A 568,594-nucleotide genomic window follows, 5' to 3' on the forward strand; every position below is an offset into this window, starting at 1 on the left:
GATCCCAAATGTCTTTTCGACTTTCCTCATTTCCCGCCTGCTCTTATACGACTGCATTACTTTATTTTTGCCATAGGGAGGCAGCACTAGAATGATAAACGCGTTGCATTTACTGCTCCTCATTTGAATCCGCATCATTTCTCTCTCTGGAGACGCTGGAAACACCGCACACATTATATGCAGTTATCATGAATTATACATAGTTATTCATGCAAAAACGTAACTTTGACTATATTTTCCTCCAACCTTCCATATTTCCTTTTCTGCTGTGCACATACTTATTACGGACTGCCGTGCGCTTTCATATTTCTCACTTCATACTAAGTACAATCACATTACTGCCCACACTTTTCCTCCCGCCCTTCTCATATCCGTGATAAATGCCTTAATATCGCTGGAGCTTCCCAACACAGCCGCGTATCACGAGAGCCAGAAAGTGGCGCCACCCGTGGCGCTGGGCTGTATCGAACCTCGTTGCCAGCAGCGAACGACACAGGGACGGAGCCCGCTGGTGAACGCTGATGGACTGACATTTGTATGCATATTATAAAATAATAAAACTTCCAAAACAGGAGGCTGTTGATGCTGGCATCGCACACACACACACACACACACACACACACACACACACACACACACACACACACACACACACACACACACAAAGAGAGGGAGAGAGAGATGAGATACATCCAGCTGGCAGAGTTCATAATGTCACACAAGCGCCGGCTGCCAGCTGTATCCATCAACAGACAATAGCTACAGTAGAAACGTGCGAAGGGGGGACGTTGATAGAGGAGCTTCATCATTGCAGATGGGGCCCGCGCATGGAGACAAAAGATCGTTATAAGCCGGCATCCTGCACCTCACACCTGTATATGGAAATTCAGAACCCAGATGAAGAGGGTGAGGAAAATGAAAACGTGGATGCGGTTTGATTTTTTACACCTGCATCGACACTGTTGCGATGGGCCACACAAACTGGCAGGGCTCCAATTGATGACCCAGCACAGGACATAATATAACAGCCTATAAGCTCAAACATAAGCAGGCTTAGCGCCAGATGTGACCTACAGAGCGGAAGCTGAAGTGGAGGGTGGGGGTGGGGCGAACGGTGGCCGACCTTTCCCTGGCAGCGACGCAGTGTGGAAATACGCCGAGGGTAAAAAAAAATATCCGATTCAGGAGCCGGAGAGGAAAGGGGAAAATGAATGGTAAATGGACTTCGCTTATGTAGTGCTTTCTCGCACCTTCACGGTAGCCCAAAGCACTTTACAAAGCAGACTCCACACACCAATGGGCGGCTGCCGCCATGCAAGACGCTGCCAGGCCCATTTGGAGCAATTTTAGGGTTTGTGTCTTGCCCAAGGACACGGGCACACGTTGCCAATTTTAGCCAGGATTTGAACTGTGGACCCTTAAATAAGGATTACTATTTATCTTTTAGTTGTTTCCAAAACAAAAATTAGGGCGACCATATTCTGAAAACCCTAAAAGAGAACGACCCAACCTAGGACGGCCTCGTGGAGATACTGCAAATAATAGCCACAGACAGTTGACGGAAGGAGTTTAACTTTGCTGGCGCCTTTAAAACCTCAGTGCTACTTAGCACAATTGTTGCTGAATAAAAAAAAAATATATATAATAAATGAACCGTCATTTGGTTGCTGCTTTTTTAGTTCCCAGTGCCGCTGTGCCATTGGGAGGTGTTGGCACATTGTGTATTCAAAAGTAATTGACTGAGAATAAGGACGAAACAGTGATGTGAGTGCGGCCACAATTCAATTTACTCCAACAGGACAGGAGCAGCTTGCGTGTTTTGTTGTTTTTTTGTTGAGTTTTTGGGTTTACTTCCTGGTTATGTAACTCATTGATTATGCACAGCAGTGCCCCGCCGCCGCCCTCAAACCCCCCAAGAGTTCCTGCTTAAAATAACAACTCGCTCTGTGACGCCATCTTGCATTTTGAGCACCTCTTCTTTTCTTTCTTTATCTACTAATACGCACTACTAGGTCCCATGATAGTCCCTTCAGTTTTTTAAATGCTGTATGCGAGCGGATTAAAATTTGCCATGTTTGACAACAAACTTCAGAGTTACAACAAACTCGCCACCGTAGCACAAAGTTAAAGCAACACAAGACGTCCAGGATATGATGGTAAAGTCAGTAACTACATAGCAATGCAGCATCTATTCACGAAGGCAGGTGCATCAACCACTTTCAGGGGAGGAAGAAGCATGAAGTCCATGGATTGTGACGTAAGCAGCACCAAGGTGCAAAGCAGGGTGTGATATTATGGATAACTTCCTACAAGCCACTAAAGAATTAACTTGCTTATTCGCTGGTGAGCACAATCAAAGTTTATGTGAGAGATGCATACTTCGCAACACAACCATTTGCACCTGCAATTTGCATGATCATATTTGTTGGAGTATGAGCAACATAGTCATTTTTTTTTCTTATTTTGTAGGATCTGTCACAGTATCCACATCATTATGTAAACTGGTGTACTTTGTTGGCTGGACTGGATGTGGTTTTTCACAACCTTTTATTTTGTTTTGAAAGACCTCCAGTTTGTTCCCATTGCGTCTACAAAAGGCCATGTCACAAAATTGCACTAGATACTGGAACCAATTGCAATAAATAGCTGTATCTGCACTTGACCAATTACACCAACATTTTAACTCAAGCCCACTCTAATCCCCCACTTCCTGTGAACTCTCTGTGCTTCTGTTTTAAATCACCAAGGTATCAAGCAACACCTCGGTCCAAATTGAACTTGGATGACAATGTTCCGCTGGCTGTAAATGTGTATTGACCTTTTCACATTCAGCTCTGTCGGACTGGAACCTGCTTTTAATATGACCGCTGCGGCTTTGCTCCCAGCGATACAGAAAACTGGGCTGTTAGTTAGGATTGGTTGATCGCTCTGTGCGTCTCTGGGCTGAGTGTATAATAGATTGTTGGACAGAGGGACCGGGACAGACCTCTGACAGGGACTGTAGAAGAATGCCGTTTGAGAAGTTGATGAACAGGTTTCTTTGGTTGGACTGGAGGCCCTTTGCATCTTCCTTGCCCATATCCATTTCATTTTGGTTAAATTCAATTTTGTTTGTAAACAGACGTGACCAGTAAGAGAGAATTGCATCTGCCTAAAAAAAAAAGCATTCAGACACAAACAATATATCTACCAACACAGAACAGCAAATAAGTTGAGCGGCGAAAGAGGGAGTAAACAATAATTTTAGCAATTCCCAGAAAGGAACAAAATTATAACTAGCAATAGGTACTGGAACGTGAAGAATAGTACTCACCATTTACAGTGGCGGAGAAAGAGGCGAGCCCTCATTAAAGCCTGTTGGTATGCAGCAGTGAATGCTGTGAAATTGGTCCAGGAAAATGTGTGGCAATTGAAAAAAATGACTTCAATTTTATGCTGCATAAAAAAGTGTATTGAAGTTGTATTTACAGTTTTGTTTTTCTGACATGGAAGTGTAGTTATAGCCAAAAAAAAACACAAAACAAAACAAAACAGCCAGTCCATCCAGTAGAAGTCAAATTGACAGTTTCTCATGTGAGTGAGGTCAAAGTTCGACCTGGCAATAATTGGTTTCATTTGGCGCCCCCCTCCCCCTAACCCCCCCGGGTATCAGAACAGAATCAGAATAGCCTTTGTTGTCAATGTAAGATACAAAATGTGAAGTGCTACTGCATTGTTGCAGGAGAAAACTCTCTACTGTATACATTATACTGTACAGAAGGTAACATTAAAAGACTGAAGACATCCAAGCATCAGAATAGGACAGAGAGTGGTTATAATGACTTTGAACGTGGTGAATATGGTTGCTGGTGTCAGGTGACGAGTTGATCTGAGTATTGCACAAACTGCCAGTGATCAACTGAGATTTTCACCAAATCACAACCATCTGTAGGGTTTACACAGAATGGCCCCAAAAAGAGGACATATCCAGTGAGCTGCAGTTGTGTGGAGGAAAATGCCTCATTGATGCCAGGGGTCAGGGGTCAGAACGGGCAGAATGGTAAACAACACATACACACACACACACACACACACACACTTGACGGCCACTTCATTAGTTACCTGGTACTAGAAAAGGGGCAAAATGCACCAGAAAAGCCTGACTTTAAGCATCAGCATGAAAACTTCATCAAAATCATTGAAATATGTGAGTGAACATTGGCATTAAATACTCATTCTTGACACGTTAACATTTCCTGTCCTTACCGATCTGTCTTCACTCCTCTGTACCGTGCACGAGTAGCCGCAGTACATGTCTGTCCCGCACAACTGAGGCAAGTCCCAGTGGGGCTGAAAGGGGAGGTGTCACATGAAGTGTGGGACACACATCACTGGGAGGAAACACCTCGGTGAAAGTGTGGTAAGGCATTTTGGCAGGCACAAACAGATCCACAGAGATAACGGGGACGGAGGTGCGGGTGAGGAAAAGTGGCCCCGCGGATGAAGGAAGTGGAGGCGAGGCGGCTGATGGGAAAGATGCAGACGGTTGATGGAGACGTTTTACTTCACAGCACTCATTGATTGGTTCTGCTCATACAGTCTATTTCAGTTAAAAACCCAATCAATTGCTTCCACTTCAGCCTTGGAACTCGTGACTGAGGCTGGCGCGACAACTGAAATCCCCAAAAATTAATGAAAAACTAAGAAAACAAAAATACAGTGACCACACATTTTCTTATATTTATATATCGTATATATTACGCACTTTGAGTGTACACACTTGAAATATAACTTATTTATTGATTAATTGGGGATGCGTTCAGACTGCGAGGCCAAAATCAGATTTTCAGCCCATCCAGATTGAAACCCGATGGCTCTTTTGTAGTTTGAACAGTCGCAAATTACATGAAATCCGATTTTTTTTTTTTTTGCAAAACGGATTGAAACCACCTTCGGGAGGTCGTTCGTTTCAAGTGGCATTTGGACAGATGCGTCTCAGTCGGAACAGCTCCAAACACACCGATGGGTTTTGACTGCCCGTGACGTCACTCTATGCGACGCAAGACCCAATGCGCCGCCAGACCAGAGAGCGCCATTGGAGGTGCGTCGCTGTAACGTAATGGAGCAGACAGAAGAAGCAGAAAACAGCAGTGCCCGGACAGAGGAGGAAACTCATTGCCTCATCAAGTGCCGCTGTCGCAATTACATGGCGTCACACACCACACGCTACGCTGGACGACGCCTCCGCTCCGACGTCGTTGCTACAGCAACCTGTCAGATGGGTCAGAATGCAGTCTGAATGCAGTCTTGATGACTTGGGACAAAGAAAAAAAATGTTGGGGTGTGTCCGGGGAGGGGTCCAATTGTCTTTTCAAATTTCAATTCAACTCTTTTCCAGAGGGACATGCCAATTAGAATCAAGGCAGCTAGTGCGAGTATGTAATTATACTGTTGTATGTACAGAAATTCTGTTTCAGTAAAAGTAGATTTTTCTTGCCAACTTTCATTGGTATCAAAGACGGAGCCACCTTTCTTTCTTTCTTTCTTTCTTTCTTATTTTTTTTTTTTCAAAAGCCTGATAGCAGCATGGATAGAGGGGATTTTTAGCACCCAACAGCTCCAGCAATTAGACAGACAGACATGGGGTCGCTAATTAAAGCTGAAAGCAGCTCACTGCAGTCAGTTGGAATTGCTCTGTCGACCCCAATCAGAACTTCTCTTTGGGCTAAAGTCGGTTCCTGTCAGACCAGCGCAATTCAAAAAGTTATGAGAAAATTGCAAAACGGGTGACAGTTATTATTTGTTCGAAGATCATACAGGGCGAAAAACTGGGTGTTCAATGCATAAAAGCAGATTAAAATAAATCTCATTACATTGCAACGCCAAGACTCTGTTGGCCAATCCACATACATATGAAAGAGAATTTTACCAGGTTGAAGGTTGGAAAGAGATGGAATTAACAACCTCTGTCACATCAAAATCTTCCTATAAACATGTTTGCACAAAAGCATTTTCCGTTATTTTGATCATAATTTTATTATGATTTGTCATCACTTAAGCACAACTACTGAATCACTAAATGAGCCATCGCGTGAATCACCATGCTATTTATACAAATTTTAATTAGATTATCACTCATGGAAAGACTCACTGTATTGGCTAACACAATAACACGGCTGTGCTTTGTAGGAGTCTTCAGTGATCTAATGATACAAATAATTTGCTTGGGGTCTAAGACGAACGAAACATCAAGACAGTTTTGCATCCATCCATCTATCGATCCATCCATCCATCCATTCATGCTGGATGTCTATTCCTATTCTTTCAGGGTGAATACACACTGGGTAAGTTTCTAGTTTTCTTACAAGACCAGCAGAGGAAGCCACGCATAGCTGAAAACAATATGATAGGATTGGGGGAATGTTTATCGCCTTCAAAACTAGAGTCCAGAATGGACTTTCTGGAGTTCCACAGGTGCTGCCATTGTGATCTATCATAGCTGCAAAGCCTCAGATTTCCACTTAAATAATCCTTCTAGAGAAAAATGGGGGGAAAAGAGCAGAATAACGTTATGTGGAGTCAATCAACACCTCATGTCACTGCAAAAAAAGAAAAAAATAGCGTCTGGTTGTTGTCAGCTAAAACATCAGCCTATATATTAAGCTAATTCTTTTTTTTCTTTTTTTTCTGCAGCGGCTTTTAGCTCGCATTAAATTTCGGCCTGTACCTCGTCTAAGGAATGTGGCGTTTAGTATCTAACAGCGCAGGAAAGGGTCGGCTGACCTCAGCTCAGCTAAAGCACTCCTAATTTGTGGAAGGCTCCATTGCTCTCTCTCCCTCTGGTATACGGCTGCTATTATCACTGACCAAAGTGGAACTGTGTGCACTAATGGCAATAATGTGCGCTGATTGTCTCCAGTAGTCTGGGTGCATGTGTGCAAATGTGTTTCAATACCAGCACGTTTTCACTAAGGCACACAGCGGAATGTGTTTCTGAATTGTGTGTGAGTGGGTGCAAAGTGAGTGCGGCGGCCGTGCGGTGGGACTCACTCGCCAATTTGTCTGCCACTGTGAACCTGCACTCAGCAATCAAGGGAGTGCGTTTGAGCATTTGTGTTCCTGTGGTAATAAAAATTTAGGGGCTTAGAGTGACAGACTGGACTTCCTGTGTGTGAACCGAAAAAAAAAAAAAAAAAAGCTGTTAATTAGCCGGCGTGTGCACCCTTCCAGGGGAGCTTCATGACTGGGATTTAAATTCACACCTCTACCTCGCCAAGCTCCAATTTAAAGTGTTTGTAGTTTTCTATTCTGGGTTTTCTATTACAGTCATTGTCATTCTTTGGAGTATAAAAATATCAGGAAGCAAGCTGTTTCCAACTCAATATTGGGCACTCTATGAAACAGTTAGATATTAAAAAAAAAAAAAAAAAAACTTCTAGAGAGTCAGTCGGGTATATAAGGCTAAATCACAACCAAAAAAAAAAGACTCCATTCACAGTTCCTCCACCTTTTGAAATGTCTGGTAGGTTTTAAATGTGTATGTAAAAAATGTTAAGAGAAGAATCTTAAAACTATTCAAATATAAATGCATTCATTTCCTTTTGCACATTGAAACATTAGTCTCATTAGTCGAACAGTTCACGATAAAGTGTAAAAACAGCGGGCCTCGCTAATCACTCATTTCTGCAGTTTTGGGGAATTCTAGATTTCCACAGGTAGCACTGAAAGCTGAAAGCACTTCAGAGCACCTAAACCTCACCGCCCATCCCTATGTGTGCGCTCCCAGTAATCTCTTGTGTCGCACAGGCCGAGATATCCTGTCAACGTGTCGACAGGGAGGGAAATATCTGCTTGGAAAACACCAATCCGTCCGCCGCTGAAAAAACAGCATTCCGTAAACGCAGTAGAGGGGAATGTTTACGGATTTAAAAGGTTAAATGCCATATCAGAAAGATTAGGTAGGATTTTAAAGGTTAGCGGTTTGCTCCGAGGGGTGGAACCGTTTTAATCCTAACCCAGCAGCCGGGCCGTCGCTCCAGCAACGACTAGCGATCGAAGCCTAACGAGCCGGCCGGCGGTCGACTCGCTCGCTCATTCGCACAAGTACACATGCCAACAGTGACTGTGCACACACAACCTTGAGTACGCCTCGCTCAGTCTCGGCCGTATTTCATCTCACCGTCCCCCGAGGGGCCACCTGGCAGCCGCCGCTCTCCGCCGCCAATCCACTCGTGACTGATGGACCTGTCACACACACATACACACACAGAGCAAAAGCTGGTGGACGCACAAACAAGCAACTATCTGCCTTATTGGGTTCAGCCAGGTCTTGTCAAAAAAGGAGCGCACCATGTGTCAAGCTGGGTGTCGACGGATGTACACACAAGACACATGGACGGTGGGAGACAGGTGGGATAACGCAGGTGTTTACCCCTGATTGCTAATCATGGTTCAGTTCCATTCAGATCTAAAGAGACCAGATGTCATTTCCCTCACTTGAAAGGCCCCGACAAGGCGAATGGAAAATTTCTATTCACTTCTTTCAGATGCACCTGCACGTACAGGTGCATCTGAGAGAGAGAAAAAAAAAATAGAATTCCTGGGAGCGAGATTTCAACCTATTCTGCAGGGTATTCAGAGAAATACTTGCCGTTTTTTTGTGTTTGTTTGTTTGTTTGTTTGTTAGTGAGGAGAATAGAGCTCACTAATATCGTAAAACTCATTCGTTCATTCATTTTCTACACTCGCTTTTCATGCAGTCATGTTTAAGGGGGTTATGGAGCCTATAGCCCAGCTGTCTTCAAATGAAAGTAGGTGGCATCTTGGACAAGTCACCTGTTTTATCGCAGGGCGACATAGAAAGACATGAACACACACACACACAAACACACACACACACACACACACACACACACACACACACACACGCACACACACGCACATTTGCACTTGCACTCTCACCTACAGATAATTTAGAGATCCCAATTCGATTCACATAGCTATTTTTGGCCGAAAATGACAAAATCGGTTTCTGAAAATATTGAACTGAACAAGGTCCTAGCGTTTATCTTTGCACTTATTTGTTGTCTTAAATCTGTCTTTTCAATTTAAACACGCATTTTACTAACAGACTGATTAACTAACTAACTATCTAACAGCAAATCAACATGATTTCTGTTTGTGTTCATACCTGCCCTTGTTTTATTTGTCAGTTCAGGATCATTTATCTTACTGATGATGAGAAGAGACATACTGTCGTTTGGCTCAGGACTCAGAAACTTCACTGAGTGATGGGGTTTGCATCAGGAAGGCGCACCCTCTGTTTGCGCCGCCGCTGGGTGTCGGTCCCTTCCCTCCATGTGTCTGCGCCTGAACGCATGATGAGCATGTGGCACCGGCAGTGGTAATGAACTGGACTGCCTCCCACTTCTCTGGTAGCACGGGCCTCGGTATTGACCGCCTCTTGTGATGATAAGGGGATGAAAGTGTGCGCGTGTCAGGGCCCCGGATCCATTATCTGGCCGGCCCTGCTGCTCGTTCCTCCTGGGTGGCTGAACACATACTGCAGCACACCTTGATAATCACTAGTGTGCACTCGGGGGGCCCGCATATGCACACATCGATCAGTGGAGAGCAATGCCCCCGCTCTAGTAGATTTACCATTCTTAACAGGAGACTGCATGTTGCATAAATCAGAGGATGTTGATAAGAGATGTTCTGAGGTCATTTGTTGACTAAATCAGTTGTCCAATGAAGACAAAGCTCAAGGGTTCTTCCATAAATTTAAATGTTGCTACAGATTGTTGTTTGTAATTCTTTCAGTCGTTCCCTCCCGTGGTCACCAGAGCAAATTGAATCTCAAATTGGCCTTTATCCATGCTTGGAGACCAGCACAGGGAGACACTCAGTTGAGCGCCCTCTTGAGGCTGCATTGGTCTAGCGCCCTGACTGGGGATCGAACATGGGATCTGCACCCTCAAGGTGGACACCTTACCCCTTGGCCATTGTTGCACCCATTTGCTGCTGCTGCCCCATTCTTCCTTCTGCCGATTTCTGATTGGTTGTCCAGTTGAGCGCAGAAGCCTCCCGAAATGAAATGCCCACACAAAGGCACCAGATCTATTCTCGCTTTTGAACTGTGAATTCATCTCGCTGTACCTTGGCTGTACCACACAACCAAGCAGTGCTCTTCTGGTCTTCGTGAAAGCAGGACATGACTCCTGTAAGATTCTCTTTACAAAACAAAACAAAACAAAACAAAATATTAAAGTATGCTAAGAAAATGCAATTGAACCCCACTTTTTGGAGAAATATTCCCAATTTTCCCAATGACATGACCAATCACTTTGCTTTCTAAAAGGAGTTCACGGACAGATAACCAGGACAGTGTGGTAGAAAACCACTGTATAAACTGGGTTCACACACTTCCATCTGTGTTGAGTTCAACAAGTTTTTAAACCATTGTCTCCATCACAAAATCAAATGAGATTTGTCGTTTGGCCTCTTGTTCTCCCACCAGCTGCAACAGATTGCACCAGCTCTGATGGGAAGCTCATACATCCCACTGCCCGTGGAAACAATTCTCACGATGGCCCTTCAGAGCTGTAGGAAGTGTTCTCTCCGCTGTGTACCGGAGATTATTTTGCTGGAGTCGCTCTGTCAGGTATCGGAGAGAAATGTCTGTGCTAAGTGTGTGCGTGTGTGTGTGTGTGTGTGTGTGTGCGTGAACAAGCCCAGCGGAATGTTAACGCGCTCACCCGCACAGCTCATGCTTCTCTTCACAGCACCACCGGCTGCGGCGGTGGCCGCTATTTCAATGGCAGTTTAACCTTTCAGATCGTAATGTGCACACTGTGCGCAGTTAAAGATCAGGCCGGCACCACCGGACAGCATGAGTGGTCTTTGCTCCTGGGTCTCGATTTGTGCTTTTTGCAAAACCCCTGTGTTTTAGCCCAAGCATGTAGCCGCCAGGGATAGGCTCCAGCAGCGGGTATAGAAGATGAATGAATGAATGTAGCCGCCACTGTAGACGGACCTCATGTTGACAGAGCTAATCACAGATTATCAGTAACGAAAGTTGGAACTGCAGCAGTAAGACTTGCAGTCAGTCAAGGATTTTTTTTTTTATGTGTATCTTCATGTGTTTCATGTGAATCTTTGGCTCTGAACATGCCCGGTCTATAATTTTGACAATCTCACCCATGACAACACGGTCAAGTCTTTGGCTACCGGTAGTTGTCGAGTTGAATCCCACCTCCATGTTCTGTTTATGTTTTCTGTCTTTTTTTGCCCTGAAAGACCCAAGAATTGGACACTCCCATGCCAGACCCAAAAAGCAATAAAAACCACATGGCAACGCCATACTACTGAAACAACACAATTGCATGTTGCGTTTTATTTTACCAGATGAGTCAAGACAAAAGCTGTTTTGTTTTCATTTATTTGTGGGCAGTATTTAAAGGCAGATCAAAGCACCAAAGTCTTTAACTCATAGATGAGGGCAGTGGACATAAAAAATAATTCAATCAAAAGTTTCTTATATTTTACACATATTTTATATGGCTTAACATTCACAAAAATTGCATGTCGTTGACAAGTAATACGAGCAAAGACCATCGGCTGACATGGCAGATTAAAAAAATGTGTGCAGCAATTTATTTTACGTTTGAGGGAACGGAGTTAGACTGCTCTTAAAATAGTCACGAGCCGGTAAGTCACACTTTGTCCGCTATTCCAATGATTAAGTGAGTGTGGAAACGCCAGGAACAGCTGCTCAATCAATGACGGCCAAATACCTTCGCCGCCGTCCTCCCTCCCCTGCCCGGCGGCCTGGCCCCTTCCCCGCTGCAACAGCACGTCTATATTTAGATCCAGGGCCCAGAATATAGTAGCCAAGTAATCACCCCCATCCTGCGTGAGTGATGAACTGCTCCCAGCCTCCCTCCGAGGGGCCACCCAGCGGGGGGCGCTGAGGAGTTTGCATCAGCTGACACGCGACAGTGGGACTGACCGCTGCGTGCTCTGACGTCCGATGTGACGCCCAAAGTGTTGCCCGGTCCATGTATTTTTTTTTTCTCTCTCTCTGACTCATCTCATCAGAGAGTAAATACAGACTTTCCCCCAGTGGTTTTTCGGAAGAAGCGACAGTGTGGAGCGATTAAATGGCGCACCTCGATCCTCCTTTAAGAGGATTTAAGATTGTAATCTACCCAAACTTTGTTTCCACGGCAACCGCCTCCCCCCCCCTCTCTCTCTGTCTGTCTGTCTCTCTCTCTCTCTCTCTCAACCGCCAATCTGTTTTAATTAATGTGTGAGAGATGCCAAAGGCCAGTCAGCCAGTCTGGTCGCCGCTTTCCTGTATCCCGTCCCCTCGTGTTTGCACACGCTGACTCACAGTCCACGTTATCCCCGCTTCCTGTGTGTGCGATCAGCAGCAGCATTTCCTCTTGTTTACCTTTTGAGCCTTATACACACACACACACACACACACACACACACACATGATCTGCATGCAAGCATCAAGTGGAGCATTTGTGCCGGCAAATCTGTTTTGTGAACTCAGTCAGTGAAATTAAACTGTCACTACAAGGCGCCTGCAGAACTCAAGGTTGTTTTTTTTGTTTGTTTTTTTACCAAATGTCATCACACCACAGCATGATTTAGAAGTCGGCCGGCTGCCTCGTGCCGACAACCACATTACAGGCACGGCGATATTCATTACAGCAGCACTTCCTCTCGTGTGATACTGTTTAATGAGCATAGTGCAAGTAACAAGCGTGGCAATTAGCTATGAAGGGAATGGCTTTACTCACTGGCCACTTTATTAGATAGTGCCAGTGCCGGGTACCTAATCAAGTGGCCAGTCAACGTGTGTATATGTATATATATATATATATATATATATATATATATATATATATATATATATATATATATATATATATATATACATATATATATGTACACGCTGCCTCATGTTTGGACATGTGGAGCATTCAGAGATGCTATTCTGCAGACCTTGGTCACGTAACCAGTGGTAATTAATTGGTAATTACTGCTACCTTTCAATGGTCTCCAACAGGTCTGTCAATTCTGACCTCTGACCCCTGACATCGATAAGGCATTTTCCTCCGCGCAAGGTTTCGCTCACCGGATATTCTCTCTCGTTGGGACCATTATCCGCAAACTCTGTAAAATCTCATTAGTTCAGCAGTTTGTGAAACACTCAGAACTGCAGCCCATCTAGCTCCAACAAGCATGCCACATTCAAAGTCACTGAAATCCCTTTTCTTCCCCATCCTGACGCTCACTAATGCAAGCGGTCCTCTTCAGCAAGTGGTTTTAACCACGTCCAGACAAGATAAGATAAGATAAGATCTCCCTTTAGCTGTCCCACAATGGGGAAATTCACTTTCTTTATTTTTTAAGTATGTTTTTCAGTATACCTGAATTAGGGTTGGGATTATCCTCCCTTTGGAGGGATCAGTTGGTTTCCTCTTTGATTGTGCTGAGCGCTTTTAGACACATTTGGATGAGATTTAGTGCTTTAGAATTGATTGAAAAAAATTGATTGATTGATTGATTGATTGATTGATTGATTTACTCTGACCACATTCCCATTTACCTTAAAAAGAGAACAAGGGGCAATGAAAGACAGAATGGAAAACTAAAGTAAAACTCTGGCGTGAGCCTAAGCTGATTACCATGATCATATTTTCTAAGCAAACAGTGTTTTGCTTTCTAACAACGCCATCCCCTCCCCCACATCCTTGGAGGAGGCATCAGGGGGATGAGATATCAGACCACTCATGTGTCACATCGCATTCTTCACGCGAGCGGATCTCGGCTAATTAATGTGCAGAGAGAACAAATCAGAAACATTTGACCTCCTCCAGTTTAAAAATAAGTCCCACAATCCTTTGGGTTGCCAGAATTGCACACTGGGATGTCCCCATTTCCAGAGTGCGCATGTGCATGTGTGTGTGTGTGCGTGCGTGCATGATAATTACTGCAGAACAGAGGCTAATTGGGCCAAGGCATATTAATTCATTAAAACGTCCCCCTGCTGGTATTCACATCAGATCTGTGCCTCGCCTGTTGGAAGGCGAGGTGCCCTTGCAGGTTCCTGAGAGAAATACAGCGGTTTTATTCTCAGGTAATATCCAGAGATATTAAGATGTCTGTCAGAGCAAAAGATGGATATTCAAAGCAGCCCTCTGCTGCACGTTATTCACTGGAAATAGAAATACTGAGCTTGTCCCATTTTCCCCCCCCTAAAAAGAAGACATAATCTTCCTGACACAACTTATTTTCGAAGAGCCCTTTCTGCAAAGGAGACCCATTTCACAATCAGCATAAAGCTGAGAGGTTGTCTGACATCATGTGTCTTGTAAGACGGTAAAAGCGCAGGTGAAGCTCGTCGGAGGCCTTCAGGGGCACCTGATTCAAGATGGCTGCTGCTAAGACCTGCTTAGTAGTGACTTCTGTCAAAGGGTGAGATCCTCTGGTCTTTCTGTCTAATACCTGCGAGTGCGTTCACATGTCAGTGCGTTACTGAGGAAAGCCTTTACTCACAAGCTTAATGAACCAATAAGCAGATAGCGATCAGCTAAAGGGCAAAACAGGCCTTTTGGCGTGCAACGCGTAATGCAATTGAGGGAGCCTGTGTCTGTGTGTTTTTGTGAGTGTGTGTGTGTGTGTGTGTGTGTGTGTGTGTGTGTGTGTGTTCTCTCTATGTCTGTGGGCCTGTGCGCGCGCACGCACACCTGGAGCCATAACAGGCATTTGCGTTGAGGAAACGGTCCAGAATATTGAGCTGCTGGCCATTGGCTAGACCACTGAACTCAGTGGCTCACAATACCTTTTGTCCCGAATCCTCCCCGCACACTTGCATAATTGAGGCTGCGGGCCAAAAGGGTTATTTAGGACAATGGAGATGGAGCGATAGTGGAGAAGAATCAAATTATGGCTAATCAATGTCCTCATTTTGAGGAGAAGCTGAAAAGATGCGGCAGAAATGCAGACGAATGGGCAAGCGCCAGAGGGGCAAGAGATGGGAGGGGGAGGGATTCGGGGTGAGTTGGGAGTCGAGGCGGAAGAGTGACAGTGGCAGCAGGAGAACGTGTTGATGATGAGGAGAAGAGATGCCACGAGTTGATGAGATGAGAAGACGGATGCGAGCTGGGTGCCTCAGCAGGGGCAGCAGAAGGGCCTAAACAGATCTAAAGTTATGCCAACACTAAATATGGAGAGTTGCCTTCTGTACCCAGAACTAATGCATTGTCATGTTTCCAAGGGGACCACTAGCAGTGACGGTGATGTGCATCCGAAAACACAAAGCTCCCAAAAGTGGTTTAGTTCCTTTTCAACCGGCTTTGGATGAATTAAATTAACCAAATTGTAGGCAGGCCCATCAATGAGTGTAGTCCCCTTGTAAACACGACATGGTGACAGTTCTGGTTAAAAGAAAACAACTCTTAGTAGTTAGATCCAGCATTACTTCATGTAATGTTTACATGTCAAGCTCATTCACATGCACAAGCTTGCAGAATTATATATATTGAGAGGTAATGCAAGCGCGCGTTTTGCTTTACATTCTTCAAAACACGACTTGCCACTTTCAAATCCACATTCTCCGAAATTCTGGATACAGCAACTGCGCTATAATGTTATGTCAGATTAGCCACAAACACCCAACCTTCTTTCATCGCTCCTCAGATCCCCCCCCTCCGCTCGGCGTGACGCTGGCAGAGGGATCAGTGATCAGACTCCAACTCAGCATTCACATCCCAAACGGGCCAGATGCTGGGCAGAATTCCTAATGGAGCTCCTGGAAGATGCCTGGAAACTTTTGAAGAGTTCCATCCAGAACTTGAGGGTAACGCTGCCGTAATTAATTGATGCTGCAGCGAAGCAGCAGCCAAGAGTATTCTCATCCGTAATGGCGCCGCTAGGGAATGCTCTCCGGCAACATGTGCATTACTGCCTATCTATAATTGATGTGTCACGTTCGCCACACAGAGCCCAGGGCTGGGAGGACTGTGTAAAGGGATATGCCAAACACACTGTAGATGAAAGGCACACGCTTCCGCTGTTGTATACTCCAACTCTGTTTCTATGTATTTCATCTCAACAGGAGCTCTTTCTTGATCATGACCTTTAAGCTGGCATGTTATGTTTGCACATTTAGCAACTGAATTTTAGCAACTGAATTTTGAGACAGTGGTGAGGTTTGCTGGAGGTGTGAGACAGGAGACATGGGACTGTGGGACCAGCTCTGAGCTCCTTCTTGTTCACTGTGGTGATGGGCAGGCTGACAGATGAGGTCAGACAGGAATCTCCATGGACTTAGCATGTTTGCAGATGATGGTGTGATCTGCAGTCAGAACAGGGAGCAGGTGGAAGAAGCTTGGCAAGCGGAATACGGTTGTGTGGACGAGAGGGACCCAAGCAAATGAGTGAGGTTACAGGGAGAAGGTGGAGAATTTCGAGTGTGTTCTGGATCAACAGATAGAGTGGAAATGAAGCGTGCAAGCAGGTTGGATCTGGTGGAAACGAGTATCAGGTGTGATGTGTGATGAGTTTCTCTTTGGAAGTGACAAGGATGGACAGGAATAAGCTGTTTGCTTATGTGAATTAGTGCATGTTTAAAACAAAAATCCATCCAGTGTGACAGTAGTTTCCAAACAAGTTGTAAAAAAAAAAAAAAGCTTGCCTCGCAAAACTACTGTAACAAGTTTGAGGTGAACAACGGGAACACAGCGTGTTGCCATCACGGGGACTGTCAACAGCAGCGCTAATGAGCCGCTGTTGCAGAAACAGCTGGCCGAGGCGTCCCTGACTTCCATGACACAGCCACAGGCGGACCACGCTGACGGGCGTACTCGAAACACTTTAAATGTGTTCACTTTTGTTCCTGTCCTTTTGGGGCCTTTATTATCTTTGCTCTGAGTCATCGCTGCGTGATGCACTTGTTGTCGATAAGGCCATTGTTTTATTGAGCTGGTAACAGAATGGAATTAAGATAGAGAAATGCAGAAAAACAGTAATGAAGAATGGAATACTGCACATAGCAGGCTTATCTGTTTTTCCAAACCAGTGTGTGTGTGTGTGTGTGTGTGTGTGCGTGTGTGTGTGTGTGTGTGTGTGCGTGTGTGCGTGTGTGTGTGGACTGAGAGTCTGGCAGACTCTCAAATAGAAAGAAGAGAAAAGGGATTTGGGTTTAAGGTTGAATTAGAATTATGAGCCGTACTCAGAGCCGGGTTAAAGGCTCAGAGTAACGGCTATTTTATCAAGCGCGAGTTGGACGCAGTTTGATATTCCCATGAGTTGTGCATGAACTCGAGCAGACACCATAAACCCCTCCAGGCGCAGAAGAGAAAGGTGAGCGTCAGCCACGGTTGTTTCTGCTGCATGCGTCAAATCTAAAATCCTCCAACCTGAAAATCAAAGGTCTTTGTACCCAGTCAGAATCACTGGACCCACCCGAACCCAGGATGAGGCAAGACGATGATATTTTTTTTGTTGTTGTTTTGAATATTACGTGGGAGTTTTGTCACTTTCCGTAGACAGCAAAGCGCAGGAGTCTGCCGGACAGGAGTGAGTCATCCGTTATCGCTTGTACAATTCAGCCACGTTCGTTCCTTCACTGTTGACTTCCTAAATAACTCAAAAGGAGTTTTTGTGTGTGTAAAATGATGCAAATGTATGCTGTGACTCAAGTGTCGTTTCTTGTAGCTTGCTGTGAAGCTCATAGCCAATGGGAATGGTAAACCTTGTTGGATGGTCATATGCTAACAAGTAAACGCGAGTGAGGCCTACTCGAACAAGCTAACAAGTAAGCACACATGCTCAGTGAGATGTCGCTGGCTCAGTTAATGTTTACTTGTTTGCAAACTTGTCAGCTTGTTGGCTTATTCATTGAGTCCTTTATGTTTGTGCCGCAATTTAGTTGAGCTAGCAATGGGCTGACAACAACCAAATAGCTGAGGGTAATGTTACTGTGCAAGAACATTGTTCTTGCAGTGTATATTTGTCCTTCACGTGAATTGTCAAGCTGTTTGACCGACTAGCATGGGAACTTGTGGGTATTTCCCTCCGTATTAACGCTCTTCTTACTCTGACAATGTATCTTGACATGTATTCTGTCTGTATCGTAGATATGTATTTTGTAGACATACAAATTTGATATTTTCCAATTACTTCGATACTACGTCCTTTAAAATAATACTGAGCGAAGGGTCAATTCTGACTTTCAGCACGTGGCGCCTGTTCGGACCTCACACGACTGCTGATGCAGTCCTCAGCACGCCCTTAATGATGTTGTGGCGGTCATTTTATGAAGCATGCAGCGCACAGCACAGGGCAGATTGCACATTACGTTCTCTGTGCGAAGAGGTTCTTATCAAACACAAAAGCAGGCCTGCTGTGACTTCAATACATAATAAATGTCCGAGGACGATCAACACCCGTCGCTTCGACATCTTCGTTCCATGAGTCCGTGAGGGCGTATTAGCGGCGCTCTGCGGCAGATCGACTGGAGGAAGGCTGAGATTTAACCATGAAGATCAGAGTTGTTGTTGTGATAATTACCGTCAGATCCAATTTGTCAACGCCCATTAGTCCGCTGCCACTTCCGGCATCCTGAGGTGTCCAGCCAAAATGATTGCAGCGCCCTCGCATGCTAATGGGCTGAGAATCCAATATTACAGAATTCAGATCAGAGTCCTCGGGAGGTTGCAGCTCGTTAACTGGGATTGTAAACATCAAAACGGAGGCAGTGTGCCCTGAATGACTAAACGCGGTGAACACGCCTGGGAAGAAATCAAAGACTCACTCTCACTCTCGTGTGGATCATTAATAATTTTCTATTTCTCTTACGTCTTTTCTTACGCTACGCTTCATGACGTCAGCCTCGCTACGGGAATGCATGAAACCTTTTGTGTGTGTGTTGCTTTGATTAAGCTCGACGTCATATCAGACGCAACAGATGGACTTGAGGTGTCGAACAAAACTCAATCAAGAAATTCTAATTGCTTATATGCAATAAACATGCTACATCGGGCTGGAGGAATGCAAAAGTGCAAAAGAAAAATTGTCCCAGATGGAATGAAGTTATCTGTGACTATTCAGTGTGTCAGCGTCTCAATTGGCTCAGTGGTACTGTATCTACAACAGACTGAAAATGAAAGTCCCTAAGGCCCTGTTTTCACTTGGTCACTTGTAACTGTTTTGGGGGATTGGATCACGAGAACGGATCTCGCAGCATCTGTTCGCACTTGGCCATTAACATGCGTCTCGAGCGTACCACTTGTGATCGCATCACACACACCCCTGTCGAACCTATGCAAATGCAACGTGCGTCATTTCCGTTTTTAACGACTGGGGGCAGTAAAGCGCAAAACCACGAATGACAGCGAATAAGAATCAACTTCCTGTTTGCGGACTATATCAAGTCACTCGTTTTAATTCTACTGCAGCTCGTATGGATCCGAACGAGGAGTAACGACTGGTGGGACAGAGTGGTGACGACTTTATTTTCGGATCAACAGTGGCTGGCAAATTTTTGGATGCAACGTCGCACATTTAATCTCATATGTGGGAAACTGCGACCGCTGCTCTGCTGACAAAATACGCTAATCCGGAATGAAATTTATTAGCATGCTAATAAACGAGTCTAACAAAAATGATTTGTTTTCGCTTCTTGCTTGTAACTTTATAATGACGACGCCTGGAGGTGGGGCGCCGACCAAGTACGTACACGGGAGAGGTGAGTGGAGTAGGCGGTCCTTAATGTGGACTGAGCTCGCATTCTGTTCGCACGTCCGTGACGAATGCATTTTTATGCGATACGACTACCAAAACCACCCCCCCGAGGTGGTTTTGGTAGTCGGATGTCAAAACAGATTTCGACTGTTTGCACTTGGTCATTTCATGCGTTTTTCGTAATCTGATCAGCAAAAAATGCATGAAATGACCAAGTGCAAACAGGGCCTAACTTAACTATTTTAAAGTGACCGCTTCTTACATTTACTGGAAATCATTTTGTCTTTTGCTTCTAGGTTTTCCTTCCCCTTAACATTTTTTTCCCCCGTACTAAAAGACATTTGGGAGTGATGATTTTCTTTGGAGTCTTATTATGTAACAATGATCTATCCTGTGGCTCTTACAAGTCTCTTATTTCTCAACCATTTTGACCCCTGCTTCACATAGTTTTCTCTTTTTTCATAACCGTGTAAGGCAGTTGGATTGTTAAGAATTCATGTCTCATATTGCTCAGACCCATTTTTTAACCTCCCATCTGATTTAATTGCAGACGATCAGACCGTGGCAAGACCAATTAGCATCCTTGAAGCACAAAGAGGTGGAGGCCACAGGCAGGTTATTATGGTCTTCATATTAATTACTAATCCTCCACCTCACATCTCTTTGCGCTCCACTGGTTTGCTCTTTGTCCAAACTAAATATGTATTAAACTATTACATGTCAATCAGTCAATCACTTATTTATGTCTGTGAAGGGTTTTTTTTGTCATCCAGGTCATCTGACTGTAGAAGGGTTCAGCTAAGGCAACCGGACTGGTTTTGCTATCTTGAAGACTTCTTTCATTCTAACGACCAAAGAGGAGGTTGAAGGTGGGCCCAAAGGCTGTTGGTCCCTCCTATTGGCAAAGGTGCATATAAAGCAAATAGGGTAAAACCTCCAAGTTAATGAGCAGGCTACAGCTTTCTGCTCTAGTTAACATGTAAGAGTAGTAGATACCACATGAATAGATCTGAAAGATTGTGTGTCCAGACACTCCACCCAGTGTCCCGATTTTAAACAAAGTATCCAAGGGCTGGAAATGTAGGTTGTGTATTGCATTTTTATAGAAAACAACAACAAAGACATACTGGAGTAGTAATTGATTTCAGTTGGATTTTCTTTTATCTTTAAAGAAGCAAAACTGACAGGATTTGAAAATATAATTTGACAGAAATTCTCATCAAACCAAGACAAGTGTGGACGTGTCTGGGTTTCTGATATGGTGATTGAGGGTTAAAGAAGAAGAGAGCCACGACTAGCACTTCAGGTTTTCTGCTCTTCCTCTTCCCCAGCTCTCGATGAGTCATTCCTCCCCGCACTCAACTCATCAATATTACAAAAAAAAAAAAAAAAAAAAACAACCCCTCCCCACCTCTGTCAGAGAGGCCCGGCTGCATTACTAATTTAACTTTTATATCTTTTTCTGCTTTCGCCCCTGCCTGCCTGCCGTGATGAATCGCCGAGGTCCGTCGGCAGAGTGGCGAAGAGCGCGCCGCAGTCTGCGGGAGATCTGAACCGCGCCGCCGAGCCCTTCATTGAGCGCCACCATCTGTTGAAAAGGGGTCCCGAGTTCACATGCTCAACAAGCGCGTGGGCCGTGTTCACCAGGAGGCCGCTTGACGTGGTCGCACATAATGTCCGCTTTGATTGGTTTTTGCAAAAAAGGCACAATTCCTTTCTTTTGCCAGACTGTTTTTTTTTTGTGTTGTTGTTATGACTCCAAAGGCTCTTTCATACTGTACGTCAGATACCAACACAGACACAGCCTCCTGTCCATGCTGTGCGTTTGAAAACAGGCATTTAAGGAAGCCGGGAGAACGTGGCAGCAGCAGTGGAAACCAGCAGAGACAAAACACAGAACAACTGCAACGTATTTGAGTGACGATTACACAAGATACAATCAATCACACACATATTCTGGAGTACCAGGAAGCCATTTTTGTCACTTTGGAAATGACAAATGGAAGTTGGAGGCAAAGGGGAAAAGTGACGGTCTTGTCAGGATCACTTCCCTCAGGTAGATGCATTGCATTGCTATAACATAATGATGGGGGTCCTTTGGTACACATGCCGGCAAAATTGACTTCATTGTTGCTTTCTAGCAATTAGGGACGAGGATCGAGAACCTGTTCTGTTTTGGGACCAGCGCCCAGTGGCTCGATTTCTTGGAATCATTCGCTGCTTGCTAAACGATTCAGCTTATCGATCCGTGGGAGTGGGGGAGGGGAGGAGGGATGTACCTCCAAGATGCATAAACATTTGTTGATCCAGCTCGCTATTGCTTTGCAGCAATGTTGTGTGCTTAATAGTCTACAGTATGTACTGACTCGGTTGATACCAGAACGGGCTAACGTCAATGCATTTCTTTAATACTGAAGGTCACAATGCCCTCCAGACCAGCTAGCGGTAGCACTATTTTATCACAGCGACCTTTTTTCACATATGAATAATGCATATGCAATATGAAGCATGCTTATTTTTTTTATCCGTCAAACTTGATGGTTGCAGTTTTACTTTGTGTATTCTGCTGTTGGGTTTTTTTTTTTTTTTTGGTTAAGATTAGTTTCGGTTTGCCAAAGGATCACGACAAACGGTACAAATTTAAACATAGGAACCTTGCGTATTACATGAGGATACTCAGCCTGAGAATAGAGAAAAGAATCGGATCAACAAGCAGCGTCGATTGTGGAATCTGAATCGTTAAATTATTTTTAAATTCCCATTCCTACTAGCAATAGTATTAATCTCTGAACAGTCACATCCTCCTTTTTCTTCATTTATGTTTCAGAAATGGTGTCTCAGTTTTAGCAGGACACAAGGACTGGGCGCTGTCTTGATTATTGCCCAATAGAAGAGCCTTGCTACCCAAGACAGTGACAGATGAGTTTATATTTGCATACAAACTGCTTCAATCTGGAAGTGGTGTGCGTTTGGAGATGCTATTCTGCAGACGACAAACAAGCAAATGGTTATTTGAGCAACTTATGCCTTTCTATGGTCTCGTGGAGAAAGTATTTTCCTCCACACAACTCTGATGCTTAACTCCACACGTTCCAATGCTCGCTGAAGTCATCCTCATGGCTAACTACCTAAATGCATTGAGTCGCTGCCATTTCATGGGCTGGCTGGCTGTTTGTGTTAATAAACATAAACACTGTGCCACGAGTAAAATTATTACAAATTTTGAGAAGCATTTATTGCAGATACACTGGCCACGTATTGCCTATTGTTTGTGTTTGCATTCCCACTTAGTGAGGGATTCATCGCTCTAACAACCACAAAGGTCACCCTCAACACTTCACCTCGTTGCTCTGCTTTGGTTCTGACAGCTATTGGACATTGATCCAGAATTCCAAGGCCTTGAATTGGTGGAGGTCAGACCGCGGTCTGGGCGGCTGCAGGGCCGTTCTTTGAGATGATAACAGCTACCCACGGTTATGGGCCAAGGGTGGGTATTAATATTTATCACGCTGTCTAGTTTGCATTGATTACATTGGGATTCTTTTGTATTTTGCCTTCAACAGACAGAAAAATGCGCCACAGGCGAATTACGAGTGCGTGCGTGTGTGCATGTGTGTGTGTGTGTGTGTGTGTGTGTGTGTGTGTGTGTGTGTGTGTGTGTGTGTGTGTGTGATTGGCTTACGTAACTGCTGTTCAGCCCTGATGTATTCCCCGCTAGATGCAATGAACGAGCCCCCAGGCATTTAGCCAAGCCTAATCCCTTCATGCAATTAGCGGCCCGGCTCTAGCTCACCAGCGAGCAACAGCTGCATCCATCCAGTGCTACTCATCACATCACACTTCTTCCATTATAAATGATTAATTTGTAGTACAGTGAAAGCATTCGGCGCACGTACCCAGGTACTGTCTTCCACACAGCCTTGTGTTGGTAAATCTGCAAGCTTTTAATGGAGTGTGATGGGATTTTTTTTTTTCCTCTTTCATACTAATGGGCAGGAGCATTTTGACTTCTTTAATTCTCGTCCTGTTGAAAATATGGATTTAATCTTGAATTTACATTCAGGAATATGCAACCGCCACCGTCATGATTGGATTAGCATATAATATATGAGTTTGAGATATAGAGACAGAAAACATGTGTAGTTGCCAAAAAGAAGAAAAGCTATATATGTATGTATTTTACTATATGTGCTCATGTTGTGTTTTTGTTTTAATAGCCCCACCAGATGGAACATGCCAGATGGAACATTTACCAAATACGTTGTTTGTTTTTTTCATTTGGAAATGAGCCCAACATTTGGAAAAGGGAGTTTTTTTTCCCAGTGATTGGAGTAATTGGAAGGAGCTTCTCTCAGCCACATTCAAAGCAGGCCAACCAGATTTTATTCAAGCCCTCCAATTTCATTGTTCACCACACATTGTTTCTGCCAGAAAAAAAGTTGGTGATCGTCTTGGAAAAAGTTTGAGGCTTCTTAATGTGTTTGCATTTTTGCAATTCACATAGAGAATTTATTTTATTTTTTATAAAACAAACAAACAAACAAACAAACAAAATCCTCCCTTTTAACCACATGGAAATTTGTATGTATGCTTTTGGCGGTTTGCTCAGTTCTTTAAACACCTGATCTGAGATGGTTGAACAGGTCTTGTTGAGCCAGTAGTGAAATCAAGTCAGCTACCATTCCTATGTTTGGAACCCATCATTGTAGCCATTATATGAGTAGCATCAACTTTAGCGCTTCTGCAACTTGGTGTCATCTTTTTGCTGGAAACGGCAAGAAACATGTTAATGGGCAGCTAATTGTCCAAGACGAGGGTGTAAATCTAATGCCACCTTTTCATTGTTGTTGTTACTGCCACGCCTGTAACACTGACGACCAAGAAAACCCGCCTCTGATGTAATGACGCATCACATAGCCCTGTTGACTATCCAACCTGAGCACAGCTGATGAAACAGTAGATTTCTACTTTCCTCTTCTGTCTTGTGCGATGTTTTGTTTGTTTGTTGGTTGTTTTTTTTTTGTTTGTTTTTTTTTAATTCAGTTTAAATTGAATGGAAACATAGCTCCTGGGGGCCAACATTGCACACGCGACATGAGTCACATGTCTCTGAGACATTGCAGCGTTTCACAACATTCCAGCCCAGGCCAGTCGTGGGGGAAGAGTAAAATAATCATTTCCACTAAGAGGAGCCTTTAGCGCTTTTCTGTTTACTGTTTACAACTAGCGTCTTCCTCCTGGTCTTCTCTGCCGTTTTCAAGGGCAGCGTACTGCCGTCCTTTTTTCGTTGGCAAACGAGAGGGATGCTGATCTGTTTCCCTGCACTGAAAAACGGCTCGGGGTGCTTCAGACTGGAGCCTTTCAGGATAGGTGAGTGAAGTTTTTGACTGCACTGATCTTGCTCTCTGCACCACAGTGTCTTCTGAGATGCAAGCGACTGGCCTTGCCTCTGTTTGCAGACTTCTTCTCATTACAGCTTCTGCGCTAATTAAAAATTCATGGGCGTAGCTGGAAATGCTATCACCATGCTAGGTTGTAATGTGATTTGAAACTGCATGGGCAGCATGTAAGACGGGGGGGGAGGGGGAGTTATAACGTAATAAAACAAGTGTTGCATTCAGTGAAATTAAATGACAGAGAAAGCGCTCGTCCTGAATAACAATGCCGTATGGAGGGGTTATTAGCTGCTTATTAGGTACATTTTAATATTAATGATGCTCAACGGGTGGTGTATTGGACCAAGAGGACATCGTTGCTTATGTTGCATGAGTTTACGCTTGAATTATTTAATATGTGATTTATTCAAACACGCTACTGTATAGTATATTTGTAATTATTACATCAATCTAATTCAGAGGAGTTACATGGTAATATCCAGTATGTCCCATGTGCAGAGTTTATTTATTAATAACCTCATCTCCCTTTTTAGTTAGTTAGTTGTGGAATTTCCTTGATTTTTATGCTTTCTTGCAACCGTAAGTAAGTCCCAGATTTCTCTATATGTTGTTATTAGATCCTTGTTTTAAATAAGTAGTGAGAAATCTAAATAATAATAATAATAACATATAGGTCTCATACAAAGAGATCGTATAGTAATCTTGTTTATATGTATGTTTCTTTAATGTATGTGACTTTAAATGGATAGTTCACACCATATTGATGTGTCTCACATTCCTCAGTTATCACACATTCATTGCCCATTGTGAATGTTGACAGAGCCCAGGCATCAGCATCTCAGTGACAAGTAAACCGTACCTCTTCGGTATCCCTCAAATCAAACCCAGTTGTGTGCACTTAAGGTCACTTTATTAGGTGAACAACACAGACTGCTACTCAAATATCCGCTGGTTGCAACCAAAGTCCGTACAACATCCCTGTGCACAGAACACGTCTAACCTTGAAAATATGTATACACACACACACACACACACACACACACACACACACTGGGCACTATATTAGGTACCTGATACTGGCAAGGTGAACATGATAAAGTGGCACATGAGCGTATTCAATGTGTTTTTCATTTGTGTCCCAACACGAGACGTTCATTGAAAAAACACAACAGCGTGAAGCTGCACGGCTGCTTGGTGCGGTGAAATGAGCCCTTTCAATGTCACGGCAGAGATGCCGACGGGGAGCGGGCTTGTTACAAACTTTAATTGCGACGGAGGCAGCAGCTGGCACGCTCACAAATGAAGAGGACTCTCGCCGTCCCATTTGTGACTCTACATGCTGCCGGCCGCCTTCGTCGGAGGGATGACACCCTTCATCCTCGCGCCTGACGCTCCCTCTTCCCTTCATTAGCAGAATGGAGAGCGCGGGGCATTCTTCACCCTCGTCAGGAGGACCTTGGACCATCTGCCAATTTCACAATCAGGTTATGATGCTGGGACTGCCGTCTGGATGCATGGCTGCCTTAAGTAATGTGCAAAACCACGTTGCGAGCGTTGCACTGCATCTGCTCTGCGCTCTCCGTGTCGTTCGCTCTCTCGTTTAGCAGTCGAATTTTACACCTCGGTTACAATTTCTCGAAATGGCCCATCAGAAAAGGAGCTGTTCAATTCGTTCTTTAGTCCATTAGCACAAATTCCATGTCCTCGGAGCCGCGGAGCTCATTACGAAAGCTAATTCATCATCATCAGTCACGGCGCCCCGGCCCTCTCCTGCGCTAGTCCTCTCCTGAGTGGATCCAACAGGTAGGAACATCGTCCGCACACAGCTGAAGGAGATTAAGTGGAAGCATTACAGAGTAAAGTCAAAGCGTTTGCCAGACTCGCAGCGCGTGTTAAAGCTAGCCGTCTCCCTTCCGCCCAGCCGGTATTTAAGCCTGACTGCGATACAAGAGACCACTGCCATGGAAGTCTGACTCATGTTGCCGCTCCCCTTAATTGGTCTGCAGCTTTCAAAAGTCCTGTTGTTTCCGCAGCTATCGCGGGTAACCGGGACGGGGTCGGCGCTTGCATATTTTGGAAACAAGTCGCATCGAGGGATGATTGTCTGTGGATAGGATGAAATTAGGAAGAAAAAAAAAAACTTTTGGGGCATAATCGCCATATCTGAACAGGGGCGATATCAGCTGAAGCAGGATTAACTGTGGCAGTGGACAGGTGTCAGGGGAAAAGTGACAGCATCATTGTCTGAAGAAGGAATGTTAAAATGGAGATTTCCTTTTAGAAAATCTTGCTGCCTTTGCGTGCCTTTCTTTTTTTTTATGAGTCAATTTATGGACTTTCAACCAAGAAAGATTGCCCCTGTCAGGACCTTCCACTGCTCGTCACCCCGCACCTGGCCTCGCTCGGCTAATCAGCACACCTGTAGCCCGTCCGCTGCAATCAGACAGTCACCAGCTCCACACTGGCTCCTCTGCCAGCGCCAGACTTCCCACCACCGACTCCCCTGTCTTCGCCTGCCTCCCGGTAAATTGTCTCAGCTTTCTGCGCCCCCGACCGCGAGGATCCCGATAGGATTGACCCGCCGGCACTTATTTTGCCTCTCCAGCTCCGAACTTTCCGCTTGTCGTGACCCAAGTCTCCTGTCGCCTGTCCTGTGAACTGTTTGCTTTGCCCGAGGCGCGCAACACAATAACACAATAACACAATAACACAATAACAGTACTTCAGCTTTTACCAAACTGAGCGGGGAATAAAGTAGAACGGATCATATAATAGGACAAGGACTGCAAAATAAATGAAGAGTGATTATGTGTGACACGTATTGAGATGAACAGAGCTGTCCATCCTCCTGATGGACGGTGCAATAGCCAAAATATTCCCCCAAAAAACAAAAGCGGCCGTCCGTCACTGTTGACGTCAATCACTGCCATTCGGGCGGCGGCGAGGAGGCAGTGGATGCCAGGAGAGCAGCCCACACACCAGCCAATTGTGTTTGAGCTCAGTCGTCAGCTATTCTGTTTTTATCCCGTCCTCGCCAAATAATGCACTGAAAGAGAGCAAACTTTTAATACCCAGCAAAGGCCACAAAGAAAACCACAATATACCTCTGTTTTTCTGATTCTAATTCTAATTCTGATTCTGAAAGTTGGTGGGATTGGTTTTCAGTACAGTACTTGATACAGGTTCCAATATTTAAACACAACATTGTTATACATCCAGACAAAAACACATTCGGACAAACACAAAGGCCATGCAGGCCCCTCAATGTTCAGAGTTTGGAAAGTTAATTTCAATTGGGGTAAAATTGATAAATGAAGACCTAGTTTGACCAATGGGCTAAGCCTTTTAGCAGAGATAGAGCCCATAATTGCCTGGTAGCTTTTCAAGAGTGTACCTTATAATCGTTAACAACGAAGGAATGAATTAAATGCTTGTTTGGTCATTACATAAAAATTAAAGACACTAGCACTTCCTGAAATACCCTTTGCAAAGAAAGAGAAAAAACATTAGACTATAGATTGGGATATGATATAGACATAAGCAACTGGACATGCATGTCTGATAAGGAAAAGTAGTGATGGATGGATGGATGGACGTAGCGCTAACACAATGTTTTTAATCAGAATATCTTCTTTGCCTCACAGGCAGAAGACCCGACTGGAGCAGGTTCTGTGTCGTGACTCATGATATTGATGATCTCCTGTGGAAAAAACCAAAGGGGATGTTCTATACTGTACGTTAGGTTTGGTTGCTGCTGCACTGCTGAGTCTTGCACAGGACAAGTATGAACACACACCTTGTGTTTCTCCGCAGCTTCATTTCACATCGGAGTTTCAGTTAAATCTTTCAATCCACAAAAGGTAAAGTAAAAAGTGAGTGGTGGGTGGGCTATCTTTTTAAATACACTTTTCAGCGGTAGTGTTTTTTCTCCTTCCCCAAGTAAATTTTCCAACGCAACCTCACTGCACCATTGTATCTGCACAGAAGCATCGGTGAGTCATTCGGCAGACCAGCACAGGGCCATCTGGACAAAGGTGCACCTTTTTAAAAGAAGTGCGTTTAAATTGAGATTGCAGCCAAAAGGATAAAGAGGAAAGCCTGTCGGCAGACACTGTGTTTGAATTGGCCCTTTTATGAGCAAAAAGTGAACAAACCTAATATGTTCTTTGCTCCACTCCAGTCTTGGCAGGGGTGCGCATGCATGTATATGGTATTTCAAGTGCTGCCTCTCTCCTGTGAAACCATATCTGCTCGTTATTGAAGGCTCCCTCTCAAAAGGCGGAGCCCCCCTACGGAGCGAGCACCGTACGTGCTGCGGATGCGTGTACAAAGCGGCGCAGCTGCTATTGTGTCACATGAAAAGATACATATTCAGTTACGCATTGATGGAGTTTCCATACGTCAGAGTTTGGGGGAGATGGAAAAAGAACTGAGAAATGTATTGACAGGATTGAAAAAGTACACTTATATTACAATACTTTTATGACTCGTAACTTACTTATTATTGTCCAATTGGGTTTTTCAGACACGAAGATGCAGGTCCATGAATGTGCCATTGTGCTCTTTCTGTGGTTTATTGTTGACTTCAGCGGCGCACTGGAGGGTAGAAAAACAGACCGAGGGTGCTTTTAGCTTAGTAATGAACGTTGCTTTTTGTTTTTTTGTTTTTTTCAGTAATAGTGAAGCCTCTAGGACGCAAACATGCAAATAGTGACAAAGCAGAACAGAAACTCTCCAGAGAAATATCCAGGCTTGACAAAATGCAGAGCGAACCTGCTGCTGGAGGTGTTCTTATGTGTTGGGGGATAAAGCTTTTTTCTTTTCCTCCAGTTAAAAAAAAACAAATATATTTTGGAAAATTCTGTTTTACACTTGGCACAGTAAGCGGAAGCACTGTTGCACTGGTGTTTAAAAGAAAAGAGTTTTGTTTTGTTTTTTGTTTTTTTAAATGAGCTTTCCAATGAAAAACTTGAGCATTCTTTGTATATCAGTCATTAATTTTTTTCCTATTGTTGTATGATGTCACCAACATGAGGTATACGATTTTTCACCGTATGATCCACTCGAACAGCCGCATTGTTTAGTGAATTTAATCTGCACTATTAGTCCATCAAAGATAAAATACAAACTAAATATCCTAAGCAGAACAACGGGCTCAGTGGGAACTTCAGTGAACCAACGGAGCTGGAGTGAAACGTATGTAGGCCAAAACAGAGTGCAGCAGTGCGCAACGGCTCCAAATCTTGTCGAGAGTCTCAGGTGCACGGTGGCCGGTTGAAACCGGAACAGACGTGTATTTGGATGTTGCCCTCACAACAAACTCACCTTCCCCGAAACGAGTGCTGGCACTATTCGTGCGTGCAGGAGAAATTGCCCCTTAAAACGGCAACCTCTCCCAAATCCTGTTCTCTTGTCTTGCATTTTCTATCATTTGCTTCGAATTAAAAATTTCAATGGACTAAAAAGTTATATTTGTTCTTCTTGCTTGTTTCGTCTTGCCTCAACATCTACCATCAGTGAGTCCAATGCAGATTTGTAACACGAAGGCGTGTTCAGACAGGAGCTTGACGGTGCATTTCGCTCTAATTCTGAAACAGTTGTTTTAGAGTATTAATTCTACTTCATTGTTCCTCCTCAAGTGATGCTGAGTCAATCAATAAGAACACAGTCCATCAGATAATGGATAAAACTCTATGGACGTCCCGTAGAACTCACAAGAATCCTGCAATTAATAACACTCTCAATGATGTAAGGAAAAAAAAAGTGATGTAATAATGTGTAATCATTGTCTGGATGATGCAAGATCACCTGCAAAACATTAAACATCACATTGTAAAGCAACATGTGGTTTCACACAAGGGTTCTTGTGCTGTACTGTAAGAGGTGTCATGCAAAATGTGTCCAACACACCACAACTAAACACAACAACAAGAGCTTTCAACCACACGGCAATGCCACGTCAGCACATCAATCAATCAATCAATCAATCAATCAAATTTTATTTGTGTAGCCCAAGGTCCTAAAGACAAATTGCTTGAAAAGGCTTTACATCCTGTGATCCTGTGTAGATGCAACACCATGTACTCTTAGACCTTTAAAACCCCCATACTCTTCGACCAGGCTAAGAAATAAGGAATACAATAAAGAAAGAAATAATCCTAAAACGGTTAAAAAGATTAACCCACATAGAGAACTGAAGAAGAGGGATCCTTCTCTCTAGGACAGGTATATGTACAGTAGTTGTCACATATACAGATTCAAATCACCAGCAGGGCATGACATCCACGGCACAATGGAAACAACAGCAAGAGGTTTTTATTTTTGGCAAGTATTTGCATAATATCTTCAGACAAACACGTGATGACTGCACATGTTGTATCTTAATGGTCATTGAATCAATTCCTGTGTTATCTATTTTACATTTGAATTGAGTTGTGATTTTAGGCCACTGCAGGTTTGTCCTTAAATTACAACCTCAAGTGAATCAAGAATTAAATGAACGATGGTGCAATCCCTTCTGATTGACATTTTTACGGCTCTGCTTCCTTCAGCGACCGCTTACGTTGCATCTTCTTAAAATGCTGCTTGAAAGAAAAGAGTGTCCTTGCATCATTTGAATGAATGGCTCTAAACACCTTCGGCGTGGAAGGACACTGAGGATGGTTTGCTAAAGCCTAAATCGATTGCGCGTTCTCATTGAAGAGTGCCGAAGATGGTTTCGTTTCATTGTGCCTCGAAAAAGGTCAAAATGCACTCCTTCGGAGACTCGAGCCGAGGACGGAGAGAGCAAAGTCTTTCTGGAATACTGAAATGAAGGTCAGCTTTCTGGGCCACTGTTTCCCACAGTGACCATGCCGCCCGGGGAAAATGGAGATGGAGCCTGCGACGCGACTCGACCGCTGCACTGTTATGCAAGACCGGAGAAAAATGCAGCAACAGCATTGAACCCTGGCTTGCGTCGATGGCGGGCGGGCGGGGAGGGGACGAAAGTGCCAACAGTACACAAAAAAACGAGGAGGAGTGGGTAATCCAATCACATCAGCGTCCTCATTCACAGGACAGAGAGAGAGAGACGGACAGTCAAGAGTTATGAGAGACTAATGAAATAAGCGAAAGCTGAGTCAGACGTCTGCCTGAGAGGTGAGGCAAGGAGGAAAACCCAAGGTGTGGGTGGAGAAAACATGAAGAGCAAAATATACAAGCAATATCTTCTTCATTCTCACAGGTCAAGTAAACTGGACAAAGAGAAAGAGCAGTCACTCACCCTATGAAACACCCACTGCAACTGAGTAGGCCGTGGGTGGTGACGGTGACATTTTCATGGTCATGCAAAGACAGATATCACATGCAAAAATAAGGTTCATCGCAGCAATTCATTAATAATAATAATGCTGTGTTAAAGAAAGAAGATGAAAATGTATCAGTATTAGCATGACCACCTTTTTTTTTATTTGGTATGGAATCAGAATGGAAATCGACGGTATCACACATCACTGTTGCAAAGTCACTTTTGTTGCCTAATTGAAAGCAATAAAGAGCAAAGATGATTATTTGAGCATTAGCAACGCAGCAGTAATGAACATTTCTAATGATGTCTGATGGGCTGTCTGCCTCGGGGAGCCTCCACAGCTCAGCGATGGATGACAGGGCCGCACAATCGGTCGCACCTAAGCATCCGACGCAGGTGAAAAGAATCCAGAGAGAAAGGTTTTGATGGCGAGGCGGAGACACTTCCTTGACCCCCGCCAAAAAAACGATTGACGTGGCTGATGGGGATCCCGAGACCGCTGTGAGACCAAGACTGAAAAACGCAATGTGTGGGGTGATGGCCGCAAAATGAGGTTCAGCAGGAGCTCAGACTCTTGCAAGGAGTGTAAACGAGTACACAGGGGCTGGGGTGTGTGCAAAAGTACAGATTCTGTATGTCATTGTGTAAACATTTTTTATAAAAGAATATGATAAATATTCAGTTGTTTTTATTGTCATTCAGTCTTGCATGAGAGAATGGTCATAAGGCATCATTTGGATTGAAAGTAGCAAATATCATAATCTCTGCTATCATCATCATAGCCATTTTCACATCAGTGGGTTCCAGGAGATTAGTTATTACAATAGGTTGTATCAAAGGACATCAGTATTTATTCAAAAAAAATAAATAAATAACAAAAGAATGGTGCGTTTTTCAAAAAGGGCTTTCAAATCTGACTTCTGAGTTACACCGGAGCATTCTTAGTTTAAAAAAAAAAAAAAAATCACGCTGTTGTTCGAGCATGCTAAATTACACACGCATACGTCTTTACAACGCACTTCACTTTTCCACCACAGTTGACACACAGCACAACCCATGCTGTGCGTAAGATACAATCCCTCTCATTTTCATTCAATTGTGCGTCATTGTGCGTCTGATTAGCCCTACCCCGCTGTGATACCTCGGCAAAAACGTTGCGACATAAATTATTCCCTCTAATCAGAGTTTGCGTGCTTTGACTTTGTCGTTTGCAGCAGAATCGGCCGTTCGTTCGCAATCATTCCGCTCGTTCCCGTAATCATCCTCCACTGTTTTTGAAGTGACGGGAAATAATGGCATTGTCATCAACTCGCTTGGGAAACAGAAGTCCCAATCAAACAGCCTGCAGAGCTTCTCTGTGGAATAAGAATCGGCGCCCGGCTCCCGGTCGCGAGCGTTGGTTGGGCACAGCCTTCGTCGCAGCACTTGCGGCCTAGTTGACGGGAGCCGATGAGACATGATCGTCACGTTGTCAGAACACCTGATTACACAGGTGACCGTACTTCAATATCATATGACATTTTTTTCTTTTTAAATGAGATGGCAAAAACTGCAAATCCGAATTGCCAAATAATTAATTATTAATTGATTAATTCATTTTTTTTTTTACCAAAACTTTCTCAAGAGCGAAAGCTGGAGTCGACCTCTTTAGCCTCCAGAGCTAATCTGAAAGGAAGTCGAGTTTGACGTCTCTCACAACTTCGGTGATACTGGGACAAAGTATGGCTGATGTCTGGCTCAGATAGCCAAGCTCTGTGTCAGTGTCTATGTGTATGTGTGTGCGTGCGCACACGCGCACGCGTACGTGTGTGTGTGTTTGATGGCTAGTGCAGGGTTTTTCCTTTAACGTCTGCAGACTGCCTGATGTCTAACTCAGATCGTAAGCCTGGTGTGTGTGTGTGTGTGTGTGTGTGTGTGCGTGCGCGCGGGCGCGTGCATGTGATGAAACAGACGGGGAAGAGCTCTGGATTTTTACTTGTCTGTAAAGGTGAAGAGGCAGCAGCATCTATACATAATAAAAATGTGATTGAACTGCCTTTGAACAGAAAGGCCACCCATCGTACCTTCTATGATATGCAAATCTGCAATCACGGCTGTCAGGCTTTGCCTAGCTTTCTCAAGTGTGAAAGCAATGTTAGGATACAGGTGAGTGAGCGACAGCGTCACTTCCACCCTGCAAAAAAAAACAACCCACAGTTGCAGGATCAGCGACAACGGCTCTGGACTAGAGAGAAAGCTAAGCCTTTTAAATATTAAGAGCATTTGTCAGTGAAATGTCTTTTATATGGTTGGTTTATTTTCTTCTCCTTTCAGAATAACCACTTTTATAGTTAAAATTGTATATAAAGTTGGCAGGAGTTTTTTTTTTTTTTTTTTTTTCCAAGCAGAACTTTCTCTCACGCCTGTACTGTACAAAGTTTTGTTTTTTTTCTCCCAAAAGTCTGTCGAAGAAATCTAATAGACATTCTGGGTCTCAGTGGATCATCATGATTGTCCACTGTGGACGGAAAAGCAAAATTCAAAAAGGGAAAAAAACGAGGTAATCTCCATGAAACCTTCCACAGAATTCTACAGCAATCATAAAATGTTACTCTGTCTGGCAAAATGGCCTATGACCAAACTGTGTGACCTAACAACATTTTTCTAGACTTTGGCTACTGTTGGTATGGTTGCATTTTAATCATCCCCTGTTTTTAGTGCTCGAATGCCATTGAAATTACAAAGGTTCCTGCATGTGCAGGGAATAAAAATGGTTGTGGCCTTGACACATGGGCAATAATGTTTTTACGGGACCCGAACAGAATCAGGTCTTTTTGTTGTGAGAAGATATTTAAAATAAAACAAAAATCTGTAAATGGAGCGACATACAATACAACAAATAAATTTGGGGGTGGTTGGGGTGTAAAATATGAAGGATGCAAAAACCCAAAGTCAACTTGTACTGTAACTGTCATAAACATCCACCGGGGAGGATAATGACACTGTGACACGTGTTGTTTTGGTTTGTCTTGAATATGAGGGTCCGGTTTTGACCTTTACAGCCGCGCAGGACTGCATCCGCGCAAATTAACGGCACAACCTACAGGATCCCTGCTGTAGGACGTTCCACTGGTATTTACATAATGTGCCTCTTCTCTTGCTCAACCACCCCCCGACCCCCACCACACACACACACACACACACACGCACACGCACACGCACACACACACACACACACGCGTAGCCTCGTCTCCATCACCGCGAACCAAAGCGTGGCGCAGTGCACTATGCGCCACAAATCTGCGCTCGCTCGTTCGCACGCAGGCACAGAGAGTGGGGGGGCTCGACACTGGTGCCAATAGGCGGCTGTGCTGCCTAATTAAACCCCCCCAACACGTAATCCCAACGAAATCGCCACCCCCCTCCCCCATTTAAATCCACTCAGTCGGGTGCTCACCACTCTCTCTCTTTCTCTCTCTCTCTCTCTCTCTCTTTCTCTCTCTCTCTCTCTCTCTCTCTCTCCGTCCCTCCCTCAACATAACACACACGCTCGCGTACACACACGCACACTCACACGCACTGTCCTCAACTGCCTCTCGCCGTCCCCCCCCCCTCGCTCGTTCCGGAGGAGGAGAGAGGCACCGCCAGCAGCAGCAGCAGCAGCCCAGCCAATACTGCTGCCTCTGCCGCCCGCACGGTAACATGGTCCGCGGGACTCGGCTGCAGTAAAGCCAAAGGGGGGAGGAAGTAGCAGGAGGAGGAACTAGCAGCAGCAGCAGCAGTAGTAGTAAAAAAAAAAAAAAAAAAAGGAGGAGGGAGCTCTCAGCCAGTCGTCGGCAGCGAGAGGAGGACGAGGAGCGAGCCGAGCATCTCCCCTCCCTCACCACCACCGCCACCGCTGCATCTCTGCCCGGGCTGTCCTGCCACACCGGCCCCGGCTCAACCGCCACCGGAGGAGTCACCGCCACCCCCGCCTCCCGTCCTTCGAACTGCACAGGCTTCGTCGGGTAAGGAGAGGGGAAAGCACCACGTTGGCGCACCGTAAACACCAGACAGCGTGTGTTGAGCGAATTTCGGCCTCTGACGAGCGACGCGTTCACCCGCGCGTAGCGGCGCGAGGTGGTATCGTGTCGAGCGGGAAGCGCGAGAGGTATCGTGTCGAGCGGGAAGCGCGAGCGCTCCTCGCTGCACTTTGCTGGCACGCGTCGCGACGTCTGTTTATCTGCTTGTATGATTATTACTATTTATTGTGTGCGTGTTTTCATGCGGGATGGCAGCCCTAGCAGTTTTTTTTTAGAGAACAGTAAGAGCCGTGTACCCGGCCTGTCATATTTTATGAATGGTCGTAACGCGGGACAGAAGGTCTTCGACGACTTGCAATCTACCTCCGTCACCGAGACATGTGGTGCGTTCAAGTCCCCCCCACTTCTCCCCAGTCCTGTTAAATTAAAGGTGGACATCCGTTTTAAATCCCAACCCATCCCAACACCCTTCTAGGATAATTATTCCTCTTGAGATATGATGTTGGCTTGTGTAACTTTACTAAAACATTTTCTTTGTGTCGTTTTTTTTTTTTTTTTTTTTTTTTTTAAGTATATGAGCTATTTATTGTCTTTTGACTGCTCGGATAGAATTTTGATGACAATATGGATTCTTTTTGGTTTGTGTTTCCTTCACTTTTTACCCCAACGGCAAATTATATATATATATATATATATATATATATATATATATATATATATATATATATATATATATATATATATATATAAAACATACACACACACACACACACACACACACACACATACTGGGAGGAATATAGATCTTGCCTACTGTTGTGAACAGAATAATTGAGCGCTCACTGGCCCTTGGGTATTCAATGGTTAACTGCCATCTGCCACCTAGGTGTTCAGCGCCACTTCTGTTCTAACCCCTTAAAATAAAACACCCATTTCTCACCCTTTCTCCTCTCATTGGACATGTGCCTCCATATACTCATACAGCCCTTTCAGCGTCAACCCCTTTGATCACTCATGGAGCCAAGAATTCAGATATTTCCAGGAGACTCCTCTTTCAGGAGCACGAGCTGCTAATCTTGGGCACAAAGACCATTCAGGCCATTATGCACTTGTCAGGAACGTTGGCACATTTGAAGAGAAGTACATTGGATTAAAAAAAACAAAAAAAAAAACAAAGAAAATATCATCGGCTGTTTGCTCTGACTCCAGAAAGTTGATGGGAATGTCCCAAGGTGGAGGAAATGTCCTTGCGGTTAATTTCTTGGTTCCTCGCCAAATAATCGCTTCGCTCAGTTTAAGCAGCCTGTGTGAAATAAATTGAAAAAAAAATGCTGATGGTTTGTTGGGTAGACATAGTGTTTAGCCTGCCTCTGCTAATGCTAGCCTGCTTGTTATGTAAGAAGATAAGTGTGTGCCGGAGCACCTCTCCCTCAGTCACTCTGGGTACCACGCGCAAAAACAAACACAAACACACACACACACGGACACACACATGCTCAGATCTTGTATAAGTGATGGGAATTACAGCTTTCTGAAGAGAGTCGGATCTTCTGGCTCGGTTCCTTTTCTGGAAGCTTTTCAAAAGATTCATCATTCCTTTTCGTATCTTTTTTAGGGGCGGGGCTTATCTGAAAACGTAATCCTTAGGAAATGATTAGGGCTAAGAATTGGGTCAGCATTAAAACCTGGCAAGGGTGCAAACTTAAGTTGTGTGCGTGCAAGTTGCGTGTCTGCGAGTGTTGGCTGCTTTCGTTTTTCATATTTAAACTGTCTGCTGGCCGGCAGTGAGGTTCCTCCACAAGGGGAGCATCACTGCTCCCAAAATATCTGGCCATGTGGTTTTAGATTGCATGAATAAGAACAGATTGCATACGTCGATGATGCGCCGTGGTGTTTAAGGTAATGCTGAAAATATAAAATACTTTTAGTAAAATTTGCAGGAGTGATAGTGGATGAAGAAGTGGAAGATCTTTTCATTGGGTTAAGTCAACAGCATGTTCACCGTGTGTATAGAGGCTGCTGGGAAAAGCACCAGAAATGTTCATCGCCCCCTACCATACATGTTTGCAACCGTTTAATTCATTTTTACATCCAGGTCATTAATGTTACGACACATTCTTCTCAGCTTTCCTCAGACCATGCCGTAGCAGCGGCAAACAACGCCGCTCTGCCACGATTGCAGTCGCTCACACAGCGGAGACATGAACCGATAGCGCTGCTACTGAGTGAACTGTAGCTTTTCATTTACAGCCAAAGAAGACGGCATCACACTTCTTTCAAACAAAGCATGTAAACTGAGAATGCTCGGCAAAATGTTGCAACTGTTTGTAGGATGCCAGTATACACCCACTAGCTACTTTATTAGCTAAAATGCAACATACGTCATCATCCAGTCATATTGCAGCAACTCATTGCTTTTAGGTATTTAGCTTGGTGAAGACGACTTGCTGAAGTTTGCAAAATAACAGAATAGGGAAGGAAGAGGATTGAGGTGACATTGAGTGTTTTGTATGTGGTTATTGGCTGCAGGTGTTTTGCAAACTGCTGCTGATCTACTGAGATTTTCTCGCGGAGATAAGGATACCAAAAAGAGGAGGCAGTTGTGTGTTAGATGACAAAAGGCAGATTAGCTGCTGGCCATAGAAAAGCAAAAGTAACTCAAATCACCACTTGCTACAACCAAGGTCTGCGGAATGGCTTCTCTGAACATGCAACAAGTCCAGCCTTGAAGCAGAGTGAAAGCATTCACTGGCCACTTTATTAGGTACTACCTTTTAGGTATGCCTAAAAAGTGGTGCGTGTATGTAGTTTCATTAATGAGGAGCTCTCTACCAAGAGCTAGTTTCTCCACTCACCGTCACCACAAAGAAAGGCTTCTGAAGGGAGACAAACATCGGTGGCCGTCTTGCCTTCATCTTGCCACTAAAGATTCTTGACAAGACGCCCCCTAACCAGCTGTACGCATGGAATACTCAAGCAGTCGGCATGAAAGTCACTTTGAATTATGGTCACTGTGTCGTCACGTGAACACAGGTCAGCGGTGGATCCCAGGGTAGAAACGCATCGCCTCAGCCTTTCTTCCTGGGAGACGACTGAAACTCCTGAATGCTCCTGATGCTCAGAGACCTTGGCCAAGCCGGAGTGGTGACCCCCTAAGACACGGGTCAGGTTAAGGGCCGCCTCCACAGAGGCGTGCTTCCTCTGGAGGCATGACAGATTGTCAGGGGTGATCTTTCAGGACAGCTTTAAGGGCACGACGCAGTTTTTTTTTATCATGGTCAGATATAAGGTTATGAAAATTGGTTTGTGAAGCTCTTGTGGCGTTTTTTTCATCTGGGGCGGAGTGTCACAACGCGTGCCCGCAGGCCTCGCTGTCCTCTTGTTTACAAAGCTGAACTGCTCACGCGTGAATGCTAGTGGATTTAAATCTCTTCCTCCTGCCGCTCATTGGAACAGCTGTCCTTCCAATATTATAAAAAGTGAAAATTAACCAGCTCAACTGCATACAAGTGCAGCAATGGAAACACTTGCAAATAGCATGAAACACGCTCTAAATGACTGCTAATGTTAGCTAAAAGAAAATGCTGGATATAACCATAAATCCAGAGAGCCTGTTATAACGACATGTTTCCAAGGAGACTACGTTCACTAACGAATCTGCATCCGATACACAACTCTGCTAAAATGCAGTTGTTTAGTTTGATAATGTTCAACGTTAGCATTTTAAGTATTGCCACTTCAACAACAAAATTCATTTTTAAAAACAAACAAAAATTACTCTCAGTTATTGGCTCTGTGTGAGCCTGCATTTTCAGAACTTAGCAAAGAGACTGAACTCAAGGCGCCGTCTAAATGCCTCTGTGGTTTGATGATATAACAGCATAATTGCAGAGGAAATTGCTCTGTTTATTTCATTTTGTCTGTAGTACCCCGCCGTTATTAGCCAAGACCGCTTTCCCATAAACCATTACCATCGTGAATGGAATGATTATCAGCGCTGCATGGAATATAAGCCATTGTGCTGTATAAATTGGCAGGCTGGGTCAGAAGGGCATGACCTAATATTTGTTTTTTGTTTTTTGTCGAGGCTTAAGCAACAATAAAGTTTGCAAAAAGCCAGAAAATCAAGGCAACAATGCTTGAACTTCCACTACATGTTGTTTTGAATGTTATTAAAGACTCAAACAAAGATATCATGGATTTGTCCCCTAAAAACAGCTCAATAATGGCATAAGTCTTCTGCTTCTATTCGTTTGGTCATTCTGTCAGATTTAATTCAGCAAACCTGTCTCCATAAATCATTTTTGTGTGTTTGCTCTGATTCGCAACGGTCTTAATTCCCCTACAGCGAGAAACGTTATTAAGAAATTACGTCACAAATTATGTTTCCATCAAATTTCTAATGCAGATTTCTAATTTGCAGTAATTTGTTTTGTGCACTAAAAGCTTTAGTAGGAATGCGCATGCTTCGCACAACTGGGCAAAATCTTTGTTCCCTCCATTCATTTAGTTTGTAACCTGGAGTTTTTTTGTATAGTGCTAGAGGGAGGTAGAGAAAAGCCTATGGCGCTAGTTATCCTCTCATGAAAGGGACATGTCGTTCATTTTCCGCTAATAGCTCAACAATGCAGCATCCGCACCGAAGGCACCATTGTTTACAGGCTTTAAGTAACCGTACATTTATGTCATTATTAAAGGCAACTACTTTTCTCCTCAAGGGATACTGTTTGGAATTGGGGTAATCATGTTTGGAGCGGCCGAAAAACAATCTTAGCTGGGACCTTTCCAAGACGGATCGACAAGATTTCACACTTGAAATCTCAGCAGCCCCACTGCATTGCCAGCTCATTGTGGATTTCAATTCACAGGGGGAAAGCAGACAAAATTCTAACGAATATTAATCTTGCAGTTTAGAAAATAAGAATTTAGCGCACTCGGCATAATCAATTCCAGCAATGTCCGCAGCCATCCTTGCCTTATAGGAGGCGTAAAGGGCAGCCAGTCAGTCCTCTGAGCTCTGCATGCAGCCTGGCTAATGAAGTCAGGGGGGAGGGAAGGAAGCCAGAGTGTGCATGTTAGCATGTGCGTTAGATCCTTAGCATGAAAGGGGAGGCATGGTAGCTCTCCAGCACTGAACATCCCTGCAATCACGCAGCCGCACTCTCCTGATAACCTTGTTAGCGTCACAGCTTGTTTTTTTTCCCTCCCTCCTTTTACCCCTCCTCCGCTATTCATTGCATATCACTTGGAATATTATTTTTTCAGCCACTGGATTCTTCCCTGTCAATGCTCACGTCCCTTCAGATTCCAGTATGTCTCTCGCTCCGGCCATATCAAAGAGCTTCATCAGAATGTGTCTCATTCTGGAGGGACTAATTTAACCACTCCTGCTGAGCTTCACGGAGGGCCAATGATAAAGTTGTCTCCCTTCCCTTTGATGCTCAACTCCTCAAGGAGCTCTCTCCTAAATTAGAAGCCCGTCGTCGAACCTTCCAAAATAAATCTTGTCCCGTTTGATGCTTTCGCCTTTGTCTCGCTGTCCGTCAGTTCTATGTCTGACGAAGCGAGGTTTGTTTTTTCCGGGCTGGCCGCTCCATTTTTAGTCGTGCCGGGGCTTTTAACTTGTGGCACAGGTCCTTTCCTATTGAATCAGAGTAGAGCAGCAGCCAGAGCTAACAGGATCCAGTCATTCTCCAAATATAATATCAATAATTTATTTTCACCCCAGCTTTTGCACGTCACCTCACCTTACTATTTGGCTCGGACAGACGATGAGCTCAGCCATTACCGACACAAAAGGGGCCATTTGGCATCTGTGGCTAATGTGTTAATTTGTCCTCTTAGCGTGTTTCGCCCGGAGGGGTTAGGTCACACGCAAAATGTTGGTGATATTTGCTGGAGTGACACAAAGCCCCCCAGATTACTGTCTCGTGTGTGTTTAAACTCTCGACTGTGATCAGTATGTAAAGTTAGCGCTACCCAGGCTCTTCTTTTTCTAGTGCAGTTGATGTGTTTTTCAACCGTTGAGCCTTGTGGCTGGTTGTCTCAGGTTCAATCCCCAGCTCGGTTACACCAAAACCATAAGCCGGTAGGAAGTGCTGCATCGTTGTCCTCCTTGTTTCAGCAAATGCAAGGGTTGTGGCAAGAAGGCCCATCTAATGCAAAAGCCTTTATCAACATTATTATGCGACTGACTATGCACCCTTGAAGGGAACGGGTGACAGGATTTGCCTTTGTTGGGTGTTGAGATTGGAAGTTCGACATCAAGCGTGCAAAACATGTATATCTTGGTCTGTTACAAAGTTGGGATGTGACGGTATCAGGAATATCACAGCACGATAACGCCTCAGTATAAAGACCAAGGTGGTATTTATTGCGGCATTAATAAAAGAAACTAGTCAAATAAAGGAAAACAATGTCACTGCGTCACATCGTGAACGTGCCAGCGTCTACAGCCTGTATTTCTTGTCCGTTCATCTCCTTTTCCCTCCTCTCTTTTGTCTTGGCACGGAACTAAAAACACTTCCACGCATCAGATTTGAAAATAGCTGGAGCGTTGCACGCTTTTGCGACCTTTTTGTCACTCGGATATCCATGGCCAGCTGAGGCTTCTGACTCTTTCCGTCAGAAGTCTCTCTAAAACAATGTGCGCGCGCGCATGGGTCGATGATGAAGTGAAGTTCCCACTCCCCGTCGCTCTGCTTTGCCCGAGCAATGTACTTTTGTCAACGCACTACTAAAGCAAAACAAAAAAAAAATCATCCCTATTGGTTCTCATGTCAACCAAAGAGACTCACACCTGCAGAAAGGCGCTGGATTGAGAGGCTTTATTGTCCTAACAGACAAAGCAGAGTGGCGATGAGAGAGATTTATACTCTTGAGTGCCTGGCTGGTGCTTTTTTTTTGTCTTACCTCGCACGGTCTGACATTTTCTATTGCCAGCTCAGCCTCGGTACAAAGAGAACAGTGGATACAAGGTTTACTTTTTTCCCTCTCTCCTTTTGCTCCCTTTTACAAGTCAGCAGTATTGTCACACAGAGAAAGGATAGAATGTTCCAGCTGAAAAATTATCACCACCTTTTTTCATAGTGTGACACCATCAATTAAACGCTACCCCTCCACCCTCTAAAGCAAGCATCTCACATGGCTCACAGAAAAAAAAAAAAAGAGGCAGGGGTGGGGGGTGTAGCGAAACAGAGAGCCAATCAGAAATAGAAAAATCGATGTGGCGCCGGCTGGCTTGGATGCATTTACAAGCGCTCTTAATGACTGCAGACTCATTTCTTCAGCCGCTGCTGCAATCACAAAGCAACATTTTCATTTTTTTAAATTTTTTTTTATGTGCCGCTCCGAGCCAAAAGAGCAGCGTTATTCTGTGTAGCCTGCGCGATTGAATGTACCGTCGGCACTCCAGAGAAGCACGGCGTGACTCCTGTAATTTGTGCTCCCGTAACACTTATTCCGTCTCCTTTGATGTTTATCCGCCGACACCATCATCTCAATCAGATATTCTCCCCCATCTGACTTTTCTTTATGGTTTCCACTGATACGTCAATGTGATGATATGAAGCAGAAAATGTGAGAGGATGCGTTTTCGTGCCTTTTGCCACTTTGGTACGTACACCCTGGTTCCCCTGCTTTTTCTTTCTGAACTCCAATATTTTAGGTACAGTTTTACACAATTCTAACCCTCAAATTCCTCTCAAAGAATACATTTGCATGCGCACATTGTTACTTGTGCAAAGTAACGGAAGCTATTTGTGTTGCTTTCATATCAACAGAAGACAGCCTACAGATGTGGTGGGAACTGGTGACATCACTGTCATAGATACAGCAATGACTTGGACTTGGTGACGCAATTACATTATCTTTTTTTTGTTAGATCATCATCTATAAACAGGCATGGATCAATCCAAGGCTTCAGCACACGATTCAATTTTTGTTACACAAAGTGAGCCATTGAAAATATTCAGAAAAATAGTCCCAAACCGCACGCACGCAGAAAAGGTTCTAACACGTGACAAGATGAAAGCCTTCATTCAGAAATAAGCCACGTTATTTTTGTATGCCTTGTGCATCAGTGTGCTACCGAGCTTTCCGCGCCGAGAATCAAAAACTGTAACGTGATAATTATTCAGCACGAAAACAGCGGGCAAGCGTTAATTTTCTCATCACAACAGATCCTCTTGTCAGCCAGGTGTAGTAATGAGTCACGGTCTGAACGGCCATAATTGGGAGCCTCAAATGTGAACCTCACACTCACACTCACAGGGATACGAGAAGGGTTTTCCGAACTGAACCCGGGACCAGACGCTGTACTCCAATGCATTGTGGGATATCTCGACATGGCTCAGGACGGTACAGCCCACAAGCTCCAAATCGGGCTGATCACACAACTCAAAGTCTGACAGCTCAAGTCGTTATCTGTTGTCTTGCCCACAATCTGCTACCTTGTCTCGTGTTACACCCTGATTTTTCATCCATGTTAATGACAAAACACTTATATTTCTCATCACACTTATGAGCCCTTCAGCGTTAAGTAACAAAAAGGAGTAAGGTCGATTTCTCCGAGCTTTCGCACGGCTATTAAATTTGTCAGTCAATGACAACACAATGGCAACAATGGTGATTCCACTCATCAGGTGTGTCTCTCGCCATCACGTCTTGTTTGACAAGGTGCAGTTACAGCACAATGACAATGAAATGAAGGACAACACGCGGCGCAGCATCATCGAGCAGCTCTTTTGGTTATCAGGATATCGAGTCTCTGAGGGAGTCAAATACTACTATTGCACGCCGCTCATTACTTCCCCAAAATTGTGTTGGACTAGCTGCTGCGCTGTCGTCATTGTGGATTTTTTTTTTTTTACGACCCCCACAGCTTTGAGCGCGATGATTTTTAATGACATGTGTCCCGGGCGAGGAGGAGGAGGAGTCGCGGGGCGAGCTCATCATCACTGAGTGACACCAAAGTCATCATTTCCTGATTGAACCGTCTGCTTCAGATCGCCGAAGGACGTGGTCGGCAGGCCGTGGCGTGATGCGGGCCGCTGTGATCGCTAAAAATCTGAGCCGAGTTTCCACTTAAGTCGCCCGCGGCTGAACCTCAGAGGGCCTTGATTGAAGAGAAACGGGAAGCACTGCGTTCCCCACCAGCACATGCGCGTCTCCTCTTTGAGGAGGACGGAGATGGTGGAGTTTTGGGCATACCACTCCAATTTCAACAATCATTCTTTTTGAATTGATATGATGTGAAGATATGAGTGAATTGTGAGTTCAGTAAAAAAAAATGTAAAGTTTTTTTTTCTGTTTCTACCACTCTCCGCTTCATTTCAGTGTGAACCCCAATATGCCCACATAGCACAGTCAACAATCCTAAAAGGTTGCTGGAGTTGATGCATCGACATGCGGCAAGCAATCCTTTGGCTGCATCACTGGAATCCCCAATTGGTGTCAGTTGATTGGCTTACCAGCTGATCATTATCGGGAATGGCAGATGCTGCTTCCTGTTATCGTGACCAGTTGCTGGCACCCAAAAATCCTGATTTGAGTGTCTGAGTTTTTGGCTTCTTGTCAGTGCAGTGCAATTTGTTGGATGGCTCTTTGTAAACAGAGTGCTGTTTTTTTTTTTTTTAAATCTATTTTATATATTTCATCTCTACCAGCAAGAGAAAGTGGGTTCCTTGTAAATGTGGACAGGACGCCACCCTCCGACTCCACGGCTCATTCCACCAATGTTTCCTGTCCTCACCTCACCTCGTCCCCCGCGGCCCCTTATGCCTCTGTTCTCCACCTTGTATTTCCGGTTCTAAAGTTTGAAAAAGCATTCAGCATCATTTCAAAGCACTGTCTAGTTTTTGTTTTTTGTTTTTTTTTACATTTCAAAGCACCCCTTTGAAGTGGAAACCTGCTGTGTTGTGCATGCATCAGCCGTTTGATTTGATCAAATATTCTGGTGAACAGAGGGGGGGGAAGTTGCGCGAGACAAGCAAAGGCAAAATGAGAGTTAGATTACAGCTGTGACGACGGGAAGAGGGACCTAAATCCTCTTTTATGTAAGTATATTAGAGAGCAATGTCCTTTGCCTTATATTAATGTGATGACTTTTGGGCAGGAGAGCCCTTCAGCTCCGCCCTCACACACACAGACACACAACCACATGCATTTGTAAAGCAATCTTTGTGGGGATTTATCTCCGACTTTCATTCAGTTCCCCTACTTTAGAATAGGGCATCCCAAACCCATTCTAAGTTTAACCAGAACCACTGTATGCCTAACCTAACCCTAACATCCAACTGACCAGAGTTCATACCCTACCTGAAAACTTTACCTTGCTTTTTCATGTTTTTGTAAAGTTTTGAATCTTAATTATGCATGTTAAAAAAAAAAAGTACGTACTCAGACGCCTTATTTAGTAGAATTTCACACTTCACCCCTAAAAATGCGTTTGTGAGGACTGTCCATAATGTCATTTTCCCCTCTGGTTTAAAACATACACCAACCCTCACAAGAGCCTCTGTACAAAGACAGACACACACACACACTCACACACACACACACAAAAATACACATGTGCGCGCATGCAGAGGGATAGACTTCAGAGGCCCAATCAGTGTAATCGCTCAGTGTAACACACCAAAGGGATTTGTGGTTCTTCTCAGAGCAGTTTGTTATGTAAAGATCACAGGTTGTGAAGCCAAAAAGCATTGTAATAAACATCGCTAAAAAAAAGCAATACACATATATACAGTATATATGTATGTATATGTATACACGTATATACAGTATGTATATATATATTTGCTAACACTGATGCTGCCAAAACGTTGCTGTTTGTGCAGACCCAGTTATACATTTGTAAGGGTGCCCATTCACAGCGTGTTGGAAGCGAGGAGCCCAGTAGGGTATGTGGCTGTTTTTGCGCTTGGGTGTGTTTTTCATGGACTGATGAGAGGATGTCATGCAGCACATCACAGGTCTGCAGGGGGTGGACTAGAGGAAACTGGGGAGCCACGCGGGGGAAAAAAAGGACAGGGGAAAATGGAAGGGAACAGTCAGGCACAGGAGAAAGTGACAGCAGCGACCTTGTCGTCACTGTGTCTGTATGTGGTGGCAGGCAGCTGTGACGACTGATGGAAAGCTAGTGGGACTGGACTCTTCCAGGTGCTCCATGGTCAGTGGCTCCTCCACTTTATTATTGTCGCTCGACACTTCAATCGATACTTCTATTCTTTGACAGTACAGCGTAATATAGGCCACAGAATTTGGGTTATGTGATGAATTATTGGGCTAAAGTTCTTGTACTTTTGACTAGAAGAGGGCTCCATCCCAGTCAACCTAAGTGAATTTATTTGAGATTTATTTGTACCTGGTCACTGTTCTCAACTTGACCGGGTACAAATTCAAGGTGTTTTGCACTTTTTCAACAGTTTGTCTAATTCTTCTCCCCCAAAGTCTTCTTCTGTGGTTTGAAATAGCAGTTTACGAGAGTCATTAGACAGGCTCTTGTCAGAAAGCCATTACGTTGCACTTTTGCAAGATGGATGTGGTAGCTTTCAGACTTGAAATCTCCATTTATCCACCTCACTCTATTATCTCGGTTTTTCGGCCCTAGTGGTCTCAGTATTAATAACCGGTTTACATCATACACTAAAGCCAGAAAGACAGATTTTTTTTTTCCTTCCGCAATTCCCTAGGACAGTAAAGGCAATATCTGACGGGAACAACCACCCTAAATGCTTTATGAAGCTGTCGGGGTTTTTTTTCTATCAGTGACTCCTCATCTGTATTGCCTCAGGTCACGGGGGGGAGGAAGTTGATGCTGGGAGAATAATTACCATCTTGATCTTGGCAAGTGTGGCAGGATGTGTGTGCCTGCAATACCGCCACGTGGCTTGGACTCTGTGTGTGCGAGTGTGTGTGTGTGTGTGTGTGTGTGTGTGTGTGTGTGTGTGTGTGTGTGTGTGCTAAAATACTGTTTTCTGCCTCGAAAGCTCCCCCTACACACACTCGTCACTCGGGAGGCTTTTATCAAGTAGGGGACGTCCCGTTTTTAGGAGCCCTTGGAGAGCTCTGAAAAAACCAGCACAGGAACTCTTTAAGCTCTCGGTACTTGTGGGACATTCAACCTTCAGGTGCAACGTGATACTGTTAGCAGGTTGAAATGAGAGACGTTTGATTCAGTGTCCCATTAACGTGCCCTTACAATATCATTTACACTGGAGATAACTAGAACAAACCAAAGCCTTTTAATCTGCCTGCGCAGAGGAAAAGAAACATTGCAGGAATAAAGGAATTTAGCATTTGCTGGTTTCTTGCTTTGCCATTTCATGTAAGTGCACCTAAATTAGGCTAAATGTGCCGAAACCAACCTTGAAGCTAGTCTACAGGAGTCAGCGAACACTCTCACCTTCCGTCCCCGCTCTTATTTCCTGGCCTTTTGGCCAGCCGGCTAAAACTAGGACACCGTGACGGCGCCCATGAATCCCAGCACAACACGACACATTTGAAGCCGTTTTTCGCGCAGTTTAGCGACAAGGAGAAAGGCCAGAGGGCCGCGTTCTGGCAGTCCTTTCGCCAGCTTGTGTTGGCAGGAGCGGGACGGAAAGATCTAGAGCAGCGATACCAGGGGAACGCGGGCAGCAGGCGAAGCAGACCCAGAGGCGTTTAGCGGCGATCAAGGGCTGTTTAAGAGCGACAAACTGACATTGGAGATGGCGCGTAGGAGAGGGGCCGATGGATCGGTGGAAGGGAAAAGGAAGGGGGCCAAATGAGAGTCTACGGAAGAGGGGTGTTGTTTGTCAGCGGATCGATTGCGGCTGAGGATGGAGCTATATCAGGATTCTCCTTCACCCTGGGCAGCGCGTTGGTTACACCTGGTGACCCGGAGGGCGTATCTGTGGATATGGTGATATTACACAGAGACAGACCAGAGACATGTCGGGATTTGAGAAGAGCTTTAAAACTTCACATTTCAAAGACTTCATGTTAACAGAAGCCTTTCGTATCGTGGTGATGTTTGGAACGCCAATGGGACCTTAATTAAACACTGTTATTATTGTAAGGTGCAGGTAAAATGACACAATCTCATGTTATATCTGGCTACTCATTAACAGACAAGGTATATGAAAGGCATCATTAGGAGTGTGTCCAATGAAAGCACATTATAAGTGAACTTTGGACATGTGGACAAAAGAAAACAAACTGGTCTAGGTAGAATAAACTAGGGCCGTGCACACCAAAAGCTTGTGATGCTCATTGGCAACCCGCTAGCAATTAGCAATATGAAGCGAACATTACTTAACAGTCTAAATGCTTCAAGTTCAAAAAAGTAATTTCTTTGAGTGTGCCACAAGTTCACTCCATTAGTACTAAAAAAAAATCTTTGCTCATTATGCTCATTAGTTGTTTTCACGAATTGGGTAGACAGGACCTCAAGTGGGCAAATTATGACAGGTCTATTTTAATGAATTACTATTTTAATTACTGTCTCTTCCAGCTTTTTGGGAAAATACTCAAAATGCAAAGCAAAGAATGCTTTATGAAACTATTCCCATCGTTGTAGGTTACTAGATTAACAAAAAACAAAGGGCATAAAGCAGTTAACACTAAAGACAAAGTCAACAAACAACAACAAACTGCTGGACTGAAGTTTCGAAGAACAAAAACAATGAGCAAACCAAGTGGATCGTGTTCTCCAGCTCAAATTCTTGCTCTGTCAGTTAGCCCGTGTGCAGGTTATCAGTGACAACTACTGCAATAGTCTTCTGATAATCCAAATCCATCTATGGGATTATTCATTGAACTGAATGTGGGCCAAACTTCAGGGTTAGTACGAAGGCCTATTATTCATCCGTGACTGTGTCATTATTTGAATGTTTTGTTTCTTCAGTTCCTATGTTGTCAGCAATGTCTGCCAAGCCTCCTGACAATGGTTGAGATTATTTCAGTGAATCCGGTGTCTCAGGTTGTGTCTAAATATATCGGGCACTGGAAGAAGCGGGCTCCTGCTAATGAGCAGTGGCTAGTTTAGCCGGCAAAGACACAGAGACAATGACAAGCTAACCACCCTCCTCCCCAACGGGAACAAGGTTGCCGCTGTTATAATAAGCTGTCAGCAGCTCAGCCGGGTGTCTCCAGCGGGCTTCGAATATGGCAGACAATATGGATTTTCTTAGTATTATGCTCATGCCTACTAAAGCTAGAATTGCACCCTTGTTAAAGATAACGACGCTGCCTTAAGCAAAACACTATTGAGACGAAATCAGAAGAAGAGGTCAAAGTGCCCATGATTTTCCAGTCAGGGTTCCCTTTTGCTTCATTGTCATTGTCTTGTTGAATTTCTTGCACTCTCTCTCTCTGTATATGTATGTATATGTATATGTATGTGTATATATATATATATATATATATACATATATATATATGTATATATATGTATATATATATGTATGTATATATATATATATATTTATACATATATATATATGTATATATATATATATATATATATATATATTTATATATATATATGTATATATATATGTATATATATTTATATATATGTATATATATATATATATATATATATATATATATATATATATATATACATATATATATATAAATATATATACATATATATATACATATATATATATAAATATATATATATATATGTATATATATATATATATATATATATATATATTTATATATATATATGTATATATATATGTATATATATTTATATATATGTATATATATATATATATATATATATATATATATATATATATATATATACGTATATATATTTATACACATATCTCTGTCACACATTGTGCAATGAGCAAATGCTGCTTGCCGACTCCCTGATATGCACCAAATGTTCAGATGCTGTGCACGGCGTCTCCCTCGAACCTTGCCCTTCCCACACAAACAAATGGTGTGCTACAGCAAAGGCGCTAGCTCGAGCTCACTTGGACAGACGCGGCGCTGACCCGAGCCGTATGCTGCCAAGCATGGGTCCCTCTCAAAGCAACAGCTTTGGGTGTTCGCAGCAATGGGCCGAACACTTTCGCCTTCCGTGCGTTTTCAGACACGTCTCAGCTGACAAAGTCGCGAAAGTCTCAGCCATAAGTGGGAATGAGCGTGGAAGCTCGGCGTGTAATTGCTGCCAACTGTTAGTGTAGGCTCTCTCCGACTCTACTACCGTGTGCTACTATTCATTAGGATGTGTGAATTTGTTATAAATGGAGGAAAGAGCGTTTTAAGGCTTGCATTAGGTGTGTTCTTATGTCATGTTGCTAAACGGGGAAAAAGGTTTTTAATCAAGTCCATTCGTCACGGACCTATTAGGTTTAATAATGTGCAATTTTCATTATAACATGCAAATGCCTCTTACAGTGGAGAACGGGTGGAAGGAACCCCAATGTGTGATGTGAACACTGCAGCACAGTTCGCTGTTGTGTTGCTCACGACTGAGAGGATGAGCTTCCTAGTGTAAATATTTCATAAGAAGAGGCTGCGAGGAGGCTTTCCACAAGTCCAACATGTTTGAAAATTTTCCATTAATATTGTATAGTCGAACATCTTCTGTCTGCCTGGTATCGTTGGGGTTGTACCACCCAAGCCCGCTCGCTACACAACGCCTTTGAACAGTATGTTCTTATACACTCACGTACTGTATCTGGGCACCTTCATTTGATTTTTCTTCAAGTTGAAATATTTAAAAGCCAGAGAGGATTTAGCAGTGGAGAGCAGCAGAACACGCCATATGCTGTGGATGATTACGATTGGAAATCAGGGCTGTAGGGTTTGAAGTGATTAGCGGCCCTTCTTCCAAAAGGAAATGAAATATATTTGTAATTTGGGTAATTATTTACTTCTGCTTGACCTGATGGTGCACATGTTGACTGTTTTGCGCTGTTGTCAACTGAGTGTCTCAGTCTGAAATGACATTTAAACTCCTCCAAGTGGGACCACTCACTCCTGCTTGATGAATCGTACTGCGGTATACTACAACCCTGTCATTCACGTGGTTTTTGCCAGGATTTGAACTCTGAAATGTTGTTGTACAGTTGTAAATAATGCTTTTGAGATCAGTTTGAATGCTAGTCCAGTGGCATTTATTTTCTGAAACTGGCCCCTTTTTTGTGTCAATAGAATGGAGAACAGCACTGAAAACTTTACATGCTTCAGAAGATTTTTTCTCTTTCACTCCTATAGAATGACATTAGCTCGATGCCGTGGCACGCCATGGGGCAGTGACGCACTTCCAGAGTCGTCCATTGTGTTGAAAGACGCCTCAAGCCGTGCATCTATCGTCGAATCACCCGTATATACATGTGTGGAGTAATGGATTTGGGAAATGTGGTGTGTGCTATGTTAGGTTACATTTATCAAAGAGTATCCAAATTAGGCATGGGAAACCCTCAAGCAAACGAATTAGCACTGCCAAGGAAATAGTCTGTATTTTATACAATGGACAAACTTAATGCCACTAAGAATTGCTGTATTTTTGTTGTGTATCCACTCCTTGGGGAATTACACTTGATTACACATGAAAAAAGGAAGACTAGGCCAATATCTCTTCAAATCTTGGATCCCATATCTTGTTCTTCTTGTCCACGAAGAGGTCAGGAGATCAATGGGTTGCCATTTTTGAACTGGGCCCAACTCCCCTTTCTGTCTGTGGGCCAGTTTATTCCCTTTGCCTTTCATCCTGTCCGTGAAGTGAATACTGCATAAGCCTTTTAAGCCATAGCCCTCAGCACTCATGTGACCCTTAGCGTCACTTCAAGCCTTCTCTTCCCGCCTTTCAGTTCTTTCACTTGATTACAGGGCTGTACATTTAAGATAATAAATCCCAATTTGCTGCACGTACATAAGGTGTGCGCGCACGTGCGGATACACGTGGCCCTGTGTGCTTTAAGAGCGCTCTAATCGGGATTTGGACATGCTCTGAAAACTCTGAGTGCAGCAGGAGCGAGCTCCACACTGAGGACCAGTCCTCATTCTTATTTTTAACCTCTCCATTAACGTCTTCCTTCAATAACTCTCCCTACCTTCATCAATCCCACTTCTGCTTCAGCTCCTTTTCCCTACTGTATCCAGAAATGGAAACAGATTGGTTTTGTTACAATAAAGTTACACAATGGTGAACAAAAACGGTAAACATCATCTACGATTATAAACCACTGACATTGTTTTATTTGTTCCAAAAATCAGCAGTTAAACAAAAAACCCAGATAATTTTCAACACATCATTTATATCCCAGCCTTGGTGCGTCATTGCTGCCTTATTTCCGCATTTCTCCATTAGGTTCTAAACAGATGGTGAAATATGTTGTTTTCAGAAGATCAGTGTTTTTTCCTATTTGTTTGCTTGTGGAAAGGTTTGCTGTTAAGTCTCGAATGATAAATATCCATAACCTGGGACACCCAAAGACGGTAGGCATATTTATGACCCATATAAAACAGATTCAATCCAATTCTCATTTGACATTGGAATGGTGTAGAAAAGTTTGAGAATCTGCAGTGCCGCCTGAGCATAGGTTTCATCAAAGTTATGCATCCCAAGACTATTCGAGCAGTTGCCATACACAAGGAAACTGACAAAGATAGAAACTAGATGTAAAAAATAGTCAGAACCGAGGTTCACACCATGCAAATTGACAACGGGTAATGAAAAAACGCCTCCCTCGGTGTTGTTTTTCAAATCAACGTCACAACAAAGTGCTTACAGAATGATTTGACTCCCCCCTCTTGCTAAACACAATGAGACAGGAACACAGGTGTGAAATTAATGGGCCCGAGCAGCAATCTGAAGGCACCGTAAAATCACTTTTATATAACCACAATAAAGAAGGGGGCATTTCCGACTGTTAGTTTGATTTTATTAATCCAGAAGTGGTCCTTAAAAGCTTCAGCCCTAATTTCCAAAACATAGCCTGCTCTTCACTTTTACTGCTAACTGCCAGTCATCAAGATTCTCGCCCTGCCATGATTCTCTCCGATATTCTTTGATCACGGAAATCACGGGGCCCGGAACATTGGAACATTTCAAGATTTGTGTCCTGAAATCCTCGACTCACCGGCTGCATTGTGTCTTAAAGACAGGAAGCTCTTTCTGGTGATTGGAGTAAATGATAAGTGGCTCGGTCCTGTATCCCTACTGACTTATCGCTGCGTGAGTGCACGTATGTGTAGACTTCCCCATCCCCCCTTCGACGGGGTCTCTGTGCCAATTTTCAGAACGCTGCCTTCTAGCCGTGGGCACTCTTCAGGGAAAGAGCCGATGAGAAAAAGCGCAATGTAAGTGCCAGCCATTAACCCAATTATCGTTATGTAACTTGCCACACAATGCACCTCGCTGCGCATCTTCAATCATCGCTTGGGGAGAAGGGGGAGGGGCCGATGAGGTGCTATCGTGTGTCCCCATCCCTGTGTCCCTGACAGGAAAGCGGAGCGTCGGCACATCGGAAGTTCCAGGAAAAGAAAGACAGAAATATTGTGCACAGTCGGAAGGCAAGAAAGTGGATGGGGAGAAAGGAAGTATGGATTGAAGGTGTAGCGCGCGAGACGGCGGGCAGCTCAGGTGGCCTCTCAGATTGCCGATCCGCAGGAGAAATAAAAATCAATGGCGCCTGGCAGATTTCTTGATCTGTCACTTTCACTTTTTTCTTCTCGCTCCTCGTGGCTTTATTCAAAAGGCGGAAAAAAGAAGGCGAAGAAAGAAAAAAAACGCTCCACCGACCTCCCTCCCACGACTATCTCCCCTCCTCTCCGCCCCTATCGCTTTCTTCTCGTCCCTCTTCCTCTCTAATGACTGAGCTGTTGGCAGGCGATATGAAGGCGGCGTTTTCTCCCCCCCTCGTAAGCACATGAAACGGCGGGGAAGGGAGACAAGCTCTGGAAAACGTTAAATTGGACTCTGGACTTATCTCGGATGGCATTCTCCCCCGTTTTATAACCTTCATCCCACTTCCCCGACACTCCCCGTTGCATTATTTTTGTCCTCCAATTTCAACCTGCGAAACCTTTATTAAAAAGCTGACACGGTGGAAGCGGGCCGTGTCGCCCATGCTGTCCGCCAGGCGCCGACGATGACACATCCTTGACCGCAGCTTGTCAATATACCTTTCATATTTCTTTTGGTGCCGAGGGAAATCATCCCTGTCAGTGTGTGAGGATTTTTACTTTGCAGTCGTTGAATCCTGTGGAGGCGTCCTTTCACTCCAGGAGCCGAGCTCCACAGATGTTTTCGGAAGACGTTCAGGACAGTAGTTTGCACTTGGAAATCCAATTATAATCGCGTACTGTAAATGTCTTGCCCTGAACACTGTAAAAAAATAGTTTTTTTTAAAGATTCATATTTTTTTCTGAAATATGAACCTTTCTACTGTTATCAAAACACCATCAAAGACAAAAGTATTTAATCTCCCTCGGCACAGAAAGTATAATCTTGTATTCATAGTAATCTTATCACATTTTCCCATTGTGTGGCACTAGTAATGACACATCTATTAAGCCCCTCTCACACACGGCGGCGGCAGACAATGTCATGAAGGTCGATTCATGTGTGTAACGCCTTGAATGAGCCCGTTAAATTTACGTGATGAAATTGTTGGAAATAGTTTGAGTGAGTCAAGAAGAGAGCAATATGTCATTGCCAAGTAAAGCCATGTAAGAGGCACAATATAAATTGTTCAGGGTATCAACATATGTGTCAAAGGGCCTTTGGGTGTGTTGACTCGTCTGTGAAAAACGTGGACGCTTTACCATAATGTTGAGACCGATTACTCAAATAGAATCTAGCCTTATTTCAGAATCATTCAGTAATTATTTTTAAACTGTAACTCTTATCTGCCCATTAGTTTTCCTGAAAAATAAGGTTTTAATTTGTATTGACCCTCCCCTTTTCATTTGTTCCCCATCCTTCATCCTTGAAGCTTGACATTCTGTCCCTAATGTTTGGTCTGTTCAAGCAGCGCAGCCAACAGCAGACCATCCCATTCATACATTTGCTGTCCCTCCTCCTGCAGTGGTCACAGGATGCTGGAGCCTATCCCAGTTGTGTTGGGGTGAATGCTGGGTCACACCCTGGACAAGTTGCCAGTTTAACACAGTGCCACAACCATCTGCGCTCATGTTCACACCTGTGGACTAATTTAGAGTTGCCAATTAGCCTAACGTGTACTGTATGTGTTTGTCTGTGCGGGGAAGCCAGAGTACCTGGAAAGGAGCCTTTGCTGGCAATGGGAGTACATGCAAAGTAAACTCCACTTGAAAAGTTCTCGGTATCAAACCTGAGACCTTCTTGCTGTAAGGTGACGGCGCCAACCACTCCAACCACTGCCCTGTCGATGTCCTGGTCATACATCCTTGTTTAGGCTTATGGTCGAATGTGATGTACAAGACATTTTTCATTTCAGTTAATCATGACCAACAGGTTGTGGGTATAGCATCCCGGATTGGTCTTACTGATTCAACGCACGAGTCAAGTCAAACTGTTGCTTTTGTTATACCAACCTCTTGTCGAAACTAAGCAAGGCACCATGTGTATTTACCCTCGAAAGCAACAAGCATTGGCGGTGAGCACCACTCATCGTTTGATGCCTGAAGTTTAGTTTGTTGTTGTTCAAACAGATCTGCTAATCATGAATCTAATTAATCCTGGAGAGGCCTCAAGATGCTTCAGCCAGACTGTTTCTTTTATATTATTGAGTCATGTTCTATTTCTTTGGAAGGTGGCTTGCCCATACCGTGTTAGGCATACTTTTTGCCTCCGTAAGATTTGTCCGTCCAAGCACCCTTGCCCTTGGATCTGGATTTTTTTCGGGCCGGGGTGGCAGCTCTTTATCTGATTCTATCTTTACTGAGACCTTTGTCTCTCTTTGCTCCCTACTTTCCGACTTCCCGTTACCGGTGAGGATCATCGACCCAGAGATTGGTGAACCGCTTAGCCGCTCTGGAACAGATGTTTAAGAGGCAAAGTCTGCGCATGGATGTGTGCACATGCTTGTGTGTGTGTGTGTGTGTGTGTGTGTGTGTGTGTGTGTGTGTGTGTGTGTGTGTGTGTGTGTGGAATTGGGTGGAGTTGGAAAAATAAAAACAACAACTAACAACCACTGAGCACACAGACTGGAGAGATGGATTAGTGAGTTATGCATTGGGACAGAGGGATGAACCATTGACGGATTTCCCGGCAAGACTGGAAGTGGGTTTTGGGATTGAGGGGACAGCGGAGGATTAAAACAACTGTGGCTAGTCAGAGGCAGGGGATATTTTCTTGCAGCCAATAGGGAGGAATGAGCATTCAGAGGCCATGGAGAGGTTGAAAGAAAAGAGATAAATGGTTGTGGAGGTTCGGAGAGCAAGCGGTAAGTGCAGTGGAAAGGTCATCTTGTTGAATCAGAGTTTGTTGTGCATTTGTGGCGAGCGTGGCGTTCTGAGTGGCGACCTGTCAGGTTACAGCCACTTCCCACTAATGGCTTTTGCCGAAACCTCTGCAGGGGAGTCAAATGACCTCATGGCACAGGCCTACGTAGTTTAAAAATGACAATTATAGGTACAGTACGATTATTAAGATTAACAGACAACGGATATAATAGCTTGAAGCAAATGAATGTGGGTGAGATTAGCGTTAGCAGGGATTTCAAATTCGTAGTTTTATTGTTTTTTGGAATGCTTGAAATAATACCCTTGAGACGTTTGGAGGCGATCTAATATTGTGTAGAAAACTCATCATAGAGCCCGATGAAGTCTATTTTACTTTTTCCCACATTTGTGACATCCGCACTTTTGTCAACCAAAATTGCAAAAAGCTTGTCAACTGACACGGAGCGATCATTCAGACACTGTGGCATGTTTGTGTGGGTTCGTTGAGGAGTGCTTGGTGCGGTGACTTTCCAAGTCTTTGAAACTGCTTGGGAATGTTCCTACCTGATGAAAATCCCTCTCAAAAACAGAATTGTTGTTAATCACTTTCATGTTTAGCATTACAATTGAATTTTGTCGCCGATTCCGCGCTTCTGTTACTGTAGAACTTATCGGGCCCTACCTTCTATTGAGACAGAGAGCGCTGTTGTTTATTAGGCGTACATAATTTGTTTCTATTTGTCATGGCTGCAAGATTTAATAACATATAGCGAACCCAGTTATTGTTGATAATTACCTCAGAGAGAATGTCTTATGTGAGTTATATCACACAAGACATTCATCTGAAGGAGTACATGATTGATTTTGCAACTAAATGACTGAACAACACGACAAGGCTGTTCAGTCCATCCTTCAGCCTCCTGGAGGGCTTTGTTGAGTCTGAAGAGAAATAACCCTCGCGGTGATGACGGCGGCATGAGCTTTATGGAAGCACAATGCTTAATCACTGGATTACCACCAGCAGACTCCCTATCACTTGGGTCAAATGGGCGCTGAGGGAAGAATGACAGCCTAGCCTGGATTAGAGCGTATAAACAGCGGTTTAATTGTTGAGAGACGTCCAGAATTAGTGGCGCACCATAGGAGACCGATGAAATGAGTGATGTCTTGTAGAATAAAGGTTTAATTGTTTTGTGCTCTAAAACAAAACAAAAGCGATATTCTTATTCCAACCAATGTTTTGTGTTGTGTTTGTTTTCAGATGCAGGAAAAAAAAAATGCAGCAAGCAAGTGTACTCAAGATGGACAGGGAAGGAAAAAACAGACTTTATTGATTGATTAAGGAAAAAAACTCAAACACTCAGAATTCAGTCAGGGGGTGTGTTATGTTTTGCTCTTGACTTTTAAGGCCAATTCTTTTGACCAAAGCAGTGAAAAACGTTTGTCCGATGATTTCTGATGACTTCTGCTGTGACATTTGGATGGCAGGGTAAGCTTGGACTTGCACAGCATTCGCCTCGTGCCAGCTGCTCCTCTGCTGCTGGCATTAGGGAAAATTTTCTGGGCACATTTTGGACCCCTTAGTACGTGCTGGCTATTTAAACGCCTTCCACCAAACAAACTGTTGGTGCTAACAAATTCCATCACTTTAGGACAGGAAGTATGGTCTTTTGATAGATACTTCTGGCAGAACAACACGTTAGGTCCAAAAGGTTGAACCATCTCAAACTGGTTTCTAAAACGTAAACCAATACGGACCAAAATCTCACACTTTGCCGAATCTATGCCATGAAGCAACTTTGAAGGCAAAGGGGATTCAAACCAGTACGAACTAGTTGTACCAGTTAAAGAACGTTTATCTTCAGTCCATGTCAGGACTCAATATACAATATACAATGTACATATGAATAGTTCAAAAATCTCCACAAACCTCCTCACTCTGTTCCCTTTTGCGGTTAAAGTTGAGGCTTGCCGTGTATGTCAGTGAGCGTTAGTTGGCGTAATCAGGCAATAGTTCCTTTTTCACCCCATTAAATCTCCTCCTCCTCCGTTCAATGCATTCCTTCTAATGTACCGCCGTCCCTTAGCGCGCACACAGACATGCGCGCAACAAACTCAGCGGGCTCTCGTTCCTCCAGAAAACCGCAGCCGGGCGGCTCGGCCAACTACAGCCACTTAAGAGTGCATGTGTTTCATCTGAGACAAAGGCACTGCACTGATTCTGCTCTCGCCACTTCCCGGCGAAACACAAATTGGCTTTTTATGGCCAGACCTACTTCGCCGTGCATACGGCTCTCGGCTCCGCAGATGCCTCTCACAGCTTGAGCAGAAAGTCGCTCAGGTTTTTGTGTGTGTGTGTGTGTGTGTGTGCGTGTGTCGTCAAAATGAGCGGAGACTCGCTGGCTTGACTTTGGGCAGCAGGTGCTTGAGAAAAATGGGAGTTTTGTGAGCAAAGCGATGGGAGTTTCAAAAAAAGACGTCTTGTGGCGTTTCCTTTTTGATAGTGGCTGATTCCAGCAAAGCAAAAGCCCCACAAGCTGACACAAAATGCTGTTTACTGTTTCCATACTTTCAGGGTCTGCAGTCGGGAACACACCAAAAAGAGAAAACAATCAAAGCCACAAGCAGTGTTGTCACGTCTCAATGTCGGTAGCCTGGGAATTAGCCGCGAAACTACCGTCACTGTGCAACTTCTGGTCCACCGGCCTGCTGGGGATTCCTGGTTTGATTTCATCGGCATCGGAAGGAGACAAATAGTCACACGTTTATGTTTTTTTTCTCTATCTCTCTATCTCTCTCTCTTTAGCCGCAGCAGCATTTTCTCATTCACACGGAATTGCCTCATACGGTCACAAACAGGTCTCACCTTCTCTCTGGTACACAACCATACACACAATGTTCTTTGTGTTCGCCGAGCAAGACCGGCGCAGGTCAGCACAGGTCAGCGCTGCCCATTCCACCACTGGTGATACTGTCATTTTGAATGCATTATTTATACACACATCCACTATATGTAACGGTTATGCTCAGGACTCTAAGCCGGGATGCAAGGGAGTGAAATAACAAGGCAAAGATTTGCTGCCTCATTCTTTGGATATTTGTTCCTTGAATTCAGTAAAAATGTTGATTTCACAGTAAAGATAAACAATTAAAGAATTGCTTGAGCTCATTATTTGTTGTAAATGTTTATTGTGCTACCATATTGAAATAGGATGAACAGTCCAGATATTAAAGTGATCAATGTCTATTGTGATGAGATTTTATGGTTTTTACTAATTTGTTCTTTTTTCATTCTCTTCTTTTTTTGTCCTTTTTAATCCCTTTAGGTCTGTTACACCTCGTGTGTGACGGATTTCTTTTTTTTTCCGAAATATGTATTTATTTAAAAGGTTTATCCCCTCAAAGACACACCAAAGCTGTACTAATGACAATGTCACAGATGAGGATTTAGGGGGGATAAAAATTACGGGATTTGGTTTCTCAGTGGCCGCTGCTTTTAGTTGTTGCATCACTGAAATCGTGTCGTGTCAGGCAGGTTGAGCTCTGAGACGACTGTTACGCGATCACACGCACACACACACACACACACACACACACACAGTCACACGCTCACACATCTGATTTGACACACATACACACATGCACACAGCTGGCCAGATAAACCCAGAAGTGTGATCGGAGGGGCTGGCGCTTGACGTAACAGAGGGTGTGTCCGGAGGTTATTTAATATTTTATTTGTTACCCTGATGCGGCAGTTTGAAGATGTGCGCTGTTGCGTAACGGCTTGCGTCAGAACCTGGGATATGCAACACAGTGACAAGGCTTGCTTTGATTTCATTTGAACGGTCAGCGTGATGCCTGTGGTCGGTTTTCAGTTTTAAGTGATGCTGTATACCTTTGTACAAAAGAGGATTAGGGCCACGAGAAGAGAAAAAAAACATTCCAGGAAGGAGATTTTTATTTGAGTTTTCATTTTGAGTTTTAAGTTTAAATTTCATGAATAGAGTGAAAATTTCGTGAAAGAAGTCGACGTAAAAAAGACGACATTTCGTGAATAAAGTACAGATTTCATGAATGGAGTCCACGCAAATAAAGTGGAAATTGGCGAGTAGACTGGATGGATGCTGGATGGTGGTTTTTGCACCCGGTAGTAACATTTTCCCCCGCATTTACTTCCTGCAGCTAAGAGCTACACTTATGAAATCCGTGCACTCAAGACTTTGTCAGCTCACACGTTCGTGTCATCTGCTTCTCCTGCAGAGACTCCGATGACGTGCCGGCGCTTGCTGACCGATGTTTTTTTCCCCCTCCCCTCTCATTTGTCACAGGAGGTCACCCTCCTGTCCGCTTAATTGTCGCTGACCTCCACTCTTCTTGTCTCGGATTGACAGGTGTGGAAAAAAAAAGAAACCGACAAGAAAAAAAAAAAGGGCTCCGGCTATTGTGCGACAGTTCCCGTTGTTGCTGTTAAAGGAAACCCCGCCTGCGTCCCGTCCCGCTGACATGGGGAAACAGAACAGCAAGCTGCGGCCGGAGATGCTGCAGGACCTCCGGGAGAACACCGAGTTCTCGGACCACGAGCTGCAGGAGTGGTACAAGGTGAGGAGACAAACTGTGCATACAAAAGAAGTCCAAGAAACATCTCGTACATGTCAGATTTGAGCACGATGGGATTTTCTTTTGTTTCTGCTGACACAAGGTAAATCACTGCAAGTGTACCTGTTACATTTTTCTTATGTGCAGCTCTGACTTGTTGTGTTCGGGTTCAGGTTGCGCTCACCCTCCGTAAGCCCATTGGGACTTAGCAGTCCCTCAGAAGGCATTTAAATTTACAGCTGCTGTGGTGAACAGCAATTATAATTTATTTGCACATAAGCATAGGCAGTGAATGCTGAGTAGTGTGAGAACAGCCTGTCTTTTGATGTTGATTGGCCAAGTGATTTAGGTTCACTAACATTTTTGTTTTCATGTTAGGCTGAATTACACTACCAGTCAAAAGTGTGGACACGTACTTCTGATTTAATGTTTTTTTGTTTTTTCATGACTATTTACATTGTAGTTTGTCATCAAGGCATCAACACTATGAATGAACACATATGGAATATGTATTAAACAAAAAGTTTTTTATATTTTAGATGATCTAGAATAACCACCCTTCATATGAAATATATATAACATCACATATTTTGGTATTTAACATTTTTTTTGCTTTTGCCACATTTATCCACGTGTCTTGGTCATATGTTTGATGTCTTCAGTGTGTATCTACAGTGGAGAAAGTAGTAAAGATAAAGAAGAAACAGGTGTGTCCAAACTTTTAACTGGTAGTTAACGTGGATGCAAAAGTGGTATGGTATTGTATAGGGATTCTAGTTTTCTTTGTTGTTTCTACATTTTCCTCGTGTTTTTTTGACAAGATTTACAACATGACAGTAACATACAGATACTGTACAGTTATACCGTCAATGCAATATGTTTTAGCAAATAGAAGCCTATCTCGCTGGTCTACGTGGCGAAGATGAATTAATTAAAAAAGACACATTTTGTAACTTATTATTTAAGCTTTGTGCTCTTCCGTTAACTAACGGGCTGTCAAGTGGCAGAAGGCTTCACTGTGGCCCCGCAGGCAGCTAACCTGCTCTGTTATTGTCTCGCAGTGTTTATTATTAAAAGGTTTTATTGAGAAAGATTTTAGAGGCAACCGAACAATACAATTTGCATATATACATATATATATGAATATACGAATGAATGCAATAACAGGGTCAACAGTCTGCAAATTAGACGTGAAAAAAGCAAAACATCTTGTTCTTTACTGAAATACCCTTAGACAAAAAACCTCAGTAGCAAAACAAATCAACACCTCGCTGGCAAAAGCTTTGAGAGACATCACTGAACACATTGTGCCAGCTGAATTTCAATTTCTTTATGCCAAGTTATGTAATACACGTGCACGTTAACGAGGCCTCTTATTGTGAGAAAATTAAGGCACGTACACGCAGTGCTTTTGCAGCTCTGCGTCTTAACGTCCAACGTAAGTCAGTTGGATTGTGACGAGCGCTATCGAGCGGACGAAACAAAACAGGCTTATTTTTGTCAGTACTTTGAATGCACTTTAATATGCCTACCTGTCAATGTGTGAACGGGACCATTTCCACCATGCAAAACCTAATTCTTCCTCTCTGCAATGGCCATTTTCAATAAGCAATCACAATGACAGGAGCCTTCAGTGTGACGAATGCCTCCATTGAAGACAGTCCCCCGCCGCACCACCACATGTAGTCTGTTGAGATGATGAAGTGCGCACTGACCCAAGAGCTTGACTTATCTCATCTTGTCAGCATGGATGTGTGTTTGTGGCCCGGCTTTATGGCTTTGTGCACGGATTAAACCTATGGAACAGCTGTGCGAGCTGTCCTGAGTGAGAGCTCTGCATGTCAAACTGTCACCTCGCCAACCCCCCCACACCCACCCACTCTCCGCCCCCGCCCCTCTTCCCTTTTGCTCTCATTACACCAGCTGCGGTCACAAGGATATTACCGCTCCTGGAAGAGTCAAATTAAAGGTGCCATTCTTACCTATTTTCAGATCTTTACCCTTCATCCCATACTGGAGGTGGGCCTTGCGCAGTTCACCACCCAGCGTTTGCTATTTTTATTTGCAGAAGTGAAATTCTGGAAGGATAACTGATACCCGTGTATTTTGATAAATGTGGATTTGTTTATTTTTTAAATGTATTTATTTTAACTATTATCAACTTAAAACTTTCTGATCTTGAAAGAGAACTGATCTTTAGATAAAGTTCTATGTTCTTGTTCCCAATTGAGCCAGTTAGCAACAGCTTGAGGCTTTCATTTGCGTGAAGGACCATCGCCGCGTGTCGTCGCCCCATGGCGACGCACTGTTTAACAAAATTGTTGACAACACTAGTCAGGGGTAAAGAGAAAACTTTTTTTTTTCCAAAGAAAAGTCTTCATCGCTATATATATATTTTTTTTTTTTTTTTTTTTGCTTTTAATGTTCTGAAGAACCTGCCAATATTGCAGCATTCATGCCACTCTCTTGACTGGCAGCTGAACTCGCCTTTGCGACTTCTTGTGCTTGATTTTATTCAGAATTTTTGTTGTTTTTAAGCCCAGCGTGCAGCTGCTGAAAAGCTGGTTCCATTAGTTACTCAGTGTTAGTAAAACTCTTGAGAGCAAAGCTTTTAAGATGGATCAGCAAGATTCCAAATGTATTTGGGAAACGTTTAGTAGAAATGGCGACCCCTCAGTAGGTGACTGGAAGACATCCGCCTGCTTACTGCCTAACAATTCTTTAAGAGTTGTCATATTAAAACACTGCATACATTACATTGTTAAACAATGGAAACTGCAAACAATGTAGGTATTCTCATACATTATCCCTTGTTTTCTATTTTTGCTGTAGCGTTTAAAGCAATGAAGTGCCATGAAATGATAAGAGTTTACTTCAAATACTATATTAACTCACTATTCACTACTAAAAGTAACGAGTTTTATACATAAGATATATGCTACTAATAGGCATATATCTTGTTAAAGTTCACTTTGCTTTGCCATGTATGTGCAGTAGCCAGCAACTTGGATCTGATCAAAGTTTTATCATTTTCTTCTTTTAAAATGTCATCATATCAGAGCGATTTCCATTGACATTGTTTTTCCACAGTTCTCCACTGTGGGCCTTCCATGGCATCCGTTTGGAGATAAAAATATGAATAATGCCAAAAGAAATAGTGTTGAGAGAACAATAAACTGTGACCCACTCGTCTCTATCGCTATCTTAAGAGTGTCTGCGCTGAACAAAAGCGGAAAGTGACGTGTGGCTTTTAACTCCTTATTCGGCACAATGCAGCCCTTCTCGTCCGTAACTGTCTGAAAAGAAGATGGAATTGCTTTCATGACCCAAGACTAATCTCCTTATCAAAAAGTGCTCCTTTAAACTCTCAAAAGGAAGCGGCACGTCAATGAAGCATTGTAACATACTGGTCCAACTCCTGTGTCAGAAATGTTTTCCTAGAATACTGAAATACCGGAGTGAAAACCCTGAGAAACTGCTCTCCTTTGCCGCCAGGGTTTTTTGAAGGATTGCCCAAGTGGAACGCTCAATGTGGAGGAGTTCAAGAAAATCTACGCCAACTTCTTCCCGTACGGTGACGCCTCCAAGTTCGCCGAGCACGTCTTCCGAACCTTCGACACCAACGGCGACGGCACGATAGACTTCCGGGAGTTCATCATCGCCCTGAGCGTGACGTCGCGGGGCAAGCTGGAGCAGAAGCTCAAGTGGGCGTTCAGCATGTACGATCTCGACGGGAACGGGTACATCAGCCGCGACGAGATGCTGGAGATTGTGCAGGTGAGCTGCTTTGCCTCCGGGAAGTAAGGCGGACGTTTGGTGGTTTTTGGCTCAACTCAAACAACGCTGTTTCTAGATTTTTAATATTGGGACGGTAAAGCTTTTCTCCTTTGGAGGGGCAAAATATTTGAGCTATTGTTCCAAAAGTTTTTTGTTAAAAAGTGAAAACAGTAACAGAGTTTAAAAAAATGGCAATTAACTCATTTTCAAATAATCTCATTTAGTTAAACCCAGTGCATGTTGTGCAACATTTAACTGTCAATCGTCAGCGTATTTAATCATTAAAAAGATAATGCTCAAGCAGAAAGTGAAAAGGTGTCAACGCTTTGATATGTAATGCTGCTGCACCTGACTAAGTATTTATTTTTTTAACGCTAAAGTGACGCAACAGCACGTTGCTAGGCAACAGTGGAAATGTAGCCTCTTCACCTGTGATTTTGTGAAGTGTGTGCGCACGGTGAACAGGGCAGTTCCATTCAATTTTTTTCGCCTTCTTCGTTTTCCTTCGCCAGGATCTTTCCCCACTGTTCCCGGTCCATTTAGTCTTCTTCTTCGCTCAAGGCAGCTTGCTTAGCCAATCTGTCGACATTAGCACGTCTGTTTAGCCTCTTTGTCACACTGTAGCCAGTCCATTAAGGCAGTCCATCCCATTATACTTTCCTCCATTTAGCTTTTCTTTTCCCTGTATTCTTCACTCTGTCTCCATTTACACCATTTCCTGCTGTAAACACTCTATTTAGCCGTTCTGTCCCATTTGAAACACATGAATTAGGCTTTCTGTCCCAGCATAATCTTTCCATTTGAGCACCTTGTGACAATCATTCTCTCTCCCTCTCTCTCTCTCTCCCTCTCTCTCTCCCTCTTTCTCTCTGTCTCTCTCTCTCTGTCTCTCTCTCTCTCTCTCTTACCAATATTCTGTGTGGCAAAAACCGGTAGTGCATGTGAAATGTTAGTAGTAGTTCACTCGTCTCTCACAAACTAACAGCGGGCGCAATCTGTTTGCCTGTGCAATCCATTTTTGTGCATGCCAGATCTTAGTAAATCAGTGACTTAGACTCTCCATCACATCATCCCAGTCTCTCCACTTGGTCCCTAGTGCTCCATATAACCAGTAAAAGAAATATATATATATTAGAATCAAAAGGAGGGTTCTTTCCCAGTGATCCATTCTCTAGTCTGATGATTATTCTGAGATCCTTTCTGTCGGCCTGTGTTGACTTTACGGACCAGACAAATCATGCCTGTACTGAGCCGTACTGAAGCTAGTTTACCTCTCCAACCTGTCCCAATGCAACTAATCCGCAGTATTTTTCTCCCAACATCGACAATCCCCGAACATCAGCTGTCAGCTGCTCACTCTTCCATTTTAGGATTTCGCCTGCCGTTTTGTTTCTTTCAACCATGCACTATTTGCATCTAGCGCTCATGTCGTGCATTTGGCCCGGGAAAGTTGCCAGGGACTTGAGTGTGCAAAATATCCAATTCATCAGATTGTTTCCTCTTCCCAGATTAGAGCCTGATGTTTCCCTAGATTAAGCACGCCGCTCAATTGGCGCAGCACAGGAGTCACATCCTAATGCAATGCAAAGTAAAAAACTATAGTGGAATGCCAAGCCTACCGTTAATTGGACAATCCTTACTTGATATTTGTCCTCGCTTGTTAAATGCCAACGTCTCAAGTTCAAAACATATGAAGTTCTTCCTCTTGATGGCAACCTTCTGTCCGTGTCTTAAATACTGCAGAGGGAACAGCAAACCTTTTTCACACTGGAAGGTTTTGCTCCTCATAAGGAGTGACAGTGTCAGGTGTGAAATCCACTTGTTCCCTTTGAGGAAAGACTGGCGCCCCCTTAAAGATCACCAGGGCTTAAATGAGTAACAAAGTGACACGAGGGGAGACGTACGACCCCAAAATGTCACAAAAATCTCTCAGTCTTGGAACTAAATGATGCACTTAGTGAACACATACGGTGCGGAAAGAAATCGCCCTGTTCTGGACTCTTTTTTTTTTTTTCTGGTGCTTCAACATCGATGTACACGTTAAATTTCCCAGAAACTTGCTGCTTTATCTCCTTCTCTTCAACCCTTCATATAGATCAAGCAGACCGAGGGTACTTACCATAAAGGCTCGCTTTAATTATGTAAGTTAATACTTTGCAGATAAGTAAGTGCAAAGAGGCTCAAGCACTTAAATGCAAATACATTAAGAGTGCACTCGGAGCGCCATTTTGGCAGAGGCAACAGTTTGCATCAGGACAAGTGATTGTAAATTAGTGCCTTACGTAATCCGGTCACTTTAAAGGGAGAATGACTACGAGGATCCTCCTGTATGTCCTGGTGCGGGTGTGTGTGTGCGTGCGTGTGCGTGTGCGTGTGTGTGTGTGTGTGTGCGTGCACCACTACTGGGCTCTAATGGATTATCAAGTTAAATTTAACCGGAGTTTATCCCTGAGTGTGCAGAATACTGGGATTATAGTGGAGCTCAATGAGGTTACACACTGTGGGATGGGAGAGGAGGGGCCTGTTGTGTCTGAGTAAGTAAGGCGGTGAGAACAAGAACGTATGATTGTCCTGATAGCGGAGGTCAGCAGGTCTGTTGGACGACAGACTCTATAGCCGGCGTTCACAACCTAAAACACACTTTGACTCAACCACTCATCCGCATCTTTCTGAGAGACCCAAGAGATGAAATTGTAGCATTGACTTTTGAGTTTATCCATTTAACTTAAAATGCAGGTAATTCACAGGCATTTGGAATTTTCCCCATTGTGATGATTCTGATTCTTCTTCTTGAATTTTGTAAGCTAAAAAAAAATAAACAGATAACTCAAAAAACAAGGCTAATAGAAAAGTTGGGGCAATATTGCTGTAATTTAATTATTATTAATTTTATTTACATTTTGCCAGTTTTTTTTGGTTTGGTTTTTTTTTTGGTTTGTGTTTTGTTTTTTGAGTTTTTTTTAGAGTGTTTTTCTTTTTTTGTTTTTAATATTGCACTGCCACAATTGGGGATTTGTATCAAACAAAACTAAATGAACCCAGACACGCACAGCAAATCTGTTCCAAGTCTGAATTCTGGGACGTCCGTCATGAAAAGCTGCCAGGCGAGTCATTTTCACCTGCTTTGAAGATGATTGAACCAATCAGAATTTTTGTCTGTGGAGTGGTATCATGACGGGGGTTCAGTAGAGACTCCAACTGGAAGATACAGCAAGCTTGTAAATGTCAGAAGTTGAAAGAGTGACGCTTTGGTTTTGGAAAAAGTTTCACATTTTTGACAGTCCCCAGAAGTTTGGTTTCCTCTGAGCCTCACACTAGGCCCTCACATGCAGCAGGTTGGTGCTTGCCAACTGCTATATAGCTCCCACCTGCCTGTTCAGTCTCTCTTTTGCCTTAGTGCTGTTTGCCTTGTGCATTGTAGCACAAGTGAAGTGTTAGCCAACAGCAGTATTTACCGATGAGTAATGAAGTCTCACATTTGGTCAAATAGTCACAACTACAAATCAAATTTAGTAGTTGAGCAAAACTGAAAGTATTTGGCAGCTCTCAGAATATTCTGACAGTGGTTGGCGTGTGTAGCTTCTCACCAGTGAGACCCTCCTGCCAATTTCAAAAGCTTTGTGTGTCCATGTAGTCAAATTACTTTTCAGGGCTCCTGTGCTCCAAAATTCCCCCCCAAAAATACCCGTCTAAATTCTGCCCAGTAAAAGTTTGGAAAGAGCTTTGCTCCCACTTGCTCAATTTATTTTTCTGCCTCTGCAAACTTCTTGAAGGGTCCTGGAAAAAAAGAGCCTTTCTTAAAAGTCACCGTGTTTTATCATAATTCCACAATAATACATTTTATTTATAAGTGCCTTTCTTAACATTCAAGGACATTTCCAAAGATAAAACAAATGCAATAAAACAACAGATGAAAGCTACACACGGTAAAATAATTAGTCATAAATAATAAAACAAAATAAACAAAGCAAAATAGAATAACGCAGTTCGAGAGAGTAGGCTGCCTTGAATGAATAAATTTTAAGTGTGGATTTGAACAGAGAAAGAGAGTCAATATAACCGATGTCTGATGGGATGCGATGTCCAGAGTAAGGGAGCAGAGCTTTCAGCCGCTCTGCCACATGGTGCTGAGACAGGGGGAGGTTACAGAGAGGTTGAGGGAGGGGGGAGACCTGAGGCAGCGAGAGGTGGTGGCAGTGTGGAAGAGATCAGGCAGGTAGATGGAGGGCTAGGTTGTGGATGGCCCTAAAAGTATACAAGAATTTTGGAGTTGATTCTGATTTTGACCAAGAGCCAGTAAAGCTGTTGGAGGACAGGGGCTGATGTGGTGCAAGGTGGTGATTCTGGAAATACTACAAGCTGCAGAGTTCTGAACCAGTTGGAGCTCGTAGATACATTTGTACATTTGTGAGGGACACCAAAATGGAGTGAGTTACAATCAATACGGGAGGTGACGAGACTGTGGACCAGGATGGGAGGTGAGATGTGAAAAATAGGTGGAGACAATTCATGTTTCGTGGGTGAAAATATGCAGACAGTGAGCTGTCGAGGATGACACTCAGACTCTTAACCTGAGAAGAAGGGGACACTGTGGAGCTGTCAATGGTGAGGGTCAAACTGTCGGCTTTGGATAAGGTGGATTTGGTACCGAGGAGGAGGAGGAGGTCTGTTTTGTCACTGTTAAGTTTCGGGAGTTAGGGGTTGAACTGGCAACTTGTCCAGGGTGTACAGTGCCTTCACCCTATGACAGCTGGGGTCGGCTCCAGCAGACCCCCGTGACTCTGAGCTCGGGAAGAAGCAGGTATTGAAAATGGATGGATGGATGGATGGAAGTTAAACCAAGATTTAATTTCTAAGAGGAAGTGGGTGAGGGTGGAGGGTGGGAAGGAGGAGTCAGGTTTAACTGACAGGTAGAACTGGGTGTCATCAACGTAGCAGCGAAATTGAACATCAAATGTATGGAGAATGTATCGCAATGTCTCAATGTCTTCTTTTCAAGCATTTTAGACATCTGAAGTGCACATGTCAGTATCTCGGCCATGCCTTGGGAGAAATAGGCAAGGGGCGAAGAAAGATGAATGCAAGTCGCGTGCAGCCACTGACGCTCCCAGCACACCACGTGTCTCTCTCGCGCTTGATTAGCAGCCATCATATGTGTTTCCATGATGAGCCAAGTGTTCCGGACCCCGGCTTCACTTGACGTGTTTTGACGTGCATCTCAGCTGAGGGGACCGGCTGCATCGGAAGCGCTGACGTTAGCGGCTCTCGTGACTTGTCGGAGGAACGTTTGGGCTGCTTGGTTTCATCAACATCATCATCATCATCATCATCATCATCATCATTTCCGGATGAATATTAATGGCTACAGCTAACATACTGGTGGAATGATATACATATGTGTATGCATATATATAATACATACACACATATATATATGTGTATACACATATATATATATATATATATATATGTATATATATATATATATATATACATACATATATATATGTATGTATATATGTATATATATATATATATATATATATATATATATATATATATATATATATATATGTATGTGTATATATATATATATATATATATATATATATATATATATATATATATATATACATATATATATATATATATATATATACATACATATACATACATATATATGTATGTATATATGTATATATATATATATATATATATATATATATATATATATACATATATATATATATATACATACATACATATACATATGTATATATATATATATATATATATACATATGTATATATATATATATATACATATATACAGTACTAAAAACAATACAAAAAATAATAATAAAAAATTAATTAGACAGTAATTAAAGAGAGAGAGGGACTCGATTTTTTTTGACAACCACAGAACTCTAGTGTATCGTAAACTGCTAATCTGTGCTCCTATTTCTTACCCTCGACAGCACATTTTAGCTTCTGTCATGTGGGCCACGCTGTAAAACTGATCTAGAGGCAGCGTCGACACCCTGCGGGCCCCCCACAGGGGGGCTTTAAAAATCCGTGTCGATGGTGTCAGGGGCCGGCCGACACTCAGAGCCTCAGTTGATTTAATGCTATTAGGGGGAGGCGAGCCTCTCGTATTGGTCAACACATAATGATGGATCGGATCGATACGGTAAGCTCCAAAACAGCCCCATCATCCCTCGCCTCCCTGCTAGAACACGCAATCCGTCGGCGGTGGCGGCGACAACGACAATGTACATCTGCACGTGGCCCCCTCGTTGCCATATGAGGGGAGCGGCTCGTAGCGTTAGCAGACGCATGTGGCGGTGAATCACGGCCAACTTCAGAGAGCGCGTTTGTCGCGTTGCCCTAAAAGCTGTGGCGACTTTGTTTTTCAGTTCAGTCGTGTTTTAGTTTCCTCTCCCTGAGTCCTCCTAATGGCCTCCCACTGGCTTCAATTCACTTTCTGCTCGGCACACATGCACACACACACACACACAAACAGGCCCCCGCGTCATGCCTCTCCTCCCTCTGTCTCTCCCTTTTCATCTACCAGGCCATCTACAAGATGGTGTCATCAGTGATGAAGATGCCAGAAGATGAATCCACGCCGGAGAAGAGGACAGATAAGATCTTCAGACAAATGGACCTCAATAATGATGGTGAGAGGAAGAAGCGGGAGGGAAGGAGGGAGACAGCGAGAGAGCGGCAGCCGTGGCAGTGTATTGAAAATCCTGATCTGATAGGGGCTTTGCTTTAACGGAAAGCATCAAGAGAATTAATTAGCGCGCACGTGTAATATTTGATCCCTTCTTTCTGCGTCGCACTCAGACCTTTGGTTCACCTCTCGCAGGAACAGGCGACGGGAAGCATTAAAGCAAGGAAAGGCTTCTCTTGAAGTAATGTTTCACAAAAAAACACAACAACAAAAAAAAAACCTCTTTAACTGCATTTGCAATATTCAGCTACTGTTAGTAACTTGTGAAGTGCGTCATATTTAGACGTTTTAAAGAAGAAACAGCGACATCAAGTGGTTACGTTTTAGATTGCAGGGCTCTTTCACTTAAGTCCCTTAGGGACTTCGTACCCTACCTCTCCCGAGCTTGCCACTGAACTATGGTGGCCTGCGAGCACAAACCTGGATACCTCGTCCACCTTCTTCTTCATTGGTTTATTTGAAGATGCAAGCAGTCACCCTAAATACAAAACGCACTGTCAGGCGAGCTGGATTGTCCACTCCAGGCTTCCTTCAAAATTTGGTGGTGCAAGATGGCAGCTCACTGTTCGCAAGAACCTTGCTCTATGTAATACTTATATACATATAAGAACTGTTATTGTACACTGAGCTTACCCTTTTATTTATTTATTAATAGGCTGTGTGTCAAGCTTTTACCAATATAAAAATCATAAATCAAGCCAAATTTTGCACACTGGACCTTTAAATTGTTTCTATAATTGAGACCACCCTCTGTGTGCATTGCTCTCCCACTTGTTGATTACTGGCAGCTGAGAGTAGCGTAGCTTGCTAAAATGCTAACCTAAGTTGTAGTTTACAGGAAAAGGAAAATCAATTAAAAAAATTGTATATGTAGAGCCCGCTCAAAATATCCTGTTTGCAGAGTATAGAGTCAACAATTTACCGTGGAGTGCAAGCTTTGAAAAACTATGACATCTAGTGGTGAAAGCATATCGTGTACAGGCGCTTTAAATAAAATAGCTATTACTTGACGGGGAAAAAAAAACTTCTGTGTTCCTTTGCAGGCAAGCTGTCCCTGGAGGAATTCATCAAAGGTGCCAAAAGCGACCCGTCCATCGTCCGGCTACTCCAGTGCGACCCCAGCTCCGCCTCCCAGTTCTGAGACGCCCCCACCCCTAAACCCCCACCACCTCTCGCACCACCATGCTCCGACCCTGTCCCCATTTCTCATCCTCTCTGTTGCTATTTAAAAAAACGCCACTCAAAATCAATGCATGATGGTTCTCATCGCTCATATCATCAACTTTCTCATTTCCGGGGCGGGTGGGGGGGGGTTTGTCGCGCGCAAGGGTGGAAGAGTCTGGAGTCAGGCTGAGAGAATCTGACCTTATCGTTGGGGCGAAAAACGAGGAAGAAGACATGACATTTATTTTAAAGGATCCCAGGAATCTCCGTCCCTCCCTCTCTCTCTCTGGAACGGTGTGGGGGGGGGGGGCGGCTTCCAGAGAGTTTGTGACACAATATGGAAGTTCTTTTTTTTTTTGTTGTTTGTCTTCTTTTTTTCTGTTGTTTTTTTTCTGTTGTTTTTTTTTTTGTCGTTCAGGGTGGGGTTCACTCCATCGGTCCTCTGACACACATGTATATCATGTATATATACTGTACGCCTGTGTATATCATATGATGAGGTACGTCTGTCCTTCGTGCGTGGCGCGCACTTTTCTGGCAATCGACAGGCAGTATTATGTAGCGCAGCTTCCTGGTTCGGACCCAAATATGGGTGGGGGGAGAGAGGGTGGGCGTGGGGGGAGGAGGGGGGGGCTTATTGGGATTCTACCTCTATATGACCTTTCGCTGAGAAAAATGAAGGCCGAAGATCCCACCAGGTTTTTATCGCCCTCTACTGGCATTTCTGTTGACTTGTAAATCTGAGACGTGCTTCAATTTTTTGTTTTTTTGTTTTTTGGCCACGTGTACATATCTTTTTTTTTCCTCTGTCGTGTTGTTTTATTTATGCGTTTTTATTACTCTTTATTGTTTTACTTGATTACGTTGCTGACGATGACCACGTTCCAGTTTACAGTGACAGAGAGAGAGAGAGAGAGAGAGAGAGAGAGAGAGAGATGTAAGTTGTGCTTGTGATTGGTTGGATCTGTTCACGTCAAAGATTGTGAATTTTCTTGGGGGTGGGGGGGGGAGGTAAGGGGTCAATCCCACGATGCATTTAACCACTGACAACCAAGTAGCACATATCATTTTGAGCCACCACGTGTTTATAGAGAGTGTCTGTGCATTTCTGCGTGAGCGTGTGCATGCCAATATGCACTTGTATGCCCGGGGGCTAACTTTTATTATCACAGTATTATCATGTTGTGTTGTTTTTTGATTTTCTTGTTCTTAATTTCTAAGTATTTAAAAAAAAATCAAGTTCTTGGACAGCGAGCTATAAAACTTCAGATAGTTGTAATCCGTCACTGCATGATCCCGACCAACTGCATGACGGCAGAATCCAAGAGGAATGAAAAAAACACAAAAAAATAAAAAACAAAAACGCATCTTTGTAGCTCTGCAGCTTCCTCGGCACCGCACCAGAAAAAGATTAAATATTTGTCTTGCTCTTTGAACAGCCCTCCCTCCCTCCATCCCTCCCTTCTCCCGCTCCCTCCGACAGAAAGAGATCTCACCAAGGGCTCGTTCATCATGGATGCTTTTATAACCTCCTGGATGTAGTGGGCACGGCAGAGAGATGTGCTGATCAGAGGTGTGATTTCACAATAAAAGCATGGCACACGTAAAACAGGGCTGCCGCCCACAGCTATACCAGCATGGCTCCTGTCTACCTAATCCAGACCGTTATTTCAGTCAGTATATTTCAGTTAAATTCGAGTTAAACAGTTAAAATACCTCAAAAGCCTGTTTCGGCAAATTGGAAAACACCAAAACATTTTTTAATTTATTCCACAATGTGTTGCTTTATACATGCTAAGGAATGGCATACAATTCAAGTATTGATGGAAAATATGTCTTAATAAATATTTAACATATTAAGCTGCTGTTATGCAACCTAAGAGTGTTTGTCACAGCATTTTTCCCTTAATATAGTATTGTTAATTCATATTTTATATGCCCTTCCCCTCTGATCCACTTACTATAATGAATATTAGAGCATACTTATCTGACAGCTGTAGTTGCTATTTAAGCAAGTCTGTTAAAGATTTTATAAAAAAGAAATTAAAGTGTAAAGAAATCGGTCTGCCGTGAAGTGATAGGTGTAATCTTTAGCATGTTGGTAATTACTGTCTAACTCATTTAAAAGAATACGCTGTATGATATTTGTTTTGACTAAGGTGCAGTTTAAAAATTCAGGATTCTAATGGGTTTGTGTGTTAAGTTTTATTTATTTTTCTGAAACAAAAAGGCTGAAATTAGAATCCCCGACATGACTTTGTGTCCTTGCTTTAACCCCCTTAATAAACAGGCTCAAGTATTAGAAATGCATTAATTGTTATGTTTGGGGGGGGTGGATATTTTGTCAAATTAACCACTGAAGCGTTTCACCTGGAGGGAGTTTCGAGGCCAAACATTCTGCTACCACACGAGTCTCTTAGCCCTTTCTTTTACTTTGTGGGTGATTCTATTCAGCGGTGGCGCGGTTCAAATTCAACCAGGAGGGTCGGACAACTGCGCTGGTGCAGCCGACACGGGACTGGACTGGCGTTAAACTGGGAAACGCATCATTTGCACGGGAGCTCTCCCAGCAGCTCTTGCCTTGGGGGAATCCAACAGTGTCACTGCCTCCTGCTGGTGTGATGAGGTACAACAGCTGCCCCTCGATTCCAGCGTGACCATTTTCTATTGCCACTGCCTCTGACGAACTGGTGCCCTGTGCGGGAAGAATAAACACACGCCCTTCCTTCTTTCCTCCCTGCCTTCCCTTCTTCCCCGACCTGTTTTTTCTGTTGCATGAAAACCTCGCAGGAGGACGTCACGTTTGTTCCGTTGGACCTGACGCAAAAATATACCTTTGTGTTTAAAAGCTGCACGTGTCGGACTGATTCATTTCTGGCACCGCCACACACCCACACAAACGTTTTGCAATCCCAGCACGGCTGGGTTAAAGGTCGTCATTAACACGCCACAAGGTGAACTGGTTTGTGTTAAGGTGCCCATGCCCGTGTGTGTGTGTGTGTGTGTGTGTGTGTGTGTGTGTGTAACTAGTCACACCTGTTGGGTCACAAGCTGTTCACTCAGTCGGGACAGAGTTCAGAGACACAACACGTCACTCGTTAATGTGAATAAAACTTTATTTGCTTTGGTAATAAATATATTTTAAAAAATATCAAAAACCTGGGTGCACACGCGCACACGACAGCAACACAAACACACTGCGGCTCCACAACTTCACTATACAAGCTCACGTACTAAAAACATTCTCAACTAAGGGGAAATCCACTTTTTTTTCCTTTTACTACACGCAAACCAATATTGTTACTGTACACAAAACAGCGTTAGCCAGGAGCGTCTTAGCTTAGCCTAGCATAAGGCGTCAAAGCCAGGGCGGTCCTATGAAAGAATATTGGGCAACGATTGGCAAACTGTACTGCTGTCTGACGTCGCTGGGGCAAATCTCAATCGTGCATAACTCTCTGTTCAAGCACGAGCTTATTTGTCCTCGACAAATTCATCCAAGCAGTGACGGCAGTTAGTTTAAAAAGGCACTGCTAGGCGCATTTTTGGCAGTTCCAAGAGTGACATCTTCTCCCACACAGAATCAATTTTTTATCTACTTTCGAATAAAAAACTAATATGCTGGTTTGGCAGCTTTTGAGATGTGTTCAATGCTGTGTTGTTTTTTTTTCCTTTGAAGAGACATTGCTAGCCACTAACAAACCTAAAAAAAAAAAAAGAAAAGACTAAACTGTCTCAGTTCTTCTCATTTGTGTCCATCCAAATATTAGTCATTTTAAAAACGGAATTTCACGTCATTAAAAATCACGTAGGCGTCCCATAGACTGACGCTCCAGTCAGCACACAGGTTCTCAGCTTTGAGGTTGCACTTTTTTTTTTTTTTTGAAGTGTCAATACATGTCTAGGTAATGCAGCCTGTGTATAATCTCAAGTGATGAGGAATAAAACTTAGGCTAAATCCAGAAGCTGGACCTTTCCAGGGTTCCCCTGTCCAGCAGATGCTGCTGCTCTGGCATCCGTCGCTGGCTGCCGTCCCTCCTCTCCTGCCTCGGTTGGCTTGACCTTTCTCTGCGCTGCTGGGGGCGAGGCCGCCTCTCCGAGGGAGGAAGGCTCCGATGCTGAGGGGGAAGGCGCTTTGGAGGGGGGAGAGGGGGAGGCCGCTGCTGAGGCTGCGGCTGAGGCTGCGGCAGCGGTGGCGGTTGCTGCTGCTGCTGCTGCTGCTGCTGCTGCTGCTTTTGCCTCCTCGGAGGCTGGGCGTAGCGCGTGGCTGGGTCTATGTAGATCGTCACAGCCTCGCTGTTGCGTGTTGGAGGTCTGGTCTCGGGAACAACTTCTGCAATTGGTCTCACGACGTTGATCTACGTCAACACAGAAGTGAGCATAGGACTTTAAGGTTAAACGTGTAAAATATGAAGATTTTGAGAAGTAATTGTGACATCAAGTGGTTACATTTTAGATTGCAGCACTCACCCTCTCTCAGCCAAGCTTGCCAGTGAACTACATTTGCGATATTCAGCTACTGTTAGTAACTTAAAGGTGAAGTGTGCAATTTGAATATTTTTAAGAAGTGGCAGCGACAACAAGTGGTTACATTTTAAATTGCAGCACCCTTACACTTAAGTCCTCTTGGGGACTCGGTACATTCCTATCCCAAGCTTGCCAGTGAGCTACAGTGGCCTGCGAGCACTCAAATCTGGTTATCTCGTCCTACACTTGACCTTTAATGCGATGCCAACACGTGTCAAAGTCGCCCGTTTACTCTGTCAAAGTAAACGGGCGTCAACGGCATCAAAGATCCGAATTCTCACCGATTTGCCGAAGTTCCTGTTTTTCCTCCGGACGGGACAGCACAACAGGCCCAGGAAAGACACGCACACCGCAGAGCAGCGGGCGGAAAACACCGTTTGGATGACGCAGACCACGATGAGGGGTATCCACAGGATCAGAGTGGTGCTCTGGTGGAAGAGAGAAGGAGGAAGAGGAGAGAGCCGGAGGTTAGTGTCAAAATGAAGCAAAAACGTGGGGCAAGTGGAGGAGGTAATGTTGGATGGAACGACTCGGAAAAAGAAATGGAGAAAAACCCTCGAGTGGCTCTTGGAATTTTCAGTTTTCACTGCAGCGCTTGGGGGCAAGAACACAAAAAAAAAATATGCAGAGCAGACTGCATCAAAGCGAGACGGCGCGCAGAGGATTCGGAAAGAAAGAGCTGCCTTTTGTCACGCTGACTAGAAAGAAGGTTTCTGTTCAGGACTTTCAGTGGAATTTGGAGTAAAAAAAAAAATATGAGAAGAAGCTCAAAAACGAGACGATAATCCTGCCATAACCCTCACCGCTGATCCTGAGGGACAATCGATATCTGAAGTAGATACAAAGTAACAAAAACACTTGCAGGGGATGTAATTGTCCCCATGGGCAGCCAAACTGATGAAGCTACATTGCTGACGGGCACTTAAAAAAAGGAACAGCAATTACAGAGCACATGCAGAGACCGACAAAATAAAACAAAAACAAAACATTAAAAGCTACACAGCACTCTCCCTGAACATCAGCGCAACTGCTGTAGTTAAATCAAATGATCAAAATCTGCACAAATTATGTTTCTGTGCATTCCTACTTGTACACTGTGCACAATTGACCGTATATCCATTTAAAGAGCGGGCCCCTCTTGCTGCTTGCTGCCCACATGGCAACATCCGATGTGTTCCAGAAAATAAATATCTCATTTCATTATGAAGCACGAATGGCCTTTTTCGTTTTTGCCATTGTGCAGGAGCAGAGATCGGCGTGACATGGAAGCGCCGACAGGATGAGATGAAGGACACTAATGATCTCACAAAAAGTGAAATATTTAGCTGAATGCCGGGAAACGGCGAGGAGAACCTCAGAGGCCGTCCCCTCGTTTGTGCTCATTGTCATGTGCCTCAAAATCAGCCAAAGTGCTGCTGAACCTCCTGCGAAACAATATTTCAATGGATTTTAAACCACTTCTCTTAAAGCTGTGATCAGCGTCAGTGGTTTTCATGTTGCCAATTAGAAGGAAAACTCAAAGTGCCGTGTGTGTGTGTGTGCCTAGACCAGCTTAAGCCCATGGTAACAGCTGCTTTGTGTCAGTGAATGATGAAATCAGTGCAAGTACATAGCAGCAGCAGTCAGTCTCCCACACCCACCTTTTCTAACCTGGCCCGCCTACTGCAGCAGCTTCTAAATCCATGTGATTCACATGCTTAGAAAACGCAAAAAAGCGAAGGTGAAATTCAAACAGCGAGCCGATGAACTTTGTGTCTGGCATGTACAGGATCCGACCAACCGGATTGTTTTAAAGAGAAAAGCACATCAGAAAATACCATCCAAGTCGGAATGAAACAGCGGCCAGTGGCAGCTCTGGCGCGATTAGCAGCGGTCACATCAACGCCTCCTTTATCATCTTGGTCTCATGAATTCAGAATGTGAACCGCTTGATGAATATGACTGTTTAAATACCACATGCAAACAGTCATTGAAGTGGAACATTTAGTGGTGGATTTATGGATCAGACGCGTGTTAGTGATTCTTGCCACCAATCACCTTGTTAAACAACAGCATGTTATAGGACAGCGTTTCTCAACTGGTGGGTCACGACCCAAAACTTTTTCTGAAATATACATATATATGTAGAGAGAGAAAATGTTGGGCATTCATTTTGCAGGACATACAGTTTAATTCAATTGTGTGACTTCATGTTGAGGTAAAAAATGTGGGTCCTGAGACTCCACCAGTTGAGAACCACTATATAGAATAAGTACTGAACAGCTGGACATTTGCATTCAAAAGAAGGTCAAAGGTCATGCTGTATTTCTGATGCAAAAAAAATCCAACTTTACGTACTTTTCATAAGTCGAGCATTTGCTCATTTTTAGGCTGTAATTAACGCAGGGAGACCAAATCCGCACTTCACACAACAGGAGGGGCAGGAAGCGACAAATTGCAGACGTGTGGCTGCGCTTGAAGTGCCGGCGTGGCGCTGACGCGAGCTGAGCCTGAGCCGGACTGACAGTCCGACTGACAGGACTCTGCCTGAAGGGGGCGGCGACGGGGGAAGGGGGTCGGGTCAGCGTTTGTGCCACCAGCCGCAGAGTGCGGCTCGCTCGAGTGACGAGAGAGGAGCGACACTCGCGGTCGTTCCTCCTCACACCCCATGTCTCCACACACACACACACACACACACACACACACACACACACACACACACACACACACACACACACACACACACACACACACACACACACACACACACACACACACACACACACACACACACACACACACACACACGGGGGATCGAGCAGCACCTCTATGATGAGGTTACAGCAAAAGAGCCTCGGGGCAGAAGGGGCAGAAAAAAAGAAGAAGAAAAAAAAATCCTGGCTCAACCCTTTGACGTGCCGACCTCGGCGTACTCACGTAGATGCGCGTGGGGTCGAAGGGACACTCGTTGGTGACGCTGGAGTAGCCGATGGCGTCGGGGAAGCGGCAGTGAGTCAGGAGGCTCCGCCCGCCGTGGATGATGGCCCTCACCACGGACACGCCGAGCCCGACGGCCGAAGCCGCCCCCATGAGCGCCGCGGCCAGACCGAAGGAGAACAGGGACCACGTCTGTGGGGAAACATAATAAATGAGTCATCACTGGTCGTTACCTATTGCAAAAGGTTCACTGCGCACTTTGTTGGTTTAAAGCAGCGGTCGACAACCTTCTTGAATTTGAGAGCGACTTCATGGCTCCCGAGTCATATGAAGGGTCAACCAGTTACGCGTTATGCTACACTATACTGGTATAACAAACTTTCACGGTTATGTGTTATTACTAATGATACTGATCTACGTGAAGACACTGATCACATTAATGAGTTCCCAATAATTTACTTGACAAGGTTGGATAAAACTGAATTTTAGATGCAGCTCATTGAGTTGGGCTCTTCTTTGAACAGGCCTGCGGTTCTCAGGAGCTACCTTGGTTAGTGACCGCTAGTTCAAATGAATTTTTTTTTCTAGAAAAAATGTTTCGAGTCTTGAGTTTAGACTTTCTCAGGATGCAATTTTGTGAAAACGCATCACAGACTTTTCCTATACTGTAGCAAATGTTAAATACTACAATTATTTTTGGTTAAAATTGTGAAACAAATCGCTCAGGACTTGCTGCCTCTTTTTGTTTGGCAAGAAGCGAGACACTTCAGTCGGACGTCTTCTACAGAGCACTGATGGATTTGTGTATCAGCTATTCAACTCAGCAGCCCAACTAATAATCACAGTGATTAAGTGGCACCATGAAACTGTGTGTTGATGTAGTCTGACCCATTGTCAGTGCTGGGTTAAAATAAAGTTTAATTTACTGTAAGAATTTAAAAAAAATAAAATAAAATAAAAAAAGTCAAAGTTTTTTCAGTTGGGCTTATTTTTGAAGAACCAAGAAGTAAAAATTGACTGCATTCAAACTCATTGAACAGATAATATCAAGAGAAAGCAACAGTCAGTCTTGGCTGCCACAGGGACTAGCATAGATGCTGTGGCGGTGACAGTTTTATCAGAGGTGGAAGGAACTTTAACGTATTGATGAAAAGAGTTAAAAACCTATTTTCTCCTGAAGAGCATCTCCACCAGTCTCGAGCGGCAGCAAATCCTGATTTGTGAATACAACAGGTTTTTTGGCCACCTCGCAGGTTTATTTTGAAGGCCTTTCCCTTTCTAAACGTTGTCTATGGGCTCCTTTACCAGATGGATAACAGATGAAATAAAAAGACATTTGAGAAATAAACTCCGCCAGCGAGCTTTTCCAAAAAGAAATCAACTCTATAGACCCGACCTGGGTAAAGTACGGCCCGCGGGCCCCATCCGGCCCGCTGCGTGATCCTGTCCGGCCCGCGTGAAGCCAGTCATAAATCCCCCCCCCCGGCCAACGAAACTTTGCCGGCACGTAACTTTGCCGACACGTTAGTGTAGCGCGATAGCGATAGCGTGCGTCGCTCCCCCGTTAGTGCAATTTCCAACCAGCAGCCCCCACCCCCCCAACGAGACTTTGGCGGCACGTAAGCGTAGCGCGATAGCACCCCCCACCGTCAACAAAACTTCCGTGGCCCGCCGTTTGTCATGTGGTGCAAAAACTAATTGCCCACCCCTGCTATAGACTCTTACATCTGGGTAGCAACCTGTGCCCTGATAATTTACAGTAGGTGAAAACGGAAAGCCAACAAGCCAATAAGAGTTTTTCAAAAAAGGCGCTAATCTTTCTCGCAATCTTGGAGATAAAGCTGTAAAGCACAGCGTTACCATGAAAAAGGGAGCGTTGACACGACTTGTTATTCGTGCCCATGTGCGACGACTGAACCCGATAAGGAAACGGAGCGAGATTGAAGCCGCTTGCCTGTCAGCGACGCCTTGCGCTCAGACGCCCCGGGCAACCAGCACAAGCTTTCTTTTTGAAATTGTATTTATAACGACGCGTGAAAGTGAAGCTGATAAGAAGTAAGTGGGGACGTATCAAAGAGAACCCAGCAAGCAGGACTGAAAGATCGGAATAAAGCGGAGGATCTGGTACAGCGGGACAGGCCGACTGAGAAGAATTTTGGCAAACAAACAAAACAAAAAAAAAATGGGCGCCACGTGAATAAAAGGTTGTTTTCGTAGAAAAGAAAGCGTGATACCAACCAGGCCTCTGCTCTTCTTGTTTTTAGACAGGACGATAGCCAGAATGCCGACAACAATCCCCTACAGAGACAAGACGGACAAGATTTAGAGGTATGTGCTGCATCCAAATTGCAGAGGAAGATGAAGAGGAAGGTCTAACAGCCAACAGAGAAAAACACTGTGGTTAAAACAAGACTGTTTTTTTGTTTTTTTCTCAGACAAGACAAGCAATAAACGGGGATGGAAAAAAACAAAAGCGTCAAAGTTGAAAGGCTCCTCTCAACAAAGCATTTAAAATATGCAGTTTTGATTTAACGCCGATATTGAAGTCTGACTTTTTTTGAGCGACCTTTTCCTGCTGCGTCACTTTTTGATTCTGGAGTATTTTACCCAAGATACTGTATGAAAGATACTTTAAAGGTCGAGTCTCGAGTTTTCAGACTGAGTAATATTCCTCATTATCATGTTTCCGCTTTGTTAACTTGAGGTCATTCTACCTTGAGAATTGATTCTCTCAAACAACAGAACTTCCGACTGAAATCGAAATATATTGTTTTCCCTGATAACAATTGGAACAATAATCGGACAGACTGAAAATGTATTTTGCGACGACTCAAGGGGCTCAACCTATAAATGATAAACAACTTGAACAACAGATCCCCATCTTCCCTCAGTCTGAGCGCTTACCACAAGGCCTGAGGTCAGGGCGAACACGTTGGAGACGGCGTACTCCATGGCCCGCGCCTGCTTGTGCAGGTTGATGTGCCTCAGCACCACGCCATGCACCAAGGCCCCCAGCAGGAAGTTGATGTGACCGACCAGGACCATGCTCAGGCCCATCTTCATCAGGGCCTTGGTCTCCTCCAGGGAGCCACAACACATCCCTGAGCGGCGATATAACATTAAAAGGAGACGTGCAGCCGTTTCAGGAAACAGGTTACAACATCCGTGCGGTCCAGGCAGTATTGATTGGGACAAACAGTCGGGTCAAAACCCGCAAACGAAAACGTCCCCTTTTCTATTAATGATTAACTGCTGAGCACATACAATGCGCGGACTGGACTCTTGACATTATTTAGGGATGCTGAATGATCGCACAATGCGACGGCAAGAACTGGGAACTGATCCTTCATTTTTCAAACTTTGATGCTTTGTTGTGCTTCCCACGTATTTAGAGGGGAGCCAAACCCATGAGGAGGAAGCAAACTGCCAGGGACTGTCGTCACTAATGGGAGAGGTATCGTTTGTGCTTAGGCGCAACTGATAGGTGCAGCATGTAAAATAAAACTGGGGGGAAAAAAACAAAAAAACACAGTAAATGGACTTTCCTCATTTCAGAAAGTCCAGTCACAAGATCAGAGAGATATTGTTGCACTATGGGATCTTTCAATTTCTATAAGTGTAATTTAGCAAACAAAAAACCTACCTGAACTGTTGTCTCAAGATAAAGCAGCGTTGTAATAATTAGTGTTGCTAATACTTCTTGAGTTACTAATTATTTATTTAACAACTTATTCAGATGGTATTTAATTATTTAAACAAAACAACAGTACAAGTACATGACTTGAGGTACTGCGAAACAATCCCACATCATACACGCAAAACACACTGCTGGGATAAATAAATGTGTGTATTTTACAATTAGCTTAAAATGAATGAGACAGGCCGGGTCGACGCCATCAAAGTGACACAGGTGTGTGAGGATCAAATGTTTGATTAGCGCCACAATACTGTGCCACACGACAACACCACACCCAAATAAGCACAAACTGCACGGGCACTCGAAAGAATGAAACGATCACAGTTTTAAAAACCCACTCTCGGGACAAAAGCCAGTGGTCATGTGTGTTACCTGTACCAGCCATCGCTGTCACGTCCCCATCCGATCAAGCCCGCGACTATTATCGGCGTGTCCCCACCGCTCTAATCCAAAACTCAGAAACTCCCGCAACACGCCACCTACTGGGACCGGGTGTATTTTCAAAATAAAAACTTTTGTAAACTCACAAAATCAGACATGCTGTAAGGTGTTTGAAAACATTCACGACGTCCTCATAGTGGATCATTCTAATCTAATCATTTCCTAGAGCATAAATTGAGAGGGGAAAAAAAGAGTCTTCACTTGTGCAACTGTGGCCAATAAACTGAATGAGTGTGACAAATATAACAAGCACTGCAGAAGGGTAACTTGTAGGGATGCGCTGAAGCAACTTTTTCCCAGAACGATTCAAGTACTTGCATTTCATTACCGATAACTTAATAAGCCATAACACATTTTAGAATTACTTTTATTTATTTATTTATTAACAGATGTCCTCGTATTTGAACAACATTCCTCAGCATGTTTTTCAAGATCAGGGGTTACTGTCACAATTTTCACTGGAATACAAACACAAATTTAACAAAACTGTCCCATACATACACATACAACTGGTATCAGTGTCTTGGTATCGGCCAGTATTTTTACGAGTATGAGTATAGTACTCAACCTAACTATCTGTACTGATAATCGACACTGGCATCGGTGCATCCCGCGTGAATTGGGTGGGAAATACTGCTCAGAGGTCTAGCAACTGTTCACAGATAACAGGAAGGGAATGGAAAAGTGTGCTCCTGTTGCTGCGTTTTATGAGAACAATCTTGTGCTTTTATTATGAAAACAAGGTTGCCAATTTCTCCTGAGCGTCTACTGAGCTCCGCCTCCGCCTACCTTGATTACAGCCAGGTGCGACAAATAAACGCGTCCTTGTCACCACAGGCAGTCACAGGTGGGACGTAGGCCAACTGTGTCAACACTGACTTACATTGTTGTTATAACTTGTATTTTCATGGTGTTACTAACGTGAATGTTCGAGTGGTGCGGCCAAATTCGATCAACAACACCGAATTTTCATTCTTTGTCGGTTTCATGAGGCCATAAAATGACGCACACGTGTGGACCCTGCACGGTAAAGGATCAAACCTTACGTGTCACAACATATTGGACTGAACCTCAGCTATGCAAAGATAGGGGTTATATAAAGTTAATGAATATTATCAAAACTGTTGGGAGACGTCTAAAATTGTCTAGTCAAACGTAAATTAACTCGTTTTCCCAGTTTTCAAGGAGGCTTCGGGAGAGCAGTGTGTGTTCAGTGCCATCTAGTGGAGAAATGGCGCCATTGATATAAGAATGAAGAGGACAGAAGAGTCTACTTAAGTACTGATTAATTATCTAATAATTTACATTTTATTTATTTTAGTTCTGATGGTTTAACTTAACTATATCTACAGTGGTAATGTTGCAAAATACAATATTTTCATATAAGATATGAATGCTACGCAAAATAAACTTTTTCAATTTAGATTCTCTATGTTCTCTAGACACTCTTGTTTGTAAAAAATTTTATACTTTTCTGGAAAAATTATATGTGGTCCAGGGAACAATCAACAAGGTCTGTCCTGAACCGCCGGCGTCTATGATATAAGAGATGATTTGCAACCCTCACAGCTCTTGTTACTGTGGACTCTTCTGGAGGAGACGTGCATGTTGCCTCGGTTTTTGAGACTCGCTGCCCGAGAGGCAATCAAATAGAAGATCTCGCTGATGTTGAGCACCACGCACATGACGGAAGCCCCCACCATGAAGTAGGTGAAGATGGTCTTCTCGGTGGGCCGAGATATATAGCAGTCCACCAAATTGGGGCAGGGCTGTATATCACACTGCACCTTCCTGGGCAGCTTGAAGCTGTCGTAGATGTAGTGTAGCAAGTAGAGGAAAGTGACTTCGAAGGTGGTCTTTATGAAGAGGCTCATCAGATAAGTCCACCACAGGCCGCCGTGCTTCTGGCCCAGGTTATCGTAAAGCCGTGCGCCCTCTCCGAACTTGGCCTTGTGCTTGCGTTCTCGCTCTTCCCTGTAGGCCACATGCAATACCACCATGAAGGACGGGCAGGTGACGAAGATCAGCTGGAGAGCCCATAAGCGAATGTGGGAGATGGGGAAGAAGAAGTCGTAGCAGATGTTGGTGCAGCCTGGCTGGAGGGTATTGCAGTCGAAGTCACCCTGATCGTCGCTCCAGACCCGCTCAGCGGCCACCACAAACACCAGTACCCTAAAGACGAAGACCACCGACAGCCAGATGCGGCCAAAGGCGGTGGAGTACTTGTTGACTCCGCTGAGAAGCCCCTGGAGAAACTTCCAATCCATCGGTTCTACTTTTAACCGGCGCTTTAGAAATTTAGGGGATGTTTTCCTTTTTGAATATTGCAGTGGAAGAATGTATAAGCACGAGAGCTGTAACACAGGAAAAAATAAGGTATGTAATTATCCAGAAAACACACCCATTTTAAAGAGTGGTGACCAGAAAATTCTTTTCTTCACCAATCATTACTTTACACTGTGTGAAACTGAATCTCCAAATATTATTTTCTTGTATGTTACAGCAAAAGCTATAACAAGTAAAACTTATTCAATACAAACAACAACAATTAAAATGAAAGTAAACAGAAACACCTAGCTTCAGCTGAGGACGACAATTCAATGCAATTACTTTATTGATCCCCTGGGAAGGTTCCCTCAGGGACACTTGCTAGATTTATAGAAAATTGAAACAGAAATCTAAATTTAACGCTAAAACAAAACAGAAAAAAAACATCTTAAAAGCTTATGACAAAAATTGATCAGCTTACCAAGTCAACCCAGTGTTTCCACTCACTGCATTTGCATTGAGTCCTTTGTCAGGGAAGCTGGACAGAGAGGATGTTATCACCATCTGCAGACCCATGGGACTGACTTGGTACAAGAATCTACTCCTTGACGTTATCTAGAGGTGTGGACACCTTTTACACCCACCCAGAATTTATCTTGAATACAAAAGCAGTAAAAAAAAGAAAAAGAAAAAAAGTCCAATCGGTGTTTCTTTCCATCCCATGTTTTCTCAGCAGGTGAGTCCATTTCTGCTCCATTAGGTAACTGAAATGGACATTTCACAGGATTGATTCATCAGGATTTCGCATGGTTATCACCTCACTTTATTTGCAAACCCTTTTCTGAACTAAAAGCACTGTTAAAACACGCCCAAGACACGGATCCCCTCGTAAAAATCAGACGGAAACAAAAGACCTGCTTATTCGTTTTCTGAGGCGCCACCATTTCTTGACTGCCCTTCGCAAATCTATCCATTCTCTCTAGGAATGTTAGACGTGTCTACCTGTCAGCAATTTAGTCAGAAACAGGTATGAATAATGATTTTTATCAACTTTTGTCAACAGTGTTACACCTATCATTGGGTACGTCTGGGTCATTTTTCTACCCAAGATGCATTGGTACAGGAGGCTGGTTTTTTTTTGTTGTTGTTTTTTTTTTTAAAGAAAATATATATATTATTATTACTTTGAAAAGTGTTCATCCACCATGTAATTGCCAATTGGTTACGTCACTCCACACCCAAACCATAAACCCTGAACATTCAAACTTTAAGGAACTGTAAATATATTATCTTTATTGTTGTGGTTACAAAATCATAATAAAACACACAATGTAAAGTTTACTGGGATTAAGTCATTATGTATATATATGTATATATATATATATATGTATATATATATATATATTTATATACATATACATAGTTATATACATATATATAATACATATTTATATATATATGTGTGTGTGTGTGTGTGTGTGTGTGTGTGTATGTTATATGATTATATTATATATGTATTATATTCAGTTCAGTGAGATAAGTCAGGTTCAGTGTGATGATGTGTTTCTGGGTTTAACCACTCAGCATTTATCAAATATTTCTTATCACTTCATTTTATCTCTCCATTTCCATTTGGGTAAAGAACTCAGACTGTCACTTGTATATTAGGCGAAGCAGTTTTATTTTGTTGCAAAGGACGTCACACAAAATTATATCATGTGACACACTGTTATGCTACTGTATATACAACGGTGATGTAACTGATTGGGAAATGAAGACACAACCTTTGAAAACAGGGATTTCTTTATATCATTCACACATTTAACCAAAGCCTCACCCCGACCTTCAGATAACTGTACAAAAGCAAACCAACGGCAACCGGTTGCCACCCCACAAGTCAAACTCATTAACATGATATATGTATGCCCCTCAGGAGACTGCTACTGAATAGGCTGGGGCTGAACTTTCAGTAATGGTGCTTCCGTTGACTTTGTGGGCCATCTCGTCCTCGTCGGGATCGTGCTTGTTGTACGACGAGTTCCCCTTCTCGGTCAACGGAGTCCTGGTCATCATGAAGGTGTTTTCTCTCTCTGGGTGGTGTCTTCCAGTGCAGCATTCCCTGAACCTCTTTCCACACAGATAGATGACCTCACAAAGAGTGAGGAAGATGCACACAAAGCTGGTCACCACCACAAAAAGGGTGAATATTTTTTTCTCTGTGGGCCTGAGAAATACAAGAGACACAGAGAGGTTAGAGAGGAGGGGGAAAATGTGTGTATACATTAAACATAAGTGAAGCAATTTCAGATCAGACGCATAATTGAGAAAAAGTAAAGGGCTAAAATGTGGCTTTACCTGGCAATGTAGCAGTCCACGACATTGGGACAGGGCTGCTCATTGCATTTCACCAACGGTGGGAAGAATGCGGCCTCGTAGATGTAGAACAGCAGAAAGGTAAATACAGCGTCTACGATTATCTTGAACAGCAAGCTCAAGAAGTAGGTCCACCAGAGGCCACCTCGCTTCTTCCCCGTGTTGTCGTAAAGGGGGACGCAATCCTCTCCGTACTTGAGCCGATGCTTGCGCTCACGATCTTTGCGGTAGGACACATGAAGCGTCACAAGGAGCGATGGGCAGGTGACAAAGATCAGCTGCAGAGCCCAGAGGCGAGTGTAAGCGATGGGGTAGTAGTGGTCGTAGCACACATTGTGACAACCGGGCTGCCGGGTGTTGCAGTCAAAGTCCTTCTGCTCGTCACCCCAGACCTTCTCGCAAGCCACCAAGAAGACCAGAAACCTGAAGATGAAGACGATTGCGAGCCAGATGCGACCAAACGCCGTGGAGTACTTGTTCACCCCACTGAGGAGACCCTCAAGGAAAGCCCAGTTCATGTTGGTGCCAAATGATAGTCAGCTGACTCTAACCTTGGAGGAAAAAAAGAAAGCTTAAAACTCATCCAAGTTGCGGTTGCTCAGCAAGCTCCCGTCTGACACAAGCTGAACTGAACGGGTCGTGTGCCGACTCTCAGTAATGTAGCACTTTCAACTACTGTGTTCTTGGCACAGGCTGAAGGGGGTGGGAAGAGAGAACTGAGCAATGCAAACACAAAGCAATTCATCTGCTGCTGTCTGTGAAGTGAAGTTGCTGATTGCAAACACATTGACTGGAAAGCACGGTAGCGACAAAGGCAAAGTAGATGCTGACTCACACATCAGACTAGTGCTGTTTTGGGAGTAAGTTTTTTTTGTTTGTTTTTTTAAGGTAAGTCAAATACTATGGTAAATTAGTGAGAGAACTACAGCAAAAAAAAAAAAAAAAAAAGCACTAAAAGGTCAAAAGTGAAACATTTAAGAGAAAATACATTGAGTGAATATCTATGCACCTGAATATGGAACTGCTCAAGGATTTCTGATTTTACCCTGATATGGCAATTGGCATACGAAACATGTCGAACCATGATGGACATCATAAAACAATATTTAACATCAGAGGGGCTCTTTTCCTGATATATGTAACAAGTATATAATAGTATGTATCACATAATCCACGTAAATCTGACTGCAATTCATTTTTTCCCATGCATGGATACAGCATAAAACGTTATGAATTATTTTAAAAAGTAAAAAGGTATCATTGTGCAATATGCTTTCCAACCACTAGATGCTGCCAAATCTCACTCACCGGGCCTTTTAACCCGTTACTTGTCGAGGCGCATGTATAATATCTATACAGTCTACTTCGCTTCAAAAGATAACTTGCTCTCGCACACACATCGTCTTCACCGTATGGTAATGCACAGAAGAACCAACTAGATGTCTACTGTCTACGGGTCTGGAGAAAAGATCAAGAGAACGTTCAGGATTTTAAGAAATGCTGAAACATTTGGTTAACACTTCAGAAAACTGAATAAATCAAGCAGGCTGTTATAACAGAGATAAATATGGTATTTTTACATCACGTTTACAATAGTTTTGCTTACTGCAACATGTTTTCACCAATATTGGTGTGGCAAAATATGTAATCGCACACTTAGATTTTCTATATTTTAGAGAATTCCAAGATAATTCTTGAGGTGAGTTTGCCATGGATTCACAATACCTGTGTATATAGTTATATTATCATATTATATTACAAATATCTCTCCACCATTATCAGACCTTTCCAATTTGTTGCCAAGAGAGTTTGTATGTTTAATGAATTCCATCAGAAATGTTATGTCTTTTCTTATTTTCATACGAGCATCCGAATTCCATTGCATTGTTGATCTGTGACTTTACAGTAAAACCGGAAATCAAACTTTTTCCATGCCAAACATTTTCGTGCTTGACAGTGGTGTCGGATGAGGGGGTCATAAACTGAGACACGCTCCTCATATTTGCATACAGTATTCCCTTTCGCTGCATAGCTGAAAGACAGTATGACGTTGTGCTGTACACTCTCTGCTCGTTAATTCACCACCAGTCCCTCCAAATCGACGTGTTTACTTTCGTCAGTGTGGTTGGGTTCATCGCCACTTTGTCTAGTTTTCACTGTCTTCTCCCCGGCCAGTGCTGCTGCTGCTGTCTCTCCACAGCGACGGGAGGTAAGCGAGAGAGGTGCTCCGCGGTGGGACAATCCTCTGCTAGCTTCAAGCTAACTTAGCTAGCCAGCTAGCTATTCTGTTAGCAAGTATCAATATGACGAGCCCCGCTAAGCCAGCGCACGAACATTAAGTTTTTCTGTGATCACGTAAGAACTCGGCAGTTTATGACACAGCAGGCAAATCAGAATTGTTTGTTTTCGGTGTGTATGAAACATGTAAGCTTATGATAGTTGCTTTGCAAAAGCGTGTGAGCGGTGGAAAAAGTTGGCTGCAATCGTTGTTTCCTGTTGCCTTCGAAATAAAAGCACAGCTTTGAGTTTTAAGCATGGAATGCGACAAAAGTCAGGTATGTCGCGTTTGAATTACAACCAGACTGTGACACGGTATTAGTTATTTGTTTGTTTATTTCCAAGTAATATTGCTATCTTATAGAATTGCTAGATGCTATTTTTTACAAACAGAAATAACTTCTAAATTCACCCTAATGCAGTTAAGCAGCATTGTTCACAGCTCTAACCAATCGGTAAAAGTTGTGTCATAGCTAATTATGTGCCCTAAAATGTATAGACTACCAGTCAAAAGTTTGGACTCACCCAATGAATTTAATGTCTTTTCTTTCATTCTCATGACTATTAACATTAGTTTCTCACTGAATGCATGAAAACTAGGTATGAACACAGATGGAATTATGTAGGAAAGAATAAAAGTGTAAAATAACTCAAACACGTTTTATATTTAAATTCTTGAAAATAGCCACCTTTCATAAAAAGCGTTCTCTTAACGTGTTTTCTTTGCTGCATAGTTACATATGTCTTGCTCATATTTTGATGTCTTCAGTATGTATCTACAATGTACAAAGTACTATGTATACATAAATATATAAAGAACATTGCATTAGATAATGATGTGTCCAAACTTTTGACTGATAGTGTACGCAATAAGATTTTCCAGGTTCAAATGTACTGACGTTACAAGATCTCCCTTTCGCCTCGTCTCAACAATGCTTTTATTCTTAAGGCCCAACTTCACTTCCCGTTTTGCATGCAATCGTTGTGGGCTTAACGATGTACAGAGCTGCTGCCGAGCCGTGGATGGTTGCGGGTGCTCGGGGCGGAGGGAGGGAGGGAGCAGGGGAGGGGAGGGGAGGGAAAGGAGGTTCGCCAACTGGAGTTGACTGCGTTAGCTTAGCCCGGTCCGTCCCGCTAGCGAGTCATCTGCCCCCCTTGTGGGTCTGCCAGCATGCTAATGGGGACGTCTTAACCGCAACACACTGCAGCGCTCTCCTGTCTGACTCAGTAGAGGTCCAGCCAGCGGCGCTGATCTGGGCTCAGCCATGCGACAGTGGTGCGTCCCCGCTGCGACCCCCCGCGCTGAACCCCTCCCGGGGCGCCTGTCTGTATCGCCTCCTCCTCCATCAGGTAACATCACCTCAGTGACACGGGCACGACCTATCAGCACGTATCGCAGCTGTTTTATCTCGATGAACAGAATTTTGCGAGACTGTGAAAAGTCTGGCAAGAGCTGCGCATCACTGTGCATGTGCTAGAATTGCTGTATTGTGCTGCAAATGTAAACTTTGTTTTTGTGCCCGTAGTCTTTTATTTATGTTTGATCAAACAAAGCATACATTCACTATGATAACAATGCTTCATAACAATGCTTTGCAATCCAGAGAAACATATTAATCTGATGCTTTAAGTCCCACCCGCATTTATATCAAGCAAGGTCATGGTCGATGAGTTCAACCGAGCCTAACATTGCTGTCCTTTCAGCTGCTGTTTCGCATTTCTCTGGCAGCTTATCCCTAAACACTTTCATTTCGCTCTGTAAGATATCAGAATGTGATTATGCCTTATTGTCCGACTGTAAATAGTGCCCATTTAAAATCTGCCAACTTCTGCCAATCTCTACATGCCTTACATAAGTGGCAATATTGCAGGGCTGGGCCATAAATGCAAACTTTTTTTTTTTCTTAGCAGTTTGTTCCTCTGCTGCAAAAGCACCATCCTGCAGAAGAAGAAGTGGAATCTGTCAAATGCTTTCGGCTGCGATGCACCATATGCCAGTTTCAATTTAAAACAAAACAAGGTCATGTCTGATGGGTCTAAATTAGCTTAAAGTGATGTTCGCACTCCTGTCCCCCCTCAGTTAATGGTATATATTCAGACCGGTGTGCCACGAGCGAGTCACAGGACAGGCAGCGGTAGAGAGAGAGAGGAAGATGGATACGCTCGGCCTGAGCGGACCTGATATTAGGTTAAGTATGCCTGGGTGATGCTACTTTAATTCCACCCTGGACAAGCGGAGCAAGGTTAGCCCCAAGTGTCCGTGCCAAGTGTTTGAACGTATGCCAAAATGTAGAATGACCCAAAGGGTTTTCGTCAGAGGAGAATGCAGTCGGCCGATTTGCTGAAGTTTGCCCTCAAAACCGAGTCGCATACTTTCGCTCAGAGATGTTTCGGGAAAAAAACAAAACTGAACTCGTTCGATTGAGGCGTTGGCGTTCAGAGTAAACGGAACCCATCAAAAGAAGTAAAGCGTTTGAGCTCGGCGTCGGACGTCTTTTTTTTTTATTGTGGTTCTCATCTATTAATAATCCTTTCATCGTTGTTTTAGTTTTTGTGGCACTTCTGAGAAAGGTTCGGGACATATCGTCTAAATTTAATGTCCACTCGAGGTGCCGAGCGCAGATAAATATAGCACTATATCCTGGTAACAAGGTGACGCGCTGCCGGGCTGTTTATCTGGTGGGAGAACAACCTAATTACACGGCCCATTAGTGTATTAAAGCGACTCGCGTGCATATTCGCTTAAAGAATTGATCTTGTGTTTCCCTTTAGAACGACAAATCCCCTTTGATAAAATGTAACTACCTCCTCTCGCCCTCCTCCCTCCTCCCTCCTCCCTCCCCGCATGATTAATTACGCGCGCAGATGCCAGGATGGAGTGCTGCGAGGTGGAGCCGCGCTACACCATCGAGCAGATCGACCTCCTGCAGCGCCTGCGTCTCTCCGGCATGACCAAGCCTCAGATCATCCACGCTCTGGAGTCCCTGGAGAGGCTCGACCCCGAGCACCGGCCCTCCTCACACTGCGACTCCCAGCCGGCAACGACGCCCAACAACAGCGCCGCCCCGGCCTCGGCGCAGGCCCAGGCCCCGGCCGCCGCCGCTGCCGCCGCCGCCACGGCGCCCTCCTCCTCGTCCTCGTCCTCCACCTCCTCGCTGTCCCTCGCCTCGGCCACCACGCAGACCTCCGGCCTGGACGGCGCCGCCCTGTCGCCCAGCAACAGCTACGAGGCCTCGCCGCCGCCCCTGTACCCGCCCAGCGTGGCGGTCCAGCGGTCGTTCAGCTACGACATGATGGCCGAGGAGGACTGGGACCTGGAGGAGAAGGTGGAGGAGTACATGAGGTGAGGCGGTTGGACGGGTTGAGCTATGGCACATTTTTTACATTGATAAAAAAATGCCATGGCACACCACCAACCAAAAATACTATAAAATGACACTTTGTAGCCTAATAATTACAATGTAGTCACCTAATTTATTTGTACTGACTCAGTGTGAAACCTGGGCCTGTTTAGATGCACACAAAGCTGATATCCTGGGAGGAAAATTGGCTCACACACCCTTTAAAGGACAGTCACTTAACAATAGAATGTTGTCATTTTCTTTAGACCATCCATCCATCCATTCTCAGTATCAGCTCTGTCCTGCACTGGTCTGCTGGAGCCTCAGGGTGACACCCTGGACAAGTTGCCAGTTCATCGCAGGGCCACATAGAAACAAACAACCATTCACACTCACTCACACTCCTACGGTCAATTTCAAGTTCCCACTTCGCCTCAAACGCATGTTTTTGGAGGGAAGCCGGAGAACCCAGAGAGAACTCATGCAGACACAGGGAGAACATACGGACTCAACACAGAAAAGTCCCAGGCCTGGAATTGAACCCACTGCACCACCACGGCACACCTGACATTATCTCATGGTACACTAGTGTGCGGCAGTTGAAAAACACCAAGTTAGACGGCAGGACCTGAAAGAACGAGACGGAGCGAGACTATTATAACATGAGATAATGGCAGCGGCCGTCCCCGGAGGTCCAGGCTTATTCTGCAGAATTTTTACCGGAGTTAATTCAGGTCAAGCGTTAAGGGATGACTGGAAAAGGAGAAGTGCCGTCGAGCGGGGTGGGTTGGAGCAAAGGCCTTGTGTTTTAAACCACTGCGAAATACCTCTAAATATCCTGATCTTTTGCTCTCTGCTGCTTTCATACAGGCGAGACAGCAACCTGGTGAAAGAAGAGATCAAAACCTTCCTCAACAACCGCAGGATCTCTCAGGCAATCGTCGGCCAAGTCACAGGTACTCGGCTGCTTTGAATGTAGCATTTCATGAAGTTCGCGCAGAGTTTAAAACAAGAACCGACGCACGTGTCAAGTTGGTTGTGCCACATTGCTATATGTATAAAGTTTAAAGCTGTGATGTTTTAAGTTTATCGAGGCAAACTTGATATCCATTTCTTCCCTCTATAAGGAGAAAAACGGGTATTTTCCCAACTGTTACTTCAGTACATAATCAACAACAGAGAAAAGGCTGCTTGAATTTTTACGAAATCTTTATTTTTACGATAAGCTCAGAATAGAACGGCGGTACAGGAGGGCTTCTCTGCTGCAATGCGTGTAGGAGCAAGGTGCAAGCAAATCTTCGATTCAGCCGACGTCAGTCATCTCAGGAGTCTCTTCTTCAACTGTACATTTCCCGGAGGCAATTCTTTGTGCCAAGACTCCTTTTGTGCTCGGCCTCACCAGAGGAAGTCTCCCACAGGTGGCAGCACGTCGTGTCGAGATTATACTTCGCCCGCCTCTCGCGACCCTCTTAAAAGCTTTATTCAATGCGTGAAGCCCACAGTTGGTACGAACATTGAGTGAAAGTAGGATCGTCTTTTTATGCGTATCACTGTCACATTAGCACAAATCAAGTCTTAATTTAGAGTTGCTGTGAATTAAGATCCTGATATCAAAGAGACAAAAAACATATAATATTATACAATATTTATACTCTCATTTTCAGAACAAAATCTTAAATCTTGAGTTACCTTTACCTGAAGTTTTTGAGTCTCTAATGCCCCCATGGAGGGGAAAAAACGTAAAAAGTTTGAGCCTCAAATGCACTGATGGATTAAAAAAAAAAACACACACACACACACACACACACACACACACACAGCTGCACAAACTGTTACTGAATGGAATCTGACATATTATTGACAGAAAACGTTCCCCCTTAAAGGTCCAGTGTGTAATATTTGGCTTGATTTCTGATATTTTTTGATTGGGGAATGCTTCTGATACTGCCCATAAATACATTATTAAAATGTATAATCGCTGTACAATAAAAGTCATTTGAATTTCCTACCCTTCTTGCTCCCAGTTAGCTGCCATCTTGCAAGTCCGGTGGGGACAATCCAGTTTCATAATTAGGGTGACTGCTCTCGTCTTCAAATAAACCAGCGAAGAAGAAGGTGGACGAGGTATCCAGGTTTGGGTGCGCGCAGGCCACTGTAGTTCACTGGCAAGCTCGGGATAGAAAGGGTACGGAGCTGCTAAATGGACTTAAGTGAAAGAGCACTGCAATCTAAATCTCTTTTTCTCCCAAAAAAATCTCCAAATATTATACACTTAACCTTTGAATTACTAACAGTGGCTAAATATCGTGATTGTGGTTAACTGGCAAGCTCGGGAGAGGCAGGGTGAGAGGTTGAGCGCTGCAATCTAAATCTAAAATCTAACCCTTTGATGTCGCTGTTTCTTCCTCAAAACCTCCAAATATTACACACTTAACCTTCAGGTGGAACTCGGCAAAGGTTTCCAGTAACGTAGCCTTGCCTCCCAACTCGCAGGCATCAGCCAGAGCTACATCTCCCAGTGGCTGCTGCAGCAGGGCCTGGAGATGAGCGACTCCAAGCGCCGGGCGTTCTACCGCTGGTACCTGCTGGAGAGAAACAACCCAGGTGAGACCCGCACCAAGCCCGCCCGCGGTTGAGACGCGGGAATGTGAATTGCAGGTAGGGTGCGTCGCAGCGCGGTGGAGGTGTTGGGATTATAGATTGTCGCGGGGATGATGGATGTCAGGCACGGGGGAAAAGAATAATGAGAGAGCAAATCCGTCGCCTCAAGGATAAACAAAAAGGCGAAGGAGATCAGAGATTAGATAATATAGGAGGAAAGGTTTATATGACGCGGTATATTACTCTCCTTCCATTGATATAAACCGCCGCTTTGCTAATCCCCCTTCCATTCGCCTTCCTTTGCACCCTTCCGTCCTGCATGGTAAACCCAATGCACCTCAGACCTCCTCCCCCACACCTACCAGCCTGACACTAACTCCGTTGCGCTCCTCGAGAGCCGCGAGGTCTCGGAAGGACTCAAGAAAAATCTATATATATTTTTTTCAGACGCAAAAAAAAAGTGAAAATATAAAGGTGGTCCTGTCACGGGAGATGCTAATCAATAGCATAGGAGGATCAGCTATGGAAATGAAACTTCAGCGGGGTGAATGTGCCTCGCCCGCACAGGCTTCAGTAACAGCTCGGATTAGCGCCGCTGACCTCCCTGTGTCCCGTAGCACTGCGACGCAGACGTGGGTTCAACCGAGGTGTCGACTAAGTAGCGGCAAAAACAAAAAATGTTTTTTGTGTTGTTGTACTCAAGATTGGCCCCCTTACTCCTATTTATTTTTTAATTTGATGAAGTAAAGTTGTTTTTTTTTTGAAAATGGTTCAAAAACAGTTTGCACAGTAGCAAAATGTTAAAGAAAGTTATTGAACTACTGAAACGAGATGTTGCTGTTCGATTTAGAAGCAAACTTGAATTTAAAAAAAGACACTGGTCATTTTTTTCTTGGTCTCGAACCCCAAATGGATCAGTCTTGTCTCGATCTCGATACTCTCTACTCTTCCTTGGTCTCGGTCGGTGCGGTCTTGACTACAACACTACACGTCAGACAAAGGTGCCGATGGACCGTCTGCTGAACTGGCTGCCACCCCTCCCCCAACCCACACCTTTATTCTTCATTTCCTTCCCCCACCCACCGCAAGCTTTGCCCTCAGCCTGTCCGTCGTCCGTGGAGGTGCTCCGGTGCTGGTTTTCTTCCCGACACGGCTAACGAAACAGGGATACTAACAAAACTAATTTCCCCAACGGCCTCAATGCTTTGCTTCTGATCAAAGGCTCCTACTGACCTGCCACATTAACTAAAAAAAGTATCAGGAAAATTGGTTGCAATTGGGGGAAAATATTCAAAAACACAATAAGCTGTTTTCACTGAAAACTGAAAAGCCAATGAGCAGGTCCACAGGAGTGTGTCATCTTGGTCCCAGCTCCCCACTATACACACTAGCCTCGACGGGGTGTCTGTGACCGAAAGCTGCACCCCCCTGACCCCCAACCATCCCGACCTGCCTGACTGCTGGTTTTGTCCCGACTGAAGGGCTGAGGTGGAGTGAAAGCCAGCACAGCGTGAGCCCCACGCCCAGGGCCAGGGGAGGGGACAGAGACGGGACGGTAACGGGGGCGAGCGGCGGCCTCGCCGGCGTCCTCCCTAACCCCAACACCAACCTCAACCCCAACCCGGCGTGGAGCAGGCAGAGAGAGCTGCTGATGCACCTGCTGCCGTGGTACACGGCCGCCGCCGCGGTCGCCCAGGCCCAGCCAGGTAACCGCGCCCCTCCCTGCCCCCCCCTGCCAGCCCCAGCACTCTCCGCCGAGGGCAGGGGTGGGCAAACTTTTCCACTCGTGGGGCCACAGTGGGTTTTAATATTCGACAGAGGGGAGCCGGAGCAGGAGCAGCTGGTTGGAGTCTTTTGGTGACCCACTTCACAGGAGAAAAAAAATGTGTATTGGGATACGTAGAAAACATGTGCTTTATTGACAATTGAAAATTAACAAAAGCGTGACAACAATGTATCTGTTTTTGAAGCCCCACAGTAGCTCTTTATTGAAATAACTCCTAAAACACTGAAAAAATGGATGAAATGCAGCTACTTGCTATTAATATTATATCTTCAAGTTCGGTGGGCCAGATTAAAAAGCTTAACGGCCCGCAAATGGCCCTCGGGCCGTAGTTTGCCCATGCCTTGCCAAGAGGGTGGGTGATACCGTTGGATTTTTATCATTTGATTCAACCAATTAAATCAATCAGAACCACAACGTTGGATCGGAAAAAGTAGGGCTGCGCTGTTTACGCAGTCAGACTTGGAGAGAAGCTGTTAGGAATTTAGAGTAATTTTCTGGACCTCTTAGAGGAGAAACTGCAACAAAAGTATCAATCTCATCATGCAAGTATCAGTCTGATACTGACCTTGGTATCGACATTATCGATATTTAGAGCCATGGTTTTGCCACAGGAATTGGTGAACTACAACAGTGTAAGAAAAGAAAAATGAAAGGATTAACACATAAGATTGTGTTTAAAGCAATGCTCTCATTTCCTAAAATAATAATTTCGATTTTTTTTTTCTTTTTTTTTTTTTATCTATTTCATAAATTCATATCTGCTGTTGACAAAATGGGCCTGGCTGACCTGAAATAGGACTGTGTGTCTTCTCCAGAGAGGTTTGCTGGGCAAGCTACCAAAGTTATATAGTTGTGTTCCAGAGTGGCCAGGCACTCTGTGCCAGCGGTGCCATTCTCCATCAATGAATCGTAAAAATGATTTTATAACTTTATGATATAAAAACAGAACTGTCATCTTGTGCCATGTGAGTTATTGTGATCTTATCATTTGAGGGTGTGAAAACGACGTTGCGCCGCTTTAAGGTCCCCCTCTATCCAGAATTCAATTTGTTGCAAGAAAATATTAGCACTGTAGCTTGTGAATCAACTTCTCAGGAAAGAGAAAAGTCCATCCATTATCTGGTTTTCTTATCTCTTTGGAGAAATGTGTTCCAAAGCGTACTGTTTTTTTGTTTGTTTCAAACGGTTTTCGGAAACATAGGGCTAAATATTTTGAGTTTTATAGATCAATAATCACAGTCCTCCTATTTCCATTAACGCGTTAAAGGCTACAACTGTTAAATCTTCTAGGGGCCACCTTGTCAATGCGGTCTTTGGTGAAGGAGGAACCCGATTGGAGGACAAGCATTGTGTCAGGCGACAGAACTGGGATCGTGAGCGGACCTCTGAGGCTGCGTCGAGGGAGCCGCTTCACCTGGAGGAAGGAGTGCCAGTCCATCATGGAGAGGTCAGACGGTCTCTCTTGACACACACGCACAGCTAAATTCCACGAACAAACCAAATAAAAACCAGACTTCAGTTTAATTAGAACAACGGCTCGAGGATCTGAGTGCGGCTCCTGCCATGAGTGCCATGTGTTTTGCTTGTAGGGCTGACAGAATTCTTGGAATACTTAAAAATCAAGGCTTTGATCAACTCTCGATGGCACAATGTGTTTCTCACTGATGGTTATTTCTGATTGACAACATGCTTATGTTACTCTCAGTACCCAGTCTTGTACCAATTCAGACAAAAAAAGCTTCCTTTATTATTTTTTTTTCAAGTTTAAGATGAACCTCGAGGCTTGCTACTGCCATTAGAGTGCTCTCAGTAAGCAAAAAGCAAGCGATCGAACCAATTGAATTTCAATACTGCAGTCTTTTTCTTTTCGGCTGTCCTCTTCCACTTGGAATCATCCGTCATCATCCGACTCTTTCCTCTGCAGCACACAGTGCATCGCAGTATTTCTGACCTTCACTTAAACATCGTGACAATTCGGTGTGGCATTGTTTCTGGCTGCCTTGTCCCCCCTATACAAGCCCCTCCTCCCCCATGGAAGCGTAACTTTAGGTAATAGATGTCCGTGCCATTTCTTTGGTGTTTAACATTCAGCTGAGGCATTTTTATTTTATTTATTTATTTTCAAATTCCTGTCTGCTGCGTGGCCCCCAAACCATCCTAACAGGTCCTCACCCAGGGGGCACGCTGGCCAAAGAGGCGTTGCTGGCCAGAGTCTAGCCGTCCATTGATTTCTCTATAACCAGGTTGCTATAAATTTACTGTCCGGGCCGGGGCACTCACTGTAATAAGAGGACGCCGGCCCCGAGTGCTCACCTAGCAGCGAGTCCCCGATTACGCAGCTCCTCTGCAGTGCTCACACTGTCTCCCTCCCTCTCTCTCTCTCTCTCTCTCTCTCTCTCTCTCTGTCTCTCTCTCTCTCTCTCTCTCTCTCTGTCTCTCTCTCTCTGTCGCGTGCTAGTTCGCACCCAAGGACGATACAGGCAGGGGTGAAGAGTGGACAGCCAAGGGCCGCATGTCTTTAGGGGGAAGGAGGCAAGGTGATCCCTGCTGTGTTTGGTAACATGAGACAGTGATTGCACTTTTTAAAAAAGAAAAAGGACATGAAAATCAAAGGAGCAGCTGTTTAGAAAAAAGAAAGGAAGATCAGGTCTAAATTTAGACGCAGCGCTAGCAGTGCACTCAATAATCTATTTGCTTACCCTTCAGGCCGGTGGAGGAATTCTCCTCCTCACTCCTGTGTATCATCCGACTAGATGAGGGGTGAAACCTCGTCCCTGTGTCTACTGTTCTAGTACTCGAGATTGGTCTTGGTTTAAGGGTCTCGGTCTCGTCTCAGACTCGGAGGCTTTTTCACACGGCCTTGTCTTGGACTCGGACTGGACGGTCTCTGGATTTTTGATGACGACCAGTCAAGACTCAGCCAAGACGACAATGACACGATAATAACAGAAAAGAATTCAGCCGCTGCTGTTTTACGCTCTGTTTGTGACACCCAGAGTGACACACCCCCTTATTCCTAGTGAAGTTATTTTTCAAAGTTGTTTTTTTTTTTTAAATTGGTTCAAAATAGTTGGCAAAGCAGCAAAATGTTAAATGAAATTATTAAAAGATACCTTGATAAAAGAGACTTTGCTGTTCAATTTAGAAGAAAACTTGTCATTTTTTCTATTTTGTTATTATTTTTCTTTGGTATATAAAGTCTTGGTCTTATCTTGGTCTCGAACCCCAGATGTCTTGCTGTTGTCTCGATGTCGACACTCTCTAGTCTTGATAATAAGTCTTGGTCTCAGTTGCTGCGGTCTTCTTGACGACAGCGCGACCCGTGTCTTAATTCTCTGTCCCTCTTGCAGTTTTTTCTTGGAGAACCAGTATCCAGACGAAGCCAAGCGCGAGGAGATTGCCAACGCCTGCAACTCTGTCATTCAGAAACCAGGTACAGGAAGCTCGTTTATCTCTATCCAGGCTGTTTTCCTGCGGTGACCCGATAAGCTGCTGATAACATTTGTATAGATCCACCTATAAATCACAGCCACCTTCCAGGACGCGCTTCACGGAGTCGCGCGATACACTCAAACGGCCGTGACCCAACTGAGGGTTTCCACCCTGGAGAAGTCAGAATTCTTTCACAAAATAACTTTTTTTTAAAGTTCTATGACTCGAAACCATCTTATCAGAACAGCGACTGAGTCCTGAAAAATGGCGTGTTTGCTATTTAATTCATCCATCAATGGTATTGGATAGAGTGTGATGGTTTCTCTCGTCTCGTTTACTAGTACAGTGAGTGCAACTAAAGGGCACTTTTTTTTTAAGAAATTGGCTTTAAAAATGAAAAAATACATCAGAAAAGCCTCGTGCCCAGGTTTCCACAAAGGGATTTGATGTGAGTTAGTGCGTCTGCGTCAAGTGGAGTTACATCATAGGACGGCACTGCGTGGCTGACAGAGGAAGCTGGGGTAAACAAAACCAGCAGAAGAATGGCTTTCAGGAAATAGCGGCAGGAAATTGTGAGAAACCTTTTGGTCTCCTCATCCGTTCTGACAGATGTGGTGTTATGGAAAGATTTAAGCGGCAGAGGTCACATTTCAGAAGGAATTTGGCAACCCGGTGTCATTTAGAGCATTAACTCTGATTTGAAAAGAAATAAATTAAGAGATTAAAACCACCTCAGGCAAACGTATTAATTGTAAAGGTCCCGTGACTAATATTTGGCTTGATTTATGTTTTTTATATTGCTAAAAGCTTAATATACTGCCCATAAATACATTAATAAAACGGTATGATTGCAGTAGAATAAAAGTAATTTGGTTTTCCTACCCTGAGAACGGTTCTCATATATGCAGTATGAGAGAGAGGAGAGAGAGGAGAGAGAGAGAGAGGGGACGAGAGAGAGAGAGAGGGGACGAGGGAGAGAGAGAGAGAGAGATTAAGGGTCTTTCGCAATTAGGGTGTGTGCTCGCGTCTTCAAATAAACCAGCGAAGAAGAAGGTTGATGAGGTAACCAAGTTTGGGTGCTCAGACCACAGTGGCTCACTGGCAAGCTCAAGAGGGGAAGGGGGAGTGAAAGACGCTGCATTCTAACATGTAACCACTTGTTGTTGCTGTTTCTTGTTGAAAATCTCCACATTTTACACACTTAACCTTTAAAGGGAATTCAGAAGAAGTAGATTTCAATCATGCTGTTGCCATAAAATTCATATGCCATACGATGACAATTGCAGTCACATTTTTTGCAATTTTGTGTTAGTAATAGTTTCTGTGATCTTCCTCATGACAGCTGTTAGCCTCGTGAAGAAGACTCTGATCCTCTGCACTGCAATGTAAAGGAGATGTGTGACGCTCTCCTCTGACTTCATCACATTTCAGGTTGCAAGTTGTCTGAGTTTGAACGCGTGACTGCGTTAAAGGTGTACAACTGGTTTGCCAACCGGCGGAAGGAGATGAAGAGAAGAGCAAATATCGGTGAGGATGTGATACCCTGAACTTTGTCCATCTCCAAAACATCCACAGCTTTGTTACACCTTATCCAAGTTTTATTTAGTTTTAAATGTGATCTTTTTTTGATGGACTAGTCACCAGATTATAGAGTCGGTGAATAGAGATACCCACCCAGTGGGAGGCATTGGTCCCTCTTTGTGTTGATGTGCATTTCCTTTGTTTTTCTATGTTGTCACAACCAGAAGCTGCCATTTTGGAGAGCCATGGCATTGAGGTAGCGAGTCCGAGTTGCCAATCCAACGGCGAGGAGGGAGAAATGCACGAGTTTGCCGATCAGGTCAATCATCGTTTCTCTGAGCAGGTAAGTCTACTTGGTGCTACTTGAAGGCACAATATGGAAATATTTGCCCCTTTTACACCAACATTTTCAGGAATTTATTCACACGGGTTTAAGAATTCCTGTTAATCTGGGTTGTTTGCGGTTGCAAATTCGGAGTTGTGTCGGCGTCTGCTCTCCTTCCGAGTCAGTCGCCGAAGAGCGCTGGATTTCGTTAAGCGCCAACTCCGATTATCGTACGTTCTTCTGCTCCTGCAGGAGGAGCCGTCTTCCCTCAGGATCGTGGAGCAGCAGGACTCCTCCTCCCTGGCAGCCGCGGAGGTCGCGGCCCTGCCGAGCCCCGCCCCTCAGGTCCTGGATCAGAAGGAGGAGCTTTCTAAAAAGGAGACTGTGGATGAGGAGTGAGCGACGCTGCCGGAGTTTGGATCGGGATGTTTTTCGTTTTCCAAGTAATAGGAACAGAATAAGTGTCGCCCCCCCAAACTCCACCCACCCATGAGGTTCTTCAGGCTTTACTGCGCCCAAGCAGAGGGAGGGCGCTGGAGCTCTGTTTGGCGCCTCTGGTGGTTAAAGAGGCCACTGTATTTATCAACAGTAATCGTGCTTATATTAATGGCAATATACAGTACATAATACGTACATATATACAGTATATGAATATATAGCGCATTCCAAGGTGGTATTTAAAAGCCTAAGATTCCTAAGAGGGAGAAATCATGTAACAGATACCTCGCCCGTTTTAAGCCAAGCTTTTTATTTTTTCCTTTCGCTGAGCGCCTCGTTTGAGCCGAGTGTTTTGTGACAGACCGAGGTGTCGCGAATGTAAGTGAGCCTGCAGGTCAGGTGTGTTTCGAGTCTGGGGCAGAAGTAGAGCACCGGGGATCCCACCAAGTGCGATACCACAGCCCACTACTTGCTTGTGTGAATGTCTGTGTCGGAAGACTCTAACCTCAGTCAGTCATCAATCGTCGAGTGCCATCATCGCTATCAACATCCTTAAAGCCCTGAGGGACAACTGGAATCTCAGGTAAACCCCCCTTCCGCCTTCCCCCTCCACCACCCAAAAAGAAAATGATGGACGAAGATGGTGAAGAATCATCTGAGCATGTGTGTTTTTGTTTTTTTTTGCCACTCAGTTTGATCATACCGGGATGTGTTATTTATACCTTTTTGTATTAGCGGAACAATCATAGGACTATATACGGTATCATCGGTCTTCTCAATGCTGCTGTTTGTTTCTTCTCATTTCAAAGCCTGATTCAGCCCTCAATCAGCCAGTGAAGCTAGTTTGACTCAGCCTTTTTTTTGTTTCATGGAAACGTTTGAAAGAACGCTAAAAAAAAAAAATTATGGAAAAGCGTTGCGCGCCGTTCAACTCGCTACGAGCACCTTGCGTCCGATTGAGCTCACGTACATTTGTATGACTGCGAAGCTGCACTTCATAGTGGATCTCACTCTAACGGACAGACGGGACTGTATTTGCGTAAGACATGTACCTAACACGGTGGGCGTACACTCAAAAACAGGTGTGCCGTCCTCCAGATTAAATTAGCACTATATAAATAAATTACAATCTGTATTACTTAGTTCCATATGTATTACTGGCCCAAGGCCTCAGCACTCATGAGATGGACAAAGATGCTCCCTTGTCCCCCCCACACCCACCATGTTACCTCCTAATGCCAAAGCTATGCCGCGGTAGACTGAACTGTGTTGACGAGGACACCACACTATAGATAAACAGTGCGTAGAACCTATTGTTGCTCAGTGCACCACTAGCCAACCTGAGCTTACCTCAGATTAAATCCCTGTGTCATGGATTTGTTACAGGCTCTCTGTGCTGATCATGACGGCAGCCAGGATTGTGACTGTTTTTCTGACAGACAGTGTTATGTAGCATCGACGACGGAAGGGTTTTCCTCCCCCTCTACTGGTAGAGTGTAACAACCTCAGAGGGGTTCTCTCATCCAGCTTTGGTTGGGAACCCCAAAGCTGCTCGCTGTTTTTTCTGACTATTCTGCTCCTCCCTATCTGCCTTTATTGAGAAAAACAATAATAAACTTGTTAACAGTGGTTTACACGTCTCTTTATTTCACTGTATTTGGAGTGATTCATAAGCATGCACACGCTCAGTCTGTCTGACATGCCTGTCATTTTCAACCTCTGCGAGTTCAACTAAATTTTTAAGTAAATTATCATAGTTCTATTACAAAAACATGAGTTTGAGATTTGTGATATTGATGATTAGCTAACATTTAGGCTAAAAATGTAATGCTGTGCCAAAAATAAATAAATAAGTGAATTCACCTTTAAATTGTAAAACAACATAACATTAACATTGGTAAAAGTTCGGTACAGCACCTTTAAACTTGTATTAACAAGATACTTTCCGGGGGGAAAGTGACCACATTTGTTTATAGTTTTGATGACACATTGATAAACAAATTAATGTATATACGTGTGTGTGTGTGTGTGTGTGTGTGTGTGTGTGTGTGTGTGTGTGTGTGTCAAAAAGTCATCATGTACCAATAAGCTCACTAATTTCAGCGTTTACACCACTGACTGTATATAAAAATGTATCCGTTTGTTTTTTTGTTTTTTTACATATACAGTCAATGGTTTACACACGGTTCACAGATGCATCATAGAACTTTACGCAATACTTCCATCTTGTGGTGGGTGCGAGAGTAACATGGTGACGTTGAATTAAAAAAGAGATTGAACGTCTGTTTCCTTTTTTAAACAAACAACAAATATATATTTATTAAATTTACTTAATTATTCACTTCCTCAAAACAATTGAAATATTTTTATGCTTTTCTTTTTTTGACGACCTGGCTTCGAAGTTTGGGTCCGTCGTTATGTCACGTACACAGGTGGCACGCGCACCATCTTGCCTAACGGGTGAATTCGAACACACTTCCAACGGTTGTAGTTGATTTTGTTTTGGGGTTTTTTCGGGACAACTTCGTACAACCATCAGTCTCGCAATCTTTACTATTCTCACAGCAACTTCGGCGAGGAGCAACTCGAGAAGCACGTCGACGTGTCCGTCTCCTTCATTGGTGACAGGTGGCCCGCTGCTAACTGGTATTTTTTTTTTTTTTTTTTAAATAAGTTAAAATAAAACTCACACACAGGCGCCAAACATAGTTACAAAAGGTTTTAGCTGTCAGTAAAATAAATTTTTTGCGTAAGTGTAGAGACACTAGGTGTGTGTCGCAGTTCCCACCACGTTATACCCATACAGTTACTGTACATTTATGTACTTTCTTCGCCTTCACATAATGATTTTAACACGTTTTTTGACCAAACGCTGTCCCACGAATTACGCTGACTGGAGGCTCAGACAAGTTTACAGAGGAGGTGATGGGCAGTTAACACTTAAACGTTTTGTTGTTCTGTCCTTAAAATTCAACATCAACAATAACAATAATGATGTGCAGTATAATTAATTCAGGTTGTATGTGTAACGGCAAAAACAGAATGAATTTTCAATGTAAGTTGTTCTTCCTAATAGCGTGATGCTAAGTCTGTGCTCCTACGTTGTATGTTGGTTCTTCCCTTAGATTAGAGATCTTTTTTGTCATTTTTTTTAAATTAAATTATTTTAAAGGTAAATAGGAAAAAAAAAAAAAAAAAAAAAAAAGACCACACTGCAGCTGGAGTTTGACTTAGAAGCTCTCACAAAACCTCTTTCAAAGTTCTTTCCATTCAGAGCTCGCCGATTGGCTCCATGTCAAAAGAAGCTGAAAATACCCACAGATGAAGATGATGATGAAAATCTCAAGATGGAATGAAATAAATTTCCGCGATCCAGCCCCTTAACAGTATTAATCTGGCTTTTGACATTCTGTTTCTTTAAATTAAGTGGCCTGCATTTTTTTTTGTTTTGTTTTGTTTTGCTTTTCCCCCACACTGTACACCATGTCAGGATGACAGCAGGGATATTAATACATTTATATTTTCTTCTTTTTCAGCTGAGCTCCACCTCAGCGGCCGTCCTCACCTGTGACTCCCAACAGCTTGGCTGCCCCGGAGTTTTCTCTGTGGAGGCCACCAACATCGGCCGTCTGCAGCAGGTCACCCACACTTCCTCTCTAGCCTCTCCTGCTCTTCCTCTTCTTCTCCTCCCTCTCCCTCAGTCTTCTCTCCTACCTCCATGCTAGTTTCTCCAACATGTCCTCTCTTCATCTTGGGGGCCCTCCTCACCTCCTCACCAGTCCCTCCCCCTCCTCCTCTTCTTGTCCTTCTCCCTCTCTCTCCACGTCGCCCATGACACCTCCTCCCACTCCTGGAAGGTTCTTCCCTTACTCTCCTGCTAGTTCCTCCAGCATGACCTCCCTCACCAGTTCCTCCACCTCCTCCTCTTCTTGTCCTCCTCCCTCTCCCTCCATGCCGACCATGACACTTCCTCCCACTCCTGGAAGGTTCTTCCCTTGCTCTTCATCTAACTCCTCCACCATGTCCTCCCTCACCAGTTCCTCCACCTCTTCCTCTTCTTGTCCTCCTCCCTCTCCCTCCATGCCGCCCATGACACTTTCTCCCACTCCTGGAAGGTTCTTCCCTTACTCTTCTGCTAGTTCCTCCAGCATGTCCTCCCTCACCAGTTCCTCCACCTCTTCCTCTTCTTGTCCTCCTCCCTCTCCCTCCATGCCGCCCATGACACTTTCTCCCACTCCTGGAAGGTTCTTCCCTTACTCTTCTGCTAGTTCCTCCAGCATGTCCTCCCTCACCAGTTCCTCCACCTCCTCCTCTTCTTGTCCTCCTCCCTCTCCCTCCATGCCGACCATGACACTTCCTCCCACTCCTAGAAGGGTCTTCCCTTGCTCTCCGTCTAGCTCCTCAAGCATGTGTTCTCTTCATCTGGGGGGGCTGCCACACTTTGTCCCTTGCCACTTCTCCTCTTCCTCTCCTTCCCCTCCCTTCATCTCCTCTCCTAGCTCTATGCCCATTCCAACCCCTCCCACTCCTGGAAGGTTCTTCCCTTGCTCTCCTGCTAGTTCCTCTAGCATGTCTTCTCTTCATCTGGAGGGACCGCCTCACTTCCTTTCCGTTTCCTCCTGCAGTCCCTCTTCCTCTTTTCCTCCTCCTTCTCCATCAATCTCCTCTCCTACCTCCACTCCACCCATGACACTTCCTCCCACTCCTGGAAGATTCTTCTCTTGCTCTCCTGCTAGTCCCTCCAACATGTCCTCTCTGCATCTTGGTGGCCCCCCTCACTTCCTCTTCTGTTCCTCCTCCCCCCCCTCTTCTTGTCCTTCTCCCTCTCCCTCAACGCCGCCCATGTCACGTCCTCCCACTCCTGGAAGGTTTTTCCCTTGCTCTCCTGCTAGCTCCTCCAGCATGTATTCTCTTCATCTGGGGGTGCTGCCACACTTTGTCCCTTGCCCCTTCTCCTCTTCCTCTTCATCTCCTTCTTCTCCCTTCATCTCCTCTCCTAGCTCTATGCCCATCCCACCCCCTCCCACTCCTGGAAGGTTCTTCCCTTGCTCTCCTGCTAGTTCTTCCAGCATGTCCTCCTCCTGGTTCTCCTCCTCCACCTCTTCTTCTTGTCCTCCTCCCTCTCCCTCATCTTCCTCCTTCTCCATCAATCTCCTCTCCTACCTCCACTCCACCCATGTCACCTCCTCCCACTCCTGGAAGGTTCTTCCCATGCTCTCCTGCTAGTTCCTCCATCATGTCTTCTCTTCATCTGGGGAGGCCCTCCACCTCTTCCTCCTCCTCTTCTTCTTGTCCTCCTCCCTCTCCCTCAACGCCGCCCATGACACTTCCTTCCACTCCTGGAAGGTTCTTCCTTTGCTCTCCATCTACCTCCTCCAGCGTGTCCTCCCTTCATCTGGGAGGAACACCGCACTTTTTCCCTTGCCCCGTCTCCTCTTCCTCTTCTTCTCTTTTACTCTCCCTTCATCTCCTCCCCTAGCTCTATGGCTCTATGCTCTCAATTGCCGCATTAGCAGAGTTCTGGCTTCTTTTTGTGGTTTCCTCTCGAGTCTCTTCTGTGTTGACCTTCTTCTCTGAGAGAAGAAAGAGCTTGGCATACTGGTAAAGGAAGTCATCCACATGTGGTTCGAGAGCAGCTGAGGGGGGTTGTTCATGGTGACACCATCACACCCCTAGAACATCTACTCACTTGACTGTAGGAGTGGGGCAGCACAAGTTTAAACAGTAAGTTTGAAAACTTATTCTGTTACATTTTATTTGCTGTTGAACAATTCTCACTTTGCAGGACCCATTAAACAAGATCCTGAAGAAGATGACAAGATGACAGCCCCAGACTGAGAAGAGAGATTTCGTTTACATGGAAGACCAAATAAGGTAAAATCAAAGGTCAAACTGCATCATGTTTCATTTCTTGTGCATTTTATATCAGATAGAGATTTTCTGCAGAAAATGTCTCAATATATTTATGCTTGTCAACATAAGCATGAAGATCTAAAGCAATGTTGACAGGTGTTTTGCCTCCAAGATGTCAGTTAATTTAAAGCCACAATACAAGGTGTGACAGGTAAGTAAGCGAGTAGTAAAGTAGTAAATGAAACTTACCACCAAAGACAACAAAGGTTAGATGTCGCAATGCAACCCCTTCACAACAGAAAATGTATGGGGGCATGCTTTCTGACAGATAACTATGATTGACCAAGTAACCTGTAACAAATAGTTTAAAACTTTTTTCAGATGGGAACACCTGACTTGACAAAAGAGTTTGCAGTACCTGAACTCAACACGGACCATGCCAAGATGACGTGTAGGAGAAGCTAGTGAACGATGGGGGACAGAGCCACGCAGGAAGACGAGGACCTTTTTACTCAGCAGCATAATTAAACCGGAGATGAAAATTGCTTCAATACAAGGTAAAACAACAAGGTCATTAACGTTCCTAATTTCTGGGGAATGAGAATTCTCTTTTAAATGCAATATTGTCTGCACTAATTGCACTAATTATGAACACAAGGGATTCAGACACAGAGCCCTGGGGCACACTGGATTAGATGAAAGACAAACAATGTAGAACTGTTACAATCACTCCAGTTTTATTGACTTAGTGCAACAAATTATGATTGTGTCTTTTCCTTTGAAAAGCTTACAGGCAAGATCATGGTGGTCTATGAGTCACTTGTAGCCCATGTGAGGTCCAGAAACATTGAGGAACAAGCAGAACAAACATGTAAAGTCTTTTTTTGTGTGTGGTGTATTTGAACTGGTCAACAAATTGTAAAGCTTTCCATGTAGTCAAGATCCATTCATCAGAATCATATGATGGCTTTTCTCGGATTCTCTTAATGTATGACTGAATAGTGGTCAAACAGAGATGGAGAGAACAGTGTCGTAAAGTGATATGACAAAATGAAAACTTTTTCATAGCGCCAACAACAACCACAAAATGCAAGCTGGTGGTCTCTCACTTACTAATTACGCTTTGGCTCATTTAGATAAGTGCTTATCTCCTGTGGATTACGTCACAAATGTTTTAGATTAATCTTGACATGCATTTAGAAAAACACTACTTCCAGAGAAGTTTTTCCATTTTTAAATTCTAAGGAAACAGTTGTCTGATTTTGGTCTTCAACCATGAATGTCAGTTGCTCCATGAAGAGGGGGCAGTGAGCTACAATTAAAAAAGAATATGCCAGGCTGTTACTCAGACTTGGTTTTTAGGTCAACCTGGTGTTTAATTTTCTGCCAAATGAAAGCTGCCGTAAGTGAACATACAACCAAAATGAGAAAATACAACTTCACGAAGAAAGCAGCATCCCTGCTGTGGTGCAGGCGTGAGTAGAGGTCCCGACGGTTCTCAAAGTCCAGGTGGGCTGTGTGAATCTGAGACAAGGTGAAGAAAGCTATGAAAACATGGAATAACTGATGACCCTGTCCAATAAAATCACACTGCCCAGGGAAACATCTCTCCAGCAGAGGGACGGCAAAGAAAAAAGCACTGCTAAGGGACAAAACCACCTGGCCACGGTAGTAGGGAATGGCCGGGTCCTTACAGTCTCTGGTGCATGACAGCAGCCTGTGAACTATGGGACTATTGTCCCAGCAAAAAGCAAGGGTTGAAGGTACCAACTGACAAACCTGATGTACCACGGTTGGCTGCTTGTGGTTGCAGTATTTACCAAAACAGTAACCGAGGCATGACAGACATGTCAGAAATGAAGCCATGGGCATGAAGATCCCAGACAGGAGCTGGTGCCAGTCCTCTTCATTGGCGTAGTAAAAGTGGACCATGGCGCAGCCATATTGGTATTGTGCAACTCCAACGTAGTCCAGGAAGTAGAAGGCGTAGTGACAGAGCTCAGACTTGCCACCCAGGAGATGAGCCACTGCACTGCAGCCTGTGTAGATCACTGAGGACAGGAGCAGGACCAACAGGGGCCACGAATGAGGATCACCAACAAAGTCCACAGATTGATTGAACTGACACAGTTTGAACAGGAAGACCACAAATGGCAGCAGGTGGGTCCACACGTTAACTGTCTCGTTGTGGCGTTGGAACAGAGACAGGAAGTAGTAGCGCCACTCTTGGTAGAGTGGCCGGTATCCTGTAAAGATGAACTGTCCCCGGAAGTAGTGTGGTACCTCGGTGTCTCTCACTGTGCCGGGCATGGAGGGTGCAGTCTCCATCAACGTGGGAGGAAGGTCCATGATCTGCTGCAGGCTGGTATAGACCAGCCCAAGTTTCTCCATCGGGATTGTTGCCATGCCTGCCAGCAGCGGAGTGATGCACAGCGGGTGGGACCTGCAAAGTATGCAAGGTAAAAGCTGAGCCTTCATTTTGATACCTACCCAGTTACAAAAGTATTTAGAAGGCTTTCTATAGCCTCTGATACCTTTTCCCAGATGGCAGAATGGAAAATAGGCCATGGGGGGGGAAAAAGGAGGGTCCTGTACGATGTTATTGCCCCTGTGAACACACTGTTGCTGCAGGTTCCAGGACATATTCCAAAATGTCTCTGTAGAAGGCAGTAAACTGGGGTGTGAGTGTGCCTGCCGCTCTAAGATGCTGATCGGATGAAACCACTAGTGGGCCCTGGCGTTACTCGTGGGGGTCAGATTGTTCGTCAGGCAGAACCCTGAAAAACTTGATGCAGTTGGTTCTCTACATCAGGCCGCCAATAATGATCAGCTGCGGATGCCAACCCTCCTCAAGACGATCACCTTTCTTTAGTTCTGTTCACATTTAAGTGAAGTTATGTTTTTGGCCGAATATTTCAGGAAAAATATATTAACTCCAGTCAGGTCCCAAAATGTGTAGCGACTTATTTCAGCTGTTTTGCTATTCAACCAAGCTCACAGATTAACAATTCTTCATTCAATTGGGATAACATTTCCATCAGTTTGTAAGTTTGCCCTTTTATTCTATATCTGTTAGAATTTCCAAAGAATTCCAAAAAATCGTGTATTTTGTAAAGAGGATCAAGATGGACACGTGCAAGTCCATGTGTGCTCTAAGCCACAAAGTGCCAAGGATGACAGAAGTGTAAATGTGTCTTTAAGGGTTTATTGAAATTGCTTCTTACATTTGACATATTTGCAAGTCATGCAACCGTTTGAATGAATGAGCTCCAAAGCTTCTTTGAAGCACTTTTAGGATTGCTGAAAAAATGTGCGTAGAGAACCTAATGAAGCCAAATGCAAATAATTTCATGCATTTTTATACACTAATCAAAAAAATGAAAATATGATATAAATGTAGATACGGCAAGGTGCGACAACAATACACCAACAACATTACAATCCTACTTGTGCAAAGTGAAAGCTGACATCTTATTTACTCAACTTGTTCAAGCTCATTTTACACAAGTGCCAATTTCCATTTCCAGTTTTCTATTCTTAATAAATAAACATGAAATTGGGCAACTATTTGATTCCTGATTGCCTGAATATTTAAATAAGATGAAATGCATAAGATGCCTAATGCTGCATAATGCTAGCCTTACATTATGCAACTTACCTCCTGTTTGAAAATCAGGTTAGTTAGACTGATGGCAGCAACAACTAACATTGAAAACTAACTTGAATAAAGGAAAACACAGTTCTATTTTTTAGATAAAGACGTAGTAAGAACAAACTCCAAATGCTATTGACAGCCTCGGCCAAGCTGTTATTCAGACTTGTTTTTTGTTGGGAGCATATTTTTAATTTTCCTCCACAAAAATGCTACAAAAAGTAAACATATAAGAAAACTGAGCATATACAACTTCACAAAGAAAGCAGCATCCCCGCTATGGTGCAGGCGTGTGTAGAGTTCGCGACGGTTCTCAAAGTTCAGGTGGGCTGTGTGGATCTGCGACAAGGTGAAGAAAGATGTTAAAATATGGAAAAGCTGATGACCTTGTCCCATAAAATCACACTGCCCAGGGAAGCATCTTTCCAGCAAGGGGACGGCAAAGAAGAAGCCAGCGCTGAGGGATGAGACCACCTGGCCGTGGTAGTAGGGAATGGCCGGGTCATTGCAATCTGTTGTACATGACAGGATCCTGTTGATGACGGGACTGCTTGTCCAAAAAAAGACAACTAGCAACGGTATCATCTGGCACACCATCCGTGTCAAGGTCGGCTGGTGGTGGTCACAGTATTTGCCGTAGCAGCACGCAAACAGTGACAGACAGGCCAAAAATGAGGCCACGGGCATGAAGATTCCATTCATCCGCTGGTGCCAGTCCTCTTCAATGGCGTAATAAAAGTGGACCATGGCGCAGCCAATGTGGTATTGCGCAATCCCGACATAGTCCAGGAAGTAGAATGCGTAGTGACAGAGCTCAGACTTGCCACCCAGGAGATGAGCCACTACACTGCAGCCTGTGTAGATCACTGAGGACAGGAGCAGGACCAACAGGGGCCACGAATGAGGATCACCAACAAAGTCCACAGATTGATTGAACTGACACAGTTTGAACAGGAAGACCACAGATGGCAGCAGGTGGGTCCACACGTTAACTGTCTCGTTGTGGCGTTGGAACAGAGACAGGAAGTAGTAGCGCCACTCTTGGTAGAGCGGCCGGTAGCCAGTAGAGATGAACTGTCCCCGGAAGTAGTGTGGTACCTCAGTGTCTCTCACTGTGCCGGGCATGGAGGGTGCAGTCTCCATCAACGTGGGAGGAAGGTCCATGATCTGCTGCGTGTTGGTATAGACTAGCCCAAGTTTCTCCATAGGGATTGTTGCCATGACTGTCAGCAGCGGAGTGATGCACAGCAGGTGGTAGCCGCAAAAACTTAAGAAGCAAATAATGATAACAAAGATAAAACTTTACAGTATTGAAGCCGAGCTGATGACTTGGTACTTCTCTTGCACGACAACCAACTGTTACTCATTTTTTGAAGCAGGTGTAGTTAATTTTAAGCATTATCAGGCTGTGCACACATTAGAATGGTGAACCAATAGTTAGCAGAAACGTTCCTGAGGGCATTTTTGCAGACAACATTTTTTGGCTGTATACCCTTTAATTCGGAAAGTCCTATTCCTCAACTTAAATAGACACGGATAGGTAATGAAGGGTAATAGCATTCTCTGCATCTTCAAACTGTATCATCATGTGACCAATAACCATGTTTTCATTCCAATATTCTTTTTCCCTTTCACTCTGTAAAAAACCCTTTGTTAGTCACTATCCCTTCATCCATTTTTCATTTCTGCTCTCATTAGTACAACTGTTGGGGTTGCTGGGTCACTGGAGCACAGGTTTACACTGTGGTCAACGCACCAGTTTATCACAGGACCATTACATTTTATGGATTCACAATTAATATGTCAGAAATATATACTGTTTTAGGTAAGGGAATAATAAACTGATATTTCTTACCTCACTGTTTCACTCATCCTTAACACCGGCTCAATGTATAATGAATGCAGCCCATTCAAAAAGCTAACTTGCCGTACAAGTTATGAAATGTTAAAGAAAATGGATTTGCACCGTCATGCCCAACACATTTGTTTTATCTGTTATTACATGTGAAGCAAGTCGTCTTTAAAAAAAGAAAAAAAATAATAATTTTGTCTTTCACTTAGGAAAATGGCGAAAATCACTTTTGCAGATTAATGTTTACTGAAGATGAAACCAGCTACAGACAGTGTAACCAAGTGACAATTTGTTTTAATAAGTTCAAAAAGTGTTTTTTGACCATAGCTATTCGCCATTAAAATGACCATGCAACACCGTCAAATCAACTAATAATGTGGTCTAACTAACATACATGTGATCATAACCAAGCAAAACATAAAAGAGCTTCTTACCAGGGTTGATGGCCTTTGGAAAACCGAGGAGAAAAAGTCCTCTGTACTCCTCAAGTGTTGAAATGAACCACACAGTTTGAATACCAAGAAGAATTAAAGCGTGGTTGTTTGCGTTGGAGATAAGGAACCGGTAGCTCAACTTTATGTTCCAAACCTTTGTAAACACAACATAAATAAACATCAGTGTGTTGCCAACTTTGTTATCATTTTGTATTATTGTATCTCCATATCTGATTTCCTTAATTTTTATGGATGATATGATTCATGCGTGGAGCGTCACCTCTTTACTTTTGTACTTTGTCAAATGATTGATCTATCAAAACCTAACTTGCAGAGAACTCATTTTTACAGCATGCAACACAAGTGCTCCCCCCCCCTGAGCTGCCACCTTATCGTGGTGGGGGAGTTTGAGTGCCCGAATGATCCCAGGAGCTATGTTGCCTGGGGCTTTATGCCCCTGGTAGGGTCTCCCAAGGCAAACAGGTCCTGGGTGACGGGACAGACTAAGAGCAGCTCACAAACCCTTATGAATCAAACCAAAAAGAGGACCGTGACGTCGCCCGGTATGGCGCAACCGGGGCCCCACCCTGGAGCCAGGCCCGGGGTTGGGGCTCGTATGCGAGCGCCTGGCGGCCGGGCCTTCGCCCACGGGGCCCGGCCGGGCCCAGCCCGAAGGAGCGACGCGGGTCCCACCTCCTGTGGACTCACCACCGACAGAGGAAACCGTAGGGGTCGGGTGCAGTGTGGTTTGGGCGGCGGTCGAGGCGGAGGGCCTCGACAGCCCGGGCCTCGGAAACAGCCTCTGGCTGTAGGGACATTGAATGTCACCTTGCTGGGGGGGAAGGAGCTCGAGCTGGTGCAGGAGGTCGAGAGGTACCGGCTAGATATAGTCGGGCTCACCTCCACGCACAGCATGGGCTCTGGAACCCAGCTCCTCGAGAGGGGCTGGACTCTCCATTTTTCTGGTGTTGCCCGCGGTGAGCGGCGGCTGGCTGGGGTGGGCGTGCTTATTGCCCCACAGCTTAGCCGTCACGTGTTGGAGTTTACCCCGGTGAACGAGAGGGTCGCGTCCCTGCGCCTTCGGGTTGGGGACAGGTCTCTCACTGTCATTTCGGCCTATGGCCCGAATGGCAGTGTTGAGTACCCGGCCTTCTTGGAGTCCTTGAGAGGGGTGCTGGATGGTGCTCCGACTGGGGACTCCATTGTTCTGCTGGGGGACTTCAACGCACATGTGGGCAGCGACAGTGTGACCTGGAGAGGCGTGATTGGGAGGAACGGCCTCCCCGATCTGAACCCGAACGGTGTTTTGTTGCTGGACTTCTGTGCTAGTCACAGTTTGTCCGTGACGAACACCATGTTCGAACACAGGGGTGTCCACCGGTGCACTTGGCATCAGGATGCCCTGGGGCGGAGGTCGATGATCGACTTTGTTGTCGTGTCGTCTGACCTCCGTCCCTGTGTCTTGGACACTCGGGTGAAGAGAGGGGCTGAGCTGTCAACTGATCACTACCTGGTGGTGAGCAGGATCCGCTGGCGGGGGAGGAGACCAGAAAGACCCGGCAGGCCCAAACGTATTGTGAGGGTCTGCTGGGAACGTCTGGTTGAGCCCTCTGTCAGTACGGTCTTCAACTCCCACCTCCGGGAGAGCTTCTCCCAGATCCCGGGGGAGGTCGGAGACATTGAGTCCGAATGGACCATGTTCTCCACCTCTATTGTTAACGCGGCTGCTCGTAGTTGTGGTCGTAAGGTCTCCGGTGCCTGTCGTGGCAGTAACCCCCGAACCCGGTGGTGGACACCGGAAGTAAGGGATGCCGTCAAGCTGAAGAAGGATTCCTATCGAGCCATGTTGGCTCGTGGGACCCCGGAAGCAGCTGACACGTACCGGCAGGCCAAGCGTGCTGCAGCTCGGGCGGTAGCGGAGGCAAAAACTCGGGCTTGGGAGGAGTTCGGGGAGGCCATGGAGGAGGACTTTCGGTCGGCCTCGTAGAAGTTCTGGCAAACCGTTCGGCGCCTCAGGAGGGGGAAGCAGTTTGCCACCGACACTGTTTATGGTGCAGGCGGGGAGCTGTTGACTTCGACTGGGGATGTCGTCCGGCGGTGGAAGGAATACTTCAAGGATCTCCTCAATCCTGCCGTCACGTCTTCCGCGGAGGAAGCAGAGGCGGGGACCCGGGGGAGGACTTGTCCATTACCCGAGCCGAAGTCACCGAGGCAGTCAGGAAACTCCTTGGTGGCAAGGCTCCGGGGGTGGATGAGATCCGCCCCGAGTACCTCAAGTCTCAAGTCTGGATGTGCAGGGACTGTCGTGGCTGACACGTCTCTGTAACATCGCGTGGTGGGCGGGGACAGTGCCTGTGGACTGGCAGACCGGGGTGGTGGTTCCGCTTTTTAAAAAGCGCATGATTGCGTCTCTGCTGTTTGCAGATGATGTGGTCATGTTGGCTTCATCGAGCCAGGACCTCCAATGTGCGCTGGGGCGGTTTGCAGCCGAGTGTGAAGCGGCTGGGATGAGAATCAGCACCTCCAAGTCTGAGGCCATGGTTCTCGACCGGAAAAAGGTGGTTTGTCCTCTCCGGGTCGGTGGGGGGATCCTGCCTCAGGTGGAGGAGTTCAAGTATCTCGGGGTCTTGTTCACGAGTGAGGGGAGGATGGAGCGTGAGATCGACAGGCGGATCGGTGCAGCGGCTGCAGTGATGCGGTCGCTGTACCGGTCCGTCGTAGTGAAGAAGGAGCTAAGCCGAAAGGCGAAGCTCTCGATTTACCGGTCGATCTACGTTCCCACCCTCACCTATGGTCACGAGCTTTGGGTAGTGACCGAAAGAACAAGATCGCGAATACAAGCGGCCGAAATGAGTTTCCTCCGCAGGGTGGCTGGGTGTACCCTGAGGGATAGGGTGAGAAGCTCGGCCACCCGGGAGGAGCTCGGAGTAGAGCCGCTGCTCCTCCGCATCGAGAGGGGCCAGCTGAGGTGGCTCGGGCATCTGTTCCGGATGCCTCCTGGACGCCTCCCTGGGCAGGTGTTCCGGGCATGTCCCACCGGGAGGAGGCCTCGGGGAAGACCCAGGACACGCTGGAGGGACTATGTCTCCCGGCTGGCCTGGGAACGCCTTGGGGTCCCACCGGATGAGCTGGAGGAGGTGACTGGGGCCAGGGAGGTCTGGGCATCTCTGCTAAGGCTGCTGCCCCCGCGACCCGACCCTGGATGAAGCGGTAGAAGAAGAAGCAACACAAGTGTTTGACCAAACAATATCAAGTGAAATTTCAGTACTCGGTGAGGATTAGATCTGTGGGTGAACTTGCATAAACTGCGTTCAAGACCCCAGTGCAAAAACAAGAAATTTTATGCAATGCAAATTTCCCCAATGTGGGAAAAGTTAAGGCATTCTTATTCTTATTCGACAAACCCCAAGTCAATCAGCGGTCAGTGTTGGCAATCAGTAACAAATAGCACAGCTAGTTCATTTTTCGTCTTTGTATCTTCGTGAGCTCACGTCTTTCTTATTTAGACTATTTTTCTATTTTCCAGGCTGCTGTACGTGCCGACACAGGACCGCCTTTGATTTAATTATAAACGCTTATGATTGTTTATATATTTTTCCTTTGTCACCTTATCTAGTCAACACCAGGCATGTTTTTTTACATTTACAGATCAGTCTGGCTTGAAAGATGACAAAAATTCAAATGAACTCTAATAAAAATTCAACATGGGTGTGTCTGTGTTTACAGATTGTTTGCCTAAGCAGGTTCAGATGTAAGTCAACATTGTAATCTGGCGGTGTAAATGCTGTGGGCTATGACTTTATTTGTGTAATCAGCTTAACTTTCTTGACAGTGTGTGAAGCCTAAATGACACATCTGACAACGTGCAGTTTTACATCAACAACGTCACTCATTCATTCATTCATTCATCTTCTATACCCGCTTCTTCCTGAGATCAGGATCACAGGGGTCTGCTGGAGCCTATCCCAGCTGTCTTAGGGCGAAGGCAGGGTGACACCCTGGGCAAGTCGGCAGTTCATCGCAGGGCCACATAGAAACAAACAACCATTCACACTCACATGCATGTTTTTGGAGTGTGGGAGGAAGCCGGAGAACCCGGAGAGAACCCACGCAGACACAGGGAGAACATGCAAACTCCACACAGAAAGGTCCCAGGCCCACGACCTTCTCGCTGTGAGGCGGCAGCGCTAACCACTACGCCACCGTGTCGCCCTTCAACAATGTCAATAGTTTCCAAATTGTAATAATTAATAAATGATAACACTCACACACACACACCTAGGGACAATTTAGAGTTCCCTCCTGAGCGCAGGCTGTAGAAAATTAATGAATGTATTTGTGGTGCACCTTATGAATGTAGTAGCACAATTCAAATATTTCAGATCACAAAATATAAGGTCAAAGTGTAAAGGGATAGAATCAGACATGTCAAATAAGAACTACGGTCGTTACTGCCAGTTCATGTGTGTTTTATATTTTATTGTGTCAGCTTGAAACTATACAGCCACGTGTTGTAGTCAAACAGGAATGTGCAAGTGAATCAAATCCCAACAACATCTTGTCAAAATATATCAGGAAATCTGCAATTTATAACAGTAAATAGTAATAATTTCTTATTTAACAAGGCACCTAGAATGGTATTGGCTGAGGACACAAAAAATGTTACTCATTTAACACGTTTGCAGTACGAATGATGGTTTGACACAAAGTTTTCTCTCTTTTTTTTAATTGTAAAATGACAATGTTTGCAATAAATGAACAGTCTTATGCACATTCAGATCAATATTATCTTACATTGGTGATATCATCATCATATCATACACTTCTGGTTTGTAGGTGCACTCTTTTTAACAGGAAAATTCTCCCAAAAACATGTCAGTCTATTATGATGACGAGCTGCCAGGTATATACAGGTGGTTAACACTGAACTGTTTTTATTGTATTTTTAAATTTAACTTGCTATAATGGAGGGTGTGGTATAAATAAGATGAACATTTCTCAACCGTATGAGATTGTCACACACCAAAAAAAAATGTATCAAACTACTATTTTGGATTTACATCCAAATTACACTTGACTCCTCTTGTTTATTAGAGGGCGCCCAATCACACTAGTTATCATCGTATCAGTGTCATTAGCAAGGACATTTCAGGTAGCAAAAAGACCTTCTATTCCTTTAGTTCAAGAGTTCATGAGAGTTTCACAATAAGGCACAATACAGTGACAAAACATTCAGTACATAACATGTAACACTGAAGCTGTATTGTTTTCATGCTTGTCAAAATAACGTGAGGTACACAAAAAAATAACAAATTACACAAAATGATGTCTTTGCTGTAAATACAGAAATATTTATGCACATATCAACTGTTTTCATGTATATTTCCCTGTTTGCCTGATACGCGAAGTTTACACGAAATGAGTAATGACTAATACCTTACAACTGTATGACATCTATTTAAAGATCCTGTGTGAAGGGCAAGGTTTGGGCAAATGACAGTGATTAAGAGAACTTGCACGGTTGTGTTAAAAAGTTTGGTTTTTAAAAAGCGTGAAAAAAAAAAAAATTGCAAAGTGCTCCAAAATGTTTATTCTACAAATGACTCTGCATATTTGTCTGTAAAACAGTGCCAAAAAAACTTTATTTTTATGAATGATATAGTTTGTGCATGGATCATCTCCTCTTCAGAGATGAACAAAAATTAAATCAATAATTTTTAGATGTAAAATTCAACATCTGCATCTGTGTTTACATATTGTTTAACTAAGCAGGTTTAGATGTAAGTCAACATTGTAATCTGGCAGTGTCTAATGTATTTATTTGCTTTCTTGACAGTGTGTGAAGCCTAACCGACGCACCTTTCAAAGTACAGCTTTACATCAACAACAACATCAAGACAGAGAGGTTCCAAACTATAATAGCTAAGGCTGTGCAGGCCTCTGTGCACAACTAAAGTAAGTAAAAGATACATTTGTCATAAAGTAATGATAAAAACAGACATATAAATTATTTAACAGCTAGTTTTTTGTCACTATATAAAACTACAGGGTGCTTAAGTAAATGATAATGTTTGAACCCAGCTTGTCTGAAATCTCACTTGTCTGGTTTGAAAACTCCAATTTAAATACACTATTGTTTCTTTTTAACGTAACAAAGAAATATTTTTTGTTGAGAAAAAAGAAGAAAAAAAAAACAAGTAGCTGCCGCTGTAAAGTTCCCCTTTAATAAAACCGGGGAAACAAGATAGCTGCTAAAAAAAAAAAAAGAGTACTGTAAATGCCGCTAGGTTAATCAAGACTGGTTGACATTCTCCAATAAAAGAACACCAAACAGAATTAAAATTTTTGAAAAATACATTTTCATATTTGTGTTTAGATAGAAAAAAAGTCACTGTGGGCTTTGGCAAGTCTTTGAATGGAATGCATGATCAATGTGTTCCTCAGAGAACACGATGGAGGTGAACGGCAGAAGTCTTCCTACCTGCTCTCGTAGACAAGTTATGAGTTTCACATTCACCACACTGTGAAACGTAACCTTACCAGAGAGAGTTGTTTTCCATACCAGTCATGCCAGCTGGGTGGAGTGATTTCAGAAGTTGTCATGTTTGCAGCAGCTTCGCCCGTCATCAGAACAATATATTTGTTGAGAAGAATGTCTGATCCTGCTGGACTTTGTGGTGGATAGTGATGATGATCTCTTTATTAATCAAAACCAAGATCCTTATTCATTTGAGCCAAAAAAAAACAAAAAAAACAAGTAAGTAGCTACAGCACTGTCTGAGGTGCCGCTGTGTCGCTCCGCCCAGTGGTTTACTCAAGAAAGTAGTTTTGAATATTTGCTTCATTTGTCGTAACGTTACGTAATCACAATATAGTATTGTACAAATCACAAATCAATAACATAATGTGCATATGTGTCACTGCCCCAATCCATAATTTATTTTCTGCATCACAAAAGCTGTATTTAGAAACTTCAGTCATTCAACCATGTGATCAAAAATGTACAATCAGATCCCAAAAGTATTTCATTCCGTCTTGATAACAATGCAATCCCCTCGTAACGTAAATATGACAGGCGCCACGTGGAAACACTCACACACAATTTAGAGGTCCGTCCCTATCGCAGGTTATAGAAAATGAATGAATGTATTTAGAATGCGTCTCTTGAATGTAGCAGCACAATTCAAATGTTACATAACACAAAATATAAGGTTATGGTCTATATAGGGACACAGTCAGACATGCAAAATAAGAACCATGGTCGTCACAATGAGTTCATGTAGACTTTATAATTTATTGTGTCAGCTTGAAACTATGTGTTCTAGTCAAACAGGAACGTGCACGTGAAGCAAATCCCATACAAACAACAATGAAGCAAAAAAAAAAAAAAAAAAATTAAAATTAAAAATACACGTCCCCGTTTCACTTCTTTTAATTGACCACCAGATGTCCTACTAGAGAAACTGTATGTCAGCGTATTCGCTCTTCTTTTTTTTTCTTTTTTTTAGCACATGCATGCAGTATGAATGAAGGAGGTGTGACACAAAGTTTTCTCTTTTTTTTTTATTTATTATTATTAAAATGACAGTGTTTGCAATAAAACAACACAGTGTTACTCTGATGACATTCAGATCAATATTATCTTATATTGCTGTAGTAATAACGTCATCATATCATACAATTCTGATACTTGGGTGCGCTCATTTAAACAGAAGATTTCTCCCAAAAGCATGCTGTTATGATGACCAGCTGTTGTATATGTAGGTGGTTAACACTGAATTGTTGATTTTTTTCATTATTTTTTTTTAATGAAATGCTGTACAACAAAGGGCGTGGTATGAATAAGAAAATACCTCACTGTTAAGAATAACATTTCTAACAGTGTAAGACTGGCGTGTACACACACACACACACAAACACACACACACACAAAAAAAAAAAAAAAAAAAAATCTGACATATTTTGGATTCACATCCAAGACACACTTGACTCCTCTTGTTCTAGAGAGTGCCCACAGTGCCCACGAGTCATCACAGTACCATCGGCAAGGAAATATCGGGTAACAAAAAGACCTTCTTTCCCTTTAGTTCAAGGCACAAGAGAGTTTTGCAACAAGGCACAATACAGTGAAAAAAACGTACACTACATAGCATGGACTAGTCAAGCAATATTGCTTCCATGTTCATCAAAATAAGTTGTTAGGGAACACAAAGAGGCACAAATCGACATGTTAATCGGGAAAGTAGCACCGTGTGAATAAATATTATCACTGAGTTTATATGAGCGCAATCATAAATTGACAAATTAAAATAGAAGCAAGCATCCTACATGCAAAATGTTTGATGGATGGTATTTAGAAATTGAGCACTGCACATTACATACCTGTATCTTTCCCATATGTTGCCCATAGCTGTAAAGAGTGTGTTGAATTAAAACCAGTTCAGTTTAACTACCATTAAAGGCCCAGTTTATCAGACTTACATATACATCTTATATCCCAACGCATTAAACAATGCTTATATTATCCCTTCTTTCCTAAGATGAATGTATAATGCATTGCAATATGCAACATTAACATGCATTTTCTATTATTTTTATATACCAAATTATTTTAATAGATCCCTTTAAATATTACACACTGAGCCTTGAAAATGTAAAATACTCCAGAATTTTACACGCGAGTGCTCAAGAAAAATCAACTTGTATCCAGTTTGTTAGGATACAATACACCCGTAGTGCAAATGGGAAACGTTTGCTGTAAATACATTAATATTTGTGCACTTATTAAGTGTTTTCATGTATATTTCTTTGTTTGCCTGATAGAAGAAGGTCTAACACCTTACAACTGTATGGTATCTATTTAAAGATCCTGTGAGGGGCCTCCTGACAATGATGAAGCAAGGTTTGGGAAAAAGACTGTGATTAAGTTCCCTTTGATAAAAAAGTGCATATACGAACTGTTCAAAAAGGCTCACTCGATAAATAACTGCACATTCTTCTACAAACCAGTGCCAAAAGAACTTGTGAATTGTAACATTATGCATCCTGCCTACACACATTTAAATACATTTAGAGAAGTATCAAAATTCCAGCAGCAAATGATTAGAATGTACCATTTCTAATGGAGCACAAATCTGAAAGCGGAAACACAATATCACAATTGAACATCGATTGAGCAAGGCATGAGCGGTCACATGCACTTGGCTTTCATTTCAGTCATTTGCTTGACCTTCCGCAGCATGATGACAAAAATCAGAGAGCACACAACTAGGACCACACCGTACAGACTCACAAAGAAAGCAGCATCGTCGCTCTGGTGAAGACGTGTGTACAGTTTCCTACGGCCCAGGTAGTCGAGGTGGGAAGCGTGGATTTGAGAGAATGTGCAGCACGCTAGGAGAACGTGAAATATCTGATGGCTGTGTCCCACAAAGTCGCACCGCCCCGGGAAGTAGCGCTCGAGCACGGGGACGGTGAAGAAGAAGGCACAGCTGCAGAAGAAAGCAACCTGACCAAAGTGGTAAATAAGAGCCGGATCATCAACCGCTGTAGACCACAGCAGAAGTCGTTTAGCCACTGGACTGCTGTCCCATAGGTAAGCGATGGCTGATGGGACCACTTGACCCACCTTACGCACCCAGGGCAGTAGGTGATAATTGCAGTACTTTCCACAGCAGCATCCAATGAATGAGAGGCAGCTGAAAAAAGCGGCAAGGGGCATGAAGAGCCCATGGACGTGTCTGTGCAAGTCCTCATCCACAGCATAGTAAAAGTGCACGATGGCACTGCCATACTGATACTGTGCTACCCCGACATAATCCAGAAAAAAGAAGGCAAAGTGAAACAGTTCAGATTTGCTGCCCAGTAGATGAGCTACGGTGCTGAAGGCCGTGTAGATCATCGAGGACACGAGTAGGACCAACAGTGGCCAAGAATGAGGATCGCCGACAAAGTCCACAGTCTCAGAGAGCTGACAAAACTTCACCACAAAGATTAGACAGGCCAGCAGGTGGCTCCAGACGTTGATGGTCTCATTGTGGCGCTGGAACAAAGACAGGTAGTAGTAGCGCCAGTTTTGGTGGAGCGGACGGTAACCTGTGGAGATCAAACGCTCCCGGAAGTAGTGCGGGACCTCAGTGTCTCTGACAGTGCCGGGCATGGAGGGCACAGCCTCAGTTAGCATCTGAGGAACTTCCCTGATCTGCTGCAGGCTGATGAATACCCGGCCAAGTTTCTCCATCACGATGGTTGCCATGATTGTTGGTAGCTGAGGGTATCACCCTGATTGGTTTCTGCAGAGAAAACAAAGACAGTTTATATGCAGAAAGAACTTTCACAAAATATATGCCATGCAGTCCCAGTGTTTCCCGGCTGTTACGTTGCCCATAAATTTGTCAAATCTGCCATTTAGAGAATACCAGCAAAGTCTTTCTAAATGTCCTTTCAAATACCGCAAGTATTGAGCAATTGTCTGGAATCTGCAAAAAAAAAAAAAAAAAAAAAAAGTATTTGTTTGGATTTCCATACAAGAGATATTTAAAGTAGGTGAGTCGAGATAAGCGGCGCTTGAAATATTTATCAGCCAGATTCTATTGTCTGTGTGTCCCATTGTACCTCAGAAATATAGAAAAACATACTTTTCTATTCACAGCTACACACCATCAGAAACTCCCAGGGGTCGGAATTTGATATGAGAGTAGGAGGTGTACTGCGTGTGACACAAAGTAGTGTTGCTGCCTCTCCTCGAACACGGCATGTATGTCTTTGTTCTAGTGCTCTGTTTTGTCCATCATTCAAGTGTTACCATTTTATTTGTTTTCTCTCCTAAAGATTAAAAACAATAATAATAATAATAATATTAACACATATTTTATAAAAGTAATTTTTCTTCTTGTTTCCATTGTTCTTGGTCTAATCAACTTTAGACAAAACTTCTCAGTTTTCTTTGAGTATGATTTTTTTTTCATACTTCATGGTTTACATTCATAAATGAAAAATGTGCATGAAAAAACCTTGATCCAAAAGAATCTTAGGGAATGGCTTCAAAATACCAACACGTGTTCAGCCGATTGTCTTTAACTGTATGAAAATGAATTTCTGGGTACTCCTGCACAAACATTGAATAGCACACATACATGGTTGGTACACATATCACTGGTGCAAGAAAAGTTGCAGTGCACGCACGGCTACAGTTTTGTGTCAGATCATTGTTTCGAGGAAATGAAAGTGTTAACACCTATTCCCAGTAATTTGAACCCAAAGTGACACAATTGTATTTTGTCACTCTCACACATCTGTAACCAAATAACAAAAGCATTATTGTAACTTGTTGTATGTACTTTTTGGAAAGCATGTGCTTCAGCGTGCATGATAAATGAGAAAAATAACATGACATGATAAAAAGACCATGTTGTTTTGTGTGTCAAATCTACTAAACCAATAGATTGTTGCACTTCTTTCTACATATTAAATCAAACAAAAAGTGATATTTGATATTCAGAAACTGTTTGGGATTTTGTTTGTTTTGTTTTTGTTTTTGTTTTTAGGAGCGGCGCTGTCACACGTACATACCCTTTGCTTTTTAGATGCTATGTGCTAAATACCTTGAGGTGTCCACTTTGTTCAAGATCAAGTTTCGGTGATCCATTATTAATCTGTATTATTACGATCTATTTGGTATTAATGCACGTCTCTTTTTTTTTTTGTCCCCAGCACATACTCGAAAAACTATCTCTGAAGTAGTTTAGGCTAGGTATGAGATTTGGGTGGAGGGGCTCCCACACACCCTTTGGTGATCTTCTCCTGTGTCCGTCCCTGGAGACCGTGTTGTCACATCACCGCGCTAAGCAACATCAACATCCTGAGCTATAGACGTTTTTTATTATTATTATTATTATTAGTCATTATTTATTCCTAAAACTGCAGTACTCTTGTTTAGGGACAATCCGTCAAAAATCCCAGGCTATTGAGAAAAGTTTTGAGCGACGGGACACCATAATTCCTGCTGGTCTCCTCCCGGTAATGCAGTGACCTCACCTGTCTCATCCAGTGACTGAAGCCCGGGTGGTCGCTTCTCCTCGGTCTTCGGGTACCAACATAAAACTTGTATTGTACTTTGGAGTTAGACGAGTCTGTGGCATCAAGCCGCTAGACGCCCATATAATGCAACCGGAAAGGGATTATAGTTGCTTTAAAATATGAGCACCATACGTTTCGATATGCAGAGGCAGCGATATATGAAGCGTTTGGAACATTCTATTTGCTAGCTTTGTTTGCTGGTTATTTATCAATATATAAGAAATATAACTGACCAATTGGTGAAGAATAGTTATGAAAAGTTAGCCTTTTTTAATCTTCACTCAATATCGCGCTATTAAAGTGCTTTATTTTGAAATCAAACACCGGAAATCATTTCGTATTTCCTTCACGCCGCTTGGTGGCGAAGTTTTCTTTCCTGAAATGACTGGAATGTTAATGAACGCTATAGAGCCTCAAACTCAACAAGTTGGAGCAGATGACACATGCGGGTCTCGTGTGTGTGTGTGTGTGTGTGTGTGTGTGTGTGTGTGTGTGTGTGTGTGTGTGTATCTGTGTGTGTTTTAAATGCTTTTTGTATCACGCCATGCGATATGAAGAGTGGAGTTAGACGGACAGTCGTCCTCCACTCCGGACTCGCCCACTCACATGAGTTTCAGAAAGCAATCCGCCCAGTGCTCTTCTGTTCCACACCCTCCGCTGGGTGTGTGAAGCCCCGGAACATTCTTAGACGCTTACAAGTTTGTACACCTAGTGCACGCGAACTGTAAACAGTGCGCTGCTTGTATCTTTTGAGGCGCCGCAATGACGTGTGCAAAAAAGAAGCCAAGCCGATGCATAGATGGATATAGAAAAAGAAAGTAGAAAAATACACTGAACAAAAATATAAACGCAACACTTTTGTTTTTGCTCCCATTTTTCATGAGCTGAACTCAAAGATCTAAAACTTTTTCTCTTTACTCAAAATAACAATTTCTCTCAAATATTGTTCACACACCTGATATTTAAATCTGAGATCATCCACCACACCTCACGGGTTTTGCATATGAAGATGCTGAATAGACAGCATGATTATTGCTGTGAACACCATTTACCAAGTGCAACACATCTCCTCTGCATAGACATGATCAGGTTGTTGATTGTGGCCTGTGGAATGTTGGTCCACCCCTCTTCAATGGCTGTGTGGAGTTGCTGGATATTGGCAGGAACTGAAACTGCGTTTATATTTTCGTTCAGGGTAAAATAAAATAACCTTGTCCATGCTACAGGGTTTTTTTTTTTTTTTTTGTGATTTTTTTAAAAAAAAATGGTAACATACTGTTATATACTGCTATTGTCATAACATATGACAATATACATGCATGTGTTGCGGCTAGCAATGTTGGGCCTTATGACTGAAAAATCAATGTTTACACATAAACACAGGCATATGAGTCGAGATCGCCTTCCCATATATTGCACATTAATAGCAGCATCCTCTGGCCCTCTGTGACTGCTGGGCCCATTGAAGCTATAATCTATAATGCACAAAAAAAAAAAAAAAAAAAAATCCCAAATTCAAAGAAATTATTTCACGTGTCCATTTGTGTGTGTGTAAGATTCATCATTGCCATTTGACTTAAAGTGCTTCAAATGGGAGCATTTTAAGATGGATATGTGAGTTAAGACCAGCTGTTTATACCATCTCGAAAATAAAATGGTAAGAATTTGGCATATTTGGACAACTTAGTGATTTGTTTGTGTACTCTCTCTGCTTCAGCATCGTGTTTCAGGACATACGATCACACAGTAGTCTGTGTGCGAGGGACAGAGTGTGCTGAGTTTTGTTCAAATATTTGTGATTTTGTTTGGACTGGCACAAACAAGAAGTTGGAGGGAGCACCGCTGCAGATGCTTTGCATCACACGATGCACATTTCACATTTTACTGGTTTGGTGATGTTAAAAGGTCACTTGCTTAGATTGAGTTTGCGATCTTGTCTTTTACTCTGAAGAGTATTCTTTCATAGTTTACACTAAAAACAAATATGAGCTTACATATAATGACACAGATAAAATAGGGCTCTGCCAGTTGTAGCTTGGAGTATTTCTATTTCATGAATCTTACCAGGCTGAGAGAACTTTATAATCCTGACAAAACATAACATACCATTCATAATAATATAATAACTAAATGGAAACACCAATCACAGAAAGTGGGGGAAAAAGGGCCCCTAAGCCAGATGCAGATTTTGTGCTGGTATTGTTTTCTAGAGATATATGCAGGTTAAATATTTTTATAATTTTTGTTTAACTTCTTCCCTGGTTTGCTTACTCTCTTCCAGTGCCCCTGCGCATAATGTTTGCAAAATAGAAAATGACAGTCTATCCGGACATACATAATGGATGAAAAAATAATGACTTTTATGCTGATTTACACAAGAATGCAAAGGAATATGTCCAATGACAGTCAAGTTTAATTTTATAAACCAGCCCAGCAATAGATTTGTGCATTTGCCCTCACTCTTATCCCTCCACTGAAGCATACCTGTCAAAATTTGCTCTTGGTTCTTTAAATCATCAAGCTCACACTCCCACTCATCTGTGTGCCTTCACACTTTTAAATATCACACACCAACCGAACTTGAGTTTTCACTGCGTTTTTCTGCCACTTTATCTGTCTCAAACATTTTGACACTTCCTCTTACGCACTCAGTCATTTCCTGTACTGGACCAATTTTTTTACTACTCTGATCTCTAGATGCATTTCTCTTTGTGCATTTCTATGCCAGGCATGGCATATGGTGTACAATATAGCTGTTAATAAATAACGTGTTTATTGGACTTTGGATTTGAACATAAACATCGGGTTGGGGTGGTGAAAACAGAGTCAGTGTGGCTGCACACAGATGTTTGCAGTGTAAATCTAGTCGACACAGTGTCTGATTTCTTGACTTGAGAAGATTCTTCAGCTCGCCCAACCAGTTTTGTAACAGTGGAACTGCTACGGTTGCGTGTGTTTCCTTTAGAAAGTGCTCAGTGCAGACGCTGCTTCATTCAGGTGGAAAGATTAAGCATTGAGGAGTAAAAGCATGACAAGCTCTGCTGCCAAATGATGACTCACTCATCTGCTTTGCAGTTTATCAGTTTGTCTCTTATTTTTACAGCACTTCCTCCCCATTGCTTGTCTTCTGAGAGGCATTTAAGCACTCGGTGTTGTTCTGATGACAAACACAAGTAAAAAATATGTGTTCTGGAAGGACGTTGTAGTTCTAGGAAATCATGAACATTGCAAGACTGTTTTAATAAGTTAACGCTATCTCGCTGAGACGATTGCATTGCTAAATGGGGAAGATTATAGTTCTCAATATTTACTTATTTATTTTTGGGCAGAACTTGTTGGTGTTGTGACATTCTGGTCGTAAATATTCCCCCTCAAAAAAGTTAGACAATTTTTTAGGAATTTGTTTTTGCCAAGAGTTTCATTGCTGAGTTATTTGCAACTATGAGTCGGGAATATCAATACCGTAATGCACAAATTGAATGAATTCATCAGAGAAATCCAGGCAAGGAGTGTCTCTGCACCTTGAGGTAAATCTGATACTTCAATATTTCCCCATATCACTCCCTTAAATGATTGTTAAATTAGTTGTACTTGTCGTGTCAAGATCTCACTTGTATCAGCCTAAGTGATCTGTGTCCTTTTCAGACAGAGAACTCTGAGGTAATTTTCCTCCAGGGAATATTTCCTCCCCCAACTTCACAGCTGGAAAATGTAATGACTCTCCTCAGAGAAGCAAAAGCTAATCCCCAGTGTTGTTGTGGACAGAAAATCAATATCACAATCCGCACAAATTACACAGATTCAATTCATCGATTCGTTCTGGCAGTTGAAAATGTCCTGCTTACTTAAATGTCATTTCATCTGGGTTTTCATTTAAATTTAATGACAACAGCTTTAACTTTTGGGGGGGATTTGTTTTAAAGGATATGCCAAACATATTTATTTTTATTTTATCAGTTCTTTTCTATTTTTCTTAACCAAGCTCCTGTAACTTTACGTAACTACATTTTGTCTTAAATTATCAAATGTGTCCACTTTCCTTCAGAAACACAGAGGCAGAAACTAGACCACATTTGACATTTTACTTTTTGAACCTCCGACCAACTTATGGCCGACTCACAGTCCCTAAAGTGGCACATCTTCTGGCCTAATTGGGTCGGATAGCACGACCAGATATTGAGGTGGCATTTTGCTGGGGAATTCCCCCGGCTCCCTGATGATGAGCCCAGTGTGCCTTCGTTTATCAACGTCTGCCTGCTTTTGCTGAGCAGTTTGTTTTTGCCCTTCGCACAATATATCACCTGCCACATCTAATGGGACCCGGTGTGCAGTACACAGGGCTCCGGCACGTCCCTTGGGTTTGTCTTTGTTTCCGTTTCCAACATTGCCATAGGTTTCTTCCTTCTATAAGTGCCGCTCTGCACCTCCACTGTCCTGGAGTGCTCCCTGGCTGTGCTGGCAGGAAAACAAACGGTGGGTTTTAGCAATAAACTTGGAGATTGAGCACAGAGAAGAAACAATGGATCTTTCCACACTGTAGCTAACAAAACAGCATTAAATGCTGTGGCTCAGTGATGAGGAAGAAAACCACAAGTCTCCAGATATTGATGCCGGACTTGTTGTTTCACAGGGGCACGTAGATCACTTTTGACTGGTTGGTTTCCGTAAGTTTAAAATAAATTTGTCTAATACTTACAAGCATTCTGGAAAATGTTGTGCTAAATACATATGTCAGTGTTTACACATTTGTATAAGTAAGATTTTCTAGTCTTGTTCCTTGAGTTACAGTTCAGTCCATTCTGTTGTTTGAGGAAGGAATTAGAATAAAAAGAATTAAAGAGAACCACAAAAACCTCTTTAAAGACCCCAAATCTGCTACTTTGAACGTCACTAATTGTTTTAAAATGTTGTTGCGTTATTCAAAACACTGGCAAAAAAAGGGTACTTCTGTTGTGTCTAAACAAAAACAGGTCTCCATGTGTTTAGGTTTAAAATTCCTAAATCTTTCTTCACCGCAGACGCTTTGGTTTTATTTTTTCAAAATACTCCACATTAATCTTGTAAATTGTTAAATATTGGCACACAAACACAAAAGTGCATTTATTATTACTAGATATAGCACCAATGTAATGCTTTCTGGTGAACAAAAAATGTATTTAAAATTTAAGAGCATGTGACCGTTGAACATTGATCTTAATCGCTGTCCAGTCTTGTAATTTTGATGCATACAAAAATAACGATATTTTTAATATAAACTTTTACCGGTGACGTGACGTCATTAGAAAGTCCAACGGAAGCAGATTGGCAATTAGATTGGCAAGAAGTTGCTTTTCTACGTAATCGAATGGTCACGAAACTTTCTGTCAACACGAATGTTCTAAGTCCCATATTAATCTGTTCGTAGAAGTAACTTTCATTTAAAAATAAAAACCAAAAAAAGCAATGTACCGGAAGTTGCTGCCACTTAAGATCACTTTCAGCGACAGAAATAGCGCCTGACTTTTACTTCAAAATAAAGTTTACATTTTGACCGACATACATTGACTGATCTTGTGTGATCTTCCTGTGTGTTTAATGGCATAAGTACAGCAAAATGGGTATATCCAAAGTCATTGACAGCGAGTTTCTCATTACTCAAATGTATCGTATATTTATAACAGAAACTCAAAAACGTCTTTTAATTTGAAGCCGTTTCCGGTTCTTCCGTGTACTTTGTTGTGTTGACGCGAAAGCCAAATGGGACAAATGAAGTTCGTGTTCTACAGCTGGTGATGGCGGATGTTGATAAAGACAGCATGAAGAACTACCACATAGCTTCAGAGAAAATAAACCCCGACGCCAGTCGCTATCCCTACTGTATAGTGTGGACACCTATCCCCGTGTTGTCGTGAGTCACTAGGCTTCCGTTGTGAAAGGCAGCCTTTACGGCAAAGCCTCCGAACATTAAGAGAGCAAGTGACAGCTCCATTAGCCTAGCTAGCTAGCTAGCAGACGAACACTACATCCTGTTGCGGAATTTGCTTCAATAAAATTGTTGTAGAGCGTCGTTGTTGTTGTCGCAAGCCAGAGTGACGTCGTAATTGGTTGTGAGATTACTTTTAAATTGGCGGAGATTTTGTCTCAGAAATAAGCGCGGGGCGATATGTCTGTTGTAATTGACAAAGCAAGCAAACTGACAAAACCAAACAACTGTTCTAATGTTCTTGTTAACGACGCCACAGTGCTGTTGCTGTGGTATATTTGGGTAGTGTTGTAAAACGGGCTGCTAGTTAAATTAACCGTAATGTCTTGTTTTAAAATTGTTTAATTTAAGGGGTCCATTTGGTCGAGAAAGTGCAACGCAAATGCCATTAAAGTAATTGCCATTGTAGTTAATGCTCTTCTTGTTTGGAAATATGTGTTTTTTTTGACGTCTGAAGGAGGTTTAAAATTTGTTTTTGGTATGTGGTGTGATAATGTGTAATTATTTTTCTAGTAATGTGTAAACTTGTTGAGGCTATAAAATGATTTTGACTTATTACTTATTGTTGAAAAAAACAACCTTTAATGTTTCTGCTGTAGTTTGCACATTAACACTGTTTGTCAGACGAGTCATTCAGGTGTGTGTGTGTGTGTGAGAATCCCAACACTTTCTGTTTCTGTCCTCAGATGGCTTTTTCCATTCATTGGCCACATGGGAATCTGCACTTCCACTGGTGTCATCAGGGACTTTGCAGGACCATATTTTGTGTCTGTAAGTAATAGCTGTTGTAATAATCTGTTTGTGCTTTTACTTGCTGCAAGCAAGCAATATGAAGTTCTGAAGATGAAGTCAACATTTCTTTAGTACACGTTTAGTCCCATAAACATTCACTTTCTCAGGCGTACAGACACAGTTTTGTATCTCAGATGCTGCCATTAATGGTCATCTAAAAATAAATTTAAAAAAAAGTAATAAAGACAAGATTAATTTGCTTAAACTCCTCCAAAAAAGTGCTAATTACTAGTAGGTTGAGTCAGACCGCACAGATGTAATTGACCTAAACATAAACAATCAACACACTCTGCACTTTATGCACTCAGTCAGAGATTGCTACACAGACATGCTTGACACGGGTATCGTCATGAACCGACAGGCAAACTATTTATTCTATTCTGTTATTTTTACCCCCAGAAGCAATTTGGAGTAATTGCACTTTAAATCTTTACTTGAAGACTTTATTTTGTTTCAAAGGTTGGCTAAACACGCTGATGAAGATTCATGAGTTTTGGCGGCCGCTGGGGCCTTTGATTTGGCTTCAAAATTGAGGGGAGCAAAAAAAAAGACAAACCAGATAGTGCAGATAGTTGTGTAGTAGCATGTTGTGGTCTCATTTGGCCACCGAATACAAACAAAGTTGTTGGTGAATTCAGACAAACAGGATGTGAGGGACATTTCCTACATTTCCTTTTTACTATCTAATGTGTATATTTTACTTCAAAAGTGTGTCAGACACGCAGCAAATGGCTGCACAGTTTTAGACCTAATATTCGCAGTAGATTCACGCACCTGCTGACATGTGAAACGCAAAAGTTTAAACCTAAAAGTTGAATTTGACTCGAAACAAACCTGTCTTTGTCTTGACAGGAAGACAACATGGCATTTGGAAGACCAACAAAGTAAGTGAAGGAAGTGCCTACTCTCACAGTGGCGTACATGAACAGTCACAGATTGCAATAAAACCTGTTTCCTTGCAAATGCAACAATCTTCCACGTCCCTCTCCTTGACTGAAGGTACTGGATGCTGGACGTAAGCAAAGTCTATGCCAGCGGCTCCAATGCTTGGGACACAGCCGTGCACGATGCTTCAGAGGAGTACAAGCACCGAATGGTAAATGGGTGTTCTTGTGGCTGTCTGTGTATTATTTCTCATGCAAAAAATAGTAGTCATGTCAACTCCTCTTGTCTTTGTCTTTGTCCTTGTCCTCATAGCATAACCTCTGCTGTGACAACTGCCACTCCCACGTGGCCATGGCTCTGAACCTGATGCGCTATGAGAACAGCACCTCATGGAACATGGTCAAGCTTTGCCTACTGGCTCTGATCCACGGGAAACATGTCAGGTAGGCACACTCAAAGATTCATTCACAACAAAGGTAGCTGAGTACTGCTCTTGCTCTTGTTTGTTTGTTGTATATAGATTGACTTGAATGTTTCTTGTAATTATTTTTATTTTCTTTTTTTGTCATTTTTAGTGCTGCAACAGCGTAGTTTCCCAGTTTCTATTCTATTCTGTTTTGTCGGACAAGTCTGAACTAAAGTCATGTTTTGCCTTAAATGCACATTTTGCACTTATCTGAGTTACAATAACCACACAGTCTGTGTCTGTAATTTGTCACAGCATTTAGTTATGAAACTGAAAACTGAAAATGCCGTCTCTCCAGCTGTGTGAAGTAGACATGGTCGCTGTGGAAAAACCAGGAAACAGAAAAGTGCTGCATAGCGGCTTTGCATTCTTTTCTAAAGATCCATGCTGGGCTAAATTTAAATGAATGATCCGGTTTTTCTCCATCAAGCTAAACGTTTGCCGCTTCCTAAAGTAAAACTGCCACTTTGCCACGCATGCAGTTCGCGCCGCCTGCAATTTACTTCGGCTTCGATCGGTGCCATTATTAATGCATGACTCAGCACATTTGCTCATACATGGTATTCCCTCAGCTCGCAATCCATAGCTTCAAAGATTTAGCGAAACAGCAGCTCAGCTTAGGCGTCGACACTGTGAAACTCTGACCTTTTTCGGAGACGTTCCACCACACTGAAAGATTAACCAACCCCAGTCCTCGCACGGTCTTCTGGACGCCTGCCGATGGATCGATTTGCAGAGTTCAAGTTAAAATACCAGCAGTTGGAGAACACTTGCATTTGTACCAGCTGTGAAATAGTTTGTAATTTTGGAAGCGTATTTTTTATTTGTGGCGTCCCCGGGGCCCAGGCACCATTTCATCAGTGCACGTGAGACCTGTTGTGTCCTGGCACACCTGAGAAAGTGGGAGACCTCATTCTTGGAATCTCTTTCTATATATATATTTATAGGACACGAGTTTGTTTGTGATTATCCCAGCAAAACCTGTGCCGGGATATTAGAGGTTGACTTTACAACAGGTACAGCAGATGTTCAAAATATTAACAATTTGCTCCTATCTTATATGTCCCAGCCACACAGGTTCAGTAATGATTCAGACTTTAATAGGTGGAACCTTAATGTATTTTTGTTTTTCATTAAATGTTTACAAATAAGTACACATTTCCCTTCAGGGTTATTGGTAAGGCTGCTATGAATATTATCTTAATAGTCAGTATGTCAATTATTTTTTATTATTATTAATATATTAGATTGGTTTATTATTAACATCTGAAATTATCCATGTGTCTGTTATAAAAATAAAAACGCTAATCATAATATAAACTTTATGAAGACACAATGAACCTCATTAAGTCTTCATAATGAACTGAAGTTGACATTGGTGTGTTATTAACAAAGGAGTTTTCACCTTCTTTTTTTTTTTTTTTTTTTATTAATTTCTGCAGCCCAACTCATGACTGACGTATTTACTCATTCAGGAATATAATATATGATAATAGTGCAGGGTGTCCAAAAAAATTTGACATCATTTTAAAAGCAATTATCTTGAAAAACTACGAAGTCTCGCTCAATGAAATTGAACAGTTTAGGTGTTGAACATCCTAAGTTTATTATGGGACCGATCTTATTAGTGTTCAATATGAGCACCACCTGGGTGACCGTGTGCAAGCGTATTCCAAGACGCAAAATGACTTCTCCTTGGGAGTGAGCGTCATGGCCCAACCTGAAAACGGAACAGAAATAAAACTTTAGATATTAAAATCTTGATCTGTTTCTGTACATCCCATGGAAAATTTAGGTTATTTCAACAAGAATTGCCAAAATGACTGTCCTGCGAAATGATGTCAAGTTTTTTTTGGACCCCCTTGTATTTCCTGTCTGGCGCGTCACTCACTGCTGTGTCCCTCCTCCGGCCTCCAGCTGCGGGGCCTTCCTGAAGACCTGGTTGCCTTTCCTCATGCTGGCCGGGATCGTCCTCACCGTGGCCCTGGCCCTCAACCTGCGGTGACCTGGGAGGGGCCGGCCGAGGACACGGGTGGGGTTTTGTGGCGTGTGGGGGGGGTCGACCTTTCGCACCAAGAGACTTCTCTCCATCGGAGAAGAGGAGGGGGGGAATCCTCGACCAGCGACGTGACGTCCCACGCAGCGAGAGACCTGGGTTGGTTTTGCGGACAGCGGGCGGAATCGGAAGTTTGAAAGATCATTTTTTCCGCCCGTGGGTCATTACTTTGGAAAGAGGAGCGGCCGCGCATCCAATACACACACACACACACACACACACACACACACGCAGAAAACTAATGGATTATGACTGTTGAAGGCAGCGCCACCTGATGCCACGGTTCTTTTTTTCTTGCACATTGTTCGATTCTCCGAAGGAAACATCCAACGCTTTGCTTTCAGGGTTACTCACAGCCTTACTTTTGCGACGCTCCGGGACCGCCGTGCCCCCACGAGTCCGTGCTTCCAGAACGCCACTCTCAATACTGCGGGTGCACAAACATGTCGAGGCAATTAGAGGCCTTTCAAGGGACTTTCTCGCATTTCACGCTCGAGCTGCCGTATCTCGGAACACTTTGTATCTTTCTTTTTCTTTTCCCTGCTTACACTCAGCGTAACTGTACGATATCTAAAGTCTGTGTCTTCTGAAAAAGTCCTTTTCGATTCGTGCTTTGTACGAATTGACCTCGCCGGTACTGTTGCGATGGGTTTTTACGAGAAAACGCTCTCATACCTCTTAACTTGCGGATCGCGCATTGATTGTAGCAGCCTCGGCGAATGTGCACGGTGGGAGGGGCTTGACGTGCTTTATTACACTCGTGCCAAAAAACAGGTGGGAGAATGTGCTAGCGCCTCCGATGGTGGCGTCCGACGCCCACCGTGCTCTTTAGCAGACCAACTCATTGTGACTCCTTCACCCCATGGCGTCGGATAGAATGAAACCTCGGCCCCGTTTCTCTTCAAACATTAAGCTTCGACTTTTTTTTTTTTTTTTTCCCGATCTGTGTCACATGATTATCCCAAATAACTACACAGATCTCCAGAAAAAAAAAATTAATTTCCCCTTTTTTCAGCCTCTTGCAAAAACACCTGGTTTTAATTTCCTGCTAAGACGACGATGATGATGATGATGGGATAAGTTCCACATGTTTTTAGGGCGACCAGTGACAATAATCAGTCTCAGCAGAGGGAACAAACAACCAGCTGGGGATGTGTCATCGCTAATGTAAGAGTTGCCGGTGTCCTTTGTGACATCACAAAGGGCCAGCATTGCGTTACGCGGGACCACGCTGGAGTTTGCCGACGTTCGGCCTCCCAAGATTTTTCACTTTTTTTCCCGTCACCGTCGTCGTGCGACAGCTGCACTCACAAGCTGTTCAGTTCAACTCACCTTCATTTCTGCTGCCTTTTAAACAAGGACCAATGTCATTCCGCGCTGACGGCCGGCGCTCCGACTCGGTTGCCATGGCCGTCAGGGGAGCAAATTCAAAATCCCTCCATTGTTTTGCGACGGGGGGTGGGGCGACGGAGAGAGGAGAGTCGAGCCGGCTCTTTGTCCCTCGCAGCGCCGGCAGAAGCAGCAGGTAGTCGGGATCCTCAGGTTTTTTTATCCACACTCTACGACCCCACTTTGGCCCCCGAAAATCCTGGCCAGCGTCGCTCCCGCTGCGCTCGCCACCTCTGCCAGCCAGATTCCAAGGTCAGTGTGAGACGCCAGCGCCTTTTGATGAACCAGAAGCCAGCGTCCTGCGCTAATCCACCTCCGACGGTTGTAAAGGGCCAGCTAATGAATTTAGTATCCGTTTCACTTTCAGTTTGAATATTTAGACACCAACCAAGTTTGACCACGCCTTTCCTTCCCTTTCTGTGTCTTTTCTTCTTTCCAACCATGATGCCTGTAAATACTTAAAACACATCAGTCACCAGGTGCTCTTACACATGCATTTATAGCAACTGCAAAACCTTTCACGCATTTTTACAAACCGTTTTTTTTTATTTTTTTTTATCCTATTTACTCGCGCATATCGTTTCTAGATTTGTGCCTGATCTCGCGCGGGCTCGTGCACGCATCTATCGCCCATCAATCGCACAAGCCACGTGAGGACGGAGCAGCAGCAGCAGCATGTGATTGCATGCCAGCATGTGTGCGTCGCATGCATGCAAGAAAATGGGCGTTTGAGCCAGAGAAGTTTACGTTTGAACTCGGAGAGGCCAAGTTTCCATCGCAGGGACGTCTCCCCAGGAACCGGCAGCTTTTGGTGGTCCAAAAAACGTTCTCCAGATGAAGTTATTGGTACGTTATTCGGTCTATGGTGAAGCAGGATTGAACGATTCTCACAGAAAATTATTATTATTATTATTATTGTTATTATTTTTTTTTTACCATTTTCTTTCTGGTAACGGAACCACTGAATTTGAGCACCAGTGTTTCTACTTGCTGGAACTACACTACTCCCAAAAAGTTATTTGGCTTATAGATAAAACCTTTACAGGTGAACTTATGTTGACCTGACCAAAACCTTTGGAGAAAGTTGTTCTTCAGTATTTTAGTCCTTAGGTGATACACGGAGAAAAAAAGTGTCTAAATTTCCACTTTCCAATTTCCATTTTCAGTGACACTTTGTCATTCAGTCCTCGTTGCATTTTTGACTTCATGACACCAAGACGACGCCTGTTTTCCTTATTTTGACATTTTATGTCGTCGTGGTCGACTCACCACTGTTGGTTTGTGCTTCAATGTGCCTGGCAAAAAGGGACCATTGCTTAAATGCCCTCCTTTCATGATCAGATGTTACTTTAGCATGTAGCACCTTTCATTTTCCAGGAAGTTCACTCAAAAGTCAAATATTCCCCAAGTTTTTGAGAGTGGTGTATGCATTTTTTATGAAACACTTCAGAACATTTGAATTGTGTTATATCCAGCATCCCTTTTTTTTGGTCTCCTCACCTCAGACTGCAGTGCAGCAGACTCGCTTATCGACGGGGCAGACATATCCTCATTTGAAAAACATTAATAAGGGGAAATTTTGCCAAATGTGGGACATTTAAGTTCATAAGCAACCTGGTTCCAGTCGTCGGCGTCCTGTCAGCAGTTTTTCCTGACTCTTCCTTAATGTAATGGGCCGTGGCGCCGTCGTGTCTGAACGGTTTTTATTAAAAACCCACTTTGTTTTGCAACCCATCAGCACGAAGTCGAGAAAGAAGCTTTCGGAGGAGTAGTTCCTGGGAGAGAGAGAGAGCGAGAGGCTCTTCGTCCCGAGGCCTCCAGGTTATTAGTCAGCTGCTGTTGATTGCAGTCAAATGCCTCCTTGATTAATTTGAATATTTATGACTTGATATATGGCCTCTAATCTTTTATACGAGCACTAACTCTCGGTAGTGGTAGCCATTAGCGGAAAGACGGGACTTATTACAGTGTGACTGGCCTGTGTGATGATCTCATGCCACATCATTGTATTCACATATTCAAACGACAGTCTTTTTTTCTGTCCCCACTTGTTTTGAAAACGGGGGATTTTCTGGACAGTATGGCAACCTTACCAGTGAAATCTTCTTTTTCTTTCACGTGCAGTCAGCAAGTGCTGCATTCACTGTGATTTTACTCAAAGTAGCATGTGTGCACAGGATAAATACATCTGGAATCATGCCTGAATGTGAGTGATATAAACTATGTGGCTGATTTGACTGACTTTTCTTTCTTCTTTTTTTTCTCTTTCAATTAATAAATGAACAAAGTGAAGATTCCTTTCTTTTCTTTTTTTGCAAAATGCTGGAAAACGGAAGGCAAGAATTTGTTCAAACGTGTTGCTCGCTACATCCGACGGAGCAGCTTTCGGTTTTCATATTTGTATGAATACCTGGTTTACTTAACACGAGCTTCGGACATTTTTCTACGTAATAAATATCTGGGTCTTGGGCTTCTACACTGTATGAGTGCGAACGGTGACGGCTTAACAACAACAACAACAACAGCAGCAGCGACAACAACAAAAAAAAGGTTTTAGATGTCGCCTGCTGTGGTGCCTTGTCGTATCCAAGAGCCAGGGTCTTGGAATGCGGAGACCTGCGGTTGGGCCAATTCACTCCCATGACAAAAGAGAGTCGGGATGCCGTCATTAGTGCCACTACCAATATATACACAGTTATAGCAATCTGCACTTTCAGAAACCTCCTTTTGTGTTCCTCTTAATCCTCATAACGTCTTTTGTGCTGCAGATTATAATAGCCCCGGTGGGGAATTTTTAAACCCCCGAAGCAAAGCGGCTGTGTGAAATCTGAATGTGTTTATGACTAACAGCTATCGCACCAATAAAGACGTCTGTTATTGTAGAAGTTTCGTGGGCTGGGCTTTGTCTTATCCTGTCCGTTCTTTGAATTGTGGAAACGTGAGTGTGTTGTGTGTTACATGGGGGGAGGGGGGGGGGGTTGGACGTCATCCAAGCTATAATAGGCAGAGGGACCCTCCTCATCCTCCTCCTCCTCCTCCCCCTCCCCCCAGGAGATTCTGTAAATACACCCAGCAGAAGTGATTCCTGCAATGATCTGGAGAAGCTGTCAGAATGAACACTCCACCGACGGCCCGCGCTGTCCTGTCAAGTGGCTAAAAAGGCCCGGGAGAGTGGCCCATTATCCCTTCAGAGCATTATGGAACTCCAGAAAATTAAGGGGTGGGGGTGGGGAGTGGGGATGAGGGGTGGTAGAGGGATCAAAGGCTTCAAATGCCCCCACAACCCCACCCGCACTCACCCGTGTTAACAATACCGCCAGGGTGGTGGGGAAGTGAGCGGCGAGAGTGATGCTTGAAGTGAGAAACAAATGTGTGTGTGTGTGTGTGTGTGTGTGTGTGTGTGTGTGTGTGTGTGTGTGTGTGTGTGTGTGTGTGTGTGTGGAGACACAGGCCGGTTTGTTTAAAGACCCTTTAATTGAGCATGAATTGGCGAAACTCATTCCATGATATCGCTTACATCAGAAACAGTTAAATAGGCCTCATCATGACGGTCAAGTTGTGTTTTTTTTTTTTTTACACTGCCTTCACTTCCCCTTTCATGAAGTTATAAGATTTTTAAAAAAATTTATATTGACATGTTGAGTGATGAATCTGCACAAATGTACAAGAGGAAGTGAAAGACTGGAGGGGGCCTATACATCAATGTAGACGCTTCAAGGTATTTTACTGTATGTGGTGCTTCTTTTTTTGAAATTAAGCCTTTTTTGCCCTCTGTGACTGCTACTGAAATAAGAATCATATCTGGCTGACTATCGACCCAGATCCACCTATCTATATATTTGTAGATCTAGATCTGTCTGTCGATCTATGGACGTAGATCTATCTATCTATCTATCTATCTGTCTATCTCACTGGCTTCCGACTACCCTCATTTCGACAAACGTGGAAGTGTGTGTGTGTGGGTGGAGGGGGGGTGCACTTTCTCCCCACCCAGTTCTCTTCTCTCCCCCCGCTTTGATCGAGAATGAGGGGGGGGGAGAGAGAGAGAGAGAGAGAGAGAGAGAGAGAGAGCGGGACAGAAGCGAGGAAGCCCCTCCCCGCCGATCAACGCACGGGACGGGGGGGTCCTTTTTTTTTTTATGTTTTAACTTCATTGTTGTTGCTGAAGAAGCGACGCCCCCCACTCCTGCACGGCCGAGGATCAAACACTCCCACCCGCCGCCACCACCGCGACCCCTCACTTTTGTTCCGATGGAAATGCGAGCTACTAGCCTCTCCTCTCCTCTGCACCGATGCCCAGTTGAGTCGCACTCCCAGTCGGGACGGCACATGTTCACCATGTTGCGGAGGAGCTGATCGCCGCGTTCCTTCCACCTTCTTCTTTTTCTTTTCTTTTCTTTTCTCCCCCCCCCCCCCCCTCCCACCCCCCGCACTTTTCATTTCTTTTCAACATTTCTTTCATTTCCAACAACATGCTGGACTTGGTGCCTCGCGTCGTGTTCTGCGTGCTGCTCGGTTGCGTCCACTCGTCGTGCCCCCCGCGCTGCGAGTGCTCCGAGGCGGCTCACACCGTCAAGTGTGTCTCCAGGGAGCTGCGGACGATCCCCGCCGGGATCCCGCGATACACCCGGAATCTCTTCATCACCGGGAATCAGATCGACCGGATCGGCGCGGAGGCTTTCAAGGGGCTGGACAACGTGACCAACTTGTCCCTGAGCAATAACAGGTAAGACTCCGCAAACCTGTGAGTCATGTTTTTTTTTTTTTTTTTTTTTTTTTTTTCCTTAACAATATTTTGGTATGGTTACTATACTTTACTACTGGACTATAACTGTATGTGAAGGTCCTGCATCCAGGATCATCTTAAAGCAGAAGGGGTAAGTTAAGGCAACTGGACTTGTCCTTGTCATCTTGAAGAGGTTTTGCCTCTCATCCGGAAGGCGTCTTCAGTTCTGGAGTTCTGGAGAAGTTACCCTTTCTACCCTTTGAAACTCTTACCCGCTGTGTGACAGATAGCATTCTGGACATTTTCCCCTGGACTCCATGGAAAATAATGCGCTCGTGGTTTATAAAAACCTTGCTTATCCTCTCCTCTGCACAATTTGACTGTCTTTTGCACATCTGTTTTAGGTGTTTGTTTCTTATTCTGACGACTTTTTACTTTTACCTTCTGCATTTGCACACAGATATCTGTACTTTCTACTCCTTGCAATGCGTTTAAAAGATACAAATAACATTTATGTAACCACAAACGGACTGGTTCATTAATTGCAGAAACATGTTTGACTTTATACTTAAGTACTTTTCAGAACCTGTGTTGTCTTTTCTTTACTTTACTTACTTTACTTTTACCATAGTATTATTTGACACAAATGTGTTTATTTTGACCTAAATATAGAAGGTGAAAACCTTTACCAGCTATGACTGTACTATACTTTCTTTAAGTAGTACTCGGTCATTTTGTTCTATGCCGTTTGCATCGACTCACTAAAAACCATGCGCCTCTATCTGCTGATCTGCAACCCAGGATCACCGAGGTGGAGCCTCACGCCTTCGCCGGCCTCCGCAACCTCCGCTCCCTGGACCTGAGTAACAACCAGCTGGCCGTCATTCATCCGGAGGCGTTCGGCATGCAGAGCCAGTCGCTGCGGGAGCTCAACCTGAGCCGCGCCCTGTACAACCACTCGTCGGTGCGGGACCTGGCCACCTCCCTCCGCTGGAGCACCCTGGGGACCCTGAGGGGTCTGGACCTCTCCGACAACAGCCTCATCTACCTGCCGGCGCTCATCTTCTCCCACCTGACCAGCCTGCAGCGCCTGCGGCTCTCCAACAACTCCCTGGTGGCCATCCACAACTCCACCCTGTCCGGCCTGGAGCGCCTGGAGGAACTGGACCTCACTCTCAACGCCCTCAAGACGGTGCCCGAGGAGGGCCTGCGAGAGCTGGACTCGCTGCCCAACGCCGTCCTCCTGCTGGGGGAAAACCCCTTCACGTGCAAGTGCGGGATCGAGCCCTTCGCCCTGTGGCTTAACAGGTCACAGGGGCGCGTCGGGGACGCCGGAGACCTCGTGTGCTCCTTCCCCGTCGGCATGAGGAACACGTCCCTCATGGCGGCTGGCTCGCTGACTCTGGGCTGCCACCACGGGAGCGCCGGCGCGGACCTCGCCCTGCAGACGTCGTACGTCTTCCTGGGCATCGTCCTGGGCTTCATCGGACTCATCTTCCTCTTCGTGCTCTACCTCAACCGCAAGGGCATCAAGAAGCGGATCTACGACATGCGGGACGCCTGCAGAGAGGTGTGGGAGGGCTACCACTACCGCTTCGAGATCGACTCCGGGCCCAGGTTGTCACAGGTCTCCACCAGCTGCGACATTTGAGCGGATGCTCGGTGCATTTTCGAACCACGTATGACTTTTGCGTTTCTCGAAAAGTAGTAAAAATGTAAATACCTGTACAGACTTTCATGTAAATATCTTTGTCTTGCCTTGGTGATCTGAGCATGCGCCTCCGCCCCCCTCCCCCCCGTCTCGTCTCGTGGACTTTTTTGGACTAGTTCTTAAAATAGAAATTGGACATTGTAGCTATTCCGTGAAAAACAACAGCAAGTGCCTGAAGTCTTCAGTTGTTTTGTTTTTTTGTTTGTTTCTTTCGCTTGATAATTGGAACTCGCATTCTTTTGCGGCACCCTTGGAGGCTCGCGTTCAGCCGTGTGAGAAACAGCAGGCCGGCTGCAATAAAATTCACGACACCGCAATAAACATCGGAGAATTTAAAATACAATCACTCCTTGGAAGCGGTTCACACCCCTTTGGTCCTTCAATCCTTCAGCCCCCCCGAGTGTCAGAGAGGAATTATAGCCCTCCAAAAGCGTTTCCAAATCTCCCCTTTAAAACCAAACCACCACGCTGTTTCGATTTAGCCGCTGGATTGGAAGGAAGAAGGGGGAGATTCAGGTCAGGCCAGCGGAAATCCCTCAGCCCCCTCATTTTTTTTTTTTTTTTTTTAAATTTCTTTTTCCTTTTTTTTTTACGTTGAACTTTGCTTTGTTTCAGCTACTCGGGTTTTATTGTCAAAATGATGAGAAGCAGTCCCGGGCTGAGGCCGCTGAAAGCAACCCTCCCCCTCCCCCTTAAAGACAACAGCCTCTCTCGAGGCTCTTTGAAGGGAAAGTCTCCACGTTTTTCTGTTTAGGGGGATTTTTTTCTTCTTCTTCTTCTTCTCCCTCGGTGATAAGATACAGATGATTCTGAAACACCAGCGTCATTGTTTCATTCAACAGTTTGACTTGACTAGATAAGAAGAACCAGGTTCATGAAAAGGTTCCTATGAGTTTGGTGGTACATCTTTGTCTCCATACTTTAAGAGAAAATTGTTAAAACTACCCTTGCTTTGTGTTTGAACGTACATTTTCCCTCCCAAACGTGCATGTTTACACTTAATCAATCAGCCCAGACAAAACATTGTAGTCTCCCTATGTGTTTTTTTTTTTTTTTAAGGTTATTTCGGGTTTCCTGCACGACAAAAGTGACTCTGTGTGGCCATTTGATGCTACAAAGTGAGACAAGCAGAGACAAAGAGCTGCAGTCCCTCAGTGTGTTTATTGCCCAAATTGCTGTTCCGATGGGAGCCATTGTTCTGATGCCCCTAGCGGGATCTACACATCCATCCGGGGTTCGACAAACTTCACCCAGACACTTCAGGGACGAGAAGTCAACTTCTCTCGCCTGTGCACTCGGAAAAAAATGAATGTATTCCCAGTGTTTGCAATGCGGAGGTATCGTCTCCGCGGCACCACATTAAGGCCCGGGCGCTCGCTCGTTAAGGGGAAAACAATGGAGCACGGAGGGATTGCGCGGACAGCGAGACGGGACCGCTGAGCTCGGCCTTTGTCCGGCTCCTTCACAGACGGCCATTATAATAGGGATCCCCCCGCGATGACAAAGTTGAGCGCTGTGCTCCGGCGTATTGTGTATGCGCCATTATTCTCAGTCACTTCTGGTGAGAAGAGCCCAAGAAAGTCTTCATTTGCTTCAACCAGAAGTGTCGCAGTCGGGGCCACAGCGCTGACTACGGCAATCTGGTACTAAGCTGTAAAAAAAATATATATATATATTTATATATATACATATATATATATATATATATATATATTATCCCCCTCCCCCAAATGCAATTACTCACATTCTTACTCATTAAAGTGTTGATTAGGAGTGGTGCCTCTTCTTTTTTTTTTGCAGCCTGGGTGGAGGGAGAGAGGCGGCAGGCGCGTCTTTTCATTCTTTTTTATGAGTCTGCCTGTTTGAAAAATGTTTGTTCTGTTCGCTATAGGCTGTGCGAGATTGTCTCAGCAGGAACGCAATGAAAAGAGAGGAACCCCACAAACATCCAGACAGCCTTCATTACTCCCAGCGCAAAAAGAGAAGAGGCTTGTTAAAAACTGGGGGGGTGGGGAAAGAAAAAAAAAATTTGCTCCAATTACAGCGTTCTTCCAGGCTGTGTTGTACATTACACAATTAAAAAAAAAAAAAAAAAAAGACCCATGTCTTCATTTCAGCTTTGTCTACCGTGTCTTGTGTTCCCACAGGCCAGCCATTACAACGCTTGGGTTTTGTTTTGAGGCAAAGCATTTTTGAAAAAAAAAACCTTACAGCGTCGTGGTGCTGTGTGCTTGTGTGTGTGTGTGTGTGTGTGTGTGTGTGTGTGTGTGTGTGTGTGTGTGTGTGCGCGCGCGCAGCATGTGGTTTTGGCTATCTGAAGAGGCAGAATGCACAGGCTTCGCCTCCTGTCTCCGGGAACATCTTGGCGCCATTACACGGCTTTAATGGCCGTGATATGGAATATGACTTAAAAGCCAACGCCACATCTGTGAGGAATTGAACATGTTTAAAAAAAAAAAAAAGAGAGAGAGAGAGAGAGAGAGACCACAACAGTCAGCGGCGTGACGACAGAGCGGCCGAGTGGCATCCGCTCCGCCTCCGCTTGGCACGGGACGACTCGCACACAGCTGTCTTGTCTCGAAAACCGAGACACGCGTCACCGTCGCAAAACGCGACCAACGAACGTCTTTTTTAGTTTCGGGATTGTTCCCATCGGTATTTCCGACCCTTGTCTCCCCATCTGGGGTGGGACTTAGAATTTTCTTTCTTAATTTTTCATTTTTTTGCCCACTTTTTTTTTTTTTCAAACCAGTCTGGTTGGTGAAGGTGGCGACAAGGCCTCAGAAGTGGGGTCCGAGCCATTGTTCTGCTGCTGGGTTGATCAATGTGACTAAGTGTGTTGGGCCCCCTCGCTCCCCATTAAAAGCCAACTAGACCCCCATTTATCACTTTTATGGAGGCTGGAGATGACAGCCCTTAAACACACACAGGCCAGCACAGTGTGCGCTCGCAGTCATACTTGAATCATACTGTTAAGGACCCCATCAGTTCTTTTCTTCTTTTTTTTTGTCGCTCACTTTTGTGCTTTTAATCCGGTCGTACAATACCTTCGAATGAATATACTGTCCCTTTACCAGAAGCCAAGTTTTGAAACTAGTTTTGAAGTTCTGCTCAAACGCAGCAGCTAAATACGAACGTTCAAAGTAGAGACAACAAACAAAATTTTGGGGATTTGTCCGAGCAAAGGTGAAGGGTACAGAGGAAATGAACTGTGTCATCTAGTGATCAGTTTGTAAGTTGAAGCAATCATCGACTGCTCACAATCCATCTATCACTTTCATTAGTTTTTCAAAATAAAACTAAAGCCAAAAAAACCCCCCCTGAAATTACAACTACCTTTTTTTTTTTTACTGTTTTTACAACCAAATTTACAAACAACAAAATGTTTTTCCGATTCCTAATTTTGCACTTTCTTAGAAAAAGGACAGAGCGGATTACGAGCGATTGTCCAGTTTGGACTGTACTTGGATTTGAGTTAAAGTGCATGACCCAGAAGTTCTCTGATACATCTACGCAAAACTTCATTTTTAACGCATGCGCGAGAAAGCATGGATTGCTCTCCCAAGCTTACCAGTGAATGATGGTGGTCTTTGCACATTAAAAAATTCTCCATCCGACGATGACGTTCTCGTAATCACACCTAATTCAATAATTTGCCTAGTTTGCAAAACTTGTACTCGTAGTCTCACAAGGAAGCCGTTACTATATTTTCTCATACCGTACAGGCACTGCAGCAGCTTGACAGGATTTTTCATTCATTTTACTCCACCGCTCACATCCCTCTTTCAGTCCATCCCATCCAGAACCAGCCTTCTAGAAACAGTCCAGAACCAGAACATGTCCGGACTACTACTTCAGCAGGTAGATATCATTTCCTTTGGAATATCTTATGCCAAAGTAATAAATCCAGGTTGATATTGCCAGTGTGAATGAAGTGAAAGCTTACACGGCATGGCATCAGGGACATGATGTAATGAAATGTAAATATAGGTTCTATATCAGGACAATATTTTTTACAGTCCAGATATCAACTCGTCAGCTCCTGACTCTTCTCTGTTTGCGTGAATATTAAACCAAAAGTTCTCCAAAGGAGACTCGAACCACCTCCCTCCTACACCACAGTCAGCATTCCATCGCACTGCACCATTTGTCTTGTCACAGTTTTGGTCGGATTACATCAAAATGTTTTTCCTGCGAAAGCTAAACTCGCAATACTGGAAATGCAAACATTTAATTAAGAAAATTCATGAATAAAAGGGTCATTATGTATTTGAAATGGAAATAACTTGAGCTAGGTGCTGCTGAGGCGCATTCGTTGGGTGGCTTCAGAGTCTCAGGGGTCTGTAAATTGAATGAAAAAACAGGCTATGCAAATGTCATTTTTACCTTTGAATACTTTAGTGCAAAGAATGAAATAAATAATTAAGATGACAATTAAGAATATGAATCATAGGTCAAAATGGCACCAAATATGGTAGAATTCTCAAACGGGGAAATGAAGAGCAGCTATTTGGGAGACGAACAAAAACTGAGCCAAAGGAAACAAAACTCCCATCACTATAAGTGATACAATACAATTTGTTTGCTTGCATTTGTCAATAGTTATCTTTTTTCTGTTTTGCACTACTTTAAATTCCAATTCACAACATTTTAATTGCACTTATTTGCAGTCGGATCCATTGCTCTCTGCACTGCGTGACTCACATATCGACCCAAGAACTGGCTGACAAACAACTTTGGTTTCACTTGTCGTTGAACTCTCTTTTCTCCATCCGACATTAATAGAGCTCGGGTATAATCTCATGATCTATCAGTTCCAGTTGGGTTTAGTTGCCATAAAGTTTGTACAAAATGTCAGAAGGGGGATTCTTCTACGCTTTTGAAATTCAAACAAACCAAAAAAAAAAAAAAAAAAAAAAAACCCTCTCGGTGCCCGACCACAACGGGCCCCCAGAAAGAATGGTGGAAAATGAGAAACAAATGCTCCCGACAAAGTCCCGTCTCCGATGAGAGACAGACTCTTGTAAATCACCGCACCGCAACAATGTGGCCTCCTCTGAAGCTCCGTTCATCTCAGAGAATTGATGACAACCAGTAAAACGGAGCGACGAGCCCGGCTCTGTGAAGGCTTTACTTCGGAGCTCTCACTTCGGACACCACCTAACCCCCCGCCTGCCCTCACCTTTTACCCCCCACCTCGACCCCCCCCCTACTGGCCGCCGTCCCCTGTCCTCTCGAGCCTTGTGGCTCGTCAGAAGTTCTTTGCTTTGCTGTTCTTGTGGTTGTTTATGGGGGAGATGAAAGTGGGGGATTTTTCTTTTTCTTTTTTAAATTACAGAGACATATTTTTTCCATCCAGGCTTAATTCTCTCAAATCAGAATGACCCCAACCCCCCCAAACCCCCCCCCCCCCCCCCACCGCCCCCACCACCACCACCCTCCCCCCGAAGCCGCGGGCCTCACATCAATGCACGACCCCTTGAGTGTCTTGTGCAGAGAGAGAGAGAGAGGGAGAGAGAGAGAGAGGGAGAGAGAGAGTATGAACGCGGTATGAAGATGAATGATTCGCTGTGATTCATTAGAGCCTCTCCTCCGGTCCTGTCTGAGAACGAGGAAGAAGAAGGGAGGAAAAAATGAAAAGACAAAAAGGCTCGCCTTGGCGGTTGATTATAAATGGCCTTGACCCGTTTTAAAGAATGGATGAGATACTCACGAACTCCTGCGCTACTTCATCATCCGCTTCACGCGTCAATGAGTCGGCTCAGAATTGAGCGGAGGGTCGGCTAAGAAAAAACAATAGTCCGGCTGCAAACCGCAGCCACTCGGACACACCTGGGACTAGCAGCCATCCTCGGAAGATCTACAGCGCTTCCTGCTCGGGGACGTTATTTATTGCTGGATATGAAGCAGACATATCTGTGAATTTCATAAGAACATCCAATGGGAGACAGACACCGTCAGTGCCGGGGGTGTAGGTTTTTCCTTTTTTTGTTGGCTAAATTAAGGTGAGGATATCCCACAACAGACGACACAACCACCTCCCAACAACTAGAAATAGAAGGTGTTAAACTACAACAACGATTTCACTGATTGCAGTTTCACTTGCAGAATCCCTCTGAGAACGACGAGGACAATCAGTCACCTCGCTACTGAGTTCAGATGACAAAACTATTTGAGTTGTTTGAGCCCGTTGACGGTATCAGGCACATAGCTTTTCAGCGTAAACAACGCAGTAGAGACCAGGCATGGGCAAACTACAGCCCGCGGGCCAGATGTGGCATGCCGTCATGATGCTCCTCCTCTGATCACACCAACAGATGACACTATGCTCATCACATCACCAAATGTTGAGGTAACAAATGTGACACGAGCAGTAGTTCGCCGTACACATAAATGTCTGGAAGCCAATGGCCACCGGCACTTTTAGCACCTCTTGTCATTGTATAGGCCAAACGTCAGTTGTATTAATTATCGTAAGGTCATAAATTTGTTATTGAAATATTTATGCAAGTTTTTCTTTTCATGATGTGTGTGTATACATTATATTGGCTGACGCTGTATGTGATGCCTTTCTCCAGCTTTGGAGTTGGAGTTTGTAGTTGTAACCTGAAGTGCAGAGTCTGTCAAAAAAAAATAAAAAAAATCCGTGAACCGCATGTGGAATGTGTTGGGTGTGAACTCACCATAGGTAGTTTGACCTCTCGCCTTCCTTCCTGAAGGGAGGAGACTACAAGCGCATTACTATAACTGTCATTATTTTCAATGCCAGACCAGATGCCGGAGCAGGAGGGGGCCCGATGCATCCAACCGGGCCCCGAGGAACCTGATTGGTCGGCGTGGGAAGAACGTTTGGAGGCCAAAGGGGAGATTCTTCCGGAGATGAGACACCATCTGCTGACTGTCTCTCTCTCTCTGTCTCTGACTTCACATTACGTCACTTGGAGGAGACACGGACGCTCACTTTGGGTGAAGGTTAATCCCGCCAGCACTGCTTGGAACTTCCTGTTTGAGTTCAGATAAACATATCAGCGGACACTTTGTCGAGCTTGGTTTTCTTTTTTGCACTAGACCACTTCATGGAAACATCTCATTTGCTTAGGTTTGTTGTCTATATGTTCGGGTTCTATATCAGGGTTTTTATATATTAAAACATATTTTGTTGTCAAACACTAACCTCAAACACCAGATGGGGAAATTTCACAAATCCAATGGAATTTCCTTTTTTCACATAGCAAATGTTTGGAAAGGATGTAGCAATTCAAAATAAACAAGTTTGAAATCTTCTGTTTATTATTTTTAACCTATACATGTAGTTTTGTTTTGTTTTTTTTTGTTTTTTTTGCCCCGCCTCAAAATATTAGCAACATTTTCTCGGCTTCCTGTTGGCGCACGAGACAACGCTAAACAGGCGCGGCCATCACGTGGCAAGCTGACATAAGAGGAGCTGCAACCAGCTGCAGCCAGTCAGGAGTCAATCTGAAACATCTTTGCACACATATTTTTCTGGCTCTTTTTCTTACAGTGTCTTAGGGACAGCTTGCAACACTCACTTCCTGCTGTCGCCACAGAATGCTAATTGCTCCCTCAATGCCTAGACTGGCTGTGAAATGTTTTAGCCTGGAGCTTTTCAATGTGGAAGGCTCATTCAGGAACACGATTGCCATCAAATTGGAGCGCTTAACCGCAATGACTGATGTATCACATTATAATCGCATTTAAATGACAGTTAGCTGCCCGGCTTTCCCTCCGATGCTGATTCCTGAGTGACAGCCGTGAATTTTGCTCGGTCGTCCATTTTTAACAATCAGGAGTGACCCTGCAGTTTTAGGGCAGCGAGTGCCTACACACAACACCGAGGGGGACCTAGATGAAAAGTGTGTTCAGTTTGTCTAAGAAAGGGTCAATTTCACAGTGAATAAGTGATGGACATATTGATCCAAATATCATTGCTCACGATACCAATATTCGTATTGGTATTCACCAATATCAGTGCAATAATTGATTGCAAAAATTGGCTTGATTTATGCTTTTTACATTGGCAAAAGCTTAACATACTGACTGTAAAAACATTAATGAACGTCTATACTCACAGTACAATAAAAGTCATTTGGTTTTCCTACCCTTAGATCGGTTCTCATTTATATTTAAAAAATATGCATGTGGACAAGAGTTTTGCTCCCAGTTAGCTGCCATCTTGCACCTGCTTATTTTTAAGGAAGCCTGGTGTGGACAATCCAGCCGCCTGACAGCACGTTTCGCATTTAGGTTGAACGCTCTCATCCTCAAATAAAGCAACACAGAATCAGGTGAACAAGGTATTCAACTTTGTGTGCACAAGCCACCGTAGTTCATTGGTAACCTCAGGAGAGGGAGGGGGCGTGTGAGAGCAGTGAAATCTAAAATGTAACCACTTGATGTCACTGTTTCCTCTCAAAATATTCAACTATTACATGCTTTAAGATTTGTTTGTTGTAGATATTGTTGAAAGTCAAACCAAGCACTTCATTAGTAAAAAAAAACAAACAACAACAACCCAAAAAAAACCCCAAAAACACACACTTCATTTCCTGCAGTGTGCCGTCATGAGATATTGCTTAGCCAGGTTAGGGGGGTCGGGGGGGTACAAATGAATCCAATCCCCTCTTTGAACAGATCTCACCTGACAGTCACATGCCCCATTCACTTGGGCCTGTCCCGCAATGGGAAGAATTCAGAAAGGAGGGAGGTGTTCAAGAGAAAATTCCTCGGCGCCGCTTCCCTTGACAGGAAATTGTGTGTTTGATCCGAGGCACCGCACCGACTCATCTGGTCATCACATGTGAGGTACCACTCCTTCATAAAGATGGCGAGCGGAGGAACTGTGCCGTTGTGCTTTTTGGCTCCAATGTTTAAAAAAAAAGAGAGAAAGAGAGAGAGAGAGACAGAGAGAGAGAGAGACGGCACATTTTTAATAATGGCATCTGCGAGACAGAAACGTCTGTTGGGGAGGACGAGAAGGAGGATGGTGAACAGGAAGAGGGTCAAGAAAGACAGGAAGCATCGGCAGAAAATGTGTCATGTTTTGAATTTACGCTTCTCGATGTCCGGATAATGTTTTATCAATCAACTTTTGTACAGTGCTAAATCACAAGCAAAGGCATTTCAAAGAGCTTTGTACAATCAGAGGAAAAAAAACAACTGGGCCCCCAGAGTAAGCAAGGTGCCACAGTGGCCAGGAAAAATTCCCCTGTGGACGAAACCTACAGCAGATCCAGACAGAAGTTTTATCGCTAGAAGGGGGAACAAGGAACAGCCCTGACTTTGGACGTCTAAAGCTAAACCGGCAGTAGAGAGTCTGACTGTTCATCCAAGCACATTCAAATATTGGCCTCCACTCTCTGATGAAATGTTGGCTATGGGCTTTTTTAATTTGTGGGCATGTTAAATTCTTATTCCTGCTTCTTTACGTTTAAAATAAACAAACATCTGAGTTCACCGTTGACTGCACTTCTTGTTATTTTTACAAATCTGGAACTAAGGGGCCCTCCATCTATCAGGGCAACACGGCAGGAGCAAATTGGAGTTCGGGGAAACGAAACAAAGGGGCTGTGAGGGAGTGAGACAATGAAGTCGTATACAGGTTTGGCTCAAGTGGGACAGAGCGACGGGTTCATTTGTCGTCCACTTGTCACGTCTGCACCTGCTTCTTCTCTCAGCATGGGGGCAGGTGTGGAGGTTGTCGCTGTGTGGAGGCAGCAGTCTGGGCCGAGGATTCTCACCTGCCAGACCGTCAGGGAGCGTGTGTGTGTGTGTGTGTGTGTGAGTGTGTTTCACCTTCACTGATAACATATGGGTGTCCAATTCATGTGGAGCGTCCCACATGGTCCCCGGAAGCTGATGATATCTCGCTAACATGTGCCAGTAATATTATTAATCCGTGTGGTTCTATGTATTTACAAATCTCGATTCTCTTGTAAAAAAAAAAATAAAAAAAAATAGCACATTATCTTTATTTTCATTGTATCCCATTGGAAAAAAAAAATCTTTATAAATTGCGGTTGTATATATGTAAAAGAAATCTTCTTAATCTTTCTCCTCCTCCTCTTCTTCTTTTTCTTCTTTGGGATCATACAGCAGCCGGCATCTAAAAAAGTTGCACTGCTGCCATCTAGTGAACTATCAACTCAGTGCACCATATTATATTATAAAACCCAGTGTGCTTTAAATTTTTGAGTAAAAACTGTTTTCCCTTCCCACTTGATGCAACATCTTTTAAGAGACACCCCTTCCCAAACAATTTCTTGCAATTCTCTTCTCTAAAATTCTACGAATTTATCTATTTATCTATCTAACTTTCTTTTTACATCAAAACCAAAACAGTGATGTAGGAGCAAAGCTTAATACTTTGCTACTGAGATTTTTAACCTACAGATACCCGGTTGACGCGCTCGCTAATGTTGCTGTGTAGTGTTCAGGGAAAAAAAAGGTCCACACGCTCGTCGCTGTCTTTCTGTCTGTGGTTCAAGTGTATAAAAGTGGCTATGCCACTGTTGTCGTCAGGTGTTTGACCCGGAAAGGCAAACGGCATTTGACAGCTGGGCCCCGAAATGTTCGAGTTTGTTTATTCAGAATTTTGATGGACAATGAGAGTAAGTGTTGGACGATCTGCATCACAAGAAGAGCGCACCCACAGCACAAATAGTGCAACAACAAGTCAGTCTCAGATGAGCACAACACTGCTGTAACTGCACTGTTGCTGAAACGAACACAAACCATTCTGATATTTTCAATAACATAAATCATGTGCTGCTCAGAATTGTGTGACTAGAAATAACAACCTCTTCCTCACATCTACTCCCCCACTCTTTTACAACCATTCACTGAGTCAGTCACTCTATTATAGATATTGAGACGGACTTCACGTTGACATAGATTGAGATCTATATAGTCCTACAGACAGAAAATGGAAAGCCACTGGTTCTTCATTTTGTTTGTCACAGTTACAGTCGACTGTATCATTACTGAATGGGGAGGCATCATTAATAACATTAACAAGGCTGCCATGATGCTCCACAGAGGCGGCGGTGGATCTCAACCAAAAGCTGACAGGGAAGCCCGCGAAGTGTGGGGAAACTGAACAGAACAGAACACCTCTGAAGAACAGCATGGTGAGATAAGGAAGCTGCAAAGCTTCACCCTGAAACCTCATGAGCGCTCACCTGCAGGCCATCAGCCCATCAAGCGCTGATTGGACACAGGCTGTTTAAAAAGCACCTGCTGCTGCATCCATGCAGAGCAAGTAGCTTCTGGGGGTCAGTTGAGCTGCTGTTGCGCTGACAGGTTGAACGCAGGAATGGCTCGTGGAGTTCATTTGGGGTAAGTTTTGGGGTTTTTCCACCCCCTCTATTCCACCTTCATTCTTGTACACATTTCTTTAGGTCGTTGTCCTGTGTCTTCTAACAACCTTGTCACTTTGTGTGCAGGATCACGCTAGTTTGTTTGGTTCTGGCAGTGCATGAGAGCTGTCAGAAAGGTAAGCAGTATTAAGACACTTTGTTGAAACAACCTTGCCAGCCCACTAATGTTCTGGTTCTGTTGCAGCTAATGACGACCATGTAGTCCAGTCTAACACCCGTGAAGGGAGAAGACTGTATGGCAGTCATCCCCAGAATCAACTCAGACGGGCCCAGAGCTACGCCATCAGGCCAACTGTCATTGGGAGCAGCAGCAGCAGCAGCAGCAGCACCAACACTGCTTCAAACAACCAACGCCCCATTGGTGGATCCACGCAAACACTATCACGTCCCTCCAAGAGTGGCGTTTCATTCCGAGGCTTGCTGTCAACCTCGGGGCGAGAGGCATTGGCTCGTAAATTCAATGCGGAGCTGTACCAGAAGTCCAACAGTGGGACCACCTTGAGGAAGAACCCCAAGGTGCAGGACAACCGCCCTGCAGTCAACAGGCAAACTTGGTCAAGTCTGCAAAATGCGTATGAGGCTAGCAAGCGTCTGTCTAGCAGACCTACGCCGCTGTGGCACCAGCAACCCAACAGGCAGCAGTCTGCTGTGCGGAACCGCCCCACCCCTGCTAGGTCACCAGCCCTCTATGGCCGAGAAGCTGCTCCTCAGTCGGGTCCGGGTACTCGGGCCCTTACGTCAGCCACTGTGAGAGGCACAAGGGTGAGCCGCAAACGTGACTCCAAGGTCTCTCACCCTGGCCAGCGATTTGGTGCGGATCGTTCTAGAGCCAGCTCAAACTACTACAAGCCTGACTCCAGGAGACAAGGTGCAACATGGCCCAGCCTTAAAGCAGCCCCAGTAGCTCAGATATTCCATGACCCAAATTTCGAAGACCCACGTTACCAACCAGTCATGTTCTTAAGAATTCCGAACGCGTACGGGGGTGCCCTCATCATGCGCGCCAGGAATGAGCAGACCGACACTGTTCCTCAGCGTAGGGACCCTCCCAAGAGGCAGTGGCAGAGCCAGAGTGCGTGGACACGAAGAACAAACTCATGAGGATCAAGTCAATGGCTTAAAGTAAGTTTATCATCATTCTGGCGCATTTCCCTATGTGCTGGTTTCTAATGTGTTCATTCTTCCTGTAGGTGGGGACGACCAGCAATGGCATTTGAAATAAATTCATTTAATCAAATCAAACTCGTTCTGTGTGGTGCTTCTTGCCAAAGCCTGGGTTTCTAATCCCATAAAGTGTTCAAAATGGTGTACTGCAAAATGACTATTGAAATATTTACTGGGTTTGGTTTGTTGACATGCTGCGCTCAGGTACACTCGTGGTGAAATGTCGCATAGGGCCACTTTAAGGCCCCGTTTTCACTTGTAACTGTTTTGGGGGATTGGATCACGAGAACGGATCTCGCAGCATCTGTTCGCACTTGGCCATTAACATGCGTCTCGAGCGTACCACTTGTGATCGCATCACACACACCCCTGTCGAACCTATGCAAATGCAACATGCGTCATTTCCGTTTTTAACGACTGGGGCAGTAAAGCGCAAAACCACGGCGAGTTTTACATGACAGCGAATAAGAATCAACTTTCTGTTTGCGATCTATATCAAGTCACTCGTTTTAATTCTACTGCAGCTCGTATGGATCCGAACGAGGAGTAACGACTGGTGGGACAGAGTGGTGACGACTTTATTTTCGGCTGCAACGTTGCACATTTAATCTCATATGTGGGGAAGCTGCTCCGCTGACAAAATGCGCTAATCCGGAATGAAATTTATTAGCATGCTAATAAACGAGTCTAACAAATTATTTGTTTTCGCTTCTTGTTTGTAACTTTATAATGACGCCTGGAGGTGGGGCGCCGACCAAGTACGTACACGGGAGAGGTGAGTGGAGTAGGCGGTCCTTAATGTGGACTGAAGTCGCATTCTGTTCGCACGTCCGTGACGAATGCGTTTTTATGCGATTTCGGATGTCAAAACGGATTTGGACTGTTTGCACTTGGTCATTTCATGCGTTTTTGGTATTCCGATCGGCAAAAAAAACGCATGAAATGACCAAGTGCAAACAGGGCCTAAGGCACACGTGTTACTTTTGAGTAAGTCCATTGGCATGAATATTTCGCTCACTCGTGTCCTAAGGCCGCATCAATCTTAGTTGGGTTTTTTTGCACACAAGGTGTGTCTTGGTCTTTCTGTGGCCCATATACTCCAGCTGACCCCAACAACCCTGAGTGCAGGATGAAGCAGGTATCTAAACTGGATTGGGGAAAGTAAACGTTCCAAAATGGATTAACTGTATGGCTTTAACATGCATGCTGTGGGATCTTATTTGTAGAGTGTCAAATATGGCAAATCAAGGATGTGATGTCACTATCCAGAAAGGAAGTGCTTTAGACAGGAGTTTGACTACTTGCCATGGCAAAATTTTTCTTTTTGAAACACCACTGCTTGAGCGCACATTTGAGTACAGTTAATAAACCAAAAATGACTTCACGTGGGATTAAAATGTTGCACAAGTAAGTGTGTATAATACCACAAGCGTATGAATGAGCTGGACCTGCTGCAGTTGATTTAAATTGATACTGAATGTAACCCTAAATCCGGAGGATCTACTTCTGTTATAGGTAGAGTTGCCAACTGTCCCTTAAAATATAGAATTGTCCACTATTTCGCAATGAAATGGCCCGTCCCGTTTTGAATTGAAACGGGATGGGGTTTGTCCTGTACTCCTAAATTGTCTTGAACATAAATTTATTTTGGACGCAACTCATTGATTTCCATCGTTTGCTTTCAAAACTGTAACCTACGTAGCTGCTCTTTCTCTCACACCAGTCGATTTTACACATGTACAATCTGAGAACCAGCCTTGTAGGGCCCTCCCATATAGATGACACCAAGTGATTTTACCTCATTAGAAGACCAGCCAGGAAGTTTAGTTCCATTATCAGGATTGGGATAACTCCATGTTGCTTTTAGATGCCACTTTTCAATCACAATCACTCACTAGTGATGAAGGACATTGCATCATTGTCACACTTGCCCTTATGGGGTCTGACTTGACCTGACATGCACAATCTTTTTGTCATGACATCAGTCGACTTTGCACACTTGTTAAATCCTAGGGCCTTCCCATATGGATTTCATTAAGTGATATTGACATCAGTAGGATGATTGTCAATGTCTTAACTTCAGTTATTATTATGAGTCTTCTCTTTCCCTCTGAGCCGTTACATGTTGTTTTCAAAGGAGATTTTGCATGTCATTCATTGCAGCCCCCCCCCCCCCCCCCCCCACATGTTTTTATCTCACTTGCTGATACTTGTAGCAATTTCCATGTTGACTCAAATCTAAGTTTTGCGCTAACGTGTAGCAACCTTAATAATTTCTGAATGTTTATCATGTTTATCAGTTCCTAATGTGCTCTTGTTTTTAAAAGAGAGGTGAGGGTTGAACTGTGGTTTTTAGTCTATTTTTGTCTTTGATGTTCAGATTTCCTCACAGCTCCATCAGTTATAATGGATAATTATTCCTTGTTGTTGCTCATGCCGCGGAGATGAAGCGTTTTGGTCCAAACAACAATATGCGTTCAAAAGAGTAATCCATTTGCATCATGGACCCTTGGTGATGAAAAAATTCTCAATACATCTGTTTAAATATATAGATTTGAGTGCTGTGGAATAAATTTGGGTCTCAACTTCATGATGAGGAAATAAATGTGGATCCTGAGGCTCCACCAGTTAAGAACCACTGCTTTAAACCATCATCTGCCTTACTTTGCTATGTTGTGTAGCAAGGCTGCGTTACCAGTCTGCCACCTGGCCATGGCAGACGCCTCCATCAGAAACTACTGTTCCCTTTCGTGTGCCATGACATTTAAGGTAACACAGCATGAGCGCGCACAAGATTTCAGCAGTTCGAGTATTCAACCTAATTAATTCAATTATCCATTAGTTTCAACCAGAGTGGTGCATTCTTAAAGTTTACTTACATATTTCTGTATTTGCAACAGCAACCGTCACACATGATGATTTTTTTTTCTTTTTCTTTTTTTTCCCTGTTTTTGCAGGAGAACCAAAATGATACACTGAAGCCAAAGGCAACTTCCCAATAGACCCACTGTGAGTTCCTCCAAGACCCAGATGACCTCCTGCCCTTTTTAACTTCCCTTCAGAACAGCTTTTGTACGGAAGAGGATTAGAGCCACAAGAATAGAAAAAAATTAAGACCGAAGATTCGAGATTAAAGTTGACGTAAAAAAGACGAAATCTTTTGAATAAAATCGAAATTTTTCAAATTCAACCTGAAGTAAGTCATAATGTCGAGAATAAAGTCAAAAGGCTCTGCGTGCAAGTCTAGTTGAGTATTTCTGTTTTTGCCTGTTTCCTGACTACTGTTTTCAGCAGTTCACTTTTAATTGTGGGTAACTGGGTTAATCTACCACCCATATTCATCTTGAAATTTCCACTTTTTTCACAAAATTCCCACTTTAGTTGCATTGACTTTATTCACAAAATCTCAACTTTATGCACAAAGTTTTGTCTTTTACGTTGACTTTATTCATGAAATTCCATCTTTTTACGTGGACTCTTTTAGGACATTTTGACTTTAGTCGCGAAATTTCAACTTAAAACTGTTAAAATCTCCTTCCTGTAATATTTCTTTCTCATCTTGAGGCCCTGATCCTCTTTTGTACTTTTGTATTGAAACAGCGACATCTTGTGACAAACTGCTAGAACATACAGCCAAGTTAAAAGGTGTGTACACCGCCGACCGCCTCTTCTACCTCTGCCTCGACATCCAAAAGGCAAGATGAGCGGCGTGACGTGTGCACGCAGTGCACCAGAGCGTTCCCTCTAACGCTGTCAGCGCGAGCATTCCTGTGGGAGAGTAAACAGCTGGGGGTCGTACTGTCCCGTCATCCTCCTCAACACCCTGCTTTACTACTGCTCCAAGCACTTCGGCCTCACCACGGTCGAGCAGCACCGGCAGCTGTCCTTTGCACACGTCCTGTGCGGCACCAAAACCAACCCCGACCACACGAAGACCACTTACATGCGCTTCTATCCCCCGTTGCTCGTGAAAAGCACAGAGTCAGGTGGGGGCTGAAGGGTCAAGCCGTTTGCTTTATGTCATCTGTCGTGCTGCCGGAGAACGAAGACAACCCTCTTCAGTGTCCAGTCAAGTTCTGCAAGTTCTACCTCTCCAAGTGGTTTGTTGCCTTACTCATTCATATGGCACTCTTATTTTTACATATATATTTACACGCTTCTCTCTTCAAAAAAAAAAAAAAAATGTAGGTTGCCTTTTTTAGCAAGCTATGAATCAACCTTGAGGTCAGGGGGAGTAGCAGTTTAGTAGTAGTTATTATTATTATTATTATCATTCATTCATTCATTCATTTTCCATACCCGCTTAGTCCCGAGCTCAGGGTCACGGGGGCTATCCCAGCTGTCTTAGGGCGAAGGCAGGGGACACCCTGGACAAGTCGCCAGTTCATCCCAGGGCCACATAAAGACAAACAACCATTCACACTCACATGCACACCTACGGACAATTTAGAGTGTTCAATTGACCTCACATGCATGTTTTTGGAGTGTGGGAGGAACCCGGAGAGAACCCACGCAGACACAGGGAGAACATGCAAACTCCACACAGAAAGGTCCCAGGCCCGGAATCGAACCCACGACCTTCTTGCTGTGAGGCAGCAGCGCTAACCACTGCGCCACCGTGTCGCCAATTATTATTATTATTATTATTATTATTATTATTATTATTATTATTATTATAATACAGTAGATATTTATTGAGCACAATCTTGAAAACACTGGTTGTAAGTAGTCAGACTGAATAAGATGATATGAATTGTTCCTGGAAGCTCTGAACTTTAGCATCCAAGTCAACACATGTTGGAGCTGTTGTGCTGTTAATCCTTTTTTCAACCAAGCGAAGGCTGTTTAAATATGTAATTATGTAAATATGTATGTATGTATGTATGTATGTATGGTTGTGTATGTACATACACATATATTTACATATATGTATACATATACGTACACATATTTACACACAAGTGTATATGTAATGGTAACCTTTAGTTCATATCCCAAGTTCAGCGGATGCCTCAGATCAACGCGTTTCTTCTGAACATCTGTTCTATCTCTCGCAGCTCCGACACGTCAAGGGAGCGCACCGACACCCTGTACCTGCAGCCACTTCACTCTTGTTTTCCCAGCAGCCCTGTGTGGTTCTCTTCAGTGCCGCTGGACGACCACACACTGGAGACCATGCTCGTACAAATTTCCGCTGTACGAGGGCTGCACTGAAGTGAAAAAGTACAGACATCAGATGGCAAAGCTGTTATGTCTGATGACTTTGGTCCTCACTCGGAATGAGAATGTGTTAAGATTTTAGTTAGTTTTTTGTCTTAATACTTTATTCTGATAAAATTAGTTCCACAATTGACACCTTCTGGCTGCTAACCCTCTTAATGTTTTTGAGAAGCTACAGTATGTTCCTTTAACTCTTATATATATGTATTATATTCTAATTTTATTTATTTATTTTTTTTTACCAGTTTTCTTTTCATTTTCTATTCTTTCCCTCTATTCAGGGTTTATGTTTTTTGAGTAAAAGTATATTACGAATCAACATGTTTTTTTGTCTGTGTTCTTGCTTTACCTTTAACTTTACCTTTCTTTACAGAAGATACTACTTGTTTTCAACATTGTAGAACCTCCTGTTGGGAAAGACCAAGACTGCTGCAACCTTTCCATTTTTGAAACACTAAAAAAAAACCAAAAAGCAGAATCAGCAGCGAGTATGTTACCTAGTGGCTGACTCAGAACACATCTGTGCACACAAGACTACAAAGTTGACTTCAAACTAGCCTTGGTGCTTTGTGTACTCCACTGTGCCTTTGTGTTTTGCAGGCTGCCATTTGCTGACCTACAATGTTTGTTTACAGCTTCCTGACCTTATTCAATCTGTGGAACCCTAATCTAGTGATTAGATTCCATAAAGCTGTAGAACTGCTAGTTGCAGTGGTAACCAAGAGCAGCCTTTTAGGTGCTTTGATTTCATGATGGTATTTTTGCCTGGTATGTGTTAATAGAAATGATGTGACAACACAAATATTTCAAGTCATTTTAAAAATAGACCAATGAGATCCCTGCTACTCAAAAAAATAAAAATAAATCAAACTCAGTTATTCAGTTTAGACAATTAGCCATGCTTTAAAAAAAAATAATACTAATCTCAGTGTTGAAAACACTGAGGCCCTTGTTTGACCCTGATCTGCAAGCTACCTAGTCTTTGGAATGACGACTGACTGGGCCAACTGAGGATGTACATAGTACCAGTACAGTATTTATTTAGACAAACATGGTTTGCCCTGTGAAAACACACGTTGCTCTCTGTTTCCAATCATGAAACGCTTGGAGCAGCTCCTGCAGCAGAAACCGAATGGCTTGAAGTACACGTCGAGGAAAATCAAAAGTCTGGACGTCTGCAAGGGCGTGAGGAGAAGCTTCTTGAGATGCGCCACAATGCACTGGAACACCCATTCTCTCTTTGCCCACATGGCTTGCTTCACCAAGCCCGAGCTGCCCATCCTCCTCAGCAAATCTCTCTCCACAGCCTTGATGATCTTCTTGGTGTTTCTGTCATTTAGCTCCACCACAATCTCGAGGCCCACTAGCTCTGCCAGGAGCATATCTTTCAGCGTTTGTGCGATGGCACTGGCTTCGCTCGGATGGAAGTAGTAGTTGCCCAGGATTTTCTTGACCAATTGCGTGACCACAAATGTGCATAGGCCGTCTAGTATTGGGTCTGCTTTTGTTGTGACTTCATATCCTTCGTCCTCATCGCTGACATCTGACTGACTCCTGGTGTTAGATGTGTTGATTTCAGGTCTTGCTCCTTCCTTTGTCAACGGTTTCTCTGCAGTCGGAAAACGGTTAGCCAGTTCTCTGTGGATCTCCTCCAGGGTATCCCTTGTGACGCCACCCTTTTTGCCGTGCTGCTTTGCCTGTTGGTTCAACCACTTAGCTATCTCCTCGGTGCAAGCGTTCACCTCGGCTTGAATCTCCTGCCGGGAACACACCATTACGCCTTGGTCTGGGTTTAGGTGCTGGAGTGTCAGTGTGCACAGACGCTTTCTGATTAGTTTCTTTCGCTCTACAGAAATCTTCCTGGCTGCCTTGCCATGACATTCCTCCACTTCTTTCTTTGTCTCCTGGTCTTCATCTGCTAAGACAATCTTATCCACCAGCAGATCCACCCCATCAAGTAGCCCGAGTAGTGACTGATGTCCTTCAGTTGGCAGGGCACACTCATGTTTGCCTCTCAGCTTAGTCACGAGATTGATGATGGACATTTTGGTGAAACTACGGATGAGAAGAGCTGAGATCTTGCTTTCAACCTCTTTCCTCCAGCACAATGTTTGTCCCTCAGATTCAGATTTGCTGTCAGCCACAATGTCCTGATCCAACTTGTTGTCAAGCATCAATGGCACGATCTCGCTTGCCACGTTCTGAGTGTCCCTGAGGATCATCTGTAGAGTCCTGTTGTATTCCTCAAGTGTGATATTTGCCTCACTGTCTATGACATTTATGCCACTTGCCATTTTCTCCAAGATTTTTGTGACTTTGACAATGGTGGACCCCATTAAAGATGATACATCTTTTTCAGGCGTTACAGGCGTGTCCTGCTCTGCGTCCGACGTCTGACAGACTTGACCATCATGCAAGGCTGGCAAGCACGATATCCATGCTGCGTGTTTTTGAAGCATTTCCACCAGGAAGTCCAAATTCTTGTCTAGCATGATGGTAAGACAGAGGTTGTCGAACGGCTTGCTTCTCTCCCCGTTGCCTCCGCTGTTGCTGCTCCTTCCTCTAAAACTTTGCAAGAGCTCAACAGTCACCACGTGCGTTATTTCTTTCATCAGGAACTCGATCATTACCTCTTTGTCGCCATCCCAGATCGCCTCGAGAACAACTTTCATCTCTACGTTGCTGAGTGAAATGCTGTCGCCCAAGCATTTGAGGACTTTTTGCTCGGAGAGGGTGAGATTCTGAAATCCGTTACATCCAGAGTAGGTTTGGGATAAATGGGACGGTAAGTCATCCTCAGGTTCTTTGCATACTACACAGTCTCTGTATTTGACAGCAGTAACGACAATTTGCATGCAGCAGTGCTTGACAACAGCTTCTATGGTCTTTTCAAAAGCTCCCAATTCTAACTCTGCCCACTCTACTGCCGTCAGCTTCTCCTTAAAAACTCTGACAAGTGGGTAAAGAGTTTCAATTGGGCCCTGTGCAGGTGCCTTATCCATCCACTTTAGTTTGCCAGAGAGTGAATGCCAAAGTATCGATTTTCATAATTTTTGTGTGGCTTCTTCTTGAGCTACAAACCAAACTTAAATGCGGAGGCTCTTGGCACAATGTGTGAAATTTCGTCAGTTTTTCCACTGAATTTTGATGTCAGCTTTCATCCAAAGTGTTGCATTAGTGCTGCCACTCTCCTTCTTTGTCAGTGTCCTCCAAAGACAAGGCAAACATTTAAAATTGCAAAAAAGATGTCGCAACATTTCAAGAAGTTTGAGATCAAAGCAAAAATTCCTAAAACTCCGCCCCCCACTGCTTTATCTTAGCAAGTGCAGCTACATAGCCACCAGAACAGTACGTGGAGAGGTGTGCTCGAACATTTTCTGTTGCCACTATTCCTGCACTCTCGGTCTCTGGATGTGGGGGCGGGGAAGTGCTGCAGCCGTTCCCAGCTGTCTTTGGGCAAAGGCAGGATTAGATAAGTCGCCAGTTTATCACAGGACCACTTCACACTCACACCTGCAGGCAATTTGGAGTTCCCAATTTGCCTCTCATAGTTGATTTTGGACTCTTGAGAGGAAACCAGGGTATCTAGCGACACTAAGGCAGACACAGGGAAAACATGCAAAAAGAGGCCCATGTAGGACAACCATTTTTTTAGGACATTCATTTTTATGTAAATCAACCTTTCAAAAACAGAAAAGCATTTTTTTTGTTTTAGCTTGTATTAGTTTATTACATTTATGCATCATCGTACAATGGTCTTTGACTTGAGTGCGCTGGAATAAAGTTTCCAAAGCTCTGAACTGTTGTTACTGCAAGATGTTGACAGTACTTCTTCTGAGCCAAGTTTCAGGTTCTTAAATATGTGAATAGGTCACTTCTGTTGAAAAACAGAAATGTAAAAATATGTTGAACTTTGCTTTTGCAAAATTCTTCTTCTTGGTTTAGGGCGGGGGGGGGGCAAAGTATTTGGACCAAATCCCTGTCAACAGCCTTGATCTCCCCATAGCAACTGGCTCAAGGCTTTAACATGAACCATCACTTTCAGAGATCCCAAATTGGCCATTTATCCATGAGGTGGGAACCCATTATTGGTTACACGCCATCACCTGACCTGTTAAAGCTGCTAGCACAGTCTTGAGCTAGACAAGAGAAAGAATATTTTGTGCCATTGCCCAGAATGCAAGTCTTGCATATTAACCAAGATGAATTTCTTTGTGTCATCTGCTCCATGTTGTCTAAGCTTGTTTCCAAGACCACTGGTAAAAACTGGGGTAGCAGCAACTTTTCTCCCTTTGTTCTCCTCTGAGTTCTGCCCCTTTCTTCTAACTTTGTGGAAAGCACAGAAACTATGATATTAAATATTTCTTCCCACAAAAACACAACAATCTCCTTCCTGCGTCAGTCCCAGAGCACTTCCAAAATGTCATTAATCTCTGCATCAGTCAGTGAAATAGTTTCACTCAAGTACTGTACTCTAGATACTGGAATTCCAATTCCTCACTTAACTCCTCAATTTCAACCCTCGCCCTTAACCCTCAATCTTAGCCCTCAATCTTTGGCCCTCAAAAATAAGTGTAAGGGCTTATTAGAAATGGGACACCCCTTAAGTGCAGTTACGTCTTGACAAACCTCGTAAAGTAAAGTAAATAAATGTTACGCAACAACGATGTCAATAATCCATAAAAAAGTCTTAAACTAATGGTTTCGTAATATTCATGTCTTTTTTAACTAAGAAAATACTTCCATTTGTAGCTCGCTTTTACATCGTCATCTTTTTCGAAGACGTCTTGGCGAAAATAAATTTTTTGAGATTGAGGGTTGAGATTGAGGGTTAAGGGAGGAATTGGAATTCACCCTTGTTTTTTTATGTGGATCTGGACAACCCTTGCTTGCAGAATTACAGGTGGATGATTTGGGATGAAAGCGCCAGTCTGTACAAGGTACTGCAACGATCCCCTCGGACCCCACCGTACTTCCGGTGCGAGATCATGTGCTCACTCACTCACGCGGGGAGCTGCCTGGATGCCTGTCGTGAGTAATCACTGACTTCGGGAGACAGCGTGGAACCTCTCGGTTTTTTTTATTATTATTTTTGAAACCAAAGAACTCTTAATGTGGTTGTTAAGTTATATGTTGTCTTATTTGCAAATGTTTATTAAGGAACCTGTTACCTACTGGATTGTATAATTTAAAAATATATGTATTCATTTAAATACCTAATATTTCGACAAAATCTCTTAAATTGTAGTCTGGAACACAGTTCAAACACAGAATAGGTGTCCACACACAGCTGCTTTCTCACAGATACTTTTGTGAGAATGATTACAATCCCTATCAAACCACTTATTAAAGATGAGATGAGATTTCTCTCCCATCCTGGCGCAGTCCTCTCCGTCCTCAGGATTTTCTCCTTTAGAGTCATTCGGCTCATTGTTGTTCCAAAATTTCAAGCTGGGAAAAATCAAACGGAAAATGGTTTTCTGGAATTCTTCTTTTGGAAAAGCATGCAAGAGGGCTTTCAAGATTCAAACCTTTCGTTAAGTGGTGATCCGTCAACCCACAACCACTGGCCCTCTGTTCGAGCGTCTGTTAGACCAATCCAGAACTTGTCATCATGGTCCTTCATCTTTTCTTTCAGTCTTTCCGCCAGGAATCTCTGGGTTTGGAGGAAACACATGATTTCTGTGTGTTAATATATTTGCTGTGCAGAAACTTCATGATGCAAGAGTGCACATGTGTGCAGTGTAATACACCTGCTCTTCTCTGCTGTCAATGCGAACCAGATCCCCTCCTTGCTGCTGACATCGTTGTCTGGCCAGTTCCCAGGTAGTAGCGACTTCATAGAATAAATAACACTGGTCTCCATGTTCCTCCCAGTTCTTTGGGCATGGTGGACATGGCTTAGCTTTAAAAGATCAAAAAGAGCTGACATTAGCAGCACCCAAACTGCTGTTACATTTGGAAGCTTCAGCAGCATGAAGGGAATTCACCACTGATTTTCATTTTATTATTGCCAAAGAATGAAAGAGGAAGGAAATCGTGATCCGTTACTTACTTGTGTTCACACCAGCAGGGCAGGACGCCTTGTCAAGAGTTTCTTTCATTTTATTGAATCTCTCTTTCATGAAAGAAAATTTAAAAAAAGATGTGTTTGCTTCAGCACAGCATAAGCGGATCTTTCAGACTTAAAAAGTAATAAAATGGAAAGGTAATAATTTAATTTAAATACTTTAGTTCAAACCAAAAAAAACCTGTGTGACTTGTCGATTAAAACATTTCCTGCATTGTCATGGAGTTTGTTTTATTTCATCATATCTCTCAGTCGTGAAAGAAAATTAAAAAAGATGGATCTACTTTATCACAAAATAAATATTGTGGTCAAACTGGCAGAATTAAAAAGTAATGGTGTTCAAAGGACTTTAGCTCAATTTGAAGCTAATTTAGCTCTAATGCTTGAGTTCAAATCAGAAAACTCTGCACAACTTGTGTATGGAAGCATTTCCTGCAGCATTAAAATGAAATTCACATCATCTCACCTGTAACATTTCTGTTGATATCTTTCATGTGATGGAGACTCTCCTTGGTTTGGAAGGAATCCCAGGCTTTTGATTTAAATTGTAAATGAAAAAGCAAAGTATCAATGTAGGACACGCACCCAAAGTGTAAGAAAGTGTGACAATGATGCAGTCCAGTTTCTGGAAAATCTCATATCCTTTGTAGATTGATTCATATGTGAAAAGCTGTTTAAACTTACAGATATAAATCAGGGCGACAACGGCAGCAGTCAAGAGAGCAGTGAGGATGACGAGGGCCACTCTCTCTGACGTGATCTTTGACCCTCCAGCTGATGGTGCAAGTTTCTGAGAGTCTGTTGAAAATACACCACACATACAGTTTGTATCAAAGCACCTCTATAGGAAGTGGAGGTATCAGCCTCTAATCCCTGATTTAGATGTGTCGGTTTGTACGCAGTGTATAACAAAACAAACTAATTAAAAAACGAAACGATATAAAAATTCATGTTTGCCTTTTGCCGTTTCGTTTCAATACGAACATCAAATATGTCCCCTCTTGATGTTTCCCCTTTTTAAAAAATAGATTTTAACTTCCTTTCTGCTCTTATATGGAAGGAACTTCTTTCTCTTATTAACCAATTGAATGTGTAAACATAAAGGAAAACCAAGTTAATAACCACAAAAATCAGTAGAATGTGAACATTGACTCAAATCATTTCATGCTAACGATCCCATTAAAGAAAATTATCTTTTGCACAGATTTTTTTCAAGACTAAGATGTCAGATTAAATTTACCCAGGCTGGTAAAAAAAAAAAAAAAAAAAAAGGAAGAAGATTGTCTTTAATTTGTCTTAACTATGAATTTGGTATAATAGCCACAATTTCAGAAAAAAATAATTCTTGAAAATAAATAAAAATCATATTTTTATGAGCAGTTTTTCCTCATGCTTACCTCTTCACCTTTGCATTGATGAATTGTCATTTGAAAAAGAACCTACCTGAGGGTTGCTTGATCTTAACTTCAGAGTATGTGTTCTCAGCCGCAGAGGAGCTCTCCCCTTGATCACCAAAACAAGTTCAGCTAATACACTCACTGGATGAAATAAACTCACAGAAACATGCATATTACTGATTGACTCACCAGGATTCCTTTTTTTGTATTTTGTAAATTCAACGTCAGCGTACACAACATCATTGGCTTCAGTCATTGTACTGCCGTGTCTCAACGGCGTTTAAAGCTGACATCACATGATGCAAATAAATACTTCCTGTCAGTCGTTCACTGAGGCGTTCACAGTCACCATCCTGACACCAAATGAAATGTGAGAACATATTAGCTGACAGGATGCTCAAAACCAGTCAAGTCAGGAAATAATAATAATAATAATAATAATAATAAACTTTTATTTGTACAGCGCTAAATCACAGCCAAAGGCGTCTCAAAGCGCTTTATACAATCAGAGAGAACCAACTGGGCCCCCGGAGCAAGCAAGATGCGACAGTGGCTGGGAAAAACTCCCCTGTGGGAAGAAACCTAGGGCAGAACCAGACTCCAGAGGGACATCATCTGCCTATGAGTAGTTGGGGTGAAGTAGAAAGATAGAGGAGAGACAGAGAAAGAGAGAAAGGAGCAGAGTGAGCCAGGGTGGCAGACAGGACAGAGTGAAAAACAGATACACCAACCAGGCAAAACGGATATAAACACAAAGAATAGGAAATAATTCAAGGCTGCTGTCCATGTGGAGTGTAAGTGTCCATGCTTTGGAAGGCAAGAGCCTAGCTCGATGGACAATCTGCCGATAGGACTAGTCCAGGTCTTAAGCGTGGTGGTGGGATGAAGCGATGACAGCAAGACCCCCAGGACAGCACAATCCAGCTCCTGGCGCAGTGGTCATCACCTGCCGGGGACACAGAGACTGCGGCAGTATCATGCATATCGAGCATACTGTACAAAGCATAATGAGAGCTTGGACAGAGTGGATAGAGTAAAAGATTGGATAGAGTAAAAGATTGATTGGGTGAGGAGAGTGATAAAGGTTCCGCCTGCACAGAGCAACGATCCCTGTAACGGGAGCGAAAGATCTCCCTCCACGGCGTAAGCCTACAGCAGCTTAACTGACAGTGGATGGAGTCTAACTATAAGCTTTAAGAAAAAGGAAAGTCTTAAGTCTACTCCTAAATAAACTAACTGTGTCTGCCCCCCTCACCGAGGCTGGAAGATGGTTCCAAAATAGAGGTGCCAGGAAACTGAAACACCTACCTCCTGATCTAACTCTAGAAATTTTTGGGATAACTAAAAGACCTGAATCCTCAGAGCGAAGGGCTCTTGGAGGATGATAAAGTTCAATGAGTTCCCTAATATAAGAAGGAGCCTGAGAATGAAGAGCTTTGTAAGTTAAAACTAGAATCTTAAATTCAATTCTAAATTTGACAGGCAGCCAATGCAAGGAAGCTAAAATTGGAGTAATATGCTGCCTCCTTCTAGTTCCAGTTAACAATCGTGCCGTGGAGTTTTGGATTAACTGTAATGTCCTAAGGGATGAATTTGGGCATCCTGCTAGTACCGAGTTACAGTAATCTAGCCTAGACGTAACAAAAGCATGGATTATTTTTTCCGCATCTTTGAAGGACAAAAAACTTCGAATTTTGGCAATGTTTCTTAAGTGGAAGAAAGCTGACCTCCCTACATTCTGTATATGAGAATTAAAGGTCAGGTCCTGATCAAAAGTGACTCCTAGGTTCCGCACGGTAGAACTGGGTGTAGTACCAAATAGACCACTTTGTCCATCAAAAACTCTGTCCCTACTCTCTCGCGATCCAAATATAATGACCTCAGTTTTGTCGGAATTAAGCAACAGGAAATTCTGTGTCATCCAAGTTCTGACATCACGAAGACAAGATTCCAATTTGGCCAACTGATGAGCCTCGTTTGCCTTAAAAGAAAAGTACAACTGTGTGTCATCTGCGTAAGAATGGAAACTGATGCTATGCTTTCTGAGGATGTCACCAAGAGGTGACATGTAGATGTTGAAGAGGAGTGGCCCAAGTACAGATCCTTGCGGGACACCATGACTAACCCTCCTACGTTCTGACGAATGATTATGAACATGAACAAACTGAAAACGGTCAGACAAGTAAGATCCAAACCAGTCCAAGGCGCGATCCTTGATGCCGATAGTATCTTCTAATCTCCTAAGAAGAATGCTGTGGTCAACTGTATCAAATGCTGCACTGAGATCTAGGAGGACCAGAACAGAGAGAAGACCTTTGTCAGATGCACACAAGAGGTCATTACTTACCTTAAGCAATGCAGTTTCAGTGCTGTGACCAACTCTGAAGCCAGACTGAAAAGCCTCAAGTAGATTGTTGTCGTTCAAGAAGTCCACAAGCTGCCTAGCAACAACTTTTTCTAAGATCTTGGAGAGAAACGGAAGGTTCGAGATTGGCCTATAATTTGAAAGCACACTCGAGTCCAAATTGGGTTTTTTGATCAGAGGCTTGATTAAAGCCACCTTGAAAGCATGAGGGACAAAACCTGTTGATAGAGAATGATTAATAATTCTAAGAAGGACACAATGAAGCAATGGGGAAACCTCCTTGAGAAGCCTGGTTGGAATTGGGTCCAGAAGACTGGTGGTCGACTTAGCAGAGGAGACAAGAGAATCAAGTTCCGAGAGTCCAACTTGCTGAAAACTCCCGAAATACACACTGGGGTTGCCATGTTGAGAAAGATCTGCCATGTGACCTGTGGAAGACAAAGAAGACAAAGAAGACGAGGAATTCCCAATCTCAGTTCTGATACCTTCTACTTTTTGCTGGAAGAAGTTCAGGAAATCGTTGCTTGACAGGCCAGTAGGGACGCATGGCTCAACACACTGATGGCTCCTCGTCAGCTTAGCAACTGTACTAAATAAAAACTTTGGGTTGTTCTTGTTAGAGTCAATAAGAGCAGAAAAGTAGGAAGTTCTACTGATACGCAGGGCCTTTTTATAGGACCTAAAGCAATCCTGCCAAGTCTTGAAGGATGAAGCTGTTTTTGAAGAACGCCAAGTTCTCTCAAGCCTTCGCAAATTTTGTTTTAATTTGCGAGTAGAGGAAGTAAACCAAGGGGCTGATCGATCCTGCCTTTTCATACTTACCTTATAAGGGGCAAGATCATCCAATGTTGATTTCAGAATACAAGAAAAGCGATCTGTCAAGGAGTCTAGATCAAGATCAGTCAAGTGGGTGGGGGGAGAGGCCGGAAGCATGTCAAGAGGTACAAGGGCATCAAGCAGATCAGGAAGCCTCTCCTTAAATTCAGCAACAACAGAGTCCGAAATGTTTCTACTCATTATAGACCTTGCTTGGGGAATGTGATCCGCTACAATAAAGCCGAAAGTGATCAGAAAGTGGTCAGACAAAACGTTGTTTCGGGGAAAGATTGTCAGCTGCTCTACACCAAGTCCAAAAGTGAGCACAAGATCCAAAGTATGACTATGCTTATGAGTGGGTACATTCACAACTTGAAGGAAGCCTAAGGAGTCGAGGATAGATTTGAAATGAGAACTCAGACTGTCACTCTCAATGTCGACATGAATATTAAAATCTCCAATCACTATGATCTTGTCTTTAGTCAATGCTAAAGTAGACAAAAACTCTGAAAATTCATCTAAGAAAGAAGAATATGGACCGGGGGGACGGTAGACAACAATGAATTCAACGGAATCTGCCTGCCTATCAGGTGACAACGAAATAGACATCGCTAAACTCTCAAATGAACTATAAATAGATTGAGCCTTGAGATTGACTAACAAATTGGAATTATAAATAGCTGCAACGCCACCTCCTCGACCACTATCACGAGCCTTATGAGTATTAATATGACTAGGAGGAGTGGCTTCATTAAGACTAAAATATTCATCTTGACGTAGCCATGTCTCTGTGAGGCCGAAAATATCAACACTATGTTCACTAATCAAATCATTAACTAAAACTGCCTTGGAATGTAGAGACCTAATGTTAAGAAGGCCACATTTCACCATTTTGTTTGTGGGAGACCCTGGAGCCCCCTTATTTCTACAATCTATTCGAACTAGGTTACTATGATCTATTGGAGATTTGCACAGTATAAGAGGTTTGGAGGTGCGAGGGACCGACACAACTTCTATTGGAAAAGACTGGCAGGGCTTTGGGGACTTACTAACGGCTGGGGACGGCAGTGAGAGAAGCCCAGAGTAGCGTATAGGACTACAACTCTGTTGCCAGGTCTCCACCCTGGAGCGTCAGTGAGTGGAAGCTAAAATTTTAACTATATTGCTAGATAAGAGAGCTGCACCTTCCCGGGTGGGATGAATGCCATCCCTCCTAACAAGACCAGGCTTGCCCCAGAAAGGCTTCCAGTTATCTACAAAGCCCACCGAGTTATTGGGACACCACCCTGACAGCCAACGGTGAAAAGATGACATGCGGCTAAACATCTCATCATTCCTAACATTTGGCAAGGGGCCAGAGAAAACTACTTCGTCCGACATGGTCTGAGCAAATGCGCACACCGAAGCTATGTTTAACTTAGTGACCTCGGACGATTTCAGGCGTGCATCATTGAAACCACAGTGAATTACAATCCGCCTAAATCTCCGTTTATTCTTAGCCATTAACTTTAAATGCCCTTCAATATCGCCCGCCCTGGCCCCGGGGATGCACTTCACTGTGGCCGATGGCTGTCCTAGGTTAACATGCCTCACTATAGACGAACCGATCACCAGAGTGTCAATCTCAGTCGGCGTGCTGCTGAGTGGAGCAAACTTATTCGAGACATGGACGGAGGGGGCCTGGTGCTGAGAATGGTGGTGGTGCCCGGCAGGCTTGTTAAGGCTACGCTTCCTCCTGACAGTCACCCAACCGACCTTTCCCGGCTGCTCGGGAGCCGCGAAGGGAGGGGAACTAGTGGGACCTAGAGACTCCGACGCTACGCTAGCGAATGAACGCTCCGCTCCAGCTAAGCTAACCCTACTAGCTACAGGACTACTATGCTCGAAGGAGCGAAGTCGTTTCTCAAGCTGGCTAAGTCTCGCCTCAAGCGCTAACATAGTACTACATTTAACACACATCCCTGACTCGGTAATTGAGGATGAGCTAAAGCTAAGCATCTGGCAGTGTGAGCAAGAAAAGACGGGAGGAGAGAGAGGAGGGACAGAGGAGAGGTGAGAGGGAGAAGCCATGGCTTCGACTGTGCTTATGCAAACAGATAGAGATAGGTGTATTGAGAAGATACTAAATAATTTGGAGAACGATCACCTTTTAAGAGAAAACAGTCCAGTGGTTCGCTCAGTCAGAGCTCAAGCTCAGGAGCGGCGTGGCTGGCTGGCCGGCTGTGCTGTCGCCTCCTGTGTGACGCGTTCACCTGCTTGGTATGTGGTGAAAAGCTCTCCCATAAGAATTCATTGACCATGCTTTTGTTTAAAAGGAGTATGTGAGAATACCAACATTGTTGTACAACATTGTTTTTTCTCCCATCTGTGAATATGTAATTTCTAACAGACTGTGGAATTAAAGACTTCCACAGTCTGTCCATCTCCTGTTGGATGGCAGAAACTGGTGCTCCTGAAATAAAACATATGAGAGGTTGGACAAGATATTTTTTATCTGCATGGGAAATGATTTGTCTTGTACAAGTGGTTTGTATATGTGGTTTGTACATGTGGTTTTCAGGCTTGGCTTCACAGTAGTGTTTGACCTACAGTCTTTGAGATACCGAGCAGCCTCGCCTGTTGAGCCTGAAGTTGCACTGAGGGGTGACAGCAGTACCATGCACTGACTCCAAGCTGCATCACACTCAGTACAATAAATCTGAACAAACAGTAACAACATTGATTCAGTTGTGGATAGAGATAGGGAGACAAACTTTATTGAGCCCAAATTGGGAAACCTTATTACATAACCTGATGAACTAAATGCAGTCGTATTTAACCATAAAAATAATCTGTCCACTCTGCGATAGAACAGCGTCCACATGAAATCACTGAGCTCCTGAACTAGTTTATTTCCACGGCCTCCTCTACCACAGGAATCAAGGTGATGGGGCATTGACCTCTAAGGTTTTTCAGATATTTCATCTTTTCAAACTAGTACTCTATGTGTTGTACTACTCCACAGGAGAGGAATACTGCAGTTGTTGGTTGGGCACATGTAGCCAGGCAGCCACACAGCAGCCCACTCATCTGCAGAAATTTGCTGCATATTTGCACCAAGATGCTCTGGTCCTGCAGCCTTCCTCTGATTTAACCTTTTGGAAATATGACCCAGCTGCTCAACAGAAATGTCATTTCCATCTCACTCAGCTGCTTTACTAATCTCAGTTCTACTTTTTTTTTTTTTTGCCATTTTCAAACCTTGCTTTTAACCCATTTAGTTGGTTTGCAAATCAGAGCTTTTTGATTCTGTAATGGCAATTTTCTATTATTCCTTAAAGACTTCAGCTTCAACCAATATCATTCTTGCCATTACGTGCACAGAAGGAGTATATTCCTTACGCAGCCAGAGACTGAAGGTCCAGTCCATTGGTGTAGGTCTCTCTTTTCTTTATTTTTCAAAGTCCAGAATAAAACAAAATTTCTCTGAATTCAGCTCCTGCCTCAGGTCTGGTAAGAAAAAACAAAAAACAAAAACTTTGTGCCCATCACAAGGTGCTCCTGTGAGCACTCACTCGCATGATATTCAGTCAATTATCCCATCAATGAAAAGTTTCCTTGGAGCAGATTTTCAAGTTGTCATACGAAATGATGTCACCAAATTCAAATTTACCCAGGCTAGTGCAAAAACCCATCATACTGTTATGGTTAGAAGCCTCTTTACATTTTTACTTGATAATCTTGAAATTGTATAAACTATAAATTGGTGTAATAGTCATATTTTAGAATAAACCATTCCTTCGAGAATAAAGATAATGTTTTATGAGATGAAAAATCTCTTTACCTGATGGTTACAGCTCAGTCTTCACTGTTGCACTAGCAATTATTGTTTGTATTTTCTTTTACACAATGACTCACCTGATGGTTGCTTGCTCTCAACTTCACAGTCTGTAGCCTCAGCAGATGAGAAGGTCTCCCCTTTGTCACCAAAACAAGTTCAGCCAATACTCTCATACTGGATTAAAATCAACTCACTCCAGAAACATGAACATTACTGATAGACTCACCAGGCTTTTTTCCTTTGGATATAATATATTTAACAACGGTGTACACATCGGCTTCAGTCATTTTACTGCCATGCCTCGACACCGTTTGAAAGTTGACTTCACATTCAGAAAAGAATGTTTCCTGTCAGTCGTTCACAGCAGTGTTCACACTCCTGACACACAAGGAAATGTAAGAACGTCTTGGCTGACAAGATGCTGAGAACTTGATCAGGAAAGAAGAATTCAGTGACCACAGCTAGCGGAGTGCATAATTATTTATTAAAAAAAAATAAGAACATTCATTTATTCAGGTTAGTGATTTCTTTTTTTTTTATTTCTTGGTGATTTTGTATTAGAATCCGTTTGGGCTGTACTACACACAACCACCAGGTCACCCTGGATGACATCTCTGGACTCCATCTTACATTTTATACTCAATTTTATTCTTTTTAGCACCAGACAAAATGCAACATCTTGTAAATCCTCATCTTGTAAATTGATGATAATCCAGATGATGAGGACTGTAATACAGAGCAATGAAACCAAAACAGCATTACTGACAAGACCATCACGTGATTAAAGAAGTTTTTATGAACATTTTCAGTCATCAAAGATTGTTTTGGCTGTAATTCTAAAAGTAAATCATAATTGTAATATAATGTGCTACATAAAAGTTGATTACAATACAAATGAGACAGGAGAAGCTGACTTTTTCAAGTCTTTTCTGTTGTTGTAAATGAACCACATGAAGCGTAGCGGTAGACAAGCAGGGCATTAAGAGACACAAAAAAGCATTTATAGTCATTTTTCTACTCATGGTATGAAAAAAGTAAATACAACGTAAATATAATGTCATATTTACTGCGGTGTGGAAGCTTATTAAGGAAATTGCGAACTTCCTGAATGCATAATCATTTTGCCTTTTTTTTATTTTTTTTTATACATTACTCATGATTTTCTGAAGATGAAGGAGTTTGTGTTGTACTACACACAGCCACCAGGGGGTGATGAAACTTTTGGACTCCATCTTAATTTTCTATTTAATATTTTGAAACCCTGAAGGTTTTCTGAAATGTTCACAAATATCAAATTGAAGTCTTTAAATCCCTAAATTCTGACAGTATGTCACCTGGACTTTAGTTCTAGTTGTTCAGTTTACTGATTTGTTTTTTGGAGGAAGAACATTATTATTATCCTCTTAACTTGGCAACGACAGTTCAAACACAGAATAGGTGTCCACGCACTGCTGGTTTCTCACAAATACTTTTGTGAGAATCTTTACAATTCTGGTCATACCAGTTAGCAAGGTTGACATAATTTGATATCCCTCCCAACGCGGCACAGTCCTCTCCATGCTCACGATTTCTTTCTCTCCAGTTATCCGGCTCATTGTTGTTCCAAAATTTCAAGCTGGGAAAAATCAGACAGAAAATGGTTTCCTAGAATTCTTATTTTGGAAACATGTGCAAGAGGGCTTTCAAGATTCAAACCTTTTGTTAAGTGGTGATCCGTCAACCCACAACCACTGGCCCTCTGTTTGAGCGTCTGTTAGACCAATCCAGAACTTGTCCTCATGGTCCTTCATCTTTTCTTTCAGTCTTTCCGCCAGGAATCTCTGGGTTTGGAGGAAACACATGATTTCTGTGTGTTAATATATTTGCTGTGCAGAAACTTCATGATGCAAGAGTGCACATGTGTGCAGTGTAATACACCTGCTCTTCTCTGCTGTCAATGCGAACCAGATCCCCTCCTTGCTGCTGACATCGTTGTCTGGCCAGTTCCCAGGTAGTAGCGAGTTCATAGAATAAATAACACTGGTCTCCATGTTCCTCCCAGTTCTTTGGGCATGGTGGACATGGCTTAGCTTTAAAAGATCAAAAAGAGCTGACATTAGCAGCACCCAAACTGCTGTTACATTTGGAAGCTTCAGCAGCATGAAGGGAATTCACCACTGATTTTCATTTTATTATTGCCAAAGAATGAAAGAGGAAGGAAATCGTGATCCGTTACTTACTTGTGTTCACACCAGCAGGGCAGGACGCCTTGTCAAGAGTTTCTTTCATTTTATCGAATCTCTCTTTCATGAAAGAAAATTTAAAAAAAGATGTGTTTGCTTCAGCACAGCATAAGCGGATCTTTCAGACTTAAAAAGTAATAAAATGGAAAGGTAATAATTTAATTTAAATACTTTAGTTCAAACCAAAAAAAACCTGTGTGACTTGTCGATTAAAACATTTCCTGCATTGTCATGGAGTTTGTTTTATTTCATCATATCTCTCAGTCGTGAAAGAAAATTAAAAAAGATGGATCTACTTTATCACAAAATAAATATTGTGGTCAAACTGGCAGAATTAAAAAGTAATGGTGTTCAAAGGACTTTAGCTCAATTTGAAGCTAATTTAGCTCTAATGCTTGAGTTCAAATCAGAAAACTCTGCACAACTTGTGTATGGAAGCATTTCCTGCAGCATTAAAATGAAATTCACATCATCTCACCTGTAACATTTCTGTTGATATCTTTCATGTGATGGAGACTCTCCTTGGTTTGGAAGGAATCCCAGGCTTTTGATTTAAATTGTAATAAATGAAAAAGCAAAGTATCAATGTAGGACACGCACCCAAAGTGTAAGAAAGTGTGACAATGATGCAGTCCAGTTTCTGGAAAATCTCATATCCTTTGTAGATTGATTCATATGTGAAAAGCTGTTTAAACTTACAGATATAAATCAGGGCGACAACGGCAGCAGTCAAGAGAGCAGTGAGGATGACGAGGGCCACTCTCTCTGACGTGATCTTTGACCCTCCAGCTGATGGTGCAAGTTTCTGAGAGTCTGTTGAAAATACACCACACATACAGTTTGTATCAAAGCACCTCTATAGGAAGTGGAGGTATCAGCCTCTAATCCCTGATTTAGATGTGTCGGTTTGTACGCAGTGTATAACAAAACAAACTAATTAAAAAACGAAACGATATAAAAATTCATGTTTGCCTTTTGCCGTTTCGTTTCAATACGAACATCAAATATGTCCCCTCTTGATGTTTCCCCTTTTTAAAAAATAGATTTTAAATTCCTTTCTGCTCTTATATGGAAGGAACTTCTTTCTCTTATTAACCAATTGAATGTGTAAACATAAAGGAAAACCAAGTTAATAACCACAAAAATCAGTAGAATGTGAACATTGACTCAAATCATTTCATGCTAACGATCCCATTAAAGAAAATTATCTTTTGCACAGATTTTTTTCAAGACTAAGATGTCAGATTAAATTTACCCAGGCTGGTAAAAAAAAAAAAAAAAAAAAGGAAGAAGATTGTCTTTAATTTGTCTTAACTATGAATTTGGTATAATAGCCACAATTTCAGAAAAAAATAATTCTTGAAAATAAATAAAAATCATATTTTTATGAGCAGTTTTTCCTCATGCTTACCTCTTCACCTTTGCATTGATGAATTGTCATTTGAAAAAGAACCTACCTGAGGGTTGCTTGATCTTAACTTCAGAGTATGTGTTCTCAGCCGCAGAGGAGCTCTCCCCTTGATCACCAAAACAAGTTCAGCTAATACACTCACTGGATGAAATAAACTCACAGAAACATGCATATTACTGATTGACTCACCAGGATTCCTTTTTTTGTATTTTGTAAATTCAACGTCAGCGTACACAACATCATTGGCTTCAGTCATTGTACTGCCGTGTCTCAACGGCGTTTAAAGCTGACATCACATGATGCAAATAAATACTTCCTGTCAGTCGTTCACTGAGGCGTTAACAGTCACCATCCTGACACCAAATGAAATGTGAGAACATATTAGCTGACAGGATGTTCAAAACCAGTCAAGTCAGGAAATAATAATAATAATAATAATAATAATAAACTTTTATTTGTACAGCGCTAAATCACAGCCAAAGGCGTCTCAAAGCGCTTTATACAATCAGAGAGAACCAACTGGGCCCCCGGAGCAAGCAAGATGCGACAGTGGCTGGGAAAAACTCCCCTGTGGGAAGAAACCTAGGGCAGAACCAGACTCCAGAGGGACATCATCTGCCTATGAGTAGTTGGGGTGAAGTAGAAAGATAGAGGAGAGACAGAGAAAGAGAGAAAGGAGCAGAGTGAGCCAGGGTGGCAGACAGGACAGAGTGAAAAACAGATACACCAACCAGGCAAAACGGATATAAACACAAAGAATAGGAAATAATTCAAGGCTGCTGTCCATGTGGAGTGTAAGTGTCCATGCTTTGGAAGGCAAGAGCCTAGCTCGATGGACAATCTGCCGATAGGACTAGTCCAGGTCTTAAGCGTGGTGGTGGGATGAAGCGATGACAGCAAGACCCCCAGGACAGCACAATCCAGCTCCTGGCGCAGTGGTCATCACCTGCCGGGGACACAGAGACTGCGGCAGTATCATGCATATCGAGCATACTGTACAAAGCATAATGAGAGCTTGGACAGAGTGGATAGAGTAAAAGATTGGATAGAGTAAAAGATTGATTGGGTGAGGAGAGTGATAAAGGTTCCGCCTGCACAGAGCAACGATCCCTGTAACGGGAGCGAAAGATCTCCCTCCACGGCGTAAGCCTACAGCAGCTTAACTGACAGTGGATGGAGTCTAACTATAAGCTTTAAGAAAAAGGAAAGTCTTAAGTCTACTCCTAAATAAACTAACTGTGTCTGCCCCCCTCACCGAGGCTGGAAGATGGTTCCAAAATAGAGGTGCCAGGAAACTGAAACACCTACCTCCTGATCTAACTCTAGAAATTTTTGGGATAACTAAAAGACCTGAATCCTCAGAGCGAAGGGCTCTTGGAGGATGATAAAGTTCAATGAGTTCCCTAATATAAGAAGGAGCCTGAGAATGAAGAGCTTTGTAAGTTAAAACTAGAATCTTAAATTCAATTCTAAATTTGACAGGCAGCCAATGCAAGGAAGCTAAAATTGGAGTAATATGCTGCCTCCTTCTAGTTCCAGTTAACAATCGTGCCGTGGAGTTTTGGATTAACTGTAATGTCCTAAGGGATGAATTTGGGCATCCTGCTAGTACCGAGTTACAGTAATCTAGCCTAGACGTAACAAAAGCATGGATTATTTTTTCCGCATCTTTGAAGGACAAAAAACTTCGAATTTTGGCAATGTTTCTTAAGTGGAAGAAAGCTGACCTCCCTACATTCTGTATATGAGAATTAAAGGTCAGGTCCTGATCAAAAGTGACTCCTAGGTTCCGCACGGTAGAACTGGGTGTAGTACCAAATAGACCACTTTGTCCATCAAAAACTCTGTCCCTACTCTCTCGCGATCCAAATATAATGACCTCAGTTTTGTCGGAATTAAGCAACAGGAAATTCTGTGTCATCCAAGTTCTGACATCACGAAGACAAGATTCCAATTTGGCCAACTGATGAGCCTCGTTTGCCTTAAAAGAAAAGTACAACTGTGTGTCATCTGCGTAAGAATGGAAACTGATGCTATGCTTTCTGAGGATGTCACCAAGAGGTGACATGTAGATGTTGAAGAGGAGTGGCCCAAGTACAGATCCTTGCGGGACACCATGACTAACCCTCCTACGTTCTGACGAATGATTATGAACATGAACAAACTGAAAACGGTCAGACAAGTAAGATCCAAACCAGTCCAAGGCGCGATCCTTGATGCCGATAGTATCTTCTAATCTCCTAAGAAGAATGCTGTGGTCAACTGTATCAAATGCTGCACTGAGATCTAGGAGGACCAGAACAGAGAGAAGACCTTTGTCAGATGCACACAAGAGGTCATTACTTACCTTAAGCAATGCAGTTTCAGTGCTGTGACCAACTCTGAAGCCAGACTGAAAAGCCTCAAGTAGATTGTTGTCGTTCAAGAAGTCCACAAGCTGCCTAGCAACAACTTTTTCTAAGATCTTGGAGAGAAACGGAAGGTTCGAGATTGGCCTATAATTTGAAAGCACACTCGAGTCCAAATTGGGTTTTTTGATCAGAGGCTTGATTAAAGCCACCTTGAAAGCATGAGGGACAAAACCTGTTGATAGAGAATGATTAATAATTCTAAGAAGGACACAATGAAGCAATGGGGAAACCTCCTTGAGAAGCCTGGTTGGAATTGGGTCCAGAAGACTGGTGGTCGACTTAGCAGAGGAGACAAGAGAATCAAGTTCCGAGAGTCCAACTTGCTGAAAACTCCCGAAATACACACTGGGGTTGCCATGTTGAGAAAGATCTGCCATGTGACCTGTGGAAGACAAAGAAGACAAAGAAGACGAGGAATTCCCAATCTCAGTTCTGATACCTTCTACTTTTTGCTGGAAGAAGTTCAGGAAATCGTTGCTTGACAGGCCAGTAGGGACGCATGGCTCAACACACTGATGGCTCCTCGTCAGCTTAGCAACTGTACTAAATAAAAACTTTGGGTTGTTCTTGTTAGAGTCAATAAGAGCAGAAAAGTAGGAAGTTCTACTGATACGCAGGGCCTTTTTATAGGACCTAAAGCAATCCTGCCAAGTCTTGAAGAATGAAGCTGTTTTTGAAGAACGCCAAGTTCTCTCAAGCCTTCGCAAATTTTGTTTTAATTTGCGAGTAGAGGAAGTAAACCAAGGGGCTGATCGATCCTGCCTTTTCATACTTACCTTATAAGGGGCAAGATTATCCAATGTTGATTTCAGAATACAAGAAAAGCGATCTGTCAAGGAGTCTAGATCAAGATCAGTCAAGTGGGTGGGGGGAGAGGCCGGAAGCATGTCAAGAGGTACAAGGGCATCAAGCAGATCAGGAAGCCTCTCCTTAAATTCAGCAACAACAGAGTCCGAAATGTTTCTACTCATTATAGACCTTGCTTGGGGAATGTGATCCGCTACAATAAAGCCGAAAGTGATCAGAAAGTGGTCAGACAAAACGTCGTTTCGGGGAAAGATTGTCAGCTGCTCTACACCAAGTCCAAAAGTGAGCACAAGATCCAAAGTATGACTATGCTTATGAGTGGGTACATTCACAACTTGAAGGAAGCCTAAGGAGTCGAGGATAGATTTGAAATGAGAACTCAGACTGTCACTCTCAATGTCGACATGAATATTAAAATCTCCAATCACTATGATCTTGTCTTTAGTCAATGCTAAAGTAGACAAAAACTCTGAAAATTCATCTAAGAAAGAAGAATATGGACCGGGGGGACGGTAGACAACAATGAATTCAACGGAATCTGCCTGCCTATCAGGTGACAACGAAATAGACATCGCTAAACTCTCAAATGAACTATAAATAGATTGAGCCTTGAGATTGACTAACAAATTGGAATTATAAATAGCTGCAACGCCACCTCCTCGACCACTATCACGAGCCTTATGAGTATTAATATGACTAGGAGGAGTGGCTTCATTAAGACTAAAATATTCATCTTGACGTAGCCATGTCTCTGTGAGGCCGAAAATATCAACACTATGTTCACTAATCAAATCATTAACTAAAACTGCCTTGGAATGTAGAGACCTAATGTTAAGAAGGCCACATTTCACCATTTTGTTTGTGGGAGACCCTGGAGCCCCCTTATTTCTACAATCTATTCGAACTAGGTTACTATGATCTATTGGAGATTTGCACAGTATAAGAGGTTTGGAGGTGCGAGGGACCGACACAACTTCTATTGGAAAAGACTGGCAGGGCTTTGGGGACTTACTAACGGCTGGGGACGGCAGTGAGAGAAGCCCAGAGTAGCGTATAGGACTACAACTCTGTTGCCTGGTCTCCACCCTGGAGCGTCAGTGAGTGGAAGCTAAAATTTTAACTATATTGCTAGATAAGAGAGCTGCACCTTCCCGGGTGGGATGAATGCCATCCCTCCTAACAAGACCAGGCTTGCCCCAGAAAGGCTTCCAGTTATCTACAAAGCCCACCGAGTTATTGGGACACCACCCTGACAGCCAACGGTGAAAAGATGACATGCGGCTAAACATCTCATCATTCCTAACATTTGGCAAGGGGCCAGAGAAAACTACTTCGTCCGACATGGTCTGAGCAAATGCGCACACCGAAGCTATGTTTAACTTAGTGACCTCGGACGATTTCAGGCGTGCATCATTGAAACCACAGTGAATTACAATCCGCCTAAATCTCCGTTTATTCTTAGCCATTAACTTTAAATGCCCTTCAATATCGCCCGCCCTGGCCCCGGGGATGCACTTCACTGTGGCCGATGGCTGTCCTAGGTTAACATGCCTCACTATAGACGAACCGATCACCAGAGTGTCAATCTCAGTCGGCGTGCTGCTGAGTGGAGCAAACTTATTCGAGACATGGACGGAGGGGGCCTGGTGCTGAGAATGGTGGTGGTGCCCGGCAGGCTTGTTAAGGCTACGCTTCCTCCTGACAGTCACCCAACCGACCTTTCCCGGCTGCTCGGGAGCCGCGAAGGGAGGGGAACTAGTGGGACCTAGAGACTCCGACGCTACGCTAGCGAATGAACGCTCCGCTCCAGCTAAGCTAACCCTACTAGCTACAGGACTACTATGCTCGAAGGAGCGAAGTCGTTTCTCAAGCTGGCTAAGTCTCGCCTCAAGCGCTAACATAGTACTACATTTAACACACATCCCTGACTCGGTAATTGAGGATGAGCTAAAGCTAAGCATCTGGCAGTGTGAGCAAGAAAAGACGGGAGGAGAGAGAGGAGGGACAGAGGAGAGGTGAGAGGGAGAAGCCATGGCTTCGACTGTGCTTATGCAAACAGATAGAGATAGGTGTATTGAGAAGATACTAAATAATTTGGAGAACGATCACCTTTTAAGAGAAAACAGTCCAGTGGTTCGCTCAGTCAGAGCTCAAGCTCAGGAGCGGCGTGGCTGGCTGGCCGGCTGTGCTGTCGCCTCCTGTGTGACGCGTTCACCTGCTTGGTATGTGGTGAAAAGCTCTCCCATAAGAATTCATTGACCATGCTTTTGTTTAAAAGGAGTATGTGAGAATACCAACATTGTTGTACAACATTGTTTTTTCTCCCATCTGTGAATATGTAATTTCTAACAGACTGTGGAATTAAAGACTTCCACAGTCTGTCCATCTCCTGTTGGATGGCAGAAACTGGTGCTCCTGAAATAAAACATATGAGAGGTTGGACAAGATATTTTTTTATCTGCATGGGAAATGATTTGTCTTGTACAAGTGGTTTGTATATGTGGTTTGTACATGTGGTTTTCAGGCTTGGCTTCACAGTAGTGTTTGACCTACAGTCTTTGAGATACCGAGCAGCCTCGCCTGTTGAGCCTGAAGTTGCACTGAGGGGTGACAGCAGTACCATGCACTGACTCCAAGCTGCATCACACTCAGTACAATAAATCTGAACAAACAGTAACAACATTGATTCAGTTGTGGATAGAGATAGGGAGACAAACTTTATTGAGCCCAAATTGGGAAACCTTATTACATAACCTGATGAACTAAATGCAGTCGTATTTAACCATAAAAATAATCTGTCCACTCTGCGATAGAACAGCGTCCACATGAACTCACTGAGCTCCTGAACTAGTTTATTTCCACGGCCTCCACTACCACAGGAATCAAGGTGATGGGGCATTGACCTCTAGGGTTTTTCAGATATTTCATCTTTTCAAACTAGTACTCTATGTGTTGTACTACTCCACAGGAGAGGAATACTGCAGTTGTTGGTTGGGCACATGTAGCCAGGCAGCCACACAGCAGCCCACTCATCTGCAGAAATTTGCTGCATATTTGCACCAAGATGCTCTGGTCCTGCAGCCTTCCTCTGATTTAACCTTTTGGAAATATGACCCAGCTGCTCAACAGAAATGTCATTTCCATCTCACTCAGCTGCTTTACTAATCTCAGTTCTACTTTTTTTTTTTTTTTTTGCCATTTTCAAACCTTGCTTTTAACCCATTTAGTTGGTTTGCAAATCAGAGCTTTTTGATTCTGTAATGGCAATTTTCTATTATTCCTTAAAGACTCCAGCTTCAACCAATATCATTCTTGCCATTACGTGCACAGAAGGAGTATATTCCTTACGCAGCCAGAGACTGAAGGTCCAGTCCATTGGTGTAGGTCTCTCTTTTCTTTATTTTTCAAAGTCCAGAATAAAACAAAATTTCTCTGAATTCAGCTCCTGCCTCAGGTCTGGTAAGAAAAAACAAAAAACAAAAACTTTGTGCCCATCACAAGGTGCTCCTGTGAGCACTCACTCGCATGATATTCAGTCAATTATCCCATCAATGAAAAGTTTCCTTGGAGCAGATTTTCAAGTTGTCATACGAAATGATGTCACCAAATTCAAATTTACCCAGGCTAGTGCAAAAACCCATCATACTGTTATGGTTAGAAGCCTCTTTACATTTTTACTTGATAATCTTGAAATTGTATAAACTATAAATTGGTGTAATAGTCATATTTTAGAATAAACCATTCCTTCGAGAATAAAGATAATGTTTTATGAGATGAAAAATCTCTTTACCTGATGGTTACAGCTCAGTCTTCACTGTTGCACTAGCAATTATTGTTTGTATTTTCTTTTACACAATGACTCACCTGATGGTTGCTTGCTCTCAACTTCACAGTCTGTAGCCTCAGCAGATGAGAAGGTCTCCCCTTTGTCACCAAAACAAGTTCAGCCAATACTCTCATACTGGATTAAAATCAACTCACTCCAGAAACATGAACATTACTGATAGACTCACCAGGCTTTTTTCCTTTGGATATAATATATTTAACAACGGTGTACACATCGGCTTCAGTCATTTTACTGCCATGCCTCGACACCGTTTGAAAGTTGACTTCACATTCAGAAAAGAATGTTTCCTGTCAGTCGTTCACAGCAGTGTTCACACTCCTGACACACAAGGAAATGTAAGAACGTCTTGGCTGACAAGATGCTGAGAACTTGATCAGGAAAGAAGAATTCAGTGACCACAGCTAGCGGAGTGCATAATTATTTATTAAAAAAAAAATAAGAACATTCATTTATTCAGGTTAGTGATTTCTTTTTTTTTTATTTCTTGGTGATTTTGTATTAGAATCCGTTTGGGCTGTACTACACACAACCACCAGGTCACCCTGGATGACATCTCTGGACTCCATCTTACATTTTATACTCAATTTTATTCTTTTTAGCACCAGACAAAATGCAACATCTTGTAAATCCTCATCTTGTAAATTGATGATAATCCAGATGATGAGGACTGTAATACAGGGCAATGAAACCAAAACAGCATTACTGACAAGACCATCACGTGATTAAAGAAGTTTTTATGAACATTTTCAGTCATCAAAGATTGTTTTGGCTGTAATTCTAAAAGTAAATCATAATTGTAATATAATGTGCTACATAAAAGTTGATTACAATACAAATGAGACAGGAGAAGCTGACTTTTTCAAGTCTTTTCTGTTGTTGTAAATGAACCACATGAAGCGTAGCGGTAGACAAGCAGGGCATTAAGAGACACAAAAAAGCATTTATAGTCATTTTTCTACTCATGGTATGAAAAAAGTAAATACAACGTAAATATAATGTCATATTTACTGCGGTGTGGAAGCTTATTAAGGAAATTGCGAACTTCCTGAATGCATAATCATTTTGCCTTTTTTTTTATTTTTTTTTTATACATTACTCATGATTTTCTGAAGATGAAGGAGTTTGTGTTGTACTACACACAGCCACCAGGGGGTGATGAAACTTTTGGACTCCATCTTAATTTTCTATTTAATATTTTGAAACCCTGAAGGTTTTCTGAAATGTTCACAAATATCAAATTGAAGTCTTTAAATCCATAAATTCTGACAGTATGTCACCTGGACTTTAGTTCTAGTTGTTCAGTTTTCTGATTTGTTTTTTGGAGGAAGAACATTATTATTATCCTCTTAACTTGGCAACGACAGTTCAAACACAGAATAGGTGTCCACGCACTGCTGGTTTCTCACAAATACTTTTGTGAGAATCTTTACAATTCTGGTCATACCAGTTAGCAAGGTTGACATAATTTGATATCTCTCCCAACGCGGCACAGTCCTCTCCATGCTCACGATTTCTTTCTCTCCAGTTATCCGGCTCATTGTTGTTCCAAAATTTCAAGCTGGGAAAAATCAGACAGAAAATGGTTTCCGAGAATTCTTATTTTGGAAACATGTGCAAGAGGGCTTTCAAGAGTCAAACCTTTTGTTAAGTGGTGATCCGTCAACCCACAACCACTGGCCCTCTGTTTGAGCGTCTGTTAGACCAATCCAGAACGTGTCGTCATGGTCCTTCATCTTTTCTTTCAGTCTTTCCGCCAGGAATCTCTGGGTTTGGAGGAAACACATGATTTCTGTGTGTTAATATATTTGCTGTGCAGAAACTTCATGATGCAAGAGTGCACATGTGTGCAGTGTAATACACCTGCTCTTCTTTGCTGTCAATGCGAACCAGATCCCCTCCTTGCTGCTGACATCGTTGTCTGGCCAGTTCCCAGGTAGTAGCGAGTTCATAGAATAAATAACACTGGTCTCCATGTTCCTCCCAGTTCTTTGGGCATGGTGGACATGGCTTAGCTTTGAAAGATCAAAAAGATCTGACATTAGCAGCACCCAAACTGCTGTTACATTTGAGAGCTTCAGCAGAATGAAGGGAATTCACCACTGATATTCAATTAATCAAAGTCAAATAATGAAAGATGAAGGAAATTGTGATCCGTTACTTACTTGTGTTCAGCGTGATGGTGGATCTTGCAGACTTAAAAAGTAATAAAATTGAATGGTACTATTTTTACTTTAATACAAAGAAAACATGGGTGCGTGTAAACACAAATATTGATCAGCTCACCTGTCAGATCTTTGTTCTTCCTTGTCATGTCATGGAGAGTTTGGTTTAATTCATCATATCTCTCTGTCATGAAAGAAAATTAAAAAAAAAATGGATCTATTTTATCACATCATAAGTGTTATGGTCAAACTGGTAGACTTAAAAAGTAATGGTGTTAAAAGGTATTAGACATTAGCTACATTTGAATCTAATTTAACTTTAATACTTTAGTTCAAATCCAAAAAAAAACCTGTGTGACTTGTCGATTAAAACATTTCCTGCAGCATGTAATGGAAAATTGTACCTAAAGGCCTTAAAGCCTGCCTCGTGACTTCTCTGCACAATATGCACAAAATATGACCCAGCTGCTCAACAGAAATGTCATTTCCATCTCACTCAGCTGCTTTACTAATCTCAGTACTACTTTTTGTTGCCATTTTCAAACCTTGCTTTTAACCCATTTAATTTGTTTGCAAATTCGTCTTTATTATCACCAATTAGAGTTTTTTGATACTGTAAGGGCAATTTTCTTCCTTAAAGACTTCAGCTTCAACCAATATCATTCTTGCCATTACCTGCACAGGAGGAGTATATTCCTTACGCAGCCAGAGACTGAAGGTCCAGTCCATTGGTGCAGGTTTCTCTTTTTTTTATTCTTCAAAGTCCAGAATAAAACAAGTTTAATCTAAATCCAGCTCCTACCTCAGGTCTAGTAAGAAAAAACAAACAAACAAACTTTGTGCCCACTTCCCGTGCTGCTTCCCTTCCTCTCACGCTTCTCTCTTTGCCCCCAATATATGTGCTTTCACCTACTGCTGGCACCCTGTGTCAAAAAGAACGCAAAGCCTAAACATTAAAAGACAATAACATGCCAACACTAAAAAAAAACAAAAAAACGCTCCTCCAGATTCTGTTTGCAACTTTCAGTTCTTTACACTTCGTCTAATTTGAAGCTGTATGTCCTCTTTTGTTTGCTTTGCAAACCAAAGCTTTTCCTCTCGGTTGATTTCTCTGGTGTGTCCTTGTTTTTGAAGACGATCTTCGTCAGATTTATGACGCATTTAACAATGTTGTTAAACTATAAACATTGTTTTATAATGGCAATTAAAAAAAAAAATTAATCTTCAACTTTGGTTGTTGTTATTGTGATATGAAAATTGTGTGTGTGTGTGTGTGTGTGTGTGTGTGTGTGTGTGTCACAAGTACACATCCTTACGTATCCCATCAGCCTTCTTCTCGGAAGTCCACCCAATGACGCAGCGCAAGTTCCAACCAATCAGCGCTCAGTGTTCTGACAGAGCGCTCTGTCAGCGAATCAAACGCGAGAGCGAGCGCCAGCAAAGGGGGGGAGGAGTCACGTTCCCTTCCTTTCCAACTTCACCCAAGTGTCAACCGGACGAACGCGGACGGACTTTGGCAAAGTTTCTGCCCAGGTGGTCGAGCGGCGCAGACATGGCTCCCAGCACGCAGCTTAAAGAGGCCGTGGCGGATGTACAAGAAGGGATTCGCGCCATCTTACTCGGCCCTCCCGGAGCCGGTAAGGGGACGCAGGTGAGACAGATACCGAGCTACCGTGGCTAGCTGTTAGCTGTTAGCATGGAGGCACCGCAGCGCATGGCCGCTCGGTGGCTCTGTCAGCTCAACCTGAGACTCACCTGCCTGCCCTCAAGCCCCCACCTGGTTGCATTTGTGTCTCTAGTTTTCAGAGAAGCGCCGGCCGGTTGGTGCTTTTTTAAGGCCGTCTTCATAAACTTTTCATTCATTTGATGTCTGCTACCGCAAGTGAAGTGTACATGTGAGTGGTTGTCCTACGGGTTTATCGTGGGTGCTCGTGTGACGCTGGAGATTGGTCTTGGTCTCCAGACAGCTTTTTAAGGGTCTCGGTCTCGTCTCGGACTCTTGGGTATTTTTACTGGGTCTTGTTCCGGTCTCGGACTGGGCGGACTCGGGATTTTTGATCAAGATCAGTCGAGACTCAGCCAACACTACAATGACAGATGATAACGGAAAATAATCTAGCTGCTGCTTCTTCTTTTTTAGGTCTGTTTCTCTTAGTGACGTTATTTTTTTTTTAATTTTACGAAGCAAAGTTGGGTTTTGTTGTTGTTGTTGTTTTTATATAGCTCAAAATAGTTGTCTAAAAAGCAAAAATGTTAAAGAAAATTATCAAAACATACCTTGCTGAAAAGAGTTTTTGCTGTTCGATTTAGACGCTAGATTTAAAACGATACTGGTCCTTTTTTTTCTGTTTTGTTATTTTTCTTTGACCTATAAAGTCTTGGTCTTAATACTCTCTAGTCTTGATAATGTCTTGGTCTCGGTTGGTGTGGTCTTGACTACAACACTAGTCCTTGACCTTAGTATATTTGAGGTATAGACGGCAGTTATAAATTGATAATAGCAGTGGCATAACAGATTCAGAAATTTGTTTTAATAGAAATCCTAACCCCGTAGAGTGTATCGTGTTCAATGAACACTGACACACTCTGATGTTGGATGCCTTCAATACGTCTCAATACAGCATGTTTACGTTTGTGTTGCATCTCATTTCTCCCTTGACAGTTGTTCAGTTGAGGTAGCAACTGACTTTATCTTCTAGCTTAGGTCTAAACAAGATGTGATGAAAGTCAAAAACAATGTCCCTTTTGTTGTTTTTTTCTTCAAACACAAGTCATTTCTCTCTCTTTAACCATAAAATCGCAGAAAAGCCCCCATGTTCACTGTTCAAAACAGAATTTCCTAAAATGACAAGTTTGCTTTTGCTCCAGTTTGTCCTCGGGAATCAATTGGATCTCAATTTCACTTTCATTTCTGCCTTTATATGAACATAGAAACGGTCAAAGGGATTAAGTGAATGATTACTGTGCAGTATGTCTTGCTGGAATACTACGATGGCCAACAGTGGCAAATGCATCATAAATGGCCGAATACTACAAATAGGGAAATGATGACACAAAACTAAAAACACTCACATGTAAAACAAATGGACCCAGAAAAAGAGATTCTGCAGTCACAGAAGCAATGTACAAGCAAAAACAGTATAAAAACAAAACAAAACAGGAAACAAATGTAAATACTAAAATACACTTAACCCAAAAAAGCAACTGCAAGAGAGAAATGCTGCAAATTCAATAAACAAAACCAAAGTGCTCCAGACCTCTAGAGCAACTGTATCTGATGCATCTCTCGTATGTTAATACGAGCTGCATGAAACTTTATTGACAAAGATTACGACCAAGAAAAGGAACTAACCTTGTCGAAAGGGAGTCACTTCACCCCTCATGGGTTAAAGGACTGAGGTCTCTGGTCAACTCCCCCTAGTGGCCTGCCACAGGGCTGTAGTGTTTAGTGAATTCAGCGCTCTCCATTGGTGCATTCTGAACAGATAGCTTTGCCTGGTGGTTGGAGTTACAAGACCAATGAGGTTGCACTTTTTTTTGTGAATTGTATGATTGAAGTCAAACAAAAACATTTTGGCCATTTATACATTTTGACAAACTGGAGCTTCTATAGCAGAACCAACAATACAGCAGTCGCCGCAGCCTGATGGTGGCAACTTACTGTGAGATGGCTTCCCCTTCTTCAAAATTAGCACTTGTCACAAGTCAGCCAACATGCTTGTGGTGTACTTGTTGTGTGTTGGTCATTATGTCTCAATGACTCAGCAAAGGTGTATTTCCAAGTCAGTCAGCAGTTTTTAGTCATTGCGATTTTTGAATATGATTTAAGATGGTTTGCTATAAACATCCAGCTCTGGCTGCCGCAGACCAGCTCCTCCTCTGGTATTTATCCCACACCTTCAGGATAGGGCGGGATGGTTTTGGACAAAAATAAAATCCTGATTTTTTTTTTTTTTTTTTTTTTTTTCTTTTCGAAAACTCAATTTTTTTGGTAAAACTACAAAAGACAATGGAATAAATTATTTCAAATAAATGAACAAACACATGTTCCTATTGGGAATGAAGTGCAACTGAAAGATACTATAAATCCTCCTTGGGTTTAGTAAAGTGACAACTTTACAGTCTTCTTGACCAAACAAAGATGAATCTCTTGGATTAATGAAATAAGAACCTCACCTTTACCAAACTTCACTTCAAAATGAACAGGTTCTTCATAAACAAAGATGAATTTCCTTTATTTGGGAATAAAGTGAAAACACAAATGAATCCCCCTGTGGATAAAGTGGCAAGCTTAACTGTCTTCCACGTAACATAGTTTTCAAAATAAAAGGTTTTTCTATCATCTTGAACAACAGTGAATGAATGAAGTGTAAAACGTTCACATTTTGTAAAATAAGGCACACAGCCTGGAAGCCTGTGAGAGGAAAATTAAGGTTTTCCTTCTTTTTTTTTGAATCGCACAGCCCTACTTCAGGATGAAATGGTTCACTCTCACGCTCATCCCAGATTATCAAATGCCTAAAGTTGGAGTTTAACCAAGTTGGTGTTTAAAGCTCCTTTTAACTGAAGCAGTCGCCCCTCTCCTCTCCCTCCAGGCCCCTCGGCTGGCTGAGAAGTACTGCGTCTGCCACCTGGCCACCGGAGACATGCTGAGGGCCATGGTGGCTTCAGGCTCTGAGCTTGGCAAGAGGCTCAAGCAGACCATGGATGCTGGAAAACTGGTGAGAACCTAATTCTATTGACATCGATGGTTAAAAAGGAGAAACGCTCTGCCTTCTGCTTCGTGTGATGTCTCTGTGTTTTTCTTCCTCTGCCTCTGTGCCCTCTCTGAGGCCCTGTGTCAACATCTGCATCCTATGAGTTCCCTCACCATGGTGTTTGTCCAGCTGACTAACTATAATCCTTTGAAACGATTGCTATTGTAGACATCTACGTGAAAAAAAATATATATTCTGCTTAATATAGCACAATTTCAGTGTGATTGACCCATTATTTCTTCTTACAACTGTTTCGTTCATTGCACATCTCTGTGTTGTGATGGCCGAGCGCCAGTGGCGTGTGGATTCTTTCAGAGCCTTTGACCCAGACCAGACTGACACGCCACCGTTCGACTGCTTCAGCGGCTAAGAAGTCTCTCTGTGTTTGTGTGCAGGTCAGCGACGAGATGGTGGTGGAGCTCATCGAGAAGAACTTGGACACGCCAGCCTGCAGCAAGGGCTTCCTGCTCGACGGCTTCCCTCGCACGGTCAAGCAAGCCGAGATGGTCAGAATTTACCCTGTGCTGTGATGCTGCTCTCTTGCATCGCAAATACGTTGGTCATTGACTGCATCTCACAGGATGAGCTTTGCTCACCTCTGGATGAGAGTAAACTGAATACTGGAAGTGAGAAAGAAGAGAGGGAAAAGTGACAAAAGCTTGTCAGTGCACATTTGTTGCACACCATGGTTGTTAAGACTTTTACATGGCACTTTTTTTGCATATATCGTAATTTTCCAAAGTTGTTTGATAAATGACAGATGCACTTTGTTCTGTTCTTTGAAACTTAAAAAAAAAATCAAATAGAAATAGCAGTACATGTTGTAATTCAGACAGGTCCAGAGTTGCTATCCCACCGTGGCGTTTTCATCTCATTACATTCAACGGATGTTCTTACTCAGCCGCAGTGGAAGAAAACTGCCGGGATCTTTTTTTTTTTTCCCTGCACAATTAAAAACAAACTGTCAGCCCACCCGACGTCTGACCTCCTGCCCATGTGTCCCGCAGCTGGACGACTTGCTGGACAAGAGGACCGAGAAGCTGGACTCGGTCATTGAGTTTTCCGTGGACGACTCCCTGCTGGTGCGCAGGATCTGCGGCAGGTAGGACCATCAATTATTGAAGAGAGCAGACGGAGAAGTTCCATCTGTTTTCTGTCCCCCGCTGGTTTGCGATTCCGCCACCGGGAAGCCAGCGGTCAGTTTGTGGCTCCACTGCGACCCCTGCAGCACAGATGGAGATCAGATCAGATCAGATCAGATCAGATTACAGGCTTGACTGAAACAGAGCGTTGTCATATTAAACCTCACTCTTTAAAAATACCCCGCCTGTCTCCGTGAACACATTTTTGTGAGGGAGCAGAACTGACCGCAGAGAGGGAGGGAGGGAGGGAAGGAAGGAGTGAGCTGCATGGAGTGACAGCTGCTGGTGCCACCTGCTGGAAGGGTTCATGTATGCACCAGGTGGCTTTTTCTCTACTTTTTGTTTTTCGCTCATGACGTGATAGAAAACTGGTAACCTTGAACTTTGCCTCGCCCAGTGGGTGCGTGACGTTCGCTCGTCGTGCTGTGAGTGGTCCGCAACGTCGCCGCCGCGCCTGTGTCGAGCGCAGTATTGCAGGATCCACGTCACGGCTTCATTGTAAAGCTCCTTACACACCGGGCAAAAGGCAAAGCGATGCAAAGGGCGAACGTTCCGCCAGCGGGTTTTTTTTGTTTTGTTTTTTCTATACGTCTGAAATTCGCTAAGCGACTGAAGTTTGGGGCTCTTTCTGTCGTGCCGAAGGAGAAACAAATGGAGTCGACTACATCCTCAAGTGATGATGTCATGGTAGTGGTTGAATCAAAAAGAAAAAGAATCCAAGTATTTGGGTTGACCTAATATTGTTCTTGAGAGAGGTGTTGCAGCCGTTAAATTAATGACTTTCTTATGCCGACCGCCTTAGTTTATAGTGGACACGAGTTTTGTGCTTATTGTATTGCTAAAATTATAAGACTATATTATTATTATTTGTTTTTTGTGTCTTGAGAGGGCGTGTTGTGTGCGTCAGGTGGATGCATAGGTCAGGTGAATACGCTGCGGCGCAGGTGGAAGATGAAGAAGAAGCGGTGGTAATAAAGCGTCTTTTGACCAAGTTATTGAAGTTCCTGTTGTTGTTTTTTTTTGGTGACCGAGAACTTTCGTTTTAACGTGCATAAAACGAAACACCGCTTTCTACACCACGGCTTAAAAAAACAAAAAATGTCTGTCGGACATTTGGAGGAGCGCTCCGTCAACTGGCTCCGCGTTTGCAGAGGGAGAGAGCACCGTCGACGTGTTGATGTGACGTCATCGACCATCCAACGTCATTTTTGATTTGGTCAGAAGTCCGGCGTTCGCCTTGTCGCCTGCGAATAATTCGACGCAGGAGCGAAAAAATATCCGTCGCTTTTCCGCTGCGCGAACGTTGGCTGCCGGTGTGTACGGTGCCGTTGACTTCAATAGCTTTTGAAATGGCGCGCGCGGATCATTCGCCTAGCCAATTCGCTCCCGGCGTGCAAGGACCTTAGCAGTGGTGACGGCAGCAGCGGCGTCGCACCGACACCCGCTGCGCCCTTACGAGCTTTCGGCTCAGCAGGTTGAGGTCGGCCCGGCGAGGACCCGGGGACGCTGGGAGCGCATGACGCCAGGTGCGTACCTTTCCGTCTCTCCTGCTGTGCTCCGGTTTTTCAACTCGCGCACCCACACACCCACACACACACACACTCGGGGAGCAGGTGTACTTTTATATAATTGCGGGTCATCGCTCCGGCGCCACTTTGGCGTTGTGAAATTCTTTGTTGTGTTGTCGCAACGTGGCGTTTGTTCCCGTTTTCCCGACAATAGCTGTGCCACATCGGCCGTCTGTTCCACTTTATCAAGGACAGCTTGTTTTTTTTTTTGTTGTTGTGGGGGGGGGGGTGTTTTTCTGTGTCGATTGTCGAGAGTGGCCAAATAGGCCAAGGGCTGCTGCGTGTGGATGAGAAAGGGACAGCGAAGTAGCCAGTGAGTCACCGTCGGCAATTCATCCGATGCCCTTCCACTCTCATCTCCCCATCCCGTCCTTGTCCTCCCCCCCCCCCCCCCCGTCTCTCACCACAGACTAATTCATCAGCCGAGCGGCCGCTCCTACCACGAGGAGTTCAACCCCCCCAAAAAGCCCATGAAGGATGACGTAAGTGTACTTTGCCATCGGCCCACTTTGAAAGCACCGTAAAACTGTCGCCTACACAAAGTCACTGGCAGACTGTAAAAAAGCAGGGGGGGGGGTGACGGTCAGCGACGGTCAGCCACTTAGAACCGACGTGATTTTATGCATTTTACCAAATTTGGAGGGTATTTGGAAAACTAAATCTCTGATGCAAAGAAAGTGGTCGTCTCTCGCGTCAGCCCAGTACGTGAAGAGACGAGTTTCCACTGAATCGCCACTTCATGATCATTCACACGTGGCTTTGCAGTCGAGCTGCCGTCCTGCGTCTGTCCTGTCCAACTGCCACACTATTGATCGCACTTCAAATTACAACCGAGCTGCTGTTGTTAGTTCCCCCCCCTCTCGATTGTTGCAGTTACAACTGTAAAAAAAAAATCCCAACAGTGTCACTGTTGGATATAATACAGTAAAGAAGTACTGAATAAGTAAGTCTTGTTCATGTAATATATTCACTACCAGTCAAAAACTTTTGACTCACCTCCTCATGCAATTTTTTTTTTTATGTCTTTACAACTTTCTACACTGCAGACATGAAACATATGAGCAAGATATATGTAGCAAATTATGCAGCAAAGAAAAACACGTTGAATAACTCGAAGCATAAGCATTTTATGAAAGGTGGCTGTTTTGAAGAATTTAAATGTAAAAACTTGTTAAAGGTTTTTTTACACTTTTGTTTCCTACATAATCCCATGTGTGTTCATACGCAGTTTTGATGCCTCCAGTGAGAAACTGCAATGTCAACAGTCATGATAATGAAAGAAAAGACATTAAATTCATAGGCTGTGTCCAAACTTTTGACTGGTAGTGGAGGATATATATACAGTGCAGTGCAGTTGACATTTTTTCTGACTTCACAATTGACTGCAGTCTAGAGGCTGAAGTTCCTCTGGGTTTTTATCTTTCTAAGAAAAGTGTAGTGAGGCAATCATTATGATGTTGTAACAAGCTTTAATTCATGTTTTCTCAGTCATGAGAAATTGAAGAGAGCGCGGTGTATTTCGTCACCTGCTCAGATTGGTCAGATGCTTCTCGTGTTGTGGTCGGCATTTGCAGCTCGTCTGTCCCTCTCACCGCCCACGTGTTTTAACATCTAAAAATGAAAACTCTGGTTTCATCATCTCGCTTTCCTCCTCGACCCGCCCCACCCCCCACCCCTCACCCCCAGGTAACTGGTGAGCCGCTCATCCGCCGAAGCGACGACAACGAGACGACGCTGCATTCCCGCCTGGACGCCTACCACCGGCAGACCGTCCCCCTGGTCAAGTACTACGGCGCTCGCGGCCTCCACAAGGACATCGACGCCGCCAAGAGTCCAAACGTGGTCTTCGCCTCCATCGTAGCTGCCTTCTCCGCCGCCAAGGAGGCCCCCGTCCGTGCCAGCGCCTGTAAAGACCAAGTGTTTTTCCTTTAAGAAAGCAACCCAACCTTCTGTCATCCTTCCCTTCTCCCTCCTTGACTGCTCCTCTCATTTAACCTCTCACGGTGAAGACGACGCAAGAGTTGACCAAGTGCCTCGATGGCGACGAAAGCGTAAAGTAACCGCGGAACGTCGGGACCTCAGCATTCCGGTCGTAGGAACCGACGTAGGACGTTGAACGGAGTGTGAACAGCCACGCAAAAGCTCTGACATTTACCCCTGAAGAGACGTGTGTGTTCTCCGGACGTGCTGTTCATCCGGAGGTGCTAAAAATATTGCAGATTGATCGCCGGGTTTCACTTGACAGTTTTGCCCGTGTTTAATCGATAGTCGTGCCCCCCCCCCCCCCCCCCCCCTCTCCACCTCCCACCCCCCTCCCACGACGACAGCCCGCATTTGTAAGCTCAGCGAGTGGACCGCCGCTCACTGCTGAACTTTACTAGGAAACCTCACATTTCCTCTATTACTCCTTTACATTGTCAAACTAATGTTACGCTAAGTTTTACGCGTCCAGCTTAGGCAGAACTTGCAGCAAATACTTAATTGCATCATTAGCTGCGTTTCCAAAAAAACCAAAAAAACAAGTATCTAAAAACTGATAGTGGAAACAACAACTAAACTTTGGAAAACCTCTCAAATATCGCTGAAAGGTTTCGTGAGGTGGTTTTTCAGACGTATGCATGTAGAGGTGTATTGCAAAAGTGTCATGGAAACACATTTTTTTTTTTTGCGTTTACTCGCAGACGTGACGTACGGAGTCACGTGACCAGTTCACTTCAAGTGAAAATGGCGCGTTGTGTTTGGACGGAGGAGACGGACTATTCTTTACAAGTCATCAAAGAGAAAAATATAACCACCATTCTTGACAGCAAACATCGAAATGTAGATTTATCAGGAAGGAATTTTGTACCTCCATCCTCCTAAGTGGGGTCTCGCGGGACGAGATTTGACCAGAATTACGGCTTATGCGCTTCACACCATTCTATTGAAAACGGCTGCAAATCGCAGTTATGGAAACGCAGCTATCGAAATGTAATCTAATATATTTACCTCTCTTTAACCTCTGTTTTTATTTATGTATTTATTTAAGGTTGAATTGAACTGTAAAGCACTTTTTTTTTAAAGACTTGCTCTTTCGCTTTCCATCTGAGAACAGAGGCCAGTATTATTTATTTCAGAAGAAAATCATTTTAACGCAGATGAAGATAGACCGGTTTCCCTCATTCAGAGATAAAAGTGGCGTCTGCTCGCTGCGTCCCTCGGCGGCAGTTCTGAGAGAATTCCTTGGTTGTTGGTTTTTTTTGTGTTTCTTTTCTCGTTGGCTTCTTTCTTCTTCACCTTCCCTTTGTTCCTCATTCCTTTTTCCGAAGACCCCTTCCGTCGTGAACGCCCCTCAGACGTGCTCGCATGCAGGGACTCCTTGGAACGCTTTATTATTTTTCCTCCTGCCCCCCCCACCCCACCCCCAACATAAATGTCAAGGCCTTCAGGCTCTCCTTCCCCCTTGACCTTCTTCTGTTTGCTCTCTATTCTGTATGCAATGGTATCATGTTGCATGCACACTGTCCCCATGTTGGTCCTGAGAGTCCTGATGTGTGTATGTACCCTTGGGCAGTTGGAATGAACAACAGTAGCAGATGTTCAACAGTCCCAGTTGGCAGATTTCACACATTTGATCTGTTTTTAGCAGACTATTCAGTGCTGTATTCCCTCTGTTTCCCACCCTTTTCCTCACAGTGCCTTCATTTCTCTGTTTATTACTGTGAATGTAGTCTTAGCTCTGCAAACTTTATACGGGACGCTGTTCCCGTCACGCAGTTTTTATTTGCTGCATGAGACATTTGAATGTGCACTTAGTGGTTGGGAAAAGGTTGCTGTCCAAAATGTGAAATGTTTGAATTAAAAACAGATTGACCCGACACTTTTCTTCCTCTCTCTGCCCTCTCTTCCAGCTGGTTGAGCCCTGAGCTGCTCCCATCCTGCCGAGGCATCGGAAACAAGTTGCGTGCTGTTGATTGTAGTTAAAAAGTTTCCTCTGCAAATAAAAAAAACACACTAATTTACAATCATAATTTGTGCACCCTTTTTTCATTTTTTTCTTAGAATTATTTTCAAATAAAAAATGCCAAATACTCTTTGCTTGTATAAAAATACATAGATTTTTAGTTTAATTAATCCTTCAATGTTACGGAGGAGACAAATGCATAGTTTGGTTTTGCTTTCACTCAACGACTAATAGTAAAGCTTAAGGAAAGGGAAGTGGTTACTGTGACAAATGATGGTAATTAATCATAAAAATTGAAAAGCAGAAATAAATGTTTTTACACAATGCAGGACTGTGGCTAACTAAGCTGCTTGGAGGTACAATGACACAATAGTTAATAAAGTGGACAAACAAAGTGCTGAAGGTTTAATGCTTAAAACACAGAATTTTAGATCCATACTTTATTGATCTCAATGAGAAATTAGCAATTTTAGAGGGCGATGAAAAGTTTATTTTGTTTACAGTATTGGAATTCTAAATGTTTGAAATAGCATTTCAAGATCAAATGTGTTAAATTATAACATAATTATACATTCATACATAAAAATGGGTTTCCGGGTTCTCATCTTCTTCTTTTAATGCTAAACACTGCTGGACTTCCTTTGGGGGAGATGACGTCACGGGGTGGGGTCTCTCGCGCTTGTGAACGTTGTGACGTCACCGACGGGGCTTTCCTCCGCGACGTCAGAAGCCACGGCCAAGAGAGAGAGGCGACACGGGACCGACTGCGGAGAGAGAGAGAGCGAGAGCGCGAGCGCGAGACCACTTCAGTTGCCGTGCCGTCGGGCCGCGTCGAGAACCGCCGTCGACCTCCGCCGTAAAGGCTTCAGCCGCAGCGCAGTGAAGCGGACTCGACTGCGGAGGACGGCCGCTACACTACACCCGCCTCCGCCCCGGTGCTGGAGCCCCAGTGGCCCGTCGCTGCTGTGAGCCGTTTTCCTGCCGAAGAAAAGCCGTTCCGCGGCTGGGTGAGTGATGCACGAGCGGTTGTCTTGACATGTCAGGGATTTTAAAAGGCTGCACTTCTCCTTAAATAATGGGCGACACAAACAAAGGAAGGGGTATTTTTTTATTTTATTTTATTTTATTTCCCGTCCAAGGCAGTTTTGGACACCGTGTATCCAGGAAGCATTTGTATTTCAGTCACATTTTCCATCTGCCAGTCAGGAAGGTCAACTGAGACCAAGAACATCATCAAATCTGGCTGTGCTTAATAGCCTAATAATAGTCTGATGAAGCACCTTGGTAGGTATGAAGGCCAGTGTTGATCTGTTATCTGTGTTGAATGTATTGAATACCCCCAGCAGAATATGCAGCATGTGAAGGTCTACAGCTTGCAGCCAGTATCCGAAGAGTTGCAATCCTTGCCCAGCTCTCCCTTTAAAACATTCCTGTCTCCTCCGCCACTCCCTGGACTGTGCTCAGGCTAACAACAGGCTGTGTTTCCTCTTTGAAAATAGACGCCTATTTTTTTCTTTTTTTTTTCCCAAAGCTTACTTTACCAAACTCCTTTCCGATAACTAGGAGAGCCATTCTGAGGGGGGAGGCTCGTTTTGTGCGAGTGTGCATGTGGTTTTATGGTCATAGCGACCCACGGTCGAAATGATGAGATGACATTTTCCAGCGCCGTAATGGTTTGGTTGTCTTGGAGAGGAAGGACGTGTGGAACAGTGTGCTTCCATGTAAATATTGATTGTGTAAATACACTTTTTTTTTTTTTTTTTTTTTTTACAGCCTGGTTAAATACAGGAGAGGACACAACAGCAACAGCTCAGCGGCACCGGTTCAGGGGGAAATGTCCCGGAGAGGGATTGTTATCTTTATGGTCCATAGTCAATATTTAGAAATTTGCCCAAAGCTGCTGATTTGTTGAGATTTAACAGATGAGAAAGATAAGAGCGGGTCAAACTGAAGCTCCGGATGAATCAGAGATTTGCAGAGACTTGACAAAGGGAACTTCGTCAGTGCTCTGATGCAGACAGAAACCGTGTTCTCATCTCAGGGGGGGAAATAAAACCTCAAGAGTTCACAGTGAAATCAAACACTCCTCTTTGGAATTCCTCTTCTTCCCCCCCCCCCCCAAGGTCCACGACAGTTCCTGTTGCTCCTCTGAGCATTACCTCATCCAGACGAGGTTGAAGTTCACGTGTCAGTACGTGCTTCAGGTTACAGACAATGGCTGGGAATAACACGCTCGGTCGTCAGCAGACGCGGCGCGTCCGTGCATTGTGCCGCCGTTTCCTCTCGGAAACCTGAAGCTGGTCTTCCAGTTCGCTACTGTGACTGTGGCCCAACTCATTCTCCTGCGTGTGTGTGCGTATGCGTGCTTGTGTGTGTGAGAGAGAGAGGGCCTCAGAGGTTTGCTCTTTGCAACTGTAACGGCCCAACATTAAACATTCAACAGCTCAGCAGTGCAGCTCCCGAACACTCCTCTAATTATAGAAGCTGACTCTTTCCTACCTCCACCTTCCAGTGCATCGCGCCGGGTACTCGTTGTAGGTTTGTGTTTTGTGTGTGTGTGTGTGTGTGTGTGTGTGTGTGTGTGTGTGTGGGAGAGAGAGAGAAATAGAGAGAAATGTGTTAATAGGAATCGGCAGGAAGGAGAGAAAATGTTCAGACTGTCCATTTGCGCGTCCATCTGCCAGCCTCTGCTACACTAATTCCTGGAAGGGATCATGGGCGGAAGATCGCGTTGTGTTGAAGCCAAAATAAAATACATTTAAATTTTTTTTTGTTAGTTTATACGCCACACTTCCACAACGAAACAGCGAAACCGAAGCGGGACTCCGCTGGCCCCCCTCTGTTCTTTTGCGTAACCGCAGTGTCGAAACGGAGCGAGGCCTGTTTGAGTTATCAAATCTGGGAATTTTGTTTACTAGATTTGTGCTGGTGTGATGAAAGCAGCTGCGTAGGCGAAACATTAAGGTCACAGTGCAACCGAGTTCAGCGCAGTGCAGGGAAGAGGCTGGTTTGGCGTACCAACGTCTTGGCACTTATCTGTTATTTTAACCTACTTTTGCGTTTTCACGCTCCGCGAATGGGCCGCGAGGCAGCGCCACGAGGGCTTCCTCAAAGTCCTTTTCCACAAAAAGAGGAACATTTCTTGGAAACGATGGTTTGAACCAATTCCAAAAACAAATGAGCCTCGGGTTTTCAAAGGAAGAAGCCGAGTATTCACCACCGCTGAAACCACAAATTTTAAGCTGAAGTTTAACGTGTTACGTTTCTCATTTGTTTGGGTTAGCATGTCGGCTAACTAGCCGGGGCCGCTGTAAGCATGTGCGTACAGAGACCCAAGAAGCAGAGTGAGGCAAGACTTTGGTTTATTATATCAGTACCGATTAGCTGATGGACTCTAATTAGCTCTCCACCCTGAAGGCAAACAGGCGCGCACACACACAGAAGTACACACAATACATCATTAGCTGCATTTGAGACGAGGACCACCTGTTCTGTTGGCCCCCTCAGCTCCCAGATTAGCCAGGTTTTAGTCGGCAGCGCCGCAACCAACCAGGCCAGCAGTCCGTCTCTCTCTCTCTCTCTCTCTCTCTTCCTCTCTCTCTCTCGAGGATCCGTCCGTTCACATCCAAACAATGTCATCAGTCCGTTTGGACTAAAGGCTTTTAGCCGACGCTCTTATCTCCCCGATAAGATGTCTCGGAGCCGTGAGATCAACGACGGGATAATCAGTTTAGCCAAACAATGGAAAGAGAAATGCTCCTGGACTGAGTCACAGAGTGAGCTACTGCTCACTGTGAGGCGTTCCGCTCCGGCCTGGGACTCGACGCTGCACAATGCTCAACAGGCCCGGTGAACGGCGCCGGGTCGAGGCACGCTTTGTGCTGCGCGTGCGTACCGTGCTCTCCAACCATAAAAACCCGGTGATTAGAGCCCGGTGTTTGTTTACAGCGCGTGGGCGAGCTGCCGTGCGTCTGCACAGTCTGGTTTTTGCGAGGCTGCCTTTTGGTATTTTTAGGGAACACAGTCAGAAGCTCGGCGAAGAGCTGTTCGCAGTGTTTTGGGGATATTATGGGCGGAACCATAAGAAATCCTGACGATTTCGTTAATTGTGCCGTGACAGAGGTTCGTCTGCAGTGAGGCGTCTCATGATTCTTTTTTCATATTTTTTATTTGCCTGCAAGCTGTTTTTCTGATTTCAAGCACATGGACGAGGTAGTAAGAAAATATTTATTATTCCCTGAAAGCAGCTTAACTGGCCAGTTGACACTCGTGTTTGGAGGGGACAACGTGTCTTACGGGAAGGCTAATAACGAGGGCCGATATTTAACGATAACCACATTAAAAAAAAAAACATTTATTTCCGCTTGCTTCCTAATAAACCGGATAGGCATCAGTCATTAGCCATCGGGCTGATAGGTCTCATCCGTGTGCCGAGGCTTTCCGCTTTGCTGATGATCACCCGTTTTATCCAAATAATACGGTGTCAACAAAATCAACGATCAATGTATGAAAATAAAGATTAAAAAAAACAATAGCCTCAATAACCAAATGGTCCTGAGGCTAAACGTCTGTTGGTTTGTGTTAGTTTGTCTGTGTCGTCCAGTCGTGTTGGGGTTTTTTTTTTCTTTGCAGCACGTTGACAGTAGCATTAACGTGGCCTGCGTTTCCAATGCATCTGTCTGCCTGTTTGCGTGTGCAGAGACACGATGTTACTGGCACTGGCTTATTGTGTTGCATAACAGCAATCAGTCGCACACCTGTAGTACACAGGAGACGACGAGCCAGCGCTGAGATGTTTTTTCTTTGTCTGCGTCTTCTGTGGAAGGGCCGTGGCGTATATTTCCAGTTTACCAAAGAGACGGAAGTCCCATGCTGAACCAACTCATGGATGCCATTTGGCTATTTGTTCCTTTATCTTTTTTTTTGGGGGGGGGGGGGGGGGGAATGGTTGTCTAACTACGGGAAGCACACAACTTCTCTCCTCCCCCATCCGACCTCCAACTCTCCTGGACACCCTGACCTCTTTGCAGCCTGTTGGTTTTGTCCCTGCAGTTAAGCGTCGCTGCACCCCCCTCAAAAAAAAATAAACAAATAATAAAACGGGAGAGCGCAGAATTCCTGAGAACACCCTTCTTGCAGAACACGCCTGTCACGGGTTTGGTTTTACGAGAGTCCTCCTAGTTTGAGTGTTTAAAAAGCAAAAATAAATAAATAAATAAATAAATCTTTTTAAGCTGCAATTTGAATTTGTCAGGAAAAATAAAGAGCTATTTCTATCCTTTTGAGCAGAACATCCAAGAAACTCGCACTTTCACCAAAACAATCACGTTTGTCATGATGCATACACATTAAATCAATACAATTTAAAACCTTTTTTTTTTTTTTTTAATGTCCTGCGAAGCCGTTTCTGTTGCTTTCGTACAAGCAGATCTTGCCCGTCGTGGGTGTCACAAATTACTGTTGTTGCAAAAGTGTTTAGTAAGAAGAGTTTCAAGAGTGAGCAAAATCTGCCGGCTCAGAAGTGTAGCGCGTTTAGTTTGTTGTTTCTGTGTGGAGAAGGACCTCGTAAAGGTTGGAAGAGTGACCTCAGGCCAGTCGGTCCAGATGGAGGTCTGAGACTGTTGCAAATAAATATCATGAGGCCGTTGTTAGTGAAACAAATGGAAATCAACGTCCGAACAAAGAGTGCTCTTTGTGTGTGGTTGTGTAATTGTGTTTGCGTGTGTGTGTGTGAGAGAGAGAGAGAGGGAGAGAGAGAGATACTGAACTGAGCAGCAGTGTAGTGGGAGGACAGGCATAACATTTTGTGTGTGTGTGTGTGTGTGTGTGTGTGTGTGTGTGTGTGTGTGTGTGTGATTAAAGAGAATCAAGTCCAGATTGTGTGGGTCTGCTCGGCTCCATCTCTCTGCCAAAAGATGACACCACACTCGCTCTCAGATCCTTTCAACATCATTATTTGCTGAACATGGGCGTCATCGGGGGTCCAAATATTTTTTGCTCCTCACTTGAAAAGCTGTAAATGTACTTACGTAAACATCTTTCATAAGTAGATCATGATTTACCGTCAGTGTGTGTGTGTGAGAAACACTATATGTATACTCTATTAACCCTTCAATGCCCGCATTGAAACAGCACATGTAGCTAACTGTGAACACAAAGGAAAACCCCATTTTGAGAAAATAAATGTTAACAGTGTTAACATTTTGAGAAAATCAATGTTAACTCTGTTAACATTTGTCGGGTTGCTAATAAGTAAGTCGTTCAAGTCATCGTAATAATAATTTGCACAAATCTAACTGACCTACCTCTAAATATTTTTTGAATGAATTTGTGCTTCTTTCACCTTTCAAGGTGTTTTAATTCATCTTTCCTGTTTTATTACTAATTTACAAATTTCAACATGTTGCTCAGTATCCAATGTGTTGAGAATGTTAATCTGCTCATGCGGCTAATAAATAACTTGAGGTCTTAGGTAAGAAGTTCATCGCTGCTGAAAAAGTCCACGCCATGATGCAACTAAAAACAGTAGCAGACATTTAAACAGGCCAGAAAAAAAAACGCATAAACAATCAAACATCAATCAAACTATAATGGCAGAGCAAATATGAGCCGTGTTGAATTAGAAACTGGGAAACAAAAGAGACGTGACAAGACATAAAGAAAGTCGACGCTGCAATTTGTTGTTTCACATTTACTCTGTCAACATCGCATGAGAACAACATCGCCACTCAAGAATCTCGCCTCCGCGCTTCTCACAAAAACAAACAAAGGCAAGTTTGTGGAGGAGTGCGCGCGTGTGTGTGTGTGTGTGTGTGTGTGTGTGTATTCCTTTTTTTACTTGCATTTTAAGGACATCAGCCCGTTTACACAGTTTCATTGTGAGGACTTTGTTCCTATCTTGGGAGATGAGTGTCATCAGTGTTGTCCTCTGCATGACACATTAATTGTGTGAGTGTGTGTGTGTGTGTGTTTTGTGTAATTTTTTTTTTCTTTCTGCAATGTGGTATTGTCTGATCAGGCAACATTAAAGTTAACAACTGCTTTGATTCCGGTATCTGGAGTACTGATCACTGGGCCGACTGGGAGTCCTGTGCTGGAGTGGGATTAAAGACACACACACACACACACACACACACACACACACACGCACCATCTCTCCAAAAAGACACTCTATTCTACTGTAGCAAATGTTGTTGTAGTTTGTACAATGAAGTCGAAAATCAAAGATCTCATTTGTGAAAAGCATAGCTGTGTCAAGCACACGCGCGCGCACACACACACACACACACACACACACACACACACACACACACACACACACACGCCATCTGTTCAACTGTGCATTAGTGGCTCTCTGTGTGTCGTCGTTTATGTGTCCAGCCGAGGAGGGGACAATTAAAACAAGCCACTGGGAGCTTCTATTTAGGAGGTATGTTCTCGTACACAACACACACACACACACACACACACACACACACACACACACACACACACACACACACACACACATACAAACACAAAAATACACATTTAACCCGGTTTGACCCTGAAGAGATGCGAGAGATGGCTGGCAGCCCAACTGCTAATGGATGCCAATTTGTTTCAGCGCAGTGTGTCGTTGCGTCTAAGCAGTGCACTGAAAGGTTTCAGTCTGTCATTAATCATTATTGGCAGGCAGCTTGTCACACAGTGTGTGTTTACATTGTTGAGAAGACACCCATGGTCATCTGATCACATTTTTCTTTATTATAACCTTGCAATGGACTTTATTATTCTTTCATCAAAAAGAATCATAACAATTCCAAGTCGAGACCAGCAATGGCAATATTAAAGGCTTGATTGTGCAGAATTCTTTTATTCTGGTGGTGTTGAATGTACAACTGAAATTCCTTTGGGATATTTCATGTTCTATAACTAAATAACTCACTAAATTGAACATGTGAGCAATGAGTCATACATCAATTAGTTGTCTTGGCCTTTCAACAAGCAGTTTGCGAGATATCAAACTGGAGATATCAAATCGGACAATTAAAAAAAAAAGTCCCATCTTACATTTCACCCGCTCCTGATATTATTTTTGAAAAAATTGAACCGGCTGCATGCGTTAATGTGATAATACACTTTAAGCTCTTTTGACTCGAGGCAACATAATACACTGGGATAACATTGTTTGAGGGATTGTAAATTCAGCTGATTAAGCTTCTTTTTCTTGACACAAACTCTTTTGAAAGCCCGTTACTGACCGGCTTATCAGGGAAAAACAATACTGGACTCAGACTTTTCAGTGCGCCCGGTAGCCAGCACTTGGCTGACGTGTGTGTCCAGCTTCGCCGCGAGGGTCTTAGCGATTGGTCAGCTAATATGTCACAGCCATCCAAATCGTTTGACATTTGCTGGGTCGGCACAACCCTGTGTGCGCGTGTGTGTGTGTGTGTGTGTGTGTGTGTGTGTGTGTGTGTCTGTGTGTGTGTGTGTCTGTGTGTGTGTGTGGATACAATGATCAGATTTGCAAGTCAGACAAAAAAAAAAGGCCCCTCAGTCATTTGCTTGTCAGAGAGAGAAAAGTGGAAAGCGTCTGGTCTCATGATCACTTCCACTTCGTCAGACACTTTAAATTAGGTTGTTGCATTGATTTATCGATTTTTAACCAAACTGACATTTATTTTCAACAACCTCCTTATGCACCACGAATAACCCGGCTGAGACGAGACTCAAGACACAATTGTCCCTTGTCCGTCTCTTATTACACGTCGCTATGAATGACAATGCAGCGTTCAGCAGACTCGGTGTCTGAGGCATTCTGTTTGATTGCTGCCAAACATTTTTCTACTTCTGCAAGTGCAACTTCAAGTCCAAGGGACGCAGCGATCCTCGGCCTCCGTTCCTCCGCCACACGCTGTTCCTTCCCCTCCACTTCTCTTTCTTCTCTCGTCCTCTGGGCCCTCGGAATCTCCGCGTCGCGCTGCGCATCGCTTCGTCGTCGGGAGGAGGAGCAGAGTTTTCTGCGGAAGATAAAAGGCGCCCGTCAAAGATCAAAGTCCTCTCTCCGGATTCTGTGGAGAGGCCGGCGACGCGATTCTTCAGAAAAGCCTTCGACATGGTCCACGCACTCTGGCACTGCAGAATATGGGCATATGGGGGATGGAGTCTACCCAGTGCGAGTCACCCACACCAAAAGGAAAGGGGCCTCTGCGGGTCCCCTCAGTGTCGTCCACCCTTGAGCAAGAGATGCTTAGAGGAGGGCTGATCCTCCGCCTGCCAAGTAGCTAGGCACTTAACTCCGCTCGGCTGCCTCGAGCCCCCTCCGCTGTCTGCATACGCCCACTGAAGCTATACATCTCCCAGACACATACAGTAGGTTGCTGGGTTGGATTCCTTCTGAGCTGAAACTGAGCCCACGTTTTGCTTTCAGTAGCATTTATTTAACTTTTTGTTGGTCTGTCTTTCTGCAAAGAAGCTGATGAATCAGTTACAACCTCTGCTAAAATGTACGTGAATGTTTGCTGATAGGGGCCAGGGTTCAAATGTCAGTTTTGATGTTTCACTTCTTTTTGGAGGCTTTATTTAATTCAAACCAAGACAATAAAATATATTATAAAAAGTAATTAAAATGAGAGTTTTTTTATCTATGAAATTATTGCATTTGTGGAGTTAGGGTTTAGTTAGTCTAATGTTATGACACTGATTGGAAGGATTAGTGAGCTATACTGCAGCCAGCCACTTGAGGGAGTTTTTCAAAACGTCTGAGCTTGACTTCTGTCTGTTATGTTATAAATTCAGCAATCTATATATTCATTAGTGTAAGGGCTGAGTTGCTGTGTAGGCACGTTCATATTGAGACTGATAAAAAAGAAACATATGATTATGTGTGCGCGTGTGTGCGTGCGCGCGTGTGTGCGTGCGTCTTCCAGTCAGTGTTTATAGCTGATCTGCTTTCATTCATGAGTGCATGAGACTGTGCAAGTCATTTTTTTCTTGATGTATAATTATTGCTTTTGTTTCGCTCCTGTTCCATCAGAGGCGTGTGCAAGCGTGCGTGTGTGTGTGTGTGTCTGTGTGTGTGTGTGTGTGTGTGTGTGTGTGTGTGTGTGTGTGTTGACTGTTTGCCTCGCTCGCAGAGAGCGTTGCCATGGCAACGGCACCAGCAGCACAGCGTGAAGTGCAGGGCGAGCTCATGGTGCTCGGCGTGATGGGGAGAGACGAGAGACAGAGACCGTCCTCCCGTGTGCGCGCCGATTGGTCAGAGAGGGTCGGTGATGTCATGCAATTTTAATGATCGGTTCGGACGCCTCTCGCTTAATCACCGTTGCCGTTTAGTGCAACAATTTGCTGCAAGTTTGCGCGTCTTTGTGTGATGAAATGAGATCAGCGTGGCGAGATTAGCAGCCCGGGGCCGCCGGTTGATGATCAAGCTGAAGAAGAGACGCGCTAAGACGCAGAGACCGGAGAGAGAAAGGATAGGGGGAGGTGAAGAGCTGTGCGTGTGTCTGTGTCTGTGTCTGTGTTTGTGTGTGTGTGTGTGTGTGTGTCATACTGAGCATGCTCTTTGTGCTAACTTCCTGCTCTCTTCTCTTCCTGACAGAAAAGACCGTTCAGAGAGACCGGCATTTGAGCCGAGCCCAGCAGAGCAGAGGCTGTGAATTCAAACCGATTCAAATGGAGGAAATATAACAACGCGGCCAACACTGTGGATTCCTTATTATCTTTTTTGAACCCTCTTTATCTTGAGGGGGGAAGCCATCCATTAGAAGTGGGCTCAGTCTTTTTTATCTGACAGTGACAAGTTGAAGTAGATTTGTGGTTGTTTTAAATTGCCCACCTGCAATTTTTTTTTTTTTTTTTTTTATCTTTTTGCATTTTTGATCCAACTGCCTGTTTCACACAGAGGACACAATTCAAAGGTTTGGCTGACTCGAGCGTCTCTCACAGGAACTTATCCCTCATTCGCATTCTGCTTGGGTTTTTAACAACGATGGCTCCTCCTCCCTCGTGCTTGTGACAAGTTTTTCGTTTGACCCAGTGTTTGCCTTAAGCGCAAGGGTACCCACTGATAGCGCCCATCGAGGATCAATACCCGGCCATGGGATCGGAGAAGGACTCGGAGTCGCCCCACTCCTCGGTGAGCGGCCTGCCCAACCCAAAGTGCCGTGCGGCCGGCAAACGCCAGGGACGCATCTCCTTCCACAACCTCTTCCACGGCAAGCGGGGCTCCCGTGCCGCCAGGGGCCCCAAAGCCGGCGGGGCCGCTCACCAGCCCCACCACCACCACCACACGCAGCAGCTCCTCCCTTCCGCCTTGAACTCCACCCCGGCCGCTGCCACCGCCTCTGCTGCGCCCGCGCCCGCCAACGCCAACAATGCCAACGCCAACACCAACACCAACACCAACACCACGGCGGTGGCGGCCCACCAGGACGCGCCCTCGGAGCCGCTCTCCTCCGCTCAGCCGTCCCCAGGCGGACCAGCCGCCTCCGGGGAGTCGGCTCTCCTGGAGTGCCCCCTGTGCCTGGTGCGCCAGCCGGCCGAGCAGCTCCCGGAGCTGCTGGGCTGCAGCCACCGCTCGTGCCTCTGCTGCCTGCGGCAGTACCTGCGCATCGAAATCACAGAGAGCCGGGTGCAGCTCAGCTGCCCCGAGTGCTCCGAGAGACTGGCCCCGCAACAGGTGGCCGACATCCTGGATGACGCGGCCTTGCTGGACAAGTACGAGGAGTTCCTGCTGAGGAGGTGCCTGGCCTCGGACCCGGACTGCCGATGGTGCCCTGCGCCGGATTGCGGGTAAGAAACTTGCTGGTCTCTTTGGGAAGTCTTCCTTATTCATAGTGGGCCGAGGTGGCAAAAGTATTCATCTTCTGTGCTGAAGTAAAATTACAGATATTTGTATAAAACAATACATAGTAGAAGTAAAAAAGTACAGGTTCTGAAATGTATGTAAGTAGAAAGTATTAAATTCAGTGAATCATTTTTTTCTGCAATTAACAAAATAATACATTTTTTGTTGCATGCATGTTTGCTCTTTTAATAACGATAACCAATGATATTTTGAACAGTGACCCCAAAGCCGACGTACTCGAAAATAATCTCCTACTAAAATATGATCCACTTTCATATTGAGCTACAGCAGAGATCAAATAGTTACATTTCAAGTAATAACAGCTTTAACCTGCCCATTACTTTGAACAGAATTTGCATCTTTTATAAACAAGTGACAAGCATGTTTTTGCAATGTAAGTGGAAGATACAGATATATGTAAGTATACTCTTTAGACCTGACAGCGGTGTTAAGCTTTCAGCACTACTCAAAACAGAGAGACAATTCACCTGGCAGGCGAGCGGCAGGCTGCTGCAATTCCGAACTTAACAGGAGAACCAATCAGAAGCCCCAAATAGTATCAAACTATCGTCTTGGGAGGGAATCAGAAAAGGACAGCCAGTGCACAAGAAAACCATGCAAAGCCCCAAAAAAAATAAAAGCAACATAAAGCCCAGGCTTTTTGTAAATATTAGTAACCAAGTAATTTTTTGTACTAAAATTACGTAACGATGTTACATGTAACTCGTTAGAGCCCAACGCTGTTAATAGTTTACAAGATGCCCCTTGTGTACCGTCTGGTTTTGGATGACTTTTGCCAAGAACAATTCTTAAAATTCTTCCCAGACATTTTTCTTGTTTTTGTACAAGTTGTTCTTGAACCCAGAGGCGTGTGAAGTGTCTTGTTACATGGAATTCTGCCAAGATGCGAGTGTGTTCAACACTCCATTGTCGGACAGTGAATAACCACTAACACATGTTGCCATATAGCCACCATTAGTGATATTTGTTGGAGCTGTAGGGATTTGCTAACGTAAGCAGTCTAGTTGACGTTAGGATCTGCAAGTTAGCTAATGGTAGCCCCAGCTAGCTATGCTACATTTATAACAGGGTATTTACGCTGTAATTTGGATTTGGTTTAATATGCGATTAAATATGTCATATTCGCTGGAGAAAACGTTTCACTATGTAGTAAAAAAAAAAAACAATTATGAGCAAGTGTTGCTGGGATTGTACTGCTGCCAAAATTAGTGACCCACTCAGTACCGCCCTGAGGTGCGCTACTGTGCTAATGCATGTGGGCCAATTGAAACGAAAAGCCTATGGTCATGCTGGCTACATCACAAAATAATTTCCAGCGAAAGCAGGTGCAGTTGATAAAAAAAAAAAAACGATGACTGTGACGTTCCAGGCCTTTCAGGAAACAAGCAGGCACCAGGGCAGTATTTGATAAAGTCTTGATTTATATAAACTGGAAACACCCATTTTAACGCAACCATCTCCAACCGCGGTGGCTGCTGTGCATAACACCTTCCTCTATATTTGTAACAGATTAGAATCAGGGTTTCGAGCGCTGCTCAGCGTGCTGAAGTCTGGTGTGCTTCCTGTTTGTGGGAGATAGTTTTTTTTCGGACCTGCAGTTGAGCGCATGTGCCTCAAAATAAAGATAAACCACCCAAGACAATGGCAATTCTAAGAGTCAGAAGTGAGAATCGAATCACGGAACCTGTTGATAAAAGGATGACCAAGCCCATTTGGCTGCAGTCTTGTTCTCCTGCTCTCGTTCTCTCTGATGCAATAAATGGTTCGGTCTCGCTTCAGACATTCAGACATTTCCTCACTGTTTCTGAGGTAATTGCCAGGATTTGGGCGGTGCGGCGTTCCTGCAGACTTCACATAAAACGACCGTCTGGCTTAAAGACAGGGTGACCTGCTGTGTCCGGGCTGCACACACGCACACACAAACACACACACACACACACACACAGACAGGAAGTTGAATTTGAATGTGGGGGAGAGAAACTGAGAGCAGGCCATGCATGGAAGCCTGTGAATCTGGCTGTGCGGTCGGACGGGGGGGGGTGGCGCTCATCGAGTTTCTGGAACAAATGAGAGATTTGAGGTTGTTTCATCATAGAAAGCAAGAGTGATTCAGTTTTTGCATTTCTGCGTGCGCGAGTGTGTAGGGACGACGAGTCTCTGCTGTGGTTTCACACGGGAAGGCCGTATCATCTGGGCGACCTCTGCATTCATCTGTCTGCAGCACCGTGCATTTCTGCTCAGCGTGTTAACGCTGTCATAACTAGCGATTAGACATCTTGTTTTTCTTATTAGATAGCTTTGAAGAATGTCGAGCATACGTCTGAACTCGAGTGAAACTCTAATTTGACTTCAATGCACCGTGTGCCAAACAAATGTTTTTTTTTCACCCGTTAAGACATTTGAGTTTTTTTTCAGAACCTGAGTTTTTTTTTGAGGGTGATTTAAAAAAAAAAAAAAAACAAGAAAAAAAACCAAAGCCCTCCATTTGCCCCAAAAGCTGCTGTTACTGAGTTCTGATGAGCAAGTCAATCCTGTAGCATAATAGCTGACTAGTTAAAGTAAATGTTCAGCGTATGACAGTATCAGCTTATCTGCACTTGATTTGTTTCAGGACCGCTCCATAAACTCACTTATATGAAGTCAAATTTGAGTCAATACGGTGCGTCAAAGCAGCAGCAACAGTCCCTTTGCGTTGTGCGAAAAGAGAAAGTGTGTTTCAGTTCTCAGCAATGAATCCATACCAGATGTTAAAATGATACATCTACATATTTTGACTAGAACTGGTTTGTATCCATTGTTTTGGAACGGCATGACCGACCAGCAGAACAAAACCATTTTGTCGCCCGGTGGTGACCTAAATTTCCGAATTCCCACCCAAGCTATTTCGCATGTGGCTCTAATAGTCACTGACATCACTGCTGAGGTCGGCTTGTCTTTAAAACAGGGCCTGTGTCATGTTGCAATTCACGGTTTGGTCTCTAACCCGGCATTGGTGCTACTTTGAGGTTCCACTCAGTCTTGCAGGTTAATCAGGTTTGAATGGGTACGCAACACATGAATTTGGCCTCATATGATCTGATGGTTATCATGTGTGTGTGTGTGTGTGTGTGTGTGTGTGCGTATTTTTTGCGTTTACCGGTATCGCAAGAGCAGAGGTTGACTGGTTGGCGACCTTCTTGTTCGCCGGGTCGATCCTCCTTCATACGCCAACGCTGACTCACCGCCTGTTTAAATTGGATGAGTTGGCTAAGTCCAAATTATTATTCACCACAAACAGCCCGGGCCTGAGGCGGGGAGGAGGAGAGACACACAAGCAGACTCACAGACTCACAAGCACTCGCACTTACACACACACACACGCACACACGCGGGCATTTGCACGCTACAGCTTTTAAAGTGTCGGCCAGCAAAGAGGTCACTCCCACAGGAGAAGGTATGAATTTCTATGAGGGAGCCGTAAACGGGGTGTTTAAAATTGGTGAATTTTCCAGCCTCTCTGTGTGTGTGTGTGTGTGTGTGTGTGTGTGTGTGTGTTGGCCCACTTGCAGGAAGGTTATGTCAACGTGACCTACTTTTATTATCTTATCAAACCAGTAGACATCGTGTAACGGGTATAACCGGGCAAGTCAAATGTGGCTAAAGTGTCAACGTTTAACGTTGGCCTCGCAAGCTGCGCCAGGAACTGACATGTTTTTAGTGGTGATTGTTACCAGAGTGAAGCTGTCCTACATACGCTGAAGTCTTCGGTCAAATGAAAGTGTTCAACGTCAGTGACTTTCACCAGCTGCCAGTAACCAGTAACCTTCCACACACGAGTCTACAAGTTCACAATAGTCACAGAAATAATATTTGGCGTGTTTCATTTTTTTAGTTATTTGACTCAGATTGCTGGAATTACATTTTGTATATAAAACTGCCTGAAAAATCTGATTGAAATCAAGAATCCACGCAAGTCCGAAAGTCCGGTCTATACGTTGCGGTGCTTCGATTTTCAAGGCCCAGCGTGTAATGTTTGGTAGCATTTAGTAGTGTCGGTGTTGACCCCTGTTTTATGGCCAATTGTGTTTTCCTCCAAGAGCTGTGACCTCAAGAGTAGAGTCACTGTTTCCTCTCCGCGACCACGTCACTGCTGGCTTTTTGCCTGCCGTCCACCTCGTGGCCAGTCGGGTCTCAGCGTGTGTGATTGTGGGGACCGTGCGTCCAATCGGAGCGGCCCTCCGCGGTTGTCAGTTGCCACGGCGACTATTGATGCAGCATAAAGGTGGCGTTGCCACGGGTAACAGGAGTTGGGACTAATTAAACAGATCAATCCTCGCCATACTACGTGTGTGTGTGTGTGTGTGTGTGTGTGTGTGCGTGTACGCGTGCGTGCGTCTGCTCGTGTGTATCCATGTGTGCTAGCGACACGTGGTACACACTCGGCTGCCGTGTGAGACTGGCTGACGCAGGTCGGCACTCACGTCGGTGCCGTCCGTGAACCGCTGTGTTTTTACGGGCTCAGCAGGAATCCCAGGTGTCGCAGCCCGGCCTTGTCAGCATGAAATCAGCTGATCCCACTCATCCTCCCCAGGGGTCCTTTTTAAAACAAAACAAGGAGTCGGCGAACAGAGGCGCGACGATTCGTGTCAACTCGCTGAAAAAAAAGAGGAAACCGCATTTGCTTTCTTGATATGGGAACAAAATCCGTCTAGACGTTTAAATCCACGACAGAAATCTGGACCTCCGTCAGAAATAACGATTCTAGCAGAAGCTAAAGAGACAGAGAGGGAGAGAAAAAAAAAAAACAAGCAACGCGGATTTTTTGTTTTGTTTTGTTTTAAGATGACGAGGGAAAATCTTGTGCATTTTTTTTCAGCTGGTGAGCCTTACGAAGGTCTGAAATGGGGCTACATGGCCGCAGCAAATAGAGAAGATAAAGTGCGCTGCATCAATAAAATAAATGGAGGAGAGTTTTTTCACAGGTTTCCCCTGCTGTCTTATAGCACTAAGTGGTTATCGCCCCCGTTCAGCTTGTCTTCCAGAACAAGTCCTCTGAAACAGTCGCGCTTTATATGTATATGTCTCGAATCTGAAACAAGCACCTTTCCAGCTTTTGTGCGTCACACCTGTTGAGCAATTTGAATGTGCTCTTTCAAATCAGACACACTGACTGATATTTAATCTCCGCCGAGCAGCCTAGAAAGAAGGCAGCTTGCAGCTACGAGGTGGGTTTAGAGTGCTGGGAAATGCGGAATGAATGAATGAATGAATAATCTTGTGCAATCAACAGACAAAAATGAAAAAGGACCTTCCAAAACCAATTTGCACATGATATACACTCGTAACAAAAATGAACAACGCTGTAAATGAAAAAGGAGCAGGCTGAGGCCGAGGCTTATTCTTGCCTATCCTGTGCAGTCCATAAGATTACCCGGAATATTAGTAATACGAGATCAGAAAGGAAAAAAAAACACAACAAAACAAAATATGCGTTGGTAATTAATTCACAATTTTTTTAATTTATCCTTGTAATCACAAAGTATTTTGCCCTTCAATATTTTTTAAAACTCAACAAAGATCTCCATATTTTCAAATCATCACTGATTCCATTCCAAAATTTAACTTTCAAAAAAGAAAGACATCTATATTTTACAGTGGTTCTCACCTTACATAATTCAAATTCAGAATGTTGTCGCCAGCTTGGGATTCACCCTTTTTGTCTTCATTATTTCCACAACTGCACGTGTAGTTGGCTGCACATGTTGCTTGTGAAACCTGGCGTAGATAAAGTTTAGTTTTTGTGGCTTTGATGCTGAAGATCTAGACTTTAATAAATGACTCTCACATTTTGCAGATATTTTGGGGGGCATTTTTTAATTCTTTTATTTATTAAGATTTCGAAGGACGCAGATGCCGACTCAGACCCATGAGAATTGTTACCCTGGTTCTGGTACGACAAAAAAAATAAATAAAATCTGTCATTGCAGTTCTACATATTCTTTTCCTCCAAGAATTCTTCCAACTTGCAGTGACCACACACACTGTTGCGAAGCGGCAAAACTTCAGCAGTTCTCATAGAACTCAACAAATGTTTTGCACACTTTAAAATGTTCCACCTGAAAATAATTGTGTGCATTTTGACTCGTAATGTAGGACAATTGCTTGCAAGCACTCGTTCAGAAAAAGAAAAGACAACTGGTGAGGTTCCATCTTCAATACCATAGAATTGCGCGAAACCGAAATATCGCAATAAAAAAAGTGGTCGTGGAAACAACTAAACTTGGAAAAACCTCAAATATGGCTGAAAGATTTTTACGCTCCAATGAGGTGGTGTTTCAGACGTGTCAATATAAACGTACATCGCAATAGTGCCATGGAAGCACTTTTTTTTTTTTTCATAAATGTTCGCATTTTCATCATTGAATTTGCCCCAATATGTGCATTCGCGTCTCTGAGCCGTCCTTCTCTGCCAGCGCTTGTTAGTTCAGTGCGCAGGCTGAGCTAAGTACAGCGGGTGTGACAGACGAAGGTCTTCTTCGGCCGGCGACAAAGATGAAGGATTTCTGTGGACGGGCTTGGAAGCGGAGCGCTCGTTACAGGCAGAGGTGGCGTGTAAAACTGTCGAGCGGCTCGGGCCGCAGCGTCTCCTGCTGGAATGCCAGATCTTGTCTCGTCTTGTCCCGGCCGAGGTGAGACGCTGTCTCCTCCGATATTCCCGAATCTGATCGCCTCCTCAGACGCGGGCCTGCCTCGGCGTGCATGCCGCGATAATGAGAGACGCGTTGGAGGAATGCCAGAGCAATTAAGTTTGTCATATTTTCACTTTTCCTCAGCGTCAGATTGGCTTTTGTCAAGGTCGGGGGGGCCGGGGGGGGGCTTACGAAAATGTTAAATTCCCCTCGTCTGCTTTTGTTTTCACTCCTCCGACGTGTTTCCTCCCACTCAGCTCGCTGACAGGATTTGAAGAGTGGCCTCCTTTGTGATTTCCTCTGTGACTGACAGCCCCGCATCGCTCCTTCTCCCTCCTTTTTTTTATTTTTTTTTTATTATTATTATTCCTCACCCTTTTTCTTTATGCTGTCCTCAATCTCACAAAACACCCGTGGTCCAAACCGGTGTTTCTGCAGAAGTTCTGGTCGTTAGCTACCCCTCGCAGAGATGGAAGCGTGATTTTTTTTTTTTAATAGACTGTTTGAATGCTGTTTTTAGGTGACTGCTTGGCGACGGGTGCTTTCATGTGACAAATTTCAGTCAGTTTTGTGTAAGGTGCCAAGAAACGGGTGATTCATCGTTGCGGAAATTTTTGAATGTTGCAAAACTGGACGGGGTTTTGTTTTTTTGTTTTTTTGGTCTTCCTCCCTCTCCCTGCACAACACGGCCTTTCAGCGCCAGTTCAGCAAGCACAAAAGCTTCTAAATGGTTTCGCTGCCTCGTCACACCTCTCCTTGCTCTCTCTTCTGAACTCTGCCAAATCCATATTGATTGACGCCCCCCCCCCACCACCACCACCACCACCTCCCACCAGCAACTTTGTTCCATTCTCTTGTGTTTCTGCAGTACGTGATTGCTTCATTGATCAAATACTCACTCTCAGCATAAAGAGGGGCTGTGTAAATGTATGAGCTGATTGCCGTGTGGGAAAGCTTTTCTTCGTTCCGCACTGAAGTTGATTAGCGGTTAGTCGGTTGCCAGAGAAGAAAGGGATGAAAAGCGAGATTTTAAAGTTCCAGCGCAAAGGGACAGAAACTGCAAAAGGACAAGTCTTATAAACGCCATGACAGGAAAAAAAAAGCCGAAGAACAATTTTTTGAGACAAATGATAAATATCTGCAGTGGCCTCAGAGTTATTGGTCATGACTTTTGTAACACCCAGCATACCTGGCTGGGAATGTTGATAATTTTTTTTTTTTGGTATAAAAACCCAGTTTGAATTTTTTTACTCTGAGAAAGCAAGTCAGCAGAATAAGCAAATGATGGACTTTCCTCATGAAATGGGTGTTCAGAACTAGGCTAGAGACCCATATCAACGTGAGAAGTGAAAAGTGAATTTTACCTCATTTTCTTCTTACCATGTCCCCCTTTCTCTCTCTCTCTCTCTCTCTCTCTCTCTCTCTCTCTCTCTCTCCCTCTCTCTCTCTCTCTCTCTCTCTCTCTCTCTCTCCCTCTCTCCCTCTCTCTCTCTCTCTCTCTCCAGTTTTGCCGCCATCGCCTCGGGCTGTGCCAGCTGTCCCAGGCTAGTGTGTCTCCGAGAGGGCTGCGGCGCTGAGTTCTGCTACCACTGCAAGCAGGCCTGGCATCCCAATCAGACCTGTGACTCAGCGCGCCAGCAGAGGGCGCAGTCCCTGCACACCCACAGCAACCACTCGCCAAGTTACACCCAGGAGCAGGGACCCAGTGAGTACACGCTTTGGTCGCACCTGCAGGGCGTCTGCGCTCGGAAAAAAAAAAAAAAAATCTAACCACAGTCTTAGACGGATGCCGTGGTTGTTACAGACTCACACACACACACACACACACACACACACACACACACACACACACACACACACACACACACACAGACGCACACACACTGTCTGATCTAAGATACTTCTCCCTAAAGCTTCATCTCCCACAACATTTCCGATTTCTCAGAACAGGCCGCCTCCGTCCGGCCTCTTTGCATCAGTTTCCGTCTGTCACGCTGTCTGGTGAGACCTGACTGATCTCCTTTTCACCCAAAGCACCCTAGTGCTGTTTGCATCACAGCGGCTGCTCCCCCTTAAAGGATAAGAGTGTAATATTTGGAGATTTTGAAGAAAAAAACAGCGACATCAAGAGGTTACATTTTTGATTGCAGGGTCGTTCACTCTCTCTCCCCCTCCTGAGCTTGCCTGTGAGCTACAGTGGCCCTGCACACCCAAACCTGGGTACCTCGTCCACCTGGCTTCCTTAAAAAATATGTCGGTGCAAGGTGGCAGCTAACTGGGAGCAAGACCCTTGCTTGACTTCACTCTGTACGAGAGCTGCTCTAAGGCTAGGAAAACCAAATGACTTTTATTGTATTGCGATTACACACGTTTGTAATGTTTTTATGGGCAGAGTGTGAAGTTTTTATCCATATAAAAATAATAAGTCAAACCAACTATTACAAGCTGGACTTTCAAAAATCAGCGCATCGTATTTCAAAAGATCCACGTCCTTGCTCGACCGCGGCTGCGAGACGATAAACTCAACCGTGCCTGAGTGACTAGAAGTGAGTCCGCGGGATGGTTCGCCCCTGCCGTGTTCAAACGTCACCGAGTCCAGGCAGCTTCGCTCTGCCGAGAGGAGAGCACTGAAGAACTGTCCAAACAACCCAAAGGGCCAAAAGTGACTCATGATTTTAAAGAAGAGCGATAGATTCAGGCCTCTCCCGTCCTCGGCTGTGTCCGTCAGGATGTCTGTTCACACCAGCTGCTCTTCACCCGGAAAAGGGGTGAAGAGCACTGACAGGCTCTCTTCAAGACCTTCAGGTCTAAGATAAAACATCTGCTTAGTTGTCTTGAATTGAGTCTTTTTTTTTTGTACTATTTATTAGTATTTAGTCTGCTATATTAGTCGAGACCTGGGTGAAGTCAAGTATTTATTTTTCAGTTTTGGTTGAATCCAACAAAGCTTCAAGAGGAACTGTTTTACTGCAACAATATAAATCAGTTCTTATCCCAACGCCGTTTCTACGGTGACCCATAATAACTGAACTAAACAGGGTAAACAGGTCATCATAGCCTTTGCATGTCGGTTTGTTTCCTTGAAGACCTTGAAGGCTTTTCTCATCGTCATGCTAGAAACACGCTCCAATGTACTGTGATTTCTTTTCTTCTCCGTCCAGCCGATGACATCAAGCCCTGCCCGCGCTGCGGCGCTTACATCATCAAGATGAACGACGGGAGCTGCAACCACATGACCTGCGCCGTGTGCGGCTGCGAGTTCTGCTGGCTCTGCATGAAGGAAATCTCTGACTTGCACTACCTCAGGTACCTGATGGAACCTGTCAGTCCGCTGGCTCTTAGGTGCTTTCCCAACGACATCTGTCCTTGATTTCCCTCCCTCCTTCCTTTTTTTGTAGTCCATCCGGCTGCACGTTCTGGGGAAAGAAGCCTTGGAGCCGGAAGAAGAAGATCTTGTGGCAGCTGGGAACCCTGATTGGAGCTCCGGTTGGCATCACTCTCATCGCTGGCATCGCTGTTCCCGCCATGGTCATCGGCATCCCCGTTTACGTTGGCCGAAAGGTGAGAAGTTTTGTCAGCAGACATTCTCAGAAGCTCAGAAGCTCCTTAGATTTACTACTTACTAACTTGTTATTTCGTATCTTATCAATTTGAACCCGCTATCATTATTTTCTGCCACATTATTTGTTTTTTCTTTTCTTTTCCCATATAGTTTCATTTTAAAGCCGTATTCCTCATTTCCAAACTACTTGAAAGGGCGCCTTCTAGTTTGCAGTCACAGACTGCACTGCCCTCTACTGGGCAGACGGCAGACTAGCAGTTTTAAGGCTTCGCTAAGTGTTGCAATTGTTTTGTCGGTCACGAGAAGTCTTGTTCTGTAAAATTACACTGAATACTTTATGAAAAAATAAATACATTTGGACCATGAAGAAGTTATATTCAAAGTGTCAATGAATGATTGTCTCCTTGAGCCGTGCACGTTACAACACAATGATCTTGCATGTGGTGAAAGTCTGTTTGAGCGGTCTCTGTGCGCTCCTCTGCTGCAGATCCACGCCCACTACGAGCTGAAGAAGTCCTCTCGCCACAGGAGGAACCTCGCCATCACGGGCGGCGTGGCCCTGTCCATCATCACCGCCCCGGTCATCGCAGCCGTCAGCGTGGGTAAGAACAGTCAGGCAACAAACCTATTCAGATTTCCCTTTTTCCACCCTGGCATATTTACAAAGTGTTCCTCCCTGTCGCCAGGCATCGGCGTTCCCATCATGTTGGCCTACGTGTACGGCGTGGTGCCCATCTCTCTGTGTCGGGGCGGAGGCTGCGGCGTCAGCAGGGGGAAGGGCCGAGGCGTGCGCATCGACTTCGACGAGGACGACGGACCGATCACAGGTGAGAGAAGAGCTCCGCTTCGGCAGACCCCTCTGCCAACGACACCGCCTGCTCTGTGCCGTAACATTGACTTGAACCCGCGCAGTGGCGGACGCGTGGCGAGCGCTCAAGTCGCCGAGCCTCGGAGAGAGCAGCCTGGACGGGGCGGTGAGCGGCCTCAGCACCACCTCCCCCAGCGAGGGTCTCTCCGTGGCGCCCGGGACGCTGGGCGAAATCCCCAACTTCAACACGCTGGCCGGCGGCGCGCTGGGAACTCGAACCTGCAAGTACAGCAGGTGAGAAAAAAGCTTCAACAAGCGGGTGATACAAAACACAAAGACATAACAAAACAAAACTGCCTGGACCCTGATGTTGATGAAGTGCCTCCTTCCCTCCAGGCTGGAGGTTCAGGCGGGCGAGCTGGCCAAGGAATCCACCCAGAGGGAGACGGGCAGCCTGGGGGCAGGAAGTGACTGCGCCAGCACCCGCGGAATGGCGGGATCCATCATCTCGTCGTACACGCTACCTGACAGGTGACACTCTCCCACACTGCCTGCTTTATTTTGTGGTGGGTTTTTTTTTGGACTGTCGGCTGCTGGCTCAGGTGTGATTTGAATGGGATGAGACTGTTGATAACAGAATCAGGGCAAAGAGGCGACTTCACCAGGTTGATGCCTGAAGCTGCCAAAAGCTCTTTGTGCATTCATGGCAGCTGCACTCAATAATGACTTCTGGCCAAACCTGATTTTGAAGGTTGTTTTACAGTGATTTCACTATAGATACCTTTTTTTTGTTTAAATTCTTTAAAAATTCCTATGCCTCTCTCAATTCCCAGGTCCTACTCAGTGTGACGTCTGACTGTTCCAGCGTATATTAGTTAAAAGCAGATATATTTTAATATGCATCCCATTTCAACTATATTGCATTGAGGCCTCCGAAAGTAAAGCCGTAACTTCATGATGGCCCCCTAAAAGCTAAAACAGTTTCCGCTATCGATGTTTGCTCTCTATTTGTAATTTAAAGTCCCGTGTGCAAAACTTGACTTGATTTATGATTTTAATATTGGTAAAAGCTTTAAAAAAAAAACTGCCTATAAATACATTAATAAAAGTGTATACTCACAATACAATAAAAGTAATTTGGTTGTCCTACCCTGAGAACAGTCCTCATATACAGTACATATATACCTTATGTATAAGACTATACATAAGGTAAGGGCTTTGCTCCTAGTTAGCTGCCATCTTGCACCACCATTTGGTGGGGAAGCCCACCTGACAGTGCCCTAAATACGAAACATGCTGTCTGGTGAACTACCTTACATACCGGGCTTCCTTAAAGATTTCACACACTGGACCTACTAAATGTCTTGACTGACAACTGAGTGTGTGTCTGTGTGTGTGTGTGTGTGTGTGAATCTCTATGAATCTCTCTGCAGAGAGGGCACCAACAACATGGAGATCCAGGTGGACATCGAGACCAAACCAAGCCACCTCTGCCTGACCAGCGAGGAGGACCTGACCCCTCCCCCGGGCTCTGCCGCCATGGCCACCGTCTCGGGAGGGGAGGAGCCTCAGGACTGCAGCTCCAGGAGGGGCGGGGCTCTGTCGGGCTCCGTGCTGGGACTGTCCCCGGGGGTGTCGATCAGGGAGGGGCTCCGGGACGTCACGCTGGCCCAGCCCGAGAGCATCCGCAGCGACCTGGAGATGTCGGACACGCAGTCGGACGACATCGCCGAGCTGACGTCCGATGACTGTGACTCGCCCCACCTGAAGAGCTGCCGCCAGCCGCAGCCGCAGCAGCAGCAGCAGCCTGCCTCCTGCCGGACCCTCAACCCCCCAGAAGGCCTTCATTGTCCCGCCGACAGCAACGTCATCCTCTACGTCTGAGAGAAAAGTCGGCTCACCTGATTTCCAGACTCACGCAAAAGAAATACAACATCCCGCGGCGAACTCTGAACTCTCTTCTGATTCATGGCTTTTTCAGATTTTTTTTTCTTTCTCGGCCGCTCCCTCTGCGACTCACACAAAGTCTGTCTTACGCACAGATGTCTGTTTACGTTTGTCTGCCTGTCTGTCTTACCTGTCAGTCTCCACTGAGTAAATTTTCAGGGTTCTACCTCTGAGACTTGATGATGATTTATGTTTGCTCCTCGGAGCGAAATGCCTTGGCTAATTCAGCAAAAAAAAAAAAAAAAAAAGAATCAATAAACAAATAATTATAGAAAAAAAAAGACACACGATCTACACAAGAAAAAAACAACTGCAAAACAAAAAATTGTGAAAGGGAAGGCGAAAGCACAGCGGGATGTTTCCTGAGGATGCAGTGTGTGAATGAAAGTGCACTTTGTACGCAACTATTGTGGCTCTTTTTTGTTGGTTTTTAACCCCTGTTTATGTTCTAAGGACCTTTTTTCTTACGTGCGCATGAGTCTGCATTAGCCTCTGCTGCGTGAGAACAGCCAGCCTCTGTTACTAGGAAGAAAATGAAAGTTTACTCTCAATGGTGATGCTGCACGTTATCATACATTCCTTCCAGCAGGACGGAGAGGATGAACATGGGTCAAAATAATGAAATTGATAATAAAAGATTTCAAGTGCAAAAAACATTGAAGCTCACATGATAATTTGGCCAAACACGGATTAAGCCGTCTTTTGCTCTGCTAATTTCAGCGTCATAAAAATACATTAAAATGTTGAACCTTAATAGAAACTGTGTAGATGTAGAAAAACTAAGTGATATCACCTTAATGACAAGAATCATCTTGGTTTTATACAATCTTAGGTCAGAAAACACTGACAATTATTTTTCTTCAAATGCTCTGAACAAATTTTCAAATGTCCAGAAAGCAAATATTGAAAATATTTGTTTGGGGGCTTATAGATATTTCCCTTTGATGGTATTTAATTCTCTCGTCAACCCACCATGATGCAGCTCATTGGTCATTTTGAGAACTCTTTCAGTTTGGTCGTAGTGTATGTCGTGACTAATTGTGACAAACCTGAAAGCAGAGCGATAAATGCGTTTGTCCACTTTTTTTCCTTTCGAATGAGCACTCAGGCACTTTATCTGAGTTATATTGTATTTCCTTTGAATTGTTACTTTTTGCGGTTCATATCGTGCTATGAAAGAGTTTAATTCATGTGTGTAAAAATGTCTGTGGTACAACCAAAATGAATCACCTACCAGATGGCCTTTTATGTTGGATGTAACGAGGAGAGTTTGGCTTCAAAACATCATCCGACCTGTTTATCTCTCAGTATTTTTACAGTGCATCCAAGTGGTTTTGTATCAATTTTGTGATCCAAGGACTTTGATTATCTTATTTTTTTATACACAATATACTTACTTTGTGTTATTAATCATCTTTCAGGAGTCACTTTTGAAGCCAAACACTTCAAATATTAATGCCGATAAGCTTTTCTTAATCATACTCACTAGCCTGAATTGCTTTGTATCACCTCTGTGCTTCGGTTTGAAAAATAAAAAAAAAGGTTTTGTTCCAGGTTTTCCTATAAATCTGAGAGCAGTAGACTCAGTCCATCTCTGAGTAGCTTTACGGATTTAGCTGTTCATACAACTCTGCAGTGGTTTATTTGGTCTGCACTTATCACTTGTTTCCGCCTGCCTGCTTGCCTGTGAGAAAACCCACGAATGTACCACGGACAGAGTGTGAGTGTCAGTTGCGATGACTCATCAAGACCACAGGTGGTCCTGTCCATGTTTGAAAAAGTTTTAGAGTATATAGATAGCAATATTTAAGTGTAATTATATGGTTTGTGTATTTCCTGCCATTGTTAAAAAACCACCCAGTGTCAGGGGGGTGAACATGCAGGACTGTGAAAGACAACTTTGTGGACCTTCAGGGGCGGGGGATAAAAATAAACAATCTGATGTTACACCAAACCAAAGTGTTTTGTTGGTCTGTGCATCTAAAGCAGAACATGTTATCCAGCAGAAACAATTTAGTTGTTGGATTAAATATTTAAATTGAATATACACACAGAAAGTAAAGGATAAATAAAGTCAAATATTTGATAACTTATTTTGTAGAAACAATATTTGCATTGTTAAAAATCAAAATAATTGTATTTTTAAACTGTTTGCCATCAGCATACTTTCAGGAGTTCCATTTCAATGTCTCTCAAGAGAGGCTTTAATTAGATTTGCAGTCGTTTTTCATTGGTTTAATCTCAGTGCCTCCTTAGTGTGCTTATATTTTACCCCAGTAGAGAGCAGTAACATCCCGTTTAGCCCGAGCCCAACGACGATTTTTGTTTTCACGACACAAACGTCGCGTTTACGGTCGTGCCGTAAAACGTAACGTGTGGCGTCTCAGGAAGGTTACAAGCGAGTCCTTCAGAGCACGGTAAATACTTGACATTTTTTATCCCCGATCTCTTTTACTTAAGTTCACTTGAATGGTTAGAATGCTTTGAGTTTGATTCACTCTTTGCCCTTTAACAAACACGACAAGTCATGCTTATTCCGGACCGACGGAGGCCTGTTGTTAGCATCGACCGTCTTTGACGGAGACATTCCGCTTTGCTGCTATTGTAGCGAATTATATTATCTGTCGTGGTGGGAATAGATTGTGAATAACCGTTTCGTTTATGCTCAGATTGTGTCATTTTAAAACCGTGTTATGCGTTTACAGCATTTTAACAACGCGAAATATCAGTTGGCTATCAACATGTGATGCTAACTATTAATTCGCTGGAGACACCGCGTTTATTATAACCAGCGCAATGTTTTCATTGTCTGTATATTTTAATTAATTACTTAATACACATTCCACAAATGACTCGTATCTTGTGTGTCACCGCACTAGAAGCTCGGTAGGAGGCAGTTTGAGAGCGGCGCATAGGTGAGGCTAACGTCAACGACTTCATTCTTGATAATGGAATAAAACGGGATTTAAAAAAAAAAAAAAAAAAAAAGAGCAACATCTTGCACATCTGCCTCTTCACGCTGAAATTAAAGTAATCTGTGCTGTCATCTATTTCTTAAATCACTGCCAGGTTGTACAGAAAAATGCAAATAGTTTTACTGTCAACAGCTGTCAATGTACACTGTTGGATTACAAAACAATTAGCTCTTACTCGGTTATGTGGCAAAAATGTTAGCTCTCATCGTAAAGTTTTATTCCATGAATCATATATCCAATAACTCTGCTTTGATTTGTTAGTAGAATGGTTATTATAATGTATTAAAAAGAAGCTAAACCAGGTAATCTAATTCAAGGCAGATGATCTTTGAGGGGCAAAAGGAAGATCTTATAACCAAGAAAACATGACTCTACCTGACACGTGTCCCTTTCTCAATATCTTATTCTGGCCTCTCTGTTTTACCGCAGCAGCAGCAGCAGCAGCAGCATCATCATGCCGTTCGTGGACGTGCAGTCGCGTCTGGGCATCAACCTGGACCGCTGGGTCCTGCTGCAGAGCGGAGATCAGCCCCACAAGAAGCCGGCCCGCTGCCACGCCTTCGAGAAGGAGTTGATCGAGTGCTCCCATGGCATCGGCCACACCAGGGCCAAGAAGGAGTGCAAGCTGGAGTTTGAGGACTTCTACGAGTGCATGCACAGGCAGAAGCTGGTAAGTGTGGGAAGGGAAGGGAAGGGAAGGGATACTTGACGATGACGTGGCCGTGGCTTTCGACAATCGAGTAATATGAAATGTGGTGTACGCGAAATAAGTATCCAAACCCAACTCTCATTCCATAGTTTGATGCTTGGATTCCTTTGGACAATATTACACTTGATTTTTTTTTTTTTTTCTGTGAGGTGGTTTCCAGGTCAATAAAAATTAATGAGATGCGTTTCCATTCCCCCTAGAATTGCGCAAAACCTAAATATCGCAGTAATAAACTGGTGATCATCAAAAAACCTCTCAAATATCACTAAAAGGTTTTGACGCTCTCATGAGGTGGTTTTTCAGGCGTATCGATATAAAGGTATGTTGCAAAAGTGTCACGGAAACACTTTTTTTTTCACATTTACACGTCGCCGGACGTGACGTACAGGGTCACCAGTGACCAGTTCACTTCAAGTGAAAATGCCGCATTGTGTTTGGACGGAGGAGGACGCAGAATATTTTTTTGCAAGTCTTCAAAGAGAAAAAGTATAACAACCATTCCTGACAGCAAACAAATGTAAACAAACAAAAGCAAACATAATTCTCATAAATCTTGCGGGACAAGAGTGTACAAGAATTACGGTTACCGTTCAATGGAAACACCTGCAAATCCCAATTGTACTTTTGTCAAATTTTTTTAGAAATATCGCTTTATTTTGAAAAAAAAAAAAAAATCTGTAATGCAAACCCAACTATAATGTCTGGCCCAAAACTCCATAACTTTCCTTGCTACATTTTCAGAATGGAGAGAATCTCGTGTCAGCAGTGGATGTTGTGCCTGCTCACTGTAAATTGTGCTGCTGCTGCTGCTGCTGCTGCTGCTGCTGCTGCTGCTGCTGCTGCTGCAGGATCTGTGTCCAGACACCTTGTTCTGCTTATTAGCCAATTGTCATAGGATGAGAATGTGACAAGATGAATTGCTGACTCGGGATGAATGTCGGCACAGATGAGCTCGCAGTCAGATTATTCCTCCTTGAGTTCAAGACGGAGCAGGGTGGAATCGTTCTCTCACAGCCGTCTGAAACATTTTGAACCTCAGAGCTGGAGCAGAATTTCATCTGACCCGACCGACCACTCAACTTTTTTTCACAGCCAGCAGCTCCGTCTGGTTTAGACAGAAAAGGCTGAAGACAGCCGTTTCTGTGAATCTTTGTTTCTTCTCGCGATGCCAAAGGAATTTGGTACTGGAGATTCTCCTCTTTTGTTTGTAGTTTTCATAACCTTGGTTCTGCTCCTCTAATCACGTTTCTCTGTCTTGCATAAGACGCGGGGGGCAAGATGAGTCAAAGATGTGCCGAACAATATGAGATGCTATACTTTTAGGCCTAATTTTAGGCCAATATTTGAATATGTTTTGTCGCAAAGCTGCAGGATTGTCCTTTGTTTATTCTTTATTTCTAATTTCCGTTGTTTAAGCTTAACTGTGTTCCTGAACTATTTGTATTTGCTGTCAGGTTTACTGTTAAATGTCACGTTAATGTGTTTGGATGTGCCAGCTGTTTCAATCCAAGGTCTTGGAATAGGTCAAGTAAATATTCTCAGCCTTTAACCATCACATGGTTGAACTGCTTCCGCTCAAAGGGATTTTTATTCCCTCGTTTATTTCTCTGTGTCAGAAAAATATCCAATAATGAGTCACTTAACAGAACAAAGTCATCTTTGTTAGACTGGAAGTGTCTGTTTTGTCTAAGAAGGAGACTATTCACTGGATGTACTTCCAAAATCTTTTGGTGAGTGTTGTCATGCATCAGCGCATCCAAACAGAGGACATGAGTCCAAAAACAGAATTTAGTTTGCAGACCACATGAAATGACAGCGATAGACTGTTGGAGACCAGAAACTCATTCATCCGTCTTGAATAACTGAACCGAGGCCCACTGAAGTGGCTAGGAGCAGGAAAATTGAAATTATTTTACATGTTGTTGTTTTTTTTAAAGGTGTTTTTTTTTTTAGACATTCAATGTTTCTGTTACATTTGCCTGCTGTCGGCAAGTTTCTTTAATGTGTGTGAAAATACATTTTCTGAAGAAAGATGTAGCTGTGTAAACCCTTTGTCTAGTGGGCCTCGTCTTGTCACCATCGTGCACCTTTCCCTTTTCTTCTTTTCTTAAATCACATACCGAAACAATACAAGACCCTCCTCTTCTTTTCACGCGTCTCAATCTATCGTCTCTTTGTTTTTCCCTCTCCCTGCAGCACCAGAGGCTGCACGCCATCCGCCAGCAGCGTGACAAGATGGTGAAGGAGGGGACCTACACACCACCAGCCTGCCACACCGGCCAGGGCGACAATCGTCCATGACGGCCTCACGCAGCTTGCATTGTTCATAGTAAATAAGATATTGCTATTTCCCGATTGCCTGTTCCACTTTACAAATAAATGTTGTCATCCTGTACATAGTTCTTGTCTTCTCTGCCTTTTTTTTGTGGAAAAACAAACATGTCTTTTAGATTGACCTTTAAATGAGATGTAAAGTACAAGACAGCCGAGCAAATCCCTATGAATCACCCGCAAAAGCAAAGTGCTGTTACGACTTCTGTTTCTAGAACAATTATGATAAATCTACTTTACGATGTTTGAAAATCGAGATGATCCGAAGAAGTGATTGAATGCAATATTTTTAGAAAGCAGCTGCCTCACACTTGATTTCATGGCGCTCGCTGTCATTCCTGCTACGAACTGAACTCAGAAGTCCAGTCCATTTCCTTCACCTGCAGACCTGATTCACGTCAAGCAATTGACTTGATTCGGCAGTCGGGAGCGTTGAGAGGTGGACATCAATGGATCCTGTTAAACGTCCCTGACTCGATTACTCCGATTCATAGGATTATAAGGTTCTCTGGACGGCCAGAAGAGGGAGCCAAGTGCTCAAATAACAGAAGGGGGATTGATTTTCTGCTACGAAATGTTGAACGCCTCCACTAAAAAATGAGATGGAAACTGAATGAAGTATTTTTGAAATATATTTTTTCTTATTTTAATTGCCGTTTAGGTTGAAACTATGTTGTTGTTTATTACCGTTTCAGAAGGACATTTTAACTTTGCTTTTCTCAGTCCTGACTGCGAGATTGATTGATTTGCGAAATAGCTATTTAATGGTATTCACAAACATATCTGAAGATTGGTAAAACAGTCAAATGAAAGGCTTAATACCCAAAACAACCCATTAAATTCACAGCTGCTGTGCCTAAAAGTTTGTTTGTACTGTGGGATAGGTCGTCCACACAACACTTTGTGTACTTTGTGGTGAACTTTACCCCATGTCTTATGGACTTGGTGGCCGTCACTACCAGCGCTTGAGGCCTGGTCCATTTGCTGCTGTTTGATTAAAGCAGCAGCAGATAATCCAGCAGTGCTTCCTGCTGACCGGCTGCTAAAGAGGGAGGGAGGGTCACCGTTTGGATAATCCTGCGACTGAGACCAGACACACCAACACAGCCACAACCAGCCCAGCCCTCCGGCCAGCAACAGCACTACCAGTGACGCAGATCTGACCCAGTACAACCTGAAGAGACAACGACGACCATTTCGTCCTCACAATCGGTCTTTTGTGTGTCCGGCAAAGCGGATTCCTGACTTTAAGAAGTCATGCGACAAGAAGGACAAGTTGTGTAGTTGCATGTGATTTAATTTAGTGAGCAAACTTCTGGGAGTGGGCATGGATAACACACACAAAAAATGGAACCTGTCATACCTAACGGTTGCTCACAATACATTACCTCTGGGTCGGTATCAAAATATTCACATGATATAAGACAACGGGGCTAAGTGGCTAGAGTGTATTTTGTGCTCTATGGTATCAGGAACACACCAGATGATGAACCGTGCAGTGACTTGTGAAGAGTGAACCCAGTGATGGAGTCAAACCACAGCCACGACCCTGAGTGCAGTTGGATGGGTGGAAGATAAACTATGAAGAGAAAAGAATCAAACCACAAATTCATGTTCTGTGTAATGTGGCTGACATCTGACACTAGAGCAGATTACATCTTTGCCTCCAAGCTAATGTCTAATGCAACCACAAACTGGGTTATAAAAAGGGAGAAGAAAATGATGCGAGGTTTTAGATGCGGTATAACACAGTTTTAATATTTGAGGCCATGTTGTGGCTTTAAGCAATTAATGTGTTGTTGTTGTTGTTTTTGTTGAATTGTGCATCATCTCATCTAGTTGATAATTGTCAGTTTGTCACGATTTGGGCCGTTTTCTAGATTCTATTGTATTCACTAGCAGTCCCACTGGGGCAGAGACCTGCTGTGTGGCAGCCCTTTGTGTCATCACAAAAATCAGAGTTACCAGAACTGCGTGCTTTTGCAGTTGTTCCCTGAAAAAAATCTAAAAAAAAAAGCAGAGGAAGGAAATATGCAACGTTTCTTATCTGGGGGCCCACTAACAGGTGAGACACACATATAAAATCACTAGTTTGGGTTTCTGGTGGTCTGGTGGTCTGACTCCACCCAGGGCTCCATCCAAGGTGAGAAGATCGTATTGATTAACAGCGCAGCCAATTTTTTTTGTCTTCCACCTCTGCAGCTGCTGCAGTTAATTGCATTTCGCATTCAGCTCCCTCTCCTCCCTCTCCTCCCTCCCCCAGCTGTTGTAAGAAGTCTCTACTGGGGGTAGATAGAGGGTTAACGCGCGCTTGTGTGAGAGTGTGTGTGTGTGTGTGTGTGTGTGTGTGTGTGTGTGTGTGTGTGTGTGTGTGTGTGTGTGTGTGTGTGTGTGTGTAGGGATTATGAAAACCCAGATTAATGCTCTCTCGTGCGATGCAAAAGTTAAAGCGCAGGGATGCAGCAGCGCCGCTGGTGTAAACCCTGAAATACACCGGAATGGAGTGAACGCCCTTTGCTGCCTCTGATTGCAGACTTGAAATAAAGTGTGCGTCCCAGTCGGTTCGGCTCGGCTCTGGTCGGTGCTGTCGAGCCGCGGATGACGCAGGAGCAGCGCAGCAGATTTCAGTTTCTCTCCCCCCCCCCCCCGACCACCACCACACACACCGTCAGATTTCCGCAACACTTGGCGCTCTCAATAGCCATGGGGTTAAAGTGTCGGGGCGGTGAAAACAGCCCATTGAAGAGAAACAGAGAGTGGGCGCGCAAGAGAGAGTGAGAGAGGGGAGCACGAGGAGAGAGAGAGAGAGAGAGAGAGAGAGAGAGAGAGAGAGAGAGAGAGAGAGAGAGAGAGAGGCGGAGGGGAGCAGGACAGCCATTACCGTTCAGGATTGCTGCTCGCCACACGGACTCGTCCGCCGCCGGCGCTTCGGGAGGAGGAGGGAGAGATTCGGACGGAGAGTGAGTGAGTGAGAGACTCGCGCCATCGGAGGAGCGGACGGCCGGACATTGTGCGCTTTCTCGTCCAGGAGGAGGAAGGAGGAGGAGGAGGAGGAGGAGGGAGCCGCAGCATCCCCGGGCCTCCCTCGCTCTGTGCTCGGATCGCAGGAGCAGCCGCTGCCCGGATTCGCGGTAAGAGGCTCCGGAGGACCAGCCGCCGCCGCTGCTGCCGCTGCTGTTACCAACATCGGTGATGCCGAGCTGTACATGTGACCTGTCGATGATGATGATGATGATGATGATGACATTAATTGTCACATCATTTTGATTTACACGTTTCGCGCAAAGCTCCCAGTTTCAGCCCAAGTGGCTGCAAACACGCTTGGAGGCTCCGATCGCCATCCCAAACGGTGCACGTTAGGCGCGTGTGCAATAGGTGTCAGAGCGCGAGACCGTAATGATGCAGTGGAAGAAAAAAACAAAATAAAACGTGTTGATCACACGCGGACAGACATGAAGATGCAATAATCGTGTCACGGGTTTTTAACCGAATGCGTCCAGTTTTGGCAGCTGTTTCTTAGGTTGTGTGTGTGTGTGTGTGTGTGTGTGTGTGTGTGTGTGTGTGTGTGTGTGTGTGTGTGTTGCTTCCATCCAGCCAACCCCTTACACACACACACACACACACACACACACACACACACACACAGCTCCTCACTAACAGGAGACACAACGGCAGCACGAAGGCACATTTTGTGCATCCAGTCCGGTCCGAGGCGGCGTGCGTGTGCGCGCCGGACAAAGAGCCTCACGCGTTCATCCGCACGGTCTGGTCTGGTCAGGTCTGGTCGTCTGCACGGTCCACTCTCCACGTCTGATGCCCATTCATGCAAACGCATTCTGCTGCCCCTCTCAGGCAGACGGACAGACAGACACACAACCAGACGGGGTTTGCCGTGAGGCGTGTAGGTTGAATCTAGGAGGGTAAAGGCCTTGTTAATAATGCATAATGCATTTATTGATCCAGCCGAGGCTCCCCGTCCCCACCCCACAATCACCATCATCATCATCAGCAGCAGCAGCATCATCATCACCTCCACCTGCTGGGTGAATCCTAGCGGGATCCATGGCTGCAGGCCTCGTGTCTGTGTGTCTGGCTGCCTGTGGTCTTATAGTGTGATCATTTAAGGTGCAGCTCAGACTGGAAGAGAGGTGGAGGAAGAGAGAGAGAGAGAGAGAGAGAGAGAGAGAGGAGGCAGGAGGCAGGGGTCCAGGTCTCCCTCCCTCCCTTCCTGCAGCTCAGCACCAGATGGTCAGATGTAGGGCCCTACACGGTCACCTCCGGCCTCTTGTTGGCCACTGAAGTCGCTGCTTAATGTGTCATAGTGACCTGCTCAATGTAGAATCACGCCGTTTGTTATTCATTTCCATTTTGCTCAGGTTGTTAAAGATGGTTCACCCACATACAGGCACACACTATTATTTTCTTTTTGCTCATAGTAATTACCCTGCAAAATAAATGAATATAAATATATAGATATATACACAGTATGTATATATACTCCTTGACCCTCAGGAAATACTGGAACATTGTTTTTTGAAGCTTAACTTAGAATCTCCCTGATCTACTGCTGAGAAAATATTAGGTGGTGTTGTACAATGTACAATGATTGACTCAGGTAGACAGGTTGGTGTCATGGTCGTGTTATTAGTTTGCTTTTTTACTCTTTACTTATAAAGAATTATACCACTTTCGATCAAAGACTAGAAAACAGTCTTCCTCAAGTGAATAGTCAATATGAGCAAATGTTCAGTACTATTCAGTTTTTACTGAAAAATGACCCTGTGATTCAGATGTCAGCTTTTACTTTTAAAAAATTACAAGACTGATGCGTCCATCTTCCCTCTGCCTGCCTGTTTCCGTCCATCCAGTCAACAGTGTTGTTGTTTTCATTGTCCCCGAGGCTCTTTGCCCTGCACACGCCATCGCCATCATCTGAACGGAAGCAAACAGAATTGTCAGTTGCTCCGTCCTCTCATTTCTTCTCCCTAAATGCATTATTTATTTTCATCCAACCGCGTACCTCTCACCATCACTTTCAATAACTCTCCAGCAGTGCAACGCTGTGCAGCACTGAGCTACTTACTTGTTGCCAAGCGGCAGACTTTATCTGTGTACGCTTCAATTCGTCCATCCATGCTTGCGTGTTAACATATGTGTGTGTGTGTGTGTGTGTGTGTGTGTGTGTGTGTGTGTGTGTGCGTGTGTGTGTGTGTGTGTGTGTTTCGCGTGGGAAAGCCGAGTCTAGACATTCATTTATGCAGTCTCACAGTGTTACTCATCATGACCGAGGGCCCAGTTTGATGGAGAGTGTCGCCACTCATTCATCTCATATGGAACACTTCTCATCACTGATGTAACAAAGTGTTACGTAAGGGCCTTTTAAAGGTACAAAAGAGTTTGTTTGACCCAGGGAGCGGCCGAGGTACCATTGCATTTTGTCAAAGCTGGCTTTTTCCAAAGTGTTGCTATTCCGCTGAAATCACTAGAGCTCATGAAGTGGAGCAAAGACAAAGTGTTGGTTTTATTTTTTTAACTGACTGATGTCAATACCTGGTTTCATTTGTCAGCGGTGCGACACCTGTTTGTTTAAATAGGATGCAGGTCAGATGCATCGAGTTGGAGCTAGCAGTCAGCAGGTGTTGCTCAGAGTTTAACTCTCGTCCGTCCTGTCTGTGTACAGTAGACTGCATTTTCAGTTGTTGTGGCCATTTGTCCTTTTCTTTGCTTTTCTCCTTGATAGCCGAACTGAACAAACAAAATCAAATGAATCAAAAGCAAATCGAACGGCCGCTAAGGCACAGAGGGAGTGAATTTACAAGGTTTTTTGTTGATTTATTCTTATATTTCAAGTTAACGAACAAAACAATGGCTGCTGCCGCCTCTCTTGCCCTATGCCTGGCTGACCCATAGATCACCTAGTGTTCCAGAGCTATAAAATACCTTAAAAATAAAATATTTAATAAGCATTCACATAAACTCAAATAATGCTAAAAAATATTATGATTAAACTAAAGGTATATTAATCAAGCCAAACAAAACTAAAGAATTAAATATAACAAAAATGACAAACAGCTACAACAGTTGTCCTTCAAATTTTCATTGGATGTCATAACCAGTCGGCTTTCCTCATGGGGAAAACATCACAATGCCGTCTAAGCTTATCAGGTGGTGTGCAGTAAGTTTGATGAGTAGATGGATCAAATCTGCTTTCTGACTAAACAATAGAGTCACCTGGTGTAACGTAACAACAGGCTAACACTGCTTTAACACTTTTGTCACTGTGCAGTTTTATTCTATTTCGCTTTATTATGGGATATGGTGTGTGCCACACACTGCGCATCCTGCTGTGGGATTAGACAAAGGGCAGGCAAGTTACTCGATAGAAGTCTGATTTCCTCTGTTTCTCAGTGTTTTCTCTTCCTGCCTTTTCATTTCCCTCCTGCTCACTCTGTTGCTAGGAAGACCCATTTTTCTGTCAAGGATTCCCTTTTTTATCTTCTCTTTTGTTGCACAGAAGAAAAAAAAACACTCGCACACGGGCTAAAACTATGGGAACAGACTGTGTGCCCATGTAAATCTTTGCTTGTGATTTATACATCAGCCCAGTCATGCATTCAATGTGTGGTCAGTACTTATTTGCGTGTGTATGTGTGTGCGCGCGTGTGTGCGTGTGTGTGTGTGTGTGTGTGTGTGTGTGTGTGTGTGTGTGTGTGTGTGTGTGTGTGAATGAGTGTTGTCTTCAGATATAATGTTCTGTACTGAGTGACTAAAGAAAAAAATGCTGAGCATTCACAGACTCTATTTTAAATGCAAAGGATTTGCTGCATCTCAGCCCATGTAATGTCATTTTTACACAGGATGGAAGTGTGTGATGTGAAATCATTCGATTGAATGAACAGTGGCTGCCTGAGTGTAAACACTCTGCTAGTAATTGGGAATCTGTGGTATTCCTAATGCACAATCCCAAACACTAGATGACAAAGACGCCTTGTATATTGGTGTGTTTGTGAGCAACAAGGTCTTCTTTGAGGCTGAGAGGAGTGACATCACACTAGGTGATCTCACTCTCCCTCGCTCACTCTCTCTCGTGCTGCTTCTGCAGCGTTTTGCCGCTCTGCTTTCTTCCCAGCCATCGTTTTATTTCCCCTCTCGCTGTGCTTTAATGACACGGTGCGGCTTTGAAGCTCCCCATTCGGGCTCTATTTATAAAATAGCGAGCTGCAGTGGCACTGACTCACTCGTCAGCCAGGAAAACTGACATGAAACGCCAAAAAGGCCGCCCCGTGGAAACGTGAACGGGGAGCCACAGTGGCTTCTGGGGAGGGCTTTGACCTCCTCTGAACGGCAGCAACTGCCGAGGAGGCGGGGATTCAGGAAGTGCTGTTTTTGCCCGGCGGTCTAACCAGAGGCCAGCAGTAGAATTCTTGGCAGCCGAGCGGCAGCTCAGAGATGGATGTCCGGGCCCTTGTGTTGGACTCACACATTGAACACTGGAACGTTTCTTAGTGCAAACTCTGCCTGGGTCAATGATCTGTTGAGACATTGAGTCCTTACAGCACTCTCACTCCTGGGGGTAAGCCGCTGTGTAAAGCTTCTGAAAAGCCTGAGTTGGAGGTTTGTTTGGAATTTTTTTTTTTTCAGTGCTGTAAGTAGCCGAGTTGTGAAAAACTAACCCGGGGATTTGGGAACTTTCAGATTGAAATGGTTGGATTAGATTTTAAAGAAATAGAGCAGGAATTCCCTTTGTGGAATTTAACTGATTTTGCTGGGGTCTTTTTTTATTTTTTTATTTTTAGCCTTGATCCGTCACAGTTTAAGGTTTCGAACAAAAGCAGAAGATGTTTTGTCGAACAAAACGTTCTCTTAGAGAGGACAGGGTCGACTTGGGAGCAATAAAACGAGCAATGCTGGAATTCCTCCCAGATGAGACGCTTTAACAGTGCGTCCGTGCTGATGATAGTGTCATTGCTCGCTTCACCCTGACTAGTCACACTGTTGATGTGAACGACGCTCATTCTCAGAAGAAACTGACCATGTCGTGTCCCTTCGATGGATTTAGAAGCACGAGTTTTGGCGTTCGTCACATCATAAGTCATCGTTTTTTTCCTTTGGTTTGTTTTGTTCTGATTACGTGTTGAAATGCTCTAGCGGTTTGTTCTCCTCCATAAACACGGATGCCTTCTTGGTATGTAAAAAAAAAGTAGTGTGCCGTGATAATGTTGTTGCTCTGTTTAACAGAGAAGCTGAATTGTATTGGATTATGTAAGTGGCTGTAAAATAACCCTCCTCCACAAGGACGTTACAGGTCCCAGTGGTGGCCTTGATTGAATTCTTCCAGCTTTAGCTTGATGCTTAGAGCAACACTTAAACCCTGAAGAGAGGAGACGACAGAGGAGAAGTAAGACTGAAGGTCTTTGCAAGTGTCACCTAAGGCTCTGTCCATTAGAGGTAACAACAACGGTTAATTACAGTTGCCGGCAAATAAGATCAGAGCTGAAAAAGCTGTCAGCCAGCAGCCTCAGCAGCTTTGCAAGATGGGTCCTCCCTCTTTTAACAAGAAGGTACAAATCTTGTTCATTATAAGGATAGACGGAACAATAAATAGGGCAGGTGAGACACCACCTTTTACCATTTTGCCTTTTTTTTCCCCTCCTGCATGTTGTATTTGCCGTTTTTAATAAGAGCATGCGTTTGGTCTCCTATTAGAGTCTCTGATCCTTAAATGTGAAGCTGTGGTATCATTACATCTTTGCTTTGCAAGGCTGTATCCCCTTTTTGAGACAACATGTGTCAATTCTTTAAGTCGGGTTTAGACACACAATACCAGCAGTCCATCACCTCCACAGAGGCGCCTTGTGGGCTGAACCGAGAGCCAATAACAGCCAGTTAATTCTCCCGGGGAAAGACATTGATTTTATGATGCTATGATGAATACATGAAGTCCCGAGGGTCCTCAGACTGACAGACACACACATACTGTCGGACCAGTCCTTGGAAGTATTTACCCGTCAGTACAATGCCATTCATTACAATAAATGCCTGAGAGTTTAACCTTAATGCCAATAAAGTCAGTGCAAAGATCAATAAGCATCAATTAGAAGGGAGGATAAAGTAGGAAGGTGAGCAGAAGAAGGAAGGAGAAGTGAAGCTCTCCCCTGCCTTCTCCTCTGTCTTATTGATTCACTTTTAAAAATAGAATAAGTCTCTGCGAGCTTTGAAATCCCTTCCCTCGTCTAGTATTAACTCTCCATCCCAGCCAGGTCTGCTGAATAGTTAATACTAAAAGAATCTCTCTTACCATCGAACCGATTATCAAGAAATCAGCTTGAGGCAGGAGCGACGCGGTCGCTTTGGCTGACATCAGCTCACTTGGGTTTTGACTCAAAGCAGGTCTGTTCGGTACCTTGAACTGTTTCAGGTCGCGTCAGACTTACATTGAGGTGGTGTGGATCTGTTCCAGGGCTTTTCTCCACCGCTCTGCTGACACAGCCGCCCCCCTACACCCCCCTCCCACACGGATCCCAACTCCATTATTTGCCTGCATGTGTGTGTATTCTGCCAAAGCCCCCTGTGAGCAGTGGGCACTGTTTCATTTAGTTTATATAGCATTCTGAGCTATGTAATGTCATTTTGACTTTGGTGTAAATTCCCTGTGAAGGTCTCATTATGCAAAATTCACTTTTACAGGTTTTCTAAGAGCAGTGACCTTCCTGGATAGTATAGAACTCCATCTTTCATTGTTTCTTGTGTGTTAAACACAAAGGTCTAGACTTCGGCCCTTTGTGATGTCATAAAGGTCACTGATATCTCTTCCAGCACTCCTGGCCTGGAGTTCATTACTCCTTCGCCTCAATTGGCCCCCTCAATTGTCTCCTTTCAGACATATGGAAGGTACAACATAGCGTCACTAAAACCAAGAATTTAAATGGAGGCTGTAACCAGAGGGCTAAACATCTGTGTCGAGATTTATTGTGTTTGAATGATAAATTATGCAGGGCTACTCCGCTTAAGTGCGTAAGAACCAGAAAACAAGACCTTAAAATAAGTCTAACATGGCCTCTTTATATTTTGCCCACACAACTTACACTTTGTGACCAACAATTGTTTTCATCACTTCGTTGTTCCTCGGGCGACGTCGCTGCAGTTCTCCATCCTCAGGAACAAACAGTTGTCTAGACATGATGACTAACGTGGCCTATTTGTGCCTCTGATCGCCTTCGTGCTGCTGTTCCGCTCCATACACGCTGCGTGATCGCTCCGCGTGCCGGCTATGAATTATACAGCTTGTACTTTTTTCAAACTCTGCTTTTCCTTCCTCCTCCTCCTCCTCCCATCCCTTTGACCTTCTTTCCCTCGCCCTCCCTGCCGCTGCTCCACTTCTCCTCCATCCATCCAATCCTTCCGCTTATCCTCACTCCTTCCTGTCCTCTTCCCCTTTCAGCCTCTGAAGCGGGATGGAGTCGTCCGACGACGACACCCTCAGCGAGCGCTCCTGCCTCAGCGAGCCGTCCTTCCGGAGCGAGAGGTCGGGGGGGTCGCTGTCCCCATGCCCGTCTGGGACCACGGTGGGGCTGCCTGGAGACACGTTGCCATGGAACCTCTCCAAACACGAGCGGAGGAAGAGGAAGAGCCAGGCCTCGGTGCTCGACCCGGCGGAGAGGGCGGTGGTCCGTGTAGCAGGTAAAGAACAAACCACCACATTGTCATAATAAGTTTCTGCTTGAGTCTGCTGCTTGAACTTTGGCTATGGTAGAAACCTTCCAGCAGTTGGCGGTGTGTTTAAGGGTTTGAATGTGAAGATGTTGCTGTCAGACGGAGCATATAAGGCATCAGTCTGACATCATAATTTTGAATGCATGCAGAATTCATGCAATATAGAAGGCGCTTTTTGACTTTTTACTGTAGAATGTCATGGTAAAAATAAACACTCTTTTACTGAGCTGTAGCTGGAGGTTGTGTTCACTTTATCCCCATTTGCATCCTGACATTTTCTTGGCCACTCGTGGATCCCAGGGTTTCCTCCTGGCTTTGATTAAAGGCCTGCATAATCAGAAAGAGAGACCCTTGTCCTGCAAAATCTATGGATAATAAATGTTACCGAGCTGCTTGGGAAATCCCTGACGTAAACTTGAGCGATGATTTAGAGGTTGTTACCCTTCCTGCATTCACCCAAAGTCTGTGCTCAGTCACTTCGGTTCCCCCATGCGTTGTAGAAGAAGATGGAGGAGAAAAGTAGGTTACTCAGCTCTCTGGAGGAGCCAGGGTTCCCCAGCTGTTGTAGTGACACACTGCGAGCAGGCTCAAAGCTTCCTCTCTTTGCCAGCGATAGAGATGACATTCAGCCTGGTAGTGCTCCTCCCTGTTCATTTTGCAGTTTGACTCATTACATTGGTGACCCTGGTTGGCAGCATCGACTGTATTTTTATAATATCTGCATGCTTTAAAACTATCAATTAGTTAACTGAATAACAGCCTTTTAAAAGCATTTGCAAAAAAAGGATCCAACAACATGCAGGTCATTACTCTAAAGAATCTTTTCTCTATCCATTTTTCTTCCTATGGTGAAAAACAAATTGCTATTTTGAAAGTGCATCCTGCACCACTGTTTATCTTTTGTCTTCTATGATTTCTAATTGTTGCGTAAATGTTCTAACAGTTTTCTTGAAAATGTTTGGATGAAAATTAGCCGCTGCAATGACGATGATGGAAACAGTAGCCACTACTGTCAGAGGGATCATGCGTAGTGGTCCAAGTCATGACAACAATGACTTTCAGCAAGCCGTGTTTTAGATTGTTTTCAAAGTTTAGTGAGAAAACAAAAGTAAAACTGACAGGACACTCTCCGTTTGAATTCAAGGGCTTTGCTGGGCGTTGTTATTCGTACATGGTGCACTAATTGCAACCATATGTGAACAGGAAGTGATGTCATCTGTCATGCTGGAGCCGACTTGGCGTCACTTTCATGTCTTGTGGTCAACTTCATGGCGGATGATTGATTCTACGCACTGGTTTTGGTTCCACATTTTCTCTCGCTCTCGCTCTTTATTTTGTAAAAGCCCAAGGGTAATGTTGAATTTGAACTCTTGCTGCCTTGTCGAGGATGGAGAACATACATAACTTTTATAGGTGTTGCGTTTTGGAGAAGTTAAAAAGTTCAAAAGAAGAACACTTGCTTTAGAGTTATTAAAAGACAGCAATGCAGGGAGTTTTCCTGGCAACGCCTTTGGTTGGAGTTAGTGAGTCTGGGTTGTGTTTAGCTCACCAGCAGGTAGCGCCAGAACAAACCACACGGTGGTTTAAAGACACCTTTCAATCAGTGCCAATATTCTGCAGAGGTAAAGACCGCAAAATGCAAATATTTACCAGAACTTTCTTTCGCAAGGTGCACTTTGTTTAGTCTGAGTCTTGACTTGTTATGTGATACAAATTTAAACTTGCAGTGATAGTTTCATCTTCAGGATGAAGAACATATTTGCCAGTTCTTGCAAGTAACATCAGTGCATTGAAATAAACAACTTTTTTTTTAAATTAATATCTGCTTTAACAAGCAAAAGAGTAACATACTATTTGTGTGCTTAATGTATAGTATGCCGCCCATTGATTGGATGGGACACTCCAGTTCCTTTTACTGATGTTTATTGAACGCCGTAGAACTAAAGGTTCATATAAAACAAAAATAAAACAACTTCGGCTGGTACAATCATTAGCAAAATGGCATTGTTTTGTATTGAGGTTAATAAATGCTAACCATTTTAGCCTGCTCCTCAACCAGCGGCAGAGTTATCTTGGATATTTCTCCCAGTAAGCAAGCTTCCGCAGGTGTGTCTCAAGTCCTTGTGTTAAGATTATGGAGGTAACAGGCACTACTTCCAGCTCGCAAGTATCAACATATGTCAAAAATAAAAGCGCCTTGAACAGCTGCATTTACATCGTTTTTCTCCTGTTCAGTCAGCATGGTCGCAGAGGAGTTTATTAAATGTACAGTAGTCCACCACCAGGGGGTGATTGTGTTGGATTCAATTGGCTTTTTGGGAAACGTGTCACCCAACCATATAAAGTCTGAAGAAGGCCATTGGCACAATTGTAATTTGAAATGTTTATTCCATTTTGTAAAAGAGCCTATCACAGTTTACAATGTGCTCTGATGACAAATGGACATGGCCCATCGCATCAATGTATTTAGACTCTAAACTTGCTAAATGAAAGCTGAGGATAAGGGGTTTGCTAATGTTAATGCTAATGTTGGTGATAGTCAGCGTTTTCCAGCCACGTTCAGCGCTCACTCAGGCGTTATGGCTATTGTTATGATACATTTTACATAATATAGATGATGTGTTTACCATGACCTCAATTTCCATTCAAGCAGAGGCTGGAATGTAAAGAATGAATACCAGCCAGCCTGGGTTAATAGGATGCGTGGCCAGCGTTCTGGCTGTATTTCCAGAATAAGTTAGTTAAATGGTTAAACAAAGGCTGAGAACACAGCCTCAATGAAAGCACTGAGATGACTCAAATAAATGCTGCTTTTTCTGCCTTTCATGAAAACCAGAGGCAGAAGAAAAGGAGCTGATCTGGCAAACACAAAGCATCTTTGTAGAGTGCTGAGTTTTGAATTGACTGTATAGAGAATAAAGAAAAGCGTCCAGACTGGACTCTGTTATTCAGCCTCTCTTGGCCGCTCTGCCTGCCTGCCTGCTGAGCATGAATGTCAATGAAACTGCTAGACAGCTGCTGGTTTCCCTGCTTACGTGTGCAAGAACACGCACGGTGAACCTCGTGAATTACAATTTCAAGAGGCTGCGAGCTCTGGGAAGAAACTCGTGTCAGTGTGGCCGATTTTTTTAGATGATTTTGTTCACAGATAACAAAATCATCATACAAAAAGATGAACAAAAAGAGCTTTTAAAAATGTATTATTCCACATTCGTGGTAGTGTAGTGAATGTTTTTTTGAGTAACAAAGAAAAACAATACAGGGTATGTGTGACAACTTGTGTGTGTGTGTGTGTGTGTGTGTGTGTGTGTGTGTGTGTGTGTGTGTGTGTGTGTTAGACTGCAGCACTGCACGTCTGCGCACATTAAACATCAGGACCCCTGACGTGTGTGCCTGCATGTAACTTAGGTGCCCGTGGCCCTGCCTGCTGCTGCTGCTGCTGCTGCTGCTGCTGCTGCTTCTTTCTCTACAGGCAGTGTCAAAGGACGCCTCAGCCCAAAGCTGCGCCATGTTGCTATAGTAACGTGGTTTCCTCTGTTTCTATGGTTCTAAAAGACTAGGTGAAGCAATGGCGCTGGGGGTGAGAGAGAATGACACCGGACATAAAAGGAGGGCAAGACAAATAGTGAAAAAGAGAGAGTCAGAATTTTAATTTGTGCTGATAGAAAGGAGGAGAGTTTTTTTTTTTTTGTAAGGCGCCCAGAGAGACAAGTGAATGACTGGGAATTAAAAAGGTAAAAGGAAAATAGTCGGGAGGAGGGGGGTTGGTGTGTCAATGGGAGATGGGGGGTGTGGAGGAAAACGGGGTCAAGGTTCACGTGAGGGGGAGAAGAAATTATGGCTTCCAACTAAAGATGAGAACGAGGGAGGTCATCAAGCAGAGAGGAAGAGAAAGAAAAGGCGTAAAAAGCAGAATGTGGTGAGAGACGGTACAAAAGAATTCCATACATTTTCCATGTGTGGAATCAGCCATGTGTGAGTGAAAATCACATGAGGCACATGAGGAACATGTTTCAGAAACAAGACAAATTTGCCTTCCTTAGGCTTCACTTTTAATATGTTAAATAACTTGATGTTCCCTACATTGAGCATCACTACATTCACAAATGAATCTAATTTCTATACATTCTATGTTCTGGGGCCAAAGTAGATGGACATCGTAATCTAGAATTGAGTTTGAAATTACATTCATAATGGATGAGGGGGCGGAAAGAGTCGAAAATCCAATCATAACAATCAAATTAAAAATTCATTTCAGTTTATTTCTTAGATGTTGGAATGTCACCATAAATGAGGAGCACAGTATGTTTCAATCATATGTTTCTTTTATAATGTGAAAGTGACATCAACTTATAATCACCTAACGCAGAAACGCTACTGCACCCGTGTTGCACTTGTGATCATTTCCTCTTCTCTGCTTTTTTCACAACTTACAACCTACTCTGATTGGTTCCAAGTCGTGGGCCCATCAGCAGGATGTCAGACTTGAAATCTCAGCTTTATAGTTTCAGTGCAAAACACCGTGACTACTCAGCTGTTGTTTTCATAAGCTTCGTCCGCTATGGGGTTTGGTGACTTGCCCGAGAAGCTTGATAAAACAGCCACACCAAACAAGTAGCTCTCAACAGAAGAAATGAATCCAAGTCACACGTGATTTTGTCATAACGCTATCCAGTCTCCCTTTAATTCTTCAACTTATTTTAGACTACTGTTCGAAGAAAAATGCAGGCATGTGGTTACGGAGAGGCCAGGATAATTTTCCTTTGTCCCCCCATTGGAGTTCTGGTGGTTATGCACAGGAAAGGTGGAAACATGGAGGAGTGTTTCCTGCTCAGCTCGGACTACATTGATGTGAGGAGGAGCTCAGAGACTTCTGGCTCCGAGACTACATTCATTGCGCAGCTGGACTCATGACATCACACACACAACCATACGCACACACATATGGGTATGCACAACCAGTCGAACACAATCTGCAGAGAGAAGCCAGTGGGGGTGACAGCGAAGCGGGGTGGAATGACAAACGGAGAAGATGATTGTGATTATTCTCTGCTCCTTCTTTTTTTTTTTTTAATCAATAATGATTCCCAGTTTTCTATTTATTTGGTCAACAGTCTAAACAGTAGGTATTCAAAAACAAACAGTGGAGGATGTGGTTGAAAAGTCAGGCTAGTAAAGCCACGTTTTGATTTTCTACACTGCACCACTAGGTGGGGATATAATTGTGTCAAAGGCCATTTGTTGTTTGACGCCTCAGTGCCTGTTGACTCAGTTAAAAAATTGTTTAAACAAAGAGAACCTGCCTTCACCCTAACGCACTACGCGAGTGTCATGTGTGTCTTTGTCCTCGCTGTCTCGTGAGCTGCAGTTTAGTGGTAATGAAACATTACGGAGACCTTGAGCGCAGGGACATGACAGCCTCTCTGCGTGATCGTCTCCGCGTGCTTCTGAAGGACACACACTAGCGGCAACCACATTGTCTGACCCTTCAGTGTAAAATGTTTTGACGCCCGGTATTTGTGCTGTAATATAATTGAACTGCGTGTACATGCGAGTCAGATTGTGTGCCTACCACGTGCTGTGAGGTCACTGTGACTCCTGTCGAGAAGGGTGAGCCAAAGATACAGTGGAAGGGGGGAGAGAGAGAGAGGAAAACACAAACTCGGTGTATTGTTTCTACCAGTCTCGACTCCCCTAATGACAATAAGAACCAGTAAGACGAGTCTTAAGCCGCTCTTAAAGCTAGAACATTGAACCATTAAATTCTACACAGTTCATTAGCTTTTTAGTAGTCCCTGAACATTGTTCAGTTTCGTGTTGATGTCATACTTTGTCAGCTCGCAGACTGAATTCATATGCGGGTCTCCGATTTCTCACTGCGAGACCATAAACACCACAGAGACACATAGTACACAGAAATTAATGTTTGGTTCTAGCTTCTTGTCTTTGTCCCTTGGGAAGCTCTATAGCAACCCTGCTACCCTCATGTGTTTTGACAACATGATTGTGAAGCTTTAGACATTAAACAATATACTGACTTTGTTTGTTTCAGTGTAAGGTGTAAACAAGGCATTTGTTGGGTTTGCGCTTTCTGCACGGTAGCTTGATTTTACAGCATAGAAATGGATATCTGCTCAGCTGCAGGAGGGTATAGATTTGATATTGTGCCTCGGCCCCTGTCCGTTGAAGGTCATCCATACATGTTCTATAGGATTAAAAAAACATAATCTCTAGACCATGTCAATGAGGCTGCTTTAGAGGCTTGGTCCCCAGGATGATTATGTGCTGCTGATTATGCTGACGGCTTTGTTTCCGCCAGTAAGACAGAATAGACTTGCATAGTGACAATTGTTTCTGACTGCATGTATACACTAAACAGCTTTCCCTGAAAAAAAAAAAAAAAAAAAAAAAAAATCGAAAAAAACGATCAATCTATCAACATAAGCATTGTAACCTGTGAATATTTTGATCTCTAGCACCTTTGTAGGTTGTGGTTTCACTGTGGTGCTATAGGCATTTTCACTCAAGATTTGTGATGTGATGCCGTTTGGTTAACAAATCAGATAGATAGATAGATAGATAGATAGATAGATAGATAGATAGATACTCAATGGTTTGCCGCGTTTACATTGTGGTATATTTACCACCAGGGGGCGCTCTAAACTCACTATCACACCAGCAGCCCAACAAGCTAGTTTCATGCTAGCCGTTCCCCACCGGTCCTGAAATTCCTGCGGCGGTGCTTCCTGGCATGGCCGGCAGAGAGGGATGGAAGACAGTCGGAAGAGTCGAGAAACCTGAGCGGACGCGAGAGGGAGAGAGAGAAAAGCAGCCCCACACGCACATTCAGACAGAAGCAGAAACCACAAAGCCTCGGCTAGAAGCGGCCATTACAGCTGGGGAAGCACGCTGGGAGCTCCGGCGGCTCGCCACGGACACAGCCTGGAATAGGAAGCCTGATTCCGGATACTCAGTCGCCTGGAGCCTCCTCCGGTTTGAGGACGGAAACGGTCTCACCGCCCCCCCACCTCCTTTTTCAGACTCTCATCTGTGGTGTGGGTGTGTGAGTGTGGGTCCTCTGCGCGCATAGTGACACATAACGCAGCAGACGCCGGTTGGGAGCCGATATCGAAGGAGGCACCGGACGGGGGGATATAGCACACCGAGCGATGCGATTGTGGGCTGCGGCACACACGCGTACAGCGCCGGCGATAATGGACAGATAGCGTTTATGTAACCGTCTCTCAGGTAGATATACACGTCTTTGGCGTCATTTGCCAATTCCGCGCTCACTCCGAAGGTTTTTTTTTTTTTTTTTTCCCGGCCGTGTCTTGAGTAGCCCCCGGGGATTATCTAACCCTGCTCGGAAGCGAGCTACCGGGCTGCCAGTGTCCGCCAAATGCATCCCTAGTTCCGCAAAGGCGGCGGCAGCGGCGGTGGATTGTACTGCCAAGCGGGGAGAAGGATCCAGAGCTGTGGCTTGACGCGCCGCGGCACACCGGGTCACTGCGGTAGTCTGCAGGCCGACCCCCCCCCCTCTCGACTCGCCAGCCGGCTTGCGGAGGCACCATGGCCGGCTTCGTACCGGGTCTGCTGCCGACAAACCACTCGCAGGAGAAGGAATATGCCCAGGCGTACGAAGATGTGCTCGAGCGATACAAAGGTAAACTGAATACTCCGTTAAACATTTTACCCCTCCAGTTGGATTTTATACAAGTAAAGGAACAGGAAAGTACCCATGGCCAAGTCCAGGCCAAAAAACAAAAACAAATAGACACGAGTTAAGGTGATGTAAGTTTGTGTTGTCCGTTTTTGGACACATTTATATATTCATTTTGGGAATATTGTAATAGAATATTATAGACATTTTCATTTTAAAGACGTTTGGAATGTAGTTTGATCAGATGAAACGGTGATCCAAGTGGGCATGTTTTTGTTTTTTTCTTTTTTTAAATGATACTGAGTTGATCTTGTGAATAACCTGAAGCTTGGCCACGGTTGTAACACACTGCATGCACTGACCCTTGCAATCAGCCTTTGACATCAGAGGAAGTATCATGACCAACGTCAGGGAATTTTTTCCCCCTCAGACTTCCTCACGCGGGGCCTTGTGTTTTCTGTTTATCCTGTAAACACAACAGCTGCCGCCTTGCGACCAAGTGGAAAGGCAGTCTGATGAGGTCTTTGTAAAAACAGAAAGCAAACCAGAGTCTTGGGTTGTGTGGCTGCAGCAGGTTTCCACATCTCTCTTATTGTTACTACCCCCCTCCGTTCCCGCAGCAGTAGCCTAACCACAAGCGCTGAGATGTTGTGTTTTATAATCCCAGAGACTGGGGAGCTTTAAAAATGAATGGCTCCCCTGAAATTGACTGTAAGGTGGGGGGTGGTTGCGTGTGTGTGTGTGTGTGTGTGTGTGTGTGTGTGTGTGTGTGTGTGTGTGTGTGTGTGTGTGTGTGTGTGTGTGTGTGTGAGACAGAGAGAGAGAGACGGGGGGGAGAGAGAGACAGAGAGGATGGCGAGGGCCTGCTGACAGCCAATAGAGTCGGGTCACATCTGTGATGCTGGCGCTGATGAAAAGGAGGCAGGCTTTTAATTATTGATAATGAAACTCAAGTCCTTGGGCTTTGGAATCTGGCTTGTGCATGTTGCCGGCGAATGTTTTTGTGTAGCAGACAGGTGGTCAATACGACTTGGGGGGTGGGGGTACTAGGCTGATAATTGTCAGACGTCAAGTATGATAAGTGAAATACACCCATGTGTTAGCAGCAGCAGAAGATGCAGCGGCTCCTCGAGTGGCAGTTTCAGTAGCAGTTTGCTACAGTAGCAGTCTCCTCTCTGACGCTCAGCTCTTGTGATTCGCCGCCCCTGGAATAAGCTTTCTACTGAACCCAAGTGAATACACGTGGCTCTTAACAGAATCTGGCTAAAAATACACAGACACACAGTCTTTTGAGCGTCTCTGGAGTGAGGGTGAATCGCCTGAATGTGACATAATACGTCTAGAGCCTGTTATTGTTGTTTTTGTTTGTAATGGTAATATAGAAGGTGACTGCAAGGGAAAAGATGTCTTGAACACACTCGAAATGTTAGAAAAGATTTCACCTGGTTTTTAGGATGGATGGATGGATAGATAGATAGATAGATACTTTATTCACTACATAATAAAAACCACCATAAAGTAGATAAATAGTAAATGATTAGATAAATACGTTTAAAACAAACTATCAGTGTAATAAAGTACAAATTAGCAAACAGAAATTTCCCCCGTAAGAAAAACTGACTTTGTGCAACAGAATAAAGGTGTGGAATCAGTCTCTCCTCACAGAGGAATCCGAAGGCAGGCAGCGTTGGATTCTTCTCTGCCGTTGGCTGCCACAACATTTTGACAAACTCAAAAAGTGGTCATTATCCAAGGCCTGTTATCTTTTGAAAACCAAACTTCAGCGACAGGGACTGTTATTAAACAGGTGCAAGTGGTTGTTTTTGCCAACACTTCAGCTGAAATGGTCTTAGATTCTGCACGTAATTCCTTCGTCCCTTTCGTCAGACCGTCAGAACAGGAAGACTTGTTGGGTTTTTTCGAACGTGTAAGGCTTCCTGTTGTAGTAACACAGCATTCAGCAGGATCCACAACAAGAGGACTGTTTTGGTGTCATAGTCTCACAGGCATTATTCAGCCACTGCTACTTTTCTCTCATCCTTTGGTCGTCTGGGTCTGAGCGCTTTTACATATGTTTGCTTCGGTGCCATTAAGTTTCCACACTTGGTCAGCTGTGTGTGAGTCACTTGTAGCGGTTGCTGGAAGGAGCACAATAATAAGAAATGTGAACTTGGGGGCTTTGCTTGCAGCGTCACTTGACTGAAACTGGAGTGGAGTGGACATCTGATCCTGTCTAAATCATTCACCAGCGTGTGTGTGTGTGTGTGTGTGTGTGTGTGTGTGTGTGTGTGTGTGTGTGTGTGTGTGTGTGTGTGTGTGTGTGTGTGTGTGTGTGTGTGTGTGTGTGTGTGTGTGTGTGTGTGTGTGAAAAGAACTGGACATCTAAAGCCTAAAGCAACTGCAGCAGGGTCGTATATTGGAAAAACACCAAGACTGAACTCAAATAACGTAGAAGATGAGTCAGTGGAAAAGTGGAGGGTTTTTAGGACTGACTGACTGACTGACACATTCAAATGATCATTTACCTGAGTTGATCTTGATACAATTTAGGATTTTTTGCTGTTTTTGCTCACTAATCTTTACTGTATATGGGAAATTGCAGCTACATGTTGTGTATTTACATGTGCTAAACCGCCCAGTTCTGAAAATCAGCCTTTTGTGACGTCGCGAAGCTCGTTGACGCGTTACTGACACCTCTGCGGGCTTGTGACATCCCCACCATGTGTTCTTGCTGCCTTTAGGAGAGGATCATTTTTTATCCTCTTCCAAAACATGTAGAGCAAAGCATCAGGTTCGCAGGGAGATAAATCTGATGTTTGCTAGAGAGCTGCTGAGTTTTTTTTTTATTTTTGTTTGTTGGATCATTAAGTGGGCGAGGCTGTTCTACTGGAATTGTTTGTATAAAATTGGCACAATATGGGACCTTCACATGGAAACTGATACACAAACTTCATGACGTGACAATTCCTCTTTTTAGAGCCGAGTTTATAACAGGAAACCCGAATACGAAACCGAACAATTGGACCTCCATGTGGACGAGCAGCTCAGGAAACCTCGTGCCACGAGTTGACGATTTTCAAATATAGATGGTAGAGACAAAGAGAGAGACAGAAGTTGCTTCTCCATTACCCCTAGAATTGTGCAAAACCTAAATATTGCAATAAAAATCTGCTAATGGAAATGCCTCAACTTGGAAAAACCTCAATAATTTGGCTAAAAGGGTTTTGATTCTCTCATGAGGAGGTTTTCCAGATTTATCGATATCGAGGTACATCGCAAAAGTGTCATGGAAACTCGCTTCCATGACACGTGACCAGTTCACTTCAAGTGAAAATTGCGCATTATGTTTGGACGGAGGAGGAGACGGAATAATTTTTTTTACATGTAATCAAAGAGGAAAATATAACAGCCCTTTCTTGACAAAAAACGTAAACAAACAAAAGGTAACGTAATTCTCATCTGGCGGGACGAGATTTCACGAGAATTAAGACTTATGCGCTTCACACCATTGAATGGAAACGAAGCAATATGCACATTTCAGGCTTGTGATGACAATGACCCCCTTTAGTTCTGTGTTTGTGCATTTGCACTCGGCGCTGTGATACTTGACGCCACGTGGACCATAGAGACGCCGTAAAAATGCTGAGGGTTCACATCCTCGTGAGTCCTCTCAAAGCGGATCTGCTGCCGTCCGCTCCGCCATGCCTCCTGCCTGTGTGTCTCAGCGGCGACTAATTGAACTCCATCAGGAAATAAAATCAGACATTCTGAGTGGAGATGTTAAGTGGGCCTTTCACTGCTGGATGAACGGTGCGGTGGAGGATGAAGATGTAGAGATTGAACGAGGTTTTCTGCTGACGTGCGGGGCGACACAAGACGGTGCGACGTCGCCGATAATCAGCGAGGAGCCGAGGATGAAAATGAAGCAGAGGCCGGCAGACGCGCAGGCTCTCGGATCATTACAGCTGGATTTTTCCACATGGCCTAGTTTTCCCATTTCCAGCTCCCTCGGTTCCCGCTCCTCTCTCAGGGCAGATCTCTGCCTGCAGACCTTCTCTTCCTTCTCCTCCTCCCCCTTCTCCTCTTCCAAGTCCTCCTGACGCAGCTCCGTCGCTTTGGTTCAACCTTGATCTGTAGATTTTCTCATCTGCAGGTGTTTCACTGTCCCGGCATAAACTGTGAACCTTCACCGTGATATTCTCTATGATTTTTTTTAATTGAAGTGCTGGAATGAAACAATTTTAATCAGATGAATATTGCTTTGTTCTTTTTCTCCAAATTGAAACTCATTTAACACTCACCCTGAGCATGAAATTGGTGACATTTCAGTTTTGAATGAATTGTCCCTCAATTGACTTAAAAATAATAATAATAAAAAATAATATTCCAATCTCTGCAAGCACAGCAGTAGGATTCACCCTTCCTTATCTGTCATGGTCCATTCTCCCTGCTAAGGGTTGATTCCATTTCCCCCTTCACACACTCTCAGTATCTCCACCCTTCCACTCTTTCCCCTTTCCCCCTCTTCCACGACTCCTCCCCCTCACTTCCCCGCCGCTTCCTGTTTGGCCGCATTCTCCCGCTGCACCTTCACTGTGTCGGCAGGAAAAGGGGCACACGCCGTCGGAGCGACGCTGCAGCCGAAATGCTGAGCGAGCTCCAACGTGTGCGGCTCGGCAGAGAGAAAGGAAGGAAGTGGAAAGCCTGCAGGGCAGTCGGACGCATCCTTCATCTGCTGGAGGACTTTTTGACCCTCCGCCGACGTGTTTGTCTCGTTAGCGAGCTCTATTTGAGAGCAACAGTTCAGCTATATGATTAGCTACAACCAGAAGCCACTTAGCAAATAAGGTGTTAGGATATAGGAGGAAATACATTTTTCTCAAAGGCTGGATCAGTTTTGGCCACTTGCATTTCCCTTTTATACTATAAAATAGTTATAATCTGCCTCTGGCCTTTTTATTTTTATGCATTAATCTTCCCCCTACTGGTGCCCATTAGCCCCGAGCCCCCCACCCCTTTTTTTTTTTTTTGCTGTTTGAACCCTCCGCAGCCCTCGCGGCTCTTACATAACCGGCACCCAGCTGATTTTTAGAAAAATAATCAATGAGCTTCATTGTGTGTGTGTGTGTGTTTGACGAGAAAACATTGACTTGAATACTCATGCAAGGCAGCAGCCAGTGAGTGTGAAATATTTGCCTTAGCGTGTGTAAATGTACGTGTGTGCGCACAGTGGCCGTCTCTCTCCCTCCAGCAGAGCCTGAGAGTGTCCACGGCTGACTGTAGCCAAATGCTTTTACAACATTGCGCCAGTGTCTGTGGCAACTACTGGAGTTTTTTTTTCGTTCTCTTAATGATAGCGATAATGTTTGTCCTATCTCCCGAGGCGTGTGTCTTTCAGAGAGAGAGAGAGAGAGAGCGATAGAGAGAGAGACAGAGATTTATTTAAAGTATAAGAAAAGTGGGTCATGATCATCACGAGAGGTGTGTGTGTGTGTGTGTGTGTGTGTGTGTGTGTGTGTGTGTGTGTGTGTGTGTGTGTGTGTGTGTGGAAGCACACATGGGTCTCCATGATATTTGGAGCCTTGCCATGACTTGAATCAATAATAATGTTTCATGAGGAAATGGGGGCAGGAGCACACTGACCCCTACACACACACACACACACACACACACACACACACACACACACACGCACACCCCTGCATCTCTCAAACTTTACTTTGTCCTTGATTCATTTTCCATTTCATATTGTTCCTCTGAACACGAACCCCTTCCTGTGACTCAAATCTTGACCACACTGTGCCAAACTCGACCCTTCATCTTGCTTCTTGACTTCATCACTGAGCCTTCACTCTACAATTCATCGTTGAGCCGGTCAGCAGCTGCATTTCCATTACCCCTAGAATTGCGCGAAACCTACATCTAGCAATAAAAAACTGCGAAGGAGAACCTTCACCTAAACTTGGAAAAAAAAAACTTGGAAAGGTTTTTTTTTTCTCGCATTTGCACGTCGTGACCAGGTTACGTGACCAGGTCGTGACCAGGTTACGTCAAGTGAAAATGAGACGTTGCATTTGGACGGAGGAGGAGACGGAATCTTTTCTATAAATAATAAAAGAGAAAAAATATATCAACCATTCTAAACAGCAAACAACATGGAAATGCAGATTTATCGCAAAGTGTTTTGTACCTCCATCCTCCCCAAAGCGAGATTTTAGGAGAATTATGGCTTATGAGGTTCACACCATTCAATGGAAACACCTGCAAATCGCAATTGTACTTTGTTGGAATTTTAGAAATATGGCTTTCATTTTGCGAAACGCAGCTATTCTCTTCAGGTTACTTTTAATGAATTTTTTGAATTAGTCATGTTGCATAAAGATGCCCTCTTGTAATAGCACCTTGCTGAATTTTGTTGCTTGTGTGTGTGTGTGTGTGAAGGTTGTTTAAAACAGCAGAGCCGTTAAGATGAAGTGAGATGGGGCAGAGCTGCTCACTGAATTAATCATGAATGTTGCTCTCTCTAAATGCAGTACACTTGACAGTGGTCAGTCTGCAGAGAGCATTGGACGAATACTGCAGGAAAGGGCGACGCACGCACGCATGCGCGCGTTGTCTAAAGGGCACATCTATCTTCAGGGTGCGCTCCATCCTCTCCCACTCCGTCTCTTCCTGTAATCCCTCTCCCCATCCACACTTTTCATTTTCCTCTCCACAATAAGAATCAATCATTGACCGCATTGACAAAGTCCGGAAGATTCCGTTGCTGCTAATTTGCAGATTAGCTCGCCTCTTCTTCCCCTATACACTGTGAGAATTAGCTGCAGAATCTTGCATCGTTGGTTGAGTTGGTGGTTGGTTGGTTTGGTTCCTTACTTGTTGTTATTTTTTTTTCCTCCTTGCTCGCGGTCGATTCATTGAACCTCCGACTGCTGTCTCGGTTTTTCTCCTTCACGCTCCTGTTCATTTTCCTGCGAGGCTGGTGCAGCATTGCAGGCCCGCGAAGAGTGTCAATGTTCTTCTCCTCCTCTCAATCAATCATCCTGTCACCCCACTGGACCTTACCAGCCTGTCTCTCTCTCTCTCTCTCTCTCTCTCTCTCTCTCTCTCTCTCTCTCTCTCTCTCTCTCTCTGTCTCTCTCTCCCTCTCCTTGTGGGATTGGAGCACAACCCCGAGACTCCAGGATAGCGGCCCATTCATTTCAAGGAAGTTGCTCATCCAGCGCATACTCCGAAAAAGTTTTTCGCGTACGCATTAATGGGCCCAAGGGGCATGCGCAGTTGTGTCACTTCCCATCATGCCTCTGAAACTCACATCATCTATTTGACCAATCAGAACCATCCTGGTGAACGTCACTTACAGACACGTCTGGACGCAGCCAATCAGAACGAGCTGAGACACAGCAGCAGCACGTACCATGCTGTGACGTCACGCTGGGAATAAACTCTTTTCTGCTGATTTTCTGGCCTTTTTTTAAACGACTAACAGATCATAACTTGAAAATCTACAATAGACAGACTTGCTATTAATCAAGTTTTAGGTCAATGTAGTTCTGTCAGCTGTTTTAAAGGTGTTTATGTTTGTATTGTGGTCTATGGGGAAAATGCTTTTTGGGCCTGTGGGACTTTCTTGCTGCAGTACTTCGAGTGACCACTGGGAAAAATCGTTGTGCCAGTCTGGTATCCTGTTTTCATAATACATCCATGGATTGGAGACTACAGGTTTTAGTGTCTGTACTCCATGTGCGACCACATGCTGTGTTTTCTACACAGCTGCAGATCTGGTCTGTTGCAGTTCATGACAGTTGGAAACCCGTAATGTTTTCACTAGTAAAGAATGAAAAGGGATAAAAAAGGAGGTGAACTTGATGGCCTGAGGAGAAATAATGAGCATGAATTCAACCAGACGGTTGGTTTCGATTAGCGAACCATTTAATCTCAACGTGATATCACACACGTCCGAGGCCGGACTAATAACTGTGCGAACGGTCCTCCTCAGCTGAGCGTCCGTGCGCGCCGCCGCTCCTCCTCGCTCTGGTCAGATGAAAGGAGGCGCTGAGTGGCTGCGAGTGTGGACGAGCTGGGTGACTTTTTAATCTGCTCCAATTCCTTCGGCCTGTGACTCTCAGCTGACTGCGCACACTGTAGGACACACACGTGCACGGGCACGCGCGCACGCGCACACACACACACACACACACTCTTGCCACTTTGCAGGTGGTACAGAACTTACAGTAGGCCAGTGGTTCTCAACTGGTGGAGTCTCAAATTTATTCCATCAAAAAGCCCACTTTCTATAAATTCTAGAAAATAAATTATTGACATTATTGAATTGAATTGTGTGTCCTGCAAAATAAACACTTTCTCTATAAATATATACACTACCAGTCAAAAGTTTGGACTCACCTTCTCATGCATTTTTCTTTTTTTTTAATCTTTACAACTTTCTACACTGCAGATAAATACTGAAGACATCAAATATATGAGCAAGATATATATAATTATGCAGCAAAGAAAAACACGCGAAACAACTCTAAATATGCTTTTTATGAACGGTGGCTATTTTGAGGAATTTAAATATAAAACATGTTTGAGATATTTTACACTTTTATTGCTTCCTACGTAATTCCATGTGTGTGTTCATACGTAGTTTTGATGCCTTGAGTGAAAAACTGCAATGTCAGCAGTCACGATAGTGAAAGAAAAGACATTCAATTCATAGGGTGTATCCAAACCTTTGACCGGTAGTGTATATTTTAAAAATTTAAAAAGGCAAATTGCCCACCGCGACCCAATCAAAACAACTCAGTGTCCCACTTTTGGATCCCGAGCCACCAGTTGAGGAACGCTGCAGTCAGGCTGTATAGTTTTAAAACCATTTAAACATAATTAAATGCATGGAAAATTGATCCCCCCCCCCATTCGATCAAGTTACTTCATTATGGGCCCACATCGTAAGTGGCTTTCATGCGTGTCCACTGGTTCATACGTGTGTGTGGCCGGCCGCTGTGCGAAACAGTGTGAGGGTAATCCAGTCCATCCTGGCAGGACAGGACACAGACAGCAACAACCCCCGCATCACCGGCCGGGCCCTAATCCCATTCATCCACTTGACCACGCCGACACCAGGGAACCCGTCCAACACCCCCCCCCGATCACCTGATCACAGTGCACTGGTCTGTTCGGCTGAATCTCGAAGGAGGTGGATTGTACCACCACGGCTGCTTCCACAGGGGGAGTTTTATTGATGACAACCAGCACAGGAGTGACGCTAAGTGAGGGAGCGTCACCGCGTCACCGTTCCTGTCAAAGTGTCTTTAGATGTGAGATGTCGCCACGCCGCAGGTGCACATCATCTCATCATGTAAAGTCGCTGTTCTGATCTCTAGACAATTACCCCCATCAGGTTACACTCCATTAAATTCTGTTCTACTCGATCTTTTTTTTTTTTTTTTTTTAACTGCAGGCCTTTTAAAATCCAACAATCCCTCCTTAAGCCTCTTGCCTTTTTGTGTCAGCTGCACTGTCTTCTTCCTCCTCCTCCTCCTCCTCCTCCTCCCACCGCCTCAAAGAACATCAGGGCCTTTCATTGGTGGTTAATAACGTGAGGAAAATCACAATTTGTTTTGATTTGATAAGAAGCTATACTTAAGGCATTTATTTAAAAAAGGTCATTGAAAGGTCTTCAGATGAATTTAAAACTCGTACTAAAAAAAAAATCGTAAAAGAAAATGTACATGTCCCTGTTGTGAGAAGTGCCCTAAAATGCCCTCACAGTCACAATAGACAGTGTTGCCTGGAATAACCTGTTTCTCTCTTTTCACTCTGTAACACGTTGGTATACTATTCAAGGTGCTAACATCCTGTTTGTTCTTTCCTGTGACGGAAAGGAGTAGTGATATGTATTATTATTATTATTATTATTATTATTATTATTATTATTATTATTATTATTATTATTATTATTATATATAATTAGTTAATTATTTATTAGCTATTCATCTATGTATTTAAAATTTTGATGTGAAATGTAAGACAAAAAAATAATGTCACAAAAATTGATTCTACTACTACTGAACTCATACAGTTTATTGGCATTGATTTCAAGAACACTGATATCAGAGAGCTCTTGAAGGACATTCATACAGTCTAGCTTCATATCAAAAGGATGGATTGATTTTTCTTTGTGTTTGCGTGTGTGTGTGCGTGTGTGTGTGCATGTTTATTGTGTGTGTGTGTGTGTGGGAGGGAGAGAGATATACATTAAGCCAGTGTTTGCGTGTGTAAATGCATACATCGCTTTGGCCTGTTATTTAAGTGTGTCAGTGTGTGAGACCTGGCACGTCCCACTCGCTGCGACCTGCTCCATCTGCCAGAGACCCTTTAATCACCCCCACCTCACCCACTGAGCCCTGAGGCTCTCAGAGACTCTTCCCAGAAACACAAACCATGTATTTAAAATCCAGTTTTGATGTCTTTTCTCCTTGATAATATTTGCATTTTGTCAATATGTCTTCTGCATGATTAAAAATATGTGTATTTAGAGAAAAGGGATGATGCAATAGATACAGAGGGGAGGCTGGGGGTGGGGGGGGGTGGGGGCGTTGCCCTCCTCCATGTCAGCGGGATTTCCCGTCTGTCACCCCCTCTTCTGCTAATCCTCATCCGTAGTCCGACGTTCCCTCACTCGGCCTCTGCCACCGTTTTTAATCTAAGCATTTAGTGGGACAATAACATTCCTGGAGGGGGGGGGGGTAGTGGGGGTCGGATGAATGGATCGATGTTAGGGCGGAGGCAAGGAGGGGTGATGGCGACCAGCTCTCCTCTCGGAGGTGTGAAGTGGGATGCAGCGCAGGCGGGGGATGGGAGAGGCGGAGGAGGAGGAGGAGGAGGAGGAGGAGGAGGAGGAGGGAGATGGAATCAGGGCAGATGTGGATATTAACACATCATCTTACACCCGGTGCACTGTAGTGCTTTGCTTGCCAGCACTTGCAGGTGCTGTTCAATTATTTATATATATATTTTTATGCGGAGACTTTCCAAGTAATTTGTGACCATTTGAAAGCATTCAGAAACCACCGGTCTCCAAAGAGGCACAGTCATTTTGCGAAGCTGCAGGCGAGACAAAAGCAGCTGCCAGCTTTGGCAGGAAGAAGCAGTTTTGATTTTTCTCCTGCTCCTTCGTGATTCGCCGATAGGATCTTGTCCGCTTGTTCGTGAAGCCCCCCCCCGTGTCATAAAGGGCAGTCGGTGGGAGCCAGAAGTGTTTGTTCCGCAACGAGGAAACAACTTTGTACCGCTGACAGACTGCCGGTTTCTTCTACCCTCCTGAGAAGACGAGTGTTATCACAACAAGCTTAAGGCACCCTGGCAGCACGCTTGTGTGTGTGTTTGTATGTGTGTGTGTGTGTGTTTGTGCGTGTGTGTGTGTGTGTTTGTGCTGGAGGAGCCACTTTGTCTGACTGGAGCACACAATCAGGGCACCACATCTCCTCTGACGGACACGAACTTTGATACGCACCCTCATCGTAACACAAATTCGCTCTTATGCAAGTTCCCCCCTTCAACTCGTTCCCGAAAAGGAGCGACTCTGTCTGAGCGTTGGGGGAAGAAAAAAAAAATATTCCTGTGTTTGTCCTGCCAGTCGTGACGCAGCACCGCGGAGTGAGAGTCAGGCTGCGGGACATTCCTGAAATAGCAGGCACGGAGGAGGGAGGAAGTGGGGATTATTATTTAAAGAAGCAAAATAAAAGACTGCAACGGTGGAGAAATGCTGTGTGTGTGTGTGTGTGTGCGTGTGCGTGTGCGTGTGCGTGTGTGTGTGTGTGTGTGTGTGTGTGTGTGTGTGTGTGTGTGTGTGTGTGTGTGTGTGTGTGTGTGTGTGTGTGTGTGCGCGCGCCAGAAAAGGCTTACAAGGACTTGAAGTGATGACACAAGCTGCGTTTCTATTCCGGTTTTTCGCAAAATAAAAGCGATATTTCTAAAATTCCGACAAAGTACATTTGCGATTTGAAGGTGTTTCCATTGAATGGTGTGAGGAGCGTGAGGCTTAATTCCCCTTAAAGCTCGTCCAGTGGGACCCCACTTTGTGGAGGATGGATTCCGTCTTCCGAGGATGGTCCATTTTCACTTCAAGTGAACACTTTTGCGATATACCTCTCTTTCGATAGGTCTAAGAACCACCCCATGAGAGCATTAAAAAACCTTTTAGCGATATTTGAGAGGTTTTTCCAAGGTCAGGTGTTTCAATTACCGGAATTTTTATTGCGATATTTAGGTTTTGTGCAATTCTAGGGGTAATGGAAATGTGCCATCAGTTCCAACGGTTTTTCACACTTTCTATATATGAAGTCAATGTAGAAGTATAGAAATATCGGCCTGCATGCAAACAGGCCGCTCTTTGTGAGCTATTGCATTAGCAGCTGTTTGACCCAGAACTCCAGGTCTGGTTCTCATTTGGCTCCGGTGCTCCGCTCAGCATTCCCGCTCTGCTCTCTGGCCAGAGCCTGCCATGGCTCTCCACATTCATTCTTTTTATGTCCAGAGCTGAAATATATGGTTTCAAAATTGTTTAAATTTGACAAACTAATGTTGGTCTTGTAGCTCCTCCCAGACTGCGTGTAAACTGCAGACTGTGAGTCATCCCACATGAAGCTATTCTAGAGCTTGATTTTTCTTGCGTAATCTTTCTGACCCCCAAATGTTTTAATAACCACACACTGCAAAAATCCAACACTTCCTTCATCGTTCACACGATATTCTGCATCCTACAGTCGTCCTTACAGACTCCCCCCGCACTTTCTTCACCAGCCCTCCTCCTTGTTGTATTCACACGCACAAACATCTGTCTCATACGCTCAAACTTTGACCCACTTTGACTCCCACTGCTGTTCTTTCATAATAGCGATGCGGCCCGGAAGCCGACTTGCAGCGTCCCCGTCACTCAGCAGCCAACTTGGCCACAAAACTGCTGACTCGGCTGTTTACTGCTCAAAGATTTGATTCTAATGGGGACTGTCGTTCTCTCAGTCTTCAATATTGAGGGCTAAATGAGCAATGGCAAGCATCAAACCGCATCATTCAGTTTGCACACTATTAAATTGACTCCAGCAGCCTTATTTGGGGAGGTCTGCAAGATCCATTTATTTTGTGGCTGCAGTATTCTTTAACGCTCCCATATTCAACACTGAGCTTTGCAGGCAAATAAAACGATTGTATAGAATCAACACATAACTTCCATTTATTGACATATCAAAGCTTTTTTTTGCATTTAGATTTCAACTACGAAGAGATCCTGGATGATTAAAAGATGTGAAACTAGATAATGCTGTAGTGTTGACGTTCCTTTGTCATTTTGTTCCAAGTGCCCTTTATTCTTAAGCTGTTTGCTGGTCAGGAACCAGATGGCAGTCACCTACGGCCTTCAGAGTCCACGTACTCTTAAGACAATGCCATGAATATTGAATGAGCAGCAGGAAGCACACACTGTACCCTCATTTTGCAGGCGTCCCGTGCGCACATTCTCCAAAATCAGGTCATGGCACGGCTGAATGTGTTGGACGCTGCAACCTTTATCCAGCCAGAGATGCTGCTCACGTGTGTTTCGGTGTCAGCGGGGCAGCTGACAGTTAAAGGAATTACAGGTTATTTTCGCCGCCGGTTTCCCTTCTCAGAAGGAAAGTCAAAGCAGCACTGCTGCAGCCTTTCCGTTCTGCAGCTACTGGATAAATGTTTATTTGCATTTCTCTGATGTTTTATCAGATTTAACATGTCTGCTTTTGTAGAGCACATACCGTAGCAGTGTTGCTCACCGCTCACTCTCCTTTCAATGCTTTTTGTTGACAGTAGCTGCGTTTCCATGACCCCTAGAATGGCGCGAAACCTAAATGTCGCAATAAAAAACTGGTAATGAAAACACCTAAACTTCGACGAAAAAACGAAAAACTTTGCAAGTATCACTAAAAGGTTTTGACGCTCTCATGAGGGGATTTCTCAGATGTATCGATATTGCAAAAGTATCATGGGAAGACATTTTTTGCATTTACACGTCAGCAGACGTGACTTACAGGGTCACGTGACCAGTTCACTTCAAGTGAAAATGGCGCGTTATGTTTGGACGGAGGAGGAGACGGAACATTTTTCACTAGTAATCAAAGAGAAAAAGGAAAACATACATTCTTGACAGCAACCATATGTAAACAAGCAAAAGCTAACGGAATTCTCGTAAAATCTCGCGGAATGAGATTTTTCGAGAATTGCGGCTTATGTGCTTTGGGCCATTCAATGGAAACGCCTGCAAATCGCAATTGTACTTTATTGGAATTTTCTAAATATGGCCTTTATTTTGTGAAAAACTGTCATGGAAACACAGCTAGAGAGTGAGACACACACTCACAGCTTTGGACAAGAACCTTGCAGATAAGTTTGGTTTTGTTCTTTGTTGTTGTTTAGTGTGAAAAACCTTTTCTTTTGCAACACTGCAAAAACAAAACGAAAGTCTTTAATGTTTTTCCTGTGCATGGCAGTTAGAGCACCACTCTCTGCCCTGCAGCCCGGGGGCAGGTCAGAGTGTCAACAGTGTTTGTGTTTGTCTCGCTTGAAACTGGAGTTGCACCCTTGAGTGGCGAGAGGGGAGTGCAGTCAAAACTAAAGTGTCCTCGGGGAGCGTTTTCCTTGAGCTTCACCGTTGATCTCTGTCTGTTTGCACGACATGTACAGAGAAATAACTATAATGATATTACATTAACATAGTCAGGCACTTTCCACCGGTGACATACAAGCGGCGTTGTCAATTTCCTTTAGGGATATTGCCGAGAACACATTCAAGCTGCTTTTTCATCTTGTAAATCAAATGAAATTGAAGAAACGGTCAGTGTTAAGTGTCCTGCGACAGGAAAGAGCAGCCAGCTAGAGGCCACATGTCTGCATGAGCGTCAGCGGCCGGTAAAGGTTGCCGCTTGAACACACGCTGCTGTGTCGAGGTTTATTCCGGGAGAAATACTCACAGGCTCTATTTTTGCCGCGGGGAAAAAAAGAAAAAGTTGTTTGTTCTTGATCAGTGCCGCCCTTCCTTTTCCCTGCCTGCTCTACCAAAGGCCTGGACTAAAGCCCAGATGCATTATGGGATAGGGAGGGATACTCGCAACCTCTGACGAGCAGAGCTAACGAGAGCTTAATGGGGCAAAGTTTTGTTGTCGTTTCGAGATTTGGTAAATCTCTAATGAAGCCAATTACTTAATTCATCCGCTGAGCTACAGACCATTAATATCACGTCGGAGGACTTTTATGGTGCCTTTTATAGATTTTATTGCCCTCAGATCAGGCTCAAATAACAAATCCAAGACTCCTGTTTTAGGTTAAGCAACCCCTGATTTATGATCGTGAAAGCAGTGGCCTAACAGTGCGGCTTCATGGCTACGCTGCTGCAATCACTCATTTTTACCAGGACTGCCATTTAACATCAGTAGATGCTGTGGTTTCGCTTGTAACAGTTCCTACTTTTCGATGAATGCACCATGAGAAGGTCAAAGGTCACCCATGGCTTTAGAACTGAGGTTGAGTGAAGAACAGGCTCAAGATCCTCTTTAGTAGCTTCAGCTTTTGCTGTTTTTATTTGAGTTTCTCTCGCTATGTATAAGTTTATATGCTGTTTTTCACTCCAAACTACAATGTCTCTCGATCCATGTTTACGCTTGAATGTTGTCGGGTGGCTGCGGAGTCATGGATCTGCGTGCCCTTTGCCTCCTGCTGGCTGGCAACACAATGTTGCTGCTCTACTGAACTCCTGCAGGCCTCGGGGATGATTAAGCATTCCAGCTCTCGGCTTGTCGGCCCCGTTTGGACCCGAGAAATTGGTCGGGGGGCAATACGTGCACAATGTTGAATATGCCCCGTAGCTCCTCCAGAGACCCAGTTCTGCCAGTGCACTTTACACTGGTGCATTCGCTGCAGCTATCTGCACTGCAGCAGGGATTCCCCCCCCTCCCTCTGGTTCTCAGGATGGTTCTGACTATGCTGGATGCCCTCTAAGCCCTGTGGAGTGGGGAGTGGGTGTGAGCGGAGCGAGATCACAGCACTGCACCAGGCCATTTCCCCTTTCACTTTGTTCACATCAATGAGAGCCGGGGCAAAAAAAAAAAAGAACGGGCGAGAGAGGAAAATGAGGAGGAGGGGAGGTGAGTGCAACAAAGGCCAAGAGAAAGGAGCAGAGAGGAAGAGGAGGAGGAGAGCACAGAGCGGCGCCGTTTGTCCGAGGCCACTGAATGAAATCTTTATCTTCGGCAAAGTGGAAGCAGGCGACTTCTGCCTTCTCTCATTTGTTCAGTCACTTTCTCGAACCCAAGCTCCTCTTCTGCGCACCTTTTATCATGATCTCTCCTCCCTCTGCTCGACTCCTGTCTCACCCTGTTCCTGTATCCTCCCTCCTCTCCACTGTGTAGTCAGCCCCCTAGTGGTGGACAGGGAACTGTGTCTACCACACACACACACACACACACACACACACACACACACACACACACACACACTTGTTGGATTTTCTTGACGCTTTGCTGCTGGAACAACAGGAGTGCGGTGTCTCTGTAAGTGCAAGTTGGAGGCGACAGTCAGGGAAAGGAAGAAAAATGATAGCTCTTATATGTCTTATATGTTATTCGCATTAACAGGCCTACATTCTTCCTTGCAGTCTCACAGGATTTAGTGTCCAAATAGCTCTTTCTCCAGAGAACAGCCTCGGGTGGGAACACTCGCTTTCAGCTTCCTGCAGAAATTGATGACAAACTGATTCCACATGTTGGGACGGGGACACGAACGAGGCGACAACAGGCTGTTGAACTGTTGTCACTGGTCTGTGAAAGGCATCAGTGAGGTACCATCATTAGTGACTGATTTCTAAAACTGCTTTCGGAGTTACTTGTAAAGGGACACTCTGAAAAGAAAGCAAAAGAAGTCAAGTATTGACTTTTTTTTTTTTTTTTTTTTTAATTCCTGACAGGGTAGAGACATACGGAGAAATTAAAAGTGTTAAAGTGGAATTTATATGACAACATAGTCAGTGAATTTCCACAGAGCGAAAAAGTGTCTCTAAAGTATTTTTTCGCTTTTGTGTCGAATTTTGCAGAGGCAAAAAGGCGAACGGCTGGACCTAATTACTAATTACTAGACAACGGGGCTTGGTCTCATTTATTCCTCAAACAGAATATAGCCTATTAGCCTTATATTAATGCCTCACCTCAGACATGTAGCTAACCGCTGTTCTGGATCAATCGGCTCTCGGTTCTTTGTTCTCTCCCTCTGCAAACGTGGAGCCAGTTGACGGAGCAGTCCTTCAAATTGTCAGACGGATATTCTGAAGTGGCGAAATTTCACTGGCTAAAATTTTGGGCGAATTTTATACGCATATTCGCCTCGCGCTAGGTGTGTACAGAAAAAAAATTGCATTTTTGCGTTGTTTATTTTGCGTCGCATCGCCTATTGCCCGGTGTGTAAGGACCTTTACTTGATACGGATGAAACCTACTGCATTCATATTATGATGCTATGAAAATCTATTCCCAGGTTCTTGAGTAGGTGCTGCCTGTTGACTAAGTACCCTTTCACCCTGTACCAAGCCTGTCAGAATGCCACATTTACATGCAAGTGAGGAAAAGTCTCCAGAATCCATCACTGTTAATCTCTCATTATAGGCTGGCGAAGCCGCGCACTGTTTGCGGAGGCCACCTTCCTCTCCCTGTGCTCCGCCGCTAAATAGACCCTCACCCTGTGGGAAACCCCCAGGGTCCCACTTCACCCGACCCTTGGCACGAAGGGCTCGCCCTCAATCAAGAGTCGCTTCAGCAGGGTTGCATAACACGCACTTCCTCGCCCCCGAACCTGGGAAAAGAACGTTCTGTCATCTGTCCGCGTGGATGAGATCCATAAACACACATCTGATCAATTGCTCTGTTTGTGCAAATGAAAGAGCATCGGCCTCAAATAACATGTACTGCACACACGGCTACCAGTGTTGCGCATTCGAAAGCAGATTACGGTTCTCCTGATTTTCATTTTCAGAAATTTCTGCGTGGTGCAACTTTCAGTCATCAGTTCTGGAACGATGTTTTGATCATCCGGCCTGATGTGATTTTCTGCTGGGGTTTTGGCGGGGAGGTGACGTGAGGGGAAGCATTTGTGGAAGGAGTGCCGTTGCTGATGGAAGTCACTAGTGACACAGAAGAATCTTGCCCGAGCAGGGACTATTCAGCCTAATGGTTTTAACCTGTTATGTCGGTCGAAACCCGTAATTCTGTTTAGCAAATGAGTGTCATGACAGAGGGACTCTTGTTTAAAAGAGTCTTGAAGAACAAATAAACATTAGGAGGTGAAATCTGTGGAAAGAAGGAGGGAGGGGAAAGCGAGAGGGAAGTTCTGCCGCGGGGAGCAAGCGAGAGGTCCGACAAAGGCCTATTTTAGTAGCGTCCGTCCTGCAGCCCTCCCTTGTTCTGTCTGGGAGTCGAGACAAACCTCGTCCCTCATGACTCGCTTAAAAAAAAAATGTGGCCGCCTCACAGCCGTGCTGACGCAACCGTCCGACATAATGGGTCGGTCTTGCTCGCAGCGGCAGTAGGTTTTTGGCTTCCGGTCGCCTGATGTTGCAGAATAAGAGGGCGATTCACCGTATAAAGTTGCATTACGCGGTGGAATGTGGCTGTGTGACTCCAGAGGCCCCTTCGCTGTCTGCGCCATGCGGAATCGCATTCCTCTCAGCAGCTTAAAAACTTTAACCAGAGCTTTTTAATCCCCCCTGACTGCTCCATATGCAGAGGATGTTTTTTTTTTTCTATTAAGTATTGTAAATCTTGTGTGTAGCGGTAACAAGGATGTGCGAAGGCAGAGCAGACCGATGACTGAAAACTACAATTAACCTCATGTGCCATCAACCTTTGCACTCAATCAAATGGTAGAGCGGAGGTGGTGGATCCCATGAGATGTCATAGAGACTCGAAGGACAGCGTTTGGGAAAGTACGGTGTGTGTGTGTGTGTGTGTGTGAGAAGCATTTACGTTTCGTGTCAAGAAATGAGTAGAGAAAAGGTGAAGGACGGAAAATGCTGCGTTTCCATGACCCCCTAGAATGGCGCAAAACCTAAATCGCAATCGCAATAGAAAACTGGTCATGGAGACGGCCAAACTTGAAAAAACCTCTCAAATATCACTAAAAGGTTTTCATGCTCTCATGAGGAGGTTTTCCAGACGTATCGATGTTGAGGTATATCGCAAAAGTGTCATGGAAACCTTTTTTGCATTTACACGTCACCGGACATTTTTTAAATGACTCAAAGTCAGGCGACTAATTACTTTTAATTACACTCGCATTGCTTTTCTAAATTTAGAATAAACGCTCTGTCTATGCGCCAGAGAGCGACAATTCAACCTCTGTATGTGGAGGGAAACAGAAAAGGACGGTGCTTGAGAAAACCAAGCAAAGCAGCACAAACAAAATAATGAAACGCAGCCATTTGGTGCAAAATTGGTCAGATGTAGTTAAAATTGCAATCATGAATAATTCCACAAGTAACTGTAATTTAATTAAACATTCTTCCCCCCCGGCACTGTAACCAACATCAATCATCTTTATTTTGTGATTAAATTACATAACGACGTTACATGTAACTCGTGACTCCCCAACACTGACCATACTAAGGACATTTGTTTCCTTCTTTATTGACCCTTTACTTCAATAGAAGAAAAAAAAGAAAAAAAATCCTCCTCTATGCTTTAGCCTTTACATTGTGATGACGGAGCAGGTGTGTGGTCAGCCTCCCTAAATCCTCCCTCACACCTGGATGCGAGCCAGTTCCCCGTCACGAACTCGTGACGGAGCGAGACAGCAGACACCGCGACAACGGTGGACGTGAGTGACGGAGGAGGGTCCGGTGGGGCGAATGTGATCCGGACGTCACATGTTGCACCAGTTGTCCCGGCTTCTTGCGGTCCAACTGTCTGTGTTATTCCTTGCCTGGGTTTTCCCCCCCCGCCTGCCGTCGACCAGACCAGATGCTCGGGCCTTCTTGCACTCGAGTTGGATATTTCGCTGGCATCTCAGAGCGCAGGAAGGGACGCATCGGAAATGAATTTTGACGAAACAAAAAAAGGAAAGAGGGCGAGCAGGTGGGCGCTGATAGTAGAGAGCTGCTGTCATTGCTGGAGAATGTGGAGGTTTTTATGCACATACGCATGCACACCCTGTCTTTCATGGCATCCCTCTTTCTTTCTTTCTTTCTTTCTTTCTTTCTTTCTTTCTTTCTTTGATAGGGCAATACATTGACATTAACAGACAGAATGAATAACAAACAACCTAAATGTGTGTGCGTCTGTGTGCATGTGTGTGTGTCAATTAAAAATATAGAAGTTGGAAAATTTTTGTATTGATATACAACAATAATAAGACCCCTGTGTGCTCCGGATTGCATGCGGTTCAACAACTTGTGTGTATTAATATTTAATTAATTAATATTATTTATTTATATATAAATATATTATTATAGTGTGTGTATATATATATGTGTGTGTGTGTGTGTGTGTGTATATATATATATACATATATATATATATATATTTATATATGTATATATATATATATATATATATATATATATATATATATATATATATATATATATATATATATATATGTATGTATGTATGTATGTATGTATATGTGTGTATATATATATGTATATGTGTGTATATATATATGTATATGTATGTGTGTTTATATATATATATACATATATATATATATATATATATATATATATATATATATATATATATATATATATATATATATATATGTATATGTATATATATATGTATATATATATATATATGTATATATATATATACATATATATATATATATATATGTTAATAGGGTGTTCTTTACTGTGGTGTATTAAAAACAAGGTGGGGGTTGTCACGAGCACTAATGATTTATATATTTTCATGTTTCCCCATTGCTTTTCCCTAAATTGGTGTGCAGTGCATTAAAAAAAGGTCAGTCAGGGCAGAATATCATGCGAGTAGAGGGTCGAGGGGGGCTGACGGGCCAACTGGCTGGCACCCCTCTTGTATTCCCCAGCTGTTTGTGGCTATGACGGGGGGGGGGGGCGTGTCGAAGGACCTGCCCGCTGCAGCTGCAAAGTGCATGAGAATGTTGCACATAGCAGGGCGTGGACGGCCCGCATACCTCACACGCAGAGCGTCGGAAAAGGAGAAGTTGGATACACTTATTGTTCCAGTGAAGAGACGGACTGCATTAACGTCCTCGGCTCTGACGGAGGGCGATGCGGTCGCCGTCCGGCGGCCCCTTATTTAGAAGCAGCGACACGATGTTGGCACCTCTCTGCGACTCCTGCGGATGGCAGGCTGGGATCAGGGCTTGAGGTCACCGCTAACCCGATACATTCAAATGTTGCCACCTCCCTCCCCCTCTTTTTTAGCGGCTGACTCACTGTCCCCGGGCATCCCCTACCATATTTGGAGAATCCTCTGCCCTTCCTGGCCATATAAGATTAAACAAAGAAAAAAATATATGACAGAAGTTGTTTGAAGTGTTGCTGGGAATTTAGCTCTACTTCCTGCTGGGTGAACCAGCCTCCGTCTGCCTCCCTTCTTCCTTCCTTTCTCCGCTCCTCTCCTCCTGCTCCTCCTGCTCCTCCTCCTCTATCTCGTCGCCTCTCTCCAGCTGCTGTAGCCGGGCCTTGAACCGAGCGATTTATTAATTTAGTCGTAATGAAATAAGCCCTCAGTTGGGCCGCTGGCTGACAGACTGTGTGCGCACTTAATGGTTTCTCTGGGCTCGCCGACCTTGTTCGGTCCGCCCCCCCCCGCTGTGTGAAGTGACCTCGTCTTTCGTTTTTATCACTTTCTTCCTGCTACTGTGTCTGCTGAGGTCCTCCTTGTCCTTCCTCGGAATTTATTTTACCGCAAAGACCTTCTGATTCACCATTTTTTGGGTCCCTTTTCTTAGGAAAACTTTGGTCCGGCCAAGCGTTTCCAATACGGACGCGCTCCAGTACAGTCAGTCTGTTGTCAGGCCTTGTTACAAATCCTGGAAATGGCCTTTTGTCTGATGTTTGGCAAAACTGAGCAGCAGTCACAAAGGCTGGCTGTGAGAAGTCGACCTCAATGAACGCGACTCAGATTTGCATTGAATTAAAAAAACAACAACACACAATTCAAATTCTTGAAACCTTTTGAAGCTCCTGTGTGGAACTGCTGATCTTAAGACATTGTTGAGCTCTTTGATTGTTTTTAAGTTCCATTGTATAAAAAAATAGATATTCCTTCATTCAATTCTTTTTTTTAATATAAAGTTTTAGTAAGACTTTACTTGAGTTGAGTAAACCATGGCTGTTGGAAAGAGAACCAACACAAGTCTTCCGTTAAAATAGCAGCAGGGAGGATAAAAGGCCAACAGCCATGTTCCCCTCTGCAACGCTCTCTTTTGAAATCCATTCTGGCACCTCATCAATATGAATGTGTGAATGTTAAATAACACTCACACAGTTGGGGAACTCCCAGAGAGTGAGAGAGTCTCCTGAGGCAGTAGACAGCAGTTTAGCCTGTCAGCTAACTGAGCTCCTGGAGGCCAGTGGCAGCAATCCTATCTCTCCCTGTGGAGAGCGCTCACTCAACATTTCATGTGCATTCATTACTATCTCTGTGATGGACGTACATGACTGCGGTGCGAGTAGTAAGTTGATGCAAAATACACGTTTCATTTGCAGGTGAGGTTGTTCTTGAAACACGCTCCCAACGGCAAATTTAAAGTCCCATGTTCCACCGGCGCTCTCTAGCAACATCATTTTAGCTTGACGTTCCAGATTGTGAGTGTTTGCCAAAATCAACTCCAACAGATTTGTCTAAAAACAACGGTCCTGTAAAAATTTCAGCACAGAATGAACACGTCATTGCCAACATGGGAGGGTAGGGGGCACTGAACCTATAAGCACCTTTATCTTCAGCTGGTCCTGTAGTTCTTAGTATTGCCTTACACATTATAGAACACAAACATTTCAATGTTGCATCTTTTTTTCTCCCACTTCGAGACATTTTTGATCGACTGCATCAAAAAATGATGAAGCTAAACAGGACGGCTGTAGTTCAGATTGCATGTGCTCTATTCTTCAAGTCGGCAAGTCTTGTGGGCATCTTTAAACAAATGGCCATTTGTTTATTTTTTTCCTGGAGGTCTGTTGAATTTCATTTAATCCATCGTCTAACTGCTTCTCAGCCGTCAGGGATGAAAAATTAAAATAAAAAAAAAAAAAGGCCGCAACATCTTTTATGCCTTCACGCTGTGTCCTCTCAAACTGACTCGGTGGATGAATTTGCGTGCAGACCGACTTTTATAGCTCAGCATATGAGTGACTATGAGCAACCCACCCCCTAATCCAAATTATGTACGGCATTAAAAAAAAACAACATCTCTGGCAGTTAAAGAGAAGCCTGACAGTCGGGGCTGATTGATGCAACGCGCGAGCAACACACTACGACGCCAGCTGACAGTTGTGGCTGCGAGTTGTCGGCTTTGGAGCGCCTGGGGCGGTGCGGCCCTCTCACCTTCCAACACAAAAAACAGGTGTTACCCCCTCGTTGGTCGCTGTGAGGTCCACGTTTAAGATTTTCTGTTTCACTGCAATTTTTGTCCCGAGGCCTCCCAGGCATTGCAATCATTTTTCTCTGCCCTATTTGTTTGTTTGCCTTGGTCTCTCTCTCTCTCTCTCTCCCTCTCTCTCTCTCTCTCCCTCTTTTATATATCAAATTCTAAATATTGCCTTGTGCTCTGTCTGCTCTCCTTGGTTCCCTCCATCTGTCCATCTGTCGGACAGCGTTGCTTCCTCTCTCCTTCAGTCCTTCTCCGTCCCACGCGGCCGACCGACCCACTCATTCATTCCCTCGCTCCCTGCGCTGCGCGCCATCGACTCTCTTTAAACTCTCCTCGCCCACCCTTTTCTCCGACTCACTGCTACACTGTGTGCGTGTGTGTGTGTTTGAAAGGGAGAGAGATTTCATTTTGACGCTGCCTCTGCGGCCGGTCTGCCTGACGGCATCACACATCGCCGCATTTCACATCATGACGATGCAACACGGGTATAAATTACCATACATTGACTTTCTAATATCGGAGGCAAGAGCTCAGCCACACAAATAAAGCAGCGTCAAACCCATTGTGGCGGGAGTCTGTGTTCTGTTTATGTTTTTGTGGTTTTCACTTTTCCATAAATAGCCTGTTTTTGTCAAATTGGAGTCACTGCGTCGCCCTTTTGTCTGTTGTTCTGCCGTTTTTGCTTCTTACTCACGCTTGAAACATCCAGAGACAGCCAAACACTTGCTGCGTTTCCAATAGAGTTTTTTTTTTTTTTTTTACAAAATAAAAGCGATATTTCTAAAAGTTCGACAAAGTTCGACAAGTTTCCAGTGAATGGTGTGAGGTGCATAAGCCGCAATTCTCGTCAAATCTCGTCCCGCGAGACTCCACTTTGAGGAGGATGGAGGTGCAAAACATTTTGTGGTAAATCTGCATTTCCATGTCGTTTGCTGTCAAGAATGGTTGTTATATTTTTCTCTTTGATGACTTGTAAAAAATATTCCGTCTCCTCCTCTGTCCAAACATAACGCGCCATATTCATTTGAAGTGAATTGGTCACGTGACCCTGTACGTCACGTCTGGTGACGTGTAAATGTGAAAAAAAGTGTTCCCATGACACTTTTGCGATATATACTTATGCGATATATATATATATATATATATATATATATATATATTTGTGAATATATCTATATTGATACGTCTGAAAAACCACCTCATGAGAGTGTCAAAACGTTTTAGCAATATTTGAGAAATTTTTCAAAGTTTAGGCATTTCCATGACCAGTTTTTTACTGCGATATTTAGGTTTTGCACAATTCTAGGGGTAATGGACACACAGCTTCCGTCAGTCAGACAAAAGGTGAGGCTGAGCTGCTTTTGTAATGAGTAACTTGTTACAGCAGTTGGGCTGCAGGTCGCTGACCAGCCGCACACAACGTGTGGCTGCTCATATTTAAGGTCACACGGGTCGGTTCAGCTCAGCATTTATTACAGGACCAATTAAATCAAGTTAGCACACTTTAAAAAAAAAGAACATACCGTGATATGTAGAATCAGCGGAAACATTTTTACTCATGCTGTTAATGTAGCTGACATCAGTTAAAACCCGTCAAAGTTCATTTGTGGTTTCATGGGGGGACATGTTAAGGCCTGCTGTGGATATCTGATGCTCTTCCTGTGTGTGTGTGTGTGTGTGTGTGTGTGTGTAACCCAACCCAGTCTTTTTGGGATTATCCGTGTATATGATTCAGGAAGCACACAAAATGTAAATAATTAAAAGTGCTTTTTAATTTTTCAATACTTGAAACATGCTGGTGGAAACTGGAAGCACTGAAAATGATGCTGACTCATCAAACTGTTAGAATATCTTAAAATACCAGGAGTAGCTGTTCTTTCTTTAGTTATAGTTATTTTATTGTAATCATGTGACGTTTACGCTCAGGCTGAAACCTGAACAGGGGCTTTGCTTTGTTGTTGGCTGTGGGGGAGCGTCATTATCCTCACAATCCGTCTTCACAGTGACGGCCTCCCTTTTGTGTTTACCCGATGTTCAGTGTGCGTTCATACACTTCTCATTCCCTGCTTCTTCCCGTTACTGACTTCTTTTTCTTTAGAGGCTGATTAGAATGAAAATGATATATCGCAGCGTCACCTGCAGTATTCTGTGTCTCTAATTCTTCACTCGAGATGCCTTAGAAGAAAATCTCGATTGAACAAACTAACGAGGCGGCCGTTCACATTCACACCAGCTCGCCTAATAGCAGTGTTTTTATGTAAACCTCACGCTGAGTGGGTGGTGATTTATGGAATCCCACACACAGATGCAGTCCTGAGAAATGATTTGAGCCGTCACTCCCAGGAATGAATTAGAGGAGGCGATGTGAACATAATCTTCAAATAATCTGATGTCAGAAACGTTCCGGATGGCAAAACAAAAGTCGGGGAACGGCTTTCATCTAGTGCTTGTTGTGATGTGACCGAGTCAGGTGATACAGCTTGGATGTGGATCAGTAAGAGATAACGCACACATACACATGCACGCACAGAGATGGTGCTAAAGAGGGAGAGCGGTCAGTGATGGCACAATTTGACAAGAAGTCCCTCTTTAAAGTAGCATCAGATTAGAGGAAATCACCCCGGTTCAGTTGTCCCTGAATTGTGTATACGTGTGCTTTAGGACTGCAACAATTGGTCGACGACGACATAAATTCGTCGAGGCGAAAATTTAAGTGTCGACGCGTCGTGTTATTGTTATTGTAAATTGCTGAATGATAAAATCACACTGCAGCCGTTCCATGCTAATTTGTACCTGCAGTGCAGTAATGAGCGCTGAGGGTGACAGTGTCGCTGGCTGTTTACATCCTGCAAAAACAGAGAAGAAGAACGACTTCTTCTCTGAAAAGGCTTGAAAACTTTGACCCGAAGTTTCTATAGTTTAGGAATATTTTAGAAAATGAAGCAGCCAGCGAAACACGTTAGGTGCAAACACTGTGAGCTCACCTAGCATTCCATGGTAGCACTCCTCGCGATACGCTAACACCTGAAACGCCGACATCCTGGAGTCGCTCTATCATCACGTATTGCAAAGAGGAGTTCGCAAATAACGTCGATAATAGATACTTCGTAGATATATATTTTTCTAAATGGCATGCTTATTTGTTAATTAATCATCAGCCTATAACGCAAGTACATAATACGTTTTTCGAACCTCGGAAAATCATGTAAGAAGTTTGCTTAGCGAGAGATAGTTCACTTAGGTAAACTTAGGTATTACAGCCCGTCAATAGATTTGTCGACAACAAAAACAATCGTTAGTTGTTGCCCTAGTGTGCATGTGTATGGTATGTACTTGTGTTGAGTGTTTTGGTCTACCTTGGCAGCTTTATTTACTTTTTAAACTCATGTTCATTTGATTCTGGATCAACAGCAGCATGTTCTCACCTCTCAGGTTGTTAGAATAACAGCTTCACTTCCTTCCATCATCCATCTCTCCTCAGTTTTCCTTCTTTTTCCTCCCCTTCTCACCCACCCTATGAGCTGCTCTGTTGACCGACACTCATCGTGAAGGTGCAGCCGATGCCGTATCTTCTCAACATGTGCAGTCTCTGAAGCATAACGTCCACAAACTGGCTCTGTAGGGAAATTGAAATGTTCTCACCTTCAGCCTGTATTCTCCTATATGTTTGTCACTTCCGCCTTACATGCTCCCACACAGTCGTACACCCACACACACCCACAAACACTCTCTCTCTCTCCGTCTCGTGACAGTGCTCAGAACAGAGCCTATCAGTTCTCCTCACTGTGATTTTCCCTGATGAATGCCTCTTTGTTTCATGTGTGTCCCCACACACACACCCTTGCCAACAGAGGCCCGAAGCTGATGCACCTTCTGACACACATCCAATCATCCATCCACCCACCCACCTGTCCATCCACCCTCCCAAATCTGTTATCTACCCTTTTTACACTTCACACATTATTTTGTGTTGCAGTGCAGTGCAAGAGCCATCTCTGATCGTTTGCTGCAACCTTTCAGACTAAAATAAAGACGTGCATGAGCACAACGAGCACACTTCAAGGATTAGATTGGTATTAGTTCTGTACGGTTGTCATGATGACGATTATTGATTTGTCATTATTTACGCACCGGCGTGTTCACCTTTTGCTTCAGTAATCATTGGCCAACACAGTGAGAGACTACAATTGTACCTTTACAGTTTTTTCTCTTCTTCTCATGAACCACTGAGCCAACCCTCAATGACTCTTCTCTGATCTGGTTCAAGTGGCGCTGCATGTAATACGGGAGAAGAGTCATTTATCTTTTAACGACGGCCGTTCCCGTCCACATCACTGGGATTGTGTGGTGTGTGTGTGGGTGTGTGTGGATGTGTGCGCGCGCATGAGTGTGTATGAGCCAGCCGACAAAGCTGACTGAACACGTTCTCCGATTGCAGTCGACATATTTTTGCTTCAGCTGCTGATACAAAAGCTTCAAGAAGGCCATTTGCACATGCAGACATCTATGTCAGATGCACGCACGCACGCACACACACATACACACATACACACATTTTAACTTTATTGACAAGTACTAATACAGCAATACACAGACTCAGCAACATATGAAGGCGCATTGTTACTCAAGAATGAACACGTGAAGAATGAGCTCTGGATACACAAGCAGCAGTGTTTCTGCAGCATCAGCAGCTTCATTCTCGGTCCTCAGTTTTCCTTGATATGCGAGTGTTCTTCCTTGCGATGTGATGTGCCCAAAATTTCAGGGAAATATTGCCAATGTCTCTTTCAATACAATTATTAAGTGATGAAAAAATGTTGTTTATTATTGTTATTTAGTCTTATGCTGGACTAACCGGATGTTTTCTCTTTCTTTTCTTTTTCTTCCTCCATGTTGCTGTTACACCATCTGCTGATTCTTCCTCCAACAAAGGTAAATGCTATTTATTTTTTCTTTTTCATCCTCGTTCAGACTGTTGGCTGCGCAACCTGACAGTTTCCCAATTTTAATGGTTGACTGTGCCTCTGGTTGCCTTTGCTCCTTTAGTATTGTAAAGAATTGTGGCGAACAGTGGGAGAGACTTACAAGCTTTGGCTGGGTGGGACTTTATTTTGGAGGTGTTCTCCGCTTTTCTGTGTCTCAACCCATTTGCTTGTTGACTTATTAGCTGTTTTAGAGTTGGCTGTTAACACCCCTGGATCAGCTCACTGGCAGCTTTCTGTCCACACTAAAGTGTACTAAAGGTGGAAAAAAAGAAAATACTCAGCAGTTTAGGGCCATCACACCAACACAGGCCTCAGGTGTGATGCGTGTCAACTGTGTGTGTGTGTGTGTGTGTGTGTGTGTGTGTGTGTGTGTGTGTGTGTGTGTGTGTGTGTGTGTGTGTGTGTGTGTGTGTGTGTGTGTTTGATGACGTAGTCTTTTATCTGAATTTCTCAGCTCTGATGTTTTGGCTTTGAGCACCGCTGTCTCTTTGTTTTTGTTGCGGAGGTGTGTGACTGAAGGCTGTTCTCACTCCGTGACCAGGCTTTTCCATCCAAATGGCATCTTAACTATTTTTATTATACCTTTGAATCTACTAAAATTGTTATTAGCTCGTAGTTGCTCTGAGTTTGTGTGTTTCCCGTCAGTTCCGACCCCTCTGGCTGCTTCTCTACATTGAGTGACGCTTGTTTGGGTGAGGTGACACATTAATGACAGCAAGTTGTCCTTTGAACTCTGTGTGGCTGTTATGTGAGGTAATGAACACTCCCAGTGCATCCCAAGAAAAGTGTTTCCTTTTTGTTTGGATGCATTAAGTTCCATCAAGGACAATTTCACTGCTCTCGTTTGAGGGCTTTATATTAAAGGGAGCGATTGAAGATTGAAGTTAATGAAAGGATGTGTTTTTGTTGACGTGTTGAAGTCAAAGTGGGTGGTGTAAACCACTGGTGGTGTAAACCACTGGTGGTGTTTACTGTAAAGTTGCGCTTAAGTGGTCTTTTCATTTTCACCACTTTAAAGCACCTCCAAAATTAGCATTTGTCTTCGTCGTGCAGTTGTGTTTACATGCTCACTACAGGCACTGGACTAGTCAGTTTGTATAGTTTGATAACCATAACTTTCTACAAAGCCAGGGGCGAGATATTCCCATGTGTACAAGATTTGAACAAATTAGCAATGTCCAATATTGACTTTTTGCCGATATCTGACAAGCCGATATTGTCAAAATGCTTAATTTCCAATTCCGATAACAACCGATACCGATCTATGCAGGCGTTTTTCCCCAAAACTAAGTTTAGGTCACATCACATTTCTCTTGTCGTGGAATTACCTACATTTATTTTGATGCCTAACTCGCTGCATTTCACAAATTAACGTTGTCTGTATAAAATAAGAACACCACTTCAACTTAAGTTCTGTAAAAGTACAGTATTTATTTTTAACATTTTGTCTCACGGAATGGGAATGGGGTAAAGTACACACAAAGGAAAAAAGTGCACAGATTGAGACAGACTCTGTCTTTAGCCCATTGCTAAATTTAACCATCCATGATTCACGCACGTTTGGCGAAACCTGGCGTCATCGGGTTTTTATTATTGAAAGAAAAGCCGATAACAATACGTACAGATATTACAAAAAATGCTCATATTGGGCTGATATTATTGGGACATCCCAAAATTAAATCCTTAAGTTATCGCTTCACAATTGTGAATCTTCTGTCGCTGCCACACCATGACTCGCGACCTCTAAGCCATCTTTTTTCCTGTTAATCCGCTTCTTATTTCGTCGGTCTTAACATTTCCGGCTGACATTTCCTGCTTTGAACACAAACGCAACGTCAGTGTAGTTATTTATGATGTGAACACAAGTGGATTGTAGCAGCTTTTTTTTCCCCCTCAACAAAGTACACATTGGGAAAAAAAAAGTTGTAAGTCAAACAGCTGGTTGTCATGGCTGCAGACCTTCTCTGTTCTATTATCTGAGCGTGTGCCTCGCTGTGTTTACCTTTTTCTAAAAAAAAAAAAGAGCACATAATGAGTAATGCATAGGGGAAGTGGCAAAACTGTTGAATTTATCCAGAATTTTCCAGTCAGAGCACCTGATAGCTGAAATATTTGACCTTGGTGGAGCAGCAACATCAAGAAATGAAGACGAAGTCGGACCCATAGAGTAGGAAGCGGGTGTTTCAGGGAACTGCTCTGTAATTCACTTCAGCCGGTTGATCCAACAGGCGGCCGACTGGGCGACACATGTGTGACAGTCAGGCATTCGCGTTCAACATACCAACTCTGCCGCCGAGGAGAGAGAAAAAAAAAAAAGGCACAGCTGACTAATAAAAACACGCCCTCTTTTTTTTTTTTGGTCTCATTTATTCCTCACACACATAGACGGCGCAAACACACACACTTGCTCAAGAGAAACGCATACTTCTGGCAGTGAGATCACCCGCCTCGTGGTCAAAGTCCAGTTCCTCTATCCGGCTTAGGGCTTTTAACACACTGCCACACTCAGAGCTACCGCAGCCGCCGGCACACTCGCACACATAATACACGCATACACGCGCGTGCGGAGAAGACAGCCGCGACGGCGGCAGCGGCGGCGGAGGCAGAAGAAGAAAAGGAATCTAGCCGGAGATGCGGGATTATCTCCGTGATTAGCGGACGGCTCTTCCCTGACAGCCGGGATCGTCGTGGGCTTCCCAGATCAGCCGCAGCCTCCTGCCTCACCCCCCTGCTCCTCCTCTTCACCCTCTCCTCACTCTGTTTTCACTCCTCTCCTCTCCTCCCTCCACCTCACCTGTATTCGCTAAACCTTCCTGATCTCATTTCCCTCCCTGTTGTCGCCAGCTCTCTGGTCTCACCTTCTTCTTCTCTGACTTTCTTCTTCTTTCACCCTCTGTGTCTCTCTCTCTCCCTTTCACTCTCTCTCCCCCCCCCCCCCCCCACCTGGGAGGGAAGCAGCGAGGGGTGGGATGAACTCGGCAGCCGCTTACAGGCAGTACCTCCAGGACCTGGAGGAGAAAAGAGGTCGGTGCACGCTACACGTTTTTTGTCGTCTGCTCCTGTTTAACTCGGTCGATCGTCTTGGAAACGAGCCCTTTGGGGCAGCGGCTCGGCAGCTGACGGCCGTTCTAAATATCCAGGCACCTTATCTCTTGTTATCAGCTGCTCGGAAGGTCGGCGCGCGACGATCTGAGGAAAGTGACTCGCAGCCCTGCGTGGAGGGCGGTGAATCAGCATTAACCACACAACGTGGGTTGGGCCCTGAAATAACACTCATACCTGCTCGCCGCAGATACCTGCGTAACAAGATTTAATGTGTGTTTCTTTGTTGTAATGAGGCCTCGACACGTTTCGGCTCATGGCAGCTCTTTTGAAAAGCTGTGACTGTTTATTCATGTTGTCACTGTAATGTTGGTTTAAACTCTCCCGTCGTTAGAAAATCAAGAAAACCCAAATAAATAATAATAAGGCTTAATAGTTCTTCTGTGATACTTGGCAGATGTTTCACGTTGCTCACTCAGGCTAAGGCTGCTTAGCTTCTGAAAGGCGTCCAGACGAGATGTGGGTCAGTAGAGGGACGTGTGTGTGTGTGGTCCTGCTCTCAGCTCTCTCGTGCCGAATGTATCGTTTTCACCCTGATCTCTCAGTAGGTCTGTGCGATTAATCAATTTTAAATTGAAATCGGATTTATTAGTCAAAACGATGTTTAAAAAAAAAAAAAAAAAATCTAAAAATCGAATTTTCTCTCTCATGCTTCTGGGCTATGTGCCTTATTTTACAAAATGTGAAAGTTTTGCACTTTATTCATTCATCGTTGTTCAAGATGATAGAAAAACCTTTTATTTTGAAAGTTATGTTTGGTGAAAGACAATTAAGGTTGTCACTTTATCCACAGGGGGATTCATTTGTGTTTGGCTCTTAAGTTTTCACTTTATTCCCAAATAAGGGAACTTCATCTTTGTTCATTTTCAAGTGAAGTTTGGTGAAACTGAGGTTCTCACTTCATTAATGCCAAGGGATTCATCTTTGTTTGGTCAAGAAGACTGTAAATGTTGTCACTGTACTGAACCCAAGGAGGATTTACAGTATCTTTCAGTTGCACTTCATTCCCAATAGGGACATTTGTTTGCTATTTTTCTTTAAAAATAAAAATAAAATATTTGAAAAAAAAAAATCATTTGATTGTCTTTTGTAGTTTTACCAAAAAATCTAAATTGAAAATTTAGTTTTCAGAGAGAAAAAAAACAGGATTTTATTTTTGTGCAAAATTGCCCAGCCCTATCTTTCAGGTAGCATCCGCTGGTCAGCTGTCGCTAACCATCAGTTTCGGGGTCAGTCATTGATGCCCGACACGTGTCTCTGCTTTTTTGTCAGTGAAGACACTTGATCTCAGCAGTTGTGCACTGTTGAAGATTTTGGAAAGAGTAGGATGGTTTGCTCGGGAGTCAGGTGGCGCCGAGGCTCCGCTTCAGCAGCTGTTATCGTGACACCTAACTGAATTGAAGCCAAACCAGCGACTTTCTTTTAAAGATTTTTTTTTTGTGTTTTGTTTTTTTCTTCTAAGTATCGATTTCTGGTCAATAAAGAATCGCTTGTTGAAAATCTTTCATAGTGTGAATGAAAAGGATTTCTTAAAGAAAATACTTAAGTCTTTTTTATTTTTAGGTCAATGTGTGAAAGACTCAGTTTGTTTCATGACACCTCGATTTTTGACGCCTCGATTTTTTAACGATTATTTTCATTTTATATTATTTAACTGCTGCTCAACGCAGAAGCCTTTTTAAAATATGAGTTCCTGAAATTCAACGTATGAGAAATAACATAATAGTCAAACCATGAAGGTATGACGCACACCATTGCCTTTAATGGAAGACACTCAGTTCCCTGTTAGTCGGTTCACTGATTAACGTTCACTCAGGAGTCCAAACTATCCATTGCAGTGTTTTGAAATAGACGGGTGCACCCTGAACAATGTTCTGTTCCAATAAAGACAAAGTGGACACTCTGGGTTTTTGTGAGATAATATGGATGATCTTGGCTTGCTGGAGCACCTCCAACCCACACATAAATAACACCAGTCCCTTTGTTTCTGTGCCACTGACGGGGCTTCTCCGGTCGTCCCGCTGTCAAGAGTGCATTCAGATGAAAATTCTGCTCCTCCAGTCCACCGTGTCTTTTGTCTGGTGCCTTAAAACCGCGGCCGAGACCACACCTGCTGCTGCTTGTGCTTCGATATTATGTGTCTCGCAACTGCCCTCCCCCCTCAGCAGCAGCTGCGACTGAGGCCGACTGGCCGTAGATGTCAGGACGCGTTAGAGTCGATCTCCTTTAGCCACTTCAATTACAGTTGAGGTTAACCTCCTTAAGTAAATTCAAGGCCGGTTTGGAGAACGCAATCATCGATAGTGCAGCCGCATTATCGCGCAGTATGAGCGACGGCCGAGGTTTTAACACGTGGCTTTAGCTGTGTGATCGCGGCGAGAATACACAAACAGTGAGATGTTTTCTCGGCTTTAATAACAGTTATGATAAAGAGACAGTTTGATAGCACTGATTTGGAAAGAAGCGTTCGTGTAGATACTTCAATTAGTGTGACAGACTGTTAATTTTGACAGCAAAATTTGATTTAGTTTTAGTCGTAGTCTTTTGACTAAAATGTTATTTAGTTTTAGTCATAGTTTAACCATCTAAATTGTTTTACTCTTCGTCTAGTTTTAGTTGATGAAATGTCAATCATTTTAGCCGACTAAAATGACGGTAGATTTAGTTGATTCCTGATATCTTTGCTCCACAGTTTTTACAAAGTGTTTTATTTTCTTTCATATCAAATGTGAAGTGCGTCCAAATGTCCTGTCGCCTCTTCCTGGTCTCTTACTAGTCTGTACCAGATAATCTGTGTGTACATACTACGTAACTTCCTGACCAAGTCGCTCCGATTGGTTTTCTTCCCAACTCCTCCTGCCACTTTCTAAATCGTCATTTCCTTCCACAAACGAAATGAGCTCTGATTGGATCTTGTCTCTGGCGGACATTTTCGTTGCGTTTTTATTTGTTGACGATGAATTGACAAATACATTTTTATTTAGTTATTGTCCCGTTTTTAGTCAGAAGGAAAAGGTTATTGACGATAACTATGGTGAAAATTTTATTTGTTTAGTTGAAATGGAAACTTAAAAAAAAAACAAAACATTGACTCTTCTTGTGGCTCTCCGGTGCTTGTAGCCCCCCAGACTCTCTTTGTCTGACCCTCTTTCTACCATCTGCTTCCTCTCATGTCTCCTCTCCTCTGCCCTTTACCCACTGAAGGGCCTAGGAACGTGTTTAAGTTCTAAAAAGCTCACCAACGAGGGTCCCCGTACTGGGCTGGCCATTGTTCCCAACATGTTTGTGCGCTGCTGTCACCTGCCAGAGAAGACGGATAGTTCCAGGTTTAGCTGTCTGCCTGGGAGGAGGTGTGATTGGCTGCCAGTACTGTGAGTTTGCTCACAATTCATTTAAAGTGGCGTGTCTGCCCGATTCTCATCCCTCGTCAAGTCAAAGGTTCCGTCCACCTGCAGCCTGTCGGGATGTATTTCTGTGTTTTCGCTCGTACTTCTTTGTGTTTCTGTGTCAGGGCTGATCTGTGTCAATGCCCTCGGTGCCAGCGAGGGCCTCCGGGTTCACAAACCCGTGAACCTGGTTCTCAAACATTGTCGTTGTGTTTGTTATGTTTGTAGTAAAGCCTGAAAGAGAAGCTTTGTCTTGCACCCCACATGTGTTTCCATGACTGGGGTCTGATGCCTTGGACCCTCTAAACATTGAAAAGAGCTGAAGAAGCTTTATGAATGAAAGGTGAAACCTTAGAGTAACAAGCAGGAAGTCCAGTCGCCTTCATCTCGGTACTTAAAGACTGCAACAAACAGGAGGGCTAAGAACCTAAACAGTCTGAATTCATGACACTCCTTAAATGCAGTTATTTAACTGAAAAAATATCTGGTTCTGGTCGCTGACTTGTTGAATGGAGAAGACGGTGTTTGTTAATCGCATGACAATGACTCACTAGTTGGGGAGGTGTGTATTTGCTCATTATTCATGTGCGTCTCCTGCCACGCTCGCTGTTTATTGTCACCGTGACAGCACCCGTCCTTGACTCATTCCCCCCTTTCCTGCTTAGTTGGCTCATAATCAGCTGCATATATGAACTCATTGGTGGTGTGCTAAGGTATCGGTCAGGTTGTTGATGTGTGGTTGCAGATTATCAGAAACTTATCTGGTCTTTTTGACTTTTCTATTGAACTCTGACAGAAATGTCGTCCGCTTTTGATAAAACCACTGCTTCTGTTCTGCAGCGCCCGTGCTGGTCTCTTCAGCGCTAGCCATTGTAGCGTCTTCCTGCTCACTGTTGCACTTTCAATTTTGGTGAACTGCAAACTCTTGTAGTCATTTCGCAATAGGTTGTTGTAGGGAAGTTCTCTATGGCCGGTGTATCACATTCCCTTCATGACAGCAGTATGTCCTATTGTACATCTCCTCACCAAACTGTTACATTAAGAATACTTGCATGTAGGGAGTAAACTTGCAGCGCCACACCAGGCCTGGCATAGGTACTACATCGTTTTCAGTCCTTTCCAGTGTATCCGTGTAAATGGGATTTTTTTTTTTTTTTTTAATACGGCTTCATGTAAACATGTTGTTTTTTTTCGAGAGTGTTTTCAAAAATATGTGGTTTCAAAAAAAAAAAAAATCACACTCTGTGTATAAAGCCCCTGAGTTTAAGCAGAATTGCTGTGTTTCTGCCATTAGTCACTCACAGTTTGTCACACGATGACTCAAGGTCAGTATTAGTAAATCACTAAGCTGCCACATATGATTTGGTTTATAATAATCCCATCATATGAGTGGGTTTTGACTTTTTGTCACAAGCCCAACTTTGGTCCCCTTGTTGTCACCGCTGTCATGCATTTGTCGTTACGGCGACAAAGTCATGGGTGCACTCTTGAATCGAATTAATTCAGACTTTGATGGGTTTGTGCATTTTACATTTCTTATTTGCAGAGAATGTGTTTGGTAACATGTCCCCCCGACCTCCCGACGGAGCTGTCTGATGTAATTAAGTTGCTGATGTCTGAGCCTGAACACACTGAAGTGCCGTACCGAATTAACGTAATGAGAAGCAGGCGGTGGGACATGTGTGTCGTGGTGGAAGGGGGACAAAAGTGTTTCGATCAGCGTGGAGTAATCAGATGATGCCTAATTTAAGAGATGGTCAGGACACGAGGAACTGTCTGAGCGGTTGTGCGTCTGTCTGTGAGATTTGTTCTTTAACTTCCCCCTTGTTCCCCACTAACGGCTTAATCCGTCTGGCTGACCCTGCTGAGCGACAATCCCTTGCAACACGCTGCCTCACAGTTGCGCCTGACACATGCACATGCATCGCTTGGCAGCTTGTCCATGCTGTTCGTTTTCTGTTATCAAAGTCAAGGTGTAACAATAAACTGTTTAAGTGGTCAAATCTGAGTGTGTTTAACCGTCGGAGTGAATTCAAAAGTTTGTGTAGATGCTTTTTTTCTGTTATTTTCTCTGAAATTATACATTCAGCAATGTAATCACCTTGACTTAAATGATGTAGTCCCTGTCTGTGTCGGTGAAAAAACTGTACTCAGATGAAGGTTATGAAATGCCCCAAAATAACGAAGTGGAAGTCTGAGTCAGCAACTAAAAACAGACTGGAATTTTGTGTGTTTCTGTTTGGGCATCACCAGCAGAAACCACATCATAAAAGCTGCCCGGCCTTATCTTGTCTTCAATCGATTCTTTGCGGGTTTTATGCTCATTTTGCCTCAGTCTGTTGACCTCCTTCCGAATTTTCCAAATGACGTCTGTTGGCGAGGACAAAGAGGCGCAACCCGTGTCCCCGCTTGTGAAGCTGTGCTTGACTCAACCAAAGGACTTACCCGCACTGCACCGGTCATTAGTTTCCGACCGGTAGCACCAGCTGGCGCTGATGTCTCACTTGCAACTAGTAACTTCAGCGTTGTTTTGATTTTATTAGCAGACGGGTTGCCCGGGTGAACTTCTCAGCCTGCTAATCAGGTTACGTAAATGTCTGGATGCTGCTTTCCTCCACCACGGTGGTGGTAGAAGACTGAGGAAGAGTCGCTGCCGTTGGTTGCGAGCTTCGGACCGCGCTCGTGTCCACTTTTAGGGTCGTTTGGCAAATTTAATGGGGTCGAACCTTCGCGGATGCTCAACCGCCTGCGGTTAATTTTCCAAAGATTTAATATTGCAACCCGTCATCTGCACTCACTCTGCCACCTTTGGCCTCAAGGGAGGCTACAGCTCATTGGAGGCTGCAGCTCAATCTGTTGTTCGGTCTGAAAGAAGCTGAGCAGGGTTACTTCAAGATGGACGCAGGCGATGTCCGAGTGTTTCGTACTGGCACTCTGATGTTTTTCAGCCGCCGCCGCCGCCACACAGATGTGTCGAGTGCGATAAGAGCTCCTGTGTGTTTATCAGCATCTCGACGGTTGGGGCGCCACCCCAGCGTGTTTACTGTCAGTGCAGCGGACCTTTTGCAGGCGTCACACCAATAAACATCCCTGCAGAAGCCCCTAAAACCTTAAAGCGGGAATATAGCGCCCTCCGTAGGTGCAGAATACATGCCCCCAGAGCATGTAAAACTGTAAAAAAAGGTGCCAGGAATGCTTTATTGCAGCCTCTTTGAACAGCGTGTTCGCGTTTGAACACCTCCTGCCTTCCCATATGTCACATGCTCTGTCCATGTAGCTCCTCACACTGACCACAAGCCCCTCTCTCCTTGCACACAGGCCTGTAATTATGTTGGAGAGTGCACATAATCGCTGTATTATTATTTTTTTTCCTGCACGCCTGGTTGCAATGGGAGCTGTGCGACACGGTAGCTGCAGTGTGCAGTTCAGGGAACGGCGTTGACAAAATGAACATGCAGAATGGGTTGGATAGAACAGCGGGTTTTTTTTTAACCTTCTTTGAGCCACGGCACGTTTTTTACATTGCAAAAAAATCCCATGGCACACCACCAACCAAAAACGTGTGAAACCTGTTTAGATCAGGACCAGGTTTGGCCCAGAGTCCAAAGTGGTGGCCCGTCCATTCATTTTGTTCATTTTTGTGTTGCGGTCTATGGGAAAAATGCTTTATCCGGCCGATGGGATTTTACTGCTGCAGTACCTCGAGTGGCCACTGGGAAAAACCGGTGCACCGCCATATTGCCAGTCTGGGATCTTGTTCTAATAATACATCCATGGTTTCGATGCACACAAAGCTGATATCTGGGAGGAATTAAGGGAGGAAAATATTGCATTCCATTTAAAGCATAGTCACGCAACAATAGAATGTTATTACTTGTGTGTGTATTTTGTATTTCCTTGATTGTGCCTTTTACTGTGCAGCACTTTGTACGTCTGCGGTCATGTAAAAAGTGCTCTATAAATAAATGTTGGCTTGATTTTACTCAACTTATTGTTTTAGACCAATTCAGTGGAATTGGATATTTTTCACCTTGCGGCACACCAGTGTGTCGCGGCACAGTGGTTGAAAAGCACTCGTAGAGAAGATGTTGCAAAGCCTAGGAAGACGCGACAGTAAGGGATTTGAAATGTGAGTGTATTTGAAACGGAATCAAAAGTATATACAAAAACGTTTTTTTTATCACGCCAATAAAGAAAAGCTTTGTGTTTTCATTATGTGAGAAAAAAAAACACCAACAAGGCTCAAAAGTGCTGCTTTATTTCTTTCTTTCATCTGCTGTTCATTCATTCAGTCCTGCTGACTCACTGCAGCGTGAAGGTCGGGGCGCACCAGAGAACTGTTGAAAATGTCGACGCTCATCACCTCAACTAGCGCAACTTTGTGTTTTGGTTCCTTTTCTCTCTGTCGGCCGCAGCCCCTGTGAATCAGAGTCCGTTTCTCTCTGACTTTGATATTTAGAGCTAATGTCGCCCCGAGGCCCAGCTTGTTCTGGCAAAGGATGGAAATAGTCTTGGCACACACGGTGAATGTGGATTACGTTTTCTCATCACGCCAGTCTTCTCAAACTGCTGGAACTCACTGTGAACTTCCACACCTCCTCTGCTGAATTGCACGCTTTTTTGGGAACATTTACACATAGGCAGGTGTTTTGTTTGCCTGCCTTTTCTTCATTGTGTTCGCCAGCACGAATGCAAATTGGCTTTAAAAGTTTCCACCCTGCAGAGAGATCGTATGCTCTTTTTCTTGTTGAATACTCTGAGCCCTGACGCCGGTCCTCATGGTTTATTTGGGACAATGATAAAAAAAAATCTATCAAAGTAATACAGTGTTTTACCAAAGTGTGGCTTCTTCCAATAGTGTCACTTAACGCAAATTAATGTTATCACTTCCAGCCTAACTGATCTAGTTTTTATTCATCCATTCTTCATTGCATACAGCTTTGACCTACATCGGATGAGACGGAGCTTTTAGAGCCTTCTAAATTAAATTATTTTTTTGTATAAGTGATCTTTCTTAGAATCAAGGGGACAGTACAGTTGAGGCTTGACTCTGATGACGGAAGGGAATGAAAGTTGAATGATGAGAATTTTCCCTGTGGTTGGTAAACCGAAGTTTGACTTGAGGGCGCTGGCTTCGGACAACAGAGCATTCATAGCTTGTAAAAAAGTTTATGAAATATGCAAAGACACTTGGTCTCCTTCTGTTGCTATTCACAACCGAGGATCATATATCAGTTCATCAGACCCAATAAATAGTTAATTGACCCTTTGTGACCTATTATCTTTACCACAGTGGTGTTTTTTTATATCAGTGTTAGTTGTTTTTTCTTTCTGTTTGTTTTCCACTATATTTCCTTTTCTTCTGCCCTCCTGATGGGAAGAAGCTTCGTTCCTGTCAACTTCCTGTTTTCTCAAGACATTGTCAAGGCCCATTTCCTGCAGACAGGGGGCACCGTGGGAAATGTAGTGTTATCTCAGAGTGACACGCAGTCACACAGTGAGCTGGTGTCTGTCGGCGTGACGTCTGTTTTTTTTCCTACTGGAAGAAATACAACTCTGTTTGACTGCTTCGCTCCATCCTTCAGAAGACAAAGTGTTTTAATGCTTGTACTTTTAGCACCTTTGAAGCGAGGAGACCCCGCTGACCCCGCTGACCCCCCCCCCCCCCACCAGCCACGACAGCAGGATTGTGCTGTACTGATTCCTCGTGTGTGTGTTTGCTTTTTAACACCAAGCTCACCTCGGTTTACACAGGCTCTGTGTGTGTGTGTGTGTGTGTGTGTGTGTGTGTGTGTGTGTGTGTGTGTGTGTGTGTGTGTGTGTGTGTGTGTGCAGGGTGGAGGCAGAATATGGAGCGAGTCCTTGTTTGCGCTCCTCATTTTCCCTTTTCTCTCCTCTCCTCGGCTTGAACTCATCTCCCTATGAGCTCGTTAAAAACGGATTACTGTCCCTTTATGTAACCAGTCTTAACATACCTGCTCCTCTGAAGAACTCGTGCCGTGCGAAGCAATTAACGGCATCATTGATCACTTTCCACTTTGCTGTACAAGTCAAGCACGATTCACATTGCTGCTGCCCTCGGGCTCTATTTACCTAGACTCAAATGCCTGAACTAATCAACACACACATTCATCATTGGTATTTTATATAAAGAATATGCCAGTTTCCAATGAGGGAGGGAAAGTTTCTTGTCTGTTTTTTATTTATTTATTTATTTTTTTTTACTGCTCACTAAGCACACTTAGTACATTTTACAAGCTGTTCTCAGGACAGTTTTACAACCAAAATCATTAAGACTCAAAGGCAGACCTGCTGATTCGGAAGCGTGCTGCATGTTGCGATATCCAGGCAGGATTTCCACGCTTGTCATTCATCCAGTTGTTTTACGCTAACTAAAGTAAGGTAATACATGCAGAATTTAAGAACGCCATCAAAAACTAGACCCAAAGAACCCTAGAAAAGTATTAACAGCATTAAAGAGCAGACATCAGTTTGTTTCATAGTGTATCCGACCCAATGCCAATAGAGGCTGATAATAGCTGCGTTTCCATGACAGTTTTTCACAAAATAAAAGGAATATTTCTAAAAATTTCAACAAAGTACAATTGCGATTTACTGGTATTTCTATTGAATGGCATGAAGCACATGACCTGTATTTCTCGTTAAATCTCGTCCCGCGAGAATTCTCGTAATTTTCGCCGGACTTAATTCTCGTAAAATCTCGTGCTGCGAGATTTACGAGAATTACGCTTGCTTTTGTTTGTTTATGTTTGTCTGCTGTGACGCGTAAATGCGAAAAAAAAAATAGTGTTTCCATGACACTTTTGCGATATAGCTCTATATCGATACGTCTGAAAAACCTCGGTGAGAGCGTCAAAACCTTTTCGCCATATTTGAGAGGTTTTTGGAAGTTGAGGCGTTTCCATCACCAGTTTTTTATTGCGATATTTAGTTTTTTTTGCGCCATCCTAGGGGGTCATGGAAGCGCAGCTACTGATAATCAGGTGGGTACGGCGGACGCAGCGTGTGAACCACAACAATCTGGCTTCACTTCAAGTCTTCGCCAGACTCTGATGTCACCTGGTAATTGCAGTGTTATCTCAGGGGCCGGGATCAAGTGCCTGAATGAAAGGCCTCTTGGATGGGACGTGTGTTGGGGGAAGGTGGAGGGGATCTGAGAGGTGTCCACGGTAACGGGGACAGCTGGGGTTAAAATTAAGGGCCTTGGTTACTGTGGTTATATGTCCGGGGGTGCCCTGTACTTGTGTGTGCTCTTCACATTCCCTGCCCGCCTTCCTTTTTGTCTCGCTTTTCCCTCCGTCCCCTGAACTAGTGTTTCTCCTCCCGCCTGTCTTCTCTCCCATCACTCCTCCACCTCTTTGCCCTCTTTACCTTGTGCCACTCATCCTCCAGCCCGCCTGTAATGAACTAGGGTTGTGATTTTCCCACCGATTCAGCTCGGCGGTACAATGACAGCTGGTGAATTAGTTTCACATCATCGTGAAGAACTGAGATTGTTTCAGCGGCTCCAGCATTAGGAAGATATTGTCGACTACTGACTGATCCCTCTGTCTTGTTTTTGTGTAGAAATGTCATCTGGCCCAATTGAATGGCTCTTTACAAAATATTTTTACAGCAATGGAATTTCCATGCTTTCTGCTAAATAGGGGAAGTCCTTTATTGCTGGCAGTGCAAGAAATTAATACTACAGTACGACATGGTCTGATGGTGTTAATTATTTCGATTTGTGTCATTCAATAAGCAAAATACCTTTGGCAACTACTTATCATGAGTTAGCCTCTCATAGTTTTCAGGGATTCCTAATACAGGTTCTCCTCAGGTTTTCCGAGGCTGTTGGCTTAGAATGTAGCAGGAATATTCAACTTTATTAAGGGGAATTTGTCTTGGGCAAACAGGGCCAATGTAGCAGCCTGCATCTTGTCACCATGTCATCATGCAAGACGTGCACGTGGCAGTGACTTTTTGAAAAGACAAAGACGTACACGTGGAGGAAATGTGACAAAATAAGTAAACAAAATCTTTGTGTCAAAGACATGAATCATTGATTTAATAAATAAAGGTCAGAGTTGCATAAAATACACCTTGGCCATCATAAAAACAACATATGGCCGATTGACTTATGCAAAATGGATCATTGCATAATGAGTTGCAAACATTTAAGGAGCTGCTGAGCGGTTTTAATACCGGAGGCACAAATGAAGCACATTGACGGTACGCTGGAAAACTTTTGCTCGGAGTGCTCTTTCAATCTTTTCAACTTCAGTTTCATTTCTCCCTAACGCCGTCACGTCGCCTGCCTCGCATTTTCATTGTCCTCTTTCTCTTTCACTTTTGCCCGCCTTCTCCCTGCGCCTCATTTATCTCCTGTTTTTGTCCTTCCTGGAGTTTGATCTCCCGCTTATCCTTATCTCACCCTGGTTGTATCCCGTCCACTCACGTGATAATGGGGCCCCCGGTCCCCGCCCAGCTTCTCCATTCTCTGTCACTCCCGACCTCCGCGTCCTTCCGTCTCCTCCTGCGCCTGAACCTGCGATAAAAGGCCTTAAAAAGCTCAAAGAGTTCTGACGAATCTCGCTTTTCTCACGGGGTCATAAATCTGACGCTCTTTCTGCTCTTCCCATCCCCTCCCTCCTTTCCCACCGTCCATCCATCCCGGGCTTCGCTCTGCCATTCAACACTGGCAGCTTTTAGTGTTCTGCCCCTCTATTGTTCCTTCCTGTGTCTCTGGTGTATCTGGAAAATATTTCCGTTTGTGTCTGTGTCGTGGGTTTGGTTGAAAGACCAGTTCCAGGGTTGAACACTGCCTCTTGAGAACAGAGCACCATAAATTACTGCCACTGGGGTCATCTCTCACTCACTCTGTCACACACACACACACATGCAGACACATACGCCAACATGATCTTTACCCTTTGCTCTGAGGGGGTCTCTGACCGGGCGGCTAATGCTCTGGAGGTCAGTGTTTTGGTGTAGATCCTGAGCCTGATTGCCACCGAGGTCGCACTGGTTTCCTGAGTGTTTGTCCAATGCGTCTTCCTTCCTTCCTGATGTGGCCTCTGGTTTGAGTGTCAAAACCTGTAGTTTACAAATGCTTCATAGAGTAGTAGTTGAATTGTTCCAGTGTGTAATACTATACTATGTTATGCTATATTATGCTATGCTATGCTATGCTACACTACACTGCACTAATCTACACATTATGCTGTACTATACTATACTATGCTAAACTAAACTACCGGTATACTATACTATACTATACTATGCTAATCTAAACTATACTATGCTAAGCTAAACCGTACCATACTATACAAACTGGAATTTCAAGAATCATTTTTTTTTCAACACTGTAAGTGTGTAACCTACTGTTGACTTGGCGGTCTAGATATTGTGCAGTACCCTTAGGCTGCAGCGCTAATGCTAACAGTATAGACACAGAGCACAGATTAGCATAAGGTCAGCAAATGGCTAAATGCCCTTTGGCAATGTGAAAGCGAAATTGGTAGTCACTAAAATAATTCATTTTTGAAAAATAAATGGTTGAACTTGACGGCTCAGTTAAATCGTTGCACCGTCTGTTAGAATACTGAGACAAAATGTTATTGATGAATAACACATCCAACACAACAAGATAAAACTATTCCCATACAAGTGTTTACAAAGGTAGCAGTATGCAGTTTCCATCTAGATAATCTTTTACTTTTCCATTGTTTTTTTATGGCACACCATATCTTCAAATGAGGCATCTCGTGTTTGCAGAGATTGTTGTGTGATTAGATCAAGATTGTCGTCTCATTTTATGGCCATAATTGTCTTTTAATTTTCGTCCTGTATCCATTCAAACGATTGTAATTGTGCGCCGTCGCCGTCGGTGCGCCAGCGAGGGGACTGATTAGACGATGTTAAATATTCCAGTCTTTGTTCCCCGCTTTCTATTATGCAGGGCAGGAGAAAGGACAGAGGTAATAATTGGGCTTTGTTTCCTCGACACAAAAAGCCCTGCCACCGCCGTGCATCCGTGTGTCCGTCCTCTCTCAGTGCGTGCTCTCCGTGCGTAGGCTCACATCCTCTTCCAGTCCAGGAGGCCAAAGAATGTCATTTTGCCGTGGAGGGATTCAAGTCTTCCAGAAAACACTTGACCCTCTAAATGTAGCAGCTGGACCTGCGACCTCATTTGACCCTGGAGAAGTGGCTGTTCCTACCTGTTGTGCATTTTGTATCCCTCGACTCGTCTCGCGAATCATTTTCTGAACGACTGCCAACCGGAGAACTTGTTTTGATCGGGGTTACGAGTTCTGGATTTTTTGCGAGATGAGAAGCCGCGACGCGGGGGGTCCGTTGAGCCGCACGATCAAAGTGGTCTTCCCTCAGCCTCCAGGCAGAGCAGTGGATGATGGGAAACCCCAGCGCTAATCTGACCTCAGCTCTTGTGTCTCCATGGTGCTCGCCTCCCACTTGTCATCGCTTGTTCCTCTGCGTAACTCCCCTGCCTTTTCTCTCGGTGTTTGTAATGTGTGCGAGTCCTTGACTCACCTCGGCTAATCCAGCCCCGCTGGTTCACTCAGGGGCCACGCAGCACTCGTCCTCCAGCCTCTCCTGTCCTCTCGTGGGGCACCGCGTGTTCCCAGCGTAGTGATCCGCTTTCGTCGCCGCGTCAAAACATTGCCGGCGAGCAGCAGTGCGCGTCTTTGACGTTTTCATCCCGCGCTAACGGAGGCCACAGCAGGAAACACGCTTCCTGAAAAGAGAACTGTCTGCAGATTTGCTGATCTTGCAAGAAAACAAACAAAACACGCTTTATGAGAATAATAAATGAATACAAAATGGACCTTCGCCAATAATGCGGCAGTGAATACAAAGTGAGTTTTTTTCCCCTGAAGTTGCATTGTTCTGTATAGAGCAGGCATGGGCAAACTACGGCCCGGGGGCCATATGCAGCCCGTTAAGCTTTTTAATCCGGCCCGCCGAACTTTAAGAAATTATATGAGTAGTTAGTAAGGAATAAAATAGCTGTATCTCATCATGTTTTCAATGTTTTAAGAGTCATTTCAATAAAGAGCTCAACACCGTGGGGCTTCAAAAACACATTTTGTTGTAACGCTTTTGTTTATTTTCTATTGACATGAAAGCACATGTTGGTTACATATCCCTTGATATATTTTTCTCCTATGAGGTGGGTCACCAAAACACATCCATCTGCTCCTGCTCCGGCCCCCTCTGTCAAGGTTTTAGAACCCACTGTGGAGTCAAAAAGTTTGCCCACCCCTGGTATAGAGGCTTTCCTTGCTGATTGCACACAAACTCTGTCGTTCCTCTGCAAGCAGGAGCTCAGCCCCGCGCGCTCTCTGCACTGAGCTCTCTGCTGAGGGACTATTTTTTTTATGCGAACATCCATTTACATCCCGTCCTTCATCCGCTCCGTTTGCAGTTTGCGCATGCTGACATCTGAAACATCCGGGTGTGCCTTCCGGCCGGGAAGTATCTGTAATGCATTGCACCTGCGTATGAGGTCGGAGGTCGCGCAGCTGTGGCGAGCAGCCGAAAGGTGTCGCCGTCACTTTGCATGGAGCTGTTAAGTGATGGACAACAGCGACCTTGCGGTGGGGCTGTCGCTAAGAGAAGCAGCACTGCGAGCGTCTCTGTCTGGTTTCCGCTCTGAACTGTGGAGCAGAAAATGAGGAGTTCTCACAACGTGCACACGCAGGTAGAAGCTGCTGCTCGGGGGTGACGGAGTTCAGGCTGGCAGATGGTCTCTGTCGGCCGAGCTGAGGGGAGAGGCAGAGGTCCTGTTTTTTTGTCGATAATTTGTGGACGTGGCTGGCCAAGGTCGGCCAGGTCATCATCTGATCAGGCGACTCTCACTCTGCTGATCTCTAGAGATCTCGGTGAAATAGGTTCATCGTTGCAAAGAGCTTAGAAATACACATTTGATCCTCACTTGTTTCTAAATGGATCAACCCCTTGAGTCAAATCCAAGTCACATAAAGCTTCAGCTGATAGACCTTATTTCTTAAAGACCAAGAGGAAGCGTGCGCCAGGTCGCAGGCACATTTTCCGTTCAGTGACTCAAACATACGAGACTGATTCTGGGATAAACCCAGGATCAGTTTAATGGAAACTCATTGTGTCGGATCTGCAGCTTCCGTTCCTTTGTTTGGTCAAACTGTTGCATTTTTCAATATGTGCAGATTGATTTTATGCCTCTGTTGCCCCCACTCTTCTCCCAGACTCCCAGTCCTGTCATGTGAGGAGGCACAGCAGCACTTCTGCATGTGTGTGTGTGTGTGTGTGTGTGTGTGTGTGTGTGTGTGTGTGTGTGTGTGCGCATACTTTCTAGTTTGTGTGTCGGGGTGACCTTGTCGCCATCCTGGCTGTCATTGTGAAGGATGCTGACTGGGAGGTTTGAGCCTCGCTGGGGGGAAGGGGAGATGGGAAGTGTGGCCTGCCGTTGCTGTGTTAAACACACCAGAAAGATGCAACAGGGAGGCGTCAGGAAATGTGCAGAAAAAAATACAAACGAATGTGCTTCTCCCTCCGTGCGATGCAGAAGACTGTTTTACACGAGAGACAAAAGGTTGCGTGTGCTGCCTCAGTGCGACTGTGTGTGTAAGAGATCGCGCTCGCTGATATCTCAATGAAAAGCATCATTCACAGCACCAAGAGTGACAACAAGTCTTTTCTTCCTCATCTTCTATTTTTAGAACTGAGCACCTCCTGTATATTCCGGCATCGTCCGACCGCAGCCTTTGTTGTGCTGTTTTGCTGCATATTATTTTGTGTGTATGTTTGGCTTAAGCGGGCGTTTTGTGTAACGAGGCTGACGTGACATTGGACCCCTGACCTGTTGACCCCAGGAGGGCCCGAAGCGCACAGAGCAGCGCAGAGCAGCGGGCAGCCACACAGCCGCTGAGTGTGAACAGGTTGCTGTTGTCAATGTATGAGCACATTGGAAATTCACAGTTTGGAATCAATTTTCACCTGATGGCGCGCTGTCATTTGGAGTAACGATGGAAGGAAACGTGGTGGAGAAGCCACAACAGAAATTGCAAAAATCATAAAAAGTAGCACAAAACATCTATTATACACGTATCGGTCGGGATTCCTGTTAAAACTGAGCTGTTTTAAGTCTCGTGCTGTCAGTTGTCGGCTGTTTCCAGGGACGGAATGTGTCTCTTTGCTCTCTTCCTGTGTAGCTGCAGCTCCAGTCAAGCAGCTCAGCACACATGTTGGTCTCTTCTGCCCCACAGTGGCAGCACCAAACTCTGTCCCGCAGCCGGTGTGTGTGAGCTAACCCTCAGCCTCCTCCAGCTCTCACTTTTTTTCCCCTCACAATTTTTGCTTCCCTCAGTCGGTCATTTTGACGTTTTTGTTTCCTTTTCCAGCCTTCTGCTGCCTTCTTTTCTGGAGAAGAGTTGCAACGTCAACGTTTAGGTTACATAATATTTGAACAGGAAGAGCTGTTCTGCAGAAGCACTGCAACTGAAGATTACACGACAAGCAAATGTTGCATGCTAATAAATCTCAATTAAGATTTTTTTTTTTAATATATGTGAAATTAAAAAATTGTCAAAAATAGTTGACCAAACTGTAAAATCATTTATCAGATTTAAAATAAAAACTCCACAATATTATTATCCTATGTATAATTCTGTTCTCTGTCTTGATGAGAAGTCGTGTCAAAGCCTCATCAGATAAACAGCGGACACCACATCTGCTCTCCATCACCTGGTATTAATCTCTAATTGTGGAGGAAATGACCAACAGGAAACATCATGACTCTGTTTTCTGTTCAGTGGGAGGCTGCTGTTATATTTCATCAAAATGCTGCTTGATTACACTTTTACACAATCATTGCTGCTTTCTCCAGCGAAGCCATTCATGACCATTAGGACAAAAAAAAAAAAAAAAAAAAAACATATTCCAAAATGACACGACTTTAGCGTGACCTTATTGTCGCTCCGTTTGTTGTGACTGTGTATTGTTTTGTGTACAGGTTGCTAGGACTGAAATGTCAGTGGCTTTTTTAGGGCTCAGTTGATAAGTCCACACTCACAGTCACACTCACAGTCACACTCACACACACACACACACACACACGATTTTATAGACATAGACCCCCAGCCTTCTCGTCAGCCGTCTGAATCATGCTGAATCACACAAACTCTCTCTCACACACACACATACACACGTCCTTTGTCTGACAGCTTTGAACACAATCACAGTCAGCAGACATCATTTGAAGATAGCTGCTCATAAATATAACAGCCAGGATGCGCCGCTCACTCATAGCAACAGTGATAGACACACAAACACACACACACACACACACACACACACACACACACACACACACACACACACACACACACACACTGAACGCTGTCAAAGTGTGAAAAGACAACCATTTGCATCATCAATGCAAAACTCCTTTGTTATTATCTTGTTATTGTCGGGAAAAAGAAACTTTATTAAAATAACTGGGATGGTTTTATTTTAGTATGTTTGAATAAAGTTGAATAAAGGCCGCACGCAGCAGGAAGTACATGTGGGTATCTGCCATGTGGTTTCCTTCACAGTGCGAAGCAACAGCCCAAACACACAGACACACTCTACATGTTTCCGTGGGTTCGGAGTATCCAGCAGTGAGCTAACGGCGCAGCGAGCAGCACTGAGCAGCAGCCGCAGTCTGGTGGCTTGTTTCAGGGGAATGGAATTCACTGTCCAAGAGCGAGCCAGGGAGGAGGGGGCTCGAATGGAGTGAGAAGCAGCCAGACGTTATTCGCCGCCGAGTGCTGGAAGTGGAGAGGTGTTGGTGGAGAAAGTGGAAGAGAGAAGCGAGAGGAGGGTCTGAGGACTCCACTGATGCTTCGCCCCTCTCTCTGCGTGTCGTGAGGCCACTGGGAATAGACTCTGCTGTCTGGGGCGCGCTGCCTTTGGTCTTTCCTGGATCCTCTGGACTTTGTTTCAAAAAATGGACTATCTGACGGACCCTGCCGTCATTACACCCGTTCTGGTGGTGGCTGTTCATGTCTTGACTGCGGCTGGATTTTGGTATTACTTTCGTCCGCCGCCCGCTCTTGAACCAGGTACGTTTCAGGGAGAAATCCTTCACAATGACTTGCCGCCGCCTTTTCTTTGAGCTCGTTTCGTTCCATTTCCATTTTACATGGCTGCTGTCCTCACTGCTGATTTATCTCCGGGCTCCATGTACTTCCTGTTTAGGCTCCACCCCCTCCAATGTGCGTTTTACATTGGTGTGCCCTCTTGGTTTCTTGCCAGGTCAAAACTCTCTTTATTACTCTTCTTCATTTCCACGTCCGCAGCTCCTCTGGCCCTCAGTTCAGCATCCACCTCTCCATCTGAAATCGCCTGAGCTTGCATGCTAATGTTTTCTTGGCTTGCAGCAGGGACTCCTGTGTTTTCTATTTTGGTTGGGGTGGCATTTGAAGCAGCCTTCGCCGTAAAGATCATGTACGTTTCCTCTGCACGCTCTTCACTTGCAGCCGGACACGGTTTACAGTCATGCAAGCAGAACTCCGTTGCTGCGTCTCGTCCGCCTCTGCTGCGTGACTCAGTGGAGGACAATCTTCCATATTTGGCTCCCTGTAGAGAAATTTGTCCACTATTTAATCATTGCTCCTGTAATTCAGTCTGGAGCCTGCAGTTCCCTGAGCGCCTTTGGCTGCATACGTGGACGTCGCCTCGCGTGCGGTTTTAGCTACATGCTTTGCGGCAGACAACAAGCTGCTGTCCTGCCAATAAGCTGCTTTTTTTTTTTCCTTTTCACGTATCGTCATTCAGAGCTACTGGTAAACTCTGATGTAATGTCTCGAATCTGCAGCATGAAGCGAATTCCAGCAGGCTTGCACAGTTTAGATTAAGTGCTAATACGCTTTAAAAAGCTTAATAGAACCTTTATTATGTAATATCACTTATTCTATCTACACTATTCAATGCCATGTTTACTTGAAGGGCCTTCCTGTCTAATTATGTAGTAGAATGTTTTTTTTCATGTATCAAAAAATTACTACCAGAAAATGAGCAAAGTTCTCATCCTGGATAGCTTTGACCGTGGTGGTATTTTGTTTGTGATGTAACGGAGCATCGACTTGGATTTGACGGGCGCCTGTTTCACTGAAGTGGATCGATACTGAGAGGGCAGTGAGGGCTGCTGTGGTGTAAACGTTTAAAGAGACAAGGCATCGTGTTAAAGAATCCCTGAGCACATGGTGAAAAAAAGAAAAATCCAAACTTTTGAAAAAAACAACAACCCTGAAAACTAACTTGACCTTTCCTCTGTTGATAAAGTAGATTTATTAGTCATTGACGTTACATGACAAGCAGCAAACTGAGGAAGTGGCAAATGATCATTAAGCAATAAATGTGGCCCTGGTAGTAGGTATCAATAAGTACAGTTTTTTGGTAAAGCATTGATATGGTTGTAAATAGAAAAAGATTTTATATTTTTTGATATGTTGATATCTTTGTTTGTTGGTTTCTTAAAGAGGAAATGAGTATTCATTGCTTCACTGACTGGACTAAACATAGAGATGTGTCTCTCTGTGGTTGGGTGGCGTCGATGTGAGTCATTTTCAAACCAAAGTGTCAGAGGACAGAACTCGAACCTAACGGTTGACGTTCATGTTTATTTGTTTGCTTGATCGTGTATCGAGGTTCTTGATGAGACACTGCTAGTCTGTGTGTGTCTGTGTGTTGTGTTGTGTTGTGTTTTGTGGTCTGGTCTGTTCTGGTCTGTTCTGGTGTGGTGTGGTTTCTGTGTGTGCGCGTGTGTGGCCATTTTCTGCGTGATGCTAAATGTGAACTCCTCTCCTCACAGGAAACCACACATGTCACAGCGGTTGCCTGAGCAGGGTGTGTGTGTGTGTGTGTGTGTGTGTGTGTGTGTGTGTGTGTGTGTGTGTGTGTGTGTGTGTGTGTGTGTGTGTGTGTGATGTGAGCAGCTTCATATTTTTGAACATGGCTTGAGATGATTTCTCATTCGCTGTGTTAAAAATGCGTCCATTTTCCAGTAATCACAAGTGGACAGTGGGTAGGGTTAGATAAGCAAATGCTTCCTCCTACTCTTTTTCAAATGGGTCAATATTATCTGATCTCTATTTGTTCTTTACTAATTTAAGTGTTTTCATTTGTTACTTATTCATATTTGTTTTTGTTGACTCACACATGTTTTTTTTTTTCAATTTCAAACAAAAAATTACGATGCATTAATGCACAGACAAAAATACAAATAGGAAAAAATAAAATAAGTTAACAAGACAGAGCGAACCAAAAGATCATAGATCCCATTCGCATGTGTGAAAAGGAGTGTTAACCCCACGTATTGATACACAAAATGTTGTTGTTTTTTGTGTGCATGCCTCCATCATTTCAAAATTAAATTTTCCCCTAAAGTTTTAACTTCCTTCCCTTACAGTGAAAATCTTCTCAGTATTAGCTGACAGTAGATTATTTTTTGCTTTTGAAAAGTATTTGTGTGTGTGTGTTTGGGCTGTCTGAAATTCCACAATACCTTTGGGCTTGATCGGTTTTGACCTTGATCATTCATTCATTCATTCATTCATTCATTCACTCATTCACTCATTCACTCATTCATTCATTCACTCATTTAATCACAATACAAATTGTCTTTCAATACACACATCAGTTAAAATGTGTGAATTAGTCCAAGGAGTAACTTTCAGAAATATGCATGATGCAAATCAAATGTCAGTCAGTACATTTGTCAGTCAGTACATTTGATATGTACTGACTGATAAAATCTGCTTTTCAGTGTCCGAGTTTGCTCGGCCCAGTGTAGATCAATGTGCTCAGAGCGGGACAGATAAAATATTTTTATAGTGTTTCATTGGTGCAGCAAAGTTGACCTTTGATAACCTTTAGTGAGTGTTGTGTAGCAGCAAGATAGAGCACATGTGTTCCATGTGATTTCAGGGTGTGTTTTATGACGGTTGATGGGAGGAGTTTGCTCCATGTCTTCAGGTGTAGGACTGCAGCCGCAGGGGGGCAGATTGAAGCCGATCTTGCGGCAGGGGTTTCTGGCAAGTGTGCAGTAGCAACCAAGCAGCTGTCGTCATTTCCGGACAAGCCAGATCACGGAGATTTGAGTTGAAACCATCCAGCTGCTGCACACGCGGAGCTTCGTCGTGCCAGCCAACTGAGTTGTTGCTTATTAGAGGCTGCAGGCAGGATGCGAAGGAGAGGAAAAAACGATATAAATACAAAGCGAACTGGACGTGGGCTGCTGCCGTCCTCTCACCAGTGACGAGGCGGATGAATAAGCGCGATGAAAAAAGAGACGAGAAAAGAGTGTGAAAGAAGAGACGACTGTAGCATCAGGCTGGTGTTTTTAACACGAGAACGTGGAAGCGTCCCTCCTGCTTTTCAGTTTAATCGAATCACAAGGCGAGGGAGGGAGGGATGGAGCGAGGGAGGGAGAGAGACATCCCAAAGAGCGGAAGGCGAGGGACAGCGAGGCAGATTAGAGCTGGTAACGAGGGGAAGGAGGGGACGAGGGATAAGAGCCACGCGTGGCATTAGAGGCGTAAGCTCCGTCTCTGGTATTTTTAGCGTGGACGGTCCTGTCGGTACGGGAAGAGGAGAGGTTCGCTGCAAAAGTCTGAAGGAAAGGGAGAGAAGGAGTCCCGGGAAGAGAGGACGTCAGCAGGAGGAGGAGGAGGAGGAGGAGCCAGAGCTTCTCTGGCCTGGTCAGCTGTTTGTTTGTTCCTGTGATGTACGCGGCTGCAGACCGTACACCTGCTGGTGGAGTCGGGCAGTGACGTTACGTCACACCGGGCCGGGTCACATGACCCGCAGAAGACTTCCGCTGGAGTCGGAGGCCGCCGACGACTGAAAGCGACCAAAGCCGTCCCCGTCTTCATTTATTTATTTTGGAGGCATGACTGAGCAGAAATGATTCCGAGCCGCCGGGCCGAGGCTCTGTGGGACGAGCTATTCCGGGAGACGCCGGGGCCGAACGCGGAGAGGATGGGAGATGTGATGTGAAGATGAGGAGGCAGCGGGCAGCTGAAGGAAGCTCTCGTCTGCGTGTGCTCTGTGGCCAGAAATACCACGGAGGCTCCACGTGAGATCCTGCCATGCTGATCACCTCCAGATGCGCGGACGCGCTAATGAGATGAGCCCGGCCTCTGCCTGCACCGGCTCTCCTGTCTGCGCTCGGCTCAACGGGCCTCGCTCCGAGGCGGAAGTCGCCGGATTCTATCGGATTTCACCGGGCTGCGGTCGCTGGTTGTTTATGCCGACCATCAGTTTTGAATTTCCAGAGGAGAGAGCTGGTACCTGAAACAAGCGGAGGGATAATTTGTTATGACAAGGACCTTCCGTGAGCCTTTCCGTCGGGGACACGCAGCCTCCCGCGCCAGCCATGATCCACTCGAAGGAGGAATTCACAGATAAAAAAACACATTGTCAGTGTGTTCAGCAAGCAGAGCCACTCACCTGTGCGCCGTGAGAAAAAGAGCCGAAGCAGTCGGAGCGCGGAGCGCGACGAGAGAGCGAGGTTGGAGTGAGCGCAGCTGCCTGCTGAAGAGGAAGTACAACTGAGAGGAGGGAGGGAGAGAGAGAGAGAGAGGGAGAGAGCCGTGCACAGAGGAGGTAGGGCCGCCCCCTTTGGGACTGAGCGTGTGCGGCTGACGCTGACTGTGACACACGTGTGAGAGCAACTGCTGCCGGGAAGAGGGGCGGCAGGCGGCCACGGACATGGCAGCCAGAGTAGGAAGGGACGACTCCGGAGCGGAGGAGCAGAGACTCTAGAGGCTGAGGGGGAGGAGGAGGTGGAGGAGGTGGAGGCCGGTCGTACCTGGCACCGGCTCAAACGCTGTCACGCGCCCCGGATGTGGACATGTGGACGTGTCGTCCCGCCGTCTCTGCCTGACTGCTGCCTCGGATTGTTGGATTGTTGGATTGTTGGATTGTCGCTCGGATCGGCACCGGAGAGGTGCGCCAGCACCATGTGGCCCAGCTACAGGGACGAATGTCAGCTTAACGCCCACCTTTACTCACTCATGTGCTGTGCAGGTCAGTGTGTGTGTGTGTGTGTGTGTGTGTGTGTGTGTGTGTGTGTGTGTGTGTGTGTGTGTGTGTGTGTGTGTGTGTGTGTGTGTGTGTGTGTGTGTGTGTGTGTGTTTGTGTGTGTGTGTGTGTGTGCGTGGGTGCGTGGGTCTGCGCGCGCACGCCTGCGTGCTGTTGTTGACGTGCCGTCAGTGTTTTGAATGCTGGCTCTCAGCACGTGTCTCGCACTCTGTTGCCTCTGCGCTGACGGGATACACAATCTGGTTTCTCACAGTTCTGCGGGTGTGAGCGTTCAGTGTGTGTTATTGTGTGTGTGGGGGTGATGGGGTGGGGCGGGGGAGAGGGCCTGTGTTTAGACAGTGTGTCAGGGAGTGATTCTCTACAATGCGGCCGTCTGTTTATGAATGAGCGGCTCTCGGCGGCTGTCACTTCGCTCATTCCTCCTTTCTTTCCTCTTTTTTTTTTTTTGCGGCAATACGCGACGGGTTTGCGTGGCGCGATTGGAACTCCTCTTCTCTCCAGGATATACGCGTTACCCTCTTCGTCAAATGTCATCAAAAGCCAAGTCTCTCATCTTGAAAACTAGCTCGGCTACCCAGGCAGGTTTTGCGAGTGAGGCGTGTTGCATTGGCGAAACTCTTTAGCAAGAGCATGTTGAAATATGCGTTGCTCGTGCTCGGGGGCTTGCCCTTTAAGTAAACTCGCCAGATGACATCCTGCATGACACCATGCGTGTGTGTGTGTGTGTGGGAGTTGCGCAGTACCATGGGAGACCTTCAGTTGTTTAACTTACTAAATCCTAATTCTAATTTCCTCTTTAGAAATCCTTTCTACTTTTAGACCTCTGCAGTCAAAGGTGTTGCCTGGTGGCTCTGTTGCAGTGTGTGTGTGTGTGTGTGTGTGTGTGTGTGTGTGTGTGTGTGTGTGTGTGTGTGTGTGTGTGTGTGTGTGTGTGTGTGTGTGTGTGTGTGTGTGTGTGTTTGAGTGAATCAGGCGGCAACTCTTTGAAGCAGGAAGTGATACCGTCTATCTCTCCCTGTGGCTGCTCTACCTCACAGCTCCACAATGGAAACTGATAAAGCAGTGAGCGACAACACTGCTACCTATAGTGAGCTGCTCTCTCATTGGCTAAGAACAAATCAGTTTGAGGAACTGGAGAGAAACATTCGTACGGCGTCTAGCAACTGAGAGCCACTGCAAGTGCAGAGAGGGCTTTATGCAGCGTAACTACTTTTTTTTTTTTTTTTAAACAGACCACATTAAAAACCCCTTGGCAATCTATGTCATCTGCTCCAGGATGCTCCATGCGGCAACCATTGTCCGTTTTGGAACCCAACACATGAGACTATCTCACCAGGGGGAAGTTACACCTTTGCCAGATTGGCGGGAAGGAAAGGAGCTCTGTTTTCTCATCCAGTCGGACTGAACAGAACTTTGAAAGGAAAAGGGGCTCCGCTGGTGTGGTGGAAGAGTGAGACCCAGCAGTCGGTCGGCTCTGGTCTGGTTGCTTCTCTCTCCCAGATTTTTGATCTACCTCACAAAGTCGTTGGACACTACAGCAGCGAGGGCGAGGGCTGGGTATCATTCAAAATTGATTGGATGCAATGCCAATTTCAATATTGCTTCCAAAACATTACTTACTACTACTACTTCTACCACCACCACTACTACTTGATATCAGATTGTTTTTTAAAACCAATTTGAGCAACAACAAAAATACATCGTAATTACACCACAAAACTTTTATTTTCCATTTTGCTGGTGATTCAAATTGTTCATTTAATTCAATTCAATTGTGTTCTATTTAATGTCCTTATTCATAATACATCAATTGTAATCCTTTCCTACATAATCCTTTCCTTTTGAAAAATGTTTCTACGTCCATCTAAAAAATAAGCAGTCACCCATTTTAACCGCTAATCATTGCTGGTGCAGGTAGCTTCCACATCGGCATCCGTAGGCAGGGGGAAATGACGTAACCTGGAAGTAGGCGGGGAAAACTTCAAACCTCAAAGTTTATTACTGACAGGCCGCCGTTTTCGCCGCACAGGGTGGCCTTTTCAACCTTTCATTGACACACATATTCCAAATGATTACAGTATTGGCAAGCTAAGGTTTACTTTCTTAGATATCGGAATTCCGCACCGAAAGATGATTCATTTTTCGATCGGTGCAGCAAATGTATCTAAGTTCAGGACCCAGACGCTAGCTAAACATATTATATGTGAAGCATGCTGAAAGACAAAATGACTTGCAATAAATGCAAAGCTTTATTTGATCTATGTTTTTATTTTCTTTGGTTCGCAGCTAATACGGACCAAGAAATGAATCGTTGTACATGTTGTCTATTTGAAGCAGCATGTCTTGATTGAGGGAAGCGGAAAGGAGTGCCAAATATTTTGCCACACAAGTAATAAAACAATAAATGATAACATTCCAAACCCACCCGGAGTCCTTGAAGACAACGTCTTCTGATAATGGTTTCCAAGATAGCTGCTCCAGTGTGTGCAAGAGGTTGCACTTCTAGATGGAGTGGTTTTCTTATCAGTATGACCTGAGTTTGTTGGCAGTGAGCTCAAAACAATCTGTTTTCACGACTATTCAGCACCAAATCATCATGGATACATTTCTCACCGTTTTGGGTTTGGTTTTGTGTCTTTAAACCATGTTGTAGCAATGTTTATTTCATTTTTTTTTAATTAATAATGCTGAGTGTTTAAAGAACAGAAAATTGACAACATGTCATTGACCTCCCTTCCTTCTCTGTGTTCCTCAGATGAGCGGGACAGGGTGCAGAAGAAAACCTTCACCAAATGGGTCAACAAACATCTCATCAAGGTTTGTAAAGTCACAAGTCTCTTTTCAGCTTTGTCAAAAACTTTGAAATCAGTGTTTTCCTCTTCTCTTCTCAGTGTTTATATTCTAAAATGAGATTATTAGTCCCCGAAAGTCCACTAATATAATAAATTCAATATAAAAAAAAAGGATTATTAGCCAAAACATTGCAGGTAAATTATATAATAGGTCTTTGTCCTGTTCAGCTCTGATGTCTCCTTTGCAGCTCATGAACAGCTGTCTGTAAGCCCACACAGACCGTGTCACACACACACAGAAGTGGCAAGGTCTCACACATGAGAATGGTTGGCATTTGTGCCACATGATGCCAGACTGCAGCGCTTGTCTGACCCCATAACTCTGCAAGCAACTGTCGTCACAGTGTGCTTAGAATGTAACTGTATATCAGCCGGCAGGGCCAGACGCACTGCTGCCGATTTAGGTCAGACTGGCAGCACAGCTGTGTAGATCGCATGATTCATCAGTGCTGGAGTGCACAGAATCATTTCAGTTCTCTGAATATGCACAACAAATGAAGTTATAAAAAAAAAAAAAAAAAAAAAAAAATCCTTTTTTTTTTAAAAAAAAAATTCCCTTTTCTTGTTTGACCGCAAAAATTAAATATGGAAATACACTACCAGTCAAAAGGTTGGACACTCCCATGACTATTGACATTGCAGTTTCTCACTAAAGGCATCAAAACTATGAATGAACACACATGGAATTATGTAGGAAACAATGAAAGTGTAAAATATCTCAAACACGTTTTATTAGGGCTGTGCGATTAATCAATTTTAAATCAAAATTTTAGTCGTAACTATGTTAAATAGAGGAAATTCGGAAAATTGATTTTCCTCTTTCATGCTTCTGGGTTGGCGCCTCTTGTTTCCCGTAGTCCTCCTCCCCCCTCGAGAAGCTGTTAACTGGCTACCTATGTTTACTCGCATCTGCACTAGCCACAGCAGGTGTTAAAACCAGGAAGTGATTCTGTTTGCTGCCCGCACCACTACCTGGTAAATTATTTTTCCGAAGTCGCATACAACACGCACTTGTCCCGTTTTTGTGGCATATTTAACGAGCCCCCCCCCAAGAAAAAAAATCTGGATTTTATTTTTGACCAAAATTGCCCAGCACTATGTTTTGTATTTAAATGATTCTTCTGTCTTCAGTATCTATCTGCAGTGTAGAAAGTTGTAAAGATTTAAAAAAAAAAATTGCATGAGAGGCTGTGTCCAAACTTTTGACTGGTAGTGTATATTTAATTATGAGACCCTTTAACATGCTCTTCAACTTTAAGTCAAATGTAAAATGAATTAAATCAGTCAAAATCTTACTTTTCTTTCTTTTTTCCTTTTTTTTTTTAAATTATTTTTTAATACAGTTTATTAGATGAAATAGACACATTTGTGAAAGTGTACAGAATAAAAATAGGATAAGACGGTTAACGCTTCCAGTAGTCTGTGGGACTAATAAAGGAAATCTTATCTTATAATTAGAATCTTCATGAAGTCTCAAATAATTGTCAAATGTATTTTCTTTCTCAGAAAGAAAATACATTTTATTCTGTGTGCAATTCAGATGTTGAAATTTAAATATTCTGAATGGTTTTATTATTTTAATCATAAAAATATGTTTAGGATCTAAATTCCTGTCAAATATGTTCATGCTGAAGAATGCAGAGCTTGCATGTATGGCAATTTTTAAGGTGTTATTAAATCAGTCTTGAAAATACGTGGCGATTCGTTTCCACACAGGGATGCCAGGGATAGCAGTGAACCGCGTGGCTTAGGGGTTGATCTTTGAAGGAATCGTTGTTCAAACACAGTTTTTAAAACCAAAGAGGGGTCACATAGTTGTGTTGTTAATCATCTATTGACACGTAGCCTGACCTGTGGCTTCCACAAACCCCCACCAAATCAGGAGGGGGATTTGGGCACAAACACGGGGAGAATAGAAATGTGGCTGAAAGAGAGCGGAGATAAATAAAGAAGAATAGTTGCCTGAGAGAAGGAAAGGGGGCCTTTGCCCTCAGGTGATGCCATCCCCTCTTGTTTCATGTGTGCACTGTGCGTGTGGCTGTTCAGGTGCTGACCTGTGCGCGTGTACTCTGCTAACAGGGGCCAGTGTAAACAGCCAGAGTTGCCTGCCGACGTGCAGTGACACATTTTTAATCCAGCAAAGCTGCAGCTGTGAACCGTTAACTGGGGCTGCGACCTCGCTGCGCTGCACTGGCCTGTCAGGTGTTTCAGCTCGGACCACTGCAGCGACAAATGGCAGTGTAGCAGGGCGTGAAGCAACAAACACATCTGCAAAATGCTGCACGAGTTTCGACAGGTTCGCCAGGCAAACCAGGATCACCTACTGAACCAAGTGCAGTTTTAGGACCCTGACTACGAGTCTTGTACCTTGTGTTGGGTCTGATCTGAAAGTGTCTTTTATTGCTTAGTGCTGATGTTTATTCTGAAGAAACCTAAAAGCTAACTTTTTTCTTCTTCTGTAAATGACCTCCCCCTCTTCGCCAGTAAAGACAGTTGAACTCATTTTACTGTGTTATTTTTAATATGGGACTGGAAAGAGTCAACCGTAGTTGGCAAAGCTAAGTTGCAGTAAATTTAGCTTGAACTTGGAGTATTAGCAGGTAGGCCAAACAACTAGATTTTGTGGATTGTGTGTTATTCGAGACAGGAATTTTGAAAGTTATGCACTGCATTTCAGAGTGTGCTTTAAAAAGTATTAAGTCCAACTTTTTGACACTCCCATTATAGATTGAGGGTTTTGTTGAGAGGAGTTGTTATTTTAAATTGACTAAGGTAACCAACTTCCTCAGAGTTGATGTAATGCCTACCTGAATTAGAGGGTTGAGCAGATTTTTAAATTGCAGCCTTTTCCTGTTTACCGCTGTGGTTGTCTTGCCCTCTTCTGGTGAAACGTGGAAGCTCAGTTTGTTGGCCAGGAGGTCAGGACAGCAGCAACACTGCCCTCCTGGCGTGAGCATCACTATAATGCAGGCAGACGTGTGTCGCTGCTCACTAAAGCAATTGGTTCTGCGTTGCATAAGCAACACAATCAAAGTCCTGTAAGACAGCAACCCTGCAGGAAATGAAAACACACCAAACACTAAAGTCTGACGAGCTGTGGGGTTGGCGTCTTTCTCAAATGTCATCTTTTCATTAAATGAAGATAGACATTCAATGTCCTGGTGACAAAATAAACATTAACATTTCTCCAAAGGCTGCAGTTGGCTCGTTTCCATTTCCTTTCAGTTTGCTTCATTACAGCTGGGTCAACAATTTTTCACCCCCAAACTGTCACAACCTATTCATTCTCCCCATCACCCCATCACGTCTCCCACTTCCAAACCACTGCTGGATGCTGACCCGGCAGCTGAGTCACCCTGTCGGCCTCCTGCAACATCCCGACCCTTTCACCAGCCAGCCACCCGCCCCCCCAGTGAAGTCATTGTAGAGGCAGCTCCTTGGCAACGCAGCCGGGAGGCCGTACAGCTGGTGCCTCTTCCCCGTCGCCTCGGTAACCGCTGTCAGCGGCCCCGTCAGCTGTGGGGCAGAGCGGCTCAGACAGATGTCAACAGTGTTGAGTCAACAGTGGGATGATTGGAGTCTTGGAATTAACCGTCTCTTCCTGTCTGCTCTGCTTCCCTCAAGGTGAGGAAGCACATCACAGACCTGTATGAAGACCTGCGGGATGGACACAACCTGATATCGCTGCTGGAGGTCCTCTCCGGGGTCAACCTGGTATGGATTTTACTCCCCATCACACACACACGCAAGGGACGACTTCAAGAGAACACTTAGAACTTGAGACAAAAAAAACGATATATTACCACTATTGTAAAATTACTAATAAGTACAAAATCTTGGACTCTTGATAGCCACCAGTTGTTTTTGGATGTCTGTCTCATCTATAAGGTTCTCAATGGTTTAGTCCTGACACCACCACAGGACTTCATGAAGAAAAAAAATCATCTACAGTAAACACCAGAGCACTGAGTAGAGGAGACTGTCATGTTCAACGGTGCAGAACTACATTTGTCCAAATAGTGGCATCCACCAGAGGAACACAGTCCTGGAACTCACTGCCAGCTCATGTCAGAAGCTGTCACAACTGCACCACCTTTAAAAAGACCCTTAAGCAGTGGTTCATAACAAATCAGACCTAATCTTATCTTTTCTATATGAATTGGAACTAATATATAATGTATTGTTTCTGTGTTTTTAAACATCTGCCTTACGACAACGGATTAAAATTAGCATTTATGCTAATTCAGGCATATTTACGTTGCTGCTTTTGCTGACATGTCAATTAATGTGCATGGTCCTAATCAAATAAATGAATTAAAAAAAAAACACACTCACACACACACACACACAAAAGTACCCCACCTGGTTTTGCGCCACACGCCTTGGTTCTCCGTCATCACCAAATGTTTAAAAGTGCAGATAGTTGGTTCAGATGAAACTTGGACAGCTTGAAGGTGACTTTTTTTCCTCCAGGCTGACACATTTTCATTGCCAAATTTAGACAGCCCTGCATTTTACTTACTTATTTATTTTTTTTACATAATCGGCCCACCAAGTAAAGAGACGTGTGTTGGCTCGAGTCCCAGACTGACTACGGTCAGCATGGTGATGTAAGAGCCTCAGGCTAATGCTGACGGGCAGACAGGCAACAACGTAACGCTGGCTGGCTTAGTAACAGGATCAGACAGCTGAGTCCGCCCCGGCCTGAGGACACACACTGATCACAGCTGAAGCTTTCCTGTTTTATTTTCTGTTAAAGGTCCTATATTATACATGTTCTTTCTTGCAGGCTTCACTATAGTAGTCTTACTTCATCAGTTAGTCCAAAATAACTATGTGGATCTCCAGAAAACAGTAGATTCAGCCCTATTATTTAGAAAACTGCCTTTTGAGGGCCTTTAAAATGTTCTTCTTCCTCTGCTCTGTTCTGTTCATTTGGTCCATCCCATCTGTACCCGTCACCTTTCTCATGTTCCACCTCTTTCTTCCTATCTTTTCCCATGTTTCCCCCCTTGTGTTCTGTGACCATAGCAACAGAAAAGCGGCCCCTCTTTGAAAAAAGCGTACGCCTCGCGGGCCCCCCCTCTCATCTTGCTCAGAGGGGAGGATGAGGAGGAGGAAGGAGCTCAGGGAGTATGTTTGAATCAAGCCTCCTCCACTGCGCACTCTGGACCCCACAGCTTCACCCTCCAGACCTCTGGGTGGAGCTGTGGGGCTGCATGAGAATTGCCGCGCAGCCGTGTGGTCTCTAATGCTGCACTATGCTTGGCCACTGTGTGACAGCACACGGTGACTGCTTATGCAGATGTCATGTTTCCGGGTTGCTGCTGAAAAGATAAGCACTCAGAAGTTGTTTGTGGTTTCCTGCTTGCAGATGCTCTGGGCACGAACACCGACAGATACACTTGAAGATATTTTATCTATTACTTAAATAGACACGTCTACAGAGCCTTATTGCAATTCACTGATCAGCTTGGCTCTGTGGTTCTTTCATCCTATTTTAATGCCTGAGGATGGAAGACTATATGTATCTGTGTGACCTTATACCATCACAGTTGATTTAACCCTCACCGACAAAGATTTTCTCAAAGGTTCTGTGCAAGGAACCTGCTGAAATACAAGCAAAGTTTTACAAAGTTTTATTTCTTAATATGTTGCTAGTGCTTTATTATGGGATTGGTTAAGAATCCGAATTATAATGTCACAGAGGGACAGAAGATTTCCCCCACATTTATTGTTAGTCACTGGATACATAGGACGCTAAAATGCAGCTTCTTCTTCCCTCTTTCTTTTAGTCTTCATCTTCTTCCTCTTCTCTTCCTCTCCTGTGTGTGGCTTGTGTGTAGTGATGACTAACATGTTGTGTTCCGTATCTTTACCAACACTCATGTCTTTCTTGCAACAAGTTTGTTTTTCACTTTTGTGTCTAATATCAAACACAACTGAAAGTTCTCTGTTGTGATGGATGGTAAATAAGGACAAATCTAAAGAAAAATGCTTGGAAGTGATCCAGCATGGTCTGTCACTGGCATGTCTTCAATGGTTTCTTTCAAAGTCAGCGCCCCCTGGAGGTTCCCCGAACAGTGCTGTTGAGTTTTTCTCCACTGCATTGTGGAATTGTCAGCTTTAATTGACCCACTGCTGCATTTTGCATTTGCGCTACTTGAAACTCTTGTTCATTGGTCAGCTTTGTTCAGTGGGTTTTTCTTTTTTCTTTGCATTGCAGCCCAGAGAAAAAGGGCGAATGAGATTTCATCGACTACAGAATGTCCAAATAGCGCTGGACTTCCTCAAACAGAGACAGGTAAGACAGTCAAATATTCCAAATGATTTCTGTGTTTGCCTTCATGGGGTGTCTGGTGGGTTTAGAATCAGCTCTTTTCCAAAAGGTTTTGTTCTCATCATTTAACTGCAAGAAGTCCATAAATACCATAAGCCAATATTTTACCTGGCTGTTGGTTTTAGTGCAGTGTGCAAAGAGCTCACTAAATGTTGCTGTGTTGGGATCTCTGGGTCTCAGGTGACTCAGTGATATTCTCCATCAGCGTATTTGCCGTTTAGGCCATAAGCCATGCACACTTTGTGTTGACACTATTTGCAGACTCCTATTTATTATAATCTGGTGCAGCAAGTGAATGCAAATTTGCAAGCAGCATTTTATCACAAAGTTCCATTTCAAAGAAAATGTTTTGAATGCATTTAATCTCTGCAGTTTTGTCCTTGGAGACCATCGCTTTTCCTCCTCTAATTCTATATGAGTTACGCCCTGGGCCTGATTAGGAACACTGTCTTCATTTACCTGTTGCAATAAGATAGAACCAGTGCCAGAGAGACAACTAGACGTAATAGTAATAATATTTTTTATCTCCCCACATATCTTATTATATAGCAACCGATTTTTATTTTTGCTTTCAGGTCAAGCTTGTTAACATCAGGAATGATGACATCACTGATGGAAACCCCAAACTGACGTTAGGACTCATCTGGACGATCATCCTGCATTTCCAGGTCTGTGCTTCTCTGCTACATACTGGAGTCACTTAGCAGTGGTGATGACACGCTAATTTAATTGCGCTGTGTTCGGCTTGTTTTCTGTGAAATATCTCTGGAATTCAGGTCTTTATCCACGCGAGGGTGATTTTGGCTCTGTGTGTGCGTTCCCATACATCTTGCTTTGAGTCATTTGGCCTCAGACAGTCTGGTACATGTTGCGTACGTTTGGCCTCATTCCACTTCATGAGTGTGGCGCAGAAAGCCAGAATGTGTCAAACCTGTTGGAGATGCTAAACAGGAAGCTACTGTATCCAGTACTGGAATTTGTTCTCCACATGGACGATGGATTTTTATTGTTTCAACTATGACTGAGAATGTGACTTTTAGAATATTGGCAATTGTTTTTACTGATTCATCACCCTGATGTCACTGGATTTATTTTCTGTTAGTGTGGACAATTTATCATCCTGATTGTTTTCTGATTATATTTTTTTTCATCATTCAATCATCATCACCAAATGTCATAGAAAGAAGAAGCAATGGCAATACTTAAGCTTTTTTTTGTTGCGCTGTCCCGGTATCGACTTACAGCTGTAATTGCAGTAGCTGACCACTAGACAGTGCTGTGATGCGGCTCACTACAAGGTGACACCTCTGCTGGTTACCATGAGAACGCTAGCGCATGACTCGGCAGAACGGCGTGTTAAAGGGACAGGGAGAGCGATGGTCAGAGGAAGGACGGTGAAGGAATGCAGTCTGAGATCCAGGCCAAAGTTAGTATCCAGGGAGATCATCTTTTTTGAGGACTAACACGATGGAGGACAATTAGTTTGCAGGGAAACAAGTCGATAGACGGCCACAGTTTAGTGGGTTCAGACATGAGCTGGAAGCACACAGACACACACACTTGCACATCCTGCTGTGTTTCTGCTGTTATCTGTGGAGGAAGCTCATTCCTGTTGTTGCTCTGTGGTGGATCTGAATGAACCATACGCTGTTTTATAATCAGTGATAATAATAGTTTGTTTTAGTTTTAATTAGTATTATTGTTGTTATTTTATTTATTTATTTATTTTATTTTTTTATTTCAGTGCGTTTCCTGCACAAATGTTCACTGTCACTGCAGTGTGACCTGAATCAGGGAGGAATTTATAGCTTCCATGTTTCCCACGGGACACTGGCCTGAGATTCTTGTCGTGATGATGCTGGAGCCATTTTTGGAATTGAGTCTACAGGTCTTTTTGACCGGGGCATTATTAACGTGCAGACATGTGACTCATCACATTATTGCTGTCAGCTATTGTGTCCTCAATGTGTTGGGACAATTTCGGCATATGATATAGTAATATTTTGTTGCGCTTAATGTCCGACAGGTTCTCTTTTGTACATCATTGCAGGCGTAGATTTTTCACATCATGCTGAAATCAAATTAGAAAGAAATATTTATCCAATATGTCTTCTTTTATATTCTTTACACCCACTAAGTCTTATACTGAATGCTCAGCCTACAGTAATCACAATATATGTGTAATATATGTTTAACTGCTCAATAGTTAAATAGATTTTCTTACACAGACAAACCACTAGGTGACGCCAGATATCTCCTTATTATATTGAACCACACTTGAACTCCTGTGTTCATAGGACCTCCCCCGACTGCACTGTGTCTGTCTTTGATTGGGTAGTAGCCGTTTGCCACAGTTCATTCGCTACTGAACTCATTTCTGTACTGTGAAATCCACAATTATCCAAAAATAAACATTACAGACACCTCTGTTTACAACCTCCATGATAATCCACCCGGTTTTAATTGCTGCTGTGAAAACTGATGCTTGGTTGGTTCTTTTCCATTTCCGTAACTGTGTCTTAGCACACGCTCTGCAAAGTGGAGCAAACAAAAGTTACGTTTACTGAGGTTGTGTATCAAACATTGGTGGAGGAACGTTTGCATAATTTGAAACCTTAAATAAAAACTGTGTTTGATCTAAGTTGTTTGTACTCTGCTGAGATTTTTTTTTCTGAGAAAGTTATTAAATTCAAAGCTGGGAATGGCTAATGAGTCACGTTACAGCCATTTGTTGTGTTTTATGGAAAATGTTCTTATTTTTCTTTGTTGAAAGTGCTGCTACTCTGACACAGATTGGTCTTTATTGAATCTCTTAGGGGTTTGTGGATGTTACACGGCTTCCATGAGCACAGATGGATCCTGAATCACTTATATTAAAATCTCAAACTCAGTCACCCTGTTTATTTCGCCCCACGGGCCTCTAAATATGTGACCAAAAGGGCAGAGAATCAAATATTAAACAGTTTGCATTGTATTAAAAAGTGACTGTGCGTTCAGGAGGAGACTTGTGATGTCGCCACAGTGAAGCCTCTGGGACTTGATGGTAGTTCTTTTTCCCTCCGGTCCATAACCTCTCCTTGTTTGTTTGTTGCGTTGCTCTCATATGCTTTTGGTTAATTATAGAAGATTGATTACCCTTTTTGGAGAGCCTATTCCTTATCAGTCTCTGATATGTTTCACCATCATATTTCTGAGTATAATAGGGCGTACATACAGTGGGTGATTGTTTCTACCCTGCTGTCGTCAGCTTCCTGTCTGAAATGTAGCAGAATCATATCATGTACATTAGTAGCTCAGGTGAAGTGATGGGAAAAGCTTTTCAGACTGTGTTTCACCTGACTTCATTTTATTGTGTTGGTAATCCAGTCCATTAGGAATGCTTTTAGTAAAGAAGTAATACATTTTAGATTAAATACTGCTGATAGCACCAAATCAGTTGACCTGATCACATTGATGCACAAATCCTGCATAATAAAATAAATTGGTGGCTTCTGCTGGTTGACCTCTCCATTAGACCTGCTACAGCCAGTGCTATTTGAAAGATCAACTTTCTTCAGGTTTTGCTTTTTGCGTTGATTTTCCCTTATTGATTTATTCTGAATTATTTTCTCATACATTTTACAAGTGCAATATTTATAGAATGCCATAGACAAAAATCCTAGATATCCAAAATATAATATTTATTAAAAAAATTTGCAAACTTGATCTCTGATAGTAAAAGCTGCTGTCACGCCATTTCTCTTTTGTAGCCTGTCACCTATTCATTTATTTTAATACTCTTACATCTCTTTCCTTGCTGCTTCCCCCTGCTTTTCTCCTTCTTACCCCCTGAACCTTTCAACTTGTAGCTTGATGGACAGATTGAAGATTAAAGAGAGAGAGAGAGAGAGAGAGAGAGAGAGAGAGAGAGAGAGAGAGAGAGAGAGAGAGAGAGAGAGAGAGAGAGAGAGAGAGAGAGAGAGAGAGAGAGAGAGAGAGAGAGAGAGAGAGAGAGAGAGAGAGAGAGAGAAACGTAAGAGCGTTTCCATCATTCCTGTTGCAAAGATGCAACAGTCCAGTTTGGATTGGATTTTCCTCATGCTTGCTGTCTGTCATTTAGGGAAGCTTTTGGGTCAAGCGTGTGTGCTGCTCAGTAAGCGAGAGAGAGAGAGAGAGAGAGAGAGAGAGAGAGAGAGCGAGGAGGAGGAGGAGAGAGAGAGGAGGAGTAGAGCCAGAGAGGGAGGGGCGAGCTGTGAGATGGAGCAGTGGAGAGCGTGAAGCTGCAGCAGCCGGCAGATAAAAGCTTTCCTCTCCCTCTGCCGGTGCCTGTGAGCGAGAGGGATAAAGCAGAGGAGAAAAGCCAGCCGAGGGAGCGACGAGCGCCGGCTGCCTACTGTCACCGGAACTCCAGGCTTCTCTTCAATCTGCAGGCCTCAGACCACAGATTGCACAGCAGGACAGGACACGTATGTAACGGGGATTCCACGACCGATCCCGGGGACCGCCCCAAAAACTCGCAGGCACCGACACGCGCACGCCCTCTCTTCAACTGTCTCCAGCCTCCACCGTATCAATTGGATCAATCCAGCCATGCTTGTCTGACGGAGCCACGCTTTTCTTTCGCCGGAGACGCCCTGCCCTCTCGCTGTTTTCCTTCCATGCACATCCCGGTGATTTGAGTGGACGTGGAGACGTGCTGACCTCTGTCGCTGTGCTGCGTGGAGGTCGGGGCTGCCCTCCTCTGGACACCGCGTCCCTTCGGCTCTGAACATCTCCTGGAAAATTCGGCCGTTCCTCTCGTGGCTCTGTGTCTGGAATTCGGTTCTTACAAAGCTGGTGGAGAATCTGCGTCCTCTTCCCCGTCTCCCCTGCCCCCGAGGTCCAGATCCAGCTCCTAACCCAGATGCCTTTTTCTAATTAGATCTTGTGGGCATGAGGAGTTGCAAAGAGACAAAAAAGGGGCACAAGATGAAAAACAGATCCCCGGCTTGGTTTTTTGGTTTTTTGGTTTTTGTCACCGCGCAAAATGTGCCCCCCCACCTCCTGCAAACTGTGGATTTTGTCTGACTGTTCCCTCGTCGCACTGCACCACCTGATGAAAAGGGGAGCCTGAGTAACTGGCACACTGACAGCAGGACACAGTGTGTTTATGATTGGAAAGTAATGGAACGCAATCCCCAGGCAACCACCGTCCGTGGAGGAATCGTGACATCGAGGACGGGGACAAACCTTTTGATTTGTACCCAGGGAAGAAACATCTGACACTGTTATAGGGGAGCTTATGGTGCAGATTCAGAACTGCACACCCCACTGCGCTGCATTTTGCGGTGAGTTGAATCCACAGGTATCTGGCTGCGCTTGCCGTCACTTTGGAGACCGTAAATTATCCCTGCCCTGCCACTGTATCACCGAAACAGGGAAAAAAATTATAATTTTGGATTCTGCCGTATTGACAATAGGCTATTGAGAGCCTGCAGCAGCTTAATGAACAGCAGAAGAAATCGTGGGAGGATGACGAGGGGAAGCATCGAGGCAGGAAGCCAAAGCTGTGACTGAAGTGTTTAACAAGACGTCAGATTATTGGTGGATTCCCTCAGCAAAGCGAGGCAGCATTGGCTGGCTTCACCCACTCTCTCTCTCTCTCTCTCTCTCTCTCTCTCTCTCTCCCTCTGTCTCTCTCTCTCTCACTCGCCACCGGTCTGGATGCTGAGCAGCCTTGGCAGAATGAGAAACCGATATTGCTGCTGCTGCTGCTGCTACTACTACAGAGGATGTCGACCACGTAGTCATTAGTAAGGCTCCCACTGCGAGTACTACGACCTACCTTATAAATCTTCCTCCTCTTCCATCACTGCAGTCACATGAAGTAACGGGAAGGCACCATTAATTTATGATCTTAGATACGAGTGTGGATGGAGCTCTTGGATCGCAGCCTACAACAGAACTGATCAGAGTAGATGGTGTTGCCTCACAGACTCGAGCAAACCTGCATGTCACAGTCACACTAATGGGCTGAATAGCATCAGGCTCAGCTTTTTACCTCTCTCCCTCATACTAAGATAGGTCACTTGCCATAAGCCTGGTGATAAATCAGACAGCTGTCCCCACGTCCCTCTCTCACAAGACTCTGCAGACATAACCATGTCCTGGTTTTCTTGACAAGTGCCACATATCTTCAGGGGTCAAGACAACATATATTTGCCCGCACAGTTGCGTACTGATGTTAAACAACACGGCTGGCTGGTGCATTGCATGCATACAAGTTGGGTGAAGTGAAGGACAAGGGGGTAGCTGCCATACCTCAATCTGCAGCTGCCTGGCAAGTGTCTCAGTTAATGAATACCCGAAGTCACTTTCCCCGTCTCTGCAGTGGACAGTGCAAACCATCCATCTTCTAGATCACCTGGCTGTGCAATGGAAATGAGAGATAAACCTGCTTTGCCCAACTCATCACTTATGGATGTCGCATTAATGGCAGAGCTGTCAGTCATTTGAACGAACATCATTCCTCTCTGCTGTCTTGGGACTGTACTGAATATTCATTTGGTTTTGCTGATGCGTTGTTTGCCTCTTTTTGCTGTGATAGTTTCTTGAAGACTTTGGCCACTATCAAAACCATGGGGAACTCCATGGGCTGCGTCAGGCCTCCTAATGAGAGGGAACTCAGTGGTGCCCCCCCACATTCACCAAAGAAGCGCATACGTTTCAGGCGCAAGCACAAAGGGAAGAAGCACAGGAAAGGAGAGCTGGACCAGGAAGAGTTTGGCCAACAGAGAATCCATGGGCTGGGTGAAAGAGAGGGAGAGGATGAAGAGGATGAGGAAAAGGAGTCACTCATTGAGATAGCAGACTCGGATTACAGCAGCAGACATCGTCCTCATGCAGCAGTGCACGGTGCCCAGTTGATTCCCTCCAAGAATGCTCTGCACAGCAATGCTCTTTCCCCTGGTTCTATGAGTTCCAGGCAAGGGGGTCTCTTGTCCCCAAAGCCCAGCCCAGCTTGGAGAGGTGTTTTCTGCTTTCCAGGGGAGGAAGACACTGTTAGCGCCATTGTGGATGTCTCCAGCATCCCAAGCCAAACCACCTCCACTACACCAGTCAACACGGTCCCAACTGTGGACTGTACCACTCCAGGTGGAGGGCGGGTCTGTCGTGTTAAGGAGAAAGTCCAAGGTGTCTTGGAGAAACCTTGGATACTTCGACAGAAGAAGGAGAAAAGGGAGAAGGGGAGGGCAGAGAGAGAAAATAAAGGTGGCAGGGGTTTGAAAGAGGGACCTGAAGTGACAGATGGACTCATGAAGACACCTTTGCGGAAGGACAGCAAGGGAGTGGTGCACATCCATGAGGTGGACGGTAAACTCTGCGTGGTTAGGACGGTGTACCCCAGTGACTTTGGCTCTCCGGTATGGAGGGGTGACACTGACAGTGATTTCGAAGTCTGCATAGAGCACCCCATCCCATCTCCAGTCACTGGCAATGCCATCAAAGTAAAACTCTTCGATGAGGACGCATGTAGCACTGAGAATTCTTCAGACCATTACCCGATGCCACGGATGCAAACACAAACTCAGGATACTGTGCTTGTAAAGGGTTTCAGCTTGGACACTCCCGGTCGTACACAGGAGCCTTATTCTCTTCTGGAGTCGGGCTACGCCAGCGACCTGCCGCTGACCTCTCCGGAGACAGCAGGCACCACTCCCAGTCAGACAGATTGGGGAGGGCTAACCAGTAGCTCCTCAGAGAGACTGGACAACATGGATGAGAGCCCTCTCTCACTGCAGCAACAAGCCACTGTGAAATACCTGCCACAGGTTTGCCTCTGCCTAACACTTCCTGTGCATTTAGTCAGGTTTCATTACAAGTAGGAAACTCTGCTCTGTTCCTGTTAATGAAAAGCTAAGAGGAAAGTTTATACTATTTAATTGGAAGTCATCAGCAGGAGGCTTCTTTTTAAACTTAGCAATATGTCAATTAAAATCTAACCTCCCGATTTTCAAAAAGGTGTGGGCAAATGCAGGTGGATTCCAGGATAACCAGGCTTACATTAACCATTTAAAATGAATTTGATACAACTGATAAAATTGAAGTTCTGGTTGGCAATCTAAAATACAGAGAGGATTCACAATTGGCATAATTGGCAGGTTTCCTTTTCGCCACAAGTACAATGTGTTCTTGTGGTTGTGAAAGGACGTCTCCGTGTTTGTGTTATCAGCCCTCAAAAGGCCTCCATGGCTCTGACTATTCTTTCCGCCTTTGTCCCCAGAGTCTAATCAACGCTGAACACTCTCTGTCCATTTCTGTCCATATCCCTCCTCCCTCACCCCTCTCTTCCTTCTTTGTCTCAACATTATGTTGGCTCTCATCTCATCTCCACATGCACATGCACATGCTAACCACAGGGTTGTTTTTTGTTTTTGTTTTTTTACATGTGTTGGAGACGGACAGTTAGAGTGTGTATGTGTGTGACACAAAGGACCACTGATCGAAACCAAAATTTGTTGATTTGTCTATGATTCTTCTATACCCACACGCGATATTCTGTGAGTCTATATCTATATACATTTTACATATGTATATATAGGTATCTAGATATACAAGCACATACATATGTGTGTGTTTGATATATTTATATAAAGATATTTGGTGAATGTTGCACTTTCTTCTAAACTAAGTGTTTCAAATTATAAGAAGGCCAAAACTATCTGCATAACAATCAGGATTGGTGGGCTAATCATAGCCCGTCACTGTAAAGAATGAGATTAGCCTTCACCTCTTTGTGTGGAGCAAAATGTCACTTTTGCATATTCAGTGACTGTCGGAAGCACAAAAGTAACCATGAAAGCAATCACGTTGCCACGTTTTGTATGCAATCTAGTTTGATTATTTATATTATGGGTGTTTACTTACAACTGCACTTATGGTACCACAGTCAGTTCTTTCCCCTCTTTGTTGCCCTTGTTTGATCTTCTGGTATGAAAAACCAGTGACTCGTACTGATTGTACTTGATATTCTTAACCTGAGGTTAATCCAGAGAACACATACCAGCATCAGATTAATGTTCCAGTTTCTTTATAAAGTGTGTTTGTTTGACTGCTGCTGGTATTGGGGGCTCCTCACTTGGAGGATTTCTTGAGCCACGTACTCACGGCTGCATGAGTCTCTTCTTAACCTTGAAAATCAAATAAAAAAAGGTTGCTGCAGCCACTGCAGTGATACATCAGCAGATGACCGGACGCTTTGCTCTCGACAGCTTCCACCGTTTGTACAGCTCGCTCCACTCTGCATCACAAAGGCTGCAGCTGACGTCATGTCGGCCAGTGTTTAGTGCTGCATGTCTCACTTGATGCCATGTAGCTGCTGAGTCATGAGAATTGTACACAAACAGACAGTGTGGATCCTCTGAGTGCACTTTTATTTACGGCCAGTTATAATCAATAACCTTTCCCTGTGTTGTGAGGGGGGGTCTTTGTGGATGTGCCAGGACGTCACCGAGTTCAGACCGCACTCGTCTGTCTTGTGTACGTGTTTTTTCGTATCGCCCCTGCAAGCATAAAAAGGGATTTAAAATGTGAATTAATCAGTTGGCTGCTTTGTCGAGTCCTGTTGGGATTCAGATCACACATTAAAGCCACTGCTCAGATTTATCCTCGTACCATCCAGCTAAATCTACTTCCATCCCGTCATCCATCATTCATCCGTCTGCGTGTCCTGCGTCCAGCCAGCAGTGTTTTATTGAGGACAGGCGTGTGAAAACCTACTTTCTGATTAATAACAATTAAAACCTTAATGTACCCATCCACCCCTCGCTCTCCTCTCTATCCTCGCCCAGCAGACATCAGAGGTTCCGAACCCTGAGGCGGGCTATGATCGGATTGGGGATGTTTACAGTAGGATTATGACTGAACATGGCTGCCTTGACTTGGATCTCAAATGAATTTCCATGCTATTTGCTACTTGTCAAAACCTCCTTCGTTATCGCAACACATGGAGATGTGTTGCAGGTGCAGGCGTCTCTTGAGCATCTGGGCTGTGATTGTAGTCGTGGAGGCAGGGGATGAGAGGGCATCACGGATTGATCATCTTCTGACACTGAACAGATAAAAGATGGGAAGAACTGAAAAGACAGATAGGGATGGGGTGGAGAGCGGCCAGAGACATCAAGAAACGGAGGTTAGGAAATGTTGAGAGGGTGTGGGGGCACAAGCTAATGAGCAGGCGGGGCAGTAGAGGAGGAAGTGGATTGTGGAAAACAGCTGCTTTAAGGTTGAAATGCGTGAAGCACCAGTTGGAGAGAGCATTGCTCCGGACGGTGAGGGTCATTGATTATCAGGAAGATGGACGAGGGGCTCGGAGGCAGACGACAGCCTGAATACAAGTGACTAATATCTCTCCAGTGGGTTTGTGTCCCCTATAGCTGCAGCAGGGGCTGCACTTCTTTCACACAGGTTTAAAGGCAAAGTTGCACATTGTTGCATTGTGTCAGCATTCTCCAAGTGATTGATTTTGCTCATGTGAGGCGTAGTACGATTCAGGTTTGATTCTCTTAGCGCTGACATTTTAACCAGGTGAATGAGGCCTTTATACTAGATGTCCTTTAATACTGTTTTGCTTTAAGTGAGTCTCGAGTGAACCCTCTTCCAAAGAAAAATCATTGTAAGCTGCCTGCAAATCATGAAAGTCCTGAAATAAGCAAATTCTGTAGGTTGAGCTTCTCCTGATGCTTTTTACGTGACGGGTTTGCCCACCTCTGGTTGGCTGAATGACGCTTCCGAAAGCATCTGAATTTATCTTGCGTTTTTTGATGTCTCCCTCTAGATTTCAGAGATCTATGTGAGCGGCGAGTCCAGTGACCTCACTGCCAAAGAGAAGCTGTTATTATGGAGCCAGCAGGCGACAGAAGGCTACCCCGGCCTCCGCTGCGTCAACTTCACCTCGTCCTGGAGCGACGGACGCATGTTCAACGCTCTGCTGCACAAATACAGGTCAGGGGGAGAACGGAAAAGCTCCAATATTGTACCTGTTTGTAGCCGTGACTGGATAGTAAAGTCGGCCATCAAACGGATCGATATACTGTAATATGTCAATAGCATGGTTTTTGTGACACATTCTGTTAATCAAAAACACTATTGCTGATGTTCACGCGGCTGCCCTGTAGACAGAAATAGAGTGAGCTGCAATAACATTTTCCTTTGGGTTTATTTTTCTCTCCACAATTTCCAGGCCAGACCTGATTGACATGGAGGTGCTGTCACGGCAGAGTAACCGGGAGAACCTCGAGCAGGCCTTTGAAATCGCAGAGTCGCTAGGGGTGACCAGACTGTTGGACGCCGAGGGTGAGAGAAAACACTGGCCTTGTTTGTGTTGTTATTTGGGGGAAAAAAAACGCACCTCTTCTTAAAAGCTCAGGATGAGAAAGACCCAAAAATCAGACGCGCCTTTCCATTATATGAGGCTATAATGGTTAACACTTAAATCATCTTGTAGTTCTCTATTTGTTTCGTTTAAAAGGTTTGACTTAAACTAGTGACCTTGAAAACTAGCATATTCAACATCGAGCATTTTCTTTTCCAGACCTATTCTGAACAAATCATATATATATAATCATCATATCAATTTAAAACTGTTGACCACAGGCCATTACCTCCAGTTTGACATAAAAGTCAAATCATTCTGTTGAGTTCTTTTAAGAGCAAAGGCTGGTTTCGATTTGTCAACCTCACAACTGAACCAACACTGAACCCCACAGCTGACCCAAATAAGCCGTTTTTCACCTTTCCTCCGCAGACGTTGATGTTCCGTCGCCAGATGAGAAGTCTGTCATCACCTACGTCTCCTCCATCTACGATGCCTTCCCCAAGATCCCAGAGGGAGGAGAGGGCATCGGTGCAAATGTAGGTCCAGCTCTGCCAAAAAACTGTTGACAACACTCCTACACTGTGGCCTTTTTTTAAGATTATAGACTGGTGAACAGCTATTGCATGTCACTATTAAATGGTAAAAAAAGAGGGGGCATATGACCACGATTTATTTTAACATGCCTAATTATTGTTATTACGTTATATAACACTGTTGATCTCTCATCACTTCTCTCTCTCTTTCTTTCCCTCCTTTCTTTCTTCCGACCGCAGGAGGTGGACCAGCGCTGGTCAGAGTACCAGTCGAGGTTTTCCTCCCTGCTCCAGTGGAGCCGCCAGCATACAGCCCTCATGGCCAACAAAAACTTCCCACAAAACCCAGTGGAACTCAAGGTGACCACCATAAAATGGAAACGGTTTAGAACTCGGTTGCATTTACTAGTTTAACAAATGCAGAAGGAAACACTTACAGCAGAGGATAGAAACCTTCTTAAGAAGGCAAATAGAAAGATCTCTTGTCCAAATAGCATTTTGTTGTGGTTGAACTGAAATCTTTATTATAATGCAGTTTATTCTGTAGATTTTTCTCTGCACGCCGCCTGAACAAATGAAACTCTCCAAAAATGATTCTTTCAACCCTGAAAGACAATTGAAGGAACAACAGTGGGAGGGAAGTCTTTTAAAAATTGCCTTCAGTAGATGACGTGATGATGTGAGAAAAGGAACAGCTCATTTCCCTTCACATTATTTGTTAATCGGAAAAGAATGCTGTTGAATAAGACATGAGTGGATGTTGCTGTTGCTGAAAAGAAAGATAGGTTCACATGAAATCTTGGGATGGAGAGGATTGGGGTTTTTTTTTTTTCCTTTTTTTTAAATGGTTAATGATCACTCAGTGAGAGCAACTGTTGTTAGAAGCCTGTCCGTCGCTCATGATAATAGATATCGACAGCACATTTGACCTTAAACACACTCAGCGCTAACAGGGACTTCCTCTCGTCCCCCTGCAGGCACTTTACAACGAATACGTCCATTTCAAAGAGACGGAGATCCCCGAGAAGGAGGCGGAGAAAGGTCACATTGCGCACCTCTACAAACTGCTGGAGGTGAGAAAGTGCTCGGTGAACCGAGATGGACGAGGTTAACGGTGTGTGGCTCAGGGCTGCAAGTTTTCCATTGAGAAATTGAGTCGAGTGGCTTTGTTTCACAATAGTCACGCATTTGTCTGCTGAAATTTTTATTTTTGCTTCTCCGTGCCGCTGCCAACACAACAACACGGCAGATTGTGTTGTCTCTCGCTCAGCTGATGCCTCCAGAGTCTGCGGTGTGACTTATGATTCTCCACAGATAGAACTCTGATGTGATGGCTTTCAGGAGACTATTTTAGTCGCATCGCAGTCTTTTATGAGGTGTGCCGTTGCGCTGAGGCATGATGGGATGTTAAATGTTTGTTCCTTTTTTTTTATGTGTGTTTGTGTGTGCGCTGGTTACTAGGTGTGGATAGAATTTGGTCGTATTAAGCTTCCTCAGGGCCTTCACCCCAATGACCTGGAAGAGGAGTGGGGGAAGCTCATCCTGGAGATGCTGGAGAGGGAGAAGACTCTGCGGCCAGCTGTGGACAGGTACAAATAAAACACACCAACACAGACACTCGCACTGGAAACACACACACATTTACATAAATCTATATATATTGTCACAATGAGATGCATTTAATTAAACCTTAACCTGCTGGTGCGTCTCCTGTTCGATTCCTCATTAAATTTAAACATTTTCAGACAGGCTCCTTTAACTTCCTGGGAATTTGTTCTGTCTTCAGGCTCGAGCTGCTGCTTCAGAGAGCCAATAAGATCCAGAACATGGCGCTGGACTGTGAAGAGAAGCTGACCTTGGCGAGGAACACACTCCAGGCTGTGAGTGCTGACCTTCTCATCTTTTATTTAACTTTAATTTCCTCAGAAGCTCAAGCGCAAGGCCGCGGTTGATAAGGCTGCACACATGTTGGATTGGACACTTTCCGAGTCTCGCTTTTGCTGCTTTCATGAATTTGATCGTTTTTTTATTTTTTATTTGCAGGACATGTCTCGAGCAGAGAGCGGCGAGGCGGTGCAGTGCGAGGGAGAGCTGGCCTGCTACCTGCAGGACTGCGAGTCTCTCATCAGACAGCTCAACCTCGAGCTCAAAGTCCTCCGAGACGAGAAATACTACCAAGTGGAGCAGCTCGCTTTCAGGTGAGTGCGCTGCCGGCGCTGCGGCTTGATTGAAGCCTTCAGCTGTCCCTGAACAGACTCGTCGTCCCACAAACTCCCCTTGTTGCTTTGCACTGACTGTTAAATTCCCACCAATGTGAAGTGTCACGTAAGTTTGCTGTGATAGGAATCGGCAATGCCTCATCAGTATGCCGCTCCATGAACTCAGCGCAGTGAAATTGCAGTCTTGAACAGCTGCCATTTTGTGATGCTCTGCAGTCAAGTTTCGAAACAAAAACTTTCCCCTTTCAGGACTTTTGGATCCATGTCTCCTTGTGTCTGTCAGTATGTTTGAGCCCACAACATTCAAATGCCTTTTCTTTTTATTTCTTTTTAATCACCCTGTATTACCATCCTGTGTTTGTTTTTTGTATTTCTTTTTTGGCTTCAGATTACAGAGTTTGGAGATTTATTCCTTCAACTGTCAGAACTCAGGCTCTATTCCAAATCTCTGTGGCTCATAGCAGCTCAGTATATAATGCAATACATTTCTGATTTTACACACACCACCAGCCAAAAGTTTGGACCCACCCTATGAATTTAATGTCTTTTCTTTCATTGTCATGAACATTGCAGTTTCTCACTGAAGGCATCAAAACTACGTATGAACAGCCAGCATCTTCGGAATTCAGAGCTCCATTTCCCCTTCTGAAAAATGCCTTTTTTTTCTCACCCTCCTCCATCCAGAGTGTCCTGCCTTCAGGAGGAGCTGGTCTCCCTCAGACTGCAGTGTTCCAGCGTCTACAGAAAAGGCCACTTCTCCCAGAGCCTGGGCAGCACGGCGGCTGAGCACAACACCAGCCAAAGAGCCACCGACAGCGGGCTGACCCTGGGACAGACGCTCCTGGGAGCTGTGGGAGCCGTGGGCGCAATGGGCGCAAGCCTCCTGCGGCAACCCATGTCTCGGTCCCAGCTGGTGGCCATGTCTTCGTCAGAGGATGAAGGGAGCTTGAGGTTCATCTACGAGCTTCTCGGATGGGTGGAGGAGACACAGGTCAGATGTTGTTCTTGTTCTTTTTTTAAATCAAGTCATGTTCATATCAATTATATCAAGAAAAATATTGTGATGATTTTTTTTGATTATGCCACAATTGCACATAACCTCAGCTCACCTCAGGTAAAGGCAACAAACCTGAAAAAAAAAAAAACTTAAATTCAATCATAGACTGACTTATAAGGGGACGACTGTACTGTAGCTCAGGATGTAGAGCAGGTTGTCCAGTGACCAAAAGGTTTGGCGGTTCAAATCCCGCTCCATCCCAGTCGTTGTGTCCTTGGACAAGACAATGAACCCTAAATTGCTCCCAGGACACCCACTGGTGTATGAATGTGTGAGTGAATGGGTGAATTAGAGGCCATTGTGAAGCGTTTTGGGCTACCGTGAAGGTGTTGGAAAGCGCTATATAAGTGCAGTCCATTTAGCATTTATTACGATGTAATAGTAAAAAAATCTTGAAATTGTCCTCCTTTTTGAGAGCAATATGCACCTGTGTGTCTTTGTGCTTCAGGATCTTCTGGAGCGAGCTGAGTGGGGCGCAGACCTCCCCACTGTGGAGAACAACCTACAAGAGCACAACGCTATTCACACTGCAGTGGAGGAGCTGATGAGCAGCCTGCAGGAGGCACGCAGCTATGAGGTGCACAACTCCTCTCCTTAGAAAACACTCACACACACACACACACACACACACACACACACACACACATACACTCATATCTACTAGCACTCATTCTTTGTGTTTCTGAACCTACGACCGTCTTGTCCCTCAGGCAAAGGTGTCCCCGAACTTCAAGAGCAGTTACTGTGAAGCCCTGGCCAAGCTGGAGCACCAGTACTGCAAACTACTGGTCAGTTTTCTCCCTGTGTTTTGCTGCAACGCACTCTCTTCAAGCCATTTCTCCCTTAATCCAATTAGACCGTGGCAGCACCCGCACGCTAAAAAGGACAGAATTATGCATCTGCTCCCTCCCCAAACACTCTTTGTTCCTTTGCCTTTGTCCCTTTCTGCATATTTTGTATCATGTAGGTACATGTGAGGCTGCTTGCCGCTATTTTTTTTTTTAACAGAAAACTTTCCCGTTTGTGATAAATATTGACAATTATTTGTCGTGGAGATCAAGACTGAATTTTCAACCAAAATCCAGCTGTGAATCCTTGGGCTGTAATGTTACTTTTATTCGTAATAATACAAAGAAACAAAATTAATGGAAGGATGTTGCCTATTTATTTATTTTTTAATCTTCAAATGTGCACTGCTGATCAGCCTGACAACAACACTTGTTTGTGCCGTTGCCACAGGAACATTCGTCATGGCGCCTGCGGAGCTTGGAGAGCCTGCATGCTTTCGTCGCTCACTGCACCGAGGAGCTGATCTGGCTCAATGAGAGGGAGGAGGAGGAGATCGCCTTCGACTGGAGCGACGGCAACCCCAACATGAACGCCAAGAGAGAGCTCTACGATGTGAGTGCAAGAATTTCTTTTGTTGAAATGAAGAAATACCAGCCACCCGTCCATTGAGACTCTTCTGTCTTCTGCCAAATATTTTCCCACACGTGTCAGGAACCAAAATGCTTCAATAAGAACGCCCTGTGGCTGCTCCCTGCACATTTTCAGTTGTGCAACTTGTCGTGACTTTTCCTCTGTACTTCCAGGAAATGAGGATGGAGTTGGATACAAAGCAAGAGGTGATGCGTTCGCTCCAGGAAACAGCTCATCATCTATGTCAGGAGAACCACCCGGCCAAACAGACTGTGGAGGTGAATAATAATAATAATGATAATAATATCAATACATTTTATTGTTACGGCTCCACTCATGTCACCTCAGAGAATGTCTGACTGAATAAATCTCTTGTATGGCTAAAATAAACAAATAATACACTTTTTGTTAAAATGCCATCTTAAAATACCAAACAAACCCTGTTCTTAACAAACACTTTGCCTCCTCTGTGCTGTTGCGTGTGATCAGGCTTACAGTGCAGCCCTGCAGACTCAGTGGCAGTGGGTGAACCAGTTGTGTGTGTGTGTGGAGCAGCACCTGAGGGACAACACGGCATACTTCCAGGTCAGAACTAACCTGATATAAAGTTGATTCAATTGTGTTCTTAATTCTTTTTTTTTTTTTTTCTTTTTTTTAAATGGATTTGGAATCTTATTGTGCATTTTTTTTCTGGCATCATTGTAATGCTTTAATGATGGTGTCTTTGATCAGTTCATGAGCGACGCCCGGGACTGTGAGTCGTATCTTCGGCAGCTCCAAGAAACCATCAAGAGACAGTACATCTGTGACAAGAACAGCCGCCTGAGCAAACTGGAGGACCTGCTGCAGGACTCCATGGTACACCAGTCCTCCAGCTGTTTGTGTTGTAACCTAGCTGTGGTCTCACTAACCTCAAGCAAGATGGGCATCAAAAGTCCATCCTGGTTTGCACAATCACCCTCTGCTTTACGTAATTGTCAAACATTCTTACCCAGTTTAGTTGATCAGTATTAAACCCTATTGTGCTGCCACCTGGTGTGCGCATAGAAACCCTGCACATTGAAGAGATTTTTTTTTGTCATACGTTCTAGCCGCATGACATGGCAATTTTCCAACTATTTAGAGCCGCTGTTATTGAAGCGTTGGTGTCATCACCCGTTAGCACAGCATCATCGGCCCCCTGACTTCATTTCCCAGCCCCGAGGCAGCTTCAAGCATTCCACACAACCCAAGTCATCTGGTCAAGAGCGGCGGTCCCCCCCGTGACTGCTGCTGACTTCACACCTACCTGGCTCACGCACGCTCACACAGCCCTGACAGAGGGCAGCATTCATAAGATGCAACATTATCCACAGGACAGAGCAATGAGTGTGTTGACTCGATATAGAGTTACACATTTGTGACTGACATTTTGCGCCCGTCAATGGATGGTCGGCCACAGTCGTTCTGTCTTCGGCTCCCTGTGCCTTGTCTGCGCTTTGCACCTCCATGGAGATCCTGGAAGGTGCCAGAGCAAACAATCCAATTAACCTTTTCGGTGGATCTTGTAATGACATATTGATATATGCTATTGTTATTGTCTAGTTCTTCATGTTTACTGATATTTAATCACTCCTTCATATGAGTTCATGTGAGATATTCTTCCCTGACTCCAAGCCAGCAATCTGTGTGCCTACTTCATCAAACCCATCTCATTGTAAAAATAATTTCACGGGTGTGATGCAGGAGGTTATAAGGGAAGACCATGCCCTTTGCCAGATGGGAGAAAATTTCTATTATCCAACTTGGGAGCTAATAATAATTTGCAGCCTCTGCTCCATTTTGGAGATACATTGCTCAAACTATTTCGCAAGATTTGACAGATTAATTAATTTGAACCTCAAAGTGGAAGTCTTATGAATGATGCTCAGGCTTGTGTTGGTCGGCGGGCAGTAATTGTATTTTGACTGGCTCGATCCTATATTGACTGGGCATGTGGACTGATTTCCCGCAGGAGGAGAAGGAGCAGCTGATCGAATACCGCAGCACTGTGGCCAGCCTGGTGGGCCGGGCCAAGACTGTGGTCCAGCTCCGTCCACGCAGCACAGACACTGTCCTGGGGAACACCACGCCCATCAAAGCCATTTGCGACTACAGACAGATCGAGGTACGTTCCCAATGGCACACTCTGTACCCTATGAATAACCTGCCGTGCACGTTCCATCTCTCTCAGCAAGGTGGGGGTTTTTTTCTGATTTTTTGTGATTGAAATAAATTGTTGATAAGAAAAGGTTGTGACAGACGAAGCAGCTCACCACTGACCTCCCTGCTCTTTTTTAACTGCATGACCAGGCCCGCCCCTCTCTGCCCTGCACTCCCTCTCTGCGCCCCTCCTGGATGGTATTTTTGTTGTCTTTCTTTTAAAATATCAGCACATACTCTCCCGATTTGCATGGCCTATATTGGTAAATAAAGTGTGGCATTGAATCAAGGCGGTGAAATGAGGTTCATTCAGAAAAGATCTCGGTCATAGTTCCCAGGTTATTGTTCAACTTCTAACTCGGAGAGAAAAGTGACTGGACCTTGGTGGAGAAGCTTTGTGCTTTTCTTTGCACTTTGAATTTATATAATATACTTTAAAGCTTCTGCCTGTATGTTCCTTTTCGGCTGCAATGTCCTCAGGGACACTACTCAATTATACATCTGTCTCATCGCCTCTGAGAGCTCAGTGGAAAAACCAGCAGCCAGCTCTCCAGCCGGGTGGACGTGCTGCTGCTGCTGCTGCTGCTGCTGCTGCTGCTATTTATAGTTTGCCATGTTAGATCCCTGAGGGTCAGTTTGCTCACTGAAGCATGCCGTGTGTGAGGTGTCCCATCCAGGTGAAGGTAGTGCGGTCCCAAGGTTTTACTCAATTACAAATCAGCATGCGCAGATACTCACAGATATCCAAACATCTGCGGGAGCGTGCACATGACCCAAAGTAATCTTTCTCTCCTTCACTTTCCTGTGTCTCCTCCTCCTCCTTTTCTCTCCATACCCTCCTGTGCCTTGTTTTTTTCCTCCCTCCTCACTCCCTCCTCCTCTTCCCTTCCTCTCGTCTGTCGGCTGGGCTGGCAAGACAAACGTCCAGGTATAGCTGCATATGTTCTCCCTCTCTCACCTTTAACTCTTAGCACCGCACACACTGCACTAGCCCGCTGGTAGCTGCTCTTATTTTCAGTTAAGCTTGAGAGTGTTTGCTGTCACTAAAGTAACTGGGTGACTGTGAAGATACATTTCTGGACTGAAAACATGACATTAATAGTCAGTGAGGATCACTGAGTCTGTGAACCACAGAATTGTTTTTTCTTTCAAGCCAGGTAAACACTGTGATTGTAAGATGATTGTATGGAAGAGGATTAGGGCCACAAGAAGAGAAACAAATCAAGATAGAATAGATTTTTTTGTCAAGTTTCCAATTCGAGAATAAAGTTAAAATTTCAAGATTAAATTTGAAATTTCGAGAATAAAGTTGACGTAAAAAAGACAAAATTTCGTGAATGAAATTTTAAAAATTCTGCTATTAATGTCAAAGTGAAGTAAGTCAAAATGTCGAGAAGAAAGTCTAAAGGCTCTGCGTGCAAGTCTAGTGGAGTCCTCCCGTTTTCGCCAGTTTCCCGATTACTGTAGGTGAACCTTGTGGGATACACCTGTTTTACTTTTAACCGTGGGTAACAGGGTTAATCCACCATCCACCTACTCACCAATTTCCATTTTATTTGCGTCGACTTTATTCATGAAGTTTTTACTTTCTTCACAAAATTTTGCCTTTTTTACGTTGACTTTTTTCATGAAATTTTTACTTTTTTTTCCACAAAATTTCAACTTAAAACTCGAAATGAAAACTTCAATAAAAATCTCCTTCCTGTAAAAAAAAATGTTCTCTTCTCGTGGCCCTAATTCTCTTTCGTACGTTTGGATATCTGATTGAATGGACAGACGACAATTATGTTGCATAGCATAAGAACACTTTGCTTGGTGTCTCAGTCACAGCTTAAAGCCCCGGCGTACATTTCATGTGTTCACCATATGTGCACAGCACTACATTATTGATGTGTTGGTGTGTGCAGGGAAAGGGGGTGAGAGAGGGTGGTAGGTGGGGGAGGCAGTGCAGCGTTCGTTCTACCTGTGCTGCCATAAAACTCCTGAGCCAGCAGTCATAGCTTCCAAAGTTTTTAGCACTGGTACAATTTTTCTTAATAACATTTGTCCTGCACTGGCCTCTGCAAAACCCAGCGTCGTGTTTCATTAAACCTGAATCTCACAAGAAGAAACCTTGAACATTTGACGTGCAAAAGCTTTGAGTTCACCAAGAACTCTGAAGCTTTGATAGTTCAGGAGCCCTGCTTTTTTCATTCAGTTCATGCTTTTATATAGTTTTGCATTTTGTGTTGCAATTTTAGTTCAGTTTTTTTTGTGTTGAAATGTTTCTCTCTCTCTCACTCTCTCTCTCCCCCGTATTTCACCTCATTTGACCTCTTGCTCTTTTCCATTTGACCTCTCCAACCTTTCATCCTGCTTTATGAACTTTACCATCCCTTCGTAACACTCACAAACCCCTGCTCGGCCTTCTCTCTCTCTCTCTCCCTCTCTTAACGTTGCCCGTCTCTTCAACTGTTCTTCCTCTTTGCCTTATTCCTGACATCCTTCTTCTCATCACCTCAATTCCCTTTCTTCCCCCCCTTCTCTGTTCTTCTGGTGCTTGCGTCCGTCCTCTGCCCCTCAACCCCTCACTCTCAGATCACAATAAACCAAGGCGAGGAGTGCGTGCTGGAAGACAACACTCAGAGGACCAAGTGGAAGGTCATCAGTCCCACAGGCAATGAGGCCATGGTCCCCTCTGTGTGCTTCACCATTCCGCCTCCAAACCAGGAGGCTGTCAACACAGCCGTCAAGTGAGAAGCACAGAAGAGCCACTTCACACAGAGGACCCACTTTGTTTTGGCTTGTTTTTTGCAATCACTAATTTGGGTGTTTGTGTGTGCGCGTGCAGGGCAGAGCAGTTGTACCAGAAGGTCATGTCTTTATGGCATCAGCTGCATGTAAACATGAAGAGTGTGGTGTCGTTGAACTACCTGCAGAAAGACATCAGGACCGTCTCTGGATGGAACCTGGACACGGTGAGATTCATTCTTTATTGTTTGCTTTCTATCACTTTTTGCTTCAGTTCCATGTTGCGCTTACTGCCCACCTACCTTCCGCCAGGTATGCGGCCAGTCTCCCACAGAGCGGCAGCAGGCTCTGGGTAACCTGGACTCTCATTTGGCCGACTTCCTGGCCGACAGCAATCAGAGCAGTCTGTTCACGCCCGCTGAGAGGCAGGAAGTGGAGGAAGACGTGCAGCAGGCACAGCGACACTGCAAGGACCTGCTGCTCAACATGGAGACCGGTGAGAAGAGACGGATGAATGCATCCGTACAGACTAAGACAAAAACACCGCGCGCGCAACTTTTCACTCATCGCCTTTCTCATCTCCGTCTCTGCAGCTGAGAAGGACGAGTCCGTGTCTCGTGCGTACATGTCGGAACTGCAGGGCATCACGCTTCGGCTGAAAGAGGCTGAGCAGAGACTGATGAGGGCGATCGAGACCCCGCCCCCGAGGGGCGACAGCACTGACATCACCGTTCGGATTGCAGAGCAGGAGGTCAGTTTCAGCACCACCTGGTACCAGCAGCAGGCCTTGCAATCCACGTTGACTTTCTAATACTGAAAAATACAGGATGATGGCAAAGGCCTTTATTATTTCACGTCTTATAATTGAACGTATATATCATTTTCTTGAAGGGCTGTTTTAACTTACTTTGGATATGTCAGTCGCTCTTTTGCACGTTTGGCATTCTGTGGCATGATACCGAAGCTCATTGCTGCCACACTAGAAATAAAAACAGGGCTCAGTATCATGTTATGACGTGAAAACTATCACGAAAAAATGTGATAGTTTCACGTTACAACTTGATAATTTCACGTTTTTACGTGATGATGTTCACGTTAAAACGTGAAACTTTCACTAAATTTTGTGATAGTTTCGCGTTATAACGTGAAAAGCAAGACGTAAAAATTAATATTATGTAAAAAGGTGATGGTTTTCATGTTATGACATGATACTGAGCCTTGTGGGTTTTTTTTTGTGTGGCAGCAATTCGCTTCCATATGATCACCCGTGTTTTTCACTAACTAAACTGTTTTTTATCTAGAAGCTGCAGTCAGAGCTTGACAGCCTACGCTCCAGTTTGGGCGACGTGTCCCGTCGCTGCGTCAGTTTCTTCGAGGAGAAGCCAACGTCCAGCAGCATTCCCGCCCTGCGGTCGGAGCTCAGTCGGGCAGTCGGGGACGCTGCAAAACTGCACAACCTTTCATCAGTCTATCTAGAGAAGTTAGTCAACATTTTCTGCCACTAAACGTTTGCTCCTAACAGCGGATTGTTTTGATAAACTCATTAATGTGACATCTTACTCCTCTTTACCGCAGGTTGAAACATGTAGACATCCTGATTCACAGCTTGGATGGGGCAGAGAGCCAAGTTCGGAAGTATGAGAGCAGACTTAGCGAAGAGGATATCGTGCCTGCCGACACAACAGCCATTAAGAACCTCAGAGACCAGCTACGAGTAAGGAAACCTTCATCCAGACATTCATGGTCAGCTTAACAGAAACATTGTGCAAACATATATGTCAAATGTCAAATGTCTCCAGAATTGGCAGCTGGAGCCCGCCGAGCAGGAGGTCATTTTTCAGACCCTGCAGTTGCAAGTAGCGAAAGCCAAAGAGGCGGGGTCTAAGCTCAGCAGGCTCCACCCAGACCGCAGCCCTGAGCTGGAACGCTATCAGGAAAAAGCCAATCAGATGGCGGAAAGATGGAGTGGAATCAAGAGACAGATGGAAACACGGTAAGCAGGACAGCAGAACCAACCGCATGAAGCAGAAGAATCACTGCATTCAGCATAAGGGACACTAGATGCTTAATATACATGTTTCCCTTGATTCCAAACAAGATTTGACTTTATTTGGGGGAAATGTTTTTCAAAGCCTGTTCCTGTGTCCTTGCAGACAAACGGATCTGGAAGTGTTGGCCTCGTCCTTGCAGCAGTACAGAGACGGTCACTCGGCTCTAATCAAGTGGATCGAGGAAACAACAGAGAGACAAGAAAACGCACAACCTGGACAGACAGACAGCCGAGCACTGGCTGAGCAACTCGCCCAGCAGACGGTCAGTGTGAGCGGGGGGGGGCAGGGTTTGGAAACCTGGGAGGTCAAAAATGCAACTTTATGGATTTGTTTCAGGAATCAAACATTATCAACTGGTATTTATGTTTTGACTGTTGCTTTTCGCCAGGCGTTAGTTGCTGAAATTGAGAAGAACCAAATTAAACTGGACGAGTGTCAGACTCACTCCAAACAATACTGCACCTCAGTGAAGGTAAATGTTCATCGAATCGTAATTAGAAATGACCGGTTAAGTATCTTAATCACCGCTAAATTTTCCCCCCATTTTTCTTGCATTTTGTAGGATTATGAACTGCAACTTATGACCTACCGAGCCTTTGTAGAATCTACCCACAAGTCCCCTGGCAAGAGAAGGAGGATGCACTCCTCTTCTGACGCCATCACTCAGGAGGTGAGTCCACGGCATCAGCAGCTGCGGTCAGCGTAGGAGTGTTGGCTGGCATGTGAATTGGTTCTATCAATATGGCCATGTGATAATCGGACCTTCTGTGTTTACCTCCAAAGTTTATGGACTTGCGCACGCGCTACACAGCCTTGGTGACCCTGACGACTCAGCACGTCAAGTACATCAGCGATGCACTGAGAAGACTAGAAGAAGAGGAGGTGGGACTTTTCTCATTTACCGTTTTCTTGCTTGAAATGTGAACATAACATTGACTTGCTTGTTGACCAATTTATCTCAAAGTAAGCCAATTGGAATTCTCTCACTACAGTAAAGATTTTTCTCTCCGTGCAGAAAGAAGTGGAGGAGGAGAAGCAGGCCAGAGTGGACCAGGTTTCTGACCTCCTCGGCTGGGTCAAAGGCCTCCAGAGACGCACCGGAGGCCCCGCCGCCGAGTCCTCACTCGCTGCTCAGCAGGTTAAACAAACATCCATTACCTTTCTTCTTAATTTTTCTTGATGGGTTAAACGATAGTAACCTTGATTTCAGTTTCTGTTCACTTAACATACACTGTGTCAATGCTGTGTACTGCATTCAATACCTCATGTTGGCGTGTTCCTCCAGGCCATCAATGAACAGCTCGCTGCCAAGAAGGATGATGTAGCCGAGGCTATTAGGAGCACACAGGTCTTCCTGTTGTCCAAACAAGCTAGCAAGTAAGTTTGTCTTTTTTAATTTGTTGGGTCTGTCAGCTGCCAGAGTATTCAGACATAAAATACAAAGAGAAAAAATATAATACAAATACAAGAAAAAATACGAGTAGGCTTCGTCATATTTTCTTATGTTGGTTTTTAGTTATGATGATGATTATCGTCAGCTGAGCTCTTTGTCTTGTTTTCTTTTCGTCCCTGTCAAATATTTGTCCATCCTGATGTCCCTGAACTCTTTATGTTAATTGTTCTGTCGTGAAAATAGTTTCGACTTCAAATATTAGTTCCCTCCGTGACTCGGCGCCCACTTTGACAAACACTGAACTAAGGAATGCTTTAAATTGCTGCAATCCACATGCGCAACAGCATATGAAGCTAAATATCACAGTGGACTTAACAGCCTAATTGTTGTTTCATAACATTTAAATTTGAATGAAATGCGATTAAGAGCAAGCCTGGAAAGCCTCTAAAGCGCTGCCCACCCCTGTGACCAGGTTGTCCCCAGAGGAGCGCACCAACGTCGAGGCTCAGCTGGACGAGCTGACGGCCACCTACAACCAGCTGTGCGAGAGCTCCACTCAGCAGCTGCAGCAGCTGGAGCAACAACTGGCCAAAGAGGAGGAGAGAAAGGTAGATTTTCTGCAGAGACGTGCTGCGATGCACTCTTGGCGCTGCAGGTTCATTGACAAACTTATGTTTCGGTCTGTCTGAAGGGATTTTTTTTTTTTTTTTTTAATTTACAAGATGCTGCTTTGAAACTGTATAAGCTTGCGAGCTAAGCGCGACATTGTCTTCGGGCCAGCAAGAGTGTGTGTTGCACAGCATGTCGTGTTCACAGTGTGTGTATTTCATCACCAGCATCACCACTATTGACGACTCATTTTGACTTGATTTTGGTTAACAAATGTCAAAGCCCCCTTTCAGATGTGAATTTGGCTGATGTAAAAATGTCGTCCGTAGCACTTGTTGATGTCTATCATTCATCATCATCTTCGGCTCTGACGCTGACATTTTTGTCTCAAGACAAAAACTTAATTGTGAAAGTAAAATATGACAAGAAATCTGGGCAAGTAAACAATTCACCGAGTCTGAACAGGGGCTTCGCATGGAGTGTTCCACTCTTGCACTGTCATGTCATTAACTGTCTCCATCACTATTGTCATTATCATGAACAGCTGCATCTCATGACGGCTAACAAAAACTGTTATTTCATGGCCTTAGAGGTGCCGCATTAGAGCAGCGCTGTCCAAACCATGCTGCCGCTCTGATAGAAACTGTAGAGCTCTGCTTTGTGTAGATGAAACCTTTTGAATTCACTTTTTTTTTTAATCCACACATTTGATTTTGATTTTGTTGGCTAAGAGAAATAGTAACATCATAATTTCTTTATGTTGTGGTTAAGTTGTGCCACTGCATAAAGTTATTGCATTTCATTTTTTATGTAACATTTGTTGACAACCAACAGAAATCCACATTCACTTTCAGCTCTTGCTCGGCCATTTCATTTTCACCAATGACAGAAAAACATAGGAAGCATGTCATTTGAGGTTCCTTGATAATACAGACCAAACCAAACTGGGGAATATTTTCAGACACAGTTCAGAGTGCACCAATGGCCAAGAAAAGAAAAAACTTCACCATTTGAGCATGTTGTGTCCAGATCACAAGAGTGTGTGTGTGTGTGTGTGTGTGTGTGTGTGTGTGTGTGTGTGTGTGTGTGTGTGTGTGAATGACAATTTGTCTGCTTGTTCTAATGCATATTATTAATGTGTGAAACTATATCCAGCGTTTTGCTTCAAAACCACTAACAGCCGCCAACGGAGAAATGTGGACATCCGGTTTCTGAGACGTGGATGAAAATGAGAAACCGCAATGGACTTCGGCAATTCTTAGTCTGTTAATGAGTAGGGTCACTTCACAGTTCACTTAGACCTAGTGGAAATCTTAACACCCTGTCATCTCCACCCTAAAAAAAAAAATCCACTAATATCACATGAATCTATAATATTAATACCCATATGGAGTTTATTCTACACCTAAAGCGATATGTTTTCTTCATGATAGTAATTTAGCCCACATCTTGTCAGAATTTATAGTGGTATTTAGGTTAGTGCCAGTTTTAAGAGCCTAAAAAAGAGGCATGCACAACGCTAACAATCAGCTTCTCACCTGTCGCGCCTCACTTTGCCGAGCCATAAGCTGGCCCATTAGTGTGTGCCATTGGACAAGTCTGTATAGGGTAAGTAGTGCTTGCTTCCTATCTAACTGTTGCCTCTCAGTTTTAAATGTATCATTTAAAAAAAAAAAAAAAGACACTCACACTTTTTTCTTTTTTCTTGTTTTCTATTTCATTCTATTCTTTTGAATATTTCTGTGTTCTCTCCTTACTCTTATCAAGAGCTTCTCTTTTTTTCTGCTTTGCATGCTTAGTGCTTGTTTTAGAGTAGTATAAAGCGCCTCTAATATTATGTTGTTTTTTTCCAGAAACAGCTAAACTTATTTGTTTTTCAACAAATAAGTTTTCAATCAATCAATCATTCTGTTTTACTGTTTCCACATAATGATATTCTGTCATACTCTGTCTAGAGTTATAATATCATACTATCCTTATTGTAACATAAAAAGCATAATAGATAATAGAATACGATAATAAATAAAAGGATTTGGATGATATTGATCTGTAATTTTGCCCGAATGACTTTTAAGTGAAGTTTTGTTTTCTTTATTTTCAGAACCAAAGTGCCATTGCTGGAGTAATCGACCTGGGAACAGTTGAAACTTTCCCAGTTTTCCAAGCAGCCCAGCGTGGTCTTATTGACCAGGACACAGCCATTGTACTTCTGGAGACCCAGCTCATATTAGGGGGTCTTCTCAAGCCTGATTTCTCTGACATTCTTTCACTGGAAAAGAGTCTTGCTGAAGGCCTAATTGATACCCGTACAAGACAGTCTCTTACTGAGCTTGAAAGTGCGTTGCTCTTGGTAGAAACCACCAAATGTACTGGTGACCCGCAGCAAAATGTCTTACCTGTAGCTACAGCCATGGAATCTAGTCTCATCAGGGAGGAGGTGGGACTTCGAATTCTAAGTCTTCAGTTTAACACTGGGGGACTCAGAACCACAACAGGAGAAGTTTTGAGTTTGGAACTAGTGGAAGCCAGAAGACTTTTAAACCCCAGTGCTCTCACCAAACTAAGATCAAGACTACAACAAAGAGACCTGATTGATCCAAACACAGCAGAAAAACTGAACCTACATGAGTTGCGACAACGCTGCGTCCCTGACAATGAAACAGGCCTCCTTCTCCTTCCTGTAAAACAGCAACCAGGTGGAACTGTCTGTCTTCAGTCTGGAAGAAAAGTTGGCATCTTTCGTGCTGTCCAGGAAGGCTTGATTGATCGGATTGTCACTGCACGTCTCCTTGAAGCTCAGCTCTTTGCCGGTGGTATTGCTGATCCACGATCTGGTCACCGTCTGACAATTGATGAGGCTCTTCGTCATGGGCTAATGGACCAGGAACTGGCCTGTGCTATGTTAGCTCGGCAGCTACAAAATGGAGGTATTCTCGACCCTTTTAGTGGAGAACGCCTTGATTTGGAAGAGAGTATTTGCAGGGGCCTGCTTTCCTCACGCTTGGCTTTAGTAGTCCTTGAGTCACTTTGGGTATTCATGGGAATACTCTGGCCGGAATCTGGAGAACTTTTGCCCATTGTTGAAGCAGTTCAGCAAGGAGTGATCTCTGCAGAGTTATCCAGAAAAATCTTAGAACAGCGTCATGCCATTGGGGCTTTGTACAACCCAGAAAGCCTTCAAATACTACCCTTAAACCAAACTGCACAGGTTGACTTGGAGCCCAGTGTAATGGGATTTCTGAGAGATGCTTACATTCCAGATGTGCTTTCCAGCATGAACCAGTCAGGTACCCCATCTCTAAACCGCTTGAGCTGGGGTTCCAGGAGTTCTGCCCCAACCCCATTGTCTCCTGCACCTTTAACCTCTTCTGAAGGCAACGTCTGGTGTGGAAAACTCACTCATGAAATGGATCCTGAAGAACAAGCAAAACATAAGCTGCTGTTCCACCTCATGACTCACAGCTACGTGGATGCTCACTCTGGGAAGCGATTGGTGCTGCTAGACCCTGAGCTGACTGACATCCTTAAAACCACTGAAATAGTTGCAAGAGAGCCTGCAATTCAAGCTGAGCAGCAATTCAGTTTGAGAACGGATCCCAAAGAAAGTTCAATTGTGATGGATCAGTTCAATTTGACTGAAAAAGAGCTGAGTGAAAGACAAACTGAAACTAAGGATGGTAATTCAGATGAAAACCAGTTTAGTGCAATATATGAAATTGATCCTGAAACTAACAACACAATACTGGAAAACACAGAACTCATTACAAGTGGTGACAAAACTTATGACAATGCAAACAGCAAACCTGAAAAGAGGGAAAATTTCAGTTTAATGACTTCAGCTGACAACATTGTGGGTGAATTTCCCAAAAATCCTGATGAGCTTCAAGAAACAAAATCCAAGTCTAGTGTTGTGCAGGAAAAGAGAGATGTTGAGACGGTGGTTTTAAAATCACCAGATGAGTTCTTAGTGACTGAATCCAAATTCAGTGAGAGCAGTGCTCAGGAAACTGCACCAGTTAATTCAGAGGGAGAGAATAGATCCGTAGAGGGATCATTTCTTCTGAGGACAGCAACAAATGATTTTAATACCATACAATCTGATGGTGGAATGGACACAAAAGATTTCTTGTCTGAATCAGAAAATAGTCAACAAAAGCTTACTACAACCAACTCAGCTGAAACCCCATCTCGGATTAAATCTGGAGGAGGAAAGGAAGAGGAAGACGCTGAGTTTGCTAGGTTAGTCTCGGAACTCAAACGGGGTGGTCTGTTGACTGAAGATGGAGAAAAGCTCCTTCCTGATGAGGCAGTAGCCCAGGGTGTAATCCCTGGGCATGTGGCAGTTAGATTGATGGCAGAGGCAAGTCTGTTTGGTGGGTTTCTTAATGCCAACAGTGTTGAGACACTTAACATGGAGGATGTTTTGCAAGAAGATTTAACTGATGAAGATCTAATGTGGAGTGTGCTTAAGTCAGACAAAAGTCTCTCTGGGGTTGTGGATGAAGAGAAAAGAAAGATCTTAAGTGTAAGAGAGGCAGCTCAGGAAGGGTTGATTGACCTTAACACAGCTACCAGACTTCTGGAAGGTCAGGTGGCATCTGGCGGGATTGTTGACTTGCGCAGCAATAAGAAAGTTTCTGTTACTTCAGCAGCAAACCTGGGACTAATTGAGGAGGCCCAAACAGAAGAATTGATGGCTCTAGAGCAGGCATGCAAAGGAAAGGTTGCAGATTCTGCAGTAGCCTTCACCAAAGCCACTTTACAGCTACAAATGGAAGGTTTAGTTGATCCAGAATCCAAATCCCCTGTTTCTTTGGAACAGGCAATTCAAAAAGGATTAATAAATCCAAAGGGGGCTTCACAGGTGTTGGCTCAACAGATAGCTGAGGGTGGAATAATACATCATGCTTCAGGTATTAGGCTATCAGTGCGTGATGCTGTAAATAGAGGACTGGTTGATCGTTCCATTTCTTCTGGACTTGAGGAACTGGAGTGGGCTTGCCAAGGAAAAGTGAGCCTTTCATCTCATCCAGAGGCTCTCATTCTACAGGCATCAACAGGAACAATTTTAGACCCAGATTCAGGGTGTAAACTGACTCTGACAGAGGCGGTATCCAAGGGGCTTCTAGAAGAGGATATTGCCCATGGAGCCACGGTTTCCAAAGCTGTCACAAAAGCAGTGCTTGACCCCCAAACTGCACGTATCGTGCCGTTTTCAGAACTTGTAAACCAAGGTAAGGTAGATGTTGAAACAGGCAAACGCTTCCTTGAAGTGAAACCATTTAAAGGTATTCGGAATGACAAAACAAAAGAGAACATGACCCTTCCAGAAGCAGTTGCATCAACGAAAGTTGACCCAATTCCAGCAATTAGGTTACTCCAAAGCCAGGCTGACACTGGTGGGATTGTGGATATCAACACTGGGGAAAGACTTCCGCTGTTTGAGGCCTGCAAGAGAGGTCTAGTTGAAGACAGAATGATGAAGGCAATAGCAATGAACCAGTTTTCAAAAGAAGGGCTGATTAATCCAAACACCCAACATCAGACCTCTAGCCTTCAAGAGGCCACTGGAACAGGAGTTATCTCTGCTGAGATACCTTCAAAGATACAAGAAAACGTGGGCACTGATGAAGGAAGCTTTGCAGTTGATACTTCACAAAGTGAAACGTACAACACCAGTGTTATTCCGTCATTGTCAAGCCCAGATTCCAGTAATCAGGTGCCTTCAACTTTACGAAAGACGGAACTGGTAGAAACACGCATCAATGGAAAGACAGAAACATTGATGCTCTCAAATCCACCACATCATTATGGTGGTAAAGTCAAAGAAGTATCAGATGTTGAGGTATCACTTCAGCAAGACCAGTTAATAGACCTGTCTAGTATTGAGAAAGAAATTGAGCAACCAATAGAAAAGGCAGAGCCCGAGGCAGACATCAACGAAGCGGATTCCCCTACTCACCAGAAACTTGATGAGGGACTACGAAAAAGGGACAGTGATTCGGTAGAAGAAAATGTCATTGATGTATTTCTGTTGGGTGAAAAAGCTGAAAAAGCTGAAGAAGAGACCAAAGAGGACAGAGAAGGCACTGGTAGTTTTAGCAGAAGCAGTGACATTGACCATAAAAGAAGTGAAGTATCAGCAGAGCCAGAGGATGTTGACGAGGAACGAGGTACAAGGATGGGCTTAGAAAAATCTCCAGTGTTTGATGTTCAGAGGTCCGAGCCCTTATTATTGTTTCCACCCAGACTGACACAAAGCAAAACCAAGAAAAGGAAAAAAAGCAAAAAGAATGGAAAGGGTAAAGCAGATGAGGAAATGCATCCACAAGACATAAAACCCTTGCCTCACATTGATCAAGCATATTCTGAAGTGAAGTCTCAGGATCTTTCTGCAGTTCACAAAGAGCTTGAATCACAAAACAAACACGGAAAAACTCAGACTTATGGTCAGACATTATCTTCACTACCTCTTGACAGTGATGTGAAGAAGGAACAAGACATTGCAAAAGGTGTGTTCAAACAGGATCCGGGAAAAAATCTAGTCGTTGAGAAATCTGAAAAGATTTCTACTAAACTTGAAGAAGATGCAGTAAAAGTTGTGAATGATAAAGAGAATGACGGCAATATGATGGAGGCAATGAAAAGAAAGGAGCAGGAAGAAAAAGTTGAACTGACAGCTTCTGTGTCTGAGCCAACAGAACAACCAGGTATCTCACACGAGATTGAGAAGGTAAAGCAGCAAGAGTTGCCACAAAGAACTGGTTTACCAGACAATGAGAAAGCTGCACTGGTACTGAAGGCCAAAGAGAGAATACTCAAAAAGGTGTTTGAAAAGGGAGTGAGTGACAAACAAGCTGCCAAAGAACTTGAGGCACTTCGCAATGACACGTCAAAGAAGGAGACTAAAAGCACTGTTGATCAAGATGCAGGTCTGCCAGTTAATGGAATGGAAAATAACTCTGTCAAAGATGACAAGAAACCTAAAGGTTTACCCAAAGAGAGTGAAAAAGATGCCAGTGCCAAGGGCAACAAGGAAACAACAGTAGTAAAGGAAGATTCAACTTCACTGAAACTTTCGGTGAAGGAGACCACTGAGAGTAAAACATTAGAGAGGTTAGGAAATGAAACCAAGACTACAACTCTGTCAAATCAAGCAAAAGAAACTCAGACGGGCAAACAAAAGAAGAAAAACAAGAAAAAGAGTCAGAACATGAAAGACATAGCTGAAGATAAAAAAGAAAAGTTTTTGACAAAGAATGAAATCACCACAAACTCTGAGAAGGTAACTGCAGAACTTGATAAACCCACATCTGTTCTGGAAAGAAATACAGGCACTGAGTCAGCTAGGGATGTAACTGGTTCTCCCCTTTGTGATGAAACTGAGGCCTTTAAAGAACCAGAGGGTAAGCCACCATATTTCAATGTAGCAGAAGAACCTGTTTCTCACATCGAGGAAGCCCTACCACAGGCGGAGGTTCTCTCTCCCACGAGCCAAGAATACCATAAATCTGAGATCCAACCCACAGATCAGTCTATGACTCCTGACATGCAGCCCGATAAAGGAACAGGAGAAAATGAGAAGAAGAAACACAAGTCACCCGCAACTGATGTTGCCGATCTTTCCAAATCAAAACCTTTTGAAGACAGACAGCAGTATACGGAAATGCAAGATTTAGCCAAGGTTGTGCCAAGTGTGTCCAAGTCAGCAGTACCTGAGTGGGATGCAGCCTCTAAAAGCGTGGAGGAGGAAGGCGTGGTCAGAGAACTTGTGTCAAACCAAGAGGAGATGACCTACAAGGCTGGAAAGGTAGGTTCTGATGAATAATTTGTGCATGTTATTTTTGATGCGTTTTGTACTTACTTCTGTGACCCCATCAATGCGTTCCTTTTTCCTTTCCCTAAGACATCACTAATGCGTCAGGAATGCTTGGAGCACGACCAGCGAATTGTAGCTCTGGTCTCAATGGTCAGACACATTGAGGTACGGCTCAAGCAACAGCAACAGCAATCGGTTGGTCGCAGCCTTCTTGCGCTTGAAGACACCATCAGACAGACAGAGGTGAGACGAGGAGGGCACTTACCTAATTTAGACCCGCAGTTCTGTTCCCTTTTAAAAAGACTGTTTGACGGTTGTGTGTATTTTGGTCATGCTGATTGACAAAAAAAAGCCGATTTGAGGATTAGTCCCATAACAAACAGCTTTTGTTCAATTTCTCCTAATTCCAGAGTCTGGATCTTGAATTGCGTGATTTGGAGGCCGCAGTTAACGAGGAGGTGGAGGCTGCCGAGCAGTTGCTGAAGCCCCAACCCAAAGACGTTCCTCCACAGCTCCTATTGGCCCTGGAAAAGGACGGGCGGAGTTTGGCTCGGGGGTACGAGGCGGCCAGAGCACTCTCTGTTGGCATTCTGCAAAGTCTGAAAACCCATAAAGACTCCTGCAAGGTAACCCTTTGGAGAAAAACCACTGCATTTGTTGTTTGGACTTGATCATTTCTTGGCGCTTGTGTTGAACATAATTTTACCTGCGATATACATTTCTCCCTCAGGAGGCAGTAACAGCTAAGCAGAAGGCTTTGGGAGTTAAAGTGGAACGCCTTCTCTCAATGCTGACGGAGGCTGAAGCTCAGATGAATGAGGGAACGGCTGTGATGGACAAAAGGGAGAAGGCGGGGAAAGATAGCAGCTGTGACCAGCTCACACAGCAGCTGAGTCTCTGCAAGGCAAGTGCTTCAAAATCACTTCACTCTGCCACAGTGTGCGACAGAGTAGTGCCATTATTTTCACTTACTTCTGTTCTTTGCATTTCCTCCTCAGGATCTCCAGTCTGCTCTGATGGCTCGATCCAGTGAGGTCAACAACGTGGCCTTTGATATTCAGCTGTTCATCTCTGAGCGGGCTCAGGATCTGGCCCCAGAACAGAGCAGGCAGCTTCTCGGTCAACTGCAGCAGCTCCAGGGGGCTTACCACCAAGCGTCAGGCCGAGCCCAGGCTTGGGCTGATGCTCTCTCTGCCCAGATGGCGAGGGAGGAGGAGTGGCAGCGTAGAGAAAGAGTGAAAGATGAGAAGGACAGAGAGCGGCAGAGTGCGAGAGAAAGAGAGGTTTGGAAAACCGCGACTGGGTTGTGTCAGTTTGCTAGCCTGCACTGTTTCTCACCAGTCAATCTAATTCATTTAGCTTTTAGCAAATACTTCTCACTTCTGTATATGTCATGCTAAAACTTTGCAGTGCTTTCTCACACAATTATATTCCTGTCCAAGTGTCATTTAAATAGATAAAAACCTGATGGTAACTAGCTAACCAGCGTAATAATCCATCACCCATTACTTTGCACTTGTAACATCATTCCGCACATTTCAACCCCCTGCCACTTTCAGCATCACCTCCATTACTTTAATGACACGTGCTTTCAATGCAGGTGTGTCTGCTACTCTGCATGTCCTGAAAAACGTTTTTATTAACCTTTTTGCCTTGCTGTTCCAGATTGCCACTGAAGAAACTCGCTTGCATCACGGCAGGAGGGGCTAGTCTGATAAAAGTCGAGCCTTGTCCGCAAAACTTCGCTTTACTGTTTTTTTTCCTCTTGTCTCGTCAGAGTGTAAAGAGGAGAGAGAGGAAAAATAGCATCAAAAAAACAACATGTGTGGTCTCTCTTTATGATATACATGCTTCACCAAACCTGTTTGTGCAAAGATGATTTTTTTTTTTGTGTGTGTATGTCTGCTTGTGTGTGTTTGTGTGCGAAAGTGTGTGCTCTGGACACAATCTGCTCAAAGCTTGGCAAAGTGTGCACTACACAACAAGGTTTAGGGGAAAATGTGCATTTGATGAGGTCTAACTTTAGGAAGGACTTAAAAAAAAAAATCTTTTTTTATTAATGTGTTTTTCACACAATTTTCATTTTTATTGATCTTTTCTCCCTTCCTGCCTAATTTTTTTCCCCCCGCGTAGGTGGTGCAACAGCAAAAGTCTGAGTGCTCTCACAAACTAGAAGGACTTAATATGTGGCTGGCGGGAGCCGCCAGCTTGCTGGCCAGTCAGAAAGTAGGAGGAGAGTCAGGTGATGTAAGCACCCTTCAAGAGAAGCAGAAAAGGTTAAAGGTATGACTTGTGTTTTTTTCTTAAACTTCCTCATCAACATGACGTGCTTTGTGAACTACTTTGTAGTTAGGCATTTTGTTCCGCAGACTTTCCAACAGTTTCCCTGTGATTGCAGGAAGTGGAGAAGGACCTCCAGACCAAACGTGAAGGCATATCTGAGGCTATTCGCTCGGTGGAGGAGCTGCTGGCAGATAAAGGAGAAAGCCTGAGCCCAGAGGAGAGGGCGAACCTGGAGGGGGCGCTCACGAGAATGAAGGAGCAGTACAGCGCCCTCACAGACTCAGTAAACACGTCGCTGTCTGAGGTGCACGCAGCCATCGACACCACCTTGCAGCAAAATACTCAAAAGGTATCAAACAGTTTTTGAACAATTGACAATTTAAAATATATTGAACAACTCTTCCATATAACAGGACAGTGTTTTTTGCGCTCCTCTTATTATGTGCCCTCTTTTGTTCTGCAGGCTAAGGCAGAGGAGGAGCTCCAGGAGACCCAGGGTCAGATAGATTCTCTGCTTCGTGAGTTGTCCTCGCTGAACCAACCAGGCGACAGAGGAGCTGGATCAGGATCGTACACAGATGTCACCGACGCACCATTTTCGCAGCCAGAGGGCGCTGTGATGTCACACACAGAGACGCTGCAGGTTTGGAAAAGCTTAGTTAAGCGGACTTGGGCATGCTAGAAATGTTTGCCACTGGTGAGTTATGACAACTGTGTGATCGCTCTCAGGCGGAGCTTCAGCAGCTCCAGGCTCAACAGGCGCAGCTCCTCCAGATCACACAGTCAACCCGGTCCCTCCTGGACCAGCCCGACTCCACCGTCCCTCCGGAGGAAAAGCGACGTCTCCGGGCCGCCCTGGATCAGCTGCAGGCTCAGCACCAGGACAGGCTGCAGAGCTGCCAGGTACGCAGGATAAACAATTTCATGTGATCTAAATCCAAGGTTAAAGTTGTTTTGTGCCCTGGTGTGGTTCAAACAGCATGACATGACTGGTCTTGGAGTAAAATTATTAAGATCACTTATCTATCCACTTATGTATTTGTGATTGAAAAATACTCAGAGTTGAATGGATTCATATTGTTTTAACTTGTCTGTTTCAGGACTGTCTCAGAAAGTCTGAGGCTCTGAAAGATGAGCTAACCAAGTTCCTGCAAGAACATGGAAGCCTGGTTAACTGGCTGGAACAAAATGAAGAGGAGCTCCATTCTCTTGGCGAAGGAGAAATTGATGCACAAGAACTGAAGGGCCGGTTGGAGGAGCACAGAAAGGTTCTAAGATAATCTTTCTTGATGGCACAGTCCAAATGTCTTGAAACATGTAAAGCTCTTCTTTGTAATGTTCTTCGTAAAACGGATAGCAGCGACAAAATAGTACCATGGATTTAGCCTGTACTTTGAGATTCATATATGCTGCATCTCCACAAGGGGGAGCTGTTTTACTAACAATGGATCTGTTCAAAAAGTCAAGAGAGCAGCGTTATCAAGTGCAGGATTAAGATGATTCTTTATATATAAGTGATCCATCAACCGTAAAGTTTTTTTTTGTTTTGTTTTTTTTTTGACTTTTTTCAACTACAATGGTAAAACGGCTTCATTAAATGAAGTCAAATGCCAGTTAGATTCCATTATACCTTTATGCCTTGTTGTATTTCACTGAAATGCCATTACAGCACTTTGAACCAGCACTTTGTTTTCATTGCAGCTTGGTGAGGATGTCATTTGCCACAAAGCAGACCTGCGCTTCGTCTCCATCTCTGGTCAGAAGGTTCTGGACTCCATCCAAGGAGCTCAGGAGCAAGTTGGTGCTTCAGATCCAGCACTGGGTAGCACCAAGCAGCTGGTCACTGATAAGCTGCAGGATGCTAATCACAGATACACAAACTTGCACACCAAGGTGGGTCATAAAGGCCACAACTTCTGTGAGGCACGCCGCTCTGTTTCTGAAGTCTCACACTTGGAATCCCTTCTTCTCTCACAGTCCTCAGAGTTGGGTGGCCGTCTGTCAGGTTTGCTGGAGAGGTACCAGCAGTACCAGGATGAGGTTGTGTCTCTCCACTCTTGGCTCAGCACTCAGGAACAGAACCAAAGCATAGCTAAGCCCAGTGGAGAAACAGATCCTCAAAATCTGCAGAACACTCTGCGACAAGTGCAGGTACAAAAAAACAAAACAAAAATTGCCATAAGCAATTTCTCAGTGTTCTAGGAGAATGAAACATTCAAACGGAATTTTGTTAATACCTTTTCTTGGTTTACTTCTAACTATCGATATTTTGTCTTCTATCTTTAGCTTCTGCAGGATGGACTGGCTGAGCATTCAGTGCAGCTGGAGAAGGTGAAGAGAGCAGGAAGGGATCTAGTCAGCACCGACGACTCTCCTTCCCTGAAAGCTGTTGACATCCTCTGTGCAGCAGGTCCTCATTCTGTTTGCCCTTACTCTCAGTCTCAGACCGCTCTTAGGGGACATGGATATTTGAATTCATAAAATGAAGACATTACTAATATCAAACCTTTTGAATCATTTTCGCTTTTACAGATGGTTTAGAGAAAAGGTTTGGCTCCCTTTCTGCGTCAGTGTCGGAACGGGCTGAGCAGCTGCAGACGGCTGTGGCGCAGTCGGTCAGTGTCCAAGAGGGCCTGAACGGTCTGTTGAGCTGGTTGGACAAACTGGTTCTGCATCCTGGACCAGTGGAGCCCACTACACAGGCTGTACAAGATGCACTGACGCAGAACCAGGTATGGCTTCTCAAAGAAGAGGATGTCTGCAGAAAGAAAAAAATATATTCCATATATTTTACTATGTCTATCTGTTGTTGTTCGTAGAAATTAGCACCTGGTAGCTAAATACATCTCATTTAAAAAAAAATATATATATATATATAAATATATATATATACATGTATATATATACATATATATATATATATATATATATATATATATATATATATATGTATATATATATATATATATATATATATATATATATATATATATATGTATATATATATATATATATATATATATATATATGTATATATATATATATATATATATGTATATATATACATATATATATATATATATATATATATATATATATATATATATATATACATATATATATATATATATATATATATATATATATACATATATATATATATATATATATATGTATATATATACATATATATATATATATATATATATATATATATATATATGTATATATATACATATATATATATATATATATATGTATATATATACATATATATATATATATATATATATATATATATATATATATATACATATATATATATATATACATATATATATATATATATGTATATATATATATATATATATATATGTATATATATACATATATATATATATATATATATGTATATATATATATATATATATATATATATATATGTATATATATATATATATATATATATGTATACAAAAGACTAAATTGCCGCAAATGCAAATTCCCACTTTTGTTTTCCCAGAAACTTCGCCAGGAGCTGCTCTCAAGGCAGGGCAGTGTGGAGGCAACACGCGACTCGGTTTCCAAACTCCTCCAGAGTTCTGAAGCCTCCACAGCCTCTGGCCTCCAGGCTGCACTCAATGAACTGACCCAGCGCTATGCTGCAGCACAGGCTAGCCAGGCCGAGCGGGAGGCGAAGCTCAAAGGCCTGTTGCCCAGGCTGGAGAGCTACGAGCGTCTGGGGACTGACCTCCAGGTTTTCACCCAGAGTCGGCTGAAAGCCCTGAGCCCGGCCGGTCAGCCAGACCGTGGTGTGGATGACTACAGGCAGACCATTGAGGTTGGCACACAAGTTACAAACAGCATTTTTCTGCAGCGTTTATCAAGTACAATTACAGTTTAGTCATATCTTTTCAACGCTTTGTCCCTTCCCTCCTCTCGCAGGAAATCCGATCAGAGCTGGAGCAGGAAGCAGGCCAGCTCAAATCCTTCTGCAACCTTGGCACAGAGCTCAGCCAATCGGAGACATTCAATAACACGCAAAGCCTATTGGATAACGTCAAAGGGGTCTCTGAAGAGTTTAACCAGCTTGAAGCCAACGTCAACGAAAGGTAACAAGAAGACTTCTGACATTGTGATTCTAAGTCATTTTTTATAATTTTTTGGGACTGAGCCCCAGCGACAAGAAAGACCCGTTTGTATTTGTATTTTATTTATTTTCTTCTTTTTCTCGTTCTTACACGCCTTTGAACTCCATTTTGACCCCCTTAACATACTCCAAAAGCAAATTTTACACGCATGTCAGAACTGGCAAAAATATTAATCTATTAATAAACCGTATCTGCTCAATAGCGCCCCCTACCCTGAAAAAAATGCATGCGTTCCACGCATTCGTTCAATGAAGACCTAATTTTCATAAAAGCTGACCTTTGACCCCCGACAAACCCGGAAGTGCGCTATTTTCCCTTGTTTGAAAAAGATGTCAAAATGTAAAGCTCAGAAAGCCTAAGTGCTATGGGCTTGAAAATTTGGTATGACACAGAGAAGACCTTCATGGCAAGAAGTTGTTCGTAGTTCGTCGTCCTTTTTGATCCCAACAGTTTTCATTATTTTTGGTTTTGGTTTGACATTATTTTTTATATTAGTTTTTATATGATACCTTTATAAGTCATGGAAGAAACAACTCTGTCACATGATGAAGTGTCTCTCAGGAGGGGCTGGGAGTTTAAAATATATTCTTAATGCATCACATGGTTAATTTTGTCACATTCAAAGAGGTGAAGACAAAGATTAAGATAAGCAAATTATTTCAAGGGGTGTAAGCCAGTTATTTCTGTAGCATTGTTGCTACGGGTGCTCGCAGAACATACTGTACATCATGTAGTGGGGATTAAAACCGTGTTGTATGATGTTCCGCAGCAGTTGGAGGTACAGTGTGCAGCCTTTCTGCCCATCTACTGTATGTGTGTCACTGTGAAGTCTGGCTGCTAATATAAGCCAAGTGGACACGGCTCATTGTCCATCCTATAAACGGCCGCCTTAGATGACTCTCAGCCTCAAATCCCCAGAGGGAGAAAATAGCAGCATGATAATGATACTGCTCCATGCCAGCCGCCGACTGCTCAGAGCTGTTTGGTCTACACAGGCAGTCAGCACTTTTCCAGTCAGAACTCAAGACAGATCGCGGCCACAGACATGGAGATCAAGGCTGCACCACTCTCTGTGATCTTTGTCTCTATTAAGGGTCCCATATTATACACATTTTCAAATCTATGTCGTTTTTTGTTTTTTTTTTAATCCTGGTCTCAGTGCACTGTTCTCTTGTCACGCTGTCCAAAAAGATAGATACAAGCATATTTAGTCTTTTTTGTTTTTGGCTTCCTGCAAAAATTAAGGTTTTATTCTGTCTTCCACTTGTTTGCAAGGATACCAAAAGATAGCAGCTACAGGCCAGTGTCAGTTGGTTGTGAATCGTCGCTGGGGATGTTGCTGATGTTGTTATTACCTTGGGAGACGAATTAGTGCCTTTTCTGATGTAACAAAATGTTGATTTGCTACTGAGCAAGCAAAAAATAAAATGTTTCCTGGACTTTATTGGTTGGGTAGAGACATGGATAAGGAGCATATATTGAACTACCACACAGTGGCAATTGATGAAAGCGCACAGCTGTGTACAGACTGGGCGAGGTTTTCTCCGCACATTCATGTTCTTCCATTCATCTTTCTTTGCCCCTCGCACAGGTTTGCTGCCATCCAGGCCTGCGAGCAGCAGCTGCTTCAGTTCCGCAGCCTCTCTGGCTCCCTCCTCAGGTGGCTTCAGACGGCTCAGGATCAGCTACCCAGCAAAGAGGCCAGCCTCACCACCGAGGGTCTGCAAAGAAGAGTTCAGCAGCTCAAGGTGTGTGTGTGTGTGTGTGTGAGATTCCGAATGAAAACCTAATATGAGGTCTTCTGGTCATACATCAGTTTGAACAAAGCTTTTAAAATCCACGGCTTGAAAGGCCGATTGACTCTATATAAATAAAATCTGTTTGTTCCAGATTTGGTAAAATTTGTCTTGTTGAGTTCTTAGCTGGAAGGTCAATTTTTCCATCTGTAATATCTCTAGAATGGTTCCAAACCATCATCATCTAACTCTATGAATTATTTTCAAGGATTTGTTGAATGACTGGGAGCTGCAGCGGTCAAGGGTTCAGGAGCTGCACAAGACGGGTTCCGAGCTGGAGTCGCTCATCATCGACATCACCGCCCCCCACACTAAATCTGGTAAGCGAGGGTTTGAGCGCAGCCTTTTCAATTCTTCCACTCCTTGCAGCTGAAATCTTTTGTCATTCATTTATTAAACGGCTTGCTCAGCCTAAAGTCATCAACTCCTTCAGTTTGGCTTTGAGGCCATTATGTCCCTTTCTGCTCTGCTTTGAGCCCCAAAGTAGCGCTAACGCCCCATATCTATATTTCCTTGAGTTTCTGACTAAAGCCTCAACTGTCAATCATGTAAAGGGTTAAGCAAAGGTTGGATTATTTGAACTTGAACTGTTGACCTGCATTGCAAACATCCATTACAATCCATAAACTTTACATATGTGTTATGTAAAGACAATGCGCTTCTCACCCTGTCCACACCGATTATGTTTGTATTTTTTCAAACATGTTGCCACATCGCTGCCCCTGGTTTTATGTGACTGTGTGAGTGTGTTGTGACACTGTCTAAGTCCGGCATGTCTGTCTCCCAGGTGCTCCTCAAATCAATGGCTCAGCAGGTCCCAGCAGTGTCAATGGCATTCACACCTGCAAAGGTGAGCTCCTCCCCACTCGTTACTCAATGCTTCCCGCAGATATGATGCTTTTCAATACAAGCTGAGCTTCAGTTATATTTATCTCCGCAGGTCTTTTCTTCTGGCTTTGTCTCATACTATCGTGTCTCCTGTCAGTTCTCTGTTCATGCAAAGCCATTTGTCTGTGGCAAATTCATTACAGAATTTTACAGCATGCAGAAGCGCAACAACACCAGATTGCTGAAAAAAATTACTTTTCCCTAATCGCTAAGGGACTGTCTCCTTTTTCTCTTGTCATTCCCCAGACCTAACAGAGCTTCAGGTAGCTGTGTCCGATGTGAACGGCCGCTACGAGAAGCTGGGAGAGGATTTGAAGGAGCATCTTAACCGGCAGCAGGCCTCACTGGAGCTAAGGCAGAAGGCCATAGAAGACACTGAGGAGCTCAAGAGTTGGCTGAGCGACAGAGAGCAAAGCCTGAAACAGGGGCAGGCTGCTTCCCCCTCCAGACCTGAAGTGGTGCGCGCCCAGGCCCAGGAAAACAAGGTAAAGAGTCGCGTCTGTTTGTCTCGTTGGTTAAATGACACAACAAAGCTCAATCATATGTATCCTTTGAAAACAACAGCAAAATTGCTGCATCAGTCAATTTCTGCTCCTCTTTGTTGTCTTCCTGCAGGCTCTGCTTTCAGAGCTGGCTCAACACTCAGGCAAAGTGGAGGACCTGAAGAACACACTGAAGAAGCTGCTCGCCGACAATCCTGATTCCCCCGAGGCAGATAGCTGGAGACAGCAGCTGCAAGAGATTGGTATGGGCCATGTTTGCTGACATTATATACCAAAGATTTTTTTTTCTGTGTAAGGTAATGCAGGTGCTTGAATAGCAACAAAACAATGACATGAATGACCAAAGGAAAAAAGTAATGCTGCACTTTGGAACATCACTGTGTAGTTTTCTACCTGGAAATCTTTTTTTTTTTTTCTTTTTTTTTTCCAAATCATTTTGATGATTCAGTGACATGTAACAGCAAGAATTGCAACTCCGACATTCATACAGCAGTGCCAGGAGGGCGACGGGTAGAACTACATAACTTCCCTCTTACTCTCATTGCTCTCATAATCTCGCTTCTTTTTTTTTTTCTCACCTCCTACAATGTCGTTTTTTAACATTCCGGCACCTCTGCCTCAACAAATATGTGGTGTATAGTGAGCTTCAGACAAGAGATGGTGGTGGAGGGATGATCGTGAAGTGTTGCTTTAAAGTGCATCATTTTCTCAGAAGAAATTGCTGTGCAGAAAATTAAAGTTTGACACTCCTGTATCAGGGCGGTCTGGCCCACTGTGTCACTGTCAGGAGTGCCATTCAATTCAACCAATGAAGTGAAAGTCAATGAATTATAAAAATAAAAAAAAACTTAGAAACTATAATTTTAAGGTGGGAAAGTGCACAGTGTTGCTTCAGGGTTTTATATAGTTATTCATTGCCATTATTAAGAAAGTATGAAATGTCAGAATGTGAGGCAGTGATGTGGAAAGAACAAATGCAGAAATGCTTTTGTCTTTTGAGAGGGGAATAATTTTGTCTGCAGGTAATGGTGATGATGGGAAACAGCTTCAGGTGCTAGAATAAGCCCAGAAAAAGAGGGAAAATATGGAACATAAGACAAAGGCTGGAAATGAATTGTATTAGAAGGCTTAAAGGGAATCATGCCCAGAGATATCCGAGGATGATTGGAATGATTTCTGGAAAAGCCAGACTGGATTTAGTTACTCAAGTCTTGGCTGGAGTTCTGTACAAAGGAGGCAAAAAATACCAAAATAATTTAAATGTGAATAAGCAGAGAAGTTATTATGTAATTATGTCAATTATGAACCATTGCTGTGTATTTTGGGCATTTCTGATTCAAGTGTTAATCACAGTTTCCTGCTATTTCGAAACCACTGTTTTATCCAAGGGTGGGGTTTGGGTTGAATGTTCCATTACTTTCTTGGGCAACTTCCAATTTTTTCATTAATTTTAATTTAAAAATCAATTAATTGACTCCTCCACTGGCATTGCGCCAAAGGACATGTACTATTCTGCACATTATCACATTTTGGTCAAGGGCAATCGTTGCATAAAAAGCAACGGTATGTGTTTTTAATTTAAGTGTAATATTCACTGGGGACGGAGTGGGAGGTGTTCCTGTCAGAGCTATTTGTTCACTCAACATTCTTGATATTTTTACCAGAGCCGGCTATGAGGTAACCAAGACAGAAATATTAAGGATGAAATCCAATATGAGGACCTACATATTTCATATATTTTATAATGCATTTTGACTGAACAAACACGCACACAGCAGATGTCCTGAAGATGAGTCAGAGAACCAGTCAGATTTTAGAGAAGTTGGGGGGGGGGGAGACCCTCTCAGCCTTCTTCGTCTTAAGCCTCGTTTAATTCAAAGAACATGCCGTTGATTTTTGATCTTTCTGTACATTCTCTACTGATCATCCCAGACTCCCGCTGGCAGACGGCCAATCAGACTGCAGCCCAGAGGCAGACCGAGCTGGAGACGTGCGTCGACAGACTGGGCAGCTTTGCCTCGGCGGCCAGTCAGCTGGGCCCGTGGCTGAGGGAGAAGGAGCTGATGATGAGCGTGCTGGGACCACTAAGCATCGACCCCAACATGCTGAACACACAGAGGCAGCAAGTTCAGGTGCGTCATCCAAGTCTGTGGAGGTGGTTGTCGTCGGAACTCGTACAAAGTAGAGACAGTAGCTGCGTTTCCATGACAGTTTTTCACAAAATAAAAGTGATATTTCTAAAATTTCGACAAAGTACAACTGTGATTTGCAGGTGTTTCCATTGAATGGTCTGAAGCGCTTAAGTCGTAAGTCTCGTAAAATCTCTTCCCACAGGAATAACAAGAATTCTCACTGGACGTAATTCTCATAAAATTTCGTCTCGCGAAATTTTACGTTTGCTTTTGTTTGTTTACGTTTGCTTGCTGTCAAGAATGGTTGTTATATTTTTCTCTTTCATTGCTTGTAAAAAATATCCCGTCTCCTGCTCCGTCCAATCATAACGCGCCATTTTCACTTGACGTGAACTGGTCACGTGACCCCGTACGTCACATCCGCGAAAACAGTTTTTCAATGACACTTTCACGATATACCTCTATATGGATACATCTGAAAAACCACCACATGAGAGCGTAAAAGCCTTTTAGCCATATTTGAGAGTTTTTTCCATGTTTAGGCATTTCCATTATCAGTTTTTTATTGCGATATTTAGGTTTTGCACAATTCTAGGGGTCATGGAAAGACGCCCTTCACCTCAGAGAATGAAATGAGTTTTCTTCTATTCTGGCACTCTGATATTTAAGAAATTGAAGCCTAGTGTTTCTGATGAAGGCCTGCAATTTCTTCCTCTACCAATACATTTTTTTCTCTCTTTTTCTCAGAACTAGATCATCTAAACTGTATAATCTCCTCTGACTTGTAGTTCATGCTGCGCGAGTTTGAAACCAGACGGCCACAGTTTGACCAGCTGACGCAGTCGGCCGAGGGTATTCTCTCCCAGACCGGCGACTCTGCTCAGGATCCCAAGGACCTGGCGGATGTGCGGGCTGACCTGGACTCCATCTCGGAGCAATGGAACGATTTAACCGATCGACTGACTCAAAGGTCGAACAACATCGACCAGGCACAGGGAACCAGCGAGCGTTACCAGGTCCGTCCAGTCAGTCTTAGGACCGATGTGCTCTGTCAGACATCTCTTCTAATCTTACTGCCCTCCATCTCAGGCCCTGCTGAGGGAACTCTCCTCCAGTGTTTCGGGTCTGGGCGAGAGGTTGGACGCTCAGGCGTCACTGAGCGCCCAGCCCGAAGCCTTGAAACGGCGGCTGCAGGAAACGGGAGAGATCCGCTCGGAGCTGGAGAGACGGCGGGCCGAGCTGGCCGAGGCGCAGAGGCTCTGCCAGGAGCTCAGTGACATCGTGGCTGAACCCTACCTCAAGGAGGAGCTGAGCAAACGTCTGGAGAGTGTCAGCGGCCCACTCAAGAACCTAGACGAACGTGCAGGTCAGAAGATTTTTATCCACGGTTCATAGAAAACCCGTTTTGCCTTTCAAACGCAGAGTATCGGTCAACGTTTGAACCTCCTTTGCTCTGCTTTCCTTCCTCCAGCCGACGGTCTGTCGCAGCTGCAGACTGCGCTCTCGTCCACCGAGCAGTTCCAGCAGATGTTCGAGGAGTTGCGCTCTTGGCTGGACAAGCAGGCGGATCCCAGAGAATCCCCCAGCGACTCTTTGCCCTGCCAGCCTGAGGCCATCCGCTGTCTGCTGGCGCAGACGAGCAAGCTGCAGCGTAGCATCGCCAGTCAGCGAGGTTCCTACGAGCTCATCCAGGCCGAGGGAGTGTCGCTGCTCGCTACTCTGCCCGTAGGGGGAGACGAGCGGTCTGCTCTGCAGTCTCGCCTGACGTCCCTGAGGCAGGACTGGGAAGCTCTGAATGAGAGAATCTCGGATCGAGAGAGCAGACTGAGGAGCACCCTGGGCAAAGCCGACACCTACCAGCAGCACAAGGCCGACCTGACACCGTGGTTAGCTGAGTGCGAGCAGAAAGATGCAGAGATCCAGCCGTCTTTGGACCTGTCGACCCTGGATGACGCTTTACAGAAGGCCAGAGGTCTGTCGCTGGACCTGGAGAGACGCCAGCCTCTTGTGGAGGCCTTTAACACAGCAGCAGATCAGCTGCTGGAACAGTGTTGCATCGGAGAGGAAGAGGTACAACCTTCTTTCACTTCTTTTATGACCTAACTTCTTTCGTGCAGCCTCTCAAAATATCCAAAAATATCGGAAATGTTTTGAATATTTTGTATATTTCACCCATTTGGTTTACAAGCAAAATAAATGTGAGAAACTAAATGTGACTTGAAACAACCTTGCTGCAGGTACGTGATGAGAAAGCTCAGCTGAACCGAAGGGTGGACAAACTGGGCGAGAGTCTTCATCAACGCACCTCCCAGCTGGAGGAGTTGGCCACCCGCCTGAAGGAGTTTGAAGATGGCCGACAGGCTGCGGAGAGGAGGCTGGAGGCCGCCAAACACCAACTGGAAGTCCAAGAGGCCCTGGGACCTCAGGTACTGTTGAAACAAGTCCTAAGAGTCCTGATCATTTTGGATTGGTTGGATCATTTCAGCCAACACCTCTTGCTCTGCTTCTCGCCCACTCAGGCGTGTAGCGCTAAGAGCTTGGAGAGACTCCGAAATCAGCAGGAGAGTCTCAGGTCATTGAAGCTTCAAGTGGTGTACCTCAAGGACCTGGCCCGAGGGCTTGTACAGGACTCACCACAGACAGCAGGGGGCAGCACCAAGGGGGCTCAGAGGCTCCAGATGCAGGCGGAGGACACAGAGAAAGAATACGATGATGTCACTGACAAGGTGAGACTCAGAGTTGTTGTTGTAGAAGTTTATTGAGATTGGATAAACACCTTGAGATGCACCACCTCGTTTTCAAAAACATTACACATCAACACAACAATATCAAACAAATTCACATGCAAAGAGCAAGACAAAAACAAAAAAATAAATAAAATAAAAATGAAACAAAAACAGAGACAGGACACTAATTAAGTGGCACATTGTTGACTGGATGATTTAAAGCAGCCTGCAAACACACGATCAACCAGCGACTTGAGGAAACAGTAGATCAGAAGTCAGGGTTGATTATGTAAAGCACCGACACTCGGATTGAAGATGTGAACACAAGATCTTTTTTAAACCCTGCAAAAGAGGAGGGAAGACGGATTTTCAAAGGCAAGTTACTCCAATCAAATGGAGCTTCGACTATAAAATCCTTTCTTCCAACTTCCTTGGAAGCAAAGGGACCTGAAAAAACAGGACTGGACCGAGCTTTGCAGAGCATATCTAGGTACATATGGAACAATGGATTTGAAAATACATTGAAACCAATGAAATTGACGTGTTCTGTCTAAAGAAAGCCAACACAGTTTATCAAGCTTTATGCAATCATGTGTTAGAAAAGGACAACCTGTAATGAACCTGCAGAGCCTATTGAAACTTCTCTTTGAGTGTTGCTTAGGATGACCAGAAAAGGGAAAAAAAGAAAATCTAGTTTGATATTTATGATATATTTTTTACTTTTACACAAAAAAAAATAAACCACAAAACTAAACGCGATAGGATGCGTGGCATCACAACTGTTTTAATGAATGTAACCTCAACAGTTGAAGCCATCTGGAGTGAAAAGAAGAACACAATAACCTAAGAGAACTATTTATATCAACGGCATCATCGTGTGTGCAGGAGTGAGATCTAGTGTGCACGCGGCGTGTGTGTGTTTGTGGGGGAGCGGGACGGGTGTCAGCGAGCTGAGTGAGAGCAGAGCAACTCGAGCTGTCAGAGGGGTTTGTCCTCACCAGTTACATTAGACACATACGGCCATTGTAGACACACAACACTGTATCACAGTCTGAAATGTAAACTGCGGCCTCGAGGATTCAGCACCTCCAGTGGTTGCATCTGTTGCCTGTAGTCCAGGGCCCTGATATTCCTTTTAAGGTCCCAGTAGCAATCAGATCAGCCCTCGCTGTATATAAAACTGCAGTGCCGCGCAGTGATTCACTGAGCTGTTTTGTCTTTGCAGCATAAAATATTGATCCTTTGCCGCCGTTACCGCATGCCGGCCATGATGGAGACCAACACTTAGATAATTCTCTGCTCCCACACTGACAAAATCTATTTTTGCTGGTCCCAATGTTACATCACGTTCTGGTTTTGCTGCACATTTTCCTGCCATTTGTTTGTGAATAGTACTGCAAATCGGGGCCCTCTCCATATCACCATGTATCTTTGCTGTTTTGCTATTTGTTACATACATACTGTGTATGTATGAAGATATCATGGGCTTATATGATATAAATTTATATATCAAAGGATGACTCGTATGTGAAACTGTTTATGTGGAGCATCATTATTATACAATTAGGGGGTAGGAGTAAGTAGTTACTTACTCCTTTCTCTATTCTTTTGAGAGCATTTTTATCACAGTTTTTTTTTGTTTATATATTGTGGCTCTCATTTATTGTGTTATTTTGTTTTATCTTTAAGTTCAAAATAAAGATTTTCATTCATTCAAAGCATCGAAACTCCCGTCTCATGTGTTTTTTTCTCTCCGTCAGATCGAACAGTGCTGCTGCTCCCTGGAGTCGCGCTTGCAAGGCGTCGGCGAGGTCCAGTCTCACGTGCGCGACGTCTTCTCGCGACTCGCCGACCTCGACGACGAGCTGGACTCCCTCAGCCCCGTCGGACGTGACGCCGACTCGCTGGCCTCCCAGGCGGACGCGCTGAAAGGCTTCCTGTCCCGTCTGGCTGAGCTCAGGACGGAGCTGGAAGGTCACGGCTCAGACTGCACCAGCATGCTGCGCAGGGAGGGATCCTCGCCCGACCTCCTGGCTCTCAGGAGAGAGACGGAGGCTCTCAGCCGCCAGGCCTGCAAGGTAAGAGGGCATGGATTAAGATGTCATTGAAGGCCACGGCCTAGAGGACTCATCTGTGCATGGGATTCTTTGCGCACAGCTCTCCGAGCGAGGCCAGGCACGGCTGGGCCAGATCGAGGAGGCTGCGGAGAGGGTCGGGGAATTCTACAGGCTGGTGTCCGAGCTGCAGGGCCTGCTGGCCAGAGCAGAGGAGGGCCTGAACACACAGGGTGTGGTCGGCACCGAGGTGGAGATGATCAAACAACAGCTGCAGGAGTTCAAGGTAGGACAGCCTCCTTTTCACATGGAGATGAGCGCACTGAACGTGTCTGTGTGTGTCTGTGTGTGTGTGTGTGTGGTTCAAAGTTGCAGTTATCGCTTTCTGTGATGAGGACATCTGGAAAATTTGTTGTTTTTCCCCCTGCCTCAGGGTTGTTTCCTTGGTTTCTTTTGCTTATCTCTTAAACATACTGGAGTTTGTGATGTAAGTGAGTTACAAAAAGTTATTTATTGGTTTAGAAGTATTAAGAAAATGATTATTGGACAAAGAGATGGCTTTCTGTCTTGTTTGTAATTTGCAATTTGAAGTTGGCCAGAAAAAGTGTTTCCGTGACACTTTTGCGATGTGCCTCTATATCGATACGTCTGGAAAAACTACTTCATCAGAGTCAAAACCTTTTAGCCATATTTGAGAGGTTTTTCAAAGTTCAGATGTTCTCATGAGCAGTTTAGTTTTTTGTTGCCATATTTAGGTTTTGCGCAATTCTAGGGGTCATGGAAACACAGCTAGTGTCGCAACTTAAATTTAGTGTGTATGCCAAGCAAGTCAGAGTGACGCTTAATAAATTTCAGGTCCAGGGGAGGTTTGTATCTAGCCTTTCCTTGCAGTCGTGCCTCTGGAGAACATGAGCTATGGGTGTGCGTGTGCTGCTTTTGCTTGTGCTTGTGTGTGTGTGTGTGTGTGTGTGTGTGTGTGTGTGTGTGTGTGTGTGTGTGTGTGTGTGTGTGTGTGTGTGTGTGTGTGTGTGTGTGTGTGTGTGTGTGTGTGTGAGAAAGAGAGAGAGAGAGAGAGAGAGAGAGACCCCTGTGGTTTGTTAGGAATCAGAGACGGTGATTAGTTGAGTCACACATCTCTTTGAAATGCTCGGCACGCTGCTGAATCATGCAGACAGGACACACACAAGCCAATGCTCCCCTTCTCAATCCCACTCGGTTATCACACACACACACACACCTCTCATCCTGTCAAAGCTCCACCCCTGTGGTGTTTTCAACATGTCAGCCTGTCATTGTGGTGATGGATGCTACTCTAAATTTAATACTGCCTGATTTTTATGGTATGCTCTCTCTTGTGGTTTGCGTCGCTGCCTCCCTGTTGTTGTCTCACCTCAAGCGATAATTATTGTGTCCAAGATGATGTTTGAGGCCAGCGTTAGGAGTTTGACTTCAGGAGGCCAGTGTCCAACTATGGTCGTTTGAAATCATTTAATGAATTTATTGCCAAGTATTTTAACGTCATCCACTTGCAAAACGATTGATTCTTTTTTGCCTCAAGTTTTCTTGTGCATCTCGACTTTGTAGTTCCTCTGTTCTTTCACTTAGTGCACCGTGTCATGGGTCCTCTGCTGCTATGGCTGCAACCCACACAGGCTGTGATGTGCTCCAGCAGAGCGTGGTGTGTTAAACAAGGATACGTGCTGACTTACTGGATATCCGTCAGAAACTGGTCTAACTTTCAGGGTTGTGGTGCAGCCATCGTGACAAAAAGAGCCTTGTGTGATAGATCCACCTCAAGAGATTGTCTCTCATCAAAAGCTTTCAGCAAGTCTCATTATTTGGCATGACTTTAGTTTCATTACTTACTGTAAAAGCACTATTATCGCAATAATTTAACATACAGTGTATGTACGAATATGGTTAAGTTACTACTAGAAGGTACAAAGACACCTGAATCTCCTTCTTAAACTCCAAAAACTTTAACTTACACTTTTAGTTGTTTGTTTGTTTGTTTGTTTTTTCAAATAATTTGAATCATATAATGACATAGGAAGTCGAAAATCACCTCTTCACTGTTCTTTTGGAATAACCTGAGTTTTATTATTACAACATTTTAAACACAAATCACATCAAATCATTTCATGAATGTCCAATTGCTCTGAAGTCAACATTTACCTCAATAAGTAATAGTATTTTGGATGTTTGTTTCCAGTTTCTACATAAATAATCTTTACAATCAGCATGATTTTACTCAAGACCTCCTTTGATCTTCTGGGTTCGTTTCCATATTTTAGAATTAAATCACACCTCCCTGTCTAGAACTGAATGGGGGCTGGCTTGGGGAATGTGCCTTGCTGCCACCGCTGTTGTGTTTTACTGCATGACTGTGTGTTTTTTTTATGAGTGCAGGCAGCCCCTCTCAGCCTAACTGCTTTCATTTAAGAGCACATTTTCTCTCCATGATGTCATGTCCTGTCTGTGTTTTTTTTTTTCCCCCTATCCCCCAATCATGCCAGAATGTGATTGGTTAGGAAAAATATCCACAAATACCAGCACATCTAGATATAATCTGCACCCATCTGCATTTCTTCAGAGGGTATTAGTGTCTCGTGAGTGAGATTGATGATTCTGAGCACCAATAATTTCCTTCAAAAAAAAAAATAAAAAATGTCACAATCCCTGCCTGCATCCCTCGAGTGTTGCAGGCTCTGTTGTTAAGATGTGTGGGAGGATCAAAAGAGTGTTTGTTTTTCTTCTTTCATCCTCAGTCCTGGTTTTAAACCCTGATTGCCCGTCGTCCTTCCTCGTGTTTCTTCGCTCAATTAAATTTGAATATTTAACGAAACATCTTTCTTCCCCTCGTACGTCTCTCTCGGCCTACTAACCTCTCAGTGTCCCCTTGTTTCTTCTTGCCTGCCCTCCCCATGCCCGCCTGAGCGAAGGCTGTGTGAGTGTCTGACGTAGAGCAGACAGAGACAAAGAGAGAGAATTGGAAAAAAAAGAAAACCCTGATGGACGCAGAAAAGACAGGATGAGTCAGATGAAGTGTGTGAAGCTGTTTCAAGTGTCTCAAGTCCGATGAATCATGTTGGTAAAGAGGCTTCCAGGTGAACTAACAGGTGGCAAATATTAAATCGCCACATTTGCACGGTTCTCAGAAAGATGAAAACGTTTCCTAATGTAAACCCACTTCATAAAAGACAAACAATTATCAAAATGGGATCAAAGCAGTTCATTAAAACCACCATTCACATATTCTTGTCTTTTTGATTCCTGCATTAAATTAAATGAAATTTGCATTTTAGGACGACAATACCCTGTCATCTTTCAAGCAATGCTGCACTTAAACAAAGCAAAAGAACCTTGAAAACATCTTCAAAAATACACTTTCACAAAGCTCTTTAATGAAGGTGTTGAATGAATGCGTTTGCATTCAAATGCTTAAAAAAGTTTGTTTTATCTTAATTTAGCCTGTTTTTATCTATGAACAACCCCCCCCACAAAAAAACCCCAATAAGTTCAAACAAAGAGCTCAGGCACTGAGGCATCACTAATCCCCCAAATGAAATAATCCCAACATGTAGGTGTTAATCTCGTTATGGGTGCAGTTGATAATAAATATTCCCTTCTGTTAGAGCTGAGGTGGCAGACTGCGCATAATGTCTATCAGCGTGTGTCCGCTGGGTATGTGGAGCACGGACAAACGCTCCACTGTCACTCTATCTGAGGGCACGGCCGTATTTATAGGTGGGCAGCAACAGTGGGTCTGTGGGGAAGCGTGTCGTAATGAAGATGATGAAAAGGCAAAAATCTTCGCACATCTATTTCCTCGGCAGGCGCGTTTGGAGGATGAACGTTAAGTCCAAACGAAACAAAAACAGTGTTCCTGCACACGTGGCAAACTTGCAGGATTTTTTGCAACGTTTCAGTGCTAGACCTTCTTCAAGCAAATGTTTGTGCCAAGACAGGAAGCCATCTTGAATAGGAGTGGCTGTGTGACACCAACCGATCACCGTCCCACACCTCTGAGTAGAGAGAACTTCAATATTACATATAAACAACATCATAATACAATCAGTGGGAAAAGCATCAATATACATACACATAATATAAAGTGCAGTGTATACATATAATAAATACTACGCTGTTGTGACTGGATACTAACAGAAGGCCATGGCTAATGATCACAGTTCGAAAAAGTAAATATGGCAGATACAGTACAGAGTCAAGATATAGGAAAGTAAGAAAATAGAAGAAAGAGGAACTTGCAATAAAAAGAGCTGATTAACGATGAAAGCTCTTGCTGGTCAGAGCGCAATCACATGACAAGTTCCAAAGAACAAGTCCTATCTCTTGTCCACTTTGTGTCTTCCTCTGTCTAAAAACTCCCCCCACTCTTTCTGTGTGTGTGTGTGTGTGTGTGTGTGTGTGTGTGTGTGAGTGTGTAACTGATCCAGCTCGGCTCATTTTAAACCTAAACAAGTCTGCAGTCTGCCTCTGGAAACACACCAGCCCCCTGCTCCCCTACCCCCAACCCCCTCGACCCGCTGCCCAGTCCCATCCCCCACCAGACCCCATTTCCAATCCAGGGAGATGATGTCATGCCATTGCTTAGAAAGACGGGAGGAGGAGGAGGAGGAGGGAGGAGGGAGGGTGGGGTGCGGGGCGTTGTGTTTTGTGTGTGCGCGTGCGTGTGTGCGTGCACAGGGCAGCCACGAGATGAAGGGTCATGGGAGCGAGTGGCGGCGGCGGTGATGTAGTGAAATTGATTTCTTTATTTTTTCCCCCCAGTTTTCACAGTGGATCCACTGGGAGGGGGCACCATCATGCCTCTTTTTTTTGGCTTCTTGTTTAGTATTAAAGGAATTACATTAAAATGTATTTAAACAAAATCCCCTTCAGTCACTGAAGACTTGCTTGATTCACTGAACAAAGTGTGTTCAGACGGAGCAATGGAAGTTGTGTCTTATTGAATCTGCTCCGGGAACTCGTTCTGGCTGTTGAGGTCATACACGCTGCTCGATGTTCTTGCCCTCAGTGTAAAATTGGGCATGAAAACATGCAGGATGTCACACGCATTACATTGGCACTCGCTGGCAACCGCTGAAAACTACTCTGTGTGTGTGTGTGTGTGTGTGTGTGTGTGTGTGTGTGTGTGTGTGTGTGTGTGTGTGTGTGTGTGTGTGTGTGTGTGAAATCTGGAATAAAGTGCAAAATTATTTAAAAGCCTAAAGCGTAAGGGATCCACGCTTGAGCTTCCTGTGAAAGTTGCGACACACAATAAATTTGCGTTGATTAGGAAATTACGTTCAAGTTGCGTGTTAATAAGTTGCATATTGGCCAGACATGCAGTGTTGTGGCATCGCCCAATCACCCTAAAACCATGCCGTCAACTCGATGACATCACTAACTGAACAAATTTTCTACTTGGTTCCATTCAGTATTTTTTTACTTTTATTTATAACGCACTTTATATTTTAACAAGAAAATCTCAAACTGCTACAAAAGTAATCAAAAAGAATTAAAAACAGTTAACAGGGATAAAAGAATTATCAGATTGAATATACAGTGATATACATGATATACAGTCATCACAGAAAACAAGAAAGAAATTTGTATTTAATTTACCTTTTCATTGCGGTAATATAGTTCTACAGATGACTGACTCCCATTGCCACCATTTGCTTTGTTTGTTCATGGTGAACGTACAGATTTTGAACCTTTTTTATATTCATTCAGTGCAGCCCAGTGGGAAATTGCAGTCTGATCCTGCTCTTTGATTGTGTTACCAGTCAAAAAGACGATGATCATTCTCAGGCAGCCGCCATCCCTTTAAATAAAAGGAGAAAAATAAAGCAGCTCTTGTTGTCTCGCAGTGCTGCTATTTAGCATGTACATGTTTATACATGGCCGTCCCATCTGCACATACAGTACGTGCTACTGTGGAATCCCTGTTTGTATTTAGGGGTTGCTCCCTGGGCCGATGAAAGCTCCGTGCTTGTGTGTGTGTGTGTGTCAGTGTGTGTCAGTGTGTGTGCGTGCGTGCGTGTGTGTGAGTGAGTGCGTGTTTGTGTGCACTCTGCATCAGAGGATGCTTCTAATTCCAGTCTTTTTCTGGGTGCAATCTGGAACTTCAGCTGTCTCCTCAACCCCACCCTGACACACACACACACACACACACGAGCACGCACGCACACACACACACACACACACACACACACACACACACACGCATTAGGGTGTGGCTTCAACCTTCCCTGTGTATGCCCCTGACTCCCTGCGTCCCTGAGCAGCTGACATAGTCTCTGGGTGGGATGAGAACACACATGCAAAACAGACACACTGGTGTTTTAGCAGAGAGGCGTTATGAGGCTCTCAACCCATATCTGCAGATGGACATTCCTTGGAGGGGCTGCTTAGCGTGGGTGACAGCAGATCATTGGCCATGCATGTGTTAGTGTGTTTTTTGTGTGGCCTTTTGTTCCTTTTCTTTGCAACTTGTGTTGGTAAATATCTTTATTCTGAATCTAAATAGCACAACCTCACTCATTTCTCTCCCCGTTATTTTGTCCTCCTGTGTTCTGCCCCTGACGCCTCTTCACCTCATCATCCTTTAATATAGTCCGGGAGCCGGTGACTCACTGTCCTTTCCCACACCAGCTGTGTCAGCAAACTATTTCATGATGGGATTGGAAGCCAATCAAACCACTCCAGGCCAGCAGCTAACTGGTCACCTTTTGGCTCAGGATCTTAGTCTGGAAACTGCCCCTCTACCTCCTTTGTTTAATAGAAGTGAATGCAAATACATTTGAAAAACTAGACAGGTGACCTAAAAAAAAAATAATAATAATAATCATTTTCTTAGCAGGTTGCCTTGTGTTAAACAAAACAGCCACTTTTGGATCTGTTCAGTAACGTCCCTGTTGTAGTCTTGTAGTCACAAATTATCCGTGCGCCTGGTTGAGCTCTTCAAGGTTACCCAACGTGAGCCCTAATGGGAAACAAATGGTTTTAAGTGTAGAGCACTTTTTTTATGTCGTTCAGAACATGCAAACATGAGTTCTAAAAGCAGACGATGAAAATTGTCAAGTCTAAACTCTTCTTGATTGTAAGCAGGACCCGCAGTTACAAATTAGCTGTTGGCTGTAACATTGGCTCCAATACTTAGGTCTCAAGGTCTGTTTGCAGTCTGTCGAGTTCAGTATGTCAGAACCCAGTAACCTTCCAGTGACTCCCCTCTAGATAATCTGAGTCATACATCAACAGAGCGACGGCACCTGGACTGCTTTCCGTCGCTCCATTCCTCCCCCTCCCCTTCACATGTTAGTCCGTGTGCGTGTGTGTTTTTGTGTATCTCTAAGAGCATGACTCTTATCTCTGAGTGTGTTGATTTCATCCTTCCGAAGGGCTTATTGGATCATGCTAACATCATTTCCCTAATCATATAACCAGATTTCTGCAGCCAAGTTTTCCTGTAACCTGCTGACTGCCGTGCACTGATACACTGAGTGGAACTTGCACGTACACACATTTCTGATTCTTCTGCGTGAATCTGGGTTATATTGAGAAAGTGGCGGAATTTTTATTTATTTATTTTTTTTGCTCTTTGGATTCCTCGATCCAAATGTGTCAGGAACGGTGAGCGTGACGTTTTAGCCTTTCCACTCTCAGGTCTCAGTATTGTTTCAGCTGCTGCGAATTAGAAAGGCATGCTGCGGCGGGGCCATGCCTTTGCTGCTTCCTGCTCGCAGGAATCTAGTTCGCTCTACTGACTGATCACATTAAACCAAAAAATAAAATTGAGCGGCGAGCAAAGTTAAAGTTAATAAAAGTGTGTTGCTATTTGGTAAGAATAGATTGCATGGCCTGCATATTACATTACTTCCTGTTGCCTGCTACATGTGTTCAGTCTTCAGATGCAGCATACTATGGATTGTATTTTAGAAGGGAAAGGCACATCTCGGATTTACTCTTGGTTTCAGTGATGGATGTATCATAAGAACTGGATACGGCACTGGCAATATGGTGGCATGCCGATCTTTCCCAGTGGCCACCCGAGGTACTGCAGCCAAAAAAAATCCCATGGGCCCAAAAAGCATTTTTTTTCCATAGACTGCAATACAAAAATAAACGCCTTTAAAATGGCTGATGGGACGACTGTGACCTGAAACGCGATTCATAGCAAATTTTTGTATTGTAGATTTTTCACTTATGGTCTTTTAGTCATTTAAAAAAAAAATTATAAAGGTCAGAAAATCACCAGAAAAGAGTTTATTCCCGTTCTCCAGGATCGTTCTGATTGGCCAAATAGGTCATGTGAGTTTCAGAGGCATGATGGGAAGTAACACTACTCTGCATGCTCTATGGGCCCATTAATGTGCAAGTCAAAAACTTTTTCGGAGTATGCGCTGGGTGGGCAACTTCATTGAAGTGAATGGTCCGCCATCTTGGACTCTGTGGGCGTGGTTTTAGTATGTAGAAAAAAAGTCGTAAGAAAAAAGCCCTTTAATAATTTCTTCTCCCAAAACAATGCTAATATGCCACTTTATGGAAGATAAATTTCATCTGTGACTCACATAAAGCAAACTTCTGCGAACACGAATGCTGAATACTTTCTGTGCTGCAGCGCCTTGTTGAGAAGTGCAGTGGGAAGGAGGACCAGGTGGGTGATTCATGTGTAGGAGACTCACAGAAAAGCAGAGTAGTGTGTGAAAGGAGTGATAACCCCCTGCTTGACCTCTCAGCGCACAGCCTCGCAGGTGTTGTTCAGAGTGTATTACTGGATCAGTAAAAGACAAGAGAACAAGCCTATTTTTACTACCCTAATATTCCCTAAATGGTGTGAACCACCACATAAAATTGACCCCTAAAGTGTTTATAATGTGGAAAGATCTCCCTGAATGAATTGCGTGTGGACAAACTCCATCTGTAACAGCTGAATGAAAACACTCGCACACACAATGGAAAGCGCGGCAGGCCAGGGAAAAGTGTGAAGCCTCTTTATTTGCCTGAAAGAATGCGTGAGCTCGCGAGCATGCATGCGTGTGTGTGTGAGTGTGTGTGTTACTGTTAGACGGACAAGCGAGTTGTCGCCCAGCTGCTTGGCAAATCAGCAGCAAAATCTGCAAACTCTGAAAATATGGCCACGCTGATTGACGGTCGTCTTTATTGAAATGATGTGGTGGTTCACGCCTAATTTGCTAATATGTGAGAGTGCCTTTGTGTCTGCTGGTCTGGGCTGTTTCTTTTTTTTTTCTTTCTTTGTGTCTGTGCCTAAGGAAGGGCGAGAACAATAAATGCTTTCACACGCAGGTAGGTGAAAAGCGCCGCTAGTTAATGTAAAACCACCCTGGAGAGTTGGGGGGAGGGGAGGGAGGGGGAGATTTTGAGAGAGGCAGCGAAATGCAGCTTCATTTTCTCCCCGCTGCCAAGTTTGCACAGAGGGAGCGACAGAGTGGAGCGAAAGGAACGATAAAGGAAAAACTACGGTGTTTTTTTCTTTGGTTGGAGACTCTCGTAGATTATGAGGGAGGAGGGGGAGAAGACGGAGGGAGAGCCTTTTTCCTGTCGACAGGTGTACCACCCCCCAACCCAACCCTAACCCACCTCCTCCCCCTGAGCAAATAAACGACCCAGAAAAGTCAATAATGCACACTTTATGCCCTCCACCTGTGTTTGTGTTTATGTCACTTAGCTGCATTAAGTGCTTTAAAGCCTCGACATCACAGACGGTGCCAGTGAGTCCTCCACTGAACCGCGGAGGCGTAATGTGCAAAAAAAAAAAGAAAGAAAGAAAACCCAGGCCATTTAGTGGAGGCCGTGATCCAAACCTAATGGCACCGGGGCAGAGTAAAGTTTGGCTCTGCGGTCTGACCCGCTGGGAAAATTAAACCTCTAATCCTCTTGTCCCCTTCGTTCCCCTCTCAACACCCTCTTCCACCCCCCACCCCACCCCCATACACACGCACACACCCGACACCACCAACCCCTCCCAACAGCGTCGCAAATCTTTAACCAGCCGTGGCGACTCAGGAATGAATGAGAGTCACCAGCCCCTTTCCCACTGGCCAAAAAAAACATTTAAACCCGCTAACAATCGGCATCTTGGTGGCAGTGGGAAAGACTCACCGACCCGCGTCAACCTGGCAAGCAACCCCGGTTTAAAACGGCTTTGATCGGCTCGGCTCCGATTGGCTTGCAGTGGGAAAGCCAGGCCCGCGTCAACACGCTAATTTACGTGATGACGTTAACCAGTATGTACACTACATCATAATATCGCGCTAGTAGCGATATATCTCACCTACCAAAACAAAGCTCTGTTTGCAAGCACTGGCAAGACAGTGAAATTCCCAGGCGTCTCAAGCCCAACAAGAAAGTACCCTGGCCACCGCCGGACTCACTTCCATGTTGCTCTCCGATGTTTACTTGCCTGAAATCAATCTGTTGCACTTCATCAACGCCATCTCAGCGTGATGACGTCAACAGACACCTAGCAAGGAAAGTGGAGGCTGTACAGCTTGCCAGCAGGTGGTCAGACCCTGCTGGTTTTGGTCAGTGGGAAAGGGGCCAAATTAAGATTACCTGCGTTAAAAAAAAAAAACCTACGCCAACCCGCTAATTTCAGTGGGAAAGCGGCAACAGAAAGAGAAGGCGAGCGAAGTTCAACTCCAAGGAGGCTTTAGGGTTTTTTATTCATTCTAAACAGACCGTCGGGGGGTCAGAGGAAGAAAGAGCAGGACAGACGTCTCTAAATGAGTCAGAGTCCATCACTCTCTCTTTGCCCTTTACGGCTCCTTCACTCTTTAATGCACTTTGCTTTTAGAGCCTGTCCCCCCCCACACCCCAACCCCTCCACCCCCACCTCCCACCCCCGGCCTCATATGTGAGGAACCGGGCGTTAATCTTGTTGTGGTCTGTGCAGAGGAAGGAGTGCGATTCGCGCGAGACTTTGTGAGGCCTGCCTTGGTTGCGTGGGCGGCCCGCCGACCGGTGACAAACCCCTTTTGTTTCTGCAAACACGTTTGCCCTGGACGCGGCAATGACAGCTGCAGTGCAACTGACAGAGCAGGGTGGCGGCGGGGGTGGTGCAGGGTGCTTGGAGGGGTGGGGAGAGCGCGGAGGGGCCGTTAAAAAGAAAGAACAGAGTATTTCACGTCTTTGACATGCAGGCCACGAGCTGCACCGCGCAACAGTTGAGAGAGAGAGAGAGAGAGAGAGAGATGGACCTTTGAAACGTATCTCAAAGCAACTGAGAGAGAGCTGGGAAGCAAATTAGGCAAAAGAGAAGTGGGCCGCCGCCGGTTCACATCAATTGAGCGTTGCTTAAAACAAACCGCCTCGGCGAAAAAAAAGGAGGGCAGGCGGGAGAACAAGGAGGGGGAGGAAGTGCGCCACAACTGGCTGGCAAGTCTTGAGCGGAGGGAGAAAAACAAAGAGGCTTTGCAAGTTGCCTGCGTCTGGTTTTAAAGTTCAGGTTGCCATGTGTGCCAATATCCCACCTTCAGAGGTTTGCCGTCGTCGCTGTAGCCGTATCCTGAAGTGACAGAAAGCAACCCACCCCCACCTCCTCTTTTTTTCTTTTTCGTCTGCAGCCCCCTTTTTCCTCCTGGCCCCCACACACGCACACACGCACACACGCACACATGCACACACGCACACGTTCCTCACCCAGATTTAGTTTCAGTGAAGGCACAGACGGGAATGCACAAGTGGAGGCTGTGAATATCACAGACTTTTGTTTTTTTTTTCACAATGGCAGCAGCTCTTTTGGAACTTGAAGTTGTTTGAAATAAGTATCAACTGGAAATGTGTTATAAGGCAGAAATAATGGGGGGGGGGCTTCCTTCCTTCTCCCCTCAGCCCAGACAATTGCTTTGGAGGGGGGGAAGACAGCTTATTACTGATAAGCCTCTTTCTCTTCTGTTGGCTAATAGTCCCGCCCCCTTTTCTCTACCTCTATCCCTCCCCTTCTTTTGCCTTTCACCGCCTCTGTATCATTTCACTCAGAGGACAGTGTTTTTGTGCTCCAAACTGGGTTGGAGGCGGTTTTACCCCTGGAGAATTAGGAGTGGATTACAAAGCTGTGATGATTGCAGGCATGAATGTTGCCGTCTCGCATCATTAGCCCCCTTATTTTTCTCCATCACCGCGCCATGCTTCAGTGCTGCTAACTTGCCTAGAGGACACCTTCATCTGGTTAATTCTTATTAGTGCATTTTTATTTTCTGTATTTTTGGAGCAATTAGTTTAATGGGATACTGCTTCCCAGCCTTTATCTACTTTGGTTACAAGTAAACCTCCTCAGCTCCCTACCCCAGCCATAGTACACTATTCCCCCTCTTTCTCCCCTTTTCCTGGTGTTTTTTCTCTCTTTTTTCCAAGAGAGAGGAAACCAGCATGATTGGAGCACTTCCTGTCTTTTAATACCAGTTCAGGAAACAGAACAAACGGAGCTGATTTCAAACACAAACAGCCAGTGTGAGGGAGGGAGGCTGGGTTAAGAGTGAGCGAGCGAGGGAGGGAGGGAGGGAGAGAGAGAGAGAGAGAAAGAGAGGGGAGACGAGGGGGGAGCGGCAAGAGAGCGAGAGTGAGAGGAAAAGAGGGAGATTTTTTTAGCAGCTGCAAACCATTTCAGCTGTGTAGTGGCCTGAGTGCAGTCGGGGAGTGAGAGAAAGAAGGAGGGACGCCACACGTCTGCGAGGGAGAAAGAAAGAAAGAAAGAAAGAAAGAAAGAAGAGGAAAAAGAAAGAGGAACTGGGATTGCGTGGCACTTTGTTTCGCTCTCTGTGTGGAGTAAGAGAGAAGGCACCAGCAAAGACAAGAGCCAGAGGGAGGAGAGCCTGTCCTGAGGTGGTGGTGTGCCGGTGAAGGAGTGGAGAGACGCTGCCTGCAAAGCAAAGAGCGTGGGCTGGAGGTGGGGAGGGCTGTCTGGGTCTTTGCCCTCTGGATACAGTCCTGCGACTCACAGCACCGCTCTGCCCCGCTCGCCTGCCTGCCTGCCTGCCTGCCTGCTCGCCTGGCTGGTCCAGGAGTCTGCCCCCAGCTCCCTTTATTTTTTGAATCTACCCCCACATGTCGTTTTTTCATGTGAGTTGCACCTCTCTCCAAGGTCCTCCCACTCTGCACATACTGTATCTATCAGCGCCACCCCTGGAGCTGTGGATGTTCTGAGGATGAGGGAGACGGGGAGCAAGATAAAAGAGAGAAACTGAAACGCTAACAGGGATTACTTCACGCAAAAGCTGACTGCTTCCGTCTTTGTTCCGGATTTAACGTTTTCTGCCTCTTTTTTTTTTTAAAGTGTTTGCGTGGCTGACGGTGTGGATTTTCATGTACTAATTGTGGACCTTTTGTGGAACTGATGAGATGCCTTGAATAGGATGAAGGTGCATCATTCAGTCACAAAATGCTATATCTTTGTGAAGAAAAGAAGAGCTGAGGACTACTACTCAAGAAAGGGATTTTTTTTCCTTCTACATTTTTTTTAAGACACAATTTTTATGGGCTCAGTAGGGTGTGAAAGATAGAAATGTTTTATTTTTGTACCTTGCATTTCTTACCCTTTTATTTTTGCCAAATGAAGATGCATTTAAAATCCATGAATTGAGCACAGTCCTGTTCTCACAACCCACGCAGCCTTTCTTTTATATAATAGAGTGGGTTTCTCACCTTAAAAGGAGACTTTTACACTTCCCTGCCTGCCTCGCACTGAGCCTGCTGAAGTTGTCCAAGCCATTTTTCTCTCTAGTTGTGCTACAGAGACGAGAGGCAATCGGAGAGGACAGAGGTAGGAGCTTAATGAGAATCACAAAAAGGGGTCAACGAATGAGTTGCCATCCATGAATATGGAGGGCAAGCATGTGCTTTCCAAAACAAAGGGATGGTCTCTGAGCAGTTGTCACCTCCCCTTGGACTTTGTGCTTCTCAGAGAGGAAGAAGATGACAATTTCTTTCCCTTTCTTCCTCTGTTCATCCTTCCACATCTCCCTCATTCCTCTTTAAATTTAAACACAGCTGGTGATTAATATGGTGCCGAGGAGGAAGGTTGTTTTTTTCACTCCCTTGCTGATGCCGCACAGCATCTCTGAGAGACCAAGGGAATGCACTGCTGTTGAGGTAACATAGTCAGGCCAACAGGATATCCCATTGATACTTTGGATGGAAGAAGTGTTTTTTTTACTGTTTTTATTTTAATGTGAAATCAGAAGGATTATTTTTCTATGCACCCAAATGGACTTTCACTTTGTGGATTTTTGGACTGAAAACATTTAAAGGACAAAGTTGTTTTTTTCTGAGATTGCTCTTTGTGCTTCTTCTCACTTTATTCTGTCACACCTGCACTTTTAACACCAGGGTCTCTCTGGGCAGAATTAAAACGACAGAATGGGGAAGCCCCTAAGCCGTCCGGACTGCCTGAGGCAGAACCCTCGTTGCCTTGGAAAAGGGGATGACGATGAGACATACATTGAGGATTGCTACGTCCCCCAGCGATCCATATATGACACTATGCGCATCAATGAACAGATTGACCAAGGGACCAAACTGTGTCAGCCTTCCAGGAGTACTCTGGGCTCTGGTGGAGAAGTGAGAGGAGAAGGAAGTACACTGTCCAGCAATGGCACCATTGGGGGAGACTTGGGGAGTGTTTTTGTCTCCAGGAATACAGACAATGCTGGTGGAGCAAAGAAACTGGATGAAAGAGTAATCTTTGATGCCTTAAAGCTCACTGGGGATCCTCAAATAATATCGCCACCGGTTGGCATTGTGGGTTCAGGGCTGCCTATTGCACCTTCGTCTGGTGGAGCCGCAGCAGTGGCTAAGAGGCGACTTCAAGGTGGTGATAAGAGGGACAATCCAAATCGCCGTTCTTGGAAAGCTTTTATACCACCGAGTTTCCCTGAGTTTGCTGAGAGACTTGAAACTGAAGGAGGAGAAAAGCGCCTGTCTGGTGCTGGAATTCCTCTGTCTCCTCTACAGCCTGCCACTTCTCATCTTTCCCCCTCTACCCCTACCTCATCAACCCCTTCCATACCTCCTCATACCCCATCACCGTTATCTTCTGCTCCTCAGACTCCTCCTGTGTCATCTTCACCTTCTCTCACACCCACAGTAAGCCATGTGCCTCCCCTGCTGCAGCACCCTCTCAGCAAGCAAAAACAGGTTCATCCTTTACTGCAGAAACAACACAAGCAGACGCATGTGGTGCCATCGTCTACCAAAGAACAATCACTTGCATTTGGCCAGACTGGAGCGCCCCAGGGTTCTGGAAATACACCACAGAGTAGCCCTCTTAAGTCCAGACAGGCAGCGATGAAAAGGGAGGGACACAGACGGACTACTAGCTCTTCTAGGGCTGGAATTAAACAAATTCTGGAGGAGCCTGTTGAGTCAGTGAAGACCTCAGATTCAGAGAGAGACTCTCCTCTGTTGGACCAGGATCAGGGGGACAATGCTCCTCTTATCCCGCCTAAACCAGTCTTCTGCCCTCCCACCAAGGCTCGCACCTGGCCCCGTAGTATAACAACAAGCAAAAAAACCCCAGTCAGCCTTAGACACAATTTTCCAGTACTGCCTCCCTTGCCCCCATTATTAGGTGAAGACAGCAGTACAGATGAAGAGTCACTTTATCTACTCGACCCCCCATCTCCATTCTTAAAGGAGGAAGGGGAGTTAATATATGGAGGTCTGCCTCTTTCCCCTTGCATCAGTCAGGAGGGAGGTGATGAGGGGCTTCTTGGTTGGGGTGCTCAGGGTGGGGACCTTCACGAACGCACAGCCTCGGAGCTTAAATTTGAGGAGGATGAACAGCGAATACTTGAGGAGCTTGAAGAACAGGAGCAGGAAGAGTGCGGCAAAACAACAGAAGAGGAGGAGGAGGAGGGGGAGGACGACGAGGAGGAGGATGCATGGCAGAAAGAAAAAGATAAAGCGGAGGAGGAAAGAGCTCAGAGAGAGGAAAGGGAGTGGGAGGCGGTTCTTAAATTAGAAAATAGGGAGATAATTGACCATTCTTGGGACAGGGAAACACTGGAATCAGAAGATTGGGGTATAACTGACTCTTCTGGAGACTGGCCCGTTTTGATTCCACCCACAGGGTTTGGTGGTCCTGGTGCGCCCAGTGTCTCACCCTCACCCAGCTCCGGGGAAGAATCAGATGACCTCTTCTTAGAGCTGGAGAGGCAGTGTCAGGAGGATGAAGGAGAGGAGGGGGTGGAGATGAGTGTAGATCCTGAGCCTTTTGATCCTTACACACTTCCTTGTTTAGAGGAAGAGGAAGAGGAGAGAGAAGACGAAACGAACACTCACTGGGGAGATTTTGAAGGAACTCTTCCTCTAGATGCAGTTAGTTATATAGAGCCTGATAGTGCTGCCCCAGGCAGAGATAATTCAGTAAAACACTCAAATTTAAATCCCTTTGAGCAAGCAGAAAAGAATTCAGACTTTGATGCAATGCGAGCAAAAGACTGTGAAAAGGAACATCGGTTCCTTGATGGAGAGTGCTGTTTTGACTATGATGAGGATAAAGCTGACGCAGAACTGGAGGAAATGAGTTATACTACAGACTCTGCTTTTTGTCAACAGCTGGAGTCAGACTCAAGTGGGGTGCACATGTCTCATCCAGATCGAACTGGTGTTAGTGACGCTACTCAGACAGACTGTGAACATGGCAGACATGCACAGGCAGAAACAGACCTGGATAGTGGGGCTTCATCTGAACACGGCGACCGGGACTGTGAAGAGAGGGCCTCGTCTCCCTCTCAGAGCCCTTTGAATCCTTATGCTGCAGAGGTAGAGCAAGTGGAGGAGGAATTTGAGAACGATGGGGGAGAGCTGAAAGAAGACGAGGAGTTAGAAACAGAGTGGGATGTTTGTGACCAATCTGAGCCAAGTTTGGATGGTAGCGAAGGAGTTCTCATGGATCACTCCCTCGAGTCTCAGCACACGGCTGAAAGAAATATTAGTGCTGAATGTTCACAGGATGTTGATTTTCAGACTTCCTGCCAAGAAGATCCAGTTCCCTTAGGGATTATCAAGCCTGCCATGGCAGTAACTTGTGAACCTGAAATGGCACGCCCTGATTTAGAGCCATGCAATGTCTCTTTTGAGTTGGCCTTGGGTCCCCACTTGCCTGATACAGAATTAACATCTAGTACCCCAGAACCAGATTCTGTTCCTCTCATGCACCATGACTACACATGCTCAGCACCCACCTCCTCTTTACCTCAATCCCCACTGGCACCGGATTCTTGTGGTGCCAAATTGGATGTGAAAGAGTCAGAAGCTTTTGTGATAGCAGATAGTTTTGTTTACTTGGCTGTGTCTGCACCTCCTCAGTATCTCAGTGACTGCCCTCCATCTCCACTTGAGGACTTCCCCCCAAGTCCCATCCCTAAACCTTCCTGCAACCCAGAAACAGAGGAGGACAGAGCAGTTCTTTCACCTGACAGCTTTGTTTATATGGCAGCACCTGAGCCTCTCCAACCTGGCTCCTCAGAAGTCTGCTCAGCTGGTGAGGACACACAGGACATTGACCTGGACTCGTACTCTGAAGGGACCCAGTCTGGGATGGATGGGGTAGAGTTTGTCCTAGGATCTATGACGGGGGACAGTGACTGGGAGTCGGACGGCTCTGCTCTTGACTTTCCCCAACTTATGTCCACAGACCAGCCCTGGGATCAGCTTGAACCAGGCGTGCTACAGAGCCTATTCACACAAACAGAGACTGCTCGAGGAATGGTCTCTAAACCCCAGGAATATGTGCCCCAGACAGAGGCCATAGTTTGTGGCACAGACACTCACCCAGACACTGAAAAGGGCATTAGAGCAGAAAGTGAATCAGCTACTTTGCAACCAGGTTTCAACCTTGATAATGAGACAAAGGTATGACTTCATTTTAATTTTAATGTAATTGTTTGCATGAATTCTGCTTAAATCTCATCCATACTGGTATGCAAGTTCTTTGTCCTAAAACAATTACGGGAATAACATCATTGCCAAAGACACAAATTAAAGTTCTTTGGCTAGGAAGTAGTTTGTTTAGCCTATTATGTGTGCATAATTTGTTATTGAGATAATCTATATTGATTTTGAACGATATTAGATAGCTGTGTCCACAAATGTGTTTCCCTAAGAGAGCAAAGTAATTTAGCTACGGAGGCAGTGGTTCATTTGTCAGTTTAACCTAGTAAAGGAGGTGTTCAAGAATCTGTTTTTAGCAATGAGTGCATTTGATGTTGACATGTGGAGCCAGGCACAACGCAAAAAATGGAATCGGGTCACTGTAGAGCATTGGGTATGACTGATGCAGCCATAGCATGGAAAATGTATGTGTGTGGAGGTTAAGTTATGCAGACGCCATAATTAGCCAGCTTGTTTGAGTAGTAGGGCTTAAAATGAGTGCAATATAATTCTTGGGAAAGGAGGGGTGGGTGCTTATGGGAAACTACCCACTGTGTGTGTGTGTGTGTGTGTGTGTGTGTGTGTGTGTGTGTGTGTGTGTGTGTGTGTGTGTGTGTCTGCGCATGTCTGTCTGCCTGTCTGGGTTAGGGGCCTGTGTTAATCTCCAATGCATGCACAGAGATGTATCACATGTACAACATAGTGAACGGTGTGTGTGTGTGTGTGTGTGTGTGTGCGCGTGTGTGTGTGTGTCTGCAGCCCAACTCTGACCCTTATTTCAAGTTCAGAGTTTCTTTTTTTTCCTTGTTTGTTTTTAAGGTCATGCTATTGTTGTGATTACGCTACTGGAATGCTGCGTTTCTGTACAAAGTCATGGGTGCTGTAAATGCACACTAAGTGAAACAGCTCAAAGATTTTCTTCTTGTTTAAGTTAGCAAATTGAAATTCTGAACTTGATCTCGATTCCGATTCTGAAGATTGCATGCATTCAGTTGCGCTGTGTGTACAGGCATGGCCATTCTATAAATGCAGCAGGATTAGCCTCGCATGTAACTGACACAGCACAGCTGTTTGCCAGTCTGTGCGTTTATCGGCATTCATACCGTGACTTGTTCTGTGTGTCGTGTCACCACTTTCCCATTGACCCCTGGGTTTTGCTGTGTGGGCTGCATGAAAAGGTGTGCGCGTGTGTGTGGTGCTGCAGTGTGTCTTTGGATGACTGCGTATTTGACAAGCTGTCGTGCTTTGAAAGAGTTCTGCAGTGACTCAGCGTCTGACCCATTTTGACATGATCGGAGTACGAATTTTTGCTGGTCTTCCAATTATTGTGCCAGTTGGCAAAGTGAGTTTTGCATGTCATTATGCAAAATCACTTAAATGGGAATTTCATCTATATTCGCTGCCAAAGGCTAATCAGATCATTCCATTTATTGATTGCTTCAGTAAAGCTCATCTGTTTTATGCGCAGACCACACTGCAAAGGTCAGACAAGACTTCATGTGGAACGTAAAAACTTTCTCATTAGTGAACATGATGAACAAAAAGTGTGGGCTGCGAGAATGTTCCAAATGAGCAGAACTCCTCTTCCTCGTTATTACATTATACTTTCCATCAGCACCAGCTCAGTCTCATCCCGCTTACCTTGTGTGGGTGTGTTAGCACACGAGCACACACGTAATTTTGTGTCGTGAGATGGCACGTATTTTTGTTTGTGTGTGTGTGTGTGTGTGTGTTCGTGTTCTTTGGCTTTGTCATCCTGCCATCCGTCTGTTTGCTCTCTCACTGCACTCTCACCCCTTCCAGCCGTGGTTTAATGTAATCAGCTGTCCCCGGTGCAGCGGTGCAGCTGATCCCTAATAGCATCAGACTTCATATCTGACATTCAGAGGCATATGTAACGATGAAAAAGTTGAAAATTGTGCTTTGTGTCTCCATCTTGCTAAATATAGAACAGGCGATGTTGATGTATAGTGGACAGTCGTTTTCTTCAGTTAAAGACTGAAAGCTGTCGTTGTAGAGTCCCCCCCACCCCCGCCCTCTTCCCCTTTACTCGGGTGGCTATGTTGTCGAGATAAGGAGGCGTGAGGCAAATGGAGCGTCTCGACGTGGGGCTGCTGCCAGCATGGTTACACAAACAGTTGGGTGAAGTTGTCAGGGGAACAGAATCCTAGCTATCAGATAAGGATGTGCCAGAGCCGACACGGCAGCTGTGGGTTGGGTGGGACACTGCTAACCGTCTTGTTGTTTGCCCTCTGGCGCATGCTATCAGTTATTGTCTTGTATATTCTGCCAAGACTGAGCAGCGTTAAATGTCTTATTTCGAAAGAAGCTCTTCAGGTAGGGATTGTTTGAAGATGGACTTAAAGGAGTATTGAAAAAAAAACAACAGGGCAGACACACGATGAGTTAGTTGTGGCGTGGAGGCTATTGTTTGCTGTCGGCGGCGATGAAAGGCGCCGCCTGGGGTTTTGTACTGGGATGAAAGAGAAGTACTGGCAGGCAGATACACGCAGCGTGTTTTGGATTATCATAAAGCTAATTTTTAAAGCACACTTTATGTCAGCGTGCCGCGCAACCGGACGGACAGATGGGACGGTTTCGCCCGCGTGCTGATGAATCGGGACGGAGGAATGCCGAGTGCAGACAGACTGACCAGTGGCAGCTTGTACACGGATTTTACATTCCTTTCGTGACTCATTAACATTTGTTCGTGCTGCCTTTGGATGCAAGCTCTAAATGCTTCTAAATTCAATTTCAGTATGAGGGCAGTGAAAATCACTATGACTTTTAAAGATCAAACTGATTTGTGATATAAAATCATTTAAGTACATTTTTCTGAGTGTAAACTATAGCTGTTTACTTATTGAATGCCTTTGTACCTCTTTTAAAGACAGCACAGATAGTAGCAATAGGCACATTAGTCATTTCTTCTCGAAATTACCCAAATGTTAAATTTTAGAAAAAAAAAAAGTTGCGTAGACGTCACATAGATAATAGATGCGACAAGATAGACATGAACAAAGAAGGATTGAGGTGAAATGAGGGAGCAGGGAGAGCAGCAGGTGCATCAGGTCTGTGGATCGTACATTGCGCTCTGATTGATGTGATAATTCTACCACTCAACAAACGCCTCTGGGATGAATCCACGGTCGAGCAGGGTGGGGACGTGCTGGGGAACAGAGAGGCGCATGAAAGCAGCGCATTGATCTGTCACAGGTACAGAACATAGATGTGCTTGGCAAAGAAATTTAAAGCAGGATTCAGTCGTTTTCTGCGTATTCTGGGCTCCTGCGTCTGCGTCGCTCTTCTTTTTCTCATCCATCTCTTCAATAAATGTAAGAGCAGGGCTGGCTCGTGTTTGAAAATACCCCTGTGGGGGGAAAAAAAAATCCCCTTTAAGGGGTGCAGCTGCTTTGAAAAATGCACAGTGAAAAGTAGACGAGGCTAAGCCCGGCCGCTTTGAGCGTCTGTGTGTGCAAACACGGCACCAAGTTTTGATCTGAGCACGTGTAAAACGGCGGATGAAAGGAAGCACATTTAAAGCAAATCACACTCTTCAGCGTCGGTTGTGTTGCTGGTGACAGGATGCATATCTAGGGATGCACTTCCACATCTCTTCATTTTTCTCTCCAGCACAGTGGGTGTGTCAGCGAGAGGAATGAAAGAAATGTGTTTCAACGCGGTCGTCGTGGAAGGAGGGAACAAAAAAAAAAAATTTTTGAGTCGCTCTGCTTTGAATTCACACATTTGCATGAGGTTGTGCAGCCGTTTGTAGGTGATCATCGAGAAAGAGCCGTACCAGCCGTTGCCATTTTGTTTCTCTGCGGCGTCTTAAGCTTGGAAACAGGTTGCTGCCATTTCCTTCCTGCTGTCGTTCTATTGAAAGAGAAAGGAGGACGTGAGGAAGGATGAGGGCTAAAAGGCAGGAAGGTGTGAGAGACGGGCCAGGAGCGAGAGGGTGGAGGCGCGGCGGGCCCTTGCATACTCCTTTCGGGGAAAAGATTCAGGGCGCTCCCTCAATCTGTTTTCCTTCTGCTTTTGTCTCTTGTCACTCAGATACTTCGCTTTTGTCTGTAGTTTTTTAGCAGTGTTATACAAGCAGACAAGCAATCCGCCTCTCACGTCGCTTCCTCAGCTCGCCGTAAGTCTGTCCGCAGCTTTTTCTCGCGTGTCCACGCTGGACTGCCAGTGCAGCCCAGATGGAGAGGCATAGCGAGACGGCGCCTGGTGTTGAGGGGGAGCATAAAGGAAGAGACGAGGCGGAGGGATGAGTGATCTGGACGAGGAGGAAGAAGAAGAAGAGGAGGAGGAGGAGGAGGAGGGATGACAAGCATGTTGCTGATGAAGTTTAGTCAGCTCGGTTAAGAGCTGCGTGCCGGCTGAGCTAGGGAAGAATGACAAGTATGTGGGACATTTTCCAGATCTGGAGTCTAGTGCCGTCCGACACTCAGAGCTGGTGAGGGGAGAGAAAGAGCAGAGAGGGCAGCTGAGAGGGGTGGGAGGGGAATTCTAGTAGGAGAAGCTCAGGGCAAACACAGAAAAACACCAGTCAGTGGCGTGTTTTTATACACCGCTGCCGCATGTTTGGATAATGAACGGGTGGACTTTCCCTGTTATTCTTCCTATCTCTATGTCTCACGCACACGCACACACACACACACACACACACACACACACACACACACACACCAGGATAAGGCATGGGGTGGAGGGGGTCATAGCTGGAGTCATTGTTGTCCTTGCCGACAGACTTCCTGTTTCGGTCGGCCATGACGCCGATCGCCACAACACAGCTGCATCAAGAGTCGGGCAGGGTTGCATGCACATGCACACGCACACACACACACACACACACACACACACACACACACACACACACACACACACGTTCTCATTCATATTTAACCACTTAAAGGGAGACTTAATCCAGGCACCAGCTAAGGATTTATCAGTGCGCACAGATTTTATTTTCCGTCTTTCTCCTCCTTTGTGAAACACTGCAGAGCTCCAGAAATGCATTTGTGTCGACACCCACAGCATTTTCTTTTGTTAGTTGCAGGTCTGCAAAACACACTCCACACTTAGTGAATCCACATCGTATTAAGCTTGAAAGCTTTCCACGGGTCTTTGGCTGTAACCTTATCTTTTCTATTGATCTTTGCGATACATATATGCAGGTATGCATATGTATGTGCTACAGTAAGACACACAATTTAGCACAATAGATGCATTTACACAACAGTGTGGCAGACAGTGGTGTTGTTCATCTCTGTGTAGGATCGTTGTTTGGAAGCTTTTTGCCGTTTTCCTGTTGAGGTGGCCGAGTCTGTCGGTCCAGGATGTCAGGGATGGCGGAAGGGTGAAAAGCGAGCCAGATTTTATTTATTTTCAGCAGCAGGAGGGAGAATATTGTGGAGGGATTTAGAAATTGCAGTTTTTTATTTCCTCCCATTTGGATTCCAAGCCACGGACATGAATTGTGAGAAAAGTCCCTTTTTGCGATGATATTAATTCTGTGAAGTGTAACCGCCGAAAGCTAAAACGCGGTGACTCAGTGCTCCAGAAAACAGGGCGCCACGCATTTTTTTTTATGCGAGTGTTGTCAGCACAGTTGTCTTTGGTCTGGTGGTGAAGGACTTTTTATTATTTGAATATCGGACACCCACGACTTTGCACGTCGTCCAAACCATTGCGGTATCACGACGAAACGCGAACCTACATTTTTCCTTTTTCTCTCTTCACTGCTTCTCGTCAGGATCATCGCTCCAACTCTTTCCCCCCACTGGCACACATTTACCGAAATCTGTGCAAATGTCTGGACATGTTCATTAGATTTTTGTGTGCGTGTGTGTGGTTGCTTGTCTCCATTGCTTTGTGTGGCCCTTTTGGTATGGCTGTCACAGTGTAATAAACCACCAGGCTTAATAATGTCTTTTCTGAATGTCAGAACTTTGCCAGTGTCTCTGAGGTTTATGTAAACTGCCTTTTCTTGTTATTTCTTTGACAAATTGTTGGTGTGCCCACAATGTTACAGTAAAGAAAAAGCTTTGAAAAAAAACAACAACAAAAAATCAGTTGCCCTAAAGACAGGCCGTATTGCCTAAAATGGCACTGCATTTAGTTCATTGTTATACTTTTGTCTTCATGACTGTATAACAGTAATAGCAGAAAACATTTTTTAAATCATAAATATTTGAAATTGTACACGCTGTTTTTCAACTGTATTTTTATATACAGTTGCACCATCAGAGTGTATTTCAGTTTTTCTTGTACAGTAAAAGTCAAGTCTGGTTGTGTTTAGCGTCGGTCGGCTGCCTCTATTGTTGTCACAAGATGGTTCCAGCCTTGCAGCTTGCTGCCTTTGTGTGTGTGTGTGTGTGTGTGTGTGTGTGTGTGTGTGTGTGTGTGTGCGTGTGTGTGTGTGTGTGTGTGTGTGTGTGTGTGTGTGTGTGCGTGCGCGCACTGCCGTGTTTGTGTGTTCATATGATGGGGTGCACCCATTCACTCCATCGTGTCGACTGTGCGTATTGTTGAGTCAGCCTTTTCCAGGCAGCCCCTCACTCGTCCAACCCGCTAATCCCCTGTAATACCCTGCACCCTCCACCCTCCACCCCCGCCTCCTTTTCTCTCTCTCTCCCCCCTCCCCCCTTATTTCTTTTCCCCCTCCTTCCTCCCACTCCTCTATTATGTCTGAAAATGTGTCTTTATCTCAAACATTTATACAGGCAGTTTTAAACGAGCGTTTGTTTTTTGGTACATATTGCTATGTATCTTGTAAAATATCTTTTGCATACATTATTTTCAGTTATTGTGAGACCTTTGCTGTTGTGTCATTCCATGAAAAAAAAAAAAAAGGATAATCAAAAAAGCAGGTGATGATGAGTTCTCTCTCTCTCTCCCTTGTTTTCAGGCCGTGGAGCGGGAGCAGGTGGACAGCATTCAGCCGAGGCTGCAGCACGTCAACGCTGTGGGTCAGGGCCTGATTCAAAGTGCGGCCAAACACACGGACACCCAGGCGCTGGAGCACGACCTGGAGAGCACCAACCTCCAGTGGAACTCGCTCAACAAACGGGTAGGAACTGTCGCGACTTCCCCTGTGCATCGCTGGTCCTTGGATGAACCTCTCACTCGCGCCATCTCCCCACTACCCCCCAGGTGGCCGAGCGGATCGCCCAGCTGCAGGAGGCCCTGTTGCATTGTGGGAAATTCCAGGATGCTTTGGAGCCTCTTCTGAGCTGGCTGAGCGACACGGAGGAGCTGGTGGCCAACCAGAAGCCTCCCTCTGCCGAGTACCGCGTTGTCAAGGCCCAAATCCAAGAACAAAAGGTGGGAGATGCTCACATATTTAAACAGCTGGCAGTTTTCCATCATTTATTACAGCAGAACTTTATAATGGTTTGGGTTTTTTTTTTTTGTGAGGTCAGGATTTGCAGCACTGAATTACCAGTCCAATACAGTACATGTCCAAAAATATATATATATACACACACACACATATATTCAAACATTTATACAACATATATTTTATATTTTTGACTTTAATTTTTGTGATATTCAACAATCAAACGAAGGCTGAGCTCGCACAATCATCGACCTGGCTGAGTTGAGGCATCATGCATTTTCATATGTCCTCATTGTCCTTCAGTGACACACAATAGATATTTGACTGACAAACACACACACACAAACACACACACACACCAACGAACCGTCTGGCTGGAATCTCAGCAGCCCCAGTTGACAGTCTGCCAGTCTGACTGGCATAGAAAAACAGATGCACACACGTGTCTGGTGGATTTCTTTTGTTTCCAGATTCTCTCTCTCTCTCTCTCTCTCTCTCCCTCCCTCTCTCTCCCTCTCTCTCGCTCTCACACACATGCACGCACGCGCGGACGCACTTTTCCCTGTTTATGCTCCACACATTTCCCGTGTTTGTGAGAACAGAGTGCTGTGGTGTTGACTGCCGATCATTCACAAGTATTTACTTCCGTAGTGGAGAGAGTCGTGTCGCCGTTTGGCCAAATGTGAAAACTGGAGAGACGCAAATTCCTGCGGTTGAGCTTGGCCGTGCGTTCAAAGCAGAGAGGAGGAATTTTGTTTGCAGGAAGTACGTTTGTGCACATTGTTTGTTGATTTTAAGCAGATGGACTCTGAGTTAGCTGAGTGATCGTACACTCTGTGGCAAGTGTCTTCGATGAAACGTCGAGGGGTAAATATGATCGGAGGGTTTGCAGGTTTTCTAAGTTGTAAAATGGATTTCAGGTAACATGTTGTCATTTCCTTCACACGAGTGGTGCTTTGAACACGCTATGAAGGGATACCTTTTTTTATCCACGTTAATGCTGCAACCTGCAGTAAAACAAAACAAAACTAGGTTACGTCGTGTGGGAAATCAAATTCAGCGTCACACCCACCAGTAAATGCTTTTTTCAAAAGGGTGTTTGTTTTTGCTTGTGCAGCTTGATTTAACCAATTAGTCTTGGAGGTGCAGAGATAAACTCTGAATCATATAATCATAGCTACGATGCAAATTAACTGTCAAAGCGCAGAAACGAGCGGGGAATAATTTCAGTGAAGGACTTTCCTAAAAGCGTCGTGTCTCTTCCTGCAGCTGCTGCAGAGGCTGTTAGACGACCGCCGGCCAACGGTAGAGATGATCCGTGCCGAGGGCGAGAGGATTGCCGCCACAGCCGACACTCTGGACCGAGAGAAGATCCAGACGCAGCTTCAGAGTCTGGCGGAGAGGTGGACTGAGCTGCTCGACAAAGCCGGAGCCAGGTATGTAATAATAATAATAATAATAATAATAATAATAATAATAATAATTTTATTTGGTGGCGCCTCTCCGGCCACCCAAGGTCACCCTACCAAAAAGAAATAGGGGCATAAAAGAGATCACCAACATCATTAAAAAACAAAACAGACAATGCACCAAAATAAAAGCGAGGAGGTGTTGTGGTCTTTCACAGTGCCAGGTCGGCCCTTAATCCAAAACCATCCAACCTCCATTTAGCGTGAGAGGGGAGAAGGTGTCATCCTGCATGAGTACATGCCATGAATGCATTTTGTTAGTCATCCTGGTGTTGGTCTGATGAACAGTAATTATTGGTAATGGCATTTTCTTTTTCGTTTGTAACAGATGTCGCAGCAGGCTGATGTTTGTCACGCTGTAAATAAGGTTACATTGTGACTGAGGCTGTTCTGAATCCACTAGGCTTGGAGTTATTTCTTCCTCGCACTCATTCACTTAAAGATGAAAAATCCATTAGTGTCAGACTGCAGTGGTCTCAACATTATCTCTATCTTCTGTGCTTTTGAGGAGCAATGATTCTTTAAGGGTCTACACACAATATAGAGCACACACAGACGCACACGGTAAACATTAGATCGCTCTGAAAGATCTGAAGTTCCAGTATAGTCAGCTATTACTGCTCACTGGTTTATATGGTCACACTGTGTCTATCATTAGGCTTTCGAGGCTCCTTATTGAATTCTTTAGTGCACGAGTTTCTTTGGTTTATTGTGAATCCCGGTCCAAATATAGACTCTACGATACCACATTCACATTTTCTCCCATCCTTGAAGTCTCCTCTCTGTCTTGAAGTGCCTTAAAATTTAATAACGCCTAATAAGAAATGTATGAACACTTATAAATTGTTCTTATAGGAAATAGAAACAGCTGCGTGAGTTGAAATCAGTGCCATGTAATGGAAAACATTAAAAACACTCTCTCATTATACTAGCAAAATGCCATTAAAGGCTTTCCTCCCATCTATTCGCTGTCCTCTTCTCATGTCCCTCTTTTTTTTTCTTGTGTCCCTCAGGCAGAGGCAGTTAGAGGAGCTGCAGGTTTTGGCTCTTCAGTTCCACGAAGGCCTGGAGCCGCTGGGAGAGTGGCTGAGCGCCACCGAGAGACGCCTGAGCTCCGCCGAGCCCATGGGAACCCAGACTGCCAAGATCACCCAACAGATCACCAAGCACAAGGTACGAACGTGGCCCATGGCGGTTGCCAGGTTGGTGGCGCAGTCACCTACTTAGTTTAAAGATGATGAAACAGGAAGTACAAGGTATAGAATCCACATATGAGGGTTTTAGTTTGTACATACCCTTATGTCACATTTTGTTACTCATCCTCAGATCATTTTTTTTATACTTTTCTGTCCTGTTCAGACATTTTTCATATTGATTTATGATTTGTCATTTGCATGCTCACATTTTGAGTTTTTCATGTTTTTTTTCTGTTGTTTTACTTTTCTTTCCTTTCACCTTTTACTCTACCTTGAAACACACTCTCACACACACACACACACACACACACACACGTTCACACGATTCCCAGGCGCTCCAAGAGGAAGTGTCGTCCCGCGAACCCGAGGTCAACCGCCTCGAGTCCCTCAGCCAGTCGCTGATGCCGCTCAGCTGCGCGGCCGATCGCGACTGGCTGGGCGAGCGGGTGGGCGGGGTCAGGTCGGGTCACTCTGAGCTGGCTGAGTGGTGCGCCAGGCGAGCCGGCCTGCTGGAACAGGCCCTGGCTAACGCTCAGCTGTTTGGCGAGGACGAGGTAGAGGTGCTGAACTGGCTGGCCGAAGTGGCTCAGCGGCTGGCTCAGGTCTCCGTCCAAGGCTACCAGCCTCAGCTGCTGGCCGAGCAGCACAAACACACTCTGGTATGACCTCGTGAACACGCCCACTAACTACAGAGTTTCTGCAGTCTTTTAAGAATCAGATGTGCTTGACTTACTGTTGTGATCATAGATGTGGTTAAAGGCCCAGTGTATAACATGTATAGCCGTCCATCTGCAATATATGAAAAATAAGAATAAATATGTCATTATAATGTACTGTATGGTTAAATAAAACCACTTGAGAATTAGCTGCTATTTGGTAACAATAAGTAATTGTATTTGCACCAATAGAGGTACACATGTAAGAATGTAGGCATTTTAGAGTAGTTTTACAGCTGGAATAAGGAAGACATTAGAGAAGAGATGGACATAAGCATCGTTGCAGATATTTTTTTTACCATTAGGTTTCGTGAAATCGTTCTCCTCCTTTTCATTTCATAATATTGTAAATTTGCTTTCTGTGTATCTGTGTGTTGCACAAACTGTTATTCACAATCTATGTTCTTGGAGACGGCGTAAAGAACGTTTGATATTGACTCTCACCATGTCTCTTTCTACCATCAGTCCCTGAATGAAGAGATTTTGAGCCGAAAGAAGACCGTGGACCAGGCCATCAAGAATGGACAAGCCTTGCTGAAACAAACCACAGGTATCCTCGCAGTCCTGTCGTCTTTTTTCACATAGTGTAAAAGTGTCTGTTTATACTACTAAAGTCAACAAAGCCATCAGTGGTCTTAAAAGTAGTGAGAGCAATTCTCCCGAGGGAAACTAAACACGGCTTTTTTCTGTGGTTGCTCTCACTCGCATCCAAAACCACAAATCAGTGGTGAGCCAAAACTATAACATCTGTCTTTCTCACAGTCTGGCTGACTACTATCAGCCGCTTGATTGTTTCTCTACGCTGAGTAGACTGTTGAGGCAAATGCAGTGGTCACAAAAAGCATTCAGGAGTGAAATGCGAGAAAATCCAAACGCCCCAAAAACTCGTCAGCTTCGTTCACTTGACTTGTTGTCTTATGTCACAGCAGGGAGTAGATTGGAATTTTACAAATTGCACGGAAACGTGTTGACATAAGCGCCACGTGTCCCCCCTGCAGGCGAAGAGGTTCTCCTGATCCAGGAGAAGCTGGACGGCATCAAGTCTCGCTATGCCGAGATTTCGGCCGGCAGCAGCAAAGCCCTGCGCACGCTCGAGCAGGCCCTGCAGCTCGCCACGCGATTTGCCAGCGCTCACGACGACCTCAACCAGTGGCTGGACAGCGTGGAGGCGGAGCTCAACAATGCCGATGCTGATGCCACGCCTGCATACCAGGAGAGACAGAAGGTGGGTGAAGCGCGGCTCGATTTCATAGCTCTTTGTAATAGAGACGTTCATTTCGGAGGTATGTTTGCCAACAGTGGACAAGTGCACTTGTTCATTGCTTTTGTTTTTTGGGGGGGGGGGTTTATCCTCTTCTAACAATTTCGGATTTTAAAAAAATAATAAAAATTATCTCAGATTTTACTACACTGTTCACTGCTCATCTCTTAAAAAAAAAAAAAAAAAAAAAAAAACATTTTTTTCCAAATTCGACCAACCCACTGTTAAGTTGCTTAGCAACATTGATTGTTTTTTTTTTTTTTTTTTTTTTTTTTTTGAGCCCTGCAAACCTCTTCAATTCCCATGTAATTTGATGCAGTCAGCTGTTTTTCTCCACTTGACAATGACATTTTCGACTTTTAACATTTGCTCTAAGCAAGGCTGCAGGTCTCTGCCGTTAAATATAATTCCTGCTCTCTATTTTTACAGGCTGTTTTCCAAACCCCCTTATAGCGTTACGGCCTGCGCTGTGTAAAACTAATCCTTGTGTTCTTCTGCATTCGCAGGAGCTCAAGAAACTGTCCGCGGAGAAGCGCCTGGTGCTGGACACGGTGAACGAGGTGGGCAGCGCCCTGCTCGATCTGGTTCCGTGGCGGGCCAGGGAGGGGCTGGACCGTCTGGTCGCTGACGCCAACCAGCGTTACCGCCAGGCCGATGAGACCATCACTCAGCGCGTGCAGCTGGTGCAAGCCGCCATCCAGAGGTCGCAGCAGGTACTGCAGAGAATTGAAACACTGACAGCGAACGTACCCTGAAATTTGCTTGCTTTGATCGTTGACTGTGAGCTTTTCTTGCAGTATGAGGAAGCCGTGGACGCTGAGTTGGCCTGGGTTGGCGAGACGGAGCGAAAACTGGCGTCCCTGGGGCCCCTCAGCCTGGAGCCGGATGTGACCGTGGCTCAGATGCAGGTGCAAAGGGCCTTCAACATCGACATCATCCGACACAAAGACACGGTGGATCAGCTCCTCGGCACCAGAGACGACATCTTGGAAAGCTGCAGCGACGCACAAAAAGACACACTCATGGTGAGTCAGAGTGATGGAAACTGATGTAGCTTTACAGCCAATGGTCTGCTCCTAATTTGTTTATTTTTGTCCACTTTCCTCAGATGAAGACGGATTCTCTCAGTGCCCGCTACGACGCAGTCAGCCAGAGTCACAGCGAGCGCTTCTCAGCCCTGGAGCAGGCGCAGGTTCTGGTGGCTCGGTTCTGGGAGACCTACGAGGAACTGGAGCCGTGGCTGGGCGAGACAGAAACGCTCATCACCCAGCTGCCTCCTCCAGCCATCGACACAGACGCTCTGCGGGTGCAGCAAGACCAGATGAGGGTATGAAATTAAATAAAGAATCTTTAACGAGCCTAATGCTGCTTTTATGAGAGGTTGAGAGCTGTTTTAATGAGCTGCGCCTGATATTTTCTCTGCCCTTCGATTGGCTCTGCAGCTGCTCAGGGAGTCCATCGCGGAGCACAAGCCGCACATTGACAAGCTGCTGAAGATCGGGCCCCAGCTGGCCGAGCTCAGCGTGCAGGAGGGAGCGACGGTGACGCAGCGCTACAGCGATGCCGAGAGGCGTTACAAAGCCATTAAGGAAGGGGTCAAAGGTCGAGCAACAGTCCTCGACGAAGCTGTGTCCCAGTCTGCACAGGTACGATATGGATGTCAAATGAACAAATTACTAAATTTTTGGATAACCTTAATTCTAAATACAGAGTCACATGATCACATGATATTTTGAGTTTTTAATGATGAGCATCAACCAATGCATCTGTCAGCTTTGTCCAGAGTAGCTGTCGTGGTTATTTAACGTTCTCTCTCTGCACTACATCTCACGAGACGCCATTGACTCACGTGTCGGTATTGCCTGTTTGTACTGCATGGCTCTGATTTAACTCAATGTGTTGTCTCTCCACCCTCCATCCCCTTTAAACCAACTCGTGTGCCACTTCCTCATCTCCACACACACTGTCCCCAACCCTCCCACTCTCCCACCTCCTCCATCCACCTTTAATCCCCCCTTTAACTCCCCCATCCTGTCCACCCACTCATCTCTGCCACCTGCCCCATCCCATAAACCCCCCTCTTGCCCACCTCCATGTTCATTGTGGATGCGCTGTGTGTGTTGCACCCCCACCATCATTCTCTCCATCGTCACTGCTCACTGCAATCACCCAGCTGGTAGAGGTAAGACCACGGACAAGATCTAAACTGGCACTCAGAGTCGGCAAACACCGAAATTCCTTCATTGGAAAATTGAATCACCATCTCGGCCAAACATTGTAATAATTGCCCATATAAATTCTAAATATTATAACCTTTCTGGGTCATTACACTTGTTGACAGAAATATCTCAAGTGTTGGTTTAATCTCCATTGGATTTTTTTCGCATGATCCAAGTGAAGATATGAAATGTCTGTCTGCCAACTCTGAGTGACGGTGAATTCAAGTGTATTATAGCTTTTGGATGAAGTTCCTTTCCTCTTGTTTTGTAGCCTTTAGTCTCCAATTGTGCCGAAACCAGTCAGTCTCTTTCCTTTTGTGTCAGAAAGTCTTTCCCTGATGACTCTAGATGAAATCTGTCTTATCAGATGCATTTCTAGACATTGTTTGTGTGGAGTTGACTCAACTTTGTGGATTAGCTGCACAGCCCTCCTCCCCCTCCCCCTCCCTCTCCTGCCTTACCCGAGGTGACACACTGAGAGTGCATGACCGAGATGTTGGACGGCCCCTGTTGAAATCCGATATTACATTTCTAATAAAATCCCCCTCAAAGTTATCGCAGTGTGTCACAGATGGCCCAACGCCCACGTAATTTCTCAGTAGGTTCTCACTTTCAAAATGTCACCCTGCTTTCCAAAAAAAAACAAAGCCGGCCCCCTCAACACACTGCGCTCTCCTTCTCGCACTAAGCATTTTTCTCTCACTCCCCCAGTTTCACGATAAGATGGACCCTCTGTTGGAGACCCTGGAGGGCGCCGTGCAGAGGCTGCGGCAGCCTCCCTCGGTGGCAGCGGAGGTGGAGAAGATCAGGGAGCAGCTGGCGGAGCACCGTGCCCAGGGGCTGGAGCTGGACAAACTGCTGCCCAGCTTCTCTGCCCTGTGTGCCCGTGGAGAGGAGCTGATTGGACGAGCTGCGCATGATGACCCTGCTGCTCAGGGTGAGCGACTGTCACGTCAACGACAGTGAATGGAAGAAATTAGAAAGACTCGGAAGACACAGTTTGTGTCCTAAATAAAAAAAATTAAAAAAAACACCATACTTAGCCCTCTGTTTCCAACCTTCTGTAGAAACATTGAGCTAATGGTTGTTATACCATCCCCTCCACTTGGCTGGCAGTGGTGTCACCAGCCTCGCAGAAATATCAATGCCCTCAGTAGCTGCGTTTCCATTACTCTCGCGGTACAAGATTTTATGAGAATTATGGCTTATGCGCTTCATACCATTCAATGGAAACACCTGCAAACTGCAATTAATTGTACTTTGTCGAAATTTCAGAAATATCGCAATTATTTTGCGAAAGACTGTCATGGAAACGCAGCTAGAGACATCATTAAGGGACAGTTTCCTAAACTAAGGAACAGATGGTCTTTTCTAATTTCATTAACATACAATAAATATGAAATAATATAAAATAAATAAGTAGTAATTCATTTTGTATAATGGGAAATGTTTAATTATAGCTCCATGCTGGCTAGTTTACCAACCCTTTGATAAACAACCCAGTGTTTAGTAACTGTGTTGTCAACACAAAGTCATTGAGCAGCAGCTTATGTCACAAATTACAGCATATTTATCCCCAAACCACCCACAGGGGAAGAAAACACACACGCGTGCCTTTGTTATGTTCTCCGATGTAGAGCTCCGTCCTCCTGCTGGCCACTAATGAAAGACTGCAGTGTGCAGGGGTAGTGGGAGTCGGATGATGAAAGAGCCGACTCAAGAAGGAAATATACAAAGGACGCCTTATCATTTTCGTTAACCAAAGTCTTCAAAATTAGAGGGCAACAGTATAAAAAACTGACCAACAGGTATTTCCCTGTTTTCCGCCCTCCCCTCATCCCCCGGCCACCGTGTTGATGCTGGTGTTCCGTCTGTCTTCCAGCCGTTCGGTCCCGCCTCCTGCGCCTACGCTCCCTGTGGGACGAGATCCGGCAGCGAGCGGAGGACCGGGAGGGGAAGCTCACCGACGTCTTGGACCTGGCTGGCAAGTTCTGGGCCGATGTGGCGGCGCTGCTGAGCACGCTCAGAGACTCCCAGGACATTGTGAGAGAGCTGGAGGACCCCGGAGTGGACCCCTCACTCATCAAACAGCAGATTGAGGCCGCTGAGGTGAAGAGTGCGCAGATAGAAAAATGCACTCGCTGATTTGATGTTATTGTAAAGTCAACTCATCATTTTTTTCTGTCAAATTAGGCCATCAAGGCCGAGACGGATGGTCTGAGGGAAGAGCTGGAGTTTGTACGGACTCTTGGTGCTGACCTCATCTTCGCCTGTGGAGAAACTGAGAAGCCTGAAGTCAAAAAGACCATTGATGAGGTAGCAGATGGAAGTTAGCTGCTAGATATATATATATTTAAAAAAAAGCTGCACTTTGTGTTGACTCACATACTTGCTTCCTCTCTCTCAGATGAATGCAGCGTGGGAGGGCCTGAACCGGACGTGGAGAGAGAGGATGGAGAGGCTGGAGGAGGCCATGACGGCGTCTGTGCAGTATCAAGATGCACTGCAGGTTCGTACACCACAGCCTGGAATTAAATTGGCCTTTGTTCACACAGCGGAAAATGGGCTCATCACCAATATTTCTTTTTACATTTGAATGTTTTAAAGCGTAGGTGTCAAACTCTGGCCCGCAGTCCAAATTTGGCCTGCAGTGTAATTATATTTGCCCACGGGGCAATCAATACATAATCACCGCTGGAGCAGCTGCCCACCGCTATTATACAGCACATGTACTGCTAATACTACAAATCCCAGAATGCTCTGCTGATCTTTTAGAGCATCAACATCACATCACAACAGGATGTTATTATTATGACTTAATTGGTTAAATTCATTATCAGCCAGTGGAGCAAGATTATTGTTGAAATGAATGTCTGATGGCTGCAAATAAAAGAGATATAATATAAGAGGCATACAATTTTATTTACATTTTACTTATTTTGAGTCATTTTCATTTCAAATTTGATTTTGAATGTGTGCAATGTTAAGTCATATATGAAGTTATTTATTGTGTACTATTAAGCTTTGTTTGTTCCATATTCAGTGTTGTGTCCATATAAAAAGGTTCACTATTATATCTAGAGGAAGTATCAGTATTTGTTAATAACTATATATTAAATCATGAAAAGTCTCATGACAGTTGTGTCCTTTATCATTTTCAGTCAATGTTTGACTACCTGGACAACACTGTGATCAAGCTCTGTGACATGTCAACTGTGGGAACTGACTTGGGAACAGTGAAACAACAGATTGAAGAGCTCAAGGTTTGCAAAGACATTTATTCTTTAACAGTGTTTTTCCTTTATTTGTGTGGCCCAAACATATTCATGTCAGAGTAATCAAACACTTCTCTCCCTTGGATATCTCCTCGATCAGCAATACAAGGTGGAGGTGTACCAGCAGCAGATTGACATGGAGAAGCTCTGCCACCAGGGGGAGCTGCTACTAAAGAAAGTGTCAGACCAGACTGACAGGGACATGATCCAGGAGCCGCTGATAGAGCTGCGGCACCTCTGGGACAACCTGGGAGATAAAATTACCCAGAGACAGGTACTCTCGTTGTTACAGAGTAGAAATGTTACATCTTCTGTAAGCCAGGATTTGAAAATAACTTTTTTCCAGTGCTGCTCTCTTAGGCTTCTGTTTCTCTTGGAGTACTTAATGTTAGTTTGCCTTGAATTTCTATTTTTATGCTTAAACCCTGAGTCTTCCTCCCACCACAGCACAAGCTGGAAGCTGCCCTGCTGGCCCTGGGTCAGTTCCAGCATGCCCTGTCTGAGCTGCAGGCCTGGCTGAATCACACACACACCACCCTGGACACACAGCGACCAGTCAGCTCTGACCCCAAGGCCATCGAAATCGAGCTGGCTAAACACCACGTACGTCCATTTTTATCGCAAAAACATCAACTTCAGGCTTGCATTTCCCAGGGATCTTTGACTGTTATTGAGATGTAATTTTAGGAGGAGGAGATGGAGGTCATAACTGAATGCTACACTCCTAATTGAGTTAATTGAATTTACTGTTTCGTGTGATTGGCCAGGAATGTCTTACTTTCTCAAGCTCAGCCAGTGGATGCAATTGTGCCGTCTTTGCCCCAGGTTTTGCGGAACGACGTCCTCTCCCATCACACCACGGTCAACACCGTGAACAGCGCTGCCGCAGAGCTGCTGGAGTCGTCACCCGGCGACGAAGCAAGTCACCTGCGGGATCAGCTGGACCAGCTCAACCAGAGCTGGGAGAACCTCCTGCTCAAGACCCAGGAGCGGCAGAAGCTGCTGGAAGCCGCCCTGCAGCAGGTACTTCACTTCAAACATTCAGTCCAATAGAATCCCCAGGTAGCAGATAGAATTCTGATTTTCTTTTTTGATTTTCTTTTCACCACAACCCTCTGCTATCTGTCTCCGTGAAGGCTGAAGGTTTCCACGGAGAGTTGGAGGAGTTCCTTCAGTGGCTGAGGAGGACGGAGAGTCAGCTGTCTGCCGCCAAGCCAACAGGAGGTCTTCCTGAAACTGCCAGGGAGCAGCTCCAGCAGCACATGGTATCACATGAGCGTCGCTTTACACTCACACACCCATCTGCTCATGTGCGCTCCATCTTAATTTAGCAGTTTGATGAAGAGCTGAATCGAGACTCCACATTCAGTCCTGTCACGTCCACTTTATATTTTGTTTTACCACACGGCCATAGGAATAGGAGGTTATTCGCTTCAATTTGAATTGATTAACCCACTTATTTACACTTAAGGTTGGCTTAAATACTGGAGTCTTATTATTCATTCATTCATTCATTTTCCATACCCGCTTAGTCCCGAGCTCAGGGTCACGGGGGTCTGCTGGAGCCTATCCCAGCTGTCATAGGGCGAAGGCAGGGTGACACCCTGGACAAGTCGCCAGTTCATCGCAGGGCCACATAGAAACAGACAACCATTCACACTCACATGCACACCTACGGACAATTTAGAGTGTTCAATTGACCTCACATGCATGTTTTTGGAGTGTGGGAGGAAGCCGGAGAACCCGGAGAGAACCCACGCAGACACGGGGAGAACATGCAAACTCCACACAGAAAGGTCCCAGGTCCGGGCCCCGGAATCGAACCCACAACCTTCTTGCTGTGAGGCAGCAGCGCTAACCACTGCGCCACCGTGTCGCCCGGAGTCTTATTAAATTAATGTATTTTTAAAGTGTTGCAAGGATGCAATTGGTATCATCGTCGCATACACAAATGTTATCCAAACAGCGAGTTGCACACACTCTCACTGTATCAGCTTACGGGTGTTGCTGCAGAGACACCCAGTATACGGTGTCATTAAGAATTTAATAGCGTCTTTTGTCCTGCGGAGCAACGAAAGCTGTTGTCTCAGTTCTCACTTGTGTCTCTACTGTGTGCAGGAGCTCCAGGCTCAGCTGGCTCAGAGAGCAGAGCAGTACCACCGCCTGCTGGACAAGGGAGAGTCCATGCTGATGGCTCGCGGAGGAGAGGAGGCCGGGCCTGGTGCCACCCAGACCCAGCAGAACCTGGGCCTGCTGCAGAACAAGTGGGGCAGCCTCAACTCCAAGATGGACGACCGACGGGTGAGAGTTTTGTTTGTTTTTGTGCTTTGTTATTTTTTTTAAACCAGCTTCACACTTACATATTCATCAAACCTGACAGGCAAAGCTGGATGAGGCCGTTGCCCTGGCAACAAGTTTCCAGACATCTCTGCAGGACACCATCAACTGGCTGACCCAGGCTGAACAGACCCTGAACATGGCCCAGCCACCGAGCCTCATGCTGGACACTGTGCTTTTCCAGATCGACGAGCACAAGGTAGTGAACACGAGTTCTGCTTCTTTTTCTTTTCCAAACTTTTAACAATTGGAATATAAAGTGAACCTTTTGACACTTCTGGTTTAAGGTCCCTCTTAGTAAAGTTTGTGAGTAAAAAATAATGCATTGGAGTAACAGCAAAAGACTTTTGTCACCAATTTTCTCCTGTGTGTCCAGGTCTTTGTGAACGAGGTGAACACCCACAGGGAGCAGGTCCTGGCTCTGGAGAAAGCCGGCTCTCAGCTTCGCTTTGCCAGCCTGAAGCAGGACGTGGTGCTCATCAAAAACCTGCTGCTCAGCGTCCAAGCTCGTTGGGACAAACTGGTTCAGAGGTCGCTGGACCGCGGAAGGCACCTCGATGAGGCCCGCAAACGTGCCAAGCAGGTACGAGATTGAGGGACCGATTGTAACACAATCAAGAAGTACAATATTATCTTGATTTGAACAAACTGAATCATTTTCACCACGACATCCTTTATTTTCAGTTCCATGAGGCCTGGAGGAAGTTGACTGACTGGCTCGAAGAAGCCGAGAAACGACTGGACTCCGAGCTGGAGATCTCCAATGAGCCAGACAAGATCAAAGTACAACTGGCCAAACACAAGGTACTGCACTGTCTTCAGTGTGTAAAACAATGTGTGTTTTTCAATTAAAATCACACATTTCCTGTTTTCTTTCTCCCTCTCAGGAGTTCCAGAAAGCGTTGGGGTCAAAGCAGCCGGTTTATGACACCACAGTGAGATCTGGGAAAGCCATGAGGGACAAGGCCCAGCTGCCTGCAGACACCCAGAAGCTGGACCACCTGGTGGGCGAGGTCCGAGACAAGTGGGACACCGTTTGTGGAAAGAGTGTAGAAAGGTAAAGAAAAGATGGAGTAAAATTTGAATTTGAAATGTGAAACTCTTGAGTTCTGTTGCTTAATTTTATTGACTGTTTTCTGTCCTTTGTCATCCCTTCCGCCAGACAACACAAGCTGGAGGAGGCTCTGCTGTTCTCAGGCCAGTTTGCCGAGGCTCTCCAAGCCCTGGTGGACTGGTTGTACCGCGTTGAGCCTCAGCTGGCTGAAGACCAGCCAGTACACGGAGATCTGGATCTGGTGTCCAACCTGATGGACTCCCATAAGGTGCAGAAACCTCACTGAACCTCAAAGAGAAAATAACGATTTGAATGAATGAATGAATGAATGAATGAATAGTGTATGAATGAAAGGTTTGTTTTCATATACAGTGTAAGTTAATGCAATCTTGTGCAATCAACTGACAAAAATGGAAAATAACCTTCGAAAACAAATTTGCACATTATCACAATAAAAATAAAACAAGGAGCAGGCTGAAGCCAAAGCTTATTCTTTCCTATACTAATCAGTCCAGAAGATTACCCAATATTAGTAATACAAAATCAAAAAGGAAAAAAAAAGAAACAAAACAAAATATGCTATATTTATTTTTTTTTTAAAAACAAAGATCTAAACCTTTCAAACAGCATGGGAGTTTGGGATGATTCGAATCTGACTCTGGCATTTGTCTGAACCTGCAGGCCTTCCAGAAGGACCTGGGGAAGAGGACAAGCAGCGTTCAGGCACTGAAGCGATCCGCTCGTGAGCTCATGGAGACGGGTCGCGATGACACGGCGTGGGTCAAGGTCCAGGTTCAAGAGCTCAGCAACCGCTGGGACACGGTGTGCGCCCTGTCAGTCACGAAGCAGAGCCGCCTCCAGCAGGCCTTCAAACAGGTCAGAGAAGCTGCAAATTTTCTCAAGTATTAAAAAAGGACTGAAGCCTCACCCTCGTCCTCTTCCTGTTCCTCGTCAGGCGGAGGAGTTTCGCACAGCCGTGCAGGTGCTCCTGGAGTGGCTCTCAGAGGCGGAGCAGACGCTTCGCTTCCGCGGCGTCCTGCCCGAGGAGGCGGAGACCCTGCAGCCACTGCTGCACACGCACCGGGACTTCATGAGCACCGTGGAGGACAAGAGGGCCGACGTCAACAAGGCGGCGGGCATGGGAGAGGGCATCCTGACTCTCTGCCACCCCGACTCCATCACCACCATCAAGCACTGGATCACCATCATCAGGGCCCGCTTCGAGGAGGTGAGGGAGGAGGAGACGAGCCGCGAGCCAGATTTATGATAGAAAATGAAAAAGCCACTGACCACTGTGTGTGTGGTTTTGTTTTGTTTTTTGTTTTTGTAGGTGCTCACGTGGGCCAAACAGCACGAACAGCGTCTGGAGACGGCTCTGACTGAGGTGCTCAACAACGCCAACCTGCTGGAGGAGCTGCTGTCATGGCTGCAGTGGGCGGAGACCACGCTGGTCCAGAGGGACACAGAACCGCTTCCTCAGGACATCCCAGAACTCAAAAACCTCATCACGGAACACCAGGTGGGCTTCCGCATCTCTTCTCCTGCCTGTGGCTGTTGGTGGCAGCGGCTCTCAACTCTGCTGGTGTTTGTGGCTCTCAGATGTTCATGGAGGAGATGACCAGGAAGCAGCCCGACGTGGACAAAGTCACCAAGAGCTACAAGAGGAAGCCGGCCGAGGCTCCAAGCAGCCTGGCCGAGAGGAGAGGAGCTCGTAAGTCCATGCTGCTTCTCCTCTAACAGTCTTGAGCTCATCTTTCCCTCATGTCCCTCTTTCCCTGCCATATTTGGGATTCCTGATGCCTCACTTCCTCTAAATTCTATACAAAAGGATGTTATAGCTTACACTTCCTTACTAGAAAGACGTTCTTTATTAGAAGTCTGCGAGCTACTAACAATATTTTCAGTAAATATCTATTGCCTTTTTTCCTCATGGTTCTTATTTCAGTGACTGTATTCCCTCTTTGCCAGGCAAACACCAACAGCAGCAACAGGCAGCTATGCAGCTCTCGGGAGGAAACCCCCGACTCAACCAGCTCTGTGCCAGATGGCAGCAGGTGTGGCTGCTGGCTCTCGACCGCCAGCGCAAACTCAACGACGCCCTGGACAGGCTGGAAGAGGCACGTCTCTCATCACTCTCAGCATCATCAGTCACAAGACTTGAAAGTTTTGAAACTTAACAAAATATTCTGGATTTTCAGCTCAAGGAGTTTGCCAATTTCGACTTTGACGTATGGAGGAAAAAGTACATGCGCTGGATGAACCACAAGAAGTCTCGCGTCATGGACTTCTTCCGACGCATTGACAAGGACCAGGATGGAAAGATCACTCGGCAGGAGTTCATCGACGGCATCCTGGCATCGAGTGAGTCTCCAGCTTGCTCCCTCCATTATTTACTCAGCGAGGAGCTGATTGCGAATGAGAGCGATCATCCCTGCGCTGTGTCTATGCAGAATTTCCCACCAGCAAGCTGGAGATGATGGCAGTGGCAGACATCTTCGACAGGGACGGGGACGGTTACATCGACTACTACGAGTTTGTCGCTGCCCTGCACCCCAACAAAGACGCCTACAGGCCGACCACCGACGCCGATAAGATCGAGGATGAGGTGAGGCGACCGTTCGGACGTTGACATGTGAAACCTTGCTGTGAAATCCAAGAGAGACAGTCAGCTGCTAAGAGATGATGTTCACCTTCACTAATCCCACCCAAGGACTGATACTGGAAGTACACACACCTCATGAGAGCGTCAAAACCTCTTAGCGATATTTGCGATATTTCTGGAAGTTCAGGAGTTTCCATTACTAGTTTTTTATTGCCATATTTAGGTTTTGCGCAATTCTAGGAGTAATGGAAATGCAGCTATTATTGACAGTGACAGTAAAAGTATTGAATTGAATTGAATTGAATTCATTTGCTGTACAGGTCACCCGGCAGGTGGCTCAGTGTAAATGTGCCAAGAGGTTCCAAGTGGAGCAGATAGGAGAGAACAAATACCGGGTAAGCACAGTTTGGCTTTTCTTTCTCTTACACACAAGTATAGATAGAGATTTACATGCATGTATTGATTAATAGATGTGCTTTAAAGTGTGACGTAAAATCTCAATGTGATAGAAATCTGAATGAATTGAGCATTTCTGGGTTGTTTTTTTTTTATTATTAACAGACTGTTTATTATTAACATTCTGTGACACCCTCAACTGTCCAGCAGGCTTCACTCACCTTCCACACGTCATTTTACAGCATTTCTCTGTGTGTGTCCATCCACATCATGACCTCATGGTGTATTAATGTGTGTATTTATGGTTTGTGCTTAATATCTTAATCCCACCTCACAGCCCTCCAGGACATGCCGGCTGACTTCTCTTTTTGCCACCGTCAAACCATTAATAAACACCTGTAAATGTGGCTGCATGGATACACACTGCAATGCTGGGGGGGAACTCTGGGAGGAGTTCATTGACTCTCTTCACTGACGTCAATCACATCATTGATCAGTAATGATTTGTTCTCTTCATAAGGCCCTGAAATGTAAAGTTAATATTGGAATAAGCAATAAAAGTGCTTTTGACAGCCCTTGCCTGTTATATTAGGATTATGTTTAAGGTCACGTTGGCGAAAGGGGTCATTCAATTTTTCTTTTAAGAGTGGCAATAATCACCCACACCGAGTTCTACCAGCAGTGGAAGTGTAATCATGCAGCTCTTTACAGCGGTTGTCAACACTTGAGTCGCTTTCAGCAGCTCTTCACTGGATCAGCGGTCACTGCCACTGCTGCGCTGCCGTCATTACCCGCCCCGGGGTAATGGCACCGAGTGTCTGTCCGCCTGCAGGACACCGGCGGTACTAATAGTACATCCACCTAATGTGTCTGTGATTTTGTGCTTTGTCTGCGTCTGGCTTCTCTTTCCTTCACCTCTGTCTCCCGGTCACCAGCTGGCCGTAACACCCACATGCATTCACATCCACTGCTCTCACTACTAATGACATGCACCATGAAGAGGAAGAGGATTAGGGCCACTAGAAGAGAAAAAAAAAATTAAGATAGAATTTTTTTTTTCATGTTTCCAATCCGAGAATAAAGTTGAAATTTCGAGATTAAAGTCGAAATTTCAAGGATAAAATCAAAATTTTGCAGTTAATGTCAACGTGAAGTAAGTCAAGATGTCGAGAGTGAAGCCTTTTTGTTTTTATGAAACTTTATTAGGAATTGTACAAAACAATACAATTTAACATAGCAACAAAAACTATTGCCAGGGAGTTACATAGATAATAGTATTTTTTACAATTTAATTTCCACTTTATTTGCATCGACTTCATTCACAAAATTTCGCCTTTTTTTGATGTCGAGTTTATTTGCGAAATTTTGACTTTATTCAGGAAATTTCGTCTTTTTTAGGTCGACTTTATTCCCCAAATTTTTCATGAAATTTTGACCTTATTCACAAATTTTCAACTTAAAACTCGAAACAAAAACTGAAATCAAAATCTCCTTCCTGTAGTATTTATTTTCTCTGCTTGTGGCCCTAATCCTCTTTCGTAACCACAACATTAAATCATTTTAGAAATAGCATTTTTGAAGAGTCTGTAGGGAAATATATTTTTCAACACATGACAAAGCCAAGATATATCAGTTCCTGTTGTTTCACTCCTGATCATTTTCTTTCTCCTTGTGTCCCTGTGCTCTGCCTCCTCCGGATTATTTTTACCCCTCTAGTTCTTCCTCGGAAACCAGGTAAAGTGATGCCGCTGTGTTGTTGGTGTGTGTGTGTGTGAAATCTGCTTCCTCCAGTAGCCACAGTGGACTGCTTTTACCTTCTCCCATTTTCAGAGTTGTTTCTTGTTGTACATCCCCATAAATTACTTTGGAAACTTTGATGAAAAAATGTAAGCGCCCCCATTGTGTCTGTGCGAGCAGGTTTCACCACCACCACCCCTGTTTCTGCTGTGCTTTTGTTTGGTGCGGAGTGACAAATTGTCCCAGGTTGCAGCAGCCTACATGGCTGAAGTAGTGATTAGTGGTTGGCTGGTGTGTAGTTTGCTTCGAGCTTAAACTGGTAACAAATCAAAATGGTTTGAGGGGAGAGAGAAATGTCGAAAACTCTGCGTCGCTGAATAACTTCTGAGAATGAAAAGACTGGATATGAAATAATCAGTGATTTGTATTTGGGTGGCCGGGCGCCTCTATCAGTGCATGGGTTTTTTTTCTGTGGTTGCATGAAAACAGATCATACAGTTTGTTCTGGTCGTACTTGGGCTTCGCTGTATGATGTGTTAACAAATTCACTGATGTTTTACTCACTTTTCTTTTCCGGTTTGCCCCATTTCCCCTCTCTGCCTTCTCCTTCTCCTTCACATTGTTAAACCTCTTCAGTTTGGAGACTCTCAGCAGCTGCGTCTGGTGAGGATCCTGCGCAGCACCGTGATGGTGAGAGTCGGCGGTGGATGGATGGCGTTGGACGAGTTCCTGGTCAAGAATGATCCATGCAGAGGTAAATTACCATCACAATGACCGGCCGACGTCGAAAACCAACGACTCTTTTCTCTCTCTCTCTCTGTCCTCATCTTTTATTCACACAGAGCCTCTTACCTCTTTATTAATATTTCAGATTTTACTGTTAGACTTCTGCTGAGTCTCTGAATACTGCGATATCACATTGCTTGTCTTCCAAGGTATTATTAGGTAAACATTTGCTTGGTTCAGAGATGAAAATTATATGTTATGATTATAATATCATGATATAAAGGGACTATTAATTAAAAGAAATACTTATCTAGAAATTCAGTAAGCGTTGCTGCTAATTAATGTTCAAATGAATTGACTGCTGATTAGGGTCTGAACAAAAGTGAAAACTAATAAATAATAACTAATCAATAAATAAATAAAAAAGCAGCAAATCCTTAATATTAAGAAGCTATGACTTGACACTTTTTCTTTTAATAAATAAGGAATGGATACGTTAGTTACATAGTATAGTGCTGTTGTTAGAAGTAATAGTTGTTTTATTGTTGTAATTTCATATTTAAAATGAATTATATGACATTATAATGATAGAACTTGATGCGTTGTTTACGAATTTTATTTCCAGCCGTTATTTGAAGAACATAAATAGAATTCTCTGCAGTTTTGTCACAGATGGAAAGTCTTCTAATAAAAGATGAAGTCAGTTGCTCTCACATCTGACAGGCAGCACAAAGTGGAGACACCACACACACACACCACCACCACCACGATCTGACTGGAGTTTGTCGAGTTGTCTGTCAGCAGGTGACGCGGTGAAGCGCTGCCTCTTCTCTCCGGTGCCGTCCACAGTCGGTGTTGTTGTTTCTCTCTCCATCCTCGAACCTCTCTGTCCTCCACCACCACCACCCGTCTTCCTCTGATCCTCCGAGAATCATCCGATCCCTCGTCTCACGTTCTGTTTTTCTCTGTTGACACGGCTGAGGTTCCTCCTCCTCAGACTCTCTCCTGTCCTTCTCCTCTTGTAAAGTAAAGAGTAGTGTTGCATGTGGCATGGTCCTCAGTTCTGTCCCTCCTCCCCCTCTCTTCCTCCCTCCCTCCCTCCCTTCCTTTTTTTTTCTCTTTCCTCAGTGCAACATCCGGGACTTAAGATCCTTCGCTCCGATTCCAGTAGCTCCATCTCATCTCGTATAGGTTGGACTTGTCTCTCTCTCTCCCTTTACGCTCCCACTGGCCTGTCTCTCCTCCCCTCCACTGTCTCTTCCTCTCCTCTACTACTGCGTCTGGTTTGGCCTTGTCGCTGCGCCTCGCCGACTGTGATCACCTGACTGACGTCCTGTTTCCTCACTACCCCTCCCCCACACCCACCGGCCACTCACACGAGCTGGACAGACCCCTGACGCCAGGGGTCTTTTAACTCAACCCTGGATGTTTGGCTGTGTTGACGGATTCCTTTAATAGCATTAACACTGTGGCCGTGTGTGTGCGAGGGTGATGATGCGCGTGTGTAGTGTGGTTAAGAGCGATATCGGTGTTTTACCCGTGCGTGACTCGTCCCCCCCCCCCCCCCCCCCCAGCATGCTGTTATTTCACACTGTCTCTTGTGTCTCTTAGTGGCAGTCACTCCTGGCTATTTCTGCTGCCGAGGTACCTACTCTTCCTCCCTCTGCCTCTCTCTTCACTTTCCATCCATCCATCCATCCACGCATTCCATCCTGTGTCCGTCACGCTGTCCGTCACGCTGTCCGTCACGCTGTCCGTCTCCAACATTAAAAACCACAGCTGTCCTCTGTGTGTGTGTGTGTGTGTGTGTGCGCGCGCGTGTGTGCGTGTGTGTGTGTCTGTACATGTTTCAAATGTCCTTCTAACCGCAGTCAGGTTTGTCAGTCTTTGTCTCCGCGCCACTCCTCCGTGTCTTGCATCATGCTTTCCTCACGCCTGACCACGCAGGATTTGGCCAACCCCTGGTCTTTCACATTTCTTTGACTCTATTTCAAGAGATGAATGATTTTTTTTTTTTAAAGAAAAAAACACATTGAAAAAGGAAGTGGTAAGGGGGTGCAATGCTGAGCTTGAAACAGACCCGGGCGTGGCCAGTCTGGGTATTTAATATCGCTGGCTTCCAACGCGACTCCTCTAAATGTGATGGCTGGTTGGTGGGAGACACAATTACAGGGTGCACCTGACCGGCTGCTGTTGACGGGGGACGTAATTGTAGGGTGCACCCGTCACGTTGCCTGGCTGTTGGGTTGGCAGGGATGATAGACGGCCGCTGCAGCCTCCTCTTCTATACATCTAACTCTCCTTTCACTCTGTTCTTCCTCTATCTATCTATCTATCCATCTATCTATCTGTCTATCTATCTTGTCTACCCATCTATCTATCTATCTATCTATCTATCTGCCTATCTATCTTGTCTACCCATCTATCTGCGCGATTGGCTTCTTGTCGTCTGCTGAGGCTGCGCTGCACTTTTTGTCCATGAATGCTGCCAAGTGTCTTCTGGAAGACTAAGCATAATCCAGGCATGACACACCCTCTCCCTCCCACCCAAAAAATACACCATACGTAGCTCAACTCCCGAGGCACTAAAGGTAGAGAGGCCGTGCTTTCCCCCCCGCCCCCTCCCACCACCTCTCACATGTGGGCAAGTAAGTATCAACAACACAGAGTCACTTGTCAAGCTGAACAAAAAAAAACAAAACAAACACTTCAGACACATGCCATCGACGACAGGGATGGCCCAATATTTTGTTTTATTTTTTATTTTTTTTAAACTTTTGTTATTCTTTAACTGCTAGAGCTGGAGAATACATATATCATTTTTGGTCCCAAGTTCCAGTTGAGTAATTTTTAATATATTTTTTATGTATATATCCAGAGACTTTCTGTGTCCAGAAATCTCCATGAAAACTGCATATTTGTACGTTGCTAGCTCTTCTGACATCATAAGGGGTCATTTCCAGAGCTCTACATTTTAGTTCAGACTCTAAAAAGTGGAGCAAACAAGAAAAAATGATTTTTTTATCAACTCTGAAATTTCCCTGACAGCTGACACATTGTCGTTAGAAAACAGGTGAAAATATTTGTTTCCCCTCTATTGCCGTATTTGTAGTTGCAGTAATGCAGTAAAAAAAAATTTATTTTTTTTTAGAACCAGTACAGATAAAACTGTAACTCTCTGGGGCTCTCTAGAGCCCTCTTTACCAGAAAAACAAGTCTAGCAAAGTGCACTCGTGGTGTCCCGATTCCCCTCAGACACTCCCTGAACAAACACCCGCTCTGCTCCCCAAACACTCTCAAGTAAAAAAAAACAAAAACAAAAACAAACCCAAATATCCTGCACGGACTCCGATGTTTGCAGCCGCAAGGAAGCACCGACTCTCTCCCTCACCCTGCTCGCTGCCTCTGCCGCCCCCTGCTGGAGGAAAGTCGTCATACAGAGACTCGAACGAGGCGACTCACCCTGCTTCTTCTTCCCCGCCTCTCTGCCTGTCTGCAGCTCGCGGCCGCACCAACCTGGAGCTGCGCGAGAAGTTCATCCTTCCGGAGGGAGCCTCCACGGGATTGGCTGCCTTCCGCTCCCGGGGTCGACGCTCCAAGCCGGGCTCCCGCAACGCCTCGCCCACCCGCTCCTCGTCCTCGGCCTCCCACAGCGGCGCCTCCCTGCCCTCCGCCCCCTCCACTCCTGCCACACCCACGGCCTCCGCCTCGACCCGGGTGAGAATCACAAAACCCAACTGTTGCTTTACACACACTGATTGTTGCACTTGAGTCATTTTTCCGATATGTCAAAAAAACAAAAAAAAACAAACTAGGTTTACCACAAAAGCTAGCTAACCAGTTAATCATCCTGGGGTCCATAAAGATTAAAAGTACATACGCATAAATGTTACATTATATAAATACATCATTTCACTTTACATATATAAATACATTAGCAATATTACTATAGTGGCAATGCTCACACATTCTAGCCTCTTTGAGTTGTATATTCCACAGTATATCGCAAAACTGTACATATTAAGTATTAAACAATGTGCATGTCTGTACCCAAGAGGAAGCTTTATAGTAGCTTTTTAAAACTTTGCTAAATCTTTGCTTGTTGCTTGAGTGATGGCATATGGCAGACTGTCGCACTGTGACGTGGCCCTGTACAGAGCATAGTATAGTGTTACACAGTAGTATTTACACAAATGGGCAACAGGAGACGAGTGAGAAATCAGCAATTCATTAAGAGTCGTCATTCTGTAAGGAAGCAAATGTGGCCAAATGATGCCCATTTGGAACTTCCTGTTCAGCAGCTCAGCTGTCAATCATATCCTGAGCGCACACACACACACACACACACACACACAGAGGAAGAAACAAGGAAGTGGACAAAGGATACAACTTCATAGAACCTGTTATATTTTCTTGTGTTGCGTGTTCTGGGGTGCTGAAGTCGGTCAGGGTCTGAGGCTCCAGCTCTCCATGTTTCTCTGTGTAACCGCTGTCATGTGATCACTGTGTCAAGCATTGTTAACTGTGTGTGGGTGTGAGACTGATTAAACATGCGTTTGTCTGTTTTTACGAGTTTGCTTTGCGAACTGTTGTCACCATCCTGCTCTGGTTGTTGCTGTTGTTTGTCACAAGCCACCGCATCCTTAACTGTGAAACTTTTTTTTTTGTCCTTTGTTGTTGTTTTTTTGTCTTTCATCTTTTTTCCCCTGCCAATCCAACCCCGCCACTAACCCGCCTTTAAAATCGTTCCCTCTGCAAACAATCAAAAACCACCAAAATAAAATGCGCTGCTGCTGCTGCTGCTGCTGCTGCTGCTGCTGCTGCTGCTGCTGACCCTCCCCCATCCACCACCTTCCTCCTCCCCTCCCCCACCATCCCTCACCCCCACCCTCCTTGCATCTGCTTCTCTCCTCCGCTGCCTCCGCTCTGCCCCTCCACTCTTTCACCCTCTCCTTCCTCCCTTCAGTCCTCCCATACCCATTCTCGTGACTATGCCAAGCCCTGGCTGGCTCACAGTAAAACTCCAACGCCAACCAAGTGCCACTGCTGCCCAGAGCTCGGCCACACCACCCCTGGGCACGAGGTAACGCACCCACCCAACCCACCCACCCAGCCACCCGCCCATCCGTCTTTCCTGCCCCACCCAAACCCACTGCCTGACCGACCAACCAACCAACCAACCACCCGAGGGCACCGATGCACTAACACGGATTCCTTTTTGTCCTGTCACAACCATCTATCTCTAAATAAATGTCTCAGGGCTGGAGACAAAGGCAGGCAGCAAACATGAAGTAGTTGAGACAGAAATATTTTTTATTTTGAAGGATTTGGTGATAAAATGTCAAAAAAGAAAACAAGCAATAATCAATTATCCTTTATTATATAGTTTACAAATTGTACATTTTCTATAAAAAACTAAGTGTAAAGATTACTTACTTAATACTTCAAAAACTTGATTTGATCATCCTTAACTATTGGGGACATTATTAATCATTCATCCTTATTAATCAGCCCTTGATATAAAAAGTGTTTTCATTAGTATTCAATTAGTGTTACTATTTAAATCTTCGCCTCAGTAGATTTAAATGTGACTCTCATCAGTAGAAATTTGTGCCTAGATTATTTTCTTTCTGTGTGTTTTAGCGTACTTTCATGTCAGCGACGTTTTGTGACGTTCTTTTGTCCTTTGTCTGTGATTTGCTCTTTGCGCTTGTGTGATTGTGTAGCACTGGCAGTCTGAACGTAGGATAAGCTCGTGCGCAACCCTGCGGGCCCGCCAGACTGATGTGTCTTACGTTAACCCTGCAGGGGGCGGCGTCGGGGTCCAAACTGAAGCGGCCGGCGCTCCACTCGAGCCGAGGCTCGCTGACCGGAGAGAACGGAGGAACGACACCCGGCAAGCCGTCCAGAACAGGTGACGCTCCACTCAAGGTTCAAGCTCGGTTATTGTCGCGGAAGGAAGTTTCGAGGAGTCTCTCGGCTTTCACGCGGAAAGAGAAATAAGATGCAATAACACACCTGAATGAGATGAAAATAATGCAGTGAAAAAGTGCAGTGACTGTGGTGAATTCATTCAAATTGGACAGATATTTGGTCAATTGAGAAATTATTTTGAAATTATTTTTGCTTTCTTCTTGGACATGACCTGGACGTGAGAAGAATCTAGCGCAGTGGTGGGCAAATGATTTGACTGGTGGGGCCACAATGGGTTGTACAATGAGACAGAGGGGCAAATATATATATATATATCAAATATATCACGGGATATGTAGAACACACGTGCTTTTGAGTCAATAGAACAAAGTGTTACAGCAAAATGTTAATTGTAGCTCCACGGTATTTAGCACTTTATTGAAATGGCTCTTAAAACACTGTAATGAAATAAAGCTACTTTATTGCTAACTTACTGGTAATATAATTTCTTCAAGTTCAGAGGGCCGGATTGAAAATATGGCCCCCGCGCCGTAGTTTCCCCACACCTGACCTATCGGGTCATCAGAAAACTACTCACGCGTGTCATTTCTTCCCATTTAAACGCTACTAAATCCCACCCTCTTTTTACCTTCTGTTCTTCCTTCCTGTCGTCCTCCCAGACCCCAAGCGAGGAGGCTCCACCGCCACCAGCCGCGCCGGCAGCCGAGCCGGCAGCAGAGCCAGCAGCCGGCGCGGCAGCGACGCCTCAGACGCCTCGGAGCTGCAGGACGCTCGCTCGGTCTGCTCGGACACCTCGGACACCCCGCGGAGGGCCGGTGGAGCCAAGCCCTCCAAGATCCCCACCATCTCCAAGAAGGCTCCCAGCCCCAAGACCTCGGCCTCTGGGAGGAAATAGCCCCACGCTGCACAGGGCCCCGGGTCCGGCTGCGCACAGAAAACTGGATTGAATCTGTCAAATCTCACCGTCGCCACCTAGTGGAGAGGAAACAGCGCTGTCCGTTTTTTTTTTTTTCCCCCCCTCACTCGAGTCCCGAAAAAAAAAAAAAAAAACGGAAGTGAAGACTTTGCACGAGAGCGAAAAGAGTCGTTGCCTTCCAGCCCCTCGGCCTCGTGTCTTGGAAAAGCCCCACCAAACTTGACGTGATGCTGCCTTACTTTGTGTTTCGCTCGTCAGTCTCGATCACACAAAGCAACAAAGAGAGTTTGTGTTTTCTTTTTCTTTTGTTTTTTCAAAAAAAAATTGCTTTATTCCCACGCTGGCACACAAAGACACTCGTCCCCGAACACGGCAGCAGGGCGGAGAGCGGAACGCAACACCGCACACGCACACACGCACACACGCACACACGCAGTATCCAGATGGCGTTCAGGAACGAACAGAATTGTGGGTTTAAAATAAATATAATTTTGTTTTTTGACTTTTTGAGAGAGAGAGAGAAAAATATGCAACGACGACCGCGTCGCTTCTTCCTCCCAGCTGAGGAGGGAAGAAGCCGCAAGCAGCGGCGGCAGACGAGCGGCAAAGACGCCCTCCGACAGACGCACACAGACGCACACCAGCTGGACTGCAGTGTCGATCCAGTCGCCACAGCGCGAAACTTCCCCCCGGCTGCTGGAACGTGCAGATGTGTGCGTGTGTTTCATTTCGGCGAGGGGGCGCTGTGGTTTTCTGTCACAATCCAACACCCAGAAATCCCTAAACTGGCAAGAAGAACTATTTTTATGTTGACTCTCGGAGTAAAACAGCACATCACTGGACAATATACGACATGTGTTACCCCCCTCCCCCCGTTATCGACCTCGCTCGCCGACTTCCAGCGACCAGCATGCACTAATCGTCTCTCCCTCCGTGTCACCGCGTTGTGTGTCTTTGTTACAAGAAAACGTTAAAAGGTCATTGACTTAAGTCACTGTATGCAAAAATTTTCATTTTGCAAAGGTAATTTTTTTGTTTTGTTTTGTTTTTTTTCTCGTTGTTTTATGGTTAATTTATAATCCAGTGCTACTTTTTGTTATTTAGCTTAAAAGAAGAATCTATTTATTTTTCAGTTTTGGCTCATGTCATCGTCTGCGGAGAGTGACTTAGTATTATGGGAAAGGAAATTTTGTTTTGTTTTCATTTTTTTTGTACCAAGGTGATCGCTCTTTGTCATCATGTTGTGTGTAAAGTGTGTTTCTACTTTATTGTAACATTTTTCACTAGGTCGCTCATGGCAGTGGCAGCCTTGTTTGTTCATTTCTCTCATTTTCTAACTTGACTACACTTTCCAGAACATGACCAAAGGGGGTTTCCCCTTCATGTGTAGACAGAACTATGAAATTGAATGAGGGAAGAATCTGGGCCAAGTGGACCAATGAGAGCAGGTTTCCTCCCGCCATTTCTTCTTCTAGGTTTATTCTTTCTTTTTTTCTAACGTCCTGTCTCGGACAGGTGGAGTCGTCTCTGTGGTATCTCGGTGTCAAGAGATTATGAAAGAAAACTAATGAAATGAGCGTGTGGAGAAGAACGTCTAAAGGCGATTTTTATTTATTTATTGTCTCTCTGTGGGAGTCTGGACTCAGTGGTGTCGGGGGGGGGGCCGGAGGAGAGTCCCGCCACCTTTCGTCAGTGCGACAATGTGAACGTGGACGGGTGTTACTACGAGTCGACTGTGTAAAAGAAAAAAACGAAAAACTAAAATTATAAACAAATTTTGCTTTGTTTTTTGTATTAAAATATGCTTGCAGTAGAGATGTCTCTTGTCTTTTGGCTTTGGTTGTGTGAACAGGTGTGTGCGATTACCTGGGTGTTGTCGTAAGACAGTAGCTGCGTTTCCGTTACGGAAACACCCAAACTCCGAAAAACCTCTTAAATATGACTCGCAAAATGTCCTGAAAACACTCTTTTCGCATTTACATGTCATCGGACGAGACATGCGACCAGTTCACTCCAAGTGAAAATGGCGCGTTATGTTTGGACGGAGGAGGAGATCTAATATTTTTTTTGTTTTTGTTTACAAGTAATCAAAGAAAAGCATAAGAGCCGTTCTTGACAGCAAACAATATTGAAATGCAGATTTATGGCGAAATGTTTTGTACCTCCACCCTCCTCACAGTGGGGTCTCGCCGAAAGAGAATTTAGGAGAATTGCGGCTTATGCGTTTTGCACCATCAATGGAAACACCTGCCAATCGCAAATGTGCTCTGTCCTCATTTTAGAAATATCGCTTTCATTTTGCGAAAAAAAAAAAAAAAAAAAACTGTCGTGGAAACGTGTGTATTGTGATGTGTTGAAAACTGTTGGTACTCGTATTGCTGAAGGAGCAGCGACTGGATGTTTCCGGCTCGTCGCCCAGCATCACGTGACAAACGCCTGCGTTGCATCTTCATTTGAGCTGGTGCGAGTGGGCGGAGCCTGTGCTAGCAGTGGCTTGTCGCAGTATCAGATTGTGTGGCCAGTGGCTCGGTCCGCACTTGCACTCAATCTATATTGGCAAAGCAACTGGTTGAGAGGCTCCGTGATGACGTTTGATGTGGAATATGAAGCTGCGTTGTGGTTCTGTAGGAAGTTGCAGCTGTGTCTTACCAACATTGTTTCCTTACCTCAGCTGTCCCACTGATCTTCACTTCACTGTTCTCTTTCTATCATCTCAGACTTTCTCTTTTCTGAAGACACTGTCCACATTCAACCACCATAGGAATGTCATTTTTCATATTTGGGGGGTTTATGTGGTTTCTTTGGGTGGGGGGGGGGGGGGTCAGCCTCTCCCTCCGGCATTCCCTCTTTCATGTCACTCCTCCTCGACCCGCCGCCACCCCTCTGTCCTTCACCCTCCTCCTCATCCTCCTTTCACTCCTCCTACACCATTATCTCCCCGCACTTCCCAAACTCCCAAACATGCACTTGTGCAAAAGGAAAGAAAAACAAAACGGGCCGAGCGTTAATTCCTGGGATTTGGGAGTCGCCCTGTTGGCCAGAACAGACTGAACCACGGTCACTTTGGTTTGGTCAGTGTTATTCATGCCTTTCAAAGTGACCACAGGCGCTGAGCTGCTTTGAAGGGGAAAGCACACATACACAGGCTGGCACTGGGCTCCTAACCAACACTATATTTGACTCATTTCGTTCCTCCGCTGGTTTAAACACATGCACACACACACACATTTGCATTTGTGTGTTTACATTAGATTTAAAGCATTGCACGTCTGCTCACTAATGGTCTCAGAGAGGCTGTTGTTCTTTGCAAGTTATTGACTGGATTGGACACTTTTGAGCAAATTCTGTTGATCCACACTAATTTGTTTGTGACAACTCTGATTTGGGATTTTGTCGGCCTGTGACAACCATCTATCTCCAAAATAAAAGTCTCAGGAGACAAAGTCTGAAGCCAGGCAGCAAACAGGAAGTAGTTGAAGTAGTAGAGACAAAAATTACCCCAGACTTTGTCTACTTGGGCAGACTTATCATCACGAGTCTGCAATGACTCCTTGATGCTCTGTAGGCAGTAGAAGACAAACATTAAAGGAAACCAGCAGCTTTTGGAATAGACATGCACAGTGTTGCTGCTGAGGTTCAGGACCAGGACTTTCCCCTTTCAGCCAAAAAGGGGAAAGTCCTGCAAAATTATGAATAAAGAATAAATTGACTGTCACTCTTTCTTCACTGGTTGCGACTCGAGTTCAGCTGAGCAGCTTTGGAAGGACTCAGACATGTGGAGATGAAAAGCTGGATGGGCGGAGGATGGATGAGGTCGACCCAGAGTGACCACGGGGAGGGAGGAGGAGAGAAGTTCAAAGGCTGGGAGGAGAGGTTGGGAGGTGGAGGCTGGGACGGAAAACATTCCCTCCCTCCCTCCATCCTTCCCGCTCTCTCTCTCTCTCCCTTCTCTCTCCCTCCCTCCCGGCTCCTCAGAAGCGACAAAGCTCCATGACTTTCATTCCGCTCGTTTGGCTCCTTGGAAGCTGCACCTCTCTGGCTCCCGAGCGAGACCTTCGGTCCAGGATCGCAAATCAGGAAACAATTTCCCGGAGATCCGTTTCGTGAGAATCGATGATGAAGCTGGACATCTGGAAGCTCCTGAGACGCGTGGGACGGAGTCAAAGTTCTCAGCCATGATCTCGCTCCTCCTGAGAAATCAGCCCTAAATCGCTGCAGGTGTCAAACTTCCCTTCCTGAGAATCTCTACCGCTTGATTCCTCCTTGGGATTTCTGTTCAGTTCCTGTGGCACCTGCTTGTCACTGAGATCGCCGCACGCACTGCACATTTTTACATTTTTTCTTTTTTATCTTTTTGACAACATCAAAGCCCCGGATCGGCCCGGATCTCACAGAGGCACCGTTTGTCCGTCCTCAAAACACTTTGGCAAGCTTGTCATTATGCCCTCGCTCTCATTATCTCTGTTTCTCCTGCTGCACCGCTAAGAGGCTTTGGGGTTTTTTTTTGTTCCTGAGACGGTAGCTGGGGGGAGGCGAGAGGGGGAGGTGGGGGGGAGGCAGAGATAAACAGAGGCACTAACAGGCGGTAAACACAGCCCTCCAAAGGCATCTCTCCTGTAAACACACGGAGCATAATTGGACTCTGAAACCAATTACCCGGAGGAGAACTCAAGTCGGAATCTGGGAGTGAAAAGTTTGGAAATTTCTCAGCCAAGAAGAAGAAGAAGAAGAAGAGGAGCAAGATCATGGACTCGAGCATCTTCTCCACCGCTTCGTGTCATTACAGCGAGAGAAAACAGCAAGGGGGGTCCAAGCCCTGCTCCGGACCCCCCCTGCTACACTCCGGACCCCCCCTGTTGCGCCCCAGGACCCTCCTGATGCTGCTGCTGCTGCTGCCACTGTGGACCCCGCAGGCCGAGGCGGCGGTCCACTCCAGCTTCCGGCGGCTGAGCGGCCGTGAGAAGAAGGAGATGCAGAAGGAGATCCTGTCCATCCTGGGCCTCCCGGGCCGGCCGCGGCCCCACCCGCCACTGCGCCCGCCCTCCTCGGCGCCGCTCTTCATGCTGGACCTGTACCACGCCGTGGCGGCCGACGAGGAGGACGACGCCGTCGCCAACGAGATCATCGTCAACGGGCCCGGCGTGGGCCGCTACGGGGTGGCCGACCGGCTGGCCCAGGTCAACTATGCCGCCGCGGCGCCGACCACGCTGAGCACGCACACACCGCCACTGGGGGCGGTGGTGAGCGAGGCCGACACCGTCATGAGCTTCGTCAACCTGGGTGAGTTCGCCGAGGTTCTGACCCGGAAGCGGGGGAGTCGTGCAGGGAGTTTGAGGAAATGAGCACCTTTGCATTTACGCTTTGAACCTTGAAATCGGTGGATCCACACAATCAAAGTGAAATATTTGGTAGGAATACTGAGTTGTGGGCTGTTTTAAAATATTAAAATAGTTGATTAGCTTCGCCTTGTCAAGTTGCCTGTTTTGGTGTTCCACTACCAGCTGCTGGTTTCATGTATTAGGCTTTCCATGAAAACCAATATAATATACAGGTATATATAAGTGTATTTAATAATAAAAGTGTCTATATATATATATCAATGTATATATACAGATATATATATACATATATTTACATACATATATATGTATACATGTACATATACATGTATATGCACATATGTATACATATATATGTGCATATATTGAATATAATTTTCAATATTGAAAATTATTGAAAATAATGCAATACATTTTTTCTTCGATTTAGTTTCTGAATTGTATCCTTCAGGTTTCCATGACAGCTGATTGGCTGATCTGATTGGAACATTACTGCAGTACTTGAACAGGCTTAAAAAATCCAAATCTAAAATCTAAAATCCAAACTTGTTGTCCAAACATGCAACATTTACTTTCATTTTCCAGGCAGTGAACAAGTTGACAGCAGATCAATTGATCGGTGCATCGACAAGAACTTTTCGCAGACACATTTGTTTATTTAATTTGATGATTTTTGATGATTTTTTTTTTTCTTTCTTGTCTTTGCGTTGTGATGGAAGTAGTCGTGTGATAGTTGTATAAGGACTCGGATTCAGCCTCAGCTTTCCTTCAGCTTTCCTTCAGTTCCTGCACAAGGACAAGAAGACAGTCGCCTGGCACGATGCTTATCTGTCAAAGTACAAAAATGAAACTTCCTCGGCTGAATGACTTCCTTCCTGCTGCCATGACCAACACCCACCCACTTCCCTCCCAGTCGCCTGCGACATCAACAACATGTCGACATCAAACTGCTGCCGTGCCCCCCCCCCCCCCCCCCCCTCAGATGTCACCTGCCGTCTTCAGCTATGAAGCCGTCAATTTATCTGCAGTCCGTACTGCAGATGGCGAATTATTCACTAAAAGTGTTTTTACAAACACGGGACACTTTAATGGCACCTTGTGTAAAGTGCTGTTCAGATTCCTCCCACAGATTGTGAAGGAATCTGAATCACATCGCTGCACTGTAATTAGTTTGTCTTTGGATCGAGCTGTTATATTTGATGCCCGGTGCTCACGTGTTCTCGGGGGCTTCTCCGTCATCTCCTGCTCTCCTACAGGTCGCCTCTGCTCCGCCTCCTTTTCCACGGCTGATCTAAACAGTGTGTGTAATTCATCTCAATCAGCCAGGTGATGGGCGTGTGTCCCTCCGCAGTGTGCAGTGGGGAAGACACAGCTGGTTCACAATTAAAGGCTGCGCTGACGCAGGAGAAAAAGCTGGAGGTCTGCAGTCAGATGAAAATACTGCACATCTAAAAATACCTGACTAGGCTGCAATTTGCGGTGTGTGTGTGTGTGTGTGTGTGTGTGTGTGTGTGTGTGTGTGTGTGTGCGCGCGCGTGCACGTGTCTGTGTGTGTGTATGTGTGTGCGCGCGTACACGCGTGTGCACGTAATGCAGCTGCCACTAAGTGTCTCTAATTACTGCAGCCTGTGCACATGTGTGTGTGTGTGTGTGTGTGTGTGTGTGTGTGCGTGCTGATGTACTGAACCCAGCAGGCAGGGGAGCCCCGTCCTCCTTAATCTCTCCGTCATATATTCAATGCGTGTGCATGTGTACATGCCTGCCAAACCTCAATGACCAAAGTTGGTTCTTGCCCTGAAGGGCTTCCACAAGGGTGAGGCACACGCACATGCACACGCACATGCATAAACACACACACACACACACACACACACACACACACACACACACACACACACACAGCCTTGTGTGCTGGTGAAACACATCATCATTTGTTGCCCACAATCTTGCTTTTTTTTCCTCGGACATGATATAAAGTTTCCATATGTCCATCTTAAGTGAAATACTGCAACCTTCAACCCAGAGGACAAAAAGCTTCCCAGGGGCCAGTAGGGGGCGTTGTACACCTTCTGACAAATCGTAAAGAATGTATATTTCAATCATTTAAATATGGTTTAAATTATCCACGAAGCTGCGGAGATGAAAGAAGGACACAAGCATTCTTTCAAATGTAAACTACATGTTAACCTCAATGTTTTTTTTATCAATATTAAATTGCTGAAATAGTTGAGGTACATGTACTTGAACGCTAACTATGTGTATATTTGATTTTTGAAAATGCATCTGAGTGCAGTGGATGTGGCCGTATTTTCACTGCTCCGCCTCCTCTCTTCTCTGCAGTGGAACAGGAGCGGGACCTGCTGCAGCCGCGGCCCTACTGGAAGGAGTTTCGCTTCGACCTGACGCCCCTCCCTCAGGGCGAGACGGTGACAGCGGCCGAGTTCCGCATCTATAAAACCCTGACCATGGGCCAGCGGGCCAACCGGACGCTCCACATCTCCGTCTATGAGATCCAGCGAGAGAACAGACACAGGTGATGCCACTCTGTCTTTTTTTGCTTTCTTTTGCTTTTTCTTTTTTGTGGCAACCTTCCCAAAAACCTCAAGGTCCTAAATTTGGGTGGAAAAAAAAGCAAATATGAAAGTCATTTCATTTACTTTTTAGGTCATCAGTCGCAAAGTAGTGACTTATGTTTCTGTTTCTTATGTGTATGTTTTTTGTTGCTAAGTTGCATTTCATGTTTTACACACACGCACACACACTGTAATAATTCATACTTATTTTATTCAAAACCTATCTGTCTATATATCTACTCTGATAAATGATGCCCCCACTGTAGGAATGTAAGTAGAAGGATGTTTGTCCACACATGGCGCACTGGGAGTGGTCCATCTCTGCTGAAGCTCCTTCCATATGTCGGCCAAGCATAGTGCCGTTCATCCTCATTTAAACGAAATTCTTTGCTAAATAAACTGAGAGCCATCGGTCGTCACTCGAGCTCATTTTAACAGATTCTCTGATGTTTTTTTTTTTTTCTTTCTCGTCTTCTCCAGAGAACCAGAGCTGGTGCTGCTGGATGTGCAGTCAGTGGCTGCAGGGCAGGAGGGCTGGTTGGCCTTTGACGTCACCACCGCCTCCAACCACTGGCTCCTCCAACCCCGCAGCAACCTGGGCATCCGCCTTTACGTGGAGACGGAGGAAGGTGGCTGCTCCGCTCGGTCACACGTGGGCATTTACCGCAGATGTTTCAGTTCCACTACCAACACTGTGTATCCTCCCACCCCCCCAACCCCCAACCCCACCTCAGACCGCTCGCTGTCCGCAGGCTGGATAGGTTTGGTGGGTCGGCGGGGGCCCCGCTCCAAACAGCCTTTCATGGTGACCTTCTTCAGGGAGAACCAGGTCCCGTGTCGCCCGCCACGGGCTGTTAAGCCCCATGCAAGGAAGAAGAAACCCAAATATGACCTCCCAGTTCCCAGCATACAGAGTAAGGCGCCACACTTCATCATTTAAACCAATTGTTTTGATGAACCGAGATATTTTAAAGTAACAAAATACACATATGAGTGTTTCCTTCCAAAACACCTAATTAACCAATCTGCTTTCAAATCACGTCATAACAACATCTCCGCATCTCCTTGGAGTCCTCTTATGCTGAGAACGCATCATCCAGAGGGACTACTTTTACTCACCATGCCAGACAAAGGAAATCAATCAAGATCAGCTCAGAAAGAAGATATTGGGTGGCTCATGATACAAGGGAAGGCTGTGCGATGTGTTGGTTTGTCCAAGAAGAAGTCATACAAAAGTACAAAAGGTTTAATATTGAAACCTAAAAAAAAAAACATCCCTCGTCGTTTGGCCAGAGGAGCAGTCCCAGTTAAACCAGTTGAAGGAAAGTCTCCAGGTGACCTCCCAGACAGTGTTGATATGGGATGGACTCCCTGAATGTCTTATTAGCTATTATTTGTTTGCAAACCCTCTGGGTGGTTTCTTCTGGACCCTCCTTACGAAGGCTGTTGACGCCTTCAGAGTGTGACAGAGGAGGAAGGAAGAGGGGGAGGAGGAGGAGGGGGAGGAGGAGGAGGTAATGGCACCTGGACAGGATGAACTGCCCTGCTTCTTGGAGGAGGAGGAGGAAGAGTGCCCTTCTTTTAACAGGTTTCATTGAACTCATCTCAAACAGAACAGTGCCTTCTGTTCTGACAACTGTTACAGTGGTTCAAAACCCGCAGACACCTGCAGCTGGTTCACAATTAAAGGCTGCGCTGACGCAGGAGAAAAAGGCGGTCTGCAGTCAGATGAAAATACTGCACATCTAAAAAAAATACCTGACAAGGATCTCCTGCGCGCTGCTGCGCTGCTGTTTTTATATCACTTCGAAAACAGCAGCAGTTCATGCATTTTCTTTCTTCAATGAATTTTCACCCCCAACAGCTGTACTGTCGTGTCTAAGCGTTTCACATTCATATATGCAAATATGAACACATGATGCCAATTATTGTACCTTCCCTCCATTTTCAGACCGGAGCCCTGCTAACAGCGGTGGTCAGCCGTGCAAGAAACACGAACTGTACGTCAGCTTCAGCGATCTGGGCTGGAAGGTCAGCAGCATTCCAAATAGTCAATGTTTGATTGGTGAGATTGGACTCGATTGAGCAGTAATCTCACCAAAAAAAAAATACTGTGTTTTCAGGAGAATTACATTAACAACGATTTAGGAAGTTGAGCAGTTGAGTGCATTGCTCTCTGTGATTGCAGGACTGGGTTCTGGCTCCGACCGGATACTCCGCGTATTACTGCGATGGCGAGTGCTTTTATCCTCTGGGCTCCTGCATGAATGCCACAAACCACGCCCTCATCCAGCAAGTGGTCAGTTCCCACATAAACGCACGACAATTCTTTAATGCACACAATAACTATGTTTACATGCGCACATTTCTCCAATCCGATCTAAACCTTGGTTGATCGGAAATTCCAAATCCACTGTTTACATGGACACTAAATGAAATGATCCGATCGTGACGTGTGTATACATGTGCCAAGCGTAAACCCTAACCCTAGATATTCAGGGTTAGAATTAGGGTTCGCAAGCCCCAACATTTTAAAAATTAGGGTTAGGGTTTCAGGGTTCCTCATGGGCTAGAAGCCCCAAATTTGGCGTGGGTGTGTCTTAGGGATCCTGATGAAAAAGCAAGTGGCCCCATTTCTCTAGGACAAAGTTGACTTTTGACGCTCATATACTTAAGGCTGAAATTGGGGTTAGGGTTTCAGGGTTCCTCATCCGCTAGAAGCCCCAAATTTGGCGTAGATGCATCTTGAGGGATCCTGGTGAAGCAGCAAGTGGCCCCAGGTCTCTAGGACAAAATTGACCTTTGACCCTCATAGGCTTGTATGGCATTAGGTTAAGGCTGAAATTAGGGTTAGGGTTAAGGCTGAAATTAGGGTTTCGGCGTTCCTCATGCGCTAGAAGCCCCAAATTTCACATGGGTGTTCCTTAGAGGCTCCTGCTGAAAAAGCAAGTGGCCCCATGTCTCTAGGACAAATCTGACTTTTGACCCTCATATACTTGTATGGCATTAGGGTTACGGTTAAAGCTGAAATTAGGGTTAGGGTTAGCTGAAATTAGGGTCAATGTTTCAGGGTTCCTCATGGGCTAGAAGCCCCAAATTTGGTGTGGGTGTATCCTGGGGGGTCTTGTTGAAGCAGCAAGTGGGCCCATGTCTCTAGGACAAAGTTGACCTTTGACCCTCATAGACTTGCATTGAATTAGGGTTAGCTGAAATTAGGGTTAGGGTTTCAGGGTTCCTCATGGGCTAGAAACCCCAAATTTGGCGTGGGTGTGTCCGGGGGGATCCTGGTGAAGCAGCAAGTGGCCCCATATCTCTAGGACAAAGTTGACCTTTGACCCTTTGAGCATTGAATTAGGATTAGCGATAAACCTGAAATTAGGGTTAGGGTCAGAGTAAGGCTTCGCAAACCCTAACATTTATATTAGGGATTGCGAACCCGAACATTTCAAATTAGGGTTAGGGTTCGCAAACCTTAGCCCTAAATATTTAGAGTTTTAGTTAGGGTTGGCGAAGCCTAACTCTAACCCGAATATAAAATGTTAGGGTTCAAGAACTCTAACCCGAACCCTAATTTTAAAATGTTAGGATTTGTGAACCCTAACCCTAACTTGCTGGTGAATGTGTTGTGCTGCAGGTCCACCTGCTGAAGCCTGACGAGGTGCCGAAAGCCTGTTGCGCTCCGACCAAACTCAGCCCCATTTCCGTCCTCTTTTATGACGACAACAACAACGTCATCCTCAAGAAACACCGCAACATGGTTGTGAAGAACTGCGGGTGTCTATGAGTCCTGTTTCTCATGTACATGATGGGAACCTTTGGCACAGTTGAACAGCACAGGAACAGCATAGATGACCGGGCGACGTCATCTCCAAACTCTCACATCTGTACTGATTTAGGACCGTCATTTGGTTTCGTTGTAAATATTTTTCTGAACTTTTGTACTGGTGTTACAATAATGTGCATTTTGTTGCACATTACCAAATGTGAAAAAATATTCTCTGACGCCCTCAGTTCTTTGCCCTCAAACACTTGTGAACGTCAATCAGATCTTGATGCAAATCTTTTAAAATAAAAAAAATGAGTATTGTTGGACTGTTTGTTTAAATAAATGTGTGCAATTCCCTGGATCACTTGTATACTTTTTTAATAAATGGAGAAAGAATTGTAAAAATTCGCACAATTTAAAATAAAACGCCCCAATGTTTTTATCTTTGTGAGAGTGCTTTAACAAAAATGAAATGTGTGGCAGTTTCTCACACCTTCATACTGAGGACTTCATTTGACTTCTACATATAGTCATAGTCGGTAGTCGATAACAGCGTTGTTGGTTTCAAAGCGTTTCTGACTGATCAAAGCATCTTTTCAATTTTTTTGTTTTGTCCACGGGGAAAAAATTGACATACTTGCATGAAGATATTTCCAATTTTAACAGCTCCGTCACATGCCGAGCTTACAATAGGACGTTGGGTTCGATGGGTGATTTGATGATGATGAAATTTCTTTCTTTTAGTTTTTTTATTTTTCGGACTCTGTTTTCCCAGTAACTTTCTGGGAGGACTGTTCTGAGGTAGTTCTGAGGTCCATGACAGCATCTCAAGAAACAGAGTCAGAAAATACAAAATCTCAACATGGTGGATTGAAGCCACAGGTGTCTGCCATCTCCTGGTGTGAAGTGGAAACTACTTTTAGCACCTTATTTGCCGCGGTGGCCGGTTTAATTCAGCAATGACTCTGGTCGCAATTTTGGGACCGTGGCACCTAAAGGGTTAAGTACTATACACTGTTCAATGACTGAAAGGGCATGAGATGGAGTCAGAGAAAAGACATTTCAATTAGACTGTGTGTAAGGTGAAGCAGAAGCACACACAAAGACCAGAAGCTCTTTTCAGAAAGTGAAAACTTTTAATTTGTCAGATAACAGAAAAGGGCATTAGGAGAAATAGTGCAGGGATAATGCTGAAGTTCAAATTAATTACCCGGCTACAAGTCGCCAGAAAGCAGTAAATATTATAAACCTGGATTACTTTTCTTTCCCTCCACCTCAGACTGGAGGTGCCTCCCATTGTTAGTAACGACTCAGTGCTAGCAGGCCCTTCCCCATGGTTGAAATAAACAGGTAGTTAAAGATAATAAATACAAAAAATGTGGTGCTGGTGCAATTCTGCTTCTCACACAGCACATTCACCTCCCCCACCCGCTGCTCTCCCCCAAGCGGCTGAATCCTGACAGGTTCCAGGGTTCTCCATCCACTTCCTTCACATGCCATGATTCAACCATTCATCCGTGGTCCTTGTGCATCTGAAAGACAGCATGTGGTTTTGAGTGTGGGGGCTTTTGGCGACAGTCAAAGTCTTTTCTATTCACACTTAGTTAGCAGCAGCAGCAGCAGCAGCGGCAGTGTGCGATCTCTTACCTCGGTTCAGCTCCTCCATTCTGCATCTCTTCAGGCCTGAACATCCACCAGCTCAGCAGGCATCGGGGACTTGGGGTGCCTGCTCTCAAAATGCTGCTTGAAGGTCTTGGGGTCTGGCATCTGCGTCTGGACCCAAAATAGAAACAATATCAAACATTTTCTGCCATTGTTTCATACAGAAATGATTTTTCTTGTCGAAATCAATTTGAAAATGATGCATAATTTGATGCATAATTTACGGATGCATCTGAGCACAAGTCCCTTCCATTTGACTAAAGGTTCAAGACACAATTAAATTATTCCATACAAAGATCGGGAGGAGAAATGAATGAGTATGGCCTGAGTATGCTTCTGCCTTCAACTGAAATCATGCTGGTCACTTCCATGTTTTGGAACGTGGAGACGCTGCACTTACCCGGCAGACAGGGCAGGTGTGGACCAGTGCAGCCTTGGCAGCAGTCTTCTGGTCAGCAGCCTGGCCTTTCTTCTTCTCTGCTGATTTCTTTGCATTCTTTTGCTGAGCCTGAATCTTCTGCTGCCCGCGAGCCATGGTCTTCAACCTGTGGGAAGTGAGAAAACGGTGGATGTGGATGTGAGGTGGAGGTGTGACGAGATCTCATGCCACAGAACCAATCTGAAGAAAACCTGAAGATGAACTTTAAATGAAAAGTGGAGGCCATCGTGGCAAAAGAATAAAAAAATATGACTGGTAAAATGTCTGCGATCACATGCATAGCAAAAATAAGAACAATCGTGTTTTAAGTATAAAATCCATTTCGAACAATTTGCCTGTGACAGAGTGGAGGACCAAAGTCAGCCTCCATCTTATCCAAACTTAAAGCTGTCATCATTATAATTTAATCCGAGTTAGATTAATTTATAAAGCAGCAATCACAGAATTTTTTGTTTGTGTGTTTGTTTGTTTGTTTTTTTTTTTTTTTATAGAAAAAGGCTGGACACCAACAACGACTTGGTGACAATGAGCAATAGAGACGTTGTCAACTTAATAACTTCAAGTATGTACATGAAAACGACGGTCGAATTAAAGACGCTGCCATGACACTCGTGAGACACCGTTCAATCAGCCGAGAGTGTCCAGAGAAGTAGTAAACAATAAGTGGAGAGTTTCCGCTTAGAAAACAGACTGCGGTCACGCCAGCTGCACGTCGGAAAAGCTCAGTCGCGCGATGGGTGTGTTTAAGTTATACACATTCTTGTTCTACATGTCCCCAACTACCTCTGTGGTGATTTTCAACTCGTTTCACAAAAACTGCTTTCACCTGTTGGAATTTGCAGAAAACATTTTGATTCATTTTTTTTTTTTTTTTTTTTTTTTAAATAAATATTTGAATTTGCCCATGAAAGCAGTTTTTGTACTGTATGCGGTGTGTAACTTCAGCCCACAGATTACTCCAAAATGCTACAGTGAAACAAGTTGAAAATCACAACAGAGGTAGTGGGGGACATGTAGAACAAGAATCTGGTGGAATTTGTAGAAAACAATTTGATTTTGTTTTTTAATTAATATTTGAATTTGCCCATGAAAAAAAGTTTCGTATTTTACGCTGTGTATAACTTTAGCATCACTTTATCCCAAAATGGTGGAAGAGTGAAAGAATTTAAACATTGATTCAAGAGATTACGAGATGTACCTGAATGCACCACGAAGTCGCGCCCACGCGTTACCGTATGAAACGGTTTAGACGCACACGCGATTTTGAAACGCAGATAGCACGACTGAGCTTTTCCGAAGCGCAGCTGGAGCGACCGCAGTGAAAACAGCTGGATGTCGGTCGCTAGTTAGCCTTAGCCTCTCTGTTAGCCATCAAGACGTGGCTAAAGTCGAAGCGTTCCTCTTTCACATCAACGTTTGAAATATGTTAGTTATCGAACTAACACGGAAACTCTGACAGAGCTTCGCATCTTTATCAATATTTCACAGACGTGACTTTGCGAACGACATAATCCGTCAGTAACAGTATCGCCGACGGGCCCGACCTCTCCCGCTACCGCTTCGCTGGCACAGCGAACAATGTAACACGGGACACCAAAAGCAACGGCACTGCAGTCAGACAAAACACTCTCAAAGCGACATTGCAACTAGATACAACCATAAAAATAGTGGCACGTCAGGCCGTTTGAGCGGTATTTACCTCAGTTTGTCAAAACAGACTTGGAGATTGAGGCCAACTCCGCCTACTTCCTGATAACGTAATTTCCCCCTAACTGCGAGCGCCGATAGGGCGCCGCTGTCCTTACGGCAACTCTATTAGGACAAACTACATCGCGGTCGTCGATGGCTAGATAAATGGATAGACAGATAGATAGATTCATTTTTCAGTTATGGTGTTTTAGTATTTAAAAAAAAGAGAGAAAAAGTAAAATTCAGAAAATCACGTTTTTTCCCAGCGTGACGTCATGGCGCTGCCCGTACTGTCTCGGCTCATTCTGATTGGCTGCGTCCTGATGTACCGCGGGAGTTAGCGGCATGGTGTAAAGTGTGCTTGCTCGATGCGCTCTCTAATGCAGAAGTCACACACTTTTAAGCGTCTGCTGAGCAACGACAATCAAATCAGTCAATTTCCTTTAGATTTTCGGTAGGTGGTGAATGTCAGAGGAAAATACAAATGGCGCTCTTGATGGTTGGGTTGGTCGGCACGGAGCCACAGCACCCCCAGCTGGCCTGGAAAGCACACAGGACAATTTCACGGCGGTCAAGTGGCCTTCAAACTATTATAGTGAAGACAGGGAAACAGCAGAGACTTGTGCAATAAATAACTAGACAGGAACAGGAACGTTGAATACTTCAGCTGCTGAAGAACTAAGCCAAAGGGGAAGCACACTTGCTGGGACAAAGAAACCAGGGAAACACTTCCTACAACTCATTTCCATTTACACAGCAAAGTTCTCTACTGTGGACAATGTTAGACCTTATGAATTTTCTACATGCAACTATACATACAAACAGTTGAGCACAAGAAACATATTTTTTGAAATGATCTAATGCATACTACATCTTTAGTCTTTTCAAATGTATATCTCCACTTCTATTTTATAACATTAGATCTCAGAACTTTTTACACACTGGTTTTTTATTCTGATTTCAGCAATAGTTGTGGTGAGGTTGATCCGGCTTCACCATCAAATCAGACCTTGCACACTACAGATTGTAAAAACAAAAGGTACTTTTAGACATGATATAAACACGGTTTCATCACTTTATTACAGTAAATGAGTCCATATCATACACACTGAGAACAGAGACAAACAGTTCTGTGTGTGTGTGTGTGCGTGTGTGTGTGTGTGTGTGTGTGTGTGTGTGTGTCTCTCTCTCTCTCTCTCTCTCTCTCACTCTGTGTCCTCCTTCAACATGAAATGAAACCGGTCAAAATCAAAACAGAAAAATATAAATAAAAAAATGACAGAAATCTTTGTAGTGAAATTCAGGATTTTTCTCCCCCAAAATAATTTCAAATGCACAAATAAAAATGAATCTGTGGGACTCTGTGGAACCGGTCGTTTCCTGCATGTTATCAAAACACAAACACACTCAATCACAGTATAATGTCCAGTTGTGACATCTTGGATGTTAAGCAGCAATTCTAAGCTTCATACAGCAGACATGATACCAGAGGCCCGTGTTGAGTACTGGCTGAATACCACATGATTTCACACCAAACACTTTTGAGATGTCACATTATTTGTCTCAATACTGCATTTATTGCAAAAGGAGGAGAAGTGAGGGGGGAGAGAGGAGGGGCGGCAGAAGGGGGGGGGCGCGCACCGTTCTGTTCCAAAACGAGACAATCAGAGTGTGCAGAAAGCATTTCAACACCTCTGACTCTCAACATGCTTTCAAGCACGTGCAAAAGTCGAGTGAGTGACAATGACTAAACAGCGCCCTCTAGTATTGAATGTAATTAGACAATTACGATGCAGTCATTTATGATTAAAAAAAAAGAAAAAAGAAAGGTGCTTAAAACACTTAAATTATTTGACAGGGAGGTGAAACATTTTATAATCACTCATAATTCTTTAAATTATTGAAGATTGCGTCTCCAAAAAATGAAAAGAAAGAATAAAAGGAAGTCAGGAGAACGACTGCATAAAATGACAAAGGTGGCAGGAGCTTTGATCAGTGTCGTACAACATTGAGGTTATCACAAAGTCGGCTGCAGCTCTCTAACATACATCATCATCATCATCATCATCATCATTTTGGAACAGAACCTTAAAAACATTCATTGCACATTCAGGCAGGCGACCGTACATGGAGGACAGCTGTGTGACAGTAAAAGCTGCTTTACAATCATCACTGAAATACAAGACAGAGAAAGAGAGAAAGATTGCCGACATACATAAGAAGTGGGCTGTTTCTTTTCCCTTTGCTGTATTTACATTTTCAGTTGTGAGAAAAAAAAGAAACTTATTTACAAAAAAAACAACAAAAACGCACAACCTAAGGGTGTGTCTTCGGCATGATGAGGGAAGAAAGTTATAAACAGCTCTGTATTAAAAAGTAAAAAGAGGAAAATAAAAATTAGTGATATTTACATGTGCGATAAGAAGAGGGGGAAATGGTTTTGACGGTGCAGAAGAGTAAAAGCAGCCGCGCTGGAGTCGCCTCGTCTCGCCGGGCGCAACTTTGACACTTTTTCATAGCCGCGTGAAGTCTGACAGCTCTGAGTGCAAAGCGACTGCAGAGACGATCCAGCAGGGTGGTCAGGCTCTTTGCAGCAGAGAAAGCAGACTGACTGACTGACTGGCTGGCTCGAAAGCATCACAGCCAGCTGGGAGGAAACTCCAAAGTGGCGAGGAAAAGGATAAAAAAGTACAAAAAAAAATAAAAACAAAATAAAGAAATCAGGTGCGAGCAATGTGCAGCGTGGTGGCTTTGAAAACATGGCATGGCTGTGGTGTCAAAGAGCAGGTCGAGACACACAGTATCAACCATACTAGACTAGAAAACTTCAAGTGGTCTGCACTGCGTACTAAAAATCTGCACTGTTGGACGGTTCTAATCCCTAAAACACTGGCTGCTCAGACTGCGACTTGGGGAATTACAGTATTAGACACAACACACACACACACACACACACACACGCACGCACGCACGCACGTCAGTGTACTACACACGGGAGGACTGTGATCGTACAACCACTGAACCGTGATTCCGGTCCGACTAACGGGGTCAAAACAAGGACTGGTCCTCACAATGACTAAAGTACAAGAAGGTTCTACTCAAATTACATCTTCAGTTCATCTTGCGTGTGCTCTGCTGCTGTGTCGACCCAAACCATTTCAGTTCCGAGGAGGGATCTTCCTCCAGACAACTGACAACTGTACATGCGTTTCAACAGGTGGGAGTGCGGGGGTGGCTTAAAGGGCTGCAACAACACTGAAACGCCGCTATACGAAACACCGAAATGTTTCGTGAAAATCAATCCCTGTCCAAACTTTCCTCACTTTCCCGGCCGCAGTCATCGTGAAGACGTCGTCATAATGGACAGGGAGGATCATTAAACTCACAGTTCAATTCAAGTTTTATTTGTCAAAAGGGAAATCTAAAGTTGTTTTTTTTTTTCTATTTTAACGGCAATGAAAGCTGACGTTAAAATGGGGATTTTTAGATGTAAAAAGCATCGGTTCATCACGTGAAGCCATGGAGAGTTAAATGTAAGAATAAAAAGTAAAACTACTCAAGCGCATTCAGATGAAGTCTGAATGTAGTTTCACTTTGAATATTGAATTAAAACCTAAAACTTCATGCTAAGAAAATACCAAGCTGCTTATACAACTCATCTTCAAGTTTTCAATTTATTTTTTTTGAAATAGCAGGTGGGTGTGGGGCTGACTTCAATACACTGGGAGTAAGGCAGACATCTCGCCGATATCTCCGGTCGGGAGGATAAAACGCACGGCGGGTAAGAAAAGTTTAAAACCTTAATTTGGAGTTGAGGTCTCAGGAAAAATGGCAAAATTAGTTTGACTCTGAAAGGATAAAGCAGGTTAGAGGAGCAATGGTTTCAGTATTTTAACTAGTGTTGTTGCCCTGTACAACAACTGACTGGGAGGATGGAGAGACTAATGTGAGTCAAAAAGACGGAAATCACTGATTAAAGCTGGAAGGAGACAGACTCGGTGGTGGTTGGTGTTCTTCAGGTGAAGCATATTGGGGTTTTTTTTTTACTGGCCTGAACAGACAGACAAATCTAAGACACAGCAGGTAATCTCTGTCTAATCTATGTAAAAGCACTTTTAAGTAAGACACAAGCCAACATACCTCAAACCACACACGGATGAATGCTACCTGGAACTGGCAACCCACGACTCGAACTCACTTTAAGTAAAAGCTCAGCAAACAAGCAGGGTAACGAGGTTTCAGTCAAACAAAACAAAGTGAATTGGACCTATCGGGGACCAACTCTGGTCTTTTGGTCGGGCAGTGGTCTGGTCAGGCCATCCCTCACTCATAGGGATGCAAAAAGAAAGAAAAACCCGATGAGGGGAAGAAAAAAAAGGCGATAAAACATGTTTCTTTTGGTCAAATAAATAGAAGCAAACAAAGAGAATATGAACAAAATAAAACGTTATATCACAGAGGACCAGCCCCAAATATTGAACCTTCACATGAGAGAGGTGGCAGCAGCAGCAGCAGTGACACTTGGTGTGCAACAATCTCCTGCTGTGGTTTCACTCCTTGCAGCTAAACAACTATTGCCTGTCTGTTTTCTTCAAAGCAGTTTCAGCTTTAAAAAAAATCTAAGAGGAGAGCAAGCAGCATGAAGGAAAAGTAGTGTATGTTTGTGTGTGCATGTGTGTGTGCGTGTGTGTGTGTGTGTGTGTGTGTGTGTGTGTGTGCGTGTGTGCATGTGTGTGTGCGTGTATGCGTGCGTGCGTGTCTGTCTGTCTGAGGTAAGGGGTGAGGAAGGCAGGCAGGAGGGCTGCTTCAGATGCTGTTCAGAGATCCTGGTACTGAACTGTGTTGAGAAGAATCGGAGCCGGTACCATCTGAGAGAGAGAGATGACAGTTCAGTGAGAAGAAACGATGGAGAATGAGACTGTTGTTGCTCTGACAACTCGTCTGAACACCTCCGTCTGGCAGAGGACCTCAGACAATATATATATATATATATATGTACTGTATGTACATATTTATGCATGTATGCATAAACACACACACACAGACATTAAATTTCTATTTATATATCGGCCTCAAAAGCCAGCCAAGGAGAGCAAAACCTGCTCCTGAGAAATCACTGTGTAAATAGTGGAACGGAGTCGTACTTAAAACTCCAGCTGATTCTCGCACTGTGGAATCATCAAACCGGGCGACTTGAGGATTCAAATAAGCAAGAGGTCAGTATCTCACCGTGGGCGGAAGCAGCTGTGTGAGAGCGAGCGTGCGGAGGGATGAGGGTGGAGTTGAGCTGAGGCTGGATGGACAGCTCTGCGGAGAATTAACAATGAGCTACAGCCCTGGGCCAACTCCCAACAAACTACTCAACACTCAATATCAAACAATGTCTTCAGAGATCGGCGTCGTCGGGCGTACCTGCAGCGCTGAAATTGAAGAGTCTGGGCAGGTCGCGGCCGCTGGGCAGCCGCGTGTTGGGCTGGCGCAGCTCGTCAAAGAAGGCGTGTGAGCAGGCCTCTAGTGGGGAGAAGCGGGAGGCCGGCGTGTACTCCAGCAGCCGAGAGCAGAGGTTGATCGCTTCTGGAGGAGTGCGAGGCTTGAACACCTGAAGGAGAGCAGCAGAAAGAAAGATGAAAAAAGATACGACATTATACATTGTAACAATAATAATGATAATGATAATGATGCCCTACTTAACTTTGAACTTGGTCTACAATAATACAAACTGCTGTTGGAACTTTTCCATATATATTTTTTTTTAAATAACGAGCCTCCGAATAACTGAAAATATTTTATTTTACTCTCATGAACCAATTTGGAAAGGCTGTCATTGCATGCAAAACCCACCAGATGGCAGTCTGGGACACCCCAAGAAGAGAAGGTTTATGCAAGCCTTTTTTCCTTGAGTTAAGAACAAATGACTGACCCTAGGGGAGCTGGTTTTAACCTTTGTGACAGGGCAACAGTGTTACATCTGTTGAGTTAGAAATGCACCACTGCCAACTGCCTCGGGCTTGTGATTGGCCAATCACAGCCTAAATTGGCCAAGTTGGGCTGAGAAACTATTTTACGCAGTTGGATGTGGAACGGGATTATTCCGTCTTCCTCTTGGGCAAAGACCGGTGATGACACTGAATATTATGCAGTGACTCCACTGGCTAGAAAGTGCTTAATCCATCCTCTCATGCTGAGGTTATGCAGCTCTGACGAGTCGTGACAAGTCAGACAGGTGCAGCAGAGTATTTATCTACTGACTCTAATGTCTCTTTGGCGAGCTGTCACGATGAAGGAATTCCCCGGTTGGTTGATACAGGATGGCTCAGTGTGCACTGCACCACACCCTTCTCACTTAGTGCAAATTTGTTGAATTGTTTTTAGTGTGTACGGATTCCTCTCACACTTGGCGCACTGCTGAAACATTGAAGACAGATTTCTAACACCACGCTTGTTCAATTTTGAACACTTTACGGGAACGATGAGCACCGTCCTCTCTCCCCTGAGAGCAAAAGCGCAGTGGAACTGTTAGAATGTGTGCGCGTGCACAAGTCGTGCCCAGCTACTGCTAAATACACACTGCATCACGTGAGAAAGAAGAGTTGACTTTCTTCTGGACTCTAAAAAACGGCAGAGCTTTTCTCTTACTCGGTCGACATTTCTCTGCTTTTAGCTTCTCCTTTAAATCTTTATTTGGACAATGAAAGATTTTTTTTGGGTGAGAAATAAAAAAAAAAACAGGGTGTGTCCTTGTGCGTGTGACTGCATGTGGAGTGTTTGACTGAGAAACAAGAGGGTTGAAAGACTCGTCACCTGTCCACATGTATGATGAAGATGACGTGCTCAAAAAGGAACAAAAGGAACATTTTGGTAGAGGTGAGGTTAGTTGATTGACCTTATCGACCTTTTAAAGTTGTTTAGAAGTAACTTGTTCAAGGTCTATTATGACCAACACAGTATGTACAGGTGAATTGCTCTTTCCTGCCACTACACTGTTACAATGATATTAACTACTCGTGTAAAAAATGCTCAACTAATTCATGTTAAACGATTAAATTCTTAACCGACAATTAATCGATTACCGATTAATTGTGAACATCCCTAGCTGACACTGTTCCTCTGAATGAAAGGTGGGGCGACGTCACTGTCGGCTGCTTAATATTGCAGAGTATTGTCATATCAACCTAAATAAAAGAAACTTGCACAGCTGACTGCAGCTTACTAACACAGAGGTGTTGGGCAGCCAAAAAAGGAGGTTTTGGAGTAGAACCCAAACCACTCCGTAGTAAAACACTGAAGGGCCACTTCTAGCAGTTTCAGTGTGTTTCTCTGCGCACTGATGGTGTCGGGGTTAATCGACGTACAGGTGTAGGACACTAAAGTGTCAGATTTAAATAGACAATGTGGGCAAGAGCGCGTCTTCAGGCGGTGTCTTATTTTTGCTCTGCCGAAATTTCACATCCCACACAAAAAACTCCTTCATGAAATACAGTGTGTACAGAGTAAAAACAGCCAATCTAGGATGCAGTTGCAGAGAATGCCTCCTAGTCTTTGACTTTAGAGGAAGTGGCTCAGCGACCCGCGGAGGCATCAACTCACCTTAGTCCATGGATGAGCTTTAATCTGAGGGAACTTGAATTCTGTGTAGTTGGGGTTCATCTCACGGATCTGTTCCCTGGTTGGAGTTCCCAGCACCTGAAAACGGATGGAGGAGATATATGACCAGAAGTCAGACACGTGTATCTGCTTACTGCTGACAAGAAAATGAGATCTTCCATCAGTAAGTGCTTTTCTCTCCCAATAATCTTCATTTTAGTTGGTAAGAAAACAAAAAAATAAATAAAAAGGCAACTTCATGTTAGATAAAAAAAAATAAAAAACAAAACAAAAAAAACAACACAAGACAAAAACAGCGGGCAGCAAACCACATCAGCTGACTGTACTGATCTCTGAATGATGTTTGCAGCACCAGTTGAAGATGGAGACTCTCACCTTGATAATCTCGACCAGCTGATCCACCCCACTGTCTCCTGGGAATATTGGCTGTCCCAGCAGCAGCTCAGCCAGAACGCAGCCCGCTGACCAGATGTCAATGTTTGCAGTGTAGTCTGTGGCACCAAAAATGAGCTCAGGGGCGCGATAATACCGCGAGCAGATATACGACACGTTGGGCTCTCCACGGACCAGCTGCTTGGCACTGCAGAATTGATCGAGGCGAAAGACAGATTGGAGCAAAGCGTTAGCGAGCTTCAAGGCTGAACAAAAAGTTTTTTTCTTCTTCCATCTTTGACCATTGTGTAGACATCAGGCTCACCTGCCAAAGTCACACAGCTTGAGGATGGCAGTCTCAGGGTCCACCAGCAGGTTTTGGGGCTTGATGTCTCTGTGACACACACCCTGGGAATGGATGTAAGCCAGGCTGCGAAACAGCTGGTACATGTACACCTGAAGAGGAGTAACGCGAAATGATACCAACGTGGTCAAATAGGAGGTTCACATGGGTGAGGGTTGGAGAGGCTGAGGCGAAAGATCAGGAAAAAAAAAGTACCTTCACATATATGATAGGAATGATGCTCTTGGCCTTGTTAAAATGCCTGGCAACCCTGTACACCGTCTCTGGGACAAAGTCCAGCACCAGGTTGAGGTACACTTCATCTTTCTGTCAAGCAACAGGACGTGCAGAGAAACATTCACTTCAACTATCATGACATAAAAAACAAAACAAAATCAGTACAGTACAGTATCATTACTAATTAACTGTGTGTTCCAGTGTTGTCTGCACAGAGGATAATGTCACGCTGTCTGTCTGTGTCGATCTGTGTTGTGAGTAACTGACTCTTCAAACGTGGCAGCTACGAACATACGCAAAAAGTGATGACATCCCAAACTTATACAGATACAACTGTATTCAATATTTTTTAATGAACAACTGAAACAAGTGCTGAGTGTTTGAAGTGAAGCTCTGAGGGGGAAAACACATTTACTTTTGCAACATTAATCTATAACTATAATAACTACAATAAATAACTATATGCAGAGTGGATCGTTTCCCTTATAAAATAATGTTATGTGTATGTGTGTGTGTGTGTGTGTGTGTGTGTGTGTGCGTACGACCGTGAAAATAAAGCAGAGAAATTCAACAGAAAAAAAGGAGCAAAACCTTCTCGCCACTGGAGTAGAAGAAGTAACGTAGTCTGACAATGTTGCAGTGATCCAGCTTCCTCATGATCTGCAGTTCTCGATTCTGGAAGCAAAATAAAATAAAAATTGATGAGGCACAATCAACATTAAGGAGATCACTAAAGTAAAGTTTTGGAAGAGTGTTAAACATTTCTATTAGAAAACTTGAGTGGTTTTACAAGCTTACCTTGAACCTCTTGTCTTGCAGCACCTTTTTAATCGCCACCATCTCCTGGCTGTCAATAAGGCGAGCCTGGTACACCACACCAAACGACCCATTACCGATCACCTGCAAGGTATCAGCAAAGTCACCTCAAAGAACCCCTAATGTGAAATCATTCACCAGTACAGACAGTACAGTTTTTTTTTCAAAATATGATTTAGTCTTATAACACAGTCTGTCCAGTTATACAAGGAACTGCTTCAACATGGTTATCTGCATCAAAACATTTTTTTTATCATCGGAAATTAGAGTTTGTATTTTATTACAGCTTTTAGTCCAGAAATTAAATCATACAAAAGAGACAAGATTTGCCATCTAAACAACATTTTGTTTTGTTGTGTAATAGTTGCTGCCTACCTTGATGTCAGTGTAAGACACCTCCTGTGGGCGGTCGGGTCCCTGGCCTGGTGTGGCTACAACTGTTGTCACTTTACCGCTGTCTCCTTCAAAACAAGCAGGAAAGAAAGAAAGTCAGTCTGATGGAATATCAAGCAGCGAGGCTAAAAATAGGGATAATAATTACAATTTAAGTGAAACGCTGCAGATATGAGTCATGGCAGGTAATCTGTAAAAATGCACCGTGGTTCGAAAAGTTGGCATTTATCAAAAGATTAAAATCAATTACGTTCTCACACTACCACCACAATCAAACGCACCGCAGGACAGACATTTTCTTCATTCAGTCGTCACAACTAAGCTCCAACTAAGTCTTTCAGGTTAATGACGGCCAAGTGAATGGAGGCCAACTTTAAGATGAACATCATCATTTCAAACATGCACTGCGAAGTTACATGGAAAATGTATTCGTGATAAAGTTGTCTCAACATGCCTTTGCATGGAGACTCGAGACTCTGCAGGGACACCACACACACTTGCAGTTCTGTGAAAACATTCTTATATTTCTGGTATTTAACTGCCTCATTTTCTGAACGCCACATTCCTCTTAAAAGTGTTGAGCAGGACAACCGCAATGATGATGTCAACAACACGCTCATCCTGGAGCTGTTCAACAGTGAATAATAAGAGTGAATAATGTTACTTAAAAAATAAGTGTTTGGACAGGAGCAGCCATGGCGACTACACTGGGATGTGGGACACTTTCTGATTTGTGGCAGCAAGCTCCATTTTTCAAATCCCTGTGGTTATAGTACCCTCATTGTGACATGTTAACAATAGACTGAAGCTCACAGAGCAAACAATTTCACAGATTGTGGACCAGTTCCAAAAGTTCTGCTGCGAGCCACCTTGCCGAGACATTTAGAATTTCCAAGACCTGCTGTCGCCTGTTGCTTTTAGAGAGCAAGTGAAATACATAAGACATAAAAAAGAAACGACATCCGATGTGAAATTTCGAGGTGAAATTTTAATTTGCTTGCGTGAATCTAGCAGAACAACATTGTAATGGGCTTCATAATAACACTTATCACTAAGTTCAAATGTAAACTCACAACAAATTCTGCCAAATATCTACTTGGTTGGTAAATCCAGTTTATTTAATCCAAGCAGGGAACTTTGGCAGCCAGAAGCAACGTTTGGCCTACAGAGGCCTCAAACAGTTTTGCTGTGTTGCGGTGGGAGAGGGAAGCAAACGAGTCATTTTTTTGGAACTGGAGATGACCCGTCCACTCCACGTCTACTATCCAAGAAAAGTCACACACCAATGCTTGCTAATGCGCGATAAAGTTTGGATTAACACATGCATACATACGTCTCTGCTTACGCCAGTCACTACATCGAAGGGCCATATTGCAATAACTAGATGTGATACAGATAGAAGAAACCTTCTCTTCCGGCATCCCACCAGACAGCCGAGCTCTTCTTGTGCTGGACGTGCATCACTCGTACGGCTGAGCACTCCGGGCGTCGGCCACCTGCTGCTAAACCTCTGCCCCATGGGTGACCTTGGTGAAAAAGCAACCTTCCCTCCTGACCCTATTCCAGGCGAGCCAGACAGGCAGTGGAGGCCCAGTTTTGACGACAACCACCCAGAAAGAAAGCTTGAACGCATCAATAAATCTTGCTTATTTGCGTCAGGATGTGACAAAGAGGCACAGAGCCCGCTTCACTGCTCACTCAGTGACCACTTAAACCAAGTCGAGCATCATCCCTCAGCTTTGCATTAGTAAACCTGACTCTTAGTTTAATTTACGATTGCTTTAACGGCGTTTACAACGGGCTTAACAATGACGAGCAACGCGCTTGGATATCTACTGCAAATATAAACAAATACATTCATTGGGACTTTGCAACATACAAAACAAGCAGTAGCTAGCCTTAACATGGACGCTAATTAGCACGCTAGCCAGTTGGTTAGGCAGCAAGCAGGAGCATAGCTTTCGTCTGGGTTGAGAAATAACACTGACATATAGTTTTATGGTACAGGAACAAAATCATTTTTCACTCAACGTCGAATGTAACTTACTGGCAAGTTTAAGGTTGGAGCATCCTGACGAGCTACTGCCGGAGGCCTGCGTGACCCCGGACTTTCCTGTGCTGCTCCCCACGGCAGCGGCTGATCCGGCGGACGCAGCAGCGGTTCCTGACACACCTGGCGGCTCAGCAAACGAGCTGGTCCTGGGCCGCCCGCTGCCGCTCATATCTCTGTGTAGAGGTCAGGGTTGACGTTTCACTGTGTTTAACAGGCGACTATTAAGGAAGAATACCCAACAATGGATAATCTTGGAAAGAACACCGGGGAAAAAAATAGCGCTACCGTTGCCGCCGGGTGTCTGGGCTGGTAGCTGTTGGTTGCTAGACACCTAGAAACAGACTACTCGCAATGCAGCCTGGGAAATGAAGTTCGGAGCAACTGCTGCTCCTGTCAGATCCAGAGGCTTTTGCAAACAAAACAACTACAAATTTGAAATGACTTGGCAGTGAAGATTGTCCAGAGACAGAACAGCGCTCAGTATAGAAGTGTAAATGTGATGACAATAATTATTCAATATTGCACTTACACAAAAGTATGTCTAGCGTTATTTCTCTTAAATAGTTTTAACAAACATATGTACTTAAAATTTGTCGTTATTGCACAACAGTAATGCTATTGATAAAATGTAACTCTCTGAATAGGTTTCCTCACCTTCACTAATATCTTACCCGAAATGACCTGAATCTCAGAGGCAGCACTAATTAAACCCTCTTGACACTAAAGATACCTGTGTGAAGGGAGACCCTCAGCAATCCACACTATTTGTTTCAGGGATTCCGGAGAAAATGCTCTGAGGGTTAAAGCAGCAGATGAGCTTGCAAAAACGTAACGCAATGTAACGCTGGGCACTATGTCCTCCATATGTAACGTTAGATCGTGGATTTTCTGTGAATGTGTACGTAAGGCATCACCGGCCGCAATCTTCTCCGTGACGCAATACCGGACACGATGTTTTCAATGTCACATCACGAAGCGTAACACCGCGCATCGCGTTCTCTACGTCACATGACGTGACACGCAAAGAACAATGCTTTCTATGTCACGTCACGTAACGCAACACCGAGCACCGTAATCGCTGTGTCAAGGCACGTAACGCAACACGTGCTACCTTACTCTCTCCGTCACGTCACGTCACGTAACGCAAAACAGGGCACCATATTCTTTGTTACGTCACAGAACACAGCAGCAGTCAGGCATAATCTGTAAATTATCATGTAATGCAACACCAGGTAGCGTCACATAAGGTAGCGAAGCATTATAAACATGTAAAAATCCAAACACAAACACATGATGTGAAATAATTTCAAGGAACGGAGAGATTGTGTTAGATCTTTAATATTTTCTATATTTAGTTTTTTTTGTTGTTTAGAAATATTGCACATGATCAACATGCCTGCTTATGAGATAACACTCATTTCTCTCATCCTAAATTTCCTTCTCCAAAGTAAGGACAGTTTATTTTTAAGCACAATCATACAGTGTACACGCATACGTGTGTGTGTATGCACATATATCTGCGTGGGTGTGTACACACGTGCATGTGATTGCACATGCATGCAGATGGACACTTCACAGCCCTGACCCCATAGAGATGTGAATTGATAGTCTTGTTATTACCTGTGTTTATTTATATATTATATATATAGCCTGAATATATATTTCATATATATCCTGAATCAACTGGGTTCGATAACAGTCAAGATGGCAGACAAAATAGTCGTGATGACTATAAAAATACTGTCTCTAAACAAGAATGTAGAATTCCATGAAAAATATACTATTGATAATGTCGCCGCGTGGAGAAAGAACGAGAGGCTGGTTGTGTTGAGACACTACCTGCATGTGCCAAAACATACACACACACACCCAAACACAGACCTAAATGCACATATATGGAAATACCAGTATATATATATTTTTCAGACATCCAACTGTATAGAGAAACAGAAGAGACACCCATAATAACTACCCCCTACTCTTCACCGAAGAAGCAAAGAGCCAAAAAGTGCTATTCAAAAAATCGTCTCTGACTTTTAGTAAGTTATACCCTTTATCTTTTCAACAAGAACAATAATGGTGTGATTCTTTTTTTGTTTTATACCATAGTTAAAGACAGTATCACAACAGCTCGTTCCTCTTACTGACTGACTGCACTGATTTGAATAACTATGGCACAGAGCCTTCCCCCTGGAAACAAAAATGACCCACCCATTTTTTTCCAAAAAAAAAAAGAAAAAAATATATATATATATATATTCATATATAAATGTCCTATTGCACCATTTGATGGGAAAGGATAAAGTGTCAAGAAGAGAGGGAAGAGGGGAGGGCTCCAGAGACTGCCCTCCAGGGCTGGTCTAGGATCTGCTTTCCCTGAACTAACCCTAACCAGAGCCATCCTGAGCTACATAACGCTTGACCCGGGACCAGTGCTTAAGGGCACTTTCTAACAACGCTTGAGGGGTCGAAAGGTGAGGTAAAGACAGGAGCAAAGGACTGCAGGGGGGAATGGGTTGAAAGGAAGGAGGACAGAGAGAAAGAGAGAGAGAGAGAGAGAGAGAGAAAGAGAGAGAGAGAGTGGGTTTGATAACATACGGAACAAGGTTCTTTTTTTTCTACTAAAACAATCTCTAAAAACAATACTTTCCTGATTTTACTTGTGGCAGTCCCACATGAGAGGGGCCACACAAATTGTGCAAACACCTGATTTCTGCGTTTTTACAAAAACACCCCTGCTCCCCCGCTTCTGTTGTCTGGTGAGAAATCGCAAAGTCGAGGGGAAAGGGAGCGAGGAGAATTGCAACCCCCACCTCATGTACAATTAAAAGCAGGGGAGGGGGCACTGACTGATTTTGTCCCCCTTCTATGTCCAAAGTTTTTGTTTCGTGTTTTTTTTTTTTGTCTGTCTTGTGATTATTTTATGCTGGAGAAGAAACACAATAGAGTCACGAGAGAAAAAACAGGCCACGGTAAAACTGGTTATTTCCACGGCAACGATTACGAGAGAAAGCAACATTATATCCACTTGGAGAATCAGCGAAGTTTGGTTAAAAGTGTACATTTTCTCTCTGTTGGTAATCTCGTCTTATCATCTGATGTCCTTCATCGACTTCACCCGCTCTCTTCTTCTTACGCTTGTAATATGAACTTTGCATCCAGTGAAGAGCGTCCAGTTTCTTCTTCTTCTTCTTCCTTTTCCTCTGTGCTCCGGAAGCCAAGTCAGTGTCAAAACCTAATGATGAATCTTCAAAGCATCATAACCAACAGTGTCTATACAGAATGTCTCTACGGTGCCTGTCGTCACAGGTTTAGGGGGAGGCGACCCTAACGGACATACAGACATATAGAATCGGCTCCCGCAGGGTGAGACCTCGGCCTCTTATAATGGCAATAACTAAAGGTGCAAAGATTGGTCACACTACATCCAAACGCCTTCCTTCGTCCCGTTCGATAATCTCGAGAGGGGAAACCGATGTCATGCTTTCAGCTTCTCATCTCTCTACAATCACTAAAAACTGTGCAGGCCGATGGCTTGGTCAGACCAGGGTCGACTATGTCTGTGTACAAGTGTTCACGATGCACAGCCGTGTCCATGCACATTGTGCATTGCACGCCTGGATGTGCGTGTACTGCGTTCGTGCGTGCGTGTGTGTGTGTGTGTGTGTGTGTGTGTGTGTGTGTGTGTGTGTGTGTGTGTGTGTGCGTGCGTGTGCTGTCTGTCTTGCAGCATCGAGGGGCTGTGGAATCTTTACTGGAGGTCGTCTGGGTTGTGTTTGTGCTCCCCGTCCACTGTGCTGAGGAGCGGATGGGAGAGGAGAGGTCAAGTCAATGGCATCTGAGGGCTGGCTGGTTGGCTGGCTGGCTGGCGACAGCAAACTGCATCTGCACGTTAAGTGACAAAGTGCCTTTTGTGTGTGATGGTCCTCGGCGGCGGCTCCAGGGGAGGGTAGGGGGGGGGGGGTGGGGTGGTGGTGGTGGTGGGGGCTGCCGACCAAGAGTAACAGTCTGGTTTTGGTGCGCCTGGGTGGGATTGAGTGCATGCTGGGGGGGAGGGCTATGTATGCACCTTGTTTGTGTGTGTGTGTGTGTGTGTGTGTGTGTGTGTGTGTGTGTGTGTGTGTGTGTGTGTGTGTGTGTCTTTGCGTGTAATGGGCCAACAGAATGGGTGAATTACATTTTTTGTGTGTTCAACTAGAGGGTTTTGTTTGAGTGTGCTTGGCACAGGCCTAGGCAAGGTGAGAATATTCTGGGTTGTGGTGAGGAGGCCCGTACGACAAGGAGCACTTGAGTCACCTGCAGGTTTATTTGATTTGTCATCTCGTCGGCTTTTTGCTTTTTTGATAAAATGTCTGGATAGATGAATCAAGCGCACCTTGTGTAGTGTGAAGTTTTTTTTTTTTTTTGTTTTTTTTTTTAACCACACTTAAATGCATTGCCGCCCAGGCCTGACGAAGATTAGAGTGTATCCCGCTTGCATCACTCCGCACAGTCAAGGGCATTCTGCAGGGGAGGGTCACGCTCCTCTTCGCTTTAGGATCCTTCACTTTTGGGCTCCTCAGAGCTGCGACCGCCGTCCCCCTGCTGCTCCGGCCCTCCGTCCTCTCGGCTTGACTGATTGAACGAGGGGCATTGGGACGAAGCGAGGCTGACTTCGGACGGCACTCCGAGCTCGTGGGTGCCCGGAGTGGCCGTTTGCATGATCTTCTGACGCACTTCTCTGATCTTGAGCTGCAGACACACCTTGGTGGGGAAGGTGTCCAAGTAGCGTGCCTGGAAGGCAGCAGTGGCCTGAGCTGGTGGAGGGAAGAGGAGAGCAGAGGAAAGAGGGTTTTTGCAAAACAGCATGATAGGGAGAAAAACTCAGGGGGTCTCTTGTCTGGATTGCCTGTGCATTTTTTTGTGGTTTAATTTAGTTAAGATTCCCTGACTGATTATTGTTGGTACACCTGAAATGTTAAGAAAACTGTTACTGTCTCATCACAACAATTATTACTTATGTAAAGGTGACAGCTGAGCTAACCAGTACATTACACGTGCAAAGAATAAGATACATTTTAAAGGGAAAGCTCTCACAATATGATGTGGTTTGGCAACCATTTGAATCTTATCTGGCAGGTGGGAACCCCTTGAAAATTGAGCAAGTATAATTGTAATCATACATTTACATACGGTTTAATTTCCATCAGTCCTTAGTGAGTGAGTAACAGATAGAGGAATCAGAAGAAGGTAGGGAACAGGAAAATACGGGTAGGAAGTCATGCTGAACTCCTGTGCAATCGTATTTCTAACTTTTCCACTCATTTTTTATTTGTTTATTTATTTTTATTTGTTTCCCTTTCGTTAATTTACATTTTATTATTATTTATTTCATTGCGTTTTCCTCTTTTTATGTTTATTTTTGATAATATCATAAATATCCAGACACAAGTTCAGATTTTCTTCGTACGTAAACTTGGTTTGTATTTGATAATATGTACGTACAAATCTTGTTCATACACTTTTGTGTCACAGAAAACGAATACTGGTGCAATGAAGTCATGTATGTAAGATCCTTTGACTCAACAAAAACATTTGATATGGAAAAAAAATGTTTTAGTTTTGCTTCATTATCTTTCTACTCTCAGTCATGGGTTTTACCTGAGGGAAAGAAACCATGTTCATGAAACAGCTGCATGACCAGGGCCCGACGTTGGTCAAGAGTTCTCCGCAGTGACGAGCAGGGGGCGCGGTCTAAATCCCCGAGAAGATCTTCTCCATCTGAGGCGCGAGGGTGCAAAAAAAGGATGTGAGTCAATATGTCGCCGAAACGGTGGTGATCTTTGAATCGGTTGTGTGTCAAAGGCCTCCTGAGGTGCCTGTCGTACCTGTTCTGTCAAAGGTGAAGATGTCTCCATCGCACTTGGCGGCGCTCTTGGGGGTGTTGGGTTCAGAGCTGCAGCTGGAGAGACGGCGGGTCTTCCTGCGAGGGGAGCTGGTGTCTTCTGCTGCGACCTCCAACTCTGGAAACAACGGACAACGAAGGAGTTCAGCTGTCGTTTTTTAGTAAGCTGATAGATTCAGTTAAGAATGGGGAGTGAACGAGTGCAGGATGAGGAAGAGAAAAATCCAAGGAAACTCTGTTGTATATAGAAAATCATAAAGCCTTTATAATGGCATGGCTGCACAGATTAAAAATGACTGGACCTACGTGTTTCAGCTTGCACCCCAACCAAAGAGCCCCTGCTTTTTGACTAATTTTATTTAAAGGACCCCATCGGCGCGCCTTCTTCTTTCTCCTTTCTTCCATTCTGAACTTTTTCTTATGTTTATTTAAGTGCTAAATAATATAAAACAATCTCCTAATCAATCCCTCTTGAGCAATATTAATTGCTGGCAATAAAATAGGTCTCCCATGAATAGCATTTCTTCACGCGGCTCACCTGTGGAGTTGCGTCTCTTCCTGCGGTAGCTGCCCAGAATGGCTCTGGGCGACGTGGCCAGACTCTGCAGGGTTGGTGAGGGCAGGACCTCCTCCGGGTTAAACTCTGGCAGCTCAGCAAAGCGCTCCTCAAAGTACGACTCTGAACTCACGCCACCGTGTTTCCTGGATGCGCAGAAAACAGAGGGGAGACAACACGGTGATCAAAACACGCTGGGGTCGCTGTCGAATGTCAGGTGAGCTTCTCATTTCTCCAGGCAAGGTTCCGTCAAGGCTAACTCCTCTGTAGCTTTGGGCTCGCCCTCCTCCTTTCTAAATTCAGAGCAGAAAGGGTGAGCACTCCACCTCCTCACCTGCAACAGAGTTCCCACCTATATTTTGCAGAGCTGGAGGATTGTTAGGATAAATACAGAGTTAGATAACACAATGTGTGTGTGTGTGTGTTTTATATTTCAGGCTAAGTCAACAAACGGAGTCTCCCTCTCCCTCTCATTGCTGTGGCTCAATTTCAAAACGCTTTGAGCCAGAAAGACACCAGATCAGCGGCTGTTGCACGGGCTCTCTCAGCACGAGAAAATGTAAACTGTTAAAATGGAGAGAACAGCTTACGGAGTCTTACAAGGAGCAGGCAGCCAGAAGGAGTAAGCAGACTTACTTCATTCTGCTTTGGCAGAGATTCTACAAAAGCTATTACTCGGGCTGGAGCGCAGCGTCTGTGATGCGACTCTACTATCTTGGGCTTTACAGGAACTAGTCCAGCAGTGAGAAGATGGTTATTTTACTAATAATGTCTTCAACTCGTTTCCAGTCAAATTTGCTTTTGTGCGCAACAAACCCATGTGGCTGACAAAACACAATCTAGACAAGCAGGTTCTTCTCCCGAGGTATGTTTTCTAAATGAACATGAACGTATACTTTTTATACGTTAAAATTAGGCCTAAAAGCTGTCAGAAAAATACAAAAATCTCTCAAGGTTGATGCACATTTGCGTGATGCCCTTTGCTTTGTAAAACAAAAACTGTCAGCTAAATAAAATGTACACAGTAATCTTTAATTGCTGTTGCTTCTATCAAGGATTAATGAAAGGATTTCTGTCTTCAGTGTCTGTTTTGTGATTTCTGCAAACACAAAAATTAAAGCTAGTGAAAGTAGAACTATGTATCAAAAATACAGAATCCACTGAAAAGATCACTAAGAATGTTCTTTTACATTGTTCATTTTCTTATTTTATTTACGGTATTTGTGGATTTTTTTTTTAAATTATGCTTGGATAAAGAATTCAATACAGAATTCAATATTTTCTATCCTCTCAGATTTTAAAGTTGTCCCCTCCCCCCGCTAAAGAAAAAGAGAAGTTTTTTCTTTAACCACAAACAAGACAGTCAAACCTTATCAAATACATTTGACCCCTTCTTATTAGCTTATTGTCCAACTCACTTGTCAAGAAGTTCAGATGTCTTTTTGAGTGGTGGGGGTCGAAACTTGGTCCTCTTTGAGGAGGTGGGGGCTTCTTTCTCAGCAGGAGGAGGCAGCTCAGCACCTGATGTTGTTGATGAAGGCGATGAGGACGGGCCAGCCTGGAATCACAGCATGAGATCAAACGAGATGGCCGTGTGTCTTATGTTGTTTGCAGCAAAGTTCAAACAAAGTCCAAGTGCAGTATTCAATGCTGCAGAGAGCGACTGGGCTTTTCTCACCTCCGTGCTGCCGTCGCCGGCGCTGTCGTCCCCTCTGCTCGTCTCTTTGTCTCCCTTCTTGTCGCTGCTCTCCTTCACGCCTCTCTCCCCTCTCTCAGGGTACATGTCTCCGCTGTGTCCGTCTCTTAGGTTTTCTTCTTTGATCTGCAGGCCGCCGTCTTCCTCCTTTTTCACTGGAACAGACAGTTTGGCACTCCGACGTTAAAAGGATGCATTTATCAAGCTCAACGGGCGTGCGGCTAAACATCCTGCTCGCTGTCAAAGTTCAGCTTCGAGTTTGGAAACTAGAAGAAAACATTTTCTGGACTGATGGGTTTGAATTTTATTCTCAGCGTAAGAGTTACCTGCAGTGGCATAGACCACACAGGTGGCCGTGGAGCTGGAATATCCATATCCTTCATCCTCGTCCTGGCCCTCTGGCTGGATCTCTCTCTTCACCTCCACCTTGGACTCCAGCTCCAGGTTGGGAAGAGGCATCACTGCCACCGAGTTCTGCATTCCCGTCGCCTTGGGAGAGGAGGGGTTGACGAAGTCTTGGGCAGGAGCGGCGACAGCGGTGGGCATGTTTGCCACGGGGATCACTCCAGCGGTGAGAGCCATGGTCTGTGCAGGATAGATGGCGGTCAGCACCTGAGAGGTAGGAACAGGTAGCAGCGGTAGTGAGGGTGCAAGGTTTTGTCTGCTTTTGAAGTGCAGTGTGAAGTCTGTAGGTTTACATGCATCATCCCGCAATTTACACCAAAAGTGCAAGCGGCGAGTCCGCGGAACTGCGTTTCCGAGCAGCGGCGGCTCGATCGGTTCACGCCAGTGTTGCAAGGATCGCACCACGACCCAGGAGGTAGTTTTGCGTGTTTTCAAAGAAAACAACAGTGAAACAAAACTCTGTTGCCCGTCTGAACTGTGTCTCAAATATCGCTGAGTATAAAAAAGAAAAATAATAACAAACTAAACTGCTGGTATCATACAAAATGCAGGTATTTGAAGTATACCTGCATTTTTCATCATAGTTGGTTTCAGATTCAAAGTGAAATCAGCTTTGTTATTTGACAGCCAAACTGAACAGTGTTGAAACTGATACGTGACGTTGATGTTTCACATTAATCCAGCACATTGCAAATCAACCGGATCCACCACGTTTTCCAATCATCGACTTCCTGCCTGAACGAACCTGCTGAGATTGATGCGGGTGGCTACACGGTTTCACGCTTCTGGGACGCTTCTGAAACGCATCTGCACCGCGCCTGGTCTGAACTTGCACACTGACTTTAATGGCCGCAGTCTGCTGTGGAGCCGTGACCGCGCCTTGAATGCGCAGCAGATGCTTTACTGTTAGGTGCAAATTGACTGCTAGATTGTGCTTCAACATTCAGGCGCAGCACGAGAAACAAAACTGACTTATAAATAAGAGTGAAACCTTGAAAAAAGAGAAGAACTAACCTGTCGATTGGCTGTTTCCGAGGCCTGGCCTTGAGGCGTCTGAGACTGGCAGCTCAGCGGTGGGGCTGGAGCTAACACTGGCTGCTGGGTAACCACTGGCTGAACCAGGGTCTGCGCAGCCGGGGCGATGGCGGTGAAGCCCAGGGTCGCCAGTGACGACGGGAGATAAGCCGAGCCTGGCGCCGGTGCCGACTGCTGGGGAGTCACGGTGGCGATTCCATTGCCAGACTGGACACAGGTCATCCTGCGCAGGAGGAGCGAGACATGAGCGCCACGTCCAAAACTTCAATGAACGTCGTTCAGACAATAGAAGTAAGTCAAGAGATGTACAGCAATAGGAGTCAGAGGTGAGTCATTCTTTGTTCTTCTTCTGCCGCAGTATCCGGCGTTATACGATGTTGTAGAAGTTTATTGAGATTGGATAAATAAATAAAGATACAATTTAAAAAATATATCTCAATGCAAATTAAATAATGATTTTTGTTTTTGTTTTTATTTATCTTTTTTTTGTCAACACTGACATAGACACAGAAAAGGTTCGTGACGGAGCTCTTCTGAGGCTGTTCAACTCCGACACTGAAGAAAGTGACTTCAGCGGTTTCAGTGCGGAGGAGGAAGAGGAACAGTGACAGGTGGTTTCTGGGTTCAGTGTTCATGAAGCGACTTTAATGCTTCCAGTGTGCATGAAGAAAAAGGGACAGCGGTTCCACGTGTGTTCAGGGGGTTCAGTGCGCAACTTTTCTGTTTGAGCTCTCGTCTGTATGTTCTCTTGTCTTTAGGCGCTCTGTCTTTGTGAGCTCCGGTGCGTCGCTGCCTCGACTTCTGGTCCGACTCCGTACCAATTAACCGAGGTGACCAGCGGGACCCCGCAAACAGGATCCGCGGTGCGAGTCCAGAGTCGCAGGCTCGCAGTCGCCGAACCGATCTGCTCCGCGGACCCGTTTCCTGACCAAACATCTGCGGCTTATAGTCCAGTGCAGATTGTATATGTACACATTTGTTGTTTCCCCTAAATTTAGCTGGTGCGGCTTATATTCAGGTGCGCTTTATAGTCTGGAAATTTCTGTTTATTTTCTCAATTTTCTCAATTAAAATAAAAATGTACTTACTCACATCAACATTTGACACAACTTCATTTTACAGACAGTGCCTTGGTTCAAGCGTGACTTAAAAAAATAAAATAAAATAAAATCTCAGTTCATTCTCATTCGGTAAAGTTGGTCAGGGATTATCTTGAGCCATTGGATTTCGGTTTTAACAAGGCCATGATGTTGACTTAGGGCCAATTCCAATTCCTCCCTTAACTCCTCAATCTCGACCCTCGCCCTTAACCCTCAATCTTTGGCCCTCGATCTTGGCCCTCAAAAATAAGTGTAAGGGCTTAGAAATGGGACACCCCTTAAGTGCAGTTACGTCTTCAGACTGCGGGGGGCGGCCTTACGCCAAAGCTACGTCCAGTCTGTCAAGAAGACGACGACGACGAAGAAGAAGGAGAAAAAGTGAAAGAGGGCAAAAAAGGAAGAAGTCCTCCGTCGCTTCACAACGAGGTATACAAGTAATGTGAAGCCGGGACCGCCGGTCCGGTTGACAAACCTCGTAAAGTAAAAAAAAAAAATGTTACGCAACAACGATGTCAATAATCCATAAAAAAAAGTCTTAAACCAAGACAATAAAATGGTTTCGTAATATTTATATCTTTATTAACTAAGAAAATACTTCCATTTGTAGCTCGCTTTTACATCGCCATCTTTTTTTTCGAAGATGTCTTGGCGAAAATACGCAATGCCTTCTGGGTAGCCCTTACTGCCAAGGGTGGTGCCGGAGAATCTCAATATTGAGGGCGATACAGCCCTTAAACTCGTCCCTCAACTTGACGTTCTTAGAATCGGGACAGCACTTGTACCTCGCAGGAGCGTGCATTTTTGAGATTGAGGGTTGAGATTGAGGGTTAAGGGAGGAATTGGAATTCACCCTTAGACTTAGACTTGTCATTGCAAAAGGAAACGCAGCAGTGATTTCTGATACAACAAAAAGTCGGTACTCCGGAGCTGAGCAACGACATTTCATTGTATTTTTCTTGCATTTCATTGCATATTGTAGAAATCACTGCAGTGTTTCCTCTTGCGATGACAATAAACAAAGTCTAAGTCTCAGTTAACATTGTGGCCTTGTTGCTCATCCCTGACCAGCTGAGACGCTGGGGGAGAAGAACACTAGTGCGCGGGTGAATGGCTTTCTTGGGCCTGCGTGAGTGACCTGGTGTGCGGTGAGGTCAGGATGACGGTCTGAGGAGGCTGAGCACCAGGAGTCATCACTGTGGCCATGGAGACGGGATAGGGACTGCCAGGGTGCATCGCTGTCCCGTTAGGGTGCAGGGTGTGCTGGACCACAGGCATGGGTGCGATCTGAATGATCTTGAGGAACACAGAGGGGGAAAAAAAATCATTTCAAGTTTTCATCTTCATCTCCAACATCTCCAAGACCCGTTCCGACTTCTCCGCTCAGTCGACATGCACGAGCTTTCATCGCAAGCCGTCTCGCGAGCGAACCCTCGTCGGGAAAAACGGGAATTTGTTGACAACAAGTGGAGCCGCGGCGTCGCCACTCCTTACCTTGTTTGCCGTCACGGGACTGTTCTGCACGGGAAGAGGCGGAGCGACCAGGGATATGGAGGGATGAGGAGGAGTAGAACCTGTTCTCACTGTTGCCATGGGAACCAACATCTTGCTCTGTAAGATGGGCGACTGCGTTTGGACTAATGAGTGAGAGCGGGAGAGAGAGAGAGAGAGAGAGAGAGAGAGAGAGAGAGAGAGAGGGTTTAAATACTCAGCGTGAGAAACAGATGGATGGAGCCCGTAGAAGGGAGGTGGGGACAGAGGAGGAGGAGTGACGGGTGGGCGGAGACACACTGAGACAGAGAGGAGACTCTCCGGTGGAAAGAAGAGTGCACTCGCTCTCTTCCAAACAAGCTGCAACAGCGTTTTGCTGCGTCTGACTCTCGTGAATAGACTGTGATGAAGGCTCGGGTGGGCGGCGACCGTTACAATGGGAACAATGCTTTTCCACGGTCACTCGCTCGTCTCCCCGTTTGTGCAATTTTCAATCAACGCTATTTTAAGTTCCCGACGTGGAGACGGTTGAATAATTCAGCGGCAGCGCGAAGGAAAAAAGAGAGAGCTGGGAAAGACAGCCGGTTCTCATCGGACCAGTGAAAACAAACTGACTTTCCTTTCGCCGTCAGCCAACTGTTGCTCTCTGTTTCGCCTCTGGCGCCGGGACCGACCGAGGGCTCTATCGTTTACTGAAGAGTACTCTTCGTTTAAATACTTAGCTGCTGTACTCTACTGGCCTGGCTTTTTAACTGCACATAGCTGAATTGTGCTTTGTAATTTGGATTTTATTTATTTATGTATACTATTGTGAACCCGGGTAAGTCCAGGAGGACACAGGACACCAAAAAGTAGATGGATTGGCTTTTCACTTGTGTGGATCACAGCCAGGTGTCTTGCTACTTTTACTATTCATGTAATTTATTTGGGCTAATTTGACAAAATGCCTTTGACTTCCACAATATAGCCTCTCAAATCACATTGTTGTAGATTAATGTACAGTATCTTTTTTTAAAAAAAAACAACATATTTCTGACTTGATGATCGGCCTGGATTTTGTTCTTTGCGGAAACGAGACACTTTGATGTGACCCAAACCCTGAGCCCAGGGCAGTAGCAACAAGCTGACATATCAGTATTAACATTGTTGAACATTTCCTGTTCTCTAATTCAGCATTTCTCAACTTGTGGGTCGTGAACCAAAACTGTGTCACAACATCCTGGGCAGTTTCACTTTATTTTTCTTAATAGAAGGATTTTAAAATATATATATTTCTAGAGAAAATGTTGGGCATTCATTTTGAATTACACAATTCAATTCAGTAATTTCAATAATTTATTTACCAGACATGATAGAAAGCGGGCTCGTGTTTTTAATTTGGTGGAATAAATTTGGGTCACGACTTCATTATTAGGAAAACAACGTGGGTCCTGGGACTCCACCAGTTGAGAACCATCGAACTGATTCCTAGTTGCTGACTGTTATAAAGTTGCACTGAAAACTTTTCATAAATCCAAACAACTGCAGTAACAATTCAACCCTGTGGTCAACCAAGGCCACATTTCTGGACTCTGCTACTGTGTAAGAGGTGTCGGTTGCGGTGGGGCGGAGTCGGGGTTGAAAGACGGGCGTGTGTGAGTGTGTGTGTCACAGGAATTTGATTTTATCCATTTTAACATAAGTCTTATGTGAATGCTCACTGTTTCATCCAGTCTCTGATCTCCTGGTTCTGAAGCATCTGATGGATCTTTCAGATGTGTGTTTCTGCTTCTTCCCGCATTCTTCATGTTTGTGTTCTGTTTTATTGCCCTGATCTCGCATACCTGACTCTGTTTTATGGTCAAAGGATTGTTTACAGTAAGACAGCTGCCCCTGGGGCAGACTGATGGCAGCGTGGCAGCCAATCTGTGCCTCCAACAACCAAACATCCACTCACATTCGTACGAGGCAATGCGGGTAAAGTGTCTTGCCCAAGGACACAACGACAAACTGGGATGGAGCGGGATTTGAACCGCCAACCTTTCGGTTATTGGACAACCCGCTCTGCCTCCTGAGCTGAAGTTGCCCCAACAGAGACTCTCAAAGAAATGCTGGCAAACCAGACTCCACAGCAGCAGGTCAGTGACCAGTCACTGCCACCAGGAGGTGCCACATGGACCGGGCCGGGGGAGAGGACGACTAGGGAGGTCAGGTACCCACCTCCCGCCGCCATGGGCAGCTGCTGCGCTACTCCTCCTCCTCCACCGATGAGGAGGGTGGCCTTGGCGTCCTGGGCCAGGGAGCTGAGGGCGACGGCGCCCTCCAGCGGCTTGCTGGCGATGGGCACAGGCATGCTGGCGACGGGCCGCACCACGTTGGTCACCACGGTGGGAGCCATGCGGACGGCGCCGAGGACCTGGGTCAGAGCCGGCTGGACCAGGGTGAGGGGGGCGCCCGGGGCGCCGGGGGCCGCGGCCATCACGGTGACGGGGGAGACGGAGAGCACACCCGCTGCACTTTCACCGAGCCCCTCCCCATCGTCGCCGGCTCTCCTCCTCTTCCTCTCGGAGTCATCGCCGCCGCCGCCGCCGCCGCCTACTTCTTCTCCTCCTCCGTCGGTTCCTTTCGCTGGCGTGGATGTGCAGTGCGGGCCGGAGGGAGATGAAGAGGGGAGGGAGGAGCGAGCCGCTGGCTGGAAGCCACGCTGGAGGGAAGAGAGATGGAGGGAGAGATCAAAAGGCGGGGAGGGGGAACAGGCGCGAGTGCTCTTCTTCGGGGAACGAGCAACTTTCTCGGCCGACGGGAACTCTGGAGGATCAGTGAATCAATCAGACTGAGGAGAGAATCTCTTCAAAAGACGACGAAGGTCTCATTTCCGTGTTTGTAGGGAAAACAAATTAAAAAACCGGAGAATGAAAATAAAGGAATTGCGAGTTATCAATATTTTTCTGAACATTCAGTGCAGAACAATCAAAGAAGCAGACAAAGTCACTCAGTGCAACCTCTTGATTAGGTTGACTGTTGTGGTTCATTCCAGCTACCTGTCCGTCTGGTTCGTCCTCGTCGCTGTCGGTCACTCTCTCTTTGCACTTGAGGTCGATGGAGCCTTCGGGACAGGAATCTTCTGAGGGAGGAATGCGGGCGTCCAATGTGGGCAAATACAGAGCAGAAAGCAAGCTTTCAACTGGAAGTAAAGTCATATAATTTGAAATGAACATTTCCATCTGAAAATATGGATGCCTTCAGCCAATTATTTAACAGATTAAATCGAGTCACATGGCCACTGCAGTAGTCTACACATTTAAACGTGTATATTTTCATATCTGCAGTAGATCCATGCTTGGATAATACTTCGGTTTCATGACACACTAAACTAGTTTCTTGACTTCCTTTGCATGTTATGGCAGCACAAACACACCCCAGTACAGTTTCAGCTGGCTTATCGATATTTAGCAGCTTAAAACAATAACACAAAAAATATAATAATGTATATATCTCCCAACTATATACAACTGTATAATAGTAAAACACTATATTAACCATATTTTAGTAAAACCTGTTTTTCCCTGTACCTCTCCTGTGATATAAATACACTATCCGGCACTCCTCCGCTGTGTGACCATATGTAAATATCGAGCAATCAACAGTGGAGGGTCAGGCCAGATGATTCAGCTCCACATTCTTTTTTTTTTTTTTTTTTTACCTTTGAGTGTTGTGCTAACAGTTTATTTTTGGGCAAAAAAAAACACACTGATCATTTTGGGAAGCTGTAATTATGAGTGTCTGGTTACGCAACAAGCCTCGCTAAAACAACCGCTGCCACCACTCAGAAGGTAACATCCAGCTCACCCATGACGTCATCGTCGCCCTCCTCCTCGCAGATGACCATGCGCTCTTCATCGCTGGTCACGTCCTCGCTTCCAGGCACAGGTCGCTGGTGAAACAAACCGGTCCCGTCGTCCTGACACAGTAGGAGAGAGAGGCGTGTCAAAATTGCTTTTTTTAGTCACCTTTTTATACGAATCCATTTTTTTTCGAAGTGTACTAAAAACGCTGTTCTATTGCTGAACAGTTTCCAACATCACATTATTTTCTGACTTTTTCAGCCCTTTCGCATGTCTTTTTTTGTTACCGTCATGCCACTGTTTACACAGAGACATATTTTTTTTGAAACAATATTTGCACATTTTCAAAAACACTCTCGAAAACAGAAACGCGCTTAGACGAAGCCGCCTTCAAAAAAAATATCCCTGTTTACACGGAGACGCTGGAAACGACTGAAAACAATGTAGTACCTATGACAGGCCTGGTGTGGTGTCGCAAGTTCACTCCCTGAATATGGAAGAAGAAGAAGGAGAAGAACTCCTGAAGCGCGCCCTGTTTAAAGCAGCAGTAGCTCACTAAAAACATGAGCGCCACAGAATAGACAGAAAGGTCGCTGGTGAAAAGATGATGTGGATAAACGACAGAGTTAAACTGCTGCCTCGAATTTCTTTAGAACACAAAGCCTCGCAAGGTCCATGTTAAGGTTGGCTGGGAGTCGTGCCAGTAGAAGTTCGCTAGCATTTTTGTCATTTAGGTTTCCTGCCTCAATACTCCAGTCCACTGGCCCAGAAGAAAAGCAATAAAAAGTAAAACAGGAGGAGCAGCTGGCCAATCACAAAGGCCACAAGCTGTTCCAAGGCGGAGCCACAAATGGAGCAGGTTGGGGAGTGGTATTGAGAGCTGAAACAGCCTGTTTTTAGAAGACCTGTAGAGAAAGTGTTTGACCAAACTGTTAATTGTTGGAAACAGACCACCAATAATAATTGATTAAATGTGGAAAAGGTCATAATAGGACCACTTTGAACGTGAAAATAATCTGATGGCTCATTCCCAACTCGACAGTGGAGTGCAGGACGTTTTGATAAAATGGAACATTCCCAAGCAACACTGCACATTTGTGTGTCATTCCGGCCCACAAAGGTCCCATGATGAGTTGCTACTAAATTTGTTTGTTAAGATGTTGAGGTACTTCTGTTGGCAGGTGTTTGAACGTCAAGCTCTCCAGTCTGACTCTCCTGGAACGCAGCATCGTAAAAACACTTTCATGAAACGTGTGGGAAGTTTATCTATCAGTAATATCATTAAATATTTCCTTTTTAACCGTAACCTCTACACACAGACGTACAGACTTGCAAAGGATGCAACTTGGATGCCTAACAACGCTCTACACGCAACTGACGCCGCTATTATCAAAGCGTGCATAGACATACGGGCTCCTTTAAAACAAAAGAGCTCACACGCAGGCCTGTCCCCCTGCGATTAGCACCGAAGAAGCAAACACCACAGTCTCACACCTTCAAAGGCATTAAAAAAAAAGTCGAAAGTGAAACCTTTGAAGTTGGAGGCTGAGCTCCCCTCTGAGCGTTCGGTGGGTTTTTCAGCACCAGGAGCTCAAGCCCTCACGCAAAGAACAAAGACAGCCCATTTGGACGCTTTCTGAGCAGCCTGCTTTTAGTGGTGGAGCTCAAAAGGCGTGCTCTGCACCGTGAGCAACGCACTTCCGCAGTCCGCAAACACACACACACACACACACACACACACACACACACACACACACACACACACACACGAGTTTGTGCGTAAGCGCCAGCACGGCAGTGGCCTGCTTTTTTTAGACCAATGACTTCAGTCGCTTTGTTTATGTTTTCTGAATGTTTAGAAGTTGTGAGCTTAAAACTCACAACTCAAATGAAGGAGCTCGCTGGAGCTGCGGAACGCTTGCCTTCGCATTCTTAGATCCCCAGAGTGTGTTTGCTGCCTCAAAGGTACAGATTAACAACCTCCTACCCTCTCCAGGTCTCGCTCCCTCTCCCGCTGCTCCAGGGTGTGTACGGCACTCTGGGAAAAGGCTCGAGGACGGGGGTGTTGCCCCAGCCCACCTCGGCGCTCTGATCCCCCCGGCCAGCCTGAGCTTCCTCCCTTTCCCTCGGGTGCTTGAGACTCCCCGCTGGAATCTGAAGAAGATGAGAGAAAATAGGAATAAAAAATATATATATATCTATGAAACTATATATATACACTACCACTTAAAAGTTTGGACAAACCTTCTCATGCATTTTTTTTCTTTAATCTTTACAACTTTCTACACTGCAGATAGACACTGAAGACATCAAATATATCAGCAAGATGTGTGTCATTGCGCAGCAAAGGAAAACGTGTTAAAGAACACTAATTATGCTTTTTATATAGCATTTATAATTCCATGTGTGTCCTTGCGTAGTTTTGATGCCTTCAGTGAGAAAGTGCAATGTCAATAGTCATGAGAATGAAAGAAAAGACATTCAATTCATAGGGTGTGTCCAAAAACAGTTTGCTCAAAAATACAATATGATATAACATAATACAATATAATATAATATGTAAATATTTAAGTGGTCTAATATTACAGAATGCACGTAGAGTCATGACGGGGAGTGAACCACACAAAAAGAGTTTTTGTACGCCGGCTGGGATGTGCTAATGCTCAATGATAATGAGTACACTTGACTGCATGCAGACGCACCGATGCTCTCTGACATGCTTCTCTCCCTCTGCTCCTTCGGCATCCCCCGGCCGTCCGACAGCGATTTCCTCCGGTCCTTGTTGCACCACTTCCAGTCTGGGTGAGCTCTGAAATGGGCCTCTTTCACCTGCAGAGACAAAACCACCCCCCCCGAAAAGTCCTTTAATTTTTCTCAACACCACCAAGGTTGTTGTCGGTATAAGCGAGGCAAAAATGTTATTACTGTTGGTGAATCAGGAGGTCTTAAGGAAAAGATTTAAAAGCTCTGGCGAGAAACGTCTCTTGACAAAATGTAAAGAAATAAGTCAATGCATGAGCTACTAAAAGGTGTAATGGAGGCCTGTTTGATTTAAGACCATGGAATTAACTGAAGTAAAAAAAAATATTTAATATCTGATTACATCAGTGAGTCAGGAAGCAAAATTAAAATACACAAAGGCCGGGGGGATCATTGTGTAATTGCAGGGCTTAGACTGGGATTTGCACAAACGCAGCAACATGCATGCAGCAACCACTCGGTCTACTTGTTTATTACATGACAGTTAATATCGGCGATTGACTTTGTGACATTGAACTGCATGTACATGAAATTCATATTCACAATTCACCCAAGAGCTGTGCAATGTTAAAAACAAAAACAAAAAAACAACACACAACCAAAACTGGGACTGGACAACACTGCCAATTAGCAAGCTGCACTGACAGATGCTTACCTGGAAGGCCAAGTCGTGGTACTGCTGCTTCTCGTTGGGGCCCAGAGCGTACCACCACTCCCCCAGGATCTTGCTGACCGTCCGATTGTCCTGGTTGGGGTGGCGCTGGTGCACCAGAGCACGGTGGCGTTTGCTGAAGATCATGAATGCATTCATGGGACGGCGGATGTGGTCTTTCTCCCGCTGAGGTGAGGTTTGAAATGAGGGCAGTTTACATATTTTGCAGCAAGTTTCTCAAGGTGTGCACTCTTTTCTTTTTCTTTTTTTTAACTGAGTCAACTGACCTTCCTGTCTCCATCCTTTGGTAAGGCACTCAGGGACTGAGTGCGCCTCTTCATTGGGCCAGAGGAGGGTGCCGGATCGTTGGCCACGCCCGGAGAGAAGCTGACAAAGACAAAACAGTCGGGGGAAATAAGCAGAGGTTACACAAGTTAAGAGATCTATGTCTGAGATAAAAGAACCAACGAGATCATTTGTAAGAACAGACAGAATGAACTAAATTCAGTTCTTTAAACTTTGTAGCTACATAAGACGGGAATCCAAAGAGAAATTATACATGGTTTGTAGTCAAGAGAAAATAAATAAGCTGAACAGCACGATTCAGAACTCAACAACGGGCTTATTCGAAGGTTTCAGTAATTTGGAGCCACTTTTGAATGACACATAAAGCACAAACTGCATCGCCGAGTGCCGGCAAAAGATGCTTTCTTGGCTCAACCTGCAGGGAGAGTGTTTCAAAACTTGCGCACAACAGTTTAGCGGAGCGGCTCTGAAAACAGTGTGAGATCACAGAGGATGTCAGCCTCTCAGAGTCAGGCCGTGACTACGCCAATACTGCGGGGTATGGTTTAAATACAGAGGAAATGACAGTGTCAAGGAAGGTTGTTTCATTAAGGAGAGACATTTGCGAAAACAGACGGCGGAAGGTATGCGTGCGTGTGTGTAGGTGGCAGAAAGCTTTATTTTCAGTGGGAACATCAGGTACATTAATGAGGGACCCGGGGTGACAGAACGCTATTGGCGGCTCATTATCTGCCCCGAGTCTCAACAATAGGCGGGAGAAAAGCAAAAAAAACAACAAAAAAAAACAAACAAACAAAAAAAAACGACTGGCAACACAAATCCATGATGTAATACAGTGTTTGAGACTAAACTTGGATTAGGCCTTATGACTGGACAAATAGATGTTCCTTCTTTGAAACCAACTGCTGCGGTCCAATTTTTCAGTTTATGAACTGGCAAGTATCTCGCAAAAGTTGTTTACATCATGAGTCTATCTATCTATCTATCTATCTATCTATCTATCTATCTATCTTTTGTATTGCACTAATGGTGTATAAAGCCTGCCTCTGCACCATTGAATGCCTTTTGCACATCTGCTGTTGTTTGTTTCTTGGATATAGATTGACTCTTTTTTGACTTTTTCTTGTAATTATTGTAGTTACTGTATAGTTTGCTTTTTGTATTGTTTTTAGTGGTGCAACAGCACGGATTCTCAATTTGGGATAAATGAAGTCTATCTATCTATCTATCTATCTATCTATCTATCTATCTATCTATCCATTTATCTGTGTATCCTCCTATCTATCTATCTATCTATCTATCTATCTATCTATCCATTTATCTGTGTATCTATCTATCTATCTGCTAAAAGTCAGAGTCACACTTTGCCTCATCCCAGTTTTTAAGATGCTGTCTGACAAACACACTTGTATTTACAAGCACCTTAATTCTTCTCTACTTTAGGACAGTGTTGATGGTGGTGGTTGGGGGAGGGCGTGTATTTGTTCATGTGGCGTTTTCTTTTTTTTTCAAATCAAGACGTTTGTCTCCCCGTGAGGGATGCGAGACAAAGCTGTCAGCGAGGGGCCCTGGTGAAGTATTTTTTTTCCACTCGCACTCTCAGCGGTGGCGTCTCGGCGCGGAGGGCGCCACCATTGTGAGCGCGGTGACCCTGAAACATTTCAAACACACACTATCAGCCAGACAGCCGCGCGCGGGCTGTCTGAGTCACTCTGAAAGAGCAATAACCCAGCCAGACAACACAGACAGACACGGCTCGAGACTGAGTGGAACGAGCGAGCACAGACTGTACAACTCTCGCGCCAGACGCACCGGTGCAGCTGGAAGTCAAGTTGTTTTGTTTCCCTTTGTTCCCTTCAAATTTCGCAGTCAGAGGTGGGCTGAGCACGGCGTCCCATGGCGTTTAAACTCAAGTCGGAGCTATGCAATCCTCGTAGCGTCTCCAGAAAGCACCCGGTTTCTATTGATTCATAGCTGGCGTCGCAGAGGAAGTCAAGTTGATGCAACGCGTTGATTCACACCGTGGTGGTGAACATTTTGAATGCACGACAAGATGCAAGAGTTCTCAAAAGGACAGCTTGACACGGAGGAGGATTAGGGCCACAAGAAGAGAAAAAAAAATCAAGATAGAATCCCCCCCCCCCATGTTTCCAATTCGAGAATAAAGTTGAAATTTTGAGGTTAAAGTCGAAATTTTGAGGATAAAGTTGACGTAAAAAAGATGAAATTTCGTGAATAAAATTTAAATTTTGCAACTAATGTCAACGTGAAGTAAGTCAAAATATCGAGAATAAAGTCGAAATGCTCTGCGTGCAAGTCTAGTGGAGTGCTTCCGTTTTCGCCAGTTTCCCGATTACTGTGGGTGAACCTTGAGGATACACCTGTTTTCAGCAGTTTACTGGGTTATTCCACCATCCATCCAGTCTACTTGCCATTTTATTTGCCTCGACGTTATTCATGAAATTTCGACTTTATTCACGAAATTTCTTATTTTTTTCACGTCAACTTTATTCATGGAATTTCGTCGTTTTTACGTCAACTTTTTTCACAAAATGTTGACTTTATTTTAAATTCATGAATTTCAATTTAGAACTCAAAATGAAAACTTAAATAAAAATCTCCTTCCTGTTATGTTTTCTCATCCTCTTTCGTAGCTTGAAGAGTCAAGGCCAAAAAAAAAGTTTATTTTTCTGTGATAGATATACTGTGTATTACGGTAGGGATTTTTTTTTTTTTTTTTTTTTTTACTAAAACTTAAAATGAAGGGATTAGATTAAAGAAGAAACCAAAGTATAACACACACACACACACACACACACACACACACACACACACACGCACACACACACACACACACAAAACAAGCATTAGACACCATTTTGACTAAACAGTAGTCACATGTCTCTCTATAACGAGGGTTTTCCTGCATAATTAAGTTGGAGTCATGCCACCAATTTCCAGGCCTCACTGCTTGAAAAGACTGCAGTCATCCACTCTACTTTCTTAAAGAGTCGGCGCGCTGGGTTTGGCTTGAGAAAATGAAACTCTCACCAGCTTGATGTGATGAGACAAAACCAGGAAAGAGACAGTTTTTTTTGTTTTGTTTTTTTGTTAATTAGAGTCCACACATCCTGCAAGCCACCATCCAAAAAATACACAGAAGAATTTAGCAACTTCTGGGTGCTGATTGACGTCACGTCACTCGGGAAATTACACAACCCATCACGTCAAAGAATGCATCCTGTTATGCCGGACTCCTGTCGCACAATCCTGCCGGGTTCTGACGCTGTGCCGGAGCTTTCAAAAAGCAACCATTTGATGCAATTATGTTGATTAGCAACGCGATTGCTGAAGTGGCCAGTCTGTTGCGGACAACTAAAAACACGTCAAGACCGCACCAACCACGACCAAGACATTATCAAGACTAGAGAGTGTTGAGACCAAGACCAATCTCGAATACTACAACATTAGTCACGGGGTCATCAGAAAAAGCCAAAAGATCTCCCCACCAAATATCCAGACGCACAGAAAACAGTGAGCGGTCAGTGGAGAAAAGTGAAGTGATTCTAAACGTGCAGTCAGGCTGAAATGACAGTGATTTCCAACTGCAAACACGGCATCTTGTGATCAAATTGAGGAACAACAAAATCTTTTACTTACGGATCATCTGTATCGCTCTCAGTCTCGCTGTCTGCCCCGCCCCTGTCGGGGGGAGGATTGTCATTGGTCGGGGCGGGACATGACGCCGATCCTCGTTCTGGGTCTGAAGGGCCGCTCCGCTCGTCGCTCACCAAGGCCACGCCAAAGCGAGGTTCTGGAAAGTATCCATCAAAGTCTTTGGCATGCCAGTTTCCTCTGGGTTTAGTGAATGTATCTATACATTATCAGGCGCAAGAAACAATGCAATTTTGACAGAAAATGTATTTCAACATTGTAATTATTACTATATGGGTATATAGTAATTGATTTTTGCAGCATATATATTCAAAGTAAAGCTTACAATGTCAATAATTCATAAAGCAAAGCAAATTTACCAGTTTTCATCCATTTAGCAGAGTCCCTGACTTAAAATAAAAGATTTATCAGAATTTTAATTAGTTCATGGTAAATGTATAATCAACTATGTTAGTGTTAGTGTTAATTTTGACGACAAAATTTGAGTCAGTTTTAGTCATAGTCTTTTGACTAAAATGTTACTTAGTTTTAGTCACAATTTAATCATCTAAATTGTTTTAGTCTAGTTTTAGTTGACAAGATATAATTATTTTAGTTGACCAGATAATCTGTGTGTACGCACTATATAACTTCCTGACCACGTCGCTCTGATTGGTTTTCTTCCCAACTCCCCCCACCACTTTCGAAATTGTCACATCCTTCCACAAAACGAAATGAGCTCCGATTGGATCTTGTCTCCGGCTGACATTTTTGTCTTGTTTTTTTATGCGTTGATGAAAATGTCAATACACCTCGTCGTTGTCTTTGTCATTGTGAAAGAATTTTTATTCAGTCATCGTCTCGTTTTAGTCAGAAATAGAAAAAGGTCGTTGACGATAACCATTGTGAGAATTCTTTGTCAAAAAAATGAACACTGGTTTAAAATCATTCCTTTCTAATAGTCATCTTACATGACACTTGCATACCTACAAAGGGCAGGTTGTGCTAAGTGAGGTGTGTGGGTCTGCCTGTCTTGTTTAATTATTCAAAAATTATTCAAGCGAATAAAAGATTGCTTGGGGGATTAAAAAAAAAGTCAAGGTGCTCGGTTTTAAGTAGGATAAAGATTTCTGGAATGTTACTGTGAGACATCTTATCCATTATTCATGTAGTAAATGATTCACTGGGAAGAAAAACAAAAAAGAAAGGTAAACGCGCACTAAAGACGCTCAGCCTGAGGGGAAATATCTCTTTGTCAAGTGACCATCCCCACCAGTCAAAATCCGTCTCTGATAAAATTTCGCTGTGTTTTTCCCAGTCATTAAATTGTGTTATCAACAATGTTCCTGGAACGACGTCGGTGTGAACACCAACTGTGCGGATTTGCAATTCAGTCGCAACTGTTTTGGGACTCGCTGAATTGGCTCGCGGGATGCCCCACCGACATTTCTACTGGCTGTGTGCTGAAGTGTTTTGGCTGGTGATATTTGAGAAAATCTGGCCTGAATAGTATTTTTTTTTTATATTTATCATATTGTGAGGCTGCACGCTGCACTTATATAATTTACGCAAACAGTTGAATAACACGTCACTGCGCCTCTTTTTTTTTCCCTTGCTCAACCGAGATGAAAATTCTTCCTTTTGCTACCTTTGCTTTGATTGACAAGCTGCTGGCCATCGGTAGGCTGGACGGCCGCTCCTGATTGGCTGGGCTCCAAGAAGGGGACGAGCGAATGCCAGGGGAACACTGGCACCGACCGAGGCTCCACATTGGTCCACACTGTGGGAACATGAGGGGAGGGCGAGAGAGTGAGACGAAAAGAGAGAGAGAGAGAGAGAAAAGTGAGACACCATCCAGTCGGTCCATCTGAGTGTCACAGACTGCAAACAGAAGGTAACACTCTGCCCTCTGGCAGGCAGCGTATGGGAACCTTTGTGATCGCTCGCCAGCCGCGAGCTTCAGTACTACTTTAAAAAAGACGATTTGACGGAAACTGCGAGGACTTGGGACCAACGAATGGGAACGTGTGTTCGGTACTGCTCGTTGTGGATGAGCGCACCACCTATGTTATCTGATCTGATGTTCTCTTGACAGTCGAGCTTCAACACTTCAGGGAATAGAATAGAATACAATAGAATAGAATAGAATAGGACAGAAGCCTTAAATAATCCCACATTGGGGAAATCCGCATAATTACAGCAACAATATAGTGCGAAAGAAGAAAAATCGCATTCATTAAAAATAAATAAAATAAAAATAGATATTTACAGAGTGAGAAAGGGAAAAAATAGCCTGGACTGCAGCCACTCATAGCATTTAGCTAGAAATTTATGAAGTCAAAGCAACATTTGTGTTTGTAAGCTGCATCCTAATAATAATGATACCGTGGCAACACAACGTGAAACACAACAGGTTGTGAAGTTCATTGTTGACTGGTCTGCTTAACATGATATCTTAAGTGATACATATGTACTGTTTTCATTGGTGCCCACTTACATTTAGCTCATATTTAAAAAGAAAAAAGAAAAAAAGAAAAGAAAATCCTTACGTGGTGAGGCAACTGTGGTTTGAATTTTCAATCGTCAAACTAATGAGGTTAAAAAAAGATTGAATGTTAAGTTTGAATGTTAAGATGAAGCAGAAAGAAGGAAGCTATGAGCTTTTAATCACCGTGGATGAGATGAGTGGATTACATTTTCAATGACTCATCGCTTGAGATTCCTATCTGACCCGTCTAGGCATTTTTTTTTTTTCCACATATGAAGATGGCGTGAATCTAACCTGACAATATCTTATTTCGTGCACATTGTTCCTGCTTACACATTCATGTCACAATTCTGGCCCGCAATCTGGTTGACTCGAACTATGTCGTGTAAAACCAGGCAGCTTTCATTGCAACTCTTAAACCACAAACAAAAGCGACAAAGATACAAAGACGTTATGATCTTAATACACCGAGCTCAGAACAGACTTTTCATAAAAGAGACGTCTACTCCTTCTAACCTGACATGAAAAGCACATTAAACAATAATCAAACTACATTTGTTAAACTGTTCAACAAAAGCATAGGGATAATCCATTTCTAATGTTGCCATTGTGTGTTAGTAAGGAGGAAAATTACATTTTGGGAGTTTCAGAACTGGGTGTGAAATAAATGTAATTTTAATTATTCAGAATTTAGTGTTATTATACCGAATCTCCCTTTTGTTCTTAGTAGCCAACCACATGCCTTTACTCCTCTATCAAGGAAAATGTATTGTTGAGCGTAGGGCATCGTTAAGTATTAATTAGTCCTATCTGTAAACTTTCACTAGATAAACATGATTTATTATTTATTATATAATACCCATAATGTTTTATGACTGTTTATAGACTGCATCAGGGGGGCATCTAAGTGCAGCCATAATTTAATATGAATCCTTTACAATACGACGGTCGCGACTGGTAAAACATAGTGTTCGCAGAAACAATTTCACCAGGTCGCAGTGAGCGGAAAAAAACAACAAAGTTTAAAAAACAATGAAACAATCTAATACTCAATGATTAATGTAGAAAATTTGTGATTCGTGAAAATAAATACTAGAATATCTTCTGCTTATATGATTGCCTTGTCCTTATACTATCCTCTAATCAAGCACCAGCCCTTCCCTTTACTGCAGTACTTCAAATGGGGCCTGTTGGAAATAAATCTGCTCTGAACTCCACTGCAGCCTGCAATGGCCAACCTCAGTTTCCATTAATAATTTTAGAATAAAGTATTAAAGCGATCTAAATATAGCAAAGCTTCCCCCGGACACGGCTCATCTAAAGCGGACATCTATACAGCGTTCAGCGACCTGACGAGGGGAAAAAGGGAAAATGCCAATAATGTCCTTTACACACTGCTGGTGCAAGAGTAGTGATTCCTGTGCACATGACCGTTGACCTTTGAGCAAATTACAACCCAACTATCTGCACATGCTGCTGCCGCCTGCAAGGTTTTCACCAATGAAATGTTTTGATTTAAAGTATTTTTTTTTCTTCCTTTATACACGGAAAGCCTGCTGTTGTTTGATTAAGCAGCAATTAGATATGACTATAGTTTAAAAAGAGTGTTGAAGAAACGCAATCGCTTCATGTTGTTCACTTTATCATGAAGACCATGACTGGCTGTGTTTCCATGACAGTTTTTCACGAAATAAGAGCCATATTTAAAAAATTTCGACAAAGTACAATTGCAGGTATTTCCATTGAATGGTGTGAAGCACATAAGCCTCAATTCTCGTGAAAACAGAAGAAATCTCGTCCTGCGAGACCCCAATTTGAGGAGGCTGGAGGTACAAAGCATTTTGCGATAAATCTGCATTTCCACGTTGTTTGCTGAAAGAATTGTTATATTTTTCTCTTTGATTACTTGTAAAAAATATTCCAAAAATGTTTCTTCCACGACACTTTTGCGATATACGTCTATATTGATACGTCTGGAAAAACCACCTCGTGAGAGCGTCATCAAAACCTTTCAGCGACATTTGAGAGGTTTTTCGAAGTTTAGGTGTTTACATTACTAGTTTTTTATGGGGATATTTAGGTTTTGCGCAATTCTCGGGGCACTGGAAATGCAGCTACCGAGAGCCAAAATGTTCACCTGTGTTTACTGCTGCTGTCCACAGAATGTTTTCAATATTGGGAAACTTTCCAGCGCCAATATGAAGATGAAAGGCAGATTTTTACAAACTATCTCATTTTTTTAAGTCGGCATCAACTGACTGTAGAGAAACCATTCATCTTGAAACTTTGATCTAGGCTAATTTATATGTAGAGGGCAACAGGAAATGTTTGCAGTTTCACAACTGTTTCAGCCTCGCACGTACAGTCGTACAAGCGGAGCTGCATGAGAATTAGAATGTCACTCTATGGAGGTGCGGGATCAACAGTCATCACACTTTCCACCCACGGCTGTGGTAGAAATATAGAGCTACCTTACATATCCAGCTCTGCCTGTGATTAAAACTGAAACTGAATAAAAAAAACAAAAAACAAATACATTACGCACTCACAATTCACCAGTCGAAGCTTCTACACAGCCAGAAAGAAGAATACAATTTTGCACAAAAGGACAACAACAACATCTTTGGCAGACAAATGGACAAGAGGTCCGCAGGTGAATACATTAGTCTCTTTCTGTTTCCAGTGGCGACTGAAAGAATCACACCTGGAGGAGTGAACAGCTGTAATCCTCCCGTGACTCCACAATACAACCACTTGTGCGAATAACACACGACCTAAACTTCTGTAACACCATCATCTAATCTGACCCCGTATCTGTTTGCTCTTTTTTTCCTCTGTACACTAAAAGGCTGATGATCTGAGAGAGCAGCGATAATGAAACTTGTGTTACTAACGCAGCTGCACTCTTGCGGCTCTATATATAGCCACAAGATTGTAGCTGTGGGGCCTTTACTGCCTTTTGCCTGTGTTTGTTTCTGGGGCCCGCTATGGCTCGGAGGTACTTTTAAAAAATGTATGGCGGCGGAGAGAACGCCAGGCCGGCTGCAGAGGCAGGTGGCTCTTCGCAGCAGTGCGAGGGATGTGAGAGGAGGGAAATAAAAAAGCGCGCTCCGATAATCAGCTCAGGACTCAACGCTTTGCTGCGCTAATTCTACCGGTGGAAGCGGCGTATCCATGACGACGCGCCGGCAATACAATTACTCCTTCTTGCACGGGGAGTGATGAAACACATTCACATCATGCCGGAACTGCCCTTGATGCCCTGTCTGAGAGTTGTTGTTTGTCTGGAACTCTGAAATAGCCGTTTATTGCTCTTTCTCTCTCTCTCTCTCTCTCGCTCTCTCTCTCTCTCTCTCTCTCTCTCCCTCTCACTCTCTGCGTGTGTGTAACTCTTCCTCTCAAGTCTTGCGCGTCTAGACACGTCAATGTCTTTTTTAAAGTTTGTGCGAAGCGCCGCTTATCTCCCTCACACACACGCGCACACGAGTAAATATCAAACGGCCAACACCCCCCCCACCCACCCGCACACTCACGCAAACAGGCGCTCAATAACCCTGACATTACACAAACTGAGTCACACAACGAGCAACGAGTCTGGGAGGAAAAGCCTGACTGACCGACTGATGCCACGGGTCGCTGTTTATCGTTGCATCTCAGAGAGAGAGAGACAGAGAGAGAGAGAGAGAGAGAGAGAGGGAGAGAGAGAGAGAGAGCGAGAGAGAGAGAGAAACAGTGTTGCTATCAAAACCGCCTGAAGAAAAACTCAACATAGTAGCTGCATTTCCATTGCACCAAGAATTGAGCAAAACCTAAATAACGCAATAAAAAATGGAAACACCTAAACTTCGAAAAACCTCTTAAATGTGGCTGAAAGGTTTTGATGCTCTCATGAGGTGTATTTTTTTTCAGACGTATCGATATAGAGGTATATCGCAAAAGTGTCATGCAAACACGTTAGCGGACAAGACGTACGTCACCAGTTCACTTCAAGAGAAAATGGCGCGTTACTTTTGAACAGAGGAGGAGACGGAATATTGTTAACAAGTAATAAAAGAGAAAAATACATGAATGATTTTGAATGATCTGAAATAGCTGCTCCAAAACGCAACATTTTTTGGTACCTCCATCCTCCTCAAAGTGGAGTCTCGTGGGACGAAATTTTACGAGAACTACGACTTTTGCGCTTCACACCAGCAAATCGCAATTGTACTTGCGTCGAAATTTTAGAAAAATCGCTTTCATTTTTGTGAAAAACTGCTACAGAAATGCAGCTACTGATGAGAAGCGTGTCACTAAATAGTCAAAAACCAGTCAAGGATCCAGAAACTTACAAACGATAAGTTTACATTTTGCACATTAAATGCTCACGTTAACGTAGTCAATCTTTCCACGTACATCCTTATGTTAAATCTCCATTTTCAGACTCAGTAAGTGATGCTTAGAAATTGTAAGAGATCCTTCTAATGCACATACATTTTCAAGGAGCACACCCCAGTTCAACAGCAATATCAAGGTAGGCATGGAAACACGCATGGAGTATACTATTAACCTAAACATCTCAACTTCACCGCAAGCAATTTTCTTACATCAAAGCGTGGAAACAGAAAGACGTGAAAACCTTTTTTACGCCATAGACGCCTCATTTCTTGGAAAGAAAAAAACATATAGAAATAAGGTGCCAATCAGAGAGACTGACTTCCTCTCTTCACCTTCTTTAAAGCAACATTGCTCATCCTTACGGTACCGTATAATAATATGCTTTCAATGGCAATTAAAACCAAAAGCAAACTTTACACAAGATGCGTAAAAGGGGAATCCACATGCAGGATCTGAAAGCAGAACTAAAGTTTCCAGAATGCAACCAGGCCGATCTATCATTTCTTTAGCTTTATTTTTTCTTTGTCCGCATCAAGTGAGTAACCAAAATTACTTTCACTGGGCGTTTCATGTAGCAGTATTCACAGAAGCCACTGAAAAAAGTGTGTCTGTGCAAGTCTCCAAAAAGAGCAATTATATGAAGGGCATAAAGCCCAAAAGGACCAGAGCCTTCACATAAGCATTTTAAATACAATTAAGTATAACCTGTTTGCAAAATAATCACTTTGCTCAGTGAAAATGTGACACAGAGAAGGTTTAAGTGCCTTATAAAAGGCTGGGAAACGTCCCAAGAAACACCTTCTTTCTTATCTGTCAAGCAAAATAAGTCACAGCTGGGAAAACCAATCACCCTGGAGAGACACTGAAAGCGAGGCAAGGCTACAGTACACATCCACTAATACTGTTGCTCAGCACATTTTCAGTTCCACCTTTGCCTCGATTAAACCCCAACGGTTTTGGTTCATTTCCCCGTCCCCGTCCTTGCTTACCAGTCCCTGGGCGTCCCATGATGATTTGCTTGCGTGGAGCAGGGTGAGGTGACTCGGCCGGCAGGATAAGCGGCAGCAGGGCAGTGGGTGTTGGGTGGCAGGCTACTGGCTGTGGCAGGGCCCCTACAGAGGCATCCTGGTGTCCCTCGGATTTCTTATCCCTCTCCCTGCCTCCAGAACCAGAGGACGACAGGACCGAACCCAACGAATTGGGCATCAAAGTCGGAATGGAAGGGCTGGACAGGGCAGCGTTGCCCACTGTGGAGGGAGTAAGGGACTGGGAGGGCATATTGGAAAAAGGTATATTTAAACTGAGTGGTAACATGACAAAACACAAGAATGTGGATTTGGCAAATGAAATAGACTGTTCAGTCTTCACAAACATGCCTATTATCAAATTCCATGTTAAGACTTTTTGTTATAAGATATATAATTATCCAACATTCATGGCATGCCTCTTCCTTCAGAAAAGGGGTAGTTTGTAAATGCTTTTCTTCAACTTATTTTCTGACCTTTCGGAATAAATCTGAATAAAATATTATCTGACCAACTTATCTTTAGGGCCAATTCCAATTCCTCCCTTAACTCCTCAATCTCGACCCTCGCCCTTAACCCTCAATCTTTGGCCCTCAATCTTGGCCCTCAAAAATAAGTGTAAGGGCTTAGAAATGGGACACCCCTTAAGTGCAGTTACGTCTTCAGACTGCGGGGGGCGGCCTTACGCCAAAGCTACGTCCAGTCTGTCAAGAAGACGACGACGAAGAAGAAGGAGAAAAAGAAAAAGACGACGGAAAAGGAAGAAGTCCTCATTCGCTTCACAACGAGGTATACAAGTAATGTGAAGCCGGGACCGCCGGTCCAGCTGACAATCGTAAAGTAAAAAAAAAAATGTTACGCAACAACGATGTCAATAATCCATAAAAAACTCTTAAACTAAGACAATAAAATGGTTTCGTAATATTTATATCTTTATTAACTAAGAAAATACTTCCATTTGTAGCTCGCTTTTACATCGGCATCTTTTTCAAAGATGTCTTGGCGAAAATACACAATGCCTTCTGGGTAGCCCTTACTGCCAAGGGTGGTGCCGGAGAATCTCAATATTGAGGGCGATACAGCCCTTAAACTCGTCCCTCAACTTGACGTTCTTAGAATCAGGACAGCACTTGCACCTCGTGGGAGTGCGCATTTTTGAGATTGAGGGTTGAGATTGAGGGTTAAGGGAGGAATTGGAATTCACCCTTAGTCTTCGCAGTCCTACATAAAAGTAAGCTGATGCTTCCAGCCAGGCCATAGACAGCTTACTTTTCATGTGAGTAACAGCCAGACTAATTCATTCATTTGTTTAGTCCTATCCTTCCTAAATTTCATATCAGCGTGATACCTGTGATTTTATAATCCACCACGTTTAATAACTGTAGGCTCATTAAATGGCTCAAATCATTCAAATCACATACATACAACGCACCATATCTGAATAATGCCCATCATTCATCTATTCAGACACAGAGTTTTCAGGTATAAAAATGTAAACTACCAACTTGGTTTCATGCTTTAACATGGTATGCATCATTACGTTCAAATGTGACAAGTTTCAAATTTTTACATGAGAATATATAAAGTTTGATTGTAAAACGTGTTCAATTTTATTGTTACACAGGTGATGTTAAAAGCTGATTCAGTAATCTTCTCGTGACAAAAATTTAGTTTCACTCTAAAGGACCATCTTTACATTTCAAATAATCACACGAAAAGAAAAAAGCAAAAACATTCTCACCGAGCTGGAGGTGACCAGAACAAGTGTTGAGGCAGGGTTACGCAGCAGAACTGTTCCATTGGTAGTGGCCCCATTGATGGGGACAGGGACCTGCAGGCCTGGCGGAGCTGTGTGTTGGGGCTGGCTGTGCTCTCTAGACCTGTTTCTTTCTCTCCTTCCTAAGGGACCGTCAGAGAACTTGGCCAGGGGGACATCTGGGTTACGGACAATGACTGGCGAATCACGCAGTTGCATAATGCGGCGAGGGGAGGGTTCCTGGGGCAGCGGCGAAGGAGGGGTTGGTGAGACCAGCATGGGTGGAGGTGTGGAGGCAGCAGAGGAAGGTGGCCTGCTGGTGGCGCTACGGGGTCGAGGGAAGGACAATGCAGAGGGGGTTGTGGGCTGACTCTGAGGGGAGAGGACTCTGAAAGCAGGGCTGGGAGATACAATAGAGTCGGCCACCACCAGGTGCTGCTCGGGTTTAGTTTGGCCATCCTGGACTGCAGGTAGCGGCGGAGGAGGGTGGGTGTCATGCTTCCTTTTACTGGGACTCATAGGAACAGTGAAGGTGAGGCTGGTCTGAAACGTGGGCACGATCCCCGACAGGTGCCGCTCTCGCTCTGTTCCCGGCGTGCCTATCTTAGTGCCACTGTGCTGGCGGGGGCGGCGCGGGGTGAGGGATGCAGGGGCAGTTATTGGGCTGAAATTGGCAGGGCGGAAACCAAAGAGTGGAGAGGGAGAGGGAGACGGGGTTGGGGAGAACGGCGACTGGTTAGAAATGGGAGAGAATGACGGCGTGCCTGAGCGGGAGCCCCCCAAAGAGACAAGCATGGTTGCCGCCTCGCACTCATCAAAATCGAAACGAGAGAGGTCCTGCGGGAGAAGAGAGGACAGGACCAAGCGGGGACGGGAGTCTCCTCCGCGGCTGCTGGCCTCACTGCTTTCCCGTGAGGTGTCATCCCAGTCGTAGTCCGAGCTGGCTCGCCCACCACTGACTCGGAGTTCAGACGGTGTCAGGGTGCCTGTGCTGCTGGCTCCGCCTCGGTCCCTGCCGCCTCCACTGGCCTCCATCTCCTTGGTCCTCATCGACAGGTGTCTGGAGCAGTATCCTCGGCGCTGGGACTCTTTCGAGCAGCCCTCTCTGGAGCACAGCCGCCTCCACTGCTTGCCGTTGAACTTCTTGCGGATACCCGTCGGTGTGCACACCACATCTCCCTTCTTATACTTTTGCTGGGCGGCCGTCAACGGCGTGCGGGACCGTGAGGACGAGGAGGAAGTGGAACCTGATCCAGATCCACTTCCACTGCCCGCTGCTCCGCCGGAAGAACCCGCTCCTGCTGCTTTTTCTGCTCTGGAGGAGGACGTGGAAGAGGAGATGGGAGGGAGAGGAGGGAGCTGAGGCGTGGCAATGACTGTACCAGCTGCTGCAGCAGTTGCTGGGTCCAACCCTAACAGAACAGATGACGGGGCAGGGTGCGGGTTCAAACTCAGATGCGCAGGGGGGATGCCAATGCCTCGAACCACAGGCAGGTGGGGATTGAGGTAGCCAGGTGGGGGCTTAGAGACTATGTGGCGATGTTGTGGAATTACCATGGATTTTGCCCCAGACAGGATTGGCCCCATTGGGACCATGTTGAAGTGGGACACCTCCATGTCTTCTTCTGGAGTGAGGGGCATGTACTGGAGGTGGTGATGATGCTGCGTGATGCTGTTCTCCCTCTCACGTGCTCTTTCCCTCTCTCTATCCTGTTTTCTCTGCAGGTCCCTCTCCCTCTCCAAGTCCTTCTCCATTTCCCACTCACGGCTCGGAGCAAGGCTGAGGACCGACACTGGGGTGACCGGAGAGGCAATGTTGTGGCTTGATGTGGAGGAAACGGGGACCATGCCTGTGAATGGCATTCCTCTCGCCAACACTGGCCCCACAGCTGTTGTGATACCGCGGCTCAGACAAGAGACCTCCTGCTCGACGTCAATCTCCTCCCTGTCCACCCGGTCCCTCTCCTTGTCTCTGAGCCTCTCTTCCCCTTCGCGGCCTCCTCCACAGGGTAAATCCAGGTCCCACGGTGGTACCATAAGCCGCAATGTTTGTCGGGAGACCCACACGGCCTGAGGAGCGCTAGCAACCCTGCAATCCTCTTCCTCATCCACTGATAGAGGCTTTTCCTCGGAGAGAAGGACACGGTATCGATTCGAAACCGCAGGGTGTGTGTCCACCTCTGTGACTTCACCTTCTTTATATGACTGCCACTGGCCCTCCCTGCCCTCATCATTGCCAAAGGGTACACAGACACGAGTGCCGACGGGTATTTGATGGACCCCAGGCGGCGGGGCATCAAGAATGATGTCCACCACGCCTGGAGGACTGTCATGGCGATATGGATAACGGCACAGTGTCTTTTCTCCGTTCAGTTGCACTTCCAGGCTTCCAAATTTTCCACTGACCTTGCGGACCACCCCAGCACGAAACACCAAATGTGAACTACCCCCTTCTCCTCCACTGTCATCAATTCTTCTGAGCTGGCGGGCAAGAACGCGTTGGTTCTTCAGCCCTTTGGCAAGAGCATCGGACAGAGCATCAGGCAGACTGGATGGCGCTTGTGAGGACATCAGTGAGGAGGCTTGCGTGTCACCCACCACTTCAAGATCAGCCGAGTGCTCACTGGCAGTGTCTGTTGAAGAGCAGCGGGGGAGAGGACTTGGTGACACGCGTTCCACGTCTCTTAAAACTTCGGCCCTCCCTGTCCTCGCCCGCTCTGCTCTCAATGATAGGGTAGGAGGTCCCGGGGAGCCATCCTGAGCCCTCTCCCTGCCTGTTGGCCCATTGTGGTAGTCATCCATGGGGTCCACACTGTGAGTCCTTCTGTGCTCAGAGTGCGCAGCGGAGATGTCACTTCCTGAACCTGTTGACCCCTGGTTGATCACTCCAACGCAAAGAGGAAGAGGTGGAGGCGAGGTCGAAGAAGGGTTGCTGTGATTGCCAGTAGTTGAAGAGCAGTGTTCAGAAGTGTACTTCTTCTTGGGCACTCGTGCCTTAAAGGTGGCGGTCTTTCTGCTGGAGGCGGGATTGGGGCTGTTGTTGGAACTTGGCGTACTACTGTTACTACAGCTGCTACCATAGCTGTCATTGTGAGTGCTGCCGCTCATTGCCGACCTGCCTGATCTGTCGTCTGAAGATAGTTTCCCTGAATCCATCACAAGCAACACTGCCGCGTCAGACAGCCGCTCTCCATGAAGAACGTCTCCCTCTAAAGTGTCCCGTGCTCTGGTTGAATCCGACTGAGAGGACTCCGAGTGCGAATTAGAAGAAAAGGAAGGGGAGGTCATTTGGTTCAGTGGAGACCTGCTTCGGTCTCTGTTCTCATCCGAGTCCCTCTTTTCCCCGCCTTCTGAGGCATCCCCTGCTCCGCGGCGCTTTGCCCCTTTGGCTCTGGTCGAAGGAGGAGAGCGCCGGCCCTGCTTTTTTATTGGCTTCATCCTTTCATGTAGTTGTTTCTCCAAATACAACTTTTTACGTACGTGTCCCAGAGATTCTCTTTGGCTCCGTCTTGTTTTTGATTCTTCCTCCTCCTTTATAGTCCGTCTATTTTTCTCCTCTGCTGGGCCCTCCTTCTCTCATCCTGCGCTGTCTAGGCTTCTCAACTTGCCCACCTTATTCTAGAGACTCTGAAAGAAAAGGAACAGGGAATGTGGTTTACTCGTGTGGCACAAGCTTAAGACACGCACAAAGCTTATTCACTACACAAGAGAGCAACTGACTGGGTGGTTTTTGGAGTTAAAAAGAGTAAATATCCTAATTCTTAAAATAAGAGAGAGAGAGAGAGAGAGACGGGGAGAGAAACAGAGAACTGACGCCATTGTGCTAATAAAATTGGGAGTCGTGATCACAGCAATCACTAAAATAGGAACAACAAACCATTCAACAATATTCTAAAGAAATGTATTCTCTGCTAAATGATGCACCACCGTACAGGAGTAGTAGTGAATATGACTCATCTACAAATTCATTACACATTAATTCATTACATAACAGGTTCAGCTCATATTACACAAGGCCTACACCCATAGCAGCCGCATACGCAAAACAGAAAGCAATAATATAAGCTAAAAAACCATTTGGACTTACAACAGAGTATGGAAATAGCACGAGGCACTCTGCAATTTGCCCGGACAAGCCTTTCTACATGCACTCCTCTCACACTCGCTCTCCCACTTTCTCACACTGACACACACACACACACACGCTACTTCTTGGCTGGAGCAGTAGAGGCGGGGGAATTCCTTCTTCACTCACATACTGAAACCCTCCCTTTCTCTCTTTATCGGTGCGTGCGTGTGTGTGTATGTGTGTGTCTCTGTGACGACCTTTATCTATGTATTTCAAGCGGTGCCAATCCGCCCCTACAAACTCCATTTCCTGTGGAAGACCATTACCTAACATCCCGTTACTTTATTCCGTTCCCTCCCTCTCTCTGCTACTATTACACTTTCATTCTTATCCCCTGTGTGCCTTCTCTCTTCTCCCTGATATTGATTTGTACTTCTCATCTCTCCTTTTCGTCTTCTCTCCTCACACTTACGCTTCTGTCCACAAGTTTGCACAGCAGTCAACCCGAAAAAACAGAACTGCTCCAAATAATTGCTATTCCACGCCACAGTCATTCACCATCATGCTTAGCCATGCCAGAGACATTCGGGATATTTTGTTTTTTCATACCGGACTCAGTCACAGTGGTCTGTTCAGTTGGAAAGTAAGGTGGATTGATTTTGCTGACTTGTTGAACAGGGGACGGTTGTCATTTAACTGGTTTGTTTGCTGTGTGGCTGATACGTGTGTGTGTGTGTGTGTGTGTGTGTGTGTGTGTGTGTGTGTGTGTGTGTGTGTGTGTGTGTGTGTGACTCGCTGTAGGTCCTGGCTGCCTCGTGCACTGCATTGCCTCAATTCAGCCGCAAAAAGAGTCCCCACGCAGCTTCAGTAGGATGTTAACAACAAGTGTACAAGTGGGAGACTCAAAACACACCCAACTATGATATTCATTGTCAAAATGTTCCAGGGCTGGTGTCTATCAGACGCAACTGGGCCTGTTCAACTCTCTGTTCGCTCTCATGTCTGTGTGTCTGTCCCTGTTTCAACATTTATCCTCCCACCATGTCTGCCTCTTTTCTCGTTTTGCTGCCTTCCCTTTTGTCTGTAAAGGCTCGCATTCATTCAGGTTCTTTTAATATCTGCCACATCATCCGGTGAAGAGAAATTCATTTTCAGAAACAAGTGCTGCCCATCTCAAGGCCACACACACTTCGCAAACATCTTTGTGAGCCCTTGCTCTACGTAAATCCCGATGCAGGACAGACGGGACAGAGAAGGGTAGATATAAAAATAATTTGGCAACCTGCCTTACTTGGTCATGATAGAGCTATGCTACGCGTGTTTACTTAGTCATGCACTGTGTACAACAGCTGGTGTCGAAGTCATGGACATAATGATAACACAAACTGAGGCGTGCACATTCCTCTTCATGAAATATGGAACAGGAAAGCCCATATAGTAGGCCTGTGTCTGGATAGACATACATTAAGCTCAGGGTAACAGGTTGAGTCATATTTCATTTGCAGAACACACATTATGTTGTATAGTAGTAGTAGTTATGTTGTGTAGTTGACATGAATACAAAGCAAACATGACTGAGGCACCATTAAGCTGATTCGAGTCATGTGAGGGTGCAAACCGTAAACTGAGCTGCTTTTCAGGACACATAATTTGAGCGATTGCTTAAAGGTTTATGACAAACACTTGTCAAAACACAACAAATTTTCAAAAGAAAGTATTAAGAGTAGTAGTAGTAGTAAAAAAAACAAAAAACTTTAAATCTCTAGAATAGAATTTTTACAGCCTCTTTCAAAAGCACTTAGTTTCTAACTTAATTTTAACTTTGCCTATGTTTGGCATGAAACAAAAAAAAAAAAAAGGTGATCTCAGAGGGCGTAAATGAACACCTGGCTGAGGGCGTTGTTACAAACTTGTCAGACATCACAACAGGACAACTTCCAGAACTATGTCCTTTCGCCCGCAAGGTCTGTGAAGTGAAGACAAAAAAAAAAGCAAGAGAATAGCTTTTCCCATTTCCAAGTCCAGCGACGAGCTAAAAACACATTTCGCGTTACAAAATTCTGTATTTTGTTTAATCTGGAACCTTCACAACTAATTATACACGTTGGGCCCGTCACTTCATTTTATAACCTCGATGTAGACATACAAACAATTCACCGTCACTAAGAATAGTGACTTTTTTTTTTTAGCTCCTGCCATAACGTACTTTCAAACCCATAATGCTAACTCACAGCAGTTCTCCTTGTTGTCAAAGAAGTTGTGCGCGGACAACACAGCACCGCTTTGTGTATTACAAGATAATTACGGTGCTTTTCCAAAAGGCCACGGGTGCATGAACACATTGGCAGTCAGAACTCACAGCTCTTGACTTTCATCTGTTCCACGGCCCAAAGCGCAAAAAATGCAAAAGACAACGAAATGACGTCGTCACCCTGTGGTGTAGCCGGATCCTACCCGTGTGTATGTGTCAAGCAAGCGCTCGTAGTATCGCGTTTACTACCATTTTTCTCCGCCCCCCCTGCCCCTCTTCTTACTCCACAACACGGCAGGCCGTGGCGTGCGGCGACCAGGCCTCAACTACACACACAACACACAAGGCCGCTTGGAAATCCTCTACTCAACTGTCACCGGGGAAATAACTGGTTTAACGGACATGTTGACTCCTAATACCGCGTAATACGGCCCATATTCCCCGTGCGGTGCGGCACGACACCGAGACATGTCCCGTTGCGGATGAACCGCGTTAACTTTGGTCAATCCGCCCCGGCACGGTGACAGCGACACACACACACACACACACACACACACACACACACACACACACAGAGAGACTCACACACACACACACACACACACACACACACACACACACACACACACACACACACACACTCAGAAAAATAACAGCGGAAAATAGTGGCTCGCTCGGCCCATCCCGGGGTGACAGTGGGCCGGAGACGTAGCTACTAAAAAAAAAACCCGTCCCGGTAACTTTGTCTTGAGCCACGGCGTCGTAGGCGAGTGCGAAACGGGAGCGACGGAGGGGGGAAAGTGTCAATACGTGACCGCAAACAAATCCGAGGAGAGAAGGCCCGGACAACACACACACACACACGTACACACGTACACACACACTCACACACACAATTATTATTCGCAGCAAGCCACGTTGATTCGAGAGGGAGAGAGAGAGAGAGAGAGAAAGGGGAAGAAAAAATATGTGTGTCAGCAACAACACGGGAGGAGCGGGGAGGAATGACAAGCGACGAGTTGTCGAGGTTCGCCTCCCCTCGAAAAACAGACACATAGAACCGCCGTTCTAGGAAGTCCGGAGGCAGTTATGGCGTTGAATATATTTGTAGTGGAAAAGTTTCGAGCTCACTAGTGTCAAACCGCACCGCTCCCTTTTTTTTTTCCTCCCTCCACAGAAGACACCCAATCCGCCCTCTGCTCCCCTCCGCGGGCCACACAGTCGCTGCAAGAATAACGCGGATCGGCTCGACTGCGAATACAGTGTTTTGCGGCTGCGGTAAACATGAAGCAGGTTAGCTGCTCTGCCAAAAAAATAAAAAATAAAAAATAAAATAAATCCACAACAAGCCGCTACTGCAGTGCTGCAGGAGACAAGATTTCAGGGGTAGCTCGTACTCACCGGAGATAATATTAGTACCCGCAGTGTGACAAGTCCTCCGGGTGTGATAGGGCGCCAGGGTGGCCGCTCGTCCGCAAGCTGACAACTAGCGGCCGCTCATGTTTCTCCGGCAAAGCAACTTAAAAGGAGGAAGAAAAAAAACTACTGCCCCTGTACATTCTACACTACAGTCGCAAAATGGTGAATGAAGCCCCGGAGCCTTGACAACCAGCCCGTGCGGCCAATCGCGGTGGACGAACCAGTACAGTAGCCAATGAAATCCCGCGATAGACAAGCGGGGGCGGGACCGGGCGTCGGAGTTGAGGTGACCGACGGCAGCCCGCGGCCAATCACAGTGTGGGAAAACAGAGAACAGCTGTTAGCGGAGGGAGGCTGCGCCGGCCAATGGGGCTCCTTCTGTGGGCACGTCAGGCACGCAGGACGGAGAAAATCTTTTTCATTTCTCGACTTTAGTTGTCTGCAAATGTGGGAATGTCGAGATACACAGCAGGGGAGGGGGGGCAATCGTGTACGTCTCAGAGGGCTTGGAATTGATTTCATAGGTTAAAAATGATGGATTCTAAAGTCATAAAAGTGGCGAGTTCTATTCTAAACTTTTAGAATACAGAAAAAAATTAAAATGAAATTCCCAACTGAATCCATGGTGTTGTTTTTAGCTGTCTGACTGCAACCCTCTGCTGTGCAATCCTATCACTGCGCCCCACGAGATCCACAGGTAAAGCGTAGTTTCCCAGGGAACTCGGCGGGGGGAAAAAACACCAACTCCCAGTTTTCCTCCCTCTCTTCGTCTCTCTGCTCTCGAGCTCTGGCTCTTCCTCTGGCCCCGGCAGCTAATCACAGGCGCACTCAGCGGCACGGCGTCCCTTAGTCCCGCCCACACCAGCCAATCACGGCCGCCGCTGGCGGCTGTACATCACCAGATCGCTCTGGGATTGGCTGAGAGTCCCGCGGTTTGCAGGCCAATGACCGATTGCTGCGGTGAGGTCATTATGCTTGTTGCCATCAGCTTGGCCAAACAGGAAAAAGTGAAACCCCCTGTGAGTAAATTGGTTCAAACGTGGGATTATGGCTCCTAAGAGAGTGACCCATATACACCGCGGGCCTCCCTTGCAAACGCACACCCACACACAGACACAGACACACACGGTTAATTGCAAAGAGACAAGCGTGTTGTACAAAGCCAGGCTGTAATACACAGTGGGCCACAAGACAATATGCAAACAGGCTAAAACTAAATATAGTGGTACACTAATGAGCGCACACAAGCGCAGGCAACACATGCGTGGAAGCGTGTGCATTGGATTCTGCTGCGATCCCATAGCAACCTAATGGTGTTTCTATAGCTTACGGGCACAGATGGTGAGTTTGTTGATGATGATGATGATGATGATGATGATACAGAGACGGCCGGTTGCAGTGCTGCAGTCTGCCTGGAGTGCGCACGCACACACAAGCAAGCACCTACACACATATACTAGAAGGCGCAGTCGAGTTAGAACATGCATTGCTATTACATAAGCTGGACGTGTCCCAAAGCACACACACACACACACACACAGATGCACACCAACACAATGGGGCTAGCCCTTGGCAGGCAGGCAGGCGCGCGCACACACACACACACATACACACACAATGTGTAAACTACATAACCCCTCTTTGCAAAGAGAATGGACGTACACTGTTGCACATACAACAAAAGCACAGGTATATTATCATCAGTCTTTATGGTTCCCGGGAAACCGACAAACACACACACACACAAGCTCAGCATTTATGTATTTACTGTACACATTTCGCGCCCATAAGAGTCATGCATTTGTTGGAAATGCAGCATAAAAACATCACGCACATGTAGACACGCAGACATCTCCTCCTCGCCCCCCCCTGTTAGTGAAGCACTGCAGTGTCTGTCTCGGTCTCACTGTCTGCTACTTTCACTGTAGGGGAGTGCGTATTCAGAAATGTAGGGCGAACGCTGAGCGCGCACACAACTTTGAGGGGTGGCTGGTTTCGTAAGCTGCCGTCGGGAGACATTAGAGAGCGGAAAGGGCCTGAGATCTAAGAAGTCCGAGGCTTTGGAGTGAAAGTAGGGAATGAATGCGTCTGGAGTTCTAGGCGGTGACGGTTGGAAGTGAGACGGACAGCGAGGGGAGTGCACACTGAGAAAGGGCTGCACACAGAGTGCGAAAAAGACATGATGCACACCAGTGGTTGAGAGGGCGGGAGGGAAGTGGGCCGAGAGTCACTCTCTGCCGCAGGAGTCGAACAGTTTGTGAATGAGTGCGATAAATCCAACTGGTATTAGCACCTCTGAGCACTCTCTAAGAATGAGGCCCCCCCAATCCCAGTCACTTTACACTAAATGCTTTACGGCCACTTAGCTGCTAAACAGCTCTGGGGACCCTGCTCTGTACCTGACCCAACACTCCAACACACTCTAAATCAAGTGTGAGCCACCCCCCGCCCCCCACCGCCCCTCCACCCCCCTTAAAAAAAAAAAAAAAAAAAAAAGTATAAAGGGAGAGTGAACCGGATGAGTCCAACTGTACTCCTCCAACGCTTGGAGATGAGTTGAGTAGACGCCCAGTAGGTTTAACAGCCGGCAGCTGCAGTGAACAATGAGCTGTGTGTGATGAGAGTGTAGTCACTTAGCTGCCTGCAAGACTATTAATAGCATTACAATTTATAATCACATGGCCATGCAACTACCATAACCGCAACAATGTCACAGCCTCACAGAACAGGCGCTGGGCTTACAAAGTGATGCTTGAGAGACTGATAGTTGATTAACGATACATTTTCATATTGACATTTGACTGATATTTAATCATGATAACAATGTAGCATCAGATAAGGAATCATAAGGAGTGACAAAGGCATTTCATGACACAATTTAGTCAATAGTGATCATCAACTATTCCCTCACTCACAGGCATGATTTTTCTTCCTGTGGTGGGAGGAATAGGTCATGCGTTGATTTTTTTTAAATTAATCTTTTATTTATATTTATATTTATGAATATACATACATATACAGAGACATATGTGTAATCATATTTATATATATCAATGTTGGACTCCAGTCAGAATACATTGGTAGAGTGAGGTCTGCATCATATTCTAATTTAACTCATTCATTAGTCCAATATTGTTGCTTCAAACTGTGGGGATAGACACAAAGTTTAAGTGAATGCTCAAATACAAACACTGCATTGAAGCATTGTTGACACACAGCAACTGTCACCTGCCTCAAGTTAGTCTGAAAAACACAGACAGACATGGCCTGCAGTAACACTTCACAGGAGTAAATTATTGTTTGTCTTTGTTTTCTGTGAGTGAAGACAAATAAAAGTATGTTACTTAAGCTGCTGCATCTCACCAAACAGCTGCAACCATAGCTCTGTTTCCACGGGGCTATTATTATTCATTTGTGCACCGTTTAACTTAACTCGAACTGCAGTCTAGTGGTTTGAATATGGTGGCAAAGCGAGGAAATCGAAACATCCTGCTCTGCAGCACCTTGTTTCTCACTAGATGGCGCCATTTCCTGTCGGAATTATATTTTTCTCCATTTTGTTCTTCAAATGAGTAGTTTGCGTTTGAAATTTGAATGGAGGAAATTCCACAAAATTATAATTAATTATACCAACTATGTGTTTATTCAGGGAACTCATTAAGTCATGAATACATTTTAAGTCTGAAGTTTGCTTGTCTTTCAATTCAGAGTTTTTTTTGGATTATTTAAATTTGTCCTTTAAACAAACGACAAGGTCAGAAATGAAGTTGTCTCTGTGGTGTAAGAACCCAGCATCAGCCAGTGGATGTTCCCTTTTTGTGCCTTGCACGGATAATGAATCCTTATTACTGAGGAGTTGCTCACCGAGCCGCGAGGGCAATCTGCCTCCAGAAATACACTCACATGACTCCCGCTGCTGCACAGGTAGAGAGAGGACTGCTGGTAAGTAATCCCCTCACTGACTGAGTGAAGTTTCAGCTCTGTATTCTGTGCTGCGTTCAAGTTTTAACTTCGACTGTCCACTTCACCTTGCTTCGGAGTGTACCTTTTCATCCCATGAATGAGAAAAATATGTATACACGTGATATATTTAAAAGTAAACCAAAAATATTAAATGTATTTTAAAGGCCTAACGTGTAACATTTATAGGAATCTATTGGCATACAATGGAACTGAAATGATTAATGTATTAATAAGTCATTAGAACTGAATTTTTTCATTTCCTAATAAGCATATACATATGTATGTACAGTATGTACTGTATGTATATATATACATATATATAAACACACATACATATACGTATATATACATACATACATATATATCATATGCATTATAAATATTGAATCCAAGATGGATGCATTAAATCTGTATTAAGAAGGCAGCCACGTTGCAACACTATACTGTATATGTAATACTACATGTATACTAAGCCTTGATTTTGGCTTTGCTCAGGATTTCTTGGTTTCATAAGAAGGAAATGCTACCAGGAAATCATAAAACAAGAATTACCATAGCATTGTTTAGCTATCCTACCATTATCATTAGCTGATACATGAACTCATGTATTAAATATAATTTATTGTAAATTCAAGAATGAATCATGCACGCTATCCCCACATGCATGAATTCATATTTATCCGAATTCATGCGTGAGAAATAATTCTTACACGCTGAGCCTTTAAAGTTTGGTATTCTACTGTGAGGGTAGGTAGACACGTGGGTTACAAATCATGTGTTTCACCAGATTTTAGATGCTGGAAGTCCAGAGGTTCAGTGTGACCTTATGGTGAAATCGAGAGCATTGTCCCAGCAGGAGCCCGGCAACAATGCATGATAATTGGCCTTGTCTTGTGATCTGCTTTCTGTTTCAGGACTGATGGACCGTGACCTCTGACCTCATCCCACAGTTGGATAACAATCCCTCTCTGCTGGAGTCCAAACAGCCTGTCAATCAGCCTGCACTGGCTCCAGCCCCTGTTAACTTCGGCAGACAAACGCCTCACAACAGACTGTTGATGAGATGAGGGATGGTGGTGAATGGAGAAAGTATAGTTGAAATGACTTTACAGGGGTTACAGTGGGAGAAAAAAACCCTATGAGAACACGTACAGTTTAAAGAATAACATTGTGTTACATATGTATTACTTGAGAATCATTTAAGTTTGTAAATGGTTCAAATAGAAAGGCCCATATAAACATTCTATTTTAAATAACAATATAAAGAACATATTGAAGAAAAAATGTAAATATTCATAAATATTCAAAAATATGCTTTACAGACTATAGAAAATGTTCAAAAATCTCAGTTTGCTAGTTAGCAAATAGGTGATTGTTGTTATTGAAAATCACTGGAGGCATAGCTCCGTTAGCATATAGCTAATGCCTAGATTGGCTGCAGCAGGTCTCTCAAACACACGACATTAAATGTGGCCATGAAATGTGGTAACAAATCCCATCTAACATAAGTTTACAATTTCCTCTTTTTGAGCTCCCTAGGGTTTTTTTTTTTTTTTTTTGGTCATTTAACTTCAAACAGCGAGTTTCCAATATAATACGCATTTGTTTGAGAAACCTAGAGATAAGTTATAAATTTTGAGTTTTATTTACAAATAACTTGAAGTAACTGTCAGACCAGCGTATTGTTTTTGTTTTCAACAACAAGGCAGAAAAGGCAGTAAGGCAGACAAAAATTGTTTATGCAATACTGTTAGTTAACAGCAGAGGGGAGCAGAGTTCCAACAGAAGATCTGCTAATGCAAGTAACTCCCGAATATTTTTAATTTGTGCAGTTTCTAAAATACGCTTTATAATTAAATGATTACAAGTTCAAATATTTCTATGTTTTAACCTTCTTTTAACTAGGTTAATACGTACCCGGGAGTACACTTTGTGGTTGTACTGGGCAAACAAAGATATGTCAATGAGTCTGAAGACATACGATAAGGGGCTTACCTCTCATTTCAACACAAAGATCATCCTCCTTACACGCTGATAAGATGTGTCTGTCTGTAGTGGAGTCAAATGTAAAATTATAGTTTCTAAAAACAATTTGTGCAAGAACAAATGACGGTCCATTTACAAGAGGAAGGGCTATAACGCCAATGAGATTGCCCCCTGGTGGCAGGACACACATCTTGGTGAAATTACCACTTCTTTGCAGCAAGGATTTCTTAGCACGCTATTCTTTCCTGCTTGAACGAGTGTGTGGCACAGTGGGGGAAACAGGAAAGACCACGACAAACGACTTCCACTTTAACCTTTTTAATGAACCCTGATTATTGTTTAATTACAAATGAAGATGAACAGTAGACAGACAGAAGTACAGGGGTTTCCTCCGCAATATGAAAGGCCTCTGTCCCACCTCTGGATGATGGACCACCGCGGAGGAGGGCGAGGGGAGACGGAGGCGATGACAGGGAGAAAAGAAGTATTTCAAATAAAACTGGTTAAACGGTACAAAGCTCATCTTTCTTACAGAATACTCCAAAAATGAAAAAGAAAAAAAAAAGATATGTACAGAACATCAAAAAATGAGAACAACTGTTTCTACCCCCGTTGTATATCACGTGGGGATTATGCGACCCGTCTCATTTCCCACACTAAAATGGTTGCAAAATCAGCGCGAGTACAAAAACTGAGAAACTGCACAGAAGCCAAGAGGTTGATTGAGAAACAAAAAAAAAAAAGAAAAAATAAGAGTGCAAAAAAAGAAAAAAGAAAAAGGAAAGGAATTCATGGATGAGAGACTGGGCCATGGAGGAAAAAAAACGGTACAAAAAAAAAAAACATGTTAATAATAGAATTAATAACAAAGAGTAACAGTAATACATTTGAAAAAATACACTTTTTTTTTTTAAATTGGAAAATGACAGAATCTCTCCCAACCCCATTTCTTAATGTTGCTGTTGTTGCGCTTTTGAAGGCGGGACAGGTGAGGCCGTACAGGTGCAACAGGCCCGGGGTTCTTCCTCCGACCCGGTCTGGAGGGAGGGCGGGCTGGCTGGCGGGCTGGCTGGCGGGCTGGCTGGCGGGCTGGCTGGCTGGAGGGTGTGGCTGAAACTGACTTGACTGTGTGTTTAAGACAGGCTGGTTCCAATTAAACAACCGTCTGAGCAGAATGAGTGCGAGCGATTATGGGAAGTCCTGCTCCCTCCGCTCAGCTCTGAGGTTATGTGAAGCCATTTCCTTCGACTGCGTGCGCGAGCGTGTGTGTGTGTGTGTGTGTGTGTGTTTAGTTTCCCTGGTCTGCCCTGCTCTCCACAGCAGAGACTGCGGAGGCGGCTGATGTCATGTGTGATGTTGTGTTTCCCTTTATTCTGGCTGTGGTCGAGCCTCATGTTAACCAGGGCAGTGTGTGTATGGGCAGGGTCCACATCGGTCGGTTGACACGCACGCACGCACGCACGCACACACACACACACAGGAGTCAAAGTACACTCGTATCGAAGCGGCTGCTTCCAGTCCCCGCAGAGTTGGAACAACTCGCCACCGCTCCACGTCCAATCAGAATCAGGTCTGCTGCGAGCACACCGAGCTCTTCCTATGACACGCCTCCGCTTTTTCAATAGGTCAGGGGTCAAACTGTCTGGCTGACTGGCGCAGGTGCGTTCCATTTATGTTGGGATGTCACAGTCCCTGCATACAGGAATGACACTGGAGTTCACAACTGTGTGCAAATACTGAAAGCCGATGTTTTTTTTTTTTTGCATTTGGGTGACGGAACTGATTGACTCTCTAATCAACGGCGCGTCTTTCACCCGCTTCTGATCAATGACTGACTGGAGCGACTGCGACTTCCGACTCAGGCGTTGCGGAACAAAACGCCCAGGAGATTTTTTTTCCGTTGGCGGTGGGAACGCGTTGTAAAGCCCGAGTTGCCGCCACTGCAGGTATTTGAAGACGAGGCGAGTGCAATTCGACCGAGGCCTGATTGGAACCGTGCCTCCGTCCTGCCATCACACCGCCCCCAAAGCCAAAGAACTGTGTTCATTTCATTTGTTTCTTTTCAAAGGAATATAAATATAAAACGGACACCACTGGCCTTTTTACACTGCAGCTCAACAGTGGACAGAAGGCAAGGGTGAAAAGGCAGAAGCTGACTTATACTGGAGATAATATGCCCATTAGAATATATACATTTCTTTACCTTTAAAAATAGGAATCTTCCTGATTTGTATCAAATGACCTTACTGAAATATAACATTTGCGTTAATATATATTTGAATAAAATATATATACGAGTATATTTGCTTACTCTATCTCTTTGTTTATAAAAGCAAAGGCATGTTGGTACTGTGTGTGTGTGTGTGTGTCTGTTGCGAATGTGTTAACGTTTTGCTGGGGGTCTGTGAGAAAAAATATTTTTCTTTAAAAAGGCACAATCTTGCTTTTGTTCGTTAAAATTGGGAGGAAAAAAAACAACAAAAAAAAAAAAACAACACGTCTCGACATTTCTTTCGTAACTATACAGATAAAACGTCCCAAAAAAACAAAACACGTCGGCTCTCGGCGTCGCGGTGAAGGTTTGCCTGAGTTTTACCTCGACGCTCCACATTCACAAAGTTTCCGCCCGCTTCTCCCGACAGAGCGGCGTCGCGTCACTCCGGACGTGGCGAGAACGGAACAGATTTCCGCCGGACCGTCCTGAAAATCGCCGCGAATGCCCCAAAAACGAGAGTCCTCACGAGCGTCCGTAGGGAGAGAGGGGTGGGGGAAGGAGACTGGAATTGGCAGGGGCTGTTGGAATGCAGAAGAGCTCTTCCGTCTGCCGGGGACGAGAGAGAGAGCGGGAGAGAGAGAGAGAGGGAGAGAGAGAGAGAGAGAGAGAGAGAGAGAAAACGCCTTGAAAAGAGCCCCCCCCCCCGCTCTGAGAGTGTGCAAGTGAACCTGGGACAAGAGAGGCCGACTCTTGAACCCGGAGGCTCGTTGAAACGCCGGCTCACCGCGCACCTGCACACGCGTGTGAGCAGCGCGGCGTCGCTCACGAGCCGATCCCGTCAGTTCCTTCACGGAGAGAAAGCAGACTGGAGGGAAACCTTCCCACGTCTTCCTGCGCAAGTTCTCTTTCCCGAGCCGCGTTCGCAAGTTCGTCGCTCGTCTTTTCCCATCCGGCTTGAGTTTAAAAAAAAACAAAACAACAAAAAAAACCTCACGTCTTTACAATGTAGTGAATAAGTTGAGAGCGCTCAGTCTCGACCCTGAAGGATTCTTTCGAATCGCTTAAAAGACAAATCAGAGAAAATGTACAGTCTCAGAGCCAACAACGCACGGCCTGAAGGTTTCTTTGTTTTAAATGCTCCTTGCCCTCCGTCTCGTGAACGGCTGAGCGGCGCAGACGGAGAGGCACTTCTGTAATCTCTTATCAGGGCTGTTGAGGGTCTTCTTGGTAATATCAAGGCCTGTCAATCTGCACGGGGGCAGAGGGGTGGGGGCAGGGCTCGCCGCGCTTGACGCGGGCGAAAAAAAGTTAATGAATTCACTCGATGGAAAGCTGTACACTTCCGGCTGCCCCGGGCTCCTTTGTTTTTCCACGGCGAGAGCTTCCTTTGATGGCGAGGAGGCATCTCAACAGTGATGTGCAACATGTGAGAGGTTGGGTTTTTTTTAATAAGGAGAGTCTCTCTCTGTTGGGCTTTAATGCAAAAAAGAAAAGGAAAGTCACGCAATGTTCACGGCAGACGGAGACGGGGGGTGGGATGGGGTGGGGTGGGGTGGGGGGTTCGGTGACGTCTCGACTGCGCAGTGGCGTGTTTTTGCTGGTATTGTCTCCTCGTCTGACGGCACGACGTTCAGGGGAAAGTGAGAGGTAATGTAATCCTGTCTTGCTCTGTCGACGGCTGCGGATCAAACACAGATAGGTAGGTGGATGGGTGGGGCTCGGGGGGTGGGGTGGGGGGCAGTAAAGTGTTTGGAGACGCAATTATAGCGACCCCCTACCATCTCGACACGAGCGTGGGGGGGGAGAGAGACGATGAGGGGAGACGGCAGAGCGTTACGATGAGCACAGATTGGCAGACGTCGCTGTGGATCCTGCTATGCAGAGGAAACCACCACAATCTGCACCGAGGCGACAAGTGCACTGACTAAACTGCTGCTGCTGCTGCTGCTGCTGCTGCTGCGTGTGGGTGGGTGTCTTTTTCTTCCTATCCGATTTTTCCTGATGCCCCCACACCGCGAGCGCGTTTCTTCTTCCGCGTTCAGCAGCCAGAGTTTTCCAGCGACAGCTGGGCGGCGGCCCGGTGCAGCTCCGAGCTGGCCCTGCGCTGGGCAGGCGGGGGCGGCGCCATCATGGCCCCCTTGGCCGCCTCGGCCCTCTTCTCGTCCTCGGCCGCCTCCTCGTCCGGCCCGTCGCCGGCCTTCACCTTCTTGTCCTCCGCCTCGTCCCGCTCGCCGTCCGCCTCCATCTTCTGGTCCTCGCTCCAGCGCCGCTTGAAGCGGAGCTTGAGCGGGATGCAGCGCGTGCCGCCGGGGCTGACGGGCGCCGCCGCCACCGCTGCCCCCCCGTGGTCGCCCTTCAGGCCGTTGGCGGGCAAGGCCAGGGGGCCGGCGCTGATGGGAGGGGTGGCGGGGGTCTTGAAGACCTCCTCCTCTTCCTCTTCTTCCTCCTCATCGGGGTGGAGGAGGCCGCCGCCGCCGCCGCGCCGGTTCCCGTTGGCTTGGTGGAGGTGTTGGTGGAGGTGGTGGTGGTGGAGGAGGTGGCGGCTGCTCAGCAGGAGGCCGTGAGGACGGGCCGTCGGGGTGAAGATGTCCCCGTCGCCGTCCTCGTACTTGGGGTTGGTGAACTCCTCTTCCTCGCTGATGTCGGTCACCTCCACTTCTTCCTCGGACTCGATGTCAGATATGGGCTCCACCTGGGGAGGGAACCACAAAATGTGTGTGATTGAGGACTTTTGACCCCGATGCGCTGGAACCAGAGCTGTCAAAAGAGTCATTGTTTAAATTGCGATTAATCTGCAAATATCCATAGTTAACCACGATTAATCACCTTTCGATTTGTATGTTTAAAATTATGCTATTTTTCCATTTTATGTCCATATACACTATCAGTCAAAAATCTTTACAACTTTCCACACTGCAGATAGATACTGAAGACATCAAACATATGACCAAGATATATATAATTATGTATTCGGAAAACACGTTCAATAACTCTAAACATTCTTTTTAGGAAAGGTGGCTATTTTGAATAATTTCAAAATAAAACTTCTTTGAGTTATTTTACACTTTTGTTTCCTCCATCATTCCATGTGTTCATATGTAGTTTTGATGCCTTCAGTGAGAAACTGCAATGTCAGCAGTCATGAGAGTGAAAGAAAAGACATTAAATTCAGAGGCCGAGTGCAAACTTTGACATGAAAAGGAACAAAAACGAATTTTAATGATGCAAAACAAAACCCGATAAACTGCGGTTAACTGTGAAAAATTCAAAACTTAATCGCGATTAAAAAAAATTAATCAGCCCTCGTTGGAACGCGTGGGGACGCATTTGCGCGACTGCCTGTCCTTGCGTGTCGTCCACATCCTCACCTTGATCTTGGGAGGCCCTGCGGTGATATTCTGAGCAGACCCGGCGTACGAGGAGGACTGGCTGGAGGAGGAAGAGGAGGCGGAGGCGGCGGCCAGCGAGCTGCCGCCCTCCCTCTGCTTGCGCCCCAGCGGGGGCGGCTGCAGCTTGAACTTGAACGGCGACGGGTGCTGCGGCTCCTCGGCGCCACCCAGCGGCTGCGGCGCCAGCGAGTGGGAGAGGGAGAGGGGCAGGCCGTGGAGGTGGTGGGCGGCCGGCTTCTCCAGGGCGGGGCGGTGCGGCTGGGGGATGATGATGTTGGGGTAGTGGAGGAAGGCCCGCGGGCTGAGGTGGTAGTTGTACACAGACTGGGTGTGGGCCTGCAGGTAGTGCTTCATGTCCTCTGCGTTGAAGGAGAAGTGGGAGCCCAGCATGGGGGAGGAGAGGGAGGGCGAGGGCGTGTAGGAGAGGTGGGGCGTCGGGGTCATGGACAGCGCCGGGGACAGAGTCGGGGCCAGGAGACCCCCGGCGCCCGGCAAGGGCGAGACGGGGAAGGGGGACAGGGAGTCCGGGTGGACCCGGGGGGCGGGCCGGGCCAGACCGGCGGGGTTGCCGCCGCCGTAGACCCTGAAGAGGGAGTCGTGGGGCAGGCGGGGCGGCAGCAGGCCCCGGTAGGCCCGGTCGGGCCCCACGCCGCGCTCCTCGGCGCCCACCGCCTCCTCCAGCTCCGAGTTGGTGGAGGTGCCGTCGCTGCAGTCGCTGACGGAGCCGCGGGCCATGCGGCGCGCCACGCTGCTGAACATGCCGGGGCTGCGCAGCTCCTCGCTGGACGACAGCACGTCCGACGGCGTGGAGGGCGGGAAGCGGAAGTGGGTGCCCCCGGTGGGCACTGGGGGGGCGCTCTGGGGGACGCCTCGGCCTGGGGGGGAGAGGTTGGGGGGGAGACGTAAGAAAATGTAAGTTAAACTGCTTTTTGACTAAGATGCAACGATATGCAAATTTATATCGATATATGAATGAATATATTTGACTATTTTTACTCAGGTTTATGTCCACTATGTGCACTGTATGAGTATGTGTATACTGCTGCTGCCAACACTGTGTATTTCCCCATTGAAGGATTAATAAAGGAAATATGTTATGTTATCTAAAATCTCATGGTATAATTTCATTTCATTTCTGTTATTACATTACACCAATTATATTGCAATTCACAATTCTCGTGTCCACAGTCAGAAGAAGAAAAACGACGTACTTTTGTACTTTCAATAACCAAACACCAACTCGTGTGTGGCGGAGAAACACAAATGAAAAATGTATTTGAAACAATTGTGTTTCATACAACTCTGAAGCACCGCCACGTCACTGCCTGACGTCTTCACAGTGCTTAAATGTTCTTTCTCTTGCAATTTTATACAAACAAACACATTTTCACCATAGTCCTCGTCAAGGAGATTTTTTTCTGATTAAAACAAGACTAAAACAAAAACAATTTAGCCGATTAAATTATGACTAAAACTAAATCAAATTTTGCTGTCAAAAGAAAACCCGCAAAGAAACACTTGGACCAGCCTTTCAGTCCTAATAAACACCTCACTAATGAGTTCACAGTATATCATCATGGACACGCCCCCGCATAACTAAAGACCTAACTGCTAGTTACGTGGGGGCATGTGCCAAAAAAAAAAAAAAAGCCTTTCCTTTGCAACCCAAATAATTTCACGACAAAAATGAGACGCAGAGAAACTGACGTGTCCAGGTACTGAGTTTACTGTACCCGGACCCAAAAGCCACACAATGCCGCTGCTAAAAATAATCCCACTCATATTTTTCTAACAGCGGGCTCAATGGAAACAGTTTCAAGTGGCAGACTTTTGCGAAGCGCTCAAGGTAAACAGGACGGAGGCATCTGGAAAGAGAAATTTCTGTTCCACTATTACTGCTGAGCGCATCAGAAATGCCCACGACCACGAGGGCTCAGCGCCATACACTCGGGGTAATTAAGGACGGGGGGGAAGAAGCAGGGGGAAAACTGAGGAGCGGGTCATGTCTCCCGATAGCCAACTTATTTATTAACCCAGCGGGTCAAGAGTGTTCAGACGGTAGGGAGAGACTTCTGGTTGCACCAAGCCATTAATCCCCTCCCACCGCAGAGACTGCGGCGCTACAATAAAGTCTTGGCATCTGCACACGTGCCAGGATTAAATATTGGAAAAGTCTCTCTCTCTGCCATTGCAAACATGGGTTGGGTTCCCCTTTTTATTTCCAGTGCTGCTCGTGCACGCGTGCGTCTTGCGCAAAAAACTAAAACACAACCCACCGACAGACGCGGGCGGGCCTGTGTGTGCGTGTGCGACCATTGTACAGAACCACCGTATAGCAGCGTGTCGGTGTGTGGGCCACATCACACGGTGGCTATAATTAAAATTTCGTGCTGCACTTCTCGTCACCCAGAATCCAACGCTCCATATGGGCCGTGTTTACACTGGGCGGCCAGAAGAACCGGAGCGAACCAGGCTGCCAGCCAGGACATGGCGCATGCGTGCGCTTATGTGCTGAACCACAAACACCAGACCAGACACGAGAGCACACACACATCACACTCAAACTCAGATTGGGTCTGACTGCATGTGATGGATGGACTTGACTGAGGTTGCTTAAAGGGGACAAAAGGTGGCTGCGATTCCATTACAGATTGTGGCAAAAATAAAAGCGAAATTTCTAAAATTACGACAAAGTACAATTGCAATTTGCAGGTGTCTCTTCAAAAGAGGATTAGGGCCACAAGAAGAGAAAAACATACTACAGGAAGGAGATTTTTTTTTAAGTTTTCATTTTGAGTTTTAAGTAAAAGTTAAGTTAAGTTAAAATTTTCGTGAAAAAGATCAGTGTAAAAAAAATCCGAAATTTCGTGAATAAAGTAGAAATTTCATGAATAAAGTCAACGTAAATAAAGTGGAAATTGGTAGTAGACTGGATGGTGGATGGATGGTGGATTAACCCAGTTACCCAGTTAAAAGTCAACTGCCGACAAACGTGTAGCCCAAAAGGTTCACCCACGGTAATCAGGAACCTGGCGAAAACAGAAGTACTCCCTTAGGCTTACGCACAGAGCCTTTCAACTCCATTCTTGACATTTTGACTTAATTCACGTTGACATTAATTGCAAAATTTCCATTTTATTCATGAAATTTCGTCTTTTTTTACATCAACTTTATTCTCGAAATCGGAAACTTGGGGGAAAAAAATCTTAAAAATCGTAATTGTTTTTTCTTCTTTACTCTTGACCACCAAAATTAATTTGTTAAAACTGGACACTGACATAAGAACATTTTAAACTGAAAAAAACAAACAAATTGGTGGTCTTTTATTGTGACGCGAGCAGGCTACAAATAGTTCAATACGTTATACGTGTGACCATTATGGAGCTGCTCACCACAACAGGGACACGCGTGCACGCACCTCGTGACTTTATGGCAAGTAAACTAAGCAGTCTCCAAATTCAGACACTCCAAGGTCAAACAGCCGTCCCTTCTGCAGCCTGGGCTATTATGAGGAGTTCCTTGCCAGACACCTTCAGATGCCAAAGGATGTTGTTCGATGGCTCTCCTTCTATAATTGAGAAGAGCCACCGGCCCTGGGCTCGGGCGTGCTTAATGCCAAAGCCCTGTAATTTAACAACAAAGACGCCTCTTTGGATGAGAGGTCTATTCGTCAGTGTCTGAGGCCGAGCGCTGCGAACCACATCATTTCGGGATAACAATAGAGGAACAGGAGGAGTGCGAGCGCGTACCAGTGCCCATGTCGATGAAGGGGTAGTTGACCAGCACAAGTTTGTTGAAGTTGAACTTGTAGGTGAACCTCTTCCCTTTAGTCTTGTGGAGGATCCTCTTGTTGTAGTAGTACCTGTGGAGGAGCAGAGGACAGGTGCCGTCATGAAGGGACACTGTCAGGCTGTTGTTTGAGCTGAAGACAAGAAGTGTGGCGCAAGCGTTTGTGCTTGCAACTTTTGGCAGTGGTGTTTATTTCTTAACAGAGACAACAAAAACAATCCTGTGAGGTCCAAACTAATCAGATTACCCTCTCTCTCTCTCTCTCTTTTTTTTTTTTTATCTCTAGAGGACAGATTTTGAATGCTTTAACTTGGGTGAGCCATGTACCACGATATGATGTAGTTGTCTGCTCCATGTATTTTCCTCTAACCAATTAACAAGAAAATAAAAACACAGAATAAACAACAATATCACAGAAAAGCAACTTTACCCAGTTGTGAAAATAGACATTCAGAACTTTATACTTAAGATTATAGGGATGAACCGATACCGAGGCTGAGTGCTCTACTTGTAAACTGTGTGCCAATACCACGACACTGATGCCCGTTTTATATGTATGCATATGACAACTTTGTTAAATGTGTTTGTACAGAAGTGACCTTGTGACAGTCACCCTGTTCTAGAAAGACATTCTGAGGAACGTTGCGCAAATAACAGAACATCTGTGGAAGAATTTAAAAAAAATATCAAAGTACTTCTATAATACGTTATGGCCTTATGAAGTACTTCGTAAGACCGAGGCCTGAAATGCAAGTACTTGTACTCTTCCTGTAACAAAATTGGTACTTAAAGTGTTGAGGAACAAAAAACCAATTCAAAAAAACCTAACAACCCACACACATGTTCTGCATCTTTGGACTAAAATTGAACCAGACAGCGAGTCAAATACAGAACCCCCCCCCCCCCCCCTCTGACTGCAGTCATTGAATTGGCGCTCGCTGGCTGCAGAATCCTCGAGCACAGAAGACAAAAATGAATCCTCAGAAACCACAGATAGATTTGTCAAGGCGGCGCTCCGCTCTTTGCATAAGCTCGCAATTAAACAAGTGGCTCACTGAGGGCTACCTGGAAACCCTCGCCGGTGGACACGCGGCGGCCCCGCTCTGATTTAGTCTTACCTCGACGGCTCCATTAATCAGAGTGGATGAGTCATCTCGGGCGCGCGGGGTGATAAAGTGAAGTGAATGGCGAGCCGCTGACAGCTCATCCAAAAGATAAAATGGCTCCCTGTGACTCACTGATAGCCTCCGGACAAAACCACATTCAGACTTCTTACATCAACGCCGTCTCCCATTCAATCTAGAGGGGCTACTTCATTCTAGGAAATGCAATATGTTATTCATCATTTCCAGCGAGATCGTGCCGAGAGGAGCTCGGCGGCTGAGAGCGTGCACAAAAACAGCGAGCCGTAAATGCGTCTCTCGCTGTTAATGAGGGGAAAATGAAGCCGACGCAAATATGGAACCTACTCATCCTTACATCCCCTCCCTTATATACGGCCAAAGGGATCGATAAGTTCTTAGTAATATTACATAAAAGACTTACAGGAGTCTTCCAGAGTCAAAATTCCAAACCGTTTGAGCCGCTTTGATCGTAATTTACTGTTGCTCATCGTCGCGACACAAAGAAAAGGTTGGTATTTTTCAGGCCGTCGTAACCAGGCTGCGTGCGCTCCTGTTATTCAAGGCCCACAAGGACTCAATGAGTGAAGAGCCTCTCCTGAAAGAGCAGACTGCAAAGAACACCCACACAGTGACGTCATAATGCACGTGGACGCACACAAGCACACAGACGAGCTTTTGCACGTGCGCTGCATGAAAGCGTGAGCAGGAAACTGAGCCAAAGGCAATGTGTGCAAAGTATATCAAAAATAGTATATTTTTATAATTATATGTATATATAGATATTTATGTCTTGTGTATATGTTATGTATTATGTATTTTGCTACAAACTAAAGAACAGGTGAAAAGGGGCAGGAAATTAAAGTTTTTAACTTCCTGCTCCTAACTGCGGGTTATTTTTTGCTTTTTTCATTTGTATTATTATTTCTTTTTAAATGTACAAACAGTTACATATTTTATACACGTTTGAAAATAACATTTATTCATTCAAAGTACAAAGTTGAAGCGACGCCTTCAGGTTTACAATGTTGGTTCACAAAAAGTGAGAACATCGACTTCCTGTTAACAGGCTCGAACTGTTGATGCTTTATCTTTTTAAGCCAAGTCCAATCGAAAACAATGAAGAAAAAAACTCTTCTCACAATTGCTATTATTTGAGTCGAAAATGAAAACGGTTTACATATTTGGAGGCGCTCATCAGATGGCCCTCAAGCGAGAAGTCATTTGGTGACTTTCAGCACAGCCTGTGCAAAAATTAGCCCGACTTCTGTGAGACTTCTCCCAAAACAAAGCAGAACACCCTGCACGGAAAAGAGCCGAATGGGAGCGCAGAAGAAGCGGGAAGAACATCATGTTCCATTGCGTATTCATGGATATTTGCACTTTACTGCTTGGGATTAATTAAGGAATTCTGATTCTAAAAAAAGAAAACTGTCACATGAAGGGCAGTGGCAGGAATCATATGAGGAAACTCACCTCGACACCTTCTGCCCATTCCAAACTGTTTGAACTTCCTTCAAATAAACTCGAAAGGACACACACACACACACACACACACACACACACACACAATCACACACACACACACACACACACACACACACACACACACACACACACACACACACACACACACACACACACACACACACACACACACACACGAGTGCACATGTGCGTACCAACGCACGCTCACTTCAAAGAAGTGGCGGAGGAATCAAAGTTTTCGCGTCAAAGTGGGAACGACGTTCTGTTTTATTAATCAGCCATTGGTTCCTCAGAGCAGACGTGGCGGCAGCGTCTGGATCCAAATTCTCTTTCATGCAAAATGGTGAAAAAGCGACGGTCAAATCAAAGCAGTGCCTTATCGAATGAAAGGAAATGTGTTGAATGTCAAATGTGACCCGCAGCTGTGAGAACAAGTTCCCAACATCTTTCAGTTCCATATTGATCCCGAGTTTTGCTTTTGGTTTATTTTGCTGTAAATGTGACACAATCAAACATTAAGGGTGAAAAGGTTATCAGACATCTTTGCCACGAAACATTCAGGCTGTCAACTAACACAAGAACAGAACCTCAGACCAATCCAGTTTCAATGGTGCGCCAACAGTGAAGTGAATTTCATCTTGTGTGACACTGATAACTGCAATCAAAAAACACAGATGGCCTGGAGGATGCCTGACATATAGAAGTGTTAGGTCCAGTGTACGTGTGTGTGTGTGTGTGTGTGTGTGTGTGTGTGTGTGAGAGATGAGGTGATGGAATGAGCCATGACCATGGCAAACTATTATCCACACCGACCTACAACACAGGCGGCCACAGCGATGAAAAGCTGTGTGTGTGTGTGTGTGTGTGTGTGTGTGTGTGTGTGTGTGTGTGTGTGTGTGTGTGTGTGTGTGTGTGGTGACATGAGAACAGACTGCGGGGGCTAAATAAAACTTGGATGCCACATGCGCTCTACAGAGGATGAAGGAACAGGCTTCCTAAAAAAAAAAATAAAAAAAAAATGCTTTAATCTCCTTTTGCCATTTTCACTGGAGATTGAAGCAACTTCCTCTGGAGAGGAATAAAGTAGTCTAGTTCTGATAAAGTTAGAGCACGGTGCACACGAGCGCTCCATCTAACACCTTTCAATAAGGCAAGATTAAAAATTAAAATAGAATTAAAAACACCAGGACACTGACAGAGAAAGCCTTCCTCGACTCTACTTTCATTAGAAATGCAATTTCAGCTTGTTTTCCTTTTGCAAACCTTCACAAACTTCATTTAAATGATCACATTACCACGGAATACAGTCTTGTGGGGTTCACTGGGTTTTTCTAAAGTTTATCTAATATTGTATGTCAGAATTCCACTTCTGGTCATGTGAGACTTGACTTCTCGTGGCTCTTTTTCATGACCCAATCTGAATTGATACTCGCAAACAACACAAACCTTAATCAGCAGAATAAATAAATGTTTTCCTGAAGCAGCATGGGTTTAAAAGGACACATCTCTCCCACTCTAAAGTTCCGTTACTGGAAACCTTGGCAAACTTAAATTGAAATAGTCATATTACCATGTTTCATAGTCTTGTAGGGTTCACTGGGTTTTCCTAAAGTTTATCTCGTGTTGGATGACAGTATTACACTTCTGGTAACATGAGATTTGACTTCTAGGGGCCCTTTTTTGTTACCTGATCTGAACGGATACTTGCTAATAACGCAAAACTTAATCACGAGAATAAATAATAGATAGGACCCACTTACAAGAACCTGCCAGCGTGAATGGCAAATATTATTTGACAAAGACCACGGAGAATTTTATTCATAGACACAAAACTGCGCGCCGTCTGCATATGTGAACGGCCGGGGGTGCTTCGGTCTCACCTTAGAGCTCGGCTGAGCTTGTCGTAGTTCATCTGGGGTTTGCACTTTCTGACACCCCACAGGCGGGCCACCTCATCGGGGTCCTTGATGACAAATTCGCCGTAGTCCCCTTGCCACGCGATGACATCGTGGTACTCCTCTTTCCTCAGGAGCTCCAGGATGAAATGCCAGAGCTGGATCTGCCGGGACCCTGGGCTGGACTCTGGCTTGTAGGCCCACTCAGGGAAGGCAAACCCTAGGGGGTGGAGAGGAGAAGGGAGGATGAGGAGTTGGAGAGCATGAGGAGAAGGAAACAAGGAACCACGATTTCCCCCCTCTCCCACAACGGCAAAATGAAATGGTGTGGGTGAAGTGCATTAATAAAATGTATACACTTTTTTTGAGTTTTTAAAATTCTTCTCCAACAGAAGCTATTTCAGCACCAGGGTAAAAAAAAAAAGCTAAAGTATTCGAAATTTAAACCTAAAGAAAAACTGTAATGCAAAAAGCGGCAAGTTCTTTTTGAAACACTTTTTAAAGCATGACACAAAAAGCCAGCAGAAATCGGTAATTGAGCTCCAATTTTTTAAAGGCAACAAAGAAAATGGAGGTTGAAAAAAAATCACTAGATGCAATCATAATAATAATAATAATAATAATAATAATAATAATGTGAAAACTGTTTTGTGGGAGCGCGCAAAAGAATAATAGGAAGGACATTTAAACAAACGTGTTCCCACGGAGCGCCGTCAACTCAATGCTTCACTGTTATCGCATTTAAAAGGGAGAGAATCTGAGGATGAAGGGGCCTTGAGACACGCGCAGACAAAATATAAGCTACGGTTGTGTGACTACTATCAGAGCGCGTGCAGTTATACAATAAGGAGGGGGGGGGGGGGAAGTATAGGCTCTGCATCAAGGCCCCGAGCTGTAAAACCTGAGGGTAGCAGTAAAAGACTTTATACCACACACACACACACACACACACACACACACACACACACACACACACACACACACACACACACACACACACACACACACACACACACACACACACACACACACACACACACACACACACACACACACCAGATGTGCCTTTGACAATCAGGCTGAGAAGGCCAAGTGTGGGAAACATATGGCCACAATATAACAATGCTGGATTTAGAGTGTGTGTGTGTGTTTAAGACAAACAAACTCAGAAAAAACCTCTCACCATCATCAATAGCAGGGTTACAACCAGTTCCCTGCACTGTAAAGAATTAACAGTGAGCTTTTGCTTGTTCTTGCGCCCTGCGTTCTCGCATTCCTACCAGTGGCATTTGCCTCACTCAAGTCTTAAATGATGAGTGACGAGTCAAGGCCACCGGATCCTGTCGGCTGTCACAAAAGTCGCTGTGCGCGCAAAAAGAATGGATGAAAACCAAATAAAGAGGGCACACCTGCCAAATAAAAGACCACCAGATCGCTTTGAGAAATAAACCACATGGATCAAAGTGTGAGTCACCGCATTCCTACCTACCACAGTCCCACAGGCGTTTTCTTTGTTTGTTTGTTTCTTCAAATTATTGTTCATTCACTACTGTCGCCCCCTCCACCCCCCAACTAAAAAATAAAAAAAAGCCATTTCAGACCACGGTGAAGCATGTGCCAGGCGGTCTAAACACGTGTTTCCCCTTACATGCACAAAGATCGCATTTTACTAGCAGGTGTAAATGTCCGACTGAGTCATGGAAAAAGCGACAGAGTCAGACGCCGACAAACCAAAGTCCGACGGCAGGTGTGCAAAGAGCAGCTATCGGTGTTTTAAGTGCTCGCAAATGTTAATTAATCCCACTTCTGCAGCGGGCCTACGGGCGCAGAGCGAGAGGATCTGGGATGGGCTCTCGATGAAAGGCGTGCGAATTACAAGGCAGAGACGGACGGACGCGCCGAGGGCAGTTTAGAAAGAGTTTTTTACAGTGCAGACAAAAAAAAGGAATGAGCAAAAACACCTTTATATAACATGCTCAACTGTCCTTTCTGCAAGGCTTCACGGCCAACATCTGGCTAAAGATTGAAGATGCGCTCCAAAGGCAATCTGCTGCTCCCCTGAGGGGGCGCGTTGAAGATTGACACCTTGACGTCAAACTCAAAGAAAAAAAAAAAAAATTTAATTTAATTTAAAAACTAAAAAAATGATTGAACGATATATGTAACTGTCGTTTTGGTTGAGTGTACTTTGCACCGCATATCTCTAGGGCAGGGGTCGGAAACCTTCAGTATCAAAAGAGCCATCATCCCCCCCCCCCCCCCCCATCTGCCATCAAATAACATTCACCTGGAGCCTGGGGGGGGGGGGGGGGGGGGACAATGCGCATGTTGTTTGACAGCAATAAAAAAAATAAAGTATTCCTTAGGATATGAAACGTCCGGTGATTGACGTTTGCAGCAACGTCACAATATCTGACAATCTTGGTCGCAAAGTGCGGCAGAGTTACCGGAGCGCTTTTGACTCATCAGGTACCGCATTTCTGAGCGTTTTTTGGGCCTGCATGTTATCAGCACAAAAACCTTTGTGGATACGACGCAAAGACGGTAGAGATAACTCGAAGTCCAAGCAGAAGTTCAGTCTTTCAGCAATATTTGAGAGTTTTTTTTTTTGAAGTTTAGGTGCTTCCATTACCATTTTTTTTAATTGCGATATTTAGGTTTAGCGCAATTCTAGGGGTAATGGAGATGCAGCTAGTATGGATTAAAGGTATAAAAGTTGAGCGTAAATGTGTTAATTTCAAGTACGTGACCAATACGAGTCCTCACGAATTTTCAAGACATGCAAATGGGGATTTTTCACAAAAAAAAAAACCTGCACGCGAGAAAATGTTCTAAAAGTGGCATTAAGCAACAGTTCCCGATGACTAATGAACCACATGCTGCTACCTCATCTCCTTGGGCGAACAGGCCGGCTTTTATATTTCGTATCAGCCGTTTGAGGCGCCGGTTGTTAATGGGGTACGAGCATATGATTCCTACGTCCGACAATAAGGCCCTTGTCACCGGTGGGTTGGGTGGGGGTTGCGAGGGGTGGGGGGGGGGGCAGGTTAGCTGTTGTGACACAGACACAACATGTGCAGTGTGGGGTACAGAAAGACAGACGTGTGCGCACTACGCACACACGCACGCACGCACCCACCCACCCAAAGAGTGGATTAAAAATCAGAGTGGGCGAGCTAATATCTCTCTTACACATAACACATAACAGGTTAGTGGGGAGAGGTAAGTGGGTTCATGCGTGGGTGCAGAGAGCACACAGACAAAGAACACAGGAATAGCAACCATGCCCACTGCATGTGTGTGTATGTGTGTGTGTATGTGTGTGTTGCAGATGTCCCTGCTGACTCATAGCTCGTTTCGTTCGGCGCTCGGCTTTCACAGATATTCCGCCTTTCTCCCCCTCAACAGCGCTGCCATCGCTTTCTTTTCTCGTTGGCTCTGTCCCTCCCTCCCTCCCTCCCTCGCTCGCTCAGCCTCTCCTCCTAAGACACGCTGTCTCCAAGCAACCCAGGCATATACCTCTAAAAATAAATGGCCCAGTCACGACCGACGAGACAAAAAAAAAAAAAAAAAATGATTGAATTAAAATCAAAAGTTGCCAAGACGGAGTTGAGAGTTTTGGTGGCTCGGGAGATCCGGGGAGGAGGAGCGCGAGGGAGGGAGTCTGCGACCAGAACCAGAACCAGATGGAAAAGACGCACACCAGCCCAGTATGGAAACTGGCTTTTTTTTTCTTTTTTTTTAAACAAAGAGAAACAGCTCGCAGCAATTATACCATTGACTGTTTTTTCCTGCCATTTTCAATCAGTTTACTCTCAATGGACATGATCTGTTTGTGAGCTACGTAGCTTTTTTTTTTTTTTTAATGATGCCACAAAATTACCCAAAATAATTCGGCTTGCACTTTTGTGCGGTTGGGGTTTGTGTGATCCACCCATGGCAGCTCTCGCCAGTAGCACAAACTCAACTGCAACCTCATTTGGAACCCTGCAGTGTTTGTGAGTGGGGTGGGGTAAGTGGAGGGTGGTTGATTCATGTAAGAATCACGATTCTTCTCTGCAGTTCCGGATCAATTCATAAACTTGGAACACATTTCTGTGTTCACTGCAGAATTTTCCGAGTTATAACACGTTTGTCACAATATCAATTTTTTTTTTTTTTTAAAATCGAGAACAAATTCCGGATCGAATCGTGAACTCAAGAATCGAAATCGAATGGTGAGATTCACTTCCGTCGTGAGTGACTTTCTAAACTTGCATTGTTCTCTTAGTGGCGCTCACACAATCAGGTGGTACCCACCACTAAGCTGCAGGAACGCGCCCCGGTGGTAGCGAGGTAACGGAGACAGATGGGTGACATGCATGACACTGCTGCTGCTGCTGCCGCTTTAGCGAGGAAAAATAGATTTTTAACAGCTATGGAGGCAGCGGAGAGACTCGGAGAGAATGGCATCGGTCAAGTTCCGCCGCTGCATTCACTTTGTGACGTTTGATCAAATGAAATTGTTTTCGTGAGACTCCATCTGCCGACGACCGTTTTCACTTGGACTGGCTGAGGCAGCTCCTTTGTACAAGTCAAGGCGGTGAGGAAAGTGGCGCGTGCGGCGGCGAAGCCTTTTGATTACTCTGTGGCGAGCCACTCGCTTTCCTTCGAGGCTGAAGTTCTCTCGTAGCACAGATTAGCGCTTGTATAAATATTACGCAAGCCCGAACAACTTTACGCTCACATTGTCCGAATGACTCTTATCGAATGCCCTCGCCGCACGCATGTCTGGGCTGAGCGTTATCTCCTCGGGGTGGGGGAAGAGAGAAAATGGCACCGCAGCATTAGTAGCTTGAACACAAAATAAACGCGAAATAGCAAATTTAAACGGCCCACACTGTGACTTAGTATGGGAAGAAAAGGGCAAGAAGAAAAAAAAAAAAAGCAACTCAAAGTCCTTTGTCCAATGTGAAAACCTCGAGCCCCAGACAGGAAGAATTTGTACTTGTCAAGCAGAGGGGAAAACACAGCGTTTCAGGCCTCACTGGTTTCTAAATATAGTTAAGAACAGGCTAGAAAAACTCATTACTATTAGCTCCCGGTGCCGAGCTACCTGTGTTCTCCGGTCCAAGACAAACAGGATCTGTGCAGCCACAGCCAGAGGGGTGATAGGGCTGAACGAGCTGGTCTGCATTTCACAGGGACTCTTGACGTCACCGCAGTTTGAATAGCGCTCATAATCACCGATAGCCATCATTTGAAAGGGGGAGAGGGACGGGGGGGGGGGGGTATTGTCCAGACGACCTGCAGTCGCTGAGACTAAACACACAAGGGCTCCTTCTTTCCCCCAGCAACGTGGTGTTCCATCTACCCCCTTCCCACCACCGTTAATTTTTTCCCCCTCCCCTTCCTCCTATTCTTTGATGGCTCTAGATTTAGCCTTTGGAAAGGTCGTCCTGTGTCTGTCTGCAGCGTAATGACTCGGCAGCCTCGAGAAGCAACACATGTGTGGGCAACAGGCTGGGCCTTAATGGCCGGGGACTGGCCGTCTGCTCAAATCTGGACGGCTTTTATCAGGGATGCGATCGGGACAACGCAGGATATAAGAAGGAAACCGGAAATGAGGAATCAACCCTCGACCCGCCTCAGAAAACAAAGCAAAAAAAGTGCCAAAGGGGGGTAAAAGACAAAACTAGAAACTGACGCCACAGGTTGATTGGTTGCGAATATAGATTTTTGAAAAGAAACTGTGGGAAAGGTCAAATCAAAGTTCTGGGGAACTCTCCACTCTAAACAATGGGTATAAAAGTGTGTCACACAAGTGTACAGCCCCAGGGAAACAGATGTTGAACTAGCGCTGCACGACATCAATACCGAAGAAGCAATTCTTAAGGCTACCAACCCGTTTCTGTTCGCAAACATTCTCGCAAATGACTACATTCTATAAAAAAGTATGTGTGAGAGAAAGTGCTGCAGCCAAGGCTGCACCAACAGAGACCAAGCCATTATCGAGACTAGAGAGTGTCGAGACCAAGACTTTATATCTCAAAGAAAAATAACAACAAAACAGAAAAAAAAGTATCTTCAATTAGTATTACTTCAAGTTTTTTTTCAATTCAAGAGTGCCTCTAAGTCACTGCTTTGCAAACTATTTTAAACCATTTTCATAAGGGGCTGTGTCACAAACATCGCGTAAAACGGCAGCAGCTGGATTCTTTTCCATTATTATCTGTCATTGTAGTGTTGGCTGAGTCTCGAACAGTCTTGATAAAAAAAATCTGTCCAGACCGAGACCCTTAAAAAAGTGGCCTTGAGACCAAGACCAATCTTGAGTAGGACAACACCAGTGAGAGAAAGGCTGAGCGAGCTTGCAAAGTGTGGCTCTTTAGCCTTGCGCCTTCACTCCCACTGAGCGTTGCTGTGGGCATTCCAAACAGTCACTTGCTTTCATGGCAGCAAGGGTAATCAGAGGCATGGCTGCTGATTCCTCAGATCACTCCTCACGTTACATTATCATCTATTCCCTTTTTCTTTTTTTTTTTTTAAATAATGTAGATTGCCCTCTATGCATTGACATATAGGATAGATCTAAATTTATTTGCCCAAACATCCCATTTGCATTGCTCAGATCGGACCAGACAATGCAACACTGTGATACTGAGAGGTCCTGAGCCTTAAATAACTGTTTTGGAAACCCTTCTGGCCCCAAAACCCCGATCCAGCTCATCTCATAATTACCCCTCAAAGGTGGAGGGTTTTAGAATTGAGGAGCCAGCAGCTTAAGTCCAGGGAGGAGGCCCGAGACGCGGCTGGGACGGAGGGAGCAAATCGGGTGGAAAGGTAGAGGAGGGAAGAAGGAGGCGAATCCAGCGGAGATCAAAGAGGAAGGAGGACGAGTGGACGGACGGTGGTCTGCAGGTGCAGGCTGCGAACCCTCACCTCGGCTCTCACATGATCGCCGCGTTGCATAATGTTTCACAGACGGAAGCACAGACTGAGTGGGAGAGGATGACGGGGAGGCTGGAGGAGACGGAGACGAAAACAATTGCCTCGCTGAAAAACCCAGGAACAAAAGGCGGCGAGGCAGCGCCGGGCAGGCCGAGATTATGTAAATCGGCGCGGATCTTTAAGTACCTGCTGTGACGTCAGGCGCACACACACCCTCCGTGATGAGATTTCAATATCTAAACATCTAAAAACCTAGAGATGAACGCAGAAAACTTTTTTTTTTTTTTTTTCAAAGTTAGGCTGCAGTTTCTGAGGGGTAACAGGTTGCCATGTTGGGATGAAAGAGATCCTGAAAGGGAGACTGATTCTAGACTTCATGCATTTTAATTAGGGCTCACCAACACGGTTCTCGCAGCCACCAGGTAGCTCCCAAGGACCACATGAGCCCGCAGGACTCTTCAAAAAAAAAAAATAGCACACCGGGAACTCATTAACGTGATCAGTGTCTTCAAATATGTAACTAAAGTTTAACTGAGAAAATGTGTTATTTCAGGGTAGCGTCGTCCTTAATTTGACTCGGTACCTAAAAGTAGCTCTCGGGTTCAAACGGGTTGGTGACTCCTGTCACCAGAATTCACAAAACCTAGATTAATATGGTCTTCCCCGCCCCCCCCACCCTGATCATACTGGGCGAATGCATTCAATCTACATTACCAGTCAAAAGTGTGGACACTCCGGATTGAATGTCTTTTCTCTCATTCCCATGACTATTGACATTGCAGTTTCTCACTGGAGGCATCGAAACTGCGTATGAACACACATGGGATAATGTAGGAAACAATAAAAGTGGATAATAACTGAAACTTGTTTTATATTTAAATTCTACAAAACAGCCACCTTTCATAAAAAGCATATTTAGAGTCATCTAACGTGGTTTTTTTTGTTTTTTTGCTGCATAATTACATACATCTTGCTCATATATTTGATGTCTTCAGTATTTATCTGCAGTGTAGAAAGTTGTAAAGATTAAAAAAAAAACTGTCTGAGAAGGAGTGTCCAAACTTTTGACTGGTAGTGTATTTTAAATGTTATGTTGCCGTGTCGTAAGGCCCATTAACAGTCCCGGGTCATCACATGAGCAATATGGATGATGGGCAACTGTGCTGCCATTAAAAAAAAAAAAAAAAAAAAAAAAAAGGACTGTAAATTAGATTGTCTGGCCATCCGTAATGCCTACCTCATCCACACAAAAGCTTTTAAGTGTATGGAGCCTCATAACACAGAGCGACTCGGTTGATCCATTCTAATCTGTGACGCAGCGGCCAGCTGAAGCCCGGACGGCCAGAAACCTGTTACGACGGCGGCACCTTGGATGAGGCGGTGACTTGGGCGACTTTAATCACAGCCACGGCCTGTGTGTGTGTGTGTGTGTGCGCGCGTGTGTGTGATTCCTTCAAAACCTACTTATTATATCATGACATGTGCGTTACCGTCGGTTGGTTCTTCCACGGTTATGTGGCTTGCAAATGTTACAAGGGCTTGGACACATGGAGAGCAGAGCTGCAGCCATCGATTGTTTCTGGATTGAATTACAAAATCTTATCCGACAGGATGGGGCGCCAACGCATGTCGGCACCCACGGTGATTCATTTACCATGTGTCCATCACAGGTATTGCAGCCTGGAGAGCAGATGAGACAAAAGCAGCCTTTGGCAGAAACTCTCAAAAGTGAAAAACAGGAGAAACAATGACATCAGCGACGATCCAACCTGTATCTCTTTGCTGTTCGGTGAGCGAGTGCCGGTTTGAGACTTATCAGCGGGAGCCGTGCGCTCCCACCGAGGGAGGAAAACACATAAATGCGTGCCTGGAAACTTGTTGGAGCACGTTTTCCGTCCTGAAAAAAAAAAAATTCAGCTCCAATGTTCTCCTGCCCCACATTTTCAACCCACTTCCACTGCAAACGGAGTGCTGTTTTAAAAGTGGCTGCGCGTGAATTTAGGAGGAATATACGAGCACGAATAAGAACAAGGGGTGCCGTTGAATACCTGCGTCTATGTGGAGGTGAACTGAGGCAAGACCGATTTAGTGCTGCTGCATGTACACAAACAGCTCTTGGAATTGCTGTTAACCTGTACATGAGAGTGCGTGTGAGTGGAGAACAAATCACAGTATTTACTTCAGCAGAGTGTAGTTAACCAACGCTAGGGCCCAACAAACCAGTCAGCTCCCCAGCCATGCTCTTCCTTCGCTGATTAATAACGTCACCATAGCCCTATCTATCCGACACGGCTCTTGTGTCGCTGGAAGGAGACGGAAATGTAAACCGCAGGTATTACTACACCCCTGGAGGTGAAAAGAACAGAAACGAAACAAAGACAAATCTCACGTGAAACGGTTCACAGAAAGACCAAATTACACATAATTTATAATAGTTGAGAGAACTTGTCGCATTTATTAGTGATTCAACACACTTAACTGAATCGCTATCTTGCTCGAAATGCAACTTTCCACTTGTCACATACTAATAAAAACCGCTCAAACCGGATTGTGGCGTTGGGTGGGTGCAGAAGGGGTGAATTTCAGAGCTGGCAGGGGTGGTGGTGATGGTGGGGAGGGGGGGGTCTGTGTGGAATAAAGATCTGTTTCAAATCTGGCTTCTGTGTTGTGGTTTGGTCACCAGACGACTTTCATTTTCCAACACACACACACACACACACACACACACACACACACACACACACACACACACACACACACACACACACACACACACACACACACACACACACACACACACACACACACACACACACACACACACACACACACACACACACACGAGAAACCAAGAAAGAAAAATTTGGTAACTTGAAATATTGGTGAGCCGATGCAAGTGCTGGTGTGCACGCGCAACCGCACGCGCCACCACAGCCCAGAATAGGTCCCGGAGCTCCACATCCAGGGAGCAGCTTGGGTGAGTCATTCTCCAGCTCCCTGCCAATCAAATCCCCCCCCCCCTTTTTTTTTACACCCCACCCCAAGAGCGAGCCCCAGGGGCGTGCACGCACCACGTGGAGCTTAAATGTCACTTTAACTTTCGACATCGTTCCGTGCAGACAACGAGGCTCCGCTGCTGATTAGGACCAATGCGATGACGCCTTTCATTTCAGAGATGTGACCCGGCCCCCAGACTCCAAGATGGCGGCCCATTCATTTCAATGGAGTTGCTTAACCAGCGCAGACGGCAACAAAGTTTTTGACTTGCGCATTAATGTGCCCCACAGAGCATGCGCAGTAGTGTCACTTCCCCGCATGCCTCTGTAACTCGCACGATCTATTTGGCCAATCAGAACGATCTTTGAGCACGTCACTTACAGACACGTCAGGACGTCGCCGATCAGAACGAGCTGAGACACAGCGGCACGTACCATGCTGTGACGTCACGCTCAATCATCTTTTCAAAATGACTAACAGACCATAACTGAAGAATCTACTATAGACAGATTTGCCAAGAATCGCATTTCAGGTCACAGTCGTTCTGTCAGCCGTTTTAAAGGTGTTTATTTTCGTATTGTGGTCTATGGGGAATATGCTTTTTGGGCCCGTGGGATTTTTTGCTGCAGTACCGCGAATGTCCACTGGGAAGAAAAAAAATCGGCACGCTGCCATATTGCCAGTCTGGTATCCAGTTCTTATAATACTTCCATGGATGCAAAGATGATTTGCATAAAACAATGAAGGAGGACCGACGATGTGAATTTAAAAAAAAAAAACGAAATGAAAATCTGATTTTTACTGAACGCTTCTGGAAAGTGGAAACAAGACACCAGGGCTGGAAGGTTACCACGCTGATATTTTTATTATGCAAGTGTGCCAGGAAAGAAAAATAACTCGGGAGACCGAGTGCAAACATATGTGCCTGGCCACCGTCAGGGAGACATAAAGAGGATTATTTACACCCCGTGTATTAAAACAACAAATAAAAAAAGAAGGGTAAACGGTGAGAGTTTGTACTGAATATTTAGAAAACAAAATTCATCAGGGGTTAGTCTTGTGACGAAGGGAGCAGCTACTTTTCCGATCTTTGTTGAGCTTAAGGACAAACGACAGGAAATGACAACATCTCCTCGGTCTCCAGAGAGCGCACTCGAAAAAAAATGGTCGAGGCAGCAACTAACAATAGAGCGGAAAACACATGATTACAGGTTCTAATATAGCAACAAACATGACAGATTGACTTGGTTGGCTAAAATAGAGCACAAAGATTTCAATATAGAACCCTAAAAATACAGGGAGAAGGACAAAAAACATCTTTTACCACCAACACAAATTGCTTTTTGGAAGCAAAAAAAAAATAAAAAAATCGAAAGAAAACATCAATAATCAGAAAATATTGATTCACGCCACTAATGGCCACAATTAGTCGCTCTAAAAAAAAGTCATGCTGACAGAACACTGCCCTACATTTGCAGGGGCCAACAGATTCTGAAGAGGCCAAAGAAGCCGGCGAGGGACTTTCTACATGCGTGGACGAGTGCGTTAGTCAGCCTTTCCTCACTGGCGGGGCCCTCTGTTGGTCTTAATTCCTCGCCCTAATACATGTAAGCTGGATGCTGCCGCCTGCAGACTGTGTGGCTCGCTGTCTGTGCAAAAACATTAAAGATGGAGGCGCGCCGGCGTCACCGCAGAGAGATGGCAGCCCAAATGAGAAAATCAGCCGCGCTTGGCGGCCGCGGGGAAAATTAGAAAAGTGTGTCAACGTGCATGTGTTAACGCAAGACAGACACATCCCGTTTCTGTTTTTTTTTTTTTTTTTTTTTGCAAGTGTGTGTGTGTGTGTGTGGGGTCCAGGGGCAGATGAGATGACTGAGAGTCTGGGGGATTTTAATGTCTTCAGTACGATGGAGAACAGGCCCCGTTTATCAACTAGCATTTGCTTCACTGGGGAGTGAACAAGTCGGAGAGGACGACACTCTGAGCGAAATCAGTTGAGCGTGCGGCAAATTGTCTTTAATAAAACTGCGAATAACTTTGCATTCTTTCTGATTTCAGTCATTTACCTTCCATCAGCTTCATCATTATACAAGTTATACATATAGCCGAAGGAATAAAAAAAAAAAAGGAGTTCACAACGAAAAAGTTCACAGATGGAGATGTTTGACTTTAAAAACACAAAAACAATACTGGGTGTCCGTCTTATCGCTCACATTATTTATGGCACACCTTTGAAGCAGTTAACAAGACGGGCCTGAACGCAGCATTCCCTTAAGAGCGCTTAGGCAGCTGCAAATAGTAACGTTCGGCTCTCGAGGAGTATTTCCGTCCTCTGGAAGAATTTGAATGGAGTGCAGATCCATTTCTGCGTTGCCCTGCCATCCGCAAAGCAGATGTGCATTGATGGGCTCGCTGCTGTCTGTGTCTGTCTGCACGTCAAGCGCTGGCAAAGGAAGTCGCCATCCATACTCAAAACATCAACTACCATCTACAATGAAAATATTGCAATCAATAGTATACCACGGTCACGGCAATTCATAAAATATAGACGACTGTCTATCACAGGGCTGGGCAAACTTTTTGACTGGTGGAGCAACAATGGGTCCTAAAATGTGACAGAGGGGGGCCGGTGCAGGAGCAGATGGATGGAGTGTTTTGGTGACCCACCTCATAGGAGGAAAAATATATCATGGGATATGTAGAAAACATATCCCGCAACAAAATGTGTCTTTGAAGCCCCAATGAATTTAGCTCTTTATTGAAATTACTCCTAAAACACTGAAATACTGATGAGATACAGCTATTTTTTTATTATTTACTTAATATTAATATAAGCTGTTCAAGTATGGCGGGTCGGATTGAAATGCTCAATGGTCGGCATTGGCATCAGGCTATATTAGACACAGAATGAATTCAAGTTCTCTTCCCATGGTCTTTATCATCAGGATCTCCTCTTTGGCTTTGCTATTTTTATGTTGCTTGATTGACAAAAAAAATGTGGAAGAGTATCAGAAAATAGGTTAAGCTTCTGCTTTTCTGACAGCCATTTCTCTTGGTGTGAAGAAAAGAAGGAGCGCGTGACTGTGCACGTGTTTGCATGGCTTGGGGTGCCCGCGTGTTCAAGTTAACTACCTTTACACAAGCATGTGCGCCATATGCCATATGCACATCTGCGTTGGTTGCTTGTTACACATAGACTGATTTGAGTGTTTTTGTAACTACTGTAGAACTGCTAGTTTAAAGTTTAGTGCTGCAACAGTGTGGTTTCCCAATTTGCGATGAATAAAGTACAAATATCGATACATATGAAGGGCGACAAACAAACAGGAACGTCTCGAACGCCAACGCACCACAAGCAGAGCTCTGCAACAGCAGCAGGACATGTTGGGAAGGCAAGGTGAGATAAAAAGTTTTTAAAACAACTTTCCAAAAGGGATACAGAAATAGAGGTCAGCGTTTCAAAGGCTTCAAAGAGAGACACTGAACGCAGTCTATGGTTGAAGCTTCCAGGTACGGTGAGAGGTTTTCGTCATCTCTGGCTCACTGGGTGATAGACACAGCTCATTTCACAGCACAGAGGCTGTGATTTAGGATTTCCCTCGGTGACTGCTGAGCGTGCGGTGGATTTGGCTGGAGTGACTTTGAAGGCATGGACGCCTCTGTCAGGTCGTGATCTTCCCTTCCGAGGCGTGGCAAGAAGCCATTTCCATAGTTAAGTTACGCTCCGTCGTGGACACGCATTCCTGTACAGAATTCCTTAACCCGAGTCCTTTAACGCGACTCCAAACAGACCGGCGGCCCTCATCTTGAACCATTTGCACCGACTACCAGGACTGAAGGAACAATACGGGGAGGCCAGGGAAACATAAAAACCACATATGTAGCATGAATCACTGTTTGTGCCTCCAATTCATTTTTTTTTTTAACGTCTGAGGGTGCATGCACAAACCTCACTTTTAACACACATAAAGCCAGTATAGAAGTGAGAAACATCAACAGACTCGCTCAGGGTGTCTGCCAAGTTTGAAAGCTGTGTATACCAAAAGTTTGGCATCGACTGTGCTCTTGGTTTGACTTTCCGATGCCTTTGCAGAGGGGGTGAGGCTGGGATAGAGAGGGGCCTGTAGAAATTACGACTCTAGATGTACTTGGCTTGGAAGGAAATGTATTTATTTATTTTTTTTTAAAAAAGGCTTTCTTTCCTCTCTTCAAGCTGGACATTTTACATTTTCAATCTAGCCGCCGTGTGGGATGACATGCAGGTGCAATGCCAACAAGGCAGCAAAGGTCTCGGTGGTTCAAACCTAGTCCAAACAACCACGAAACCCAAACTGTGCTCTTTCCCCGTCTGCAACCTGTCCACAGAGTTTCTTTTTTCCCCCCTCGGTGGCTCTTAAGGTGGTATTTTTAAGGTAGTATTAAACTTTTTCAACACTTGCAAATTTAGATAATCTTGTTGAGCAATAAAGGAAAGAAAACGAATACAAACTTTGTTTTGGATTCGGAAAGAACTTGCCCTGTCACACTCTAAACTACTGTTTTAGAACACACTTCATACCCACATAAGAGCGCTACAATTTGACAAATGCAGAATCAAGGGCAAAAATAATCTGCTGTAATGAACATTCTCTCAACGTAATGCTGGCAGCAACTTGTAAAGCATACACAAAAGACAAAACTAGGCAGAAAAAAAAAACTTTATGCAGTTACTAGGTTAGAGCTAGCAAAGTGAGGACGTTATAAATGACCTTATTTGACCACACAAAGTGTGTCGTCTTTGTTCGGCACTGGCAGGACTGAGTTTGGTACTTTGGTCATCATCGGAGCCAAGCTCGCCAGAGAAGCTGGCCTCCTTACTTCTGATCCTCTATCCCTTACAGCCATAACAGAGAGCCCGAGCCCTGCATTTCAAATGAGTCTAGCCAAAACAGCCACAGACAAAGCAGAAAACTACCTCCACACCTTTTGTCTCTCTCAGCCTTGGATTTGAGTCGGAGAAAAAAGCCGTGGGATGACGGACAAAAGAGAAAATGGGGTTGTCTCATTTTTCTTTTCTTTTTTTTTTTTTTTTGCATTAGCAATGGCTTTACAAAATTTGTTCAGAAGGCCTTCTCAAATCCATTAGTCTGACATTAAAATTGTTTCAGTTGGTCCAAAAACTCTTGCAGAGCAAAACGTGGCCCAGATACCCTGCATCCTGTCAGGTGCCTCGGCGAGATATATCTGCCTGGTGAAGCGATGGTTCTCGTTCCACTTGACCCGCTCTGTCCTTTCATCTGCCCTGTTGGGGGTCAACCATCAGCGGCCAACACGGATTCACCCTGGAAAAAGTGCTTGCGGGCGCCAGACTTGCCATTTTACCGTTTTAGGTTTTGAATTTGAGGCTGCCGCAATCTTTCAAAGACTGTTTCAGAATCTTTGAAAGATTCAGAAATTTGTTCATCAGGTTTGTGGTTCTGCTTTTGGAGAGGTAGGTGAAGTATGAACCGATTCATTTCAAGAGCACCGGCGGCTTTCTGGGTGACGGATCGGGAAGCAAGTCTTGAGCATCAAAAAAGCTGCTGAGTCAAAACTGCACTTCCAGTTACATTTCAACAATTTCTTTTAGTAATTGTTTCATCATCTAGGAAGTGTGTCTCTCATTTCCTGTTTTGACTTCACTTTAATTTACTTTCCACTTGTAGTTTAGTTTTGAGGAAATAAAGTTGTTTTTACAGGAAATGTGCATATTGCACTTTAGTTTCAGGGCTTTGAATCAATATAGTTATGAAAACTACAATAATGAACTGGCTACGATCTAAAAACACAACCCTGGTTTCATCTCCCTTCAAGAAGTGTCAAAACGGTACTTAATCTAATCATCGTCAAAATACCACAAAACATCGTAAATGTTCCAGTTGGCCATCAGGCGCAGGTAAAACACTGCACTTCGCTACCTCACTCTTTACCTCAAGTGCAAATGTTCAATTTTGATGATGCGGCTCCAGCTGAGCAGCTTTAAGACGGGACACCCAGGCACGGCGCTAAAACTAAAATAAAACCTCTCTGTCTGTCAACACCCGAGCGGTGGACAGATTGTGGAGCTTTCCTGTGCTCGCGCGGTCCCCGCTGTTTGTTTAGCCAGCATGTCCCAGCTCGTGCGAGCCCCATCGCTTATTGCGCCTTTGTACGGGTCACCAAAGCCACTGTACACACGCACGCACACTTCCAGGAAAAGAGAGAGAGGGCCTGCCGCCGAGCCATCGAGGCGGCCGTGGCAACGCTGACCCGGGCCGCCCGCTCCGCACCCATGAGAAATGCTGGCGTCACTGGGTGGCGCTTTTTTTTCCAGGGAACGCTGGCCTTTGCGGCAGCAGCAATCGGGAATGCAATTGGGGTCGCCGCAGAGGTCGACCCCGATCGCTAACGCCAACAACATGACAGAGGGAAAAAACAGGGGAAATGTACGTCCTGTGCACAGACTCTGGTATTTGGGGGGATTTCTGTGCCCGTGTCCCGGCTCCGTGTGTTTCCACCTGGTGCTGATGCGCTCGACAGAATCTTTAGTGATGCTACATACAAACATTAGTCTTGCTACATAAGTTCTATATTGTACACTGAATAAATGGCATATTTTGTAGACAACTCTGCCACCTCACAGCAAGAAGGTTGTGGGTTCGATTCCTGGCCTCGGGCCTTCCTGTGTGGCGTTTGCATGTTCTCCCCGAGTCTGCGCGGGTTCTTTCCAGGTTCTCCGGCTTCCCTAAATCGTCAGTAGGTGTGTATGTGAGTGTGAATGGTTGTTTGTCTTAGTTTGTCTCAATGTGGCCCTGCGATGAACTGGCGTCTTGTCCAGGGCGTCACCCTGCCTTCGCCCTATGACAGCTGGGAGAGGCTCCAGCAGACCCCATGTGACGGATAAATCTTGAAAATTGATTTTTTTTTTTGCCCTCTTATGTAAATGTGGAGGGTGCAACAAAAAACTTAAAGCAGGGGATCAAACCCGTCTTACTTACTTTACCTTTATCCTCTTCGCCGTGTCAAAACTGTCCGTTGCCCACCTTTTGGCCAGACTCTGACCCGTTTATACGATCAGACAACCGGCCCAAAAACTATGACGAGCAAATTTTTACGACGGTGGCATTTTAGCTGTGACGTCGAGTGACCTTCACGCTGCACGCGTTGCCGTATCTGAGCCGTCTCCAGAAACACAAACTGTACACACACTTGACAGTACACTCACGCTGCAAGCGCCTCTTTCTTTACACCGAGACAAACGGCTAGGCCTCTGCTTTTTGCGCAACTGTACCAGCACGGCGGCTGCCAGCAGCAAACGCCGAGCACGACCTCGAGACAGTACCAGCGGCAGAGTATCGGAGAGAAAACGGAGACTTAAAAAAAAAAAAAAAAAAAATCTCAAAATGAATGCATTTCATTAACTTTGGTCTGCCCAATGTTGTTTGAACCATTTGAATCTGCAAAAATACGTCTGGCTGCTCTTCCTGTAATTAGAATGGGCTGCGTGTCGAGCCAATATCCAAACAGTCTTTCTCGGGGGCAATTTGGTTGCGCTTGTAAAAGTCAAACGCTGGCTTTGTTGTGACCACATCAGTTTCATGTAGTGCCTCACGATGACAGACATATGGGCGCGCGCGCGCGCACACACGCACACACACACACGCACACACACACACGCACACACACTCTCTCAAACAAACACATAAATACATTCAAAAGTCATAAACAGCAGTCCTGCACTGACCAGGCTTAACACCGGTTAATTGCTCATGTATGGCTCCTTTCACTACACACACACTCGGTTTTCCAACACACACACACACGCAGAACACAGCAGTGTGCTGGCACGCTGCTCAGGCCGTCTACAGCTGTGACGTCTCACGTGTGGCTGCGTGTTGATATAAGGAGTAACGCAAGTGGAAAATTGGGAGCTGGTGCGGCCAGACTGCTGACTTCCTGATAGGAAGAGCGCGGAGGGTGACCCATATATACAAGGCGTATTCAATGGGCTCCAAAAAAAGAGGGGAAGTACTAAAAAAGGGGTGGACAAAAGGCCTGTGTAACTCCCCGCATAGTGTAATGTGGACACAGATGAATCTGATGCCAACCTGAGTCCGACACACAAAAGTCAAGAAGTACCCGCGCCCACCCTCTCCCGAGTAACATGACGACAACACTGACGTCCCTAAACCAAAGCCGTTAACGCCGCCGAACAGGAGCGAGGCGAGTCGGCGTGAATCGTGCAGTCGAGGACAAATGGGCAGCGCGTGCAGAAGCTTGACCAGACGCTCCAACAACAGTCCTTTCAATGAGTCGTGAGCCAAATAAATGACCAAAGCTGAAATGATTCTTAAAAACAGAAAGGAGACGTCCTCGGCCGCGAGGCATGTGGCGAACACAAGGCCATCTACTTTTACAGCGAGAACATATCCTTGCAAATCCGAGGATACATTCTTTTGGGTGTCTAAAATAAGCCACGATTAGGAGTTTTTCTATTCAGTGGAAAACGTGTATTTCTAGGTCCGCTGAAACAAGAACAGCAAGAGTGTACCTGGGAGGACAACAGTGAAAATCCAATTGGGTCTCACGACAGAAAAGAAACCAAAACTTTCAACTATGTATGTATATATCCACAGTCTGGAGTCGTTTCTTGATGTACACTTTTAACTATTTTGGGTGCTGAACCACCCACAAACTCTTTGTATCAAAAAAAATCCACTGGCAAGAAGTCTCTCAGGAAAACCTAGTCTCATTTTAGCACTCTTCTTATTCCTTTAAGAGCAAGATAGAGGCACGTAACCTATAAAAAAAAAAAACATCTTCTCAGAATTGTTTTGTGATACAAACAGTTGTACAAGGCATAACAGAGACCTAAACATAAAATCTCTAATTATCATGTTGTGTTGTGGTGGGGCATTCCACTCTTAGACATCCATTATGGGTACTGGATCTTTGTTTGCCCTGGATTACTGTACAGGACCTCTTCTGACTGAGCGGACTTTGAGAGCAAAACAGGAGGGAAATTATGAGTTATGGGAAGAAAATCACAATAATTTCAATGACAACAACAGCACCAAAGAAATGAGAGGAATTTGGAAACGTAGCAAGAGACTGTTAAGCTAAACTCCCTTCTCTTCTCCCAAAGCTGCTTGGGAAAGATTGTAACTGCAGCGACAATTGGATTCAGTTTTTGCACATGTCAAAGGTCAGACAGACCTACTTGTGAGAAGTGCCTCATGGGAAACAAAGCACTGTAAACGAAAGGACAGACCAGGTTTCCTGATTTAATTTTAGAAGCTCTCTTATCTCAGGCTCTTATCGGGTATAGTGTGTAAATACTTTACTTATGCAACAAGATTTGGATTGCTTCCAATGACGGTTCCCAATTCAATCAGTGGGTTTACCTTCTAAACTTTTGACAGGGAAGTGTTACATGATTAGAAAATATCCTTTTTGCCTGAATTCTCTGCTAGATGTGGAATTAGCATTTTTCCAAAGTGAAAAGACGCATATAGAGTAACACATGGTGCTTTCCCATGTGGATTTAACATCTTTGCAGCTCGGTGGAAGTTGACCCATGAAACATTTTCCAAGACTGAATTGAAATTTAATTGTGTGATTTTCCAACAAAGAAAAGCGTTTCTCGAGTAACATATACCCCTTTTATAGCACGTTTAACGCTATTGTGGTTCCACGGTGAAAGCTCATGTGGTGTTTAAAACAGGCAAAATCATGTTTCATCAAGTTAACCAGTCGTTAAACAAAATCTAAACGTCCCATGTTCAGACGTATTCCAGCCAGGGTCAGGGCACTTTGGCCCTGACCCTGACTCCTTCTCCAGTGATCCGGCAAATTAGGCTCTAAACCATTGAGTCGGCGCCCGCACTGTAAATCGCTCCAAAACGCGAGCCCAGAATGTCGTCTTTAAGTATAATATCGAGGAAATGAGTCAGAACCAGCCTTTGGTGAGGATTCGGTCCCCCGCAAGCTGGAAAACAACGTGGTCGTGAGGCTGACTCACTTTGAAAAGCTGAGCTCGAACAACAACAAGAGGCTCGGACGGATCCACCCCAGCGCCATAATTTTGTCACACTTTCCTTGGAGCGGAGTTTAGTGAAGAGCGCTAACTCAGCTAGCCGCCGAGGCTAGGCGCTGTTGTTTTCATGTGGAGAGCAACAGCGGCGTGCGAACACAGACACACACACAGACACAAGACACACACAGACAAAAAGTTATTTTCTCAGCGGCGCCGTCAACTTACCCGGCTCTCCCGGGGTTTTCATTTTTGTAGCCGTCTTCGGCACGCCGCTTCGGTCACTTTCCCCCGTCGACTGGGTAACTCTAGCCCCCTACCTAGCCCTGCGAGCTAACCAAGTTAGCAGAGGCACCCCACTCCTTCTTCTTCGGGTGTTGTTCTCACAAGTGGCCCGTCAGAAAGCAACTGTTGGGCTTTCTGGAGTTCCTCACTTCATCGCACGGTCTTTGTAATTGAACAAAAAACAAGTCGGCGTTTGTTCCAAAACTTTTTTCTTCTTGGTGGCGCGCTGAGGGTTGCAGCGGACGGGTGTTCTGACGTGAAAAGTTGCCCCGAGCCTCTTGGGGTGGTTGTGGTGGTGGTGGGGAGGGGAGGAGAAATCCAGTCGCCTGGTCTGAATGGCGCACGTCGAAGTTTCGAAGGAGTCCGAGCCGCCGCCGCTGGTGCTGTGAACTCGAGCAACGGAATGTGACGGCTCTAAACGCTTCGCCGGCTGGATGCAACGGTGTCGCATGGTCGGCTCGCGCTCCACGTCGTCATCGTCTCCGCCGCCGACAGCCGACACGGCAGCGCCACTTGAACTGGATCAAAACGAGCCCCGGATCAACTCTCTCGTCTCTCTTCTTTCTTTTTCCCCCTCGTCTTCTCCGGCACGGACTTTCCGTTTTCCACACACTCACTCACTCACTCCGCGTTCACTCTACTACCACCCCCTCCTCTTGTACCTCCGCCGGGGTGTCGTGTTTCGCTCTCCTCCTGCCACACGGGGCCGCCCACGCTGACCCACGGAGGGAGGGAGGGGGAGAGGAACCGAACGCCCACTTGTTGCCGAAGATCGTCTATGATCACCGAAGATTACTTTTAGTTGTGGACAGTGATGGGATGTGGAAACGGCCCCCACCTTCTCAAAAAAAAAAAAAGCCTTTCATGAGAGATCGTTCGCCGCAAAGATCCAGTTGAAGTGTTTTTTCCTCATGTGAAATCTACATTCGAGATACCTTTTTTGCATTGGTGTCATTGTCAGAACGCAATGAAAATCGGTTCAACTGGATGGATGGACAAACTTGGACGTTACTCCGGTATTTACTCTAATAACGTATTCTCATCAGGCACACCTGTATTATCTGACCAGTGTTTAACGTGGTATGTTTTTTAAACTTTCAGACCTAAGATATGATTTATGATATGGAGATAATGTAAGATACTATTACATTGCCACTTATCAAACATATGTCTCACTTAAGTTGCACTGTGATGCAATTGTTAAAAAAACAAACAAAAAAAACAAAACACAACAACATTAGTTTGAACTACCGGAATTGATGCCTTCTGGTTAAGTTTCGTCAACGACAACGAGCCGTCGCAAATCTACAGGTTGTGTGCACACAGTGTTCGAAATTCCCAGCGGCTTGACGCGACAAGTTGATTCGCTCTGAGAATCCTGGTCCCAATAGACGATCTTCGAGAACGAGAACCGGTCGCTTGCGGCTGCCTCCGCTTTTGTCGCCCGCGCGTTCCCGGGGCTGGCGCGTCACGACGTTGCTTTGGAGACCCGTCCAGGCGCCGCGGGGTGACTGGAGGCGCGGCGCCGTGTTTACCTGCAAAGAACTACCAGCCCGAGAGGCAGCCAGGGAGCCGCCATCCGTCACCGGTGCAAAGGAGGAAAGGAAGGGGGTTGGGGGGGAACAGAGGGCCGATCAACAGGTGCTTTGTCCCCGCGGCGGAGGATGGTGGACGGTGCCCGGGTGAGAGAACTGAACATTTACATAGAGACCAGAGTATGTGGAGGACATCACCTTCACCCTGCCAGGCGCCTGTGAGATTTGGGGGGGGGGGGGAGCGGGAGAGTGGGGGTCGCCGTGCACACACAGGCAAATCTTTTCTCCCACACTTTCTTTCTTTCGTCTTTAATGAAGGGCCCTCGAGCACTTACATCAGCAGCGAGGAGCGAGGGAGTTGAAAGAAAGGAGCCGTAATTACTCAAGAGCCCCGGGACTGGAGAGGCAGGGCCGAAGATGAGGAGCAGGCGGACAGACGGACGGAGAGGAGGGAAGGGAGCGGTGGAGTGTGTGTGTGTGTGTGTGTGTGTGTGCGTTCCTCTTTATTTCAGCCTAATCAGCACTTCTGCAGTTTGTGTTCCGTGTACTCCATCCATCTATCCATCCATCCATCCATCCATCCATCCATCCATCAGTGTCGCAGCCACTGTGTAAACTATTTGGACCGTCACAGTCATGTCAGCGTCTGGAAAACATGAAGCTGTTTTTGTGCCGTGCCCACACCGGGTTCCACCTCCTCCTCCTCATGTTCACCCCCTCTTGTTTCCTCCTCCACTCCCAGGCCCTCCGTCTTCCTCCATTTGGTCTCGTCATCACCCACTGTCCTCTTCTCCTACACGCCTCCTCCTCCTCCTCCTCCCCTCTTCCAAATGCTTCCTACCTCCTCGCCTACCTACCTCCTCCTCCTCCTGCTGCTGCTGCTCATCCTCCACAAGATGCTGTCACGAAGGGGAAAATAAATGTCCTTTTCTAGGACGGGTGTCTAAAACAGTTTATATATTTTTCCAATCTTCTCGATTCATTTGTCTTGTGCCTTGAATCAACTGCTGAGGAGTAGCTGAAACGTGAGCGTGATGGAGAAATGTGTGTAGCTTCCTGTCAAAACTGACGACAGTCGGCTCTACATCCCATGTAGAGTATTACAGCAGTGAGGTCACTCCCAGCACTTTAATGGGTGTCTGTCCAAAAATGACATATTCCAGACACAAAATTTGACGCTCAGGCCCAATTGAACCAGACTCCTTCACTAGTTTGTTGCTGCTTTTGGTGGTAATTAAATGGAAATCACACATACAGGCATATAGATCTCTGCAGAAACACCAGTGAGCTTTTCTTAAAAGGTGAGTGGTCTTTGTCTTTGGCTAAGAAGTTCTTTTGGTGGCCCCGTTCGCAGATTTTTTAACACGGGAAGCTTCAGGAGCCAAAGTTCACATGTTGTTGAGAAACTGTGAGGATGAAATATGAAATGTTAGCCTACTTGCTAATCGTTGAGTGGTGGTGCTTGTCATGTATCCTTCTTGAGCACTGACCTGTCGCTTCACCTGGAGACACGTCTGGACAAACACCTGTTGGTGTGGAGGGGTTGGGGGTCTAGAAGTGGATTGACATGGATGGAATGTTTCCGTGCTTGGCAAGAACCTTTCCTCATGCACAGCGTTGAAAGCCATTTATTCACTTAAAACCAAAATCAACAGCAAGTAACCAGCCACTTCAATGTGAAAAGCAGTATTATGTAAATTAAAAAGCCCTTGACCAGTTACATAATAATTCAGCACAAGATGCTACAACAAAGCTTCTCTCTTCTCTCACTAAAGCTTTATTAAAAAAAGATTCTCATTGTCTCCTGAAAAAAGCGTTTGCTCTTCAAAAGCGACCGGTGGCACACCTGCACAGACCTGTTTGCAAACCATGACTCATCACGTGGTAAATGTCTTCAAACGACGGGATCAAATGACTAAAAATCGTCACCAGAACGAAGTGTTGAGGAACGAAAGATCACACCTCCATCTGGGTGAGTGCCACTGTCTGAAAGTTTGGGCTGATGCATCCAACAGAAATGCTGATGTGACTCATCTGAAGAAGTTCTCAGCAGAACAGGAGGTCTATTCATACATTCGTGATACGCCGATTAGTTCGTTGGCTCGTTAGTGGCAAGTTGAGCGTCGGGGGTTTGGTTAAAGATGGTCAATGAAAGACGGTGTTATTAATTAACCGGCATATTCTTAAAAATAACTTTTGTTTTTCACAGTTAAGCCAACAAGACAATCCACAAAATAACAAAACAGATTTGAGGGAAACCAAAATGTCACCCAAAATAAAAAAAAAATAAAAAAAAACAAGCCGTATGTTTCACACTAAGAATTCTTCTGCCAACGTGCGATAAATCTGGTGGAACTATCCGTATATTTAAGCCAGTTTTCCTTCCCTCTTAGCACATTTCAAAACTGTGGCGGTGGAACTAGCGGCGGAGCGCCTGACGATGAAACAGGATTTTGGGCGTCTGAAGGGTTTAGGAGGAGACGGGGGGTGGGCGAGGAGGCGGGGGAGGGGCGGGGAGGTCGCAGACACCGGCTGCATGTGAAAGCAAAAAGCAACAAAGGCTCAGCGGGGTCACAGATCGTCGCATACGTATGAAGTGGCGGGGGGCGATCGGGGCTAATTGAATAGCCCAGTCGACCATCAGTTCATTACTGAGGTGCTAATGATCCCAATCAGCAAACAGAAACAATCAATCAGGGGGCCGCAGCTGGCGAGCCGAGGAGGAATATTGGAGGATGAACCGTGGGAGCGATGAGAATTTGTTGCCGTGGAAAGGAGAAGTTGATCTGCTCCCCTACAAACTCGCCCATCATTTTACCATTAGCTGTTTCATTCGCTGCATGCTCATGACCCCTAGAATTGCGCAAAACCTAAATATCGCAATAAAAAACTGGTCATAGAAACGCCTAAACTTGGAAAGAAAAACTCTCAAATATCACTGATCATGAGGTGGTTTTTCAGTTAAAAGTGTCGCAAAAGCGTCATTGAAAAACTGTTCTCGCATTTACACGTCAGTGGACGTGACGTACAGGGTCATGTGACCAGTTCACGTCAAAGTGAAAATGGCGCGTTACATTTTGACGGAGGACGAAAACTGAACATTCTTTACAAGTAATCAAACAGGAAGATATCATTGCAACTGAAGGGATAGTTCTCTCCAAATTGAAAACTTTCAACCATTGTGTACGCACACTCGCCATAATTTCGATTCTTTTGCCAGGTTACATTTTGAGATCGACGCAACAGTTCCGGATTTTCACTAAAAGGAAAGAATTCCACTTAAACAAGGCGTTAACTTTCAAGTACAGAACCACAGGCTTCCGTTTGAATGGGCCTCGGCCGGTGTTCCTTCCCTCTCTGCAATTCTGGAATGAAAAAGTGAATGACAACATATTGGCAAGCCCATTGTCAGCTAAAACAGCAAATATAAAACACTTTGTTTTATTGGAGTCCACGCTGAGATCTTTTTCCTTCCGGCGACTTTGGTGAGTGTCATAAAAGAAAAGTGCACTTTTTTTCTGGAAAAACAAGGCACAAAGTTAAAGTAAAAAAAACAACAACAAGTAAACAGCTTTCGGTGTGACACAATTTTGTCTTTGTGTTGTTTTTTTTGCGGCGCCGTGGCCCCGGAGCCGTGCCCCGACGCCTCCCTCCGTCTTCCCTGTGTTTTTTTCCCAGGTAAAGTTGTTTTCTCACGGAGGAAATCTGGCCTGTTTTCCAAAATGGAAAACAGGCCTGAGGGGGCAAATGGTAATGGGAGCCACACCCAGGGAGAGCAGAGCGGCGCGCTCGCAACAACAAAACTGTAATGGGGAAAGGGCCGCCTATTTTTTTTGTTTTTTTTGTTTTTTTTCCTGTCGCACCACCAGCCCCTGTTTCTGCTGCTGCATAAGAAAACACAACTCACACACGCTCAATTGTCAAGCCGGGACGAGGCAGCCGGCCGGCGCTCGTGACAGCGGAGAAGTGGCCCCGCGGGGCGGGTGGGGGTGGAGTGAGTAGGAGGGTGAGGGGGAGGCAGGAGTGGGAGTTCCTCCTCGTATTTTTGTGCTGAGGGGGGTTTGGGGGCCCGGCGGGGGGAGTGATGGAGACATTTTTCCATGTTGTGCTCCTCCAGCTCGCGCCGCCGTACCGTGACTGCGTTTTTTTTTTGCGGGAATAAGGGGGGCCCTTGTCCGCGGCCCTGTCCGCGTGTCTCTGCCCCCCCCCCCCCCCACCCCACCCCGACGAACGCCCCCGGGGCTGAGTCGGGTGATGCCGGCCCCTCCGCCGCCGCCCAAAGCTGGAGGATGCAATCGGAGATAAGATAGAAGGAGATGGTGGCGGTGGGGGGGGGGGAGAAAAGGAAAGAGAGCCACATGAAGGGAAGGCGATTGAAGGAGGGAAAAAAAGGGGTTCGAGGAGAAACTCGCAAGGATAAGTGGAGGGGAGGAGGGGGGGGGGGGTGGAAGACAGAAAGAAAGAAAGAAAGAAAGAAAGAAGAAAGAGAGAGAGAAAGAGTGAGGCAGAGGGTGAGAGGGACTGAATGGGCCCTTTGTGATCAAAAAGCCTTGTTTATTTTCTTGGCGCTTGAACTCCTCAGGAGCCACATTCGGGGCCTGTCTGCACTGTCTAGCCCGCGGCCTCCTCGCCCACCCCTCCCCCCAACACCAGCCCAGCGACTGGCCCTGAATCTCAAAAAGGAGCCCGAAAAAGGTTCAAACTATCCCGCTTGGTGCGAGACGCTTTTCTGCCGAATGCCGGCCGACAAAAAAATGGAGCGGCAGCGAGCGGTTGGATTGGACTTTGTGGAGCTGCTGCTGCTGCTGCTGCTGCTGCTGCTGCTGCTGCTGCTGCGGTTAATGGTCTTTAACAACGGCTCTTCAGAGGAGAGTCACCCGTCTGTCCACACAGTTGGCCTCTCTTCACTGTAATGGAACCAGACACTGGGCACTTTGCTTGTACTGACCTTTGTTACAAAATTGCTTTTTATTTCAAAATTCACAAGGCAACACAAGTGGCGTTTTAAGTTGGTGTTTAAGCGTCTCATCCATGAATTTTAGCTTTTTTTCCCCCCCTGGAGAGCTGAAAAGGGAAGTGTTATATTTATGCCATTTGCATCCCAATTACATCCCAAGTTAGGCCAAAACAACAAAATTTGTGTTAAAAAAAAACTCTGCATTTTTGGTTTGGGAAAGTCACTTTGAGCTCAAGCATGACGAGTTCAATAGTTAATGAGTTTGTCCATATTGATGTTAGTAGTTTTAATAACTTGTTTCATGTTGTACAGTTTTACACAGATGTATGAACAACAGTTGCGTGTGTTTGTTTTGTATTGTTTTGTAGTTAAACTGGAGGGAGATGCCATTTAAAAAGCCTATAAATTGCTGACATGGTAATTTATCTTGTACCACTATCATTGTATTCAGTTTCATCTATTAGTAGCTGTATCACTTTTTCTAGTACCAGTATTTCATTCCCTACGTACAAGTTCTTCAAAATCGTTTGTGGACTGTAACTGCGAGACTGGGGCGAAAACATGGCAGCATTTCAATAACACAAACAAACATGATGTCATGACAAGAGGGGATTTTGCATCTAGCAGATTCAGACTCAGTCATAACTCACAAACACTGTTTTCCCGCCTCCCCCCCACCCTCCCCCACTCTCCCCCTTCTCCTCCAGCTGGTATTCAAACATGTGTAATGGGATTAACACGCTGCTGCTGCTGCTGCTGCTGCTGCTGGTGGCAGTGCAGCGAGGAGGAGAGAGGACAGAGACAGAGGGAAGAGGGGAGGATGAGGAGGAGGTGGAAGGACAGGGGGGAGGAGTAGGAAGGAGAGGAGAAGAAGAAGAGAGGTTTCAGCGGGAGGGAGAGCGGAGGTTCCTGGAAAGGAGAACAAATGTGCTGAGGAAAGAAAGGAGGGAGGGAGGAAGGCGCAGCTCTTTCCATCAGCTTGTTAGTCGCCCCCAGGAGGTCGCGGGGGGCATTTCTACGTCATTTGAATTTCGGGGCAGGGGCCGCCCCCCTCCCCCTCCCTCCGCCCCCCCCCCCCACCTTCCAATCCAATCTGGTTCAATCTGCATTCAGACAGGCAGCCTGACAGAGTTGCCAACTATCAATAAATACCAACACCTGCTGAAATGACGTGCAAAGATGAAGTGTTGAAATAATTGGTCCGAGATACTGCAAAGCATTCTTTGCAGAAAATAAAAATAAAAATGCAATTTAAAAAACAAACAAACAAACAAACAAAAGAACCCCGGTGAGGGCGAGGACGAATAAGAATTGTGCAAAATCAAAGAAGGAGGAAGACTAAATGTGTTAAAAGTTAAAAGTTAGTCTGCAGGAACATACAAGATTTTAATGAAATGAGAAAAGTTTGTCGGACTTAAAGATCCCACGAGGTATACATCTTTGTTTACTCGTGTCCTCTTAAAATATGTTTATATCTTAACTTTTTTTTTTTTTACAAACTCTTGACAAATATGCACATTGTGGCAAACTATGTCATTTTAATCGCTATTGCTTTCACCTCTTGATCACCAGTGCTAATAGCATCCCTGGTCTTTCAGTGAACCCCAGAGGTGAGACGGCTCATCTGCATTTCACAACTGTGTGCTAAAACCCACAGTTGTGGAGATCATCCATTTGTGATGTCACAAAGAACACAGGCCCTGCTACCAGTTTAGTGACAACGACCCCAGCCAGATGTTTGCTTCACCTCTTGAAACCACTTCTAAGTGCCTTGTTTCTGCCCCGACCTAAACACACGGGACGTCTGACAAAGCATTTGTTTTAGCGGGAAGCGAAAACAGATGTTTTTCTGCTCTCCCGGATGGGAGGGTGGAAACGGGGCTGAATACGTTGTTGTCAGGAGATTTCTCCATTTGTGCTGAAAGTTTGACAGTTTTTAAGCTGTGAGAGTTATTGAGGTATCAGTGACCCCTGTGACATCACTAAGGGTTGATTTCAATCACGTTTGTATAAGTCAATTTCTCAAAAAGTGGGACAGGCAATGGAATTGAAAGGTGGATTTTTTTTTTTTTCAGTTTAGAGACAGTATAGAGACATTATTTATATGGACTTGGCAGAATATGGGGCTTTAAGTAATTATTTTTATATAAACAAAAAACCCAACAAAATGGAGCCAGTATAAGAACAAAAAAGAGCATAAAAATGGCTTTCATCATGTGGGGAAAATAACCACTTCAACATGTTTTTTTCCTCCCTCCACTAATGAACCACTGCAGTCTCACATGTGGCCAAGTGGAGGGGCCTTTGAAAAAAGAAAAAAACCCTGAGCATTTAATTAGGCGCAAGTCACACAGACGCTGGAGGGATGTTAAATAAACTTTTAAACGTGCTGGGAGATAGCGGCCCGCCATTTAGCCGCGGGTGAGGATGGGCGACGACAGAGGGGAACGCGAGTTGCATCCGGCCAATCAGAGCCCCGCAACAACCTCCCCGAGCCGGGCCCTGAGTGTGAGCGGAGGTAACCCGAGAGGGCAGAGAGCGCGTGGGGTGGAGAGGTGGAGAGGAGGAGAGGAGGAGAGGAGGAGAGGAGGAGAGGAGGAGTCAGCGGTCAGACTGCTAGATGGAGCATGAGCTATGTGTGGAATGGTGTCACTCTATATAGAGCTCAGTGTGTGTGTGTGTGTGTGTGTGTGTGTGTGTGTGTTTTAACAGGCTCCTCGGCCTATCTCTGGAGGAACTCCCTCTTCCTGTTCCTATTGGCACGGAGCGCTGCTTCCTCCCGTTACACTCACCCAAATACCCCGGCTGCTCCGTCGCTCGCCACACCTGCTGCTTTAGTTTTCAGAGCGACGCCGGATTCTTCTTTTATGGAACCGCTGGGTTTTAATATATCTGTTTACGGCTGTTTCGCCCACCCTGCGCGAGTTCGCTGCATGAGCTGTGGCTGTTGACATTTAATATCCTTCAAATCACTGCACATTTTGAAATGATCCTGAGGCCTCCTTCAATAAATGCTGCCAACGTTTCATTTATTTAAGAGTCGATGCAGTAACTCTGCATCTTTGAAGTGATTCGTGTTTTTAAATGCTCCCATCACTCGCATGGCAAGTATTTATTCACGGACATTAGACATCCCCATATCAATGTTTGACAACAGTGCCGTGTCTTTGGCCTGTCAGTGAAGGCCCCAGCCATGAGAAGGAATCCTGTCTCGATTCCCTCCGCTGGCTCAAACCATACAGTTTTTGAAATGACCCCGTTATGATGTCAGAAAGGGCAGTTGAGGGCAAATTATACAACAATCCGTTAGAATGTTGCTTGTACATGCACACATGTACAGGAAGCTAAAACCAAATGGGGAAGTTGTAAACAGAGGGCTAAATGTGGGTGTTTACTAGGAGATCTGGAGCTTTAGTCTTGGAAAAAAATATAGAAAACAGCTAGACACTCCTAAAGACAGTCCTAATGAGTTAGTGGCACAGTGCTCTTATTTTCCTTCAAGGTTTTCAGACTTCATTAAAAACCACTTCAGGATGAGTTTTCAAGCCAAAAACGTGGTAAAACATTGGGAGTTTTCATTCCAGCCACCAGAGAGATGTCAAAAGAAACCAGCCTTAAACCAAAGGGAACTCACGAGAACTGCCAATACGCCCTGCAGGATGTCAAAGTGCAGCATTCACACTAATTGACTCTGAGAAGTCGACGGCACAAACAAGGCGACGGGGCGACTGAAGATGTTCACAGCTGTTTGGATTTGCCTGAATCTTCATCCACAGGATCTTTGTTTTCTCCATTGCTCTGTGGTAGCTTCCTATTGACCAGCTGTTGAACTCTGAACCGCTGTATGACCCTCCACCCCTCCCCCACCCTGAACTCAGGGCTCCACTCTCCCTACTTCCTCCCCTGCTCTGTGTCACCCTGTCCTTCCTCTTTCCCCGTTTCCTTCTGCGGCTGTGAGACTCGGCAGCCGCGGCTCCTCCGTCCTCCACATCTTTACGGTTTCACATGTGATGTATATATTAGGGGGCGACATGTGTAGTCTGCCGCGCTCCTCTTTTAACACTCGTCCGTACCTGCGCGACGCAGACAAATTATTGTTATTGCACGGAGGGATAGGCGCGTGACTCAGAAATTTTTGGGGTCTATATTTAAAGTTTTGGAGTGTTTTCCTGGCCGGGACCAGACTGTCTCCTGTTCCACAGCTTGAAATATAAACTGAATAAAAATTGCATTGGAGGAGGTTTGGCTGGATTGTGTCTCAAAAGTTTTTGACTTATTTGTACTTAAATTATTGCCCTTTATGTCTGCGTGGTACTTGGATATATTTGCGGTTCTGGCACCGACTCATCTCAGACTCGGAGCGTTCGGCGGTTTATTGTCTTACGAAAATACTCTGACAGCAGAACCGACGGGCCAATTAGACGGCGACGCGTTCGAGTCTTTGGTCTTTTCGGTTTTGAGACGCCCCCTCCCCACCCACGGGGTTGATCCTGCCACCTACAATTAGGGCCGACGTCTTCCACCGACTGCGGCGAAGAAAGAAAAAAGCAGTCGCGGAGGAGGAGAGCGTCGGCGAAAGCGTCGGGGGTATTAAGTATCACGTGTCGGGTGGAGCGCGGTGGGCCTCGGTACGCTCGGATGGCCGGGGATTGAGGCCGCGCTTGTCTGGGTCGGGGTTGAGGCTGGCTGGCTGGCTGGCACTGTGTTTGCAGAGGTTTGGCCCGGGTAGGCCGGCTGGGTCAGGGCGCAGCCTGCGGGGCCTCCTCAGTTGAAGCCAAGGGCGCGATGGCAACAGACATCACACCAGGAGCCCCCGCTGATCAGCCCGGCGGAGCCCAGCCCAGCCCAGCCAAGCCAAGCAAGCGAGCGCACAAGCGGGCAGGCAGCCGTCATCCCGGCAGACCGCAAGCGGGTGGGCCACCTACCACAGAGGCGCAGTCGCGTTGCCATGGCTGCAGGAGCGAGTGTGTGCATCACAGCGGTTTCAACCGGGCGCGTCGCGTCTGGGCCGCCGAAAACCTCGGGGAGGGCAGACGAAGCGTCGGCAGCAGATGTGTCGACTGCCGTCTTCTTTCTCCCCGACAGCCGGGAAAGGGGGGAATCCTGACAGTGACGCGCTTCGGCTCAGACACTGTGGAGACGAGAGGATGGAAAGTCGAGTTTCGCTTGTCATTCGTCACCGATGCGAGGGGGGGAGGGGGGGGGGATACGAGTGAAAACGATACTGGTAGTAAACAGAACTGTGGGGAAAATTTAAAAACCTCCATTTGCAAGCAACAGCTTTTATGTTTGGGCCTTGTGATGACTTCCATATGCAGCAAGTGTGTCACCATCAAATCTAGCCAACAGAATATTTAACAAGAGAGGGGAAATCACCAGAGAGCCCACGGCACAAAACCATCAAGATCTTCAAAGCCCCTGATCTACAGTGAAATGTAAATCTCATTATGGATGTCAGTGGCCTCAGGTTCAACAGCTTGTGAACATGTAGACAAGAGAAGCAAGAAAATTAGTATTAGCAAGAGAGTATTGGAAGCAATGCTTCTAATATTAATTAGTATTGAGTGCAGGCGAAAGCAGGTATTAATAAAGGATGGATGGATAATGTGTAGTATATTATATAATCCACACATCCACTTTCTAGACCCACTTCCTCCTGCAACCCGGGGTCTGTCATGGGGTGAAGTACATTATATATATATATATATTAATATTAGGGCTGTCAAACGAAAACATTTTTTTTATCGCGATTAATCACAGAATCTTCATAGTTAACTGCGATTAATCGCAATTTGAATTGCATGTTGTAAATGATGTTACTTTGCATTTCAAGGCCGTTTTAAGGCCATAATGTTGTTTTTTTACCAGAAATCGGCCATTAGGATTGTACTTAACTAATCGCGATTAATACATTAACGTTGACAGCCCTAATTAATGTATATCAATATTATATACGATGCAATACATAAACTATAATAATAAAAAAAAAATATATAAGAACTCACCAACAGAACGGAGAGACACAATATTGAGCGCAACTTTGGCAAAGTTCATTTTGAAGGCCACTACTGTGTATGGAATTGAGTTGCAATATTCACTTGTTGTTCGTGTCAGATCGTAAACAGACAGGTGGACAACTGCGGACACAGAAAGTGAAGCAAATCAGACAAAGTGCAGACAATTTGAGGCTCGGCTTACGCAAACACCGCCGGCTTAACGTGTGCAGACTCAACAGCTGCGGCACCCTGAGAGCACACAGAGCGCGAGCCGCCCGCCACTGCCACTGGGACCTTCCTATCTATTCAAAATGACTCTACCCGGTGTGACACGTCCCGGTGCGACAGAGACGGCGGAGGAAAGTTGAAGTGTTGACACAGAATTTACCAGTGTAACGTCACAAAACGTGCCCCGGCGTTGCCCTTAAATCTAAAAACAACAACATTTGCATCCGCGGGGACAGAGAGCTTGTTTTTTTGCAGCAGCTCTTGACGCCTTATTCAACTGTTTTCCAATTGACCCTGGAGCTCTGAGATCAGCAAAACTGATATCTAATATACACATATATCTCCTGGGGTCATCCCCGTCACCCGTCTTAATAAAAGGCTCATCATTATCAGGCATGAAAGCATTTCTTTGGGTGCGTGAGCTTCTCGAAATTCCAAGATTTTGCTACCGCAGCCTGGCAAATCAGATGTGAGACAAAGAGTGCGTTTGTGTGCGAAGCACCAGCACTGAGACCTTCTGCGACGAAATTAACTTCAAAGCGGTGAAGCAACGCAGCGTTTCTGAGCCACTTGTGTACGATGTCGCCTTTATCTGTTGATCCTCATCTAAATCTGAACCTTAGATTTAAACATGTGCTCAACCAGTTCGCCCGGTCCTAATTGCTTCCCCGTCTTTGTTTGGTTTGTTTTTTTGGGTACATTTTCATCACATTCCGTCCAAAATCTGCCTCCTGGCAGCTTGTGACTTGTGATGACTAACAGTTTTTCACGCATGCAACAAAAACAGTCTTTGGTATTTTTTTTCTCTCCCTTTCCCCTCCGCATTGACGCATGTGTTCACAGTTTGATTCGCATGTATTGGTTCCACAGTCTGGGACAAAGGTCAGAGGTTGGAGCATCAATGGCCAAAAAAAAACTTTGATTCTGAGATGGTTTTGGCAGCCTCCTCTGACTGAGATCTATTATCCTTGCTGTGCGCTGAAACAAAAAGCAAAACACATTCACAATGCAGGCATTCCTAAAAAATAAAAATAAAAAAACTAGGGGAGGAAAGAAAGGCTTCACGATGAGCCTGAGCAGGTTCCACACCGAGCAGCACATTTCAGACGACTGATGGTTCAATTCAAAGGTTAAAACCGACAAGCAGCAGCAGCAGCAGCAGCGACAATATGTATAAATAACACATAATAATAATAATAATAATGATAATAATAATAGTAATAATAATAATCTGTATCTGCAAAAAACGTCTAAAAGGTCAGATTGTATGACTGCTCATCCAAGGGAAGGTCACCGGGAGCCCTATTCATCTTGCTCCTCAGCAGGTTTTCATAGTTAGTAAGCGCCATCCAGTGGTCACAGAGGTACTGCAACAAGTCCACGTGGACTTGTTTTATTTTTTAAACCACCAACCAACCAAACAAACAGAAAAACATAAAAGCTGCGGTTAGTTTAAATGAAATCAAAAAAAAATAAATAAAAAATTGTTCAATCAAATGTTTGTCATTAAAAGATGATTCTCATAGATGTCCATTATTTATTTATTTTTAACTATGATATGAAATAGCCCAGATTAAAATTTATTTCGCATTACTGGGTTTTAAAAAAAATTAAAATTGGTTTCAAATTGATGCAAAAATCTTCCATAATAGGCCACCAAGTGTATTTTAAGTGGAAATTGGCTCAAACAGAAGCTGCAGATTGGCCCAAACGCTTTGCACCTGGCGTCGCAGCCATCAGATCTCGAAACATTCGTGCCGCCCTGCGTGAGGGAAAGGCGCGAACACTGAGCCTCATTCACGTCCGCCGCCACGTCTGAAAACAGCGAGGGGCCGGAGTGCGCGAGGAGGCCAGACTGGGCCGGCTTCTTCCCCGCGGCGGGCGGAGCTGCGTCCCTCGGGGGAACCTGTGGCTTCCAACGTGTTGGTTCCCAGAAGAGAGAAAGACTGGGGCTGACTGGAAATGGAGGAAGCAAAAAAACAAAACAGGCCACCCAGATTAGAACCACCCAAGGCTCCACGAGCGCCATCGTTATTTTCAAGATCAAGGGGACGTGCAGCACATAAGAGCTACAGAACATCACATTTTTGGCGCGGACGACTGGGGACAAAGTCAAAGCAAACACGACACCTCGGAGATCTGGCTCTGCATTTAGCGGACCGGCTGGTCGTTTTCGAAGCCTGCGGCCTCCTGCGTGCACGGGCTGAGCGTTGCAGTCTGTGGCGGGGAGCCGCAAGCAGGGACTACAAAGCTGCAAAACCACTACTGGATTGGCCTCAGACAAAGAAGAGGGAGAGTCAGTGAGAAGATTCTATTTTCTTTGGAAGATCAAAAAAAAAAAAAAAAAAGTCTCTCCTCAAACTCCACCTGCTCGCAGTGGTGGTGGAGGTGGGACAGAGGTCTTGGGTGCTGCTTCTGGCTGTTCAACACCACCACCGACACATTCATTATCCATAAACCTCTGGGCTCAGGGCTCCTGTCCAGCTCTGAGCCTCCACTGAATCATTCAGGGGTTTTTTCTTTATTTTTCGCTCCTCCTCCCACATGGCCCCCTCATCAACACGTGTGACTTGGAGAACATAAAGAAAAAGTGCGTTCGCTGCAGAAAGAGAGAAAGAAAGGAGAATTCCTCCCCCTCGGTCAGTAACTCCAAGTTTTCAATTTGAGTTTCCGGGAGGGAGATCACAGTCTGGCGTTTGTCGTCCCGCAGCTGTCGAGTGTGGAAAAAACTTTATTTTGTTACACACTTGTAACCTTAAGGCAGTTCGTTTTGGAGAACATTTTTGACTGTTTTGCAGGACGCAGCCATAAAGAAAATGAAACATGAAAATGAAAAATTAAATAAAAAACTAAATCATTTAGGTGCAGGATGCTCAGTTTTGGTGTGTGTACGCGATCCAACCAAGGTGGAAGCTGGACAGGGGACAGTTGTACAGAACAAGTCATCAATTCATCGATCAGAAGGAAGCCTGCATCTTCCAACTTAGCAGGGCCATAATGAGAGGATTTACTTCATTGTGGTTGTGATCATTACCTCCATAAGCCTATCACAATCATCATTTTTTTTTTTTTAGAAAGTTTGCACAAAGCACAAGTTGCTCAGATTTCATCTCTGAAATTTTGCACATCCATTGTGCTGAGCTCCGATCTGAATGGCTTTCAGAAAGCATTACGTACACGTATCAGTGTCTGAATTGAAGTGGTCGATGGTACTGTGGCCGTCGCTGGCAAAGAAATGGGCGTGGTCAATGCAGTGGTTCATCTGAAGTGTTAAAAAGAGGACAGCGATCGTAAAGACCTTTTGTGAAAGAGTTTTGTTAAACGTAGCCATGGGATGTGCAGTACCGCCCCGACAGGCCGACAGGAAGTGTCAGACTATCCATTTTGTCCATTGGTCCATTTCAAATGTGAAAGGAAGGAGGTTTGTCCAATAACCTCACAGTTAAATATTTTCCATTCGGGACTTTTTCTAGAGAGTCTGAAGTGATTTGCAGCAATCAAAGGTTGCAATACTTGATGATGTACTGTTGAATGAACAATTTAAACGCTTCCAAGTGCACTTAGATCATTCACTCATTTTGTATTCTTCATTGCGTTGTTGTTGTTGTTTTTTGCCGGATTCATTTGGGTAAACTACGGACACAAAAATAAAAACCAGAAGCAGGAGGTGACTTTGGTCTAAATTTCGCACTTTATTCCTAACACTTACAGGTTTGTTTTGTCCCCGATCCCACCCCTCCCATTTCCCTGGCCCCCCAAAACAACAGGCACACAGATAGCGATGAGTTAAGGGACAGTCGAGAACAGTTTCAAACCCAAACGTTTCCAACAGAATCAGGTTATAGAATCAACTCAGACAGAAAGAGCCTCGAGGTCAAAAAACAGCACATAGTTAAGCATATAAGGAAAGGGATACAAAAAACAGGTAACACTTCTATTATGTTCATCATCATCACCATCACCACCGTCGTCGTCGTCGTCATCACTTGGTGATTCCTATGGAATTATTTTTGGAGCTTACAGCCATTTAGAAAAATGTGGGCGTCGTACAATGCCAAGAAAAAAGAAAATCAAGGTGAGAAGGTACAGTGGAGCTCTTTGGTTTTAACTATTGAGGTTTTTTTTTCTTTTCTTTAGCGGTAAAATCTATCTTTGCTGTCCTCTTAACCTTTGGATTTAAGCTGCATTGTAGAAAAAATAGAAAATAAAATGTCTCATTTAAATTTCTCCTAAATAAAGGGACACGAACACGAGGGGGGGGGGCAAACAATATTGGCTGAAGTCATTCTCATTTTTTTCCCCCCGCACTTTCGTTATTACGTCTTGTGTTCTCAAGGCCAAAAAGATGAATAAATAAATAAATGAAGAGAGTCCCTTTAATGTCACGGTGACTTGGAAAGTTGAGCATAGTAATAAAATGAACATTCACAGCCACAGAAGAACTACAGTAGAAAACTGTCAAGGCCTGAAGTGCTCTTATTATCCGACAGTGTTTTCATATTAACAACAGGCGATGGACACCTTTAGTTTTAGCTCCTAACATCCTGAATGCATATTTACAAATGGAACGACTGTGAGTGTGTGCGTGTGTGTGTTTGCGCGCGCGTGTGTGTGTGTGTGTGTGTTTGTGTGTGCGAGTATGTAGCGTGTGTTTGTCGCGTAGCGTCTCACTGTGGTCATTTTAACTTTGGTATTATTCTCTGTCTGCCACAGCAGAGACAGACTACACAGGCACACGGAGCTGCACTGCCGCGGGAGAAACACGCAAATTAGCACGACGTTTAAAAAAAAAACCAAAAAAAAACAAGAGCTAAAAAAAAAAACAAAAAAAAACAGGAGCTAAAAAAAAACGACGACAAAAAAAAAAAAATTGTTTTCCACCGACAGCAGTTTTTAACGCACGCACACCTTCCCTGGACCACGCGGGCGAAACCACGTTGTCGGCGTGGCGCCAAACGCGGGGGTGGATTCTGTCGGTTTTTAAAGCCTTTGAAGAACTGGTTTGTGAAATAGCTTCTCCGTCAAACTAACTTGCCGGGGCCATTTTCACATCCCACGCTCCTGAGTACTGACAAGTCATGTCTTCTTTTTTTTTTTCCATCTTCTTCTTCTAAATCTATTTATTTACTTTATTTTTTTTGTCATTAAAGCTTGAATGTCTTTTTGGTTTGTCATCAGAGTTATCAGAGGTATGAGTTAAAGCCCCCCCCGCCGCCCCGCCAAGCGGGATCAGAAAGCTTTTTTCAGAGAGCCGAGGAGCGATGCGAACGGAGGTAAAGTCAAACGGACGGTGCTGAAATAGTGGATTTCAAACGACGAGAGAGGAAAAAAAAACACACACATTGGGAGCCACTGAGCCACCGGGTCTGTGGACTGTCAGCAACCGAACATGTTCACTTCCCCATCACTGATTCCTTTCTTTGGTTTGGCTGCACCGGCTAGTCGTAAACGTTACAGTTGAATCAATGCGCTGAGTTCACACTACCTGTCTTTAAAAATTACTAGCTACTGTTTGACGAGAAAAAGAGAAGTAAATGGCATTGGTGTTGTACGGAAGCACATTGCATTCATTGGATGAAAACTTTGTTAGGCACCTCGTCTCGTATTTCCGAGATCAGGATCTCGTAATTACGTGATGAGGTGCCTAATTTTTTTTTTTATCCAGTGAATGCAATGCGCTTCCGTAGCGTTGGTTGTTTGTAGCAAGCGATATGCTGTGACACCTTTCGATAAGACTTGACTTTTGTAGTTGTTCAAAAATGATGAAAACATGTATATTCTCAGGCTTTTGGAGTGCTTGCGTTAGCGCTACATATTCAACGAGGGAGATTCACAAAAAAAAAAAACAATAGCTGATAAGTTGGACATAGCCGTTTGTGACGAGAGGTAGCTCACTTGTTTTGCTAAATTACGTTAAAAATGCTCAAGTTATATCACCAGAAGCGCTAACCGTGTTGTGAATAAGCCTGTTCACCGTCAGTGAGTTTGCATATCAGCTGGTGCGATGACAATGACATGATCACAAACTGAGATTCTCCGTCTCTTGTTGTCCGGACAAAAGCATTTTAGCACTTAGCACAGAAGTGTGGCTTTAAAGCAGCACACGTGCAAACGGCTACAGTGCGTCTGCAGCCGTCTTTGCACATGCGTTTGATGAAGTGTAAAGGTTTAAAACGTCTCTGCTCTCTAATGACACGTCAGAAATGTTTTTTGTTCAAAATCAGTCATGGGAAAAAACAGGTTCCTTGTCGTAGAGGGGCAACTTCATCTACAAAGCTAATTTTGTACACAGCATTTTATCCTCCGTCACAGTTTCCCTGCCTCTTTTGCTCTCTGTCTCGGGTTACAACAGTCTTTAGGTTTGGTTATTCTTTGGGAAAAAAAAAAAAAAGAAACATTCGTTTGGCACCTTCTCTTCTTGTCTTGATCTCAAGAACAGCCCCTCCCCCACCCCAGTCCCCCTCTGCAGACACAAGCCTCACAACAAGCCCTGAAAAAACTATTACAAAGATCCAGAAAGACATAAATAGAATTCAATAAATACATAAATAATCAATAAATAAACAAAGTGAAGACCAAGAAATTCATAAAATACAAACTGACCTTTTCTGAGCCCCGACCCCACCCCAAAGAGCACACAAGCACCTCATACAATAAATACAAATACTTTTCCACCCAACAAAGAGCCCACGAAAGATAAAGAGTTTTTTGTTTTAAAGCTTTTGGTTCTTAAGTCGTTGCCTTCGGCCGTCATCGTCCCAGCTTTGAAATAAAAACATCAACAAGTAAGTAAGAGCAGTTCAGCAGATTATTCGTCCCCTAGAAAGAAAACTATAAGAACTAAAGGATTCTTTCCCTCTACAAGTTCACAGCCTTTAACCTAGAAGACCTGGGAAGCCCCAGATCTCTCTCTCTCTCTCTCTCTCTCTCTCTCTCTCCCTCTCTCTCTCTCTCCCTAGCCTCCTCGTCACAGGTTGCCTTCCGGACTTCATTAACGTGGACGCACTCTGTTTTTCCAACCTGGGCCTAGTCGTCCACAATTTATTAATGCCTCATTTTGCCGTTTCACGTCTAAAAACAACCAGACAAAAAAAAAAACAAAAAAAAAAAACAGGAAACATGCAGTGTGACATTCATGCGATGCTTTGAATGCCTTTAAAATATTATTATTTTTTTCCATTGCATGAAAACATCCGTTGAGCAGAGGCCACATTGTACAGTGGGTGCCGATATTTTCGTCTCAGTACTCACACCTATGTAGTGTTTTCTGTCTTGGTCAGGCAGTGCTTTGGTATTCTTGCTCATTTTGAGGTGAGAATTGGCTTTAAACAAGGTGATGGTTGCTTCATGTTAAAAAAAAAAAAAATGCTGAGAGACGTGATGGGAAACAATGTGACAGCAGGCCCAGGTTAAAAAGAAGAGTTTTTTTTTTTTTTTCCTGTGGAGCACCTGATGTACAGTATGTTTGTCCAACAAGTTCACCAACACGTTACGTTGTCTTTTTTTTTTTTTTTGAAATGGTTGCATGAAGAATAACTCACTTTATACCAACACACACATGCACACACACACACACACACACACACACACACACACACACACACACACACACACACACACGTGCGCGCGCACACACACACATCGGCTGAGTCACTCGTTCAACTTGTGCATTGGTTTGGTTGTTCTATTTGGTACGGTTGTGTTTCTAAAAAGTTTTAGCTTTTGGTTTTTTTCAGTTTTGGCTTTTTCGACGACATTCTGGATTTACAAACTCAAAAAGAAGAACTTCAGAACTTGGAAGCTACATTTTCACAGGCGTTTCCCAACCAGGAAGTGAAATGAATATTAGAAAAAAAAAACAAAACAAACAAACTTAAAAAGCCATCCACAGCCCAGAGAGAGCAACCGAAGAGAGAAGAAGAGATGAAAAAATAAAGGCCGGCCGTCCCACCCGGACCCTCCCATAACCCCCCAAACCCCGCCGCAGAATAAGTAGAAAGCAACGAGACGAGTCCATACATCATAAACAGACACACGATGGAAAGCAAAATAAAAACAAAAAATAAAAACCAAAATATATTTATATATATGTTCTCAAAAGTTACAGTCTGTTGAGGTTATTTCATATTTCATCCATCCGGGTGAGAACGAAGGCGAAGGTTCGCTGGCGGAGGACGGCGGGAGGGGACGGGCGTCCGTCTGTCCGTACGACGACAGCAATCACAGCTACAGACTGGACAGACAGACAGACAGACAGACGGACGTGCAGGCGGACGGATGGGGGGGGGGGGGTCTCCTTCAACCTCCCTCCCTCCTCCTCCTCCTCCTCCTCCTCCTCCTCGTCCTCCTTCGGTCTGTATTTGGTTTCGTTGCGGTTCAGTTCGCTCGTGCAGAGCTAGTAGCAGTAGAAGTAGCTTTTGGTTTTTCTTTTGGTTTTACTTTTTGGTTTTGTTCCGTCTTTCTTCTTTTTTTATTTGGTCCACACCTCCTTTTCTTTTTTTTTCTGCTCCTCTCTTCCGCCCCGCAGCAGCTTCGGCGGCTCCTCCTCTCGGCTCCTGTCCGCTTCTCCTCCTCCTCCTCCTCTTAGCCCCCCCTCCTCTTTTTTTCCCCCCCGTTGGCCCTTTGATCTGATCTTTGGAGACAAAGGAGAGGGGCAGGTGGGACGGAGGGATGGAGGGATGGAGGGCGGGGGGGGCTGCGGGGGGAGGGGTGGTGGTGGTGGTGGTTCGGGGGCGGTGTGGGGAACGCCGGTGCTTCACCTCTTTCTTTTGTTCTTTTTTTTGGTTTGGACTCACTCTTAATACTTGCAGCGTGTGTGTGTGTGTGTGTGTGTGTGTGTGTGTGTGTGTGTGTGTGTGTGTGTACATGTGTTTTTCAGTTGTTTTTTTTTTGTTCACTTGACATTGCTGAGGGGTTCGTCTGGACACTTTTCTCCCGGGCGAAATCCGGAGACGCTGCCGCCGCCGCCGTCGCCAATGCTTTGGTATCCAAGAGCGACTGTCTGGTGGTGGGATGAGCAGTCTGGAGGGATGACATGGTGGCGGCATGCGGGATGAGAGCAAATAAAAGAGAGGCAAAACAAAGCTGCCTGAGGAGGTGGTGGTGGTGGTGGTGGTGGTGGTGTGGATCCTTCAGAGAGCGTCATCGAGCAAGGCGACAAAACAAGAAAAACGTGACGATGGCGATGATCTTCCTCAACTGAAAACGATACTGAAAAGTCGCTGAAGGTCGTGGGTTTTTTTTTTGTTGCTTTTTTTTCAAAGCAAAGTTGTTGACCTGATTTAAACGGGATCTTGCGACGTTTGTGTCTCGGAGGGGAGGTGGGGTCTCTCTATTTGCGTGCCAGACAGGCACGGTCGGGAATCGCCCCGAGAGTCGTGGCATTTTTTTCGTGGCGCTAAACTCCACCCGCCTGCCACCTGGGACGAGACAAAACAAACGGCGTCTGCTGCGGCGATGTGAAGAGGTAGGTCGATATCCTGCACGCGGGATAACCTGCAAAACTTTGGCAAGAAACGTGAGAAATAGAAAATGATAGAAAAATAGATGATCTGAGATGAGGAAAAAGAAAAGAACACAAAGAATCCTTGCTGAAATGTAGAATGTTTGGACTCGGAGCGGAAAATGGAGAAGCGGACTGATCCCGCACAGATCAGAAAGTCTTTGAGAACTAAAGCTTTTCTCTCCGTTAAGTTTTTTCTTTTTTTTAAGCAACTTTTTTTTTTGGTCTTCAGTTTTTGGTATTTGGAGATTTTGGTTTTTTCATCTTTGTCAGGTGTGTGTGTCTCTTCTGGCATCCCCCCCCCCCCCCTCCCTCGTTCAGTCGGTCGCGACCCTTCCGAGCTTGTTAAACAAGTCTCTCCTTTTCCCTTCTTCTCAGCCTCCCATTTGTCACACAGTTTTTTTTTCTTCTTCTCATCCCTGCCTCATCCTCAGCGAGTTCATTGACTCTCCAGCCGAAGAGCTGAGCTGAAACACTCCTCCTGCCTCCTCTACAGCTGCGGATTATTATTTTATTATTTGGTTTCACATTCCCTCCCCCTCCGTTCTCAAGTTCTCTCCATCCTCCTCATCCTCCTCACTCTTCCTCCGTCCGTCGTTGCCGCTGCCCCCCCCCCCCCCCCCCCATCCGTCTGTGTGTATTTTTGGCTTCAGAAGACTTCAGCGGGGGGGTGGGTGGGGAGACGCAGGACGGAGGGACGGAGACAAAGTCGGAGACGGATCGGACGGAGAGATGGCTTTGGTTGAAAGGCGAGGTTGTACATTTTTAGATTTAAAGCTCCATTAACACTCCTCTTCTGCCTCCTCCTCCTCCTCCTCCTTCTCCACCGGCTCCTCTGATAGGACGCTTGGGCCGTCCGTCCGCAGTCACTCGGCCATGGCGCCCCCCAGGGGCGGCGGCGAGGCCTCACTGAAAGAGCAGAAAGAGGCGGGGCTGGAGCAGGGAGACGGCGACTCCTCCTCGGGGCACGAGGTCGGGCTCATGAGGCCGCCGGCGCTCGGGGGCGGAGACTGGGAGAAGGCGGACCTCGGACCCCCGCCGCCTCCGCTGATCAGGGCCATGGTGGCCGTGGAGGTGGTGGCCATGGAGCCCGTCACCATGGGGAGCAGAGCCGGGCGGTTGAGGAACAGGGAGGAACGGAGGGAAGGGGGCACGGCGGCGGCACCCGGCCCACCCAGCAGCATGTGGCCCGCCGCCCCCTCCAGGGCGGAGATGGGCAACTGACCCCCGCTGGCCGCCAGGGCTGCAGGGGGACAAGAGGGAGGACAGGGTGAGAGCACGAAGCGGGGACGGAGGCGAAGGAGAGAAGATGCGGAGGGATGAAGGCATCCACACGGGTGAAGGAGAAGATGAAGACAGAGAAGATGAGGAGACGAGGGTCGGCGGAGGAAGTGGAGGGTCGGGACCGAACGAGGGAAATGCGGAGCGGACGCGAGAAAAAGGGTAAAGGAGGAAGAAAGACGTGGATGAAATGCAGGGTTTTTCCACCTCTGTACTGCTAGTGTATCGTGAGAAATGATGCAATTTCACTTCGTTTTATTATTCGTCTAAAAGAAAACAACATTCCGTTGTGGAGTGACTGTGCTTTAAAAGGAACGCGTCAGCCTGTTATCAACTCTGAGTGCATCTTAACAGACCCAGGTTTCACACCGAGTGGGTGTAAATGAATCAAGAGACTGTATTGTCAGTATTAGGCCTAAAAGTGTCATTTTCAAAATATTTTTTGTTGGTGTGTGTGGCATGGGATTTTTTTTTTTTAAAGTAAACAGTGCACCATGGCTCAATGAAGGTTGAGAGACACTGATGTGGGGGATCATAGACTCACGATGGTACACTGATGCTATGTGTGGAGGTTTACAGTCCAGTTTGGACGAGCAGATGTGTCTGAACGATAGAAATAAACAATTAAAAATCATACGAAACAAAGTCCAGACCAGCGGAGGTCCTGCATCCAGAAAAAAAAACATTTAGCCCTGTGTTTAAAGCCTCCCAAAAATAATGTCTGGATTTAGCACAAGCAAAATGATGCTTTGCTGCACTTCCTGCATGTTTGGAAGTGGTTTCAGATGGCACAACAAACAGTGCCCTTTGTGACAATTTATCATCATTATCATTTTCTTTTTGGAACCTTTAAAACGTGTTTATGTGCAGAAAAGAAATGGAAAATAATGTGGTTGTTTTTTTGTTTTTTTTTTTAGGAAAAAAAAAACTATCTGGGTGAACTGTTCCTTTAAAGTGAATTGCAATGATGTGGAGCACACGATGACGAGCACAACCAGCACACCCTTGACACTGCTGATGACAAAACCACCCGAAAAGTTGTTTCCAGACTTAAAAAGTCTCTCAATTTTTTTTTTTTTTTAACGCAACACATTGACGACTGTTGGTGCAACAGCAAACGCGGCAGAATAACTTGTCCAGCGGTCAGGAGCGGAACACATCTCCTCGGCCTGCCAGCTCTCAGCGACGCGCTAATCCGCCGACACGGCACAGCGACAGCAAACACTGATGATAATAAGAACCACGTCCCCCCCTTGGGGGCACCCCCACCAGAAGTCCTACTTTCTGGCCACTCCCTTGGTATTTTTTCCTTCATTATTCTGTCTTTCGGGGGCCCGGAAACTTCCTCCGGTGCCGCGGCTGCAGTTTCCATTGCGTGTCTGTGTCCGCAGCCCAGAAGAAGTCTGGCCTGTAGGCCTGAATTGGCGCCGACGTGAAGGATTCAAAGCTGAACCTTATTTGTGATGCTTAATTGATTTGGCGGCACATCCTCGCTTTCAATGAGGGGGATTTTTTCTTCTTCTTCTTTTTCCGAGGGCCTGTGTCGCCCGGGTGGGATTGTGCCTCTTTGACTGTTTGGGTGGGTAAGCTGACTCGGCTTCCCTAAGCTTTGCCATAAGGGGGCTCTTGTCACTGTGTGATAATAGCGCGGCCATTGTATGGGAATGAAATGGAATCTTTCACCATACTGAGTGATTCAAAGAGCCGAGGAGGAAGAGGAGCGAGTGGCTCCGAGGGGGGATTCATTTTGCACAGAATGGATGGATGAAGGGTGAAATGGGAAGTGGTCTTTAGAGACGGAGGCTGGTGAGGACTCTATGGGCCGGAGGGGGGCGGCCTGCATGCACACACACACACACACACGCACACACGCACACGCACACACCTTTCATGGTAGCCAAGGGATTGGTGCCAATGAGAGCCTGGTTCATCGCTGTGCTTACTCCCATTATTGTGTTCCTGAAACGTGGACGGGCACCAAGTTCACGCAAAGCACACACACACACACACACACACACACACACACACACACACACACACACACACACACACACACACACACACACACAAGCATTCACACAAGCAGAGAGAAGGACAGTTCAGTAAAAATAATTCCAGCCCTGCAACATACTTACAACATACTGTGCTGTCTCATCGACTTTTCTTTTTTTTTTTTTTATATGCGTTTGCTTCGAGCAGCCCCATAACAATAAAGAATCATTTTCTGTGCCGGCCTGCATGCCAGAGATTCCGCTGTCGGAAGTGCAGTCACACTGGTACTGCGGCAGGCCGACACACCTGTGCAGCTCCACGCTACAGACATCTTAAAAATGTGCAAGGACGAAAGCTTGAGACGTCAAACAGTGCAGGAGACTACAAACGAGAGGTGAAAGACGAAACTCATCGGGTGACTCCACAGTTAGAAGCAAATGAGCGCATGTGAACAAGAAAAGAACGGTTTTTAATGTGCTTGTGGTTGCAACGTGCTGATTATTGATTGTTCAGTGTTTCAATATTTTTCTGTATTGTATCCCACTTGTTAAATGTGATGACTACTACATACTAAAAACATCAGATGCTATTCTCACATGTGTTTTTCATCAACAATCAACAGTTTTTCTTCAGTGGTCGTCACGAAATAAGATTGTTGGGGATTGTGTGATTGACGATCATTTATATCCTCTTGGATGGCCGCGGCTTTCTGCCCTTGTAAACAATCGCACTCGGAGTACTGCAGTAAAAGTGGCTTTACAACGGGGTGGGGGGTTTACAATATCGTCGATTTTTATTGGCCGCGCAGCAAACGCGCGTCGACCGGCCGTGAAACGGCTGGACACTCACCCGGAGCTGAGCCCGTGGGCCCCGATGCTGGACGGAGCGGGGCTGGCTGTGCTTTGATGGGGCGGGGGGGTCACAGCAGAGGAGGCGGAGCCTGCAGAAGCGGCGCTGATGGGAGTCATGGCGCACGATGCGGACGGCGAGGAGCCGGCACCTGAGACAGACGGAGGGGGCACAGTTACAGCCAGTTTCAGTTTCAGTCTCAATTTAATTTAAAAATCAATTAAAACACAAATATAAGTAATATTTGTTTGTAAAAACGGGACTCCCTCCCCAGAAGCTGCAGCTACAATCTACAGCTTATGAACAGCGGCCCAGACACCAAAACTACAATCATAAATCACAAATCAATTCCCCAGTTCCACCCAATCCAACCCGACCAGAAACCCAGAACTTCCTCACATTCTCACACACACACAAACACATCAGATACTGCTGCATGAAAATACACACATACACACAATACACACGTACACTAAAGACACTAAAAGAGAGTTCCTCATTTTCAATCCTCAACTGTTATCAGTGGTTTTCAGAATAAAGGTCCTCACACAACGGGAGCAAATTTGCAAGGCGAATAATTTCCTTTTTTTTTTAAAAAAAAAACAACAACAAAAAAAACGATTGAAGTCAACGGAACCTTACAAACCGGCAGCGAATTTCTGCGAAGTGAAAAAGCGGCTGTTATTTTTTCGCTTTTGTATCGAATTTTCTGGAGGCGAAACGGCTGGACCTCTGACCAATCAAAATGACGTTGGCATGTCGATGACGTCACATCAAAACTTGGGTAATTTGTTCTCTCTGTCTGCAAACGTGGAGCCAGCTGACAGAGCGATCCTTCAATTTGTCCCACGTACATTCTGAAGTACTGGCCAAATTTCACTGGGTAGAATTTGAGCTCCTGGATGGTCGTGTTGAACTCACCCAACTCCTCTTCTGTCGGCTTTTACAAGCCGTGGTGTAAAAGGCGGTGGTTGGTTTTATGCACGTAAAACAAAACTTCTCAGTTGCCACACCTCAAAAAAATCACATCTTTTATTCCTTCGTTTAAATCTCTTCCAAAAAGCTTTCATTCCGTCTCATTCCAGACTTTTGGACCTTCACAGGTTTCACTGGAACTAGTACACTTCAGCCGTCCGGTTACGGATCGCGAGGGGGACGGAAAAGCACGCGCCTCGACGCAACGGGCCAATAAATTCCTCCACTGTGTTTGTTGCCTGTCAGCACATCTGTCATATCTGCGAAGCCCCGCAGAAACCCCAGGCCTGTAAATCACGCGGCCGAGCCGCGATTCAAGGGGGTAAACAACACGAGATGGGCGCTCAGCTTCCGCGTCGTTGTCAACAAAAAAAACATTGTTTTCGGCTTCGATCTCATGCAGGACATCATTTCGCCGGGCAAAGCGCGACACTTGGGTGTCTCAACCCCCCCCCCAAATAATGTCAGGAGCAGGTTTAATCTTCCTGCGGCCCGGGTTACCAGAGGCACGGGTCAAGAATCGCAGGCGCTGACCTTCAATTACCCATTGACGAGATGCTACGCGGGCGCAAACAGCAATTCCGACTCACCTGTTGTGCTGAGGCTGGTGGTGACCTGGGAGAGACCGTGACTCGATATCTGGGCAGCGGGACAGAAGGGGGTGGGGGGGGGAGAAATGAAGGAAATCAGGAAATCAGGAATCACTCTTGACATCTGCGAGGCAAATATGGAGCAGGTTGCGGATGCGGGTTTACCATGTGGGGGCTGTAGCAGGGGGCTTTGTGCGTCATGACGGGTGAGGAGGTCTGGCTCGGCAGGGGAGGGGTGGTGCTGCTGGACGGGTTGATGCGCTTCTCCTTCTGCCTGCGGTTGCAGAACCAGACACGGATCACCTCCTTCTCCATGTTGAGCTGCTCGGCCATGAGCAGGATCTCCTCCGAGGTAGGCTTCTGGTTCTGGGGAGAGTGGGGGAGGGGGCATGTGAGACGGATGAGGGCAGAAATGGATTCTGGAGCCGACGAGTGAGACGGCTGCAGCGCACTGGGCGGCTGCACTGAGAGATGTGGGTCATCAGGAGGAGAGACGGAGTCAAAGTTTGAATAATACAAATGACGTTATTGTGCTCTGAGTGCCTTTATTCTCAAAGGACTGCTGGCACAGACACTACCCGTGAAAAGCTTGGACATTTCAGGTCTTTTCTTTCATTCCCATGACTATTGACATTGCGGTTTCTCACTGAAGGCATCAAAACTATGTATGAACACACATGGAATTATGTAGGAAACAATAAAGGTGTAAAATAAATCAAACACGTTTTAGATTTCAATTTTTCAATGTAGCCACCTTTCATAAAAAGCATATTTAGAGTTTCTTAACATGTTTTTCTTTGCTGCATAATTACATATATCTTGCTCATATATTTGATGTCTTCAGTATCTATCTGCAGTGTTGCAAAGATAAAAAAAAAAATTTGCTTGAGAAGATGAGTCCAAACTTTTGATATGCATGCACGAAAGGTAATATAAAATGGCATCACATGATTTGGTATAGCCCTGTTATTTATGTGGAAGTCTGTCTCTGCACACCAGTGGGAGCAGTGTTCTCTATGTTTAATAATATATAGAATAGAACACAATTATATCAATTGTGATGAATAGTTAAAAAGGGGTAGGAATAAAAAAAAAAAAAAAGAAGTGTCCTTCTTCTTTTTTCATTGTATGTCGTTTCTCGTTTTATCCTTTTTTAAACTTTGTATCCCCATATGTAAAATGAAAAGACATGATTTTTGTTTTTGTATACTTGTTAAAAAAAAAATCAAATCTGTCATTCATTCATTTATCATTTCTGATTAAGTGAATTTCTTACCGCGTTGAAGTTTCGCTCTAAAGCCACCCGCACGTTGCTCTCGATGCTGGTTCGCTTCTTCCTGCGTCTGCCGGGGAGACCCTCGAGGCCCAGCATGGGGGAGGAAAGGGAGGAGGGGCTGGGCAGCATGCTGTCCACTGCCATGGTTTCTGCCACAGAGAGGGCGAGGAAAGCAGATGAAGACACACAGCACCGAAACGGCGACAGTTGGCGAAAGATTTAAAATGGTGTTAAAAAAAAAAATGGTGTTGAAAATAATGGCACTTTTATACGGAAGAGAAATACGGCCACAAAATTAAAATATAATTTTTTTTTTCAAGTTTCCAATTTGAGAATAAAGTTGAATTTTCGAGAAATAAGTCGAATTTTTTTGACAATAAAGTTGACGTAAAAAAGACGAAATTTCGTGATTAAAACCGAAATTTTGCAATTAATGTCAATGTATAAAGTCAAGAATGAAGTCAAAAGGCTCTGCGTGGTAGTCTAGTGGAGTACTTGCATTTTTGTCAGTTTATTGATTATTGTGGGTAACTGGGTTAATCCACCATCCACCTTATTCACAAAATTTCCACTTAATTTGCATCAACTTTATTCATGAAATTTCTACTTTATTCATGAAATTTCTACTTTATTCATGACATTTCAAGTGACAACTCGCAATGAAAACCTAAATAAAAATCTCCTTCCTATAATATTTTTTTTCTCTTCCTGTGGCCCTAATCCTCATTCGTACTTTAAAGTACAATGATATCTATGCTTACTATATATAATTTAGTTTTAAATTGATCATAACCTCAAGAGCAAAACCAGATGTGATTTAATAAAAGTAATACATAATAAACCCAGCAAATGCATTTTAAAATGATCAATCTGCCGGACAAATTGCCTTTATCCAGCAGACTGACTCAATTCATTGTGCCAGTTTATGTCTTATTTACATATGAAAACAAATTTCCCTCCCCATTATTGGCCAATTTTCTCTTGTAATCCTGTTTCCTGCGCACACGTCGAGGACGATTACCTGCGTCGTTCAGCCACTTCTCCAGCAGCGGCTTCAGCTTGCACATGTTCTTGAAGCTGAGGTTGAGCGCCTCGAACCTGGAGATGGTGGTCTGGCTGAAGTCGTTGCCGTACAGCTTGCCCATGGCCACGCCCACGTCCCCCTGGTGGAGAGATGAACAGCGTGAGCAACGAGTGCGAGACACCCCCCCACACTCCCCCCAACCTCCGGCAAGCACTCCAACCCAGAAGCTGACAATGACCTGGGTGAAGCCCAGCTTGATGCGCCGCTGTTTGAAGGTGCGGGCGAACTGCTCCAGCTCCTCCAGGTCGCTTGGCTCCTCCCCCATGTGGCCAGCGTGAGCGGCGGGCGTCAGTCCCGACGCCAGCGAGGAAGCCATGGTGGCGCTGGAGGAGGTGGGCGCCCCCACCGACGTCACCACGCCAACGTTGCCGCCGCCGACCACGGAGCCGCTGCTGCTTCCAGCGGCCACAACATTGCTGCTCTTCTCCCTCTGTGGTCAAACACAAAAACATTTTTCATTAATATGAATACAATTATTTTTTATCCCCAAAGATGTAAATCAACTAATTCAGACTGACTTGTGAGAGGTCATCATCTTGTGAACACACACTTCACCCACTTTCATGTTTAATGACACACCTTAGGCATTTTCATCTCATATGTAAACCTGTAGACATTCTGATACATACGCAGATATATTGAAGACATTGAATATATGAGCAAGATATGTGTAATTATGCAGCAAAGAAAACACGTTACTCTAAATATGCTTTTTATGAAAGCTGGCTATTTTGAAGAATTTAAGTATAAAACGTGTTTGAGTTCTTTTACTCTTTGATTGTTTCCTACATAATTCCACGTGTGTTCATGTGTAGTTTCGATGCCTTCAGAGAGGAACTGCAATGTCAATAGTTATGAGAATGAAAGAAGAGACACTAAATTCATAGGTTGTGTCCAAACCGTTAACTGGTAGTGTAGTTATGTATCGTTAATTTCATTTCCCTTTTTAATGGCTGCTATTTCTTATTGCTTTAACTGCCTACCTTTGCTCCATATTTCTAGTTGGAGTTGCAATGAAAAATAATTTTCCCTTTGGGGATGAATAAAGCATTCTGATTCTGACTTAATGAAAATGTAACCTCAGGTGGCCGAACGCACACAGAATAATGTCAAATCTTCATTCCAAACCGGACAACGCTGTGAATTTAATATGAGAATATTAGAAAACAAACCAGATGGCCTCAACAACAGGAAGGGCCGGGCACATCGAGGCAGGAAGTCGACCCTCTCGGCTAATTGAGCGGATATCATGCATGCAAGCGAAGCTCCAACGCGCCTTATTTGCATCCCTCGTCCCCCGTGCATAAAACGGCCGAGCGAGCAGGAAACGCCTGACACTTTGTCCGACGCGACTTTATCGCACTTTAATGTAAAATCTATAACGGGCCACTGGGGCGTGTGGGGATGCATTCATGCATTGTGTTACTGCAACACGGAGGCTGGCGACACAAGGTGAATAGTCTTGAGTCGAGCGTGAATGCATCACCATAAATCAACAGGGCCTCTGGAGGGAAACTGGGCCGGTAATGAAAAGAGTCTGTCGCCCGATAGGCGCCGCATCCAGCCGCCGCCTCGACCTCCTCCTGAGGTAAACGCATCGGCGCCGCGCACAGCAGTCTGACGCTCCTGTGACGCTCGCCAAACAACCATTTGAAAGGACAATTAAAGGTGCTGCCACCGCCGGGGCCGAACATCTGTCTGATGTGGGAGGGTTGGGCTCGTACGGCGGTTCCCGAGCGCAAGCGCACACTTTCCTCCGGGACGTATGAATGTTTTTTTTTTTTTTTTTAAAGTCACGTCAAGTCAAGACGAAAAAAATAAACATTCAGCACCAAGCACATGTAATGACTGAGAACGCTTTAAGTCAGCGCTGCTCAGGAAGGACTTAGGTTTTGAATGTAACAGGGATCCCCACTCATTTTCACTGACAGAATTTCAAAACTTTTCCATGACCTTACCTTATAATCTTTAATCACAATAAATACAGAATTGTCCCACTTTGCATAGAGACATGTGGACATTTGCTAATTGATACACACACACTATTTGTGTTGCTTTAATGAAAATGGAGGTTCACAGATCCAGACGGAGGCTTTTGTACCTGTGCTTGGAGTCCCAGGCGAGGAGGGGTTGGCAGTAGCCCCCCTGGGCTTTGCTGAGGTAGCTGGATCAGATTCGACGTGGAGAGCAAACCTGCCGACGGGAACGAGAGGAAGCATCGGTTCACGGTCGACGCAAAGAGGAGGAGGAGAAAGAAGGAGGACCGTTCGGACTGAAGGGCGGGACAGCGGTGGCCCTCACCTTGCTGCGCCGGCTGCGCCTGTGTGGGCTGCGAGAGCAGGAACTGGGCAGGCGACTGGAGCGGGTGGCCTGGCATCAAAACGAGCTGCTGCAGCTGCAACAGCTGCTGGATGTCCTGCGGTGACAAGAGCGACAAACTTCAGAGGGGGCAAAGGTATTCACACGATGCATTCAGGTAAAATTATGTTTACCTGTGTCAAATAAAATTCTGGTCAAGGTAAAAGTATTGATTCAACTCCTTCACTTGAGTAATAGTGAGAAAGTACAGGTTGTAAAATGTACTAAAGGAGAAGGTCTTTTCTTGCCATCAATGAAACAACACATGAGTAAAAGTTGTTACCAGACGTCTCACATGAGCATTATTTTTTAACAGCTTTGATCTTCTCAATAATAATTCATCTATTTCAACTGCAGCACAACCAAACTGGATGGTGGCACTTTTAATAACAACAACTAATGGTGTTTTCTCCATTTTCTTCTTTCCCTGTGCTGAAAACCTACTGAGCAACGACCCCAAAAGCCGAGGTACGCTGAAACAATACGACCAAATAATAATAACGGTCCTAAAATAATCCCCCTCTCGATTATGATCCACCTTCATATTTAAGTGCACAACAGCATAGCGTAGTCCAACAGCATCGTCCTGGAATCTTCTCCAGAGCAGTCTCAATCTGCAGGACCTTATTACTCTTATTGCGTCTGCAACTTTTATGATGTTATGATCCTCTACTGCCCGTGCCCATTTTACTATGCTGTCTGGCTTGCTCGTGTTTTTACTGTATGTCCGTGTTCTGTTGTCTGTCCGTGTCATGGTGCACCGTCTGTCTTAATGTTGTCACTTTTAACTCATCCCCTGCTGCTATCTTGGCCAGGCTTCCCCTGAAAAAGAGGTCTTTGTATCTCAGTGGGAACGACCTGGTTAAATAAAGACTAAATGAAATAAAAAAAAGAAAACAGTTCTAATAGCGCCACTTCAAGCAACAGTGACAATGATAGGCAAATTACTTTTCACAGAATGTTTATCTTTTCAAAACTTTACACAAAACACAAAAGCAACAAGCATGTTTTTCCAATTCCAGATGCCCAAGTGAAGGACAGATACCTGAAGAGCCGACTCAAGTACAGAAGCTACGCGTGTGCACTTTGTCACTTCAATTCAGCCAATTCAGCCTCTGCTGTGCAAGCAAAGCAGACTGACCTGGGCTGTGAGCTGGATGGGCTGCGACAGGGCCAGCTGCGGTGGGGCTTGGAGCGCCTGCTCCTGCTTGGTTGACTGTTGCTGCTGTTGCGACTGCGCCTGATTCTGCTGCTGCTGCTGCTGTTGCTGCTGCTGCTGCTGCTGCTGCTGGTTGGCCTGTTGTTGGGCGGCAGCGGCGTGAGCGGCGTGGGCCGCGTTGGACTGCTGGACGGCGGCCGCCAGGAGCTGAGCCTGAGCCTGCTGGAGGAGCAGCTGCTGCTGGGCCGGCAGGAGGGCGGCGAGCTGGCGGAGAGGACGCACAGAGCCGACCGAGGGGGTTTGCAAAGCAGGCGTGGGTGGAGGAGGAGGAGGAGGAGAAGAAGAAGAAGAAATAGGAAGAGTAAGAGGGGAGGAACGCTCAGAAGAACGACTTCGGGAACAGACTTGCAGGAGTAATTTGCAGGAGCCAGAAAAGCGAGAAAATCCCCTTGCTTGACTCGCACGTTACTCAGGTATTTCTGACAAACACTGTACAGGTTACTGTAGGTCTTATGCAAGGGTCACGCCTCTAGGCACTTACTGTATGCACTGCTTGAAATGCTTTTTTCTTTTTTGAAAATTACACCCGGTTCATTCCAAACAGTTCATTCACACAGCAGCAGCGGCGGTAGAATGCTGAACTTAATGAGTGAAAAGTTTGGTTCTGCATGCGGATAAAATGACATCACATTATAAAGATACTGCAAAATTGAGTCTTTATATAAATCTTTTTTTTTTTTTTTTTTTACTGTGATTGAGTGTGTGTGTGTGTGTGTTACACTCTGTAGCTGCCGTAGTTCTGCAGCTGCAGTTTCAACTGTACACAAGAGAAATGAACTAAGGTGTAACAAAGTTACAGTATATGACATAGACCAGTGGTTCTCAACTGGTGGGTTGCAGAGTTGTGTTGATTGGGTTGCGGCTTCGTGAGCAGTTTCTTTCTTTCTTTCTTTCTTTTTTAGGGATTTTAAAATGAATATATTTCCATAAAAAATGTGGAGCATTTATTTTGCAGGACACAATTCAATTCAATCATTTCAATAATTTATTTTTGAGACATGATAGAAAGTGGGCTAGCATTTTTATTTTTGCGGATTGTGAGTGCTGTGGAGTAAATTTGGGTCACGACTTCATGATGAAAATTGCTGAAAATTGCTAATTCTGTTTGTAAGACCCTTGCATCTTTAATCAATTTGTTATAGTATATTGTGTATATATAATGTATTGTTTTTCTATATTTTTAAACATTTGCCTTAGGACACTGGATTAAAATGAGCATTTATGCTAACTCTGGCATATTTACATTGATTCTTTTGCTGACATGTCAATTAATGTGCATCGTCCTAATCAAATACATAAATACATAAATAGAAAGATGTGAGTGAGAGAACCACTGATCCAGACAGTCCTGCTCTGGAATCCTGCAGACCCTGCATCGCCAGAGCCAAGAGGGGTTGAATCCTTTCCAACAAAAAATGTGTGTGTGTGTGTGTGTGTGTGTGTGTGTGTGTGTGTAAAATTGTGCGTATGCTGGCTCACCCCTGCCAGCTGACTGCCAGCTAGCATCAGCTGTGTGTGATGGTGCTGCTGCTGCTGCTGCTGCTGCTGCTGCTGTTGCTGCTGCTGCTGCTGCTGCTGCTGCTGCTGTTGCTGTTGCTGCTGCTGCTGCTGCTGCTGCTGTTGGGAAGGAGGTGCAGGTGAAGCAATGGTGCTATGCGCCATCTCGGAGCTCTCGTCACTCTTCCCCTGAAGTCAAACACCAAAACAAATCCCGTCAAATCTCGTGCCAATGGATTTTTCTTTTGACACACTGAACATACACAGACCTGAGAGGTCAACGGCACAGCCTCCGTCAACCACAAGTGACAATCTGATTTCTGGTTGTCGTTTTCTTTTTCCTGCTGTTTTAAAAAGGTGTCCAATTTCACACTTAAGGTGAGAATATATGAGATTTGACACGGAACCTGCATCAAACTGTCAAGAGCAATGTTGTGAGAAAGGAGCTGTCGCGGTGAGGAAGCTGAAAAACACTGTTGTGAGGAACACAATAAGCAGGGAGAGGTCACTGAAGGCACCACGCACGGCTCAGCTGACTTCACTTTGGGGGAATATGGCGAAATATAAAAGTCCCATAAAACTAATAGTTTGAGATTTTAATATTATATACCGGTATGTGTATATATTATAAAACACGTGTGTGTACATATTTCTACATCTATAGCTATATACACACACACACACACATACACATACATACATTCAAATATATGAGCAATAAATACATTGTAAACATGAACCATTGTTAAATAATGAGGGTGCCTATTTTGAAGAAATTAAAATATTTTTAAATAAAGTTTTTAAATAAGTTATGTCACACTTTTTTTGTTTACTACATAATACCACATATATATGCACACACACACACACACACACACACACACACACACACACACACACACACACACACACACACACACACACACATTTATATATCCAGAAAACTCACATTGAGCCACAGCATTACGTAAGACTTCATGGAAAAAGACAGTGAGATTCCAGATGGAGAGGATGAGGTGTGACAGCAGTCAAAGAGAGAAGAGCTGGGAAGCTCGGAACAGAGAAAGTGGTTGGACTGAGAGGGCAGTGAAGACAGGCACGGGGCAGAACCCCCCTGATTGACTGGGTGCAACCCTCGGTGCCCCCTCCTGGCGCCCGGCAGACACGACTCAATGGTCCTCGCTCTCGCCGTGTCACAAACACTCTGCGGCGGCCGACCTCCGACCCCGGGCCGTCGTTACCTGCGGCCCCGTCGTTACCCATCAACCGCTGCGCCGCAGCTTTACATCTGTCACTCTGCTGCCGCCATTTAATTTTTTTTGCCCTCCGCTTGTCGGAGAAGCGAGCGCCGACTGTCGTACGACGCTACCTCATACTGTGCATTACACACAGAAATGTCTCCGCAAGCCGGGACAGGAAAGGCCCGAGGTAGGAAGGACGGAAAAATGCTAATTTTACCGTAAAATCCACACGTTGACACCTAAAGGAATTTGCAGCAAGTTACTATTTGGCATTTATTGCAACGGCCCCAACCGTCTTACCTTGCTGCCAGCCAGTGTGGGAGAGAGGCTGAAGGGGCTGCTTTTCATTGTCTGAACCTGTGGCAAAAACAAAGCGGGAGAGAGGGAGAAAAAAAAAAAAAAAAGGTTCACACACAAGGACGGGATAAAAAGAAAAAAAAGAAAAAAAAAATCAACATTATCTGATGATGGAATCAGATGAAACACCCTCCTGAAATGTGTGTCAACATGCCGACGGTGAATCACACTTAACTCTCACCCCGCCGGGGGGTGGAGTGAGGGGTGTGAGGGGGGCTGGAAATGGGCTGAAGCTGGAGTCATTCATCGAAACATCAATGACAGGGGAAAGCTGTCTGCACCGAGAGTGACACGCTGCCGTGCAGCTTCACGGTTTTATGTCAAAATCGGGACGGAGGCCCCAAAAGGCTGCGCGCTGCTTCAACCCCAATTTCACACTGGAATCATGGCTCGCTCCTCTCTCCGCGACTGTGATCGCCCAGCTTCGTTACAGCGGTGGGAAAGTTCAAAATACAGAGCGGAAAATTCCACAGCAAAGAACCAACCTGCTCATCGGGGCTGTTTCTGTCAGAGTCTGAAACACACAGAGAGACAACACCGCGTCGTTAGCGTTGCGCGCCAAACATTAGAAAAGATTATTTGTATTTTTTTTTAACGTTAGTGCAGATGGAGTTACCTGAACTGTCCCCTGGATAGTCAGCACCAGGATTTTCCTCCTCTGCTGCTTTAGACATCCTGATATCTGGAACAAATGCAAAAGACACGGAAGGAGGAGAATTGATATCAGAGTGTGGCAGAATGTCAATGGTTAAAATATGGTCAAGTATAAAAAAAAGAAAAAAGAAATCTAAAAATAAATATGTATATATATATATATATATATATATACATATATATATATATACATATATATATATATATATATATATATATATATATATATAAATATACACATATATATATGAAACCAGTTTCTTCTCATATACATATATATATATATATACATATATATATATATATACGAGAAGAAACTGGTTACAATTACAGGAAAATGTTACTAGGATGGAACTCAACATTTCACTATTATTATTATTTCTGAATAAACGAGAGAGCCACAAAAAAAAAAAGAAGAGTCGACTCTTTGGTGCTCAGCCCTCCGTCTGCTCTCGCTCATTATGGAGGCCAGACAGACAAATGGGACAAACGGTCAGCGCTCTCTGAACCAGAGGGAAGTCCCTCAGCACTTGACCTTCTGGGGGTCAAAGTTCAACCCCGATCGATGATGTCAAGGGGTGTTTAAACGCAACTGAAAGCGGGACAAAAAAAAAATTGTACAATTTACAACAAACCCCACGCCGATCTTTAATTGCTCTTTCACTGAAGAAAGAACATCGCAACTGCTTTATAATCTTATCATTTTACAATACAATCCTAAATAATAGCAGACTAATAAAATTGCAGTGCGTTTTAATTTGTTGTGATGATGTGTGGCTCAGCCTGCTTTAACTAAACATGACCCATTAAAGACGCAAAGCTCGGCAAAAGCAAGCCGCCCGACCGGGGAAAGCGATGATACCACCGTGCTGTAATTTAATGCCGTGTAACTTTTATTGACTCAGGTTGCGGACCTGGGATTAAGAATCAGCTCTTTTGTTTGCCACTTCTGGGATTGTACAAGTAATTGGTGCGGCCAAAGCGATTGCCTTCGCAGCAGACATTAGTCAGCAAGTGCTGCCACGCTGCTCGTAAAAAAAGAACAAAAGCCCACGTTAGAGACTTTTAACCCGCTGAGCAGCTAAGCGCTGGTTTATTTTGGTCGACGACCTCTGAAATGCATCCGTCTCCGCTCGCCTGGCCGGACGTTGCCTTTGATAAAAAGGACAGAAAGGTTTTTTTTTTTTTTTTTTTTTTTTTTTTTTCTTAATTCAGCTTGGTTGTAATTTACAGACCACGGGTGATGTCACCATAATAAGCCATGACCACGACATTTGTCGCCCTGATTCATGACGACGGGAACGACGGTGGAGAACTAAAGCAGTGAGTGAACGTGATACACCAGCAAACTGGCCACTGAGTTTGTTTTCACAAGTCCATGATGTGATTATTCTAAAATTATAATGCACACAAATAATTATTTTCTCCTCTAACCTCAGGTTTAATACATATCATTTTCAAATGGGGAATGCACTTCTTCAATAATACTGCCTACAATAACTAATCCTATTTATTGTGCATATTATTTTAAATTGCCGTAGCAAATTTGTCCCTTTTTTAATCGGGGGTGATTCAAACCCTTTAAAAAAAAATTAAATCCTGCCGATAATAGAAATTCATAGGCCTTTGGTGAGCGGCGGGTTGCAGTTACAACAGGTAAGCAGATGGTGGCAGCACTTCCCATGAAACTGAGATCCACGCTTGCGTTTTTTGAGCGCTTTACCAAGAGCGGTACATATTAGTAGACCATATCAATCCTGTTTTTTTCTTTAAACAAAAAAAACTGCTGCAAAAGGCACTTAAAGGAGCAAGTCATCAAACTTGTAAAATTGATAAATGAAAAAAACAAAACAATACTGAATAAGGAAAACAAATTATGGATATCGAAGTGCAACAGCTACGAATCTTTGCAGAGATTCAGATTTTTTTAAAAAGGGGGGTAACTGTCCAGCTGTCTGTCTGTGGATTAAAGCTTACTTTAGTTCAGATCAATAAGGAAAAAGAAGGAAACATTTCAATGGTGAAATTGAAAAGAGTGAAATAAGCCACGAGAGACATTTGGTGCAGTTTGGAAACAAATTTGACTGTCAACTTTCAGCTTGAACAGACTTGTGCATGTGGGTGTGACGCTCGCTTTTGTAATAGCATGTGGAGACAAACTAGCACTCTGGCTAATATCAGTGCAATTTTACAATTTTTACAGAAGCACACCATTAAAAATACTGTGATCCGCATCTGCTGACACACACACACACACACACACACACACACACACACACACACACACACACACACACACACTTCGCTAGGTTGTCGTCGTAAATGAGAACTGCTTCTGAATTGACCTATCTGGTAAAATAAAGGTTAAATTAATGAAACACACACACACACACACACACACACACACTCCTGCTCAGTGGTTCTTTTAGTATGCGATGGGGAGGGGGGGGGTACCCCATATACCCCACTTTATCCCTCCACCTCCCCCTCCCCCCATCACACTATCGCTCCCTGTAACGTCTCAACTGGCCATGAGCCCCCTGGCTGTGCCCCCCCCGGCCCCCCTTCCACCCACTCTGACCACCTCCTATATGGCAGCAAATCAAAGGCAGCAAAGCCCCAGTTGAGACAGACGTCCGAGATTTATTATGATTTTTCCGCGTCTGATCAGCTTTCGGGCCACCGGTGTGCTTTAATAATAATGTGTTAATCTGTGTCCTTCTGCATCCACCACTGTGAGTCTCTCATCAATACATCACCATCACAAAGGGTTTTTTTTTTTTTTTATTAACCCGCCCCCGGCCCCCCTACTGTGGTATAGTTTTTGGAACAAGTCTGGATCCACATGGTCAAATTTACAGTGACCGCCGTCCCAACACACTGGCCGCCCCCGGGGGCAGTTCCCCTGCAGCCCCCCCGCTTGCATTAAAGAAAGACCCCCTCTTCCCCTCACCCCACCCCTCCCCTTCCCCCTCTTCCCCCCCTCCACCCCTCCCCGGCCCATCCTTACTCATCCTATCAGTGCTAATAGCACGGAGAGAAAGAAAGAGAGGCCACTGGGCAGATGATGTATCTGTCTTCTGGGGTTGACATGGCCGGCCAGCCAGCCAGCCTGCACGTGTGTGTGTGTGTGTGTGTGTGTGTGTGTGTGTGTGTGTGTGTGTGGAGAGAGAGGGGGGGTTGGGAGATGCAGGGTCACTGTCAGGGAATTAGAAAAAGGGGGAATGAAAGAGAGCGGGAGAGAGAGGGGTGGGGGATGGGAGGAGGGGGGCAGGATGGCTGGAGGGGTCCTAAACTTACCCAACCCCCCCCCCCCCAACCCAATCCCTCCTCCGTCCACGTTGCTGCCCACCCACCCCGCCTCCGTCACGCCTGTCAGAGGCCGATGACAGACGGCGCGTGGGTTTCTGTGTGTGTGTGTGTGTGTGTGTGTTTGAGGGAGGGGTCGAGGGAGGGGTCGGGGAGGCTCGCCTGTGCCATTTGGCGTGTGGATGTCAGAGGTCAGGCACATGGGTTTAGGCCACCCCCGCGCCTCGCAGTGAGGCGCACGCACGCACGCACACACACACACTGCTCTTCCACCTGTCCCCCGTCACATTCACCAGTGAACACACACACACACGCACACACACACACACACACACACACACACACACACACAAGCGGCTTGAACAAGCTAATCTGCAATAGCTGTGCGAGGAAGATAGTCCCGACACACATAATCTCAGCTCACACACAGTTAATAGCAGGAGGGGTGGAGGGAGTGGGGGGGGGGAGGGGGTAAAAAGAAAAAAAAAAGAGAAAAAAATTAATAAAAGGAAAATGTTACAGAAGTCATAAAACAAGAACTTTAACAATGACCTTTGCCCTCTGAGGAAGGCTCACTCTTCTTATATA

The 568,594-nt window shown here is 44.7% G+C and overlaps 25 protein-coding genes and 3 long non-coding RNA genes across 82 annotated transcripts in view; 11 read left to right on the plus strand and 17 right to left on the minus strand.

Moving 5' to 3' along the window:
* The first annotated feature begins 62,215 nt into the window (after nt 1-62,215).
* Nucleotides 62,216-76,932, plus strand: LOC142877355 (hippocalcin-like protein 1). Its single transcript, XM_076011876.1, has 4 exons — nt 62,216-62,411; nt 65,904-66,185; nt 72,759-72,864; nt 73,964-76,932. The coding sequence occupies exons 1-4, from the start codon at nt 62,316-62,318 to the stop codon at nt 74,059-74,061; spliced, it is 582 nt and encodes a 193-aa protein (XP_075867991.1). The 5' UTR covers nt 62,216-62,315; the 3' UTR covers nt 74,062-76,932.
* A 250-nt stretch (nt 76,933-77,182) lies between these two features.
* Nucleotides 77,183-85,691, minus strand: LOC142877349 (transmembrane protein 54-like). Of its 3 annotated transcripts, none has more exons than XM_076011863.1 (6): nt 85,597-85,691; nt 84,432-84,628; nt 83,766-83,825; nt 81,528-81,719; nt 78,893-79,039; nt 77,183-78,442 (listed from the first exon to the last, which is right to left on the minus strand). In XM_076011863.1, exons 1-6 carry the CDS (start codon nt 85,607-85,609, stop codon nt 78,038-78,040), a joined length of 1,014 nt encoding a protein of 337 aa, XP_075867978.1. In that variant the 5' UTR covers nt 85,610-85,691; the 3' UTR covers nt 77,183-78,037. The 3 variants fall into 3 exon arrangements, with proteins under 3 accessions (XP_075867978.1, XP_075867979.1, XP_075867977.1); XM_076011864.1 differs by having other exon boundaries at nt 85,603-85,627; XM_076011862.1 differs by lacking the exon at nt 85,597-85,691 and having other exon boundaries at nt 84,432-84,662.
* A 1,414-nt stretch (nt 85,692-87,105) lies between these two features.
* Nucleotides 87,106-88,014, minus strand: LOC142877354 (gap junction beta-3 protein-like). Its single transcript, XM_076011875.1, has one exon. The coding sequence runs from the start codon at nt 87,930-87,932 to the stop codon at nt 87,201-87,203; it is 732 nt and encodes a 243-aa protein (XP_075867990.1). The 5' UTR covers nt 87,933-88,014; the 3' UTR covers nt 87,106-87,200.
* A 1,590-nt stretch (nt 88,015-89,604) lies between these two features.
* LOC142876923 (gap junction beta-4 protein-like) lies at nt 89,605-92,260 on the minus strand. The gene is made up of 2 exons (XM_076011190.1): nt 90,289-92,260; nt 89,605-90,157 (listed from the first exon to the last, which is right to left on the minus strand). Exons 1-2 carry the CDS (start codon nt 90,822-90,824, stop codon nt 89,863-89,865), a joined length of 831 nt encoding a protein of 276 aa, XP_075867305.1. The 5' UTR covers nt 90,825-92,260; the 3' UTR covers nt 89,605-89,862.
* Nucleotides 92,261-92,324: 64 nt separating this feature from the next.
* LOC142876922 (homeobox-containing protein 1) lies at nt 92,325-107,656 on the plus strand. Of its 6 annotated transcripts, none has more exons than XM_076011185.1 (11): nt 92,327-92,515; nt 93,815-93,933; nt 95,449-95,926; nt 96,795-96,880; nt 98,418-98,528; nt 100,007-100,231; nt 101,602-101,758; nt 103,662-103,744; nt 105,175-105,270; nt 105,492-105,607; nt 105,842-107,656. In XM_076011185.1, the coding sequence occupies exons 2-11, from the start codon at nt 93,849-93,851 to the stop codon at nt 105,986-105,988; spliced, it is 1,584 nt and encodes a 527-aa protein (XP_075867300.1). In that variant the 5' UTR covers nt 92,327-92,515; nt 93,815-93,848; the 3' UTR covers nt 105,989-107,656. The 6 variants fall into 6 exon arrangements, with proteins under 6 accessions (XP_075867304.1, XP_075867300.1, XP_075867303.1 ...); XM_076011184.1 differs by having other exon boundaries at nt 92,330-92,515; nt 93,812-93,933; nt 105,489-105,607; XM_076011183.1 differs by having other exon boundaries at nt 92,330-92,515; nt 105,489-105,607.
* Nucleotides 107,657-111,630: 3,974 nt separating this feature from the next.
* LOC142877273 (uncharacterized) lies at nt 111,631-112,502 on the plus strand. The gene is made up of 3 exons (XR_012923811.1): nt 111,631-111,751; nt 111,813-111,901; nt 112,262-112,502. It is a non-coding gene; the product is annotated as an uncharacterized LOC142877273 (long non-coding RNA).
* Nucleotides 112,503-112,595: 93 nt separating this feature from the next.
* LOC142877274 (membrane progestin receptor alpha-B-like) lies at nt 112,596-117,918 on the minus strand. The gene is made up of 2 exons (XM_076011745.1): nt 117,819-117,918; nt 112,596-114,323 (listed from the first exon to the last, which is right to left on the minus strand). Exon 2 carries the CDS (start codon nt 114,284-114,286, stop codon nt 113,222-113,224), a length of 1,065 nt encoding a protein of 354 aa, XP_075867860.1. The 5' UTR covers nt 114,287-114,323; nt 117,819-117,918; the 3' UTR covers nt 112,596-113,221.
* Nucleotides 115,408-116,824, minus strand: LOC142876924 (membrane progestin receptor alpha-B-like). The gene has a single exon (XM_076011191.1). The coding sequence runs from the start codon at nt 116,751-116,753 to the stop codon at nt 115,689-115,691; it is 1,065 nt and encodes a 354-aa protein (XP_075867306.1). The 5' UTR covers nt 116,754-116,824; the 3' UTR covers nt 115,408-115,688.
* Nucleotides 117,919-125,092: 7,174 nt separating the features above from the next.
* On the minus strand, nt 125,093-129,985 carry LOC142877128 (membrane progestin receptor alpha-B-like). The gene is made up of 2 exons (XM_076011512.1): nt 129,855-129,985; nt 125,093-128,110 (listed from the first exon to the last, which is right to left on the minus strand). The coding sequence occupies exon 2, from the start codon at nt 128,071-128,073 to the stop codon at nt 127,009-127,011; it is 1,065 nt and encodes a 354-aa protein (XP_075867627.1). The 5' UTR covers nt 128,074-128,110; nt 129,855-129,985; the 3' UTR covers nt 125,093-127,008.
* A 5,638-nt stretch (nt 129,986-135,623) lies between these two features.
* On the plus strand, nt 135,624-154,976 carry tmem222b (transmembrane protein 222b). Of its 3 annotated transcripts, none has more exons than XM_076011879.1 (6): nt 135,624-135,783; nt 136,545-136,629; nt 137,503-137,534; nt 137,650-137,746; nt 137,848-137,978; nt 154,653-154,976. In XM_076011879.1, exons 1-6 carry the CDS (start codon nt 135,668-135,670, stop codon nt 154,708-154,710), a joined length of 519 nt encoding a protein of 172 aa, XP_075867994.1. In that variant the 5' UTR covers nt 135,624-135,667; the 3' UTR covers nt 154,711-154,976. The 3 variants fall into 3 exon arrangements, with proteins under 3 accessions (XP_075867994.1, XP_075867992.1, XP_075867993.1); XM_076011877.1 differs by having other exon boundaries at nt 154,658-154,976; XM_076011878.1 differs by lacking the exon at nt 154,653-154,976 and adding an exon at nt 139,919-144,331.
* Nucleotides 145,883-148,587, plus strand: tpbg1b (trophoblast glycoprotein 1b). The gene is made up of 2 exons (XM_076011859.1): nt 145,883-146,172; nt 146,974-148,587. Exons 1-2 carry the CDS (start codon nt 145,919-145,921, stop codon nt 147,821-147,823), a joined length of 1,104 nt encoding a protein of 367 aa, XP_075867974.1. The 5' UTR covers nt 145,883-145,918; the 3' UTR covers nt 147,824-148,587.
* Nucleotides 154,977-159,152: 4,176 nt separating the features above from the next.
* On the plus strand, nt 159,153-160,133 carry LOC142905146 (uncharacterized). The gene is made up of 4 exons (XM_076051656.1): nt 159,153-159,238; nt 159,346-159,395; nt 159,464-160,065; nt 160,107-160,133. The coding sequence occupies exons 1-4, from the start codon at nt 159,216-159,218 to the stop codon at nt 160,131-160,133; spliced, it is 702 nt and encodes a 233-aa protein (XP_075907771.1). The 5' UTR covers nt 159,153-159,215.
* A 10,629-nt stretch (nt 160,134-170,762) lies between these two features.
* Nucleotides 170,763-180,465, minus strand: LOC142877353 (C-type lectin domain family 4 member E-like). 3 transcript variants are annotated; one of them, XM_076011874.1, is made up of 8 exons: nt 180,358-180,465; nt 180,209-180,268; nt 172,418-172,531; nt 172,200-172,265; nt 171,719-171,781; nt 171,417-171,568; nt 171,195-171,319; nt 170,763-171,114 (listed from the first exon to the last, which is right to left on the minus strand). In XM_076011874.1, exons 1-8 carry the CDS (start codon nt 180,416-180,418, stop codon nt 170,925-170,927), a joined length of 831 nt encoding a protein of 276 aa, XP_075867989.1. In that variant the 5' UTR covers nt 180,419-180,465; the 3' UTR covers nt 170,763-170,924. The 3 variants fall into 3 exon arrangements, with proteins under 3 accessions (XP_075867989.1, XP_075867988.1, XP_075867987.1); XM_076011873.1 differs by lacking the exon at nt 180,209-180,268 and adding an exon at nt 173,177-173,236 and having other exon boundaries at nt 180,358-180,445; XM_076011872.1 differs by lacking the exons at nt 180,209-180,268; nt 180,358-180,465 and adding exons at nt 173,177-173,236; nt 173,320-173,446.
* On the minus strand, nt 177,424-178,563 carry LOC142877242 (uncharacterized). Its single transcript, XM_076011709.1, has one exon. The coding sequence runs from the start codon at nt 178,379-178,381 to the stop codon at nt 177,443-177,445; it is 939 nt and encodes a 312-aa protein (XP_075867824.1). The 5' UTR covers nt 178,382-178,563; the 3' UTR covers nt 177,424-177,442.
* Nucleotides 180,466-180,757: 292 nt separating the features above from the next.
* On the minus strand, nt 180,758-191,090 carry LOC142877352 (C-type lectin domain family 4 member E-like). 4 transcript variants are annotated; one of them, XM_076011871.1, is made up of 8 exons: nt 190,996-191,090; nt 190,847-190,906; nt 183,053-183,166; nt 182,832-182,897; nt 182,351-182,413; nt 182,049-182,200; nt 181,827-181,951; nt 180,758-181,746 (listed from the first exon to the last, which is right to left on the minus strand). In XM_076011871.1, exons 1-8 carry the CDS (start codon nt 191,054-191,056, stop codon nt 181,554-181,556), a joined length of 834 nt encoding a protein of 277 aa, XP_075867986.1. In that variant the 5' UTR covers nt 191,057-191,090; the 3' UTR covers nt 180,758-181,553. The 4 variants fall into 4 exon arrangements, 3 of the variants coding, with proteins under 3 accessions (XP_075867986.1, XP_075867985.1, XP_075867983.1); XM_076011870.1 differs by lacking the exon at nt 190,847-190,906 and adding an exon at nt 183,811-183,870 and having other exon boundaries at nt 190,996-191,080; XM_076011868.1 differs by lacking the exons at nt 190,847-190,906; nt 190,996-191,090 and adding exons at nt 183,811-183,870; nt 183,954-184,086.
* Nucleotides 187,954-189,197, minus strand: LOC142877233 (uncharacterized). The gene has a single exon (XM_076011695.1). The coding sequence runs from the start codon at nt 189,013-189,015 to the stop codon at nt 188,077-188,079; it is 939 nt and encodes a 312-aa protein (XP_075867810.1). The 5' UTR covers nt 189,016-189,197; the 3' UTR covers nt 187,954-188,076.
* Nucleotides 191,091-194,450: 3,360 nt separating the features above from the next.
* Nucleotides 194,451-204,468, plus strand: ak2 (adenylate kinase 2). Of its 2 annotated transcripts, XM_076011867.1 has the most exons (7): nt 194,452-194,642; nt 197,587-197,712; nt 198,144-198,254; nt 198,756-198,850; nt 200,868-200,940; nt 202,145-202,364; nt 204,349-204,468. In XM_076011867.1, the coding sequence occupies exons 1-7, from the start codon at nt 194,544-194,546 to the stop codon at nt 204,354-204,356; spliced, it is 732 nt and encodes a 243-aa protein (XP_075867982.1). In that variant the 5' UTR covers nt 194,452-194,543; the 3' UTR covers nt 204,357-204,468. The 2 variants fall into 2 exon arrangements, with proteins under 2 accessions (XP_075867981.1, XP_075867982.1); XM_076011866.1 differs by lacking the exon at nt 204,349-204,468 and having other exon boundaries at nt 194,451-194,642; nt 202,145-202,405.
* Nucleotides 204,469-205,111: 643 nt separating this feature from the next.
* rnf19b (ring finger protein 19B) lies at nt 205,112-229,488 on the plus strand. Of its 2 annotated transcripts, none has more exons than XM_076012275.1 (10): nt 205,112-205,408; nt 214,984-216,176; nt 224,426-224,625; nt 226,082-226,226; nt 226,319-226,481; nt 226,970-227,084; nt 227,169-227,309; nt 227,395-227,584; nt 227,687-227,821; nt 228,724-229,488. In XM_076012275.1, exons 2-10 carry the CDS (start codon nt 215,482-215,484, stop codon nt 229,172-229,174), a joined length of 2,235 nt encoding a protein of 744 aa, XP_075868390.1. In that variant the 5' UTR covers nt 205,112-205,408; nt 214,984-215,481; the 3' UTR covers nt 229,175-229,488. The 2 variants fall into 2 exon arrangements, with proteins under 2 accessions (XP_075868390.1, XP_075868391.1); XM_076012276.1 differs by lacking the exon at nt 205,112-205,408 and adding an exon at nt 213,494-213,755.
* A 2,019-nt stretch (nt 229,489-231,507) lies between these two features.
* Nucleotides 231,508-235,320, plus strand: ndufs5 (NADH:ubiquinone oxidoreductase subunit S5). 3 transcript variants are annotated; one of them, XM_076012278.1, is made up of 3 exons: nt 231,508-231,654; nt 232,654-232,882; nt 235,118-235,320. In XM_076012278.1, the coding sequence occupies exons 2-3, from the start codon at nt 232,667-232,669 to the stop codon at nt 235,220-235,222; spliced, it is 321 nt and encodes a 106-aa protein (XP_075868393.1). In that variant the 5' UTR covers nt 231,508-231,654; nt 232,654-232,666; the 3' UTR covers nt 235,223-235,320. The 3 variants fall into 3 exon arrangements, with proteins under 3 accessions (XP_075868393.1, XP_075868392.1, XP_075868394.1); XM_076012277.1 differs by having other exon boundaries at nt 231,517-231,654; nt 232,651-232,882; XM_076012279.1 differs by having other exon boundaries at nt 231,571-231,654; nt 232,642-232,882.
* LOC142877553 (uncharacterized) lies at nt 233,593-234,487 on the minus strand. Its single transcript, XR_012923864.1, has 2 exons — nt 233,787-234,487; nt 233,593-233,702 (listed from the first exon to the last, which is right to left on the minus strand). It is a non-coding gene; the product is annotated as an uncharacterized LOC142877553 (long non-coding RNA).
* Nucleotides 235,321-238,191: 2,871 nt separating the features above from the next.
* macf1a (microtubule actin crosslinking factor 1a) lies at nt 238,192-420,801 on the plus strand. 26 transcript variants are annotated; one of them, XM_076011905.1, is made up of 109 exons: nt 238,192-238,383; nt 245,694-245,932; nt 311,593-311,654; nt 315,314-315,403; nt 316,721-316,822; nt 317,916-317,993; nt 318,605-318,697; nt 328,825-328,991; nt 329,230-329,342; nt 329,794-329,900; nt 330,138-330,257; nt 330,875-330,970; nt 331,359-331,486; nt 331,684-331,777; nt 331,941-332,095; nt 332,801-333,107; nt 333,622-333,750; nt 333,884-333,961; nt 334,413-334,574; nt 334,766-334,870; nt 335,082-335,177; nt 335,325-335,450; nt 336,586-336,738; nt 337,690-337,701; nt 339,351-339,505; nt 339,604-339,730; nt 339,816-339,999; nt 340,097-340,254; nt 340,805-340,983; nt 341,079-341,217; nt 341,303-341,496; nt 341,657-341,816; nt 341,943-342,026; nt 342,117-342,224; nt 342,338-342,436; nt 342,570-342,692; nt 342,840-342,931; nt 343,420-343,555; nt 345,658-351,366; nt 351,463-351,618; nt 351,786-352,001; nt 352,106-352,279; nt 352,374-352,658; nt 353,509-353,658; nt 353,774-354,007; nt 354,122-354,301; nt 354,388-354,561; nt 354,759-354,926; nt 355,360-355,551; nt 355,636-355,809; nt 355,945-356,068; nt 356,191-356,390; nt 357,182-357,499; nt 357,604-357,770; nt 359,401-359,557; nt 359,814-359,925; nt 360,393-360,455; nt 360,740-360,978; nt 361,109-361,238; nt 362,929-363,128; nt 363,917-364,144; nt 364,218-364,494; nt 364,600-365,198; nt 365,366-365,554; nt 365,648-365,854; nt 367,615-367,932; nt 368,012-368,194; nt 392,717-392,878; nt 392,962-393,132; nt 394,418-394,584; nt 395,631-395,790; nt 396,146-396,472; nt 396,995-397,079; nt 397,528-397,754; nt 398,297-398,503; nt 398,588-398,815; nt 398,899-399,117; nt 399,233-399,436; nt 400,721-400,946; nt 401,892-402,118; nt 402,203-402,325; nt 402,417-402,518; nt 403,171-403,272; nt 403,385-403,558; nt 403,732-403,887; nt 404,110-404,307; nt 404,421-404,549; nt 405,403-405,585; nt 405,665-405,820; nt 405,998-406,204; nt 406,306-406,425; nt 406,509-406,678; nt 406,784-406,943; nt 407,357-407,551; nt 407,631-407,903; nt 408,006-408,194; nt 408,275-408,386; nt 408,644-408,792; nt 408,874-409,036; nt 409,126-409,280; nt 409,598-409,672; nt 411,390-411,407; nt 412,047-412,164; nt 413,265-413,327; nt 413,748-413,780; nt 415,636-415,853; nt 417,103-417,219; nt 417,945-418,050; nt 418,730-420,801. In XM_076011905.1, the coding sequence occupies exons 2-109, from the start codon at nt 245,707-245,709 to the stop codon at nt 418,963-418,965; spliced, it is 23,070 nt and encodes a 7,689-aa protein (XP_075868020.1). In that variant the 5' UTR covers nt 238,192-238,383; nt 245,694-245,706; the 3' UTR covers nt 418,966-420,801. The 26 variants fall into 26 exon arrangements, with proteins under 26 accessions (XP_075868020.1, XP_075868021.1, XP_075868023.1 ...); XM_076011906.1 differs by lacking the exon at nt 337,690-337,701; XM_076011908.1 differs by lacking the exon at nt 316,721-316,822.
* LOC142877365 (uncharacterized) lies at nt 284,013-291,730 on the minus strand. Of its 6 annotated transcripts, none has more exons than XR_012923834.1 (3): nt 291,548-291,720; nt 288,603-288,663; nt 284,013-285,269 (listed from the first exon to the last, which is right to left on the minus strand). It is a non-coding gene; the product is annotated as an uncharacterized LOC142877365 (long non-coding RNA). The 6 variants fall into 6 exon arrangements; XR_012923835.1 differs by lacking the exon at nt 291,548-291,720 and adding an exon at nt 291,195-291,541; XR_012923833.1 differs by lacking the exon at nt 291,548-291,720 and adding an exon at nt 288,749-291,541.
* A 2,144-nt stretch (nt 420,802-422,945) lies between the features above and the next one.
* bmp8a (bone morphogenetic protein 8a) lies at nt 422,946-431,106 on the plus strand. 2 transcript variants are annotated; one of them, XM_076011206.1, is made up of 7 exons: nt 422,955-424,266; nt 426,666-426,858; nt 427,379-427,527; nt 427,633-427,812; nt 428,850-428,929; nt 429,087-429,197; nt 430,533-431,106. In XM_076011206.1, exons 1-7 carry the CDS (start codon nt 423,732-423,734, stop codon nt 430,680-430,682), a joined length of 1,398 nt encoding a protein of 465 aa, XP_075867321.1. In that variant the 5' UTR covers nt 422,955-423,731; the 3' UTR covers nt 430,683-431,106. The 2 variants fall into 2 exon arrangements, with proteins under 2 accessions (XP_075867320.1, XP_075867321.1); XM_076011205.1 differs by having other exon boundaries at nt 422,946-424,266; nt 427,379-427,812.
* Nucleotides 431,107-431,778: 672 nt separating this feature from the next.
* Nucleotides 431,779-434,577, minus strand: LOC142876933 (zinc finger protein 706). 2 transcript variants are annotated; one of them, XM_076011208.1, is made up of 4 exons: nt 434,465-434,577; nt 432,727-432,871; nt 432,312-432,437; nt 431,779-432,196 (listed from the first exon to the last, which is right to left on the minus strand). In XM_076011208.1, exons 2-3 carry the CDS (start codon nt 432,859-432,861, stop codon nt 432,342-432,344), a joined length of 231 nt encoding a protein of 76 aa, XP_075867323.1. In that variant the 5' UTR covers nt 432,862-432,871; nt 434,465-434,577; the 3' UTR covers nt 431,779-432,196; nt 432,312-432,341. The 2 variants fall into 2 exon arrangements, with proteins under 2 accessions (XP_075867323.1, XP_075867324.1); XM_076011209.1 differs by lacking the exon at nt 434,465-434,577 and adding an exon at nt 434,310-434,420.
* Nucleotides 434,578-435,511: 934 nt separating this feature from the next.
* Nucleotides 435,512-446,845, minus strand: LOC142905174 (glycogen synthase kinase-3 beta-like). Its single transcript, XM_076051696.1, has 11 exons — nt 446,268-446,845; nt 444,203-444,288; nt 443,810-443,911; nt 443,603-443,686; nt 442,991-443,101; nt 442,757-442,887; nt 442,435-442,639; nt 442,042-442,137; nt 439,867-440,053; nt 439,684-439,761; nt 435,512-439,322 (listed from the first exon to the last, which is right to left on the minus strand). The coding sequence occupies exons 1-11, from the start codon at nt 446,440-446,442 to the stop codon at nt 439,261-439,263; spliced, it is 1,317 nt and encodes a 438-aa protein (XP_075907811.1). The 5' UTR covers nt 446,443-446,845; the 3' UTR covers nt 435,512-439,260.
* Nucleotides 446,846-447,595: 750 nt separating this feature from the next.
* cica (capicua transcriptional repressor a) lies at nt 447,596-487,193 on the minus strand. Of its 3 annotated transcripts, none has more exons than XM_076011306.1 (22): nt 487,001-487,193; nt 479,265-482,906; nt 477,488-477,764; nt 471,282-471,413; nt 469,640-469,793; nt 465,961-466,060; nt 465,677-465,859; nt 464,964-465,090; nt 464,249-464,415; nt 462,266-462,377; nt 461,458-461,537; nt 460,637-461,120; nt 458,441-458,583; nt 458,085-458,242; nt 455,829-456,072; nt 454,736-455,021; nt 454,392-454,564; nt 454,132-454,271; nt 452,696-452,859; nt 452,141-452,275; nt 451,914-452,033; nt 447,596-451,069 (listed from the first exon to the last, which is right to left on the minus strand). In XM_076011306.1, exons 2-22 carry the CDS (start codon nt 482,715-482,717, stop codon nt 450,807-450,809), a joined length of 7,095 nt encoding a protein of 2,364 aa, XP_075867421.1. In that variant the 5' UTR covers nt 482,718-482,906; nt 487,001-487,193; the 3' UTR covers nt 447,596-450,806. The 3 variants fall into 3 exon arrangements, with proteins under 3 accessions (XP_075867421.1, XP_075867419.1, XP_075867420.1); XM_076011304.1 differs by having other exon boundaries at nt 461,458-461,540; XM_076011305.1 differs by lacking the exon at nt 487,001-487,193 and adding an exon at nt 483,367-484,044 and having other exon boundaries at nt 461,458-461,540.
* A 6,076-nt stretch (nt 487,194-493,269) lies between these two features.
* On the minus strand, nt 493,270-527,754 carry erf (Ets2 repressor factor). 2 transcript variants are annotated; one of them, XM_076011309.1, is made up of 5 exons: nt 527,050-527,754; nt 506,850-507,084; nt 502,321-502,433; nt 498,551-499,446; nt 493,270-497,874 (listed from the first exon to the last, which is right to left on the minus strand). In XM_076011309.1, the coding sequence occupies exons 1-5, from the start codon at nt 527,069-527,071 to the stop codon at nt 497,221-497,223; spliced, it is 1,920 nt and encodes a 639-aa protein (XP_075867424.1). In that variant the 5' UTR covers nt 527,072-527,754; the 3' UTR covers nt 493,270-497,220. The 2 variants fall into 2 exon arrangements, with proteins under 2 accessions (XP_075867424.1, XP_075867425.1); XM_076011310.1 differs by lacking the exons at nt 506,850-507,084; nt 527,050-527,754 and adding an exon at nt 503,479-503,811.
* Nucleotides 527,755-548,723: 20,969 nt separating this feature from the next.
* pou2f2a (POU class 2 homeobox 2a) overlaps nt 548,724-568,594 on the minus strand; it is a 72,553-nt gene continuing 52,682 nt past the window's right edge. For both annotated transcript variants that reach the window (XM_076011308.1, XM_076011307.1), the window contains 15 exons: nt 564,660-564,725; nt 564,529-564,557; nt 563,987-564,043; nt 562,428-562,634; nt 560,871-561,152; nt 559,673-559,787; nt 559,473-559,564; nt 557,550-557,801; nt 557,309-557,450; nt 556,288-556,436; nt 555,177-555,377; nt 555,012-555,060; nt 553,447-553,597; nt 552,491-552,564; nt 548,724-550,567 (listed from right to left, as the gene is read on the minus strand). In XM_076011308.1, the coding sequence (XP_075867423.1) occupies nt 550,191-550,567; nt 552,491-552,564; nt 553,447-553,597; nt 555,012-555,060; nt 555,177-555,377; nt 556,288-556,436; nt 557,309-557,450; nt 557,550-557,801; nt 559,473-559,564; nt 559,673-559,787; nt 560,871-561,152; nt 562,428-562,634; nt 563,987-564,043; nt 564,529-564,557; nt 564,660-564,717 (2,235 nt within the window). In that variant the 5' untranslated portion in view covers nt 564,718-564,725 and the 3' untranslated portion in view covers nt 548,724-550,190. The remainder of the gene's footprint in view (nt 550,568-552,490; nt 552,565-553,446; nt 553,598-555,011; nt 555,061-555,176; nt 555,378-556,287; nt 556,437-557,308; nt 557,451-557,549; nt 557,802-559,472; nt 559,565-559,672; nt 559,788-560,870; nt 561,153-562,427; nt 562,635-563,986; nt 564,044-564,528; nt 564,558-564,659; nt 564,726-568,594) is intronic.

The sequence above is a fragment of the Nelusetta ayraudi genome, unplaced genomic scaffold, assembly GCF_046127955.1.
Source record: "Nelusetta ayraudi isolate G7.1 ecotype Tasmania unplaced genomic scaffold, CSIRO-AGI_Nayr_v1 ptg000135l, whole genome shotgun sequence".
In the NCBI taxonomy this organism is placed as follows: domain Eukaryota; kingdom Metazoa; phylum Chordata; class Actinopteri; order Tetraodontiformes; family Monacanthidae; genus Nelusetta; species Nelusetta ayraudi.

What these genes read in the sequence shown, in the direction of transcription:
- LOC142877355 (XM_076011876.1), top strand. Translation starts at nt 62,316, where the DNA reads ATGGGGAAACAGAACAGCAAGCTGCGGCCGGAGATGCTGCAGGACCTC. An exon ending in AGCTGCAGGAGTGGTACAAG is followed by an intron (nt 62,412 to 65,903) that starts GTGAGGAGACAA and finishes CTTTGCCGCCAG; the next exon opens with GGTTTTTTGAAGGATTGCCC. An exon ending in AGATGCTGGAGATTGTGCAG is followed by an intron (nt 66,186 to 72,758) that starts GTGAGCTGCTTT and finishes TTCATCTACCAG; the next exon opens with GCCATCTACAAGATGGTGTC.
- LOC142877349 (XM_076011862.1), bottom strand. Translation starts at nt 84,647, where the DNA reads ATGTTATATCGCCGCTCAGGGATGTGTTGTGGCTCCCTGGAGGAGACC. An exon ending in ACAAGAAGAGCAGAGGCCTG is followed by an intron (nt 81,720 to 83,765) that starts GTTGGTATCACG and finishes GTTTCCCCACAG; the next exon opens with ACGTGGTCCCTGTTCTCCTT. An exon ending in ACAGGAACTTCGGCAAATCG is followed by an intron (nt 78,443 to 78,892) that starts GTGAGAATTCGG and finishes GTGTTGACGTAG; the next exon opens with ATCAACGTCGTGAGACCAAT.
- LOC142877354 (XM_076011875.1), bottom strand. Translation starts at nt 87,932, where the DNA reads ATGGATTGGAAGTTTCTCCAGGGGCTTCTCAGCGGAGTCAACAAGTAC.
- LOC142876923 (XM_076011190.1), bottom strand. Translation starts at nt 90,824, where the DNA reads ATGAACTGGGCTTTCCTTGAGGGTCTCCTCAGTGGGGTGAACAAGTAC. An exon ending in GTGGACTGCTACATTGCCAG is followed by an intron (nt 90,158 to 90,288) that starts GTAAAGCCACAT and finishes TGTATTTCTCAG; the next exon opens with GCCCACAGAGAAAAAAATAT.
- LOC142876922 (XM_076011184.1), top strand. Translation starts at nt 93,849, where the DNA reads ATGCGACAGTGGTGCGTCCCCGCTGCGACCCCCCGCGCTGAACCCCTC. An exon ending in AAGGTGGAGGAGTACATGAG is followed by an intron (nt 95,927 to 96,794) that starts GTGAGGCGGTTG and finishes GCTTTCATACAG; the next exon opens with GCGAGACAGCAACCTGGTGA. An exon ending in GGTCGCCCAGGCCCAGCCAG is followed by an intron (nt 100,232 to 101,601) that starts GTAACCGCGCCC and finishes TAAATCTTCTAG; the next exon opens with GGGCCACCTTGTCAATGCGG.
- LOC142877274 (XM_076011745.1), bottom strand. Translation starts at nt 114,286, where the DNA reads ATGGCAACAATCCCGATGGAGAAACTTGGGCTGGTCTATACCAGCCTG.
- LOC142876924 (XM_076011191.1), bottom strand. Translation starts at nt 116,753, where the DNA reads ATGGCAACAATCCCTATGGAGAAACTTGGGCTAGTCTATACCAACACG.
- LOC142877128 (XM_076011512.1), bottom strand. Translation starts at nt 128,073, where the DNA reads ATGGCAACCATCGTGATGGAGAAACTTGGCCGGGTATTCATCAGCCTG.
- tmem222b (XM_076011877.1), top strand. Translation starts at nt 135,668, where the DNA reads ATGGCGGATGTTGATAAAGACAGCATGAAGAACTACCACATAGCTTCA. An exon ending in AGGAGTACAAGCACCGAATG is followed by an intron (nt 137,747 to 137,847) that starts GTAAATGGGTGT and finishes TTGTCCTCATAG; the next exon opens with CATAACCTCTGCTGTGACAA. An exon ending in ATCCACGGGAAACATGTCAG is followed by an intron (nt 137,979 to 154,657) that starts GTAGGCACACTC and finishes ATGCCAGACCAG; the next exon opens with ATGCCGGAGCAGGAGGGGGC.
- tpbg1b (XM_076011859.1), top strand. Translation starts at nt 145,919, where the DNA reads ATGCTGGACTTGGTGCCTCGCGTCGTGTTCTGCGTGCTGCTCGGTTGC. An exon ending in TTGTCCCTGAGCAATAACAG is followed by an intron (nt 146,173 to 146,973) that starts GTAAGACTCCGC and finishes TCTGCAACCCAG; the next exon opens with GATCACCGAGGTGGAGCCTC.
- LOC142905146 (XM_076051656.1), top strand. Translation starts at nt 159,216, where the DNA reads ATGGCTCGTGGAGTTCATTTGGG. An exon ending in GCTCGTGGAGTTCATTTGGG is followed by an intron (nt 159,239 to 159,345) that starts GTAAGTTTTGGG and finishes CTTTGTGTGCAG; the next exon opens with GATCACGCTAGTTTGTTTGG. An exon ending in GCATGAGAGCTGTCAGAAAG is followed by an intron (nt 159,396 to 159,463) that starts GTAAGCAGTATT and finishes GTTCTGTTGCAG; the next exon opens with CTAATGACGACCATGTAGTC.
- LOC142877353 (XM_076011872.1), bottom strand. Translation starts at nt 173,386, where the DNA reads ATGACTGAAGCCAATGATGTTGTGTACGCTGACGTTGAATTTACAAAA. An exon ending in TGTCGCCCTGATTTATATCT is followed by an intron (nt 172,266 to 172,417) that starts GTAAGTTTAAAC and finishes TTAAATCAAAAG; the next exon opens with CCTGGGATTCCTTCCAAACC. An exon ending in GGATCACCACTTAACGAAAG is followed by an intron (nt 171,115 to 171,194) that starts GTTTGAATCTTG and finishes GATTTTTCCCAG; the next exon opens with CTTGAAATTTTGGAACAACA.
- LOC142877242 (XM_076011709.1), bottom strand. Translation starts at nt 178,381, where the DNA reads ATGGCTTCTCCCTCTCACCTCTCCTCTGTCCCTCCTCTCTCTCCTCCC.
- LOC142877352 (XM_076011868.1), bottom strand. Translation starts at nt 184,020, where the DNA reads ATGACTGAAGCCAATGATGTTGTGTACGCTGACGTTGAATTTACAAAA. An exon ending in TAAGATCAAGCAACCCTCAG is followed by an intron (nt 183,167 to 183,810) that starts GTAGGTTCTTTT and finishes TATTTTCAACAG; the next exon opens with ACTCTCAGAAACTTGCACCA. An exon ending in CCCTGCTGGTGTGAACACAA is followed by an intron (nt 182,201 to 182,350) that starts GTAAGTAACGGA and finishes GATCTTTTAAAG; the next exon opens with CTAAGCCATGTCCACCATGC.
- LOC142877233 (XM_076011695.1), bottom strand. Translation starts at nt 189,015, where the DNA reads ATGGCTTCTCCCTCTCACCTCTCCTCTGTCCCTCCTCTCTCTCCTCCC.
- ak2 (XM_076011866.1), top strand. Translation starts at nt 194,544, where the DNA reads ATGGCTCCCAGCACGCAGCTTAAAGAGGCCGTGGCGGATGTACAAGAA. An exon ending in GAGCCGGTAAGGGGACGCAG is followed by an intron (nt 194,643 to 197,586) that starts GTGAGACAGATA and finishes CTCTCCCTCCAG; the next exon opens with GCCCCTCGGCTGGCTGAGAA. An exon ending in GTGCGCAGGATCTGCGGCAG is followed by an intron (nt 198,851 to 200,867) that starts GTAGGACCATCA and finishes CTCTCACCACAG; the next exon opens with ACTAATTCATCAGCCGAGCG.
- rnf19b (XM_076012275.1), top strand. Translation starts at nt 215,482, where the DNA reads ATGGGATCGGAGAAGGACTCGGAGTCGCCCCACTCCTCGGTGAGCGGC. An exon ending in CCGTTTACGTTGGCCGAAAG is followed by an intron (nt 226,482 to 226,969) that starts GTGAGAAGTTTT and finishes CCTCTGCTGCAG; the next exon opens with ATCCACGCCCACTACGAGCT. An exon ending in TCGTACACGCTACCTGACAG is followed by an intron (nt 227,822 to 228,723) that starts GTGACACTCTCC and finishes ATCTCTCTGCAG; the next exon opens with AGAGGGCACCAACAACATGG.
- ndufs5 (XM_076012278.1), top strand. Translation starts at nt 232,667, where the DNA reads ATGCCGTTCGTGGACGTGCAGTCGCGTCTGGGCATCAACCTGGACCGC. An exon ending in GCATGCACAGGCAGAAGCTG is followed by an intron (nt 232,883 to 235,117) that starts GTAAGTGTGGGA and finishes CTCTCCCTGCAG; the next exon opens with CACCAGAGGCTGCACGCCAT.
- macf1a (XM_076011895.1), top strand. Translation starts at nt 324,626, where the DNA reads ATGGGGAACTCCATGGGCTGCGTCAGGCCTCCTAATGAGAGGGAACTC. An exon ending in GTGGAGCAGCTCGCTTTCAG is followed by an intron (nt 332,096 to 332,800) that starts GTGAGTGCGCTG and finishes TCCTCCATCCAG; the next exon opens with AGTGTCCTGCCTTCAGGAGG. An exon ending in AACAGATCACCAAGCACAAG is followed by an intron (nt 395,791 to 396,145) that starts GTACGAACGTGG and finishes CACGATTCCCAG; the next exon opens with GCGCTCCAAGAGGAAGTGTC.
- bmp8a (XM_076011205.1), top strand. Translation starts at nt 423,732, where the DNA reads ATGGACTCGAGCATCTTCTCCACCGCTTCGTGTCATTACAGCGAGAGA. An exon ending in CATGAGCTTCGTCAACCTGG is followed by an intron (nt 424,267 to 426,665) that starts GTGAGTTCGCCG and finishes TCTTCTCTGCAG; the next exon opens with TGGAACAGGAGCGGGACCTG. An exon ending in CCCAGTTCCCAGCATACAGA is followed by an intron (nt 427,813 to 428,849) that starts GTAAGGCGCCAC and finishes CTCCATTTTCAG; the next exon opens with ACCGGAGCCCTGCTAACAGC.
- LOC142876933 (XM_076011208.1), bottom strand. Translation starts at nt 432,861, where the DNA reads ATGGCTCGCGGGCAGCAGAAGATTCAGGCTCAGCAAAAGAATGCAAAG. An exon ending in ACACCTGCCCTGTCTGCCGG is followed by an intron (nt 432,438 to 432,726) that starts GTAAGTGCAGCG and finishes TTTTGGGTCCAG; the next exon opens with ACGCAGATGCCAGACCCCAA.
- LOC142905174 (XM_076051696.1), bottom strand. Translation starts at nt 446,442, where the DNA reads ATGAGCGGCAGCGGGCGGCCCAGGACCAGCTCGTTTGCTGAGCCGCCA. An exon ending in TTCCTATCATATATGTGAAG is followed by an intron (nt 442,888 to 442,990) that starts GTACTTTTTTTT and finishes ACTCCTCTTCAG; the next exon opens with GTGTACATGTACCAGCTGTT. An exon ending in AAGCTGTGTGACTTTGGCAG is followed by an intron (nt 442,640 to 442,756) that starts GTGAGCCTGATG and finishes TCAATTCTGCAG; the next exon opens with TGCCAAGCAGCTGGTCCGTG.
- cica (XM_076011304.1), bottom strand. Translation starts at nt 482,717, where the DNA reads ATGAAGCCAATAAAAAAGCAGGGCCGGCGCTCTCCTCCTTCGACCAGA. An exon ending in GCTTGTCAATCAAAGCAAAG is followed by an intron (nt 469,794 to 471,281) that starts GTAGCAAAAGGA and finishes GATACTTTCCAG; the next exon opens with AACCTCGCTTTGGCGTGGCC. An exon ending in GGGAGCGAGACCTGGAGAGG is followed by an intron (nt 462,378 to 464,248) that starts GTAGGAGGTTGT and finishes CTACTGTGTCAG; the next exon opens with GACGACGGGACCGGTTTGTT.
- erf (XM_076011309.1), bottom strand. Translation starts at nt 527,071, where the DNA reads ATGAAAACCCCGGGAGAGCCGG. An exon ending in GAAAACCCCGGGAGAGCCGG is followed by an intron (nt 507,085 to 527,049) that starts GTAAGTTGACGG and finishes TCCACCCCCTAG; the next exon opens with GGTTTGCCTTCCCTGAGTGG. An exon ending in CAGGGCCTCCCAAGATCAAG is followed by an intron (nt 497,875 to 498,550) that starts GTGAGGATGTGG and finishes TTCCCTCCCCAG; the next exon opens with GTGGAGCCCATATCTGACAT.